The sequence below is a fragment of the Macaca mulatta genome, chromosome 13 (genome assembly GCF_049350105.2).
Source record: "Macaca mulatta isolate MMU2019108-1 chromosome 13, T2T-MMU8v2.0, whole genome shotgun sequence".
In the NCBI taxonomy this organism is placed as follows: domain Eukaryota; kingdom Metazoa; phylum Chordata; class Mammalia; order Primates; family Cercopithecidae; genus Macaca; species Macaca mulatta.
In genome coordinates this window covers 101,310,232-101,886,947 of record NC_133418.1, presented here as the reverse complement: position 1 = coordinate 101,886,947, position 576,716 = coordinate 101,310,232, and the positions used below count along the sequence as shown (strand labels likewise).

Sequence of the window (576,716 nt, the reverse complement as noted above, 5' to 3'; positions counted from 1 at the left end):
ATGTGAGCTTCAGGAAAGGCTTCTAGTTTGGGAGAGGAGGACAGAAATTTGATGTGACTTGGGAGAAAGGACTTGGACAATGAACATAGGAGAAGGGCATTTAAGGCACAGAGATGAGCTTGAGCAAAGCTTCAGAAGTGGATAAATGCAGGACATACCCAGGGAATCATGAGGAGATTGGCTTTGCTGCACATAGAAAGCAGGTCACAAGTGGGGGACATTGAGGATAAGCACTAGGAAGAGTCCTGTAAGCACAAAAGAGTCCCCCTGTCCTGAAAACTTCTGAATGCCTTGGTGCACCATATTCCCCCTTCTCTAGACATCCATGGAGGTCAATAGGGTGAGCTTGCAGAGCACCAGGAAACCTTACCAGCTGCCTCCTCCATCTGCTGGTGGGCTGGATTCTCCAAATATGAGGGCAGCAGCAGTAACCACCAGTGGGTCCTCAGAGCTAGTCCCAGGTGGCAATGGCCACATCTGAAGTCCAGCAGGGGAGTGAACAACAACAACAAAAAATTACTTGGGTCTCAAACAGGTTACGCATAGATCACACGTGTCCAATCAGGTGATGGGTAGGTAGGCAGCAAACAGATAATGCATATGAATAAATCTTGAAAACTGAGGCACTGTGTGCATATAACTGGTTAACTGAATGAATCAACCTCAACAGAGTACAAACAAAAAGCACTAAATTATTTGTCACAGAGACCTCTTCCAGCCCGTTCTATGAAGCAATTCCTCCCTGCTCCTTAATGAGTACCCAGTACGTCTCATAACATTTTTTGTGAACACTCAGGTTAAAAGCAAATAATCTCTTTGGAGGAGGACATTAAAAAGTCCAGTTCTATGTAATATCGAAATTCTAAAATCTCCTCCAATGTACAACTGGTCAGGCCCACCACTGGACCAGTCTCGGAAGCCCAAGGGGAGAAGCCAGCACCCTCACTGTTTCCTTTTGCTCCCTCCTCCCCAGTTCCGCAGCTCTGAATGGGGGTCCTATGAGTGAGAGCAGGTGGGAGAACAGGGAAGAAAGGGACAGGCAAGGTCCTCCTGGAATGACACAGATATAATCCAACACCAATGTTCTCAGAATACAGGGAATGTCCAAAGCTCATTCTTTCCTTCGTGAGGGTTTGGATAGGAACCCCAACCCTGCATTCCCTGTAAGAGCAATGCTTCCGATAGTCTGCTGCACTCCCTCATTCTCTGTCATCTTGCAATCTACCTCTTTCTTTGGGTCCCCTCATCCCCTCACCACTCCAGCAGGTCCCCTTGGACAGCTAGACTCCATGCAGATCTCATTCTTGAAACTTCCTTTGCTCTGTTAGAAACACACACCCTAGACTGGTTACACCCTGGAAAGATAGGCAATTTCCCCAGCCTCATTCTTCCCTCTCTGCTACCTCCACCCAAGCTGACCAATAGAGTCCGGACCCTGTATCCACCAAAGGCCAGAGAATACATGTCAAGCTTCCTGGGCCTCTACCTCTCTTCCCACAAAGCCTATGGGGGAAACAGCTCACTAGACATTCACAACTTTCCCCAAAGGGATCCTTATAGTGACCTCCTCTTTCCCTCCTTTTTTCTTTATACACTAGAGGTGGGTGATGATCCAATGTGGCAGAATAGTTTGGGGTCACTTATTTTTAAGGTGCTTTGTAGATGGACTAGCATATTTCTTTGAAGTGTGAGGGTACTTGGCACATATCTTTCTTAGCCATCAGAAAAATTCTAAATATTTAACATCCCAGAACATGCCTATAAATCACAGATTTATAGAGGTTCAAAAGCCCTTAGAGATCAAACAATGCTACTCCTTCGTTTTAAATATTAGAAGACTAAGCTCCTCTCCCACACTTCACCTTATACTTCTCTTATGTCCCCCACAGAACCTACTAAAGGCTAAAAAAAGACTGAACAAGACTTGCAAGAAATGGTTCCTCCCTAGCTTCTCAGACAGTATCTCTCTTTGTAAGACTTAAACGGCTCTCCTTTTCCCAAGAGAAAGGGCCTTTGAACAGATAGGGCTACAAGGAAGCTGGAAGATTCAAGCCCATGCATTAATCAGGTGGGTTTGTTTATGCTGTGGTAACAAATAAACCCTGAAAATATCAGTGGATTAAGATAATGCAAGTGTATTTTTCATTCATTCTGTCTTAGTCTGCTTGCACTACCATAACAAAATACCATAACACAATCAAAAATGGGTGGTTTAAACATCAGAAATTTATTTTTTCATTATTTTTGATGCTAGAAGTCCTAGATCAAGGCCCCAGCAGGGCTAGTTTCTGGTGAGGTCTCTCTTCCTGGTTTGCAGATGGCCACCTTCTTGCTGTGTCTTCACAGGGCCCTTACTCAGGGTGTGCACTTGGGGGAGTGGGTGGAAAGAGAGAAAAACTCTCCAGTGCCTCTTTTTGCTAATCCTGTGAGGTAAGAGCACTAACCTTATGGCCTCATTTCACCTTAACTATCTCCACATAGACCCTGTCTCCAAAGACAATAGTCAGTTAGCTGGAGATTAGGGTTTCAACACATGAATATAGAAGACATAACTCAGTCCACAGCATACCCCAAGTTCTATGTGGGTTCATAGATCTCCTAGGCAACTCTTTTCCAAGTAGCGATTCAGGGATCCAAGCTGCTCTTCCCTTATGGTTTCACTTTATTATGGTCTTCTGGTCTTAAGATTATCCTTCAAGATTGTCAAGGATTCAGAGATGGGGCTGAAAAATAAACATGGTAATGACCATAATGGCTCATATTACTTCTGTACACATTTCATTGGCCAAAACAGGTCACATGGTGGACCTAAATCAAGGCAGACTGGGAAAAGTAGAAAAGCTCACAGCAGCCCCAAGGACCAAGTCTGTGCCATTTTCTAAGCACCAATTTCATTCTGTGAACAAAGAGATTTATTCTCTTTGCTCCAGTACTGAAATCCACCCTTTCCTTGCCTAAATGCTCACTCCTCCCGATGCTGTGATTTGATAAAGAAGAGGAATTTTATATTCTTAGTTATGGACAGCATGGCATTGAGTTTAAGAGCACAGACTCTGGAGTCAGAAGGTCAGGATTTGAATTGCAGTTTTCCCAGTTGTTTGCTCTCATCTGTAACATAGGGAGAGTAATAGTACCTGCCGCAAAGAGTCGTTGCAAAGTTTCAGTAAGATAATATACCTATAGGACTTAGGACTGGCTCATGAAAATCCCTATACCAGTGTTCACTGGTGATATCTTTGGTATTATTATCCTCCATACAAAACCCTTTGCCCCATTAATTCCACTTGCTCTTGGCTATAGAGAATTCCCTATTAGCAGACAGCACCTCACTGAAAGATAGCAGAGCACTGTAACTCATTGCTTTGGGGAAGAAGACGGCCCCATTGCCTACTCAGCTTCCACGTCATTTTTTCAAGTCACTTTTCTAAGACCCAGCCTAATCATCACAAAGTCTTCACAGTTATATTCTAGGCTCTGTGCTTCCATGGCTCAATGCCCTCACACCAGCTTTCAGTGGCCTGCAGCTCTCTGAAGAAGGAATTATGTCCTAAGGGTGAAAAGTTATTTAGTTTCCCTGCCTGACATTCTAGCTTCTGGCCTTCCAGAAACAGAGAGGCTATTGTCAGCATGCCAGGACATGAAAAATGATGTGAGGGGGCTTTTATGATACAGCCATCTATCCTCTGTCAGAGACCAGGACCACAAGGCAATGGAAAATGAACAGGGAAATTGTTAATTGTGTAGCTCTAAAGGCTGCCCAGAGAAACTTCAGAGGGAAGCATGTTTTTCTCTTACCTGGAGAGGCAGAACACTGAAAGCCTTTAGGAGGCATGCTGCGTAGCAAGGGGACAGGCAGTGCTAGGGGCAGGAAACTACCCCAGAGATAGTACAGGGAGCAAGAGGAGGAATACTGCAGACAATCATTGAAAAAGCCATGAATATACTTGGAGAGAGAACTACGGTTCTGTTTCCATCACACACCTATGGGACCCTATGCAAGCCCCTTAATGCCTGGAGTTGCCAGTATATGTAAAATGAAGAAGAGAATGTCTGACTTTCCTAAAGGCAGAGGGCCATTCTTGAGGACCTTTCAGCATTTCAAGAATCTAAGCGATTCTTGAAGTATTTGACGGCCTTTCTTTTCTCCAATTCTCTTTGCCTTTGATATAGAGTTGTTTATTTGATAAATGTGAAAAGTGGGATTTCATGATCCTGGATTTAGTCTCATTCACAAACAGTTATAAGTGAAACGGAGGGTAAATACATTTATAACCAAATTTCCTTGTGCAAATCACCTGCTCTTTCTGGAGTGTGGGCTCTACTGTCACACACAAACGTCTGCTATGCAGTGAGGTTCCAGTGCACAGGCTGGATCTTTCTAAAGAGAAAGACCTAACACATGTCATGCAGCCTTGATGCTTTCATTCTCTCTGGACCACAACAGAGATGCCCTTGAAAGGATTAGCAGTTTGACTCTGACATGAAGCCTACAGAATCCACATCAAAACAACAGTGCAAGATTTCTGCTTCTGCCCAAGAAGGAATAAGAGGAAACTTCATCCTCTTACCTAAAACAAAACAAAACGACAAGACAAGAAGCATAGGTAAGGCAACAGCTTTCAAGACACAGTGCATGAGGCAATGAAGGATGGTGATCTCTGAAAGCGGAGGAGCAAATGAGAAGTTTTATGATTGCCCTGGTGCACTGCGTTGAGAGAGTCTCTAGGCCATGACTCAAGGATAGGGAACTTAGGCATGGCCCAGCAGATACCTCTAGGTACAGCAGGTGGAACTGAAAGTCCAGGGAGACCTAGATTTTACCATTACAAGGATTTTTTCAATATTTGAAGTAGTATAATATACTTGAAGGTATGCTATAATAACTTAAAAGTGTTATATAAACCTTAAAGAAACCACTAAAATAACTAAACAGTTATAGCTGTAAGTCAAAAAAGGAGATAAAACAGAATAATTTTAAAATACTAAACAATCCAAAATAAGGTAGGAAAAGAAGAAATGGAGACATAAAAATAGATAGAACAAAGAGAAAACAAAAGGCAAGATGATAGATTTAAACTTAACCATATCAATAATCGCAATCAATAAGGTAAATTATCTAAATACAACTTTAAAGGACACAGATTACCTAAACTGACAAAGACAGTACAAAAGAAAGAAAACTACAGACCAATGTCTCCTATGAACTTAGAAACAAAGATCCTCAACAAAACATGAGCAAATCAAATCCAATGATGTATAAAAATAATTATATAGCATGGCCAAGTGGGATTTAGTCCAGGCATGCAAGGCTGACTCAACATTCAAAAACTCAAGCAATGTAACCCATAACATTAGCATGCTAAAGAAGAAAAACCATATGATAATATCAAATGATGCAGAAAAGGCATTTGACAAAATCCAATAACCATTCATGGCAACTCTCAGCAAGTTAGACATTGAAGAGAATTCAACTTGATCAAGAACATCTACAAAAAACCCCACAGCTAACATCACGCTTAATGGTGAAAGATGAATGTCAGAAAAGGAGAACAAATTAGAGGTTGCCAGGCATTAAAGATGAGGGTGGAGTGGAGGGGGAGGGACAAGACAAAGGATCTTTGTGTTAGTGGCACTATTCTACACCTCAATTTCAATGGCGAATACGTGAAACTATGCATGTGACCAAATTGGGCTGAACTGTAAACACACACGAATAAGCCCAAGTAAAACTTGGGAAATCTGAACAAATTTGATGGATTGTAGTGATGTCAATATCCTGGTTGTGATACTGTAATGTGGTTTTGCAAGATGATACTGAGGGAAATTGAACAAGGGGAACACACGATGTCTCTATTATCTCTTACAACTACATATGACTCTATCACAAAATAAAAGTTGTTTTAAAGGCAGAGATTGTCAGATTGGATTAAAAATATATAAGATCAAACTTTTGCTACCTATAAGAAACATATTTTAAATATAAAGACATAAAAAGATTAAATGTAGAAGAATGAAAATACATACAAATGAAAATTCAAAATCCAAAGTACTCCAAAATCTGAAATTTTTGAGTGCTAACATGACACTAAAAGGAACTGTTCATTGGAGCTTTTCAGATTTTTGAATTTGTGGATTAGGAATACTCAACTTATATTTATACACAAATACATGTATATACATATATACACATTATATATGTATATATTATGCTCATATTAATCAAAATAAAACTGGGATGGCTATATTAATATGAGACAAAGATTTCAGAGCAAAGAATATTATCAAGGATAAAGGAGGTGATGTCACAATGATAAAGGGGTCAACAATTTTAAATGTTAATGCAATTTATAACAGAGTTTCAAAATTATTTTGTGCAAATAATTTTGCACCTGAAGCAAAAACTGATAGAACTTCAAGAAGAAATAGATCCCCAATTATAGTCAGATAGATTAACATTCATCTCCCAATAACTGACACCACAAGCACAAAGAAAATCAGGAAAATGAGGAATCCAATACTAGAACAACACTGTCATAGTCACCTGTAAGACCAATTTTTATAAAAGCTTTATTTGTATGAGCAAAAGCTGGAAATAACCCAAATGTACCTCAACTTGTAAATAGATAAACAAATGTTGGTTATAACCATACAATGGAATATTACTCCACAACAAAGAGAATGAACTGTTTATACACATAAAACATGGATGAATACCAAAATAACTATGCCCATGGAAAAGGTCAGTCAGAAGAGTATCTACTGTTAGATTCCATTTATAGAAAATACTCAAAGATGCAAACGAATCTATAGCGACAGCAGATCACTGGGCTGCCTGGGGATGAGAAGCAGTGAGTGGTGGGAGGGAGAGAATTACAAGTGGACTCTAAGAGCCCTTTGTGGGTGGCAGATTGTTCATTATCTTGATGGTTGTGACCATCTTATGGGTGTATACATTAGTCAAATCTGATCATACTGTGTAGTTTAAGTATGTGAAGTTTATTGAATGTCAATAAAGCTGTTAAACATATACATACAGACACATACATATAAACATATACAGATGCATACACAGTATGACCAGCACTCATCAAGGGGCATCAACCATGGTCTCCAACTGATCTCCTCTGCCCTAGCCAGACCTGTATCTTCACCATTTCAGACATCTTGAGCCTCTTCCTTCTGTCTGCTGCTTCAAACTCTATTTGTCCTTCAAAAATCAAAATGAGTCCAGCTTCCTGCAGAAAATCTTTCATGACCTCTCAGTCCTGACTCTCTCTGCACCTACAGACTACAACAGTCTGATGTGAGAGTGCCTTCATCACTCAAATAGAAACTGAGCTCCCTGAGACCAGGATTCCTGACATCGGGATCCCTCCTCTACCTGTATAGGTCTGAGCCCAAGAAGTTTCAATCAATACCTGTTGATTATTTTGTTGATGAATCTCCCACTGAGAGCTCTCCCTCTGTGACAACTCTTTGATAACACAGCATTAATTTTCTTTTTTTAAAAAAGGAACATCTCAGGTACCTTTGGCCTTTGCCTCTGCCAGGGACCTCTGTATTTCCAATCAGAGGTTGCCTTAGGAAAGGTCCTGTGTGCTTGCTCATGTAAGAGTTCCCTGCAGCTGGCTTCAGTGCAGAGCTCACTGCAGCAAACCAGAGACTAAGGACTGCTTCAGTCTCCTCTGTGCTTCCCATACTCCAGGGGTTCAGCAGCCTTTGCAGAGAAACCATGCAGTGACCTGTTGTTCCCACAGCCTCAGAACATAGGATGACATCTGGTGTCAACTAACTCCTTGCCCACATGAGTAAACCAAGGCCAGGGAGGGCATGTGGCCAGTTCTGGGTCATTCACTGAACCTTGCTTTCTTCATTTGTGCTTTCTTTGTGTTAGGCTTTATCAAGAGAAGAGATCATAAGATAAACAGTGGATAGCCCTCAACCCCCTGCCCTTTCCCTAGGCAGAGAAGAGCCATCACAAGTTCTCCATGCTCTTCTACAGATGTGTCATGATCAAATTCTCCATCGTTTGGTTAAAAATCATTTCTTCTGCACCTCACACTCCAATCAACTGTTTTGTTTGGTTTTTTTTTTAAGTCAATAGGCTGACAGCCTTAGAAGTGGATAAAGATATTAGCAGGAGGCCTGCTGTTTGCAACGAGCATCAGACAAATAATAATCAATAGTTTTTATCTCCTAATGACTGGATGGCAATCGGGTAGCCTCCAGATAAGAACTTCATTGACAACCCCAGTGCTGTCTAGGACAAAAGGGAAGCCAATTTTTGCAAGGCCTGAACAGAAGTGTACCCTTCAGAAACACCTGGATCCCAGTCACTATGATGCTAGGAATTGAATTGAGCTGGATTCTTCTCTCTGTACTTTGTGACTGCCTAGTGTGTGTCTCTCTGTACCTTGTAATCACAAAGCTCTTCTCCCCATCCAGCCCCGCCCTCCCTCCCTGCAGCTGCCACTCAAGCCAGGAATTACCTCGAGTACATCTGACAGTAGAAAAAGGGGCCATGGTCCCTGAAGACTATTTGCCCTCCTTCATGGCCTCCCTGGAGGTCTGTACTAAGGTCCCTAACACCATTCATGACTCTTTCATACTCTGCGGTGAGGACTGAGTCTCCTTCCCCAGATGTCCACTGAATCTCTCCCTCCACAATAATCTTCTTTCTTCCTTATCAACACACTTCCCTGGCGCATCAGCCAGGATGAGGAACCTACTCATTCCCCACCACCTTCCATTCATTCCTTGCTTCTTCCTCACCTTTGCTGAACTGGCTATCTCCAGTTCACATGCTCTTTCCCTAGAAAATCACATCAGTCATTTTCATAAATTTTCACTTAAAAGCTCTACCAAATAGCCTCATGATTCACTCCACCTCATTTTAATGACACTTTCCCCTGAGCTCTTTCCTGTTTCCTGACACAAACTGCTGGTTGTCTTTCTCCAGGACCACACTGTTATGAGGTTGGTGATGTACCCTGTAAGATGAATTCTCAAACTAATTACCCAATGAGAGAAAGCAGCTGTCTCCCAGACTCCAAAGGCACACAATGGGCATTTGGCATGATTGTGAGTAAATGCATAGAGCATAAACATTCATAGGTATGCCACGTGGCTTAGCAAAGTACTTCCCATAATGTGCAAAATAGAATACTAATTTTCCAGGATGCTAATGGGTATCATAGTCTTCTTTTTCAACAAGTTCCATGACCAAATATGGATGATAAATGTTAAAGAAGAAAGTTCAAAAAAGATTGTTTTACTGCTAGAAGTCTCACAGCCTTCCATATGATCAGACGAGAAGTTTTCTCCAAGAAGGAGGCATACTATATGGCACTTCTAAATTATACGGTCATAGAGTACCTTATTCACAGACTATCTCAGAAGGTTACAACCTTCCATGAAGCACTATTTGGGAAACATTTTCCTGAAATATTCAGTACAAATCTTGGGTCTCTGGGATGAGAACCTCTCCTGTGCTTCTCAGTTTAGCAAATCACGATCCCAGCACAGTTTTTCTTTGCCTAGCCCTCACATAGCCTCAGTGCACCATGTCAATCTGTGCAATCACACACACACACACACACACACACACACACAAAGAGTCAAACTACTCACAAGCATTGAAATCAAAGTTATCCCACAATGAAATTACAGCATAAAACACCTTTCAGCAATAAGCCAAAAGGCAGAAAACAGAATTATACCTAAAAATCAAACTGCTCTCCTTCCACCTGCTCAGCAATCAATTCACCATTACCCCATCTACAGAAGTGGTTTGCAAGTAACCCTTTCCAGGCTGCAACAGGGGCAAAGGAAGGCTTGAAGAATTACATTGAATTTTTTGATACCATGATACCAGCCATACAGTCAAATGAATCCTTTCCACAGCTGAGGGAAGCTGGAGCAAGGTACCAAACTGGACCCTCGTCTCTGACCCTTTTGAATTTGTAGAATTGCCCATTCCTTTGCGTAAACACTCTCTGCCAAACAAATGGCTAAAACACACACACACACACACACACACACACACACACACCCCTGAGTTATAGAAGACAGTTCTGAAAAAAAAAAAAAGAGGAGAATTTAGCATAAAGAAGAGAAAACTCAAAAGTACAACTGAACATCTTCCCATGTCTGAACAGTTCTCATTTCAGAATTTCATTTGTGTCATTACAGTGGCAGCTACAAGGAGGCAAAATTGGACTTCATCATAAAAAAAAAAAACCTCATAACTTTGTGCTGAGCAAGGGTCATATTACCCTTTAGGACCTAAAAATATTGCCCTGGTTTTGAAAAATCTAATTGCTTTCTTAAGGAGCACTAATGTTGTGCTCTTGTGGGGAGGGATGCTAGATTTATACATATTTGAGCTTTTTCTAAAACTAAGCATACATGTGTTGACTGTGCCCTTTGTGCTCCACCAAGAGAGAAAAATGTACTGGAGAAGGTTTTTGCACACATGAACCACACTGAAAGGCATCCTTTGCATCAAACCTGCCATGAAAAATTTCCTGGACTGAGATAAGCAAGGTCCAACCTAGTGATGTGTATTGGGATTCTGTTATTCAGTGAGAGATGGAGATAAATTCTCCCATGGCTCTAACCTGAGAATATGTGCCAGCAGCTTCTACAAGTTAAAAAGTATCTTCTTCCCTACTGGAATGTTACCTTTGCTTAATGGAAATAAGAAACGTTCTATCAAAATAGCTCTGTAAATTTACACATTGACACTAACACCCTGGCTCCAAACAGGTAGCAATAATACATCCAAAACAAAACAAAAAATGTAGCCAGGCTCAGAAACAAGTAAATGTCTTAATGGATCAGAAACAGAACAGCAAGTCTGAAATATAAACGACTCTGAAATCATAGACTGCTGAACACCTTGACCCAAACCAAGGTATTCAATTCCTCTGGGATAATAGGGGACTAGAAATAGGCTCACTGCTTAAAGCTAAGGAAGGGATTTTCCATTCTCCCCTCCCCAAACACACATATTACTTGAGAAAGGAGGCAGAAAAGACATGCCCTGAAGTGCTCCCAGGGGCTCTGACTTATAACAGGTTACACGTCTAGAGAAGCACAGAAATATGAATCCAGCCCCAAGATCAGAACCAACTAAGGTACACACTAGCTCAGAGACAGGGTCAATAATTTCCCTGATTACACAATTGGGCAGGACACCAAAACCACTATTATAGGATCTGTTCAGAATTAAGAATTATGTGATGTCAACTACATAACCACTCAGATATGAGTAAACATTCACAAGAGAAAAGAGCGAAAAAGAAAATAACATATAACTAATAAAATCTCCCCTGAAAATGAAGCCATAATCAAAATTCCAAACCATGTAAAGAAATACAACAGTATGAATGAAAGCAAACAAAATGAGCAATTGAAACAGAAATCAATCCAGATCCCTTTATTTAAGTGTAGAAGTATGTTTAGGTGGATTAATGAAAGAATAACATCCTTTATACGAACAAAAATCTATGTGGAAGAGAAAAAAATGACACACGAAAATGATATGAAAATGAACCAGTGAGAAATCTTAGAAATGGAAATTATAATAACAGATATAAAAGACTTTCTAAATCAATAATGGGATAAACTCTAGCCTGAAAACAGAGGTGGAAGCAAATTAGTAAAACAGAGGATAGTATTGAAAAGTTCACCCAGAGGCTGTGCACAGAGAAAAATATAATAGAAAGATCCACTAAGAAAGAACGAGGGATAGACTGAGATGCACAACACAGGTTGAATAAGAATTCCAGAAGAAGTGAATGGAAGGAATGGCATGGAAACAATATTTGGAAAAGAACTTTCAAGAATTTGAGAATCTTGAGAACAATGTGCCCTCCACTTATCAGACAGAGAAAACAAAAATAAGTCTACACTAGACATATTATAGTGAAACTATAAACAACATTAAAGGTAATGAGAAAAATCTTAAAATCTACCTTTAAAAAGAGGGCTATCACATTTAGATTGAAAGCAGACTTCCCACAGTCAACATTAGATGCCAGAAGAGAAAGGAGTAACATACTCAAAATGCTGAAGGAGAAAATACTTTGCAGTGTTTACAGCCAGCAAAACTATTATTCTGGAGAAAAGGCAAAAATAAAGTCACTTTTCAGACATATAAAATTGAAAACAGATGGATGATAAGATATATAAGAAGTATTCAGGAGGAGGACACAGAAAAAGTTGATAAGATATAGCATTAAAAATACATATATACACACACACACACACATATGTTGTTATAAAAATACTGCCCCATTACCCTGCAATGAAATGTATAGATAATATAACATATAATTTCAAAAATATCAATGTAAAGCAAACTCTCAGGGCTCAAAGAGGGAGGAGTTTCTCAGCCAGGGTGGAGCAGCACGAGCTGACAATGCTTTGCCAAGGAGATGTCTCCTGGGCTCAGGAGGTTAGTTACAAGCAACGCGACTGAGAAAACAAGTGAATTGATCCTATGAGAGTCAGGCTCCTCACCAGCGAGAATGCAAGTCAAATACGGAAAGAAGGAGGCTAGAATAAACCATATAATGCTAGACTATGTTTAGGGATATGGATCTGCACTGTGACTTCTAATAGTCAGGTAAATACGCATGTCCATAGATGTAGATATAAGCATGTAGAGATCTATAGATGTAGATATTCTAGCTCTGCCTGCTGAGAAGGCCTAGAAGTCAGATAAACCAGGAGCGATTCATGCATTCAGCACCAGATCTTGATTCCTGAAAGGAGTCACGCATTCGTGGAGAAATGGCTGACTGGCTGACTGCAGGGCTGGGGCAGGAAACATACAAGCCCTGGTCATCTTGTGCTGCAATGACAGGAGCATGGCCAAAAGACACAGAATCCAGCTTGACGAGGGTCCCGTAGCCAAGTTGTGGGCAACGTGAACATCAAAATAAATGAAGATGGTAAGAGTTATAGCCCACTGAGTAACACAGGAACCCATGAGTCCATACTGAAATACAGACACATATCATACATACATAGGAGTTCTACCTTACCGTAGAATGCCAACTCATCAATGTAGAGAAAGATGGAATCAGAAAATTGCCATTTGACAACCATCATAATAATAACTGATTCAGGCAAGAATCATTAATCCCTGCTAATGCTAGAGTATGAGAGTTGATAAAAAGAGTTTACGTACTTATTCTCAAAGTATCTCTTCTTAAAAATACTCACTAATTAACTTTACAGTGCAGGAACCCAGCAGTCACCATCTTAACTAAGTGACTAGAGTTAACTTTTATATTTTAACCAGAAATGGGAAAACCCACATCATATCTCTTATGAAATGATGCACTAAGAAGAGCGCAGCATCATTTTTGTGACATTCCTGCCAGAAATGCGTGACCTGAACCTATTGACAAGGAAACATTAGAAAATCCCAAACTATGGGACGATCTCCCAAGTAACAGGCCCATACCCAAAAATCATGATGGTCATAAAAGATCTGGAAAACTGTGGAACTGCTACAGCTTGAAAGAGGCTACACAGACAAGACAACTAAATGTAATGAGTGACCCTCGATTGGTTCCTGTACCTATAAAGAGCCTGGCTGGCACAGGCAGGATCTGTGAGCGGGACCTATGGAAGTCTGTGTGTGGCGGGAGCGTGATAGTCAACGCTAATTTCCTGATTAGTGAGGTGTACCGTGGCTTTACAGGGTAATGTCTTTGTTTTTAGGAAACACGAACTAAAGTACTTAGGGACAATGGGGTATTGTTGTGGATTTAGTCGCAAATGAACTAGAAAAAAAAAAAGAAAGTGTGCGTGTGTGTGTGTGTGTGTGTGTGTGTGTGTGTGTTTACATACATTTATATACAGAAAGAGAGACAGAAGAGATAGAGGATAGTAAGGCAGATGTGGCAGTGTGTTTTGGGGAAAAAAGGCAAAAAGCATACAGGTCACCTCAATAGAAGAGAAAACTCTTGAAAGGAAGTTGAATCTAATCAACTGATCAGTTGACAAACTGCCAACTTGTATTTGGCAAATTGACCTTCAGCCAAGTCATGTGGCTGTGTAGAGAAAGAACCTGATACAGAAAGCTGGATGCCCACATCGCCCCACAAAGGGTGTGAGGCAGGTGGGCGTGTTTCCTTCATGCCAGGCTTTGGCTGCACAGCGTGTCCCCTCAATGCCTCTCATCAGAGCCCGGTTAGAGCCAATGCTCACCTTGTATAATAAGCTTTTGGTAATGCCCCTCTCCTATCCTCATATGAAAATCACAGGTAATATATCCTAACCACACAATTTTTTTAAATAGAAATATAATGTTTTAACTATAAGTTAAAGGAGAGATGAAAGGAAATACTTTGCAATTAAAAAAAAACTCAATAAGTAAATGAGAATGATTACACTAGCAAACAATAAAATCATCAGACATTTACACCTGTATTTGGAAGAATCACCATGAACGAGGCATGTAAAACCGCAAGCTGAATCAAGTGTCTTATACTTAGGATTCAAATTATCACGAGCACTGTTTCCGTCAGAAAGCTGATTTTTCAAAATGGTGAACAACTCTATGGTAAAGTTCTGGGCAAAATAAAGTACAAGCTTACCTCATTTAACAACATAATTGCATTCTTATGCAAAAGAAGCATCAAAAATGTGTAAAAATGAGCATCAACATAATGCCCTAAATATAATATCATGGAGAAATACAGGTAAAATAATAAAATAGCACACTTTTCAATCCATAAATGGTCAAGAGGATGACTAACCTAGAAGACATAATGAAGTGGCCAGATGCTTTGTGTGTCTTTACACAGACTCCTCAGGAATGAGATAGCTACAAAAGCATATGGTTATGGGTATGTTGTAGGACAACTCCGATACCAGGAGAGGCATTGCCATTGGTGATCACGATTTTCCATGACCAGAAAGATGAGTACAATTCTTGGTCAATTCCTGAACATAATGAAACACAATCTCCTCTCAATTTACACAGTAGGTACTTCCTCTGGGAAAGTCAGTGCAAACCGCAGTTGCATTTGTGCTACATGTAGAACAGTTAGAATCTTGGCTCTGCCAATCAAAAGATTTTTCAGCTACATCAATGTCCATTGAAACATTTGAGATTCCTGTAGGATTAGAGACAATTCTCCATGTACAGGACCCATCCCTATCCTTCCTCCCCATATCATTGTGTCAACCAAAGGCCTCTCTCACACATTTCCAAATCCCCCTAGAGATGGAACTTCTCCAGTCATCGAGGGGGCTCTGCAAACAACCAGTTGGGTGGGAAACAGAATAATGTATATGGCTGCTGAACAGCATTCCATCCCTGTCCTAGCAGACATCAATCCTAAAGAAAGTTGAGCATTTCAGCTCAGAGCACTTGCTTTAAGCTCTTCGACAATGATGCACCCACCACAGGCTACTGATACATCTCTATAAATGAATGAGCAGGTTACTTTTTTGATTTGCTGTAACAAAACTGATGTTTTCTGGAAAGAGGTCAGAAAGTTCAAGTAATGGGAAGTGTAAACAAGAAAGAAAACATGCCCTCAGATGCGCAGTTAGAAATGGTCAGGCATCGCAGCTGGGGAACTGAGCCAAGTTTCAAAGGCCTTCTTGCTATGGCTGCTGTGGTCATTTCTCTGCTGTTTGGCAGCTCCAACTTTCTCAGGTTTGATGGTCAGTGACAGTTCTGCTGGCTTGCTGGAGAGGCAGTCCCCAGACCTCTCTGGTTCAGCTTCCTCCTCAAGTGTGGCCATGAATAACTTAAAAACCTTACAAGATTATCCTCACAACAGGAGGGCGGGGGGAGGAATCTTTCTAGAACCTGCCCTGACTTGGTGGGATGGGCATCACTGAGCACCATGAGGGATCATTCAGGATCAAGACCTTGGAGTGACAGAGTCCCCCACAAGCAGAATCACAGATTTTTCCATCTCTGTCTGTTCAAATTGATGTAAAATTCTGAGTGCTTACTGACATGTTGTAGATGTTCAAACATTCATACCTATAATTGTTATTATTTCTATTACTTTCTGTCCACAGACTAATGAGAAAATCAACAGCCTCTCAACTATTTCCTGGGTCTCCAAAATCAGTATTTATAAGATGAACCTGGGTCCGTGAATCTGTGAAGATTACTTTCAACTGATAAACATTTTACTGTCAATCTTTCTGTGTCTTTTACTGAATTTTTTTAAATGCAACAAATCCACAGCAATCTCAGCAATTAAGTGCACTAAATAGAAGTAATTTCCCAAATATAGAGCCAAACAGATTATATGCATGAATAGAAGATCACAAACTGGATACCCTTAAGGGGCCCACTTCCCAGTGGGAGATGGGGAGACTCTCCTCTTTCTTTTCCAGAAAACTTGGATTCATCAAAAACACAGCCCAAGAAACTGACCTCCTCCTTCCTATTTCCCCAGTTGGCTTCTATGCTCTGGGGGAGCCTAAAGACCACTGGGTAAGGCCACTGAGAAAGTCTCTTTTGCCTGATGCCCAAGTCTCACTCAACCTCAGCTTTGGTTCAGGCAAATCCTCTGCCCTTCATACCAAAAGAAATGTTTCTATGAATCAATAATTTTTCTAAATCTCAGTCTGCTAAGTGAGTCCCTCTTTCTTTGTGTCTCCCTGCCTATTAGTATCACTGCTAGGCACAATTTTGGGTGGAGTTAAGGCCTTTTCCAGATCCCTCAAAGGGCTGAATCACATAGCATTGGGTAAATGAATCTATTGTTTATATTTCAAAAAGGAATGTTTATTTGCAGCAAATGCATCTTTTTCTGGACTGGAGCCCCAGAAACTGTAGAATACATTCAAAAGACATTCAATAAAGATATGCCTGAGTCTTACAACACTGATGCAAAACAGATGGGCTCCTGTTTTCTCCATTCTTGGATCCTGGTATTCAACATAAACATGAATATTCCTTCTCTTTCTTTGTGCTGATTTCTGATCACAGCTAGACGAGTTAGGCTCAGTCTGAGAATGAATACAGGGCTGAAGACTCAATCATGGCAAGATTCAGGAGGTCAGCTCTCCAGACTGACAGCCCTCACCCAGCCTCACGAGCATCAAACAACTGGTGCTACCTTCTTCTCACTCATGTGTGTATGTGGGGGTGTGTGTGTGTGTGTGTGTGTGTGTGTGTGTGTATGTGTGGCTGTGAGGTGTGTGTTGTCTCCTCAGTTTTGATGGAAGAGATGTTTTGTAAAACTGTCTTTCCTACCCCCTATAGCTCTCAAAACAAGTAAAGACACACATTAGCAACCTAAATCATGTTGAACAAAGAAATGAATGAAATAAGTACTTCTGGCTCTGTTCCCAACTCTGGAAAAATAATTCCAAGCATATGTCTTCCCAGCAGACTTGCTGAAACCTCTCCATGAGATTCTGATGCTCGCTGCTGAGCCCACAAACCCTCATGCCTCTCTCTCTCTGTGCTGAACAGGAAGAAATCAGGTATCCTTGACAAGCTCCAGTTCCAAGAAACAAGGGGTGCAGTCTCCACAGATGTGCTGACTGACCCTCAGAGAAGGAAGAGAAATTATTGAAATAAATGCTAACTTTGAAAAGCACTTCATACATGCAAAAATGTCCTCATGCTACCCAGCATGCTTCTAGGATGTAGCAGGTGGCATACACTATAATTACTGCAGACCACACACATACACACGTGCGTAACACCAGGGCAAATGAAGAGTGTTGACGCAAGTACCACACCAGCCTAAAACCGTGGAGTCACAAAAAGATTGGGAGAGGATATGCTCACTCAACCAAGAAGTATATTTGTGTGACTGTCCCACCAGTCTACCAACCACACATGATACATGTGAATTTCACAGGTGAACACAGATTAGACTCAACTGTGACCACACTCCATAACACAGTGTCAGATTCACTACTGAACAATGATCTCTAGTCCTCAACAATCAAACATTCCATAGATATACAGTAGTCCAAGTGGGAGGCAAAGCAAGACATTTGCAATAGGCCCTACTGACATTATAAACTGCCTTAGTCACTGATAACAATGAGCTTGTCAAGCCAAGCCTACTATTGAGTTTATGCCACTGACTGATTAGAAGTGAGATTTAGAGAGTGATAGTTAAGGGTGGATATGAAGTACAATGGACAGTCTGAGACTTTTGTATCTGTGAGATACAAAACGAAATGTTCAGCAGCAGCAGAACAATACAATTGAGTTAGTGTTTTTCCATAAACCAGAGTAAGGCTTCTCAGGAAACAGGCACCAAGGAGTAAATGTGTCCTGAAGCAAAATTGCAAAATCTCTAAGTATAGCCTGGAGAGAAACTAAGGGCAACAGAGAGAAACTAAGTGCAACAGATATGCAAGAAGACACTGGGAGAGCAGAAAACCTGGAACATAGTGCCTGGAATGATGTGTAAAAAAGAACAAAAGAAATGAAATGGGAGCATTCTATTAATCCGAAACTGCCACCAACCTGACACTGTCCAGAGTTGGTCAGCCTGGAAGAATTATCATAGCTAGAACAACCCCCATGTAGAAAGGTGTGCTGAGTGGGTATATAATCGCTTAACATGCACAGTGTCTCTCTATGTGCACATGTGAATGGTGTTAGAAATAAATGTAACCATGAATGTGTCTGTTGAAAATAAAAATTTCATTCTTGAGCTCTAAGAATTCTTGAGCCGTTCCACAATTAGAACCATCAAATTCCAAGAAGGATTTGAGAAACTCCCACATGGCTTCCTGTTGGCAAAGAGAGGAACAGTGGCCTGGAGCATGAGGGAAGGTCAGTGACCAGTGTTTAATAAAGTGTGAGCTGCAGTGTCATCATTAAAAGATACTTGTCTCAGCCTCCTAGCTCCTGAATGTATGTAATCATCAGAGAATTTTTTTGCATGGAAATGTTTCTTCATTGCCTCCTAATGTTGGTTCTGGATGTTTGATTCTAAATATTTGCTTCTGTTGCTTCCTGACTCCCACCACTGAAACAAAAAAAAAAAAAAAATTCTCTTCCAAGAAAGAAACTGATGGGTCCCTCATACAAAGAGATTTCTTGTTGATGCCACTTACGAGCCCACCAAACACACACGAATATATTTGAATTCCACAGAGCAGCACAGGTGGGACTCACGCTAAGACCCACCACACAGTTTTGAGTAATGCTCACTGAGTTCAGACTTGGGGGCAGGAGAAAGGGCAGATGAATGTGTTCTGAAGCAAATTCACTAACTACAAGCCATAGAAACCAGACATGTTCTGGAGGGACAAAAAGCACAAGGGAAAGAAGGAGGAAGAGCTGAGGCAGGGCTTCTGTCCTCAGGAAAATTCACAGTAATTAGGGAGAACAGATGGACTCGTGCAACAAAACAATTCTGAGCTAAGTGTCAGGTATCAACCAGGGACTTTCTACCCTGGCTGTCCATTAGAGTCATTGGAGAGCTTTGAGAAAACGCAGTCACCCTGGCCCCACACCAAGAGATTTTAATGCAATTGAAATTAGATGCAGTGCAGGCAACATTAGTATTTAAAAGCTCTCTGGATATTTCTAATGTGCAGCCATGCTTGAGAACAATTTATTCCAACTACAGTGCCTGTAAGAGCTCAGATGAGAGGGAGATTCCTGAGGGTAGGAGTGGTCAGGCAAGACTTCCCAGAGGGACAGGTAGGGAAGAAAAAGAGAATCATGATTGTAAGGAAACAGGGAAAAAGGAGGTCCAGCATGTGCCTGCTTGCAGTGGCTCTGGACACAAGCCCAACACTGCATCCTTGATCTGATAGATCATAGGAAGTAAGAGGGCCCCCAAGATTAGTGCACTCCCATACACACAACATGTTTCACTCATCAGGGTGCTTTTCCATCCATGGTCTTTGATGTGAGGTGGAAAACATAAACATATCCACTGTGCAATGAGAAAATGGAGACTCAGAGAGTTAGAGTGACTCAGTAAGAGGAGTGTTTTCAGAAAATTAGTCCAGTGATGGCATGCAGTGTGAATTACAGTGTGGGAGAGACAATTCCAGGAGGGCCCTTAGAAGACTGATACTTTCCTACAAATGGGAGGTAATATCAGGCCAAGGCATGGCAGAAGCCTTGGGAAACTCAGCAGAGAGAAGATCTAAGAGCCACCTTTCCAGTATGTATCCCTCTATTTATGTTTGGTGTATGGGCACCAGTGTTTAACACAGTAGGTTTAAGTTGGAGCAACTCTGTCTGCATTAAGAATTGGGGAAGCTGAAGAACAGAGAGGATGGAGTTCACAGAGTGGAGTAGGGATAGCTGAGAACTTGATCATCCAGCAAGGAGTGCCTTTCTACGCCTGGTAATTTTAGGGATGGAGGAAGCTTTTTGTCCATTCCTGATATTTCTGTCCAAGTAGAGGGAACTCCCTTGTTGGAACGCTTTGGTCTCTGCCCTTCTCCCACCACTCCTTTGGTTACGAAATTTGAGAAAAATAACTCAGGATGCTCAGTTGAACTCAGATTTCATTAATTGTGGGAACTAGCTGCTCCATGGAAAGCAGGATTTCTCCCAAAACTCTGACCTGGTACAGCCCTTTCCCTGTGCCAGGCCTTGCCCGTTCAGTGCTGCCAGGCCTAGGGAGATGGGCCTGCCTCATTCTGAGCTTCAAATTAACAAGGCTACTTGGTTAACAGAGTAGGACTCATGGCCTCCAACTTACTTGTTATCAGTGGTGTATTTGAAACCCATTCTTGCTCTTCAGTTCACAAATTATTCAGAGCCCAGCAGAAAAGAGGAGTTCTATTCGTAGGGGACTTCCCCAGAAATCCCAACAGTTGACAACATTATTCTAGCAGGAAAACAAAGAGATTCTTGGCATGGACCCCGAGACACCGGCTGCCTCAGTGGGTGTTCGCCATTCTATAGCCCTGCACGGGAAGAGACTGGTGACCTTCTCCACAGACAAAGTCCAGTGCCAGGAAACAAGGGTGGTCCACCCACGTGCCTAGTGGAATGAGCTGCCTCTGAATCAGCTCATGGATCCACTCTGAGAAATACTATCAGGCCCTGCTATGGTTGAGTATTTGTCCCATCCAAAACTCACGTTAAAATTTAATCCTCAATGTGGCAGTATTGAGAGATGAGGCCCTTAAGAGGTGATTGGGGCTGGGCCTGGTGGCTTATGCCTGTAATCCCAGCACTTTGGGAGGCCGAGGTGGGCGGATCACCTGAAGTTGGGAGTTCAAGACCAGCCTGGTCAACATAGTGAAACCCCATCTCTACTAAAAATACAAAAATTAGCTGGGCATGGTGGCGTGCACCTGTGGTCCCAGCTACTTTGGAGGCTGAGGCAGAAGAATCACTTGAACCTAGGAGGTGGAGGTTGCAGTGAGCCAAGATTGTACCACTGTACTCCACCCTGGGCAACAGAGTGAGACTCCATTTCAAAAAAAAAAAAAAAAAACGAGAGGCGATTGGGTCATGGGGACTTTCCCCTCAGGATAGATTTATCCATTCGTGGATTAATGAATTAATAGGTTAATGGATTAATGGAATATCAAGGGAGTGGGATCAGAGGCTTTATGAGAAAAGGAAGAGGGACTTGAGCTGACACGTTAGCACACTCAGCCCCCTTGCCATGTGACATCCTGTGCTGCCTCTAGACTCTGCCGTGTCCCCACCAGCAAGACCGCCCTCACCAATGGCCCCTCAACCTTGGACTTCTCAGCCTCCAGAACTGTAAGAAATAAATTCCTTCCATTATACATTACAAGTTTCAGGTATTCTCTTATAAGCAACAGAAAACTAAGGCCACAACAGAGTCAAAATTTTGCAGGCATCTTGTTTGGTTACAGACTGTTGCCTCCATCAAATGCCTTCATCCACGCAGCCCGGTAAATGATTGGCAGGCTCTGTTTTGTGATGTTTACAGCACTGAGGAAGTGCAGAAACCAAGGCAAATATTTTAATATTCTTTACCTGTTAAACAGCCTAACAAGCCAACTGATTACACAGTGTATCCTTAAAAGGCAAAGACAGTATAAAAGATCATTTTTTTTTCTTTAGATGAGATGATTTTGCAATTCAAGTTCCTTCAATAAAGCTAAAGTCTATGCTGTTTATAGAGCAAGGGTCAACATTTGTTCTCTATTTTTCACAGGTCTTGAGATTAAATGAGTAAATATATATTCATATATATTTGATATATTTGAATATATATACAGTATATATATTTGAATATATATACTATACATTCATATATAGTACATATATGAGTAATATATATTTTATATATATATTCTTTGAGGGCTAAGCTTTTCACAAGGTCTTGGACTAAGCAATCTGGTCGTCCAGAGGCTGCAGCTACCTGCTGATGCCAGAACATATGTCTCCTTGACATTGGGTCAAAGTTCATTTGTCAATATAACTTCTTCATACCTGAGACTCCTAGGTCACTTTCTGCCCTAAGAGGACGTGGAATAAGTGCACATATTCAGCCCAAAATACAGTTAAGTCATGTGTGTAGGGAAAACAGAAACTTCATATATATATATATATATATATATATATATATATATATGTGTGTGTGTGTATATATATGTGTGTGTGTGTATATGTGTGTGTGTGTGTATATATATTATATATATATATATATATAGCTATTGGGACCTGTTTTTTAACAATGTCTACTTTTAACATTTGTTTCAGTGATTTACTCCCAATTTCCACCAGTTACATTGCCGAGCTCCCCCTACCCACCTTTATTTGCCCACTTCTGTTGCGTATCTAAATAAACTTGGCTGTGGCTCAAATTTGTACTAATTTGCCAGTTTTGTGTCCCCCCTCCCTTCCTACTCCTCAGGGCATGGGGGAAGCCAGATGAGCTAGGTGAAGGCGGGGCTTTGGCAATTCAGGAGATGTGAATTTTGGCAGGTGTTAGTTCTCACTGGACATGTGTCCCCAAAAGTGTGGCACAAGAACCTACGTGACTACACCTGTGAAGAGAGCAATTCCTCAGGAAGCTCAGTACTAGGAGTGGGGAGAGGGCTGTGTCCTATTTCCCACTCCCCTCCACATGAGGCCCTAGAGAGAAGATGTTCTGCCCTAGCCAGAGAGGTAGAAGGGAGCTGTTGCCACTTCTGGGGTTCTAAGCCTTTTGCCAGCAATGTTGTACTTAACTTTCCTCCCTTCTCCTATTTCCTTCCGAGTTTATCTATCTCTCAATGTCCAGTTCAAGTTTTGCCTCCTCCAGGAAGTCTTTCCTGACTGCTCTTGCCAGAAGCAATTGCCTCTTCAAAGACAAGAAGCATCTACCACCTGTCCAGCCCCGTAGATGCTACCAACATCTGATTTTACTGTTTCAAGAACTTTTTTCAGACACAAATAATATAAGAGAGAACCAAAAAAAATACAATTTTTTAAAAAGTATCCAGGAGCAACATGAAGTTCAAACTATGATGCTTTCAGGTGAAAACAAGGGACTAGAAAGGGCTGAGAGTCATGGAGGGACATCCGGGTTCATCTAGTTCTGTCTGACTCTATTTGAAGTCTTTTTTTTTTTTTTTTTTTTTTTTTGAGACGGAATCTCGCTCTGTCATCAGGCTGGAGTGTAGTGGTGCAATCTGGGCTCACTGCAACTTTTGCCTCCCAGGTTCAAGCGATTCTCCTGCCTCAGCTTCCTGAGTAGCTGGGACTACAGGCACATGCCACCATGCCCAGCTAATTTTTTGTATTTTTAGTAGAGACGGGGTTTCACCATATTGGCCAGGATGGTCTTGAACTCCAGATCTCGTGATCCACCTGCCTCGGCCTTATTTGAAGTCTTTTAAAAAACCATCTGTAACAAGCCCTACATACAGATCCTACTTAAAACCTTGTAGAGGCAGGGAATGTAGGTTTTCTTCCTCACTCACTTTTGGAGCATCTCTGAAAGTCAAAAATAGTTCCTTAGATTGGCTTGTAATGTATTTTCTTGTGTGATCATTGGAAAAATATTACAGCTTTAAGATGAACTTTTCCATTCATTCTTTCACACCATCTATGTAGAATATCACTGAGTATCAGATTCCATCTATCTATTTATCTATCTCTCCATCTAGTGCCAGTGCTCAACCAGCCGAATGAAACATCAACAACCAAGTCCTCCCAACCACATCTAGCCTGCAGCCTTACAACCAGACACTAAAGCTATTTGTTCATTCATTCATTCAATCCTCTATTTAGAGAATAAACCATATACCAGGCATTGTTCTTGAGACTGGCTGTGCAGCAGAGAGCAAAATAAGCAAAGAACCTACCTTCAGGGAGCCTGTGCTCTAATAAGGGAGACAGGCTAACAAGAAATCATAAGCAGACACAGGATCGGGCAGTGAAATATGCTCTGAAGGAAGATAACGCCATAATGATGGATAGACAGTGATTGAGGTTCAGAGGAGGTGACATTGGGGCGACCTGAGTGAACTGGAGAAACAAGCCATGTCACTATCTGAAAGACGAAGCTTCCGGGGGAGAAGATCTAGTGCCAAGGCCGAGGCAGGGGTTTTCTTGGTGTATAAGGCCTATGCAGTTGGAAAACAGTGATCCAGGAAAGTGGCAGGGAAGAAATGAGGTCGGGGGCTAGACAGAGCTTGACGGAGGCCCGTGGACCATGGTGAGCGTGGTGGCTTCATTCTTGGTGTGATAAGAAGCTGTTACAGGGTTTTGAGAAGAGCCATAGCCTGGTGTAAGTTTCACAATGCCACACTGTCTACTGTGTGGGGAAGAGAACAGATTGTGCAGGGCCCAGAGTGGAGGCTGGGAGCCCAAGCAAGAGTCTCTCTTGCTTATTCCTGCTGCTTCCTGTGTACCAGCTTCCCACCTCAGTTGCAATCTGTTCCAGGGCAGATTGTTCTGGTCTGTCTGGAAACCCCGCTGCTTGGCTCCAGGGAACCTTCCAGAGACCGAAACAGCTCCCTACATTCCACCCACCATGTTCCCCTTTCCTTTGTAACCCAACCTAATATGCCTGCACCACCATTTTCTAGCTTTCTGCCCTTCCCCAAACACTCAGCCTCCCCAGTTTCAGGGTCAAATCCTGTTCAGATAGTGCTAGGGAATACCAAACTAATCTCACACAGTGGTTCTCACTAAGGTGTAAATGGCAGGTGTAATGCTAATATATTACCTGTTCAGGGGGCATTTCTTCAGTGCCTATTCCAAAAGAATAGAGCTTTAGCAATATCATTTCAGAACCCATTAACAGACTTCACACAAAGTATTGGCAGGATGTTAGGCCCTCCATAAAATTACAAGAAAAAAAATAAGACCATAGATTTCAACATTGACATTATTGCAAATTAGATCATGAACACAGAATTCATTCAATGCCTGGGATGGCAAGGCTATAAAAAGCTATCTAATCAAGCCAACCCATTTTAAAGATGAGGGAACTGAGCCCCCCAAATTAGAAAGCTTTGGCAGAAAAACCACAGGATTGGTTTGCTGTAAACTGTGAAAATTGTACAATACTTTAGGAATGGCTACAATGATGCTGACAACCTTTGTTACCACTATTATTTTGCTAATTGTGCTCTATCTCCTTCAATCTCTTCCTCTCTGTGGAATCTACCACTTATGACTCAGAATTGATTTGGCGTCTAGAGTCAGGTCCCTGCGGCATGAATAGATACAACCCTACTGATCCATGTTTTGACTCATCTATCCAATGGACTCAGCACCAAAAGTAGAGGTGATCTGGCTTGGGAAAGCATCAACAGTATGAGCACAGATCCCTAACACCTGTCATTGTGCAGACTATCCACAGTGTGTTACCTGGGGACATTTAAGAAAGCATACATTTGTTCAAAAACAGCAGCTGAAAGAAGGAAATCTTCTTACTTGCCATTCACTGGACTCAGATACCACTTGGGCATTGGCTTCTCAGAGGACCCTGGCCACCTCCAAGAATCCTGGCCCTCCAGTGCATTCAGACAGAGAAGGAAGGATCCTGTGGTCTACAGCCTAAAGGATGGCTGCACCACTGAAGCTTCAGATTAAATATTTTTGTGATTCCATAAGCAGAAAACAAACTGTTCTCGATGAATGACAGGCACAGCACAGATGCCACCTATTAAATAATTAAAATAAAGTAGAAATTAAAAATAAACAGTGGGAAATGATTTGAAACACACACAACCAAAGGATGCGGAAAAAGTAACTTGGGAATGAAGAAGTGAGTAAAATTAGATTTGAGTTATTTCTAAATTCAATTGCATCTAGATTAACTGGCTGTCTTTCTGCCAGTGTCAGCATGAAATAAACAATACCTACACCAAGAAATCCTAGAAGCAAGTGTACTGCTAATGCAGCCACGGTGCCACTTCTGATGGTCCCAGCATTTGCCCATGAAGACAAGATGGGAAGGTATAAAGTGAGATATGAAGAAAGGAAAATGAAAATAGAATTTGTAATGGTTGGCAAATGCTGTGTAATGAACAATCACAGAATCTTAGTAACACACAACAATAAATACTTGTCTCTCTCAAATTTGTGGGTCAGTTATAAATTTGCTGATTTACACTGAGCTTGGCTAAGTGGCTCTGCTTCAAGCTGCGGATCAGGTTGTGCTTGACATATCTCAACTGAAGTTTGGGCTCTGGTCAATTTTATGCATGCTTATTCTAGGACTTAGGCCAAAATGGCAAAAGTAAGCCAGAGGAAACTTGCTTCCTGGTAAAGACAGAAATTTCAAGGCATATAGAAACACACAATTCCTCTGAAGCCTCAACCTGGGACTGGCATACTGCCACTTTTTTCTACATTCTACTAGCCAATAGAAGTCCCATAGTCAAGCCAATTTTGATGAGATGGGAAAATACACTCCACCTACTCTGATAACTGGTACTGCAAAGCCACATGGGAGAGAAAGTGGGCATGTAATTCTAATGTAGAAGATCATAAAGAACTGCAAACAATGGTTCATTCCACTTCAGGTTTTATTTCACATGACACTTTCCAAAGAAAATTGTTTCTGGGGTCCTTCAAGATGATGGTCTAGACCATGGTTCAGCAAACAATAGCCCACAGAGCAAATCCAGCTCGCCACCTGTTTTTGTATGTACTGCAAACCAAAATGAGTTTTTATGTTTTTAAATCATTGGGAGAAAAAAATCAAAAGAACGGTGGTTGGTAACACATGAAAATTACACGAAGTTCAAAAATCAGTATCTATAAATAAAGTTTCATTGTACCATAGCCATACTCATTTGCTTTTGTATTAACTATGGTTCTTTTGTACGACATTGCCAGAGCTGAGTCGTTACAGCAGAGACCGTATGGCCTACATAGTCTGAAATAGCAACTCTCTGACCCCTCAAAGAACAAGTTTGCTGACTCCTGGTCTAAACCACCATTGTGCAAAAGAAAAATAATGTGAGCTCACATATGGATTTTAAATAATCTAGTAGGCACATTAAAAAAGGTAAAAAGAAATATGTGACATTAATTGTAATAATATATGTATTTAACCAAATATGTCCAAAATAGTACATTTCAAAAAAGTAGAAATGAGATATTTTATTCTTTTTTTATACTAAGTCTTTAAAATCTGGGGTATATAAAATACTTTATTCTGTGGTATATAAAATCTGGGGTGTATAAAATATTATATACTTACAGCACAGATCATTTCAGACTACACACATTTCAAGTACTCAATAGCCATATGTATGTATCTGGTGGGGACCCTGTAGGAAAGTAAAAACGTACACACTTTTTATGCCCTCAGAAGATGCCTAATCCTGGTTTACTAGGGGTTTTTTTTCCCAAATCCCCTCTGAAGTCAATTTGTTGCAAATGATCTCCTAGTTTGAATGACCACAGAATGTCTATCTATACTCAACATTATGTTACCTTGTGCCTTGAGAAGAGCCCTACCTGCAGCAGAGGCTCAAAAAATGTTTGTTGTATAAATAAATGCGTGAATGAATCATGCCTTTGTTCATTATGCTTCTGAAGTCATTCTTTGGCTTCTCCCTGTATTTGACTCCTGTCCCTGCAACTAGACTGTTTGCTGCTTAAGTATGACAATCAAGTATCTCTTATTGGACTAGTTCTCCTGCAGATAAAACTATAAACCATGGGAAATACTTTTTAAATAACTACGTGAAGGCACTGAGCAACAATCAAAAATAAGAAGAACTTAAGGCCAGACACGGTGGCTCAGGTCTGTAATCCCAGCACTTTGGGAGGCTGAGGTAGGCGGATCACTTGATCCCAGGAGCTTCCGACCAGCCTAAGCAACATGGTGAAACTTCATCTCTACAAAAAAATACAAAAAAAATAGCCATGTTTGGTGGCCCATGCCTTAGTGCCAGCTACTCAGGAGGCTGAGATGGGAGAATGGCTCGAGATGGAGAGGTCAAGGCTGCAGTGAGCCACGATCCAAGCCACAGAACACAAGCCTTGAGGGGAGACTGGACTTATCTTGAAAGAAAGGAAAGGCACCTGATTTATTTCCCATTTTTACATTGTTTTTAACCTGAAGGCAGGCTTCATTCTGCAGCAAGTGGTGTGGCTGAAATTTGATAGGCATTCCACAGTCCTGTGGCTTAAAGAAGCAGAGGATACAGTTCAGGGTACCCACAGCAGCTGGATGCAGGGTCAGGAGGGTGGGGTTTGGGGTGGTGGTGAGGGCTAATGCAAATAGAAATGAGCTGAGGATAGGGAGCTGATATGGTTTGAGTCTATGTCCCCGCCCATATCTAATGACAAATTGTAATCCCCAATGGTTGGAGGTGGGGGCTGGTGGGAGGTGATTGGATCAGGAGGCAGACTTCCCCCTTGCTGTTCTCATGATACTGAGTGAGTTATCAGAGATCTGGTTGTTTAAAAGCATGTAACACCTCCCCTTCTCTCTCCTCCTCCTGTTGCAGGCATGTAGGACAAGCCTGCTTCTCCTTCGCCTTGCACCATGATTGTAAGTTTCCTGAGACCTCCTTAGCCATGCTTCTTGTACAGCCTGCAGAACCGTGAGCCAATTAAACCTCTTTTCTTTATACATTTCCCCAGTTTCAGGTATTCCTTTATAGCAGTGAGAGAACGGACTAATACAGGAGCCCTATATTCTGCACATAAATTCTGTCCAAATATCTGGCTGTCTCCTGGACTGCGCATGTGTGAGACAGACAGGAAGAAACTCAGCTGAGGGTAAAAGAAGAGACTTTTGCCACTGCCTGCAATATTGGAGGCAGTTTAGAATTTTAGTTCTGCAAGCTAAACTTCCTGCTTTAAAAAACAAACAAACCAAGTTTTCTGAGGACCATAACAGAATAAGCCAGAGTGTCTACAACATATAATTTAGAACGTCCTGGATACAATCTGAAATTACTAGACATACTTAAAAGCAGCAAAATGAAATCTGACCCTGAGATAACCCAGATGTTGGCATTAGAGAAAAAAAAGGATTTTAAATCAGCTGTTATAACGGTTATAACTATGCTCAAGGACATAAAGAAAAATGTTCGCCAAGTAAATAAAAACAGAAAATCTCAGCAGAGAAACAGACTGTTTAAAAAAGAACCAAATGAAATTGTAGAATTGAAAACTAAAATTACCTGAAATAAAATATTCACTGAATGGAGATAACAAAATGATCTGTGTAGAAAATTCCACAGAAACTACCAGAAAAAAAAAAAAAAAACCTTCTAGAACTAATATATTCCAGGATACAAACTCAATATTTTAAAAATCAATTATATTTTATTTCCTAGCAATAAGTACTCAGGACTTAAATTTTTTTTACAAAAGACATAATTTACAATAGCAATGCAAACTATGAAATACTTAGAGATAAGTCTGACAAAACATGTGACATGTGTAACTGAAAACTATAAAACATGGCTGAGAGAAACTGAAGAGCACCTCAAAAAATGAAGGAAGTTGTCATGGGTTTCTGTTTCATGGGTAGAAAAACTCAATATTGCTAAGATGTCAATTATCTCCAAACTGTTCTATACATTTAACACAACCCCAATCAAAATTGCAGCAGGCTTTGAGTTGAGAAGTTGATTCTAAAATTTGACTGAAATAGCTCAGTTGGCAGAGCATTAAACTGAAGATCTAAAATTCATATGGAAACTTAAAGGACATAGAATACCAAAATAAGTTAGAGAGGAACAAAGTTGAACGACATACTACCAAGCTTCAAGATTTATTACAAGGCTACAGTAATCAAGACGTTTAGTACTAGCATCAAGATAAACAAATAGACATGGAAGAAAACATAGAATCCAGAAACAGACCCAAAAAATTGAAAAGAAATCAATTTTTAATTGCTTTTTTGTGTTAGGCAATTCAGTGAAGAAAGGACAGTATTTCCAACAAATGACATTGGAACAATTAAGCATCCATATGCATGCATCAATTAGTTAATTAATGAATTTCAATCCATAAATCATGTGAACTGAAATCATATGGATTGCATCATATATACAAATTTACTCAAAATACGTCATGGGAATAAACATAAAATCTAAAATTATAATACCTCTAGAAAATTAAAGCACAGGATGAAATCCCTTTTTACCTAGATTAAGCAAATTCAAACCACAATGAGATACCACTACATACCCACTAGAGTGACTAAAATAAAAAACTGGCCATCCCATGCCAAATGTTGGCATGAATCTAGAGCAACTGAAACTCTTATAGACTGCTGATGGGTGTAAAATGGCACAACCACTTTGGAAAACAGTTTGCTGTTTTTTAAAATGTTAAACATTCATCTACTAGATATTTGTCCATGAGAAATGAAAGCATATTTCCATTCAAGGACTTGTACGTGAATATTCATAGCAATTTTATGTAAAATAACCAAAAACTGGAAACAACTAAATGTTCAACAGGTGAATGCATAAACAAACTATGATATATTCTTGCAATAGAATACTATTGTGCAATGAAAGTGAATGAGGTGTTGAAACATGCAACAACATAGTTGAAAAGTATAATTATGTAAGTGAAAGTTGCAGACAACGAAAGAAACAACTGTCCTATTTCATGTATATAGAATTCTAAAAAATGCAGTCTAATCTATAGTGACAGAAAGTAGATCATGGTTTCCCAGAGGACCAAGGAGCAACAAGAGAGATATTACAAAGGAGTATGAGGAAGCTTTCGGGATTGGTGAATGTGTTCATTATATTAATTGTGGTGATTGTCTCATGGGTGTATTTGGATGCAAACCTCATCAAATTATACACTTTAAGTATATGCATTTTATATTTCAATTATACCTCAATAAAGCTATTAAAAACAAACAAAAATGCACTGGATGTACTTAATAGTATTTGAAAGACAATAGAAGAAAGTCAGTAGAGAGAGCAATAGAAATTATCCAATCTAAAGAACAGGGACAAGGCATCATTACAGTAATGAAAAGAGCCTCACCAATCTATGGGATGGTATGAAAAGATCATTCTCATAATTGAAGTGCCAGAAAGAAGAGAAAGTAAAAAAAAAAAAAAAAGTGAACAATTTGAAGAAATAATTGCTGAAAATCTCGCCTATTTGGTCAAAAACATAAATTTATCCAACTCAAAATATCTGCACAGCAAGGGAAACAATCAACAGAGTGAAAATGCCACCTTTGGAATGGGAGAACTTATTTGCAAACTATGTATCTGATAAGGTGTCAGTTTCCAAAATATGTAAGGAATACCAACAACTTAATGGCAAAAAATAATAATAATTTAAAAATCCAATTTAAAAAATTAGCAAGAGACAAAAATAGACATTTCTCCAGAGAAGACATACACATGGCCAACAGATATATGAAAATGTGCTCAACATTGCCAACCATCAGGGAAATACAAGTCAAAACCACAATAAAATATCACCTCATACCTGTCAGGATGGCTACTATCAAAAAAAAAAAAAAAGACAACAAGTATTGGCAAGGTTATGAGAAAATTAGAACTCTGTATACTCTCGGTAGGAATGTAAAACGAGCCGGGCGCGGTGGCTCAAGCCTGTAATCCCAGCACTTTGGGAGGCCGAGACGGGTGGATCACGAGGTCAGGAGATCGAGACCATCCTGGCTAACACGGTGAAACCCCGTCTCTACTAAGAAATACAAAAAACTAGCCGGGCGAGGTGGCGGGCGCCTGTAGTCCCAGCTACTCAGGAGGCTGAGGCCGGAGAATGGCGTGAACCCAGGAGGCAGAGCTTGCAGTGAGCTGAGATCCGGCCACTGCACTCCAGCCTGGGCTACAGAGCGAGACTCCGTCTCAAAAAAAAAAAAAAAAAAAAAAAAGGAATGTAAAACGATACAGCCGCAATGTAAAGCAGATTGGCAATTTCTCATAAAACTAAAAATAGAGCTACCATATATCTATTTTGGGGTATAGAGTGAAAAGAATTGAAATTAGGATTTTAAAAAATTTTTTTAGACAGGGTCTCACTTTGTCATTTACTTTGGAGTACAGTGGCGCAATCATTGCTCATTGCAGCCTCAAACTCTTGGGCCCAGCCGATCCTCCCACCTCAGACTCCCAAGTAGCTGAGACTATAAGCACAAGCCACCATGCCAGGTAACTTTTTAAATTTTTGTAAAGATAGGGTCTCACTTTGTTGCCTGGGCTGCTCTTGAATTCCTGGCTTCAAGCAATCCTCGCTCCTTAGCCTCCTAAAGTGGTGGGATTACGAGTGTGAGCCACCGCATGCAGATAAAATCAAGATCTTGAAGAGGTATCTGTACTCGCACGTTCATTGTAGTATTATTCACAACAGTCGAGATATGAAAACAGTCCAAATGCCCATGGACAGATGAATGGATAAAGAAAATGTGTTGTATAGGTACAGAGGACTATTATTCCATCTTTTAAAAAGGAGAAAAAAATTACCATTTACAACAACATGGATGGACTTGGAAGATATTATGCTAAGTGGAATGAGTCAGTCACAGAAGGACAAATACTGCATGATCCTACTTACATGAAGTATCTAAAATAGTCAAACTCATAGAATAAGAAAATTAAATGGTGGCTGCCAGGGGATGAAGCCAGCGGGGGGGAAGAAGCATTGTTCAGAGGGTATAAAGCTACACCTACACAGGATGATTGAGCTTTAGAGATCTGCTGTACAGCATTGCATAACAAGAGGGTAGATCTCATGTTAAGTGTTTTGACCACTAAAAAGGGGTGTGGGGACACAAGGAAACCTGCTCTACAGTTTCAAGGTTCTTTATATGAAGTAAATAGAAACTTCTAAGTAGTTTGTGAAAATTACTGTTGTATATTTGTCATCCACAGAGCAAGACTTTTCAACCTCAGAACTTTTGATATTTTGGACCAGATAATTCTTTGCTGTGTTTCCTGTGCACTGTTGGATATTTAGTAGTATCTCTGGCTTCCACTCACCAGATGCCAGTAGTACTTCTCTAGTTGTGACAACCAACAATGTCTCCAGACATTGCCAAATTCCCCGGAGAAATAAAATTGCCCCTGTGTGAGAACCACTACCACCATAAACACACACACACACACACACACACACACACACAAACAAATAATGTAAAGAGGTATAGCTAAAAAGCCAATGAAATGAAATAAATTTGAATTCTATAAAATATTTTGTTAACCCAAAATACTTCAGGAAAGAATACAGAGGAACAAAAAGAAAAATGAGAAAAACATTGATATGGTTGGGATATTTGTCCCCTCCAAATGTCCTGTCGAAATGTCATCCCCAATGTTGGAGGTGGAGCCTAATGGGTAGTGTTTGGGTCATGGGGGCAGAACACTCATGAAGTGCCCTTCCATGGTAATGAGTTCGGACACTATTAGTTCACCCAAGAGCTGGTTGTTTGAAAAAGAGACTGGCACTTTCACTTCTCTCTCACTGCCTCTCTCATCATGTGACATGTCTGCTCCTCCTTTGCCTTCTGCAGCAAGTGGAAGCTTCTGGAGGCCCTCACCAAGAGCAGATGCCAGTGCCATGCTTCCTGTACAGCCTGCAGAACCAAATAAACCTCTTTATAAATTACCCAGGCTCAAGTATTCCTTTATAGCAATACAAATGGACTAACACAAATATAAAACAAACAGAATGAGTAGTAAAATATTATATAGAAACTCAACCATATCAATAATCACATTAAATTTAATTGGACTAAACATTTTAGTTAAAAGGCAGAGATTTTCAGAATGGTTATAAAAGCAAAACCCAACTATAAGATGTCTATAAGAGATGGACTTTAAAGATAAAGCCACAAATGGGTTAAAAACAAATGATTAATGGGCTATTTACTATGCAATCACTGAGCATAAGAACGCTGGACTGGGTGTATTGATATCAGACATATTTCAAGACTAAGAGTATTACCAGAGAAAAAGAGAGACATTTCATTAAAGCAAAAAGGTCAATCCATCAGAAAGGCATAACACTGCTAATTCATATCAGCCTAATAACAGAGCCTCAAAATATACTAGGCACAAATTGTCAGAATTAAAGGGAGAAATAGACAAATCCACAATTGTATTTGGAGATTTGTAATATACTCTCAGCAACTGATAGGAAGTTCCGCCTGTCCATCTGATGAGGCAGGTGCCATAAGAAAGCAGCCCACACAGTCTAACCAGTAGAGATCAAGGAAAGCAGTCAACACTTCATTCTGGGCAGTGACATATTGGTAACTACAGAGTTACCAAATTTGAATATCTATGGGCGGGCACTGTTGTGTCAGTCACTTCAATTTATCACAATGATTCTCCACCATAGCTGCACTTCCAAATCACACAGGAGGATTTTGAACAAGACCTGGACTTGGGACTCAACACTAAAAACTTTGATCTGATTGATATGGGGATGGCTGTAAGCATCTATATTTTTCTTTTTTCTTTTTTTTTTTTTTTTTTTTTGAGATGGAGTCTCGCTCTGTCACCCAGGCTGGAGTGCAGTGGTGCGATCTCGGCTCACTGCAAGGTCCACCTTCTAGGTTCACGCCATTCTCCTGCCTCAGCCTCCCCAGTAGCTGGGACTACAGGCACCCACCACCATGACCAACTAATTTTTTTTTAAGTGGAGATGGGGTTTCACCATGTTAGCCAGGATGGTCTAGATCTCCGGACCTTGTGATCTGCCCACCTCAACCTCCCAAAGTGCTGGATTACAGGCGTGAGCCACCGCGCCCAGCCCAAGCATCTGTATTTTTCTTAAAGCTGTCCACATGATATTAATGTGCATTTATTGCTATATCATCTCATGTAATGACTTCTGTTGGCCAATTAGACTTTTAGGTCACATCACCCCATTGGGTATATGTATTGAATTTTTCGGTACATACCTGGGCTTGGCACTGTCTCCTCCACCCTATTCACAGGCAGTTTAGGTTTTGAATACAAGTGCAGAAATTTATATTTTTCTGTATTGAATGTCATTTTTTATGATCAACACTTCTCACTGTCAAGATCCTATAAGATCCCACTTCTATCTTCAATCCTCTCATCCTTTTTATCCTGTTTTATGTGAAGAATACAAGTGTCCAGTGGTCTTTCCTAACTCAGAGTCACTAAAATTACTATAAATCTGCCCCTTCTCAGGCCGGGCACGGTGGCTGACAACTGTAATCCCAGCACTTTGTGAGGTCAAGGCAGGCGGATCATAAGGTCAGGAGATCAAGACCATCCTGGCTAACATGGTGAAATCCCATCTCTACTAAAAAATACAAAAAATTAGCCGGGTGTGGTGGCAGGTGTCTGTAGTCCCAGCTACTCCGGAGGCTGAGGCAGGAGAATCGCTTGAACTCGAGAGGCGGAGGTTACAGTGAGCCAAGATTGCGCCACTGCACTCCAGCCTGGGTGACAGAGAAAGACTCGGTCTCAAAAAAAAAAAAAAAAAAAAAAAAAAAGTCCTTTCTCAAGGGCTAAAATCACAATCAAGCTCCTCCATGTGTGTGTTTTCTCCTTATCTGAACAAGCTCTATTGTCTTTTCTACCAGAAATGCCCTTCATTTCATCAAAATGTACATCTTCCTGGACAATTCCTTCAAGACCTCATGCAAGTACCAGTTTTACTAAGAAGCCCTTCCTGCCTCTACCTAATCATTCCCTCCCCTTCCCAATCTCTAAACCCAGGACATCCCTCTATCATAGTATACATCACAATTTAGAATAATCTATGTCTTCATTAATCTGTCTTCCTCGTTGGACTATGAGCTATATGAAGGCAAGGACCTGGTCTTGTTCCTCTTAGTATCCCCAGTGCCAAGTCCTCATAGTGAGTGTCCAATAAATGCGTCTCGCATGGAGGGAGGGAAAAAAGGAGAGGTACATTTTTTCTTGGAAATTGGGGATTCAAAACATCAAATAAAATCCTTTGACTCAGATGTTAGCTATCCATAATTCTCATAAGCCCAGAGTTTTAGGTAGCAATAATAACTCTTCATACATCTATAACATTTATTATTTACACAGGACTGAACAAAATCTTACCTGACCCCTTTGAAAACCCAATTATGTACTGTTACCCCAATATTACAGATGAGAAATATGATGATCAAAAACATTTATTTGTCCAAGATCTCTGACTAAAAAGGAACCAAACTTAGGTCTTCAGATTTAAGAATTGATCTGTTTTGTTTGATTTTAAAACATGCAACTCCGGAGGATTAAATTAAGCTCTCTGCCACCTGGTATGGGTGAAGCCTTATTGTGTCTCTCCCATAGATATGCAGATTATCATTGGTGATGTACAGGCTACCAAGGCCTGCTGGGTAAATAGGTTGTGAAGGCTTTAGGAGCCCCAGGCACCACTGGCTCCCAGCCTAAGTCCAAGGTCCTGGTCTAGGACCTGGCTCCCATCTTATGAGGCCAGTGCTGTTCTCAGGCTCTGCTGTGCAGAGGTGACTGCTAATTATATTCTGGAGACTTCATGGAAAATGGGATGTGTGGTGAGTCTCAGTGGACGCGTAAGTGGATACATGGAGAGGAATGTGTGCAGTGTGCTTTAACCAAAAAGAAAGATTTTTGTAAAACAAAATTTTCAATGCAGGAAAGTCCATAGTTTACTCCCAGGATTTATAGAGGCTGCCACAAGTGCGGCTACCATGGCTTAAAGAAGACCCCACCACCAACCTCTACCACTTCCACCCCAGCCTCTTTCCTTCCACCCAACCATGCATTTTTCTTTTGTTTTGTCTTTTCATTTTAGAGACAGGGTCTTTCTCTGTCACTCGGGCTTGAGTGCAGTGGTACAATCACAGCTCATTGCAGCCTCAAACTCCTGGACTCAAGCAATCCTCCCACCTCAGCCTCCCAAGTAGCTAGGACTATAGGCACGCATCACCACACCTGGCTAATTTTTAGTTTTTTTATTTTTCTGTAGTGACAGGATCTCACAATGGTGCCCAAGCTGGTCTTGAACATCATAAGCATCTTGATGCTTAAGCATCTTCCCACGTGGGCCTCCCACAGTGCTGGGATTACAGGCAGGAGCCACAGCACCAGGCCCGTCTTCTGTTCACCTTGGGCTTAAACCTGAATATGGCTTTACATCAGACAGAACAGCTTTGGGGGACAAGGATGACATCTCCAGCTATTGATGCAAAGCCAAGGACGTCTGTGAGATCACTGGCAGCCCTACCCTTGAGTAAGGAGCTCCCTGCAGCACCAGGTTGCTGTACCTCAAAAGGGAGCCCCAAAACTTTGTGGGGCAACTTGAACTAGCCATTCGTTTTTAGAAAATACCAGTCTGTGCACCAGGACCTGGCTGCCTTAGAATCACTGTGGGCCATTTTGTTTGTTTGTCTGAGATGGAGTCTCGCTCTGTTGCCCAGGCTGGAGTGTAAATGGTATAATCTTGGCTCACTGCAACCTCCATCTCCCGGTTTCAAGCAATAATCCTGCCTCAGCCTCCCAGGTAGCTGGGATTACAGGCTCACACCACCGTGCCCAGCTAATTTTTGTATTTTTAGTAGAGACAATGTTTTACCATGTTACACAGGCTGGTCTTGAACTCCTGACCTCAGGTGATCCACCCCTGCTTGGCCTCCCAAAGTGCTGGGATTACAAGTGTGAACCACCATGCCTGGCCAACCATTTTTTAAACTATGGTTCCCCACACTTCTCCTGTGGTAATTCTGATTTCCTGGGTACAGAATGGGTCTTTCAAATATGCAGATTCCCAGGCCCTGTGCCAGACAAGTTAAATAGGTATTACCTGGGGAAGGGAGTGGGAATTGGTTCTTTTTAAAACATCCCCAAGTGGCTCTACTATACAGCCTGGTTGGGAACTGCTGAATTGGAGTATTCTATTTTCCAGTCCAAATCTCCACTTGCCCCTTCTACCTGTCTCCCCCTGTTCTGCCCCCTGCAGCCACCAAGGTACCCAGGGCTTCCTCCTCAAGGCACCTGTTCAATGTTTGAAAAATAAAAGCCATCTTCTTCCCTTAAGTCTTTTCTTTTTAAGACTAAAAAGAACATCACAGCAAGAGAAAGAGTGATTTGCCTGCTAGGAGCCTCCAGAAATTAGGCTCAAAATAGTATTTGCTTCAGGGACTTTTTTTATTATTATTCAGAAACAAAGTGTTGAAAGTATAGGGAAAATGCAAACTGATTTGTTTCACCTGTGTATCAATGGATTCAAAATACCGAAGACTTTCTTTTCTGAGTCAGTTCTGTTTTGCAAGTGACCTTGTGGAAAATCAAAGGAAGTGGTTCAGGCAGATCCCTGAACTACCCCCAAGTGGGGTCACCTTGTGATGGGTCTGGGCTCCTGGCACTTCTTGAGAGGGAAGGGGTTCCGTCCTGCAGAGACAGCCTCCCTGCAGAGGTGCACCACCGCGAGGTGAGATGTGTGGCTTCATTAGGGTTCAGCTCTGGATCTGGGAAAAGGGATCATCTGTAGATTCAGTCTTGGGAACCTAGTTGGAGTGGAAAGCAGAGAAGGAAAGCCGGGGCTGCAATGTGTAAATCTCATCCCTCAATTACAGGTCTGGCCTGTGAGAATTAACTAGTACAAGGAAGGAAGACTTGGCCGGGCGCGGTGGCTCAAGCCTGTAATCCCAGCACTTTGGGAGGCCGAGACGGGCGGATCACGAGGTCAGGAGATCGAGACCATCCTGGCTAACACAGTGAAACCCCGTCTCTACTAAAAAATACAAAAAACTAGCCGGGCGAGGTGGCGGGCGCCTGTAGTCCCAGCTACTCGGGAGGCTGAGGCAGGAGAATGGCGTGAACCCGGGAGGCGGAGCTTGCAGTGAGCCGAGATCCGGCCACTGCGCTCCAGCCTGGGCGACAGAGCAAGACTCTGTCTCAAAAAAAAAAAAAAAAAAAAAAGGAAGGAAGACTTGAAAGGCAATAGTCACCTGTGAGCAGCAGCTAAAACCACAGTGACATAATGTTAAAAGCAGGTGCTTGCACCTTACACCGGATTTATCTTTTCACTGGTCAAGAATTGGTCCAGTCAGCTCCAACTGGAGTGGTGAGTTTCTCCAGTGGGCATTCCCTTTGTGTGCTGACCTCATTTCTTTTTTTTTTTTTTTTTTTTTTTTGAGATGGAGTCTCGCTCTGTTGCCCAGGCTGGAGTGCAGTGGCACGATCTCGGCTCACTGCAAGCTCCACCTCCCGGGTTCACGCCATTCTCCTGCCTCAGCCTCCCGAGTAGCTGGGACTACAGGCGCCCACCACCGCGCCCGGCTAATTTTTTTGTATTTTTAGTAGAGACGGGGTTTCACCGTGGTCTCGATCTCCTGACCTTGTGATCCACCCGCCTCGGCCTCCCAAAGTGCTGGGATTACAGGCGTGAGCCACCGCGCCCAGCCTGCTGACCTCATTTCTTCATAACAAGCTTGATGTTTAGCAGGATACCAAATGCTGGAGGAAAAAAGATGGATGTGAAAGTAAATCACCAGACATAAATAATGTTTATTTATCCTTGGTGGAGATAGTCCACCTAAAACTGCCAGGCCTCAAAACCTCATTGCCGCCTGAGAGAAAGAGAAGGGGACAGGCTAAAAACTCCGGCCATGTGTATACCATCTTCCACCTCATATTTTCACAATCCTCAAAACTCTCTCTCATGCTTTTATTGTTTGTTTGTTTTTTGAGTTTGGCCTCAAAAAAATCCAGTTCTAGAAGCAAGATAAATACTCTAATCCCATTTTACAGACAACAGATCTGAGGTTCAAAATGCATTTTTTTTAATTTATTTATTATTATTATACTTTAAGTTGTAGGGTACATGTGCATAACGTGCAGGTTTGTTACATATGTATACTTGTGCCTTGTTGGTGTGCTGCACCCATCAACTCGTCATTTACATCAGGTATAACTCCCAATGCAATCCCTCCCCCCTCCCCCCTACCCCTCCCCATGATAGGCCCCGGTGTGTGATGTTCCCCTTCCTGAGTCCAAGTGATCTCATTGTTCAGTTCCCACCTATGAGTGAGAACATGCGGTGTTTGGTTTTCTGTTCTTGTGATAGTTTGCTAAGAATGATGGTTTCCAGCTGCATCCATGTCCCTACAAAGGACACAAACTCCCATCAAAAAGTGGGCAAAGGATATGAACAGACATTTCTCAAAAGAAGACATTCATACAGTCAAAATGCATTTTACTACCAAAGGTGGCACAGGTAGAAAACAGCAGAGGCAGAGCTCGAACTCCAACTCTCCAGATTCTAGCTACAGGCGCCTTCCAAAAGATGAGCTTCTTCTTGAAGGCAAAAGGCGCAATACACCAGGGCACACCAGGATCCAAGAGCCTCATATCCTCAGGCCTCAGGGTACCCATTCTAAAAGTAATATCCCTCCTATGTGGGGTTAATGTGGTTAGTGGTTAGTGCGGCTTTGTTTCTAAGAATTTCTTGGCTCATATCCTCCCCGGAGGACCAAATTTCTAGGGAGATAGAGCCTGGTGCCTCTTCTTTCCATCAGCAATCTCACCTGAGACTTCTAGATTCATAGGCCTGGCGTTAAGACTTACCACTGAAGATTCTGGAGTCAGGGCAAGAGGTATAGCAATGTATACCGAGGATAAGGCATTTCTTTTGGAAGGAAGAGGAGACTAAGGCTCTTTGACCCCAGGAATATTTGACAAGAGAGAATGGATGGGGAAGGAGAAGTGCAGCTTAAGAATTCAGAAACAGGAGAGGTCATCCATGAAAACTACCAGGGATGTTACTCCACACATCATGTCCCAAAACACTCAGGGCAAAACTGAGACCCGAAGCCCTTTCCAGCTTGTAGCTGTGTGCCTTCTCCTGCGGCGCTCGATTTTACCTCTCGGATTCCTTCAACGACTAAGGGGAAATCTCAGAGGCACGCCAAGTGTGAGGGTGAGGGAGAAGGAAGGATGATGTGGCAAGGGACCCGGAAGGAGGAGGCTCAGGGAAGGCTAGAGAGCAGAGGGGAAGAGGCCTGGCCTGGAGGGTGGCAGCAAAAGGAGATGCAGTCTAACAGACCCCTTGATAGCCAATATGGCGACCTTGTGCAAGTTGCAAAGAGAAAACGGGCACTGCTTTCTCAAGACACTTTATGGCCATCTGCTGGAAAATTCTTATAATGGTGATATAAACTTAGGATGACAATGAATGTGAATCTTGCTCCCTGGGGTTGTGTAGGCACATTGCACAAGCAGGGGTGGAGCCCTGCCTCTCAGGGCCCAGAGCAGGACCAGTCAGGGGTATGCCCACCAAGGCCAAGGCAAGATTCCAGTATTAATCATTATTATAATTAGGGGGATAGCACCTGGAACCTGGGAAAGTTCAGACTTTTCCCTTTAGGGTTCCCTTCAGTTCTTGCTCAGATGAAGGTACCTTGTTCCACAAGGAAGAAGGGAAAAGGTATTAGGGCAATGAACCAGGACTAGAATTCTGAGGTCCTCGTCTCTGACTCTGCTTACATTCCTTCTTGCCAGCCTCTCCACATCCCAGTCTGTTCTGCTGTTTCAGACACTTCCTTCTACGTTCACTCCGACATTTACAATCTTCATTGCAAAGATGCAGCAAAAAGATGCTCAGAGGACAGGACACACTTCATCTGGATGTAAGATTTTGCTGTGGGGGGCGGAGGATATGGGATTTGTCTGATCCAGCCCTCTGTTTACAGATGGTGAAACTAAGGAACATTGAGAAAAAGTCTTTGCACTATTCCTCATTTTCCACTGATGGGGAGCCAGGATTAACTTGGACCTGTTAACTCCCTGATCAAGAGGCCCCCACAACTGCATTTGGGGGCTTCAAAGTACACAAAGTAGCTCAGTTCCAGGAGAGAGAGAAGTTGTGCTTGAAGGTTCACAGGAGCCACAAGCAGGACTTGACTCATTAAGGCTCAGGCCTGTAGCCCACAGGCACCTGCCATAGGAAGAAAGGAAAGGGGTATTAGGACAATGAACCAGGACTGGAATTCTGAGGTCCTTGTCTCTGATTCCGCTTACATTCCTTCTTGCCAACCTGTTCTGTTGTTTCAGACCTGTCTGTTCAGACCTGTTTCAACCTGTCTGTTCTGTTGTTTCAGACACTTGCTTCTAGGTTCTATGTTCAACACACACCAACAGAAACTGAACAACCAGACCCAACGCCACACAGGCCCACACAGGTACACACAACATGTGTTTGCATGGGCTACTCTGAAGAGTGACAGCTCCCACGTATTGAACTGCTCCAATGTGCAGGCTCTGTACTGGGTAATTTATAGCATTAGCCCCACCTCACAGTTAGGAAACTGAGGCTTGAAGAGAGAAGTAACGCACCAAAAGTTACACAAATACTGTGTGATTTGAGTGTCAGTGTGAGGTCTCAAACTGCCTGTCCGCAAAGCCCATGTTCTCTCAATTATGCCATGAGGTCTCATATGGAGATACATTGTCATACTGATAACATGTAATGTTAATAGAAAATGGTTCTAATATAGATGTATGATGATGATGATGATGATAATGAAAATCATAGCTAAGTTTTGAGGTATTTTTCTAAGCCACTCATTGTTCTAAGATCTTTCCATGACCACCCCATTTAATCTTAACCAGTAACACTATGAATTAGGTGCCACTTCACAGATGAGAATACAGCTGAGCGAATGTCTAGAGGCTCCACAGCTTGCAGGTGGGGGAGCCTGAATGTGATCTCAGCCATACAACCTCATGTGGATCCAGATCAGGAGGAGACTTTTGTTCAGCACACCTTGGGTTCTGGATTCAGCCCTGAGGATGACCCTTCCATCCTTCCAGGTAGGCTGTCTTGGAACAGCTGGCTCTCCTGGGAGGGCTGCCTCTCATAAGGCCATGGTTCTCAACCCCTGCTCACCTTTGCTGAATTTGCAGCTTGTCAGTCAGCTCAAAGGCAGAGTTTTGGGTCTCCTGGGAGGGGACCGCCAGCACTACCAGCCTTAGATGTTCAGCATCCCCAGGGAAGGGAGAAAAGGCAGTCAGCACTGCTTGCTTGTTCAACACTTGAGAACTTTGGCTGTCCAGAGCACAAAGGCACAAGGCAATTTTCCAGGCATCTGAGCTCAAGGCGTACGGGAGACAAGGCTGCCAACTGCTGACGGGGCTGTCCCCAGCAAGTCACCGAGTCTCTCTCTTCCCTCCCCGCCCCATCCCTGCACCTGGCCTCCCCAGCTTTTGTCTTCACACCCTCCCCTTTCCTCCTGAGACAGCCCCTCTGCAGCCCTCTCTTTCAGCAGATCAATCCATTTTGTTTGAGCAGAAGAGTGAAGAAGAGATCAAGCTACAGAGACTGAATGCACGGCCCGATAAGAGAAGCAAGAAGAACCATCTGTGGCACCAGGGACTGTGAAGGGGATAATAGCCCAGACCCTGTGTTCTGTTGGGCCACACAATGGGCTGAATCCAGCAGGCGCCCTCTAATCTAGTGGGAAGGGCATATGTGCAGTCTCTTAGCATTTATTTTCCCTGTCTGCATTGTACTGATCACCTAGTTTCTGACCCAACTTTTCTTTTCACTCCACATTACAATTCTGCTTTCTTAAAATCCTATTCAGTTATATTTAAAAAAAAAAAAAGAAAAGAAAGAAAGAAAGAAAAGAAAAAACCTCGAAACTCGAACTCTACCTTTTCAAAGCACATCAGTAATTTTTTTCCCAACTGAACCAAGGTGACTCCTACAAAAGATTTACCATTCTGGATTGTAATGATGGTTCAAGAGCTGAGGGACGGGTAGCATTCCTCAGGCTGTATTTACAAATTCACTAATAGAAATCAACATAAAGGACGAGCTCAGCAGTGAAACATACAGCTGTCGCAGACACCGGGTACTCAGGACAGGCGAACGCTCCCAATCAGCTGTCCTCTCCAAAGAGCCTGAAACTGAGCACATCACGCACTGACTCAGGCTGTGCCGCCCCATGATCGCATGGTGGTCAGCACTGTTATTCACCCTGTTATTTCTTTTTAACAGAATTTACGCAAAGTAAAATGGGGAGTTTAATCAATAGTTAATGATTCTGAAAGCAGACATTTCATGAAACCCTCTTAAGCTCTTCTTCTGAGAAAACTAGCAAATTCCTTGTAATCATAGAAAGCGGTGTTCTCCGCAGCCAATGCTTTTTGTTCATTACTGGCGCCTCCCGGACAGGAGTGAAACATATTGATCATTGGATGTTCTAAAACAACAATCGGATAAATGAGAAGACGGCTGAGATGTGACCACTGTGTGGAATGTGGAGGTTACATCTGAGCCTGAACTTTATGCCATGCATGTGCTGGTTTCGTGTTGTCTATTTGTATTCCTTCTGTGACTTAGAATAACCCACCAACATAACAAAATGAATAGGCATTTCTAACCCAAGGGAAATCTCCTAGACTCCACAGTTATGCAGTATGGTTGCATAAACATTAAGAGAAATTTGGATTCACCACTTCATCTTAGGGAGTGATTCCTCATAGAAGTCTGATCTCCCGCCACCCTTGAGGGATACAGAAATCTCCAGGAAATTGGGCACGTATTTGAGAGGACAAGAACATGGGATGAGGGACACCCCAATTCTGACCCAGGTACACTTTTTCTTTTCCTGGAAGGGTCCCAGCTTCCCAAGCATACAAGTGTGAATGGAATGAAGGATTGATTGCAAAGACCCTCGTGCCTGACACTCGTGTTATGTTGGCCCAGGGAAGTGGAAGAGGAAATGTCCCTGCTGGGGGTGACAAAGAAGGGCATAGCACCTGAGCCATGACTCCTTCCAGTCAAAATAATCCTTGGCAGATGGCCCTAAAGACCAAATTAGCAGGTCTTAATTCTGAGTCATGTCTCCAAGGGTGGTGGCTGTGGTTAACACTAGCTGGGCACCCTGTCTTCACCACATTTTTTTGAAAATGTCTGGGACATAACCAGAGAATAAGGAAGATACTGGGTTGTGGTATGATGTGACCAGGCCTAAGTGGGGACCAGGTACTGGCCCGCAAATCTCCATGAGCCTATTTAGAACTGGAGACTGATTCCAGGCTGGTGATAAAGGAAGGGCGCTAGGGAAATTCTTGCTACCTGCCTGTTCATAGGAGGGTCTCCAGATTGACCAGGGTCTCAGGTTCAGAGACCCACAGAAGCCAGGCAGGTCACGCAAATTAGTGAAATGGGCTGGGACAGAATCTTCCTTTGCCACCTGGAGAATAGCACCTTGACTTGAGGGAAGCCACTTCTCAGCTCTAGCATCAGAATGTTATTAGACAGGAATGCACATTCTGTGTTGCCAGACAACCCACACTTTCAAGAGATACAGAAAATCCACTTTGTTTTATGTTTTCAAGTAACTCAACAATTTTATAACACTGTACAGGCCAGATCGGAAATTTAGACTGTCAGTAGGCAAACTTGGCCCAAAGAACATTAAATTCATGATCTTTATCATTGCCAGACATCTTTCCAGTATCTGTTTGGAGCAATAAATTATTTCTCCAGTAAAATTAAGTAAATAATTCTGCCTCTCTGGAGCTTGGTGTCTCCTGTACAGAACATATTTAATCCCTGACTACGATTCCAGATGTTTATTTGGAGATTCATTCAGATATTCAAAGTGTCCTAAACACTAGAGAGAAAAAGCTGATAGTCAAGATCCTTGCTCACATTCTAGAGAAACAGTGAGGAGTGAGGGATAAAGTATATACCCATACGTACATATGTATATAAACACATACACATACACATATATGCACACATACACATGCACATTGCACACCGATATGCATTCACATTGTGTGTGGATTGGGATATACATTGTAGGTAAAGTCAACAGGATTTGCACATGGTTTGGATATGGAGAATAAAACAAATTTTAAAAAAGTAAAGATGGTGCTTAGATCTGTGGCTTTGAAACAGGTGAATGAGGAGAATTGGGGCTAAGGAAGTCTGAGGAAGAATCGAGAGTTCTGAATTGAACTTGTCCGGTCTGAGTTGGGTATTAGACATCCAACTGGCAACATCAAGTAGGGCTCTGAAGACCATACTCATAAAAATAGAAACAAGTTTGATGGCTTCCCTGAGACTACAGAAGTCGTCAGTGGAAGTAGATAAAAATCTATGAAGCTGCGTGTAACGTTAGTTGACAATCACCGAAGCTAGTAGCGAAATTGACCTAGGGGTCAGAGTTCATGCTCTATATCACCAGTGTCTCAGTCGTGTTATACTAGTAGTTCCAGAACGATCTTTTTTTCTGATTTTATGATAAAGTTGTTGGAAATATGCCTCTTTCAACTTTTATGGATCTGTTTAGACATACTACTGAAGAAAGTGTTTCTATCCTTCTCTAGAAATAGACCTGAAGTTTGCTCTTCCTGCTTCTTCATGACAGGCCAAACCCAAGTCCCAGACAGGGACTTTGAGGCGTGTAGTGGAGTGGCCTCTCCAGCCTGCCTGCGTGCAGACACACACCCTCCTAAGTACATTCCAGGTGAATGCACACATTCACTCTCATCTGTGAGTGTCAAGAACTACGCAGTGATCTTTATTAATTAAAATTATTACTATACTATGAAAAATGGCTCATTAGCTCTGGCATTGTAACCATGCCTACCTACCATGGTTTTTTTCTCCTAATAGAGCTCAACGGTTTACAGGAACTGTAGTACTCCTTGCAGTAGCTGTGATTTTTGTCAGGGTGCACACTTGCCACTTCCTCCTAATTAACTGAGCCCTTTTGCCCCCTAAGCTACCTTATCAGTGTCTAGTGGTCCCTCAGCACTCCTCCCAAAGGACATTGTGGGATGTCAAGTTACCATGAGAAGGAGTAGAGCCTCAAACCCAAACAAAGGCAGATCGAACTTCCAGAATAAATCAAACCCCAGTTAGAGCAGAAGCTGTTCTTATGTCAAATGGGTGGTGAATACTGGGGACCATTTAGACCAGTTGTCACTGACTACAGAAAAAATAAGAATAGAAAAGGACCTAGATAGTTCTACTTTACGAAACTATCCCCTCCTTCCCCAGAGAATGGGCCTAGCCTTCATAGAAAGGGGCAAAGGGAGTGCCTTAGTCTCTGCTGTGCTGAAGAACTGGTTCAAACCACCGCTCAAAGTCAGAGAGAAAATAACTTGCGTTATTAAACCTTCCTAGCCAAAAATCAGCCTATTCAGATTAATATGCCTCTCTGTATTGCTTTCCAAATGTTATGAGCAATGACCTGGAAAAATGAAAATCTTTATTTAAGAATGTTGATGTCTGCATCTATATGGCTGGATCTTTAGCTGTCAGAAGAATGAAACCACCATTGGTTGGAGTTAAATAATCTTTCACCATCCAGATATGAAAAGTGCTATTGCCTCAGTGAATGCTTCTAGAGAGTAGAGCTGTAAAGTATGAATGTCTGTTTAGCATGTAGAGTCACAAGGGGATATCACTGCCATTCTAACATTGGAAGAAGCCAAATAAGCTACAAAATTATAGTTTTTAAGCCCACTGGAGAGCCAGGGATGTCAATAAACCTAAATGAGTTAAATTCCAGAAAGCAACGAGCCCTTTCTTGGAGAGTACAGACGTACAGCTGCTGTCGTCCCTAGTGGTGTGGTGAAAGAAGGAGCACAAACCAAAGAGTTTTATAAGCCTCCCATGGCCATGTGTGAGCTGGTAAAGACGAGAGGTCCATGGGATCCCTTTCACAGAACAACTCAGTATCCAGCCCCCAAACATTTCCCATAGACGTAGACCAAGTGTATGGGAGTAGTGTAAAAAAGATTGGGGCAGGGCAGAGACATGAAGGATATCTCCCCTCCCAAAGCACGTGAGGCCCTTTCTAAGTGCAACACACTGAGACGCACTGCAGGTGGGGAGGGGCGGGGAAAGAGAACTGAGAAAATCTCCGTGAGACACCATAGACTTGCATCCAGTGATCAGAACAGCCGACTAAAGCTGGGACCGAGTAGGCAGGGGAAAGGAAACCCCTTTAAAACTGTGAAGGTCTTCACATAGTGTCCTGCAGTAGCTATCGAAAGGCCGGGAGTGGGTAGCCTGATGGAAAGAGACTTCCCAAGGAATAGAAGGCCAGGGGTGGGACTGGAAAAAAAAAAATACAAAATTTTTCAGTGACCCAAAAAGTTGGTGATAGGGTTGGAAAATGGAGTTTCTCATTGTTCAATAACCTATAAGGCTTAAAAAAATCTCCAAATCTCACCTCCTCTCAGATTGCAAGCCCTGCTGGAGGGAGAGTCTTGATGACACCCTCAAAACATTTAAAGCTAGAAGTGAACTAAATCTGACCAAAGCTGCAACAAAGCCAAGGCTCAGCTCAACTCCATATGGGATTAACTCATCCTTCTGCAGTACCAGCCTTGCAGGAAAAGGGGTGCACCCTTTTTGGGGATAAAGTTTATTTCTACCCCTTCAGTGCTTTTATATGTATGCTTTTGCACATGGTAAAAAAATTAGGAGATATACAAAGAACCAAGAAAGTTTTACCATGGTCCAAGAAAAGAGCCATGAAATCAGATCCAGAGAAGGTCCAGATGCTGGATTTATCATACAGGGAGTTTGGGGGGGAAAAAACCTATGATAAATACATTAAATGATCCAAAAAATTGTGGACAACATGTGAAAAGATGAGGAATTTGTCTAGGGAGAGGGACACTATAAAAGAGAACAAAATAGAAATGCTAAAAGAAAAGAAAAGAAAAGAACTACAATCTCAGAAATGGATAGCTCATTTGATAGTGTTACAAAATAAATATAGTACAAAAGATGATTTGTCAACTAGAAAACAGGAAATTATCCAAATTAAAATAGGTAGAGAGAAGACTGGAGGGAAAATAAAAGAAACAGAGCATCTGAGATCTCTGAAACAATATTAGATGGTCTAACATATATGAAGTCAAAGTCCCAGGAGAAAAGATAGAATGAAGCAAAGGGAATATTTGAAAAGATAATGGCCAAGAATTCTACATTAACTGAAAGATTCAGAAAATCTCAATAAATCACAAGCAGGGGCAAAAGAAACCGAACCATCATCCTGGCAACAAGTCAAACTGCTGAAAATCAAAGAAAAGACATAGAAGATCCATGACACTCATACATGACAAAGAATGGCTGACTTTGTTAGAAACAGTGGAGTCCAGAAATAAATTTAATGAGATATTTAATTAGATGAAAGCATTATAAATCTTGCTGGCCTTGAATTCTATATCCAGCAAATATCCTTGCAAAAATGAGGGTGGGATACAGACTTTTCCAAATAAACAAAATCTGAATTTTTTGCCAACAGATTTGCACTATAAGAAATATTAAAAGAAGTATTTCAGGCTGCAGGAAATGATCTTTACAGAAGAATAAAGAAGACCATAAAAGCTTTAAAATGTGTGTAAATACTTTTCAGAGGTTTTTTTTCTGTATTCTCTCTCTCTCATTTCTTTATTTTTTCTTTCTTCCCCTCTAAATCTATCCATAGACACACACATACACACACACTTTTAACAACCTACAGACCATATAAAGCAAAAATGTTAAAAATGTATTATGGAATTAATAACATATGTAGAAGTAAAAAATACAGAAGAACAAAGTGTAGGAAGGGTAAATGGAATTTTACTGTATAAATTTCTTACATTATTCATGAAATAATATTACAGACTGAGTATTCCTTATTTGAAATGCCTAGGACCAGAAATGTTTGGGATTTCAGATTTTTTTGGATTTTGGAATATTTGCACATAAATAATGAGATATCTTGGGGATGGGACAAGTCTAAACACAAAAATTCATTTATGTTTCATATACACCTTATATACATACCCTGAAGGTGATTGTTATGCAATATTTTTAATAATCTTGTGCAGGAAACAAACGTTTGACTCATTTTGACTGAGACCTGTCAAATGAGAGCAGGTATGTAATTTTCTATTTGTGGCATCAAGTCAGCACTCAAAAAGTGTTGGACTTGGAAGCATTTCAGATTTCTGATTTTTGGATTGGGGTGCTCAACATGTAGTCCATAATTTCCAGAAGAGAGGGGGTTGAACCATCCATAATTTCTAATGAGCAAAAATGGCACCATGGGAGTGGGAGACTGTGATAAGTTAAAGACAAACAGCGTCGTCACTACAATAATCATTTTTAAAATAGCACAAATAGGTATAACAAAAAGATCAATAGGAAAGGTACATTGGAATACTAAAAATGCTTCATTCACACAAAACAAGGAAGAAAGAATAAAGGAGAAAAAGATAAAAACATAAAAAAGAAGAGAAAATACAAAATAATAACATGATGTTAGACTTAAAACCAATCATATCGGTAAGTATGCATATTAACTAAATGTTCTTTTTAAGAAGCAGAAATTATCAGACTTAATGAAAAGCAAGAAAAGCCTTTATGTTGCTTTCAGTAAACATATTTTTAACATAAAGACACATAGGTTGAAAGTAAAATATGGAAAACAATATACTACACAAACATTAAGTATAAGAAAAATAGTGTAGCTATATTAAAGTAGACTTCAAGACACAGAATTCTAGTAGAGATATAAAAGGACATTTTATTATTATAAAAGTTTCAGTCCATTAAAGATATATAAACAACTTAAATGTGTATGCACCTTAAAACAGAGCTTCAAAATACCTGGAGCAGAAAGTGGCTGTGCTAAAAAGATAAATAGACAAATCCACAAAGACAAATGGAGACTTTACATTCTCTTCTCTCAATAGTTGATAGAACAAGTTGACCAAAAAAAAAAAAAAAAAAAAAGCAGAGAGCAGATAGAAGATCTGCACAACTCAGTCAACCAGCTTCACGGAATTGACATTTATAAAACAGACCAAAAACTGTGAAACATACATTTTTTTGCAAATGCACATAAAATGTCCCAAAAAACCATATGTTAGGTCATTAAAAAGTCTCAATAAATTTCAAAAACCAGTAACATAAAGAGTATGTTCTCTGGTGACAACAGCATTAAATTAGATACTAATCTCAATAGCACACCAAGAAAATCTCCCCAATATTTGGAAATTAAACATACTGCTAAATAGTCCAGAGATCAAAGAAGAAATCACAAAAGAAAGCACAGAATATTTTTGGTGGAATGTTAATGATTTCAAAATGTGTAGGATATACCTAAAGCAGTGCTTACAGGGAAATGTATAGCTTTAGAAGCCTATCTCAGGAAATAGGAAACACATTAAAGCAATGATCTAAACCACAACCTTAAGAGGCTAAGAAATGAAGAGTAAATTAAACCCAGAGTAGGTACAAGAAATAAGATAATAAATAAGAGGACAAATGAATGCAATGGAAAGAGACAACCAATAAACACAATCAGCAAAATCAGAAGTTGTTTTTTGGAAAAACTTAATAATGTTGATAATCTCCTTGGTTTGAATGATCAAGAAATAAAGGAGAAAGTGAATCACAAGTTGCCAGTGTCAGAAGTAAAATAAGGAAGATCTTCACAGATCCTATAGACAAATACAATAAAAGGAACAATTTTATGCCTCCAAATTTGACTTAGATAAAAGAGAAACATTTGTTGAAAGCTCAACCTAAAATGTACACAAGAAGAATTTTAAAATATAAACAGCCCTGTATCTATGAAACAAATTGATTTGTCATCAAAACTATGAATTTTATTAAACACTAAGGAGGAAGTAGTGTCAAACTTAATAGAAACACTTCCAGAAAATAAAGGAAGAGGGAACAGATCCCACCTTGCTTGATAAAGCCAGCATGACCCTGATATTAAAATCATTTGGCATCAGTTTTTACCATGTGCATTTTTCCAAGTGCTTTACCTAAATTAACCCTATCTAATCCTCACAATAGCCCTAAACTGTAAATATTTATTATTATCCCTATTTTATAGATGAGAAAACAGAGGCACAGAGAGGTATGAAACTCGCCCAAGGCTACACAGTTAGTAAGCAACGGGACCACGAGACTAACACAAGCCGACTGTTTATCAAGTCTACTTCCTAAGCACAACACTATACTTCCTCCTTAATACTAAATTAGATCAAAACAGTGAGTGTGTGCGGCACAACGCTTGGGACACCATGAACTTATTAAAGAAACTGAACGTCCAGTGGGAAGCTAGAAATACAAAACTGAAGCTCAAACTGGACCTACACATTGCAGCCGAGGACCTGTAAGCATTCCACGTCAGTTCTTGAATATGAATTCATCTGACCCAGTGCATAGGTGTGTGCACACCCATGCACACTCATGTGTGCAAGAGTCCCAGTGAGGCAGTTTACAATTTGAAAATGCAAGCCTACCACACTGGATAAGGAAACGGAAGACAACTGTCCTTATCTCTCTCTCCAGCCCTCCCTGATCCCTGCAGTCCTCACCAATGCACTAAGAGACTTGTCACACGATAATGAAAAACTGAAATGTGACGGATTCAATTACAATTTATATTTTCACTTAACAATCAATTACCTTCCCCTTATTGGTGGAACATCATTAAGTGATGATACCAGCTCTGAGAGAAATCCTCTTGGGGAGGGGAGCAGCTGGCCCAGAGAGACTTGAACAGGGTTTTTAGTCTCCCAGGAATCTGGAGAGAGGAAAGAGAGGCACGGAGCAGGAATAGTGGAAGGATTGACTTCCTGGGGCTGCCCAGGGGTGAGAAAAGAGGTGTTCTCTGCCTGTCTGTGCCCAGAAAGAAGGGGTTAGGGAATCCTCACCTTTCTCTGGACCCTCTTTGTGTACCTGTAGGGGTGTCCCTGGGATCTAAAATAAACAAGAAAGTTGAAGCTCCCACTTAGCATGTCACCCAGAGCAGCTGATCCTGAAGTTAAATATTTGCAAAGCGAGGGTGAGCAGGATAGACTTGCTGAGGACCCAGCAAGGATGCACTAGGGCAGAGGCAGCCTCTTGTGTGCAACCTCTGCTAAGATCCTTCAAGAGGTTGGGGAAGGCTCCATGTGTGCTTGCTTCCCAGGTGGGCTTTGTAGAACTTAAGAGGCTCTCTGGGGTTCTGCCTCTTGGAAACAGCAGCGATAAGCCCTGCACAGATGGAGCAGCCTCCAGACAGCAGCCACCTGGGAGGACGAAAATTGAAATCCCAGCTTTCCTTCAGGAAGATGGAAAGAAGGGAAGGAATCCCAATGCAGAGTTCTCCATCTCTCTCTCTCTCTCTCTCTCTCTCTCTCTCTCTCTCTCTCTCTCTCTCTCTCTCTCTCTCTCTTTCTCTCTGTCTTCTCCACAAGGGGGCACATAGTCTGAAGCATCTTCCCTTCTAACAACCCCCCAATTTTGCATTTTCAAGCATGCAAATCTGACTACATCACTTATGCTTAAAACCTCTCATTACTATAAAATGAAGCCTAAATTATTTAGCATGGCATTTGAAGGGGATCAGAATATGCCACCCTGAAATATGCCCCTTTGGCATGTGGATTATTTTGAGTTGAAGGCAATTGAGAACCAACAAACAGATGGAGGAAGAGTTCTCTGACCCCCAAATCTGCCTAAAAGCAGGGACAAATTTCCCTTTGTGAAGGTGACTTTCACCCTGCACTAGGAAGGGAGGGCAGAGTGACTCTTATCACCAGAGATGGGAGTCAATACCAGGAACAGTTTGCATAACAGACCTTACTAAAATAACCATTGTCTCCCATTAGCTCCCCCATGTATTTCCTAGTCACTTCCCCACAATTTATCATCACCTCAAAGCCCAAATTCTCTTTCCTTTGTTAAAATGGTATATAAACCCCCGAGTCTAACTGCCTCTTTGAGTTTTGCTGATTTTTTTCTGTGGACTCATGTTCACATAAATATTTATAAAAATTTTGTGCCTTTTCTCCTATTCATCTGTCCTTTGTCAGGCAAGCAGGTTCAGTAACTGAACCTAAGAGGGTAGAAGAAAAGTTTTTCCTCCCTGACACATTCAAAGTCCTTCTCAGTCTTACTTCTGTCTCACACACCTTCCAGGACTCCTAAACTTGACCCCATTCTATAACCACTAAGTACCTCCTGGAATTTACATTTTTTGCATTTCCCATCTTCTCCACTTGACCCAACTCTATTAAGCTTTTGAAGTTCCTTTAAATATTTCCCTCTCCTGAAGCCTTCCTTCAATGTCCCCAGGAGATTGATGCCTGCTTTACCTTGTTCTCAAGGCACTTTTATACTCCCACATCAGTATAATAATTATGGCATAATGAATGTTCGTTCCTTTGTTTATATCCTCTCTTCACAATGTTCACATTCTTTGTTTCATTAATTCCAAGTTGAAAAGTACACAGTAAAGAGAGAAAGCCTGAGAGCAGTAAGTTCTGCTTCTATCCAGTTGTTTGCTCAGACAAATTGCTTATCAATTCAGCACCTCAGTTTCATCATCTCTAAAATGGGATTGCTATAAACTGTCTCTTTGGTTGTAGCTGCATGAACTGAGTTGCTGCATGAAAATCACTTGGCTCAAATCCTGACACACAGTAAGTGTTTAACAAATGCTGGTTATTAGCTATTTGATTTTTTGTTTACTTGGAATTTCATGAAAGTGTCCGTTAAATCTTAATGATCTTTGTACCCAACGTCAAAAAGGCTATCGCAGAGCTTGGTGTTTCATAAGCTCTCAAAAGAAAAACAAGATGTGTACCGAATGAATGAGCAGACACTATGTACAGACATTGTGAAAACAGTCACTGCTGGTATTCGGAACTGCAAATACATAGTTTTGGGTAACATTTCAACTGCTGATCCTGTCAAATGTGCTTACATGGAAGTATTGTGAAAACATTTTAAGGGCTGATACTGTCAAATGCATTGAGGAACCACTGTGAATGTTGACATTGTCAAATGGGGTGTCAAACATGGTTATATGAAAACAATGTAACAGCAGCGTATGTGACATATAGATTTATATTAAAGATATTGTACCAAAGAGCAAGGTTAAAGCACAGCACAGTCCTAGTAAAATTCAAAGTCCTACCTTTCAGTTCATTGTGTTAAAACTACGATGGATCCAGAAATCAGGCACATGTTCATTCTTTTCAAAATATTATGCTGTTCTTGGCGGGGGGAGGGGTGTAAAATTTAGAATTAAGGCTCCTAACTTAAGATTTCCCTAGGAGGAGTGGCAAAGGCATCCCTCCTGCCCCACAGTGAGGCTTCTGCACACCTTTTAGTCTAACTTCATGGAGCTGGGGACTGCTGTGTGAGCAATGAGGCAGGATGGCCTAAGTGCTCAGATGGCAATCTGGGTCTTTGGTCATAAAGGCTGGAGTCTGCCATTACTCCGGCAAGCCCCAGTAAGGGTCAGCAATGAGATGCCCTCTGTCCCTTTGCATAGGGGTTCTGACCTGGCAGTGATGGTAGGGTTCCTGTAGGATGGCCTGGATGACGTAACTCAACCCATGCCTCACCCAGAGCTCCACTGTGATGCCATCCTAATTTCCAGGACCCTGGAATTGGCTTTCACACATTATATTATTCTCTCTTTCTCAAAGGTAGCCATTGTTTTCCAGCTCAAAATCAAAATAAACACAAAAGGCAAAAAAATATCCTTTTCTTCACATTGCATTAACTTGTCCATTGTGTCCAGGAGAGAAAAATTGTAGTTCTCTTTTACATCTACTGGTCACATCATATCTGAAATCAAACATTCAGGTTAGGGAAGGGAATCAAAGAATTACCTAAAATTTTTGGCATCAAGAATCACAAAATGTTTTCCTCTGTTTATATCCTCTGTTTACAATGTTGACATTCTCTGTTTCATTAATTCTAAGTCTGGGAATTAACTCGTAGAAAATTATCCCTGATGTGGTAAAGATGTCTGTCCAGAGATTTTCATCAGAGCATCATTAAAAATAGGAAAAAAGTTATAGGAGCTGGACATAACAAATATGTAACAATGATAGATTAGGTGAATGAAGAACAAATGGTGTAATGTGATATAGCGTGCATCTAGTGAAATGGAGTTTGAAAAAAGGTCTTGATATCAGAAAATACTTATAACATCAGGAAAACCAGGAACACAAATTTTACACAAAATGAGTATGCTCGTGTATTTATATCTGCGATATAAAACAGTACAATGGTCCTACCTGGGTATTGTCATTATGTAAGATTTTTAGTGTCTCTTCCATGTGTTTTCTATATTTTCTAAGTTTTCTACAACATTTCTTCTTGATGCTAATATGCATCCTTGCAAACAATCTGTGCATGTAATGCAGTGTTTCTTTTTTCTCCCTCCCACCCCAATTACTATTAAATTGATGGTGTGTCTTAAGTCAATTGCATTAGTTTGCTAGGGCAACTGATATGATGAAGTACAACAAACTGGGTGGTTTAGACAACAGAAGTTAGAAGCTGGAGGTTGAAGATCAAGATGTGGGCAGGGCTGTTTTCTCCTGAGGCCTCTCTCCTTGACTTGTAGCTGTGTCTTCACATAGCCTTTCCTCTGTGCATGCACATCCATGGGGTCCCTTCCTCTTACAAAGACACCAGTCCTGTTGGATCAGAGCCCCACCCTGATGACCTTGCCTCAACTTAATTACCTCTTTAAAGTCCTATCTCCAAAAACAGTCATGTTAGGGGCTAGGGTTTCAATGTATGAATTGGGGGGAAACACAATTCTGTCCATAATATCAATGGGGTCTTAGAATCAAGAAAATGCAGCATAACTTTCACAATCCATGAAAAGAATGAGCATTTATTGAAGGAAGCAAGAGCCATCAACACACCTCCTCCTATGGTTGGGATGCTATGGCAGTCAGTCTGACCCATTGCTGACCATTGCAGAGGTCAGGACAAACCATTAGGTGAGAGGTTAGACCCAGAATCCCTCTTCATCGACACGCCTCCCCCAGTTCCCCAGTTCAAAAATGGTTCCACCATATTCTTCTCTATCATCTCAACAATAACGTGACCCGCCTTCTGTATGCCCACTCTGACAACACTCACACAACACTCAGGGCCCACATTTTGGCCCAGACCATACTGAGTCTTGTATTATAATTTAACCCTTACTGAATACATCTTTTATCTTTAACCACACAGTGAAATTCTCCTAGCTCACTCCTATTCCTCCCCAACCAGCTGCTAATTTGGAAAACATTCTTTAATTATTCCTCATCCCAAAGCAAGTCTAGGATAGGTGCTCCCTTCTGAGCTCTCAGGGCCACTGTCAGTTTTGCTTTACCCATTTATTGGTCTATCAACCTTACACATATGCATGTGCACTCACATGCAAACACACACACACACAAACACACACACACACCAACACACGCACACAAACACACACACAAACACAAACACAAACACACACACATACACATGGTATGAGCTCCTCAGTGCTAGAAATTCTGTCTTAGCCAACTGTCCACCTTCATGGCCCAATACAGTCACTTATTAGCTATGTGTCCTTGGGCAAATTACTTAATACTTAACCTCTATGCCTCAGTTTCCTTCTCTGTAAATAGGGACGATGCCATTATCTACCTCATAGGACTGCTGTGAAAGCTAAATGAGATGGTGAAATTGAGAAAGTGCTGGCTCAGAGTCAGTGCTCAAACGTGACTGATGACGATTATGACGGCAATGGTGCCATACTCAGAGCATGTCAAAAGGAGGGAAGGAAGCTTCATCCCAGCAAGAGGAAAGCAGTCTCCACCTTTTCCCTCTTCTGTGAGACCTACCACAGATCTATGTACTGGAGTCATTTCTCAGACAGGATTTAAAGTAAATGAATGATTTGGGCTTCATCTTACCTGGGAACCTTGGGTTTTGTAATGACAAACAGCAGGTGGGCTCTTAAGAGTTTAACCATCATTGATCATGTCTGGGAAGAAGGGATGGATAAATGTCCTGTATTCAAAATGGAAAGTCAATCCTGTTCAACCCCAAATATTTGAACCTAAATAGTTCCTTCACAGCTCCTTGTCCTGATCAATGAGTGGCCTGCAAATATCCAAGCATTTCCTTGTTCTGTGCAGTGCACTCTGTCTATGAGAGGCCATCATGGGGCACCCCATCCACACCTCCAGGAACATCCCTGTCCCACTGTGCATGGCATAAGTCAGGACCACGGCAGGAAAGTGCTACCAGCGGCAACAAAAGCCACCTAATCTGACTCTGAAACTTCATCTCTGAGAATGTATCCTCATAACATTATTGAAAAGGAGGAGGCTCCACGTGTGTGAAGATATTCATCGCACTAGCATCTATAATTTTGAAGATCCTAATAACCATACATTAAAAGTTCAGTGTGCCCTAGCATTTACAATAGAATATTCTATCATTATGAAGAGAAGTAATTGGAAGTCTGCACTTACAGTTAGAGGAGAGACCAAAATTGTGTCTGCACTATGATTACAGTCATGTGAAAATATGTATTCTGTGGCCAAAACACAAAGTATGCCAAGTATCCAGTTATTCTCTTAGGAAGGAAGGGAATTGGGGGATTAGGAATGTGTCTTCCAACATTAAAAAAGAAAACTCCTCAATGTTTTTATAGGAAGGAGTATAGGCTAAGATCTGCTTCACAGGTGGTTCCCAGATGTTTGGGAATGCTTCCTAACACAAGGCGGTTTGCACTTGGGCAGCCCCTGTTGACTGTCACTGTTCTAAATATTCCATAAAATCCCCAGGCAAAAAGTGCTTCCCAGGAACATTATCCTGCGTGGATGGGACTCCTGTCACTGGTGCCTGCCTGTTCCTTCTTCAGAGTTTTCCCAATTTTAAGAGACTTCTGAAATCTTTCCTTTTATTTCCTCCTTGTTTTGTATACTTGACTTGTTAATTTAACTAATCAATCGGTGCTCACTGAAAATTTTTGAAGAGCTTCTCCACTTGTTTCTATAACTTGGGTGACATTCAATTCTGCACTCCAATGGGACACACTCCAAGGGTTCAATGCCACCCCCTCAAACAAGGCACCCCAAGAAGCACTGCCAGGGTCTGTCAGTTCACTCACAGTCCAGGTCAGAGCAGGGCTGGCTGGAGCCCTAATATTTTTTAGATTATGGTTCCATTTCAATAGTGTTCTAAAATGTGTCTCAACACAGTGGGATATAAACATGAGTTTTTTTTCAATTCACTGCCTTTAATCAAGCCTCATCTAATCACCCATTCCCATCTCTTAATAGCACCTTCATCAAATTTCATAACTTTCCGATCACTTTAGGTTATTAAAAGTCAGATATGTTTAAAATTTCAATCTCAAATTTAATTTAAATCCTTCTGCTCCCCTCCCCCAACCCCCAGCAAGGCTGACAGGGACCCTGACTGCTTGGAGTGAGGAACTCTGGACCCTTAGGCCTCCCAACCCTTCAAAGTTTGGCTTCTCTGGAGCTCAGGGTGGAAAGAGCATGGAACAGGAATGCAAGCTTGGTAGTTAACTCTGCTGTTGGCCTCAACTCCCACCAATAAGCCCCCATCTGGGGCTGCTCCCCTCCCCTGCTCACTCCTCTGAGATGGGAAGTCCAACTCCAGCTCTTACCTCTCCATGTACCTTGGCACACTGCAGTCTCCTGCTGCTGGGGCCCACCACCCACACAATAGCAGGTGCCAAAACAGGCAGGGCATCTCAAGCCCACCCACCTTCCACATTGTCCACTGGACCCGTGGAAAACTCATGTCCTCTTAAAACACTAAAATGCAGACACGCAGGCTTGTCTCTGGTCACCCTGTGTTCATGCTGTCCTCTCTCCCTCCTTGTCTCTCCTCCTGCTCTTCCAAGCATAGGGCCAGATCAGAAGGTTGGTGATCTAAGCAGACATTTAATTCACAAGTGAGACTATGAGCTTCTTCTTCTAGTTATAGGCACCCTCAATTCTCTTGAGCCCCTCCCTTGACTTGGGGGATTAGCGGTGAATGGAAGGGTGAGAGGTTCACCTCTTGTAATGAACCCCATGCTGCAACGACTTTAGCTCACACTTTCTCTCCCCTTCAATCCCTTCTCATATACACACTGGGAGGGGCCTGGGGGCAGAGCTGGTGGCAGCAAGGCTAGTGCTGCACTCAAGTGCTGGCAGTTCCCTCCAGTTTGCACAGGACTCACCATCTCTTTGTCCTCAGTTTCAGCCCCAGTGACCAATTCTAGATCAACAGGAAAATCCACTCAAGTTCCTATTTCAGATGTGAGTTCAGATGTGGGTCCAAATTGGCCTTCTATTTCTTTTGAGCTTAGTTCACATTTGAGAAAAGGGTAAAATCAGGTTTCACCTGGCTCTGGCTTTAGTTGAAGAGTGAAGATCAAAGACCGGCTAAACGTAAAACAGGGCTGAGCTGAGCCAGCTGGAAGGCCCAGCTGCGGAGGGTGGGTACTGCATGGGTCGGGTGGGGAGTGAGGGAAGCACCAGAAGAGCTCCCGTCTGTGGACCCACCCGGCATGTGGACACACTAAGAGATCTCCAGGGAGCCATAGAGCCTCCATCCTCAGGCACTCCCCGCTGACTCACGGCTGATGTCATTCCATTGTTCACCTCTTTGGACTTCAACATCTGTAAAATGGGAAAAAACATATCTTCCTCAACAGGATGCCAGAGAACTTCACAAGACGATACTGTATGTGAAGCACATAGGACAATGTTTAGCACATAGAGGGCACAATGAATTCCCAACCCACCATACCCCCTAGAGAGACCACATGAGCTGGAGGTACATGGTCCATCTGCCTTCATATCTCTCAATGGTTCAGCCACGTCTCAGCAGTGCCACTACACCAGGCCCACTGCAACAGCCTCCACTCTGAATCCCTGTTTCCACCCTTGCTCCCCACCATCTATTAGAATGATCCTAACGAAAGGTAAGCCAGATCATGACACTCCTTCACACAAAACCCTGAAATGGTTCCTGTCCTCATCAGAGTGGACGCCAAAGTCCTCACAAGCACCAGCAAGGCCCACATCTTCTGTCCCCTATTGCTGTCTTGTCCTATGACTCCTCCTTCCCCTTCTCCATCACACAGGCCACTTCAGATGCAGCAGACCTGTTCCTGCCTCAGGCCCTTTGACTGAATCATCCTTCTGCCTGCAATGTTTTTTCTCCCAGTATTTACTGTGCCATCCCTTACTTCTTTCCAGTCCTGCCTCAGATGTCACCTTCCGGTGCAGCCATCCCTGACCACCCTATTTATAATTGCATCATTCCCCCACCTGCCCCATGACATGCCCCATCCTGTTCCCATTTTATCTTCTCCATACCATTTTTTTCTTCTAACATACCACATAACTTACTAATTTATTTTCTTGCCTGTCTTCCCCTTCCCACACACATACATTAGCATGTCAGTTCCATGAGGGCAAGATTTTGTATCAGTGTCACTCACTGCTGTGTTCCTAGCATCTAGGGCAGTGCCTGGCATATAGTAGGTGCTTAGTAAACATCTGTTGAATGGAGGGCTGAATGAATACCAGGACATGAGTACTCATAAGCCGGAAGTGTAAGACCCAGTTAACTGCTCAAAACACCAGATCCAGTCTCTCCGCAGCTTAGGATGATGCTGAGAATGAATCAGAGGAAGGATGAAGTCAGTTTGGAAGAGAATCTCTGGGCTGAGTAATTGTTCTCCACCCCTGCCTCATCTCAATTTAGACTCCACGCTGAAAATTCATTCTGAAAACATCCTCTTTAGTCACTCAATCACTTATTTCCTCTGAACGCCAACTTGTCTGGGGACCAAAGTCCACAGCTCTTGCAAATAGAAGCTGTGCCAAGCAGAAGCAAAAATTAAATGATTCTTTAACCATTTTGACTTCAAAGAACAAACGTGCTGCCTCAAAGCCTCCCAGCTACTCCCTGGGCTCTCTCAGGTACCTGCCCTCTCAGACACTTTTGGCCCAGAACATCGACTCACCGCTTGGATTGAAGGGACACAACGCTTTTGTATAGGTGAGTCTCTTCTCCTCATGTAAACTGCAAGCAAAGCAACAGTTAGGTGCAAGACTATGATTAACTGCCAAGTGCTTGCTCCATCTAAAGGCATTTAAACTAAAATAAATAAGTAAATTGCACCGTTCAAGTCAAACAAAACACTCTCTACACCTGCAAACTGCCAGTCTTGATTGCAAGCTTAGCCCCTACAGCAATGTGGAAATATAGCAGGCACTACGTAAATACCTCCTGACTGTTGACTGACTCTCTTGGTATAAAGTACTCACTCAGGTCATGGAAAGCAGCCTAGACCAGTATTAAAAATACCTAATTCAGGAAGAGATTCTCCCATTTCATAGACACAGTGTGTGGAATGTTTGTTTCCCACTCCTCTTTCCCCTGGTCCCTAATCCAGAGGGTCTGTGGGGTATCTGTGAACTCACTAGTCAGCAGACAGAGCATGAGGATGTGTCTGTATGTATGCAGGCAATGCTGAGCACAAGAATGCAGAGGAGATAACTGGGGGTAGGGAAGGAAGAGTCAGCTATTCTCATTCTAGTGGAACCTCTATCCTAGGTTGAGTTTTTAATTGGTGTTCAAAGCCCTTCCATCAAGTACATACAGTCCATGCTTACCAGTCACACATGTGGGTACTGACCCACACACCCCCACATGCCTCGCTGACCAGGCTTCCTTCGTTCCTTTCCTAAATTCACTTTGGCTTAACCTACTCAGTAGCCTTTAGAAATCCTCAGGACATTTGTGGTGTTAAAACAAGTGTATTTTCATTTTATTGCACCTGTATTTCTTGTAAAGAGCAATTTCATTTTTTGTCTCCATTGTATTCAATCTGACTTTTGCACTCTGAAACTTCTTCAAACAAAGCTCTACTCATGAAACAGGAAATACAGCTGACAGCCTCCTGATCACCCAGTATTTTTTTTTTTTTTTTTTCAGAATGAGAAAATCCACACAGGGCTCAGCCTAAAGCAGGCCAGCCCAGTAGCAGCTTCATCCCAATGAAGGGAAGAAACAGCAGCCTCCACCAGTTGTAAGAAAAGTTTTAAAGGCTGTAGGAGGCATTACCCCCTCTCCAACTCCTCATCTCCCCACAGCACAGAGAGGAGACTCAGGAGCTGGAGAGTGAATGAGTGAACACTAGACTATTACGACAACCTCTTCAATCATCTTTTGATTCTAATCTTACTTCCATTCAAATCATTCTCCACGTTATTTCCAGAGGGATCTTCCATGTTACTCTTGTCCTTAAAGCTATTCAGTGCCCTCAGGGCCAATCCAGTCTTCTCAGCCTGGGCTTTCCTCACATAGGTGCCAAATATTTCTGTAGTTCATCTCTCACACTTACTCCCTCACCCTACCATCCACCCATCCAGCCAAATCCACCTTCTTTCATTTGGGGCATAGACCATCTTCCCTGTCACCCTTGGCCCCTCCCCCACTCCACCCCTTTTTTGGTCAGTCTTGTCCTTGGTTGAATGAAGACACAGGTAGGATAAGTGATGGGCTCAAGTAGACATGTCTGGTCTGGAAGTTCAGGAGAAATATGTCTGTCCCAGGTTGGCCTTGGGGAGTCACCATGTAGCCCCTGAGGCTTTCAGCTCATGATTGAAAAAGCTGTTCCCGCCGGTGGGCAGAGGACTCTCAGAGGGACCTCCATGGCCTAAAGGATGTCCCAAGAGAGTACACAGCAATGCTGTGCCCAAGAGGTGCAGGATCCCAGAGCTAAGCAGCTGCCCCCATTTCTTCTCCAGCTCCCACTGATTTCCATGTCAGAAATAGCCAGCATCATTCCTCAAGCAAACCTGCTCTTCCTTTCTCTAAGTAGCTACACCCCACTGGAGTCTGTGAATGGGAGGTTCTATCCACAGGACCACAGTACTTAGGGCAAAGCTCCTAACAGCCCCATTAGCAGCAGCTACTAGCTTGGACAGAACTCACAAAATCATTTCATGTGTGCTGGGTGTTCCACCTGCAGGTCACAGAATATTCAGAACACTAGAATCAAAATAAAGCCCATTGGAGAAGAACATCCCAGGGTCTGGAGAGAAACAGCTCAGATCACTGGCGAAAGAAAAGCTTCCCACACATGTGCTTTCACCATGTCCAAGGAACAGAGGCCTGAGGAAGCCCTTGGGGATCTGCAGAAGACATACTCAGATTGCCTGGGGAGTTGCTTTACATGACAGTTAGGAGATGGGAATCAGTTCAGAATAGAGAGAAAGTCTACTTCATTTTATCCGGAGTTGCAGTGCAGCAAATGGTTTATAACAAGAAATGGAAAGAAGAAAGATATTCCTTAAATAGTTCTTCTAAGTTTCAGAGCTGATACAAACAAAGCTATTGCAGGTTGAATTGCACCCCACCTCCCCAAAATTCATATGTTGAAGGCTGAACCCCCCCCCAGTACCCCAGAATGAGATCATATTTGGAAATAGAGTCATCGAAGATATCACAGTTAAGATGAGCTCATTAGGGTGCACCCTAACTCAATATGACTGGTGCCCTTATAGAAAGGAGAAATTTAGACACAGAGCCACAGACAGAGAACTCCATGTGAGAATGAAGGCAGCCATCTGGGTGATGCTTTTACAAGTCAAGGAATGCCAAAGATTGCCAGCAAACAGCCAGGACCTAGGGAAGGCACCTGGAACAGATTCTTCTTCACAGCCCTTCAAAGGGACCAATCTTGACACTAGACTCCTGGCCTACAGAATTGCAAGACAATAAATTCCTGATGTATAAGCCACCCAGCTTGTGGTAATTTGTTATGACAGCCCCAGGAAACTAATACAAAATGCAAGCAACATAACCAGAAAATATTTTATTCCTCAGTGCCCATCTCGAGCACAGCGAAACCACCTTTGAAGCCTCTGTGCCAATGCCACTCCATTGGGTATTGAAGCCTTCCCAAACGTGCAGTAGAGATCACATGCATTGCCTTACCCCATACCGTCTTGGCATCTCCCTGGTAGTCTCTGTGATGGAGAGACAGAGGAATAGAGTTGTCATGAGTGCAGGCTTTGAAACCAAACAGACCTGTCTTTGAATCCCTTTCTGACCACTTAGTGCCCATCTGGCCACTGTTTCTCATCAGTGAAATGGAGCAAACAGCAATGCACGTGAGACAATGCATGGAAGGGGCATGTGGTGAGCACTCCCTAAATGGAAGCTAGTGCGATGTTGGCTTAATCACGAAGGGTCAAAGAAGATGAAGTTAAATTAGGGGCCATCCCTTAAATCAGCTAAGCCCTTGAAGGAAAAGAAGATCCAAAACTGCAAGAAATGCGGGTTACTGCTGCAGCCCAGGGGGCTCCTCAGCAGCGTGTGCTGGCCTAGCAGAAGGTCCAGCCTGAGAGCAAGGAGAAAGTGTGAGCAGATGGTAGCCTTCAGCGGCAGAGCCTGGACGGAGGAAACACATGTGTAGGAAGAAGGAACAGGGGAGCTGGAGGTCAGAGTGGTACAGCGCATGTCTGACAAGCAGTACCACCAGGAATAGCAGCCGTCACTTGAAGGTTGATGGGCCTTTCCCCTAAATGAGAGGATACAGAATCCCCACCCTGCAGGACAGACCACAGCAGCCTGCTGCCCACCTGCCAGAGTAGAGAAAAGAAGAGAATTTAGGTCACGCCAAGTCAGGAGTGAGGCTGCCTGGAAGTCACTGATAGGAAGTACGCAAGTCTTAGCAAAATCTAGGGATGTCTAGCATCACGCTAAGAAAATCCACCTTCAGGGCAACTCTATGTAGTGCTATGCTGGTAAATGTTTAACAACTGGCTCCAGGGGACATTGCCAATTATTATGGTGTAAATATTCTCACCATGACCAATTGGAAGCTATCAAGAACATATCAATGAGTTCACCAAATTCCTGAGACTTTAATTGGTTCTTGTGAGCTTAGGAGCTGGCTGCAACCTACGCTGAATGCTAAGTGACAAGTGCTACTCAATTTATCTTCCACACCTGCCCTCTCTACCCACGGCAGGCTAATAGCAGCATTTCCCTGTGCTCAGGGCTTGGCCTGGTTTGGTACCTGTACATGCTAACAAACAACTGCCCTCTTTCCACTCCCAGGTGACTTGGTAGCTTGGGAGTAAGGGACAGAGCCACTTCAGGTATGAAACCAGGTCCCAGTCCTCACCCCATAGGTGAGGAGCCACTTCCCCGGGCACACGCCTCAGAGAAAGCCTTGCTCAATGCGGGAGTAGGCAGGCTCTCCCGGGATGTGTTATGAGAGCTGGGCAAGAGGACTCCTGCTTCAGCCCCTCTCCTGCATCCTTCCAGCCAGTTCTGAGAATGCGACATGCTTGCCACCTCCTTTTCCCACTGGGTTTCCCCAGGAGGGGGTCAGCGTTTTCCAGCCACTCTTTATTCATGACCAAACCTAGATGTGCGTGAACCTCCACACTGATTACAGCTTGGAAGCTGGCTTCTCTCAGGGGTTAATGAAAAACCTGCAGAGCTGGGTTTCTGGACCCAATAGGTCACGCTGCATGGGACCATCCACACTTGATATTTTCCTTCTTGGGTAAAACTCATCCTCAGCTTACCTCTGCCTGCAGGCTGCTTAGATGGCAGTTCAGTGGATTTACACTGAAATGTTCTTTTCTTCTCAGGTAATTAGGTCCAGAGGAAAATGTGATCGCCTGCCAGCCTGCCCAGACAGTGGGAGAGGTAAGCCTTCAGCTCTGCCTGCCTTGGTGAACTCGTGGCTGCCTGCAGCCCGCCCACCGGTTAGCACTCATCAGCTGTGCAGGGGGCCCTGACCCGGGTTAGGGAAGCGTCTGCGCCCTGCATTAACCAAAGTGCTGAAGACTCCACCAGGCAGGGGCCCAGCACTGAGAGACTGGGATTCTAATCTGTCCCCCCACTAACTCACTAGAACCTAAGGGGAGTCAACCGAGCCCTCTGGGCTTCCATGTCTTCATCGGTACAAAGATTCCTCCTTGCCTCTCGTACAAAATTATTAGGAGGCACGCATGGCATAAGGGATGTAAAGGTGCATTGGAGATGATTTACAATCAGCGTTCCTTAAGATGTTGTTTACAAAGGCAAAGTAATGCTGGGAATTTGCTGGAGGCAAAAATGGAGTTTTATCTGAAATGCTTTATTGATCATCCAACCATTGCTGACCTCAGTAAATCCCCAGCCTGTTTAGAGACAGCCAAGACACTGAGATAGCAAACACTTCCCCAAGTGCATCTCCCAGCTCAGTAATACTGAGAGGACTACTACAAATACCACTGAGTGCCTGACACACCCAAATGGGAAAATGGTAGTGAATAAAAACGGGCCCTGCTGCAACATCTGAGTGATTCCTTCCTCCCCAGCACCCAGTCCCATCCTCCGCTCAACCACTAAAACAGAAAAGGCCAATCTAAAGTCTCGCAAGTGGAGGAACACGCTGAACTAAGCACATAAGAGTTCTTTAAGGGGAGACAGGGGGTGCTTTACTCTCTTACTCCAGGAGTGAACTTAACCGGGACCACAAGCCTGATGCCTTCACGCTAGAAGGAGAAGCAGCCAAGCAAAGGTCGCTGCATGGCTCCCACCGACACTGACCAGTGCAGAGCCAGACTCCCGCCCTGCTGAGGCCAGTTGTCCACCCAGTGTCCAGGCCTAGTGAGGACATTTGCACAGCGAGGACATCTCCTATGTGCACAGCCAGAAGCAACTGCCAAGCCTGTGGACAGCTGAGACCTCAGAGAACCATTATCCAACCCCACCCCGGATGTCCGCTTGGATTTTCCTTTAGCTGAATGACACGACAGCTTTGTCTTGTAGCTGGGCCCCCACTGGATCCCAGAAAGTCTCCACAAATCAGAGGGAAAATTGTTTTGAAGCAAAAAGTCTTTTCTACATAACAGTGCTCAGGCAGATGGCAATGATTTATTCTAATTAATAAAAAGAATAGGTAACCTTCCAGAGCATGTACTATGGGAAGACACTGTTCTCAGTGTTTTATTGACTTGAACTCATCTATCCATCATTACAACCCTATGGGGTGACTACTCTTACTATTCCAGTTTATAGATGAAGAAACAGGTAAGGCCGGGAGCAGTAGCTCACACCTGTAATCCCAGCACTTTGGGAGGCCAAGGCGTGTGGATCACCTGAGGTTAGGAGTTCAAGACAACTCTGGCCAACATGGCAAAACCCATCTCCACAAAAAATACAAAAAAAAAAAAAAATAGCCAGGCATGTTGGTGGGTGCCTGTAATCCCAGCTACGCTGGAGGCTGAGGCAGGAGAATTGCTTGAACCCAGGAGGCAGAGGTTGCAGTGAACCAAGATCATGCTATTGCACTTCAGCCAGGGCTACAGGGCAAGACTCAGTCACCATTCTACCTTATGAAAAGGCAATGCAAAGCATGAGTAGTTAGCAAGCCACCTCTGTCACAGTTTGGGAGCTGGGATTCAAACCCAGACAGCCTGTGTACCATTATGCTACCTGATCTGGGTTCAAGGGCTGCTGGGGAGGCAGTCACTGGGCTCAGGAGGAACTGGGAATCAGGCCAGGGTAGAGATTGGGAGAGGGAGGTGGCAGTTGTCTCTCACATGCCCAGCACTAAGCAGTCTTTCTCAAGAATTTCTTCCACATGAGATCCAAAATCCCACCCCATTAGCATGATGACACTCTTGGTCATAGCTCAGCATTATTTAGGAGTTCCTACAGTTGCCCATACTCCTGGGAGAGACAAAACTCCAAATCATTGTTACTTTATAATTTCCCTGAGTGAATTTATCAAATGCTTTTCCAGAGGGAACCACCGGATGAGTTCACATTCCAGTGGGAATTGGAGAGTGTCTGGAAGACTCTGAAAGTGCTGTGGGTAGCAGGGATCAGGGGAATACAAATCAAGGAACAAGCCCAGTGTGTCTGGGATTGGCAAGCAGCCCAGTGTACATAAGCAGAGAAGGCTTCACCCCTGGGGGTGTGGTGGTTTTAAAATATGTCTACAAATTCTTCAATACTTCTGCCTTCAAAAAGTGGAGGTCAACTGCTCTTCTCTTGAGTATGAGCTGAGCTTAGTGCCTTACTCTAGTGAGTATGATGAGGCAGATGTGACAGGGTGCGACTGCAGAGACTACGTTATAAAGGTTGCTGAGGCATCTTCCTTGTTTTTGCTCACTCTCTCTTACATTACTTGCTCTCAGGAGGTTAGCTGCCACATTGTAAGGATGCCCAAGCTGCTTATGGAGAAGCCTACGTGGTGAGGACAAGAGGGCTCCCCCAGCAGTCATGTCAGGAGCCACCTTAGAAACAAATCCTCCAGGCCCAGGCAAGCTTTCAGATTACACAGTTATCCCTGGCAACATCCTGACTGCAACCACATGCCTGACCTGGAGCCAGAGCAACCCACGAAGCCACTCTTGAATTCCTGACCCACAGGAACTATAAGAATAAATCATTGTTGTTTTAAGCCACTGTGTTTTGGGGTAATGCACTTTGCCACTACAGATAATTAATATGGGAGTAGGAGGAAATCTGGTAGAAGCAGCACGTTCCCACACATGGAGGGCTTTCAACACCAATAAGCCAGCTTTGGTCTTCATGTCTTATAAGGAGTCAAGGAACATTTCAAGACATGAAATGAAGTAGGGAAAAGAAACAAGGACACATTCCTCTTGGCCATGGAGAAGAAGAAAACGCATATTTCTGATGTCTCAAAACCTTTCTTTAGCCCAGTGGTTCTCAGCTAGGGTTGAATTTTGCCCCCTGAGGGACATTTATCAATGTCTGGAGACATTTCTGATTGTTATAACTGGGGCAGGACAGGGCGTACTACTGTCATCTGGTGCAAAGAGACCAGGGAGACTGCTAAGCATCCTATAGCACACAGGTCAGTCCTGCAAAAAGAGAACCATTTCGCCCAAAGTGTCAGTAGTCCCAAGACTGAGAAACCCTGGTCTAGCCTTGCCTTGAACCACTGTCTGCCTTGAAACGTCTGAGGATCTGAGCTTCTCCAGAGTTGCAGTCACCATTTTGACTCTTATATGGGAACACTTACCAATTTTGAAAACTCAGAGGAGGAAAATAAATCCATGTTCAAGCAGGAAGACCTTGCCCAGTTTCAAGGAGTCGAAGACATGGCTGTGGGCATAGACTAACCTCTCCCATGGATTTTCAGAGCCAAGAAGCCAGAATAAGGTAGATTATGCCATGGTAACACATTAATTCTGAAATCTCAGTGCCTTGAAACAAAAGGATTTATTTCTCATTAACATCACAGTCCAGTGAAATCACAGGAGTCTCTCCTCCAAGCAGTGACTCAGTTTCCAAAGGTTGCTTCCATCTGTGGTGCTTTCGTCCTTTCTCTTTGGTATCCTCCACTGGCAGATAGTGGAAAGAGAGAGAAAGGAGGACCATGCCAGGGAGATGTTATGGCCAGTCCTGGAAATGTGTACATTCTATTGGCCAGAAAAAGGTAACCGCAAGAGAGGTCCAATCTAACTGCAAGAGAGGCTGGGAAACATAGTTCAACTCTGAGCCCATGCAGACGAAAAAAGTGGGCATTGGTCAACACACACAAGATCAGCTACCTGGTATAGTCCCTTCTGGACCCCACCACCAAGGCCCCACACTCAGGACACAGGCCTGGCCTAAGCCCACTGATACAATTCCAAGAGAGCTCATTGATAAAGAAAGAAGCAGAGCCTGTCATCACGGGCACGTTGCCATGAAGGAGGGGAGACGGCAAAGGACTCCTACCCATTCTTTTTGCCTCCACAGTCAGCTATACAGGAGACCTCATTACTCTTTGGTTCAGGAAGATAATGGGAGATGGGCCTCTCAACCACAGACCCAAATCAGGTAAGCACTGATGACTGGAAGGACCTCTTTTCAGACATCCTTGACTACAATTTTGTCTCTCAGTTTTCAATTCCACATCAAGGGCTTTTGAATTTCATACGTGCTTCCAAAATGAAAAACAAATCTGAAAGTTACCTTGGAATACAGACTTCTCATATCCTCAGCCCAGAACACTGTGCAGTACTTTACCATTCAGCTCAAGCAAAGGTACAGCTGAAGCTGTGTGAAGGCCAAAAGCTTAGTCATTTGATAAAAAGCAGAGGCTCAAAAGGTGACTGTCGAAGATGAAAATGGAAGTTCATCTATCAACACTGTTTATATATGTTACTTTGAACATATATTTCATTAATGATTTTATGAGCTAATTCTGTATTCTCAATTTAAAATAGTAAATATAATATTCTTGGGATAAAAGATAAATATAATATTCTTTATCAATTCACCCTAGCCCAATTCCTCATAGACATAATTCAAAAAGTTTGGATTTCACTTCTTTTTCTCTTTCCTTCTCAGGCCTGAGAAGCTACATATCTCCGCCATGCCTACCCCAAACCTCTACTAGCTTTCAGCCATGGGGGTGTGCTCTGCAATCCTATAGCACATGCTGGAATGCTGTGTGAATACAAGCTGCTATAGGTAATAAAGTTTATCAGAATGGCTTGTCATTATTTTTGCATCATTATACAATTACTGCAGCTTTGGAAGGTAATAAATCACTGCACAGGTGACAAATTGAGAAGCTAAGAAGGACAGTTTTTCTCACAGATAAAGCAACTGCTGCCACTAACGAGATGTGGTGATTTGGTGATCAACCTTTTAAAAAGCGTCCTGTGATCCTGAGAGGGTCAGTAGGAAGGCCATCCACATCCAAAAGCATGCCAGGCCATTGCCAAAACCACAGAGGAGCGTGAAACTCCAACAGCTCCTAAAATGAGTGTCCCAGTTTTACTCCTTGATTGCCAAGAGGGAGCCTTATACCAATAACCGAATTCCAGATAGTCCAAACTTCATTGGCTCAGAATAATGGCCCAGACAGCCCATTATTCACTCAACTCAACTCAGAGATGTCTCCTGTTTACGTGTGCATGCATATGTGTGTGTGCTTGTGTTTTAAGTAGGCTGAGTGCTAAACTACATCTGTGCAATTTTCTAACACACTAAGTTTTCTGTTTTGTTTTGTTTTTTACACTTGGGTAATAAAAAAATAGCACAGCATATTTTCTGCAGAAATGAAAAATAGATCTCCAGACTAAAATCAAGCAGGAGATGTTTTAGTCCAAAAAAACAGTACTCTAGGAGAGAATGTATGCAGGATATGAGAGGTTTAGGAAAGGATAACTGGTTCCACTCCACTGCAGCGTTGATGTCTGTGCTAGGTGAGATGCTGCAGATGCTCTCCAAATTAATCAATGGGCTCCTAGAGTACGAGGAAGGAGTCAGCAAGAACCCCTCCCAGAAAGTTCCAGTAAAGCCTTATATTTGATGACTAACCTGTACCACTATGTAAGAAAGTATTTTTGCTTTTGATGAACAAGCCAACCAGCCTGCACCTGGAAGTGGGACATTCTGGGTTGGGAAACTGGGCTCCAGAGAAAATGTTCTCAGAATGTGGTCCCCAGACCAAGAGCATCAGCATCATTTGGGGACTTATTAGAAATTCAAATTCTTGGACTCCACTTCGGATCTACTAAATTAGCAAGGCTCTGTAGTTGGGAGCTAGCAATCTGTGTGTCAACAATCCCTCCAGACAATTGTGATACATGCTCAAGTTTGAGAACCAGTGCTTGAGAAAAATGGGAGATTAGTTTCAGGATCCAAAGGACCTGGGAATAGAGACACCCAGGCCATGCACCCCTCCGACAAACTAGTTCAGCCTATTATTATAAATTTTCCCTTCATGCAGGGCTGCCACATCTGATTGTGCAAGTTGAGTACTACATAAATTCTCCCTGACCAGGGATTAATTAGAAGACTAAAGTATAGGCCATGGCGGCTCCTAAGTCGTGAACTTGATGGGCTACGTATCCCCTGAAGGAGTGCTTTTATCTAATATATGCAAAGACATCATATAGGCTGGCAGCTCATGTACCTTCACCTCTTTATTCAAATAAATCTCGACCTTCAAGATGAAAAGAAGATAAACTGCAGCTGGAAATCAGAATCTTATCCTTTCAGATAGATGGATAAGCAACTTAACTATGAATGGTGACTTCATTCCTCATAGTGACTTGAATACATAAAGCCAGGTTCCCACAGCCGATCTCGACTCAAGCCAAAATGAATTACAAAACAAAACTCTGAAACTCCTGGCCCTACAAGCCATCCTACAGCCTGCACCCATCCTGCAATCAGGATTCTTGATTTTAAAGTAAAGTTTGGCCCTATTGAATCCTGCTAAGGTCCAGAACCAGGAAACCACCCTAAATGACAACAGGGCTGTGTGGGGCCCACACAGAGTTCACTCAAAGAGGTCCCTTCTCATCTGGGGAAAGGCATCAGGGTATATTTTATAGGCCTCAGTGACCTCCTACATAAAGCATCAATACTTTCACCCATGAAACTTCCCAAGGTCCTAGCATCTCTAAGGACAGGCAGAGTCTTCTCTCTAAGTTAAACACGGTGGCTAAGTGTGCTGGAAAAGGTTCTGTTTCTCCTCTAACACCAACCCTTCCAGAAAGAGTCCACCAAGAGGTGGTCCAGTCCACACCTGCTCAGCCCTATGGCTCTATTCCGTCACTGAGAAAACCCACAGGGTTGAGGGGATCTGGTAGAGAGGTATTTCAAACCCTCTACTTCATTCCCATTGTTCACCACATGCAGAAAAATGATCATTTTGTGTGTTACACTCTGGGTAATCAATTCCAATCCCCTGGAGACTTCCTGGGTCTGCTAAGCACATTTATTCTCCTGTTTCTAATCTATTCCTTTGATTTCCACAACTTGAACATACTGTCATCATTTTAAAGGAGGGGAGAGAACAGGAAATGAGAAAGCAAGGGCAGAGGGAGCAGAAGAGAGGGAGGGAGAAGGAGCTTGATCCTGCCATTCTCCAGCTTTAAAAGCCCCTTTGTCTGTAAGACAAAATGCCTGTACCCCCGCTCATTCAAGGTCTTAACAGCCTGGCTCCAAAACTTGTCTGTGCACGTCTATGCTGAGTTTCCAAGGGTGAGTGTAATGACAGTGATAATATAACAATATCATCATTATCATCAGAACTGGGCTGGTCTACACTAAATACTAGAATGTGGCTGACACTCAGCTTGAAGACTCACAATAACCACACCAAAGTAGTTACTATTATTATCGCTATTTCCCTGATAAAATTGTAGCCCAAAGAGGTTAACTAGATTGCTGAAGATCAATTAGGTAGTCAGTGAAAAATCTGAAATTTGGGCTCCAGCATTCCATACAACCCCAACCTCCTAATAACTAGTTTAAGCTTTTTCTGACATGGAACTCCTGGACCCCTCTGGGCCCTGGACTTCTTGCACACCTTACAATGGGAGACTAGAGGAAGCTACAATTCAGGACTGAATTTTTCTCCCCCAAGCCAAGACTGTCTGCCCTGGTCCTCAGCCTCAAGTCAGAAGAAGGCTTGTATATATAGCCACTGGATCTAAAGTAAGCCAGAAATACAGAAATCTTTGGGACTCCCAGAGTCCCAGCACCTAAGGCAAGATTTCACAAACTAGTTGCTCGATAAATATTTGTTGAATGAACATGCTCTCAGATTCATATTCCATGAATTGCCAAGCACTTATATGTCAGGCAATGTGCTAGATGATTTCTTGAATGTTACCTCATCTAGGCATTGCAGAAATTCAAAAAAGTATTTATATCCCTGTTTTCAGATGAGGGCGCTGGAGTTCAGAAAGGGAGGTGACTTGTACTTGACTGTGGATTCATAATTGTGGGAAAGAAAGAGTTTGTGAAAAGCAGGAGCTACTTAGGGAAGTCCAACCCTCAGTCAACACTAATGTGACTGCTTTATACTCCCACCCGTCTGCCTCTCTTAAATGTCTTTTCCTGGTTACCTGAATTTTTACTTCACTGCTGAATTCAATTCCTCAAATAGAAATACCCCCAGGAGGTTTATTAAGTGCTCGCATAATATTGCTGCATAACAAATCCCCTCAAGACTTAACGCCTTAAAACAACCATTTTATTTTACTCACCATCTTGTGGGTCAGGAATTTGGACAGGGCTTGTGTGGGCAGTTCTCACTTGGGGTCTTTCATGCAGTAGAGGAAAGATGGTAGCCGGAGCTGCGCCATATGAAGGTTCAACCAACTGGACACCCAAGATGGCTCACTCACGTGGGGGCAGCTGGTGCTGGATGTGGGCTGGGGCTCAGCTGGGCTGCAGAATGGAACCTTCATACGTGGTCTCTCCAATATGGTGGCCTCAAGGTGGCCAAACTCTTACATGGCACCTGGCGTCCCCTAGGGTATACGTCCCAAGAGAGCCAGGCAGAAGCTACTTGGCTCTGTTGAGCTAGCCTTGGAAGTCACCCAGAGTCACTTCCACCACATTTGATTAAACAATCACATGACCAGCCAGATTCAAAAAGAGGGGACGACCCCTTTATGGAAGGAATGCCAAAGAATTTGCAGCCATTATTTTAATGCCACATGAAGCTATTGACCATTTACTCCAGGGCACATTTAAACCTGCCTGATTCCTTTATGGAAAAGATGGTCTCCAAAGATGGCCACCGTCCACTCCTTCCCCCACTGTCACACACATGCTGCTTTCCTCAGAAGGCGACATCTGTTTCCCTTCTCTTTGAATCTGGGTTAGCCTTAAGACTTACTTCGATGAATACAGCAGGTAGCAGAGTGACTCTGCAGTTATTGGTCTAAGCTTTAAAAAGACCAGCAGACTCTACTTCTGCTGGGGGAAGCCAGACACCATGTAGAAATGAATGAAACTGCTCAGACCACCATGCCATGAGGAAGCCCAGGCTGACCTCATGAAGAGGCCATGAGGAGGAGGACCAGGGAGCCCAGAGAGCAGCCAGAACCAGAGACTCAAACATACAACCCCGTTGCGCTGCCCTGGCTGGTTTTTGCCGCATGATCCTTTCTAGTCAAGACCAGACACCATAAGCACAATAATGGTCAACTGTCTCCACTCTGCCTTATCCAAATTCCTGGCCCACAAGAGCATAAGGAGATAAAATGGCAGTTGTTTCAAGCTGATAAGTTTTAACATCATTTACTGAGCATCAGTAGATAATGGAAATATTTTCTAACCACTTCCCAAGACTAGCCATGCCATAGTTTTGAAGGGGAAGAACCTGAAAGCTCTGCATTCAGAGGGCTGACTTGGGGGAGGCAGGGGCCAGAGGGGATGGAGCTGTCACTTGGATGAGGCGGGCAACATGCGGGGCAGAGCAGGGTGAGGTTGCCAGAGGGAACCTGGGAGAAAGCAAAGGACATACCTGACCTGTTTCAAAGTTTTGCCCAGAAAAATAATGGAAAGGGGATTCTTGGTCCTTCTCTAACTTCTCCTCCCTTGTCTCCACTGACCCTCCTCCCAAGACACAGGGCGATCAGATTATGTATAAAACTAAATTTTTAATTCATTTTATTTTTATATGTGAAATATTTCAAACATACAGAAAGTAATAGAAAACAATTTAACAAACACTCTTGCATTTACCACCTAGCATCTAAATAGACTTTTGAGGAATAGTGGAGAATCTTAATCTGTTTTCAAAGCACTGCTATCTACAGGAAAATATGTTCTACCTTCTAAAAAACTGACTTGGGGATGAATTCCTGGAAGACCCCTGGCACTCAACAAATGGGACTGAGTATCTGCTTCTGGCAGGTCCCAAAGTAACGCCATTGAATCCATCTTCCACATCCATAGTCCTTCCCCTTCCCCCCACCACTCAGGTGTCCAGAGCAGTTACACAGACACAGTGCAGGGCTGCTTCTCACTGAGCCATTCTGAAGCTGCACCATTGGCACCCCACCATTACTGCCATTTCTACCTTATTCATAAAATGTCCCTGTTTTGTGTTCCATCCCTGAAACAGATGATAGCCAGCCAACTTCACGGACCACCCCAGACCTTGTGCTAATATGAAGGGTGTCACTTTCCCAAGTTTGGATGTTTGCAAGTTAATGAGTGCCTTCTAGAAGAGATGCAGTACAACTCACAACAGGGTCCTGATTCTGGGCATGGAACTACAGGAGATATTTATGGGGTGCGTTGGAATCTTCCATTTGCACCTCCAGATCCACTCTCTATTCTTCTTTCCCTGGGAGGCTGACCTATATGGATAAGATCAGGGGCTTCTTTGCTCCCATCTTTCTAATTGGGTTTAATCAGTGGAGGTGGGGTAGTGCCTGCAGGAGATGAGAAAGAGGAAGGAGAGTGCAATTGGGGTTATTCGTCCCCCTGGTTCTCTCCCTGTGGAGTCACCACGGACTGTCCCTGACCCAAGCCTGCACTCCCATTAGGCAGCCAGTCCACACGGCTCTCCTGTTCTGGGTTCCAGGAACTGCTCCCTAACTGTGCTTTCTCAGACCTCAAAAAGGTAAGGCGCCTTGATGCTCTGTATTCTCCCCTGTGGGTTCCCTTTACCCCATCTGCACCTCTGTACAGAGCCTATTACAGTCCCTGCAGATGACCTGATCTGAGTGTGCCATCCTTTTCCTGCCAGGACACTAACAAGACAGGAGGGAAATGAAACCTTTTAACACCCCTCAAGTCTTGCTACTGTCCCCTCCCTTAGGCAGATGATTCAGCCAAGAGCCACCAACCACAAGGGCTGATAGCCCTGTCCTATGCCCAACCAAGGAGACATAATCCTAAGGCTCTTATCAACTATACGTGCCCTGAGCACTTCTGCTTTTGGCCACCCAGATATGTGGTGAAGGTGGGACTGCAGGTGAGGACACATCTGCACTCTTGCTCCCACAAAATAAAGTCACCCCTAATTCTGAGCAGCTCTCTCATGCTTTATGCTTCTTCATAAAAAGATAGGACGTATTATAAGCAAAATAGGCTTGCTAAATATAGTCTATTCAGCCTGGGGAAGGCTAAATTATTCATAACCAGACCAGGATATACAAGGCACGCTAAACACAAATCCATTTTTGATTTTGGTGTTTTTTTTCTGGGGTCTGTGTATTCACTGCCCCTGCATTGATCTGTAACAGCCCCCCTGATGCCTGCATTTGCTCAGGATGAAGATCTCAGGATCTGGGCCAATTACCAAGCTGTGAATAACCCCAGTCTTGCCCTCTGCAGGCCAGTAGCCCCCACAAGGTCATCAGTTGTCCATCCTGTGTACCCTGGTGCTAGAGGCATTTGCATCCCGTGAAAGGATCATCAGCTCCCTGCAGAGCTCCATGGATAAGCAAGCCTTAAAAAAGATATCATCGAAGCCAGCACAACTCTGCATCCATTGCACCATGAAAGGCAAGATGGGACAGTGTGACGGTGACAAGCAAAGCCGCCTCTGAGTCCTCAGTATGATCAATGCCAAGGAAACAATGCGCCAGTCCCCTCCAAAACGAAGTCTCAGGCTGGGTAGTATATTTCAAATTATTTTCAGCCCAAGCTCTCTTCACACAGAAGCTGCTGATTAGATTTTTTTTCTGTAGTATGAGAATCATTGCTGAAAATACAGATGTCTCTGAGACACTCACTACTGGTATTTTCCAAATAAGACAAAATAGAACCATGAAATAAAACATAGGTCTCAGCTGTTTTCTTCCTGAAGATTGCTCCAGGATCTGAAGACTCAGGCAACTGACCATGACCTAGCGGCTTCATGAGCACCTCAGAATGTTCCACGAAAAAGTTGGGGAGGGTACAATGGAATGAGCTATAATAGAGGGATCCCTAAGCAGTAATCTGCCAAATATGGTGTTTCTGTTCAAATAGTACAGAGAAATCTGTCATAAACAGATTATCTCACTACAAAAATGGTTACAGATTTCAGCAAACAGTAGTTAGAAAGAAGAGATTTTATCCAAAGACAGATTGTGATGTTCATATTGAAATGGACAACAAGATTGTTATGCATCTGTTCTAGGTATGCCGTCATTACGTAAGGCCCACGGAGATTGGGATAATTTCCACTTCCTGGACCTGGGCACAGGCTGTTCAGATTTAGAGGACAAATATGCTGCTGCTTGACTCCTGTGAGTGATTTGAGTGGTAGCCCTGAGCCTGCCAGAACCCAAAGTCAGAAAGACATCACTGGATAGATCCTCTAAACGAGGGTGAGTGAACCATAGCAAAACTCAGTGTGCCTGGTGTCTCCTGGCGTCGAAGCTGCTACTAGCAGCCCCGGAGATGGGCCCAGAGTTAAGGGTGCTTCATCTTGCAAACTATTGCCTGGTTTCCTTTCCAGTGGGAGAAGAGTGTGCTTTATTGATCAAAGCATAAGAGTCTATCATAACAGATTCTGAGGGGACTGTGGAGCAATCAACCCTCCCGGAAGCTACCAAACATTCTGTTCCATTGCTTGCATCACTGCATGAAGAGTTCCCTGAAAACTGAATCCAACAGAATGAGTCCCATCCAAAGAGAAAGAAGCAATGGACCGGTGCTGGGAGGCACCAGCATGGTAGAGGGGGGCCTGGCCTTGAACCCCATCTCCCCTGCTTGCCATCTGGGGAGCCTTCAGCAAGTCACTCAACCTCTTCATAATTAGACAAGACTTTTGTACACAGCATTAGACAGGCATTTTGTAAAGCACTATACAACTACAGGAGATAACAATAATTTTCATGTTGGAAACCATCACAGTCTTGAAACTACAACAGGCTCTTAGGATTTTTCTTTAAACCAGTGAAGTGTGGTCCTCTCACCAGCCTTACCTAGAAATTGGTTAATAACTCAAATTATCAAACCCTGAACCCACTGAATCAGAAATCATGGTGGGGAAAAGAGGGCAGGTGGAGAAATCGGTGTTTAACCAGCCCTGCACTAGCGATGTGTCTGAAGTAGGCATGATTCCATCCCAAGATGACCTCCACTGCCTTGTTTAGCTCACCACACCCTCCTCAGCTGGGGACAAACAGAGGGGTGATCGAGAATCAGAGAAGAGGGGCCATCCCTGGTACCTTCCTTTGGAGGAGTTCAGGCTGAATGGAAGTAAGAACAGTATGTGTAGAAAATTGGCAAATGATCAGAGGTCACCAGAAAGTGTGCTGATGTGCCCTGCAGGGACTGTCACTGCCACAGAGGGTGATGGGTAAGGAAGGCGAGCGTGGGTCACCAGGGAAGTTTGTTGGATGTGAAAAGGCAGAGAAGAGGAAGGAGCTCCTGGTGTGTGTTTGGTTGAGGGGCAGGAGGGGTGGGGAGGAGTAGGCATGAAGGCCCAAGTAGGAAGCAGGGCATGTGGGATGAAAGACAAGAAAAATCAGCTCACAGGGTCCAAGTAATTCCCTTAAGGGCACCTCTGAGCCTGAAGCTGGTTTTTCTCATTCAGTTCAGATGGAGATTCTCTTAAATTAGTAAACTGCACAGGCCCTTCCAAGTTATATACTGTGCTTAATCCTCAAGCCCCCCCGAATCTATCTTCTCCCCGATGCCAACCACATCAGGCCTATAAATAGACAAGCTTCAGGGGAAGGAGTGGCTGAAATTACATGGTTTATTGGGATGATTATATATTATTTATGTAATAATTACATACATGATTATATAACATTATAATCATGTCTGTATTCTAGCTTTATTAACCATAAAATATCATTTTTGTTTTTAAGTATTTTATGGTGTCCTAAAAGATTTTAATTACTTGTAATTGTATTCAAATGCACCCTGAGGTTTTACGATGAAGGATGCTGCTCTAAAAATCTAAAAAATAAATAAATATTTGGCATCTACTATCATTTCAAGAAATGTAGAGTCTAATATCAAAAGGTCTGGTTGTTCCAGTGCATGGTTGAGAAGGATGCTATCTGGTTTGAAACCATCATGGATGAAATCATTTATTTATTAATTCATTCAACCCTCAAAAATGTACTGAGTGCCTGCTATATGCCAGGCAATGCACAGGAGCACCTTGGGATATATTTCCTCTGCCACTAGGAGAGACTGAAGGGGACCCCTGGGTTCTAGAGAAGAGCCTGTGGTCAGCTCTCAGCAGGCTTTTGTTTGTTTGTTTCTTGTTTTTGTTTTGCTTTTGTTTGTTGTTTGTTTGTTTTGTTTCTTTTTGAGACAGAGTCTCCAGTTCAGGCTGGAGTACAATGGCATAATCTCAATTCACTGCTGTCTCCACCTCCTGGGTTCAAACTATTCTGCTGCCTCAGCCTCCTAAGTAGCTGGGATTACAGGCACCCGCCACCATGCCCAGCTAATTTTTGTATTTTTAGTAGAGATGTGGTAGCACCCTGTTGGCCAGGCTGGTCTCGAACTCCTGTCCTCAAGTCCCAAAGCGCTGGGGTTATAGGCGTGAGCCACCATGCCTGGCCTCTGCAGACTTTTTTAAATGTTGCTCTAAACCAAAGGTGTTGGTCAGGGCAGACCGACACTCTGCCCTCTCTGTGAGCACTGTGTCCGTAACAGGTATTCTGATGCGGGTCACTAAAAAGAACATAGAAGGAGAAAAACAGACCAAGAGATTGCCCTCCAGGAGCTGTGCAGGAACTGGAGAACAGCCCAGGAGTTCTGAAATGCAGAAGCCAGTGACCTCACACCAGAGACCAGCAATGAAATGCCCAGTGCCTCCTCAGAGTGCTCTTCTCCCTCCGTCGCCCCTCACCCATGCACACCTTACAGCTCTGATGGGCCACTCATCAGCCCATCTAAGCCACAATCCAGACACTGACAAAATAGAAGCACCAAAATACACATTAGAAAGACTTTGCTATTTGGAATACTTCAAAAATTATCCACAATTATCTGATAAAGTCTATTAAAAACTCATCTCCTTTATAAGCACATGTGTGTGAGGCCAGATTTTCTTCATATAATTCAAGCAGATATGAGAATCCAGTTTCTTCCATTAAGGCACACATTAAAGAGACTTGGAGCAACGCCACTCTTTGCATTACATTTTTGGGTACATATATTTTCACGAAAATATGTAATTTATGTTAATATGCAATGGATTATTGTTTTGAAATAGCTTAATAAATATCTTCATGTCTGAAAAAAAATTAACCAAGTAATCATCATGGGGGAAATGAGAATTTTGCTGGCCCTTCTTATACTTGTTTGATGGTTTCATGTTTGTTTTGTTTTGTTTTGTTTTCTTGAGATGGAGTCTCACTCTGTCGCCCAGGCTAGAGTGCAGTGGCGTGATCTCCGCTCACTGCAACCTCCGCCTCCCGGGTTCAAGTGATTCTCCTGCCTCAGCCTCCTAAGTAGCTGGGACCACAGGCACAGGAAACCACACCCGGCTAATTGCTTTTGCATGTTTAGTAGAGATGGGGTTTCACTGAGTTAGGCAGGTTGGTCTCGATCTCCTGACCTCATGATCCGCCAGCCTCGGCCTCCCAAAGTGCTGGGATTACAGGTGGGAGCCACCACGCCCAGTCTCATGTTATTTTTTAATTTTGATTATATATCCAGAGCTCCTTTATCTGTTTAGTTTCCTAAAGACTGCGTTAGCAGGAGAAAAAGAACATAATAACCTAATTCACACTTGGGTGTTCATGACTCTTCCAGCTTAGACCTCTGCCAAGCACAGTTCTATTGAAAAGCAAAGCCTATACTGTTAGACTTGGGATAGGTGCAGATGACTCATGGCACAGACAGTTTAAATAGGACAGTTCTCAGAACTCCCCTCAAACCATATCTTGGGTGGCGATTGCCTGTTTCATGCACTTGCCAGGGAGAGCGGGAAGGGTAGTTGCTGTCATGATTCCTGTGCAGTGGAGTTTTTCATATCTACTCAACATGGAAGTTACCCTCCTTCCATCAGAATCCAGGGCTAACTGCAGAGCTCCTGGTTCTTCTGCAGCAAAACAAGAGACCCCCACAAAATAGTGAGAACAAAAGTCATTTTAAAATTCTGCATCAGAGAGCCATGGTAAAGACTTTGAGGGTCACTTCCTGGAGAAAAGGAAACTCCTTTAGTTCTGCGTGAGTAGGAACTGGTGGCATTGGAGCCAGCCAAATGCAGCTGATAGCAACACAACATAAAAATGACCCTGAGAAACCACATTTGGGACTCAGAATGACTTTTCTGGCACAGACTAGCACAGAACATGGAGCAGCATGAAACACAGAAGAAAATGTGTTCATGATGCAGAAATAAAACCACAGCAGTAAAAGGTGAAGAACAAAGTAGGGCCCTATGGGAGATATTTCCCTGGGTCAGGTGTTTCTAAGAGATTCATCAATTTCACTCCAAAAAGAGATTGGAAATTAAAGCAGACCCTAAAATGTGTAGTGAATAGAGTGACTTGTATGTCCTCATGCTTAGGTTAACTGGCCAGTAAACACCACCCAGCTCTTCTTTCATAGTGTGGATATCCTTAATTAATCATTCCATGCCCACCATACCCAGCGTGCATTGAAGAGCGAGTTTGGGAATTTTTGCAGATGCAGATCTCAGTGAGGAACACTCAACTGGCAAAAACAGTCAAGATAATAAAGCCCCACACAGGCAGATCAACTCACTTCGTTTTCTCCCAGAACAGAGTCTGAAGAAAGCCTAACCCTGTCTAAAAATGTATTTCATTTTTATACCAGTCCCAGATCTGGAAAGAGGATTGATATTCCAAGGGAAGCCTTACCTCTGTTGATTTTTAGGACAAGTTGCCAAAAGATGTTTATCCTAAGAAGACACATAGCACATCCTTCCAGGTCTCTGGACCCCTCAGGTTTCAAAGATCTGATGCCAGCCCAAGTTTAGCCCATCATCCTCCAGGCCTTCACCTCCCCTCCCCTTCTCTGTGCATCAGATCAGCAACATCTTGTAGAAACTATCTTACAGAAAACGAACGCAAGCCACATATCGTTTTAAATTTTCTACTAACTACCCTTAAGAAAAGCAAAATGAAATAGGCAAAATTAATTTTAATGGAATATTTTATCTAACCCAATATACTCAAAATGCTATTATTTCAGCATGTAATCAACATGAAAAATTATTAATGAGATACTTTACTTTTTCTTTTTTCTTTTTTTTTTTTCTTTTTTTTTTTTTTTTTTTTTTTGAGACAGAGTCTTACTCTGTCACTCAGGCTGAAGTGCAGTGGCATGATCTCAGCTCTCTGCAACCTCCATCTCCTGAGTTCAAGTGATTCTCCTTCCTCAGCCTCCTGAGTGGCTGCAATTACAGGTGTGCACCACTACATCCAGCTAATTTTTGTATTTTTAGTAGAGATGGGGGTTTCACCATGTCGGCCAGGCTAGTCTTGAATTCCTGACCTCAAGTGATCCGCCTGCCTCAGCCTCCCAAAGTACCGGGATTACAGGCATAAGCCACCATGCCCGGCCTGAGATACTTCACATTTTATTCTTTCTTTTGTACTAAGTCTTTGAGACCCAGTGTGTATATTTTACGGCACTGCACATCTCAATTGGGACTAGCCACCTTCCATGTGCACAGTAGTTTTGTGCCTAAGTGCTCACCATTGACACTTGCCGGTGCGCCTTCCCTGTCAGTCCAAAATGGCCCAGAGAAAGCCAGGCCTCTGTGCCTGAACGACTTGGCCTGGCAGTCAATGCCACTCCCCTCCTCGGCCCAGGAGAGGACCTCTCTTCTCATCTTGGCTTTGCTATCTGAGCCACTAGTCTAAGGTCCAGCAAAACAGTTAAATCCTTTTCTAAAATTTCTGAGAGGCTGTCTTGTTTCTTCATGTGAATTAGAAAAGACTATTTTTAAAACCAAAGAGCAATCTTTAGGGGAAAGCAGGTCCTCACTGGTGACCTGTGTGTGCACTTTACACCTAAGTAGCGCTGGCCTCCAGAAGGAGCCCACATCCCATCTAGGGAAGGTGGATGTCGAGCCCTCTTCAGGCCAGGCAGCCAGCCACAGGTCAGTGGAGCAGCCCGCCGAAAGGCCAGGAGATGAGAGTGGGTTCCTAGAGGGCTAAGTGGGAAAACGTGCCTGAGACACTTCTTCAAAAGTCGAATCCAGGGTGTATAGGAAGATCAGAACCTCCTGTACCTGGAAGCAGTGACTAGATAATTCACGAAATGATTTAGTGGCCCCATAACCTCCTCAAAGGGCTCAGGGATTTCACCGTTAGCACTTCTGCCTGAAATTGAAGACAGTGCTACCCAGGAGGACTCAGCCCTTACCACCACAGGGTGAAGCAGGAACCGAGGCACAGGTTCTGAAAGAGAAAAATCCAGGAAAGAATGCAGACTGGCAGACAGGGTGTGGTGGGCCACACTGCCTGGGTCTCTGTCAGTGCCAGACATGGTGCACAGGGCTAGGCAGGCAAGAAAGGAGCCGGGGCTATGGCAGCAAATCAGGCAACGATTCAAGCCATTCTTTGGAATTCTTCAAGCTGTTTCAGGGCAGACTTAGAACAAATACCCACCACCACAAGGCCAGCAGTTAATGCCAAGTGGCAAAGTCCTAGGTTTATCAATCCATGTATTCACATGTTCAATAAATACATATTGAACAGCAAGGTCCCAATTTAACTCCTTAAAAAGCTCATCCATCTCCCCACATAACTGTGTTTCCTTTTATCTGGAATCCTGAATCTGTGACCCCCTCCCTCTCCCTTCCTTGCTCTTTCTCACCTGGGTTGTTTGAGTGCTCATTGTATGAACAAAGTTCTGTAGGAGCAGAGGGCAGAGAGCAACTAACTCTTCCAGAGCCGTTGGCCAAGGCTTTGGAGCAATGACATACAAGGCAGGTCTTAAAGGCTGAATGGGAATTTGCCATGCAGAAAAAATGAAAGAAGAGCATCCCAGGCAAAAGACACAATGGTTGTAAACAACAGAGCTGAGAGAAGGGTCAGCAAGGTGGGGATCCAACTGTAAGACCTCACATGCTGCCCCAGGCCAACTCAGAGAATGGACTTGCACAAAGGGTCTCCCAGCTTGTGTAGGTTTCTTTCGGCACATGCTGAGCTGAAATGTGTTTGGTCTCTTCTACAATTTCACTTGCAAACATCTGATTTCACATTTCTTTTTTTCTAAACAGACACAAAAATAATCCCCAAATTTGACATGCCCAGAACTTCCAAACATCATCAAGTCTGTGAGCTATTCTCACAAACAACATAAGTGACTTCGACATTTTCCACCAACGCAGCTGTAGCACTTTTAATGTTTACAATCCTGTGTCACCCTGGGTCTGAGATGTTCTTCCAATTAAACTCTGGTTACACTTCTCTTTCCAAGTGCGAAAGAATCCAATTAAAGTTAATGAAAGCAATCAGTTTGCAAGTCTCGGGGTGTTCTGCCCCATTTGTGAATATAGGTAATAACACCACTGACCTCATGGAGAGAGAGGAGGCACCATCGTTCTCTGCAAATGAGCCAGACCTGAGCCATCCAGTGAAACCTGGAATTTAGGAGGTCACCCTGTGTGGGTTCCCCAACAATGCTCAGGATCCCATTAAGCATTAGCTGTGGGAGTCTGTCCTCTAAGGGGCTTCAGACTCATTTGGCTGCCATATGGCTTGAGCTTAGCAGTGCTTCTTTTCCCATAAGCCTGAAATCTTGGGTCACCCTACACTTTTTTTCAGGAAGTCATTCATTGCACTATCCTAGATTTCCTAACCGGCTTCAATGAGGCAGCTCTTATCCCCCAAAGAATAATACCATTAGCGCACCACCAGGCCCTGAGGTTGAATGAGCTCAAGTTCTTTGAGTTCACCTGACCTCTCCAGCCCTTGATTTTAAATCTCAAAGCATCAGGGGAACCTGGTGGGGCTCTGCTCAGAGGTTCAACCTAGGACCCTTCAGGAAGCATCCATGAGGCTCACATCCCCGTCATATTGGTAGCTTCCCAGACACATCCCTCAGACATATACAGAAGTCAGGAGCGAGACTCACCATCACTCATTCCCAAGAGGGCCTGTTTTCCCTGAGCCTCTCTTCCTGCCCTGTTGAGTTGAATAACCTCACACTCCTCTAAGTAGCGTTGGCTCTTCACTATTCTGCACCTATGTGAAGGCTGACTCTTGACAGTCATTTCTTGGCAGAATCGTGCCATTTTGACCGTAAGAAAATTGTCCCATCGTTTCTGTTTCCTTGTAACACTGCCCTTAGACGTGAGGATCTGACATGAGTAAATGAGCCCAGCCCTGTTCTCGGGGAGCTTCTGCTCTGGCTGGGGAAACAGAGCTGACTCTGAGAGCAGCTGGAACCGAACAAGGCAGTAAACAATTAAGTGCTACTCAATTACATAATTGATTAATTATAACTAATTGCTACTTAAATGAACTGCTCTAGTCCACATTGATCTCCTTGGCTCTGACCTCCTCGAGCAGCAGCCACGGTCTGAGCTACTCACTGGGGCTTTCACACATTGTCTGGAACCCTCTCCATCCTCTCATGGGTGAGTCTCCCCTCTCCTGACTGCCAGTGCCCCCAAGGGCCGTGCCAGGGCTTTTCCAGCTAATGACGGGCCCTGTTCTCTCTCTAGCTCTCACAGCAGAATCAGCCCAGTCAAAGCATAAGACTCCTTGCATAATGAACACTTCCCTAGTAAGGTCAAAAACATGGACCAGTGTTCATGTAGACTTTGTGCCCCATCTTCTTGTGCCTATGAGTATAAACTAGGGTCTCACAATTAGAATTGGTTTTGCTTCAGGAGCTCCCATAGCATGTCACTAGGTTACCTCAGGGAGCCTCTGGGAATGGCACCAGATGTGCTCTTCCATTCCTCAGCCCTGTACTGTTGAGCCACCAAGATGGTGCTTCTACAGCCCATGTCGCTGGCCACACTGCCCTGCTGGGTCTGTCCTGTGGCCTCCACTCTGACGGCTCCTGCGAGACCCTCCCTTCCCTCGTGCTTTGTTTGACAGATGATGGAAGGAAGAGCAAGCCAGGGAGTTGCCCACCTCCCTAAGTCTGCCTGTATTTCTTTAGGGTTTGAATCCCCCACTAGGCGCTAAGCAACTTGAGAAGTCTTCACTCATCACCAGGTCACCAGATGCTGGAAGAGCCACTGCATTTACTTGCTGTGGCTGCCATAATAAAATCCCACTGACTGGGTGGCTTAAACAACAGGAATGTATTTTCTCCCAATTCCGGGAGGAGAAGTTCAAGGTCAAGATGTCAGGAGGTTTGATTTCATTCTGAAGCCCCTTCTGGACTTGTACATGTCCACTTTCCCACTGTCTTCCCATGGTTTTTTTCTGTGTTTGTCTCTGTCCTAATCTCTTCTTCTTATAAAGATGCCTGTCATACTGGATTAGGTCCTAACTAGATGATGTCATTTTATATTAATTACCTTTTTAAGAGCCTTATCTCCAAATACAGTCACATTCTGAGGTACTGGGGGTTAGTCAGGAGTTCAACATACGAGTTTTAGGAGGAACACTACAGCCCACTCCAACTGCTAGTAGTCTTCGTGCTTAATAAATGTGTGGGCTTGGTGGAATGGTGGGATGGGCAGCCAGCCAGATGGTTGGACTGAAAAACAGAACAGCTGCTAAACAGGTGTTGGCTGGATACAGAGCAGAAGGTGGGATGAGAGGCTTGCCCAGTCTGGGTCTTTCATACTCAGTCACACCCTCTCCTTTCTCCCTGAAAGGGGCCTGCTTTTTAGGATGACAATTCCTTTTGTTTCCTTCACAGCCCAAGAACAGAGTCACAGTGCTGGCAAGGCCTGGAGAGTAATGATAAGGAATGTGCCACCTGAGATGTGCCGTCCCCATGCGAGCCACCCTCTGGGGACGGCCCTGCTCTCTTTGGAGGAGAGAGAAGACAGGTGAGCACTGAAAGACAGGTGAGCGAGACCTGAATGCCACACAGGCCGGTTTCCCAGTGGCTCCAGGAAATTCTCTCTAACCCAACACTGAGAAGCAGACTTTGTGAATAACAAACATCTGCAAGGGACACAAAGCCCCGCAAACCAGAGCCTTTTCTCTCCCTATGCAGCGGACTCACTGCTGTCGTAAAACAGGCACCGCACTCCCAGTGGCAGGAGAGGCCCATAATTACGGCAGGGCTGAGAGAGTGCTCAGGGTCAGCAAAACAGAGGGGAGGAAATTGCTGCACAGATTGGCTCAAATATCAGACTCAACGAAGAAGAAAACACAATTTGTTCATTTGGAAAATGACTCTAGTGACGTGAATGCCCCAGGCATTGTCGGAATACCAGGGAAACAGCGACAGCCTGCAGAGCTGGGGGTTCTCTAGGGGAGGAAAGGCCACATGCTGCTTTGAGACAGGAGAACGGCTTGGTGGGCCAATAGCAGAGGTTACCCTCTCTTGCGTTCATGAGTTCAGGCATTCATGAGCCATCAGTCAGCTGGGCTCGCCAGCATCTTTGAGGGTACCAGACTCTGGCCTGAGCTCCCAGAACAGGCGACACTGCAGGGCACAGCACAACACTTCCAGGACACAGGGCCCTTGGAAGGACAGCAGGTGGGGCATGGGGTTGTGCACAATGGCCATCTCCGCATCTGTCAACCCCGGGACCCATCTTGCAAGCCCCTTTCCCACCATTTCCTCCTCTGTTGCAGTGACCCAGGACAGAGGACAGGGGCAGGGTTGGCCATGAGTAGACAGAGGCCTGAATGCTGTGGGCCAGCATCATACTAGATGGCTTCTGGGTCAGGTGACCACCCACCTGGTTTGCCCAGGATGGCCCAGGTTCACACCTATGGTCCCAGAATGATCATTAACATCCAAAGTATCCCCATTTGAATACTAAATTAAACAGATGTCCTAATTCTCTTGAATATTACAGGACAAGATCCCCACCCTCCCACACCTTTTAGCCATGACATTTATGATGGGTCCAAGCTCTGCCTGGAAAAGGGACAGTGGGCCAGGGCCTCTCCACAGGGCAGGTGGGCTCTCCCTTTAGGAATTATGAACATAGGGCTGACTAGGGGATCAGTGTGTGCATGGAGACATCACTCAGCCCAGGTGGCTGCTCCAGCCAAGCCCACGCTGAGCACACAGTGCTGTTGTCTCAGTGGTCTGAGAGCCCACCAACCATTGCAGCCCCGCCGAGGTAAGGCCTAGCTGAATTCCTGCAGATGAGCTGCCCCCAACCTTCTCCTACTCCCATGTCTTTGCCTGAAAGCCCCATCTTCAAATGTCCTGCAGATAGGGCTCTACCTTCACATCCTGCCTAGGCTGAGGCTAGATCCATCTTCAGACAGAGACAAATAGCTATTTCCCAACTATAGCTGGGGGGTTTGTCATCATTAGGGGCTGGCAAAAACCAGGGAACAGGGGATGGTTCTGTGAATGAGTGACAGAAGTTGGAACTTGAAGAGTAGGGAAGTTTTAGGTCTTTAAGGGGGGTGCAGCAGGAAGAAAGACATGAGGTCATTGTGGCCTCAATGTGGGAAAGTCACCAGGACAGGCACTGTAGGCCAGGCCCTGAACCCATTCTGAGAGGCCCAGGATGCCTGGCACTCGCTCTCACCCCGCCTCGGATCCTGCTAGCCACACCATTTCATCTAATGACACTGCCTGGGATTTAATGGACTCTTAAACATAATGCTGCTACTGTGGACAAAGTTTAGTTTTAGCTAATTAAGTCATCGAAAGTTGAAATAAAGAGCAAAGATTGAAATGCTCACCATCATTCAGTGAAATGGAATGACTTCATAATCTGCACAAAACATGGGACACTCTCTCCTAGTCTTCCCCCGGGGGTTTCTGGCCAGGCTGTCGGTGAGAGTGAGTGGGTTTGGCAGATCCGGGGAGGCACAGGCCTCCTGCACTCATTCACATGATCTCATGGTTTCCACTGCTTTCTGTTTGCACAGAAACTGTCTCTGTGTTGAATGGCCTTTAAAATTCCAATTTTTATTCTAATTATTCTAGTTTTGCTTTTGAAAGTTCACTTAGCAGCTCTAAGCATGAAGTTACATAAAGAGAGGGGTATTTCCTTTGACCACCTGGAGAAAGCACTAGAAAGTAGGTAATACCTACCACTTTAGAAATAGAAAGCAAATATGAAGGATTTTTTTTAATCCCAGCAGTTATTTAAAAGATAAACAGTAAATACAAGTGGAATTATACCAACTAACCATACTACCAGCAGTCAATTGCTGTAGAATAAACATCCTTATTTCCAGGGCGTTCTAATATATTCAAAGACATGGAGAATGGCACCAAAAGAATTTATCACTGACATTTGCTAAATTAGATATTCCCGAGGTTTGCCTATATGGATGACAACATTTTTAGCACTTCAAGGTCCTTGGAAGAAAAACTCTGTATAAAAATTCAGAACAGTATTGTTATCATCAACATGTTAAAATTGACTGTGATTGTTACAGCAGTCTTAAAATCAAAGAGACCTAAAAAGAAGGGGAAAATTATATGTGTACTCTATATTTGGATTTTTATACATGAGATTTAAAACATAATGTTGTGATGTTTGTTTCAGATAAATTCCCTTTTACCAAAGGTGTTTCTTCTGAGCCAGTCAATGCATAGCTTAGCAGGACCCATCAACCAAATAATATCCTTTAACAACACTTCAATTAGCCAGGGCACCATATTTGACAGTTCAGTTCTCAACCTGTTCAACCGTTCATTCCATTTTGGCTGCTGTCCTAATTAATGGCTAATCTATAAAAATGAGATGATAATACATACCTTATACATGCCACACACACATAGTTATAAGAACAGAACCGGATTACACACATGGTAGCACCTGGTATGGGAAGGGCTTGATAAACATTTGGATTTTCTGTTTCTCTGCCTTTTTTCATAATATTCTGTAAACTCTTATTATCTTTACTCTTGTATTTCCAAGGCTATTTAGAAATAAATAACAACAAGATTTAAAAATCCTTTTGTATAGTAAAATCGCCTAGTATGGATATTTTCCAAAAACAAGTCAAAGGACTCAGAGGCCTCTATAGCAGTTTGAGGCTCTTTGGCTGGGATCCCTATTCCTCAGTGGCTCAAGACCAAATTCCCACTATCAACACCATCCATCTTTATCCCAGAGCACAATTGGAGATTAAAGTCTAGAAATGGACTGAATTACAAACATTTTTAAACTGTGTCACCAGAAATGTATTTGTACTCTTACATCACTTTTGTTTCTCTCCCTACATTGGATATTCAGTATCCCACTTTTAGACTATTTTCAAAATAGACAATGCTCCCAAACCTTCTCCCAGCAACAGATTTGGTCTTCCAGATCATTGGTTTCCCAGTCTTTCTCTCCTCTCCTTTCTCCAATGACCCCTCCGCAGGATTTATTGCTCTTCTAAGTCTTTACTAAAACTATGTAAAATGTTTTAAAGTCAGCTGCAACCTCCAAAATTCACAAACAATACATTCCTTAGGACAAGGGCCATGACTCGCATTTGTTTAAAATCCTCTCTATGTGCTGTCATAGCTAGTTCTCAATGATCTTTGAATGAAACTTAATCTTTTTGAATGCAAAGCTGGCAACAGATATTAACGATGCTATGATTTGGACTCTGGACATTATGTGGGTGTCTCAAGTTGAGCCTGCTTTCTGAAAGATGGGCCTTATCCAGACCCTCTCAGCTTTAGATACAGTTGGCCCTTCCTGGACGCCATATGCAAACATGAACCTGGTCAGGGGATATGTAGCTTCAGCCAATGACCCAGTCCTGCAATGGTCAACAATGGCTGTTAAGAGGGGCAACCTGAAATTTATAAACCTACTACAAAGCATAAATAAAAGCTTTAATCTTGTTTCTTGGTGATAAATTTTTCCCACTTTTTATTGTATTTATACTTGCCATATATATTTGTGTGTACATACGTGCATACCAACTCATTCACCTAACGCTTTATGGATGCATAAAATCAGATTACATGTAATTTTTCACCATTTTATTATACATAACATCAGATATAAAGCATGGCCGTGGCCTTATAATGACATGCAATGGAACATATCAGAATGCAGCTATAATCAGCAAAGCCCATTTCAGTTACCATAGCAGGACACAAGGGGATTTGAATCATGAGTAAATGTTCTGATCTGTGGGTAATTCCTAACCACAATTTCAGTTTAAGCAACCCCATAACTTTGACTTTCTTTAGCAGAGAACCCACAATGCATAAAAATAAAGAATCTAATCCTGGTTTTTCTTCTCTGGGGTATCTCTTTATGTGAGGAGACGTTATATGTTCAGACCCATGAAAAGCACTTGAATTAGATTCCTGTGATCGTTTTTATGGGTTGAGGCCATACATGCCTTCTAAGAGGCCAAACTTTCTCCCAGCAGAAACTTGGGCCCTGGCTGGGATCACTACAACGTGTTCTTGTCTTTGACCTCTTTCATCTTTCACGTGATGTCGTCCCACCTGCATGGAATATAAACTTCTCTGTATGCTGTGCATACCTAATCCAGAGTCTAGAGTCTACTTTTGAAACTTTCATTTACAAACCAGACCTTTCAACAGAAAAGAGAACCCACAAATATCAGACACCTCTCCACCCAGAACTTCCCCTGGATTCACAATTCTAAGTTGTGCCTATTTTAGTACTAAAGCAACATGTGACTTGCTGTGATGAAAAATTAGAACAGGAGAAATAAGTATCTCCATTAAGGTTTTGTGAGTCTCAAATATTACAACCTGTAATATTACAATTGCCTTTGACGATCACTCCAGTCAACTCCTGTCATTTCATAAATGAGGACACTAATGTGTAAGAGTTTATGCCAGTCACAGTGGCTCATACCTGTAATCCCAGGACTCTGGGAGGCCAATGCAGGAGGATTGCTTGAGCCCAGGAGTTCGAGACCAGCCTGGGCAACATGGCAAAACCCCGTCTCTACAAAAAATAATAATAATAATAATACAAAAATTAGCTGGGCATGGTGGTGCATGCCTGTAGTCCCAGCTACTTGGGAGGCTGAGGTAGGAGGATCGTTTGAGCCCAGAAGGTTAAGGCTGCCGTGAACCAAGATCACACCACTGCACTCCAGCCTAGGTGACAGAGCCAGATCCTGTCTCAAAAAAAGAAAAAAAAAAAAAAGGTTTAAAGACCAGCTGAGGTCCCACTCAGTGAGTACCAAGCAGGAGCCAGGTGTCTGCTCCGGTACCTGTTTCATGACCTTTCACCATGACATTTTCCACCCCTACTCTACCCCTAATGCTAATCACCCACTTAATCAATACATGCTCAAACCTCTAATGTGCCAAAGTGACTTTTCAACACAGGTCTGCTCTCTTCTTTGCTCAATTAACTTCCCACCTCCCTTGATAAGCAGACCCATGTTAGAATTCTATGGTGTTAACAGTTTTATAAACTAATGCCTTTGTTAGGTCCTTCAAAATAGGTGCTGGCAAAATAAACATAACCCTCTACATCGTAGAGCCCTCTGCATTTTACAAAACACGTTCATGGACATTATCTCACTTGATCAAGTATGTCAATAAAAGGTTTATTTGCATAGAGAGAGAGGAATGGAAGAGGCAGAGAAAGCTAAACAACAGAAGCATCCATCAGAAAAAAGAAAAAGAGATTTAAAATACAGGTGGGGACTCAACAAAAACATAGTTTTTCCTTCTCAATCTGGGAGCTGAAAAGCCTCCAGTCACTTCCCCATGGCAATCTCTTTTTTTGAGGAGCTCAAGCCTGAGAATCTGCCTGAAACAGAAATCACTGACATCTCCTCCAGGCCCTGACCTCAGAGCCTGTAGAGTTCCCATAACTGGAGTTAGCAAACTGTGCTCCCAGGAACCCTGCAATGCTTCCAGGGAGGGCTGGGCAGGGCAGGGGTGCTGTGTTTGTGCAAAAAGTAAAGACTTCTGATGACAGAGGCTGGAATCCTAGGAGAGGTCTCCAGTGGCCAGGGGCCAGATCCAGCCTCTTCTGACCCAAGGAACTCATTGGTCTCTCAGGGCTAGTTGGAGCTCATGAATCTGAAGGTCAAGGTATCTTTTGTTCATTTATGATGAAAATGTATTTATGATGTCAGGGAAAAATTATGACACCCAAAATCCCACTATCTACTCATGTCAAATTTACATTTCTCCATCATCTCTGGCCCTCCTTATCTTCCCACCTACATTTTTTACAGCTATAAGAAGGTTCTATGTAAATTGTATATCCTTTTTTCTGTGGTATTATGTTTGGTATTTTTTCCAAGTTTTTACTGTTCTGTCATAATGATCTTCATTTTTATAATCTTCTTAGCGTAAGGTGAAAAGGTCAGGTTATCCCTAAATTTGTAAATAAAAGGAACTTGTAGGTATAAAATTAATGAATCATTTTACCAAGGAAGGGCTAATTCTGCCCTGGAAGGAATTTGTTAAATGGAGCCTGAGATGCTGGAGACCCCAACATAACTGGGTGTAGCCTCAGGAAGCTCAAAGATCCAGAATGCAGATCAGTGCCTGTGGGAGAGAGGCATGGCATCTGGGGACAGGGACATCTGGCCACCAGGGAGGGGGCCTTCCTCTATGAGCTGGGAATAGTTCAACAGACTCCTCCAGGACCCAGACAAAGTATCCACCTCGGCTCTCATGCACTGCAGTCACCATCTGAGAGTTTGCCACTGCAAATGTGTGATCTGGTCTAGATTCACACAGAAGAATTACATGGGAAAGGTCAGTGTCTTCACCCCTGAGGACCTGGCCACCTCTGGGCATAAAGACATCACTGAGTTTCAGGGCACAGAAAAGAACAACAGTGACCACATCAAGTTGTGTGATGTCAAGGGCAGGATGGCCTTCCCTCTAGGGCTTGGCCTTCTCTCCCTGCAACTTGTAGCACTCCATGGAGTAACCTAACCAGAATATGGTCATGGTTCCCCAGGGCTGGGTATCTGGCTTATTCATTGCTTTATGGTCTTCTATATAAGACTGTCATCAATACCCTTGTGCCTTTGGCTTTTGTATCTGAGGGACGGTTAGGACAGTGGATGGTGATATCCCCACATCTCAGGGGCTTTTTCCTCACAAGGCTGAAAAATTCCAGGATGGCAATTTATAGTATGTCAGAGGAATCTAGGAGTGAGTACAGAGCAGTTTCATTTTTGTGGAGTTCTATGGGCAATACCTTTGATGCCATGGGCAGAGCACCAGCTTCCCTGCCAGGGTATCATTGATCTGAACTTCTCCTTCCCCTATCCTCAGACAGGCCTGGGCCTAGCCCAGAAGAAAACATAAGCTGCTCTAGACCTACACCCTGGAAATGTCCTTCTCATCGTCAAATTCCCATCCCCTATTAAATTTAAATTTGAATTATGTATTTTTTGCTTTCCCTCCAGATAACATTGTCTTCTTCAATATGAAATTAGATTGAGGTAAGAGAAATGATTGCTGAGTTGTTTGAATTTTAATCATTAGACTCAAAGAAGAAACGGTGACTCAACTAACTCTTCATTAAAAGTCCTATATTTCATCCAAGATAGAACATACCAGAATAAAAGGTTTTGGGGCACTTTTTATGGTGCATGTTCTTAAAACACTGTAAAATCCAATGACATTTATTTTCCTAAGTATATTTCACCTTTTAATAAGATTAAAACTAATCTGGCTGATTGTCTCAAAGAAAAAGCCATCCTTTCATATATCAGAGGCCAGCGGCCAGTGACCAGCCTGCCAAAGGTGACCCGCATGGGGATTCGGAGGGATGCCAGGGAACTCATACTGCATTGATTTTCCTAACTTGACTCTCAGCATTACTAAGGGCTTTGGCTTGGACTCACAATTCTGGCTCTTTCTTCTCCTGGCTCACTCACAGAAGAAGCTGGAGTCCCAGAGGACCAACTCTCTGTCTACAACTGCCTTGGCTGGAGCCTGAACCACGCCTGTCCTGGCCCAAGGGAGGGTTTGGTCAATGTGTACTTACAAAGTAACCTATCCAAAATGGAATGCATTGTCTCCTCATCCCCTAGACACACACACACACACACACACACACACTTATGCAACACATACACACTCACTCCTTCTATATTCTCTAGCTCAGTGAAAAGTGTCACTATCCTCCTAGTTACTCAAACCAAAACCTGGATAATTCTGGACTTTTTCCTCCTCTGTTCTCCAATAACCATGACCTCAAAGAACTATGTATTCTAACCCATCAATGCCTTCTTCTCTACTCCATGGCCAGAGTTCTTATTGTCTCTCATCTGAACTATTGCAATATCAGGACATGCTATAACTAAAGCAAGGGGCTTCCAAAATACCTTTCAATTCAATCCATCCAGTAATGAGTGAGTGCCCTGTGCTGAGTTGCAGGGAACACTCCTGACCTTGAGTAGTTCACGGTCTCCTTAGATATGTGCTACCTGACCATGCAGAAATGAGAGAAAGAAGCAGCGTAATGATAAAGTGACAACCAAATTATGATAGCATCCCCAAATAAGTTCTCTGGAAGAGAAAAGACTAATGGGGCAGAAGTTATCAGGAAGGCTCCCTGGAAGAAGTGGGAATTTGAGCTAAGCTGCCAAGACTGTGTAAAACTTGAATCTGTGAATTAAAAGGAACAGTGGAGAAAAGTCTTAAGAGCCAGAAGAACTCTTGGCAATACAGAGACAAAGGAGAGTAGGCTCTGTGTTGGGGATGGTAAAAAATGGGGAAAAGCAGGAAGTAGGTGCTTCTGAACAGATCAGAGACCAGGAAGGCTGAAGTTCCTGGAGGAGGGGAGAATGAGTATGGCCTCCTGCATGCTGAGTTTAGAAAAGGCAAAATGGGTGAGTAGCCAGTAAAATTCACCCTGAAATTAAAATGATTGCTTCTGGCTATACCACCTCTTTGGCCAAGGCCCCAGTGTCTTGCCTAGTCTGCTGCCAGCCTGTCCAGTCTGCCAGGATGAGTGTCGGGGCATGCCATTCTGTTCCCAATCAGTAGCCGGTTTCTCCCAGGACTCATAAAAGCATCCACTTAAGCTCTGAAGTCTGCAAGTTCCAAGGTCAATGTGTGCCACATTGGACAGTATATGGGGTTAACAGTGGGGAGTTCAGGAAGGAGCTCCCAATAGAAAAGCTCTTTATTCTCTTAGGAGAGGAAAGCAAGCCTCCCCATGCCCAGGGAAGCTGCACATCCCCTGTGGCTTGGAAACCAGCTATCTAGGCCCATGGCATTCAAGTTAGTATCCAAGCAATGGCAGAGGGACATTGAGAATGTAGTTCCTGGAGCCTGGAGATGATCAGCCAATGATAGAGGCTGGGCTTGTTTTTCAAGAGCAGGTGCACATTTGTGTCTTCTGACCCACTGGGCAAATAAACCCATGGGGCAGCACCGCTGGCCTCCAGAGTCATGTGCATACTTTTAGGCTGGAGAGGGAACAGTCAAGGCAGCTGTGCCCAGAGGCTGAATCAACAAGGGTAAGGGAGGAACGGGCAAGCTCAGGCCAAGGAATTGGGGCTTGCAACTATTCCCCTAGTCTTTGACAGGACAGAGGAACCATGGCTAGCCCTTGGGATACCTATATTCTAATACCTGCTGTGACACTTGCTGGTTCTTGTATTCAAGGAAGCTGCCTACCCAGTGTCGGCTTCCACACACTTCCCTGTAAAATAGAGATCAAAGACCTGCTCTTCCCACAATCACCACCACTGCTGAGGGTTTGCTGATGAATGTACCAATACTTATGGAAGCAATTCTTACACTGTGTGGTCCTACACTCAAATGACATCATGTTATTACCATCTGTGCTCAACATGGCCCTGGCCACAGAATGAGGAATGTAGAATCTGGCATTGTCCTCAAGAAGTTCATAATCAGATGTGAAGGAGAGAAACATCACCCACAGACCATCATTCGACTGGCTGAAGTGATACTATCCAGGCTACTGTGTGCTGCAGGAGCTCAGAAAGATGGTGGTGGGTATAACCAGAGAAGATCACTCAAAAGAGTTTGAACATAAGCTGGACCACAAAGGATAGAGTAAATTTGGAAAGATGGAAAAGAAAAAAAGAAATCTACAGACATCAGAAATATAGGCCAAAAGCCCAGCTTCTATAACTTGTTCATGGCTACCATACATAGAAGCACCCAGGACTGCAATCCTTTTTGTATACAAGTTTCTTTTCTTTCTGAGCAAAGTCAAGAAACCTGAAAACTGTAAGGCAGGAAAAAAGAAGATTAAGATTAGCCATGATTTCATCACTCAGGATGATCAGTGTTCTTGTATTAATTATCTTAAAAGTCTTTTTCAAATATTTTTCTACAACATCATTTTTAAATGCTTGCATAAATTTTATACCTATATGTAAACTAGTTAACAAATTCCTCTATTGCTGGGATTTTAAGACGTCTCTAAGTGATATAAACAATATTTCAAATTTTGTGATTGGGAATGTGGATTTTAGAATATGAGTGTTGAGGTCCAAGTTTTGTCTCCACTGTTTATTAGGTGAGTTGCATAAACTCTATAAACTGTTTCCTACTTTGAAAAACAGAGGTGTGTCAGTAACAGTGGTGTATGCCTGTAGTCCTAGCTATTTTAGAGGCTGAGGGGAGATGATCACTTGAGTCCAGGAGTTCAAAGCTTTAGTGTGCCTAGTGTGCCATGACCTCACCTGTAAATAGCCACTGCACTCCAGCCTGGACAACACAGTGAGACCCCATCTCTAAAAATGAAAATAGGGGGCCGGGCGCAGTGGCTCATGCCTGTAATCCCAGCACTTTGGGAGGCCAAGTGTGGGGGGGTGGATCACAAGGTCAGGAGTTCAAGACCAGCCTGGCCAACATGGTGAAACTCTGTCCCTGCTAAAATTACAAAACTTAGCTGGGCATGGAGGTGCGTGCCTGTAATCCCAGCTACTTGGGAGGCTGAGGCAGGAGAATCGCTTGGACCCAGGAGGTAGAGGTTGCAGTGAGCCAAAAGCACGCCATTGCACTCCAGCCTGGGTAACAGGGTGAGACTCTGTCTCAAAAAAACAAAAAGCAGTGAAAATAGCACCTAACATACAACATTGATTATTTTAGACACTTTATTTTGACATATCATGCAAAACACTTAACAAAGTTCCCACTGCATGATAGGAACCTAAGAAACAACTGTTATTCTCATCATCATTATACCTATATGTTATCTTTCAGTACACCTAAGATTATATTATTGGGATAATCTGTCCACATTAAAGTTTTTTTAATACATTTCCTAAATTGCAGACCAAAAATATGTACTAGGATTGAAATGTTTCTAATCAAGATGGATTAACAGGAACTAGATTTACCCTACCACCATAAACAAACAATCTCTAAGAATATATAAAACTACAATTTTCATATATTGCATATGGGAAGCACAGGACAATGACCCTTGAGAGAAGTAAAATAAATTAGATGAGTCCTCTGATGACCCCAGCTTACTGCAGGGAGTTATTGGATGATAGCAGAAGAAAAAAGAACCCAGACAGAGCTCAGCATGCTACCTGAGCTGAAGAAACAAAGCTGGTAAACAAAGTTTGGTCCAGGAAGACCAAAGAAACTAAAATGTATAGGACAGAGTACTGGAGAGGAAAGAACTACACAGAAAAAGAGCTCCGGAGTGGTGTAGAGTGCCTCCCTAAAGTCTTCAGCCGAGTATAGATCAGACATGTACGTGAGAAGACTACCCAAGGCCAAGGAAAGAACTGTCAAAAGGAACAGGGAGAACAATCCCAGAAACTCACACAAACTTAGAAAGACTTTGTGTTTCTACCAGCCCTAGAGGAAAACTTTATAATTAATGGTGCACTGGATAGAGAATCAAAATGATATTTGCCTTATTTATGGTCAAAATTAGCTGTGGAGTAAAGCCTATACTGGACCCAACTGAAAAAGCTTTTTAAAAAGGCTAGATGAGCAAACTATTTCCAAGTAACTTTGCTGTGTCCCTGAACTTAAAATTTTGTATAGGAATATAAATATGGACAGCACCCAACAAGGTAAAATAAACAATGTTAACAACAAATAAAAAACTATCAGACATGGGGAGAAGACAACCCGCGATGAGGGAGACACATGAACTAAGAAGACATTCCCAGAAATGGCACAAATGATAGAACTGGCAACCAAGGGTGTTAAAACAATTACTTTAACCATATCCCGTATGCTCAAGAAGGCATGGGAAAGATTATGCATAAGTAGAAGCTTGGAAGATATTTAAAAGACTGAAAGTGAACTCCCACAGATGAAAAATACAATTTATGAAACGAAAAAAAATACTAGATAGCATTAACAGGGAGATTAGAAACTGCAGAAGAAACAATTATGGAACTTGAAAATAAGCAATAGAAACCAACCAAAATGAAACAAAGAAGAAAAAACGCTGAAAAGAAAACCTAAGAAGAACTCACTTTGATTAAACTTCAAGTAGCCTAATATGTGCTGAATCACAAAATGAAAAGAGGTAGGTGAGTAGAGTCAAAAAAAATTGAAAAATAATGCCTCCAAATTTTCCAAATTAACACAACTATAAACCTATAGATCCAAGAAGATCAACAAAGACCAAACACAAGAAGAGTAAAGAAAACTAGATCAAAACCATCCTAATCAAGTTATTTAAAACCAGTGAGAAATAAAAACTTTGAAAGCATTCAGAGAATACACATTACATACAGAAGAACAAGGATAGGATAATGGCAGACTTCTCATTGAGAAAAAGGCAAGCCAGAAGACAGTGTTAAAGCATCTTTAAGTACTGAAAGTAGGTCAAACTAAAATTCTATAAACAGTAAAAACATTTTTCAAAAATGAAAACAAAGTAAAGATTTTTACGACAAACAAAAGCTGAAAGAATTCATCACCAACAAAACTTTAGTACAAGAAATGTTGAAGAAAGTCCTTTAAGCAGAAGGAAAATTATACTAGGCATAAAAATCAATGCCTACACAAAGGAATAAAGATCATGCTAAAATGGTAAATATAGAAGTAAACTTTTGGCTGGGTGCGGTGACTCACGCCTGTAATCCCAGCACTTTGGGAGGCCAAGGTGGGTGGATCACGAGATCAGGAGTTCCAGACCAGCCTGGCCAAGATGGTGAAACCCTGTCTCTACTAAAAATACAAAAATTAGCTGGGCGCAGTGGCAGGCGCCTGTAATCCCAACTGCTCAGGAGGCTGAGGCAGGAGAATTGCTTGAACTGGGGGTGTGGAGGTTGCAGTGAGCCGAGATCACGCCACTGCACTCCAGCCTAGTGGCAAAGTGAGACTCCGTCTCAAAAAAAAAAAAAAAAAAAAAAGTAAACTCTTTTTAAAAAACTCTTCTTTATATCTCACTAAAAATAACTGACTATTAAGGCAATAACAGTAACACTCTATTGTGAGATTTATAACATATTTAAAGGTAAAATGTAAAACAATAATAGTACAAAGACTAGGGAGGAGAGATGGAAGTGAATGGTGAAAAATTAAAAATGGAGCAGCAAACTACAGCACATGGGCCAAATATGACCAGACACCTGTTTTTTCTTAAAACATTTTACTAGAAGCTAAACACATTGGCTGGGTGTGGTGGCTCATGCCTGTAATCCACGCACTTTGGGAGGCCGAGGTGGGTGGATCGCAAGGTCAGGCATTCAAGACCAGCCTGACCAACATAGTGAAACCCTGTCTCTACTGAAACTACAGAAAATTAGCTAGGCATGGTGGTGGGCACCTGTAATCCCAGCTACTCAGGAGGCTGAGGCAAGAGAATCGCCTGAATCTGGGAAGCAGAGGTTGCAGTGAACCAAAATCACCCCACTGTGCTCCAGCCCAGGCGACAGTGCAAGACTCCGTCTCAAAAAAAAAAAAAAGAAGAAGAAGAAGAAGAAGAAGAAGAAGAAGAAGAAGAAGAAGAAGAAGAAGAAGAAGAAGAAGAAGAAGAAGCAGCAGCTAAACATATTTACTTATTTATATCTACATATTTATTTATGTCTGTTTATTGTCTATGGCTGCTTCCATACTACAATGGCAGAATTCACTGTTAATAGAGAACATACAGCCTACAAGCCCTGAAATACTTACCATCTGGCTCTTTACAAATAATGATTCTCTATCCCTTCCATAAACCCTGAAACAGCTACAGAGTTATGACTAATACATCAACAACAGAGATAAAATGGAATCATACTAAAAAAATTAATCCACAAGATAGAAGACAAAAAGATGGCAGAGAAAAAAAAAACCCTAAAGAATGATGGGATAAAGAAAAAAATAGCATGATTGTGGAATTAAAGATAACCACAACAATCACATTAAATATGAATGATCTCAACATTCCAAGAAAAGCCACAGATTGTAAGATTGGAAGAAAAGTAACATACATTTATATGCAGCACTCAAGAAGTTTACTATAAATACAAAGACACAATAGATTGTAACTATTAATAAAAGCATGGAAACAGATAATACCATGCTAACCCTAATGAAAACAAATATGGTGTGGCTATATTAACGGCAAACAAAGATTTCAGAGACGAGAATATTACTAGGCATAAAAAGAGATACTTACTACTTAAAAAGAGTTAATTCAGAAAAGGAACATAATAACCCTAAATTTAGGCACTTAATAACGAAGCGTCAAAATGTATGAAGAAAACTTAGATAAATGTTAGTTAGAAATAGACAAATCCACAATTATGTTGATGATTTAAATACTCCCCTCCCAATAATTGATTAAACAAAGATGCATAATATCAAGAAAAATATAGAAGACTTTAACAATACTATCACTCCATTTAAACTAACTGACATTTATATGGCACTCCAGTCAAGTATAAAACGCACTTTCTTTTCAAGAACACATAAATGCATTTATATGATATCATATTTGGGGCCATAAAACAAGTCTCAATAAATTTTAAACAATTAAATTCATACAAAGTATGTTCTCTAACCAAAATATGATAAAGTTGAAAACAAACAACAGAAAGATATCTGGAAAATTTTCAAAAAGCGAATGGGTGAAAGAATAACATTTTTAAAGAAAATTAGAAAGTATCCAGAAAATAACAAAATGAAAATATATCACTTACAAATGTATAGCACTAAAGGTCTATATTAGAACTGAAGAAAGCTCTCAAATCAATAATCTCCATAAGAAACTAGAAAAAGAAGAAAAAATTAAACATCACAATAAGCAGAAAGAAAAAAATAAACAAAGATGAAAGTAGAAATCAATGAAATAGAAAATCAACAGAGAAGATTGATGAAATCAAAATCTAGTTCTTTGAAGAGATCAATAAAATGTATCAATCCTTAGCAAAACTGATCAGGAAAAAAAGAGAGAATTGCCAATATCAGAAATGATAAAAATGATATAATTACAGATTCAATGGATATTAAAAGAATAAAAACAGAATATTATGAACAACTTCATGATATAAATGTTGACAACATAGATGAAATAAACAAATTCCTTAAAAGACACAAACCACCAAAGTTCATTCAAGACAACATAGATATCCTGGAAAACTCTACAGTTATTAAAGAAACTGAACTGATAATTAATAATCTTTTGCCCCCTCCCAAAAAAATGCACAAAGCCAGATGGACTCAAAGGTGAATTGTATCAAATATTTAAATTTGAAATAATACCAATTCTACATGAAGTCTTTCAGAAAACTGAGGAGCAGAAGATACTTCTTATGTCTTTCAGAGGCCAGAATTACTTTGTTACCAAAACCAAGTGAAGACATCAGAAAAGAGAAAACTATGGAGAGTCCTTATGACATTAATAAAATGTAATGTTTTTAGAAAATTGAATTCAATAATATATTTAAGAGATAGTAAGTACATGAAGACCAAGTAGACTTTATCCCAAAACTGTGAAGTTGGTTTAACATTGGAAATTATAATTCCAATTATAATTTAATTGGAATTAATTATATTTAGTTTATGTTTATTATATTTAGTTAATTAATTAATTATATTAGTTAATTATATTTAGTTTATTTAGTTAATGATTAACTAAATAAAAATAACATGACCATCTCAGTAAATGCAGAGAAAGTATTTTACAAAATCCAACATGAATTATTACTTGTAAACGCAAAGAAACATCCAAAAACTTATGCAAAAAAGGAATAGAAGGGAACTTCCTCAAAATCTACAGCTAACATCATACTTAATGGTGAAAGACTGAGTGCTCTTGCCCTAAGCTAAGGAACAAAAAAACGGATGTCTGTTTTCAGCACTTCTATTCAAAACTGTACTGGAGATTTTGAACAGTGAATTCAGCCAGGAAAAAGGAATCCAGACTTGAAAGGAAGAAGAACAACTTTCTGTGTTGACAAATGACATCCATGTAGAAAACCCCATGGATTACACAAAAAAAGCAACTGGAACCGGTAAATGAGTTTAACAATGTTTCAGGATGCAAGATCAATGAATAAAAGTGAACTTTATTTCTATATAATAGCAACAATCAGAAAGAGGAATTTCTTAAAAATAACATTTATCATAGCATCCAAAAATATGAAATACCTAAAGAGAAATTTGACAAAAAGTTTGCAAGGCTTGAACACCAAAAACTACAAAATATTACTGACAGACATTTAAAAAGCATAAATAAATGGAGATATAAACCACGTTCATGAATCAGAAAACACAATGCTGTTAAGAAGTCAATTCTCAGCCAGGCATGGTGGCTCATGCCTATAATCCAAGCACTTTGGGAGGCTGAGGTGGCCTGATCATGAGGTCAGGAGTTTGAGACCATCCTAACCAACATGGTGAAATCGTCTCTACTAAAAATACAAAAATTAGTTGGGCATGGTGGCATGCATCTGTGGTCCCAGCTACTTGGAGGGCTGAAGCGGGAGAATCACTTGAACTTGGGAGGCGGAGGTTGCAGTGAGCCAAGATTACACCACTGCACTCCAGCCCCGGTCACAGAGAGAGACTCCATCTCAAAAAAAAAAGAAGTCAATTATTTTCAAATTGATGTAAATGTTCAATCCAATCCCATCAAAACCCTGACAGGCTTCTTTTCCTAGACATTGACTAGCTGATTCTGAAGTTTATAAGGAAAAGCAAAATATCTGGAATAGCCAAAACAACTTTAAAAAGAGGATGAAGTCTAATTTCAATATTGATTATAAAGCTAGAGTAATCAAGATAGTATAGTGTGGGCATAATAGATAGAAAGTTATATAAATGGATAAATTTAGACAAATGGAGAGCACAGGGATAGATACATATATATTGCTAGCTGTCTTTCTACAAAGATTCTAATGCAATTCAATAGGAAAATGATTATTTTTCAACAAATGATGCAGAACAATTTGATAGACATATGCAAAAAAGGACATCAACTCTTACTTCATTGGATATACAAAAATGAATCCAAGTCAGGTATGGTGGCTCACGCCTGTAATCCCAGCGCTTTGGAAGGCTGAGGCAGGTGGATTACTTGAGGTCAGGCGTACAAGACCCACTGGCCAACATGGTGAAAGCTCGTCTCTACGAAAAATACAAAAATTAGCTGGGCATGGTGACGCATGCCTATAATCCCAGCTACTTGGGAGTCTGAGGCATGACAACCACTTGAACCCGGGAGACGGAGGTTGCAGTGAGTCAAGACCACGCCACTGCACTGCAGCCTGGGCAACGAGAGCAAGGCTCCATCTCGAAAAAACAAAAATAACAAAAATTAATTCAAACAGATCATAGATATAAATGTAAGAACTAAAACTATAAAACTTTTAGGAGAAATATTAGTGCCCACAGTTTGGGAAAAGTTTTCTTAAATGGGTCCAGAAATGCATAAATTATCAATGTAAAACTCAGTAAATTAGATTTCATCACAAATACAAACTTTTATTCTTCCAAGACAAAGTTACAAAAATGTAACTTGATTTTTGTCATGATTTAATGCATGCATACATATGACAAATTTTATCTCATTTTACACTTTAAAGAGTATGCACCTTGTATACATTGTGCACAGTATACTGCGTGCCAGTTTTTCTGTTAATTATACCTCAGTAAGGTTGTGATAAATGTATATATTTTAAAATATGTACCAAAATACACTACCACCGGTTGTGTACATACATGCCTTGTGTCTTCTGTCTCACTAACGCTGGGCATTTCTTTATATCGAGCATTTTCCCCAAACTGATAAGCAAATATAAAGCTATCTCATTGTCATTTTAAATTTTTGCTGTGATTAAAAATGAAGTTTAAAATATTCACTTATTTTGGTGTATTTACATTGCTTTTTTATGAATTATATGTATGCTTTGCTCATTTTTATTGGTGTGTTTACCTTTTTTCTCATTTATTTCTTTGTATGATAATGCCAGTACATTTTTCCAGACTTTTCCTATGCAAATACACATACTTTCCTTAAACAAAAATAGGATCATACTTTATATTCTATTTTTCAACCTACTTTTTACACTAACATAATGTGACTCTCTCTCCACCTAGATAAATGTGCAGCTACATCATAGTTTTAATGGTTATAGCAGCAATTCTTAATGCTGCTTCTTAACTTAAACCATATTTCGGTTTCAGAAAATGGAACGAAGCTCTCCCTCATTTCCAAGGGAGTTAAGAGTAATTTTACAAATCACTTTTTTATTTGCTACAGCATCATAGAAATTATAGTAGATTCTTCTATGAGTGACAACCAATAATCCTCCTCAGCCTGAAAGAGAACTTTATAAAACTGACTTTTGCTAACTTCTTTCATAGCTGTCCTAGAATGGTGCCAATAATAAAATTTTCAGCTATCCACACTTCACTCGACAAATTATGAAGAGACCAATTTGTTCCCCTAAGTCTCCACTCCATTAATAGCCAAGATGAGGTGCACTCTGGCAACTAGTGGGCTAGAGTAGAGAAGTCTCTTTGTGAAGATCTTAAGAGGAGTAAATCAGCAACCCTTCCTTAGTTCAAAAGGAAATACACTGATCAAAATTAAAAGCTGTTCCTCTTGAAGGTCAGACAAAAAAAAATGGGCCATGTTCTGTGAGAAATACAATTATTATTCAATGCAGTGCAATGCTATGACATTGGGGCCGAGGACTTCAAAGTAGCACAGCTTTGGAATGAAAAGTTATGGTTTACCTAGAAATAGTAATCTATCTTCGTTGCCGGTTACCTTTGAGTGACACTTAATATCCAGGCTCCGTCACCCAATGGTCTGAAAGACCTTCTCAAACTGGGATCAGTAGAACCTTACTTAAAATCATCATTCCATTCCCTTTTGGACTGTGTTTCAAACAACCCAACCATACAAATGAGGAAATATTCAGGATGAAGGTTAGATTGACTGACTGACCACACTGGCTTGGATTTTTATGTTTGAAACCACTGATGAGAAACAAAGCTTTGTTTTTGAAAAGAAAAAATTCAGGCATTGGGTTGAAGTAACAAGTCTGTAGCAGCCTGAGCATTTCAAGTAGCTTTTTTCTCCAATGATTAGAAAGCCATTGAGCATTCAGCAAACACTGGGGCCACCTCTGTGCCCTACATAATTCTGAGTATTGATAAAAATATGAAATTAAGCACACATGTCCACCCGTCGTCAGCTGAGTGGATTAAGAGGCATGTGTGTGAACAACTCACTCCCTGGCAAGGCTGATGGGGTTGAGTGTGTGAGAAAGCCAGCGTCCACTGTAAGCATAAGACCGCAGCAGTGGCTGGGACTGACAGGAGATGGGAGGGGCTCTATGCAGGAGACGGCGTTTCAACATGAGAAGAGGAGGAAACGTGACTATTCAAGCCCACCATCTTTCTACCTCTTGATGCATAACACCAATGCTGGAAATAACTATTTTGAGGGATATTTTTAAATCCCAGTGATTCTTAAAACAAATAGAAGAGGGAAAAGTGCATTTCAAGTAGCTAGGCTAACGATCACTTTTTGCATAAAGGTGATAAAAGCAATTACACCTTAACAGAAAAGCTCTCAGTTTGTCTAGGGATGTTTCCTCCCCCGATTTAACACTTTATCAAGCTTCACACAAATATTAGATGTTTCCAATAACTAGAGACTTACAGCTCATTTGAGAGTGAGAGGACTCTTCTGCGTGACATGAGCTACCTGAGAGGAAAACGCCTGATGCATGAGGAGCTGGGTGCCCTTCAGAGCAGGTGCCAAGGTGAGTGGGCAGGTAGGAAACAGAGCAGCCCTCCTGGAGGCCCCTCCTTGGATGACAAGGACAGGTGCTTTGCAGAAATCAGAGCCACAGTGGTTGAGACCGAGATGCAAGACTAATAGGCTAAGAGGAACTTAGGCAGACCAGTAAGTGTGACCATCCAACTTGTGGGCCATCAGTGGGTCCAGGAAAGCCTCTCCATTTCCAATACCTTCAGCTAAGGGCGGCAACCCGGAGAAGGATCTGGGCTTAATGAAATAGAGCCCCAACTTGGGAGAGGAGGCTTGATGACAAATATCAAATCCTTTTCTGAAATCTGTGTTTGGAATGAAGGTAGACAGAATGTATGGGAAAGGGATGTTGAAAGGAAGGACAGAAGACAACGGAAAACCTGGCCCACCTACAGTGAAGTTTTTGCTGCTGCTGCTGGAAAGCCTATGTTCGAGCTTGTGCTGGTTCCCTGGGGTAGGAGTTGGGGTCCTTCTGCAGACGTGGTGATGCCCTGGCCTGATCTTGTAATCCTGGGTTATGTAAAAGGTCTGCTGTCAGAGGCCCTGGGTCTTGAAATATCAGAGAAGGAGAGAGAGCTGGACACCTGTGTACTGGGACAAATATATTAAAATAATTGGAAGACGATAGATGTCATCCCAATAGTATTAACAGAGCAAAGACTAACTGGTATCCCTCAAGGGGGGAAACAAGTGGCACCAAAAATTAAAGATGTAATAGGGAAAAAAACGTGCCTTAAATGAAGGCAGAATCAAATCTACATATGGAAAGAACCTTCCAAGCAGACCATATTATAGGAAATTTGATACAAAATAGGCACGACCAAGACGAATCCTCATAAATTACTGATCACCCAAAAAGTTGAGACAATTCTCAGGCATTTGAAAAGAAACACAAAAACATTTACTTAAAAGGCAGATAAATGAAGCCAGGATCATGTTTCTTTATAGCAATATTAAAATCCGGAAATAAAATGGCACAGCATCTATGAGTTTGAGAAAGGGGAAAAAAGTGTAATCCAAAAATCGCAGGCCCAACAAGGTGTGGTTCAGGTATAAAGATGTGAAACATGCACTCACAGACTTGTAAGACCTCGGGAAATATATCTGCCATTCGTCCCTTATGAAGAAAGTTTTGATGACAAAGTCGAGCCATTCAAGAATGAATACAGTTATAGTGAAGGACCTCTAGTGAGCACTGACTCAGTGTTAGACGGAAATTGTGATGGTTGATTCTATGTGTCAACTCAACTAGGCACAGAGTACCCTGATTAAACATGATTTCTGGGTGTCTGGGAGGCTGTTTCCAGATGTGACTAGCATTTAAATCAGTGTACTCAGTAACACTGACTGTCCTCCCCATTGGGAGTGGGCACCATCCAACCTGCTGAGGGTCTGAATACAACAAAAGGCAGAAGAAGGAGCAACTCACACGTTTTGCTTCCTACCTGTCCATTTGAGCTGGGACATCGCATCTCATCTTCTGCCCACAGACTGCGATTTACACCATTAGCTCCCTCGGTTCCCGGGCCTTCAGACCGAAACTGAATTACACCACCAGCTTTCCTGAGTCTCCAACTTGCAAAAGGTAAGTCATGGGACATCTGCATCTCCATATCACATAAGCCAATACCTTATCATAAATATCCATCTCCATCTCTCTCTTTCCATATACATATATATATGTGAGGTTTTATACATATATACACACACAGTAAGTTCTCACTTAGTGTTATCCATAGGTTCTTGGAAATTGCAACTTTAAGCAAAACAACATAAGCAGGTCCTAAATATGTCATTTCATTCAACATTATTTTGTTATAACATTGATTAGAAAAAAATTGATTTTATTATACATCATTTCACTTAAAGTCAAAGAATATATCTTCTATAAATATATGATACATATATATCATATATAGAACCCTAATACAAAAGCTAAACAATTTTATATATTTTATATTACCATATTATATATACACACAACTTTAGAGACATGCTATTATAAAGAGGTATGGTTAATGATATCTTTGAATATAGAAACAGTCAAAGGAGACAGGAAAACGCAATTTTACTTGTTTTTTTCCTCTCATACTATTTTTGACTGAGGTGTAAATTACACATAATACATAGATTTCAATCACATATTTTCATTAATTTTGAAAAATATATAAACCCATGTAATCACTACCCCAATAAAAAAGTATAGAACATTTCCATCTTCCTGGGGAAGTTCCTTCAAACCCCTTTCAGTCAATTCCCCAGACCCCAGAAGTAGCCATTGCTCTGATTTTCCATCACCTGTTCTAGATCTTTATGTAAACAGCAACAAATGATGTGTTTTGTTTCTTTCCTTCAAGATATTTTTTAAATGCATTCATGCTGTTGCATATGTCAGTAATTTGTTTTTTACTATTGAGTAATATTCTGTGGATATACAACAACGTATTTATACATTCTCCTTTTGTCTCCAGCTTTTGCCTCTTAAAAATAAATCTACCATACACATTCTTGTACATTGCCATTCCTCTTGGATAAACACCTAGCAGTGAGCTTGCTGGGATATCATGTAGTTGTACATGTAACATGTAACTCCATAAAGAATAGACTAACAGTTTTCAAAGTGGTTATACCATTTTGCCAGAATGCCAGAGGCTCAACATCCTCTCCAACATCCTTAGACTTTTTCATTTTTAACCATGCTAGTGGGTCTAAGTATCTCTTTGTGGTTTTAGTGTGTGTTGCCATTTCTGATGAGTAATAATGCTGAGCTTTTTTTTTTTTTTTAACAGAAATGGTCTGTTCAAAACTGTTTTGCAAATACTTTCACCAAACTTACATTTGCCTTTGAACTTTCTGGAGAATCGCTTTGGAAGAGCAGATAGTTTTAATTTTAATGAATTTACCAATTTTTCAATTTATCTATTTTTTTCTCTTTTATGGGTAGTTCTTTTTAATGTCCTTTAAGAAAATTTTGCTTACTGTATGTTCAAGAAGATATTATTCTAAGTTTCCTTCTAGGAGCTTTATAGTTTTACCTTGTACATTTAGTTTTGTACACATCTTGAATAATTTTTTGTGTATAGTATGAGTCAGGATTTGTTTATGGGGAGATTTTATACATGTATACTGAGTTGTCTCAACATTGCTTATTAAAAAGACTTTGTCTTCTCCATCAAAACACATTGACATCATTGTTGAAAGTCAATTGACAATATTTATATGGCTTTATCTTGAGATCTTAAAATCTGTACCACTGATTGATTTGTCTACCCTAAAAATTACCACATAGCTTTGAAAATGTAGTGTTATAAGTCTTGATATCAAGTAGGATAAGTCTTCCAACTTTGTTCAACTTTTTCAAAAGTTTTAACTAACCTAAGCATCATAGAATGCTTAGAATTTCATATAATTTTATATATTAGCATTTTCATGCAATTTTAAAGTCAGCTTGCTAAAATTTTTTTTTAAAGCTGGTGTGATTTCGATTGAGACTGTGTTGAATCTATACACCAATTTAGGGAGCATGAACATAATAATATTGAATTTGCCAGTGTATTAAAATGGCATATCCCTCCATTTATTCATTCTTAATTTCTTTGCTCCATATTCTATAGTGGTCACTGTAAAAATCTAGCACATCTTTTACACTTATTCCCATGTATTTTGCTTTTAATTCAATTTTATGTAAATGATATCTTATTTCATTTTATTTTATTGTTTGTTGCTAAAACATAGAAGTAAAAGTAAATTTTGCATATTGAACTTGACTCTTGTGGAATTGCTAAATTCACTTCTTTGCTCTAGTAGGTTTTTTTCTCCTATAGATTTCTTAGGACTGTTTATATACATTATCATGTCATATAGAAATTAGTTCTACTCCTTCCTTTTTCATCTTTTCTGTTTTGTTTTGTTTTTTTTCTTACCTTATTATACTGGCTGGGACCTCCCCCATAATGAAATGATGAGGATAGATAGCCTTGTTTCTTGGAGGAAAGCAAGCATTCGCTGTTTTACTGTATGATGTTCAATGTTTAATGTACGATGCCTGCTGTAGGTTTTCATAAATTCCTTTTATCAGACTGACAAAATTGCCTTCAATTTCTAGTTTGTCAACAGTCTTTACTAAGAATGTGTTGATTTTCTGCATCTATTGCGATGATCATGTGGGGGTTTTTGACTCTTATAATATGGTAACTGATACTGGTTTTCTTTTTTTTTTTTTAATTTATTTATTATTATTATACTTTAAGTTGTAGGGTACATGTGCATAACGTGCAGGTTTGTTACATATGTATACTTGTGCCTTGTTGGTGTGCTGCACCCATCAACTCGTCATTTACATCAGGTATAACTCCCAATGCAATCCCTCCCCCCTCCCCCCTCCCCATGATAGGCCCCGGTGTGTGATGTTCCCCTTCCTGAGTCCAAGTGATCTCATTGTTCAGTTCCCACCTATGAGTGAGAACATGCGGTGTTTGGTTTTCTGTTCTTGTGATAGTTTGCTAAGAATGATGGTTTCCAGCTGCATCCATGTCCCTACAAAGGACACAAACTCATCCTTTTTTATGGCTGCATAGTATTCCATGGTGTATATATGCCACATTTTCTTTTTTTTTTTTTTTTTTTTTTTTTTTGAGATGGAGTCTTGCTCTGTCACCCAGGCTGGAGTGCAGTGGCCGGATCTCAGCTCACTGCAAGCTCCGCCTCCCGGGTTCACGCCATTCTCCTGCCTCAGCCTCCCGAGTAGCTGGGACTACAGGCACCCGCCACTTCGCCCGGCTAGTTTTTTGTATTTTTTAGTAGAGACGGGGTTTCACCGTATTAGCCAGGATGGTCTCGATCTCCTGACCTCATGATCCGCCCGTCTCGGCCTCCCAAAGTGCTGGGATTACAGGCTTGAGCCACCGCGCCCGGCCCACATTTTCTTAATCCAATCTGTCACTGATGGACATTTGGGTTGATTCCAAGTCTTTGCTATTGTGAATAGTGCCGCAATAAACATACGTGTGCATGTGTCTTTATAGCAGCATAATTTATAATCCTTTGGGTATATACCCAGTAATGGGATGGCTGGGTCATATGGTACATCTAGTTCTAGATCCTTGAGGAATCGCCATACTGTTTTCCATAATGGTTGAACTAGTTTACAATCCCACTAACAGCGTAAAAGTGTTCCTATTTCTCCACATCCTCTCCAGCACCTGTTGTTTCCTGACTTTTTAATGATCGCCATTCTAACTGGTGTGAGATGGTATCTCATTGTGGTTTTGATTTGCATTTCTCTGATGGCCAGTGATGATGAGCATTTTTTCATGTGTCTATTGGCTGTATGAATGTCTTCTTTTGAGAAATGTCTGTTCATATCCTTTGCCCACTTTTTGATGGGGTTGTTTGTTTTTTTCTTGTAAATTTGTTTGAGTTCTTTGTAGGTTCTGGATATTAGCCCTTTGTCCGATGAGTAGATTGCAAAAATTTTCTCCCATTCTGTAGGTTGCCTGTTCACTCTGATGGTAGTTTCTTTTGCTGTGCAGAAGCTCTTTAGTTTAATTAGATCCCGTTTGTCAATTTTGGCTTTTGCTGCTGTTGCTTTTGGTGTTTTAGACATGAAGTCTTTGCCCATGCCTATGTCCTGAATGGTACTACCTAGGTTTTCCTCTAGGATTTTTATGGTATTAGGTCTAACATTTAAGTCTCTAATCCATCTTGAATTAATTTTCGTATAAGGAGTAAGGAAAGGATCCAGTTTCAGCTTTCTACTTACGGCTAGCCAATTTTCCCAGCACCATTTATTAAATAGGGAATCCTTTCACCGACCCCACAGAAATACAAACTACCATCAGAGAATACTATAATCACCTCTACGCAAATAAACTGGAAAATCTAGAAGAAATGGATAATTTCCTGGACACTTACACTCTTCCAAGACTAAACCAGGAAGAAGTTGAATCCCTGAATAGACCAATAGCAGGCTCTGAAATTGAGGCAATAATTAATAGCCTACCAACCAAAAAAAGTCCAGGACCAGATGGATTCACAGCTGAATTCTACCAGAGGTACAAGGAGGAGTTGGTACCATTCCTTCTGAAACTATTCCAATCAATAGAAAAAGAGGGAATCCTCCCTAACTCATTTTATGAGGCCAACATCATCCTGATACCAAAGCCTGGCAGAGACACAACAAAAAAAGAGAATTTTAGACCAATATCCCTGATGAACATCGATGCAAAAATCCTCAATAAAGTACTGGCAAACCGGATTCAGCAACACATCAAAAAGCTTATCCACCATGATCAAGTGGGCTTCATCCCTGGGATGCAAGGCTGGTTCAACATTCGCAAATCAATAAACATAATCCAGCATATAAACAGAACCAAAGACAAGAACCACATGATTATCTCAATAGATGCAGAAAAGGTTTTTGACAAAATTCAACAGCCCTTCATGCTAAAAATGCTCAATAAATTCGGTATTGACGGAACGTACCTCAAAATAATAAGAGCTATCTATGACAAACCCACAGCCAATATCATACTGAATGGGCAAAAACTGGAAAAATTCCCTTTGAAAACTGGCACAAGACAGGGATGCCCTCTCTCACCACTCCTATTCAACATAGTGTTGGAAGTTCTGGCTAGGGCAATTAGGCAAGAGAAAGAAATCAAGGGTATTCAGTTAGGAAAAGAAGAAGTCAATTTGTCCCTGTTTGCAGATGACATGATTGTATATTTAGAAAACCCCATTGTCTCAGCCCAAAATCTCCTTAAGCTGATAAGCAACTTCAGCAAAGTCTCAGGATACAAAATTAATGTGCAAAAATCACAAGCATTCTTATACACCAGTAACAGACAAACAGAGAGCCAAATCAGGAATGAACTTCCATTCACAATTGCTTCAAAGAGAATAAAATACCTAGGAATCCAACTTACAAGGGATGTAAAGGACCTCTTCAAGGAGAACTACAAACCACTGCTCAGTGAAATCAAAGAGGACACAAACAAATGGAAGAACATACCATGCTCATGGATAGGAAGAATCAATATCGTGAAAATGGCCATACTGCCCAAGGTAATTTATAGATTCAATGCCATCCCCATCAAGCTACCAACGAGTTTCTTCACAGAATTGGAAAAAACTGCTTTAAAGTTCATATGGAACCAAAAAAGAGCCCGCATCTCCAAGACAATCCTAAGTCAAAAGAACAAAGCTGGAGGCATCACGCTACCTGACTTCAAACTATACTACAAGGCTACAGTAACCAAAACAGCATGGTACTGGTACCAAAACAGAGATATAGACCAATGGAACAGAACAGAGTCCTCAGAAATAATACCACACATCTACAGCCATCTGATCTTTGACAAACCTGAGAGAAACAAGAAATGGAGAAAGATACTGGTTTTCTAATGTTAAACAAACCTTGCATTCTCAAACCAAACAATTGGTCCTTTTCCTATTTGCTGGACTTGATGATTTTTGTGTCATTGTGTATAGGGATATTGGCCTGTACTTTTCTTACATTGTCCTTATTAGGTTCAGCCCTTTGGATTGTCTTTTTTGTTTTGTTTTGTTTCTATTTTGTTGACTTCTGCTTTTATCTCTTTTACATCTTTCTCCTTAGATTGATGTAAACTAGGTCTCCATTTTCTAGCTTCTTAGATATAACCTTAAATCTTAATATATTTAAACATTTCTTCATTTATAATATAAGCATTTAAAGGTACAAATTTCCCTTTAAGAACTGGTTTAACAATATTTCACACATTTTGTTAACTTTTATTTTCATTGTTATTTTGTTTGAAATATTTTCTTATTTCTCTTCTGATTTCTTCTTTGACCCATTAGTTATTTATGAATGTAGTTTTATTTCCAAAAATTAGGGGATTTTCTATATATCTAATTTCAAAACTTTGAAATTTACTGAGTCTTGTTTTACAATTCAGAATATGATCCGGCTTAGCGAATAGTCCACATGCATTTCATTCAAAGAATTTGGAGGGATTTTTCTACAACTCAACTAGGTCAATTTGGATAACATTGTTGTTCAAGCATTCTATATCCTTAATGACTTTTTGCCTTTTTTATTCCATCAATGTTGAAGCTATGGATGCTAAAATCCCAATTTATGACTATTGATTTGTCTATTTCTCTGTTTAGTTTTCTCAATTTGGGTTCAGGTATTTTTGTTTTTGATTTACTGGCAGTAACTTGCTTCTTTTACAGCTTTATTGTGGTACAATTAATTTACAATAAACAGGACGCATTTAAAGTTTACAATTTGATAACTTTTGACATATGTATGCACATGGGAAATCACCCACAATCAAGATTATGCCCTTTTGTAATCCAAGCTTACCTCACTCTTTCCCCACCTCCAGTAATTCACTGATATTCTGTCACCTTAAATTAGTTTTCATTTTCAAGAATTTCATATATATGGAAAAATATAGCATGTTCCCATTCTGTCTGGATTCTTCCACTCTGGAAAATCATTTGGGATTCATCCATGTTGTTGCATGTACTAATAATTTATTCCTTTTGTTATTGAGTATTATTCTATCACATGAGTATATTGCAACTTCTTTAGCTATTCATTTGTTGATGGACATTTGGGTTGTTTCTAGATTTAAGCTATAACAAATAAAGCTGCTATAGACATTTTTGTACAAGTCTGTGTTGATGTGTGCTTTCCTTTCTCTTGGGTAAATATCTAGAAGTGGAATTGGGTTGCATGGTAGATGTACATTTAACTTATTTTTAAAACCGCCAATTTTTTCCAAAATGGTTGTATCCTTCCACATTCTTATGAAGCATTATGAGAATTTCAATTGTTCCACATACTTGACAACAATTAGTAGTCAGTCTTTTGTACTTTTAGCCATTGCAGCTGGTGTGTCGTGATATGTTATTATGTTTCTAATGGCATTTCCCTAATAGTTAATGACGGTAACTATATTTTCAGGTATTTTCCTACCATTGATATATCTTCTTTGGTGAAGACTGTGCAAATCTTTTGTCCTTTTTTAAATTGGGTCAATTGTCTTTTTACAATTGAGTGGGAGGAGTTTTCATATGATCTTCATACAAGTCCTTTGTAAGATAAGTTTTGCAAATATTTTCTTGTAGTCTATGGCATGCCTTTTCTTTTGAAGAATAAAAGTTTTTAATTTTGATAATTTTCTATTTTTATTTATGTTTATAATTTGTTTTCTTTGGTACATACTTAAGAAATCTTTGCCAAACCCAAGTATGAAGATTTTCTCCTATGTTATCTGCTAAAAGCTCTATCGTTTAACCTTGCATTTAGGCCTATCATTCATTTCAAATTTATTTTTGCATATGGTGTGAGGTAAAGATGAAAATTCATTTTTCCGCAAATTGCAATCTCTCTGGCACCATTTATTGGAGAAATATCTCATTTTCCAACTAAATTGCTTTGAGACCGTAGGAAATCAGTTGATCAAAAATATGTATATCTATTTCTCTACTCTTTCTTCTGTTCCATTTATCTAAGTATATATTTATGTCAATACTACACTTTCTTGATTATTGTGGCTTTATAATAAACTTGAAATCAAACTTTGTTCCTGTTTTCAATGTTGTTTTGGCTCTTCTAGATTCTAAGCATTTCCATATAAATTTAAAATAAGCTTATGCATATTTAGAAAAAGAAAGCTGCTGGGATTTCTTTGGACTCATGATGAATCTACACATCAATTTGGAGAGAACTGACATCTTACGACTATTGTGTCTTTTGATCCATGAACATAGTTTACATCTCCATTTACTTCTGCCTTCTTTAACACTCTCAGCAATGCTTAGAGTTTTCATAATTTATATTCTTGCTTTGTTTCTAGTCTTAGGAAGAAAGTATTAATTTTTTCAGGATCAAGCATGATTTTGCTGTAGGCTTTTTGCAGATGTACTTTCATTGAATATCCTTACTGTTTTTTTATGTCATTGCTTTCTGCTTTTATCTTCATTATGTCCCTTTTTCTGCTAACTTTAGATTTCATTTGTTCTTTTTTTTCTATATTCTAAAGTAGAAGCATTGATTAGAAGTCAGCAAACTTTTTTCACGAAGATTAGAGGATAATTATTTTAGGTTTTGCTATGCATACAGTTAATCAACTTTATTGTTATAGCATGAAAGCAGCCATAGGCCAAGCACAAACAAATCAACATGGCTGTGTTTCAGTCAAACTTTATTTACAGAAACAGGCGGCAGGTTGGATTTGGCTCATCTGTTATAGTTTGATAACCCTGGTTTAGATCACTTATTTAAGGCCTTTCTTTTTTTCTAGTGTAGGCATTTAGTACTATAAATTTTCCTCTAACTATTGCTTTATATGCATTCCACAAATTTTCATATGTCATATTTTCACATTTATTGAGTTCAAAATGTTTTCTAATTTATTTCTTCTTTGAAGAAATATTTCAACATATTATCTAGTGTCTAAATACTTGGGGTTTTCCAGATGTCTTGCTGTGATTAATATTTAACTTAAATCCATTTTGACCATAGAACATGCTTGGCATGATTTGAATTCTTTTAAATATATTAAGACTTGTTTTATGGCCCAGAATATAAATGTGTTGAGGTTTGTTTTATGGGCCGGAATATAGTTTTTCTTGGCAAATGTTCCCTGTGCACCTAAAATGAATCTATTCTGCTCCTGTTGAGCGGAGTGTTCCATAAATGTCAATTAGGTAGTTGATTGATAGTGTTACTCAATTCCTCTCTATCATTCCTGATTTTATGTCTACTTTTTCTATCAATTATTGACAGAGAGGTGTGAAATCTTAGGCTGTAATGGTAGATTTGTTTATGTCTCCTTTTAGCTTTATCAGTTTTTGCTTCATGTATTTTGAAGCTCTATTTTTAGGTGTATAAACATTTTTCATTGTTATTTTCCATTGATGTGATGACCTCTTTTTCATTAGGAAATGGCCTTCCTCATCCCTGATACTTTGCTTATGTTACTTTTTATCTTACAAAATAGCTATTCCAGCTTTCTTTTGATTGTTGTTAGCATGGAACACCTTTTTTTCCATCCGTGTGCTTTTAATGTACTTGTGAATTTTATTTAAAAAGTATTTTTATAATTCTATTTTATCTCCCATAGTCATAGCTATGGCTTTCTTTTGTGTCTTAGTGGTTCCTTCACATTTCATGATATATATCTTTAATTTATCACAGCCTACCTTCAAGTTATATATTACCACTTTATACATAATGTAAGAACATTTATCCTCCACCTCCTGGGCTTTGTATTATTTTATTTCTATATACAGTATGTTATAAACCCCACAGTGACATTTCATTAAGCTTACCTTAAAAAATCACTTACCTTTTAGAGATTTTTAAAATACGAAAATGTACTTTAATCTTTTCCACATGGTTTTGATTTTCTATACTCTTCATTCCTTTGTGTAGATTCGGATTTGCCATTGGTATCATGTTTCTTCTGCCTGAAGGACTAACTCTTAACCTGCAGCACAGGTCTCTGGTGACAACTTCTTTAAGCTTTTTTATTGCCTGTAAAACTCATTATTTGGACTTCATTTTGGAAATAGATTATCACTGGCAATATAAATCAAAGTTAACTATTTTTTCTTTGATACTTGACAGAAATTGATCTTCTGTCTTTCGGATTACATTGTTTCTAGTGAGAAATTTGCTATTATTCTGATTTTTGTTCTCTGTTCACATGTGCTTTGTGTCTCTTACTGTTTTTAAGATATTCCTTACTACTGGTTTTAAACACTTTGATTTTTATTTGCTTTAGTGCAGTTTTCTTCATGTTTCTTTACTTGAAGTTTGTCGAGCTTCTTGAAATTGTGGGCTTAAACTTTTTATCAGATTAGAAAATTTGCGTCCATTACTTCTTCATATAATTTTTCTGACTCCCCACCCTGCTTCTTTTATGGGCTACAATTACATGGAGGAGAGGTTCCTTGAGGTTGTCCCCCATTTCACTGTTGCTCTGTTTCTTTTCAGTTTTTTGTCTTTTTGGGTTTCATTTGTAATGATTTGTATTGCTATGTCTTCAAGTTCAGTAATCTTTTCTTCTGCAATGTCATATCTGCTGTCTTCATCCCACATCTTTTCCATCCAACACCTTTTCCATCTCAAATACTGTATTTTGCCCCTCTAGAAGTTCAATTTGAGTCTTTCTAAAATATTTTCTTTGTCTATGTTTTCTTGGCCTCGGGGGTCAGAAAACTTATTCTTCAAAGGACCAGATGGTAAACATTTTAGGTTTAAGGAGTTATAAATGTTTTTGTCACATTTTTTACAATATTTTTAAAGTAATCTTTAAAATTTTTAAATAAAAGGAACAACTATTCTTAGCACTCGGACCATATGAAAACAGACTCCAGGCTGGATTTGACCCACAGACCATTGTTGGAAAACCTTGCTCTCTCTTCTTGAACATAGGAGATACATTTATGACATTTTCAACTCCTTCTATCATCTATGTCATTTTGAGTCTGCTTATATTGATGGATTGACTGATCCCCTCAGTATGGTAATATTTTTCTGATTCTTTGTATACCTGGTAATTTTGGTAATTTTTGATTGAGTTGCAAAAATTGTGAATTTTACCTTAATACCTGATTTTTGTATTTCTTCAAATATTCTTGAGCATTGCATTGGAACCCTGTTAAATTGCTTGAAAACATCTTGATCCTTTCAAGGCTTTCTTTTAAGATTTTTTTTATTGCTTTGTTTTGTTTTTGGCAGAACCAAGGTAGTCTTTAACTGACGGCTGATTCTGGCCCACCACTGAGGCAACAACTGAATACTTTATAAACTGAATAAACTGAACATTTTATCCAGTGCCCTGTGCATTGCAATGTTATTTTTACTCTGGTTGGCAGGAATACAATCTATTCCTGGCCCTGTGTGATCATCAAGAATTGTTTCACCTGCTCTTTTCTGGGCCTTGGAAAGTTTCCTCACAGGCGTGTGTTGATCCTTACTAGGCAGAACCTCTAAGGTGAACCCTCTGGGACTCTCTGGAGCTCTCTCTCCATGCAGCATTCTCCCTGCTGTGCTATTTTCTCCTTTCTGATATTCTGCTCTGAGTATCCTAGCTGTCCCAGCCTCCCCAGATTCTCAATTCTATCTCCTCAACTCAGGGAGACTCCCAGGATCTGAGTGATCCCCTTCTCCTCCTAGAAGGTCTCTTGGGGCAGTTCAAGGGCAATCATACTGCTCCCTTGTTGTGCTTCACTCAGGAACCCGAGCGCACTCCAGCAATGCCTGTTGTCCAATGACTGAAAACTGTAATTTCATTTAATTTTTTTTCTCATTTTTTTGAAGGAGGAAGGTAAATCTGGCCCCTGTTACTCCATCCTGCTCAGTGGTGAAGTCCCACTTTACGGATTTTGAAGCTCCAGCATTGGCTTCATTCTAGGATCGCCTGGAAGAACTGACTTGACTTTATTTCAAACTTTTCTCTGCTACTTTTTATGCATGTATCACCTTGATATTTCTTCTAAAACTTAGTAAGGATTGCCTGGCTGGTGGTATTGTGAGTCATTTTAATTTTCTTCTTTATGCTCTCAGCATTTTTTTTTTTTTTTTTTTTTTTTTTTTTGAGACAGAGTCTTTCTCTGTCACCGAGGCTGGAGTGCAATGGTGTGATCTCAGCTCACTGCAAACTCCACCTCCTGAGTTCAAGCGATTCTCCTGCCTCAGCCTTTTGAGTAGCTGGGATTAGAGGTGTGCACCACCACACGCGACCAATTTTTGTATTTTTAGTAGAGACGGGGTTTCACTATGTTGGTCAGGCTGGTCTCAAACTCCTGACCTCACGATCGACACCCCCACCTTTGGCCTCCCAAAGTGCTGGGATTACAGGCATGAGTCACCGCACCGGGCCAGAATTTCTTTTTAATTAATGACTGCTACTATTTTACAAATTAAGATGTGAGCACTCTCATTGATAGTTATGTTAAACAATGCAAAATCATTCTGTCATTCCAAAATATGAACAAAACACACAAATAGATTATGGAGTAGAATGCAAGGCCATAAATTGTATCCTGCTGCAGGCTACTTCTGACTCTACCCTTACCTCCTGGAAGCACACCCTTTCCTTTGTCATCAGAGGTGCATCAGCTGAAAAACTCAAGGTGAAGTGCCTCTGCTCCTCCAGAGTGGTCTCCTGTTCTCACGTGGAAATATGCCTTCACTCTGCCTGTGCACAGAGACCTGTGAACTCCATAGTCTCATCTGGGAAGACCTGCTCCAGTCCTTCAGTGCCTTCTTCATGTGTGCAGGCACTGCTGTCCAGGAGCTGACCGCAGTAGAGTCCTCAGTCAGTGTTTGGGGACTTGACTCATACTCTCAATCTCCAAGAGCCATTCCCTTACTTAGATTTGACTTTCTTCCATAAAGAAGCACAGCCTGACTCCCACACTCTGCATATGGTTATAATTCCAGCCTCAGTCACTGTTCTTGGGAACAGGTGTCATTTCACTGTTTTCCCTCCAGTTGTTTGAAGAGCCTGCCCATTCTGACAAGCATGTAGATGTTTTGTCTGGACTTTTTCATACTTAGATATCAGAACTGTAGGATCATCTTGTTTTTCTACATCATATTTAACCTGACTCTGGGCCTCAACTAACCAGGATGTTGGATAAATTCAGTCTCTGTCATTTTAAGAGATGGTTGGATGTAAATGTTTGGGACTTCCGCTGTGTGCCTGCAAAATGGTGAATGATATGTTGATCTATGATTCTGGTCCTTACCATTCTCAATTGCTACCATACCTGTGAGCTCAGAGGTACTCCTTACTGTGCTGTTCCTAAATGAAGGCAGGCCAGGCCATGACACTGTTGCCCCTGGTATCACTATTGCTCTGTACTCGCCCCTCTATGGAGCATGAATATGATCAGCTTCTACAATTTTCACAGATGACAAAACCCCAGGCCCCTTTCCAGTCTCCCTTCTCCAATTCTGTCTCCTCCACCTCTTGAATACTGGCTTCACTCCTAGCACCAACAATCTGAAATGTACGTTTTTTACTTATCCCTGAGAATGGATAGATAGGGGAAGTGAATGCATTCATTTAAGTCCTTGAGAAGCAGACATTAAAACAAGGTGAGACATGCAAGAGAGTTGTTGGAGGATGGGGCAGGAGAAGAGGAGGAAGTGTTCAGCCGATGACTTAGATCTGACACCGCTGAAAGGAGAGAAGGAAGGAAGAAGGATTCAAACCAGAAGAGGCTTGGAATGCAGCACTGTCTCAATAGTTTAGCAAGACCACTGGAAGGACTGAGGCCAAAGTCATCTATCAGGGACAACCTGCATCTTATGGGGATGGACCTGCCTTGGTACCAGGGCCGTGCTCAGGCATTAGCTGGGAGCAGCCATCAGGAAGTGTAACCTTAGCATCAATGCAGTAGGGAATCTCTTAAGGTCATTGGAGTCAAATTCCAAACTGTCCATAGCCTCTGACTTATATTTCCTGTTGGTAAAGGAAGTGTATGGGAAAAGCAGCTGTTGGTTTACAGCTGCTGCAATCACCAAGAAGTGAATCTTGCTGCTTTCACCATGAGTCATCAGTGCCAACAGCACCACACATCACACTGACCATTTCTGCCCTCCATAGGAATGACATCTGTCAAACAATACTTGACAGACATACTTTGCTTTGTTCAAACAATATGAGCCACAGAAAACTAAACCTGCTCCAATAACGTAGTTAAGTGTTATTATCAAAGCCACTAAATGTACTTCTTGGCACATTATCAGCAGAATGTGGCGGCAGTAGTGTCTGCTATTATGAGCATCATAGCTATGAATTTCTTGACTGTTGGCCAATTGTAAGAGCCACTGGAGCATTACAAGATGCAACCAGTATAGTGGTAGCTGGGTACAAGTTCTATGCTTACTTAGATGGAAATCTAAGTTGGGTGATGGGTCTTTGAAGGTGCTATGGTCTGAATGTTTCTCTTCTCTAAAAAGTCTTATGCTGAATCCTAATCCTCAAAGTGATGGTACTTTCATGAACCAGATTAGTGCTCTTATAAAAGAGACTCCAGAGAGCTACCTAACCCCTTCCACCATGTGAGGATGCAGCAAGAAGGCAACGTCTGTGAAGCAGAGTGGGCCCTCCCCAGACACTGAAACGCTGGCACCTTGATCCTGTATTTCCCAAACTCTATAAATGTAAGAAATAAATTTCTGGGTGTTTTTGTTTTTGTTTTGTTTTTGAGATGGAGTCTCACTCTGTCACCCAGTCTAGAGGGCAGTAGCATGATCTCAGCTCACTACAACCTCCACCTCCCAGGTTCAAGTGATTCTCCTGCCCCAGTCTCCCGAGTAGCTGGGATTACAGGTGTGCATCACCATGCCTGGTTAATTTTTGTATTTTTAGTAGAGATGTGTTTTCACTGGCCAGGCTGGTCTCAAACTCCTGTCCTCAAGTGATCTGCCCACCTCGGCCTTTCAAAGTGCTGGGATTACAAGTGTGAGCCACCATGCCCAGCCCTGTCATTTCTAAGTCACCCAATTTATAGTATTTTTGTTATAACAACCACAGTGAGTAAGACAAAAGGTAATGCAGATTCAGCCTAATGGACCTTTTTGTCTGCCCTGAGAATTCATGAGGCCACAGTGGCAGAGGCTCAGCCAGCCAGATCACAGGCAGCCTTGCACAACCTCTTCAGAAGTAATTTCTTCGTACCCTCCAGCAAATCTCCTAGAGACCCATACCTCCCTGTGTAAACTGAGGTAGAGGAGTCAAGCCAAACCCAACACCACTCTCTCTATACTCCTCCCCTTCATGTGTAAGCTATTGGGCCACATCGCTTGTTTCCGATGTGACCTGCAATAAACATCACTGAAGAATGGATGGGTCTTTGTTTCTGGTAACAAACTGCTCCTTGGCCATTCAAATGCCTCAGGGACAGCTTCCCCCTCTGAAGCCTCTCTGGTCCCCCAGTGCATCTGTGGCCTGCAGCTGGGCCCTGCCTAGGTGAAGGGTGGGGCAGAATAGTCTAAGCAGGGCAGTATAGCTGGAGTGGGGCAGTACTGCCTGAGTGGAGCAGCCCACACGGATTAGCCCAGGGATCTGACCGCCTGCTGGCAGAGGCCAGAGTACAGAAGTGATTAATTCCTGGAGATACTTGTCAGTGGTATACCTGGGAGCCACTTTAACTTGCAGAACTGGCAACAGACTCTCTTTAAGACTATTTTTCCTACTTACTTAATTAGTTCATTTATTCATCATATTCCTGCTGAGGTCCTGCTCCATGTCAAACCCACCACTAGGCACCTGGAATACAAGGACAAACAGAAGCTGCTGAAATTGTTGAAGGGAGGAGCCTGGTCCTGGATTTGGGTCATGGAAGTGGAAAAGAAGGAACTTGGCCCCATTCCCTAGACCCCTGTCCACCAAGAAAAATAAATAAATAAATAAATAAATAATAAAAGGAAGAAAAAGAAGAAACATGGGTGGATTTGAGAGCTACATAAGAGGACTAAAACTCAGCTATTTTTGGCACATACTATATGGCCAGGCAGGACCAGCTACCTGATAGGCAGGGCTCATTGCAACATGAAAATGTGAGAACAGTTGTTCCAAAAGCAGGAAAAGCTTTTTCCTTCCTTCCTCAGTCTCTCCATCTCTCTGGACTGCAGCACAATTCGAGAAAGATTTAGCAAGGCTAATGGAAGTCCTCAAGCCAATGTCAAGCAAAGGAAGAAACCTGAATCTTACTGGAATGGGCTTGCCTTAGGGATATTCACTGGGTGAGGCACAGACCCTCACAAGTGCCTGGGTTCCCGTCCTATGACTCAGAGCTACGCCCTCACCCAGGTCTCTGCTGGGCACAGAAAGCACCAGAAGTTGCTGAGCCAAGAGAGGCAACCAAGCACCTGAGAATCCATTCTAGAGATGTGGTGGATGGGCGGGACCCTCAGTGTTTGTGCCACTCACAACGGACTTCGGTTACAAAACATGTTCAAAGATAGTATTATGAGCTGGGTGCCGTGGATCACACCTGTAATCCCAGCACTTTCGGAGGCTGACGCAGGCAGATCACCTGAGGTCAGGAGTTCAAGACCAGTCTGGCCAACGTCGCAAAACCCCATCTCTACTAAAAATACAAAAATTAGCCAGGCATGGTGCCACACACCTATAGTCCCAGCTACTTGGGAGGCTGAGGCAGGAGAATCACTTGAACCCAGGAGGCGGAGGTTGCAGTGAGCCGAGATGGCACCACTGCACTCCAGCCTAGGCGACAGAGACTCCATGTCATATATATATATACACACACACACACACACACACACACACAAAATGTATATATACATATGTATTATATCTATTATATATAATTAATATATTATATATAATATATATTATATATACATATATAATGTAATACATATATATTTTAGAGAGAGAGAGAGATGTGGTAGATGGGTGGAACCCCAAGTGCTTGTGCCACTCACATCGTACTTCAGTTACAAAACATGTTCAAAGATAGTATTATGGGCTGGGCACTGTGGCTCACACCTGTAATCCCAGCACTTTCAGAGTAAGTTTCATCAGGAAACTAGGGGGATACTCTTGGGACTTAGGGGAGGGTGGATAGAGAGAGTGAGATCTACCTGAGGTATAAACTCTAAGTAGTTGCTGGGAGGAAGAGGAAGTGGAGCAGAGGAACCTTCCAGCAGAAGGAACAGCATCTGCCAAGGTTCTGTCTGAAGGTGAGGCAGGAGAAAGCAGGGTACAGCTGGGAAACTGCAGCTTCTCTAGCTCAGAGTAATTGAAGTGAAAGCAGGGAGTGGGCAGAAACCAGACTGGACACAGGTAAAAGGGCCATGCAAGGATTTTTTTTTTTTTTTATCCTAAAAGCAAGGGGGGAAGTCCTAAGATGTTTCAAGCTGGGAAGTGAGATGATCAGGAAATTTCACTATGGGAAGGTCACCTTGTCACACTTGCAGAAGTTGGATTGAAGTTGGGCAAGACTGGAGGCAAGGAAGCCAGTAGGGAAACTGGTACCATCGTCCTAGCTTGGTGGCCTGTGGGATTGGAGAGATATTAAGAGGGCAAAACTGCAGGATGTGGTAGACAACTGAACATGACAGGTGAAACAGAGGAGGGGGTCATAGAGGATGCTCCTGTCTCTCCTCATAAACTGTGTGGATAGTGGTGTCAATTCCCTGAGTGAGGCACTGTGGGGAGAGGAGCGGATTGGGGGGAAGGAGGAGAAGAGCTCAGCTTTTCCATCCACTCCTGGAGCTGCTCGGGGAGGCATCCAGATGGGAATGTTTGGCAGACACTGGGATGCAGGGCTCTAGTGTCAGGTGAGGATTCCTGGCTTAGGTGAGGCGCTGAGAATTTTCAGCATTTCCCTGGTAATTGTTATGAGTTGAACTGTGTCCCCCAAAAAGATGTTGACATTCTCACCGCCAGTACCTGTGAACGTGACTTCTTTTGGAAATAGAGTCTTTGCAGATGATGGAGTTAAGATGAGGCTAAGGTAGGCCCTAACCCAATAGGACTATGTTCTTGAGAAAGAATAAATGTGGATGCAAAGGCAAACATGCATGCAGGGGAGAACGGCATGTGATGATGAGGGCAGAGGTTGGGGTGATGCCTCTGCAAGTCAAGGAGTGGCAAAGTTGCCAGAAAACTACCGGAAGCTAGAAGAGCCCCAGAAATTAACACAGCAATGAAACGACGAGAGGGCAGGAGGTCCTTCCAACCATTCAAATGCCCAATGAGGGAGCAGCAGCCTCTCTGATAAGGAAGCACCATCACCCACGCTTCCAAGCAGATGCTGGGATCGCCAAGCTAAAGGGAGACTGGGTCACAAAAATTCCTTCACTTAAGCCTCTGAGTCATCAGTCTCCTCCGTCATTTCATACTTATTTTCCTTTTCACATCATAACAAAGTTCACTTTAACTTTGGAGTCAGACACTGTAGTGCTAAAGCACCATAACTACAGTTTCTAGAAGATTACATCCTATCTCATGATACCTGCTGGGGCTTTTCGTCCCCTTGGGGATCTCACCCTTCTCTTGGCAGTTTCCCATCTTCTTTTACCCCAAAACCCTGATCTTCCATCTGCCATCTCACTTCCCCCTAGCCTGCCTGCCCTCCCTCCTGCCTGCCCTGCTAATTCCCATCATATATCTCTGTGACTGATGAATAGGAAGTTAATCAGAGTGCAGTCAGCTGTACCTTCGAATCATAGACTCATTTTGAGGTGTCTTAATTGAACCATCTCCCTGGGAAAGATGAACTGTAGATAACAATCAGGAAGGCTTGTGCAAAGGGTAAAGAGATGAGCCTTCTAAAAAGAATATACGTCAAAGTCAGATGACAGGAAACTTAGGTTCACCAAAATCATTCAATCAACCAGTTATTCGCTCAACAAATGTTTACTGTGAGCCCCAGACCAGGTTAGGAGCTGGAGGGTATATCTCCAGGAATGTGGGTCTGTGGCTGTCACGCCCTCAAGCTATTTTCTCTGCCTCTGCAGGAAGAAAGCTGAAGGCCATTCAGGGAAGGATGCAGCTGGAGTGGGCTTCCTTGTGACACCAAAGAAAGAGATGACAGGCTGAGAAAGTGGCCCGAGTGTGAAAACTCTCTCAGCACTGGCTAGCTTCACCTGCCAGAAAGAAGCAAAGGAGATTGCCGCAGACACCAGTGAGTTCTTTTCAAAACTGTTTCTCTTTTTTGCCAGATAGAGCTGTCAGGTCACATTTCCCACTCTTCTTGCAGTTGTTTGTATGCATGTTCTGGCCAATGGGAATATAGGCAGGATGGATGGGTGCTCCTCCAGGCCCAACCCACAGAGCCGAGCCTCCCACACAATCTTCCACCTCCATTTGCCCAGGTTGTAGGCAGGGTCACAGAGAAGACTGGGGAGGACCCCAAGGCCCTTGGAGGTGGAAGAGCCACCAGAAGGAAGTAGCCTTTAGAGTAGAGCCCCACCCTCCCAGCCACTGGCCACCCAACATTGGATGTGAGATGCTAAGCCTTTGAGATTTGGGGGCTGTATTCCAATAGTTCATCTTCCCTAATTAACACAGAGAGTGAAGGGTGGGCTTCACCCCTGCTCTCCATTCCCTGCATCTAAAACATAGTTTCATTGGTGCCAGGTACATTCAGGCCAAACGTCCCCAAATGAGGGCACAGCTGAAGGGCATGACCCACTCAGAGAGGGCTTTGAAAAGCAGTCTCTTCCTCATTGGCAGAAGCTGTGTCCAGGTGAAGCCAAGCTCTGAGGTGCAAATTTTATTCCCAAATATTTCAAAGAGAAAATGAGCCCATTCCACCTCCCTGCTAGAGGAAAGTTAAAAGCAGGGTCTGTAGGCACTGAAGCCTTCTTAGACCCCCTGGGACTCCTGCTCAGGAGTCTCTGGTCATTCAAAATCAGATAAGGACAGAGGCCAAATTCAACTCAAGGTAAATTCCAGCCAGTGTCTATGTTCAGGAAGACTAATTAGCAAAGGCAATCAGGTCCTGTTTATCGTGGAAAAATCATTGGCCCCCTTCAGCAAGTCCATGTATCACCATTCTAGATGTCAGTCCCAGAGAGTGCTAATTTAGCTTGGGCCCCTGCTATGAAATGCAACCCAGCTGATATTCAAACATGCATAAACATCGTCATTTGCTAATAGCGGCTAATGGCTTTAATCACAGAATAAAACAAATCAATAATTAACCTTAGCAAGTAGAAGTGCAACTAGGATTCAAAAATAATGAATTCGTTAATGGTTCTTGCTGCCATTAGTGCAAATATGTCAAGGTAAATATGCAGAAATGTGCCCATTTGCAAGGAGCTAATCTGTTCATAAATGATCAGATTATGACTTAAATTGGACCATGTCTTAAAGGAGGGTAATAGGTAACACATCCACCAAGTTATCTCTAACATATGAAGATACCTATAAGCGACTGGGCGTGGTGACTCACGCCTGTAATCCCAGCACTTTGGGAGACCGAGGCAAGTGGATCACAAGGTCAGGAGATTGAGACCATCCTGACTAATCCAGTAACCCTGTCTCTACTGAAAATACAAAAAAAATTAGCCAGGCGTGGTGGTGGGCACCTGTAGTTCCAGCTACTCGGGAGGCCGAGGCAGGAGAATGGCATGAACCCGGGAGGCGGAGCTTGCAGGGAGCTGAGATCGCGCCACTGCACGCCAGCCTGGGTGACACAGCCATACTCCATCTCAAGAAAAGAAAGAAAGAAAAAGAAAACTATAAGCTTACACATGAAACCATTTATTTACCACCCTTATCTCTATGATGTGTACTGGGTCTATGCCAGAAGAAAGTGGCAGAGAATGTAGGAGTGGCCCCTCAGCTTCAGGAGACCAGGTGCCAGCAGATAACAGAATTACGGCAACATGGCAATGGCTCCAACAGAGCGGTGCTTTAAGGCTGAGCCATACACAGGCAGAGGCACAATGACCTGCCTGGGAAGGCCTAGAAAAGGTCATGCTTCTGACAAAGGAGGTGACAATTGAATTAGGTCTTAGGATGGGTAGAAGTTGCCAGATAGACAAAGAAAGAAAGGCCAAAAATACAAAAATTAAGAAAAAGAACCTGACGTGTCCAATGCATTCAAGTATATCCACGTGGCTGCAAAGCCAGGAGCTCTTGGGCACAGGGGGCGACAGGCTGGTGAGTCAGAGTGAGCCCAGGCGCAGAAGGCCTTGGGCATTTTGCTGAGGTTCTTTGTTTTGTTTTGGTTTGGTTTGGTTTTGGTTTTCTAGCAGACAACGAAATACACTGAAAGACTGACCCATGGTTAACTAGAAATAAGATATGGCCAGGCGCGGTGGCTCACGCCTGTAATCCCAGCACTTTGGGAGGCCAAAGCAGGCAGATCACGCGGTCAGGAGATCAAGACCAGCCTGGCTGACATGGTGAAACCTCATCTCTACTAAAAATACTAAAAATTAGCAGGGCGTGGTGGTGCGCACCTGTAGTCCCAACTACTCAGGAGGCTGAGGCAGGAGAACTACTTGAACCCGGGAGGCAGAGGTTGCAGTGAGCTGAGATCATGCCAGTCTGCACTCCAGACTGGGTGACAGAGCAAGACTCCATCTCAAAAAACTAAAAAAATAAACAGAAATAAGACATAACAGCACTGAGAATTTTGTTTGTATGCCTTTATAGCTGGTAGAAGTAGGCCTTTCTTTGAAGAAATGTATGTTTATCTTGTCTCAAATCATAAGCAATTACCCTGGAGGCTCAAGTGATGGAATAATTTTCAGGATTTGGGGGGTATGGAGCTGGACAACTTCTGATAAATGCAGAGGTTTTTCACCCAAAGGCCAGCCTGTATTTGGATCATATTCAGTTTTATTTACAGGTGAATATGATTTGTTTGGTGATGTTTGTTTTTCATCTAAAATTTGAATAAGTACAAGATTTATTTAGATGCGGTGGCAGAGTCTCTCTCCTGTTTATGAAGAGTGATATGGCAGATGTCTTTGGTTATCTGTGGCCAAAATCCTCTTCCTTCAGGCTGAGAGAGCCTTGATTTTGTTCCAGTGTCCATTCCTCTTCCTCCTGACTTGAGTAAATTCTGATTGGTAAAATCTAACATGGAGGTTGCATTCTCCTTACTGGTGATTGGTTTAGGCACAGTCCTGTGGCTAAACTCTGACCAACAGTATGTCAGATGAGATCTGTTGGGGCTGCAGGGTAAAGTTTCTCTTTCTGATAAAAACGAGCACACGTTCTTGTATTCTGTCTCAGGAACTGTCAGGAGGCTATCATGGGAGGACAGCCTGAAGACAGCCAGTTCCTAGGAACAGAGCCTGGGTCCTCCATCATGCAGTTGAGTCCTGGTCACTAACGTGGAGTGACCCTATGTTCAGGCTTCTTATCTGAGAGAGTAAATCCCTTCTTGTTCAAGGCAGTTGACTCAGATTTCTCCTGTTTGGCCCAGGACATCCTCACTATCTCAGGGGGGGGCCGTGGCATACCTGGTTCAGCTGGGACACACCAGTGCCACCATCTTGGTGGTTTGTGCCAGCCTTCATTCTGATGAGTCAGAGCCTGTGCTGTTAAATATTTCACCACCCCTTGTCTCAGTGACCTGCAGTAGTCTCTCAGCATGTTCCAGGAGCATCTGAGTTGATTGTTTCCAGATGAGCAGAAAGTCCAGATCTTTACAATCTCAAAGAGAAGAAGTACACAATCACAGATTCATTTATTGCTATTTATTGCACTACTCATTGTTCTGGGTGCTGAGGAAGACACCTAAAACATGTTTTTTACCTCTAAGAACTTAAAGTTTATTAAAGTAAATATGAGAGTAACAATAAAATAAGGCAAAATGTGATAAATGCCAAAGGGTGACCCCACAGAAGATTCAATGTCTAGCTTTGGGTGTTTAGGAAATTCTTGATAAAGGAAATTCAGGGAAGAGGGCATCTAATCTGGATATACATAAAAGGATTGAAAAACATTAATAGGCCTAGCGCAGTGGCTCACAACTGTAATCCCAGCACTTTGGGAGGCCAAGGCAGCCTGATCACTTGAGGTCAGGAGTTCGAGACCAACCTGGCCAACATGGCAAGACCTTGTCTCTACTAAAAATACAAAAATTAGCCTGGCATGGTGGCATGTGCCTGTAATCCTAACTTTGGGAGGCTGAGGCAGGAGAATCACTTGAACCTGGGAGGTGGAGATTGTAGTGAGCTGAGACTGCGCCACTGCACTCCAGCCTGGATGACAGAGTGAGACTCGGTCTCAAAAAAAAAAAAAATTAATAACAGTAATGATTAAGTGCTTGGTAGGGGTCAGGCAGTTTTATATGTCCTCTATATTAATTAACTCTTTTAATCTTCGCTGCAACCTGATAAGGTAGGCGTACTGTTTATCCAATTTACAGAAGAAGAAACTGAGGCACAGAGCAGTTAGGTAACTCACCTAAAATGACACACTCCTTGGATTATGGAGCCAGTATTCACATTCACACAGCCTGTGAGTGTCCAATGGTAAGAGTGGCATGAATAAAGAAGGAGCCAAGTGAGGGGCTGGGGAATAGGGTTAAAAGGGAAGCGCTGGGAGACAAGGGGTAAAAAGTGGTCAGGGCTAAATCCCAGACACCTGGAATGAGAATATGAGATTTCAATTGCATTTGGAAAATGTAAAGTGCCATTGCCAATTTTCAGGTCTTGGAAAAGGAGGCTGACATGATCGTTCTGTGCTAGAGTAATCAGTTTGATTACAGGGTTGAGAATGGATTCACCAGGGGCACCCCTCTGGAGGCAGGAAGGCCAGGGCCACAGCTCTAATGGGAGCAGTGGTGATGGAGAGAAGGGGACGGGTTAGGGGATAATTAGGAAGTGATGCCATAGGACTTGGTGACTGTGGAACAAGAGAAGGGGAGAGACTCAGGTAAGTCTCAAGTTTGAGGTTTGGGAGGTAGTTTAAGATGACACCAATAATAAGGGCCATTTCTTGAGCCAAGAATAGTAAGCTCAGCAGGTAAGGGGAATAAAGTTCAGCTCGGGAGCCACTGCAAATATTTGGAGCACTAGCTTGATTAGATAAGACAACCAACAAAGAACTGACCAGAAGGTGATCTATGGAGCCACTGGGAAACTAACATATAAGATCAAAAAGCAGGAGCCCTGTGCCATTGTTACAGCCAGATACCTCCTATCACCACTACTGATAGATCCACCATATCACCATAGCTGGTAGGTATGGTGTCACAGTGACAGGTATACCATGGTGACTAACAGGCATACCTGGTCACCTTAACAGATATTCTGTGTCATCATGATGGAAAAATACTACAATGACACCTTGACAGATACTTCATGTCATAGTGAGAGACAGATACCATCCATCATGATGATACACAAATATACCAATTATTATGGCAGGTACACCATGTCATAGTGACAGACATGACCTCTTTGGCACTGTCTTTACAACCTACCATGGAATGACCACAGCACAAATTTAGTATATCATCACAGCATAACAATACGATGAGTCAGTGTGGGAGAGCGAACTAGCCTGTTGTATGTCAGACAAACAACATCTTAGCAAGTAAAAGACGCAGAGCAGTGGTGTGACAAGTTTACAATGTCATTGTTCTAAGTGAGCTGGATCGCATCCACGCTCGAGGAAAGTGATACTACTCATGTACATAGTTATAAAGCTACTGTATGGTTTTAAACAATGGTGCAGATTTGCATTTTGCTCAAACAGTCCTTGCAATAGGTGCTGAGAACTCACTACTCAGGTTAGAGGCCCCTGTGATGGTTGGTGTTACTGCTATCTGTCCCATCCCTCCATGGAGGCAGCAGTCAGAGGGAAACCAAGAGCTCCTCTAGAATGGCAACCAAGTGTTTTTCACCACTATACTCAGTTTTTTAAAACTACATGGCATTTACTATATGCTGAGCACCATTTTACGTGCTTTCACATTCTAACTTAATCCTTACACCAACCCCATGGGGCAGGAATATTACTCCCATTTTTCTCAGGAAGAAAATGAGGCATGAGAAGGTCATACTGCTATTGGGCAGTGAAGTTGGGATTCGAAGTCAAGCAGCTTGGCCCAAGGCCCATGCTCTTTGTTTATCCCAGATTCCTGGCTCTTAACCTCTACACAAATGCTGCCTCTGCATCTGTTTAGAATGCTTTCAGTTGCAAGCAACAGAACGCGTGTTAAACTGGCTTGAACAGTAAAAGGAATATACTGGCTCCCAAAACTAAACTGGGTGTGGCCTCAGACAAAGCTTGGTTCAAAGACTTCAGGGATGTGAGCAGGACCTGACTTCTCTTTTTCCCCTTTTTAAACTTTTGTTATTTTAGATTAGGGGGTGCAGGTTTGTTACAAGGGTATGTTGTATGATGCTGAGGTTTTGGCTTCTATTGATCCTGTTGCTGAAATAGTGAACGCAGTACTCAATAGGAAGTTTTTCAGCCTTTGCTCTCTCCCTCTCTCACCACTTTTGGAGTCCCCAGTATCTATTTTCCCCATCTTTATGCTGATGGGTACCCAATGTTTAGCTCCCACTTATAAGTGAGAACATGCAATATTTGGTTTTCTGTTTCTATATTAATTCACTTAGCTAATGGTCTCCAGCTGCATCCATGTTGCTGCAAAGGACATAATTTCATTCTTCTTTATGGCTGCATAGTGTTCCATGGTGTATATGTACCATATTTTCTTTATCCAGTCCACCACTGATGAGCACCTAGGTTGATTCTATGTCTTTGCTATTGTGAATAGTGCTACAATAAACATATCAGTGCAGGCATTTCTTTTTTGTTTTTTTTGTTTGGTTGGTTGGTTTTTTTGGTAAAACAATTTATTTTCCTCTGGGTATATACCCAGTAATGGAGTTGCTGGGTCAAATGGTAGTTCTATTTTTACTTCTTTGAGAAATCTCCAAACTGATTTCCACAGGGGCTGAACTAATTTACATTTTTACCAACAGTATATAAGCATTCTCCTTTCTCTGCAACCTCACCAACATCTGTTGCTTTCTGACTTTTCAGTAATAGCCATTTGGGCTGGTATGAAATCATGTCTCATTGTGGTTTTCATTTGCATTTCTCTGATAGTGACGTTGAGCATTTTTTCATATGTTTGTTAGCTGTTTATATGTCTTCTTTTGATAAGTGTCTGTTCGTGTCCTCTGCCTACTTTTTAATGGGGTTGTTTTTTGCTTGTTGATTTGAGTTTCTTATCGATTATGGATATTAGTTATTTGTCAGGTACATAGTCTGCAAATATTATCTCCTATTCTGTATATTGTCTGTTTACTCTGTTGATAGCTTCTTTTTTTGTGTAGAGGCACTTTAGTTTAATTAGGTACAACTGTCAATATTCGGTCTTGTATTTGCTTTTGAGGACTTAGTCATAAATTCTTTGCCTAGGCTGATGTCTAAAAGAGTATTTCCTAGGTTTTCTTCTATAATTTTTATAGTTTGAGTTTTTACTCTTAAGTCTTTAAACCATCTCAAGTTAATTTTTGTATATGCTGAGAGCTAGGAGTAAAGTTTCATTCTTCTGCATATGGCTAGCCAGTTTTCCAAGCACCATTTATTGAATAGGGGGTCTTTTTCCCATTGTTTATTTTTGTTAACTTTGTCAAAGATCAGTTGGTTGTAGATGTGCAGCTTTATTTCTGAGTTCTCTATTCTGTTCCATTGATCTATGTGTCTATTTGTGTACCAGTGCCATGCTATTCTAGCTACTATAGCCTTGTAGTAGAGTTTGACTGACTTCTCACTCGTAATATCTCATTTAAACCTTCTTGGCCTTGGCTCTGTCCTCTGCAGACTCCCTGTGATTGTTGCCAAATGACAGCCCTCAGCCCCTGGAATGCTTTCAGGTCCTGATCCAGAGGAAGAGAGAGGTCCACATATCTAATATCTCAAATAAAAGTCTTTGGATTGACTCCTGCTCATTGTTAATAACCTGAATTAAGTCATGGGATGTTCATCCAACTAATCACTGTGACCAGCTGCTGGGAGAATGGTGTATGCCAGTGGGATTCACTGATCCAGTTAAGGACCCACACCTAAAACTGGGGAGAAAAGCAACCTTTTCTAAACCAGAGCCATGGCAAACTTCCTTTTGGTAGAGAAAATGGTGAAATAAAGCAAGAGAAGAAAACCAAAAAAATGTCCATTATGCCATCTTATCCCCACCACCTAGGTTAATACCTGGCACACAGTAAATGCTCACAGTGTATTTGCTGTATTGACAGATGGACAGAGGGATGGAAGGAGGGAGGGAGGGATGGAGGGAGGGAGGGAGGGAGGGAGGGATGGATGGATGGATGGATAGATGGTAGATGCATGAAAAACTAATGATTAGGACAGAAGAGCTGTGTTGGAACGTTTTCTAACCTTCAGAAACTCCAAAATGGTTGCCAGGAAGAGTTACCTGGATCATGGAAGAAGGGGGAACCGACTGAAATCCCTGACCTGAATGAGACATGTTTCTCCCAGAACTCACAACTTTGCCCACAAAGTCCCTCTGTGGTTACGATGAGGCTGTTGGCTTAGGTAACCATTCTAGACTTTTGAATTTGAGAGAAGACTTATTTGCATCTCCTCAGGGTCCGAAGTGAGTCCAGTTCTTCCCTCTAGAGTGAAATTCACGGATCATAATGTAAGGCTCAACTGCCTCCCCCTTGCGCAGTCATGGTCCTTGGGTACCTCCAGGGAAAACTATTGTGTCCCCACCTCCGCTTGAAAGCCTCCTGGATTTGGTTTCTGTTTTTAAGATGATTTATTCTGCATTTGGTTTAAGTGTATTTCATTTTAAATCACTTGGAAGGCCACTAAGGAAAATATAAAGGAAAACATACTTTCCATGAAGGAAAATGTCAGTTCTCCTCTTTACAGCACCAAACATAAAAGGTTAGAATTTACTCCACTCTAGTCCCCTTAAATAAATCAGCCCACCTGTGCACACTGGGCCCAGGAATAATTAAAGGACCCTATAGGCATGGGCATAAGAGCAACCCTGGTTCCTTGATGTCTGTCTCCTTGCCCCATCACCCACACCCAGGCACTGCACCCTGGCACCCAGGGTTTCCCTGGAGCTAATTGATGGACAACATATTTGGACTCAATTTTCAGCTTTGGGTCCAAAACCCCCAGTAGATATGACTTGCCATATTGACATTTCCACTCCACATCACACCCTAGGCCCAGGGGACCACTGTCAAACTCTAGCCCCTGCCTGATACCAAGAGAGGCCAATGAGATAGAAAGGAAGATTCTTAGAATCATAGAAAGTTCTTAGAGGTTGTATTGCCAAACACCTAGTAATGCAATTGAGAAACATAAAATGCAAAAGGGAAAGGAACTTGCCTAGGGCCACACTGAGATAAAAACCAGACTTAAAACTGAAGCCTCCCAGCTCCCAGGCCAGGGCTTTGTCCAGCACTTCATGGCCTTACAAGCTTGGTCTTGCAAAATAGCCACACCTTCCCCATGCCATGTACATCTTGAGGATCCTATATGTCTCCATTTGTGTGTTCATGTATGTACATGCACATATAGGAAAACAGGATGGTAAAGAGAAAAGATATGAAGACTTTCAGAGGACATTTACAGGACATAGCACAAACATCCCTCCAGCCTGGCAATCCCCACCTAGTTAAAGAGATGAGAGAGAACTAAAAATACAACAGCCTCTCTGGGCACAGGGACATAAAGCTGTTTCTAACAGAAACCCAAAGGAATTCAACCCTTGGATTCCTGAATGCATATTCTTAAAGGGGCTTTCCTCCCCTCCCACCCTCACAGCAGTACTCAAGGGGTCAGGCAAGCAAGGACTGGTGGTTAATGGCTTGGAAGATAAGGTGAAAATCTGTCGTGTCCTTTTTTCCAAGGTCTCTGTCCTTATTTAAAAGCTATTTTGTCAAATTAAGAGACCCAAGACACCTGCAACTATATTGAAAATTGAAGTCACTTAGGAACCTAGAAAATGGAAATGACCAGAACCTGGTTTGGAGAAAGGATGGAAAGGTACAATTACCAAAGCTAAGGTGGTTGCAGTGTTGCTGGTCATCCCTTCCAGCTGTGGCTGGAAATTGAGACTTTCTAGAAACATCATTAACTCCCAGAGGCCATCTGCCCACCACACAGTGGGAGAAGCGGATGACTAGGGCCTAATTGGACAGTGACTGCTGGCCACACCTCATAATCTCAGGATTATGCCTCTCTCTAGACAAGAATTCGCAGTGTACTGCATGAGCCTCCTCTTTTATTGGATTGTCAATTCCTTGAGGCTAGGGATCGAGATGGATTCTTCTCTTTGTCTCCTTCAGTCCCTGCAGAAGCCTTTACCAAGGATCAAAGCTCAGGAAATGCTGTAGGTAGATTACCATGTCTGCTTCATTCTCAGCAAGCAATATCCTCCTGCCCACGAACCCAGAGACTTTGCTTGTGACACCTTTGTGCTGCTGAGATAGAACTCTGCTGTGAGTACATACATCTTAAATCCAGGTGTGTTTAAACTCCTAAAAAGTAGACTATGTTTCTTTATTACTCCTCAGTGCCTACTGCAGTGCTAGGACACAGAACACCCAAGCACAAGAATGAACAAATGAAGATGAAGCTGTTGTCTCAATGGAGGCTCCACTTTATGTGCCCTTCATAGAGTAGGTATCCCGCGAATGTTTGTCTATGGAAATGTTTGATGAGCCCCGTCTTTCAGAAAGCCACAGATTGATCACTGCCATCCCTGGCTCAGAGGCACATAGACTGCCTATGAAAATCCAGGACAGGAGGTGAAGGAAGCCAGGGAGAAGGCCCATGTCTATAGGAGTGACAGATTTTCTGTCTAAATGCTAGGAAAGGGAGGGAGTAAATTCTGGTTGATCCCAAAGTAACATCAGGCAATTAAACTCAGGGGGACTCTTGTAAGGTCAGAAGTCAGCAAAGTCAAACTTCCAAACAAAGCTGGAATACATTTAAAGTAATGCTTAAAAATCTCCAAAGACAAAAATAAATAGCTGAAGAATGATGTTTCAAAACTCAGATTTAACTCGGCAAGTGACAGTCCAGCAAGATGAGCTATGAGCCGGGCAGTGAGACAAGGGCATGAGCTCATCTTCCGGCCACCCACAGCCTGACCCAGCCTGCTGCAGGCCAGAGCGGTGCAAGCTCAGGCTGGCTTTTTAAAAGGTAGAGAGAAATGGATGTGACTGACCCCAGGGTCCAGAGTAAAGACTTGCTTGGATATCTAATGCAGCTGGTTCCAGATAAGACACGGTTTTGAGGTGGGGGTGGTGGGGGAGAAGACTAAAGAGGAAGGATAGAAATGCAATTTGTAAAATCTTTGTATTGTGATAAAAATCCAATACAGTTTGGCTGAGTGAGGGCTTGAAATTTCATCAGTTCTATGAACCATTCCCAGAGTGGAAGGGAAGGGGATGGGTTTTATCGTGTCAAAAAGCCAGCACTAAAAGAACTGTCCTGCAGTCGGGGCACAGCCAAGCTGACATTTCAACCCAAGATGCATTCCTTTTAAGGGCCAAGATTTTAAAGAATGTGCTTTCCAGCCTCTCCCACAAGCTCACACAGGCAAAGCCGAGGCAAAAGGATCTGTGTGTGCAGTGAGATGTGTTTTTCTCATTACCCTCAGATGCCTTCTGAGGCTTGCTCAGGGACTCTTCCCTCCTGGCACCTTTCCCAGACAGAGGGGGCTTGGCTGGAGGGCTGCGGAGGGGAGCACACTTTGAAAGGAGGGTGAAGGGTGATGTTTTCAAGTCTAGCTATTCTGAGGACTCACTGGATTTCATCTCATCAGGTTTATAACAAATGTAGAAGACAAGGAGAGAGGGCTGCCCTGCCTCAGACATTCACTGATCTACCCTCTGGTCTGTGAAATATTCAAGTCTGAACATTGCTCAAGCTGACCTGGCATGCATTCATTCATTCACTCCTTCATTCATTTAACAAATACTTCGCAAACCCTCTTTATCTAAATACATGCAAAGGAAATAGTGTCAGCCCTGAAAGAATCTCCTCTCAATCACAAAGCCACCACTTGGGATGCTGTTCTGCTCATAGGCTGCAATACTTTGCTCAACTCTGCTATAGTCTCTTTCTGGAGTGAAAGGAGGAGAATGTGCTTCTGGAAGGCTAGAGATTGATTGTGGCTGTTACTTTAATGTTCTCTGTCAACCAAGCAAGATGTAGAAATTGAGTATGGCCTACGGGTCTGTGAATCAAACTAGACCAGAAATAGACCCCAGTTCTGGTTAAACTGGAAATCTGTGTTTGGGATATGAGATTTCACTTTATAGACATGTTTCACAGGGATATACGAATCCAAAATATTAATGATCAAACAGTCAAAGTCATTCCAAATCTTCCATGCACAGTAGACTCTTCAGAGTAAGTGTACTGGTGAGCATTTATTGTTATTGCTCAGGTAAAGCTGAACTTGTTTCATTATAACAATAGGAATCCTTCTTGCTTTGAGCTTTATAACAATCAGCAACCAAGATGAAACATCTCCAGGTAATTTGACAAGGAATTTTTCTGCATTGTTACCAAAATTATATATAAAAGTCTAAGAAAGCATTGCAAATAGCCAGGCCTTAGAAGCCCCTAGTAGAAGTACTCACGAAGCACAGTGGCCAATGCCTATGCATTTTTTCAGTTTCTAAATTATTTCATAAACATCCTTTGCATTTTACAGTGCAATGAATGATGGTTGATCTCAATATAACACTCCTTCCCACACAAAATTATATGGCTTTTGAGGCAGAGTTATCTCTGGCTTGGTCACAAATATTTTAAGAATCATCTTCGCCCTGTAGATTTACTTTGACCCACCCATGTAAAGATGGTCCCTCCCTCCTTGTAACTCCACAGCACTTTATATTTTTGTGTTAATTTTGGATACTGAAAGGCACAAACCATGCTTATGAGCACACATGTTCCTATACATATGACAAATATCAATTCTCAATGAGAACTCTAAGAAGAGCAGAAACCCATAGTATTAGGAAGGACATCCAATGCTTCTTGGCCTCAGAGAAGCCCCCACCCAAAACAGGTCATCAGTCATGCTCCCTAAACTGTAACATGAAGAAATTAATAGGTGTGATACCTTAATAGGTGTTCAGATAGTAACAGGTATTCTGCCATAGAAAGATTCAGTGGTCAGCTAAGTCTGGAAAATGGTAGATTTCACAAGCCAAATAAGTTGGGGGCTTTTTGTTTGTTTGTTTGCTTGTTTGTACTGTTGGTCTTCAATATGCCTTTAATATGCTAATACACACTGTGCATTCCACGGAGTACACACCATTTTCTGCACCCTTGTTTGATAGGGGCTACCACTCTTCTGGAGGAAATACATTTATAGAGGACGGTTATCTCTGGCTTGGTCACAAATGTTTTAAGAATCATCTTGGCCCTGTAGATTTTCTTTGACCCACCCATGTAAAGATGGTCTCTCCCTCCTTGTACCTCCACAATACTTTGAATGTAACACTCTGAATCCCAAATACTTTCTATTGTACAAATTCCTTATATATTCATGTATCCAAATTTACATATGTGGATATACACAGATCTCTCTCCCCCCATTAGACTGTGATCTCCTTCAAGATACAAATTCTGCAACATTCATCCCATGTGTCCTCAGTGCCTGGTACATGGTCATCATCCATTAATCCTAGTAGAATCTATGAATGAGTGAATGAATGAATGAATGCCACTATGAAAACATAACCTACTTTACTGAAGTTCCAGGTGTATCAGGTTCTCCATTTGGATAACCTCATCTGGTATATGGTTAATAGTAACCAATTCATTTTGCCACATTGTCCTCTGTGACTCAGTGTCCAAGTTGGATTACACGTAGATGCCCTGAAATAGTCTAGGCCAGGTTCTGCACAAGCAAATAGTCTCCCTTCTGGTAGTACTCAAGGCTCTCCATTACCTGGCACCGGCCTACAGTCATGTTCCAGCTTCCCACTGCTTCCTCTCATACATTGTCCACCTCAGCCAAGCAGCACAATTCCACCTTCTTCAAATCCGGCTGACCTTTCCCCGCCCCTGAACGTTCCTGCCCTGTTCTCTTCAACCTCAATCTTTTGCCAAACATTCACCCAAAATCTAGTCATTGCACAATGCACTAGGGTTACTAAGATGACAGTTCTCAATGAGGACACAGTAAATAGAGCCTCACCATACAGCATGGAATGTGCTACGACAGAGCTAAGTACCAGGTATGATGCTCGCACAGCAAGATTACTGGGTAAGACTTTCTGGAGCAGTAGCTCTTTAAGTTGACCATTCATTGAGCCACATTTTACTAGTGAGTGCAGTTGCTGGGCCTTAAAGGCAAGAATCTAGACTTCACCATCCCTCTTCCACTTCTCATTTCCATGGAATAAACATACAGGGACTGGCAAGTAGAATATCAGGCATCCTTATCCATGCATCTGATGAATTATACATAAGATTTCTCTGCAAATAATGGCTATGTGAGATTAGGGAGGAAGGAAGTAGGAAGCAACTTACCAGGACAGCCCAACACAATGCTGGTAGTGGCATCTTAAACTGTTGCTAAACAAGATGAAGGTCATGGCCTTGCCAGTGCCCACCCATGAGGACACCTGGTTGTTGTTCTAGTGGAAGAATGAGACCATTGCAAACCCTAATTTTTCAGTCAGCAAACCATTTAAGAATCATTTGAGGAAAGAACATGAGTCCTGGGTTTTTACCTTCTGGTAAGATCAGGAAAGCACCAGTTCTAGAGCTTATAAATTGGCGTGAGGGTCTGGGAAGAAAACCCCAGATCAATAGTGCAGTGATGTAGGAAGAGATGATGATTAACACTGCTCTTGATGTCACGGAGGGAGGCGCTGCATAGAGACCCACAGACATCAGCAACTCAGAGTCAGAGAGTATTCAGAAGAGCCTGTTGTGTGAAAATAGCTTAGGAATATTGCAGCCAACTTATTTTGCTTATATGTTCATTTTAATGTATGCACAGTATCTAAATAAACTTAAAGGGCTTTTTTAATAAATCTAAAATTATAATTCTAAGTTATAAAGCATTGTGGTCATAGTCTAATTGACAGGACTTTTATATTCTTAGAGGTATATAAAATAACGATGCATCTTAAAATCAATAGTTTCTTAGATACTATGAAATACAGCGGCGACTCTATGGTGGCTATTTGTCTACCAAGTTAACCCACTGAATCCTGACTGTAATTAAGTTTTCTCTTTATGTATCACTCCAGTTGAGTTGAAACTTCTCCAGTCCATTAGCTATCCACCTGAGCTCCGGAAAATATGTCAGTGTTCTTTGTGTTCTCTGGAAGAGAACAGCAAAATGTGGGGGGGAAAAAAAAAAACCTTTAATATTTAATACTGGCCTGTTACCCTCATTTCAGGTTTTAGGAATTAGATAAGAATGACTTCATTGCACTGCAGGCAACTATATTGATGGAATGGGCTTCACTCTGTGCAACAGATGTGCTCCTGGAGAAGATGTGTTTAATTTAGATTTTTTTAACTCAATTGTGTTCCCACAGAAAAACAGTTTGCTTAAGACATCACTCCCTCACACACATAGTGTTGCTTGAACATGCTACAAACAGAGGTTACACAATAGTTAGGAGGCAAGCCCAGTTCTGCACGCCAGGTTTCCTGACCCCGGACCCCACAGCCAGTCTTTGGAAAGACAATTATCTCTAGATTTACAAACCCAGGAAAATTGAGACCTCTTTCCATATTACCTCTTGAACATGAGGCAACATGTGTTACTAAGATGGTGTTACTAACAAGTATGTAATTCATGGATCTACAAGCCTTTGCTATAGGCTTTTGTGTCAAGAAATAGGAAAGTAAAAACCAGATACTCGACCTCAAGGAGGGATTGCAATTGATGGGATTTTAAAAATGAGAAAACAGTCCAGGTCCAAGGAAATGGTGTTCAGTCACAATATCCTAAGAGTGTTCACTGGAAAGATTTTCTCTTCCTGTCATTCTGAGAATCTTAATGGGTTTCAATTGATTCACTGAGCCATGCCATGGAAAGGGAAGAGAAATGTCAAGACCCCACGTTTCCAGTCATGCATTTGGGGCCAGACCAAAATGCACTTCAGAACTTCTAGGTTTAAATGTTTCCACCACAACAAATAAATCGTTTGACAAGTCTTCCCACGCACCTATAGTGTTCCCAGCCTTGCCCTAAGGTCCCTCTATATGGAGCACAGAAGGTGGGGCCAGCCTGGTCCTCCCTCTCAGGAGCTGACCACTGGGATGTAGGCGTCAGCCTCATGCCTAAGGATAAGGGAGCTATCTAAGCAGCTTCACTACTCCAAGGGACCTGGGACTAATGCATGTGGTGAGGGTGGCAGGGAGAGGGCATCCAGCACCCCTTGCATGAGCCAAGAAGACCTCCTGCAGTAGCTTGCATGGGTCCCTGGGAGGTTGCAGGAGACTCCACCCTGGGAACTTTCTGTTACCTGGCAGTTGCCAGCTGGGTGCTCTTTCTCCTCACTAAACAACCTGCACACCATTCTGGAGGCCTTGGGTGGCTGCTGGTCACTCTGTTCAAACCAAGAACTGGTTTGAATCAGGGAATCCAAGAAGTGGGTAGAAAAGGGCATTGCTATATAGGATAAGGTATTGCATTGCTGAGAACTCACAACAACCCTATGGGAAACACAAGATGGGTTCATTACCTACGCTGGCATCGAGGCGTTGGTGTTAAAGGATGAATCTCAGGGACAAGCTGGATGAGGGCCCTTTCTTGAATATCCCTACATATGACTTCAAGAGCTTCCCTTCTTTCCTCTTATGCAGGTTTTTATCTAAATAGCTACAAGTATCTCACTGCAGTGAGGAAAACAGGACCTGGCACAAGATCCTGTCCTGCTAGTGATTTAGTGGAGTTAGGGCCACAGGTAGGGGGTTCAGGGGGACTGAAAATCAGTGAGGCTCTCACCTGAGGATTGGAGACCATGAGCTCAGATTCTCCCCAGTTAAAAATGATGTATTTTCCCATCTGCCCCAGAACAGCAGCTGAGCCCACACTGCTCAGGTGTGTTGCTCCCACCCCCTCTTCCCAAAATGAGGGGACAGGGACAGAGGAAGGAACAAAACACCAAGAACAGAGCCATCTAGCCCAAGCTCCTCCTCTACCTTTCTGGACACAACTTTGTGGGCTCCCTAAATCCACGGCCACATGTTCTCACCCCGATGAACCCCAGAGAGGTGCACTGTTCAGGTTTCAACATGGCCTAATCCCAGCTGAGGGCTCAGCTCTGGGCTCTCCCTGAACCACACAGATCTCCAAGCCCGAGATACCTCATGTCGGTGCTGGCAGATGAAACAGTGGGGACCATCACATTTTTTATTTATAGGCTGCCCAGGGAATGTCCCGAAGCTGGAAGGCCAAGTTTCATAATTGGCTCCTTGGTCTGAGGCCAAACCATCAGGCCACAACAGTTCCTGCTAACATGTTGGACTTTTCCAACATATAATTACTTATTCATGAATTATTTGGACCTAAATACTGTACAAGCTTTTTCATTTCCTTACCTCCCCTGATAATCTCTCATTGGAATTATACGTTTGATTCCTAATTATAAGCTAAGACTTACCTCTGGGGCCCTGATATTGTCTTAGTAAATGCAGAGTTGAACCCAAAACAAAGCCAATAAAGGAGGCATCTAAAATTCCATGGCACCACCGTGTAATTTGAGTCTTATTTAAAATAACTATTCATTTTAATGACTGTTCAAGTTTATTTTCATAAAAATGTGTTTTACATAAGCCCCAAAGTTTCATATACAATTAATTCCCTTCATAAAGAAAGTGCGTTTCAAACCCAGAATGGTCATGCTGGTCTCCATGACCGTGGAGCTAGTTTCTTTCAAGTTGTAGTTGCCTTTTTAACACTGTAATTAAGCTTGGGGGAAAAAATCATAATGCAAACCAAACAAATCCTACCCTTCATACAATTATGTATGGTATGCAGTGAGAAAAAAAAATGATCTAGGCTTTGTTCGTCTTAAAATACACTTGGCAGCCACTTCACTTAATAAGCTCCTTTCTCCTTCTGAGGACAAGGGAGTCATAAAGTCCAAGCAATAATGGAGGAGGGCTGGCAGCTTCAGAGGGAAGTGACAACATCCCACGGCAGCGACCTGCACGCAGGGTTCTGAGCAATGCTCTGACTTGGCTTCTTCACAATCATGAGTTCATCTTGTCTCTAAGCATATCTCTCTAGGACTTGTTTTAATTGTAGTTTCCCCCTTTGGTAGAATCTAACTTTTCCATAATGATGCAAGGCCGAACAGAGAGGGCTCACAAACCCTCATTCTCCTACAGAACCTCATAGGTTTCACTGAACACCAGCCGGCCTGATCAGGTCTCCCCGTTTCCATCCCCATCACCAAGGACCTGGCACGAGATCCTGTTCTGCAGAAGCCCAACAGCCATCTCTCAGTGGGGCCTGCACTCCACACCCCAGGACTTTCTCTGCCCCCATCATGATGAAGCTGGCCTCTTGTTGCTTCCCCTCATGCTCTAGAAGGGGCCCACTCCTAGGTGCCACCCACTTGCTACACACCCTGGTGGCCACTGCTGACATTCAGAACATCCAACCAGGACTCCTCCAAAGCTACCCTACATCATACTGTCTCCATGTTTTGCTTCCTCCAACCCAAACAGCACTGTGATCGGAGAGGTCTAGGGTTCCAAAATGCCCATCTGAGCACTTCACACTTCCAGCTTAGCAACTGTTATCACCATTGGTGACCAAAGTGCTGACAGATCATTACATTGACTTTCAAGAGCCTGGATCCCACCTCTTTTTCAAAGTTGCTTTTTCTAACATCTTCCTGCTTGTATAGTATATAAGATAAACTGGACAACCTGCTGATCCCTGCAAATACTCTTTGATTTTCTCCCTCCAAGCCTTTGCTGATGCTGTTCTTTCTACCTAGAAGGCCAAGTCAGTATCTATTGGTTTGTATGCTATTTGCCATTCAAGGCTTGCCTCAAATACCACTTCCTCCCCTTAACAAGAAGTTTTTTCTTCCCCATATGAACCCTCTAAAACTCTAACATAGCTCACTTAGAGCTCTTACCTTGTTTCAACACCAAGCAACAACCATGCCCATCCCTGCCCCCCAGATGTCTGCTATTTATGCCCTACCCAGCATACTAATCTGAATGCTCCTTGAGGGCAGAAGCCACATCCTATTAATCTTTGCATTTCTCCTGCCTAGTAAAGTGGTTTGCATTTAATAGGCATTAAATATATATTTGTTGACAGAATAACTGAATGAAAGTCTTCCTTGGAGTTTTATTTTATACAGAAGAAGGTTAAAGAGGGAAGAAGTGTGATGTTGCTTAATTTGTTCTGGATTATGATGGGCACTTTATCCCATCAAGGTTGGGAGCAATCCTTGAAGTCTCAGATTAAATGTCACTTGTGCATAGAGAAGAAGCCTTCCATTACTCCTATACTAGGTTATGTTCCTCTCCTGTGCACTGTCACACACACACACCTGTTGTGAGTGGTGTTCCAGGTGGAGGGGTTGGAGGAGACACTTCCCCACTCCCGGTATTTTCCATCAGATGAAGCCTGCCTCCACTAGCACCATACACCTGGCCTCTCTCTCCACCCTTCACTCATTTATACGGAATTTATGTCAATTAGTGGCCTTGGAAGGGAGACACGGGTCTCAGTAACCTAGGCCTCCTCCTCCTCCCTCATCTTAGAAGCAAGTTCTTCTAGGAAGCCCATCCTATGCACAGTTGCTGAGCTATACTGTAGGATTTACCCGGATGCAGGCTCTCTGGCTGCAAGTGGGAGCCTTGCTTGGCCCAGGCTGCCTGGGACTGCTGGGCCAGCTGGGCCAACTCTGAGATTTAGCATCAGGCAGCCCACGTGCCTGAAGATACACACTCCATTCTCCAATGGCAGCTTCCTTGTTAATTTTAGTGCTATTTTGATTTCCCATCTGCCTTACTCTTTTATCTTTTTTCAGTTGGCTCAGGTCTTGGGTGAGAAAAAGGAGAGTTCATCATTGGACCTTCTCCAGACCCGCCTCTGTCTCCTAATAATTATGTGTTTAATCACCAGTGTCCCACTCGAGACCCTCCACTCCAAGAGGACTGGTGCATCTCTCTTTTTCAGTGTGTTCCCCGTGCCAAGCAATGACTGGTGTTTTGGATGCTAAATCCCAGTAGATGTTAAAGAGGTAGCTAAATGCTATTGAGAAAAAAATTAGAAGAAATGAAAAGGAGGAAAGAAAAAAAGGAGAGAAGAAAAAAGGAAAGGGAAGGCATCTTACAAGAAGGAGAAAGGAGAGGAAGAGAAGGAAAAAGAAAATGCGGTAATAAGGAAAGAGGACGAGAAGAAAGAATGTGGAAGAGGGTGTTAAGAAAAAAAAAAAAAAACAGAGAAAAGGGTAACCAAGTAAGAGGAAAAATAAAGTGCCAGAACAGCCCCTGCACCCAGGCTAGAGAGCCCAGCAAAAATGAGAGCAAGACCATGGCTGACCTCTCACCCTTCATCCTTCCCTGCCTCAAGGGGCTTCCTTTCCCACCCCGACTCTCACCTTCGCTTTTCAGTAGATCCATCTGAACAATTAGCTTTCGCCGCCTCCTCTCTGTCCGCAGGGCTGCTGGGATGTAGGACTGGGATGAATGCAGAGGGAAGCGATTTGGGAGGAGGAAGCCTCACGGAGAGAAGGGTTAATAGTGTTTGGAAGCTACATCCAGAAACTCTTATCTGCCATGTGAGCCCAGGGATCATCCTGGGACCCCAGCCCTGCAAAGGTCAGGAAGCTCAGAAAACGAGCTCCTCTAAGAAAGCAAAAGCCATCAGCTCCTCCCACAACACCTTCCCCAAGGCCCAGCCTACCCTCTTCCCCCAGGCCCCCCTTCCTGTTCAATTCTCATTATCCTCTGCTAATCGAATAGAGCTGGGCACTTGATCAAAACTATTGGTTCTGTAACTCACCCCGACGCATCATAAGCCGAGACATTTATGGCTGTCCTGGGATATATATCTCTGTGATCTAGCTCCTCCGCCAGCTCTTTGGCTGCCCCTGGAGTCCAGACAAGTCTCATTTCAAAGTATGTTTAGAAGAAGGAAGCTGAGACCTGGGTAGGTCTTCTTCTGACACTCTGCCTCCCTGATCACAATGGCCAAAGGAAAGGGCCACAAGCACTTCCCAGGAAATAAACAGATGAATTAACGTTAATTATTTTGTATGAGTTTGATCTGTAGGTGAACTCGTATCATCAGGCAGCACTCACTTGTGAATATTCCCTGGGACTTCAGCATGGTGGGGATTTTTAAAAGAAATGTAGCTCTATCAATAAGAAACATGTCATCCTGTTTGTACCTAAATTGCATCACCCACAAAACGGCCTTTCAATATTCTCAGCTGCAAGGTACGTTCACAATGATGATTAACATTGTTACTGTGATTAAAACCTTCAGTTTTCCTCCCTGGGCTTCAGATGACAGGAATAACATACTGTATTCACCTGCTGGGGCTGCCATAACAAAGCACAGACTGGGTGGCTTCAACAAGGATGTTTATTTTCTCACGGTCCTGGAGGCTGTAAGTCCAAGATCAAGGTGTCATCAAGATTAGTTTCTCTGGAGGCCTCTCTCCTTGGTTGGTAGATGGCTGTGTCCTCTCTGCGTCTACACATGGTCTTCCCTCCGAGTGTTTGCATCCTAATCCCCTCTTCTTATAAGGACACCAGCCGTATTGGCCTCATTTACTTTAATCACCTCTTTAAAGGCCCTGTCTCCAATTCCAGTCGCATTTGAGATTCAGGGAGCTGAGGCTTCAGTGTAGGAATTTTGTAGGGGCCACAATTCAGCCCAGACCACCCTCTGTTCCAAATTATTTCCTGAAGTTAGAGCTGAGTCACTGGGGGGCGACGAAGGGGGAATGTAAAGGCCTGGCTTCCAATCTCTGCCAGAAACATGAATATTGTTCACAGACATCAGAAGCACAGCCACCAGCAGGCACCCCCAGCTGCACAGCCTCAGCCTGTGAGGGCAACAGAGTAGGAACCAACTGCCCACCCGATGGTGAGGCTGCCCAGGTCTGAGGCACTGAGCAGGGACAAATGGCTCCCACCAGAGATGCCAGCTCAGCAGCACACGGGGTGTCAGGCCGCGTGTAGAATCTTTTATCCTTCCATGGAGGGAAAGTAAGCCCTGGGGAGAGGCTGCAGAGCCTCTGCTGGCTGGTGAACTTCCTGAGTCTCAGGCTCTCGTCTGTCAGTAGAGGAGATCACTAGAGCTGCTGTATTCCACCATATGAAGATTAGACCAGAACATCTCTACTCCAGCGCAGTGCAACATGGCACATGGCATGTGCTTGAAACACAGTGGCCAGAGCAGCAGTGGTGGCAGCGGTGGCAGCAGCAGCAGGCATCAGGGTCGGATTTTGTCATCCCCAGAGCCTGCTCTAGCTTTCCCATTTCTGCAGGCTGGCTCAGACTCTCCTGCCCATGCCACGCAGATGCCCCCCTCCTCTGCTCAAGGACCAGCTCCCCAACTTCTCCCAGATGGCTTTCCAGAACACCCTAGAGCACAGAATCTCTGTCTCTGAGCTCCAGCAGCTCAGGCCAGCAGTGTGTTCATCTGGCTTGAGTCCAGTCTTGAATCACTGACTTTCATGTGGGCTCTCCTAAGCCTCCCATGGAAACTTCAGGGTGTGGAGACTCCACATCATCACCCCTTTGCATTCTTCTGGGTTTGTCCTTACAATGCCTACATTTGCACCCCTCTGTTTTTGCCCACACGATGCCCTGATGTTCTCCCTAGGCATGGCTAATGCCTTCCCTGACACACAGAAAATAAAGGGAGCTGTCTGCCTCAGCACCCACAGCAACCCACGTGACCCTCATATCCCTTTGTCATCATGGTTGCATTGGCTGAATGCCTACTCTGTGCCAAGGGCTGCGCCAGAGGCTTTACACACATTCGCTCCCATGCTCACACTATGAGATTAGTATAATAGCCCCGTTCTGCAAGTGATGAAACCAAGGCTCCAGGTAAAGTGACTTGCTGTAGGCCACGTGATCATAAGAAAAAGAAGTTGTCCTTTTCTGTCTGTCTCCGAAGACAGCTATTTTTCTATCACACCAATGGTCTCAAGTAAGAAAAATGGACACTTAAATTATGTGGGCAGCAGAGTGTGGGAGGTCACATGTTGGAATACTGCATAACCATGAGAAAGAATCAACCACTGTTAGATGCAACAACATGTAATATAAGCAAAGGAAGCCAGACACGGATCATAAATACATGATTGTGTGCAGATGAAGGTCAAGGGCAGGTGAAGCTAATCCACACTGATGGAAGTTAGAATAGAGTTTACTTCTGGATGACTGGGTGAGAGGCACTGACTTGGAAGGAGCGTGAAGGAGCTTCTTGGGGCAGTGGAAATCTTCCTTTTATAGCCGGATGGTATTCATACAAACGCATATGTATGTAAAATTCATGTATGTACATTATCCCTCAATAAAAAAAATGTTTAAAACATCCTCAGGGAGGACATATGTAGTTTTTTAAATATATTCAATATTATAATTTCATATTTGGAAACCAAAAAATAAATCACTCTATTGCTTTTGAAACACAAACTTTAAAAGAATTTTCAAGATGTATATGTTTCTCCAAAGGAGACATATGTTTAAAAGACTGAGACACGCTGCACTGCATGGATCACATTCTGCCTCCATTCCTTGTGTATTTCTGGCTCCCCTGTCAGACTCGGGGCACCTTTGAGGAAACACCATCCTGGCATGGCCACAGCATAGGGTCTGCACAGCTCACAAGAAGGGTCTAGTAAGGGATTTTCAAATGGGTCATCTCCATCCTCCAGAACTCATAACATGCGGACGAGTCCAGGAATTCAGGACTAAGGCTGCTTCTCCCAGTCCTGTCTGTTATTCAGCCACATTTTATAACTCAGACAAAGAAAAGAATGCCACTGCTGTGGAAAGCCTTGCTCTGAAAGAAGGGGTGGCTGCTCAGTGGGCCTGGCAGGGCGCTGAGCTGCTGAGAGCCTGTCTCCACCCCAGCAATCATATAAAATTTCCCCCGCCAGTGCCTCTGCGCCCTGTGGGCAGTTTGCTCTGCATACTGAATCCAGGCACAGAGAAGCTGCTGGAAGTTGCTCTTGCAGGCAATGGCCTTTGCTGTTCTTAGAGCAAAGCCTTTAATTTGCGTGGCAGGAAGCTTAGTGTATTTCACACTGTCATTCTCATCATGAACTCCTAGGGGAGGAGCGTGGGGAGGAGCATGAGTGTGAACCTTCTATATTGGGCATTCGGTTTGTCAAGCCCTAGCACACGTCCTAGGACATGGTGGACACATACAGGTAAGTTCCCGCCCCTACTCTCCTGAGAGTTCATGATGAGAAAAACAGCACTTGGGGGCTTGGCATTACCAGCCAGCCAAGACACAAATTTTTCTCAAGAACCTGTTATATGCCATGACGGTTGTCAAGAGGATGCAGTGTTTTTGGTGGATGACAATGCCAAGCCCCCTGAGTAGCTGAGCCATGCTGAACAATGGAGAGAAAATGTGGAGGCTACTTTGCTTTATTTTAATGGGGCAAAATGTGGGTCTGCGGCCCCTTTCTGCAGTCTTTATTTTGTATTAGATCTCATAAAAGTTCCTGGAAAGTTCCTGCCCGGCTGTCACTTTGAGTTATAGGTGGACAACAAGGCATTTTCTGGTTCAGTGAGGTTGCAGACAGTGCAGGCTCTTACCTTCACCACAAAGACACCTACATTGTCTTTGTCAGATTCTGGAACATTCTCAGGCTTCCACTCATTACTTTGTATCAGTCCTTTGGAGAAGTTAGAGAAACTCCAGGAACTAATGATTATCCAGCCTCTCGGGACCCTTATCATTCTTAATTAGAACCAGGTAGACAGATTAATTGGATGATCCTCCTTGAATACCACAAGAGGCACCAAATGCACTCAAGTCATCAAGCAATGGGAAGAAAGGGAGATGACGGACCAAAAGGTCATGTCCGGAGAGGCCCCAAAGACTGTCAGAGTGAACAGGGTCCAAAATCATCCCTAGAGATCTCAAAGTGGGGGTGGGCCTAGGACTGGGTCAAATCTTATTCTCAGGCCAAGGCTAGTAACCAAGATCAGGAGCACCTCCCTCTTGCAATGAAGCTGTAAAGATGCTCTCCCAGTTAGTTCTATCTCACTCCTTTTCTGCTACTCAAGTTTTCAGAATGAGTTATGTGGCTTTTTCATAAGCCAGGGCTGAATGAGGAGTCCAGTGTGAGGTCTACTCCCACTCTCAGGCCCACAGACACTCTACATAAGTTGCAAGAGACCTGCAGGCCACCCAGTTAGTAGAAACACTTCTCATAATTCTTGGCAACAACCTCATACTGATGTAAATACAAATCCCTTTCACATTCATTCACTGATGGCCATTTGGAGATATGTCTAACGTATGAGGTATGCTGAAGGTCACAGAGATGAATTAGACATGTTCTAACTGCCCTAACAAGTTTTTAGTCTGGTAGAAGAAACTTATATTCAATAACAAAATACAAGCAAGCTGTGAGGACTATTGCCAGGAAGGACCCAAATCTCTATGGGGGAACGGAAAGGGGTAATTCCTTCTAGTTGGATGAATCAAGAAAGGAGAACAGCAGAAGAGGTTTAGACTGGACCCTGAATGAGAGATATCTGGATATATGAGAAAATGGGGAGGAACTAGCCTACCAGGATGAAAGGACTCAGGACCAAAAATGGGGAGATGAGAACACGTAGAGCATGTTCAGAAAACACCAAGTCAATTAATTTCACTAATCAGAGTATGTAAAAAGGAGAAATGGGAGATAAGACTATTCAAGAAATGGTCTAATTTAAGAAAATTCTAAACCTCAAAGGACCTTGAATGTCATATTGGAAGCTTAGACTTTGTTCATTAGGTGATAAGAAGTTATTGAAGAACATGATCAGGGCCAAGGTCAGGGGGGTGGGGGGAGTTGAGGGTGGCTTGAGTGAATTTCACCTTCAGAAGAAAGATCTGGAAGTTCGACAATCAAAGGCAGAAAATACAGAGTCCCCAGCTCAGAGAAGGAAAAGTTCTGCTTCATTTTCAAGCCTCCATGATGTCCATTTCATCAGTTTTCTCTTCTCTTTTTATGTATTCAGACTCCACCACCCTCCCCCCCGCCCCCTCCGCACTTTGGGTTCTTTCTGCACAGATTACAAATAGTCAGGTCTATCTCTTGTATTAACAAAACCAAATATATATAAACTTCCCACCTTTTCCACTCTTTTATTCACAGGCAAGCTTCTTAAAATGATAGCAAGCCTCCTAAATGGAATGATTTTGTGCATACCCCCACTTTTTAAACCCCAGGGTATTCATACATAACATCATCCATTGAGGGTAGGAATAAAGTATCAGAATCTTAACTTTTATTTATTTTATCTAAGAATAACAAAGTAAAATTATGTTTTACTGATTCAGTAAAACTCTGCCATAACTCATAAACAGAGTCCAAAAAACTCAATCATGCAAAATTCAGAGTGGTGTTTTGTGATGTTAACGAAAAATAGAAATTGAGGGGTCAGTTTCTGCCATTAGTAAACACAGTACTAGATGAAAATGACACACTACCTGCAAAGAGTATCAGGAAACTTCTTAACAACCCCAGTAGAAACCAGAAGACAATAGAATATTATTTTCATAGCACTGATTAAAAGTAAAAATAACTGTCCACTTAGAATTCTATACCTTGCAAAGTTATCACTGAAGATTAAGCATTGAAACTGAAAGAATTTACCACCAACAGACTTTTGCTGAAGGAATTAGTTTCTTTCTCCAAAAAGGATGAAAGGAAAAAGGAAACTGAAACCAGAAGAGTCAGATGTAAGAAGAAATGTGAACAAAACATGAGTACGCATGTGTATGAACCTAAATAATATAAATAATAATACTCATGATTAATTTGGAGGTCATAAAAATCAAAATGGAACTAAAACATTGGACAAAAAATACCTATAATAGAAAACTGTTAAAGCTTTCTAAATTCCTTGTATTGTTCAGAGGATGATAGAGTTATTGATTGGCTTTGACCATTAGGTAAAATATACATGAAATGGTTTTAAAAGTAACTGCTAGAAAGTGGGAAAATAATATATAACTTTCAAATATCTTGGGAAATAATATATAACTTTTGAATCCCTTAGAAGGGATAAGGGAGAATAAGTAAAATGCTACCTATGCATAGAAGGTAGAAAGGGAGAGGGGAAAATCAAAGCAAAGAAAAATATGATAGAATAAATACAAATATGTCACTAATCACAATAAATTAAATGAGTTAAATTCAGCTGTTAAAACCCAGATCATCAGATTGGATCAAACAGTAAACTAGTTTTCTGCTCTTTACAAGAGACAAATCCAAAGCAAAAAGAAAGTTATTGTTTGTAAAAAGATGGCGAAAAGATCTGCCAGTTAAATACCAACCAAAAGAAGCTTCATAAAATGGAATTTCAGGGGAAAAGATTATTAGAAACAAAGATGTTCACTGCCAAAAATAAAAAGAATAATTTCTCAAGAAGGTACTACAATTCTAACATTGTTCACACCTGATAATAAAATCACAAAATATATAAAGCAAAGATTGACAAAATTAGCGTGTGAAATTGACAAATCAGCAATCACAATGGGGAATTTTAGCACCTCTCTCAATAATTAACAAATTAAGAAGAGCAAAATTTAGTAAAGATTTAGAAGATTTGAATAACATGATTAAAGACTTGATCTAATGAAAATAGAGCGTTCTCTGGCCACATTCTCTGTCTATACTTCCTCATCTCCTATTCACCTTTCAACCTGATATCATGACTTCTATGACCCAAGATTTTTGTTTCTTCTAGCTCTCTCTCTCTCTCTGCCCATTCACCATTTCCTTTAGGTGGTTGGCTTCCCCTGTTGATTTTCTCCAAGGTTCTGTCCTCATTTTTTTCTTCCCATTCCACACACCTTCCCGGCAACCTCATCTCACACCAAGGATTTACATCAGAAATGCAAGTTCGGTAGGCAAGGACTTAGCTAGGAGCTAGCACAGATTCAGGTGCAGCCCACAGACTTGCTTAGTGAGCATCCTGGTGAATACCAGGCTCAGGGATGCATGGAGGGTGAGAGGACCAGAATGATGACAGTCTCTCCCTAGATTCAGGGGAGGGACCATGCGTGCCTTATTCACCTGAACACCCAGCTCAGTGCCTAGTCCACAGTAGATATTTGATTAAAATGTGCTACTTGGTTGAGTATACACTAAGTTTTACATGTCCTCTAGAGAGCTCCAGAAATAGAGTTTGTTGAGGGATGGGAAGTTATCTTCAGGCTCTGAGCTTCATCAAAGGCTTCTGAGTCAGGCTAGGAGCTCTAGCCCAAATAATAGCCAAGACTGTGGTCAAAAGTCAATCTAAACCAACTCCCCAGTGAGACCACTTCTTAGACATAGCTTCTACAGTTCTGTGAAGCCAGAGCACTGTCTTAAATCGTAAGACATTGTGTTCCTGCTCATTTCTTCCTACACCTCTTTCCCCCCAACCCCGGTGCAGAAACTCCCCTTCCTCCACCACCCACATAGCTGCAGATATGCTATCAGTCACTGAGAAACAGGACATGGGCACCCTTTGCCTCAGTGACTGCAGCCCAGGGAAAGCCATCTTCTGGCAAAGCAAAGTGGCCATTTTCACAGACATCTTATAAGCACATAAGCCAAACCCCAAACTGCTGAAAAATCCGTCTCCTGTCTTTTCACATTCCTGCAGCAATAGAAGTTCATTTTCTCATCACATACTGTAAATTACAGGCTGAAAAGGTGGGTCGCGTCTGATTTCAGCCTATAAATAGCTGATCTTCCTTCCCTTCCTCGGAGGGGCCATTCTCAACAGTGGCTTAGCTCAACGCATCCCCAGCAGAGGGACAAAAATGCAGGAATAGAAATCAAATCTCCCTCCAGTGAGCCCAGGGGCAGAACCCGGAGTTCTTCATGCCTCTGAATCAGAGAAGCCCCTACCCAGTGCACACATATTTTTCTACGAGGCAACATCTAGGTAAATCCACTTCCAGTCTCTCTTCATCTCTCTTACGCACCCCTTCTGCAAATAGCTCCCAGCACTGCCCCAGCATCTTGTAAAATAAAAATCAAAGCTGAGCAAATAATTTAAGACTCATGTTTAAACCTTTTCCAGGTCCCTGAATTCATTGCCTCTTAAAGTGAAATGCCTGTGCCAGAGGCTCCCAGGCCGTCAGGGATTACAGCACTTCCCCTCCCCACCAAGTATTTTGTTTAGCATTTAGGCAGCTCCTCACAGGGCACATGAAAGTTGGCTTTTAATCAATCGACAATATTATTTATCACCAGCCACATGCTTGACACTAAACAGATGTAAATGTGAACAGAAAACATGACTTTTGTCTTCAAGGAGCACAGAGCCAAGCAGAATAGACACAACCCCCTCAGCGAAACAACAGAGAACAGAAGAAAACTGGGATTAAGTGTTCGATCAAGTGGAACAGACAGAAAGCATGGTAGGAGTCAAGGAGAGTGGTCTCTGAAGACAGAAGTTTCATGCTGGAGGGGCCCTGAACTGGTAGGATTTGGAGAGACGGAGAAGATGGAAGGAAGCACTGAAAGCTGGGAAAAGAGCATGAGCAAATGCAAGAAAGCAAAATAAACATCATGTTTCAGGACATGTGTCACCTGGATGTATTACATGCAGAAAAATGCATGGTCACTGTCATGGGCTGAGCTTTGACCTCTCCAAAATTCATGTATTGAAATCCTAACCACTAGTACCTAGAATATGACTGTATTTGGAGACAAGGCCTTTAAAGAGGTGATTACAGTAAAATGAGGTCAAACGGGTGGTCCCTCATTCAGGATAACTCACATTCTTAGAAGAGATTACGACAAGGATAGGCACAGAGGGAAGACCCTGGGGAGACACAGAAGGAAGACAGCCATCTACAAGCCAAGGGAGAGGCCTCATAAGGAGCCAACCCTGCCAATACCTTGATCTGCCAATGCTTCTAGTAGCCAGGACTGTGAAAAGCAACTTTCTGTTGTTTAAGTCACCCAGCTTGGAATGCTTTGTTATGGCAGCTGGAGCAAACTAACATACTCAGGTTCTCTTGGCAAGAGGTCTCAGGAGGCAGCAGGGGGCTACCCCAAGAATTTAGGCACAAGGCCATCTTGGCCTGAACCAATGCAGACGTTGTGAGACCAGAGATGCTAACATGGGTGAAAGGGAATTTAAGGGTTCTGGAGACCTTGGCCACAGGTTACATACAAGGATGAAGGAGGGGGTGGAGGGGGGCATCTCTGAAATCTGAGAAAAAAGGACTCCAGGGAAGCAGGCTACTATTTCAGTTCCTAGGAGTGACCTTGTCCACAGAAACCAGGTGCCCTCTCTCTGCCCTCTCCCAACTCCCTGTCTCTGAGCAGCATGAGACACTCTAGGGTGCAGGATGCTGAGGAACTGGACTCCAATGCCCAGTGCTCCATGCTGACTCTCTAAAGCTTGGAGCATCTTTTTAGAAAAATAAATAAATAAATAAAAATAAACCTAAATCATAAATTAGCACCTGCTCCAGCACTTCTCTGCCCAGCTGAATCAGAAGAGATGGGAAGTCAGGGAAGAAATCGCTTCACAGGAAATCAGTTATTAAGAGACACTGAGAAGTAGAGTGTCTGCCTCTTCATTCAGTCTCTGAGATCCTGGGCTCCTCACTCACTCAGTTCTAAGAATCTTAGCTGCAATCACTGACAGCTTCAAACCCCAGACACAACAGCTCCTGCTGGAAGGAGAGAGTCAGTAAATGTGTACCATGTCTCGAGAGGAGTGCCTCCAGGGACATCCCTGACTTCCCAAGATACCTAACCAGCTAACACGGAGCTTACGCTGCAGGTACTAAGTGCCAGTCTCACACTGATACATTTAATTCTCCAACAGCCCAAGGGCAGCAGTGCAAATTGTACCCCCAATGCAGTACCACTCTGCACCCATCAGAAGGGCCACAATAAAAAAGAAAATCCCAAAGGTTGGTGTGGACATAGAGCAGCTGAACATCTCCCTCACTGATGGTTGTACAACCATTGTGCAAAATTGTCCAGGAGCGTTCATGAAAGCTGAACATACGTCTTACCTTATGTATTAGTCTTTCTCACACTGCTATAATGACATATCCGAGCTGGGAAATTTATAAAGGAAAGAGGTTTAATTGACTCACAGTTCAGTATGGCTGAGGAGGCCTCAAGAAACTCACAATCATGGCAGAAGGGGAAGCAAACGCATCCTTCTTCACAGGGCGGTAGGATGGAGAAGAATGAGAGCTGAGCAAAGGGGGAAGCCCCTTTTAAAACCACTGGATCTTGTGAGAACTTACTCACTATCACGAGAAGAGCATGGGGAAAACGGCCCCCATGATTCAATTACCTCCCACCAGGTCCCTCCCACAACACATGGGGATTATGGGAACTACAATTCAAGATGAGATTTGGCTGGGGACACAGCCAAACCATATCACCTTATGACCCCGCCATTTCATTCCCAGGTACACACTCAACAGAAATGTGTGCATAAGTGCACCAAAAGATATGTACGATAGCAGCACTGTTGTATCAGTACACTCCCAGATTAAATGAGAATGAATAACCACAATTATACACAACAATATGAAGGAATCTCAAGAACATGATGTTGAAAAAATAAGTTAAACACAAAAGACTATCTATTGTATTATTCTATCTATACAAAGCTTGCAAACAGGCAAAACTAATTAATCCATGGCGTTAGAAGTCAGGTTAGCCTTTATCCTTCGGGCAGGGAATAGTGTACCCTCTCCTACCCTGGAGGGATGAGGGAGGTTTCTGAGGTGCTAGTGACTGTTTCTTGAATGAGGTGTTGGGTGTATGTGTGTGTATACTTTGTGAAAATTCAATCAACTATACACCTATATATGTGTACTTTTCTGTATGTATATTTCAATAACAAAATTTTCAAAATTAAAACCCCATATGATAGGAAAATTACTCTCTACATTAAGGAAAACAGGGCACACAGGACTAAAGTGATATTCCCAAAGTCAGAGTCATAATTTGAACCCAAGACACTGGCCCTCAAGCTTAGGTATTCAACCACTGTTGTACGTGCATCTTAGTAGCTGTTGTCTACTGACTCTTCTGCAAACCCTGTAGAACCCTAACCACAGTGCTTGGTACTTAAAAGTACCAATCATGACTGTACTTGTAAAAGTACCAAGTCATGACAAGCATGACTACATGTCATATTTTGAATAAATCCCACTGGAAATCACTTTCAATGGGTAACATGATTTTCACAAGCCACAGCATGGCCACTGTGTAAGAGCCACATCAGAAGATAACTACATTTATATCTCAGACATCAGAAATGATGCTTTAGACCCAGAAATCATTTCTCACCCACCCCATCCCTCCTAGAAACCTCATAGCATGGACCAGCCCAGGCCCGCATTTCCTCTGGGTTGAACACTTCTACTGACATTTGATGATGGACTCTCCTTCTTGGAAAACCGATTTTGTCCTGGCATTTAGAACGATATCTCTAGATCTCAGGGATCAATTCACAGGTCAGGTGGGTGCTTGAAGAATTTCAAACACAGAATTTGGGATGTAAAAACCAGTAGAAATCAAATTGGATAATCTCTTTTCTGGAGAAAAGTGGGTGCCTGGCTCCAATCTGTTCACTCACACACTCATCCATTCAACGAGCAAATGGCTTCACACCCCAGCACACAAGGAGAATAAGCCCAGTCCACGCCACTGTGAGCTCAAATAGGTTAGAGGAATCAGACATGGAAAACAGTGAACCTGACCTTTGTGAGCCTCAGAGAGTTCCCTCCTCAAAGTGCTGCTGTGAGATTTCCATGAGGCAGTGCTGGAGACTGGCACACAGTAAGCCCTTTATCATTGTTAGCCATTATTATTATTATTTGTAATAACATGTTGCAGAAGTATTTGGGGGTTTCACTGAGGATCAGAAGAGATCGTGGTCAGTTAAGCTGGTGCAGGGTGACCAGAGAAAGCATCATAGCTCTGATGCTCAAACAGGCTACTTCTTAGTGGAGCATTGCAAGGGCATCAGGGGGCCTTCCTGCCTGGGAGACCGCTTCCCACCTGCCCAAGGCCTCATACCTCCTCCTTCCACAGAAAACAAGGGAGATCAGAGCCCAGGAGTACTCAGGATATCTCTGTCCACTCAGCAGAGGCTCCAGCCTCCAGGCACCTGCCCTTCAGCGAGATTGGTGCCCCAGGTCCAGTTGCTCACCATCAAGCCCCTCATCTCATTCCACTAAGCAAAGCCCCTGCTGCCGCACCTCCAGCTCAGCTCCCGCATGTCCTCTCCATCCAGGACCACTGTGACTTTGCAGAGTCAGACCTGGATTTCTGCTCAGAGGCTGAAAGTGACCACTCCACACCCCAAAGAGCTCCCTCCCCCTTCCTCCCCTCACAGGAACCAGTCCTCCCCACTGGGGTTTTCTGACACCCAGGACTGGCTTCTCAGCAACTTCCCTGTGACCCAGAGAGGCTTCCCAGCTGGACAGAACCCCAAGCAGAGTCAGATCATCTGGGGAGCTTGTCTCCCCCTCCCAATCTCCCAGGGGAGAAAAAAATTATGCCTGTCAAAAACGTGATAGAACTGTCAAAAGTACACCCAAACAGCTATATACATTGTGATCGCCGAGTCACAGTTCCATTTGTTCCGTGACAGTGTAAAAATAACAAAATTTCCACAAGATGGAAAATAAAAACAAAGAAAGTACTCCAACAGTGTTTGAAAACAATGTCTAAACAAAAGTCCCCTTTTACCTCCTCAGCAGCCCCAGAGTGGTAGCCCCTATCCAGTGACATCTCCTTCCTGTTCTCCCTCTCAGCCCACTTCCTCCTTCTTGTCCGGTCTCCTTCCCTTCTTTCTCTTCTACCTGGGCCTTTTTTCCATACCTAGCACAGTCAGGGGACAAGAGACCTCAACCACCTGGATCTGAGAACAGATCCAGACATTGCCCAGTCTCCCTCAAGTCAGCTTTGCCTGTGCAAACTCACAAGCAACCAGCCCAAGAAGACACCCAGACCATGCAGCTGTAGGACTTTCATATTTAAGTTGGCCAGAAAGAAAACTGTGGGTGGGGGTACTCTTCTAGAAGCCACCAAGAGAAAATTCCCCAGAGCTAGGTCCCCATTCTCTGTGATCATATCTGCTATAGCACTGATCATCCAGGGCTGTCTGCTCTCCAACTAAACCTCAAAGTATGTGACATGATCAATCTTTGCTTCTCCATCCCACATCCCAGTCCAATTTTTGCCCAAGAGGAGGAAGGAGCTGGAGAAATATTTATTAAATGACTGAACAAATGAATAAGGGCTGCCATGAATGTATGAATTGATGAATGCCTTGATCACAGGGGAAAGATTATTTGAATATTTACCTTTAATGCTTATCTGTATCAAAATAATCCATGCATGTGGTCTAAATAAAGCTCACATAGAGCTAATACTTCAAGGGGAAACAGCCGTCTCCTTCTTTACTTCTCCCCATCACCCCCACCAGTTCTGGTCTCAAGAGATAACCACTCCCATCAATTTGACCTGTTTCTTCTCATATATAGCTTCATATACCTTGATTTGTCCATTTTAAACATTATGCATTGATTTCCTTTCATGCTGGATAGGGATTTAATGATCACATACCCTCATAACCTCCCTTCTCCTCCTCCCAACCTCCCATAAAAGGTACACAGAATAGGTTATTAAATCAAGAATCAGTAATTTTGTTGTTGTGACAGTATTTGCATTATTTGCAAATAGCCTTTGCTGCTAAGACAGATAGTGAGTCATGCCTTCAAGGGGTAGATCATGGTACTGGGACTCCAAGCCCTTCATACACAGCTATCAACGAACCCTGTATTTTCGGGTCCACAGCTTACTCCTGTCTCCCCTGAGGCTCTTCATCTCCAGCTCCTGAACCCTTTTCCCAGAAGAGCAAACTGGTCCACTTCTCATTGGTATCATCCTTTGCAGACACTTAAATTGCAATGCCTCTACTTAGTTTAATTAGTTACCACTTCATTCAGTTTCTGTTTTCCAAATATTTGTTGTAATTACTCATCTACTGTTACCTCCATTTCTAGCCTCTTTAGCCTCATAGCATTATAACACTTTTATTCCCTTACTAGCATTTTAGTGGTGTTTCAAGAGGGAGAAAAGAAAAATACATGTGGTCAATCTACTTATGCTTAAAGTAGAACAAACTGTTATAGAAATGGACAGTTACGCAGTCAGTGTTGAATGGCTAAAATCATTTCCGTGATAGTTTCAGCAGCCTTTTCAAGGTGGAAAGTTGTAGTGTATACTGTGGTATTACTCTCAGATCCTCCTCTTATGACAGAGACATTCATTCCCCCAGTGACTAGAACTGTGATGAGTTAAGGCTTCTGTGTTCCTAGGGGTAAGATAGACAGGTGGCTAATAAGGGTATTGCATAATTTATACAATCCAAAGAAAAAAGGCGGTGGGGGTGGGGGAGGTGATCAGGAGGCAAGTTGCCCTGATTTAAAAAAAAAAAAAAAAAAAAAAAGGAATGATCCCTTGACCAGCTTCTAGACCTAAGCCAACTCTCAGACCCATAGCCCATTGACTAAAGGAAAGGCCGTGTCCCCAGGAGGAAGGGCCCTAAAACTACACAACAAGTTTATATAGTAACAATTCTCCCAAGGAAAGGACTAGCAGGAAAACCATACCTTGGAGAAATAAGATTACTCAGACATTTCAAAGACTATGAACACACTCCAAGTTGCAATTGATATGCAGGGAACTGAAGTGGATTCCAAGGTCCCCTGTTAGAGCAGGAGGAAAAGACACCATGTGAAGTTAACAGCACGTTCCAGTAGAAGAATCACAGCATAGTCATCTGGGGTTCTGGGACATGGCCATGCCGTCTGCTCCCAAGAACCACACACTGCTCAGAAAGTAGTTCCTGGCACAATACTGGACGTTGGTTGAGACAAGGAATGTGATTCTCATGTGTTAAGTAGACCTTGCGGGCCAGGTGTGGTGGCTCACGCCTGTAATCCCAGCACTTTGGGCGGCTGAGGCAGGCAGATCATGAGGTCAAGAGATTGAGACCACCCTGGCCAACATGGTGAAACCTCATCTCTACTAAAAATACATTAAATAATACATAAAATATATTAGCTGGGCATGGTGACATGCGCCTGTAGTCTCAGCTATTCGGGAAGCTGAGGTAGGGAGAATCACTTGAACCCAGGAGACAGAAGCCACAGTAAGCCAAGATCGCACTACTGCACTCCAGCCTGGCGACAGAGAGAAACTCCGTCTCAAAAAAAAGAAGAGGACCATGTGGGCAGAAACACACACCATGACTGGCTTCTGTCAGACCCTCTGAGTCCAAAGGTCAGGTGGGCCCAGCAGCAATCCCTAGTGAGATCAAAGTGACACATCTGGGCCTGGGCACAAACAGAGCCAAGGGGCACAGGACACTCCATGAGCAGATAGCTCCAACCCCTGTCACCCACCACTGTTGCCTTGGTGCTGATCCTTCAGCGTATGCCCACAGCCCCATGAGGGGTCCTTATGACCTGCAGATGGAGGCTGAAGTCAGCCCTGTTCACTCTTGGGTCAGCTTCACAAGCCAGGGTCAAGCAAACGGGCTGCTGCAGTGCCACGCATCTCCACTAGGGGCGGTCCTCGCCCAGAGCCCACCTCTCTCAGGCTCCTCAGATGACCAGATGGTAGAAAATAAGGGCAAATACAGTCCTTTTAGTTTCCAGAAAGACTTGAGCTAACCAAATAATGACCAAAGGACCCCATTTTCACTTCAGAGTGCTCTGGGCAGAGAGCCATGATGCACCCACCCTGAGAAATACACGATGACTTTTTAAATTAACCATGAATTCATGTATATTATCAAGAAGAAAAGAGGTTTCATTCTCAGCCACAGGAAAGCTGATTGGTAGACACTCCTTCACTACCGCAATTATAAAAGAAAACTTAAGCTCAGTGAGGATGGCCTGACAGCTTTACCGAATCCTCCAGAAACTCAAATGGAGTTTGAACAGTGTGCGGGGCGGGGAACTAATTTACCGGAAGGAAACACAGGAAATATTAACCCTACACATGGTGCAGACAAAGCAAGACTCAGCAAACCAGTTAGCGCGCCTCCACGATCCTCGTGGGGTGGAGGCTGCCATGCTGCAGGCTCAACATGGTGTCGATGTGTGAACGACCAATTTCCCATAATGAGACAAAAAGATAAATGGGGTCAGAGGAGAGGCATGAGCAAAGGTTTACATACAACAGACTCTTCTTTTTCTTTTCCCTTCCACCTCTGCCAAAAGCAGCCCTCTACCTTTCTCCCAGAAACTCAACACAAAACTTTGGTGTGTTCTCCTACTTCATCACACCAACATCGGATTACTCCCATAAACCAGCAGATCCCACGTCTGAAAAGTTCTGTGCTCCATTCCCTCAGCCTCGTCCCTTCTCCCCACCTCACATATACAGGGATCCCATTATTGTCCCAAAGCAGAAATGGGATAAATGCTCATGTATCTCATTTCCTCTGCCTGGGCCTAGGAGAAGACTTCATTTCCCAGCCTCCCATGCAGTTACATTGGAGCCAAAGGATGTGGGCTGTGAGCAGAAATTAAATATTGGATTTGCTGTCCTGGTCATAAACCTCCCTCCATAATTGCCCATACTGTCTCTTCCTCTTATACAACAACTGTGGAAGCCACATATTGTAAATGGCAGCAGGACAAGATGGAGCAAGTATGGATCCTTCCAGAAGAGCCTCCCAAACTATATCAGATTGAGACTGAGTGAGAAAGAGAACTTTTTTAAGTTAAGTCACTGAGAGTTGAGGGCTCCTCATTGCAGCCACATAGCATAGCATTTCCTGACCAACACAGATCTCTCCATCTTACCTGGATAACCCTAGTCACTAACAAAGATTCCTTCTCAGCTCACTTGGGACATTAGCTGGTTAAACTAACTAGGATTTCAAGAGTATATGAAACTCTACCCTAAAGCTAAACTTCACTAGATATTCTTCTGGCCTAATGTTAAGATGTGAAGACTAGAGATTTTTATGTGAACATAGTCCCAAGGATGGTCCACAATAACCACAGAATATAAATGTTTTATTTTATATTTAGTGGCATTTCAGCCATTGAACTGGACATGCTCAGCTATCTACTTAAAAAAAGTTTTAATACTATTGTGTTCTACATGACATACAAAGTATGCATCACCTGATTTCACTGTAAGAATGATTGCCACAACCTGTCCCTTTACGAATGTGCTTCCAAGACTGATGTTAAAATCAATCAGTCACCATGGAAATTCAATCAGTCAGAACTGGGCACTCTGAACTGCTCACACACAGTCTTTGTCTACACTCATTTTCAGAACTCAATACCTTAGCTGTAGTATTAATTAATGACACGCTTTGTAAACAGCAAAGATCAATTGAAAACTTATCCATAATCTGTGGCTAACAATAAAATAATACTCATCTCAAGAATGCCAAGAGCATTTATCACAACAAGCCCAGAAACTTGGGTTCAGACACAGGGCCATGGGAGGGAGAGATGATACTAGTCAAAGTGGTCAAAGGTAAGGGGGAAGTGAAGCAGGCAGGCTCGCTTGGGACAGATGGAGACAGCAGAACAATTGGTGTGCACAACGCCAGAAATAGAAAGTATGTGTTGTACCCCTCCCACCTCCATGATGGGACAGCAGATGAAGCAACAGATAAAGCAATAGATAATCAGAGGTTGGAAAGATGGAGACCCACGTCATGCAATGGCAAGACATTCTGAACTGTCCTCTGCCATTACTAGAGGAACAGACTGAGTCCCTCCTTAAGGAAAGTGGTTGAGGAGAGCCAGAGTTTAAGAAGGAGGAAAAGAAAGGTATCAGCTCAGAAAAAACAATGGCTGGTTTGCAATCCAAAATGAAAGTGAATAGAAAGGATCCAGAAATTAGGGCCCAACTGCTAAACCCCACACAGTAGCAGATAACACTGAAAACTGCTTTAAGCAACTGAGGTCTTTTAAGGCTTCTTAGTCAAGCAGCAAAGAGTAAATCAAGAATGATTGTTTGCTTTCCGCCCAAGCCTATTGTTTTAGATGGTGTCAAGATAGCTTCCATTGAGCTAAGACAGAGGAATGAAGAAAAATAAGCAAATTAATAAGCCTGGCTTAATAATTATATTTAGGAAAAAAAAATTTGGGTGAAGTTATGGACACATTCAACTGTTTACAAACCTGTTGAGTTTTTGACAAAACTGTATTACCAAAGAAACTATAATCCTAGCCTTTAAAAAAACTTATGATTATTAAATAACCCTCAAGCCACTTCATCTTACACGAAGAAGAAATAAGCAAGATATGCCCATGAAAGATGAAAGGGAAAAACCTCCCAGTGCATGGAGACAGGGGCCATGGGAATAGTGGACAAGAAGTTCCTCCCAGAGAACAGAATCAGGGCTGATCAAGAAACTTCCCCCAGCTGTGCAGGGGTGTTCAGCATGGGCCAGTGGCTACTGAGTCTCCCGTTCCTCATTGGTGAATGGAGGGTCCTCACCCTCTACTGCTCCACCACTGTCACTGGGTTGGTGTGGGGCGAGGGCAAGTTGCACGTCTTTTGGTTCATTGGTTACTGGGTCACAGTGAGCCATATCCAGACCTGATGGTTCAAGTTCCTGGAATTTTAACTGGATGCATGAATTGGACATTGGGGAGGAGGAGTAAGGATGGTCCAGGTATGAAAAGAGGGATGTGCAAAGACCTTGGGTATCCAGAGGACAGATTGTGGCAGTGACTGCTAGCTGTCCTCCAATGCATGCTGCCCCGCCACAGTAGGGAAATGTCACTGGGAGGCAGCTGTCACTAGGGGCTGCATTTCCCAGCTCCCCCCTTGCATTTGTGTGTGGCCACTCTTGCATTTAGATGTGTTCCCACTCTTCCCAAAGGAATGTGTATGGAAGTGAGTGTTTTCATCTCCATTCTTCTTTTCTCCTCCAGCCAGCCAGAAGCAGAAGACTCCAAAGTCTTAGGCAATGGTGGAGCCTGGAGCTAAAACATATCTGGATCCCTGAACCGCCATTTGGAAGAATGTCATCTGCCAATCAGGAGCACCCAAAGTAGATTGTTCCATAGATTAGAAATAAACCTATTGAGTTAAGCCATTGAAATCTGAACAGCATGTAAAAAGGCTAGAGTTACTTTAACCAATACACTAACAGACTATTTGAAGCAATGTCTTCTAATTTCTGCGTTTATGGCATACTTTCAAATGTGAGAATTTTTGCCAGCACAATTGAAGGGACCACATTCCACACAAATGATCACACTACTCACTTCAGCATTGTGTTACTGCCTGAGTGCATCGATTTACTTGTCTTTTACATATAATGGAAGCAAAATTCCTGCATTTGTGGAGAGCATGTGATCTCCCTGTGGCATAGATGTGTAATGACGCTATCACTCTCGCAACACATTCTACCACAGCTATGCTGGGTCACGAGACCCATTCAGCTCATCATCCCATTCCTGTCCCCACCAGACTGGGTTGTCACAAAAGTTAATTTTACACACTGCTTAATATTCTGGCTGCTCACATGTAAGGGTTCACAATTCCCTCTCTAGTATCCCCAGGGCACACTGGTGGAGAACTACTGGTTCAAAGGTTGGAAATACTAGAGTACAAAATACATTAGCCCCCATGAGTTTCTTCAAGTCCAGGGAGACAGGGTCTCAATGAATAATTTCAGCTAGGTTAATTCTAGCTTTCACTCGTACAGAAAAGTATTTCTGCAAAGGTCAATCTTGACCTTATGGCTCAAGGTGAAGAGAGGCTGAAATTTCTATTTCTATTTCAGAATGTTAGGTGCCCCTGGAGTGAAGGAGGCAGAAATTCACTACAACGCTGACAGCTAAAATGAAACAGACAGCAGCCTGTGGTGGTGCAAGTATAAAATCAACAAACATCAAAAGGTGAATTTAAAAAATCACCAAATGCATCAATAACTAAATACATACATACTAGGAATCAAACCATGCATACAAGTCACAGTCCACATTAACTGACTTCACCTTTCCAGGATATTCTTGCCCAGGAAGGTAAAAGTTGTTCAAAGCAACAACTTTCTGAAAGCGTCAACTTTCAAATAGAAAGCATCAAATGGCAGTTTATACTCTAAGACTCTTGAAACCCTTCTCCTCAAACTCTTCAAACACCTTGCTATGGTTATGCATTTTAAACTATTAGATCATGATTCTTACCCAGTCCTAATGAAGCTTCCACATTGAAAGGTCTACTTTAAATCAGATTGCAAGATGGCAGTAAATATTCCAACTTTGCTCTTCCTGCAATGAGACATGTCCAGATTCTGTCAAGCTGGGGCTCGCTTATCATGAACTAAATGCTTACATCCCCTTCAAATGCATATGTTGAAGCCAAACCCCCAGTGAGACAGTATTTGGAGGTGGAACCTTTGGGAGGTATTAGGTTGGTGCAAAAGTAATTGCGGTTTTTGCTGCTTTCAATGGTGAAAACCACAATTACTTTTGCACCTACCTAATAATGATGCCATGAAGGTGGAGCCCTCATGAATGGGATTAGTGCTTTGTGTTTTGTGTTTTTTTGTGTTTTTTTGTTTTTGGTTTTGGTTTTGTTTTTTTTTGAGATGGAGTCTCGCTCTATCACCCAGGCTGGAGTGCAGTGGCATGATCTTGGCTCACTGCAACCTCTGCCTTCCAGGTTCAAGCGATTCTCCTGCCCCAGCCTCCCAAGTAGCTGGGATTGCAGGCGCCCACTACCACAACCAGCTAATTTTTTGTATCTTCAGTAGACATGGGGTTTCACCATGTTGGCTAGACTAGTCTTGAACTTCTCACCTCGTGATCCGCCCACCTCAGCTTCCAAAGTGCTGGGATTATAGGCGGGAGCCACCATGCCTGGCCAGTGTTTTTTTCAAGAAGAAATAGGGGAACACTTGCTTCCTTTTACTTTGCCCTCTGCCATGTGAGGACACAATGAGAAAAAGGCCATCTGCAAAGCCAGAAAAAAACCCTTACCGGACACTGGATCTGTCAAGCACCTTGATCTTGGACTTTGCAGCCTTCAGAATTGTGAGAAAAAAAGTTTGCTGTTTAACCCACTCAGTCTACAATATGTGTGTTATAGCAGCCTGAACTAAGACACACAGTCAGCAATAAACTCAGCTTTGCATATCAGCAGTTTGTTGTGGTGATATTGGGGGAAGCCAGCATTTGATAACCCATATGTACATACATTCTGGTCCTGTTTCCATAATTAAATCACTGGGTATTCTAGGGAAAGTATCTTAACCTCTCTGTTCACTCACAATAAATCTGGAGATGCTAGATAAACACATTCCACTTGCTATTTCAGACAAGTCTAAGCATGACATACTATGGCCTGAAGCAAAAAATAATAATAATAATAACCCTTCAGCATCACAGACATCTTTATCAGTGAGACCAGTCACTAAATCCTTTGAGGATTCTTGTAAACATCACTACAAAACAGACATATGCATTCACTCTGGTCAACCAGGAAACAAAAACCACTTAAACAGAGAAAGAGTCAAAATTGGAAAGAGGTTTGGATGACAGGGAATAAAAAATTAAGAGTTACGTTAAGAGGAAAAATCTAAAATATTACCAGTAGAGTGAGAGAACCTTTTCAACAGTTTTATAAACTGAGCAATCATTTTTTTCCCCATGGCCAGCATATTGAAGCTAATGGTAAAGGCATTAATTTATCATGAGATTTTTAAAGATCTCTCTTGTCAGTAATGAAATAAACACGTGATAGGGTAGCCAGACAGTTATTGTTTATAGGAAGGTTATTATAATAATTAAGATTAATAGCAATTACTTGTCATGTTTGTGGATTTTTTTTCCTTGGGAAATAACTGTAGCCATATTAAATAACTAATTAACACATCTCTGTGTCTGGCTAAGACTGCATGGATTCACAAGCTCTCCCATATTCTCTAGTGCTCGACAGCCAAATAAATAAATCAGCACTGCAAAACAACCAGCTCACATTTTGAAAGGAAACTTCAAAATTAAACCAGTTACTGGATCAGTGATGGGGGCCTAACATAAATGGGGATCTAACATCAAGACTTTCTCCTATTCATGTTCTTTGGAACCTTGGTGAACCCACTGATGGCTGACAAAACGTAGATCCCAGATCTCATTGCCTGTTTGCGTGTTTCTGTGTATGTACATAAATAAATATATATCTTGAGTGTTATATATCTTATATAATAACCTGGATAATTTTATCTTCACACAAAATGAGATTTTTTACTCTTCAGTCACAGAACTATAAGAGAAATCTTAACGCCTCAAGTATTAAAGCCTTAAAGCTATTTTTATTGAACATTTTTCAGAGCAGCATGAAAATAGATAGGAAAGGAACGTTTCCTCATATTAGAATTCTTTTTTTTTTAAGGGGGCCTTACCACTTATACAGCTTAATACTGAGGGAGGGAAGGGAGGTCAAGGAAATCACTTATCCTCTCCCAAAAAACGCAGTGGGTCCTTCCAGGAAACACTTGAGGCCCTGTGCGGTGTCTTCACGAGGGAGGTAGAGAAGCAGGCAGGGCCTGCCTGTTAATGAACAAAAGCAGATCATGTTTGCAAATGAAGAAAGCCTTGGTGGAACAGGGAAAGGAAGCATCTGCTCACTCCCAGATAACCCCTTCCTACAACCCCAGGCCCACAGCTAAATCAGCACCGTGGGCAGGAAAGCGGCCATTGGCCAAGGCTGGAGACAAACTGGATAGTGGGGACCCCTGTGGTCCGCGCAGGCTCTCCCCCTCCCCACCTGGCCGTTACGCTTGGCCTGACATACCTCCTTTCTATTCTCCATCCCTCCACACACACACAGAGAGAGAAAGAGAGAGAGAGAGACAGCTATCCCCTGCAAAAGTACATAGACTTCCACTTCTCTCTGAACCCTCATTCTCAAACTGGTCAATCATATTCATTCCACAATAAAAGCGTGTTTATGTAGACAGGAGGAGGAGAGGAAGGAAAGATGGGAAGAAAATAAAGGGTATTTACTGAGCCTTCTTCAAACAAGGCTCAGGGCTTGGGCTCCAGGCTCAGATGAAAATGACAAAGACACAGCCCCTGACCGTCAAGACGCCAACATGGAGTGGATGGATAGATGCTGTAAGAGAACTGCCTTCTCAGCCAGACAACAGCTAGCACTTTGCAAGTTCTGCTCCAAGAAAGACTCTTGAGAGGGGGCTGGTGTGAAAGGGCAGACCATTCGCCAACTTTGCCTTCCTTAAGGGCCCCTCACTCTGGCCACATCACCGCTGAGCCTCCAAAGCTGCTGGTGTCACCAGGATAGGCAAACACTCTCCCCTTGGCTTCTCCAAGACCAGCTGAAACAGGGTGGAATTTGCAAAACAACTCCACTATATGCTGGAACAAAGGGAGGTAAATATGGAGGGAGAGAATGGGAACCTAAGACGGAAAAGCTCACATACCCCAGCAATCAGACTCCCTGGTAACTCACTCCCAGGGCACTTCTGGGCCACTCCCACTCTCTAACCTCAACCAGTACACAGCCTTGACTGGGCTCCTGCTCCCGGTTCCTGGCCTGTCTTCTCCTGGCATGAATCATCTTGCTTCCCAACCTCTTCGCACTCTTGATTCTTTCAACCCCAGGGCTACAACAACCCTCAGTCTGTGAGTTGCCTAAGGGCCCCATGTGCTTTGAGCATTTCACCACACAGAATTATGATGGGCAAGAGGCATGATTTCCCCTTAGGATAAAGCCCACCCATTATGTACAGGAGATGGCCTGGTTCCCGAAGAGCCACACTGTCCTAGAGCTTTAACCAGCATCCACCCTGGAGAAACAGACAGGCAAGGGAGCAGGGTTCACTTCCAGCTTCACACGCACAGCACGGCAAGACGAAGCAAGTGAACGGCCATGGAGCTCGGAGGAAGGAGAACCTTCTGGGAGGAGCCAACATTTGAGCCTGCTTTGGACCCAAGAAGGATTTCTACAGGCAGAGATAAAGGGGAGGGGTGGCAAATAAGTGAGAGATAAAGAAGTATGAACAGAGGAAGGGTGATAGAAAGGCCAGAGGTGTTAACAAGTTTAAGGGTCCAGAAGGAAAAAGAAATTCCAGCATGCTGCATAGAACACAGGAGTGAAGATGGAACACCTTCTAAAACCAGGGTGAGTTTGTCATGGAATTAAGTACTGAGGCCTCCAGGGTGGCTCACGGGTGTGGACCGACACTCCTGCCATGAGGCTCCTCAAGGAGGCAGGGCAAGTGCATGTGCAACTGGGTACCAACAACGGGTGTTCAGAGGAGAGTATGAGCACAAGATGAAGAGCTGCATGTCAGCAACACAGGGTGACAGCTGTGACTGGGAGAATTGGTGAGGTCATCAGGCAGAGTGTGCAGAGGGAAATGGGTATTAAGCAGAGGACAGAACCCTGGAGAACCCTCATTTACAAGGAACAGGCTAAGTAGGTGATGAAGGACCAGGAGAATGAATAGTGAAGGTAGGAGGAAAGCCAAAAAGCTGAGGAGCTCAGAAAGATGGAAGGAGAAAACTCAGCAAGAAGTCCCACTTGGATGTAACTGGCTCCAGTGTCTCCCCCAATCTATCCTCCAATCTGACATCGCATTAATCCTCTGAAAGTGCTGTGCGACCATGACATCAACCTACTGCGAATGCCTTAAAAGACAACCCACCTAGACTCTCCACTTTAGACTCTGGCATTAAGGTTCCTCATGAACTGAGTCTCGCAAAACTCTCCCCCTCCATCCTGTCACTGCTCCCACACAGAATGCTCTAGCGAAATCATACTATCCTGTTTCCTCGACATTCCCCCTACTTTCTTGCTGCCACTATTTTGTTCATGCTGTTTCATCTTCTGCAACGCCTTTCCTGCCTGCCTATCTGGCCTATGAGAGAAGTTAGTGAGCATGCTCCCTTGGATTTGTCTTATGACTCCATCAATACTTAAGTCACCCAGAAGCTGACAGGCATGTACACTATATCATGATGGGGACAGGCATGGCCAGATGGACCAGCCTTTTCTCTGATCACCTTGGTTAGATATTGGCCAATTGATGGCCAATCGCTAGGACACGAGCTAACACAGCCAGCTGGACACACAGAGATGCGAGCAGATGAGCTCATGCCCTACAACCATGGTAATCTATGTGCTTGTTGCAGCCCCAGAACAATGGTTCCCCAGCAGCTTTAAAAAATCCTGTTGACTGTTCTCTGGGTCTTTGTTGTCTCTTTGGGTGGAAGAAGCCTATTCGGCATCTGCAGGAGCTGGCTCAGGGATGCTTGGGCTATTGCCTGAAGAAATCAGAGCCCTCCTGCAGAATGCTTGGAGATGTCCCAAGGTGAGGCCCAGTATCCAAATTAATAAAAAGCAAGTATGACTGCATTGCTCTGGACTCTGTCACAGCCTGGGAATCCTTATCAAACAAATACCAGCGTGGGAGGAGAGGTCACTGTGGATATCCCAGTGCTAACATTCAAACGTTAATAACTTTACCGCGTAGATTAATTTTAAATGTCAGGCCACGGTGCTGTGTAAAGCTAAGGAGCTCGGGAAATAACGCACATTTTCAGGCTTCCTGACAACACCAGCACATTCCGTATCTGGTTGCTTGTGGAGTGGGCAGGATCAGAGGAGAGGAGGGCGTTTCCTTAACAGTTGCTACCCCTGCAATGCAAACACAAGGAATAAATGGCATCAGAACGCGTCGACTGCCTAGTTTCTCAACCAGGAAAATGGCCGAACTGACAGTAATGAGATTTCACACAGAACCGCAAGGCTGTGCGAGGTCTGAGACCTTGCCCAGAATATCAGGTTCCAAGCCCAAACAAATGTGTGTAACTTGGTTAAGAGCCCCTGGAAAATGGCATTTGTAATGGAAACACTGGTAACACACAGCTGCTGATCCCGCCTGGGTTTAGGAGGCAGAGTTGGTCGGGGCTGCTGGAGGATGTTCAGCACAAGGAGGGGGAAGGAAAAAAAAGGGGGCAGCCCTAGCCCAGGAAAACCCTTGAAAGGAAAAGGGATGCAAAGCAGAGACTGCAGAGGAACAGGGAGGAAGGAACAGATGCTACACACAAAACCCACCCAGGGCTGCCAGGATTGCAATTAAAAATTCACATATTTTGGACTGAAATTCTCATATTTCAAGAGAACTTGGGCAAAACCCTCCTTCCACCAATATTAGCAATGCAAAACCGGCAGTCAAGACAGACCCAAATTATCATCCATTTTGCAAAAAGGATGAAAATTGTGTAGCTGGGAGTCCAAAATCCTTCCATGAAACAATCATTGGAGCGCACCTGGCAGCCCTTGGCCAGGCCCCCTGGTCTCCAGGGACCCGGGACAAAGCCTGCTCCCCACAGGGCACCGGGCCCCAGATCTGGAACAGTCGAGGTGGCCACCAGTTACTAGGCGTTCTCAGGATTCTTTTTCAGTTTGAGAGGCCACCCTGATTTGGATAAACGTGCGTACCGAACTCAAGAGGCACTAATACCACGGTGCGATGAAGTGAAAAGGCAAACACGCGCAGTGCCAGATCTCCCAACACAAACATGGTCCCAAGCCTGGCGCACCTGGATTGGGCTTGGGATTTTTAAGCCAACAAATAGGGTGGGAGACAGGGAAAGAGAGGGCCAGGAAGAAAAACCACAGGCTCCCAGAATCCAAAGGAAAGTGGCATCCTCGCCCGACGAGCAGGGTCTGGCGCGAGGCTGAGCACATAACAGCCAGTAAGTCTCTGCTGAAGGATGCCTGAAATCTTCGCGGTTCTACCTCCAAAACGAATCCCGACTATGTCTCCCGCCTCCTCCCTACCGTCATTCTCCCTACTCCAGCCTTCTTCCTCCCTGCCTCCAGAGTGATCTTCCATAAATACCCATCTCATTCTGTCACTGCCATGCTTAAAAGCCTCAAGTGGCCACCACCGCAAACAGAATTAACTTCCAGCTCTAGCCAGGCTCTCTGGGGACTGGTTGGAGATGGCAGCCCCCACAGGGCAGGCTAGCACAGAAAAGGTAGGGAAGCACGATGCCCGATGAGGGGGAAACAGTCTTATCAAATAATAACAATACATTTATACACATAAATATGAATATGAATGCAAGTGTAATATGTATATAAATGCATTCTGAATTCCACGCGGCACATGGTAAGGCCCAGCTGGAGTCCTTTAGTCACAGGATTCAAGAGGGGATGGGCCTTGGCAATACTCATGTACCTGATGCAAAGACCAGGGGCTGCTGCGAAGGCGTCAGGATTGCCAGCAAGTGCCTGTCTGTCTCACCAGGGTGCCAGGGCTTCCAAGAAGTAGCTGAGCCCTAAGGAGAGTAGAGGCTTCTGTGTGTTGGCCCTGAGCTCATACATCGTAAGTTCAAACTCAGCCTACGGTTTCCCATTTGTAAGAACTCGGGCAAGTCACATAATCTCTCTGAGCCTCAGTTTCCTCACCTGCAAAATGGGATCATGATAGCACCTACTTCATAGGTTTGTTGGCAAATATCAAGGAGATAATCTACATAATGTTTTTAGTTCACTGCCACAAGACTCAATGTTCTCTATTGTTTTTAGAAATGCCCCCAAGCCGTATGGGAGGCTAAGATTAGAGGATCACCTAAGTCTGGGACATTGAGGCTGGGAGATCGAGGCTGCAGTGAGCCATGATCACATCACCGTACTCCAGCTTGGGGGACAGAGTGAGATGCTTTCTTGGAAAAAAAGAAAAGAAAAGGAAGAAAGAAAGGAAGTGAGAGATAAAGAAAGAAAAAGGAAGGAAGGAAAGGAAAGGAAAGGAAAGGAAAGGAAAGGAAAGGAAAGGAAAGGAAAGGAAAGGAAAGGAAAGGAAAGGAAAGGAAAGGAAGGGAAAGGAAAGGAGGAAAAAAGACAAATTTGAGACTAAGATCAAAAGGAGGAAAATCCCACCCAAGGTCACCTGGTGAGCTGGTGACAGAGCTAGGGCCACAGCTCAGCTCCTGATTCCCCACACCAGATTCCTTCCCTTTGCTGCAAAGCCAGAGGCAAAAACATTACATCAGGAGCCAGGAGATAATAAACCTAATTGGGCCATTAGGACCAGTCACTTCCCTCTACATCGAGCCTTTGGGGGATGTTATGGGTGATCAATATAATAAATAATGATGCAGAGTCTGAGGCACCTCTCAAGGGAGCATCTTGGAAGCCAAGGAAGGAAAGAGATTGAGATCATAACAAGAGATTCAGCTGAAAAGCACAATCTCTGAGCATTGGTGAGTTTCTCCCTTGCCTCACTTGCCTTACTCTATGCCAGACACAAGGGGACAGAGGAAGGTGCCAAAACAGAGGGCAGGTAACCTAGGTGCTTCAGGTTTTGTCATTCAACGTTTTTGTTATCCCAGGTACACCTACCAGTCATGCCAGCAATGCACAGGCATGGCTCACAGGTAATAGGGGCAGGCTTTGGGGATCTCTGCCCTAACAAAGGCTTTCTTCTCTCTAGGAGGAAACTTAAATGCCTGAAAAAAAAAACTCACAAAGCCCAGGTACATGCTCAGTAGCAGCTCCCAACCCTGGTGTACTGACCAGCTCCCCAACATTCAGAACCTGTCCTAAATAAATGTTTCTCTGGTTCCCTAGAATAACTCTGGGTTCAAAGGGCATAGTTTGAACTTACAGAACCAGTTCAGAGAGACAAAGACGTGTCCTCTGGGAATCCCTAGAAAATCAAGGAACTGGCCAATGTACCAAAATCAGAAGTCCCCATTCCTTCCCTGGATTCCAGTGCAAGTTATGGCTATGACCTCAGTGTGCATAATAACAAAGGTTCTGAGACACTGAGGTCACAGACCCAGAGACGAGTCAGGAGTTACTGGAAATGAAATGGTTGAACCAGACACATTTGAGTGTTTCATGCTAATGTATATATTCATGGTGTACACAAGAGTTGCTCTGAGGGCCATGTCTGGCGAAGGATGAATATATTGTAAGCTTGGACTTCAGTCAGCAGCTTACTTACGTGCAGGTGTTCATTTGGTGAATGCAGAGCTTTGCCATATCACACCAACTAGCAGAGAAGTCCAGTCCCAAAGAAGACAGATCATGGCCATGTGCAGAGAGGACTCCAGGGATGCCAAGCTTCTTGGCAATATAATGACAAAGATTTGGTACATAAAGAACCTCTGAGCAAGCACAGATTCAGGGACAGAGAATTTTCCCTGGGTCAAAATGCTAAAATCCAGAGCTGAGCAGATGACAACTGCACAAGAGAAATCATGAATCTTAACTGAACCAGCAGAGATTTTTATTTAAGTGAGAAGGAATTAGAAATGAGTAACAAGGACTGGGCACGGTGGTTCACGCCTGTAATCCCAGCACTTTGGAAGGCCAAGGCAGGTGGATCATTTGAGGTCAGGAGTTAGAGACCAGCTTGGCAAATATGGTGAAACCCTGTCTCTGCTAAAAATACAAAAATTAGCCAGGCATGGTGGTGCGTACCTGTAGTCTCAGCTACTTAGGAGGCTGAGGCAGAAGAATCTCTTGAACCCAGGAGGCAGAGGTAGCAGTGAGCCGAGATCACGCCACTGCACTCCAGCCCGGGCTACCAAGTAAGACTCCGTCTCAAGAAAAAAAAAAAAAAAGAAATGAGTAGCAGGACCCAGTACATTATTATTTGCTATATTAATCATGCTAATATTCCCTGTTTAGTAACCACTTATGGTTCTTTCTCATTGCACGCTTCTCAACTAATCTCTACCAATACCTTCACTGAAAGCATTCCTCCACATACTGCTATTGACAAACATGTGTCTTGGGTGAGCCCTGATACCACTTCAGGATACTGTCTCCAGGCAGGGCAAAGCCCATACGCAGCCTCCGTAGAGAAGCCACTTTAGCACGGTGGCTGCTGTCTGAGAGCTCTCCATTACCCACTCACCAGGTGCCTGCTCACACATCCGTGAGCACTCAACAGTGATGATAACCAAAGACGCCGCCTGGGAGAAACCCTCCCCACATCTTATCTTGGGCCTCTTACCCCTTTACAGAGTGCCTAACGCACCATGAACTAGATTCCCTGCAATTTCCATCCCATACCCGTCAGAGGAAGTATGCCAGCTTCCCAGGAACCGGAGGAAGCCAGGGAGCTGGGAACAAGAGGCAGAACCTAAAGCACTGGGTTTCTTTTGTTATTCTCCAGAATATAAAAAGCTTCATCCCTCTGAAATACCATCTTCCAAAAGCGTCAGCAAGAAAGCTCTAGGGTGGTTTGGTTTGTGACTGAGACTGTGTGCCTGTGTGTGGCGGTGTTCAGTGCCTGCTTTGTGCCATTCTCCTGTGACTGTGGGGCCTTCCTGAGGGTGCACCTGCGCCTGCACCTCTGCTTCTCATCATTGGGTTGGAGCCTTTGCCTCTGAGCCTGTGTTCTGAGCCTAGAGCTGTCCAAGACTGACCATATCTGTGATCCATCCCATGACTTCCCAGGTCCACAGCTATGTCTGTGCATAATTACTGCCTGTTCCTGGAATGGTGATTGTTTGATTATACTTGTGGTTGTTTCTATTTTCACTGTCCTGGTGAATGTTTCCTGCCATGGTGATTATACCTGTCTATGGGAGTGACAGTCAGAATATTTAACAACTGATCCAGCACCAACCAATCCAAACAGATGGCCACTGTGAACTGGTGTGGATACACTGGGGCATTTCCACTGGTTCAGACACAGTTTATTAAAGCAATCTCAATTCAGTGATATATGACCTTGAAAGTGATTTATTTTTTCCCAATCCCTGATTTCAACCATGCTCCATCAAAACCCTTCCCTGTCACTTAGTGAGCAGAACCCACTGCTCTCTGGTCACTCTCAGTGATGGCAAGTCTGGTACAGCCCACAGGCCCACATCTGATTTAATCCCCCCACCCCAGCAATTGTCTGGTGGCTGCTGGAACTCAGAGGGAAGAGTGTGGGGTCTCTGTCTCGCTCATCCTCCCATCTGTCTTCTGATAACAGAAGTTAAGGAGGTGGCAGGTGTCCTCCTCCATGATTGATCACCTGTGGTGCTGGGGAGGCATCCCTGGTTTTTCCTGCCTCCAACTGGTTTCACTGGCCAGTGGTTGTAGCTGCTATATGTTGACAGGTAGGTGGTGCTGTGTCCAGAGTCCCCACAACTTCCCCCATTGCTAAGGACAGCTCCCTTTGTCCCATCAGCAGTCTACACCCCAACTTCCCTCAGAGGACATCACTGAGCCACTGCAGCAGCCACCTCGGCAGCCCCATGGCCCCTGCGTCTTTCCCTGGTAGCCATGCGAGCCATTGGCACCTCTTTTTTTATCCAGTCCTCAGAAGACCTAATGGGAACAGCCCTCTGCTCTCATCCTTCTTCTCCAGAGCGCTCACCAGGTCCTTCCCAGAAGCCCTCTGACTTTAGAGATCTCCAGGGGAGAAGCAGGAACCACCCTATGGTTAGGTAGGCCCTGAAACTCCAAGGTCATGGGTTAAGTTTGCCCATGATCTCTTTTGCTGCCCTCTGCAATCCGGAGCACTGAGGACCAAGACGTCGCATCAGCCCCCCACAGGCAACCCTCCGGAAAACCTCCGCGCTGGGCTTTCAAGAAGGAGTGGGCAGCAGAACAGAGGCCTCCTGCCACTAACTGAGCACTCCTGTCAACTTGAACAAGAGCCCCCTCCCCTACTCATCTCTTTAATGGAAAGGGAAGCTGGTGGTGAGGACGGGTGGGGGTGCTGATTGTCAGGGTCAGCATTTGGCCTTCCTTAAGGGAGAGACCCGGTCCCCATTGTTGGCAAACTCCATCTTTAGAATGTGGAGTCCACAACTCAGCTGTGGATCCTGTTCCCTGTGACCCTGTCTTTGTCTGCTCCCCTGCCTATACTGAAGGAAGAGAATGTGTAATGGCACAAGGATAGAAGGATTGTAAATGGGAGCCCAGCCTGGCTGTTGACTGTAGTAGCGCTGGGCAGGAGGGAGCAGAGATGAAAGGCAGAAGGCTTGAACTTAACCCTGGAAATGATGGGGAGTCATTCAAGAGATGAGGTAAGGGAAGGGTGCCTCTGAAGAGATGCCTCAGAGAGTTCCCCAGAGGTTGATAGAAGCAGGGAGACCAAGCCAGAAATGATGCTGATCTAACCAGTGCAATGGCAGGGAATTCTGAGGGGGAAATGGGAGCCAAATCCCAACACAGAGCCACACCCCCTGCCGTGGACCCTCCGGGCCAGTCTCATTGCCATCTGTCTCCACACTTCTGCCCCTGCAGCTCCTTCATCTATAACATATCCCCTTCTTTTCTGCACTGGTTTAAAGTTTCCCTATCTTGCAAGGCTGACTTCAGGAGCAGTCCTTTCTGACTCCTGTTTCCACCCTGCCGGCCTGTTCTCTGAACCTGGGCCCTTAAACTCTAAAATTTAGACCCTAAAGATGCCTAGTTGCACCACCCAACCTAGGATTCTTGGTGTATAGATGTGTATGTATATATAAATGCACGTTTAGTGGGTGACACTCTCCTAAGGTCTGCATGGGCAAGGGTCCTCTCACTGTCGCTTTAGTAGCTGGCTTGTGACACCCCGAAGGCACTCTGTCAATACTTGTCAATATGTAGGATCTGTCTTGACCCTGGGAAGTTCAGCACTTTTGGCAGGGACAGCTCCTGTGGACACAGGAGGAGACAGCCATAAGCTGTAGGTCACACAATGCCTCAGGACCCCAGCTAAGATGGGGTTACGTACAGGCAGCCTCTGACCCGCCAGCAGACAAGGCAGTTTTCCCATTTCTCTTGCTTGTCTTTAATGGCACAGACCAAAGGGAAAGCTTTAGAAAATTCAGTTCAGTGATACATTTTCTCTCTTTCATTGCTCTCCCTTTCTTTGTTTTAAGAACAGGTAGGCTAGCCCTTCCCTTTCTTTGGTTTACAAAGACTTTATTCCAAAATGAATTATAAATAATTAAAACTTCACTCCATTTGTTCTATATTGTTGTTAATTGAAAAAATTAAAGATGCATGTGCTGTAACCTCCAGGGTGGCCCTAAGAGAAGCCAGTGGGTGTCTTGGGGGCGGGAAAGACGTGCACCAGCACCTCCCAGGCTGCTGCCAGCTCTGCCTCTGAGCAGAGCACCCGGCTGACTGACCTCTGGAAGCACTTTCCTTGCCTGTCTTCCCGTCCCACTTCAGCACACTGAAATACAACATCACTTCTTTCCTAAATGCACATTTCCCTCTGACTCAGACAGAAGGCAAGAGGTGAAAGGGGTGTATTCATCACTTAAGAAATGGGGAAAGCTGTTCTCATTCTTCTCCAGTGACCTCTCAGAGTGATCCAGGACCCCACATGCCAGAGTGACCTGCTGGGAATGGGATGTGACATAGTCTAAGGATCCCCCATAAAGTTTGACATCTGATGACCAGACTAATCACCCTGCCCAGCCCTTATTCCCCTCTGCTGATGGATACAGGCCTGGAGCTGAACAAAGTGAGGTCAACGTCTCTTTCTTCTAATCTGGGCCCAGTGTGTGCTCGCCCGATTCGATGGGGTGGCATCCGCATCCTTGTTATCTAATGTGCTCTCCATCACTGTCTCCTTAGCTCGCCAGGCTGCCCACTGCCTGCTCAGCACACAATTGGTGCTCAACAAGCGTTTGTTGAAGGAATGAGTTATGTCCATAGGCAAGGTTAACACCGTGAAGTCAGAAGCAGATGTCAGCCCTGTATTAGGCAGGTACCGTAACTATTGTAACAAACAACCCCAAATCCCGGTAGCCTAACACAACAAACATTTAGTTCTCAACTATCCTTGTGCAATGATCCATTGTCTCCCAGGTGGCCCCCCTCAAACAGCATCTCAGACCCCCAGCATCCTTCCTGCCTGCCACCTACCTTGGAAGGTGAGCTCCTTGGGATGGTCTCCATTCAGATGGCTGGTGGGTTAGGAGAGGGAAGGGAGGAACTGCGTGCTCTGCCATCACCCCCACCCTCCCCTCCTGGCAAGAATCCCCTCTCCAAGACCCCAGGGACGCTTTCCTCCAGGCCTTCCTCGATCTGTCTAGCATGGGTCCGTGCAATGCCTAGTCTTCCAGAGTCCCCAAGAACAATCTCTCCTTGCTTCAAGCCTGGTCTTGGGGGGCTTCTCCAGCACGCTCCATCTCAACAAGCTTCCCTTGACACGAGATGAGCCGTCAGGGCTGAGGAGACACCCCTGGCTCTGAGGAGAGAACATGACTGGGGCTCAGGTTCCCCCCAGCTCAGATTCCTGCCCTCTTGCCCTGTGTCCATTTACTTTGCGGGCAGAAAGGTCTTTCCCCAGGTCCCCCACCACAAGGGCCAGGCTCAAGTATCCCTGCAAAAGGGAGCGTTCCCTTCCCCAGCAGGCACGTCACAGGTGGGGCCGGTGAAAATGATGGTTCCCTGGGATGATTGCCCAATTTGAGTTTTGCTTCCCTGTTCACTGGAGGCAGTCCTGTGAGGCAAGGAGTCGAGAATTCGCATCCAGGCACCCCGGGAGAGCCTCATTCTAATTAGCTGCTCTTCTCCTTGGTCTGTGAGCAGGGCTTGCTCAAGGTTGTGCCTTGCTGTGAGTTCTGCTTAACACATTTCGCTCCACCACCTTTAATGTTCTCCCGATCCAATTTCCTTTGCAATAAATAAATAAATAAAATAAAATGTTTTCATTGAATACAAACCCACTCACTGCAAGAGGCCTGGGTGGCATCTCAACTATGAAAGGTTCGTTTTCTTCATTAAAGCCGTCAGTTCTTAATCCTCACACTTTCTTCTTCCCCACTGCCTGGCTCGCTCCCATGGAAATAAAACTCCAGCCTCCTCTCAGGAAGGTCACTCCCAGGAGTTCAGACACGCATAAGCCTCAGAGGTGGAGGATTGCACAGGCATCGCAAATGTTAGAGCCAGCCCGGGACCTGAGGAAGGCAGGCAGCCAGAGACCTCAGGGGCAGGAACGGTGCTCCTGGCAGCCTCTCCCTGAAGTCTGGTTTTCTGGGTGTCTCAGCAGCCCCAGAAGAAACCTTTGAGAGACCCCACAGTGCGCACAGTGCTGTGTAACAGGAGCTGGGAAGCAGGCCCCAGTGACCACTGGCTTTCATCAGGCCATGGGCCATTGGCTCCCTGCCCTTGCTTGTGATGAAAGTCTGTGTGGCCTCATGATGCACTGTGAATAATGCCCCACACCAACATCGCCTCCCGGACCTCCCATACTGATTCCAGAAGGGCCTAGCTGCATCTCCAAGTCCTCTCCTTCCCTCTCAGCTGCATCTCCAAGCCCTCTCCTTCCCTCTCAGATCGGCAGCACCGTCACCTGCGGCTGGGCTGACTTGCAGATGGATCCCCAGCTTTCCAGGAGAGCTCTGGGCGTGTCTCCCACCTCTCAGGGGACTGAGCCCTGCTTTTGTGCCTTTCAAAGGCCATGAGGGAGAGAAGAGGCAGTTTGGGGAATAATTGCTGTCCCGTTCACTACAGGCCCACCAGGCTTGGCAAATCAATGCTGAATCTGAACTATTTGCAAAGTTGCTTTAATTCAGCTACTTATGTGGCAAGTGTTTTCTCATAGGTTTGAATCAATCACCCACTGATGAGTATGTATGGTGCACCCAGCCCTCCTAAGAATAATGAGGTAGAGATAGAGATGAAGTTGCTGCCTTTCCCTCCAAGAGCCTAGTCTAGCTGAGTGGACCAGACACACCTGAAACACGAGATGAAATAAGAGCAATTTAAGGCCAAATGAGAAGTTTAAAGGAGACAGAAAGTAAAATTATAACAAGAGCTACTATTCCCAAATGCACGCCCACTCTGTGCTTCAAAAATCGTTGATCGTCACAATGACTTTCTGAAATAAGTATTATTATCAGCCCCATTTTGCAACAAGAAAACTCGTGCTTAGAGAGGTTAAGTGATTTTCCTGAGGTCACACAGCCATTAAATGAGAGTTGAAATTTAAACTCCACTCGATTGATTCTGAAGCCTGTGTTCCTACCCACTACGCAATCCCAGAGGCTGCATACCAGGGGAGAGGAGACTCACAGGCAGATTTGAGCACGACATAAAGAAGACATTTCTAATGGCTCAGGTTTCCCAACAATGGAATAGGCTGTGTGTTGAGTAAATGAGAGGTTAAGAGGCTGGAAGGTCCCTAGCAACTGAAAGAAGATCCCAAACCTGAAAGGAGGTTTAATGAATCCATTTCAGAGGAGAGGTGCCATAATTATTAGGGAAGTGGGATTTGAAAGGACATACTTTGATTAATTAGAAAGGTCAGGAAGGTGGCAAATGTGTTGGCAAAGATTCAGCAGTAGGGATCACAGGTATGTCTGGGGGTAGTGAGTAAAGCTGATTGGCTGAGGTGAAGACTTTGGGTTGCCCAAATCTCCCCTTGCAATGCGAAAGGCCTAGTAAGGTGCAGGGGTTGGGTTAAGAAAACCGATTATTTGAAGAAGCCAGAAATATTTAAAGGAGTGAGAGAGGTGGGGAGAAATGAGGGCCAGATCTCGAAAGAGCCACAGTTCAAAAGTAAAAAAACTCAATTTCTACCTTCAAGACCAAGAAGCCACCAACCGCATCCAGAAACAAGAGGTCAAGTGACCACAGGATCAGAAACTAGGAAGCAAGAACCAGGCGGGGGTCGTCGGAAGTGCTTCTGGCTGCAACGTCAGTGTCAAGGGTGTCCTTCCTGCAGCTGCGTGGTTTAAAGGTGCTCAGCGGGTGAGGGCAAACAGCATTGAGAATAGTGGGCTCACTTCTACGCAGTGGGGCTGGCCTCACAGCACAGGGGACAGGCTGACCACAGATGTGCCCCCCACCCACAGCACAGCAAACCCTTGAAGGATGAATAGAGACTCCGACCCTGAGACCAGGATGCCCGGCACAGTCCAGGGCTTGGTGACATGGCTCCTGTCCCAGGACATCCATCTGGGCAGAGACAACAAAATTGCAGGCCCGAATCTGCTCTTTGCCATTTTCTAGAAAATGGCTTCACTTATAAAAAGAAGGAAGGGAAGGAATATGGGCCAATTCTGAGGGCTAATTGCCTTTGCTCTCAACAAGAGCCCATGCTTTTTCCAGCAAACGTTCCCTCCTGTTACTGTGCTGCCAGAGCCACTCTTCGTTTCCAATCAGCCCTGAAAATAGCCCTTGATAGAGATAATAGGAAGAACAAAGAGAAATTTAGAGGACCAGAGAAAGGAAAGAAAAGTCATGCCTAACTGGCAGCACAGAAGTTGTTTTCAGAAAGAACCCTTCAGTTAGTTCCTGATTTGTCTTCAAACAGCAAGGTGTTAAATAAATCCCAGGGAGCGGACTTGGATTGAGACCAAGGATTCTGTGGCTTTTTTTAGGTCATAGACTCCTTTGAGAACCTAGAAAAGTCACAGACCCTCTCTCATACTGGGAAAATGCACATAAACAAGTATTCTGAATATTAATTCAGGGTTTCACGAACTCCTCCTCAACAAGCCCAACCACAGATTCTGGTTAAAAAGCCATGAAGCAATCTCTCTTTTAAAGGCTTTCCCTCCTCTCTGTCTCTCTCTCTGTCTCTCTGTGTGTGTGTGTGTGTGTGTGTGTGTGTGTGTGTCTGTGTGTCTGTGTGTCTGTGTGTCTGTGTGTGTGTGTGTGTGTGTGTACAAGGGAAAGGCTGAGCTGCACTTCTTCAGGCATGATCTGATAGGCACAGAAGCCTTGAAAGTCTTTCTGAAAATAGGTGAGTGTGGAAGTCCAAAGAGTAGACTAGAATTCCATTTCACATGAGCCAAATTCAGCAACGACAGACACTGAGGGGTCAATACCTGGCCCCAGTACTATGAGAAGAGCCTGGAGGCCTGAGTCTGTCACCTATAGGCCTCAGCAAGAACAAGAGTACCCCCTAAAAGGGTGGTAATGGCCATGAGCTACAGAGTGGCTGTGAGAGCCCTGAACCTCATGCCTGGGGAAAGGGCCTATACCATGGCTTGGAAAATTCCATGTGTATCCAAATCACCTGAGAACTTGTGAAAATGCAGATACCAATTCAGTAGGCCTGGGTTGTGGGCTGAGATCCTGCATTTCTAACCAGCTCCCTGGTGATGCTGATACTGCTTTGGGTAGCAAGAGTCTCTGCAATTATCTGCTCCTGGCTGAAGTCCCAGCAGAAACCTTGAACTTCTGCCCTAGTGGAACTCTGGACGATGGAACACTGTCAGGATGCCCTAAGGTATCAGTGTTTCCTGAATTGAGTGTGATGCCACCAAAGTCTCTAAGACAAGCATGCCCACCTAACCAGGGGCTGGGACTGGGACTTTATTTGGGGTCAGACAGGGGTGGCAACTGATGAGATGGTGTGTCTTTTATCTCTGAATCCCCACAGCCCAAACAGGCTAGGGCCATGTACACAGTAAGAATCCTTCAAGTGAGGGTGTGACTGAACCAGAGCCATCAGTTTTCTGGGCAGGCAGAGGGGAGACAGTGGAATGCACCAAGAGCCTAGGGGAAGATCAGTGCCTATCAGGCAATGATCTGTGACTGTTGGACAAACCCATGGCAAAGGCAGGAGATCTGGCCTCTGAGCCAGTTAGCCTGACCTGCCTGCTCTCTCACGCAAGCTCACTCCTGGAGATGAGGAGGAAAAATGAAAATTGGATTTTCCCCATGGCCATCAAAGTGGCCCCTCTTCCACCATTTTTGTCTAAAAACACTGTTAAGAAGAAACTGAAGGTTTGGTTCCCTTGAGACCCTGAGCTGCTGATGCTCGGAGTATCAGCAAACCTCTAGCCAGTGTAGCCCAGCCCCAAACTCCTGGCCTGTTCCTCTGCACTTAGGGGCCTCAGATCTATGGTCATGGCTCCTAAGCAAATCAGACAGGTCCCTTACAAAAGTGGAAGTCACCCCACCCCAACCTCTCCATCCCCTGCTGATCCCAGATCACAAACGCCTATCTGAAAGGGGCATAAGAGATATTGTGAATGCCAGGCCATGACTAAGACAGAGGGAGAGCTATCGACGTTTTCAGATACATACACACACACTGGCAGGTGTACATCCCTAAGTAGGAGCTCAGATTAATTCCACAAATAATTAAACACCTACTGCGTGCTGCTCTGTGTTTTGGAGCTGAGGCAGCTTGCCTGAGCTGGTCTTCTCACACATCAACTGAAAGAAGCTGGTGTTCTGCTGTCCCACTTTCTGCACTGGAAACACTGCAGGGATTTGGGGATGGTGTGGCTAAATTTAAAAGCAAATGCTTTCATCAGCCTTTCAAAAAATGTGTAAGAACCATTTGGAAATCTTCCTTTTTCCACCCTGAATCAGCCTCTCTCCCCCTTGAAACCCTTCTTACCATCTCCTCTTGCTCCCAACTTTAAGGCTACGAAAAAAATCCGCATCAAGCCCACGGTTCACAGAAGCAGACCTCTTCCCTCCAACCTCCATATGCATGCTGGAGTGACAAATTCCCCTCTGAGTCCTCTAGAAGCGTCGGTTTCCTCTGATGTGAGCAGTAGCTACTTCTTAGGATTGGTGTGAAAACCACATGAGATCATTCAGTTAAAGCACTGAGCACAGGACTGGTATCTAGTAAGGCCTCCATAAAGGGCAGCTATATCATCAAAAGGATGAAAGATAACAAGTACTGGCGAGGATGTGGAGAAAAGAGAGCCCTTGCACACTGTTGGTGGGAATGTAAATTAGTGCAGCCATTTTGGAAAACAGTATAGAGGCTCCTCAAATGATCTAAATACAGAATGACCATATGATCCAACAGTCCCACTTCTGGGTATCTATCCAAAGGCATTGAAATCAGTGTGTTGAATAGATATCTGCCCGCCCACATTTATTCCAGCACTCTTCACAGTAGCCAAGGTATGGAAACAACCTAAGTGCCCATCAATGGGTGAATGGATTTTTTTTTAATGTGATACATACATACACAATAGAATAGTATTCAGCCTTTAAAAAGAAATGCTATCATTTGCAACAACATGGACAAATCTGTGGACATCATGTTAAGTGAAATAAGCCAGGCACAGAAAGACAAATACCACATGATCTCATGCATATGCTGCTGTGGTTTCAATGTGTCCCCTCCAAAGTTCAGGTGCTGCCAATGTGATAGTATTAAGAAGTGAGGCCTCTCAGAGGCAATGGGGCCGTCAGGGCTCTTCCCTAATGAAAGAGATTATAAGACCCTTATAAAACGGGCCTCATTCAGGGTTCCACCAGCTTGCCCTTCTGCCTTCCACCACGTGAGGAGGACCCAGGGTTCCTCCCCTCTGGAGCAAGACGGTGTCATCTTGGAAGCAGAGCGCAGCCCTCGCCAGACACCAAAACTGATAGCACCTTGATCTCGGACCTCCCAGCCTCTAGAACTATGAGAAATAAATTTCTGTTCTTTATCAAATCCCATCTCAGGTATTTTGTTATAGCAGCACTGAATAGAGTAAGACATATGTGAAATCTAGAAAAGTCAAACTCACGGAAGTAGACAGCAGAAGGGTGGTTGCCAGCGGCTGGTGTGGAGAGGGAGAGTGGACGGGGAAAGCGGAAATGTGTCAGTTAGTCAGGAGGAATCAGTTCTGGTGATCTATTGCACAGTGTGGTGACTACAGTCAATGATAACATATTACATATTTCAAAATTGCTAAAAGAGGGGATCTTAAATGCTCTTACCACAAAGAATGATAAGTATGTGAGATGATGGATGTTAACCAGCCTGATTTGGTCACTCCACAAAGAATACATATACCATAGTATCACATTGTACCGCATAAATAGATATAATTCTGATTTGTCCATTCAAAATAAACAAATACCAAAACAAAATAAATAGTAGCTAGTATGGCCATGGTCCTGATGAAGAGAGCAGAATGTACACTCAGATACACAGTTTCCCGTAGCTAGGTCCTCTCTGCTCCTACCCCGCTGGGCACAGGAGATGGTTACGGTCAGTCTGGAACTGGAAACCACTGGATTCCAGGTGTTTTGTGCTAAACCAAGAGCCATCCTTATTCCTGCACTCTACTATTGTCCTTAAAATGACCCACTGAGTGAGAATATCTCAATGGACCACTCCAGGTAGGAGGCCTTGGGACAGGGCCTGAGGGATGTGAATGGGCTCCAAAGGCTCTCTGGGGTGTATGACATGCTCTGGGTTATTAAAGCATAAACATACAATTCCTTTGTCAATCACCTCCAAGGAAAGGGAGCCCTGTGGAATTTTTTTTTTTTTTTTTTTATTTTTTTATTTTTTGAGATGGAGTCTCGCTCTGTCGCCCAGGCTGGAGTGCAGTGGCACGATCTCAGCTCACTGCAAACTCCGCCTCCCAGGTTCATGCCATTCTCCTGCCTCAGCCTCCCTCCCAGGTAGCTGGGACTATAGGCGCCCGCCACCATGCCCGGCTCTTTTTTTTTTTTTTTTCTTTTTAGTAGAGACAGGGTTTCACCATGTTAGCCAGGATGGTCTCAATCTCCTGACCTCGTGATCTGCCTGCTTCGGCCTCCCAAAGTGGTGGGATTACAGGCGTGAGCCAGAGGCCTGGTGGAATTTTAAGACCCCATTGGTGCTGCCATTGGAGCCTCATCTTTTGTATCCACTATTTGTAGCGTAAATAACGTATACTCTGTTGTATTGTCAAACTGACAGATGAGCATTGAGCATGCTTCTGGCATCCACAGACCACTCATTCAATTCAGAAAATGCTAGAAAGTATTAAATGAGCTTCTCTAAACCCTGATGCAGCAAGCTGCTGCATACCATGGGCCATGGCCTCTGAACTTCATGGCAAGTGGCTCTGCCCTCTGAGCTCTGCCACCAGGCCCTGGCCTCTGAACTCTGCAGCAGGGACTGCAACTCTGAACTCCATGGCAGGTGCCATCTTGGTTAAATATTTGACCAGGGGAAGCTGAGTCCAGGGAGTCCAGTTAGGCAAAGCATTTGCAAAAGCATATATTAAGGAGAGACAGACTCCATAGTCATCATGAGCCTGGAAAATCACCTTTGAGTTCCCATCATCCAGCCTCATAGCTGTGGCATCCCCTCCCTTGGCCTTACCCAAAAGGAGGCTCTGCTTGGGCTCAACCTGGGCGGGCAGGCGAGAAGTTCAGTGTGTCCATCAAATATGAAGGCCCAGATGAGCCCATTCATTCCTCAGATTCCATGGTCAGTCAGCATGTGGTTTTTATTTTGTAACCCCATTATTCACTATGATCCCTCTGGGATCTACCTATATTCGAGTTCCCTGCCTACTTTATTCTGCCCAGAAGTTTTCTTCCCCCTTATTACCCAGTTGCCCCTAAAAAGAGAGCTCTGCACTCCACCCAGCATGACTATGATAGGGTCCATGGCTGGGCATGCTCAGTCAAAGCTAGTTACTTTATTTCTTGATTGTGATTACAGGAATAGTTGGAGCATTTTGGATTTTGAATTTTTGGACTAGGGATGTTCGAACCAGTAAGAATAATGCAAATATTACAAAATATTTTTCAACCATAAGAGAAGATTAAGAAAGCTGCGATAGCATGGCATATTTAGAAAAGAAAAAATAAAAGCAAGGTAGAAATAAGGAGAAAGAAAATAGCAAGCGGAAGTGCCTGCCGCCCAGTATAGAATGACTTGGATCTCTGCCCATTGCATTTGTTCAGCCGAGCCACTGTGCCTCTCTAGTGTGTGCCAGGCTCTGTGCTGGGGATGGACTGTGGAAGGAAAAGGGCAGGAAAGGGTGCATGGGGCAAGCAGGCAGGCCCTGCCTGGCAGAGGCTCCGGGTCTGGAAGATGCTAAAGATGGGCACTCATGTTTCTGCAGCCTGAGGCAGGCCAGGAAGAGACCCAGGGAGGACTGAGAACAGGCCTCACATGTGGCAAGGGACTCCAGCAAGTCTGGCCTCAGTGACATCCCCAGAACATTCTTACCTTCCTGAGGTTGGGAGTCAACCTGAAAATTACCAAACAAGAAGTGAACCAGGCTTGAGGGCAAGTGGACCACCAAGAACTGGACTGGAAGGAAGAGAAGCAGCACAGGACACACCTGCAGGAGAAAGGAGTGGGAAGCAACTGAGTGGGAAGGGAGACGGAGTTAGAGCCAAAAGCCCTGGCGCAGACATCTCCTTGTAGAGCAGGGGATGGCAGAGTGCCATGGAACCCAGAGATCTCCTCCCTAGAGAAAGGGGAAGAGATAAAATTTCCAGTCCTCTCATGAGGCCCAGAGATACAGAAAATTCCAACGGGAAGAAGTTCAGGGGAGGCAGAGTAAGTGAGAGTGCACATGAGAGCTCGCTAAGAGAAAGCTGCTGCCCAGGTTGTTACCAAGCACAACACCGGCCTCCTACAAGCGGGCATAACCTTGACCCCAGCCCAGGACAGCCACTAGTCTCCTTTGCTGAGTTCACTAACAAGAGTTGTGAAGGGTTCTACATTTTATCCTGCTTGCAAGCTAACATGTTACCCTGCCACAGATTCATGGATGCTGGCAAAAGACACAAGACTCCTGGGTCAGAAACAAAGCACTTTGTTACTTACAGTGCAGGAAGCAGCATGGCTGTCACATCTGCATCAGTTCCTCTTGCCTACCCAAGTCCCATGAGGGTAATAAGGAGGGGCCCAGGAAAACGCTGCACATGCAGTGGGTTTGCTGCACACCTGAGGGACCCCAAACTCAGAAAATCCAAGCCTTTTAAAATGAGCATAAGCCTACCTTACCTTTGCTCTAGAGGGAGACCTTATCTTTACTATAACGGACAATAAAAATACTTGCTTACCCCAGAAGGAGACACCAACTGTATGTTCCAAGGCTGTTTGCGATACAAATATCCCAGAGGACATAGCCTGGAACAAAGATTATCAGTGTCCCCGCTCACAAGACATGCAGAAATGCAAGAAACCCAAGAAACCCTTGGAGAATTGTCTTACAACATTCAAAAACTACAGAGGCAGTCCTCGCCTCCCATGACAGTTCCCACCTCATCCCTAGGGAGAGCACAAGGATGGAAGAAGGCAGGGATGCTTGGCAAAGAGAAAGTCCTTGAGCGTGACCTTGAAGAATGGCAGAGACAACCTCCCATTATGGGGTGGCTTGTTTTGAATTTAGAGAATTCTTTCTCTAAATTCTGCTCTAAAAGCAAGGAATCGTGCATGACCAAACAGAATCCCCCTGTCCTTCCCCAGAGAAAAAGAGGGTCTAGGTCTTAGTTTAGGATCACCTAGACTCCGAATCACATTTGAGGCTGTTCTCTGGCCACTAGACAAGCACTCCTTACAGACCTCAATCTCTTTGTGTTCTGCCTGCGGCACACCCCACTCCCACTCCCTGCCCCCATCATATTAATAGCATTCCCCAGAGTTATACAAATAAAGCCTCAAGTATCCTGCTCTCCAGGTTCATGTGCTAAAGCAGCCAGACAGGGAAAGGTACCCACAAATGTGCCTCCCTTTTCACAACAGGTAAGTGGTGAGAAATGTAGATTTGGATCATCTGGTTTCTCTTCTATGCTCATAGAGGAGATCATTAGTTCACAAACCTTACACTTGGAAGATGGGCTGAACAGCCATTTCGGTGACTCCTCCCATCACTTTGCATTTTCCTGTGGTGCCTGCCCAGCAGCCAGAATCACTCAGGGTCACTCTTCTCACTTCCACATTCCTAATCATAAACCACAGCCCAGTCCCCCACCCTGTCCTTTCTCATAGAATTTACAGCAGGGAGTGCAGAAGCCCAGTCACAGAAGTCTCCACCTGAACAGCCCTCTTCTAGTATCTCTCTAGCAGTTTCTGCAAGCCCCTAATCTTCTCCCCCTCTCCCCAGGATCTCTTAAATAAATGTTATGTGATCAGTTACAGCATTGCCCTATTTAATTGATTTATACGCACTTTAAAAAGCTTTACACTGCACAGGAAACACATCTATCATAATGCTTGATTGAATTGGAGAAAGGAGAAGGAAGAAAGGGAATTAAAATTTATTGAGCACTTATTATGTGCCAGGTAATGCACAAGGCACTTTACATACATTATTGAGTTTAATCCTCACAACAGCCCTGCAAGGTGGGTATTTCTCCCTATTTGAGGACACAAAGGCCTACAGAGGTTAAAAGACTTACCCAAGTTTGCAAAGCTCTTAGCTGGAAGGAGCAGACTTCAATTGCAGGTCTACCTGACTCCAAGCCAACATTGACTTCAGGATTTAGATAACATATGTTCCAAAAAAACAATGACTAGGGAATATACCCCTTATTGTAACATTGTTTCACTGAGGAAATAAGATGCAATTCGCATTGCTGCCTCCTACCACATCTTTCCCCTTAACTCAATGCTCCTGTGGGCACCATTTGACACCGAAGGCTGATGGATGGGCTGGAGAGTGAGGAAGGGGGTGCTAGCAGATAAGTCAGATGTGTTTACAAAACCAGAGAGTTTCTCTCCAAACATTAACATCTTTTAGAAAATTTTAGCTGTTTAAAAAAAAAAAAAAAAAAAAAAAAACTCTAGTCGAACGCGGTGGCTCACACCTGTAATCCCAGCATTTGGGAGGCCAAGGTGGGCAGATCACTTGAGGTCAGGAGTTCAAGACCAGCCTGGCCAACATGGTGAAACCCCATCTTTACTAAAAATACAAAAATTAGCCGGGCATGGTGGCCAGGACTTGTCATCCCAGCTACTCAGAAGGCTGAGGCAGGAGAATTGCTTGAACCCAGGAGGAAGAGCTTGCAGTGAGCCAAGAGATCGTGCCACTGCATTCCAGCCGGGGTAGCAGAGGGAGACTCCATCTCAAAAAAGCAAACAAACAAACAAAAAAACCCTCAAACTATTTATATTTAATACTATTGTGAAAGTTACAGAGAACACGTATTCAGTATTCATTCAATATGTATTTCTAGGGGATAATTCATTGTGGGGAAGCACCAAGAGACAGCAAAGAACAAGCCACTCCAGGTGCCTCCGGGATCATACTCTGTAGTCCAGGGTGATGTTAAAATCTGCAATGGCCAATTAGAAACGCCCCAGGCAGGTGGAACAGACATGGGCTCAGTGCCTACCTGGGTCCCCAGGAAGTGGACCCCTGGATAAGGAGGAACCCTGTACCTTCCCTCGCGACACAGGGAGAGAACTACACATTCAACCACCCGGATCCCCAAGACTGAAGTGAGATTTTGGCAAGTACTTACCCTTTTACTGCATAGAACCAAACTGCTGAGTCCTGTGAGTTTGCGGCTGTTTTGCAGTTTTTCTGCCTCTGATTACCAGACTGTCACCTGTCACTTCTGACGATCACTGCCCCTGCACATAGAAGCACCTCTCTTCACTTCTAATTCACTGTGGGTTTTAATACAAGAGTGCGGCTCTTGTTGGAATGTAAGAGTCTTGAATGAGTCCACAGGCCTGCACGTAATGCAGGAATGCCTGAGATTTAGGGAAAACACTGTGTGGCATCTCTTCCGTCTTCTGGGGGAAACTTTTTGCTTCCATCCTGATGCTGAGAGCTGTGATCTAGATAGTGGAACTTACCGGATAGTATCAGGATGAATCCAAAGAAAACTGAAACGATAATTTGAGGGCAACTCTTAGGCAGCGATGTTTTCACAACTTCAGAGGGCAATTTGGTATTCAGGAATATTATAAAACAGAGCAAATGCGAAAACCAGGTAGCTAAACAAAAACGATCCCTGCAGCTTTTTCATTTATTTAAATTATCTTGGAAAGATAATTTTCTGTGAAACCAACCAAGTGAAACTTTGCTGTGATCTCCCATAAACAACCTGGCCGGATCCTACTGGAGTTTCCAAAAACAACGGGTTTTTACGTTTAAAAATGATCAGAACATTCAGTACTTAACACACAAAAAAGTGGCAACCATTCTGCTTGGCACCATTTAATCAAGTGTGAGTGTCAAATCCTTTATAGCTTCAAATTAACAACAAGGAACTGTAATTTTTGTGTTTGTTTGTTTAAAAGACCAGCCGAGATTTTTCTTTTTGCCTGTTTAAGCTTCATTTAATTCAAGCTCCAATCTGCCCCTCTTTGATTGCATTTCCAAACCCTAAATAAAAGTGATAACTCTTTCTGCCAATTGTAACAAACTGCTGGTGCCAGTTATTGCTTTTTGAAAAAAAAAAAAAAAGCAAATGCAAAACCAAAAAAAAAAACAAATACATATATTTTAATACTTAGCGGACAGCTTTATCCAAAAGCGGGGAGAAAACCCCGGCCTTTCAAAACCGTCTGATATATTTGTAACAACCTCTTTACTGAGTTCATGTATCTTCTTTATTGTTCTTCATAAACAGGCTATTGGATCTCTCTAGCTTGCGATGTGAAAAATGAAAGAATTTCCTCCCATCCATGCCTCTCTTATCTCATAATTGTTTTGTTCTGAGAGGTAGGGGAGACCCGTATAAATGTCTCTGCTATTTTATTTTGTCCTCTCCAAGCCTATGCATGCTTTTCTCCAGGGCTTTTGACTCCTTCTGTTCTGTTTCTGCCTGAACCTGGATCTACTTACTGTTCTCTGCATCAAACCCTGCTAAATTGTTTGAGATTTCATTTCTGAGGGTGATGGAAGAGAGATAAGAGTCAAAGTCATTTTAAAAGCCACTTTTTGGCATGTCTGTGCTGGGTAGTCAGAGGCAGAGGTGCTTAAGTAGCTGCTCACCTGACATCACAGAACACCTTGGCTGGGGTCTGCAAGGACATCCTCGTGCAGCAGGAGCATCCGCCACCTCCCTGCCCACTTCCTTGCGGGGGCCCTGCCCACTGGGCTTTCTTCACTTCTGCTGCAGCTTCCAAGGTTCCTCCGTCTCTCCAACTTCCATCCTTTCAGTCTTCCTCGTAAAGCTGATGTCTTCCAGAACAGAAATCACCCTTGTCAGGGACAGACAGTTCCAAGAGTCTGTTGAGGTGGGTTATTGGAGAGGAGGTGGGGTTTTGTAAATGTGGTTAATTGTCCTGCAAATGCAGGAGCTGCACACTCCAGGGAGAGGCCACGGAAAGGGGTCTGGAGGAAAACAGAATAACTATTTACTAAACCCTGATTCTTCATTGCAACAGAGCAAGCACCTCAGACCAGAGGCCCTCTGCAAGCAGCCCTGAGTATTGAAGTCGTTCTATCTAAAGAATTCCATGAACACTCATCAGCCAGGTTTTGCTGTGATAATGCTGAGTAACAAATAATCCTCAAATCTCAGTGGCTTCCAACAACAGATTCTTTCTTTTCACTCACGGGTCTGCAGGTTGACCGGAGTTAGCTGAACTTGGCTGGGCTTGGACACAGCTTGTTCCATGGGTCTCTTTATTTTGGAACTGCAACTACCTTGTCTTATGGTGGGGGCAGGAGCACCAGAGGACAAACATGGACATCTGACCCGCTCACTTTCATGCAGTGGTTGCACAGCCATGCCCAAAGTGAGTGGGGCAAATATATGCCATCAGCAAAGGAAGGAGTAATATTGAGTGAACATTTGCTCAATAATAATATAACCTATCACAAATGCTGTACACACACACTCACACTCTCTCTCACACACACATGGATCTTTACAGGCCCAGACAGAACTGCTTCAGAGAGGCACTAAGTCTTGTGAAAGAGGAATTGTCCACTCTTCCATCTGTCCCAGGTAAGACGACTTCTCAGAACCCTATAAGGATATTTCAAAATCATTTTTGGATGCAGAGACACTTCAGGCTGAGAGCAACTTTAAATGTCATCTAGTCCCACATCCTCCCCAAGAGAAGTTTCTAGTACCAGCTCCAGTGATGGCAAGATCACTTCCTTCAAGGCACCCACCATTTGCACACAAAATGAGTCTTCTCCTCCTACAACACACAACGCCTCGGACATCTGTGGACACCTCTTAGGGATCCCCGAGCTGGTCCTTCTTCAACAGAAAGACCTTGAGCTGCCCTTCCTCAAAGCCCATGGTTTCTAGCCACACTGTCCTCCAGGCATGTGCCATTTTTTCATGCATGACTTATTCTGTGAACCTAGAACTGTGCCCAGGGATCCAGAACACCAATCGGAGAGTGACGGGTTATACGTCTTACCCAGGTTGAGCTTAAAGTCACCTAGAGCCAAGCCGTTCTTACACCTGTTGCTCAACTATTCATCAACTCACTATTCATGGAGCACTTCTTATATGCCTTGCATCCCACTGGTTGCTGGGGACACAGTGGTGAACGACATTGACATGGTCCTGGTTCTCATGGAGAATACTTCCAGAGACAGATAATAAATAAGTACAGAAACCAAATAGATGAAATCTGAAACACATGCTATGAAGAAAAAGATCAGATGATATGGGAGGAAGGGAAGCTACTTTAAATGATGTGGCCAGGGAAGGACTCCCCAAAGAGGTAACATCTGAGCTGAGACTGGAAGCATGGGAAGGAGGCTGACCAGGGAGCATGAGAGAGGGGCATTCAGGACCCTCGCTGGGCAGGGGTCAGGCTCAGGGCTAGAAAGAGCCTGAGATGTTCAGGAAGCTGAAGGCAGATCAGAGTGGCAGGAGTGTGGTGAGCAGGAAAGGGGAGCACAAGGAGAGGACGCCGCATCGGCAGCTCTGGTCAGCTGTGAAAGATGCACAGAGCATATTCTCAGTGCCAGAAGCCACAGGTGCACTTGAAGCAGGTGAGGCCCTATGTCACTTGGATCCTGAGCAGCGTCTTCAGCATTCCCTGTGCGTGTATCCATGCAGGTCTTTGTGGAGGGGCAGCCTCACTGAAGAACTTCACGTTTGTCCCAACTGAGTTTCTTTGTCCATATAGGCCCCTGGTCCAGCCTGTCAGTGACAAACCAGCCTTCTCTCCAGGCTCTCTGCCCCCCAACACAGAAACAGCATTTGCTCCACAGCTTTCTCCAAGCCAAGAGGAAGTGTGACAATAAGAGGGTGAACAGCAGCCCTCGACGTAGAGAAAGTATAAAAGACTGACAGCAGAACTTTAAAAGCAGAGACTTTAGGGGGCATGGTTTTCAGGACCAAACAGTTCATCTTACCCAGCAGCCCGCCAATGGCTGGGAACAGGTGCTGGGCAATGCGTCACAGGTGTGCCGGCCACACCCTCAGGGAAGGAGAAGACAGAGTGTTCATGCCAGAGGACCTGCAGCCAAATGCCCCTGGGGTCTTGTCATGCCCAGCCCAGGAGGACGAGGTCTGTGTGTCCTGCATCTCCAGGCCTCTTCAGCATGTTGTTTGGGACCACCTGCTCAGCAGGCTACGACTGTACCCGGATTGCTTCACCTCCGCCTTCTCTCTCACCATTAACATGGGCTGCTGTGTAAGTATGGGCGATATGGAGAGGGTGCGTGGAGACCAGAGGGCCAGTGAGGAAGTAGGCAGTCCTCAGAGAGCAGCTCGGTGGCCAAGAAGACTTGGGATTCAGAGCCCTGGAGATAAAGGTGGAGCCGTCTGCACAGATGAGGCATGGGAGGAAGGGCTGCGGCAGCTAGAGGCTAACAGCACATAGTAAGGAAGGCTCTCGGGTACACAGGGAGAATGCCAGGAGGCCCCCGAGAAGCTCAGCTGACCAAAGACACCCTTCCCAACTCAAACCTCAGAATTCGAAACCACAGATTCAGGAGAGCCTGTTGCAGTATAATCCTATTATTAAAAGTACATTATATAGGCCGCCTGTAATCCCAGCACTTTGGGAAGCCAAGGTGGGCAAATGGCTTGAACCCAGGAGTTTGAGACCAGCCTGGGCAACACAGTGAAGCCTAATCTCTACTAAAAATATTTTTTAAATAATCCAGGAGTGGTGGTGTGCACCTGTAGCTACTTGAGCGTCTGAGGTAGGAGGACCGTTTGAGCCCAGGGGGTGGAAGTTACACTGAGCTGTGATTGCACCACTGCACTCCAGTCTGGGTGAGAAAGCAAGACCCTATTTCCAAAAGAAAGTGTCTTATATATGAATATAATAAGTATTTATGTGTGCATATATACAGAGGAGGAAACTGTCTGGCAGATGTTTACCGATGGTTTATCCTCTTCTGAGTTCATTCATTCCCTTCAATACTTATAAAGACCTTTCATATTAGAAACTGTACTGAAACTCAGTGTCAAAATGTTATTAATTTGATATAACTAATTTAATTTTTTCTTCATTCCTTTTTTATGTATATTCGTGTTTTCTCAGTTTTAAAGAATAATGATAACGCACCAAAGAAAAAGCTTCAAAACCAGGTCCCTAAGCCCAGGGGCAGACTCTCTGCCCACCTCTCCTGCTTCCTTCTCCCCAGCTCCTCTCTCCCCAGCTCCTCCCCTCCAGGCTAGGCACCCTGTTTGAGAATCTTCAGACTTCTGCAGGAGCATTTGCACCTGAAGTTCCCGTTCCATTTTTTTCCCTTCTGATCCCCACATCCCCTTGGAGCTCAGATGAAGCCCCACCTGGCCTCTCCAAGTCCCAGGACTCCCCAGCGTTGGGGTCTGGACAGTTGTGCAGGGCCCTGTCATCTTGCAGAGGTGATATCGCTCTCAGTTCACGCAGCACCAAAGAGGCAGTAAAGGAGATAAATGGAATTTCTGCTCAATGAGTTGATGATAATAATAAATAAGGCCTTTTCTCCAAAGACTTGAAATCTGTTGGCTCATTTCAATGCACAAAATTATTCGTTTAAAGAATCCTCCCCACAGACTTGAAATAGGTGGGGGATTAGTAATCATTAACCCCATTTTGCAGATGGAGAAACCAGGACCCAGCGGGAGCTGGAGCCCATAATGACTGACAAAGCAGGTGCCCTGACTCCCTGGCCAGCACCCTATTTGGACAGGGTACAGTCACAGTCCCAAGCTGCCACTGTAGGCACAGGACCAGAAAGCCATTCCTAGATCCTCAAGAATCGATGCTGAATCCACCACCCAGCTTACAAAGCGCTTCCTTCCTCTGACTCAGAGCTCCCTAAGGACCAGACCAGCATCTTCTCTTCCCTTTCTCTATCCTTCCAAGACTGAGCAAAGCAAAGGCAAGGCCCAGAATCCCCTTCTGCCTCCCCCCGCCACTGAATGTGCTAAGAACAGGGTTCCCTGAAGGCCCCCGGCCCTTGGGGATGGTTGACCCACGGATCAGCTGAATCCCGGCAGGACAATATCTCTGGTCCAGGCACTTTTATTTTTCGGAAGAATCCTGCCTACCCAGGGAGACTGAGAAGCAGCCATGTGGCTCGGAGCAGGGAGAGGACATCCTTCTCCTGCTCTGCCTTTGACTGTCAGAGCTTCCAGCCTCCGGGTAACCATGGTAATCGGCAGCATTAACCACAGCAGTGACAGGAGCCTCAGCAGGCCCACTCTGACCTGCTCCACTGCAGATGGTGCGCCACCGGCTTCCCGCAGCTTCGGTGGGGAGCTGTGACCGGCTGCCAGGCCCCTGGTGCACTCACCTGCACACCTACTGCCTGGGCCCAGAGGTTGCAAAGGGTGGTCTGTCTCCGAGACCCAAGAGTCAATGCTAGAGAGAAAAGGGGCCTCGAACCTCCTGCAACCCTTCACAAGGCCTGGTCAGAAGAGGTCTAGGATGCAGTCCAAAAGCATAGTTGCCATGTCAGTGGGGGCTGTGAGCCTGGGCTTTTTCTCTGGACCCACCACATTTCCAGTCTTAGTTCTGCCACCAAAGGTGGCAGCCATCCTCCAGTCACCTCAGGAGGCCAACCCGACCTGAACCAGTGAGGGCCTCTCATGTCAGAAATTGGGGCCATCCACAGTCATCTTCTGCTCCCTTTACCTAAGGGCCATGCCGAGGAAGCCACAGCAGAGCCATTCTTGACCAGCTGGGTGCTGCCACCCACTCACCCCACGGGGCCCATCAGCTCACTGGCCATGTGTTTCCAGGTCTCTGACACCAGCTCCATGTCCTGCCAGCCTGATCGTTCTTATTCCTGAGTCCCCTTTCCTCCTTTTAAGCACTGAACGAATCCCAAAGCTGAGCCCCTGCCCAGAACCCTGGGGTCTGTCCTTTGCAGCTCTGAGGGCCAGACGGGACTGCACAAAACAAAACCAAGGCCTTCTACATTTCCCAGGTCCTTGAGTGCTTCTCTCTGCTCCCAGCCTCCCTGCCCTCCGGAGACCAGCCCCGGGGTACACAGGGGTTGCACAGGCCAGAGACCACATCCCGGATTCCAGACCCACGCGGCTGGAACGGGCTCCGCAAATTCTGCCAAACTATGCGAAGCATTCTTAGGTCCAGCTTCTTCTGAGAAATCTCAAAATGGAGAGGGCAAAGGCAAAGAGAGTGAGTTTCCCAGGAAGCCCCAAAGCCCTGGCTTCCGCCCAAACTGGTTTGCGGCCCTGGGAGTCCGTGCTGGGGACGGAGAACGACGTGGCACTCCCTCTAGCGGCAAACGGCTCGCACAGAGCCCGGCATCTCTGAGGCCGGAGCCTCGCCTGCCGCACGCTCTCCTGCCAGGGCCACGCAGCCTGCCCTCCTTTCCCGGGGAGGGGAGACCTGCTCAGCAACTCCCCTGTGCCCATGCAAGAGAGGCTGTCGGGGGAGGAGATCCCCCTCCGGCCTCAAAGCAATTCCCAGCCAGGCCTTCACAGCTGCATCCCGGCGCCTGGGAGGGAGGTCACCACGCTGCCTTCTGCCTTGATTAGGCCGGTAACAGTCAGGAAAGCCCTGGGGTTCACTCAACCCAGCTGTCTACAGACAAATCACAGGCTCGAGCTGCTTCACCAAGCCGAGCACAGTCTCCTGTTTCCAGCACTGACTTCCCAGGAAGCCTGGCCGGTTGCCCTGCCTCTGGACCTTCCTCACCCTCTGACACCCCTGCTAGGATTCCATGGTTAGCTCCTGTGCCCCCACCCCACTCTTTGGGGACACATATTCTTACCCATCTCTGTACCCCAGCACCCCGCACAGTAATTGTCTACTGAATTCATATAAGAATGAAGAAATAAAACAGTATTTGCTGTGACAAAAGACGTTTCTCCAAGCACAGAGTTCTTCACCAGAATCCCCAGGAGGCTCTGTCTGCACCCAGGGAGCTCCATGAGGTCTTCACCGGGCTCCTCCCTTTGTTCCACCCTGTCCCGCCCCAACTAAACTTAGTTCCTTGAAGATAAAGGCTAAGTCTAATCCATCTCTGGTCCAGAGTCCTGAAATACACTGAGAAACATTTAAAGGAGGGAGGAAGCGAGGAAGAGATGGAAGGGGAAAGAGAGGGAGGATGGACCCTAATCAAAGTGGGCATTTGACACAAAGCCAATCTCCTTGGCCTGTTTAGCCATTCTGTCTGTCATCAGAGAGCAAGGGTGCTCTTAATTCCATTAATTAATTAATTTTAATTGTAACAGTTTTACTGAAATATAATTCACATATCATTAGAATTCACCCATTTAAAATACAAGTTGACTGTGCACGGTGGCTCATGCCTGTAATCTCAGCACTTTGGGAGGCCAAGGCGGGCAGATCACCTGAGGTCGGGAGCTCGAGACCAGCCTGACCAACAAGGAGAAACCTCGTCTCTACTAAAAATACAAAATTAGCCTTGCGTGGTGGCGCATGCCTATAATCCCAGCTATTCGTGAGGCTTAGGCAGGAGAATTGCTTGAACCAGGGAGGCGGAGGTTGTGGTGAACCAAGATCGCATCATTGCACTCCAGTCTGGGCAACAAGAGTGAAACTCTGTCTCAAAAAATAAAATAGAATAAAATACAAGTCAGTGGTTTTGAGTGTATTCAAAAAGTTGCACATTCATCAACACCATTTTGGAACATTTTCATTACCTCCAAACATCCACTAGCAGTCGCTTCCCATTCCCTCCAAACCCCTCAGTCCAAGGCAACCACTCTTCTACTGTCTGTCTCTGGACTGGCCTATTCCAGACATTTCATAAAGTGGAATCTCACAATCTATGTTCTTTTGTGACTGGCTTCTTTCACTTAGCAGAATGTTTTCAAGGTTCTTCCATGGTGTCCATGTATCAGTAATCCATTTATTTTTATTGCCGAATATTATGTGATAAATACATGGGGTTTTGGGTTTTTTTTTTTTTTTTTTTGAAACGGAGTCTCACTCTGTCTCCAGGCTGGAGTGCAGTGGCGCGATCTCAGCTCACTGCAACCTGCAAGCTGTACATGTTATTTTTCCATGATAGACATTTGGGTTGTTTCCACTTTTCAGAATTATGAATAATTTTATTTTTATGGTATTAAAAAACTGTTTGAAGCTTTCCCTGCTTCCAAAGAGGATCTATGATAGTCTATCATAAAAATGGTGAAAACATAATAAAATATTACACTATTCATATGGACATTAATATTTAATATTGAGCTTCCTCTGTGTCAGGCAGGGCAGCAGGTGTTTTCACATAACATTATCTATTTTTAACAGAACATTTTGAGCTAATTTTTGCATGACAATTGAGACCCAAGTTTACCTTTAAGCTTCTTAGCGGCCAAGGCAAGAAAGGAAGTATTAGAAAATATATATTACAAAGTTGTCCCATTGTCACCACTGTGGGGCTGGAAACTCTACTTCTAGAATTAGGAGAGCAGGGCTGCTTTTTTGTTTTCAACCAAGCATAACACCATTTTCCTCCACATTTGTTTATCCGCCTGGACTCAGCTAATCACTGACATTGTTGATATTATTTGCTAGCACATGTACAACCTAAGAGCAATTTTTTTTTTTTTTTTTTTTTTGAGACAGAGTCTGGCTCTGTTGCCAGGCGGGAGTGCAGTGGCACAATCTCGGCTCACTGCAACATCTGCCTCCCAGGTTCAAGCGATTCTCCTGCCTCAGCCTCCCAACCCAGTGGCTGGGACTACAGGTGCGCGCCACCACAGCTAATTTTTGTATTTTTAGTAGAGACGGAGTTTCACCATGTTGGCCAAGACGGTCTCGATCACTTGACCTTGTGATCCACCCGCCTCAGCCTCCCATGGGATTACAGGCACGAGCCACCGCACCTGGCCCCTACACAGTACTTTCATGCCCATGATCTTTTTTAACTCAGTGTAGTAAACTGGGCAGTATTACTAGCCCTGTTCTGCAGGTCTTCAGAGTTGATTCAACATATGTTTATTACAAGGTGAATACTGTGAGCCATGCCCTCTGCTAGGCCTATTATTTTTATGGTATTAAAAAAAATTGTTTGAAGCTTTCCCTACTTCCAAAGAGGGTCTGGGTAGTCTACCATAAAAAATGGTAAAGACATACTAAAATCTTACACTATTCATATGGACATTGATATTTAATATTGAGCTTTCTCGGCTCACTGCAACCTCTGCCTCCTGGGTTCAAGTGATTCTCCTGCCTCAGCTTCCCAACCGAGTAGCTGGGACTACAGGCATGTGCCACCACAACCAGCTAATTTTTGTATTTTTAGTAGAGATGGAGTTTCACCATGTGGACCAGGATGGTCTCGATCACTTGGGGTATCATGGTGAACAAGACGAATACAGCCTTGCCCTTTGAAACTTATGTATGATCCAGGGACGGAGCATGGCCCTAATAGGGACAACTCGGTATTTCCAAAATTGAAGAGCTGCAAGGAAAAGGAAAAGGGAGCTGCAATGAGGAGCCTCAAAGAGGGCAGAGAACATGCTCACATGAGTGGTCAGGGAAGTCCCAGGAAGGAGGTAGCTTGGAAGTTGAGACCCTAAGAAGGAGCCAGCCATCTGGTCAGAGGGAGGGTGGTATTTATGGCGCAGGGAATGGCATGAGCAAGAGCTCTGGGGTGAAAGGGAGCCTGGTGTGGTCCAGGAACAGGGAAAAGCATTGAGGCTGGACTGTGGGGAAAGGGCAGGAGACACAAGACAGGGTTGCAGAGATCCACAGGTGCCTCATGGATCAAGATAGCGAGCTGGAATTTTACTCAGGTACAACAGGAATTCAATGGGAAGTTTTGTAAAGGAGAGTGATGGGAACTGACTTAAGTTTTGAAAAGACTGTTGTGTGGAGACTGAATTGAAAATCAAGAGAAGACAAAGGAAACCCTGCTGGGAGGCTCTCCTGTGTCCAGAAGGGATGCCTGTGGGGGATGGTGGTCAAGTTGGAGAGAAGTGAGGAGACTCAACATATATGGTGGAAGTAAAAAGAACCAGACTACCTGGGAAATTGCTCATGGGGCAGAAAGAAAACCTAAAGAAGAGGGAAGCATCGCAGACAGCTCCCAGATTTTAGTTTATGGAACTAGGTAAAAGATAGCACCAACTACTGAGGTGGAAAGAATGGAACAGGTATGGGGAAAGATCCAGAGCTCTATTAGGGATACGCCTGGTTTAAGTCATGTGTGCAACACCTGCATGCAGCTGCCAAGCAGGCCACTGGATATAAGAGGCTGGAGCGCTAAGAGGAGGCCTTCCTGGAGATGCAAATTAGGGACTGTCAGAATACACGTGACATTTGCAGGCTTGGGTATGGATGAGATCACCTGGGGAGATCTTTGAAGCTTATGAAGCTTTTCTCTATAGCTCTACCTCCCAGGTACCAAAACAATAAGTCAGTTCTGCCCATTTGGAGGGAGAAAAAAATTCCCAGATGAGTCTAGCCTTTTGGTGCATGTAAATTAATGAGTTTGATGGAGCCATCTTTTCTCCAGTCAGTTACGGGTTCATTTCCATGCATGCCCACAGAGATACACAAATCAGCACTCATGACCCCCGAGGAGCCAGGCCCTCACCAAGTGGACAACTCAGTACTTCCAAAATGTGAAGTGCTGCAAGGAAAAGGAAGAACGAGATGCAACGAGGAACCTCAAAGTGGGCAGACAACATGCTCACATGAGTGGTCAGGGAAGTCCCAGCAAGGAGGTGGCCAGGAAGTTGAGACCCTAAGAAGGAGTCAGCCATGTGGTCAGAGGGAGGATGATATTTATAGCGCAGGGAATGCCATGAGCAAGAGCTCCAAGGTGAAAAGAGCCTGGTGTGGTCCAGGAACTGGGAAAGAAGAGGGATACTTGGGCAGGCAGCCAGACTTGGGTTAGCAAGGGAGTTAGTCCCCAACATGGGAAGAAATGTTCCAATCCAGCAGTTAGATTGTATGTCAACAGGCTACCACTGCAGCAGAAACGTTGCAGCACAACCACTACCAACCACCAATGCAGACTGCAATGATGCTCTCAAGACTATATAAGAAGGCGAGAGATTAAGCTCCCTGTATTCACACTCAGCTGCAGAGGCGAAGGAAGAAGTTCCATCCATATGTCGCACCCCAGCCTGGGTGAGAGAGCAAGACCCTATCTCAAAAAAAAAAAAGTATCTCATATATGAATATAACAAGTATTTATACCTGCATATATACGGAAGAGGGAAATGACTGGCAGATATTTACCAATGGCTTATCCTCTTCTGAGTTCATTCAATCCCTTTGATACTTATAAAGACCTCCATATTAGACACTGTACTGAAACTCAGTGTCAAATGTTGTTAATTTATATAACTAATTTAATTTTTCTTCATTCCTCTTTTTATGTTATCCGTATTTTCTCAGTTTTAAAGAATAATGATAACTTACCAAAGAAAAAGCTTCAGGCCGGGTGTGGTGGTTCACGCCTGTAATCCCAGCACTTTGGGAGGCCGAGGCAGGTGGATCACAAGGTCAGGAGTCTGAGACCAGCCTGGACAATATGGTGAAACTCCATCTCTACTAAAAATACAAAAGTTAGCTGGGCGTGGTGGCAGACACTTGTAATCCCAGCTACTTGGGAGGCTGAGGCAGGAGAATTGCTTGAACCCTGGAGGCAGAGGTTGCAGTGAGCTGAGATCACGCCACTGCACTCAAGCCTGGGCAACAGAGCAAGGCTCTGTCTCAAAAAAAGAAAGAAAGAAAGAAAGAAAGAAAGAAAGAAAGAAAGAAAGAAAGAAAGAAAGAAAGAAAGAAAGAAAATTTCGAGAGCAGACCCCTCAGCACCCATCATCCTCATCGTCATCCTCGTCACCATCACTTTGCTAATAAAAGGATTGTTTTGTCCACCAAAACCTACAGAAAACTTCCCAAGTTTTATTTTTCTGGAAAATCAACATATACTAAAGAATTTGCTCAGGGTCCACTGAGGAAAGATAGTATATTGCTGTATTTCTGAGACATGTTTCTATTTTTTTTTTTTTTATGATTTTACCAGAAAACCTGGGTAGAAAACAAAAGGCTTCTCAAGAATCCCATTCCAGAGGTAAAGATGCTAACTTCTGCTGTTTGTGAATGGGGTGACTTGGCCTTCTGTCTCAGCCACAGAGACCCTGCGATGCGGGGAGTGTGGGCTGCCAGTACAAGCTGAGCGACGGGAGAAGAAATTAGCAGGGATTCGGCTTTGTCCAGTCGTTTCTCAATGATGAGGGTGATTCAGATATACAAGAACTAGTGTCAGCTGGGTTTTAATTTATGGAGGGAAAGAAAGATGCCATCCATTACCCAGTTGTCTGTTATGGATCAGGATGATGGGCCAGCGCACAAAGTGGACGGCAGGAGCACAGGGAGGAGAGGGACACCCTGGCCTCATCTCAGGACAGACAAAGCACAATGGAGGCCAAGGCAGGGGCCCAGCAGAACCAGCAGCAGAGCTAGCCTATGAGCATTCAAGGCCAAGTGCTTCCAAATCCAGTTCGGCAGGAGTGCTGCAGGGAGGCAGCACTGCAGGATTCCAGAGGCAAGCCCCAGAAGGATGAAGATCTAGGGTTGAAAGGGCCCTGGATGATTCTGAGAGAGGATGGAGGGTGCATCACCAGTGGGAAGGGGCTGAGCAAAGCTCCAAAGCTGGAAGGTAGCGGTGTGTTTTGGGGCAGCGGGAAGAGCAAGGTTGGGAGGGCCCAGAAGGTAAGGGTGGGACGTGGCAGGTGGAACAATGAGGTGAGAACTAGAAGGAGGGACTCCTGTCCTCAGATGGAAGCCCATCTGACCTGAAGCCATGTGGCTGTATCTTTTCACCCTAGGACCCCACCAGGAGTCCCTCAACAGGCCCAGATGAACTCTGTTCTGACTCCACATTCACTCTTCAAACACAGGAATGTGACCATAGACAAGCTGGTTTAAGTTTTAATGTAACCCGCCAAACCAATTCCCAGGGAGAACTGATTCTTATAAAGTCTTGGCATTTACCACCCACTATTCATCTTTATTTTAAAAGATCCTAAGAAGTCCACAAATTGCAGGGTGCAGAATACCTCAGGTTCTGTTTACTCCAGGGTTGGCCCTAAATTAACAAAAACTTGTTTTACTTAAAAACATTCTGAAGAGTGTTCTTTCAGGATTTCCTGGCTTAACTGCATGTAAAGAGAGATTCAGAAATGAAAATAGTAAGTACGAAACCTTATCCATTACTTACCAACCCAATCTTCGGCAAATTTCTGTTGTAAGTGGGCTGGGCCCATAAGAAAAGCTGAGCCTGGAAAAGTGGCCTGAGGCATTGAGGTCACTCTTGCGGCTTGACTGCAGATTATGCTGTGGCCAAGTGGAGAAGGGAGATGGCCCAGCCAGGCACAGCTGGGGCTTCAGAGAAGTCATCCAAAGTCCAGGGGGCTTGTCAATCCATGCTGACTGACCTTGATGTTATAAAGTGCCATGATATTTTAGGGGTGACGTGGAAAAAAATGGAATTACTTTTGGAAATGTAATTTCACTCATCCAGTTTTTTTTTCCTTTTCCCTGAATCTCTTCTTCCAGACTACACTAAAAAAGTATGCTGCCCAGAGAAGGTGGAGGAAGACATCGATGAAGGTCACAGAGTTTAGAAGCAGAATATGACATACAGATGCTCCCAGCTAACCAAAAATGAAATAGAACATCCTTCCACTGCTAGTGGAAGAGCCAGGAGAGAGAAAATGAAAGGGAAAGAGGTCAGATAGGAATTTCTGGCTCTCTCCAGTGGTTGCAACCTCTGGGGGTAGAAAAGAAATTGATAGCGTCAGACAGGTTTGCAGGGAAATGCCAGTACATAGCTGCTCATGCCTGGCTTCCCTGCATATCCTAGGAAAATCAGAGGGGCCTCAAAAAAACCTTCTGTTGGGCAAGGTGTCTACCATGGTACAGGGTGGCAAATTAGAAATGACCGAGGGAGTGGTCTAGGTGGCCACAGACGACACCCCCCGCCACTGTCCTCCTATCCTAGGAGTGCGACATAGGAATCTAGAAGCTCCCTCATGCCAAGCTCCCAGCATCATTCACCAAGCTCAGCCTGAACCAAGAAAACAGACTACAGGATCCCCCCAGGAGTGGGCACTTTAGCAGTGGAGCTAGCGAGGACAGAGCTGCCCTGGGACAAGCAGCGGTGAGCAGGTCAGCCAGAGGACAGCGCCCAGGCAGACAAGCCCATCAAAGCCAGAACCCAGACGTCCTCTTGGGAAAGTGGGGGAGGAGGAGAAGAGCCTGCTTGAGAGGGGAATCACAGACCTGAAAAAGAATACGAATTTTCATTGGTTTATTATTTACTGGGTCATGGGGGCTCTTTTAAGCTAGAAGAAAGAATGCTACCTTCCATTGTTAAAGAGAAAGGAAGTTTTTGGTGGTGGTGCTGGTAGTGGTATTTGTGTTTTTGTTATCATTTCTATTTTTCCTGCCATCAGCAAGAAAGTAAGATCAAACCAGTTCTGGAAGATTAAAACAGCAATGTTTTTCTGCACATGCCATAATTTAACTGCTAAATTTGAGCCCCTCTACAACATACAATTGTCTTTTTTTATTTTCTTTCTTTCTTTGAGATGGGGTCTTTCTATCACCTAGGCTGGAGTACAGTAGTGTGATCTTGGCTCACTGCAAACTCTGCCTCCCAGATTCAAACAATTCTCCCTCAGACTCTCAGGAAGCTGGGATTACAGGCATGCGCCACCACGCCCAGTTAATTTTTGTATTTTTAATAGAGATGGGGTTTCAGCACGTTGGCCAGGCTGGTCTCGAACTCCTGACCTGACCTCAAGTGATCCGTCCACCTCAGCCTCCCAAAATGCTGGGATTACAGGTATGAGCCACCATGCCCGGCCCCTACAATTGTCTAAAGGGTCTCTAAGGAATAGGCACACACCGCAGATGGACTCTCAAGACAGTGGCAACTCACAAAGTCCAGTTGGTAGCAGCCATTTCATCCCAGTGTGAGTCCAGCTCTGTTGAAGGAAGACTCTAGCAGCAGCCACAGCTGAAGGACAGGGCCCAGCACTTAGCAGAGTGGCCTGCAAGGGCTGGAAATGATATCCAGCACCAACCAAGGAGAAATGAGGTTCTGGACAGGAAAACCAGTGCAGACTACCCAGCTTCTGGTCTGGAGAGGCTTGCTAAAGGTTTCATGGAAAACACTAACTCTGGGGATTGTCCTCTGCTGGACATTCTCAGCAAGAATAACTTCAGCCTGCCTGCTGCCCACCCGCGTGATCAGGCTCGACTCCTTGGGGAACCACGGCTGTTCATTCCCCAAGGATGCCAGCCTCATTGCTCTCCCACTTCATACAATGAGAAGAGATAATGGACTCAAAAGCACGTCATGAACTGCAAAGGGCTGCACAAAAGCTGGCATGGTTATTAATATTAGCCGTGTTTCTTTTTCTCCAAGAGAGGGAGACGGCAGCATTTATGTGTCGGTAAATCTCAAAAGGCGTCCTGCCTGGGCCGCCTTCTCCTTCTCTCCTTTGGCCTGTGAACTTCTCAGTCTGACCCAATAAGTCATTCTGATGGAGGTGTTGTTCATTATCGTGAACAAAGAGTTCATGCCTGTCTCAGCGCCCAGGACACAGGAGGCCTTTGCTCAGTACATGCTGGTGGAACTGAACAGAACTAAAAGAGATGCTACTCCTGTACTGATGTGAAAAAGCCTGGGCAAGCATATTCTGACAACAAGCAGGTACTTCATGAGACAGCATTTCATCATTCTTCTGTGAACCTTATCTCTGGAGTGTTCCAGAGGGCAGGACCCATTTCTTCTGCATATCTCAAACAGTGTCCATCCCAGGCCTCCAGCCTTGTTTGGTGAAGGAGTGCTCAATCGATCATCCAAGTGATTGCTCAATTGAAGATATGTTAGTCAAAATTCATAAATCAATCCATGGGCCCACGTCCCAGATATTGCAGAAGAGGTGTGGGGCTGAGAGCCAGGAGACCACAGTTCTGGCTCTTAACTGCCACAGGTTTAATGTGTGGCTTTGGAAAAGTCACCTCCCTTCTTTGGGCTCTGGTTTATTCATATGTAAATTCAGGAAAGAGGATTTTAAAAATCTTTTGATTGTGTGAATCCGTATTCTGTCATTTTTATCTACCCCCTGCCCCACCCTCCTAGGCAACGTGAACAAAACAAAACCAGATAAAATCATCTCCAGCAATTTCACACAAAAAAGAGCTGCCCTCTTCTTAATGAGATTCCAATGAGGTTAAGACTAGTTTTCATTAGATTCTGCAACTGTTTAACGCCATTAGAATGTTGTTTGTAGAATGATTTTTAAATGTGAGTAAAATGTAAGTAAATGATGCATTTAAATCTGAATCCAAAGAGGTGACAAGGCCACTAGGAGGCCCCAGCACGTGGTCAAGCAGGAGAGGCAGGGGCAGCAGGAAATGGACCTAGGGCATGAGGGGATGCATCAGGAGACTTGCCACACACAGCCTCAAGGGTGGGAGCAAAGAATAGAGGCTGATGAATCCGGGCCTCTGTCTCTAACTGCAACAACCTATGAGTCCCTCTAATTCATGTGAAATCCCAATTTTCAAAAACTAGCAACACAATTCGTGTTAAATTTTTACTCAGCACAGCTTAATCTTGAATCTTTGATGATTTGAAATCATGCAACTTTCAATTATTGTGGCACATGCAGGTTTATACACACACACACACAAACACACACACACACACACACACACACAAACTTCTCCCTCCCTCTCTAGAAATCATTAGATGTTTTGGTCTTAACGATGTGGAGAAATAAAAAAGCACCAGACTTGAGCTGCTACCCCGACTCTGCCATAAGAAGCCATAGCACAATGTCTGGAAAGCAGTGTGAGTGCATGCCCAGCGAATGTTAGCGACGATGATGATGCTGATTATGATGATGATGGAGATGTTGATGGCAATGTTTACAACTATGACAGGAGAATTACGGAAGTACCAGGGACACCCAACTCAGACTAGAAGTTAGTGAGCCCTTTCTGGAGGGAGTGACATTTGGCCAAGCAAAGAGGAGAGAAGGGTCCCCACTCACACACAGGCCAGGGTGGCTGTGCATTTCTTCCAGCAGAACTCACCATGGGCGTAACCCTAACCTGGTGACTGAGAGCTCCTCCTAGCAACTGTCTCTGTCCAAAATTTGGACTTCAGCCCTTCTTGCCCTATTTCCAGGCTCACCTCACCTTCCCCACTTGACTCTCAGCAGTGCTGAATGTGTGCTCCCTGGAAGCTCTTTTTAAAAAATAAATCTTTAAGGTGAGTTTGTTTCCTGGGCATTTGTCTCTTTCTCCAGTAGCAACTCATTTAATCATGAACAGCCTTGCAAAGTTAGTAACATTAGCATCCTCACCATACATGTAAAATGGTTAGGAGTGGCATGAGCTGGATAACTGAATACTCTCCTAAAGAAGAGGAAACTAAGGCATGAGTAGGTGAAGTACGTTGCCCATGTTGATACAGCCTAGAGTAAGTTGCAGGGCTGAGGTATAAACCCAATTCTGTCTGTCTCCTAAGTCTGTGAGTTACAACAATGTCTCATTCTCAACACCCTTTATTCTAAGGATTTCAGGCTGTCTTACCTGCAAAGCTGTAAGCTCTGCAAGGTCAGAGACATTGCCTGTTTTGCTCGCTGCTGTATCCCTTAGCACAGTACTTGGCTAGGGTATTCAGCAGTGTCTCAACAAATATTTGTTGAATGAATATATAATGCCATCCACCTTAGGAGGTGATAAAGGAAAGCAAATGTGTTTCTGTGATGCTTAAATTATATATCTATGAAAGTAAAAGGTATTTGAAGTACAGTTTTTAGCAACTAAATTAGTCAGGATCTGAACAAGCAGCAGCAGCCCTCCAAGTCTCCATACAGAGGGGACTTAATAACACTTATTGATATTACACATGATGAAGAAGCTGGAGAGAGAGCAGCGGTGCCAGGAGCTCTAGAGATGAGCACGACAAGAAACGACTACCACCCTTTGGATGGAGGAACAAAGAAAAGCCACAAAGTTGCCCAGGTCAGGGGGCTGGAATCACCTGGTAGGTAGACAGTGAGTCCATCCACAAGGAGCTGGGGCCATGGACACTGCTGCTTCTGCCAAGGACTCCATCTAAGGCAAGGAGAAAAGGAGAAAAATGCACCGGCTTCTCCCTGCCTCTTGCTGTCAGTCTCCTTCCAGGGCTTTTCATTGCCCAAACCAGCTAGAAGTCCACAGACGGGGGAGTCTGGAAGAGCATTCAACCTATGCCACTGCCTACGGTGACATGGAGCTGGGCAGGGGAGGGGAGGAAACCGGCTCAGGACAGCACAGAGGTGGATTCTGAACCTAAGATTTGAAAACTATCACGGGGAAAAGGAAGGGTCAGAGTTTTTCAGACATTTCTTATATGACAGCATATTATATTCAGGAATATCCAGAAGAGGATGTTTTGGACAAATTGGAGAAGTGGCCACCTCTGGCTTTGAAATTCCCAACTGAAATGGGTGAATGATGCAGGTTTGGGAACGGGGAGCAGGTGCAGCGTGAGATGTTTTCTCTCATTCTTCATTCCACTGGGATGTTGGTCCCCTTGAGACCCACTGCCCGGGCCATTGCCTGTTCACAAAGACAGCCTGAGCCTGGTCCCTTTAGCTCCCTCCTGCTTACAAACTGGCTGCACAGGCTAACTGACTTAGCAGAGGGAGTTCTATGGCCCCAAGTAAAGACCTCTGGCTCAGAGCAGGCTAAATGCCTCGTTTCACCAAGGTTCCCCAGTCCAAGTCATGGAAGAGAGATTGACCACCAGAGCAGGAAAGACCCAATAAGCTTGTCTGGTTCGAACTCACTCTCCACCTCTACCTACCTCCTATTCCAAATGCAGGCACTGAGAGCCAGAGATTGAAAGAGGTTGGACCACAGTCACATGGCTCCCAGGGGAGGAGGGACAGACGTGTGTGTGTGTGTGTGTGTGCGCTTGAAACTGAATGTTTCACAATATAAAAGTGAAAGACTATAAAACCTTGAAAGTTGGAGAATTGGTGTTATGGTAAACTGAGTGATTTGATTAAAAATGATCATACTTGGCACATTAATCTCAATTTTTAAATATTTATAGTTAATACATACAAATCATACTCAACAGAGCTTAACAATTTATTTTTGATGATGCTAAAGACACCAAAGACCTTGCCAGCCCTCCGTTGGGGATGCCTCAAAAAGATGCAGGAGATATAGCTAAATGTGCGATGGCCTCAGGACATGTCCTGGAAACCACTTTTAAAAATAAATCTCTGGAGACTTTGCCTTCTGTCTATGACAGAGTAGCTTGTGTCAGGTTAACCATCCTGCAGAGAACAACTATAAAAGCTAAATATATTTCAGAAAACAGCTGTTAAGAGTCATCAGAGAGTAACAAAGGCAGCCAGGACTTTAGGGGCCAAGATCCTGGAGTGAAGGGAAATGCAGTGAGTAAATCCTCCATTTCCCCCACGTTTTCCCCTCAGGGCATTTGCCGGCTCTCAAAGGATGTCATTGAGACAGAGCAGAAACATTGGCCTAGACCTGCATCAGCCTTGCTAATCTGGACAGACAAAAATTAGAGTTCAAAGCTACCAAGGTGACCAGAATATTAGGGACCCTTATCCTGGAGAAAGAGGCTGTATAGAAATGAGCTAGGCATTCTGCGTATGATTCCCCCTCAAGGGATTCTCTCATTCCTCACATTGCATTTGATGGGCAAGAGACCAGGAAACTAAGCCATAAATAGGCTGAAACCCAGCAGAGGTTGAGCAATCTCAAAGTAATGGGGAGAAAATATACTGAAGTTCAGGGCCCACAGAGAAGGAGAGATGTTGGTAAATAACCTAGATTTTCCACTGAGACAACAGAAGGATTATACTGTAGATGGACACTAAGAGTAAAACCAAGCCAGACGTACACCATCCCTCACAAAGCCTAAAACTCAGTCTCAAAATATCTCAATTCATGATTAGATCAAGGTGATTTGCCCCCTCTTTAACTGCTGCTAGGGAAAAAATAAACACCTCTGTAAAGGAAAACAACATCATCCAGAGCTTCAGCAATGTTTCATTCACAATATACAGTATTCAATCAAAAATCACCCAGCATTCCAGGAGACATGAAATGAAGTCAAGTTTAAAAAGGAGAGAGAATTTAGACAGATATAGGTGGCCCAGATACTAGAGTTAACAACAAAGACAGTATTAATAGTTTATTAATATGAATAAATATTTTCATCAAAAAATAGATGAAAAGGTAGAGAATTGGAATCTATCTAAGAAGAAACAAATAGGAACTGAGAAAGACAATAACTAAAATTAAAAATTCAACAGAGGTAGGGTGCAGTGGCTCACAGCTATAATCCCAGAACTCTGGGAGGCGCAAGGAGGATGACTGCTTGAGGCCAGGAGTTCAAGACCAGCCTAGGCAGTATACTGAGACCCCCATCTCTACTTTTTAAAAAATTTAAAAATTAGCTGAGTGTGGTGGCACACACCTGTAGTCCTAGCTGTTGGGGAGGCTGAGATGGGAGGATTGCTTGAGCCCAGGAGTTCAAGACTGAAATGACCTATGATTACACCACCATACTCCAGCCTGGGTGACACAGCAAGACTCTGTCTTGAAGGAAAGAGAGAGAAAGAGAGAGAGAGACAGAGAGAGAGCGAGAGAGAGAAGCGAGGGAGGGAGGGAGAGAAGGAGGGAGGAAGGAAGGAAGGAAAGGAAGGAAGGAAGGAAGGAAGGAAGGAAGGAAGGAAGGAAGGAAGGAAGGAAGGAAGGAAGGGAGGGAGGAGAAAGAAAGAGACAGACAGACAGACAGAAAGAAAGAAAGAAAGAAGAAAGAAAGAAAGAAAGAAAGAAATTCAATAGATGGATTTAACAGCAGAAGAAAGGATTAGCAAATTAGCAATTAGGTCAGTAGAAAAATAACCAAATTAAAGCAGAAGGAAAAAAGATTAAACACATATGTATGTACAGAGAAGGAGAGAGACACAGAGAGAGAGAGAGAGAAGCATAAGAAAGATGTGGGACACAATGAAAAGAACCAACATAAATGGAATTTAAGCTCAAGAAGCAGAGAAGAGAGAAATGGACAGAAGCCATGTCTGAGGAGATAAAACCCAAGAATTACATTAATATACAGATTCAAGGAGCTCGAACAAAATTCAAACACATGAAAACAAAACAAAACAAAAAAACTATACAAAGGCACATTAGAGTAGAGCTCCAAAAAAATCAAAGACAAGAGAAAAATTTTAAATAGCCATAGGAGGTGAAAAAAAAGATACATTAAGGAGCCACAAGACCTACTCCACACAAGCAATGAAAGCCAGAAGACAAGAGAAGGATGAAGATAAACGCCAAAATTAAATAACTGGTAGTCTAGAATTCTACATCCAGTGAAAATACCCTTACAAATGAAGGTTAACAAATATCTCAGGTGAATAAAAACTGAGTGAATGTGTTGTCAATGAGTGGATAAAGAAAATGTGGTGTATATACACACCATGGATTACTGCACAGTCATTAAAAGGAACAAAATAATTTATTTAGCAGCAACTTGGATGGAGCTGAAGGCTGTTATTCTAGGTGGAGTAACACAGGAGTGGAAAACCAAATACATATGTTCTCACTTATAAGTGGGAGCTAAGCTATGAGTATGCAAAGGCATACAGAATGATATAATGGACTTCAGAGTCTCAGAAGGGGGAGGATGGGAAGGAGACCAGGGATTTTTTAAAAATACACATTAGGTACAATGTACACGACTAGGGTGACTGGTACACTAAAATCTCAGAATTCACCACTGTATAACTCATCCATGTAACCAAAAACCACTTGTACTCCAACAGCTATTGACATTTTTTTAATTAAAAAAAAATGTTGTCAACATAGACACACTAAAAAAATACTTTAAAGGGAGTTTACTCAGACAAAACAATCTAAGTTAGAAGAACGGCAATGCAGAAAGCAATAGAGAGCAAGAAATGGTACATACGAGAGTACACTGAAATGCACATAGTCTATTTCAAACAATAAACATAAGAATGTCTTATAGGATTTCAAATACGTAGAGAAAAAAAAGCATGACCAAACTAGCATAACAGAAGAAGAGAGCTAGGTAAATGGAATTAAAGTTGTGTAAGGTTCCTGTATTGCCCAGAAAGTGGTGAAATTATTAATTGAAGGGTAAATTCTGTTAAGACATATGGTAAATCTCTAGTACAGGTTGTTAAACTGTCACCATTGCCAAAATCAAACCCAGAGCCTGTTTTGTACAGTTGAAGAGCTAAGAATGTTTTTCATATTTTTAAAGAATAGTGGGGGTAGGAAGAGAAGGAAGAGGAGGAGGAGGAGGAGAAGGATTGGGAAGAAGAAGGAAAGTCACAGACTGAAGGTGGTGCTCAAAGCCTAAAATATTTACTTTTTTTTTTTTTTTTTTTTTTTGAGATGGAGTCTCGCTCTGTCACCAGGCTGGAGTTCAGTGGCACGATCTCGGCTTATTACAATCTCGGCCTACTGGGTTCAAGTGATTCTCCTGCCTCAGCCTCCTGAGTAGCTGGGACTAGAGGTGTGCACCACCACACCCAGCTGATTTTTATATTTTTAGTAGAGACGAGGTTTCACCATGTTGGCCAGGATGGTCTCGATCTCCTGACCTTGTGATTCGCCCACCTCGACCTCCCAAAGTGCTGGGATTACAGGCGTGAGCCACCGCGCCCGGCCAATATTTACTATTTAACCCTTTACAGAAGAAGTTCATCATTCCCCACTCTGGGTAATACTGAACAAATAATAAAAGAATGTATAACTAACAAACTAATAGAGGGAGGAAATAGAATAATAAAAAACAATTAAAAGAAGGCTGCAAAGAGAAAAAGGGAACAAAAGTAAATAGAACAAATATAAAAACAAATAATAAAATCACAGAATGAATACCAAAAATATCAGGAATGTATTAAAATTTAACTAGACTCAATAATCCATTAAAGTAAAAAGATTGCCAGACTAGAAAAACCAAACAAAACAAGAAGACTCAGCTATATGTTACTTACAACAGACAGAAACAGAAACAATTTGCCATGAAAACACTAACCAAAAGAAAGCTGGCTTAGCTATCCCGATATCAGACAAAGCAAGACTGTAAGGCAAGAAGTATCTCCAGAGATAAAGAGGAGCATTTCATAATGACAAAAAGTCAATTCAGCTGGAAGATTTGATAATCTGAAGTTTGTATGCACCTAAAAAGAAAACCTAAAACGTGCAAAGCAAAAACTGACAAAAGTAAAAGTAAAAACACATCCATTATCATAGTTGAAGATTTCAAATACATCTTTCAGCAACTGATAGAATAAACTTTCAGACAATAAATCAGTAAAGATACAGACTTGAACAAGATGATAAACAAGGGTGAACTTAGTGACTTATACAGAACATGGAGCCCAACAATAATGGGATTACATTCTTCTCAAGTGTGTGTGGAACATTTAACAAAATAAATCATATTCTGAGTCATGATGCAGATTTCAGTACATTTCAAAGGGCTGAAATCATACAGAGTATGTCCTCTTACAAGAGTGAAAATGTAGTAAAAATTAATAGGAAACATTCTTTAAATCCCCAAATGTTTGAAAATGACTAAATAACAGTTCTAAATAAGCCATGTTTCCAAACAACAAATCAGAAATTTAAAATTTTAATGGAAATTAGAAAGTATTCTGAACTGAATAATAATGAAGAACCAACATGTTAAAACTTGTAGAATAGAGTTGAAACTATGCTTAAAGGAATAATGTATACCCTTAAATATGTATTTTAAGAAAAAAAGAATGAGAGAAAATCATTGATCTAGTGACTATTTCTAGGAGACAGAGAACAGCAAATTAAGACAAATAAATTAGAAGGAAAAAATCATAAAATATAAGCCAAAAAATGAAATAAACATAAAATAGAAAAAAAAATCAACAGAGCCAAAAATCGGTTCTTTGAAAAAAACTAATACAATTTGCAAATCTCTCAAAAGACTGATCAAGAAAAAAGAAGGAATGAGCTACTAATATAAATCATGAAAAAGGTGCCATCACTAAAAATCCACACAAGCATCAAAGTGGCAATGAGATGATGTTCTGAACAACTTTCTGCCCCAAAATTTGACAATTTAGATGAAATACACAATTTCTTTTTTTAAAAAAAGCACACATACAACTTGCAAATATTGACACAAGAATTAGAAAGCCTTTATTTTTCTTTGTTCTATTTTTAGTAAAGACAAGCTCTCACTATGTTGTCCAGGCTTGTCTTAAACTCCTGGACTCAAGTGATCCTCCCGCCTCAGCCTCCCAAAGTGCTGGGATTCCAGGCATGAGCCACCTCAGCTGGCCAGAATTAGAAAGTCTTTATCATCCTATCCACTAAAGCTGAATGTTGCATTGCCATGATCCAGTGATTCAATCTGAGAAATGACTACCGAGACATACTGAATATGCCCTGAAATGTTCTTAGGGAAACTATTTCTAAGAGATTAAAAAACACTGGAAGCTACCCAAATGTTCATCAATAGTAAAAACATTAAATATATCACGGTGTATTCATGCAGTGGAATACTATACAACAATGTAAACATTGAACTACTCCTCTAGGCAACAACATAAATGAATTTCAGTCACTAATGTTGAACGAAAAAAGTCGGATACAAAAAAATAATACTGTGTGAGATTCCATTCATGAAACAAAACCATTTTGATGAAAGGCAGATGTCGGTTACTTTGTGGAGGTAACAGGTGGGAGGAGCATAGGAAGCCTTGGGGATGTGGGTGATGTTACCTATCTTGAAATGAGTTTGTCTACTATGTAAACATTTATCAGGCTGTACTCTTAAAATTGTGTACTTTTCTGAATATATGATAATGTCAACCTTTTAAATTTACAAATAAATATTAGTCCAGGCACAGTGGCTCACACCTGTAATCCAGCACTTTGAAAGGCCAAGGTGGGCTGATCACCCGAGGTCAGGAGTTCAAGACCAGCCTGGCCAACATAGCAAAACCCCATCTCTACTAAAAATACAAAAATTAGCCAGGCACAGTGGCGGGCGCCTGTAATCCCAGCTACCTGGGAGGCTAAGGCAGGAGAACTGCTTGAGCCCGGGAGGCAGAGGTTGCAGTGAACAGAGATTGCGCCACTGCACTCCAGCCTGGGTGACAGGGAGAGACTCTCTCTCAAAAATAAAATAAAATAAAATAAAAATTAAATAAGTCTCTGATGCAAGGTTGTTTCTGGGTGTCTGTGTCTTTCTAATAAAAGTAAACAGCAACACAATATTTACCCCTTCATATCCTTATAATAGAACTTGAGAGCACTTTAAAAGCTTGACCCTGGGATCACGTTTTTCCCAATACTCGACTGGAAGAACGACTCCCCTCCCGCTTGGGAAGAGACAGTTCTCTCTATCTGTTGACCTACAGCATAAGGAGGATAAGGTGTGGGATTTTAGGAGGAAGGGGATTTGACCCCCATCTAAGAAGCCATATCAGAAGGATCCACCCATGAAAGCAGCGGAGTACCCAACAGAGAAGCTAGCAACAGATTCTCAACTTTCTGACTATTGGGTTTTCTAAAATGGGTATTTACAATATGATAGAAACCATTTGAGCCTTCGTTATTCAGTGTACCCTTCGCCTCTAAGAGTTTGGATGATTGAATGGTGCCTTTCATGCCAGAGGGGTGACTGCTTTTGCAAAGGCATCAGATCGGGGTACTTTTCACCAGAGAAATCCTTCCTCCAAACAATCAGGAGAGAAAAGAGAATCCGAACGAAAATTAATACACTAAATTTTAAAGACAAAAAGGTAAAGCTGTTTTTGCCATGGTTTTCCCATACCTAGATTTACTTTCTTGATTGAAGTAGTTTTGTGGGTGTAAGTGATTTTTTTGAAGAGCAAATTTAAAGACTTTTTATGTGTCCCAATAGAAAACATGTCATCTCGAAAATAATTATTTTTGTAATAATCTGTTTATTAATGAAGTGATCTGCAAAATAGATAATGGTTTCTCAGGATTTCAGGCACAGAGATCCTTCCTTCTGCTGCATTTTACTTTGTTTTGCAAAAGTATATCAAGAAGCAACTCAAAATTTGCTGACAGATTTTCTTAAGTACAACAGTTTCAGAAATGCATGCTCAAGTGGGTTAAATATGCCCACACTCATTGGATTGTGCCCCTAAATTATTCTCTCTGGTAATGGAAATGTTTTAAAACTGGTTGTGATGGCTGCACACCTCTGTAAATTTACTAAAATTCATTGAGTTGCACACACAAAACAGATGAATTTTATGATATGTAATAATTCAAAAAAGGTGTCTTTTTAAAAAAGGAAATCAATTGAACATTTTTAAAAAATTATTTCCTCTATTTCCCCATCTTGTTATGGCAATACTGAGTGTTGAGAAAGAAACATTTCAGGGAAAGACAGCAACTATGCAAATGCTAATTAGATGCAAATATGGGGAAAGAAGATTCAAGAGTCCTAGTGGCCCACAAGTTGATAAATGAACACAAGTCAGCAGCAGAACGTTATTTTTTCTGCTGTTTTGTGCTATGTCTTAGAACATATCCCCTTTTAGGGGACACAGTATCTCTTATGCCTTAACACCAGAGATTTGGCATAAAAATGGAGCCTGGGTACTCCCAAAGTCAGTACTTAGTTTAATACTTATTCTCACTTATTACTTGTTACTCTTTCTACTTCTTTCATCTTCATTAATTACCACGCTGTTCAGTCCTTATGTTGTCTGTGTAAAGGCTAGTATCCACAGGCATGCGAACTTTTCCATCTCTGAGGACAGGAATCATATTGTATTCTTCCTTGTACCTGGAGTCAGTGAAAGCACTTGGCCAGAAAGGGCCCCATTTTTCTCCTTCCTGGTCCAGTGCCTGGCAAAAAGAATAGGTTCAAAAATGTTCATTTCCTTCCTTTCTAGAATCCAGGTGCTCCATCAATACCAAACCTATAACATAGGCCTGATAAAAGAGGCCATGGCACTGCCGTGTGGCCCATAGAGGAAGCATCATTCAGGAGGGTCACCGTGGTCCCTGCAGTTGAATAGGATCTGAATCCAGTGGACAGGAGGCCCTTCCCCTTTTCTCCAGCCATCCAGCCATTCCTTGCATCACAGTCAGTGCACAGCCCCCCAACCCCAGGCAAGCCTGTCCTGCACCCTGTGGACTCTTTCGTCCACCTGCTGGAGTCTGGCAACCTCTTCCTGGCATCACAGTGACCCCTCCACCTGTGTCTGAGGCTCTGTCCAACAGGCTTTGAGCAGCCCACATCCAGCTCAACTTGGACCCAGGGCCCAGCCCAGTCCAGCCCAGCACGGAGAGAATTGTGCCTCAGCTGGAGGGTGGATGGTGCTCTGTGGTTCCAAATGGCCAAGGCTGGGCACACTGGAAGGACGCCCACAGAAGAGATGGGACACACTCACTGTCCCAGCCACTTGCTCACTGCCCACCTCCATAGGCCCTCCTAAGCTCCAGGAGGAGTGGGGGCTTCAACCGGATCTGTGCTTTTCTATGCCTGCCTAGGGCCTAAATGCCATAATCACAGAGCGCTTCCTGCTGCCTGGAAGAATCAGTAGGTTTTTAACCTGCATTTCTAGAATCTTTTTACATTCTCCCTGACAACTCTGTTACTTTGGGTTAAAAACAAACTTTAGCAGCTGTGTAACCTTTAGTCTACAAAGATTGTCAGATCCAAATTCAGAAAATAACACTGCTTCAAACTCCTGTAGCTGAGAAGGCCCAAGGTGACAAAATCCAGGAGGGGAGAAAGCTGTTAGCTGAGGATGCTAAGGACAGAACAGGGGGAGGTCAGTTACATTTCATATTAGCCAGAAGTGTCTAACTTATGTTACATTTTGGAAAAAAACAAGCTGCAATAATGTCACCACTAAATTAACACCATTAAAGAAAAGCAATTACTAGTGCTTAGAGTTATAGACTCTAATAACAATAATAACACACACAGTATAGCATCTGAGTGGTTAAGGGTCTGGCTTTGAGAGTTACAACCAGATTCGAATCCCAGTCTCACCATTTTATGGCAATGCTGTGTGTTTACCTAACTTCTCTGTGTCTCTGTTTCTCTATTTGTGCAGTGGAAATGATGCCCAACTCTTCAAGGTAATGAGAGATTAAATGAATGGAAGCGAGATTCAAAGGACTTGAGGTAGACAGAATACCAGCCCCTCAAAGATGTTGTCTTCCACATTCCCCAAAGCTGTGCATATGTTACCTTATATGGCAAAAGGAACTTCACAGATTTGCTTAAATGAAGAGAGGGACCTAGACTAGCTGGGTGGACCTAGCATAATCACAAGGGTCCTTCTGAGAAGGAGGCAGGCAGTTCGGAGTCAGAGATAGCAATGCCATGGCAGAAGAGAGGTCAGAGAAAGAGTTAAAGACACTTTGCTGCTGGCCTTGAAGACCGAGGAAGGAGCCAAGAGCCAAGGAGTGCAGGCAGCTCCTGGCAGCTGGAAAAGGCAAGGGAAGCCTCCTAGAGCCTCCTGAAGGAACACAGCCCTGCAGATTCCTCGATTTTGGCCTCTGGTTTCCAGAACTGTAAGATAATCCATGTATGTTGCTTTAAGCCACAGATTTTGGGGTAATTTGCTACAGGAGCAAAAGAAAACTACATGGGGCTTTGAGCCTACTTTAGCACAGTGCCCAGCACATTCTAAAATGTCTCCAAGTGCAGCCAGTGCTAGTAGCTACTAATACCTGGAGGGACATTAACGATTCCTTTGTGACCAAACACCCATCACAGGCCTTCAGCTCTTCCAAGGGACTTTCTTCTCTCCACTCGGTCATCTCCACTGACAGGCGCTCTCACCCCGAGAAGCTCCTCTGTTTTAGGAAGCTGTGAGATGGGTATAGAAGGGTCACTCTGGGGTGGACCTGAAATTTGCCTGCTAGGCCTTTCCCGAAACCAGGGCCCCTCTGCTAATGACATGCCTTCGGATCATTGCATGCAGGTCTCAGCTAACCCCAGAGGCTTCATACCTAAACTCTGAGTTTTCTTACCTTCAGACTGACCTCTTCCAGTTCCTTAAATGTTTCTCAGATGACAGGATTCAGAGCTCCCTCCCCGAGACACATCGCTCATCTTCGTCTCCACACTCTCGGGCATCTCACAAAGGGGAACTCACCACCAAATGTAACATTTCAGGTGTCAAGAGCATCTCTTTCATGCTTCCCTCAATTCAACCCAAGGCCACAATGGGCTTAGAGCAGCTGAACAACGTGCCGTGTTACTGTCAGCTGAGATTCTTGTTTTTTTTTTCTCTCTGCCGATGATTTTTCCTCTTGGCCCTGCACTCACACAGGGACTATTTGGACGGGAGCATCTCACCCTACCGTTTCCCTGTTTCATCTTTTTTTTTTTTTTTTTTTTCCTGTTTCATCTTATATCATCACATTTAGCTTAGCACTGTAGTCTGTTCTTTGGGCCCTGGTGTGTCAACCAAAGTATTCTCTGCATGTCGTCTCCAAATGTGTCAGGTATTAACTAAGTCATCTATGTCCACACACTAATAAAAATATCAAATGCGAAAATGACTGTGCCTTCAACTAGAAATGCACTTCCGCAAGGACATTGACTAGCATCTTTGGGAATGGCCATAAAAACAGTTCTAAATCCACCTAACAGGCATGCTGGTCTGCAGCTGAAATTACTTCATCTCATGCACAAATTTATCATGAGATTCCTTGACAGACAGACAAGCCGAGGTGTACTTTGTCTCTACCATAGCTAACACAATTCCCTGACATAATAATCTAGCAAGCCCACCACGAAACTGGGAACACAGTTACCTTGTCGTGGCTTGCTCTTAAAGAACCCACACAGGCTTCTAGAGGATTCTGCTCCATTTTTCACGTGCTCACAAGTCAGCCTTAAGTAGTCTGATCAGAGAACTTAATGAGGATGGATAGGAGAGCCCCACTTCTGTAGTTTGCAGGAGCTTTCCCCCTCTTTACTAATCAGACCTATATTTTGCCATCTCTAGCGTTCCAGTTTCTTTCACAGTCTCCATGTTCTGTAAAGATTATCAGCAGAGGCTTTACAGCTTCAGAGGCGAGTTCTCTCTACTCCCTGGAGTGTAATTTGTCCTGGCCAAGAGACTTGAGCTCATTTACGGCAGCTTGGTACTGTTAGAATCTTTTTACTCATCTAGAGCTTCAATTTTCTCTTACCAAAGTTTCTTTTTCTTTTGAGTCAATAGATTGTTCTCCTTGGCAAAGAAGAAGGGAGCAGAGTTCTGCTCCCTTGCTGTCATTCTAAAATGTAAATAGCGTGGTGTTCCTTGGTCAGCGTTAAATCCTTGGGTGACTGGCTCCCCTTGGCTTTCAGCAGTGATTCTCAAACTCCCCTGGGGTACTTGTTAAAAAAGCAGATTCTCCAAATCTCCTCTCAGAGGCTGTCAATTGCCATGTTAGTCAGGGTAAAACTAGCAGTTAAAACAAATCCAAAGATGTACGGAGTCTCAAGCATGACAGAATTTCTCATTCTCCTAAAGCCCAATAATGAGTGTTCTGGATCAGTGGGTGGTCATCTCCAAATAATAGTTCAGGGATTCAGGGCTTCCTCAATTTTTGTTGCTCTGCCACCTTCAACATGGGGCTTCCAAGATCCCTGTGCAAAAACATAAAGAGAAGGAAAAGTGCATGGAGAAGGTGCAGGGCAATTTTAATGACTCAGGTCTGGAAATGGCAAGCATTAGCTGCATTCACATTCTATTGGCTAGATCTCAGTCACATGAGTGCACCTACCTGCAAAGGAGACTAGAAAATCGTCTAACTGCAAGGATAGTCTCACTCCAAAGGATGCTGGGAAATGTAGTCAAGCTCAGGAAGAAAAGAGAGTTATGCTGAGCAGTCTGCCCATATGGACATAAGATAAGGCTTAAGAATCTGCATTTTCACAAACCTCCCAAGAGATTCTGATGTAAGACCCCATTTTGACCAACACCGCCCTGTCCACTCACAGTACAGGCACCCAAGGCCTTGCAAAGTGGGTTCCACAGTCCTCCCCAGCCCTGTCTGCTCCTCCACCTTGCTCTAATCATATAAAACACTGGCAGCTCCCCCAGCCTGCCCAGCTACTTCATGCCTCTGTGCTGTGTGTCTCCTTTTTCTTTGCCCTTTCTCCTTTGGTTCACTTGGCAAATTCCTGCTGATCCTTTGAGACTCAGTTCAAGTGTAATCTCTTCGGCCAGGTCATCCCTGACTCACCTGCCCCAGGTAGCACTGCAGAGCCTTTCCTCGTGTCCCTGACCTTCCTGGCCAGAATCTCATTATGGTATTGATTATGCTGAATGGCATTTTGCATTTGCCTTCCCATTTGACTGGGAGACCTCTGAGGGCAGTGACCTTTCCTTTGTGTACTTTGTACCTTACACCTTACCTGGTACCTCGTGGCAGTCAGGCAGTCAGGAAGAGTTGACTCCACAGAAGCCATAGAGAAGTTCCTTTCTTGATTTTCTGCCCATGCCAAAAAAAAAAAGAAAGCTTTTTTTGGTTGTTGTTATCCTTACAATTTCACTGCCTTAATTAATTAGACCTAATTAGCAAACTAGGTTTGTGTGACTCTGCTACACTATGCTCCTTGTTCCCTTTTGCCAGCTCTACTCAAAGGTGAGCTTCTCCAGGAGCTGCCCTGGTCTCATCAGCAACCTGTTCCCACCTTACTATTTCTCTTCAAGAGCACTGGCAATTTACACATTTGGAATTTTACCAGGAGTTCTCCCACCTTCTTGAGCCATCTCTCTTCTTTTGGAGTCTCATGTCCTCTGATTTCTTGGGGACCATCAGAAGCCTGAATTCCTGAAATCTGGGAAGTACATCCTGTCATCCTTCCATTGTCGAGAAATCATGGAATCTAAGAAGATTGTTGAGGTAGCCAGCCTCCAAGATGGCGTCCAATGATCCCCACCTCCTGGTGTTCATAGCCTGTGTCCTTTCTCACAGTCAACCAGGGTCAACTGTGTGGTCAGTCCACGATTGGGCTCACTCTCTTGCTCTCTCATACGCTCACTCTCCTTCAACACTTGCTGCTCAGGCAGAAACCAGGTAGCCCTGTAAAGAGAGCCACATGGCAAAGAACTGAGGCCTCCAGCCAACAGCCATGCGAGTAAACTTGGCAGTGAATCCATCAGCCCCAGTAGAGCCTCGAGAAGACTGTAGCCTCAGCTGACGTCTGACTGCAACTTTGTGAGAAACATGGAGCCAGGACCACCGAGCCACAATGCTCTTGGATTCCTGACCCTCAGACAGTGTGAGGAAATAAATCTTGTTTGTTTTAAGCTGCTAAGTTTTGGGCAAATTTGATAGGCAGCAATAAATGACTAATACAGTTGGGCTTCTTTCATTCATTCTCATCTTATCTTTCAGTCTCCTTTAGGTCAGACTTTAGCAGCATGCAAGATGCAGCCATCATCTAGGAATGCCCGGAGCTTCCTAGAGCAAGGCACTGTTCAACTTCCACTCTGGTTTTGAGACAGATGAAGCTTTAGCCTTCATCTAACCGGACTCCCTCCTTCTATATGTCTGCATGAAAATTATTACATATTTAAATATGTACATATTTACATATAAAAATACGTAATATTTTTAAATATTACTAAATATTTAAAATAAAAAGAAATAAGAAAAATAGAGTTTTAAACCGTGTCTGTTGCATAGTAAGTGCTGAACTAATATCTGCTTTTGCTGACATTGTCATCATTCGTACATCGTTATTTCACGTACTGTCGCCCCAACTCAACGTTCCATTGCTTTTGAACAATACATACACATGAACTGCCACACCTCAATTTTGATTCCCAGTAAAACTGGCCTTGAGGATAATGATAAGTCATAGCTGTACCCTTTTAAAATCTCAAATTCAGTTTAATTGAATTTGCCTGTAGACTGCCGGGCACAGTGTCTCACGCCTATAATCCCAGAACTTTGGGAGGCCGAGGCAGGTGGATCACTTAAGACCAGGAGTTCCAGACTAACCTGGTCAACATGGAGAAACCCCATCTGTACTAAAAATGAGCCGGGTGTGGTGGCACACTCGTGTAATCCCAGCTACTCGGAAGGATGAGTCATGAGAATCGCTTGTACCTGGAAGCAGAGGTTGCAGTGAGCCAAGATCGCACCACTGCACTCTAGGCTGGGCACAGGGTGAAACTGTGTCTCAAAAAAAAAAAAAAAAAAAAAAAAAAAAAAAAAGAATTTACCTGTAGATTGGTATAGAAATATCTTAGATTTCAAATCTTGTTCTGACTCTTTCCTAAACCTGTCTATTTTCCTATTTAAATTCTGGGTGTATCTAGTGAAATTTTACATTAGCCAGAACTCTCTAATTTTGAAATTGTCCTGAAGCCATATCGACATTATTGAGGGTTTAGACTTTAACTAGAAAATACTCATTGCATTCTAGGAAAATTCACAGCCACCTAAAGGAGATGTGTCTGATTTGCAATCATTTCCCTGAATCTGCAATAAATGAATCTACAAAGGATTGAAATTTTTTTAACAAAAATTGTCTGATAAATATTTTGTAAGGGTTTGAGAGTAGTGAAAAATGTTAACATAACAGGCCTATAGCGTTACTACTTTTCCACAGTTAGCATTTGTTTCCAATAGTCTAGAGGAGAAACCTTTTTTTTTTTTTTTTTTTTTTTTTTTATTATTTTATTTTATTTTTTTTTTTATTTATTTATTTATTATTATTATACTTTAAGTTGTAGGGTACATGTGCATAACGTGCAGTTTTGTTACATATGTATACTTGTGCCATGTTGCTGTGCTGCACCCATCAACTCGTCATTTACATCAGGTATAACTCCCAATGCAATCCCTCCCCCCTCCCCCCTCCCCATGATAGGCCCCGGTGTGTGATGTTCCCCTTCCTGAGTCCGAGTGATCTCATTGTTCAGTTCCCACCTATGAGTGAGAACATGCGGTGTTTGGTTTTCTGTTCTTGTGATAGTTTGCTAAGAATGATGGATTCCAGCTGTATCCAAGTCCCTACAAAGGAGTCAAACTCATCCTTTTTTATGGCTGCATAGTATTCCATGGTGTATATGTGCCACATTTTCTTAATCCAATCTGTCACTGATGGACATTTGGGTTGATTCCAAGTCTTTGCTATTGTGAATAGTGCTGCAATAAACATACGTGTGCATGTGTCTTTATAGCAGCATAATTTATAATCCTTTGGGTATATACCCAGTAATGGGATGGCTGGGTCATATGGTACATCTAGTTCTAGATCCTTGAGGAATCGCCATACTGTTTTCCATAATGGTTGAACTAGCTTACAATCCCACCAACAGTGTAAAAGTGTTCCTATTTCTCCACATCCTCTCCAGCACCTGTTGTTTCCTGACTTTTTAATGATTGCCATTCTAACTGGTGTGAGATGGTATCTCATTGTGGTTTTGATTTGCATTTCTCTGATGGCCAGTGATGATGAGCATTTTTTCATGTGTCTGTTGGCTGTATGAATGTCTTCTTTTGAGAAATATCTGTTCATGTCCTTTGCCCACTTTTTGATGGGGTTGTTTGTTTTTTTCTTGTAAATTTGTTTGAGTTCTTTGTAGGTTCTGGATATTAGCCCTTTGTCAGATGAGTAGATTGCAAAAATTGAGGAGAAACCTTTTATCTCAACAATACTACATTCTTCCATTTGTAATAGTCTCTGATTTTTAAGCAGTTACTATTCAAAACATTTTATAACCTGATAGAAATATTCCTTTCTTTATACAGTCAGGTAACCCGGCATACTTGCACTATTTTCCTTAGAGCCTAATTGTGGCAAACCATTCATCGTGAGTGCCTGAGGCCTCTACCTCATCACCTGTCTGTTCTGTTTCATTCCTAAAAGGCTTCTTTTGCCCCATGTTTTAACCTGTGAGTTGCTCAAGGCCTCTTGGAAGTAGGTAGGTGATACATCTTAAATAAATGAAAATAAATTAGTGTGTTTCTGACCAGTTGGATGTGAACTGAATTTCCAGTAAATCAGCCACAGATTAAGTATCTAAGGGAATAGGTTCACTCAAGGGAAGCCCATGCATCCTTTTGTGATGCAAACTAGAAAATCCTTCTGCTTTACAATTTTGAATTTTCATATATCATATTTTCTTACAGTAAGGTACACCTGGACCAGATGGTGGCTTGTATCACAGACTTTAGGCTATTTTTAAGACCCTCAGTAAATATTCAGCAGGTACCCTGGTGAAATCATCACTTCCTTGTCACCCTCTGTTCCCTGGGCGTGAAGCCTCAGCAATGCTGTTGACGTTCATGTTTCCACTAGGTGTGGTCTCACAGATGTTTCCCCCTGGACCCCTCAGCATAGAAAACGTGTGCAGCTTCACAGATTCTGGTAGGGGTGAACATGAAGAGGAGACACGGATTTACATAGTCCAGAGGACCCAAAATAGCTGAAACCATTAGATACTTCACACCGTAAACCAAGGTTAATCTCAAACTCTGAGGCTGCATGAAACGTGACCCCCAACACTTCCATCTGCAGGGAGAATAGAGAATGTGTGTCTTGGAAGACAGGCTGTCATTTGCTTGTGACCATGACAGGCTACTTCAGTTGTGGGGGTACGGTGATTGCCAGTAACTCTGGAGACAGAGCCCTGGACCCAGGTGTGTTCAATAAATTGCTGATGAAAATGAGATTCACTGCCAAGACTCCACGAGGTCATCCAGTCTCCTCCTGCTGTGCTCCACGTGCAGCCCGTGTGGACTGGGTTCCCTCTCAGGCTGCCTGGGTCCCAGCAGAGGGCAGAGGACAGTGGAGGGCCCTTGTCCTGGGGACAGTCAAGGCAGAGCAGTCACCACTTGTGCTGGGTGAGTGGTCACTGGCCTTCCCCTGGCCCTACTGGGGGCTCCAAAATGACCATAATCACAAGCCTGATACTGGCCCTAAGTCCTACTGAAAACCCAGAGGGAGATGGAAACAGTGGCACTGATGGATTCTAAAGCTGAACAGGAGGTAGGTGGGAACCTTACCTCTTTTTTCTTAAAAACAGCTTAAAAATACGTTTATGCCAAGAGCTATCAGGGCTCAATCATCTCTCAAAAGTCTCCTGAATTTTGGCCAGACGTAGTGGCTCAGGCCTGTAATCCCAGCACTTTGGGAGGCAGAGGCAGGCAGATCACTTGAGGTCAGGAGTTCGAGAGCAGCCTGGCCAACATGGTGAAACTTCATCTCTACTAAAAATAAAAATAAAAATTCGCTGGCGTGGTGGTGCACACCTGTAGTCTCAGCTACGTGGGAGGCTAAGGCAGAAGAATCTCTTGAACCTGGAAGGTAGAGGTTGCAGTGGGCCAAGATCGTGCCACTGCACTCCAGCCTGGGTGATAGAGTGAGATTCTGTCTCAAAAAAAAAAAAAAGTCTCCTGAATTGTATCATTAGTGAACATGCTTCAATGAGTGTAAAAAAAAAAAATCACTCTAAAATTCAAACTAAATTTTCCTTGCAATCTATCCTAACAATCATCTGGGTCTTATTTTTAATAATCTGTCATAGAGGAACACCGGCCCCTTCTTTAACACTGAAAAAGGAAAGTGACATTTCAATCACTGTCAACAATTTAACAACCAATAAATATATACTGAGCAACTCTTCAGTCCATTCCTCCGGACACCATGGATGAAGAATCACATTACCAATGGAGAGAGCAGAAGCTGCTCTCTTAAAACGCCCAAGCAGTGTCTCATGTCAGTTTGGGAGTCAGAGCCACCCAGGAAAATTGTTAGTGGCTCCGTTTAATTAGCACTCCTGCCACCTGCAAACAAGTGGTACTAAAAAAAGGTGCTGAATTCTTGCCATTGAGAATGCCAAAAAAAGACACCACTGGTTTCATTCTGACTACTAGAATCTAATATTTCACTGATTTGGCGGGCAGGGGGTGGGGGGAGGAGGGAGGAAGAAAATACACTTTCACTTTCACCCAAAGGAAATGACTTAACAAGTCACGTTTTAGAAAGGATCATATGGTAATGAGTCCTGCGATCCAGCAATCCTCCCTCCCCCGACCTCCTGGCCTCTGCCTTCCCCTCTGCCTGGTCTGGGCTCCCTCTGCCTCCCACAGAAACTGCCTTCTCCTCAGGTCCACTCTTAGACCTTCCTCCACCAGGAAGCCATCCGGAATCGTCTCTGTAACCCCACAACACTTGAGAGTCTCTTCCCCACAGGTAAGCACTAAGTTATATTTCTTGATAACAACTGCTATTACCTTAACCCTTGTCAAGAACAAGAGCCAAGTATTGTAATAGGAAACCTTGACCACCTTTTGGAAAATAGGCAGGGTAAAAGTGATTGGCATATAAGCCGCTTTATACCTTCCCTGTCTTCCTGAGAGTTGCCAGCACAGAGTTGAGCAACCAAGCAGGTTCTCAGTAAATGGTTGATTGCATGATTGGCAAATGCCTTTGTGACACATCACAGAGCAGGTGGCCGTGGTGAAAATTTGGCAGCTGTGACTCCTTACTTCCTGCTTTAATCAACGTCGTGGGATTGAAATGCTGGACACACAGTAGGTGCTAAATAGATTTTTATGGATTGATTAACCACTGGAGGGACTGTGCCTTATGTGGGATTTATTAATGCTTTTGATGCCAAATAGGGGTAGTTCTAATAGAGCATAATGTGTTTTAAAAAAAAACAAAAAAACAAAAAAACCCAGCAAACACAAAACCCCAACCAGGACAGAGGCTGGCAGCTGCTCTGTTTACACCCACTGTGCTCCTAGAAACAGATGTCCTGTCAAATCCGGAGGTTTCTGATGAGGCTTCCACTCTTCCGAGTGACCTGCGTGTTCAGTAATCAAAGGGGCCCATGCCCTTCTCCTGCATTAGTGCTCTCTGTTCTAAGACTGATCTCCAGTTATGTGTCTGGGGTAAAGACTTTTGCTGATGAAGGCAAAAATCAGCATCCACTGTGTCTACGCCAAGGGAAAAGCACTGGGCTAATGACAAAAGAAACTGCATTTGTGTGTTTGGTGTGGTAAAAAGAACAGAGGCTTTGGGAAAACCGGGCTCAAATTCCAGCACTGTCACTTACTGTGTGATTGCAGGTGCTCATCTACCCTCCGGTGAACTCGGTTCATCATTCATCACCTACCTCTCTGGAACTCAGTTTTGGGGCTGATAATACCGATTCCACAGGTTGCTGTGAGGATTATCAGGATATCATGGGTAGAGTTCTTGGCACAGTGCTGACACATAGTAGCCACTGGGTAAAGGTCCTTTTGTTGTGGCTATTACTATAAACACAGATAAGGACAGAAGTCCACCTTGGCCACTGTGGGTTCATGTGGCGCCCCAGGTGATCCTGATGTGACTTCCTCTGGTTCCTCCTTAGGTGACAGTGGCCTTTGCAGCACAAGTCCTTGTCTGATGGACTGCACAGATAATGGTCTGTGATCTGAGTGGGGAATGGATGTTCTGGAGTGTTCCAGTCCACTTCCCTATGCACTATGAGTCTGCTCCTTCACTACCCATCTGCTTGGAGTGTACACATTAGCCCTGATCCCAGTGCCCAGCTTGGGGCTCAGGACAGGGAGGGTTGGCTTTTGGAGTACACACCACCAAGTTGATCCTGTGCTTCATGGAGAAATCTCTGACCATGGTGGAAGAGGTTCCTGGGCACAACACACGAGTCCCATGAACCACACAGAGAGATCCATGCCAATCACGGGGCCCATCCCATGGGCCACAGAGCAGAGCAAAGAATGACCCAGAAAAGATCCCAGACTGCAGCAAGATCTACGTAGAGAGAGAGAGACAGAGGAGACTCCTGACACAATGCAAATCCAGTTTATGTTGCCAAGACACTAGATGCGCTGGGACAGATCACGTGAACAACAGCACTCTGAAATGGAGTTCATGTGCAGACCAGCGCAGACCCTTCATAAATGACTGTGTCCACACTAAACAGCTCCCAGCAGGGCAGCTGGGCAGAGCATTAATGACAAGGAAGGCCTTGGTATCTAACTCTGGAAATCCTTATTTGCATTCAGGCTCTGAGGGATAAAACGAGGATGGGTGAGGACAGGGTAGATAAGCCCACTGGGAGTCTAATTCACACAGCTTTTCTCATTCTCCCTGACAAGCTGGCTCACTTGGTGAGCTGTTACCAAACTCCAGCCCTGAAGACTTTACGGTGCTCCAGAACCAGCACCCTTCGCACCACCACAGCCCGAGGCGGTTTTCCTCTGGATGAGAACTCAACACAGCTCTCTTTTCTGATCCTGCCAGCAGGGAAACTGGGAGCATCCTTTCTCCTTCATCTGGAGAGGGAGCTGAAGAAGGATTCTTGGAGTGCCTATTTTCTTCTTTCAATTGAGGATCATTCAAAATCATCTGTAAGACACTGTGAGTGCCTCACATTGCCAGATCTTAACCTATCCCAGACCCTGCAAACCTTGGCCACATTTCTGTAGTGCCTACGGCTGTCTCATAGGGCGCTACTCCAGAAGGCGGCTGGGTGGACTTTTGTATGTTCAGTCAGTGGATCCATGGAGATTATCTCAGAGGACAGCTTCCTACAGCGTGGAGGAACAGATACACGCCTGTGGCTTTGTTCTCCTTCTTTTTGCGTTGAGTTGACCTGTGTATCAATTTGAAATCCCAAGAAATCCCTCTTTTTTCCATTTTGCTATCTGGTAGTCTTCTATCACTTTTCATTCACCATTTTAAGAACATAGTACTCAAGCCAAAGCTATCAATCACCTTCAGGTGTTGTCTGAGGACCCTTGGGGAGTTTTTCTCCTCCTCCTCCCACTCCTGCTCCCCTCTTTGGCACCTCTGTCATGCTCTCTTAAGGACACGCCAGTTTTCCCGGCTGTCCTCCTCATGAAGGGTGGTTTCCTCCCTGAAGTGCTCCGCTCTGTCCCCTCCCGAGTCCCCGGCTTCACACACACAAACTTTGTTGGATGTTTTTTCCAGGAAATTCAGTTATTCTGACACCAGTGGGCCATTTCCCCGGCGTCCTCATTCTGTTTCTGACAGTGCTCCTGCTACCCTCAATAGATTATTATTATTTATTATTTATCAGCCACGACACTGTACTCTGCTTCCTACAAGATATTAAAGAAGACACAATCCGTGCGCTGAGTTTACAGCCAAGGAGAGCAGAGGCCTGGATCAGACATCACAGGGGGGAGCTGTGAGGAAGGGATTTACCGGCGCAGTCCTCCCTGGCCCTGGCAGATGGGGGCAGCGACTGGCAAAGCCCTCCCCAGGCCAGCTCCTCCCACCTGGGCCTCCATAGCCAGCTCCCCACACTACCTACCGCACTCTCTCCCGAATTTCTAGCAAGGCCTCAGGCCTTTACCTGGGGAAGCAGAGGGAGGGTGGAGGATAAGGATAAGGCCCTCAGGCCTTTACATTCAGGCGGGGGTGGAGGAGGAGGACGAGTACAGATATTTCCTCTGAAACTCAAAACCAGGTAAAGGGGAGGTAGGCGAGGAGGGAGAGGTTGGGGAATAAAAACCAGACCCGGAGAGCAGTCAGGGGTGGGGAAGATTGTGCCCAGAGTGGAATATTCTAGCATAAGGGAAAAGCCCTCATTGGGGGTCCCACACGCCTCCGGCCAAATCTCTTCTATTAGGGTTAGAAGTTAGGGTCCGTGTAGACAGCACGTGTAGACCGACAGGGGGTGGGACTGAGAAATCAGTGTAGACAGTGTGAGAGCCAGCGAGCTGTGGTGGGGGTGGGTAGTCAGTGTAGACATCAAAGGCTGGTCAGGCTGTTAAACAGAGAAGGCTTCGGGGATTCCTAAGGGTCAGTATGAACAGAAAAGTTCGCGCTCCTCGAGGAGAGGCAGGGCTGACTCAGAAGGCTGGTGGACACTATTTGCAGGGCTCTCCCTGGTCCTTCAGAGGGGTGGGCAATTCCTGCTTCTTTCCAAGGTTGGAGTGTTATAAGGAGGTCGGAAGCTGAAAGACGATTGGACTTTTCCTTCTCAAACTTTTCCGCCAGTTTCCTCAGGTGTTGAGAGCAGACGGGGAGCTCGCCTTGGTCCCGGTCCCCCAACCCTGAGCCGGCAGGGCCGGGAGGCAGCGGCGGAGAAGCCCGTGCCACGCGCCGTGCGTCTGCCGGGCGCGGCCGTGGAGCCAGGCGAGCCGGGGGCCACCGCGGGGGGCGGGGGCGGCGGACGGACGGAACGACAGATGCACCCGCGAGCACTCAGCTCCGGACCGGGCGCGCCGCGGCCAGGGATCCCTCCGGCCCGGGGAGCTGCGCGCCGCGCCGGGCCGGGCCGGGCCGGGCCGGGCCGGGGGGCCCCGCCTCCCCCACCCGCCACCCCCGCCCACTCGGGCGCCCGTGATTGGCTCCGCCCGCCCCTGGCTGCGCGCCGAAGCCCGCCTCCCTCGCAGCTAAAGCAGACGGTACCCGGAGCGGAGCGAGCCAGAAGGGAGCATGGTCCCCGCGCCGCGGCCGCGCCAGCCCCCGCGCCGCCGCCGCCGTCCCCGCCACCGCGGATCTCGCCGCAGCTCCAGCCCCGGCCCCGGCTCCGCAGCGCCCGTCCGCAGCCCCGGCGGTCGCCGCGCCTGAGCGCAGCCCCCGCCCGGAGCCCGAGCCGCGAGCCCGGAGCCAGCCCCAACCCCGCGGCCGCCGCGGCTGCGGGGAGAGGGCGGGGGCGATGCTGCCGGAGCCGCCGCCGCCGCCGCCGCCTCGATGAGAGCCGCGCCGCACCGCGCATAGCCGCACAGGCTGACAGGCAGGAGGACCGACTTCCCTCTCCCGGGCATCCTCCCTGGGCTGCCGGGAGGCGGCGGCGGCGGAGGAGGAGGAGGAAGAACGAGGGGAGAAGGCGGAGAGCAGGAACGCGAGGAGGAGGACCTGGATCCGTTTCCTCCGGCCAGGACCCGAGCGGCCCCAGCCACCGCTACTCGCCGGCGCCGTCCGCTCTCCATCAGCCCTCCTGCGCCCACCCGCGACCCCGGGCTCTCTGCGCGTCGGGCCGGGGCCGGAGCCGCGCGGCCGGAGGTAAGAGCCGGGCCGGGCGGGAGCGCCTCGGATGCGGCGCTGAAGGGAGACCCAGGTCCTGGCCGCCGCGCGGGGCCGGGCCGGGCCGGGCGTGGGAGCGGGGCCGGAACCCGGAACGCTGGGCTCGGCTCCGGCGGCGGCGGCGGCGGAGACAGGAGCCTCCCGCGTCTGGACTCGCAGGCTGCAGGAGCCCTTGCGCCTGCGCTGCTCCAGGGGGAAAAAAAGGAGGGGGGGATAAAAACTTCCTGCCCCCGGGTGTGTATGCACTGGGGCTGCCTGGGGACACTGTCACGGTGGTCGGAGGTGCTGGAGGCGAGTGTGACCCCTGGCCGGAGCAGCCCCCCTTCTGGGCCCGGCGGCGCGCGCCCCTCTCCAGGCCACGTTCCCCTGAGCGGCCCAGGGCCCCGGCCGGGCAGGGGGCCTGGAGGCGCCAGAGGGCTGGCCCCCAGGGGCGGCCGCGCGCACTGCCCTTTGGGGATGTGCGCGCCTCTGTGCAGCGAGAAGCCAGGTTGGGGTTTTCTGCCCCTCGCGTCCTCTGATCCCGCATTTGGGGACAGGGTCTCTTTACTCAATCCCAAGTAACTTTCGAGGTAGAGGAGCTCGAAAACCGTCGGGAGGGAACCGCACAGACCTTGTTGTGACCCCCCCCCCCGACACACAGACACACACACACACACACACACACACACACACACACACACACTCTTGACATCTTGTGGGTGCCAGCGTGTTGTGGGGGAACGCGGAAAGGAGAGCTCACGGGGATGGCAAAGGAGCCAGGAGGTGGTGTCGGTGGGGAGGGGTTGTTGATGTGTGGGACAGGGTGGACCTGGAGATGTGTAGTGTGGGAGTGTGAACGCGCGCCCCAGTGGCCGCGTGGGGCCCGGGGTGGGGGGCCCAGGGCTCGCGTCCCGGTCTCCGTGGCCTGGAGCGGGCTGAGAGCGCGAGGGTTATCTGCGGTCGCCGCGCGGTTGCCCGCGCTGGACAGCGTCGGCCCCGGGCCCCGAGGGAGGGACGTGCTAGCCCGGGGCCGGAGCGCTGTGCTTGGAGCCGGAGTAGGTCGGAGGCGGCTCCCAGGGCAGGTCGCCTCTGCGTTGGCTGGGGAAGGCGGGGACGCGCTGCCTGCCTGCGGCCAGCCGTCTCGGAGGAGGGGGTGGCGGCCATGCGCGAGTCTCGGATGCCTGGGTCCGCCCGCTGAGAAGCCAGTTGTCGTCCCCGGGCTCTGGAACCGAGCGGCAGACGCGGTCCGTTGGCGGGCCCTCGCGCGGGCCCCCAGGGATACTGATGGGTGAGGAGCTGCCGCCGCCGCCGCTGCCATCCCTGCCGCTCTGCAAACGTTCTCCTCCCTCCCTCCCGTGCTTGCGCCGCGGCGCGCCCCGGGCGAATCGTGGACGCAGGTATTTATGTAGCATTAGGCGAGACCTCGGCGCTGGAGGGACCAGACCGTAGAGGACGCCCAGCTGCCGCTGCCCGCGAAACTTCCACTTCGGCAGCTCAGCGGCATCCCGGCCCCGCTGCTGCAGGTTCCAGCCTCTCTCCAGTCCAGCAAAGCTGGGATTCGGACCCCTCTTGCGATGACAGATCTGTCCTGGTTACGGCTTTATTTATCCTAGTTTCAGTCTCTTTAAAGCCATCTGTCTAGTCACTACAGAGTTTCTTCTTCGCCGTGTGATCTTATCACTAACTCAGCCCTGGGAGGTCAGATTTGAGGAATTGCTTCATTTTCAGATGAATGACAGCAGACTTGTCTCACCTTACTCCTGATTTATTATTATTATTATTATTATTGAAGGTATAGAGCTTTTTAATTTTTTTGTGAGGGAGGAGAATGAACAATTTTATAGATTGTTCATTCTGACACTTAGAGAAAACATGTCCAGTAAGCACTGGTGAATACTTTAAAGGCTGGTTGGCATGCATGTATTTGATTAGTCCGTAATCTAGGTGTTTATACAGGTATGGAGCTGTGTGCTACTGATGAATAGTCTCCGTCCCATACATTGTGCTGTAGTGTACTTGATTTATCACCCTGCTATAAATCAGGGAATTACTAGCACGTGTGCCTTTAAACTCTATATGAATTTAATGGCATTAAATTGGTTTATGGGCTGATGCATCTAACCAATTTTAATAACTTTTCTGCACAAACAGCTTATAAACCATATTTGCCTATGATTAAGAAAAACATTTTCTTCTCGGTCTCTCTATATCTAGTGCGGTTATGGAAATTTATAGGTCTCCAACTTTCATTTGCAAGCAGCAATCCAAACGAAATACCTAGAGTTTTACTGAAATAAAATATCCTATGGTAGCCATGGTAACAAATAGATTAAGGGTTATTGGTTTTCATCTGAATGTGATGGGGGGTGGGGATCTAGTGTTGTGTCTTTTTAATTATGTTTCTAATGAGTGGTGGTCATACTTCAAGTACTCAGAGTGGAAGACAAGCAAGACTGAGAATTCAGTTTTGTGGGAGGTTTATTGAAACAAAGACTAGTAGAGCCCAGGAGAATGACTTCTGCTATCTGCAGCTCCTCATACCTAGAACAAAATGGATAAAAACCTTTTTTTTGTTTTTCCGGTAGATGAGCATTCAGTCAGTCACTTTAAGACTGGAAAATGCATTTTGCTTATAAACTATTACCACAGGAACCTTAAAATCCAGCCTGTTTTCTAGGAATAAGCATGTTGGAAGTATGGCGGTTGGTGTGGATTCAGTGTCACCGTTGTTATCAACACCTGTCAGTTTAAGTGAGGCACATCATTAGTCTATTCAAATCTTGCCTATTTCAATATTCATGCATTTCCATGGTGATCCATTCATTTTTGTTTATTTAGTCAATCTTATAAATCTTTGGCATCAATTTTAGTTGTGCCATCTTTTTATTTCTTTTATCAATTGATTTGGCTACAAACCATTCCTAGTTTAAAGTATTTCCTTCTTTTTTCCTGCTAGTTTCTAAAAGCCTACACTATTCCCAGCTACATACAGATATAAAGGAGTTAATTTTTTTTTCATCGACTCAAATAGCACCCCTAATACTAATGTCATTTTTTTAGCATCTCATTTGATATGTATGTGTACATGGGTTATTTTTTTTTCTTTTAGCAGGCTTACTGTAAAGCTTTCTCACTTTTTGGCTGGGAGATATCAATTCAGTCCAGCAGAACTAACTAAAGTTTGTCCTTCCTTCCTCCTTTTCCCTTCCTTCCTTTTTTTTCTTTCTTTCTTCTTCTTTTTTTTTTTTTTTAATCCCAGTACTGTTGTGGCTTAGGGATTCTTTGTGTCATCGGTTGTATCTGGCTTGGAGAGACTTCGAGACTATATTATAGCCGGTCTGTCCTGGGGTCTTTTCTAGTAGTGGTCAAAGCCAGAAGGTTTCGGAACAGCAGAGGATTTTCCAAATATGATATATATTTAGTCACAGCATGTAGTATCCCTAGGATCATAGTAACATTGTAAGTCTACTGAACAGGCAGTTTTACTTAAATGCGAGTGGTGATTTTGCTCACCCGCTTTCAACTTAGCTTTCTAATGATGCAATCCCATGCTAATCACAGCCCTGTATATTTCAGAAATATCAAGGCAAGCATTAGCACGCTACTGACTTATTAGGATCAGGCAAAGTAATTGGAACACTTAAGTTCAAAGTCAGATGAAGAAATGGAATTATAACCAACTTTGTGATTCTATAATCAGTCAACTAAGTGCCTACTTGCGGGTAGGAGGAGGAAGAAACATCATGAATAAGAAATCCAGCCTTTAGTTGTGATGCATGAGGATAAACCAAGGCAGTTACTGTGTAAGAGGACTGGAGAACAAGAAATGTGTTAGTGAATGGGAGGACCGCGGAGCCCAGGAAGTTGAGGCTGCAGTGAACCGTGATCACGCCACTACACTGGGCGACAGAGCAAGACCCAGTCTCAGGAAAAAAAAAAAAAAAAGATAGAAAGGAAAAAAGAGGGGGGGGGGGATGTATTTGTAAACAGATAAATCATATTTTTTCCAGGCCTGTCTTAGCATCTTTCACTGTGCTAGACACATATCCACGCAAATGTTTGGAAGCTGGTAGAATATCTGTAGTTTCTGTAGAAGATAGTCAGTTTTTATTTCTTAAGTAATCTGGGGTCATCTCCTGATATGCTAAAAGATTAGGTAGCAGAATCCCTGGAATGTACTTTTGTCGAAAGTAGATTTTACCATAGAAAATGGTCTTAATTTTGGTTAAGAAGGAAAGATGTATCCCAATTCTTTACCTGCACCTTAGATCAAAAATGCTGAGATCAGGACCACCCTGAAAGCAAACTCCGTGGTTCTTCCACGGAGTTAAAGAAGTAAACAGGCTTACTTCTCCCACAGGAAACGCAGCCTGTGCTTTCTTCAAGGAAACCACTTGAAAACAGGAAAACTGAAACTGCCAATTAAGATGAGGCAAGTTGATCACTGGAAGTAGCAACAGAGTTCTTTGTGAAATCAATTTTATCGTTTGGGAGCATTTCCACCTTTAGGGTAGAAGGGGGAAGAGTTCTCATTTTCTGTGCAAGAGGGTATCTGCATAAAATTCAAGTAGTTCGGAGACTCTGGACTGTGCAGCAGCAGATGACGACTCACAAGCTGGAACAAGAAGGGTGAGCATGTTTGTGGCCGGGGATCCAGTGTGTGCAAAGAAGACGGCCTCCAGGACATTTATAGGCTGCCATTAGCCTCACAGGTGTCTATTGTTATAATTTATAGGTTTTTGACATTTTAAAATCCTTGATCATTTTGAGGATATATGTATGTGTATATATATTTGTAAACAGATAATCACACCTGTATATACACAAACATACAGATATATATACACAAATATATATTGTCACTTTTTTTTAACCATGGTTTAAAAACACATAAAATTTACCATCTTTACGGTTTTTTTTTTTTGAGATGGAGTTTCACCCTGTCACTCAGGCTGGAGTGCAATGACACAATCTCGGCTCACTGCAACCCCTGCCTCCCGGGTTCATGCAATTCTCCTGCCTCAGCCTCCAGAGTAGCTGGGATTACAGGCACCTGCCACCACGCCCAGCAAATTTTTTGTGTTTTTAGTAGAGACGGGGTTTCATCATGTTGGCTAGGCTGGTCTAGAACTCCTGACCTCAGGTGATCTACCCACCTCGGCTTCCCAAAGTGCTGTGATTACAGGCGTGAGACACCTTTACCATTTTTAACTGTGCATTCGTAGCATTCACATTGTTGTGCAAGCAAGCTCCAGAACCCTTCATCTTGCAGAACTCAAAGTCTATACCCATTAAACATCATGTCCCCATTCCCACCTCCCTCAGCCCCTGACAGCTGCCATTCTACTTCCTGTTTATACATTTAACTACCTTAGATCCCTCACGTGAGTGGAATCATGCCACGTTCGTCCTTTTGTGATGGGCTTGTTAAATTTAGCATAATGTCTTACAGGTTTATCACATCTCGTGGCACGGGACAGGATTTCCTTCCTTTTTAGGGTTGAATAGTATTGCATTGCATGTATGGACTACATTTTGTTTGTCCATTCATCTGTTGATGGAGATTTGGATTGCTTCCGTGTTGTAGCTACTGGGAATAATGCTGCTGTGAACAGGAGTATAAGACATCCCGCTTTCAGTACTTCTGGGTCTGTACCCAGAAGTGGAATTGCTGTTGTTTTGATTTTTTCTTCGTTTTGACATGGAGTTTTGCTTTTGTTGCCCAGGCTGGAGTGCAATGGTGCGATCTTGGCTCACTACCACCTTCGCCTCCCGGGTTCAAGGGTTCAAGCAATTCTTCTGCCTCAGCCTACCGAGGAGCTGGGATGACAGGCATGTGCTACTATGCGCGGCTAATTTTGTATTTTTAGTAGAGACGGGGTTTCTCCATGTTGGTCAGGCTGGTCTTGAACTCCCAACCTCAGGTGATCCGCCTGTCTCTGCCTCCCAAAGTTCACTCTGGGATTATAGGCGTGAGCTGCCACGCCCAGCCCTATTTTGACTTTTAACACTAACAAATTACATAAGTTTTCTATTGAAGAGACTTGGTGAGAATGCAGTCACACAGAATACTGTCCAATAAAGAATGCAGTAGATGTTACTGACATTTGTTCTTCCTTTTCTGTGTGTGCATTTCCTCCTGAGTCTCTCAGATCTCATGCTTCGCTTGGGGGCTTGTCCTAGTTGCAGTGATACTGCAGAGGGATTAGAAACACGGCTTCCTGTCCATGTTGAAGTCCCATCTCCAGTGCCTCCTAGCTGTGTGACCTTGAACAGATCCTTAATCTCACCCAGCCTCAGTTTTCTTTTTTTTTTTTTTTTTTTTTTTTTTTTGAGACGGAGTCTCATGCTGTTGCCCAGGCTGGAGTGCAGTGGCGCGATCTCGGCTCACTGCAAGCTCCGCCTCCCGGGTTCCCGCCATTCTCCTGCCTTAGCCTCCTGAGTAGCTGGGACTACAGGCGCCCGCCACCGCGCCCGGCTAATTTTTTGTATTTTTAGTAGAGACGGGGTTTCACTGTGGTTTCGATCTCCTGACCTTGTGATCCGCCCGCCTCGGCCTCCCAAAGTGCTGGGATTACAGGCTTGAGCCACCGCGCCTGGCCAGTTTTCTTTTAAGAAATTGGAAGGAGCAGTAGTGGCTATCTAGGGTGGTTGTGAGGGTGAAAACAGATAACCTCCATAAACCCACATTACAGTGGCCTGGGGAAGTGCTCTACAAAGAGGGCTTAGGAAAATTAGCTGTGGAAGAAGAGAGAGCAGCAACCCCTAGAGATCTCAGAAACTGTAGATGTCAATCCTGTTCAATTTCAATCATAAATGTTTTAATCGTACGCCAGGGCTTGTATATATATTGTGTTCTGTAAGTCTCACTATCAGTACTTATTCTGAAAAGCATAAGACATTTGCATCACAATTCCAATAGTTAAAAATACCCTTGAGTTGATTTGATGTGTGAACTTTTAATTCCATCTTTAGTGTCATAATTTTAGAGTTGATGTGAATTTTTGAGGTCAGCTAATCTACCTATTATTCAATCACCAAACCTTTATTAAGCCCCAATAATATAATAATAATAGCTTCCAGTTATGGCTGCTCACTGTATCCGAGTACTTTACATATATTATCTCTAATCCTCATATCAATGCTGCGAGGTAGGGATTATCCACATTTTACGAATGAAGATGAGGCTCAGAGGTAATCAACTGGCCGAAGGCCACAAACCTAGCCACGTTGTTCAGCTGGGTTTGAACACAGATCCCTCAGCTACCAGTCTGTCTGTGTTTTCCTTTCCGCACACACATCCCTATTCGTGTGCACACAGGCGCCTGTGTCTTTGTTTTTTCCCATGCATCTGCACCACTTCACACTGCCTATACCAGGTACTATGTTGACTTCACTAATTAACATTTTATGTAAAATCAATCTAATAGAAGGAATGTGAGCTAAAATAACAGTATTAATCAAGTCTGAGCAACATTCATGATACCTTTTGGATTTGCACACCTGCTTCCATTTACTGTGGTTTCTGGAAGGCTAATGAGAAAAACTTGTAGGTGTTTGAATGGCATCTGTTTCCTTCTTGAGCCAGCATAGTAAATAAACAGCAAATCAAAGAATAAAAACAATGTAGAAAGGGTTAAGGATTCATCCAGAACTACTAACCATTGACCTGGGCTTGTTCATTTTTGCATACCAATGCATAGCCAGGCGCCTGGCACAAAACTCTTCCCCGTAAAAATGTTTGCCCAGAGAAGGTGTCAGATAACAGACATCAAAGCCGACTTTTTGGATGTTCTTTTCACTCCGTGGCTGTGTAGTCACATGTTCATGGCTTGTCATTGTGTGGAATTTTTGATGCTATATTTGGGCATATATCTATTAAATATGCTTATTGATGAATTCTAATCTGGATGGAATCTTCTAGGATTTATGACTTGAGACTTTGAAGACTAATTCTTTCTTGGAACTTCATCATTGCAGTGACAACCTGGGTCTCTCTGGTGCTTCTGAGCATCCATGCAGTCTGTCCTCTCTCAGGGACTTTCTTTGTGGGGTGTTGTCCCCGCTCAGATTTCAAAATTTGTAGTAGTTCATAAAAGCCTCGTTTTAAGGAAAAAATGAAACACCTGGAAATCACAGAGGCAGTTTGGGAAGGGCGATAACACTGTATTTTCCAACTTCTTCTGTTCTATTTTTATTCTTTATATTAGTTTTTTCTCGAGATGGGTGTGAACAGAGCTTGGAGCACACACCACAAAAATGTGTTTGCTCTGTTTTAACTCTTTCAACCCATGTTCAGTCAAGGAGGGACTTCTTCATTTTGAGATTCTCCTTGAGAAAGGCGTGGCTGCAGTGCCTGGGATCTGGACCACACAGGAGGTGAGGGGTGGCGGGAGGCTGGCCCTGCCTGACTGCTGGCCCGGCACTGGCACGGTCACTCCTGTGTAGCTCTGCTGCTGCCCCTCCCTCCCTGCTGGGCTTGTAACGTCAAGCACGAAGCTTCCTCTTCTTGAGGCTTCCCCGCAAAGCTCCTAGAAGCAAGTTGGAGGTGTGGGCGGTGAAGGAAGAACAGACAAGAGGACCCTATATCTCGGTTTTGTGCAAAGCAACCGCCAAAGGCTTAGACCAAATTAAAGACCCAACAGCTGCCAGAACATCCCTTTTTCCTTTTGGTCATTTAGTAACACGGAGAAGTGGTGAGGAATGGTGAAATTCGATTAAAAACAAAAAACAAAAACAATCTTCCCCTTCTCCTTTACCTTCACTTTTCACATCTTCCAACTTTAAGCATCTGCTTCTGGATCAAACCTGCAGCTGAGCTTAGCCTCCCAAGGAACTTTAAGGATATATATTCAGCTCCTGGAGCTTCTAAATGAGGATAGATTCAATAACTGTTTGTTGAGAAGGCACAGTGGGAAGAGTACTGCCTTTCCTGTGGCATCTCATGTTTGCTCCCCTTGTCGCATGGGTGACTTCACAGTGGTGGTCTTCCTATTCTGCAGCTGATGTAGAGAGACCCAAGCGTTTGCCCAAGGTCAGATCAACAAACATGGGTGCCAGGCCTATGATGGGTGCTGGGTGGGTTACAGGGAGGAAGGAGCCTGTCCTCCAGACACCTGCCTACCTATGGAGAAGGAAGAGAGCCAATATTCCCTTTTCTAGGGAATATAAATTGCCTATTTGAAAAAAGAAATAATCACATGTTTAGCCACATTGCTCACTGATTATCACAGTTGACATAATAAGTTGAGGTCCAGCTAATTTTCTTTTCAAGTGTGAAATAAATTTAAAGAGACTCACCAGTATGATTTCAAGTACCTTCAGACTTAAATGTGCTGGCCTCATCTTTGCAAATGGAACAAAAATTCAATTCTGAATTTGCCTGCAAGGCTTAGGTTTATCTGACTCCTTTCTTTGTGGTCAGAAGGCTTCCTGGGGTGTGCTGATTTGGATCTATGATGATTGAATACTTGAGGATTAAATGAGTTCCTGTTTGCAAAGTGCTTAGAACTGTGCCAGCATATGCCAAATTGGTAACATCAGTGGTTATTTCTGGACTCATCTTGGGGATCATGGTCCTTGAAGGCAAGGACTTTGTCTTTTAGCCTTGGTCCTGGCACAGACTGGGTATTCATTGTTCAGATACTGTGAGCTCAATGAAGTGTGCTGAGGTGATAGAGGAAGGAGACAGAGCACCCCATCTAACCAGGAAGTCCATGGAAATGAGTGGTCCAGTCCAGGAATTTCCTGAGAAATTCTGTGAGACAGTCCAGAGCAGAGAGAATCAGGTCGTGAATGCTGCTGTGGCCATGACCCATAGGTCCACTGGGTTCTGCCTAACCACCTACATTGGCCGCTGCTGCTATTGACTTGTCTCTCCATCACGGTAGAGAGGGGTAGAAAATGGTGCTACTCCAGGTAGGGTCACAGATAGGTGTCTGTTTCTACACTGTTACCAGTATGTGCTGAGATAAATTAGGAATAAGCATTTAGAAACTACGATTGCAAGCCGAGCAAGGTGGCTCAAACCTGTAATCCCAGCACTTCGGGAGGCCAAGGTGTGCGGATCATGAGGGCAACAGTTTGAGACCAGCCTCATCAACATGGTGAAACCCCATCTCTACTAAAACTACAAAAATTAGCCAGACATGGCGGCATGTGCCTGTAATTCCAGCTCAGGAGGCTGAGACAGGAGAATCGCTTGAACCGGAGAGGCAGAGGTTGCAGTGAGCTGAGATGGTGCCACTGCACTGCAGCCTGGGCAACGAGCGAGACTCCGTCTCAAAAAAGAAAAAAAAAAAAAAGAAACTCTGATTGCATTCAACACTGCCTTGGCAGCATGATGCCAAGGCTCCCCTCATTAACTAGGTACAGACCAGTTTGGGTGGTCTCGGACTCACAGGGTGAGTTACCAGGAGAGCCATCTATGGTGTGAGTGTGGGCTAATCATGCAAGGTAGGGCCACATTTTGGTTCTTGACAGATTGGTGATGTAAACAAAAACCCAAAACCTGATCCTTCACCTCAGATAAGCATAAGAAACCTAGCTGCAGTTGTCTTGCCAAAGCAAGATGTGTCTCATGATTTTATAACACTTGGGTCTAGAATCCCTCATCAGTGAGGCCAACGTTGCCACCTTTAGGTTAACAAGTGGGCTGAATTCTGTCCAACTTAGTGTTGCTCACATTAGCAGGGGCAGCAGCCTGGTCTGTCTTGCCCGGAACTTGACTGGCATTGTTGGTGACCATAAGGAGGGCTGCGTCCCCTGAGTTTAGGTGCCTCCTCTGTCGGTCTCCTGGATGCTGAGTGAGAGCCTCAGGATCTTGGCTCGGGACCCTTGTACCCACCCACATACATCCTGAGGCCAATTTGTTGCAATGCTGCCTGTTTTGACCTCTTGAGACTTGGGTAGGCTATTTTGCCATTGAATTAGCTTATTTGTTTTGGGTCAGTTATTTTGCAATTGACTTAGCTTATTTAGCCAATATGAAGACATGTAAGATGAGCTTGCCCTGGCTTTTCAAACCAAAATTAAGGGCCATGGAATTTGGGAAATGTACATACCTCATTTGGAAGCTGGGCTGGTCGGACCAGGAGGCTGCGTGCAGTGCGCTTGTCCGGCTGATCCCTCTAGAGGAGAGCCTGCTGTAATCTCTTCGGTTCATGCTGTTCCAGCCAGCTTTAATCACCAAAACCAGTTTTAATCACCAAAACTTGAATAATATTCAAACTGCGAAAGGAACATATTTCTTGCTGAAACCTTTGCTAACAGGAAGCACCTAAGCTTCTCCGTCTACCCATCTATGGCAACATGTTGTAAAAAAAGAAGCACCTGAATGGCTTCATATGATGTGGGGAAACTGCCTTTTTCTACGATGATTCTCAGTTTTAAAATTTCCTCTCTTCCCCCAAAAAGAGAAAAATGATTTTCATGGAAAGCATGTTTCAGGGAAGTCGCTTTTTTCCTCTGTATAAGGTCACCACCTCACTTGTGACCTTGAGGGAGGCTTCCTCCCTGGCCCCAAGTGTCTGACAAGGTCTGCTCTAGTGGCCGCTGGGTAGAGGTCTGGCAGTGCGGGGGATTTGTGCTGTGAGACCTGGAAGGTACCTGTGACTGAGACAGAAGGAAGGTCACAGGCAGCCATGGAGAGCCTCATCAGGAGAGCAGCTCCTGCTGCTGCCTTGCTGGGATAAAGGCACACAAACGGCCCTCCCGTGGCAAGGGCTCCAGCCCCCATTCTAGATGAGGGCTGTAGCGATGGCCCCTGGCCCTTGCCCCTCCCCACGCGCTCTCCCTCACATCACTGAGTGAGCAGGGCTTTCCAGAGCCATGGCCTTGCTCAAGTTTTAAAATTTAAAGCTTGATTCTACAGACACCACAATAAGCCATATTTTTTCACAAGGACCCCTGGGGGAGGCAGCAGGGGTGGGGTGGTCACTCACTGACTGTGAAGTCACAATTTGACAGCTGTAACTGTCTGCTGTTTTTATTCCTGGTACACGTCCCAGAATGCCTGGTCTCCAGAAACATTTTTCGATAGCTCAAATAGACACCTGAGCCAAGTCTCCTTGGTCCCAGGAAAATGGGAGGCAGTTGCCCATCGGGCCCTTACTCCTGTGCTGGGAGTGACCAGTGGGCCGCTGGGATGGGGTCAGGTGGAGGATGTGACACTACTGCCTGGAAACTGAGCATGCGGCAGTGGGGAGGGTGGGGCTTGGCTGTCAGGCCAGCACAGCAGCAATTAAAACATACTTTCAATGCAACAAACAAATGCTTCTATTTAAAAATGGGCAAAGGACCTGAATAGACACCTCTCCAGAGAAGGTATACCAATGGCCAATAAGGACACAAAAAGATGGTCCACATCACTAATCAGTGGGGAAATGGAAGTCAAAACCACAATGAGATTACCGCTTCATGTCCATTAGCATGACTATAAACAACAACAGAAAATAGCAAGTGTTGGTGAGGTTGTGGAGAAACTGCAACCCTTATGCACTGCTCATGAAAATGCAAAATGGTGCAACCGCTATGGAAAACATTATGGCCATTCTTCAAAGAATTAAACATAGAATTATCATCTGATCTAGCAATTCTGCTTCTGAGCCTATACCCAAAAAAAGTGAAAGCTGGGACCCGAACAGATGTTCATACACCAGTGTTGCTCATAGCAACCACATTCACAATAGCCAAAAGGTAGAAGTAACCCAAGTGTCCATCAATGATGAATGAATAAACAAAATACACTAGATGCATACAATGGAAGATGATTTAGCCTTAAAAAGGAAGGAAGTTTTGATACACGCTATAGCGTGGATGAACCTTGAAGACATTATGCTAAGTGAAATAAGCCAGTCACGAAAGGACCAATACTGGAGGATTCCACTTACATGAGGTACTTAGAGTAGTTTGGATTGGATTCACAGACAGAAGTAGAATGGTAGTTGCCAGGGGATGTGGGGAGAGAGCTATCATTTAATGGGCAAAGGGTTTCAGTTTAAGAAAATGAAATGCTCTGGAGATAGATGGTAGAGAAGGTTGAAAAACAATGTGCATGCAGGCTTTGCAGATGCTGCTGCCACTGCTGGATCCCCGTACTGTCAGCCATGGTCAACCCTGCCATGTTCTTTGACATTGCTGTTGACGGTGAGCCCTTGGGCCACGTCTCCTTTGAGCTATTTGCAGACAAGATTCCAAAGACAGCAGAAAACTTTCATGCTCTGAGCACTGGAGAGGAAGGATTTGGTTATAAGGGTTTCTGCTTTCACAGAATTATTCCAGGGTTTTATGTGTCAGGGTGGTGACTTCACACGCCATATTGGCACTGGTGGCAAGTCTGTCTACAGGGAGAAATTTGATGAGGAGAACTTCATCCTAAAGCATACAGGCCCTGGCATCTTACCATGGCAAATGCTGGACCCAACATGAACGCTTCCCAGTTTTTCATCTGCACTGCCAAGACTGAGTGGTTGGATGGCAAGCATGTGGTCTTTGGCAAGGTGAAAGAGGGCATGAAGATTGTTGAGGTCATGGAGGGTCCAGGAATGGCAAGACCAGCAAGAAGATCACCACTGCTGACAGTGGACAACTCCAGTAAATTTGACTTGTGTTTTATCTTCATCACCCGACCATTCCTTTGTAGCTCAGGAGAGCACCTCTGCTCCCCATTTGCTTGCAGTATCCTAGAATCTTTGTGCTGTTGCTGTAGTTCCCTTTGCGTTCCATGTTTTCCTTGTTCCTTCCATGCCTAACTGGATTACAGAGTTAAATTTATGATTATGAAATAAAAACTAAATAGCAAAATAGTGTGCATGCACTTAATGCCACTGAACTGTACGTTTAAACACGGTTAAAATGGTAAATGTTATGGCATGTATGTTTCATCACAATAAAAAAATAGATTTCCAAACATATTCCAAAGTGATTCTCCTAGTAAAGTCTTTTTAAAATTCACTTAGGAAAAAAATGTGTTTAACAATTTAGCAACTCTTCTAGGGCACTTGCCGTGTTACCCGCTCTGTGCTGAGCATTGCATTGCATTTATTTATTATTCTTTTATTTGAAGTATACTCGTTGAGAAGCAACACAATGAAATCTACAGCCTCAAGTGTTCAGTTCACTGAGTTTCAATAATTGTGAGCCTGTGTAACTGTGTAACTGCATGATGAACCTGTGTAACTTTCATCACCCCAGAAAGTTCCCTCCTGCCTCCTTCTGGTCAACCCCCATCTGCTTCCCAACCACTTTCCGATGTCAGTCACCATGGGTTTCTGCCTGTTCTCGACGTTCTTGTAGACAGAAGCACACAGTTTGCACTCTTGTGTGCCTTGCTGGTCTTGTTCAGCCTGCCGTCTGCGGTTGACCTGTGCTGATGTATGTCCCTGGAGTTAACTCTACTGCTAGCTAGTACTCCATCCCATGCACAGTTTGTGCATCCTTTCTCCTGTGGGTGGGCACTGGGATGGCACTGTGGTTTGGAGACCGCCGGCAGTGAGTGAAGATGTCAGCTGACCACTGGGGAGTGTCCAGGCAGAGTGGGCTTGCCACACTTCAAGTTTTCGGTGCTGGGGGTTTTGCTCTTTGACTGGCAGCCCACCCGGAGGTGAACAGTCTCCAGGTAATGGTGCTTTGTTGGTTTACACTACAAGTATGACATCTAGCAGACCAGACACTTGTGTGCCACTGAGCAGATTTCTCCCCAAAGGCCGTCATGTGGCTAAATCGCTGTTGGGAGACTGCTTGGTGACTCAGCACTAGGGACAGGAAGTGGGCGGATGGCCTTAACAGGTTGACATCCGTGAGCTGTGATAGCTGCCACACCCATCCCCAGCTCAGATGGCCACCTGCAGATGTGATCAGATACCCAAGGGGGCTAGGGTGGAGGTGGAGGTGGAGGAGTAGAGTGCCCCCTCCCCCACACCGAGTTTGGGTGGCCTGTCCCCAGCTTGGCCTTTTCCATTCTGGATCGAAGCCTTGAGGCTGGTTGAGATGCTCCTTAGCCATGTTAAAGCCATTAGCCTGGGATTGAAGCACCACAGCTTTTCTGTCTTTCCAGTGGCTTTGCTCTCTCTGCTGTGACCCGTTCTTGGGTGAGTTTGTAGCCTCTGAGTCCAACACTGAGGTCAGTGTCCCCCCATTTCCCCAATGCTGGGCAGTATCGCATCTCAGGACGTGGTGAGACCTAACGCAGAGCCATGCAGCTGGGCGTGTGGCTCGCACCTGTAATCCCAGCACTTTGGGAGGCCACCGTGGGAGGGTTGCTTAAAACCAGGAGTTAATGAAGATCAGCGTGGGAAATATAATAGTGAGACCCCATCTCTACAAAAAAAAAAAAAAAAGCCAGATGTGGTGGTGCACACCTGTAGTCCCAGCTGCTTGGGAGGCAGAGGCAGAAGGATTAACCTCCTGGTTAAGGGTGCAATGAGCCAAGATTGTACCCCTGTACTCCAGCCTGAGTGCTAGAGCAAGATCCTGTCTCTAAGTGGTGTAGGAAGGGGAAAGCTACACCTTTATTGCAAATAGATCTGGGCTCAAAACACTAGCTGGCCACCTGGACATGGTGTAGTCATAGGCAAGTTAATCTCTTAGAGCATAGCTACCTCATATGATAGCATCAAGAATACCTTTGTTGTCCCATGTCTGCCTTCATAGGCCTGTTGGAGGTGGGAGGGTAATTCCTGCCTTCCAGGAACCTGGACAGATTCATCAATGTGAAAGCCAGTTTCAGCTGAGGTCAGTTTCCTCTGCTTTCACATTCCTCGTCTCATGACATAGACAATACAAGTTGAGAGTGTGTGGGTGACAACTTCAACTGTTGCTCTACAGTAGAGAGCTGTGGAGACAGGACAAGCTAATCAGGGTGGGCTGTGGTCACTGGGGAACCTCATGGAGCAGAGAAAATTTGGAGGCCCTCCAAGAGAAAAAGTATTTACGCCGGTTTCCCTCCTTCCATTCAGAAACCTTACTCTATACACCCCTGGTCCCCACCCTAAGTCCACCAGGTCACTGACAGCTAACAACGGACCCTTACCTGGGAGAGGTAAGCTTGCAAGGCCCAGCTTGGACATGCACCTGTGATTTCTAAAGGACTTCTTCTGAATTCACCTCTGAACGAGGTTGGCAGCACTGCTACGGTGTCTGAGCCTATTCAGGAGCCGAGGGCTGTGTGGTCATCAGAGCCTCAGTGTAGAGGCTCACATGACAGAGACATGGAGTGTGGAGCCCATCTCAGCAAGTCAGGGCCTGACGTGTTATGCCTGCTCACATGTGGGCACAAGAGACCTGGGACAGAGGAAGCGATCTGCTCCTGCCTGAGGTAGTGGGAGGGGCAGGAAGGTGCACTGCTGAGCAGAGGGACTGTCTGCTGGTCCAAGGAGCCTCTGTCTGGCCGGGCCGAGTCTACCCTCAGCTTCCATCTCTCCTCTTCATTGTCTAGACGGCTCTGCCCGGTTCAGATCCTGCCTGTCCTCTGCAGATTTGTGTAGGGAGCAGTCCCCATGCCTGTGAGGATTGCCCGATGCAGGTTCTCGAGGTAACTGCTTCAGGGCTGTGCGGGAGTCCCCGGCTGACCTGACCATGTGCTCCTGCGGAAACTGATCACCTCACTTTTTATTTATATTCTGTTGTTGATTTTCCTCTAAGGATCTAGGCCAATGCTGGGCACATTTTGCACTTTCAACAGGCAAGGGGCAGAAAAAGAGAATTGCCATACCTGAGGCTTGCCAGTCAGGGGCAGAGTCAGAACTGGAATTCCAGCAGCCCAGACATGGGAAGAGCATCGAGGACTGGTGGGAGGAGGGGGCGGGGGGGGCCGTCTGGGTGAAGGGTCACTGGGTGAAACAGCACCCAGTGCTGTTTCACACTGTCCTGGGTGGAAAATGCAAACCCTGTGGATTTTCTCCCTCTCAGTGTTGACTATTGTCCTGTGGAAATAAGGGTGATTTCCTAAAACGTGTGGCTCAGTAAAGGATCCCTTCACTGGGACGTGAAATGACTGTGCATCTGAATCTGAGCCAGAAAAGATAAACTTTGCTCCATTTTCCCACACATCGGATTAGAATCTTTCCAGGACACTAACCTAGTGTGTGCTTATCTAGATCCTTGTGCCTAGGGGCCCCTGGTGAAAGCCCAGGCCATGTGATCCGAGTCCCAGGCCCCCCGTCCCTCCCGGTCTCTCCCGTGGGTTTGTATCTCCCTGACACCCCCCGGCAGACTGCTCTGCCCAGCTATGAACTGAACAGCCTGGGTGGTCTTAGGGCAGAACCTGTTCTCACAGGTGTGTTTGGGCACTGCAGGAGGGTTGGGGAAAAGTGGTGTAAATAACCCTCCTTGCCTTTCTGCTGATCAGAAAACCATGGGGAAAATATAAAACATTTCTATGGATATTGAGAACAAAGTTTCTAAAGTGACTTCACTGTAAGTCTGGTTATTTGAGAGAATAGTTTTTAATTAAGAAGGAAACTTGATTAATACATATGTGTCCCTGATTTCTTATATATGTGCATATATATGTACATATACATATATATCCCTGATTTTTTAAAATTTATGTATGTGTGTATATCTTATATATCATATAATCATATATATGTATGTATATATCTTATATATGTATATATACATATATTTTCACTTAGATATATATATAGTTTTCACTATACTATATAGTGTACACTATAATGTCAAGTATATGAAAACAAAGAACATAGATAAAAAGGTTGAAAATGTGCCATAATATTAACAGTGATCATCTTTCTACCTTAAAATTTTCTGTTTTTTAAAATAATAAGTGTATTTTTCATATTGGGAAAAATAAAAATTTACCTAACAAGGAAAAAGAATTGACTATCATAGAAGGGTTAATTTTGCCACGCCCGTCCCCGTCCCGTAGTGAGCAGTATGTGTTTATGTCCATGCTGACATTAAGATTGATGAAAACAGAAAAAAGACAGGCCGCCATGTAGAAGAAATTTTTAAACTACCAGTTTCTAAAATGGGAAAGGAACCAAATAGTTTTGTATAATCCCAGATAAAAATGTCCCTCATAATGAATCTCAGGCTCACCTTAAAGGAATAATTCTCAGGATTCTCTCCCATTCTGGGGCTCTGGTAAGAGTCAAGATTTGGGGCTTTCTTAAAGCAGGCTTCAAACCTTAAAAGCATACCTTATTGAAGTGCCAGCATTCTCAAATAACTGTGCCCCCAAGTGGTCACATGTACCTGTAAATTACATGCAGCAAAAAGGTGCAATTAACCAGGTCCTAGACTGCAGAGTTTGCAATTTATTAGTAATAATGATGATGAAAACAATAATACATCCAAAAAAGAAAAGAAAGGGGAAAAAGAAACCCAGAGAGAGAGAGAGAGAGAGAGAGAGAGAGAGAGAGAGAGAGTGTGTGTGTGCGCGCGCGCGCAAAAGACAGGGAAGAATTTTCTCAGTGTTTATTTTTGCCATGCTTCTCCCAGAAAGAGAGTGTGTGTGCGTGTACGTGTGTGTGCATGTGTGTTTGCATTTGAGGCGGGAGGCCTGGCCAGAAGAGGTGGGGGTAGCTGTGGGCAGAGCCCTCCCAAGAATTCTGGAGACTTTGCATCCTTCCTCAGGAGCAATCCTCGATGCCTTTGACTGCCTGCTTCTCTGCAGCGGTGGTTCCATGATAGTCTCCTTGGCAGCCTGCCAGAGGCTGTAAGTGTACAGAGAATTGTGTTTTAATAGAAGGCTTTACCTCTGATACAGATTTAAAATGAAGAAGAAACTTTCTGTTCCTCAGCCAGAATGAAATGCGTTTTGCTTCTTGTGAAATGCTGGTGATTACAAGCTCATCTTACATAATTTTATTATTTTCAATTGCTGCCCGTCAATCTCAGGTGATGGTTTCCTGGGAGCAGAAAAGAGGCAGATTCTGGGCGATGATTATTTAAAAAAAAAAAAAAAGTCACCCAGTCATTAGCAAATCATACAGAAGTTTAGAAAGGAGAATAATTATCTTTGTGATGATGCTGTTTAAGATAATCAGAACTTGCATTGCTAAGTTAGATACGCTGAAGTGAATTGAGGACTGTTTAATGGCCTCTTAGAAAATGAATTTTTGCTTTAACAAAGCATTGATGTTTGAGATTGAAAAAAAAGAAACCCTTTAAATCTCGTGAAGGAATTCTCTGGAATAACCACATTTTCAGAAATCCGTGACATGATCGAGGTGGTCCACTGTCACGCCCACAAGAGGGCATTTTCTCATCAACTACTGTAAAAACGATTTGTTTTCTAAAGGGAAGCTGAGAGGCCTGGGGGAAGGAGAGCATTCTGTAGAGCAGGGAATGGAGAGCTGCTCACAATTGAGTTGTATGTATGCTTCCACTTAATACGCCCTGCGGAGCCTGCGAGCCAACGCTTCCGGCCAGGAATCTGCCCTCTGTGTTTACCTACTCTCTTTTTATGTCTTATTCCCAGAATGACTGGGGACCAAAGGAATCCTTTGCAGGAATTTTCTCCAGACGCACTGTTCCACATGCTAGTACATTGTCGACCCCATCAATGACTTCCGCACAAAACCTGAATCTCTAATATTTTAAGATACCTTCTCTAGGTCCAAGTTCCTTCTTTTATGTATGTAACACATACTGGTTGAGTACCTACTGCGTGTCAACTTGAGCCAGACGGAGACCCTGTCCTCGTGGAACACACATCCTCCACAGGAAGACTTGGCATAAAAAAGGAGAACAAATACTGGAGTATGATTTAGATAATTGTAAATGTTATAAGGAAAAATAACTGGGATAAGGAAAGGTAGCTATTTTGATTGGATAATTAGGCATACTTCTCTCATGAGTAACAAATAATATTCTAATTTTGTTCAATCCATACCAATATTGTTTGGATTACAAGGGTAATACCTTTTATTCAACTCCCTTTTTTTCTAAAAAAGTTAGTTTTATTGTGTATTATTTTATGAACTATGAAACATGATGGAAACCAGGGAATCGAGATGTGGCCAGTTGTTAGTTTGTAAAATGACATTTAAAAATTACCATCTATTCATCACCTCGTCATTTGACAAAACAATGCATGTTTTAACACCAAAGAGTAGGAAGGATGTAATCCCAGAATAGAGGACAGTTGAATATGTTTAGTGTTTTGGAAAATTTGCTATGTTATCTGAGGTTTTCTCCTCTTCCATGGCCTATGAGAGCTTCATCAGGGATTGGTCAGGGGCCGGCATCCAGTTCCACAGGTCCTGCTGACGACATTGTGCACACTTTCCCCAACCACGAGGACCAACAATGTTGGCACCAGTTCTGCACGCTCAGCTCCCAACCACAACACACAAGACCCAAGAGCCAGAGATGGTTTGCTCCCCTTCCTAGGGGTTCTGGGATACTTGATAAGGAGCTCAGCCCAAGAGCTACAATGCTGCTGTGAGAGTTTCTGAAGCCAGGAGTCAGTGCTTTACTTTGAGCACATGGTTTTGGAGGTTAAGCAGAATGGGCTGGGCAAATCCAGGAAGGCTTCATGGGGGAAATGAACTTTGAACTTGGCCTTAAAGGATGGGTAGGTGTAAGGAAGAGGGTTATAGGATTATAGTGGGTGATATACACATTTTTTGAAAGTTAATGTGGAATAGTTTTTGGTAATAAAAGGCAACATCCATTGTGTAAAATGTTCAGGTATAACAACAAAGTAATAATCTCTAATAAACATATTGTCTAGGCTGGGCACGGTGGCTCACGCCTGTAATCCCACTACTATGGGAGGCCAAGCGAGGCGGATCATTTGAGGTCAGGAGTTCAAGACCAGCCTGACCAACATGATGAAAGCCCATCTCTACTAAAATACAAAAATTAATCGGGCATGGTGGCAGGCAGCTGTGATCTCAGCTACTCAGGAGGCTGAGACAGGAGAATCACTTGAACCCAGGAGGCGGAGGTTGCAGTGAGCCAAGATCGCACCACTGCACTCCAGCCTGGGTGACAGAGCAAGACTCCATCTCAAAAAAAAAAAAGAAAACACACATATTGTCTAGAGGTGATTGCTAATATTTTAACATATTGTCCTCCAGTCTTTTGCTTTGCATTTTTACATTAGTTGGGACCATGTTGCACATGAAATTTTTGCATCTTGCTTTTTTACTTTAGTATACAACACACATTGTCTCGTGTCATTGAAAATTATTCTTAAACATGACTTCCGGATGGCTTCATTTATTCCATCCTGCCTGCATGCCATTCCCATCAGATGTATTTTTTTTCCTAGTATAACTCTCTGGTGGATAGTCTTTTATATCATTTTGGTTCACAATTTTGGTATCAGACACATCTGCCAAGGTCCAGCTCTGAGGGTAATATTGAGCCTGTCACAATATCCACCCTGGTCTGTATCTGTGCAGGTCAAGTGAAGGTAATAGTACCAACCTCATGGGTAGGTATGAGACTACGTGAGCTCATGTTTGCGTAGAGCTCTAGAAATAGAATTACCAAGGATTGATCTCTTTAAAATTATATAACTTTTCATTTATAAAAGTAACATCCTTTATGGAAAATTTTAACAAAAGAAAACGGTGCAAATTTCATCACCTAGAGATAAAAAAACAATTAACATTTTAGAATCTATTATTTGTCACTTTGTAGCAAAATTGGGATCGTACTATATATATCATTGTCTCTTCTACTTTTTTTCCTCTTAACCTTGTATTGCTTCTCCCTTGTCATTATTCATTTGGAAACAATCTTAAAAGACCATGTTTCGTTATATTCTGTTATATTAATGTGTCTTATTTAACTCTTTCCTTTTGTTTGCCATTTAGATAATTCAGTAATTTGCTATTCTAAATAACGTTGCAATAAAATATTGGTGAACAAAGATCTGTGGACATTTTGGGTTACTTCTTTAGGATTAATTCCTGGAACTGGCTTTACCAAGTCAGAGGTAGAAACATACTGAAGATGTTGATCTATTTGGTTACATTGTTCCCAGAAAGACTGTGCTATTTTTCTCTCCCATAAGCAGCATGTGAATACTCATTTTACCCTATTCTGTTCTATCCTATTATAATTTTGTTTTAATCTTAGTCTGTTAGGGAGGTGAGTAATGGTATCTCATGGTCTCGGTTGCGTTTCCTTGATTACCAGTGGGTTGGAGAATTTGTTTTTGTTTATTGACATACCTGTCCTCTGTTTGTCCTTCTATTTATATTCATCTTTTTTCTTATCGATTTTTAAGAGCTCTTTATGCATAAGAGGATATTAACCTTTTGGTATAATGTTGGAAATATTTTTTTCAGTTTGTCATTTGCTTTCTAAATTCATTTATGGTTTCTCGGTTGTGTAGATGCCTTTACTTTTGCTTATACGAATCATCAACGTTTTCCACTTCCGTGTTTCCTCTTGTTTCTAGGCTTAGAAAGCACTTCCCCATCCTGGCTGTAGATATCTGTGCAGTTGCATTTTCTTCTAATTGTTTTGTGATTCATTTTGCAAATTCAATTTTTTATCAGGTTTTCTCATTTTGTTATAAGATATGATCGGAATTTAACTTTTTCTTAATAGTTATTTAATTCTTCCAGTTGTGTTTAGTGAATGATTTTTCTGTCCTCCCTGATGCTACCTCTCATACATGAAATTCTTGTTTTTTGTTTTTTTTGTTTTTTTTTGTTTTTTTGAGATGGAGTTTCTCATCGCCTAGGCTGGAGTGCAATGGTGTGATCTCGACTCACCGCAACCTCCACCTCCAGGATTCAAGCAGTTATCCTGCGTCGGCCTCCTGATACATTAAATTCTTGTATAGACTAGAGGGTGTTTCCAGGCTGTTTATTCTGTTTCATTCAGACTTAGTTCTATACCACACTGTTTCAATTACAGAAGTTTTCATTTTGTGTTTTAAAATCTGGTAGTACAAAGCATCTTCATTATTATTATTTCCCAAAGTATTTTTGGCTACTATCTCTGACATATCTCGTATAGCCCAGAGGAACTTTAGAAGCATTTCATGCTAAAAAAAAATACCTTGTTGAGTTTTTTTTACATAATATTCATGTGAATTCGATGAGATCTGTAAATTGATTTATAAAGAATTGACATTTGGACTACAACGTTGAGTCTTCTCATTCAGGAATGTGCTATTCCATTTACTCTTGCTCTCTCTGTGTTTATTTGAGTTTACTTCCATATCTCTCTGTAAACATTTGTGGCTTTCTTCATATGAGCTCTGTGCTGCTCTTAGAAACTTCATTCTTAGATGTTACATATACATAGAGTGAGATCGTTCTGTCCCATTTTCATTCTTAGATGTTACATATACATAGAGTGAGATCGTTCTGTCCCATCGTATTTGCTAATGAGTTATTACTGGCAAATAGAAAAGCTGTTAATGTTTGTACATTGATTTTGTATCTTGCTGGGTTACTGAACTTTCTGATGAATGGAACTCTTTTTAAGGCCTTCAAACATGTTGAATATTGTACTAAAAGATTGTCTGTATACCCAGGGGTGTCTGGGAGACCTTGTATTATCATTTTTAAGAAGTTTTTCTAATTTGAAGGAAAACGGCCCCTCGTTGTGTCTGCATAGTGAAGTTTCTTTGTGACTCTAATCCTGAATCCTGGTAGCATAATGTATTTGGGGCATAGAGTGTTCGTGTGCAGTAATCCTTCCTTGTAGGCCTCCTCTGAAGCAACAGACAACCATGACGGCTCCGATGAGCAATTTTCAGATGGGAGTTTGGGGTTCACAGCTCTGCCTTGTGGGGAGTGTGTGAGGACTAATCATAAAGAATAATTTGGGAGCTAGTTCTGGACACAGGTTCCCAGACTGATTGGGTAGAGCTTGTTGTTGTTGAGCTTGGGTTTAATTTTACCCAGATGTATACTCACAGCCAGACAAACTTGAGTACGAAGAACCAATCAGATATCACTTTCCCCATTGGTGATCCCTGAAGGACTTTCCATTCGCAGCACAAAGATAACCCCTTAAAGTGAGCAAAGAAGAAGAGAAAGGCTGACCAGAAATATGACCATAATATCTAGGCACTTCACTCTCAGCAGCTATACTGAGCGCACATTATATTGTCATCTTCTCCAAATTAAGGCCTTCTATCAGTTATAGGAAAGGCAAGGATTTCTCCTACCCTGATTCTTCCTAGCATATGGCTGGAAGTGGGGGCGGAATCTCCCCACATCCCCACACAGACGGCTTGTGAATGTTCCGATGGAGTGCGTTTCCTCTGTTGGACGAACAACTCATCTTTTACTCTTTGCTTTTTATGCCAGTTTGGGAAGGTTGTTTTTCTCCCACTTGAAAATCTTCCTCGGAAGGAATATGTTGCCATCAGCAATTTCTCTGTGTTGTAACTATCTCCTATGAAGCCAGACTGTAAGGCAGTGCGTCTTCCCTCAATAGAACCCAAGCCCATTCTTCATGGTTCAGCAAATTTCTGAGTGCCTTCTGCGTGCCAGGCACTGGGCTTGGTGTTGGAACTCGACCAGGAGAAAACCATGCCTGGTTCTTTCCCTCAAGGAGTTTACAGTCTAGTGGGGGAGACAGATGTTTTTCAGATAGTGCAAAAGGCAATAAACACTGTGAAGGAAGATGGTCAGTGCCGTTACAGGGAGCTCTACCTCTTTTTGGATTCAGGGAGTAGGGGGAACTGATCTGAGATTTAAAGGAATGATAAGCTTAGCATTTAAAGGGAGGGTGAACTGGGGAAGGAGCAGGGATGGTGCATTCCAGGCAGAGGAGGTACATGTGCAGGAGAGAGTATGGCACCTTCAAGGAGAGGCAAAAAGGTCAGAGAAGCTGGCGTTAAGAAAGCAGAGGGGAGCATGGCACAGGTGGAGAGTGGAGAATTAGGAGGGAGAGACCATGCAGGTTTTGTCTAGCTGCATAGGTACACTGTGTCTTTATTGCAAGAGCACTGACTGACTGTTTTTAAGCAAGGGAATGGCATTTTGCAAAGACAGCCCTGACTACCATGTGGTAAGTCACTATGAAACGCTAAGGAAGAAGAAATGGGGTACAGTTAGCAAAGGACTGCAGGAGTCTGGGAGAGAGTTGAGGGGATGGTGTAGGTGGAGACAGGTAAATGGGCAGGCTGAGGTGGAGGGTTCGAGGGTGGAAAGTAAAGGGGAGGGATGTCTCAAGGTGACCCCTAGATTACTGGATGGATGTGGTGCTGTGCTGGGCACTAGGAACAGTGGAAGCAGTCAGGTATATTGGAGAAAACTGAGCTTTGTTTAGGACTGGGTGTGAGGGCTCCTGAGGCATGGCAGCGGTGGCAGATAGGCGGTTATATGTATGGGTCTGGCTTTCCCTCACAGGAGAAATCAGGGCCAGAGACAGAAATTTCGAGGAATCATTCACATAAGATTCCGAGAGAAGAAGCTTAGTGATAAGGGTCAGGCTGTTGGTCCACAGTCCTCTTCAGACCTCTTGCTGCTTCTTGCTGTGACGACACTCTAGATCCCAGAGACGGCGCTTCCCAGATGTGGAGGAGGGCATTGCATTTCCTGTGTATCCTCCACCATGTGCTGGCTGAGTCAAGAATGGAGGTAATAAAAGAGACATAAACACGGGAAACCACACGTCTAAAGCATCCCATCTGTAAACTCTTGCTTACTCTCCAGACTCACAGGTCCCACCCTTCAGACTGAGTCTCTTGAGTACGGAGATGGAACTTGGAAGTCTCTCCTGCTCCCTGTCTCCTCTGACCAGAGCGTTCCCGTCCTCCCCCAGCTCCTCCTTCTTGAACAACGAGCCTTCAAATACCTTGCCCATTAAATTACTTGCTTAAATTTGAGATCATTTATCTAATTATACATGTAATAATATTTATTAAACACCTGCTCTGTGCCAGGCACAGTGGTATGGATAAAGATGGTGAAGGCACAAGATGGGATTATAATGTCGATGTAACAAATGCTGAAATACAGGGATGTCCAAATCTCCTGTGAGGCCAGGTGAGGGAGGGGCCATTCAAGGGAGTGAGAGAAGGCCTAGGGATGTGTGACATGTAGCAAAGGTTGAGGACAGGGTGGTGAGAGCATTTAGGGCAGAACAAACAGATGTGTCAGAGGAAGTGTTGTGGGACTGTGAGGTGGTTTCCATGCCCGGAGTATATTGGGTATGTATGTTGCAAAAGTAATTGTGTGTGTGTGTGGAGGGGGAGGGGGTTGAGGTAGCATGGAAGGGCCAGGTAATGGGTCATGGGGGTAGAGAGAGGGAGATGGGTTATGACCTCTAAGCTGCCAAGGTGGGTAGCATCCAAATAAGGCAGGACCTCAAGAACAGAGTTGTGAGATCGGCCAGATTTCCTTCTGTTGTATGTGTGCCGTGAGAGTTTTCTCAGCCTCATCCATTCCTGCTGTCAGGAGATGAGACAAAAATATCCTTATTATTCTTGCATTGAGAAATACAAGCTTGGACTGGAATCTTAACAGGTACTGCTGGTTCTGCCTTCTCCACTTCCCAGATGTGAGCATGGCAGCTCCCAGCATCAGCAGCGTTGAGTGATTGGTTCTGAGGGTCTCCTTGGGCTCTTTTGGCAGAGTGGAAATAATTTCTAATCTGAGTCACTCAGGGTTCTGTGCATGGGCCTAGTCTAATAACTAAAAACTTTCTGGAGGAGCCAGAATTTTCGTCATGGATGTTTTCTGACTCATGTTGTCATTGGAATGACTTTTAGTTCCCTTTGGGCATGTCTGACTTCTACACTTCTTAGGAAACGTAGCAAAGGTTGAGGACAGGGTGGTGAGAGCATTTGGGGCAGAAGAAACAGATGTGTCAGAGGAGGCGTTGTGGGAATGTGAAGTGGTTTCCATGCCTGGAGTATATCAGGTATGTATGTTGCAAAAATTTGTGTGTGTCGGGGGCAGGGGGCGGGGGTAGAGGTAGGATGGAAGGGTCATCTCTGACCTGAGACCACTGGGCTGAACAGTTCCAGGGTTGGGGTGCTGTGGGCTTGTCAAGTGGCCAGATCACGCCTATATCTGCTCAGGGCGCGTCAATGGTTGAGGAATTTCCGAGAACTAATACAAACAAGTTCATGCCATTGCTCTGAATTTAGGTCCCAGCAGTGTTTATGATTGCTCAACCAGGCCCTCAACAGCTCTTTCTGGAATACTCAGTCCAGTGAGACGTGGGCACTGGGGGACAGAGAAGGAAGAGGAGAGGAATCATGAAGAATGCTGGATATGCCAGTGGGCTGCAGGGCTTGAACTTGAACCAGTGCATCTAGATGGGCCAACTATGCCTTGTGAACTGAATGTTCTCCAAGGCTGAGGAGAGGTGGGAGGACCCCAGGACCACTACACTGAGGGAAGGAGAGAGCTTGGGACCCCTGGAGCTGGGGACAGAGCTATGAGAACCAGAGGGAGTGGAGATTACTGTGGACAAGAAGCATCTTGGAAGGTCTTTCAAGCACCTGGGTCTGGACAAAAAAGTTCCACATGGGTCAAAGACAACACTGCAGAGATCCTCTGCCAGACTGGGTGTAGCTGGCCAGGGTGGTCCATGGGATGCTCTGAGAACCATTTGTCTTCTCCTCAAGAAGCTTGCAAAATGGGAAATGGCAGGTGTCAGCCTTGGAGGGAGATGGCTGGTTCAGCAGCGCAGGCATCCTTCTCCCTCTGCTTCTGTTTGACTGTTTCCAAGTCAGCTTTAATGTTGTAAACCACTGCTTGTCACTTTGCCAAATTCCTATGCTCTTACTTAAGCGTGATTCACGCACTAGATGTTTTTGACATTTGAAGATTACTTGGTTCTTTGGGCAATTTTCTCGTTTGCCTTCAAAAAAATGCCTGCAGTTCTCTATTTCATCTGGTGGAAAGGTGAGGCCCAGGATGCATGTAATGAACTGATGGCACAGTGAGGCGTTGGGCCCGGTGAACTCGTGGGGTGTAGCTGAGATACAAGGCAGTTTCTACTAAAAGGATCAAGGCAGCTCCTCGACCTCACGTTGGGGATCATTTGTACTGAATGAAGATAATTCATCAGTGGAGTTGTGCTGGCACTGAGTTGGCCTGATGAGCCCATCTCCATGCTGAAGCCAACCATGGGGCCAGCCATTTCCATCCTGACTGCCCACATGCTGTGTGATCCATGTTCTCTGTGGCAGAGGGCTGGTCACTGCAGACCCATGGACATGGGTGTCACCATATGGTCACTCCAGACCCATGGACATGGGTTTCACAATATCATCCTTTCTACTCCACTGAGCCAGGACTGCCATCACCGGGCAGAGATTAATTGAAAATTCATGTAACTATCCGCTCATTTATTAAGATGCACCTCGTTTTCTTCCTTCCCCCAATGCCTCTCCAATGCCAAACTGAGTCCCCGCCCCTGGGAGAGACGGCAGAAAGAACAACCTGATCCCCACCTTGAAAGAAACCACTGGTCTCATGGAAAAAACCACAGATCCGTGGCCGTGCAGTGTTTGTCTTGGAATGTTTGTTCATTTTCCCATTCGTTCCCTGTGTAAGCTGTGCATCTCTCCCCACCAAGCCCGGTGCTCTGAAGGTGGCATTGAGGGCCCTGAGTTTGTCCCTAGCTCCCTCCCTCCCTTTGTAATGTGTCCCTTCCTTCCCCACAGATGTGGTGGGAGGCCTCTGCACCCTGCTGTGGGGTAAGGTGGCATCGGGCACACAGAGAGTGACCTGGGGTAGTCTTTGGTCACTCACAAGGTGATTTCACTTGGCAAATGATCTGAAAAGAGGCTGCTGTTCTCACAGACGTCTGTGAACCCCATGCCTGAGCTTCTTAGTCCTCCCAGCTGTGCCGTTCCCCGGATGGAGTCCATTCCATTAAAGGACCGGAAAACAGAACTCTTGAAGACAGGATAAAGGATTAGGGATAATTTCATTTCAGAAGAAAGAGGCTGAGGAGGGACTTAATTGTCTTTGAAGGATCCTCCTGTGGAGGACAGAGATGAGTTGTTCTCCATCTCACTGAGTGAGAGGAGACAAAGTGGATCTCAAATGAATGTGCAAAGCTTCCAGTGAGTTGGGGCTGGCCCCCTTCAGGGAAGGTTCAGGGAGACTGGGCAGACAGAGTGGGTGGCACCAGGGAGTGCGGGGGCCGCGCAGACGGATGTGTTTGTGCGGGGTGGCGGGGGAGGTGGGAGGGATGCTGTGGGAGAAAGAGATGTCTCCATCCCCTCTCAGAAAGAAAATTGTAGAAAGCAAGAAATTAACAGACAGTAAGTAGGAGAGACCCCCAGTGGCAGGGCAAGCAGGTGTGGAGTGGGTTCAGGCTGGCTGGGTCCTGCAGACTGGGTGGAAAGCATGTCAGCTGAAGTACAGCGGTCACACAGGGACAGCAGGAGGGGCCGATGGGGCTGCAGAGCTCAGTTTGAGCCTCTTTCCCCCAGAGGCATGGGGATCCACTGGAGATGCTTCAGCCAGGGAGCGACCCATGATGGGGCTTCTGATTCTGGTGGGTCCTCCCTTGACAATGGGGGAAGCCACACAGCGTAGCCCCCAATGCCAGTCTACAGATGCTTGCCAGTCTCAGACTGGCTTGCAGCAAACGGAGGAAAATACTGATACCATGCAGTGAGTTTTTCATAGAACTAAATGCATTGCATTTAAAGTGCTGTCCTTATTCTAAGATTATGTTCTATGAGCCAAGATTCTTTGTAGCAAGCAACAGAAACCAATCCTGCGTAATTGAAGCAGAAAAGGAATTTATTAAAAGGGTATTAGTCAGCCCAGAGTCTCCAGGGTGATTGGCGAACCAGGCTCAGAGGCCACATGGCCAGGAATGACAACAGTCATACCCAGATCTGGCCCCACAAGGCCCCACAGCTGCCCTGCTGGTCAGACCTCCAGTTGGTCCAGACCAGCACCACCAAGCTTCCAACAGTGGGTGCTGCACATGCTGCAGTTCTACACTCTCCCCACTCCTGTGGGTCACCGGCTTCTGATTTAAAGTGTGTGTCTGTGCGTCCTGTTGGTGGGGCAAGGGAGGTAAGCAAATTTGCCGTTTTCAGCTTCTATAACGCAAGATGGGCTTAGCTTCCACAGCAAGGGCCTTCCTAGACACAAGGCAGGAGCTCAGGTGCTGAGAACCCGCCCTGGAAGGAAAGGTATTTCTTCTCTGTCTCTTTGACTGTATGTGCATGTGTGAATTTTTAAAATGTTCTTTGTTTTGTGAAGCGAAGGTGATTAGGTTGTTTGATGTTTAAAGCATTATTATTACTTGGCAGAATGTGAAGTTGGAAAGCTATTATTTGTTCCCAAAAGTTTTGAAGGTTTAGTAGTCCATGAAATTCAAAAGACTAGGACTTTAGTGCCAGACAGGCTGGGCCTAAATCCCAGGGTTGCCCCTTACTAATCACGTAGCCTTGAATGAAGGTTTCTGAGGTCCTGTTTTTTGTTGTTGTTTTTTAAAATCCCCTTAACCTATTTATGTATCTTTAGATCTAAAGGTAGTCTTTTTTTTTTTTTTTTGACATAGACTCTCACTCTGTTGCCCAGGCTAAAACGCGGTGGCATGATCACAGCTCACTGCAGCCTTAACCTCCTGGGCTCAGGCGATCCTCACATCTCAGACTCCTGTGTAGCTGGGACCGCAGGTGTGCATCGCCACACCCTGTATGTATTTTTTAGTTTTTTTTTGTAAAAGATAGTAATACTCACTGCTCAGAGTTGCAGTGAGCAGTGAATAAGAAGACATGGGTGAAAAGTGTAATCAACAGCCGGTAACAAATTGGCGACACTGTTGGGTTGAGGGGTCGACATTGATCAAAACAGCTTTCTGGAGGCAGATCCTAAATCATCCAGAATGGCTTAGAATCTGTTCCTGTGCCTGCTGGAGTTACACCTTCGTGGCAACAAGCACCTGAGAGCACATTGATAACATCCCGAGAGCCTGGGGAGTCTTGTGCATTTCTTCTCTGCTAATGCTTGTATGCTGGAAGGAAGCTGTTGTATTCTGAAACACTGATGCATCCCAGGTTCAGAAACCCTGACCTCACAGAGCTCCACTTCTAGAAAAACACCTAGGGCAATCCAAGCCCCACCCCCCGATGGGACAGGATGTCTTACAACTGCGGTTTGGTGGGCATTTTCCCCCTTTGTCCCCCTCCCTCCTCTGTCGGGATGGACAGGACAGGCTGAGTTGTCCTCTGCAGGCCCATGCCTCAGTTTCTTCATCTAGCAAAATGCAAGTGATACACCAAGGTCACCAGGGCAGTGAGTTGGTGGCAGAGCCGGGAATCAAGTGCAGGATCTCTTCATGCAAATGTAAGAGATGCTACGTGGTGTTGAGCTGGAGGGACTCAGTCCTCTTTTGCCTGATGAGATTCACATCACCCTGTCTTTTGAGCTGTTGCCAACTCTCTGTCAGTAGATCCATTGTCTGTGATTTACTGAAACTCTTCCTGGAGAAGCTGCGTTTTATCCATTGCTACCTGTCGTGTATGGTGGGTGTCTAGCGTGTTGCCAGCTAAATAAACATGGTGGCCTTCCTGGCCAAGTTCACTTTTTCTACCCCTCCTGGGGCTCCATCTTTGTTCTTCTCACTCTATACGTTCTCTCTTCAGTATTGTTATGGGCTCCCTAAAACAGTGGTTCCCGAATCCGTATCTTCAGTACTGACCCCACTGCTGACTGTGAGACCCTTCAGGCCATCTCCTCTGGATACTCCACAGGCAACTCCATTGGAGCCGTTCTGAAGCTGATCTTAGCCTCTTTCCCCAACCCCAACCCAAGTCTCTTCCTCCACCTGGGTTCCTATCTCACGGCCCTGACAGAAGCCTGGGAGTCTTCCTGAACGCTCTTCCTTCTGCCCCCAACGTAGAGCCATTCCCGGGGCCATCAGCCTTCTTCCCATCGTTACCTCCATCCTCTCTGTCCATTCCCACCAAGACCCCTGCTTGATTCAGGCTCTATCCTCTCTTATGGGATTTGACAGCAACTTAACTCATCTCCTGGCCTCAGAGCTTTTCCCCACCCATTCATTCTCCATCCAGAGCCAGGGCACAAATTCTTTCCTGACAGCCTTCTGCTAGAGCCATGGCTTAGAGATCTCGTTTGGGGATACACGTTTGTTGTGTGGTCACCATGTGTGGCTACATGGAGAGACCGAAGTGAATCGTCTGCCTGCAAGCGTTTACGCTCGGGTGAGCACAATTCACACACTCCTTGGCTTAGCACATGGGACCAAACTTACATATATTGAACCTTGAGCTTTAGGTACCTTGTCTTGATCCTGGCAATAGTGCCATGCAGTAGGCACTGCCATGATCCCCACTTTCCTGATGGAGACACTGAAGCAGACAGACATGAAGTCGTTTGTCCAGGGGAACAGAGCAAGTCAGTCGTGGAAGGAGCCACTGTGCCCAGGCAGCCTTGACCCTGGGATTTTCATTTTTATCACTGCATTGTCTCCCCTCCAGCCTCACCTTTCTCTCCCCTCTAGCCTCACCTTTCTCTGCTCTTTACCCCTTGTAGACCTTTAGAGCTCTGCTGAAGTGCTTGTAGTCTCCCAACACCGTGGACTTGTTCAGCCTGGATTTTTAGCATTGAGTTTCTTCTGCTTGGAACCTTCACTGCCACCATGACCCCCACCCTCTACTGAGGCTGTGTCCAGTGTGGTGGGAGAGACCACCTGGGGCTCTTTCTTTAAGCACGTCCCTCCCCCAGGGCTGGGAAAGACGCCCCTCCCCAGTGCCCCTGTCTCGTTCTGTCCATCGCCTTGGAGTAGTTAGTTCATCTTTCCCGTCAGCTAAACTGTGATTTCCTTGAGGGCGGGGTCTGTCTTGCTCATTTCTGTCGCCGAAGCCCAGCACAGTCCCTGGCATATTGTAGACACACTGTAAGTATCTGTTGAAAGAGTGGATGAATCCAGACACACCTTCCACTGTGGGGTCCTGCCCTCTCACTGCGGCAGTGGGGTTTCCAAACTAAGAGGCTTTGTGCTTCCACCTGCCCTCCTGCCTGATTCCCCACCCCATCCTACCTGGACCCCGCCATGAAGCCAGGGCCTGATCCTTGGTCTTTGTTGCTGTAGCGCTTGGTGATGGAGTGGGCATGGGCACTGTAAGGAACCCCCCTTGGGAGGGTGTCCCAAGGCTGGCAATCCCTAATTGGGTCTGGGGGCAGATCCTTCCTGACTCCTGCCCCTGTCCAAGCAATTTGTGGCCTGTGCAGCCTCCACATAGGCGTCTCGGAGGGGCCTGCAGACCCAGTGCTTTGGTTTTGAAATGTTAGGCTTCAGCATGATTTAGTGCCCTGGCATTTCTGAGCTAGTTTACAGTAATCAGGCATTTGTTAATGCTCACTTTCTCCTCCATGGACTGTTGCTGACACAGGAATTTTCTTTGTTGATTAGATTTAGCCCTGTGCAAAACAGTAACCAGGGTAGGGTAGTAAGGGAAGCCCAGATGCCAGCAGTGATGGTAACTGGGGCCCAGGGATGCTGGGGCCACTGCTTATGAACTTTGTTAGTGACTTAACCCCTCTGAGTCTCAGCTGTTTCATCTGTGAGTCAGGGATAACCCTACCCAATACGCTGGGGTTACTGTGAGGATTAAAAAAGAAAGACTACAGAGCCTTGTGTTTGACTCAGCATGCGCTTCGTCAATCCTGAGCCCCCTTCCCTGCCCCTTAGTGCCCATGTTTGGACTGACTTATTGGTACATGAGTTCCACAAGGTGCCAGATGGTACTTTTCATGGTAAAGGAATCTATAGGTAAAGAACGGGCTTTCTCTTTCTCCTAGCACTGTTTGGATTCATTACTGCCTCCACCTCCTGCCCCGTCACACACCCCATTGGTGTCTTCTAGAGTCTGGAGTTGCAGACCACAGATACTAGCAAATGGTCCTACTGACTAAATTAAAACAGGCCAAGTCAGAAAACTCAGCTTCCAGATTGCCAGGCCAGTATGATTTTCCCAAAAAGAAGAACTTCCATGAGGTCACATTTGTGACTTGTAATTTTGAACTCTGCAGACACCAGCCCTGCCCTCTGGCCAGAACTGTCCCGCTCCCCTGCCTTCTCTTCTTTCCCTCTCTTGAGTCATTTCTGCTACCTCTGAGCCAGTGAAAGTGGAGGCCAGGTAAAGGCTCCTGGTCTGTCCTGGCGCTCCCCAGGCTGGAGGGTCCCACCTGAGAGGGCACAGCCATCGCAGGAGCTACAGGGCTGTCTGTGGCCTGCACTGTCGGTGGGAGCCCACGGCCGGGTTGATTGTGCTCATGTACACATGTGACTTTCCCCCTCTTCCCTATCTTGCTGGGCTTGACTCATCTCTTTAATCACTGTGGACTTGGATGTTCTGTTATTTCCAGGGCATCTTCTCAATTTCATTCTAAAAGTACATCCTCGCTCTGTTCAGAATAGATTTTTAATTGTCCTTTCCCTGAAAAATGTTGAGCAGAATGAGTCCTCAGGATAACAGTGGCCTTAACTGGAGTCTGGTGTTGGGCTCAGTGCTGAGGCCCATGTTGCAGTGGGGCTGGGGGCTGAGGGCTCCGGTGGGCTGCACTTCGGGGTGTGGCTGGTCTCTGCATGGCCCTTTCTCCACTCAGGAGATTCTATTCCTGGCTCATAGGTTGTTTGTTGAGAGGAAGGGACTTGGGGCCAGTCATTACTCCAGCATTAGGCTGCCTGTCCCAGCTCGGCTGTTTGGCTGGCCGACTTCACCACTCCCTTCTCCCCACTGAGCCACAGAGGCCTCGTCGTGTAACATGTCACAAAGGTTAGATAAGGGTGCGCGGTGCTTTCACTCGTGGAATGCCTGCAGAATAACATGGTTTCCCACACATGGAGACACAGGCTGCTTGTGTGGCCAGCACGGGGGGTCCTGCGTCAGCATGTGGTGACCCTTGGCCTCGCCCACCATCAGCTCACTCTGCCTGTGTCTCCTCCTGCCTAGCGACCCTCACGGACTCCCCATTGTCTATCCAGTAAGAACAATCCCTCAGCCATTTCAGAGCTGTCTACAGCTGGAACTCGCCCACCCTGTGGCCGCCCCTCGAAGCCCTGTTTGCTCTCCTTCCTTGCTGCGTCCACACCAATCCTGTCACTGCTTCCTCTTGCCTGAAATTCTTACTGTGTGCAGCCCGTTGAGGTAAAGGGCCAGAGACTCACTTAAGCTGTGTCAAGGAACGGGGTTTGGTTTTTTTTTTTTTTGAGACAGAGTCTCGCTCTGTCGCCCAGGCTGGAGTGCAGTGGCACGATCTCTGCTCACTGCAAGCGCCACCTCCCGGGTTCACGCCATTCTCCTGCCTCAGCCTCCCAAGTAGCTGGGACTACAGGCACCCGCCACCACGCCCGGCTAATTTTTTTGTATTTTTAGTAGAGACGGGGTTTCACCGTGTTAGCCAGGGTGGTCTCGGTCTCCTGACCTCGTGATCCACACACCTTGGCCTCCCAAAGTGCTAGGATTACAGGCGTGAGCCACCGCATCTGGCCAACAGGGTTTGTTTTATAGGAGGCAGAATCCCACAGGAACACAGGGCCCGATGGCTCCTGAGACCAGGCCGCCTGGAGTCCTCCATGCGTCTTCATTTCAGGGCCCTGCTGACATGGCGACTGCTGCCCTCCAAGCAAATTCTTCCGCAACTTTCTTAGTTTTCTTCCTGATGTCAACTGATAGATCGTGTGTATTCTCTGGCAAAAAATTCCAAAGGAAGAGTCCAGTGGGCTTAGCTGCCTGCTGCTGGCCCACCTGGCAGAGCTCCCGGTGCCAGGGTGTCTGCAGAGTGCCTGCTGGACCTTGCGCTGGCCGCCTTTGGGTCTGAGGCCATCTCTGGTCCCAGCCGCATCCACCCTTTTCTGGAAATGGCACTGCTGAGGCCCATCTGTCAGCGGGGGCTCTGGGTGGGGCAGTCACTATGGGTGGCAGGTGTACAAGTCATCTTTCCGCCACCCCTCCACCCGAATCCTACCCAACCTTCAAAGCTGAGCATCAATCTCACACCCTCCCAGAAGCCCTGGCTGCCTCCTTCTCCTCCTTTATCAGTCGACAGAGACCTTAGAGACCGGGCCAGGTGCCAGGCCAGGGGCTTTCATTAGCATCTTCGCACGACAGTCCTCACAGCAACCTTCTGGGAAGTAGGTATCATTGTGTCCCCTCCTTACAGAGAGGGAAACAGAGGCTCAGAAGGGCTGGGTGACTCACTCAGTAGTGTAGACAAGGCTCCAGCCCACCCTGTAATTCCACTCAATGCTTCTTCCACCTGTTCCAGGTCCTTTGAGCCCCTCCAATCCTCCTGGTCTGTCACATGCTAGACAATGGTTGGGGCCTGTCTTGTGGTGTCTCCCGGGGTGGCCTGAATTGTAGGGACCTGTGGTCTGTCCATTGCTGAAGGGGTGTCTGCTCCTGAAGATCACATGGTCAGGGCAGAGTCAGAGGCCGGGTTGGGGGCCCAGTAGGGCCTCCCTGCAGAGCACAGGGAAGTGGAGGCCGTCTCTGCGTCTCCTCTCCCCTCCTCCTCTTTTGGGCTGGCTGCTCCTAGAGGGCAGAAGTGAAGAATTTCTGGTACAAAGTCATTCTGCTTGTCCTGAGTGTCAGGAAGGAAGATTTAGACAAGATTGTGTGTGTGTGTGTGTCTGTAGCTTGTGTGTCTGTGTCAGCATGTCTGCTTGTGTGTCTGAGTGTGTGTTCATGTGCCTGTGTGTCTTGGTGTGTGAACCTGTGTATGTGATATGTTGTGTGCGTGACTGTGTTTGTGTGTGTCTGTGTGTTACTGTGTCCGTGTGTGACTGTGTCTGTGTTCATATGCATCTGTGTCTCTGTGTGTCTGTGTGTTGTGTGTACGTCCGTGTGTGTGTTCATGTGTGTGTGTCTGTGGGTCTGTGTGCGCATGTGTTCATACATCTGTGTGTGTGTCCATTTGTCTGTGTGTATGTACATCTCTGGCTCCAAAGACCAGGTCTGTGTGTGAATGTGTATTTCTGTATGCATGTGTGTGTCTGTGTGTCTGTGTTTGTGTCAGTTTATCTGCCTCTGTGTCTGAGTCAGTGTGTCTGCCTTTGTGTGTCTATGTCACTGCATCTGTGTGTCATATGTTGTGTGTGTGTTGGTGTGTTTGTGTGTCTGTCACTGTGTGTGTCTTATGTTGTATGTCTGTGTGTTCATGTGTTTGAGTCTCTGTGTCAGTGTGTCTGTGTGTCATGTGTGTGTGTTCGTGTGTTTGTGTGTCTGTCAGTGTGTCTGTGTGTCATGTTGTATGTCTGTGTTCATGTGTTTGTGTGTGTGTCAGTGTGTCTCCCTCTGCTGTCTGTATGTTTGAGTGTGTCAGTATGTCTGGGTGGGTCTTTGTGTGTTCTGTGTGTCTGTGTGAGTGTGCGTTCTTTGTGTATCTGTGTCTGTGTCTTTGTGTGTAGTGTGTTTGTGTGTGTGTTCATGGGTCCGTGTGTGCCTATGTATCTGTGTGTCTCTGTGTATCTTGTGTTTCCCTATGTGTGTACATGTGCCAGTGTGTCTATGTATGTCTTTGTGTGTTGTGTTTGTGTGTGTGTCTGTGTGTGTCTCTGTATTTTCATATGCCTATGTGTCTGTGTGTTGTGTGTGTGCCTGTGTGTGTTGTGTGTCCCTGTGTGTGTCCGTGTGTCTGTGTCTCTGTGTGTTGTGTGCGTCCGTGTGTCTGTGTCTCTCTGTGTTGTGTGCCTGTGTGTATGTCCCTGTCTTGTGTCTGTTATGTGTGTGTCTGTGTATCTTTGTCTCTGTGTTGTGTGCCTTTGTGTGCGTCCCTGCCTGTGTCTGTGTTGTCTGTGTGCCTGTGTATGTGTCCATGTGTCTGTGTCTGTGTTGTGTGTGTGTCCAGGTGTCATGTGGTCCATGTGTGCAGGCGAAAGGGCAGTGCCTGTGTCTGTGTCCCTGTCTGTGTCTGTGTTGTGTATGTGCCTGTGTGTGTCCATGTGTCTGTGTCTGTGTTGTGCGTGTGTCCAGATGTCATGTGGTCCGCGTGTGCAGGCGAGAGGGCAGTGCCTGTGTGTGTCTGTGTGTGTGTGTCTCTCTGTGCTGTGTATGTGCCTGTGTGCGTGTCCATGTGTCTGTACGGTCTGCGTGTGCAGGCGAGAGGGCAGTGCCTGTGTGTGTGTCTGTGTGTGTGTGTCTCTCTGTGCTGTGTATATACCTGTGTGTACGTCCGTGTGTCTGTACGGTCTGCGTGTGCAGGCGGGCAGGCAGGGCTGTGCTCTGCGTTCCTGATGGACGACGCTGTGCTCCTCCAGGAGGCCTTGAATTCCCCATTCAGCGCCAAGCCTGCGAGGGATCCAGTCACTCGCCCACACCTCTGTGGGTGAAATGCCAGCAAGCCATTTATGTCCCTATTGCTTAGAAAATGCAAACTCAAGTCATTCAACAAAAGCAGTCCTTGAATGGGTCTTGCTGACTTGCCCTTCAGGGCCTCAGGGCCCGGCTGTTGTGGAGCCGTGGCGGGGAGCCACAGGCCTCAGAGTGGACAGTGGGGTTTGGCGGGTCCCACAGGGGGTCCCTGGGAAGCTCCTGGTCATGGGAAGCGTTTTTCACTCGCCCGCTTACTGTTTCTTTTTTCCCTGCGAACAGAAAAGCCTGGATGGTTCTCCCAGCTGCTGTGTGGGGCAGGGCTCTGCAGGGCTCTTCTGGGGCCGCGAGAGGCGCTGCTGCGTGGGTCATCCTGGCCGACTGACCTCCCCGGGCCTGACCTCCCCGGGCCTGAGCCTCCCACCCCAGGGTCTTCTCTCTTCACTGAAGGGGTCCCTTCCACCCTGTCCCGAGGGCTGCTGTGCCGTGGGCTGCCCCAGCTCCATCTGCGCTTGCATTCAGATCCTCTCTGAGAACTTCTTAAGCAGTGGCACAGCCCATGCCTTTTCCTCGCAGATTCTCAAAGGGCTTAAAGAAGAACTCTAGGCTGGTGTTTCTCTCAAAGGGAAACAGCCTCTGTGATTTCTGGAGTGTGTCATTCCGCTACTACTTGGCGGATCTGTTGCTGGCTGTGGGGTCAGTCAGAAAGGCCTGGCTTCAGCCTGGCGGGCAGGGGTCCTATGGGAACACCATTCCACTCTCCACGGGCTAGGGGTGCAGTGTGGGATCTTGCTGGTCCTCCCAGGCCTCGGCTGGTGCCCAGGGGCCTCCCCCTGAGCTCCTTCTCCATCCTGGAGTGTCCTAGCCAGGTAACTCCAGCACAAACCATGTGTCCCCATAAGCCAGGCTCCTCCACCACACATATGAAACAGCAGCAGCGTGTCTTTCTCCCTGAAGACGAGTGTGGAGCTTTGTCACAGGTTTAACGGCTCCAACCTCTCCCCTACCCCATTCACCATCCTTAGTGGCTTTGCTGGGGCATCTGCTCTCTCTCCTTTCCTGCCCAGCTGTCCACCTGTCACACCCAGCACAGCCCCGAGGTGCTGCCTCTTCACACGTGGCTCCCTGAAGGACAGTGGGGCTCTTGCTCCTTTTCTCGTAATAACAGCACCATCCACCATTCCTCTCCGAGGAACGGTGGGTAGAACCGATACTTCTAGAACAAGTGCTTAGGGCTTATTGCTGTCAAAGGTGGGAAATGCATCAGATTTAAACGACCTATTGTAAAAGTCAGTCAATAATTCCTTACGTAGTTTCCCCTAAAATGGAACTTTGGGAGCCTCTGAGTATGCACGCGTGCAGGTGTGTGTATGGGCAGGTGCATTTGTGTGTGCATGTTTCCTGTGAGAGAATGAGCAGCAAATGGAAATCAGACTCAGTCACCATTTGGTGTATCTCCTTGGTTCACTTTGACTGCTCTACATTGTTAAATTGTTTCTATTATTTGTCATCTATGGTTTCATTTATAACCAAAGTGGACCGCTTTGGCTATAAAAAGTGACAAAGACAGGAAACATAAAAAACATTTATGTGGAGCCACCCCAAGTTAATGAGGAGCCTAAGAATGATAATTCTGCAAGTTTGCCTCAAGGTTATTTTTACCAGATCCATAAGTTGTGATCATCTGATCCAAGTTCTTATATAGGTCATCTAAATGTCTTTAGTACGTCAAATGAGAGGAAGAAAGAAGGGCATGGGGGACAGATAATACAGAGATAATTTAACCAGCTTGCCTTTTATTGATTGGAAAAAATTATTACCAGCAATGTGTTATTTGGAAGAAGAACTTATAAATCTCTCTCTGAATCTCGCTTTATCTCATCATTTAGATAACATTTGAACGTTACTAAAACACTGCAGTTGATTTTTCTTACACTCAAAAATGCACGAATTCTAAAGATCGGGTCACAAAAGCAGTTTTTATCTGTTTTTAAAGCAGATGCACATAATTAAGTTTCAATTATGTTTTAGATATGTTGGTCCCCAAACCAAAATGTCGTTTTTTATTTGTCAACAAATCAGTCTTTCCTTGCACAACTAATTTAAAGGAAATGAAATGTTGTGTATAACTTGTTAAATGGGAAAATGTTGAAATGTGTCTTTGTATATAATGAACGTTATTTAAAAATGATCTTTTAATGCTCATTTAATATAATCTTTGAATAATATACTCATATAAAATATTTAACTAAAAATCTTTTTTACCATAAGCCATGCAAAAATGATAAAATGATTTTTTTTTTAATTGTAGGGGGTTTGTGAAATTACAGATTACTGTGAAAGGAGTTCATTAGTCAAAAACAGGATTGGAAATGCTGATCTAGAGACACAAAGTCCAGGGATTTCAGGAGGGAGCTGGAGAAGGGGAGAGAAGTGAGGGCGGGGAAGAACCAGTCCCCGTCTGGTAAGGAGTGTGCGGCTTCCTCCTTGGGCTCCAGCAAATACCTCTCTCGCCAGGGCCCGCCAGACCAGGGCTCCATAGCAAATGCCAAAAGCTAGCCAGAGGTGAGGGCATTTAGGAGTGCTGCCTTTGAGCTCATCCTTCAAAGAATGCAACCCTGGGCGGGTAGCAGGGTGAGCCCCCTACCTGCGTCTTACCCTGCTGTGGGGATAGGGAGTGAGCTGGAGACACGGATGAAAGGAAGCCAGTGTCCCCCTAGATAGCAGCCCCGAAAGGAGCAGCCCTTGGCTGATCCCCGCTAAGCTGCTTTGCCGGCTTGCCTTAGATTAGACTGGGTGTACCGGGTGCAGGCGGCATCATTTCTGAGAACTGGCTGTCACATGACTTGGCAGAACAATAGCAGCCAGGTGGAATTTTGTCCCCTGTACTATTTGTGAGCAGTGGAAGGACCACAGGACACTGGTGATCCAGGCTGGGTCTCTTTCTTTATAGGACACATATCAAAGCCCAGAGAGGTGGGAAGAGGCCGCCTAGGGTCTCAGGGTGGCCAAGAGCGTGCTGTGTACACATTCTCCCAGGCTCCCATGTATGCATTCTTCCAGTGTTCTGGGACAAGGGTATGTGCCATTTCAAAGATACTGATCACAGAGGACGACTGTGCCCTTCCCATGTCTGGGGGGTGCCTTTGAGGTGGGGAGATGGCCTCAGAGTCATGGAAAAGGCTCTTGGGAGGGACAGCTGGGTTCTGGAAGGCTGTGGGAAGGGGAGGAAGGGATGAGTAGGGCAGAGGTTTAATTTACGCAACAGCAGAAACCATTCTACTGTGCTCAGGCTCTGCAGGTGTTTTGTGACCCTCCTGCAGGAACATTTATTTGTATCTATTCCAGCTGGTTGACCTGCCACAGCCCATCCTCAAATGTATCAATCCAAGGTACTATTATTTATAGAATCATTAACTCATGAGCTCCCCAAGGCTCCCCTGCCAAGTGACTTCCCGGCGGCCACTGGTCACCTCCAGGAGCAGGAGCTCCTAGCCCAACTGAGGGGAGGCCCCTCCTCCCTCAGCTTTTCTTTCTGCCCCTCGGGGTCTCCCAGAGCGCACCTGGTCCGCCTGCTTCTGGACGGCCTTTCAGGCATGTACAGAGGCAAAGACACCCTCCCCGCTGCTGCAAATAAATGCCCAATCTGCGAGAACGTCTCCTGCCCCGGCTCTTCACACATACTTTTCATGTCCTTTTGGCATCTGAGTCACATCTCTAAACGGCCTGCAGTTTGTCAACATCCCATGGAAAGTATGGCCCGAGAATCCAGGGCAGCGCTCAGAGCTGTGACCAGGACAGCAAAGGGCCAGGTTGCCAGCTCTTTCTGCCAAGGTCTCAGTGCACAGCTGGACCCAGCCTCAGCTGACAGCTCTTCTGGAAGCTTCTGAGTTCTAGCAGGGGGTGATACAGTCTGCCATGAGGGTGAGGTACACATGACACACCCTGAAATCTAACCTCTAACAGAGCCACATGTGTCATTCAGAAAAGAACATTGCTTTCAAGGCCTTTTCCTATTCTAACCAGACAAGTGATAGCACTCTTTTATAGAGTGATGTGGATTTGAGCCATTAAACGATTTGCTTACTGATACCCAGGCCTCTTGATCTGACGTTTCATGTCCCAGGGGACCACTGCATGGTGCCTCTGAACGTCCCTACTCTCTTTCCCAAAACAGTTCCTAACAGGAGCTCAGGTCTCCTGACTCCACAAGAAGGTGCTGGCTAATTGCACAGCCGAAAACTGTGCAGGAGCCAGCTCGAAAGGGGGCCACACATTGATCATTCTGGGCTGAATATTTTTACGGCATTCTATATTTACACCAAAATGGAGGTGAACTTAACAATACGGTGTTATCACAGGAAATGAATGAATCTGTCAAAAATCACTCTTTTACTGAATGACTTCTTTAACCTGAGCTGCCAGAAAAGTCTCTCACAGTGGGAAGCCATGCTTTAGATGGTGTGTCCTGATGAAAAATTGATATTGGCGGAAATAACATTTTTTTAAACTTCTAGGTGTTAACGGTAACTTTGAGTTCTCTGTGAGGCTCAGAGGGGTGGCGTGTTCTGCGTGGCCACATCCGTGTTTATTAGTTTATGACCTTCTGCTGTGGCATTTCATCATCACAGCAAAATTGCAACCTTTCAGCGCCTACGGACAGTCACGTTAAAATGGCTTTGAGGGAGAGATGGCTCATGTGGTCAGGCGTTTTGGTGTCACACTCAATTGGCTAAACATAGTCATTTTGGGTTCTATTATTGACTAATTTGGGTAATTCACCTACTGGGAAATATTTAAAGATAAAAATGTAAAACCCTGTCAGTGTATGAGCAAGGTCCTTGATGTCAGTTTTGTGACATATTTTTAAACACTGGAATCTGTTCTGCGGAATATTCTGGCATGTTGTAGTTAAGTAAAACAATGTTGGGAGCCCATCAGCTGCCTGTTTGCCCATCTTCCTGTGCTCACGGAGGCTCCTATTAAAGGCTGGTTATTTTATACCTGGGCGGCTCCCATTTAATAGAGAATGCCATTAACAAGCATGCCAGAGTCTGTCCCTGCCTGCAGCCTTGATTAGCCATCAGCATGCGTGAAAGCTTATTTCTTGATTGGTGTTGAAATATGTCACACCCTGATGGAGCGTTGGAGGCTATCACTGCTGACGGATTAATGACAGAGCACCTGCCGCATGGCCTCATCCACGACAACTGCCATCCAGAGACAACAGAGTTTGGACCGTGCCCACAGAAGGCCTTGGAGTGTTGACGTGGGCAGGTCTAGGAATCTGTGTGGGCAGAAATGTAGGGGAGCTGAGTCACTCTGGGGCAAGCGGCTGTGTCTTTCGCTGTCCCCCAGCATGTGAGACTTGGGACCTGAAGGCCCATTTTCCCCCAGTGATGTTTCGAGGTAGGTATTTAAGGTCTGGCATGGGTATAGGACTTCACTAGTTTCCCCCACCCTCTATCCCTCCTTCCTGGCACTTCATAGTCACTTTACTATGCTTTGTCCTTTGCTGTGGTGGGTGTCCCGGTCTCAGCTCTTCTCGTCTACCTACACCAACAATGACCACACACCCGCTGTGTGTAGGCACCATTGCCAGAGTGCATCATACAGGTTGTCAGTCCCTTGGAGGCAAGAAAGGTGCCTTGTTTACCACCCTCCCCCCCCCCACCACACACGCACTTAATTATGTTATATGATTGATACTCAGTGTTTAAGTGGCTGATGCGAGTCAAATTGTCATGTATGGCTGAGTGGTGAACAATGTCCCTCTTCTCGTGCCCAAACCTGAGGGCTGAATTGGAGCTTGGCAAACCCTGAAAATTTCAAAAGATTTTACATGATGCAAGGAATGATTTGGGGCCATTGACTTCCCCAGCAGAACCAGCAAAGCCTCCCAGTACTTCTTTGGTATTTTGCTTTGCAATGTCCCAGCCTTTCCCTTTAAGTCTCCTTTTTGGGCTTATATAGCACTTATATAGAAAGTGCTACACACCATCTCTCAGCCCAGGTTAAGTGAGGCTGGACTCTGGGTTCTCATCCTGATTCTGCTGCTAACTCAAGGTATAGCTTTGGTTGGGCTAGTGTCTTCTTTCTGGGCTTTGGATCCCCTGTGTGCACAGCAAGGGAGTTTGGAACTCATGGCCAACTCTTTGAGTGAGGATTGCGAGCATCCACCTCTCCCCAACACCAGCCTGCACTTGGGCACATGTGTTCACACACACACAGGCACACACTTGTGCACACATGCTCAGCTGGCCATGCTCTGTCACTGATAAGCCAGTGCCTCTAAGGTCTGTTCTCTACATGTGAGTTGCTTTTGTGCAGCCCGGGGAGCCGTGGTTGCTGGTGCTGGGGCCTTGGTGCCCACATGTCCCTGGGAGTGATATGTGCTCCTTGGTGCCCTGAGGGACAGAGCTTCAGTTGTGGGGTCTCACTGCACTCTACAGATGTTTCTTTTTTGCTTTCAAAGGAACATAACTGCCTTATCAAAAGCTTGGGAAACAGGCCGGGCACGGTGGCTCACTCCTATAATCCTAGCACTTTGGGAGGCCAAGGTGGGTGGATCACCTGAGGTCAGGAGTTTGAGACCAGCCTGGCCAACATGGTGAAACCTCGTCTCTACTAAAAATACAAAAATTAGCCAGGCATGGTGGCGGGCACCTGTAATCCCAGCTACCTTGGAAGCTAAGGCAGGGAGAATTGCTTGAACCTGAGAGGCAGAGGTTGCAGTGAGCTGAGATTTCGCCACTGTACTCCAGCCTGGACAACAGAGCAAGACCCAGTCTCAAAAAAAAAAAAAAAAAAAAGTTTGGGAAACAGGAGGGGAAGGCAAATCACTTATAACACCCCTTTGCCTTCCAACAGCTACTGCTATCATTTTGTAAGTTTCCTTCTAGTGACTTTTTAAATTTATATTTTTTCAATTTTTTTATACTTGGCACTGTAATAGGCACTTTACATATATTAACTACTTGAATCTTCTCAACAATCCTCCTGGATAAAAATGAGTGAATCTCATTTTACAGATGAGAAAACCAAGTGGAAGTTGAGTTGCTGGGTATACTCAGCTTGCCGGGGCTGGGATTAGAACCCTTGCCGTGTGACTCTGGACCCTCTCTTCCTTCCCCCGGTGAAGTGGTTATCAAATTTCACCTGTCTGAAAGTCACCTGGAAGACTTGTTAAACCTCTTCCTGGGCCTCACTTCCACAGTGTGTGATTCAGTGAAGCTGGGTGAGGGAGGCCTGCCATCCTGCACTTCCAGCAAACCCCCCAAGCAATGCCAGTGGTATGCTGGTATGGAAACTATACATTGAGAACGATTGTACTAGTCCATACTGCTGCCTTCTGGAGACCTCCTCCTCTATCCTGATTTCCCCACTCATTCTGAAAGAATTCCACTGTGTTACTATTTGGCTTCACACAGATCACTTTTAGTGACTACATGAGGTGACGCATGTTATAAAAGGAATCTATTGCTTGTTTGATGCTTTGGAATTCACAAACCTGCCTTAGCTTAGAGCCCAGGAAAATCACCCGTAGTTAAATCCCTCCCTGAGAAGGGCTCTCTGGGCCCTCCAGCTGGCCCAAAAGGGACAGGTGCCTGAGATCATTACATCAGTGCCCAGTGCCGTTCAGTTACTAAATCTAGCCCATTCTTCAAGGCGCTGTTCAGCCTTCACCTTCCCCAGGAAACTCACCCGGCCTGCCTCAGCCCGCAGGATCTCTTCCTTGCTGAGCCTCTGATACCTGTGCTACTGTGGTCAGTCATCTAGGTGAGAACCTGGGAACTAATTTTTTCTCTTCTAGATAGTGAGCCTCAGATCCAAGAGGCACAGACTATCAGCCCTGCAGGGCCCTTGGGTGGCATTTGGTCCAGCCCTTCCATTTTACAGATGGTAAAACCGAGGCCCAGAGGCAAAGAGAATTGTCTCAGGTCAGAGTGCTGTGTCTATAAACTCCATTTGGAATTAATTCTTGACAACCACAGTTAGACCTTATAGTTGGGTTACATTTACTGCTTAAAATGACTTCCCAGATATCCCTACACTGAAAGAATGCAGACTTGAGATAGACGGCCATGACAGCTACCCCTTTCTCCCTGCTGTGCAGCCTGGAGAGTGTTCCCAGAGCTGCTGCGGTGGTCTTGCTGGAAAACCCCTCTAGCACCTGTGTAGAAGCGTCAGGAGGAGCTGCCTCTATTCGGTATCCCGTTCCAGACATTTCAGAGGTGTACGTGGAGCCCACGGCACCAACAGGTCTTCCTGCTCTCCCGAGGCTGGAGCTGAGTTTACAGGTGTCCAGAGTTGGCAGATGGGTCCTTTATCTAAATGTGTGACCCTGTGTTCAGAGCTCAAGGCATAGAACAGCAGTGCAGTGAATAAGACCACAGCTGGTTTTTCTCCGTGGGAAGGAAATATGCCTGGAGGCTTCTGATTTCATTATCTAACAAGTGTATTTTCTCTGATGTGGGCTCAAAATGGGGAAAGAATAATTATTCCCAGCAGCCCCACCTCCGCCGTCTCCCGTTCCGGGACTCCCTTGACAGGCTCCTCGCCAGCCCTGCTCCTCTGCCTGTAGCCGCCCCTCAGTAGCTGCCGTGAACATGGGCAGTGGGAGATTATTCATTTCAATTTAATTCTTTTTTTTCTTATTAAAAAAAGCAGTGAAAACACACGTTCGTTATTTAAAAATCAGAAAATATGAACCAAAAAGAAAGGAATGAGAATACCTTATAATACCACCCGCCCCAGGGATAACCACAGTTTAAAACTATGGATGTCAATTCCAGATCACTGTTTCTCGAAGTTTCCTCAGTCTCTTTCTTGTTTCAGGTTTTGATGCACACACACACACGCTATTTAGTGCTATCGTTTCATTTCACCATGCATGAAAGTATGCTTATGCATAGTGGAACCTGCTTTTTTCACTTAGAGAATCTTGGGCACCTTTCATGTCGATGCTTGAAAATCTAATTCGTCCTTGTTAAATAGTATTTAATAATTAATAATACCAAAGCATTGATTGACATAATCCACCTTTATTGGTTATTTAAATTATCTTCAAATTTTGCCTTACGAACAACACACCTGTCTGTGCTCTTGGCTGGTTACCACTAGTTATTTCCCTGGTTATTTTTTAAATAGGGAAGCTTATCTATTCATTTGTTAGAGGAAATATTTTCAGGTCACATGCTGTGTGCCAGCCATGGTGCCCCATTCTGGGGATTCAACAGTGCCTGAGACAAGGTCCCTGTCCTTGCAGTTGAGGAACAGGGACATGGTTTATAAATAATACACATGTAGGTTTAAAAGACCATTGCAGATTGTGATAAGTGCTATAAAAAATCAACAGGGTGGTGGGATTGAGGGAGAAGGAAGCAGAGCTCCTGTGACAGAGCTCAGGGAAACCTCTCTGAGGAGGCGTTTTTGAGCTGAGACCTGCAAGAGAGGCAGCCAGGGCTGGATGAGCTGTGCAGGCGCTAAGGCAGGAGGGGCTGGTGCCCCTGAGGCTGGGAAGGCACCAGAGCAGAGGGAGTTGGGGACAACTGGTCTAAGAAGTTGAAGTTGGCTGGAGCCAGGTCACTCGGGTTTCCACTGGCTGCAGCCAGTATGCATATTTCATTCCAAGAGCAATCAATGGCAGGGAGGATGAAGAGACAGGAAAGGGCATGGTGAGGGGGACAGGGGTTGGGGGGAGTGGTGTGGAGGCACAAAGAAAGGAAGGAATCAAAGGGGACTTTAGGGTTCATCCAGGAGGGGCCTGGTACTGATTGCTTGCTGACATTCACAGTGTGTGCCCTCCGTTGTCTTGATAAAGGGAAGGGGGCACCTCCTGCCCTCTGGCTGGTGCACCTTCTGGTGGCAGAGCACCCTTGGGTCAGCCATCGCTTTTCTGCTCCTCTGAAGTCTCGCCAGCCTCTAAGAGGATGGATGTCTATGCCAGGCCTGGGTCTCCACCAGCGAAAGAGTGAGGTCTATGGCAAGAAACCGCTCTAGAACATGTGTTGAAATCCTTTTGCAGAGTTACCAGTGCACCAGAATTATGGTGGCTACAAAGCTGCTAGGGTGTTGCCCGGATCCCAGCTGGGAGGAGGCCAAGCCCTGGCTATTTTTCTGACTTTACTGCACAACCATCCCCACGAGGAAATCTGACATTGGGGGAGGAGGGGCAGGTAGTGGCCTTGGAGTCCACTGGCTCATACTTGACCTGGCAGTGCTGTCCAGGTGTCCTGGCACCTGTGGGACATTGGCTTGGGGATAAACTGCATCCCCAGCAGCAGCTGGTAAGAGAAGGGTGCTGCCGACATTATGTAGGCAAATGGATTCCCAACTAAATTTCACAAAGCAATAATGGTGTCTTAACAAAAAATGAGCGCTGGGCAGGGTGGCTTACACGTGTAATCCCAGCACTTTGCGAGGCTGAGGCGGGAAGATTGCTTGAAGCCAGGAGTTCAAGACTAGCCCGGGCAACATAATGAGACTCCCATCTCTATGAAAAAAAAATTCTTTTTAATTGCTGGGCATGGTGGTGCTCCCCTGTAGTCCAAGCTATTCCGGTGGCTGAGGAGGGAGACTTGCCTGAGCTCAAGAGTTTGAGGCTGCAGTAAGTTACAATCACACCACCGCACTCCAGCCTGGGCAATAGAACAAGACCATGTATCTTAGAGAAAAGATAAATAAGATGAAAGTGCAATGTTCAAGGTCCAAGTGCAGTAAGTTTTGTTAGTCATTGACGGTATGTGTCTGTGGGTGAGTGCAAGTGTGTAGAGCTCTTTAAAAAAAGCCAGCCTCCATGAGTCATGGCCCAAATCCAGGAGCCCTGGGCTCTGACAAAGTGCAGAGCCATGGTTCCATTCCCCTGGTGGGGAGAGAAAGGTCTATTCCAAACCCTCCCCTTGGGTTAGGGCACCAGTCAAGAATGCAACCCTAATTAAAACGTGAGGCAGTCAATCAATTATAGTTCCATTGTGGATGGAAGTTCTCCTGATTTCATACTTGGGCCCTGTAGATAGGAAGAAAGAAAGAAGAGACATTGAGAGTCCTTCCCCCAGGCTATTCTTGTGAGCCAGTTACTTGGGTTTTATACACATTTTCTACAAAAGGACAAATATATGGGTCAGATGAAGTGGCTTTCCAGCGGGCTGGGTTTTGAGATGCTGTGAATAGTCATCCATAATGGGGCGAGGATGGCTACACTGAGCCATTGCTGTGCTTAAATCCTGGTTCTCCTCGGGGCCCATGGGCAGTCAGTCCAGCTGTGAGCTGATCACCCCTGTCTCAGGTTCGTGTCGTTGAGACAGGCTGTGCCTGTCAAGGCCTGAGAGGGGGTAGAGAGTGTCAGACCATCTTACCACCTGCTGGAGAGAGGCTCTGGAAGTGGGAAGAAGGTTTGGGCTGAGGCTGGCTGAGGAAACGGATGCCATTGGCATAAACAAGACATACCTCTGCTTTCACAGAGCTGATGGAAACTCCATCCCATAGCTCCGTGTCCTCAGGCCTGGTGTGAGGCCTAAACTGGGTGTGATGGGAGTGAGGAGGATGTGAATTCACTGGGGAAAGCACCTTAAAAGTGGCAGCATTGGAGTGTGGCCTTCAGAATGGGGCACGTCAGCAGCCATGGCAGGGAGGTGAGATGCATTCTGGGGAGCAGGACCTGAGGGACCGGTGCCATGGAGACGGGGAATGTGTGGTGTTGAGAAAGGTCGGGCATTAGGAGATGGCTCTGGGGAGGCAGACAGAGTCAGATTTTAGATGATTGTGAAGGCCATCCTGAGGTGTATCTCCTCAGGATACAGGGAGCCGTTTGGGGACTTCTGTGCATACAAGTGATGGGTCACGGTGCTCATTTGGAAGATGGCCCTGTCAAGTGGAGGCTGAGCTAGGCTGGATCAGGGAAAGGCTATAGGCTGGATCAGGGAGAGGCTAGAGACCACTGGGAGCCATAGAGTCCAGGTGGATATGATAGTCCTAAACAGGACAGTCATAGAGAGCGTGACAAAGAATCCACAGGGCTGGGGAATGGTTTGGGTGATATGATGAAGGGGAAGTCAAGTTCAACTCCCAAGTTTGGGGAATGAGCTGCAGTTGCACGTAAATCAATTTTCTGCTCCACTAAGTTTATTCATTTAAATACCCAAACTTAAATTAACTCTTTTTGGATGGAAAGCTTTCTAAATAGTGACCACTGAACATCACCCTCTGTCTTTTTCAGAAAAGGAAGTAGAACATATTGTAAGCATAGTGCGATGGGATAGTTGCTGTGAATAATTGCAACGATCCTTATTGTCGGTTGCCTCCAGGCCTGGTGAGGTGTTTGGAACCCTTTGCCCCAGCAATGAATGGCCCCAGGCTGTTGTACTCAGCTAGTTCTGGGTTCTCTCTCTCTCTCTCTTTTTTTTTTTTTTTTTAAAAAAAGGAAGAAAATCTTTTTAAAAAAAAGAAGAAAAGCTGTTGCTTCCCTCCTGGCTCTTCCCTTCTTTGCTTTCAGCTGTCATTTCTCAGTCCTAGAGCTTTCGAGACCCTCATCCTCCGGCTATTTCTAATCTTCTGCCCCGGGCTTTTCAAATCTCCAACTCCTCCTAAAGTATACAGCCTCTGTGATGGCTGTTTCCTTAACTTGTGGGTTTCTTCTTGTTGCTTCCCCTTCTAATAGCTTTATTGCAGATGACTGAGCTTTCAGTGCATGGCTCGGGTATTCCCCGCAGTGCGTAGATGGTGCTGAGCACGTTGCTGATACTCAGTAAACATCCATAGATTTAAGAGAAGTAAATAGCCAATCTGCTTTGTGTGTGTGTGTGTGTGTGTGTGTGTGTGTGTGTGTGTTTCTCAGCACCAAAGAACTTTACCTTCAGTTTCTCAAAAGCTGGAGTTGCAAAGCCATCTTTGAAAGCCAAATTTTTTTGTGTGGTGATAGCCACAGACACCGCCTGGAAGCCTGTGCTTCAGGAGCGGAATGACTCTGCCACTCCTCATTGTCTGTGAGTTTAGGCACTGAGAGCTGCATGGATAAAAGCAGATGAGTCACAGGTGTGGATCTGCTGGGCGGCTCTTGTTGTTAGCAGTACAAAGCCACAGGTGCGCATTCAGTGCTGCGAAGCAGGAAGAGGAGCCCTGACGATTCTGAGGGTCTCAGGTCAAGTTAGTTATGTGGAGACTTGAAAATGTATTGGAGATGCAGCCTGGCTTCCGCAGCCTTGGAGAAAATGAGAATGATTTTTGCTATTTGCTTTTGGGGCACCATTTAAGCCCATGTCTTGCTAGGTCAATGTTTTCATGCCCATAGCTATAAATTAAAGAGATGCCTTAGACTTGGGAGCTGTTTCTCTGACTAGAAGCTACTCTGTTTATTCCCTTGCAGTTGCTAGGAGCATTGCAGACCAGAAGGAAGGAAATGGAGGATGAATGATTTTAAGCATATTTTCCAAGAGTAATGAAACCGAAAACACAAATTCCCACACACCAGAAAGGAACTGGTTTCCATCCAGTGTAGAAAAAGCTCCTGGCAAGATCCAGACTCTCTGATAATCATTCCCCTGTGCTAGGGTTTAGCTGGGCCACTGGCTTGATTGAAAGCCCGGGTTCAGCGGAATGTGTGGGCAAAGTGTAGTAAGCAGGCCAAGTCTATGCAAACCAGGATCTGAATCAGTTATTTAAAACAACAGACTTGGGTAAAATCAACAGTCATTCTAACCTAGTTTATCAGGGAGCAGCAGTTTATCTCACAGAATCTCACTTAGTTCCATGAAATTGAGGTTTGTTTCTTGATCTATGAGACTGCAACTTGCGGTGGTATTGTGGCCTTCTGTCATTTTAATGAGGTCCTTAATGATTTACCCCCATTCTTGGATGAGTTGAAGGTGGCATCCCTCTTGCTGGAGAGACTAGGATGAAAGGCATTTTCTTTTATGTAGATGACCTGGTTTTTGTTTTCATGAATTCAGAAAGGACTTAGTAGACAACAGGTTCTGCTATGTAATTATTGCCATAAAGAAGGGTTGCTGGATACTTAGGCTAAATTTGAAGTCAGCACTTTCGGTGTAAGCTCTCCAGCATTCAGTTGGCTTACGAGCCTACAGCCTGTCTCAGTTTATATATTGCTGTGCAGAAATCCACATTAAAACTTAGTGGTCTAAAAGAACATTTATTTGCTCAGAATTCTGCAGTTTGGGCAGGGCTCAGCAAGGATGGTTCATCTTTGTTCTTCATGATGCCAGCTAACATGGCTTGACTGAGGCTGGAAGATGCACTTCCAGGATGGCTCACTCACATGGCTGGGAAGTTGGAGCTGGCTGTTGACTGGGAACTCAACTACTGCTGTTGACCACAGCTTCAGTTCCTTTCCTTGTGGCCTCTCCATGTGGTTATGTTGGGCTTTTCACAGCATGGTGGTTGGATTCTGAAAGAAAGGATACTAAAAGTTTTAAGAGGACAAGCCCCACTGTGCAAGCACTTATTCAGCCTCTGCTTGTATCATGTTTGGTCATATCTCATTGACTAAAACCAGTCACATAGTATGATGAGCAGCATAATGGTTTCCCAAAGATGTCCATGTCCTAATTGCAGAAAACTGAATATGTTATCTTACAGGGCAATAGAGGTTTTGCAGATGTGATTAATGTTAGGCTCTTAAGATGGAGAAGCTATCTTGGGTTATGTGGTGGGCTCAGTGTAATCACCAAGGTCCTTTATTTTTAATTTTTGAGACAGGGTATTGTAGGCTAGAATGCAGTGACACAAAAAATGGCTTACTGTATCTTCTATCTCCCACCTCCCAGGCTCAAGCAATCCTCCCACCTCAGCCTTCTGAGTAGCTGAGACCACAGACTTGTGCCACCATGCCCTGCTACTTTTTAAAAAAAATTTTTGTAGAGTTGGGGTCTCCCTGTGTTGCCCCAGCTGGTCTCAAACTCCTGGGCTCAAGTGATCCTCCCATCTCTGCCTCCCAAAGTGCTGGATTTACAGGTGTGAGCCACCGTGTCCAGCCCAAGGTCCTTATAAGTGAAAGACAGAGGCAGGAGAGTCAGAGTCAGAGAACAAGATGTGATGACAGGAGCAATGATGAGAGTGATGCAGAGTTTGGCTTTGAAGATGGAGGAAGGGGCCACAAGCAAAGGAATCCATGCAGGCTTTAAAGCCCAGAAAAGGCAAGAAAATGGGCCTTCCCCTGGAGCCTCTAGAAGGAACATCCCTGCCAACACTTTGACTTCAGCCAAGTGAGACTCTTATTAGACTGCTGACTTCCAGAACCATGAGGTAATAAATCTGTGTTGTTTTAAGCTACTGAGTTTGTGGTAATTCGTTAGAGCAGTGGGAGGAAACAAATGCACATGGACAACCCCAGAGTCCATGTGGGAGGGGCCATACACAGAGGCTGGGATCTAGGAGCCATGTTTTGTTGGGGGGTCACCAAAGTAACAGTCCATTATTCAAACTGGCAGACATTTGACAGACCAGAATCTCATGGTGTTTTCTTCAGGAAGTAGTTTTGCCCAGAGTTGAATATTTTATGGATGCCTTACAGTCTTTCTAGTCAAGGTAAATGTTGCATTATCCATGCTTCCCACTGGTTCCAAGTTGAAATTGTAGCTGCCACGCTGAATGTGATACCACTTCAGGCCCTTGTGTTGGAGCCACTCTAAGCTCCCCTTTCCCTTCCCCAATTTTTATTATGAAACATTTCAAACACAGAGAAAAGTTTAAAGAATAGTACAATGCATTTAGGGATACCTACCACCTAGATTCAAAAATTATTAATATTCTGCCACATTTGCTTAATGTATATGTGCATGCATATCTATGTATATTTTTTGCTGAGCTGTTTGAAAGTTTCAGACATCAAGACCCTTCACCCCTAAGTACTTTAGCACATGTTTCCTAACTATAGGGACGTTCTCCTGCATTGCCACAGTGGTCATTACACCTAATAAGATAAAAAAATTATCCACAATCATCTAACAGTCTACATTCAAATTTCCCCAATGGCCAAAACAAATTTTTAGAATTGTTTTTTTAAAATCTATTCATATGTTACATTTAGTTATTGTCCCTCTAGTCTCTTATTCTAAAATAACCCTCCACCTTTTTCCCTTTCATAGCATTGACTGTTGGAAGAGACCAGGCCAGTTATCTTGCAGAATGTCCCACATACTAAATTTGCCTAGTTATTTCCTTGCAGTGCTGTCTAACTTGTTCTTCTATCACCTGTATCTCCTGTAAATTGAAAGTTATATTCAAAGGCTAGACTAGATGCAGGTTATGCACTTGTAGTAAGAATATTTTTATAAACGATACCATGTCCTGCATATGGCATCACATCCAGCACGTAATGTCAGGTGTCCCCTATAGTTGACTTGGTTTAATCATTAGTTTAAAGGAATGAACATGAGGCGATGCCATTGTGAAGGTAGATTTTTTTCCTTCTGTAATTAGCAAGTAATCTGTTGGGGTGATACTTTGGTAAGGAGCAGATATGCTGTTTCCCAAGAACTTGTCACCTAATGGCTTTTGCATCCCTTGGTAACCTTTATGTGAGGCAGCAGGGGTATCGTAAAATGGTAATTTTTTAAATCCTATCATTGTTTCTACATTTATTAGCTGAAAGTTTTTGTAAGGAAAGGCTCATATCTCTCTTTGAGTCCTTCCTTGCTTTTAGGCACAATATGCCTGAGACAAATTGTATTTTTACTGTTACAGGCATAGAATCAGTGATTTTTCTAAAGAATCCTGGTTCTTTCAGTGGGACTTTAAAACCAAGGCTTAGGCACTAGGGATGCTCATTCTAAGGCCATTTAGTGGATAGAGCTAGGAAACGTATTTAATAAATTATGTGTTCAAACTGATAGTTTTGAATTCAGATTTAGTACTCAAGATTTTTTTCCTTAACTTTTTACTTTATATATATATATATATAAAGTAAAAATATATATAAATATATATATAAATATATATAAATATATATATAAAGTAAAAAGTATATATGTATAAACATACAGTATATATATATAAACATACAGATATATATAAATATATATATATTTATATATATATATGTATGTTTTCTCAAACTGAATTTTTTTGTTTGCTTTTGCTCTTGTTACCCAGGCCTGGAGTGCAATGGCAAAATCTTGGCTCACTGCAACCTCCGCCTCCTGGGTTCAAGCGATTCTTCTGCTTCAGCCTCCCGGGTAGCTGAGATTACAGGTGCCTGCCACCATGCCCAGCTAATTTTTTGTCTTTTTAGTAGAGATGGGGTTTCATCATGTTGACCAGGCTGGTCTCAAACTCCTGACCTCAGTTGATCCACCCGCCTCAGCCTCCCAAAGTGCTGGGATTACAGGCATGAACCACTGTACTCGGCATCAAACTGAAATTTTGATTCCTGTGCATTAACATGTTTACCTGTTTGTGTAATACATACATTCATATAAAATAGTTTTAAACTTATAACACCAATATTATTACTAACAATAAAACTACCAAGTGGAGCTTTCCTTGGCACTTTCTTTTGTCCTTAGAATATATCCTATTACAGATGTATGATCAGAGTTCAAATGAGTTGAAAAGTCATTTGAAAAAATTATTTTCTTTATGTGATTATGTTATCAATTTTATAAACAGTTAGCTTCATGTGTTTTGGACTGTAAGGTTTACCCCCCTTTTAAAATTAATTTTGTTTCTTAGAAAATATAAAACATTATATAGCAAGTCCTCAAGGTCATCAGTAAGTTCTTGGAAACTGTGACTTGAAGTGAAATGACACATAATAAAACCAGTTTTTTTCCTCACAGTGCTATGAAACAATGTTGAATTAAATGATATTATTCCAGGACCTGCTGTATGTCATTTCACTTAAAGTTGCAGTTTCCAAGAACCTTAGCAAGGGCATTACATGAAGACTTAATATATGTGGTTTAAAAGTCAAAACCATATAATACAGTAACCTCATAGAAATCTTGATTCCATACCTGTCTTTTCTGCTCCATTCCCCTATATGGATAACCATTTTGCTAGTTTTTTTTGTCTTTTCAGTGCATCTTTTTGTAAGAAAAAATTTCATACTCATTCTTATTTCTCCTTCTTTCTTAGACAAGAGCAGCAGCATGTCCTCTATGTTCTTCGTCACCCTGCATTGTCCACTTTTTAATATAGCCTTGAAATCCCTCCATACCAGCCCTTCAAGGCTATCCTCTTTGTCCATTGCCTGTACTTCTCCACTGTGTGGCTACCCTGGAAGGGATTCGGCAAATTTCCTGTCTATGGGCTCTTGGGTTGTTCCCAGTCTTTTTCTTGCACAAACAGTGCTGCAATGTGTAATCTCTAGTGCATGTCATTTCGTACATGTGAAGGTGTATCAAGGGGATTGATTGGTCAAAAGATGAAAACAGATGTAATTTGTCAGATATTGCTACGTTCTCCTCTCCGGGGGCTGTACCATTTTGCATTCCCCCAGCAATGTGTGAGAACACATGTGTCTCCACAGCCTTAACCACAAAATGCTTGTCAAACTTTTGGCTCTTTGCCAATATGATGAATAAGAAATGGTGTTTCTGTTTTGTTTTATGTTTGTCTTATGAATAAGGTTACACATTTTTTTATAGGTCTAAGGGCCATCTCCCCTTTTCTTTCTATAAACTGTGTACATCTTTTGTTCATTTTTCTGTCATGTGATTAGTCTTTTTCCTTTCAGAGAATTTCTAAGTTAGAGAGATTAAGCGTTTTTCTCTAAGTTGCAAATGGTTTCCTTTCTTAGTTTTATCATTTTTTAACTTATATTTTTGCAATGCATTTATTTTATTTTTATTTTATCAATCTTGTATTTCAAATCAGAATTAGAAAGACTTTTCCACCCCCTGGTGATTAAGGAACAATCCACTCATATTTTCTTCTAGTACATATAGAACTTCATTATTTAGTTAGCTATCTAATGCATTTGGAGTTGTTGTTGTTGTTTTTCTGGTGGATGGTATGATAGGGATTCAGTTTTGTTTTTCCAAAAAGTTACCCATCTTTCCCTCAAAGGTTTGAGATGCTACCTTTATCATATACCAGATTTCCACATGGGGTCTATTTGCCCACTTTCTCTTCTCTTCCATTGATCTGTCAGACCCAAGGTTCTTGAAGTTCATCTTGACCCAGGACAGTGTGCCTCTCTCGTATTCTTCAATGGTGCAGAGCCAGCCCACCCCAAGATGGTGAAAGCCCAAAACTGGGCACTTAGCCTGCAACGTGGAGTGGCACATCTATTCCTCTGCAATACTCTAAAAGCTCTTCCTGGCTCTCGCTGGACTGTCAGGGTATTGTGTACCAATCTGTGCTATTTTGGCTCCTTGTGGAATTGCTTTTGATAAACAACACATATTAGTGACAGGTCATGTTCTTATACTGAGGGATGTGCTAAGGAAAAGCCCCGTAAAACCCAAGGTATTGAGAATTCACTACATCATTCTCTCATTCCTCATTTTATCTTATTTTTCCTCTTTTTACCCGGCTTTCCTGACATTATTTTCCTTTTATTTTTTTTAAATAATATGCATCTTTGCAAGCAGTTCTGGAGTATATATTGTTGAAAGAGGAGGGAAGAAAGGAAAGCAATTACACAAGACTGATGACTTTATGCTGCAGTGAAATATGGAAACGGTGCACAGTCCTTGATTTCAGGCTAGATTTACTGTACTCCTCAAAGGAACTTTTCTTAGACAGGTTTACCTAATGCAGAAAAACACCTTTGCTTCCAGGTCAAGCAGCTTTCATCCTTTAAATCTAATCATTTTCAATGAGATAGGAATACATGCAGAAGGGTTTTCAAACTGATACAGATTCAGACATGTGTATTAGACACCACAGACAGCTTGAAGCATTTGCGTTTGACTTTGTTGAACACATCTGCACCTCGACTCATCTTGGCCATCGTGGATGTGTGCTGGAGTAAATGCTGTGTTGTCCCTGGGACAAAATGCAGACCTTTCTGCAGGCATCCGCTGCCATCCAGTTACTTGTTTTTGTACATGACGTGCTATCTCCCTCACCTTATGATACTTCTCCTTGGTCCAGTGCCCTTTGAACCTGTGCATGGACCACACCACCTTGAGGAGGCCTTGACTACTTTGTTCCCTTTAGGCCCCCATTTGCTTCAGTCCCCAGCCCTGGGCCCTGCTGGTACCTAAGGTAGCTGCATTGGCCTTGCTTCCTGCTTCATCAATGCCTCTACACCTCTCTCCTTGTTTGGGAAATTTCTGCATGTGTTGCATTTGATCAAGCAACCTTGTAAATATAAAAATCCCCCCATCACAAATCAGTCTGCTGCGTCTTCCTAACACTGATGATGGCCTTGGCTGGGCCCAGTGGTCCCTTCCTGGCTGACCAGGCTCCCCTGAGTCTCGGTGCCTAAGCCATTATTGTGTCATTATTTCTTATCCAAAGGGCCCATGTCCCTTAGCCAAAATTCTGAAACAGAAAAGGCTCTGCAAACAGGAAATCATTTGACAGCAAAACTCAGCCTAAACTGACATGAGGCCATTTATATTCCTTATTTATCCCAACAGATGTGAATGTTTATATCTTTTGCTGTGGAAATATGACTGTGTCTGATTCTGGGGTGTTGTCCCAGAACCTGCTGGGAGTATCATGATATATGACATTTGTCATCTGAATTTCAAAACAGATCTGGTCCCAAGGACTTGTGATAAGGGATTATGGGCCTGGAGAAAATCGGAGGCAGGAGATGCCTGTAATTTCATGCCATATGACTGTCAGGATAGGTCGTGCATAGAAATGACCCATGCCTAGGTAAGTAAGAGTATATGAGGCCCAAGACTTTGAAAATACTCAAGTCCAGTTAGTATACTGAGGGTTTCCCCATTCCTGGAAGATCCACAGGACACGTAAGACGGCTAGGAAAGAGGTTCCCAAATCAGAATATATTAGATGTCTCCAGTCCCCAGAGTTGGTCAATTCTGGGTGCCCTGATACCAGCAGGTTTCTGGATTTACAAATCTAAGAATAATAAGATTTGAAACACTTTCCTTATGCCAGGCACTCTTCTAAGTGCTCAGTATGGGTAATCTAATCAGATCCTTGTGACAACGCTTTGAGGCAGTTGATATCACCATCCCTTAAACCGTAAGGAAACTGAGGCCCACGCACATTAAGTGAATCCATAACAGTTCAGATTCCAGAAAACACAAACCTCTCCAGCTATTTAAGAAGAGATTAATAGAGGGGATTGGGAGTTTCCAGAATTAGAAGGGCCTAGAGGAGCAGGATGGAGGCTCAGCTTCCAGGAATGATTCTCAATAGAACACTGCATGGCCTGACCCTCAAGAATGCTGCTTCCACAGTCAGGAAAGTTGGGAATCAGGACTCCACTGCAGGAACTATCAACCCCGGGAACACCCACTCAACCACCTTCTGGGGACCAGGAGAGGTGACCATGACTGTTGGCTTCAGAGTTGGCATGCGTTTTGCCGCACCTGCACTCTGCTTTTCAGCACACCTGCAAAACTGGTGACCGGTCTCCTTGCCTCTGCTTGCCAGAGAACGGCAGAATCTACCGCCATATGGCCTCCACCTCATTTGCTTAGCCTCTCAAAGCGTATGCAAACATGTCTGTTTGGTAGAATCTTAAACACATCTAGAACCTGGAGGTGCAAAGGAATAGGTCGTTGTCACTTTGCCAACTTTGGCATACAGGAAGGCACAGGGGGAAGAAGGTCCAATGGATGTTGATTGAGCCAGTCTGCAGACCCACACATTAAATAACTTCCCAGAGCTTACACAGGAAGTGGTAGAACCAGGATTTGAAGCCAGGCTGTGTGTTCCCAGCATCTAAGCTCTGTGAAATGTGCTGCCTCACAGGAATCCCATGAGCTCATGCCTGGGGCTGGCTGGACCCCATGACAAACATGTCTTCTCCATATTCTGTTTCTTCGGTAGGTTTACAGCTCTGGCCCATGTGTTTGTATGGTACAAGGAGGACTCTTGAGCTGGCTCTGAATCCTTTGGGGACTGGTTTTGATGGTGTCCATCTAATGTCTATTGACTGGTTGTATCCGTTACCCTTTGATCTAACAATGCTGCCTAACAAGTCGCCCTAAAATTCACTCACTTAAAACAGTAGAAATGTAATATTGTTCACCTAGTCTATAGGTTGGCTGGTTCTTCTCAGCTGGGTTCACTCATGCATCGGTGGTCAGCTGCAGGTCACTTAGGTGGCTGGCTCTGCTCATCTTGACTGGGACCTATCACATGCTTGGGGTTAGCTGGCTGATCTCTCACTAAGTAGGCTGGTTTCTCATCCTTCAATAGCCCGGCCAGTGTGTTCTTATAGCAATTTCTCAGAAATGAAAGAGGAAGTTGAAATGTGCATGCGTTTTCCTAAAGCCAGTCACACAGTCATGCTCAAGGTCATGGTGAAAAGGGTACCTGAAAGTTGCACCCCTCTGGATACAGAGAGGCCGTTAGTTGGGGTCATCAACTAATTAGAGAACCTTAGGGACAATATTTAACCTCTCCAATGGCCCACACAACTGAACTCCTTGGAAAGCATAGCTTGGATGGGAGGCATGGAGAGCCAAGTCCTCTGGAACCCTGCACGTTAAATCTAATGTGGAATTCAGCACCCAGGGCCTATCTAGCGAGGCTCTGCATAAATGAAATCATCTGTTCTTTTGGCTGGCTTTATTCTGTGCTCAAGCCAGGGCTCCCCAGCTGACTCAGGGACACAGCCATTAACTTGTGGGGCCTGTACTTAACAGAGCTGCTTCTCAACAAAGACAGTCTTTTGACATCTCAAGCGGCAAGCTCCATCGCCAATTAAAAAGCTCATGTCCTCAATGTGACAAATACTGGGGAAAACAATTCTGCGATTCAGAACACAAGTGGAGGAACATGAAGCAAGTTCAGCATGACGGCAGCACCCGCCTTGTCGGAGCTTCCATCTCGCCTCTCGGTGAGACAGAGCACGACTCTCCCAAGATTTCCCAGATCATGCCACTTAGCTGGACAAGACATGCCGCCAGGCCAAGATAGTTCATCCTGCTTCATGGGGTCATGTGAAAGGCCAGGGTTGTTTTTCTGTAGCTTAGATTTCGGCCTGCACATCTTACATTTTCTTAATTCATATTTAATAACCTTACAGGGCTCTCCGGTGGCTGTGCTGTGAGACAGATCAGGGGGCCAAGGTCGTCCATGCAGCCGGGATCCTGGGGTTCCTTCGGGCCCTGATCCCTTCTCTGCAGAACATGAGGGGCTGTCCCCAAGACTTCAGCCCTAGCAATTCAATTGGCAGCTTCCATATTGAAAGACTCTAAAGAAAACGGACATTCCTCCCGTTTTTCTTGTGGATCCATTTCCCTTTGAAGTGAAGTTGCGCCGTCTCCCCAGGTCCGCAGTGAAAGCAGAGTTGTGTATCCTCTGGTTTGTTTCTCAGGAGATGTGTTTTAAGTAAGTTAATAATAATAATAACAACAGCTTTATTGAGAAATAATTCACATACCCTACAGTTGACCCGTTCAAGGTATACAATTCAGTGGTTTTTAATATAGTTATAGATATGTGCAACCATCCCTGTGGCTTATATTAGAGCATTTTCATCATCTCAAGAAGAAACCCCATATACATTAGCAGTCAATCCCCATTTTTCCTTCCCCCAATCCCTGGCAACCACTAATCTGTTATGTTTTTCTTTTTCACTCAAACAGATTTCTGACAGATCCACTTTCTGTGTCTATTGATTTCCCTATTCTGGACAGTGGATATCAATGGAATTATATAATAATGTGATCTTTTGTGACTTGATTCTTTCACTTAGCATAAACTAAGGAAATTTTTTAAAATTTGTCTTTGAAGGCAAATGGCTGAGTTTGAATCCTGGCTCCACAGCCTACTGGCTGTGTGTTTTTAGGTAAGTGACTTAACCTCTCTGTGTCTGTCTTCTCAACTTAATACAGAGAGGATTCCAGTGCTCACTCCCATAGAGCTCCCTGGATCAGTCCATGTAAAGGCTGTATTTGAGCTGTGCCTGGAACACAGTAGGGACCCAGGGAATGTGAGTTCTCATCATCTTTCTTGTCCTGTGTTCCCTGAAGGCCTTTCTAGCTCTGTTTGGGGAGCCTTGCCTGTTTGTTTTTGTTCCCACAGCAAATATCAGTGGCAGTGTGGACAGTTCTTCCCATATGAATGGCACCTGTGTCATGGGGACTGGGAAGCTGTGCATGTGCCTTGCAAGCTCTCACCCAAGTCTAGAGCCTCCTGCATCCCCCTCTTCCCAAGGCAGCCTTGTGGCCCCACTTGAGGCTCTGAGGTTCTGCCTTTAAGGGAATAGAAAGTTTTTCTCCCGAGCTCCCAGTGAAAGCAGCTATTTCCTTGTGAGTGTCCTCCAGGTGGGGGACGGAGGGATTTTGGACAGGCACATTAGTCCATTTTACTCCTCAGGGTTTAAGTTAACAGGAATAGTAGAAGGAATCAATGTTGACCCAGAAAACTGGCCCACAGGCCTGCTGCTATTGGGTAATGTACTAGTCCATTCTTTAGTTGCTATAAAGAAGTACCTGAAGCTGGGTAGTTTATAAAGAAATGAGTTCATTTGGCTCATGGTTCTGCAGGGTGTCTAGGAAGCATGGCACTGGCATCCTCTCCTGGAGAGGCCTCAGGATGCTTCCAATCATGGCAGAAGGCGAAGAAGGAGCAGGCTGTCACATGATGAGAGGGGGAGCAAGAGAAGGGGGAGATGCCACTCATTTTTATTTTTTCTTGAAACAGGTCTTGCATTTTCACCCAGTCTAGAGAGCAGTGGTGCGATCACATCTCATTCAAGCCCCAGGCTCCTGCCCTCAGTTGATCCTCCCACCTCAGCCTCTTGAGTAGCTGGAACCACAAGCATGTGCCACCGTGCCCAGAAAAAAAAAATTTTTTTTTTTTTTTAGAGATGGGGTCTCACTGTGTTGTGCCCAGTCTGGTCTCCAATTCCTGAGCCCAAGTGATCCTCCCACGGCAGTCTCCCAAAGTGCTAGGATTACAGGTGTGAGCCATCATGCCTTACTCTTAAACAGCCAGCACTCTCATGAACTGAGCAAGAACTCACTCATCACCAAGGGGATGGTGCTGAGCCATTCACAAGGGATCGTCCAGGATCCAATGCCTCCCACCAGGCCCCACCTCCAGCGTCGGGGATCTCATTTCAACATGAGGTTCGGAGGGGTGACACATGCAAACCGTGTCGGATGGGAAGCTGAGAAAAGTGACATCTGCCTCTGAAAGAGTTCTGGGAACGTCACTGGAGGGTGACTGCCAGGTTCACTCATGCTATCAGCCCTACCTTTGTGTCCTCAGTCATTTTTACTCTGAGCATAATCACAGCCCTCGTTGAGAGGAGCCACCGTCCCTGTTGGTCTTCTTTCTAGAAGTATGTCTTATGTACCGATGTACAGCAATGCATTTACATTGTTAACTATAAAAATGACACCAACACATGTAGAAAGGCCACCAGATAGAATAAAGGAAAATGTATCCCTCAACGCTGACATACTTACTGGCTTGCTTTTGGAGCGTTCTTTCTGTCTCCAGGTGCTAGCACTTTAGGAGAGTAAGCAGGCTCTGTTGGGGGACTCTGAAGACTGGTCACCCTCCCACATCCACATCCGCCAGCACTTGACTGCGTTTCTGCGTCACCACTCCATTTATGCTGGGACTGTGGTTTCTTTGTGTGTTTTTATGTCTTTTCCATGTCTGGGTCTGGGTTTGCCTCCCCTGAGAGACTGTAAACTTCTAAAGAACAAGAACTGTGTTGTCTCCTTTTATAGGAGTGTGTGTTTCGTTTTAAAAAAAAAAAAGGAAAAGTAAATTTTAAAAAATGTTTCTTGTCTATGCCTACGATGTTCTTATTGACTTGAGGGTTAGACAGTGTCTCTGAAAATTGTCTGGCAAACATTCCCTGGCCCCGACCACGACCAGCTGGTTGATGTAACCCCGTGGTGGCTCAGTCACCACGTCGCAGGAGCTGTGTCTTCTTCTGCCCGGGAACTGCCTGTCCTGTGTGACAGCAAAATGCAGCGGTTGCCAGCCCAGGGCCCACAGGCAGGATTCCCCTGAAGCCGTGGGACTTTGCTAACAATGCATCTCCCACACTGAGGCTTTTCAGAAATGTGATTGAAAATAGAAGTGTGGGTGCAGCATTTTCCTCCCTGCCACATGGGAATATTCTGGGGAGAGAACTTACCTTGAAGGAGCGTCCTTGCTGGGAGTGTGGCAGAGGGATCTTCCCCTGGAGCCAGAGCCCCTGCCAGGTCCTGTCAGCCCCGGGATGCCCACCGAGCTCTGCTTCCGTGGGCGCCCTGAGAAATGGAAGGCAGCGGCCCTGACTCCGGGCTAAGGCAGGGCTTCAATTAAGCCAGAGAAACACGATTTATTAACAGCATGTTTTCAGTTCCAGGCCGTGCCTTGAAAAGGTCACCTTATATGAATATTTAGAAAAAGCAAGATCATAAAATAAGAGGGACTTGGTGTTTTGTTTATTTTTTTTAGAAGAAGAAAATTCAGGCTCACTGGTAACTTACAATGGGCAAACTCCAGCACTTTTTATTTAACCTGCATTTACCCTTTAAAAATGGGGAGGAGGTTTTAGAACTGCATTTGAGGAGACTTTCTGTGTCCGTGGGATTTTACAGCGTTTGAAACCAGGGCAGTGAGCCTTACACCCGGGACCCGAGGTCCACTTGCTGACTAAATGTCCATTAAAACAGCAAATGAGGAGGCCAGGTCTGCTTTGAAGAGCCTAGCCTGATTGTGTTGTATTTGTGTCAGCTGATGGCTACTCTTTTCATTAGGGGCTTTTAACTTGTAGGTCATCTTTTGAAATACACATTTGATTGAGTCAGTTCTTCCTTTAAGACCTGAATTGGCTCCCCTTGCCCGAGGAGAGAGCTGGGCCCCTGACCCTCCTGCCCCGGCCCCTTGAGATCTGGACACAGCCTTGCCTCAGAGCTCGGCCTGTCCCCTCCCCTCCCCTCCTGTCATGTCTTATGTCCCATTCCAGTCCCATAGTGAGGGGACTTAGTGGATTATATTGTAGGATGAGCTTAGTTAAAGATTAAACGAGTATGTTTATTCTTTATTTCACAGAGTAATTGTTTTAAAAAGAATTTTATTTTTATGCTTAGTAGGATGGGTTTTATTTAAAGCCCCAGGCAGACTCCATTTAAATCTGTCTATAAATTATATAGTCTTGATGTTTTTGTATAACTTTGATATACATTCTTTACAAAATCCCGGTTTTATTTTTACAAGATGAAGATTATACATTTTAAAGCAGTTATTTCGTCAGCTTTTCCTGTCTCCTTGTATAATCATATCAGAGGACTGAATAATGATTTCGTTATTTCATTTGCACAATCTCTCGTGACTGTTAAGCACTCTGCTTGTAGTTCCTCTGTTTTTTGCTATTCCTCTGTTCTTGCGTTTTTTTCTGCAGTCTCTCCCCGTCTTGCCCAGATCTCTTCCTCGGTGAATTTTTTTTGTTAATTTTGTACAACAAATATTCCTCGGTGCCTCCTGCCCACCATACACTGTGTCAGGTGCCAAGTGTAAAATGCAAATTAAACAGCCAGGTTGTCTACTCCTTGGCACTTGGCATGGAATTCCGTGGAGCCTTTCCATTAAAGAGGGCTAAGGGCTGTTAGCTGAATTTGACAACTTGTAGAAATAGGAACAGTGGGTGGGGATGGGGGCACATTTCTTTCTCTCGCATCTGCAACCTCTGTGCAATCAGTTTGTCATCTCCGAAGACAAATTCATTGTGAATTAAATAAGATCTCCCTTTGATGTCTCTTGAATGTGCCCTCTTCTCGGGCCTGGCTCCTTCTGGGGGAGCTGTTGTCTTTAGTTTCTTGCATTATCAATGACAAAATCTTGGCCCACCCATAAAATTGTCCCACTTCCATAATCCTTGACCTCTTGTGACTGATTAATAAATCTCTGTAAAAAGGTTACCTAGAAATATATTTTACAAATACTGTGTATTATGATTCAGAGTTACACGTCGTGTCTGAAGTATTTCTTCAGCTTGAACCTATTTTAAGTTGAAATAGTTTTGCTAGGTTTGGTCGGTTTATCGTTACTGTTGTTATCAGCATTGATTTGGTCTGTTGTTAGTGAAGGTCTTTGTTAAAAAAACAAATAAATAAGTGGAAATCCAGGTAATGTAAGATATTTTGGGTTGTGAATTTTATTTACCTTTCTGCTTAAGAACTTCCCCTGAGGACAAGCAGACAAGTTTGCCATTGAGTGATGAAGAAAAACAGCAGCTGAGGGATGGTCTCCTGATTTTTTTTTTTTTTTGAAACAGAGTCTCCCTCTGTCACCCAGGCTGGAGTGCAGTGGCACCATCTCGGCTCACTGCAACCTCTGCCTCCTGGGTTCAAGAGATTCTCTTGCCTCAGCCTTCCAAGTAGAGTCTCCTGATTTTGTAAATTCTGCCATGTGGTTCATTTGTTAGTCAGCCACAGTTAGGCACTGAATTGTGTCTCCCCAAAATTCACATGCTGAAACCCTAACTCCCAGTCCCTCAGAATGTGACTGTATTTGGACATAGGGCCTTTAAGGGGTGATTAAGGTGAAACCTGACTTGTGTCCTTACAAAAAGAAGACACACAGAGGGAAACAGGAATGTGCATGCAAAGAGAAAAGACTGTGTGAGGACATCGTGAGAAGGTGGCCACCTGCAAACCAAGGAGAAGAGGCCCTGGAAGAAACCAAACCTGCTGACGCTTTGATCTTGGACTTCTGGCCTCCAGAACTGTGAGAAAATAAATTCCCATGGTTTCAACCACCCAGCCTGTAGTATTTTGTTATGGCAGCCCTAGCAAATTAATGCAACCACCAAGCCTGTTGCAAAGGATTTTTCTTCCAAGCAGATTCCTGTTTGATGGTAGGAGCCAGTATCCTCCCCGTTGTTGTAGCTGGAGGGGGCCAAGGCAGAGAAGACTGCCGACTGGCCTTGGGCCCTTGGTGCGGTGACAGCAATGGGACAGCAATGGGACTGAGAGGGAGCTACCTCCACAGAACCCCCAGCATGCTCCCCATAGCAGCTGAGTGCTTGTAGAGCGGTGCCAGGAACCCAGGAAGATGCAGGTGGAAACATTTGTTCTAGAATCCTTGGAGCAGTGATTTGGGCTGTGCTCAGGAGTGTTCATTCTCTTTTTCATGGATCTTCACAAAATATCCGAGAACTAAATCTGAAACTTCTCTAGTAAGGCCACGTGATGCGTGCGTCTAGCACCCACGAGTGAGGAGCCGGAACCATTCTCCCGCGCCAGCTCTGCGGGGTTCTGGCTACTTGTGCTTGGGTGTAAATGCTCGCATTGCGTTTTCTGTTCCTGCCACATTGCATGCTTCAGCCTGAATGCAGCATTATCGCTGCTGTGTGAATTTTTGACAATTTATTTATGAGTATTAAGATTCTGGAGTCTTCCCCCACCAAAAAAAGAGGGGGTAGCTACGCCTGCACTTTGAGATGTTGCCAGGATGGCAGCCCTCGTGGGGTCCGGTCACCCAGAGCTGGCAATAGATGCTACCTCCCTTGTGCATCCAGGCTGGTTTGAAGTGTGCTGACAGGGACTTGTGGAAACAGCCCGGTAGAGGGAGAAGAAAGGTGGTAGGGTTGCTCCAGGTCACACAGGCCACCGCAGAAGCAGGCCTGGCTACATGGAAGGGAGCAGGGTGGCAGCATCTCGAGTGTCAGGGCCAGAGCAGCAGAGGTCGAGGCCTTCCCAGGCCCCCCCCCATGCATCTGCTGAGACCCTCCCTTGTTGCAGGCCCTGTGCCTTCCCCACCCTGGGGTTGAAGCTAGAGGCATCTGGTGACAGGAACAGGAGGAGGTTAAAGTAATCCATGCCCTGAATGAGCGCAGGGTGCAGAGTAACCGTCACATGCACAGTGACTGGTGTAAGATGATGTTTGACCAACGCTGAACTCACATGGACTCTGAGCCCGGAGGGGCCAGGTCTTTGGAGTCTGGAATGACTAAGGCAGGCCTTTCCTGTGAGAAGTGGTGGCTTTGAGCTGTGGAGACCTGGAGAAGAGACAGCCAGAGGTTCTTAATTCTTTCCTTCGTCTTCCTCTCCTTTAATTCTGTCCCATTAAGGGGTTTTGGCATGGTTCTGGGGCCCTTCCCCTGTAGGACCCCTGCAGTGTGGGTGCTACTCCTTTGGACCCATGGATCACCCCTCAGCCCCTCACCTTGTGTTCCCCAAGGTGGGGGTACATCTGGAATTCCCTGTTCTGCTTTTAGGGCTGTCACAAGGATTGTAACAGGGTCCCGCTGGTGCTGGATGGCCAACAATATATTCCCAGGCTCTGAAGCACCAGGAACAAGCTCCCTGCAGTCAGATGAAAGCTCCCGTCCTTGCCTGGCAAGACCTATTAGCTAGGACTCTAAAGAAAACATAAGGCCGGGCGCGGTGGCTCACGCCTGTAATCCCAACACTTTGGGAGGCCGAGACGGGCGGATCACGAGGTCAGGAGATTGAGACCATCCTGGCTAACACGGTGAAACCCTGTCTCTACTAAAAATACAAAAAATTAGCCAGGCGCGGTGGCGGGCGCCTGTAGTCCCATCTTCTCGGGAGGCTGAGGCAGGAGAGTGGCGTGAACCCGGGAGGCAGAGCTTGCAGTGAGCCGGGATCGTGCCACTGCACCGCAGGCTGTGCGACAGAGCGAGACTCCATCTCAAAAAAATAAAGAAAGAAAGAAAATAAAGAAAATGTAAGGATGCCCGCTCCTGGGGAAAAGCACGAGGGTCAGCGAGTCAGTAACGGTGCCAGAGGCGCCCGTGCCCCCATCTGCAGGTGGCCGCTGTTGCCCCAGAGAGGGCCTGTTTGAGTCACTCACTCAGCAGACACCAGGGACCTACTGGAAGCTCATTTATTCAGCTTGCCCACTTGCTCATTAATTTAACACATTTGTATTGAATGTCTGCTTTCTGCAAGGCACTGGTGCTCCCACTGGAGCTGGGCTGGCAGACTGTTTCTATAAAGTAAGTATTTTAGGCTTTGAGGGCCATTTTGTCTCTGTTGCAACTACTCAACTCTTGTAGAACAAAAGCAGCCATAGACAATACATAAACACATGGGTGTAGCCTTGTTCCAAAAAGACTCTATTGACAAAACCAGCTGCATTTGGCCCACAGGCTATTGTGTGCTGGACCCTGGACTGTGTACAGAGGTAATCAGAAGTGGGCATCCTCTATCTACCTAGAGCTTATGCTCTAGGCAAGGAAGATAGGAAATTAATCATACAATCACAAACAAATTATAATTATGAACACATGTTCTCATAGCTCTACAGTCAGGATGGTGTGTGGCAACCTCAGGTCAAGAAAGACTTCCCTCAAGAGTTGCTGCTTTTGTTGGCATCTGAATCAGTGTAAACCCGGTGAAGAGAGAAAGAAACGAGCATGTGGAAACACCCGCAGTACAAGTGCAGCATCCCAGGGACGGAGAGAAGGCCAGTGGTCATAGCGGAGAGAACAGGGACGGGTTGAGATGAGGCAGGAGAGGACGTGCAGCTGGTGGATGCATGGTCTTGGAGCCATGCTGTGCCTCCAGTCTTTATCTGAGTCTAATGGGGAAGGCTAAAGCAGAGGAGAAACAGGATCAGATTTGCACTTTGCTGCAACACGAAAACAGACTGGGGCAGAGCAAGCAAGGATTCAGGAAAACCAAGTGAAAAGACCATTGCAAGAGAGGACAGCGGCAGTGGGGAGGTAAAGAAGTAGCTGGAGGCAAGAGGTATGTCGGGGGGGTCATAATGGACTGGGTGTGGAGGGAGAAAGCCTCCACAGGATGGCTTCTAGGTATCAGGGTTGTGCCTGATTAGATGGCAACCATCTAGATATAAGATGGTTGGCGTGCTGTATTCTGAGACAGGAAGCACTGGAGAAGCCCAGAGTTCTTTGATTTGTTTGGGTGGGAGGAAGAGGCATGATCAGTCTGAGTTGCCTTTGAAACATCACATTAAAGGTGTCAGATAAGTAGGTGAGATGTACAGATCCAGAGCTCAGAGGAAAGGTGGGACTGGAGAGAATATGTTTTGGAGAGTCATCAGCATATGGAGGGTGATTGAAGCCTTGAGCATGGATTAGATCATCCAGGGGAAGAAGAGAATGGAGTGAAAAAAGAGAAGAGGACCTGACAAAACATCCTCCAGGAGCTCTGATGTCTAATAGCCAGGGAGGCAAGGGTGATTCTGCAAAACGGAGAAATAACGACCAGTGAAATAGGAATAAAAATAGGAGATTGTTGTGTTGTGGAAGCAAAGGGAAGCAAGGGCTTCAAGCAAGACTTGCATTCAGCCTGTATGCACAGGCACCGGGAGACAGGCCACAGATGCCCGGTGACCATCCTGACTGGTCAGTGCGTGCACTGTGACTGTGGTTAGTGCCTATGCACTAGCAGTTGTTAAAAATCTTGATTTTCATCCCTGCTTTTAAGGAGTAGCCACCAGTGTTGAAAGCTTCTGGGATAGCACACAAGATAAAGAGTGGAAACCGTCCATTGGATTTAGCACCATGGAGGTCACGGGTGAACTTAACAAGAGAACTTTGGATAGCGATGGGCTAAGGGGTGAAGGGAAGGTGAGGATGTGGACGGGAGGCCTAGGCAGCCTTTCCAGAAGTTTCACCATGAAGCAGAGGCGCTAAGCAGGACAGGTAGAGGAGAAGCCAGAAGGGTATCCTGGAGTCGAAATTTTACTTTAAAATGTGGAAATGATGAGAAGTATTTGTTCAACATACCTACTGTGTATTTATTCAGTTAGCAAACTCTGTATCTCATTCATTTATTCATTACTTGATCCAACATGCCTATCTCAACCTTGAGTAGGATATTTATTATGAACACTAAATTTATTTTATTTCATTTCCTTCTTTCCTTGTCAACAGCCATTTATTGAGCATATATTATTTGCCAAGTACTGGACCAGGTCCCAGTGATAGAGACATGAATAAGTTATACCCTGTATGTTCACGGGGCTTATAGTTTTTTCTAGTGCAGTGGTTCTCAACCAGGGATGATTTTGTTCCTTTCCCCATCCTAGGGAACATTGGGCAATGTCTGGAGATATTTTTGTCGTGATGTAGTGGGGAAGGGATGCTACTGGCATCTAGTGGGTGGAGGCTAGAAATGCTGCTAAGCATCCTGCAATGCACAGGACAAGCCCATTGCAAAGAATTCTCTGGCCCCAAACAAGAATGGGGTGAAAAGGACTAGATTAATATGTACATGTGGTAACTACAGGAGCTCAGAGGATAGGCACTTGGACACACAGTGGAGCTGGCCAAGCAGAAGATGAGGGACAGACAAGACAGGTGGAGGCCACAGGTGTGGAAAGGCATGGAGCCGTGAAGGGAGCATCGTGCAGACTCAGGAGCTTCCAGCAGTTCCGGGCGGAGGCACCGTGGCTAGTAAGGGCGGAAGTCTGCAGAATAGCTGTGGTGGTAAGGGCAGAAGTTTGCAGAGTAGCTGTGTCGGTAAGGGCAGAAGTTTGCAGAGTAGCTGTGGCCACAGATACCGTACCAAGCGTCTTGGATTTTGTTTCTGCACTGAGAGGCCACTAAAGGATTTCAAATGAGAGGAAACCAGGTTGGTGTCTTAGAAAGATCGTCCCGTTGGCCGACAAGATCAAACAATAATCACCAACATCTGTTAAGAACCAAATCTGTGTCCAGCACTTTTTTGAGTACTTTATTGTATTATCCTGTTTCATCTCCCAGCAACCCAATGGAGAAAACACTCTTGTTATCCCCATCTCACAGCTGAAGCAACTGAGGCAGAGGGGTTGGGTAGCTTGCTTGACATCACATGAGTAGTAACTGCAGGGCCAGGATGTGGCTCCCAGACTGGGCCCATAAACAAACATGAGATGCCCTGTGGTTCTTTCTGTCTCCTACTTTGGGTCTGAGCTCTGGGACCAGATTTGAGCAGCCACAGGATCTCAATTCATAATTCATATGTTTCAACACTTTTGCAGCTGCTCTAAAAATTCTATGCCTCTAGCCTGAAAGAGTACGGCCTTGAGGTAACCACTTTACTTCTTCTTGATTAGGAGTTCTCGTGTAGCTGTTAATTTTTTAGGTGCTCTGGCTGTAATGCCCCATCAACAGAGAAACACTTGAGTGAAGTGTGCTAATGGGAAGTCAAATCCACTTTTTGCTGCCTAAGCCTTTTAAGTGGACCTGGTATCCACACGTGACCCCTCTATCTTGTATGACTCGCTCTGCCTTCTCTGTCGGATACCCCATCCCACTATTCAGTGTACCCCTTCTTTATCTTTGCTGGGGAGGGGAGCGGGAAATAGATGACTTTGCCTAATAAAATTTAAAGTAGGTCTCAGTGCACAAAGCTGCATCATTAGCCAGTGAAGATCCTGCTTTTCAGGGTTTTTAATTACAGTGGTTCCCCGCTCCGCATCGGGAGGCCCTAATGAGAAGTGACACCCCCTCCTTGCCCAGGACTGACAGCCCCTAGGGAGAGGGAAACGGAGGTTCCCAGGTATTAGTTCGGTGCAAAAGTAATTGCGGTTTTTGCCATTTTAATGACAAACATGCAATTACTTTTGCACCAACCTAATAGAAGGGGCTGCACCTGTGTTCCTTCCACCCATGAGAAGAGATTTTTGTCTGAATCTCAGCTGCTTGGAGAGGCAGGTGACTGACAGGTGGGACTCAAGGATGACTCCCACCTGGCAAATTTCAGCAGCACTCCTCCCATTTGGAAAGAAGAGCCCAGACACATTTTTATATGTATGTAGGCTTTTAAATACATGTGTCTCTCTGTTTTTTAAAACAGTGGCAGAGTTCTGGCAAAGTATAGGAAATGCTACCTGGTCTGTGATCTGGAGGGAGCTCCCTCCTGAGAGGAGACAGGCTCTGTGCTACACTGGATGGCTGGCCTAGCCTACTGCAGGTGGGTTCCTTGAGGCTGGTTCACAGCCCCAGATGATCCCCAGCTGATAGAAAGAGCCCCAGGCTGTGGCCTCTGTCACTAGGGGATCTGTAGGGGAAGCCAGCTCTGATTTCTAGGCTTTTTCCTATAATGATTCCGTGGTAGGACAGAGAATTCTCTGGGCTTCCGTTTTCCCATCTACAAAATGTAGTGGTGTTGGACTAAAGACCTTCTAGTGTCCCTCGTGGCTTTGACTGGTGGATTAAATTAGACCTTTGACAGGATAAGGACTGCCCATCAGTGCTAAGAAAATTAATCTTATGCCCAAACATAAGGCAGTTCCCCACTTTCCCAAAGAAAAGCTTTCCAAAAACTTTTTAGCCAACCTGAATATATTAAATTTTTTTGGAATATAGATGCAACAAAAAAGTATACTTACAATGTTTAACTATTTTAGTTTCAAGTGTTAAAAATTACAAACTATATAAAATGCTAGCTGGGCATAGTGGCTCATGCCTGTAATCCCAGCACTTTGGGATGCCCAGGTGGGAGGATTGCTTGAGCTCAGGAGTTCGAGGCCAGCCTGGGCAACATAGCAAGACCCCCATCTTTGATTAAAAAATAAAAAATAAATAAAATGTTAATTTCAAAATATTTTCACTTATATTTCATGAGTAATTATTCAAACTTGTTCTGGGCAGCTTTGCCTCCCCTGTGTGGTTTTTTTTTTTTTTTTTTAAACCACTAGAGTGACTTTTTGAGTCCTCTGACAATTTTTCTGAATGTCATGGTCCTTACTTTCATCCCAGCTTTTGAGAGATGGCACTTTTTGAATGTGAGGATTAGACCTTCCCTGGGAATTCTATCCCAAGTTGAAGCAGGTGTTTTTGGCTTTTTTTTTTTTTTTTCATTTGGTTTATAGGTAAATCTTCACAGTCTCTTTGCAATAATTTGTTATGATTCTTATTAAAGTGACCTTCAAAAATCTGTTTATAATAACATACAGACACTAAAATTTGTTACTACATCACATTTGTGTTTTAATTAGAGTCTTCTTACTGATATAGAATCTATCAGTGCATTTATTGGATGTCTTGAATAGAAAGCAACACCTTGTTGAGGGCTAATGAGGGAGGAGGGAAAAGATGGCATAGACAAAAAAATTTACTGTACAAAATTATCATTTAAAGCCCCTCAGCTTGTTATGTTGCACATAGAAGCACTTCTGTAGTGGCCGTTTGGTAGCCTATGTCTGTGAACGTAGGCAGAGGTCTCTTGATGGAGCCCAAAGACAGGCCAGGTCTTCTGCTGGGTCTTTTGGGCCCCGCAAGAACTCTGACCAACATCCTTCACCACTTTCCAAACACAAGAAGCTGTAAGCCCCTTCTGACCACCTTTCTGCCAATCTGCTGTTGGGCTTTTGTGTAGTTTAATGAGCATAGAGTCGTTTGGAAATACGCACTGCACTTCACAAAAAGAAATAGTAATATAATCAGAAATGATTATATTTCAGCACTTCAGCACTATTGCTACTATTAATGTCCATTATCACTATATTACCTGAAATGTGTTTAACAATCACAGTCACTAATCAAGGTGCCTGTCCTGGAAAATGTGTATTCTCTCCATCTGGATCACACTATGTATTGTGCTGTTACTGTTTAAAATTTTTTTCAGATAATTGGAACCTGCTACTTCATACTTTGAAAAGTAATATAGCGGGTGAAGCCCTGAGAGGTTCAAAGCCTATGCTTCCATCAGGGAAATAATGCAATTTCCATGCAAAATGATTATAATATTATTCAGTGATTACATGGGGGTGGAGGGTAGTCTGTTTTTGTTAGACTTTTGAAAGTGGCAAATTGAATTCCATCCAAGTAATCAGAGGTTATGAGTTTCCAGCACAGTGTGTTTGCACTTGTTGGAAGCTCATTTCCCCAGGGTATCTGCAAGCCTGGAGCCCCCAGAGCCTTTGCTGACCACTTGGGACAGACGTGAAGGGCCAGGGAATTAATTCCCCGCCAGCAGCTTTCAGCCCATGATAAATGGGAGGTGGAGGAAACACTCCAGCTGCCTTCGGGTGGGATAACTCTGAGACCCCCTCCTCCCTGTCTCCCACAGGTCCCCAGTGGGTGAGATTGGCCCCACTTGCCTGCTCATTTGGAGCAATCTGTGTTGACTTCCTTCACTCCCTCCCCACTCCCCTCCCTATGCTTTCTGGAACCACTGTCCAAACAGAACACTAGCCTCAGATCCTCATCCAGGTTCTGCTTGACAAGAGAAGTACACGTGGCCTCCCCACTTTCCCCTTCCCCTTTTTGAGGGCATGCAGGGGCCTCTCTGGATCCTTCTTTCCTATAACCCATTTTGTGGAGGGTTCTTGGCAGCACCCAGAAGTATTTGTGTTTTAAGGCGTCGTCATTCTGAAAAATGAAAAGTCTGAACATTTCTTATGGTCAGGAAGTTGATGGGTATAATTTATTTTTCCCACCTCTTCTCTTAATTATTATTACTCCATTCAAGTGAGACAAGATGATTTAATCCAGGCTGTATTTAAAATGCCCATAATCAATGCCCTCATTCTGAGCATGTATCTATGTGCTCTTAGATAATTTATGTATAATTTTAATAGATTCGTCAACAGCAGCCCTTCCTCATCTAAACAGGCTGCTTGCAGACAGATCGCTTAATTTGCTTCTCAATGTTATTTTTCATACATGGTTGCTGCACGGCCGACAGATAGTAGATGATCCCATTACGAACACATTTGACACGGCCTCTACTGTGAGGATGAGCAAACTCGAGGTCTCGTACTGTGGCAGGCAGGGTATGGCCCCCTCTCACTCAGAAGGGTCGGATCCCAGAGAATGAAGCCACCAGGAAGGTACTGAAGCCAGTCCTGGCAGCATTTGGGTGCTGATGGGAGCCCTGGCTTCCTGCTAGAGCAAACAGAAGGCTGTTGGTGCTGCACCCATCTCCCAGCCAGGGCTTCACCTTGCTCCTGCCTCTCACCTGCTCACGCCTCTCACGTCCTGCCTCTCTGTGTGTGAGGGCGCCTAGCAGGCAGGCTGGAGGTGTGGGGGCATTCATACTGCAGAAGCAGCCCTCTACCAGCAAGAGGCGGGAGGCAATGCATAAATACCCCGGCTTCCTCGCCTCGTCGTGAGACAATTTCAGGTGCACTCTGCACGACAGAGGGTTCCCAGCAGGACAGAGCCCCAGCTGGCCCCAGTGGTGACCCCACGGCGAACGCGTCCTCAGCTGGCTTCTCTCCTGGCCTGTCTCACACCCTAGTGCTTCCTTGGATCAACTCCCAAAGAAACCACTTCTGTCGAAATCTTTTTTCAGGATCCACTTTAGGAGGAGCCCAAACAAAGGCATTTGTCCCTCTCAATTTCTTCACATTGATCTTTCAGGCGCCACCTTCCTCCAGGACCCCGCTTAAGCCCTGCTGTGAAGTCCTCCTAGTCCCTCTGGCCCAGAAACTCTCCTCCTCTGGCCATCTTCAGTCCCGCTAACTTAGTTAACTTAGCCTGCACCATCAGCAGCCTTGTCTGTCCCCTGTTTCTGCATGTGGGTGTGCGCTCGGGCAGGTGCCAACCCCACCACCTTCCTGCTGACTTGCACATGTGTCTCAGGGGTGACGGTGCTCACCTCAGTCCTCAGTCTGGAGTGCAGACAAGAGACATCGAGCAGGGTAAAGGATGGGTGGCCGGATAATGCCAACAGTACACTCTTTAAGGGAAAAACAATAATAGAGAAACGCCTCCTTCCAAAGACTAATGTGAGTACTGATGGATTACTTGCACCATTTCCGTCCGCTGGGGTAATTGCGAGATGAGTGCATTGTGTTCCAAAGGAAAAATGTTCTGTAGATGTGGTAATCTTCGCCATGCAGGCTCGTGACAGAGAGAACCACATCAACTTCTAAATTTTCTCAATGGAGTGCAATGTGTGTAATGTGTAATAAAATATAAATAAGCCTTTAAGAAGCATCTATGTGTTTCTTTTTATCAACCTTTAGATGCGTTAAAGCCAAGTACAATTTTATATGAATTCTAGATGATATGTAGTATTTTTATTTGCTAGTTCATTGCTAAATGTTTCATATAAAACTGAAGAGGAAAAAAATACACAGTCCCACATATAAAAGAAGAAGCAGATGGCTAAATGTGACCGTGGGAGAGAAGCAGTGAATGGTGTAGGTTCAGAAAGGAGGCTCTCCCCTACCGTGTACGGGCCCGAGATGGAGTGGAGGGAAATTTGTGCGTGCAGTTACCTGTGTTCATTAGCTGTTTGTTTCCACTGTGTTAAAGCAGGCCATTAGTATTCATAAGAATCTACAGGTATCTTTGTTATTTTTTTTTTGTCTTTTAAATGTACATATAAATGAGTATGTATTATTTATAGATGTATTTGGATTTAGAAACATCAAGCTTGAAAAATAATACAGCAAGGAATATTTGATTTAATGCTCACCAGGGAGGAGAGGGGACCAGGACTTCCTGCAGGAAGGAAGACTGGGTTGGGATGTTATCTGACCTTTCTGAGGGACTTTCCTGGCAGCTCTTTAGTGACAGTTACACTGTAGAAAGATCTTGGGTGAAAGAAAGGACAGTGGCCAGAGAGTTAGGAACTCTCTCGTGCCAACCCTCCTGCTGACTGGCTGTGGGACCTGAGCTTGTCACTCACCCTCTGCTGTCACTCAGCCTCTCCTGTCACTCACCCCCTCCTGTCACTCACCCTCTCCTGCCTTTGGTGACCCTGCCTGGATTTGGACATCAATTCCTGCCAGGCCGTGGCTCCATGATGGGTACCTCCGTGCTGACTGCTGCTCGGCTGCTGGCCTCCTTTGCAGAAGAGCAGTCGGGGTGGTAAGCCGTCCCGCATGTGTCTTCAGATGGATCACAGAGCCACGGTGCGATCAAGCCACTTACCTACACACATTGGTAGAGACCAGGAAAACAGAATTCGCTTCTCATTCTATTTCCAGCTCCTAGGCTCTTTCCACATTGGCCAAGAAAAGCAGAGTACTTACAGAAATTCCTGGTTAATGGCTTCTTTCTGCCTGGGTATGGAGAAACATGCCTGTCTGTAGTTTATTTTTAAATGAATAACTCATCATATTTGGGTAAAAAGTCCTGTAATCTCAAAAGCCTTTCACAATTTTTTTTTTGTTGTTGTTCTGAGAGTGTAGAAAACAGCCTCAGATCTATTCAAATAAAATAGCTTTTTTACTGAGTGAGGAAGCAATGCCTTTTAAGACCCACTTGTGTTGGGGAAGGGGTTTTCGGCCACCAGCTCTGTAGGCTTGGGCTCAAAGGCAAGGCAGAATCATGAAATAGAAGTTGTAGCAGCATCTGCCTGAAGGCCTGGATTTTGGTTTACCAATCGCTGGCTGCAGGCGGGGCGGGAGCAGGGGCTCTGTGAAGGCTGAAATTCAGGGAGACAGCTGGAGGGAGCAGAGAGTGGTCGCTGACCAGTGTGAAACCAACCCAGGACTCTTGCACATGTGATCAGCCCGTTGGTTCTACCACCTTCTGAGGAAGACCCCTCTTCATTCATTTGTGCCCTCCATGCCTACTTCTTTGGTAGGGTGATGGAAGAGAAGGCTCCATCTACTGTGACTCCCAACCATCCCCAAGGCGCTGTAGGTATTTTTTTCTTCAGTGAGCAGGCATGGTCATTATAATGGTTATTGCTGCCATGTGTCTGTGCCATGAAATGTGTTCAGTTTCTTTCTTATGGTAGAACATTCAAGTCTCAGAACAACCATGGATGTTTAGTGGTATCATCCCCATTGTATAGGTGAGGAGCTTGAGGCAGGGAGTAGGAGTGGAGGGTGGGCAGACGTGGTCATTGCCATCAAATGGCAGAGCTGAGATTTCGACCCAGCTCCCTCAGATTATAAATCTTCCATGCTCCTGACCGCTATACAGGCTGAGCCAGTCTCTGAACTGGTGTCTCCGAGACTAGGATGGAAACCCAAAATGAAGCTCGGGTGGTGCCGCGCAGACCAGGAGCGAGGCTACAGGATTCAGACTTGGGAGAAGACCTCTCTGCATCTCTGTAAGGGGACCAGCAAATCATGAAGTCTAATAGCCCACCTTGTTTTACCCTGTGAAGCCATTCTGTTCCTAGGGCTCCTCTTCAAAGCTGTCAAGAGGTCATGCCCTAAAGGGGTGGGGCTTAAGAGACACCCCCTGCCCCCAGCATCAGCAGCTCCATCTGTGGACCAGACTGGCTCATTCCAGACCCTAGCAGTGAGCTAGTGCGGTGCCTGTTTCTCCTGTCCCCACAGCCGTCTCTCAGCCCCCCGACACTGACAGCTTCCGTCTGGCTAGAGGGCTCGTGGTGTTTTCTGATGTGGCTGGCTACTTGAGTGCTTGGGGTGCAGGTCACAGGCTCCCCTGAAGAATGGGGCAAACAGTCCCAGGGCTCATCTCCAGGGAAGAGACAGACCTCAGATGAGAAACTGGAACAGGGAAGGCAGAAGGCAACAGGGAAGCCCTACTCTCTCTGGGCTCTGCTTGTGGCGTCCAGACTTGAGCTGGCCTCTTTCCTGGGTTCGAGTTCCTGTCTGGTGGATGCTGAGGTGATGTCGCCCCCTGGACTTGGGATGGGCCTGACCAGGCACCCGGGGCCCTCCTGGAAAACCGGCCAGGAGCCGAGTTGTCTGGCTGCGTGTTGCTTTCTTCTCATTGCTCTCGCCTACTTCTTTGCCTGTTGTTTTGTTTTACTCCGCCAGACTCCAGTCAAGTCTTATTTAAATGTTATAGCCTGGTCCCAGGAGTGTCAGGGAGAGTCGAGGAAAGCCGTGTCCACAGTGGAGTCAGACTTTTAAAGGGGCAGTGCCCCTGAGGGCACCAAGGCAGTGGGAGTAGAGCCTCCATAGATGGGAGTGGGCACTGTGAGTCTCTGACGCCCCACCCATGTGGTGACCTGGAGGGTGTTGGAGAAAAGGCTACTGTGCGTTGCTCAACACCCGCACCCGCCACAGTCCAACTTGGGCCGGCAGCTGGCCTGCCCGTCAGGGAATCAGGGATGTGGGCACCTGCCCTGCCTCGCGGGGTTCGTGTGACATCTAATGAGGGAGAGAAGATGCAGGAGCACTCCACGCAGCCCGCAGCACCAGGCAGAGGCGAAGCGTCCTTATGAAAAGCTGAGATTTATGGGTCTGAAGGAGAAGCAACATCTGGGAAGGAATTATTGCAATTTACAGGGAGGATGGAGGCCTGTTTATAAGAGCAAAATCTGGAAGCAATGTCTGATTTTTTTTTTAACTGGTTTATATTCCAATCATGAACCTGTGGTGTGAACATCTTCCAGATGTTCAAAGAAAAATTGTGGAAAATGAGTTGAACTGTGGATTTCCTTTTTTGAACAGAGCCTTACTCTTTACTGAGCATCTACTACATGCCAGGTGGGTCCTCCCTGCGGACATCTTCAGTGCTGCTGTGGGTGAGTCAGGCTTCAGTAGGTCCAGGCTTCTTTCTCTTCATCTTGTGGAAATGCAAGGGTCATCCCAGCCCTGCTTCCAGTGATGGGCGAATCTGTATTAGCTGGTAGAGTGAGGGTGGGGGGATATTTGCCAGCACTGAGTGGTAGGATTGAGTTGGGTGAGTTCCAGTTCATTTCATTTTGGGGGGATCTGCTGTGTATCAAAATTTAAAAAAAAAAAAAAAAAAAAAAAGAGATTTTTAAGAGGATTTTGGTTTGCGACGTTTTTTTCCTGAAACCTTTCATGCTGGCTGTCTGATAGAGTCATGTCATGGCATAACTTAGGATCCAGTCCAACTATGAACACCTCATTTTCTCTATCTTCCCATTCTCCTTGCCCCAAACCATCCAAGGGAACTAGGAGATGGGCCCCTTTGGTGCTGTGCTGGCCCAACCGGGAGCCTCCTTGGGTGGCACGTGTGTCCCAATTGTGATGGTCTCCAGCGTTTTGCCTGGAAAGTTTCTGTACTCCAGAGAGTGCAGGAGGAAGCCTCCAGGGACGAGTTTTCAGGAGGAGAAGGGTGACAGCAGGTGGAGGCCCAGGAACAAAAGCCTGGATGGGAGGCGCAAAATCTAGGCTTCCTGTTCAGGCTCCCTCTTTGACTTGCTGTGTGACTTTGGACAACCTTTATTTTTGCCGTGAGCCTCTGTTCCCTCATCTGTGAAATGAGGATTACAAAAGTAATCAACTCATAAATTTGTTGGAACAGATAAATGAGAAAATAAGAATGGGCTAGGCTTTGTAAACTTCGAGCCTTAGGAAAACATGGTTACCTCTCAATCGGCAGCCTGACTTCTGCAGACACTGTCTTTCTTTGAATACATGCCTACAAAAAGCAGGCCAGGAGATGCATCCCTACCAGCTGAAAATAAGGAATGGATCTCATCAGTGGCCAATTGTGGCTCCTTAATGGAATAGGCGATCTCCGCGTTGTGCTGGGTGGACTCTCATGACTTACTCCATCTTTGCGCCTTCACTCTCCCCTTTAAAATGCAGTGCCTTCCGGACCCCGGCTCGTGAACTGTCATGAACCTGATGGATAAACCTTCTGAGAGTGTTTATTTTTGTGTTGGCAAGAAGCCTGCAGGCTTTGGTGAACCCACAGTTGATATTATTAATGGATGGATGGCCTGTTTTCCTCTCGTCTTAAAAGTAAAAGAATATGAATGAGCGTTCCCCTTGCAGGACACATTGGGAGCAGGCATTCCTGCCCAGGGTCAGAGGTGCCGCGGAGTCCCGTACCTGGGCTGACAGGAGGGTGGGCTCGGGAGCCGGTTTCCTCCCTACAGTTTACAGCCTCCGGTTGCTTTGCTTTTCTTTTCCAAGGAAGAGAGACTCTTTGTTGCCCCGTTTGCTGAGGGGTGCTGAAATTCTGGGTTCTGGACCCATAATTGGAGAGTGTGGTTAAGACCCCAGCGGGGCTGCTTTCTGATCCTGTGTCAAACTGGAGGCTCCTAATTGGTTTCTCCTCCCTTAAGGCAGTTTCTCTCCCCAAAAACATGGTGTATTTTATAAAGAAGTAAAAAATCCTGGGGCCCTCGTTCATAATTCTCTTGACCATCAGTTTGGTTCATGTTGGGAACTTTCTTTATTTATAGACTTAGAGGTAAAATGGATCTCAAAATTTTTCTCTAGTTTCATTTTGAAGCTCTCCCAGCATTTAACCCAAATAGCCCATTCAAGGGTCTTGCTTTCATATTGGTCTTAATGCCCTGTCAAAGTCAATTAGCATTTCCCAAGTACCTTGGGAAGCTGAACGTCCTAAGACCCCTTTCACAAGCGGCGACTGACTACCTGCTGTATTTTTAAAAATAAGAGTCCTCTGTCCTTCAGCTTTTACGAATTGTTTTCCTTAAGACTATAAGCTGCCCTTTGATGAAATTAGTGGAAAGGAAAAGGTCAATTTGGCCAAAAGTGTCACAAATTAAGCCCTGAAGCAGTCTCTTTATCGACCTGGAGATAGAAAACCATACCTACCTCCCTGTGATTTCCTGGGTTCGTTCCTGGGATTCATTTTCCCAGGCCATGATCTTTGGAAACATAAGATTTTACAGTGTTAACTTGGGAACAAAATTATTACTAAAAATTGGTTTCTAGCAATTTCTTTTGAAATCACTTTTAAATACCATGTATCTCATTAGAGTGGAACGTGCTTCGGTGCCCGGATATAGCTTATAGGCCTCCCAGGAAGGACAATAATGAGTCAAGGATCGATTATACACCACCACGCGACGGGTGCTGTGGACCAGATTCCAAAAGATACTGTCTGTTAAGCCCAGGGTCTAACTGCAAGGTGTGGAGGTTTGGTGGGTGGGAAAAGAACAAGAAAAGAAAGATGTGAAAAAATAAACAAAATCACTGAGGCATAAACTGATGCCAAATGTGAACCGAGAACAGTTAGAAACCCTTTCAAGGGAAGAGTTTCTGGTTGGGGTGGGCAAAGATGTCAGGAAGCAGGTGCTGCTTGCCCTGGACTTGAGCAGGTGATGGCACTGCTGAGATGGTGATGCTGAGGAGGAGGAAGAGGAGGAGGATGTCACGGGTTCTCTAGTTTTAGCACTTTGGGAGGCCGAGGCGGGCGGATCACAAAGTCAGAAGATCAAGACCATCGTGACCAACATGATGAAACTCTGTCTCTACTAAAAATACACAAATTAGCCAGGCATGGCAGCGCGTGCCTATGGTCCCAGCTACTTGGGAGGCTAAAGCAGGAGAATTGCTTGAACCTGTGAGGTGGAGGCTGCAGTGGGCCGAGATCGCGCTGCTGCACTCCAGCCTGGGCAACAGAGTGAGACTCCATCTCAAAAACAAAACAAAACAAAAAAAAACATTATGTGTCTTGGGGTTGCTCTTCTCAAGTAGTGTCTTTGTGGTATTCTCTGTATTTCCTCAGTTTGAATGTTGGCCTGAAAAGAAAGGGAAACAGAGGTTCCTAGGAGTTAAAGAACTTACCTGCTGTCACAAAACTAAATGTCAGTGTTAGAATTCTAATTCAGATGTGTCTGATTCCAGGTTCTTGCTTTTAACCCTCTCTGTGAATGTCTCCGTTGGGGTCTTGAAATAGACATATTCAAACGTGTAATTTGAAGAGAGTTAAGTAAAACGACTATCCACAAAGGTGAACAGGCACAGTATAGAGAAACCATCATAGCACAGTGCCCCCGGGCTGATGATGGGATGGGGGGAATTACTGCCTTTGGGCATAATGGTCAGGGGAGGGAGCTATTACAGGAATCCAGAGAGAGAGCCTTGTGGAGCTCCTTGTTCCCCAACTAGAGGCATGACCTCCAGGTGAGGGACAGCCTGGTCATGAAGACACAGAGAGGGAGGGGAGCAGGGGAACCAACAGCCAACCCCAACCCTGTCCCCAGTCTCCTGCTGGTGTCTGCATGGGCTGAACCTAAGCAGAAGTCAGAGGGTCCAAAACATGAGGGATGCTCTCCATACAGGTCAGGTGAGCCTTCCAGGTCTTGCCTGGGAGAGGTGGGGAAAAACAGGGTGGGGAAGAAAGGCAGGCCGAGAGGGGCCAACACAAGACACCCAGTGCAGTCTATAATAGCCAATGGGTCATTCACTTCCAGACCTTTTCATCAGCACATGAGGAAAAGTCCCAGAGAACTCAGCTGTGCATGTGGTTTATTTTTGTTCAGAACTGTTTCACTTGTCTCCCCTAGAGGTAGGGACCGTAGAGAAGGAAGGGCAAGGCCACTGTCGTCAGAACAGGCATAGACAGCCTGTGCTTCCTTCCCACCACTGTCCCTCTAGGCTGCGGTCTAGCCTATACCATATTCATTCGGCACAGCCTGGAAAGGAAGTGGATTAACCTGACATGAACTCTGACGGTTTTGGCTCAAGAAATTGGGAGCCCCTTCTAAAGATGGCGACTGGGATCTTTGGGCTTACAGTGGCCTACAGGGCCCTACACAATCAGGATGCTCACCGCTCTGGCCTCACCTCTTACCAGAACCTCCCTCCGCCAACCACAATGGCTTCCTTGGTGGTCCTGGAACATACCAGCCATGTTCACACTGACTCTTCCCTCTGCCTGGAACAGGTAGGGCCAGATGCCCACACGACCTACTCCTCATCTTGAAGTGTGTGCTCAAATGTCCTCCACTCATGAGACTGACCCTGCCCACCCTATTTAAACTGCACCACAGGCCCGCCCACAACATGCACCCTACCCTGCTCCATTTCTTCTCTAATACATTGCACTACTACTTTCCAAAATATGATACAATTTTCACTACTTTTTAAGTGTATTGTATATTCTATGTTTCCACCCTCTAGAATATGAGCTCCCTGAGGGCAGGAATATTTTTCTCTTTTGTTCGCTCATGTATTCCCAGTGCCTTGAACGTACTGCCTGACACATAGAGGGAATCAGTATTTATTGAATGAATGAATGAATGAATGAGATTCTCAAGCACCTAAAAATGGTTTGACCCCTATCTCCTAGGCCTCTCTCTTCACCAGCACTTATCTGCCAAGGATCTTTCCCAGAACGACATCGATCACCAGTATTGCCAATACCTTGTGGTCAAAGTGATCAATTTCTCCTTGTGCTTCTCGTAGGCTTGGTAGAGGAAATGTACTTGCCACTTTGGTTCTGTGTCAGAATTAAATGGCGACCTTGGCTTATTTTGCTGCCCCGCAGAGGTTATTTCTTAGTCGTAAAGAGAACATTCCATCCTTGGGAAAAATAATATTTTTGCCACCTTCAGCTTTAAAATGGCTATTTGATATGGCTCACGTGCGTCTCTATCAGCGGCCGCTGGAAAAGCTTAGGTTGAGAGGATCTGAGAAAGACTCGTCGCGTTGTCAGAGGGAAGCTGGCCATAAGGGAAAATGAGTTTACAATAACTTATTTACCTGTCCAAATCCTTCATATCACATTAAAGCTTTCCCCTGCTACCCGGGACTCTGGAGTGCTAAGAGGAAAAAGGAAAATCAATTGATAATGATATATTTGGTTTAAAAAAATATATTGATTCCCAGGTAATGACAGTCGTGCGTTTTGCAGTGGGGGATGCCATTTCCCGTCGTGAAGATGGCTTTCTCATAGATTACGTTTAAAAGAAGGAACCAGGAGTAGCTCTGCCTCCCCATAATAGATAGCCTCTTTCTCCTAGGTATTAAATCTATAATTTAAAAAAAAAAAAAAATTTCTCCCCAGGGAACCTATTCTTTGCCTCCTCAAGGTCTTCTTGCCCATTGTGTGAAAAAAGTAATGATTTGTTTTTGTAATTCTAGAGTTTGTGTCCTTCTCAGTATTAGATTAAAGACTTAAATTTTTTCTTTCTCCCCATTGCTGGAGTTTCTTAGTTTGGATTAGATGGAAGACAATACCATTGTTCTCTCTCTTATTCAGTGTCAGTGGCTCAATGGTGGGGATTAGGGCTGTGTATATTCGGAGGATGGGCGAGGGATGCCTCATATCTGCCACTAGGAGTACTCTGCTACCCACGTCGCTGGCCGTTTGTGCACAGCCCGTGTGAGATAATCCACAGTATGCAACTCAGCATCGGGGACATCTGAGGCGGAGACTAGCATCCAGTTAGTGTGGGGACCACCTGGGATGGTGGAATTCAAAAGAGATTTTTTTGCAAAAAAAAAAAAAAAAGAAAGAAAAAAGAAAGAAAGAAAGAAAAAATTAGACCTTTCCCCTACCCCTACCCTACTCTTTTTCCCTCTCTTTCTAGACTATCTGGATTCCTGGTGATGCTCACGCTTTGCTAAGTGTTGACGGCCATCGAGGTTTTTGCATCCTGGGGACGAATCCTGAGCTTGCCAGAGACGGGCGGCGCAAGGTAGGTCTCTGCTCGGCTCACCTGGAAATAAAGTCATCAGGCCTGAGCATAGCCAGCTCTCTCCTCTCACACTAAATGTGTGGGGGAAGGGGAGAAAGCGCAGTAGGTCCCCTCGCCGTCTTCCTCAGGGCAGTTTTTACCACAGGCGTGTGATCAACCGGTACTGGGGCTTAGCTAAGCCATGTTAGCCTCAATCCTTCTAGAATCAACCAAAGAGAATATCTATGACTCTTTTTTTTTTGGAGACACAGTCTCACTGTGCCGCCCAGGCTGGAGCACAGTGGCGCAATCTCGGCTCACTGCAACCTCTGCCTCTGGGTTCAAGCGATTCTTTCACTTCAGCCTCCCAAGTAGCTGGGACTACAGGCATGTGCTATCATGACTGGCTATCACGTGTGCTCTCACGACATAGTTTCGCCATGTTGGCCAGGCTGGTCTTGAACTCCTGACCTCAGGTGATCCACCCACCTCGGCCTCCCAAAGTGCTGGGATTGCAGGCATGAGCCACCGTGCCACACCAAAGAATCTCTGTGACCTTCCTTGCTTACCTGGGCCTTGGCTTTCCCCAGGAGGTTAGATCTAAGGATGGCCAGCAGCTAGGTGACCTTTAACCTCCTTAAAAACTGTAATTAAGTTTTATAATTAAGTTTTGTTATTAAAATGTATTATTAAATATGAAAATATTATTTATTCATTGTAAAGGGATTTTAAAGCATAGTGGCTAAAAGTATATAAATGACTTATAATCCCGTTCCCCAGAGATAACCATTTTAGTGTTTCTTTCCTGGCTTTTTCTTACACACATATGTAAACAGTGCACACAGGCACACACATGCACACAGGATCTGACTGTGGGTACTGTGTGGGGGGCACGTTATTTAGATTCAACAATGTGTCAAGCCATTTTGTATGTCAGTAAATAGAAATCTATGTCACCATTTTTACAGACTGTCTACTCTGTGGATGTAATAGCATACATGATTCACTTAATGCCCTATTGTTGGACATTTAACATATTTTAAGTATTTCACTATTACAAATAACAGCACAACAAACATTGTTGCATATGTATCTGCATAGTCATTTGATGACTTCCTTGGGTTAAATTTTCAGAGTCCTGGCCTAAACTTTTGATTCCAGGTTCTCCAAGCAAGATCAGGCAGCCAGAAGTGTGGGGGAACCTGGCCTGCCTTGGGAGGGCACAATCTTGTGAACAGAATCTCTGGTCTGGGATCTGCTTTAGTTCCCACCGGGCAGGCCAGGAATGTGCCTGCAGAGGCAAGGAGGCCTGGAGCTAGAGTTGACAACATTCGCCACATTTCATGCTACTGAAGGGACAGGAACTGGGCCTGGAATAAAGCAGGCTGGAGGGCAGAGGAGTGTGCTCTCGGATCCAGGACAGTAGAGGCCCAGCTGGCCCAGCCTCATATGTTCTTGTGCGACTTGAGCCTTTAGAAGTACAGGCTGCGTCCGCATAACACACGGGGCCTAGTGCTGGGTGAGCACAGGTCATAGCAGCCCCGGGACTGCTGTATTCAGCGGCCCACCCTCATGCCCTCTGACCGGTGGCCTCCTGGCCTCTGCCTGAGTCCAAACTCCAGCTTCCATCTGCAGCGGGGGCAGAGTGTCAGACCAACAAGGCTCCTGCCACATCCAGATTCTCTGCTGGTCAGAGAGCTTTCTCTTTGGACTCAGAGACTGTGAGGTTGGGGATGGCTGTCCCCAGCCAGAACCCTTGCACAGAGAGGAGAAAATATGGCTTTGGAATCTCAGGCTAGGGGTAGCCTTGGTTGTCAGCAGGAAGTGGGAGAAGGCTGTGGGCTGGGCCAGGATCAGCGCTGACATGGAAGGTTCCCCACCCTGTGACCCCACGGTGCATCCAGCCTGCAGCCTCCCAGCAGCCCAGTAGGGGCAGCCAGAGGAGAGGTGGGTTCCTGACCTAGGAAGCTGGTGGGCTGTTGGCACACGCCCATGGCACCACTGGCGGGGGATGGCTGTCCTTGCTAGCGATATCCCCAGCACTGGGGAATCCTTTGCCTCCAGGCCTCCTATTGGGTCAGAGAAGGGGAGTTGGAAAACAAGACAGCAAAACGTGGGTTTGGCAGCCAGGGCATCCCCGCTCCTACACGGGGCAAAGAAAAGATTGAGGACATGTTCTTCACAGAAGCCAGCTCTCCTTGGATGTACCTGTGAGTTTGGCGAGAGGGAAGGGAACAGAGACACCCCAGGAGAGTGGGTTTTGGTTTCTTAAATGTTGACCCTTAGTCTGGGGTTTAATCTTCCCTGCTGCTGATGCAGGGTGGCACATGGCTCTTGTTCTCTTGTTCATCCCGAACTCTGGCAATCATGTACTTTAGGATGGGGAGGGACCTTGAGGGTGGTTTCACCAGGTATAGCTGGTAAGATGCACCCTATGTGGGCCTCTATCTCTGCGCCCCCAGACCAGGGTCCCCATTGTGAACTCAAGTCTGTCTTCCCTAGCACTTGGCCAGTTCCTGGAGGATGGGAATCGTACCTGATCTGTCTCTGAGTTCCGCCCGCTCCGCCACTCATACCAGCACCTGCCTAGCTCTCAGTAAACAAATCACCGTGTGCAGCCAGGACTGTGCCTGGGAGTGCCCGCGACACGACACACGGCCTGGTGCTGGCTGTGCGCTCCCCTCACATGCAGGAGTCCCATTGATTTCCAAGATGATAGGAAGGTTCCGAGGCCCCTAGATGGTTCTGTGACCCCTGGGGATCAGTGGAAGCAGCTATCAGTTTGCTGTGGAAACTGGGCCAGCTCACAGGGCCCTGTGTAACCTGCTACGAAACAGGCCAGTTCAAGAGCCAAGCGTAGAGGGCTGCGCTCTGCTTTTCTGTGGTTTGGTGGAAAGAAGACCATACTGGAACCAGCTAGCAGGAGTGAAATCTGATACCTGCACTGCAGGGAAGAGGGGTGGGGGGAGTTGAGCGGAGGACTCAGTTTGCGCAGAGCCCAAGGCTGAGCCAAGAATGGCATTAGCAGACACCTCGGGCTCTGGAGGTGGTAAAGGGCAGTGCTGATCGCCACTGGTGCTGGAGCTGCCCTGGGCGGCATCTGCTGCCTCCGTCACTGAGACCCTCTCAGTACTGTCTGTCCAGGCCGTTTGTCCCCCTGCCCTCAGCAAATGAGATGACCTAGATGCCGCCTGCGTCTTCGGAGGGGGTTGCAAATGTCTCCAGAGCTAATGGCAATTAGAGAACACCGTGTGCCGTGCCCTGGGCTTCCACACCCCCCACCTTCACTTCCCCCAGTCCATCCTGCAGGCATCCTCTCTGATCGCACTCCCCTGCCCTCTGCCTGTCTTCCCTCCCTCGCGCCGTGGACAGCCTTGCTCTCCCCTTGTCCACTCCCCTCTTGGCCTCCGTGGTGTCCACCTCAAGGAGGGACCTGCCGGCAGACATCCCAGTGTTTCTCTGGCCGACGCAGACACTCTGCCCTTGTCTTCTGACTGTATCTGCTTTTCCTGGCCCGCTCTGGGGACCTCTGCAGCCCCTTCTTCAAATAGGTATCTGGGTGCTCACACCCCTGAGAAGGCCATGTGACCACACCTACTAGCTGGGGCTCAGATCCCTCAACAGAAACTTAGCCGAGCCCTCAGCCCTATGCAGGCATTTGGGATTCTGGTCCGTTCCCTGCTTGGTACCCTGCAGCTGTTCCGCACCTTTCCATCGACAGGGCTGCAGACCCCCAGCCTGTGCTGTCCACCTCGGTGCCAGCAAGTGGCCTCTTCTCCTGCTTCCTGTCCATCTTGCTTATGTGAGCTGCCGTCCTCCAGCTCCACCGCCTCCTCCCGCCAGGAAGAGGAGGTGTTGATGCCACAAGGCTTTCCTCGGCTCCCCGTATCCCCAGCCCTCCCTCCCCTCCCTCTGCTTCAGCTGTTCCCCTGCTTGACTCCCAAATGGCACTTCTGTCCTAAGGTCCGGACCACTTCAGCAGCCTCTGCGTAGCGGATCCCTGCTGTCTGATTCACATATCAGACTCCGCCTGTCCAAGACAAAGCTGCTTCCTTGCTCTCCAAGGAAGCCTTGTACTTGGACTGTGTCAGCCCTCCTCCCTCCCTTAGCCATGCATCTCCATCTCCTTTGCCTTAGGCTGCTCACCTTCCTTCCTGGACCCTGAGCTTACTGAGGATAGGAGCCATTCTCTTTTCTCTACAAGCCCAGCACAGGGCCCAGCACAGGGCCCTGTTCATGCATACTTCTTGGGGTCAGATAATTTTATTCGGTTCAGAGATTACAGAACCGCAGACAGCATGTCCTCACAGGCAGCGTGGTGGCAGGGAACCTGGGATTGGAGGCAAGCTCTGGATTCTAGTCCCAAATCTACCACTCACTCTGGGAAAGCCCTCAGTATCCTCTGAGCCTCAGTATCCTCAGCTGTGAAATGGGAATAACCCCGGCCTTCCCACCTCTCAGGACCTTGAACAGTGACAAGGGAGGAATGGTGCCACCAGGGCCAGCAGTTCTCAGCCCTTGGTGCACATTGGAATTGCCTAGAGAGCTTTAAGAACTACAGATGGGCCAGGCACGATGGCTCACGCCCGTAATCCCAGCGCTTCGGGAGGCTGAGGCGGGCAGATCACTTGAGGCCAGGAGTTTGGGACCAGCCTGGCCAACATAGTGAAACCCTGTCTCTACTAAAAATACAAAAATTAGCCAGGCATGGTGGCACATGCCTGTAGTCCCAGCTACTCAGGAGGCTGAGGTAGGAGAATCACTTGAAACCGGGAGGCGGAGGTTGCAGTGAGCCAAGATCGCACCACTGCACTCCAGCCTAGGTGACAGAGGGAGACTCCGTCTCAAAAAAAAAAAAGGTACAGATGCCTGGCTCCTTCCCCCAGATATTCTAATTGTTCTCATGAGGATATCAGTGTGTTTTAAAACTTTAACCACTACTGTCAACTCATAGGTGTTATTAGCAGGTTCCTGAATTCTGTGGCTTGAGGAACTCAGATGGGAGTTATAAAGATTTTGCAAAACAATATTCCCGGATGATGTGTAATTTGTCTAGTCTTTCAGATCCTTTAAAATCTACCCCCGGATCAAGCTATCCAAAAGCTGGATACCTTGGCTATGTTGTACTGTGTTCATCTTGCCCCACCCGGAATGCTTTTACATGAACTCTCCGGGCTGTTAGAATATCTGCTGCCCTCCAGGTCACAACAGTGTACCCTCATTTAGGATTCTGTGGCAGTTAATGTTTATCCTGTCACTTGTGACTCCTTTGCTAGGACCCTTGGGAGAGGTGTCTCTGATTTCACCATAGACATATTCTTCTCCCAAGCCACCATCATAGGATCTCATGGACCCACAAATCATGTTGTAACAGATTGCCTCTTCCAAGCTCTCGAAACAGTAACTCTCAACTCTGGCTGCATATGACATCACCCAGGGAGATTTTTTAAATTCTCATACCCAGGCTACATACCAGATGCGTGAGTTCACAGTCAGTCTCTGGGAGGTGGATCCAGGCATCTGGATTTTTGTAAAGCTCTCCAGGTGGTTCTGACGGGTGGCCAAGGTCAGAAGCACTGCCAAGCCTGGAGGCAGATTTGTGGCCCACCTGTAGCCTGTGTATGGCACTTTCTAAATATGGTTTCATGTAGGCAACATTCCCTTCTCCGTTTCCTGCTCCTACACTTGTGATTCTCTCTCCTACTTTTGATTTATGGTGTCTTAATGTATCCTTTTAAGTCCCCTGCAATCCTTTCTGGAACTTAGCAAAGTGAAAACAAATAGAGTAGAAAGGTTCCTGCTTTTCTCTGGCTGGGACCTGGGCACAGCTCCCACCCCAGTCAGGCCTCCCTGGAAAGAGTGTAGGAGCCTCCTGTTTCCCCAGCCACAGTAACTGGTCAGCAGCCTCGTTCTGTAACCCCACAATGGGGAATTGTAGCTAGTTCTGCCAAGAGCCCTCCAAGATCCCATAGAAGAGGCTGGTTTGGGCTGAGAACGGTGGCTCAAGCCTGTAATCCCAGCACTTTGGGAGGCTGAGGCAGGCGGATCATCTGAGGTCAGGAGTTCGAGACCAGCCTGACCAACATGGCAAAACCCTGTCTCTACTAGAAAATACAGAAATTAGCCAGGTGTAGTGGCACATGCCTGTAATCCCAGCTATTCGGGTGGCTGAGGCGGGAGAATTGCTTGAACCCGGGAGGCAGAGGTTGCAGTGAGCTGAGGCTGCCGGGAACAGTTGTGAGTTTGTGTCCTCTGTGAGGGCACCTGGCCAAGGAGACATGGGTTCTGACCCCCAGCCTGTGCTCTGGGAGTATCGCTGTGCCCTTGAGAGTTTGGAGGGAGGAGTGCCTCTTTCTAGCTTGCATAAAAACATCCGTCAGGGGAAAGTACCGTGTGTGCATCCTGCTCAGGGAAAGCACCGTGTATGCATACATTGAGTGACCATGCTCTGAAATTGATGGACTTCTGTCCTGTAGGGATGACCTCACTTACTCATACTCAGAGGCCACTCAGAAAGACTTTTAAGCTTTTGTCTTATAATCACAAATTTCTTCTCTCTCTCTCTCCAACTCCACCCCCTCTCTCTCTCTTACAACAGGACAAATAGTGCCAGGAGTACTGGGGACTATAGGATGAATACCCAGCACATGGTGCAACAAAAGAGTGTTGCAACACCTTTTTTGTTTAAAAAAAAAAAAAAAGAAGAGGCTGGTTTGGTTCACAGCATCTGAGTGCTGAGACTGGACTAGGGGAGATCAGAGATGGCTAATGATGGCCACCAAAGCGCCACCCAGTTCAGGATTGTGGAAGGCCATGGCCCCCTTTTCAGTCTTCCTTGTCAGCTCCACTCAGCCCCATGCTAGACAGTGGGCGGAGATTGTCGGCAAGAGGCTGGAGATGCCTGGGATGGACTCTTTCCCCAGTCCTGGAAGCCAGGGAACTGAGGATAGCATGCACGTGGGTAGTTTCTCTTAGTGAATGGTGGGAGGTGGAGGGGCGCACAGCCGTCCAGTCTAGCTGCAGAACCTCATTTGGCACGTGGGCTAGAAATAGCTTCTCCACAAACCTCAGAGTTTATTTTTATGGCAAAATTTGATGTTCTAAGCGGCCTGTCTCCTTGCTTACCTTGCACCTGCTCCTGTGGCTGGGGCTGCCGGGAACAGTTGTGAGTTTGTGTCCTCTGTGAGGGCACCTGACCAAGGAGACATGGGTTCTGACCCCCAGCCTGTGCTCTGGGAGTATCGCTGTGCCTTTGAGAGTTTGGAGGGAGGAGTGCCTCTTTCTAACTTGCATAAAAACATCCATCAGGGGAAAGCATCGTGTGTGCATCCTGCTCAGGGAAAGCACCGTGTATGCATACATTGAGTGACCATGCTCTGAAACTGATGGACTTCTGTCCTGTAGGGATGATCTCACTTACTCATACTCAGAGGCCACTCAGAAAGGCTTTTAAGCTTTTGTCTTCTAATCATAAATTTCTCCTGTCTCTCTCCAACTCCACCCCTCTCTCTCTCTCTTACAACAGGACAAATAGTGCCAGGAGTACTGGGGACTATAGGATGAATACCCAGCACATGGTGCAACAAAAGAGTGTTGCAACACTCATTCATTCATTCCTTCAACACTTCCTGGTAGTCACATTGTACATTGTCCTAGGTCTGGGATCCAGAGAGGTCAGACGAAAGCCCTGCCTACAAGGAGCTCTCAGTCTGGTGGGGCAGCAAGTACATACAAATTCTTACATGATAAATGCGATCCATTCTTATGTGGCAAATATGTGATAAATGCAACAAGAAGAATGTATACCAAGTGCTACGGAAGAGCAGCTCATTTACTCAACAATACTTAGTTAGCATCTACTATAATGCTAGGCATTGTTGTAGGCACTGGGGGTATCACAGTGACTATATGAGACAAAAACCCCTGACCCAGACCACACATTTGAGGGGAGGAGAATATTCAGCAACTAGCTTAGTTTGATCAAAACCATAGGCTTCAAAGAAGAGGTGCCTTAAAGCTGGAAATCGAAATCTATGCATTTATATATGTGTGCAGGGAACACTGTAGGCAATGGGAACAGCTTGTGTAAAAGCCTGAAGATATAAAAAGACCAAAGATATCAGAGCAGAAATGCTAAGGGAAACCTAAGAATTGGGAGACACAGCCTTGAATGCCATGCTAACCCTCCCAAGGTCACTCTCTCATATAATGGGGATGTAGCTGAAAGCTCACAGGGCATTGGCCAGAGCCACTCTCACAGCTAGGCTCCATGTGGACTCCCCGACCCCAAAACAGAGACTCCTTGGCAACTCCTACTCCAACTCCAATTTGTTGGAACCTCTAAGGCTAAAGATAGACGATTTATGTTACCTCCTCCTGTGACCTAGTGCTTTTAGATTGCAAAGTGTTTTCACAGCTTCCTCTCCTGGATCATGAGAGGGACTCTAGGAGGTAGACAAAAAGGGGTTCTTGTTGCCATTTATTGTACCAAGGAGCAAGCCAAAGCCCAGAGAGGTCTAGTATCTTGCTCAAGGTCACACAACCCATCAAGGCAGAGCAGAAACTAAAGTCCCTGTCTCCTGGTTCCTAATATAACCTAGGGACCCTTCTTGTCCCCGTGTCAGCTGCCACTCCTTATTTTGAAGCCTAAAAAGCTCTGAGCAAGTATCAAGCACGCGCCTGCCTACCTCCCACGACCATTAGTGCAGCACATACGACGTGTCAAGCTAGGCATTGACCATCTGCTGGGCTGCAGTGCGGTCCCAACCCCCACTCAGGAGGATAACTGAAGGAGCCACGTGTGGGCTGCCCTTCTTCCCACCCACCATGACCCAAGAGGCCTAAAGACCACGGGTCAACTAGACCCAGGCTGTCACCTTCCTGAGCCAAGTGGAACAGGACACAGAATGACCATCACAGGCTGGAGACCCCTCCACTTGCTCCCAGACCACCTGGAGGTCATTCATGACAGCCGCCAATACCTATTTTCACCCTTTCCTGTAAACAGGCTGGATGCAAAGAGAATGGGGAGATTTCAGCCTCACTCACAGAGCCTGAGCTCACCTGTGGAAGACAGATGCAGCCTAGCAGTCCTCACAGGCCACCCTTGATTTGTAGTAACTCATTTAGATAAAAGCATCTGGCTCATAAGGTGGCAGCAACAGCAAAAATCATTAGAAGCACATTTCTGCTTTTACGAAGTAACCTAGTAACAGCACAGGAGGTAACAATTAAGCCGGCACTCCCTTCTCTAGGTACACAGGCACATGCTGAAAGTGGGAAACGGAAGTCAGAACACGGAGAGGTTCTGTCCAGGCCTTTCTGGGATCAGCACTCCAGGATGTGGGATGTGCTGGTGTCGGCCCCGCCAGCCAGAGAGCCGCGCCCCTGCCATTAGCACAGAGAGGAGGTGTCCTCCCTCTCCATCTCAGAATAAACAGTGTGATTATTTATTTAGCACCAGTTCAAGGCTTTCTGAAATGCATTTGTGGTGCGCTGCCATCTTGCTCAGGTCCTCCCTTAACTACAGCTGCTGCTTCTGTGGATCAGGTAAAGGAAATCTGGCCTGCACCAGTCTCTGCTGGGCTCTTGCTCACATCTCTGCAGACTCCTGTACTGTCTGACCTACCTGAGTGTTTATATCCCACCTTGGGGCACTTGGTCCTACTGAGCGAGTCTCCCAGAAGCACCTCTCCCATCCCTACCTATCTCCTGGCATAGAGCTCCAGGGCCGCCCCCGAGGGAATTCTCTCTCCTCTGATGCCGTGATGCCATTTCTCTCCCCAGCACCCTTGTAGTACTTGCTGCTTCCTGGTTCCGGTATGGTCCCGTCACTGTCCAGGATGCTCAAGGCTCATTCCCACCCCCAGTACTGAGGGGAGCCTGCAAAGCCAAACACCCCACACATGCTGAAAGGAATTGATGAATGGAAAAAGTCAGTTCCCACGGCCTCTGGCTGTGCTCCTGGGCCCCTCAGCCCCACCTTCTCAGATCACAGAACCCTCCCAGGAGACTACCGGGAGTTCCTTGGTGGCAGGGACTGTCGCAGTCAGTGTGTCTCAGTCACAAAGACTGGCACAAAGAAGGCTCTCAAGTGTTTCTGAGATGAGTGAATGATCTGAAGTGGCTCCTTTAACCTATCTAAACTGTGTGTGAAAGGAGCCAGCCACACCCATCAAGGCAGCTAACAGCCGCCCTTGTTAGGGCAGAGGGTGACGCACTGACCCTGCCCTCCCAAGGCCACCACCTCTGGGGACATGGTGCACCCAGCCAGAGCTCTCCTTCCCACTGTTCCAAGCATAGTCCATGGCCCAAGAGGAAGCTAGGCCTCCCAGATCTTACTAGAACCCAGGCTCTCAGTATGCTTAACATCGCATTCAAGCCATGTTTAGAAAGGTACGTTCCATATTCAGGGGGTCCTCATGACCTTTGTTCATTCATTCAGGCAACAGCAAGCAGCAAAAAGTAATGGTCACAAGCACAGCTGCTGGACTGCCTTGGTCCTAATCCCAGCCCTGCCCCTTTCCAGCTGTGCAACCTCTGGGCGCAGTCCTTAACCTCCCTGTGTCTCTGTTTCTTCATGTGCAAAATAGAGATTTTCATAAAATTATCTGGTGTTTGTAAGGACTAAATGAGTTAACATAATAAAGTGCCTAGAATAGTGCGTAAGACATGGTGCTGTACAAGGCTTTGCTCTTACTATTCCAAATGACTAGGACCCTAACTGAGTCATGGACTTAATTCATACTTTCTTTGAGACCAAATGCATCTTCAAGGAAGGTGTTGGCGTGCCCACCTCCCACCCTCACCTGTCAGTCATCCTGCAGCCTTCGCTTGCTGAATGCAGCCAGTCGCAGGGGATATCTGTCTGCTCCCAGGGAGGTGGTGCTCCTCGGCCCACAAGATCCCAGACAGCCACTGGGCTGCATCCTATTCCAGTTCTCCATAGGCCACAGCAGAGGGTCCTGGGGCCCCTCCCACTTACTTCTGGTAGGGAATCTCCAAGCACCTATCACAGCTCCATTTCATTTAGCCCCTCACCCCATGAAGAGGATCTGAACTCCTGCTCAGCTCACAGTGTCCAGCAGCCCAAAGCTGGACAGTGACGAATGGGCCATCCAAGACACTGAGGCTTATCCCTCCCATGATTGCCACTGACAGGCTTTGAGACCTGGAGGCATGTCTGTGCCCCTCTTTGAATGTTGCTCTCTTTATCTGCATCATGAGGGGACTGGATTCATGACTGATCTCCAAGGACCAGTCAGGCTCTGTCCCTAGGAGTGACACTCTGGATGGGGCCACGTGGGGGCTTCTGGGACTCCACCACAATTAGCACTGTGGCCTCAGAAGTTATGTCAGCCTGTCCTTGGGGCATCTGTCATTAACAATTATGAAGTCATTATCTGGTAAATAATTCATAACCCGAGAGATGGGATAAGCTGCCAATAAACAATAATCCATTTAGAATGAGGCTTGATGAGGGCGAGCACAGCTGCAGAAATGCAGCCACCTCCTGCAGGGCAGCTCCCTGCTCACCTCTGGTGTCAACAGGGCCCATCCTTAGGGCCCTGCTCAGGCCACACTTCCTCCCTGAAGCCCTCCCTCACCACTCCTGACCAAAGGTATCACCCCTCCCCGGAGCTCACGAAGGACTGTGTCTCTGAACCCAGTGAGTGCTGGCCAAGTGCCCAAGGCTGTGCTAAGCAACTTGCATGCACTTTCTTGTGGAATGCTCCCAGCGGCATTAGGGCTGTAGCTACTGTTGTTATCTCCTGTACCGAGAAGTAAACTGAGGTTTAGAGACTAAATAACTTATCCAAGGTCGCTGAACTAGAAAGCCCAGGTCTGGAGTTCACATCTGTATATTGTGAGAGCTCTCACTCTTAGCTAGGGCGTCCCACTCCCTCGTGCGAGCAGCTGTACCTCTTGTCATGTGTCCAGCCTTTATTTCTGTGTGACCTTTGTCTCTCCAGCAAGACTGTGAGCCCTAGATGGGTTCCAGGAGGTGCTTCCCAGAGGCCGTAGAGCAGAGCAGCTCCTTGCTGGCTGCCTACTTCATGTTGCAGTGAGGCTTCTAGTGGTGTTTGGAGGCCAAACCAAGGACGCTGGGGAGAGGGGCAGGAGGGGATGGCTTCTGCACGCACAGAATTAGAATTTCCATCTTCTAATGAGCCTATTGCATTTCTCCTGCCCAGGGGACACCTTGCATATATATCTCTGGCTATACCCCCTAGAAGTACTTCATTCTGGGGAAGAAGTTCTTTGCTCAGATGCCGGGAACCCTGGCTGCGTGGGTTGGTCATTAGGACTGGGTTAGCTCTGCCAAGAGCTCCTCCTCTCCCGCCATGCCATCACCTACCAGCAAGGCCAGCAGCCCACCCTGTATCATCTGCAGGACCTGCCCCCCGTGCCCCAGGCTAGAAGGGGTCCTCGGGGGGTGTCCCACTCCGCCTGCTAAAAGGCTCTGTTCTTTTTCTCCTGGGTAGGGGCACTGCAGACATTGTTGGCCCCCGTATTGTAACGAGCCTGTCAAGGCCCATAGTCATGAAGGTCTCTGTTTTTTCTTCTCAGGGAAACAGAACTGCCCTGAGTTGCAAGTGTCAAGGAACAGGGTGGAATTTCTAGATGTTGAGCCTCTAATTGTCACACATCTGGAATGTTGCACAAAGCTCTGCAGCCGGGCCATGTGGTGGGAGAAGCCACAGTGGCTCGGTGCATGCTCATTCCTCGATAACCACAGTAACCAGCCCAAGGGGAGGCCCCTTCTCGCCTTTTAACCTCCTGTGGCCAGTGACGTGGTCAGGACTGGCAGATGTGTGGCAAGACAGTGGGTCACTTGTGCTTTCTAGAACAGCTTGAAACAGCTGGAATCTTCCCATCTCCTTTGAACAGAATTGCCTCACGGGAGGCGCTGGCCCCGTCTTATGTGTCAGGCAAGCTTCACAATGGCACACCTCCTGCCCCTGGCCTGAGCTCCTTGCTTTCAGGATTGGGGAAAAATTCCACCCCTGGGCGCCCCTGGCCTCTTGCTGACAGTCTCCACCTTCTATTCAGCGTGGGGCTGAGGAGTGGACATGGGAGGCAGAGAGGGGGGCCCAGCTACTGCCAGCCTGGACTGGATGATGCTCTGGCAGCCATCTCTGGGCTTCCCCCGTCTCCCGCTCAGTCTCGTCTCAGCACGCAGTTGCTGGGAACCAGACCAGCCTCTTCTATGGGGCCTTGGAGGACTCTTGGCAGAACTGGCTACAATTCCCCATTGCAGGATTACAGAATGAGACCGTGACCCAGCTCCTGTGTCTGGGGAAGGGGAGGCCTGATGGGTGGGAGCTGTGCCCAGGCCCTAGCTGGAGAAAAGCAGGAAGGTTTTCTATTTTCTCTACTCTACTCTACTTGTTTTCACCTCATTGAGTTCCAGGAAGAATTGCAGGGGACTTAAAAGGACTCATGAAGACATCATAAATCAAAAGGAGGAGACAGAATCACAGGTGTAGGAACAGGGAGTGTCGCCTACACAAAATCACATCCAGAAAGTCCTACCGATGGGCCACAAGTGGGCCACACATTTTCCTCCAGCCTTGGCAGTGCCTCTGACCTCAGCTGCTCATTGGAATTGCCTGGGCATTCTGGTGACTAATGCAAAGCCGTCGACCTCTTGCTTACCCCAAAGAAGAAGGGACCACATTCCAAAATCTCTATTAAGGGTCTTGTTTTACTCTCGGGCTTGGCCAGTCCCAGGGAGGTTAGGAAGCTCTGGCTCCTGGGGTGGCTACTGCAGTCCATCAGGACAGGACTTTACATGCCCTGGTTGTGGCCAGATTGACAGAAAATAACAGTATTGCTTAGGGAAGGGAGGGGTAGTTTCCAACCCCAGCAATAAAGGAATGAGAGAAACTGGCGTTTATCCCAAAGCAGAGAACATGGCGTTTCCGTGGGCTCTAACAATCTGACATCCCCAAGGAAGGATGGGTCTGTGACTGTGGGTCCCCTTGGAAGGTGCCCTCCTGTTCTCCAGCGGGGTGCTGAGTGATGTGCTGGGAGGAAGGGCCTACCTGCGAGGCTGGCTGGTCCTTCTACAGAAAGCCCTGGGGATGGATTGTCCCTGACACTGAAGCCTCTTCCCAAAGGTCTCCAGGGAAAGAAATTCCATCAGCTTCCAGAGTCCCTATTCCGGTGGCTCCTGCAGGCTTTTCTTCTATCTGACCTGAATCTCCCTTGCTGCAATTGAAGCCCATTTTCCCTTATTTTGTTTTGAGTGGAAATGGAGAAGAGCTCGTCCCCAGCTGCCTCCGAAAGCAGGGTGAGTCAGAAGTCCTTGTGTACCTCCTGCCACGCCGAAGCATTCTCAGAAACCTGTGCTGTTGAATCTGTCCTCGTGAAAGCCTCTCAAGAGAATGGCTTCGCGTTAATGCATGAGACAAGGCTCCACTCTGGGATGGGGGCATGGTGGTGGCAGGGCCCCTCCTGCAGGGACAGCACTAGATGGCCCCGAGTGAATGGGCTTGACCCCTGCAGCGGCTGGGGAGATGGGCACGTGAACGGATCAGCACCTCACAGTGAAACGTGCATGCGTGGAGTCTGGTCAGGGACCTGGGCTGGTAGGGGTGCCCACACCAAGGAGGAGGTGCCCACGTCAGGTCCTAAGGGAGAGGAAGAGGTGGCTGGGGAAGGAGGAGGGCCTCTCAGGCGGGTGCCAGGAGACTCCTCGTCCACTCTAGGCTCCACATTTGTGTTTGAAAAAACAGTCTTATTTATACTCCCCTCACTCTAGTGTTGGCAATGGATTGTTTCCCTGCCTGCCTCAGCCGATGTTGAATGGAAAGATGATTCGCTTATTTAGTGAGTGTGCACTGGGGGAGCCACCGTGGGCGAGGATGCGCGTGCAGGCACATACATTCTCTGGAGGATTCTTTTGGCCTCTTGATCTCCTGAACCACTAGGTTTCTATCTTGTTTTTGGGCCTTTTTACTTCTGGGAACAAAAAACCCCTACTTATTTCTGCTAAAGATAAGCTATTTTGTAGGCCATTGAAGCCAATTCCTGGAAGAGTTGGGTTGGTGGTTAAAAAAAAAAAAATCTGATTGGAAAGCAGTAGATCACAGCAGCTAAGTGACTGAGTTTAAAAAGCAATGATGCTGAGTGGTCCTGACAACACTCGGACAGCACACAGTGGATACAAGAGAAGAATTTTTATTTTTCCTAGGCCAGTGGAATTAAAACCTTCCTACTCTGCAGGATAAATGGAGAGAAACCGAATCTCTTTTTCCTAAGCAGGTATCTAAGTGTGATACTGAGATGTGAGCAAGGTCATTAGGCTTTATTTTTTCCATTGCTTAGTCAAAAGCCCCCTTTTCAAACTACTTAGCTCCAATGCCATGGGGGGAAAAAACCCACCTGCATTGATTGGATTTAAAAAATGGAATTGCCATTAATATATTCCATAAAAGATGATTGATTTCTGACTTTGGATTTATGGAAAGTTGGGGCTTGTAAAAGTAAACAGAGTGGCAGCCATTCAGTATTAATGCTGGTTGATACCCCTCCCTCCTCAGGGCTGGTTAAATGGACGGCTCCCAACCTAAACCCCACATGCCAGCTGCTAGGTCACAGGGATCTCTGGAGGATATAACGGGCAGCCCTAGGCCCATCCAGTTGCCAGCTCTGCTGGTCCAGGAGGCTGGGCTGAAACCTAGCCCTCTCTCCTTCTTTACATCAGATTTTTTTTTCACCTGATATGATTTTTTAAAATTTTACTTTTAAGTTCTGGGATACATGTGCAGAACACACAGGTTTGTTTCATAGGTATACATGTGCCATGGTGGTTTGCTGCACCTATAAACCCATCATCTAGGTTCTAAGCCCTGCATGCATTAGGTATATGTCCTAATGCTCTCCCTCCCCTTTCCCCCGACCCTATGTCAGATTCTAGTATGAAACTCAGTGCTCCAGCCCCTAGGGACACCAGCAGCTTCCGCCTGTGCTCTGTGGAAGCCCATTGCCCCTCATAGGATGGAGAACCGCTGATGACCCGGAGAGGCCCTCTGCAGGTGGGTGGGTATGTGAGTGACACAGCCTCTGAGCTCTGCTCTCCTACGCCTGGGAGCTCAGGTGGACTGGCCTTTAGTGCAGGAACCTGCGCGAATGTGGTCTGGTGGTTCAGTATGAGTTCCTCCAGTGATGCTTTTCTCCTGCCTGGGGAAACGCAGAAGGAACGCCTAGGCACACCAGCAAAGCAGAGGCAGGGCGCTACATGGCCTCAGGTGCCTGGGGGGCTGGGGGATATGAATCGGGTCTCAAGGCCTATAACTCCCATGCATGCAAGCATTCCCCCCGCTGGGCCAGCAGCTCTGCTCCTGCTCCTCTTGCCCTCAGGTAACAGCCCCTTTTGTCCCTGTCCCAGCAGTGGGAATCCCATATCACTGTCTTCCAGCCCTCCAGGTGCTACTTATCTCCTGTTCCTCAGCTCTATGCTGGAGCCTCCCGGATCTATCTCTAGGGATTGGTCCTGTTGACATGGCTGTCCACTGCCCCTCCCCCCGGATGCCACTCAGGTGCCATGCGACCTCGCTGAACTCCGTGTTTCCTCAAGCCCCCTCCTCCTCCCTTGCCCCCCACCTCTGGAAATGGCAACACCATTTGCCCAGTCCCCTAGTTAGAAACCTGAGAGTGTATCTCGCCTCCACATACTACAGGCTCTCAGCTCTGTCTCCTAACCATCCCTCCCACCTGTCCTTCCCCTCCATCCCCACTGCTCTTGACTTCCTTCAGCAGACCCTCACCAACTGGCACCTGAGCAGCCACCATGGGCTCCCTGCCTCCACCTTTTTCCCTCCAGCTCCTCCGGCGCACTAGCCCCAGAGGGAGATCTGCAGATCACGCCACTAGCCTCCCCAGACCCTGGAGGCCAAGTTCCAGACACCTGTGCCAAAAGCACACCACCCACAATCACCCTGAGACCTCATGGCACTGTGCCTCTTCTGCGTGATCTCTGCCTGGGATGCTATTCCCATGGCCCTCTCTGGACTGGCCCCCTGGATGTCCTCCCAAGGAAGACCTCCTTGCTCCTTGCACGCTGTTCATGCCTCTAGTGCCGAAGAGGAAACGAGCCTGTGAGGGCCTTTTCTGTTCGACCAGTTTGGGGCTGCCGGTCTTGCTCACCCCACCTCCTAAAACCCCTGCACCCACCCACAAGCCTTGCTGTTTGATAGCAGTCACGTGGCCCACCCTCCAGCCTCAGCTTACTGGATGAGGGGCAGATACCTGGCTTCAGGCCACCCTTCCATTGTCTGGCAGCAACGCAGGGCTGGTGGGCCGTGACTTTAAGAAATTAGCTGAAGCATCAGATTAAATCTCCTTTGCAATGGGAAGTAAGGGAATTAAGAACCAGAGAGTTCCATTTGGGGCTGGGTCCTTTAGCCTGATGCTTATATGAATATAAGGAAAGCATGAGTTTTCTGGGGCTCTGTGCAAAACAAAGTTGAATCTCAAAGGCTGGTTGGGAAGGAAGGAAAAAGGGAGCTAATATCCTAAGAGAAGGGGTTTGTAGAGCAAGACAGAGCTAGTTCTGGCTGGTCCCAAACCTCCTCTTGTTTTTGCCAATCAGCTGGGTTCCTTGGAGGCCCTCCTTACCATAGCCTCACAATAGATGCAGCCCACAGGAAAAGCACGGGTGTCTGAGCCCAAAAGCCAGAAGTCAAGTCCTGCCTCTCTCCATTGCAGCTGTATAACCTTTTGGGCAAATCACTTTCATCTCTCCCTCATCTGCAACAGTGGAAATAGTCCAGGATCTAATGGGCAGTTGGACAAGATGATGTTCAAGCTCTGTTCCTGCTCTGACATCTCACAGCCCTGTCGTCTTTGCCCTGCCTCCCACACAGGAATGACGTAAGGTAGAGCACTTCCCAAGCCTGGCCAGCTCAGTGTTTGCCCCAGCCTGTTCTTGCAAATAGCATTGCCCTTTCCTGTTAGCACAGTTCCCAGGGGGCCTCTAGGAGCTTTTGCTTCTCTGCTTGCTGTTTAAGAGGGATTTATGCCATGGCCAGGCAGGCCATGATGTTCATGCACCCCCAGTAGCAGCTTTATCTAATGAGGATGAGATGCTTACGCATATTTTCATTTTTTAAAAAATCGGCTATTAATTTGTCAGAATTATTCATATTTTACTGATGATATTTTCCATGTATCTAATCAGGGAGCTCATGAATAGAAATGAAACTATTTAAATACAGAGATGGTGTACATTGTACGGTCTTGTTTTCTCAAGCTGTTTCATAATGCAGTGAATACATTTATTTCTTCTAAAAACAGGTTTTGCAATCATCAAAAACTATTTTTTAAATCTTTGATTAAATATGACTCTATTCGAATATGCTAAATCTCTGGGAGCGGGGTGTGCATGTGTGTCTGTGTGTGAGAGAGTATGTGTGTGTGTGCGCGTGTGTGCGTGTGTGCGTGTGTGTGTGTGTGTGTCTGTGTCTGTGTGTCCATGTGGTCACTTGAAGAAGTACGTTGTTTTCTGGCCTTCTCTATAGGGACAGGAGACTTTTTCTTTTAGTGAGAAAAATGGAAAACACATTTTGGGTCAAATCTTTAGGATGGATAGATGGCAAAGTAAAAGCACAAATGGAAATTGAGCTGAGTAATATTGGAGATAATTATTTGTACAGTGTAGACTTTTAAACTGCTCAAAATTCCAGCAGCACTTACCTACACCGAAAGAGGTTTAGAATCATTAAACAAAGCCAGATATTAAATATACTACTGCTATCTCTCGAAACATTAGCAAGTAATGTAAAACACATGGCATCTACTCAATGGAAAAATCTGAGAATACAAATTATAATAGTTGTCTTATAAGACCTCTGGGAAGCTTGAACTAAATTGCTTAATTCCATTAATAACAAACTATTACTCTAGCTATTAAAGTAACATAAGGTAATAGAGATCATGTCGAGAGATTGTACTGAGGCTCTTTCTTCACCTAGCACAAATTTATTCAGGGGCATTGATAGATTTTAATTGACTATGGCAACTGAATAGCAACAAAGGAAATTGAACGTCTTTTGAAAAGCTCCACATTTTGTAGAAGCAAATAGCAACACCGAAATGAAGGTCTGGGGGGCTGGGACAGGCAGGGAAGGGTGCTGGGAACATTGCCACCAGCAGCTCCTCCACAGAGACGCTTTCCTGTGACCTTAAGGAAGCGCTTCCTGGGAACGGGCACGCCACAGGCCCGAGCATGTTTTTCAGCTGCCTGCAGTCCAAGTGGAAAGGCAACCAATCCAGCCTGCTCTAAAAGCACGTGCTTCGTCGTGAATATCCATCAGGCACGTTTCCAAGATATAGGACTGCAGGGACCTTCGTGCAGACTGCCGAAGCCTCTCTGGAGAGTTCTGAGAACAGGATTTGCTTTGGCCCCAAGGCTTGGCAGTGGCATGAGCGACCCCTACCCCGCAGTCATGATTCTGGGGCTGAGGATCACGAAAGGCCCCCTCGGCTTCCATCTGGTCCAGGATGGATTCTGGTGACCCGTCACCTAGTTTTCTCTCCCACTTCTTGGTCCTCTCCCTGCTTCCCGGGCTCCTTCTGTCTTCTTGCCACCCCCAGTTGCCATCAGCATATCTGTCGTGCGCCTCACACTGGCCTTGCACTATTGCAGTATACCGGTCTTGATGAAGCGGCAGTGCTCCTTTCATCTCCGTAAGCTAATCTCTCCTTCCCTCTCACCCAGCCCCAAGCACCTGGGCCTTTAATGCGCCTCTGTGCCTCTGTTGGAAGGAAATCTCGTTTTTTTATTTATTTCTATTTTTATTTTATTTTTTGGAGACGGAGTCTCGAACTCCTGGCCTCAAGCAACTTTCACACCTCAGTTTCCCATAGTGCTGGGATCACAGGCGTGCATCACTGTACCTGGCTGGAAACCCCATTTATCAGGGAAATGATAAAAGATGTGAGGGGCTGCAGGAGGTGGCCCCTGTAGTGACGTTCTAGTAGGTTCCTCTGTGGGTGTGGGCTGTCAGGGAGGAGGCAGGGAAGTCAATGGAGCCCCCCAATCCTGGTGCCTATGCCATGCTTTTTGGTGAGGTGGGTCCAGGTCATTGCCCCTACCTGGCCCTGGGACACATGATAATTTTGCCGCAGGGGTGTTGAGGTTGTGTCTTCTGACGTTTGGCTGGAGTTCCCATTTGTTTTCGTGAATGTCTGGAATGACATCTCACTTAAACCATACAGTGTTCTTTATCTTCTGCCCTGGGTGGCAGTGGGTATAACAGTCAACCCCGCTGTGTCCCCTGGGACTGGGGACATGCTCCCAGCCCTCATTGGTCCCAGCTTCTCTCCAGGACATCACAGAGGAGCTTTGGGGTTGGGCCTGCACGGTACCCACCTCCACTGTACCCACAGCTCCAATGAGAGTGACGGCCCCTTCTGGCGTCGTGTCAGGGCCAGGGCTCCGGGTGTGACACCCCAGAATGGGCTCCGACTCATGGCTGTGGACGCCTACCTTGTTGGCGCTGGGAGAGTCTAATCCCGCCACGACTGTAGCACGCGCATGTGTTTGAAAACCTCCTTGGCAGGCAGGACCTCCTAATTTTTTCCACTTCTTGTGATTAGCGTTGCAGACTAATCCTAGCACCAGACTCAACACCAGCTGTTCTTCCCCCACTGCTTGTTTTTACTTATGAACCAAATTCTGGAGTTGCTGCCGAATTGGCCAGCCCCGCTCCGCTCCTCCCTCAGCCCGAGCTGCAGCCAGTCACCTATGGCATGGCCTCAGATGAGCTGTCTTTTCAACCTGGCCACCCATGTGTCCTTCACACTGCCCGGACGGCACTGCTCAGTCTCAGGGGTCGCAAGAGGGGCTCACTGGGTTCCAAAGAGGACTCCGGCTTACCCGCTGCAGCAGTGGGATATCAGCTGTTCCTGGAGCCAAACTGATGTTAGAAATTTGGTTTTGCATCGTTAGACACCAGGCAGCCCTGCATACCACTTATAATTTTTTATGTAATATGGTATTTTCAGAATAAGATATGTAACATTTAGATATGTTGTATGACAACAATGAAATGAACACGCATGATCCATCCCACCTCTGAACTTAAGAGCTGAAACATCACCAGACTATTGAAACTGCCTGTTTTCCTGCTCCATTCATTCAAGGTCCTCTTCAATTTGGAAGGAGGTGTGCGGGAAGAGCACAGCCCTGGTACCTGTCTCCTTCTCTCCCATCCTGCCCCCACTGGAAAGATATGTGTTCCCCCAGAAAGGGTCCCCCGCCAGTGTGCAGCAGCAGCACCCCCTCTAACCTTCAGCGGGGCCAGCAGTGGAGGAAGGCAGGGGGTGGGGGTGCACAGCCTGGGCAGGAAGCAAGGCCTCAAGTGGCCTCCAGACCTGCACGATGGGCCAGAGCTGCCCTAGGGGGCCCAGGGACCACTGCTGTCTCTGCTTTGTAAATTTCTCTGGCATGCTCCCTCTTCCCCTGACTTCTATGGCAATGCTTGGGGGAAAGTTATTTACTGAATGCAGACCCAGGGACTCAGACTTCTGCATCCATACATACCATCCATTTGCATTTCTATGAGAGTCTCTCACATACCTGGAAGGCCCAAAAAACAAATCAGAGAGTGTGGCATATGGGACATTTGCCCTCCAAACACTGCAGCGTCAAGAAGAATTGCAATTGTCAGAAGTATCATATTCCTGTCAAAAGCGCATGAAATCAGCTCTGTAAATTGGGAAACATAAGTCACACTTATATTTGTTCTGCAACCATATAAGAATCACGAGTTTCTCCTAGGGTAGGGGAAAAAAAAAAAACTATGAGCCCTTTAGAAATGACTTAATGTCCAATCATAGCCACCTTTACCAGGCAGTGCTGTTTCTCTTGGCGTGAAAGTTCTGACTCCCTTCAGTCGGTGGGTATTTCCGCTGGGTTGGTTGCTTTCTTGGCAACTGCAATTACTTGAAAACGGGATGAAAGTAAGTGACTCCTTTTTTTCCCTCCTTGGCAATCTCTCTGTGGTTTTGTGGCTGCCCATGTGGTTCTCTTTCCTTCCTCTGGCCCTCTATGACTAGAGCACCACAGCAGGGGGCCGAGGGTTTCCTGGGGTTGGTTGGGTAGTCACTCAGCCCCTCCCTCTAGCAATGCACGTGCTCTGGAGTTCCACATACCTGGACCCCGTTACCCCATTTTAGTTGCACAGGCCTGCTGGGGGAGACGGTATAACAATCATTTGGTCAAGATGAGCCAAACCTCCTTTGGGCCGAGCACGGAGATCACAGAAATGGACTCCAACTCACCTCCGCGCAAAGAGGCAGGGCCAAGCCAAAAGGTTTTGTAGGGATTAGGGAAGGGAGGGAGCAAAGGGCTGGGAGAGCCAGGGAAGGTTCATTAGCCCAGGAGCGTCTTCCCCTGCCTCCTAAAGGAATATAGCCTCAAGCTCTTTGGAGAAGAGGGGAGAATTCCAGCTGGGCCAAGAGAGAGACTGGCCTGAGGCTGGTGTGTATATGTGACCTGAGGGGCACTGAGCTGTAAGCTCGAGGTGTCGAGTGGGCTTAGCACTGAAGTCAGGGGAAATCAACCATATGGATGCCTTCTGAAAGACAGCCTATATTACAGGAGCACCGGGTAGAGAGTATTCAGGGAGACAGAGATCTGTCTGGGACTACGTACGGGAAGGGCTGATTTAAGATTTCTGGCCAGAATCCTAGGATTTTTCTTTTTTATTTAAGGTGTGCAGCACAATGTTTTGATAAACTTATACATAGTGAAATGGTTATTATAGCTAAGTGAATTAACATATCCATCATCTCACATAGTTACCCTTTTCTGTGTGTGATAAAAGCACCAAAATCTACTCTTAGCAAACTTCCAGCATACAATATAATATTATCCTATACACTGACAGTGAACACCATCCTATTCATCTATTGGGCAGGATAGGTTTGTTTGTTTTGGATGTAGAGGTCATCGCCAGGAAAGCAGGCTAGAATTCCCTGAAAATGAAGAAGTCTGAGATTTGAGCAGCAGTAAATCTGTTTTCTCTGAAGTGCCGGTGTAGACTCCGTTCTGCTGTCTCTACCTTGGCCTCCACACCCAGTGAGCTGGGGGCTGTGGCACCAGTGAGATGCCCTGACATCCAGCTGGCTGTGACAAGTCAGAACAAACAGCCGACCGGGCAGGAGACCGCTACCTGGGGGCCTCACCCTGCCTGCCCTGCCAAGCAAGGTGCTCCAGGCTTTTGGGGCCGAGGGAAGCCCCTCTGCTGGGGCTCAGGAAGGCTTTCAGGGTTGGGGAACAGACTGGAAGAACTTAGTCTTGCCCTGACCAACACCCAGCTTTCTCAGTGCCTTTGTTAGGACATTTAAGAAGGTAGGGGGCTTCCTTCCACACTCACAACTCTGCAGTAATGCGGATGTCCTGTACTGTGCTGGCAAGTGCTGTTGAACACTTAGAAGGTGGCACGTGTGACTGGGGAACTGAATTTTGAATTCTCTTTGAGCTAAATTAATGTTAAATGAAAGTCACACTGGCGAGTGGCTACCCATATTGGACAGTGTAACCTTAGAAGATTCAAGGCAGAACCTGGGTGAGGCCGCCCCTCTGCCTCCCAAGACTGGGGACCTTTCACTGTGTCTCTTTCCATTGCTGAAAGTGACAGAGCCTACAGAGCTCTCAGGGAGAAATTATCCTGAAAATCAGACCGAATGGCTGAACGCTTACAGAGGTCCCTGCCACCGAGCACGTTTCCTTTCGTGACTGTAAGAATTGTATTAAATATTAGGCATAGGAGGAATCTTACCAGGTTTTCTCTAAAGCCCTTTTCTCTCTTGCTGCATGAAGTTTCCTCTCCTACAGCTGCCTGAGGAAATGGTTTTGCAAGACTTTATTATTTTTGGATTTTTTGGCATATTCGCTGAAGCCAGGCCTGGGTACTCAGTTTCCATTTGATTGCTGGCTGCTCAGGGCTCACTCCTCCTGCCCAGGGTGGTGGGATTTCTTGTAGGCCAGACAGTGGAATGGTGTAGAGCAGCCCTACCTCTCCCTTCTTGGGGGTGACTGGAGAGGGAATCGAGGGGCCAGCTATCACTACTTACAGGAAATGGACAGATTAGGGCAATTGGATAAGCATTGCATTGAAAATACCTGGCTTCTATGGGTGTAAGTCAGGACCACCTGGATAGATACTTACTTTCTTGTTCCAGAGCTGTCGGACTCAAGCAGTGGCTGCGCTTTAGGTGACTTGGTGAAGTTCCCTGGCTCTGGGGTAGCTATGGAGTAATCAGAATCACCGTCTGGTTTCAGCAATTGCACTTCTCAGAGTTGGGCAAGGAGGCTGGGCTCTGACGGCTGGAGCAAGTCAGAGGTGGGAAGAGGAGAAAGGTCTTCAGCCCCTTGGGCTCATAGAGGCAGCACTATTGGCCCCCACCCGGAGAAGGGAAAGCATGACTTGGAGATCCAGAGTCTCCCAGACCCCAGGGCAGTCTCTCAGGAGATGAGGGAGGGGTGGCGCGGAGCAGCGCAGCTGCTGTGTTTATGACACATCTTTTTCTGTGGACTGCTTAGGATGCTTCAACCTTAATATTTGAGGCGCATTCTCTAGAAATACAGTCCTTGTCCACTGGCTGAGATGGGTGGGAACAGAGGAGTGGGAGGTGTTGGCTTTTTTTAGGGTAGAAGGTTATTGGTTTATTTAAGGGCATTTGCTTTGGTTTTAGCATTGCGAGGGTAATTAATTTATATATGACCCTCCTTAGACCTGTAAATATGTATTGGTACCAACGGTGCAGCAGGCCTTGTGCTGTCCACCGGTGAGATAACAGTGAATGAAAACATCTCTGGTCTAAAGTAGATCTTCTCCCCAGCTCTTCCCAGCATGGTCTGGAAGGGAAGAGCAGGATACTCAGATGGTGCCTTAGCAAGGAAGGACACAGAGTGATGTGTTCATGTCAAACACTGGTGTACAGAAGGCAGGCAGTCCAGGAGGGCGTCATGGAAAAGGGAGACTTGACTGCGCCTTGAGATGTCTGGAAGGAGTACAGAGGGCTCTTCAGGAATCAGAACAAAGATGGAGAGAAAAAAGAAACGGGTAAGTGATCAGAAGCTGTGGAGAAAGTTTCACTGTTAGAATTTCCATTTATTTGGGTGTGTATTTGCTGTGTTTAAACCTTGGGAATTTGCATACCACTTGGTATCATTTTATTAGATCCTAGTTTTGTAGATCTAGCAATCAAGACCAGTGTTAGGACAACTGCCCTCGATACGTAGAGACACCCCCCGGCCGTCTCCTGCCTTCCCCAGCAGAAGGATGGAGAAACAGACAGGCTCCTGATAGCAGTGACATGATGTGTGTGTGATGGGCAACCAGCTGTGACTGTGAAGCCACTTTAAACACTGTTTCTCTGATTTAAAAACCTGTTTGGAACTTTGGAAGTTGATTTTTAGGTATATAAAAAAACTGGACTATTTTGAGTTTGGAAACATAATTTACTATTTCCAAGAAAAGAGTTTTAAAAACTGATTACTTTCCCTAACCCCTCATCCCCTTGCGACAATTTGTAAAAGAGAAATCAGGATTTCAGATCATGCACATGGAGTGAGTAGCTTTTTCGAGTTCAGTTCACGAGGTTGCACTTTGACCTGCTTTTTAAGATTTGAATATTTTTATAAATCATGATTATGCTACTGTTTAATGAGAACAAAAGTGGAAATCGCATCTGTTTGTCTGTGGCGGAGCGTCTCCCTGCCTGTGTGTGCTGTCTGGGAAAGTGGTGGCCCAGTCTGGAGAGCTGATGAGCAGCTTGATTAGCTGAAATTACTTCCTGCGGTAGTTTGTGGGTGTCAGTCCTGGGATGAACTGGGTCATCTCAGGGATCTGGGACACGGGAGCCACTCTGAGACTCAGGGTGGCTGATGGCCCAGACTCCAATCAGAAATCTCCAACTCTTCCCCACGCGAAGACATCGGGCAGCTTCCCTTCCAGCCCAGGTTGGGATCTCAGGGTCTGTTCCTTGCTAGACCGGGTCCTATTGGTATCAGTCCGCTGTTCCTGCTGTGGAATAAGGGGCTGATACAAATTGGATTGAATCTAACTGAGATGCACTGTAGCATCAGCTGGTCCTGGGGAAAGAGGTTGTACAGGTGCAGGCAGATTCCCTGAGGGTGGGAGATAGAAGTGGCCGAGAGACAGCAGTGGAAATAGACCTATAGCGTAGGCATCGAGGACAGGACTTCGGAGTCAAAATGCTTAATTCCATTATCACCGAGCCCGTCATCGATGTTCAGGTTGAAGAGCCTGTGTCAGCAGAAGAGTTGAAGTAATTTGGAGTCCTTTGTTCACTCAGCTTTAGAACGCTGCTGTATTTTCGTTTTCCTTTAAACTAGTAAAACTAAAAACGTTTTTAACTGTTACTGTTTTTATCTGGAAAACTCATTAATCTAGATTTCGTTACCACTGACAGCCTGTAGGTCTTCTCCAAATATTGTTTTTAATATAACTTCTCTACAATGAAATGCCTGGATCTTTGGTGTGCGGTTCAATCAGTTTTGCACTGATAAATGCAGACATCTGTGTAACCCACATTCCTATCAAGTAAAACAGCGTTCCCATCAACTCAGAAAGCCCTCTCGTGCCCCTTCCCAGGCATTCCCCTGCCTACAGAAGCAGCCACTGATGGTTTGTTTTTAACATGCATCTTAAAACATCACCTGCATTTTGAAACTGAAAAAAAAAACTCCTTCCTCTGAGAAAGGTCTCCTGCTGGCTTCTGGGGCCATCGGGGTGCTGTGGCTGTAGCCAGGCCGGGTGCACATTCTTCACAGGTTGCACTGCCCCTGGCTCAGACCGGGAGGTTGTCTGAAGTCTAGTCAGCTACACAACTCTACACCTGGAATGTCAGACATTCACAATACCTCCAGAACAATGGATGGCAAAAAAATTCATTCTGTGCTTTTTCCAGGATCGCTTGCATGCAATTGTGCCTGCTGAGCAGGAGGACTCCAGATTAGAGGGAGAGAGCGAGAGAGGCCTACTCATCGGTCTGCATAATCAGCATCGAACATATTTCTGCCCCAACAAAGAGAACAGTGTGTTCCTGAGACGCTGCCGTGCAGCTCAGAGGCTCACTGGTGGGCGGTTCTCCTGGGAGGGAGCCGGGTTTTTCAGCAGCTCTCCCCATACCTACCACCCCCCTTTTTGGGGGGCCCCAGATTTTCTGGTCCCTAAGGGGGAGGACACTTGCACAGGGCCTGGCAGAGGGCAGAGACGGCTCTGGCCCCTGTGTCCCTTCGTCTCCTGACCCCCATGAAATAAAATTCCTGCACATCTACCTATATGACCAGTTCATCCCCTCGTGTTTGGCCTTTCCAGCACCTGTCATTAGGCGCAGGCGGTCAGCGGGGATTCAGACCACCCTTGGGCCGCTTTGCTGATCTCTTTAAATGCAGTATATGTCTTATTCCCATGATGCTGGTGGCCACTGCACATTCTTACGGGGGACCTGTTGGGTTCCCAACGCCACCCCCTCATTTGTCTCTCCAAGCACCATGGACACTTCCAGATAGAAGCAGCCAGGCTGCAGTGTGGTCCAAGCCCCCTCTAGGTCTCTCCCTTTTCAGCCCTCTCTAGCTGGCTCCGCTGGCTCGGTTACTGAAATTCTAGCAGGATTTAGGTCTGTTGGGGGTGGCCAACCTTGAAATATTTCTTTTTTCTTTTTCTTTTTTTTTTTTGGCTTGTCTTACCTACAATTTTATTTTCTTCTTTAATCATAAGGGTTTACATCAGGAAAAATAACCTGAGAATAGATGTGTTTTGTTTGAATGTCGCAGTTGTGCCCTTTGTAAAATTACCCCAGGGCATGATAAGAAAAGGAATAAGCAATTAAAATGCACGGGGCTACGGCAAGGGCAGGCAGATCTGAGTGGAGGCTGCTGTCCTGTGAAGGAGACCTGGCAGGGGATGGCTGCCCCAGGCTGGCCTGGGCCTCGCTCTGCCTCTGTTGTTGCTCTGACCTTTGACAAATCATTCCCTTGCCTGTGTCTCGGTCGCCCCATCTGAGTGAGAGGTTGGACTAAAAGGTTGCTAAGGTCACTTCTAGCCTGACTTTCCATGGCTCTATGATTCTCTTTGTTATCTTTGGCCACTTACCTGTTTGCCATGATCATTGCCAATCAAACTGGGAATGTTTAGCAGGTTTTAGACACTCAGACTGGAAAATACAAGGCCATAGAAGTTAGTGTTGTCCTAGGGACGGCTCCTGGTTCACGCAGGCTCCTCATAGGGTCCCTGCTGCTGCACACCATGAACCCGCTGAGACTGCTGCAGCCTCGCTCATCCAGAACAGAGGCGCCGTGGCCAGGAGGCCCTTCCTTTGTTGGGTGGGAGCTACCCCTATCCATGTTCCAGCTCCTCCCAGGCCCCCATGGATAAAATAGGGCCACAGGTGACAAGTGAGTTCTGTGACCCTGAGCGGCAGCAGCTGCCAGCAAAGGAGGAAGGAAACACAGACAGGAGGTCTCAGAGCACAGCATGCCGGGCCACTAGTCCACACAGTCCTGCACACATTGCCATCTTTGTTTAAACAGAGGCGGAGGCAGACCCCGGGCATTTAAATGATAGAATGCTTCTGCTGTGCCTGCATCCTTCCCTCCTCCACTAGGACCCTCTGGTTCCAGCCCAGATGAACCCACTGGGCTGGGAATGCCACACAAAAGCACTCTCCAGGCCAGCCAGAGGTCCCTGAGGGCCGAGACAGGGCTGGCCAGAGGCGGTGTCTGGACATCCTACTGGGAACTCAGGAGGAGGCAGTGACAGCTCAGGCCAGTAATGGGTATTCTTGAGAGCAATCCCAGGTCATCGAGGGAAGAGAAGGTTATGCTTTGTATACTCTGTTCAGGGGCCAGATAAGTTCTAATACATTTCAGAAGTGTGCTCAAGCAAAAAAAAATTATTAGAATTTTTTTAAATTAATATTTGTGCTTAAAGAGACAAATGTCAGAGACCTAGAGCATTCACTTATTTGGAAAAAATTCCAGCAGAGGGTGAGAGCTCTGATCGCCCACCAGCCTTAGCGTTCTGGAGTTTTTTTAGGGTCGGGGTGGGGGCCACTTGTGGGCACTAAGAGGAGCTACAGGCAGGGATGTCTACACAGGTGCCCCACTGCCCGCGGGGTCCGAGGCCTGGAGCTTCAGGCAAAGGCCTCGCCTCGGGGCAGCAAAGGCGGCTGTCTGGAGCCTCGGGGCCTCCCTAGGGTTTCCATGGTTAAGTCCCAGTGTTTCCAGTTAGGAAGGCTGGAGGGAGGGGGAACAGGGGGCAGGGAAAGAGGCCTAGCCTTCCCTGAAAGGGGGTCATGGCTCCTGTTTGCAGCTGGAACTGGAAGGGGGTAGGCACTAACTGGGTCAGAAAAAGAAGCTGGAGCAAGGTTCTAGTGCCAGGGCTGGGCTTGGGTTAGACTCAGTAATTCTGGGCCTCTGGGGCTGGCTGTCCTCGAGCCAGCACGTGCCGGGCACAAGCCAGGAGCCGTGGCAGCTCCCCTCAGTCTGCTCAGGGGCTTTGTGCGCCGAGCCTGTGGGCCGCAAGTCTGGCCGGTGAGTGTGCCCAGGCCTCTCCTCCTCAAACCACCAAGCCTGGTTGATGGTGGCCCTGGTGGCCCAGCTCCTCCTAGGCAGCCAACCAAAACCTCCATGGGGCAGGCACTGAGCAGCTTTGATCTGCCTACCTGCTGCCACGAGGTCAACGGTCATTTCAGAGCATCCTTTTGCCTCTCACCTTCCTGCGGGGAACAAAACCCTTAAATCCTCTCCTCCCCTCTACCAGAATGCTCTGTCTTCTCTCGTGTTTGGCCTTTTATACACTATATTTGACAATGTCTCTCCCTTCGAGGTTAAGTGTCATTCACCGTGGTCCCTCACTTTCTGCTGCTAGGGGCCTTTACAGGTAGAGAAACTGAGGCCCAGACACTGAGAGGAGATCTGAGAGCCCTGTGATGCAGGGTATCAGAAGAGACAGGCCTTGTCCCCTGGCTGCCAACAGCTGCCTCCCCAACCTCCGCGGAGGTGTCCTCTTGAGGCATGCGCTCACAGGCTCTCCCAGGCTGGGGCCTTGATGGACACTTTGCTCAGAGGGCTCTCCAGCTCTCTGCACCACTCCTTCCCCTCCTGCAGGGGCAGCATGGCCCCAGGTGTGCCGCTTCTCCCCTCTGTTCCTGCCTATCTTTTTTGTCCACATGTGGCTTCATCCCTCTGCCTCTTAAGGTGGACTCTTTGGTTGGGTTGACTGGGTGGCCACAAGCATGGCTGCCCCATCCCTGCATCCCAACAGGCTCTCAAAGTCTCCACCCAGGGCTCCCTTGTCCAGGAGGGAAGTCATCCCAAGAACCCCTGGAGAACCACCTACACAAAATTCCAGAGAACAGATGGAAGCTCCTACTAGACCAACTTTGGTGACTGGAAAGAGCATGCTCAAAAGGCACCCCCATACTAGTGTCGCGTGGAAGAGAGGCCAGAGAATGGCAGGGATTTGAACTTGCATGTTCTCTGGGTTTACATCAAAAACATCCTCCCAGCCCTTCCCCTAGCGGGTGGGTTCAGAGGACACCTAACCCAGTTCGGGAAAAACCAAAGGGCCTGGAGGTCTCTGAAGAGGATGTTCCGTCTGTCGCTGCCAATGCCAGGCAGCTCCCAGCCAGGCTAATTAGGTCAGCCTCCCCTCATCACTCAGCCCAGAGCCTGACCACGAGGACCACGCTGGGGCCTGCGGAATGGCTTCATTACCAGCCACTCTGCAGCAACAGGAACACTCTGGGCTTGAGAACCCCTGGAATCCTTTCATCTTCTTTTAAGAAAATGCTGAGAAAACAGGCAAACTTCCCTGGGAGTGGTGGGCGGGCCCAGACGTATTCCAGATGGGCATGATTTTGGTTCGTGTTGCAACAGGCTGGACAGCTTGCCTTTGTTCACAGGTCATCGCTAGACAACAGAGCAGCTTATCTTCTTGAAGTTGAAGGCAGAGGAAGGCTTATGGCCTGACACTTCACCTACAGATTTGATAGAGACCCATTGTCACGATGCACCTCTGCCATGGAACTAATACCTTCCCTAGTAACAGAGCCAGGCCCTACAGCTTGCCACTGGGGAGAGAATCTCTGCACAGGGCAGGACCTTTCAACCTGATTCTTATCCCCCAAGAGCCGCTGCTCCTGTAGGGGTCTTTTATTAATTGTTGTTACTCCACCGCCTTGCCGGGGACAAGGACCCTAGCTCCTCCCTTTTTGACCACTGTGGCCTAAGCGGGGTACTAAAGGCTGTTTCCTTCCTCTTTGTGGCTGCTGAAATCACACTAGGACATTTAAAGGGGCTGCAGCCACAGCCACGGGGAGCAGCAGGGAACTCATTACATCAGACCATTACATCACGGGACCATCTGGCTCAGCAGCCGTCGTCTCTCCTCCTGGAACCACCGGCTCCTCCTTTCCTGGTTCCAGCATGTAGGGGACACCATCAAAGCTCCCAGGAGTGCAAACCTGAACAGCCTGACTCCTCAAAAGAACCATGAGCCTGCCTTCTGCAGCCAGCCCTGCTGAACGCCAAAACCCCTGACACCTACAGGGCGGGGTAGAGGTCTCTCTTCCAGAGCCGCACAGCCTTCCCAGGGTGGGATTTGGGAAAGGGAGAAGAATGCTGAACTTACGCCAGAGAACCTTCCGCACTCAGAGCCTTTAGAGTCTCTTTATAGAATGCAGAAAAGCTGTGACCAAAGCTAGAATGGAGCCGACCCTGGGGTTCTAAGCAAAGGTGTGAAGGCGGCCACATTTTCTTAGGCTCAACATCGCTATCTGGGTGGAGCTGCACGGGTGTGCCCAGCTGTTGGTGGCACTCACTCCTGTGCGTGCCATCATAGCCTTCCTGGCACAGGGACCCACACACCTGTAAGCACCATCAGCATCCAGATCCTGTAACATAAGAGGCAGGAAAATAAATAGCAAGGACTTGCAGAACGGCTAAGGTGGGGAAGAAAATGAAGAAAGGAGCAGGGCCCATTTCAGGGGCCTGTTTGTGTGTGCTTACCCACCAGATAATAGGATTACCCATTTCTTATCTCCGCCCCAAATGGCCTCACTGCCACCCCCGTCCCGGAGCAGCATGACAGTGCACGGGTGTCCTTCCATCCTTCCCTCTCCTGCTGCCTGTCCTTAATGACAGTCACAAGAGCAACAGCAACAACTGGCTTCAGGGGATGTCATAGCACCTGGGACTCACCTACCCCGACTTTGTAGTGCCTCTCGGCAGAGGCTACATTCTTGAAGTCTAAATGTTTAAACATCTGCTCTTGAGTGCGACTGCACCCCTCCCTTGACTCAAGCCTAGATGGGGACCCAGGATGTGCGTCTCTGGGAGCAGTTTGGAGGGATCCAGCCTCACTTCGGGCGTGACCTTTGGAAATTCACCCAGAGCAGCATGTTTGTTCCTGGGGTGCCATCTGTCTGTCCATCTGTCCATCAGACCCCTATTCTCAGCCTCTCAGCAGGGGCCTGGGCCTGAGGCCTCTAAGACCCCATGCTTAGGGCAGGAAGGCATTGGCCAGTGGCAGGCACCCGAGAGACTGTGTGGCTCAACACCGTCCCAGTCCTGTTGTTGTGTAACAAACCACCCCCCAAACCTGGAGGTGTGAGCAACCGCCTTATTACTCGCAGATTCTGTGGGTCAGGACTTCAGACAGAACATGGTGGGGAGAGCTTGTCTTCAGTGTCTGGGACCTCAGCTGGGAACACTCACAGATTGGGTGGTCCACCTGCAGAGGCTAGAGATCCTCCAAAGCATCTTCACTCAGATGGCTGGCAGTGATGCTGCCCGATGGGACCTCTGCTGGGCTTTCTCTGCTCATATGGAAGCACAGGGCCACGAGGAAGGGTCCCAGCTAACAGATGGGAGCTGCGCTGCCTTTGAGGATTTAGCCTCAGAAGCACACCTGTGCTCCATTCCATTAGTTACAAGTGAATCACAAGTCCACGTAGATTCAAGAGGAGAGAATTAGGCTAGGCCTCTTGATGGGGGAGTGTCGAGGTTCTAGAAGAACTTGAGATTGCCGTTTGCCGCAGTATCTCGGCCGCAGGATCCCCCAATCTTGCAGTCAAAACCCAAAGTCTTGATAAAGATGCCTGTGTGTCTGTTCTGTGCAGACTCCTGGAGTGGGACCCCACCCTGGGTTCCCACAACCTATGGACTTAATACAGGCAATTCAGCAAACCAGCTCCTAACATCTATCCCTGACTGCAGGGACATTTAACATAAAGCACAGCCTAGCTCAGCCAAAGGCTGCTTCCCTGTCATGGAGAAAGCAGAGAATCTGGAGCTAGATTGGGCGGTTTCAGTCCTGGCTCTGTCACTTACTGTGTGACCTTGGGTAGGTGACTTTCTGTGCCTCCATTCCCTCATCTGTAAAAGATTTGGGTGATAAAACAGTACCTATGTACCTCCGTCGTGAGAATCAATTGGGTTACTGCTTGGAAGTGCCTGGGATGGCATAGAAATAAAATAAAACATCCATCAGCTCCTTCAGGCCCGGAATGTGTGATGGTGGGTGCTCCAGATACTCTACGCAAGAAAAGGGCTCAGGGCAGGAGCAGCCGCTCCAGGTAGACTGGGGCTGGTGGAGACCTGGGGATACAGTGTTATTTCTGTCTCTGCACTGCAAGGATTCTCATCTCTTACGAGAAAGGCAAATAACACCCAACTGAGGCTGGGAAGTGCTGTAACGTGGGTGGGGTGATGGGGCTGGCTGCCATGTCCAGAGTCTTCATTGGACTGCGATGTGGAAAGTCTACCTCTCCCTTGCCTTACTCTGTGTGTGTGTTTAAGTTCATAACTTATTCTTGTCTGTGGATCTGGGAGAGTGAGGGAGAGGGGCGGATGATATCTTTAATTAAATATTGCCACTCCTTCCTCTTTAAGGTCATTGTAGTCAATAAGGGGGAGGAGAACTATCTCTTTAGGAGGTCTTTCAAATGAAAAACAATGAATTACTGAACGCAAAAACAGTCTTATCTCTCTGGCATCCTTCCTTTGGTTGTGATTTAATATGTGCATGGTGCAATACAGAAATACAAAGCAGCTTGGGAAAAAGTCTCAGCCCTAAGAATCTTATAGTATTAAAACTCGAGTAATCCTACGCAAGAGAAAAATACAGCAAAGCCTGAGCTTGGCCCCTGCAAACCAGTGCACTCCACCCACTGTGACCCGGGGGGCGGTGGGAGGCCTCTGGAGAGCGGCCGCATGCTGCTTTTGACAGCTGAATTTTATTAACTGTTTTTTCATTCCTCCTGACGGACCTGGCAGTGAACTCTTATCAGTGTATTGTGGCGAGTACAAGTCAATTAATTTCTTTTAAATAACTTCAACTGAAATTCTATTTGATTTATATTCCAAAAATGATTTCCATTCCATTCCTTCCTGAGAGTATAGTCCCAGCAGAGTTAATCACACTGGCTACACAGTCACCCATACCCCAGGGAGAAAACAGGATCAAGGAGAGGAGGAAATGAGACGGAGGTGGAGCTGAGAGCATCCTAAAGACCCTTTATTCAATGTGAGGCCATGTGCTCAGTGACAAGGGAGTTTGCTGAAATCTTGCCCTCAGAAGAACTTATTTCTAGTGGTTATGTCAGGGGATGGATTGGGGAGCGACAGTAAATGTCTGGAAGATGGGGGACACTTGACCAAGGAGCATGACTGGGGGCACCAGGGCCACTGAGGTTCGCTGCTGAGCCACCCCCTCATTTAGTATCCAGTTTCTAGGGCTGGCGTCCCAGGACGCCTTCCCTTAGCTCATCCCCAGTTGTGAGCACCCGACCCTTCTACAGCCTGCTACGACCCTTCTACGGCTACCCCAGCCATGGTGGGGACGATGGTGAGCTGTCCCTGTTGGCATAGCCTCGACAGGCTTTGCTGTGGGTCTGCCCATCCCTTAAACACAGGCAGGGACAAGCAGAGCTGCCCCCTTCCTGAGGGTCTGCCCACAGGGCCCCCCAGTTGTCACCAGCCAAGCCTTACACGCAATAATGCCTGGCTTATCTGGGAGAGAGGGAGCAGGAGCTGGGTGGCACCTGGTCCAGAGAGCAGAACTTAGTGAGTGGCTGGTGACAATGACAAGAGGTTGGAGCTCCAGAGGGAGGGCAGCTCCTGCCCTCAGGGAGACAAGTGGTGGCTGGATCCCAAGACTGGGCAGGTGTAGGACTGAGAGAGATGCCTTCTCAAGCCATCTTCTGCCCCAACGCCAGGCGGCCAAGTCAGGGCTGGCAGGCTTCTAGGGGACAGCACGTCACTGCCCTGGGGTAGGAATACTCTGGTGAAGAATTCCAGGCAGTCACACAGTTTGACCAATATGAGTTTGGACAAAAAAATAAATATTTGCAAAATATCTCCTGTGGATGCTGTATTAGTTTGCTAGGGCCACCGTAACAAGGTTCCACTGACAGGGTGTGGCTTACACAACAGAAATGTATTTTCTCACAGTCCTGGAGCTTAGAAGTCCAAGATGAGCCATTGGCAGGGTTGGTTCCTTCGGAGGCTCTCAGACCTCTGGCATCAGAAGTTTCTAGGTTATTTGATAAAAATGTGAACTTTGAGACACTGAGTCAAAATCTTTAGGAGTGTGGCCCAGGATTTGACATTTAAATAAACAAAATAAGCTCCCCAGGTGACTCCCAGTAGTGCCCCCTGAAGTGCCATCACACAGGTAAGTAAAGGGTACAGCACAGCCTCACCTTCAAGGAGCTCCCTAGTCAAGGAATCAAGACCTGCACAAGACAATCAGAGAAAGTGTCATGCAGTATAATAATCCAGTCACCGGCCAGATGGAGGGCGCAGACCAAAAAGTGCCTCAGGAGCTTGGAGAAGGAAGGCGGGTCCCCTTGGAGCAGGGAGTGTCAGGGAAGCAGTCCCTGGAAGGCGGTGTTTCTCACGTCTTCCTCTGCACACAGATGATTCGAGGCTGAGGGTTAGCTGTGTGTGAGGACAGGGAGGCTGGGAGATACAAGGATCTGGATAAAACCTTATCACAGCGTTGAGAGTATCTTTGAGCAGTGTATCACTTTTGTCTTTATCAAAACACAAATTTTGTTTTTTCTGAAATTCCTGTTTGCTGTCTGGGGATGTGATATCGGTGCCTGGCACATCGACATTCAACAAAGGTTTGCTGGCTTGAGGGTTTCGGATGTTCTGTGTCGGTTCATGGCTGTGGTGACTTTATCTCTCAGGAGGGAGGTGTGTGGCTGGTGGGGGTGGTGGGGGAACCCAGCCGGTGAACAACACATGCTGCTGGCGAGTTCCGACTCCTGCGGGTGAGAGTTGATGTTGTTTTAAGTAGTATTCACTCCACCCGTCTTCCTATACACATATTGATCCCGGCCAACGAAGAGTTGACAGGAGACCACACAGAGAGAAATATGTCAGGGCTCTCGGCGGAAAACAACATGCATGGCGATGGCAGAACCCGCAGTGGATGCAGCAGACTTTGGAACTGCACTTCTACTTATTGACTGGGTGACCTCGGCCAATGACCTAACTTCTCTGAGCCTCAGTTTCCTCGTCTTTAAGATCAGGATAATAAGCCGTGTGCGGTGGCTCACGCCTGTAATCCCAGCACTTTGGAAGGCCAAGGTGGTTGGATCACCTGGGGTTGGGAGTTCAAGACCAGCCTGACCCACATGGAGAAACCCTGTCTCTACTAAAACTACAAAATTAGCTGGGCATAGTGGCACATCCCTGTAATCCCAGCTACTCGGGAGGCTGAGGCAAGAGAATTGCTTGAACCTGGGAGGCGGAGGTTGCCGTGAGCTGAGATCGCGCCATTGCACTGCAGCCTGGGCAACAAGACTAAAATTCTGTCTCAAAAAAAAAAAAAAGATTAGGATGATAAAAATACCTATCACATTGTGATATGGCGAGGATTAAGCTAATTATAAAAGAAGTTTAGAATAGTACCTGGAATATAAGTATGCAATAAATGTTAGCAATCAATATGGTTTTTTCCACCCGGATGAGTGATGTTCTACGAATTTACTTCAAACAAGATATCACGGCTGTTCTCTAAGGACTGGGTAGTCACTAACAAATCCATTTTCCTTATCGTGATCTATATAGCTCAGTGATTTTTCTGCTCTCTGCTCCAAGCTAAGAACAGAGAGTTTTGCCTCCCAGACTGAAATGGAGCATCCGCCGGTACAGGGCTGTGTATGCGCCTCTGCCTGGAGGGGGCTGTCTGTTGGTTAAAGGGTGTCTTTTCCAGGCCCTGGAGATTGCAGGCATTAACAGTCTGCTCAGGTGACAACGTGTTGTACTTCTCTGTGCCTGCTGTGGGGACTTGGCCTCACACCAGGATATGTCCCTTCAAACCAGGTTCCTGGGGGCACACAGGCTGTGGGCTGTGGGATGTGGCTCAGGAGGCTTGGGGAGTCCACTGTCAGCCATCCTTGGCATGCTTCACGCATGGTGACCCCCAAGAGGGGAGGGGGCCATACCTCCTGAGAGCGTGGTGCTTCTCAAAGGGTCTCACTGTAGTACTGTCTTGGAGTGGATTCATCCTGGTGCCTGGACTTTTAAATCATGGGGAAATGGTAAATTTGGGGAGGGCAGAAAAAGGGTCAGAGAGGCAGAACTTGCTGACTCCTATTTTGGGGCTAGTTCTGCAATCCAATTTCTTTTTTCCTAAACAATCTTATAGAAATCTGCCAGAGACAATGAATAAAGGCAGAACTCCCTGGGCGAAGCAGAGGTGCCTCTTTCTGGAGTCCCTGAATTACCCACATGGGACCAAGGCTTCCTCTGAGCCGGTTTGAAAATGCCTGCCCTGAGAAATCCTCCTTGCCTTCTGAGCCATGCCCTCTGTCAGGGTGGCTGGGGTCCAGAAGAGAAGGGACTGCCGCTTCTGTGAGAACTAGGCAGGTTTCGTTTTGGATGATCATTACCGAACTCTTGGCTCAGATGCATTGTTTAACTTTTCTGCATTCTCCCAGAACCTGAGTACTAACTAAGGCCTGAGCAGGTAAGCTGAAACGCTTGACGTGTTAATCCAAATTGTCAGGATTGTCAGCTGGTTACGAATCTCCTCCTCCTTCCCACGTCACTCAGAGGACAGGAGGGCAGAGGGAGAGATCCAAAGTGCTGGGCGTTAGAATCGAGGATGCGCTGGGTGCAGGACCCACCGAGGAGGTGTGGACTCTGGCAAGAGGGGCTGCAAATCCCAAAAGGCTCCATCTTTAGACTTTCCACATCAGCCTACAGCCACCCCAAATTTTCTATGATTATTATTTTAACAACACATTGGCCTTATTTTTAAAATCTGCTGCACTTGAGCAATTTCATGTGACGTCAGCTGGCTGCCGGCAACTCTGCTTGAAAACAAGAATAACCAAATCTTCTAAGGAGTAATGCTGAACCTGCTTCAAACGCAATAAATCACAAAAACCATTGTTTACGATAAGTGGTATCTGATTGCTGTTAGAACCTGTGTTTATTGCTTTTGCGCATTATGGTCTCTTGTAATTTGGACAGCCAGAAATTGTATTCCTTTATGCAGTGCGTAGGCAGGGTTTGTAAGGGGGGAGGCATCTGTAATTATGCTGCCAGGGAGTGAGGTTGAGGAGCCTCCAAGGAGCCAGAAAATGCAATGGTTTGCTTTTCATCTGAGGAGCTGGGCATCAGGCTTCCCACTTTCCAGTTCTTGGAACCCTCAGGGCTCCATTGGAGGGAGACCTGGGCAGGGGAGGATAAGGAGGGGACCTTAGAGCTATAGTGCCCCAGATCAGAGAGCCCTTAAGTGGCCTCAGGGTGCCAGGTGGGTGAGTAGACGCCGGCCCCACAGGAAGCTGGGCTGATGGTTTTCCTGGAAGTTGCCTTGGTCTCTCCTGCACGTTTCTTCCTCATTCTCCCCCATCCTGGTGAGTACCCTGACTGGACTTTGTAGGTGAAGGCTAGCAGCAGGGATCTAGGAACAGCTGATGGCAGAATGTTTTGGCGCCTCTGTCTGCAAATTTGAGAAGCAGTCACTTGACCATGTGGCCTGGATCTTGCCATCGTCAGTGAGTAAATGGATGATGTTGCTTGATTTCTTTGAGGCACCATTAGGAAGAAGGGCAGTGTGTCTGGGTGTGGTGATCTGTCATTCTCCTAATTCAAAACCTCTGGACTCGAAGAAGAGGGTCTAGTTTCTCTTTCATGAAAATAGACCACGTTCCATCTGTCCTTGCTGCTTTGGCTTCAGTTGGTTCTTCCACCTGGAATGCTCTTTTCTGTCTGTTTCACTGGTGTGAAACCCACCCATCCTGCACTTTCATTAATGACTTCCCTGAACTTCTCCCTCCTCCTATGTCCTCAATCTCAGTAGAATTTCACCACCATTCCCCCAACCTCTCAAGCCTAAAACCTAGAGTTCATCTGAGACATGTCTTTTTCCCTCCACCCAACACTAGCCCAGCACACAGAGACACTTGGGAACTGTTTGTTGAATGAATTAATGAACTTGATAGTCAACTGCAAACTCTAACCCAAATCGCTTTCTGGGTATTTCTCCAAATTGTCCCTCTTCGCATTTCTACCGCCACAGCCCAAGGGAGGGTCCTATTCAACAGGACCACCTCTGAACAGCCTGTAAAGCCCCCCATATCCCCTTGCACTCTGGGACCTGGTGCTCAGGGTCATGTCTTAGCCTGTGACCCCCACTCCCACAATCTCTACTCCCCCACTTGCTCATTCACTCCAAGTCTCTCCCAGTTCCTGAGCACAACATACATGCGATTTCATTACTAAGGATGTTTCTCTGCCCAGAATATCCCTACCTCTTCTTTACCTGACTTCCCCTCTTCAGAGACTTGGCTCAGGCACCATCTCCTCCAGGAAGTCTTTTCCAGCTGTGCCCATGGGCCTGCGGGGACCCCAGTCTCTACTTCCACAGCTCCTGTGTTTTTCGGTATAGTAACTCTTGTCACAATTATAACAAACTGTAAAGGTCTGCCCTTAAAGGCAGGAATATTGTGTTGTCTGTCTGAACATCCCCCATGCCCAGCACAAGTCCTGGCCCCCAGAAGGTCTCCTGTGAATGAGGATCTAAATGGAATTGGCACGAATGCTCAAATGGCACATGAAGTGCAGAGAGCACCAAATTGTATTAATACACAGTTGTGTGTTGACTTAGACCAAGTTCATAGACAGTTCCCCAATGAAACCACATGAAACCACAAGGACTAGATCTGAGAAGCTGCAGCTCCCCACCCCCTACCCCGGCATCTGAGTAGAGTGGCTGTTCCTCCGTGGTGTCTCCATGAGTGAGTTAGTGGGCACAGAAGGAGCCTAGTCTGCCATGTTGATTGATAGCTATCCCCACAAAGGATGGGACTAGCCAAGCATGCTTTATTAAGAAGATAAATGAATCAATTTTGTGTTTCTAAAACTATAGTCTATTGGTCAATTTGTCCAAGCCCTGGCATTAATTAGACGCCAAGCTGGACAGCAGGGTCCCCTCGCCCTCCTAGAGCTTAGAAGGGTTCTCTGAGGCTCTAGGACTTGAGTTTCAGTGAGAACTATGGATCCCTCCTGCCCTGCCCAGCCTGGCTGGCTGAGCAGTAAAGGAAGTGGGGAGAGAAGCTAAGGCAGGGCTCCACTTACAGAAGACCCTTGCTTCTGGGGCCATGGGCACCTGCTGGGCCCGGGACTGGGAAGGGCTGACCAGGAGCAGCTGTTCAAAGGCAGCACCCTGCACACAGCCCAGCACGTGCACTGCTCAAGGCCAAGGGTCATGATTTCTAGATTCATTTATTTTAACAAACCTCCCCTTAATACACACACACGCACACACATGTGGGAATGCTACACTGGCCAAGCTTGCCCCAGCACCGAGAAACAAAATGGACACACTCCTTTCTCTTTCTCTTCCTCTTCCCCTGCACATGGCAGACCCTCCAGGGACAATGCACATAATTCAGGCTTTTGTGCCATGGCTCAGCAAACTAGATTATGATTATACCAGCCTATGGGATCTAGCCGGGTAGCCCCATGGCCATTGATGGCTTTGTCTCTACAGGAAAATACATTTGGAGTTACAAACAGCTGACTTCTTGGCAGACTTCTTGGAATTCAAGCAGCTCATAGGCAAGGGCCTGGGAAGTGGACCCTCGAGGCGGTTGGCCAATCAGCAGGTCCTCCAGGGCCCTCGTCCATGCCTGCCCTGGCACTGGGGAGGCCACGGAGGAATTAGTGAACAGATCCCAGCTTACAAAGCCTCACAGTTTGATCTGGGGTGAGGCAGGAAGCAGGGACTCCCTCCAGACCCTCAGAGCAGAACCAAGTCTTGCGTGTGGTGTCCCGCCAGCCCATATCTCTGAAGACAGTGGAGGGTGGGGCTCGAGGGCAGGGGAGGCAGCGTGGGCTTTGTCAGGCTGGTGACGGACGTGCCTGGGAGCAAGAGCCTGGGTCCAGAGCCTGCCTGTCACAGGGAAAGAGCAGAGCTCCCCGTTCGTCAGCTGCTTCGTGGTGCGGAGCCTGCAAAGTCCGGGGAGAGGTTTTGTGCAGAAAGCCCTGTCTTCCTGTGCCCGCTGTGGGCGTGGAAGGCAGAGGCGCGTCCTCTCAGCTGCTCTCCTCCAGCCCAGGGGTCTGCCATCTGCTGAGCTCTTTTTTCTTTAAACTTAGGAACAGAAGCCATTTGACAGAAACTCTTAAAAACAACCTAACTAGGCCGGGTGTGGTGGCTCATGCCTGTAATCCCAGCACTTTGGGAGGCTGAGGCAGGTGGATCACGAGGTCAGGAGATCGAGACCATCCTGGCCAACATGGTGAAACGCCATCTTTGCTAAAAATACAAAAATTAGCCAGGCGTGGTGGCACGTGCCTATAGTCCCAGTTACTCAGGAGGCTGAGGCAGGAGAATCACTTGTACCCGGGACGCAAAGGTTGCAGTGAGCTGAGATCGCGCCACTACACTACTCTAGCCTGGCAACAGAGCAAGACTCTGTCTCAATAAATAAATAAATAGAACCTAACTAATATAACATTTGAAATTTGGGGCTTTCCAAAATCTTTTCCCGTCTTTTTAACATGCAGGTGCAGAGTGGATACAAGGCTGCCTCGTGTTTCCCATTTTTCTCCTAATGGGATTTGCGTCCGGGTCTCCATGTGTTACCGGAGGCCACTCCCACTGAATGGATGGCTGCCCGGGGGTCTCTGCTCCTAGACCACATTTGCTCAGCAGCTTCCTGTGGTAGAAAACTGGCTGGGCCCATTCCCACCACTGGAAAGTCACTTTAGTGCAGTGTCTTCTTGCCTCTAAGATATTTTGGCCTCCCATTCTTTGAGCCTTGTGGGGTCAATGAGATGGAGAGTGAAGTGGGTATTTCTGTTTCCCCTCAGACCCTCTGGACAAGTCATGTTTTGCCTCTGTGCTTCAGTGTTCTCATCTTCAAAACGGGGAGGATGAGACTTCCCCTTTCCCAGGGGACTGTGAAGATTAAATGAGATAGTGCGTGGCTTATCGTAAATGCTCAAGAAAGGGGAGCATAGAAGCAGTAATTAGAGTAACCCCTCGAATTGTCCTTGTTCTGGGAAAGCAGGCAGGTCCGGTGGACTGGGGGCCAACTTCCCCATCCCCTCTGTGGGGACCCGGCCTGGAGGGAACCTAAGACGGCCTATGGCTCCTCCTCCCACATGACCCTGACGCTGTATCGCCTAACAGTCTCAAGCAGATTTCACTGTGACCTGTTGTTATTTTCCTTGCTTAGAGGTAAAGATGTAAGAACTGGAGCCTACTCATTGACTTGTGAGAGAACCCAGTGGTCCTCTGGGAGGGCAAATGTTTGGGCCACTGGGGATTAGGGAGCAAGATCCTGGCTGCAAAGAGAGGGAGGAGCTTCCCTCCTCCAGGAGATGCTCACGGATCTCAGGCCCTCGCTTCCCTCTGTCTGCTGAGCCCCATTTGGGCCTCTGCCTCTGCTACTTCCTTGGCCTTTGAGAAAGGCAACCCTAAAAAAGAGACCCCAGCTGTCTCCTCTGGGAAGCCTTTGTGCACCTTCTTCATGCTGGTGTGGGTGCTGTCCCTCCTGGAGTGCTGTGTCCTACACGTTAGCACTCCCTGGCCAGTACCCAGGACACCTGACCTCCCCACCAGGCACTGCGTGTGCTCACTCCCCACTGGGCCTGGTCCACAGCTGCACACGCCAACACATGCACCTGGTCCGGGGTCCTAGCCATCCCCTGCCCTCCACAGTCACTCCTAAGTCTCAGCCACCCCACAGCTGTCACTTTCCTTTCTTCTATCCCGATACCATGAATTGGATGACCATCTTCCAAGAAAGTGGCTCCAGATGTCCTGAGCAGGCATCAGAAGCAGCCAAAGTGTTCAGTCTCCTTTGCTTTCTTGGAAAAATGTTTTCTTTTTATTAGCGACTTCCCCCAGGCAATCCTTAACCCAGGGAAAGGGCCTGCTCTGTGGGCCTAGTGAGGGCCGGGCTGCCAGGCGGCATGTGGAGAGCCCGCTTCTCCCCTTTCTGGGAGTCCTGCACAGACCACGCCCTGGAATGCACTTTCCAGTCTCAAGGCTGTTCTGATGCTCTGTTGGGTCTGTGCCCAGAGGCTGTGTCAGAAGCTGCAGCCACCAGGTGGGGACGGCCTCCCTAGGTAAACTGACACCAACCCTCTGTTGTCAGGCTTGGACCTGTCCACTATTGAGCCATCCACCGAGGACTTCTTCCAGCCAGATCCAGCTCCTACCTTGTCAGCCTTGGCAATCCCCCAGGGTCCCTGGTCCCCCACCCTCCCCTCCCCTCCCTGCCAGGCTCCCTCCCACCCTGGCATTCTCACCTGCTAGCTCAGACCCAGAATCCTGCCTCCCATGGCATCTGATGACTCCCCCGGCCAGTGTGCCAGGGCCTCTAGACAGCTGCTGCCACACCCCCCAAATCTGGCCAGCCCCGCAGCAGAACGAGGCTTGGGCCCAGGACCAGGATGTTGCCCTGTTTGAGGACTGTCAGCAGAGGGAGTGTTGGCATAAACCACCCTTGGGTATGTGAACCCAGAAAATCTGAGACAGGTCTCAGTGAATTTAGAAAGTTTATTTTGCCAGGCTGAGGACGCGCCCGTGACACAGCCTCAGGAGGTAGGTCCTGACGACATGTGCCCAAGGTGGTCAGGGCACAACTTGGTTTTATCCATTTGAGGGAGACACGAGACATCAATCAATATGTGTAAGAAGTACATCGGTTCCGCCTGGAAAGGCAGGGCAGCTTGAAGCAAAGGCAGGAAGACCTGAAGCGCGGAGGGAGCTTCCAGGTCCCAGATAGGTGAGACACAAAGATTGCATTGTTTTGAGTTTCTGATCAGCCTTTCCAAAGGAGGCAATCAGATACGTGTCTATCTCAGTGAGCAGAGGAACTTTTATTAATGAACTTGATTTTATTAATGAACAAATTTATTTTGAATAGAATGGGAAGCAGTTTTGCCCTAAGCAATTTCCAGCCTGAGTTTTCCTTAGAGATTTTGGGGTCCCCAAGATATTTTCATTTCACTGGTATCACCCACCCAGGAGAGGAGCCAGGTCAAGGAGTGGCAGAGAGAGAAGGACAGGTCTAAAGACTTCCTAGTCTCATTGAAGGTGGTCAGCGACCCCCCCAGGGGAGGGTGAAGCCCTCTGCTAAATAGAAAGCAGCCCAGACAAGGCCAAATCCCCCTCAAAACAGGGTACGGGGCAGGGGTGTTCGTTGTGTTAATTCTGTTGGGCTTGGCCTCTGCCCTTTCATGGGTTCAGATGCCTAAGCCTTCCAGGGCCTCAGGTGCCTGATCTGCACCCGGGGAGGGCTGGAGGGAAAGGAGCCTGAAGGGGCTTTCAGGGCTTTCTGTGATTCATTGACTACTTCAAACAAAAACAAAGCCTTCCCAGCCGGGGTGATGGAGGAGAGGAAGAACAAAGCTGGCTGTGTTTGCTTGTGTTGGAATCCAAGGAGGGGACCTACTGGAACTTCCCTCCCCTTGCTGGAGGCCAGGATCAGGCCACTGCCCTGACCTCTGTTTCCTGGGCCCTGAGACCGTGGCACTGTCAGAGCCCATTGGGAAAGACAGGCACAGGTGATTATTTATACAAGTCTTTTTCAGTGGACTGTTTACATACGCCCAACTCTTTAAGGAAAGAAACTTTTGTTTCACAGTGAATGAAAGTTTTCCCATGCTTTAAGGTCACTCTTTCATACATTTCTTCTTAGTACAACACAAATCTCATTATAGGAATTTCGGTATTTTAACAAAAGGAACCACAGTCATCATAATGAGATCCCCGAATAAAGTTCAGTTCATTTTCGTCTGCCTTTCCTCCCCGAATATTATTGCTGGAAATGTTACATTATCATAAACCCGAGTTCAGGATGCATAGTGTTCACAATTGTCTTCTTTTCTCCATATACAAATTCTGATGACTGCCTTCATTTTACAAAGACCCCCTCCCCCCATGGGTGTTTCCATCTTCTCAGATATTTTTATTTGCCTTACCCCGAGCTACGTACATAACCTGATGGCTAGAATTAGGAGAGTCAATGATGGATATTCCTGTATCTGTCTGTGCCCTCCCTGCCTGCCACGTGGTGTGGGATACGTGCAGGAGGTAACCTGGGAGGGGACTGCTTCGAGGGGCTTCCCCAAGGACCTTCCTTGTGGCCATGCAGAAGGCCATGCAGAAGGACTCTCAGGGAAGGCTCTGGGCCCAAGCCCTGCTAGCCAGCTCTGCCTGCAGGAGGAAGGATAAGGGACTCCTACATGGCACCCTTGGAGGCAAGGTTCATGCACTGGAAGTTTGCAAGCAGACTTTATTTACCCTCAACCACGTCAGAAACCTCTAGCAGGACCAATGCTCTAACTTCACACAAGATTTCAGAGTCAGGGCCTTCTCCCTGATACTCTGAAGCTGCAGGTGCGGCCTGCCCTCTAGGCCCATGTGCTGCATCGGACCAGCTGGGCAGTCGTGAGCTCCTCCAGCATCCTCAGACCCAGCAGCCACTCCTCTCTGCCTCCTCCCTGGTGTCTGTTGATGTCTCTGTAGGGAACATGCTCCAGGTGACCCAGACACTGAGCGCTTTGCAGGCAGGCAGCATCCTCCCCATAGCTAAGAGTAGGAACTACCTGTACCCCATTTCTTGGCAGGAAACAGAGGCTCAGAGTTTCAGCACATTGTTCAATAGACTGCAGCCAGATGATAAACATCAGAGCCAGGACATAAGCCTCTGTTGAATTCCAAAGCCCACACTCTTAAGCAGTCTATGGCCTTAGTAGTATCATTAATTATGCAGTGATGTATCAATACTCGGGGTCCCGTAGAGGTAGTTGGGACGTTTGCCCCTGAACTAAATGGTCAAAGCTCACTGTGCTTACTAAGGTTGTGCACCTGCTTTTCACAGCCTTTCTGCATCTCCCCTTATTCTCATTCTTTAAACTTGCCATCGTCATTGTTGTTGCCTAAAGCACCAGTACCCACCTGACCTGCTGTGGACCTGCTTGTTAGAATTGTTTGCAAAGGAAGCATCCATAGGCTATGAACAAGGATGCTGGGGCTTGCCTGTGAACACCAAGCTTCAGTGTGTTTATTCTAAGGCTTTTTTTTTTTTTTTTTTTTTTTGAGACAGAGTCTAGCTCTGGTGCCCAGGCTGGAGTGCAGTGGCACGATCTTGGCTCATGGCAACCTCCCCCCCACCGGGCTCAAGCAATTCTTCCGCCTCAGTCTCTGAGTAGTTGGGACTACAGACATGTACCATCACGCCTGGCTAATTTTTGTATTTTTAGTAGAGATGGAGTTTCACTGTGTTGGCCAGGCTGGTCTCAAACTCCTGAGCTCAAGTGATCCGCCTGCCTCAGCCTCTCAAAGTGCTGGGATTACAGGTGTGAGCCACCACACCCGGCCTCTAAGGCTCTTTTGATTGCTTTTTGAATTTTGGTTATGTTTGGGATCAAAGAAGGATGCTTGTTCTTATTTCTGGGCAAATGGAAGACCTTTTACCTTCTTGAAATCTGATCAGAAAAAAAAAAAAGAAAAACTTTTTGCAAGGTTGGAGAGTCATTAAGTGGGGTGGGAAGGTGAGGCGGGTCTTTTGGGTTCTCTTCCCACAAAGTAGGCTGGTAGCCTTGAGTATGAGATGGGAAACCCATGGCTCCATCTCTGGGGGGAGAGTTTCTTCTCCTCCAACCCAAGCCCTGAGTCTGGACGCCCGAGCTTTTATTCCTGACTCCAGTGGCAACTCTCTCTAAAGTCATCTCCCACCTCCGGGCCAGGCTGTTGGACATGCAGCTCTTCCCCTGCCGCCGCCACAGAGTTTGCAGAGTAAGCCCAGCGCTGCAGAGGTGACCAGTGCCGTGCAGATGTGAGGACTTGCGTGGACTCGACTTTGTCAGTGCCGTGATTGCGTTCCCCCCGGAGCTGACCATGTGAGCAGGTGTTAGAGCTGTCTCTGGAGAACTGAGTGTTAGAACCTGTGCGCCTGCCTGTCAGGGTGGTTATGGGCATTTAGTCAGGAGGGTGGATGGTTCTCAGAACCCAGGGGGGCAGAGGCATTCGGAACTGCCTGGCATTCTCACTTCCACTGGTTTCTTTACCAGCACCCACTTGCATTTTGTTTAGCAAACCCGGAACTCAGCGGCAGCATGGTCCACCCAAGGGTGGGCCAGGGCAGAGGGCCTGCATGCCACAGGGAGAACAGAAAGGGAGCAGAGGCATTTTGTAGAGTGAGTTTTCCAACCCCTCTTATGATCCTTCCTCCATTCTAAAGCAAAGGACATAAATACTAAACTGTGGTTCTTGCCAGTGCTGATAAGGAAAACCAGTGAATGCAGGAGTCTCATTAAGAAAATCCTAAAATTTTAGTCTTATCACTGCTGCAACATAATACAGTAAGTATGTTAATTCTAACCTCCCTCGGCTTCCCCCACCCAAAATCCCTTTCAGCTAAGGCTGGCAGGAATGAACTGCGCTCTGGCCATTGACTGAAGTCACGTCTGTTTGGATTTTTTCCCTCGCCTTGGCTTCGTGTAGTGAGTCTCCTATTTGGGTGGACATGGCTTTTACCCCCTCACACTTCCAGCTGCCTTTGCCATTATTCAGTTCAACAAACATTGAGGAAATACCTACTGTGTGCAGGCCACAGTCATAGGAGCTGGGAAATGTCAGAGTCAGCTGAGTTCATCTCTTTGCAAGAGCCAATAAGCCGACGAGGGAGCAATGATTTATAGGCCAAGCCTGCCAGCCGGCCTTGTCCCCAGCAAAGACTCATTTCAACAAGCTTCTCTTCCAAGTGATTATTTGCTGTTTGTACTGCTTGGACTTGGCACGCTTCTACAATTCCTTTTACCAAAGAGGAAAGAGGAACCTTGAAGTAAGTACTTATCTCGTAAAGAAAAGATTCCATGCGTCTTTCGGGAGCTCGCCTAAACACCACCAGCGTAGTCGCTCTGTCATGTGAATGGTTTGTTTTTGTTTTTGTTTTTGTTTTTGTTTTTTTTACCAGCGTGCCTTCCTCTTCCAAAGGCCTTCCCCATCTAGGGCTTTTTCTCCCCATGACACCTTTGTGCCATAGGTAGTAGAGATGCGGGTGTTCCCATTTCTCAGAAAAGGAAGCCGATGCCAGAGCGGGGCATGACTTGCTCGGTGCTGTGCTAAGGAGTGGCAGGGCCACCCAGGCCCAAGTGCCCGGCCCCTCATCCGCGTCTCTTTCCATTACACCAAACCCAGAGCAGGCGGGCAGGACAGAAGAGACTACGGCAGCACCGGTGCCTGCTGGGCTGGCCTTGGCTGGGAGGGGCTCAGGAAGACCCAGGAAATAGCAGGCCGGGAAATACTGTTCCGTCCTGCCCCGGACTCCCAGGAGGCATCAGCAGGAGAAGCAGGGCAGCAGCTGTGAGTCACGGTGATGGATGTTCACGGCTCACGGGTGGGCGGCTCGCGCATGCACTGGTGCCAGGGTGGCCACACGGCTGGCAGGCCAGTGGGCTGGGTGTCACATTTCAGCAACATGATCTCAGCTCTGCCCAAGTGAGGAGGAACATGCATGCGGGCATCTGTGGCCTTCAACTCAGAGAGGGAGTGGGTGGAGGGACCAGGCGGTGGAGGGGACCCCCCTGGTTCGATCCTTTCCGTTCCTTTGCTGGCCTTGCCAGCCTTTTCAGGACCACCAGTGCTGTGCGTGTGTCCCTCCGAAGAGTCCAGAAAGCTAGATTTAAAAGTCAGAGTTTCTGAAGGACTTCGTGGTGAGCAGAACACATTTGGCATGAAAATATTACAGGAAAACAAAAGCCTCCCAGGCTTCCTGCCTCTGAGCAAAAGAATCAGAAGGCATTTTCCACGTTGTGGGGGAGGCCATTTCTGTTTCATGGGGATCTTAAAAGTAATTTTCCTGCCTGTATTTTTTTAATCCAAACTCAGACTTTGGTTCTCAGTTGGGTGACTTAGTGATCTCTAAAATTTGCTGACATTCTGGCTCGTGAGAATACATACTGTTACTTTTACTTTTAATGAATGAGATTTGTTTTTAAAAGATCTCCTCAAATCAGCTGAGCACTCCAGGTGCAGCTGCGGCACTGGTGCTGGGAGGGGAGGCCAAATGCCTGACTTCAAGGTGCTGGGAGCTAAGAATTCCCGTCTCGACACATAGGAGGGAGGAAAAAGCCAGAGAAGACTTGACAACTGAGAATACAGGCTAAGGCCAGGCCCACGCTTGGAAGAGAAGAACTTTCTCTTTGTCTCCTTGCCCTCTGCCTATCCCTGAGCCTGCGGGACCAGGAGGGCAGGGGACACTTCTGGGGTTTGGCCCAGAGCATTTTTTTCTTCTTTTCTTGTTTTCCGCTAAACCATGTGGCTTCAGACCATGACATTTCTGTTCGATGCCGTCATTGCCTTGGTTTGAAGAGGATGTCTGTGTACCCAGCTTCCTTGGCCAAGAAGAAATGGTGCCCGGAGCTTGCTGGCATCTGCTCTTGCCCTGTCTCCCTTCTTCTCTCTCCTGCATGACCAGCAGCCAAGGGACCGTTCCTTCTGGCCAGGCAGTGAGATGGAGCTAAGGGGGGGGGTGATGCAAGAGCAGGGCCCAGACCCCCGTCCTGAGCTTGGCAAGGGGCCTGGTTTTGCCCTGCCTGGGAAGAGAAAGGCATGGAACCTGCTGGGACTTGCCTCGCTCCCCAGAGGCCAAGTGAGCCCCAGCCCCTGCCCCTCCCCCAGGCAATCCAGCAGAGCCAGGGCCCACCGCTATTTTTAGAAAGCTATCAGGTGCGCAGGACGCCCAGTTGCCTTTTTCCACCTGTTTGGGCTCATTCTAGGGATCCTGTGTCGCTGCCCCAGGCCCTGCCTGTCCTGATGTGATTGTCTTACTGTGGCCTGGAGCTGGCACGAAGCTCCCTCCCGATGCAACCCAGCCACCCTTCTGGCCTCACCTGGCCATGGCAAGTCGCATCCCTGGGCCTGCAGCCATTGTGTCTTCAGAAGCATAGACGTTGGGCCCTAATGTTTGCCCTCCTCTGCTTCCTTGAGAGGAAGGTAAAGGCTGAAAAGTAAAAGCAGGTTAGGAAGAACCTGGAATTGGGAGCTCATTGTGAGGAGTGTTGAGTCATTGAGTGGAAGATTCTGGAACCTTTGTCCTAAAGGAAGCTGCATGGAGTGTGCAGTCTGGCAGGGGATGCCCACGTGCACCCATGGAGTTCATTGCCAGCGCATGCAGTTCAGAGGAACGTGGGTGGTCAGAGGAAGCGTCTCAGGGGAGGGGAAACCAGAGCTGTGATCATGTGGGCATGCAGGAGGGGTGGCATCGAAGGCAGAGGGACCACAAACGCTGCGCTCTTGGCCTGGCAATGGGACAGCCCATGCGTGACTAAGGAACCCCGAGGAGGCATGAGGCTGGTGCAGAGGGCTCCGCATGGGGCAGGGAAAGGAGAGCCGGGAGAGTGAGGGGTCGCCAGGCCTGAGACACCCTGAATTCCAGGTGAGGTGTCTGGACAAGATCCAGCAGATGGCAGGAAAAACCACTGAAGGTTGGAGGGGAGAGACAGGAACCTAGTGGGCTGGTGGCCTGCTCTGCCCCCTGCCTACCAGAGTGACCTGGCCGCCTCATGGTCACAGAGCAGCCGCAGCAGCTGTGGGTCCAGAGCATCACCTTCGTGACCTGCCCTCCACACCCAGTTCACAAGTGTCTAGGGTGGGGTGAGCTGGGACTGGCTCCGTGGCTCCCAAGAGCCCATTGTTAACATCTCTTCCCAACTCCTCGTTAGGAAACAGCACGTTGGTAGCTCGAAACGGCCACAGTGGGAATATTTGTACAACAGAGACTGGTGAACGCTGCATGCGCCTCAGGGTCTGGGTGGGGGTTTTTTTGTCCACCACCACCAGCAGAGCCGGGTGTTAAACATTTACCAGCATAGCTCTGGGTAATGGTGCGCCCCCGCAGAGTTTCATGCTGGAGGTTAGCATGGTGGGCTGAGCAGTGGCCACACGGGGCTGGTATCCTGCGTTGGTGGACTTGCGTCGTGTCACTTCCCTGCTAGGAAGCTAGGGAGCGGGGATGGAGCCTCAACCAGGAGAACTGGGTGACCTCGGCCGTGTTGGCCCATTCTGAAACCAGGCTCCTTAACGTGGGCTCCCAGACCCTGGACACAGCTCACACGGAGGACACGTGTGTTTCCTGCCTCTCTGCTTCGTCACCTGAGCAGGCCTTGCCCAGCTACCCTGGACCTCTTTCCAGTCCTTAAATGCGACCTGCTTCTCCTCCGCTTTAGAGCCAGCACATGCTTGCCTCTCCCTCAGAATCCCGCCCCCCAGCCACCCCAGTGAGGGGCCAGGCAGCATTAGTATATACCACACCGTGTCTGCAGGGCCCTCATGGGTCTGGCGCAGCACAGAAGCCGCGCCATGCTGTCTGCAGCACCCCTCCTGCCTGCTCGGAGACTGTGGAGCCCGGAGCCGGGAGGGACGGCCCTTTCCTGGGGTGGGTGGAGAGGCTTGCCGGCTTAGAAAGCTGTGAGAAGAACTTACAGGCTGTTGTCTCCGGACACAGAGCTAGAGCCTTTCTCAGCGAAGAGTCGGCTTCGTCTTGATGGCGTGGTGAAAGCAGCAGGATTGGTTGTGTGCTCTTGAGTTCCAAAACATGCAGCCCACAAAATCGTCCAACCACCTCGCCACATGGGTTGTGCTGTCATTTCAGAGGTGAGGAAACTGAGGGCCAGGTGGTTAGCTTACACCCCAAGGCTCCATAGAAGCAACTGGTAGTTCCCAGGCCTTGATCTTGATTCCTGGAGCCCTAAACCCCAGGCCAGCTTTCTGCATTGAAGGTTTTGGACCATTCATCCCAAGCAAACGCAGACATCAGGAGCAGCCCAGGCTCTGCCAGGAGATCAAGGTACAAGGCCCCGGGGCTACTGCAGACCCCATCACCACCACCCCTCCAGGACCTGCCACTAAAATGGGAGTTAATGGTGGCAGTGAATACACTGTTACATTTGTTGCTCTTTTGGGAAAAGAAAAACCTGGCTTCTAAGAGCTGTTGTATTTTATTTTTCTGTAAAGAAGAAATTAATTTTAGTCTTTCTTTTTGGTTTAAAATGTTGTTCTTTGCTTTTTCTGCCCTACAATTTAAAAGGAAACATTTGTCTGTTGAGAAAAGAAATGGTAATTATAGACTAAAAATTGTTTCTATTCTGATTTGAAAAAGTGACAAAAAAAAATTCCATCGCACAGATGGGGCTCTGCTGACGGAGGGTGTTTAACAATGAGGCCCTGGGCCGGTTTGGGGCTCGGAATGGCTGGAGGTGGGTGTGGGATTGGGTGTCGTGGGGCGAGGGGCTGTTTCCGAGGCTGGTCTCCATTTCCGATGCTGGTTAGTCACTAGTTTCTGTGCCCTCCGTGTGGTTTACCAGTGGGAGGAAGAAGACGTGACTGGAGATGTCACCTGTGGACACTGCAGCCCCTGTAAGGTGGGCTGTACAGGATGAGGCCACGCACTCCCTTGCACGACCCCTGAACCCAGAGAGCCTCCAGGCTTTATTCCCTTAGCCCAGAATTTCACTTTTCAGCCTCACGAAATTACAATTGCTCCAAGTCCTTTGATCAATAAAGCAGGAAACTGATTAGACTGTGAAATTAAACTAATAATGTCACGCTGTTAACCCTCAATCAATGGGGACTGAACTCAAAGTGAAGGCTATTTCCAAGATCCATGTTACCCTTTGGACACATGTATTTACTTTTTTATAGAAATCCTAGGGACGCGCACATCCCCAGACCGCCTTTCCTTCCTGCCACTGCAACCTGATTCGCAGTGCTATCTCTACGGCCACCCTGGCGGTGCTGCCACGTGTGTGGTGTGGAAGGCCAAGATAGAGCCGAGTCTGCAAGTTGGCTGGAGTAGAGCTGCCCCTTGGACCTTGGGAGCAGGACTCAGAGCTTCTGCTGCGAGTGTGATCCTCGTGGCCCCCAGCCCACCCTTAAGCTGAAACCTCTCTTTGGAGTTGATGCCGAGCCACCCTCTAACCATACATAGGGCCGAAGTATATAGTACTGGCTGAAAAGCTCCTTTTTACTTAATTTTTTTAGACACAAGTTCTCGCTCTGTCACCCAGGCTGGAGTGTACAGTGGCACGATCAATAGCTCACTGAGGCCTAGAACTCCTGGGATCAAGGGATCTTACAGCCTCAGCCTCCCAAGTAGCTGGGACTACATATGAACACCACCACGCCTGGCTAATTTTTTTCCCATTTTCTGTAGAGATGGGGTCTTGCTATGTTGCCCAGGCTGGTCTTGAACTCCTCACCTAACACGATCCTCCCACCTCAGCCTCCCAAGGCACTGGGATTGTAGGCATGAGCCCCTGCAGCTGGCTAAGAGCTCCATTTTAAAATGGATATTGGGTTCACTCCACCACTATGCACGCTGCAGTATGGGGTTCGCTGAGACCTTTGTGTGTTCAGTCTCATGAGACAGAACAGAAGTCATGGTTCTTATTTTCCTCCTTCTTTCCCCCCACCTCAGCCCCTGTTGCCCACCTGCCCCGACCAAAGCATAGGCTCGGTATAGACCTGGCTGACTGGAGGTGATGAGCATATCGAAGAGGCGAGTGAGGGCAGGTGTTAGGGCTGTTTTCAAGGGCTGGTTTGGGGAGTAGAGTGTAATAGGTCTAGTACGGAAACAGGATCTAGCTTAGACCACTCTCCACCCGTGGGCTGGCTCTGGGGCTCGTGGAGGCTGGGCTGAGCCCCCCACCCCTTCTGAGACAGCCTGGGCAGCCCACATTTGCAGACTGGGCTCTGGTCACAGCATGACAAAGGCTTGCCCGTTGGCAGCATCAAGGACTGAGTCTCAGGTGTGCCCATGTCCTGAGAGGCCACGGCTTGTCACTCACCGAAGTGGTGAGCATGGGTCAAGCTGGGTGTCAAACACAGCCATCAGGACCAGCTCAGCCACAGCACTTGAGTCCAGCTCTTTCCATGTGCTCTTCAATATGTAGCTTCAGCTCTGCAGGACCAGAAGGGCAGTTGCTATTACCCCCATTTAAGGGATAAATAAATTGAGACTGGGTGATTGAGGGGCGTACACAGTCACACCGCTAAAGAGGCAGGGCCACCTCTAGAACTGTGGCGTACAGCCCTCTGGGCGCCTGAGTTCTCTCCAGGAGGCTGTTCTGGAATCAGCGAAGTCTTTGTCCTCTTCTGGCCTTGCCATTGAAGAGGAGGAGCTCCTAAGCCCTTTCCATGGGCCCTCCCACGGTTTGTCCTCCCAACCTGTCAGTTCCATCACGCTGGAACGTTGCCAAGGATCAGACCCCCTCTCTAAAAGTGGTGATGGTATTTAATAACTAATTACTCTAATGATCCTGCAGAAATGCTGGAGACCTGTTTTAGGAGAGATGTCAATTAGAGCCATCTGCACGGTGAATAAAGGAGCCCTACCCCAGCTGTACTGTTGAAACATGTTAGCGTTTTCCTACCAGCGGCCATATGGTACTTAACGAAAGTGAATTGTTCACACTGCACAACCCGCGCCTCCTGATGAATACTAGCATTTTGTTTTGGAAAATAGTTCTTCCATCGTGTGGAATATTTTTCAATGCAGTAAGTAGCAAGTTGGAAGCCAGCAAGCCCTTGAATGCAAAAAGACTCCCATCACCTCAAGATGCTCTTCCCTCCATCCCAGCCCATCCCCTGCCCCTGCCCAGCTGCCAAGCCCAGCTCCACCCCAGCTCCCACATCCCTCCTGAGCCCAGTTCTTAGCATGTGTTTCTGAATCTGCTCAGAAGAGCGGAGGCCACCGAGGGTTCTTGCCCCACCCCGCCAGCTTTTGTGTGTGTATGAACTTAGAAATGGGAAACCTGAGCCGTACACAGGGCACCAAGCTCTGTCTGGAAGGATGCAGACATGGGCAAAGTCTCCCCAGTGTTGAAAAGTAGGGTGGGGTGTTTCACTGGGTGTGTAGCCTCAAAGAAGGGTTTGTTTTCTATTTGAGGGATGTTCGTTTTAAGAAGTGCAAAGCTCAGGTTGACACCTGGATGCGCCATGAGGTAGAGGGGGAGCTGGGACTGTATCTGGGACTCGGCAGAAGCCTGGCTGAGAAGCCTCTCTCCTCCTTGTCACCTGTACAGACAAGTTTCAGATAAATAGTGAGCCAAAGTCATTGCCATGATGGCCAGACAGCTGGGGCCAGGGTGCAGCCACCCCGTGGGTTCTGTTAACCAAAAACAGACATGTTGGGTTCTTGTTGTCTGGGACGTTTTGAAAGCAGACCAGTGCCAACATGGAACCTATCTGGGGGGTGAGGCTCAGTGTTGTGATGCACAAGGGAGAATAACAGGTGACCGCCCCCACCAGTTCCATCCCCCACCTACCCACTGCCAGATTGCACTGGCAAGGGGACCCTCCACCTCCCTCATGGGGCTCTGTGACCTCAGTGAGCTGACACCCTGCCTCAGAGCCGCCAGGACGGAGCTGCTTTATTGCAGTCTGTCCTGGAACCAAAGGGATTTCTCTTGCCAGTATTATCTATTCCGGAACTTTCCCTAAAACGAGAGTCCCTTATTAAAGCTTAATAAAAGGCCAGATTGACTGCAGTTAGTGACAGAGAAGACCTGCCGCAAGTCCTGGTACCCAAGACGCTCTTCACAAAACCATGGGCCCATAAATCTCACTTATTTCCAATTCCGCAGCAACTGATCCCAAGTTACAATAATGATCCTAGGTTCAGCTGAACATGTCCTTAAAGGAAATCCTTCTGGGTGAAAAATAGCAGAAATGTGCTCCCATCTGTTCCTTGTCAGCAGACTGCACTATTTGCTTTCCACGTCTGTGCCCTGGGTATTTTCTCACCCTCTTTGACACCTGGGACCATAGAGATGTGAACCCGAGAGAACCAAGTCACCACGACTCCCAAGTGACCACCTCAGTAAGGGACCTCAACAGGACGACCAAGGCCCAGTGGAGGCCTCAACGGCCCTTGACCATGGAAGCTGCCCAGAGCATCTCAAATAAGTCAGCAGCCTTTCCACTGGGCCTATTCCAGAATGACCGCCACAGACCAGAACCCGCTCCACTGGGGCCATGCCTGGGAGTTACTCCAAAGAGTTAACCTTTCCTGGTGGGAGAGGGGTGGAGGGGAAGGCTGAGGCCATTTGACATATGCTGCCTGGTCTGAACATGATGCTGTGCTCAGACACTGAATTTGATGAAGTGCATTGTAAAATTTAAAAACAAATTTAAAACTCTATTAACTCCCTGTAATGGCCTCCTCCTGCAGTACATAGACAGCACCGGCTCACTGGCAAGGAGAGAAAGTACTCTGGTTTGCAATGTGCTTGGCGTGCAGCAGAATGAAGACGGTGGGAGCTGGTGAAGGGAGTGGGAGGCCCACGCACCCCCTGCACCGTGCGCTGCGGCCTGCACCCAGGGCAGCACCCAGGGCGGCACCCAGGCCCCTGCCAGTGGGGCTTCGTGGAATGTGCATCGCCAAGGTTAGACTTTTTCTTGCTCCTGTGTTAAAATCTCAATTCCACTTTTTTTTGAAGCTAAAATACTTCCTTCAAGAATGAACCACTGGAGTGACAAGATTCTAAGATTATCTTAACTTGGGACTGAGGCCTGGGTGGTGGGGAGCTCACGAGAGGCCTGTGGTTTGGGGTCGGGTGTCAGGTGGGAGTAGGTGTGTTCCCAGCCTCACCCGCTACACCCTCTGCACAGGGAGAAGGGTCAGGGCAGGGAGACTGTTCGCCACAGGCCTCTGCAAATCGAGGCGCGCGTTCAGGGTAACGGGAGGATTGGCCCTGCTCCAGGCTACCAACTGGAGAGAGACGAACTTTTGTTGAGAAGGGAGACAGACCCGCAGCTGTGTGTGCACGTGGGCCGAGAGGAGGAGCTCAGCTGGCGGTGAGAAAGCCTGGGGGCCGAGGGGAGGGCTCCCTCCGTGTCTCTGCAACTCACAGGCCCCCAAGCTGAGGAGCAGAAGGTGCTGCCTGGCCTGGTCTTTGGCAAGTTCAAGGGATTTTCTGCCAACCAGTGGCTTCCCTGTGTGAGAACGTCTCTCGGTTTTTCCTGAGCACACAAAGTGGTTTGGAGATATTCGGGGAGGAAAAGGTGTATACATACGGCAGGCCTGGGTGTCAAAGGCAGCAGAGAAACCATGCGTATGTGTGAGTGTGTGCATAGGGCGACTGTGTAAGAGTGTGGTGTGTGTGTGTGTGTGTGTGCAGATCTGTGTGTGCACCAGTAAGCGGTACTTTCTGATATGGCTGCTTGTGGGCTCGCCCTAGGGCATGGGTTTGATGTGGACTCTTGCATCCAGGGAAGTCTTTTTCTGAGAGTTCCCCCACCGTCTGGGGCTGGCATTCTACCTGCTTTGGAAAGAAAGCTGGGATGGTCTAAGCAGGGAGGGGTCCTGTGGAGACTTGTAGCTCCTGGCCCAGCAGGATTCATGGCATTTGGCGTCAGAGAAAACGTGAGCCTCTGCCGGGAGTGAAGCAGCTGATGCAAAACAAGGAGCTGTGGGTCGTAGATGCAGCTCTGTGCAGCCTCCGGGGAGCCTTGGCTCGCAGATCAAAGCTGGGAGATCTGGGAGCTCCCTGAAAGCTCCTTCCCTGGCAGCTGCTGATGGGGTGAGGCGTTTGGGCTGGGTGGGGTACAGGGAAGGGAGATGGCATTTGTAACAGTGTGAGGACCCCCCACTCTCACGGGACTAACTGTAAATAAGAATTGGGGCATTTATGCCAATGAAGAGAATAGAATTTCCTTGTGCTGACAATCTAGAAGATCCGCTTGTGGACAGTTGAAATGCTCATTACAAGCCAACTCTGTTTTCAACCTTTGTGAACCCGGTTTGGGCTATTTTGTATCAATAAGACTGCTTTTAGAAAAAACAGATTTACTAATTAACTCCCTTTATTTCAAATACATGAGACTTTCCTAGGGTGTGTGTTTTGTTAAAAGAAATATATGTGTACACCATGAGGTGTTCCCACAGCTCTTTCTGGGGTATGTAACATTGCTCCTGACATTTTAATTGATATTTGAACCAAGTGAGGACCCGCCAATCGTTGAAAGTCCCCAGTTTTGGGGATGCCTTTCTGAGCAACCAGGGGTTCCTTTCCCACATCCGCTGGGCAGCACACGTTTTATCGTATTTCTTCCCACAGTACAGGAAACAGAACAGCCGGGGCTTCAGATCGTGAGACCTTGTGTTGAATCCAGGTACAATGCTTTGTGAACCTGGGAAGTCACTTGGCCACGTTGCAGTTAATATGACTTACCTTGTAGGGTCCTCCTTATCTTTATTATTTTTATTAGACAAAATCACATTTGTGCAAAACCTGGCCCAATGCCTGTTGCTTAACAGGCATTTAGTAAGTGATTATTATTATGTCTCAATGCCTTTATTGACACATTATGTCTTCCCAGCCTGGAATTTTCCTTTTTTTCTTGTTTTCTGTTGAAATCCTGTGCGTCCTTTCAGAGGCTACTATGAATGCCCCCGCCTCCAAGAAGCCTTCATGTTTGGCCTTAGCCAGAATGACTTATTTCTTTGCGGCATCACAGATGCTAACTTCTGTTCCAGCCCGAGTTCCCGTCTTCCTTCTCTTCTGCTCAGTGTCTCTCCAGCTACGCAGAGCTGCCCCTTCCCTGCCGCAGCAGGGCCCAGCCCTATGTATGGCACAGAGGCTAGTAGAGTGGATGTGTTTGGAGTTGTCGAGTTAAGCTGAGGTCCCACAGTCTCTTTGGGGCTCTAGTGCTTTAAAACTTCCCTTGCCAGACTACTGTGGGTGGCTAGTCAGCGGCAGAATTAGAAAAGTGACCTTTTCTGGTCACTTAGAGCTGAGGGCATCTTGGATTTCACAGCCTAGAACCCCCTGCAGGCTTTTTGGATCCCCTAATCCTGTTGATGCTGCAGCAGTATCGACTGGCCCTAAAAGCAGCTGCTAAAATGCGGTCTGGCACGAAGGAACTTTCTGGGCCGGTGGACATGGTCTGTATCGTGATTGGGGTGGTAGTTAGGCAGATGCATGCATTTGTCAAAACTCTTCAGACTGTGCACTTAAGATTTGTACAGTTACTTTATGGATGTTATATCTCCATCAAATTAGTTAATTTTTTTTAAATGTGGCCTGACCAGACAGACTGGGTACAGGGCCTGTTGTGGTCTTTCTGTGGCCTTGGGAAATGCAGCTCATGCCAGCATGTCACTGGATTGCTCTGGGAGGAAAAGAGAACAGTCTCTGCATTTGTGGAACTTAACCCTTTAAGTTCTGAGCTAGGCCTCCATGCACAGGTGCCTCCCCACCCTCTCCCAGGAGACCCCACCCTGGCCTGCCTCCAAAGAATCAGAGCCAAGCCTCACACGGCCACAGGCTGAGGCCTGCCTCTCACAGGAGAAGAGACGATTAAAATTAATGTAAAACCCAGGGCTCCTCTAACAGATATTTGTACACCCATGTTAATAGCACCATTGTTCACAATAGCCAAAAGGTAGAAGCAACTCTAGTGTCCATTGATGAATGAATGGATTCACAAAATGTGTTGTATACATACAACTGAATATTATCTAGCTTTGAAAAGGAAGGGAATGCTATAGTCATGGATACCTACTACAACATAGATGAACCTTGAAGACATTATGCTAAATGAGATGAGCCAGACAAAAGAAAGGATAAATATGATATGAATCCACTTATATGAGATACCTAGAGCAAATTCATTGAGACAGAAAGTACAACGGTGGGTGCCAGGGTCTCGGGGAGGCAAGAAAGGGGAATTATTGTTTAGTGGGCATAGAGTTTCAGTTTGGAAAGATGAAACATTTTGGAGGTAGATGGTGGTGATGGTTACACAACATTGAGAATGTACTTAATGCCATTGAAGTATACACGTAAAATGGCTAAAATGGTCAGTTTTACATTTTGTATATTTGACTACAATAAAAAAAATTTAAAGAAAGAAGAGCAATGAAAGAATCTAAGGCCTAAGGCAGCCTTCTGGCCCCCTTAAATTTCAACATTTTAAATCTCATTCAGGGGACTGCTTAGCGGAGGATGTGGTTTCTGGTCTGAGAATCCAAATGTGGGAAACGGAAGCCCTCACTGCTGCCAGGCCCATTCAGAGCGACAGGTATCCTTCCTAAATGCCAGGTCCTTTTGTCAAGACAAAGGCGAGTGACCACATATTGCGCCACTGGTTTAACTTAATTTTCCCATGTGACTCTCTCGGGTAACGTGTAGCCTGAACCTGATGACGGAGGGCTGGATTTTACTTTACACCCCAGCGACTCCCAGCATCGTGATTGGGGTAACCCCATCCTCAAGACCCAGGGGGCTCCAAGCTGCAGAGATTAGAGTATGCTTTGTGAACGGCAGCTTCGCTGTCAGAGTGGGTTGGCTCCTGGCCTGTAATTCAGAGTGACACCCGGGTACTTGTCACAGCAGGGGGCTGGTGCTGGTGCCGTCAGGGCCGTGCCGGCCAGAGCAGGTGTGCCGTGGAGAGTTTAAAGGAGGCTGACTCTCCCCGTTTTGCCTCAGGGACCATTTTTGATTTGTTCTTCGAATGGAAGAAGGCTTGGCCCATCAGACTCACAGGCAACGCTTCCCATTCTCAGAGGAGAGAGAGCCTCAGCACAGCAGCCTGTGAAGGGGGCTGCCGACCTTTTCGTTTATAAAATAATACTGGATTCTTGAGTCCTGCTCTCTCTCCATGAAGGGTTGCTGCACTCAGGCCGTTAGGAGGACAAAGAGAGAATCTACTGGAAGGGCCTGAGCCTGTGCTGTGAAAAGAAGCTCTGTACTGTTTATGTCCTGGTTGATGTAGATAAGTAGGTACCACGCCTATAGTAAAGGAAGGATAGCAACATTTTGAGACAAACTTCTGGTTCCCTTCCTCCCTAACGAAATAGTGAAAGACAGATCTGACACACACCTACTCTCTCTCTCTCCCTCTCTCGCTCGCTCTCCTTCAGGTGTGGTAGAAAGGGCTGTTCTGGACCTGCTGGTTTCCCTATTTTGTCCATTATGTCCCTGTTCTTGGCAGAAACTTGAAGTGCACCTGCTGCTCTGGTCCAACTCCACCTTGCTCCTGGAAGCCACTTTCTTGCAGTCTGACTTTCTGTCTCTGAATTTGCATTTGTCCTGAGTTCCCTTTCAGTCACTGGTTGCCCTCGGGCTCTGTCGGCTAATTCAGTTGGTGGGTGCCGCTGCCACCACCCTTCATGGCAGTGTTGTCGCTTCTGTGCCCCTGGCTGCCCTCTGAATACTCTGTTGCCTCAGAGGGAGGGGTCTGCTTCCCCCTTTTGCCTTTTCCATCATATTACAGTGCAAGGAAGGGCATTTCAGGTCCTTTAGGAAGGATGAGTAACTTCTAGTTGAGTTTGAGCTGCCGATTCCTGCAGTGGGCAGAAATGTGGACAACTACACACACACACACAGAGGCACGCACACGCTTCTCCGGCAGATCAGGAGGAGGTATCCTGTGTAACCACTCATGCCCAATATTATGTCAGCTGCATTAGTGCTTAGAATGCAGAGTTGTTATAACCATACGAGATACTAGGATTCATCTGTTGGCAGAATTTGGAGTACAGAACTGCAGGGACTAAAGGAAGTAGGAGGCCCCATCTGGGTATTTGGGAAGGGATGGTTCATCGCTCTTTGCTGAGATCTGGGGCATCTGGAGCTTGGCCACCTGCAAGAAGCCGCGTGTGGGGTGGGAAGCTGGAGAGGCAGGGCTTACGGCAGCTGGCACCACCAAGTCTACTTAGGGATGGAAGGTTGGGTTCTCAAGGAGCTCATTGGATCCTGGTTTGATGCTTTGGGCTGTTAGAGGCTTTGGAATGTGTCCAAAGGGTGGCGGGATTCATGCCACAGCCTTCATGACAGTCGGAAATACTTCCAAAATCCCATGATTTGTGTGTGAGGAAAAAGGAGGCTGTGGTCTGTAAAGGAAAGTTGTTCTGGAAGCACTGAGGGTACCTACAGATCTCACTTTGAGAATTAGAACAAGGGTGGATCACTGAGCCCATTTGGCTGGACCCCAATTAGTATTTGGGAAAACAGACCAGAAGGAGCAAGGTCTTACTCAAATTCACACCACCAATAAGTAACAGAACTAGGACGGAGCTCAGGTTTCTCTTGATTCATAGTCCAGGATTCCTTTGGCCACAGAAATAGAATTATGAACCGAGTAAGGCAGCCCTTCTCAGTGGATTCTGCATTTCTAAAAGCTCTCAAGTGATGCTGGACCTAAGGACCACACTTTGAGAAACAGAGATGTCTGACGTCAGTTTCACTTGCAAGGAAGCCAGATGGCATGGGTGCAAAGCTGGAATTCCTAATTCTCCATCCTATCTGTTTGGCTCCATTCTTGTTCTGTTTTATCTTTATCAAGATGTCTAAAAGCTTTTGGCCTAGACCCTCAACAAGGAGATTATCTGTCATCCTTTGTCAGCTACTTGCTACCCAGATCCCAGCCTCTCTCTGCCATACAGGAAGCTAAAATCGTGACTGAAACATACATTCCAAACACTCAGAAGAGTATGCCTGTGGCTTTGTGGGGGTGAATGTGAGAATGATCTTTGGTTGTGGGGAGGGACACACTGTGGAATATGTCACTCTGTTAGCTGTCTGGGCTGTACATTTGTGACAGTGTGACAATTTGTGCCATTGATCTATTTCAGAATAGGAGGTTCTGAGTGGCAAGATTGTCAGGGCCTTTGCTTGTTCCACCAGTTCTCACTGATCTGGAAACTTTTCCTAGAGATTTGGAGCCTAGACTGAGAGAAAGAACAGAAGGCACCTCTGAGTTACTGACAAAACAAATAGGCATCACCAAATGTGTGCACACAAAATCTCGTTCTTTCTTCATCATCAATCCCTCCGGCTTTAATTCAGAATTGTTCTTTAAAAAATACAAATTGACTATAAGATTGATTACATGCATTCCAAATTCAGAGCAAATTCTGCAAACTCCTGCTCTGGCAAGGGTGAGGAGAAGCGTTGGGAAAGATTGTACCAGCAAGAAAATTTTGCTAGAAGCTAATCAGAGGTGAAGCAACTGCCAAACTCTAAAATTTTACATCCGTGCTTAGAAAACCGGCAGCCGCCCGGGGCCAATGAGTGTAGGGACACTGGGTCCTGGGGATCATACTGGCTCACAGCCCTAGGTGCCTCTGGTACGTTCAATTCTGTTCAGCTTATTGGGAAGTATGCAGTGTACTGCAGAATATTTTCTCTTTTAAACAGCTAAAATGTTTTGTTCTTGTTTAAGATTGGATGTTGAAAGGAATCGATTTCAGTTATCTCAAAAATACGTCTGTATATAAGAAAAAGGAGACACTTAATAATAATCCTAGGAGACTGATGACGCTTTGCTATCTTTATCCTACCTCCTTTTTTTTTTTTTTTTTTTTTTTTTGAGACAGGGTCTCACTTTGTCACCCAGGCTGGAGTACAGTGATGTGATCTTGGCTCACTGCAGCCTCCGCCTCCCAGGCTTAAGCCATCCTCCTGCCCCAGCCTTATGAGTTGCTGGGATTATAGATGTGCACCATCACACCAGCTGATTTTTGTATTTTTTTAAGAGATGGGATCTCACTATGTTGCCCAGGCTGGTCTTGAACTCCTGGGCTCAAGTGACCCTTCTTCCTCAGTCTCCCAAAGTGATAGGATTGTAGTCATGAGCCACTATGCCTGGCCATTATCCTACCTCCTTCTGACTCCTTCATATATTGTATTTCCTCATTCTCCTTTTCCAGCCACTTCATGGCAGTCTCCATAGTTTAGCTTAGGTATACTTTTGTCTTTCCACAGTCTGAGCGATTATCCCCTAAACTCCAATGATTCCAACAGCTTGTTTCTCTAGGCTCCAACTTCTGTTAAGCAACCTTCATCCCATCATTCCACCTCAGACCTCCATCCTCCTCTGTAATCCTCATTTCAGGGAATAGCCATGCCGCCCACCAGCCCTGCGAGTTGACTCTGACGTCCTCCCACTTTGGAACTTCCTTGTTTCTGGCTCCTAGTTGTTTCCTCTGCCCCATGTTAGACCCTCCTCAGTCCTCACCTGGGCCATTTACCTTAGTGTCCCCCAGGGTCTTCTGTGTCCAGGCTCCCATCCTGTAGTCCCACCCCTGATACCTGCCCAGTCCCTCAGAAGTGCTCACTTTTCCTCATACTTCCTCCCCCAGGGCTGTGGTCCACACCTGCACTGTCCAATACAGTAGCCACTAGCCAGTATTTAAATCAATTACAATTAAATAAAATGTAAACTTCAGTTCCTCAGTCATACTGGCCAATTGCCAAGTGTCAACAGCCCCTGGGGGCTTCTGGCTGCCAAATTAGACAGCACAGATCACAGAAGCATTTCCACCATTGCAGAAAATCATACTGGCTAATGCTGGTCCACATTGTCCTTTCCTCTTGAGCATCTTTCTTTCCCTCTCCTTCTCTCCGAATCCTCTCTCTTTCCCAAAGAGTCACAAAGACACATCCTTACATCCCAAACCTCATCTTCAGCAGCACGGAAGTTGGCACTTCTCTGAGGGTACACTGGAACATAGAACTCTTTTGGTTGCAGTAGATGGGAACCCAACTCAAACTAACGTAAGCACAAAAGAAAATGTGTTAGCTCTTGTACCGGAGAGACACAGCTCAGGCTTTAGCACAGCCAGGTTCAGTCGCTCATGTACTATTGGACCTCACCCATCCCTCCTCCACTGCCCTCTGTGGCCAGCTTCATCCTCTGCCCTGCAGACCGTCCCCTCCCCATGACCAGAGAACACGGCCAGGAGCAGGCTCTGCTTACAACATCTTTACTGGGCATGATCCCGAAGGAAGAGAGACCTTTGTTTTTGGAGTTCATATATCATGTCTATGGGATTTGGGTCTGTTTGGGTCAGGAACCGTGAATCAATCCTTATGGCCAGGGGGATAGAACACCCTGATTTGCCTGGCCTGGTCACATGCTTACCCCAGGGGTGCGGCACAACACCCAACCGTAGCTAATGGGCTCCCTGTGGGAGAGAAAGATCACAGGATCTTGCTCATATCAGATGAAGGAGGGAATGGGTCAGACAAAACGCAGATTTCACAACTGAATTCTGTTTGGAACCTTTCTCACTTTCTTCATTTGACAGGAATCTGGATGCCTGACAAAGTATCTGAACAGATGTTCAACGAATATTTGGTGCGTTAACAGAGGGAGACGTGAATGGATGGATGCACGGGTGGATGCATGGGTAGATGGATGGATGGATAAGTAGATGGACAGAAGATGGGCAGTTATATGCCTAGCTACGGAGAAGGCCAGGGGAGAGAACCAGGCTCCAGAACTCAAGGAGCTTCCCTTACATGCTCATCAGAAGCCTCTGCCTGTCTCATGGTCTCAGATCTCCTTGAGGATTGATTCAGCCCTGCCAGGCCATGGGCTCCTTGAGGGCAGTCCTCAGCTAAACCCATCTCTGCCAGCACTCACAGCCCCAGCACAGGGCTGAGTGCCTGGCCAGGGCTGGCTGGTGGACTGAAAGTCGGCAGCAGCTCTGTGCATCTCTTTGTTGTAGTTGGACGGTAAGATACGAGCTAACCAGCAATGCAGGGTGATCTCATCTGAGTGTCAGAGGCAGCAGTCCTCCCCAGACTGCTGGTCTCGGACACAGTGCATTCACCGTTCTTTCTCAAGCCCCTCTCAATCAAAAACAGGATTTTTAAAAAAGCTTTTAAAAGCCCTAGCAAAAAAAAAAAGAACCATAAAAATGGTGCTCCCAGCAGACAGCAGCAGGGCTGGTGCCTTCTTGTGTGAGATGATTTGTGGATTGAGGCCCCAGGTCCATTTCCTGGGAAACAGTAGGTGTGTCTTCCATCCAGAAGCTCTTGTTTCTGGCAATGGCCGTAGTGGTGCAGCTGCTCGAACTGTCTAGAAAACTGAAGAATTAATCCTGGGAAGTAATTAGCTCTCCTGGGAGGGGTTGGGCTGCGTGCTGCCTGTTGTTAAGTCATTGTCGTCATACTGATGGCCTTGGGAAGTGGCATTAAGAAGTCTAAAGGGCTGAGTCAGGCAACCAGGGTGGTGGCAGTGTTACCTTTTGTTTTATTTTAATTTCCAACCCTTTGATCTCTTGTCTAAAATAGCCTCTCAGAATTTAGCAATTATATTTCTTCCCTGGTTAATACTGTTCCCTTCGTCTCTTCAATTGCATCTTTTTCTGTGCATGTATTTATTAAGGAACAAAAATGAGTTAGGCATTTAGAGGACTTATTTTAGTCCCAGTAGACCCACCTGCCTGGAAAATTGGATGCCCAGGGAGGCTTCTACAGATGAGAGGGCTCCATCTGCACAGGGGTTCACCAATTGGCTATAACCAGGCCTGCTGGGGAAGCTCTCCCGCCTTGGTGTCTCAGGTTCTCTCCCTCTGTCTCTTGTTCTGTTTCCGTGGGGCATGTGTGCTCTGATGGGGACAGCCCGAGTTCAGGGTTTGGCTATTTGGGGAATTGCTGAGTCTCCTGCTTTCTGGCGTTGACCTTTTCTGCAAAGCATGTGCCATCCTCGGGGCTTGTCAGGCATTTGGAAGGAGACAGTCTCCAGGGAGCCAACATCCAGCCACTGTCCTTCCTGCATTCTCTTCCCAGGGTGGAGGCCAGAGAGAGATCATTCCTGCAGAGGAGGGGCAGGCTTCTGCCTGAATCCTCAGAGAGCCTCACCTGGACCAACTACAAGTTGCTCAGCCCCGGGGAGTTGAATCTGGAAGGTGGTCTCATAGCAGCCACCTGGGCTTTTCACCGGGGACACCTGGGAAGGGAACCAGGTCTAGTTACCACTCAGGCAGCTCCTGCTGCATCGGACCCAGGCTCTTTGTGACCTTGGGCAAGTCGCTTCCAACTCTCTGAGCTTCTGCTTCCTCCCCTGGGAAATAAAGATTGCATTAGTCCGGGCAGGTTAACGATTGGAACAAAGCACCCCAAACGGTAGTGGCTTAATCATGTAGCTTCTTTCTCAAGCCACGGTGTGGGGTGGGTCAGTGAGAAGCAGCTTTGCTCTAGGAGCAGAGCCCGACAAGAACCAAGGCTCCCTGTGCAGCGTGTCCCTGCCGTCTGCGCCTCATCCTCCTCTGCAATGGACAGAGAAAGAGATGAAGAAGACATCTCTGGTCTAACCATATGGTCTGGAGGGACCCGAGTCACTTGCACACGCATTCTGCGCATGTCGGCAAGAACTCATTACACGGCTCCAGCTAGCATCAAAGGGGGACTGGAGAGTGTTGTCCAGCCGTGGTCCCGCAGAAGGAGGAGGGCACAGACATGGGCAGCGCCGGCGACCTCTGCCACAGAGACGGTGATGAAAAGTGCCTGCCCGGGATGTGCGTGAGGGTTAAATGTAAAATGTCGTCATTCTTCAAGCACAGTGCCTGACCCCCAGTAGGCACGGAGATATTGTTATTTTTCTTGTTTCTTCTCGCGGATGTTCCCTTGAGGTTTATGCAAATAGCAGACCAAGGCAAGAAATGAAATCTATGTCCCTGCCCTCTGAAGTTACTGATTTCCGTGTTTCCTCGCAGTGTAACATTTCATTAGACCTTCCAGATGGGGGAAAGAACAAGCAGATTAAAAGTCAGATAGTGCCTAGGAGCCTGCTTCATCGGTTTCTGGGACGTCTGGAGCTTCAAAGCTATTTGGTATTTCCACTGCCGAAAGGCCTCCTCGGGAGCAGTTGTGTTTTAATAAATGGCTGCCTGAGTAATTTTCCTCGGAGGAATTGCATCGTGGATGTGTATGCTCCTGGGGGAGAGCTGGCTGCTCCCTCCGCCGCTCCAGATGCTGGTACATTATGAATAGGATGCTTGGGGCTGGAGGAACCCGGCAAGCCTGCCCACCCCGGGCCGGTGATGTCATCTTCCAGATCCACCAGGCGGACTCTTCAGGGCTCTGGGTCGGGGCTTGCTGGACAGGGAGAGTGGGAGACAGTTTGTGCAACTGGCCTGAACTGCCCTTCCCCATGGCCACTGGCAAAAGCAACCGCTTGAAGATCCAGGGAAAGAATTCATTTCTTTGACATACCCTGACTGATGCTGCCCGCATCAGATAGCGGCAGTCTGGTAGGTGGGGCAGGGAAGGAGGGAAGAACAGGATCCTGAGTCCAGGATCTTGCCCATCTGTGGGGAGACAAGACAGGCATGAGAACCACAGTGATGTGGCACTGCAGCGTTCTTCATTCATTTGTTATTTATGGAGCCCTACAAGAGGCCGGGTACTGCCTGAGCCAAGATACAGCAGTGAACAGAGCTGGCAGGTGGAGACTGTGGTGCCTGAGATCAGGGCTCCGGGACTGCGCTCCCAGAGCATGAATTCTCCTTTGCTACTTTCTAGCTGGGAGACTTTGGGCCAATTGCTTGAGCTTTCTGTGCCTCAGTTACCTGGTCTGGAAGATGGAGATAGCCATCGGAATAGCTGCCGCACGGAGTCGTTATGTAGATTAAATGAGTCTGTGTTTAGGAGCACTGCCCTTAGGGAACTCACATTCCAGAGAGGGGGACACACAGAAATCTAAGTAAGTAAACTGTATAGGCCAAGAGAAGGCAATGAGAGTGATCTAAAAAAAAGCAGAGAAAGAAGTTGCCATTTTACAATAGGATGGGCAGAGAAGGCCTCACTGAGAAGGTAACATTTGAGAAGAAGCTGGAATGCAATAAGAACCCTGGCCATGTGGGTAGTGGGGAGGATGGGCCAGGCACACGGAGCCGTATGTGCAAAGGTCCTGAGGTAGAAGGGGCCTAAAGTGATGGAGCCACTGCAAGGAGGCCAGCATGCTGGAACAGAGGGGCAGGGGGAGATTGAACAAGAGAGGGGAGTGGGCACCAGGGCCTCATGGGTCTTAGAAGGCCTTTGGCTTTTTCTTAGGGTAGGTTGGGAGCCATTGCAGGGGCTTGAGAGAAATGATCTGGCTTGTGTTTTAACAGGATCACTCTGGCTGCTGGGTGGAGAATACCCTGAATGAGGGTGAGGAAGGAAGGAAAGAGACGTGTTAGGAGGCTGTGGCAGAAAGTCAGCTGAGAGATGACAGGGGCCCAGACCAGGGTGGCCAGGGTGGAGATGGGAAGAAGTGGTTGGTGTTAGGAGGAAGCACAGCTGCCGGCCGAGGGAGCTGAATGTATAAGAAGCATTGTGAGTGCGAGACGAAAGGTCTGCAGGCCGGGGCTGGACATGAGTCCGGGAGAAGATAAAGAAGAGCATTAGCTTCAGAGTCAGGCACAAGAGCTTCTTTCCAAGCACCACTGCTTCCCCCAAGTGGACTTGAGCAAGCCACCTCATCACTGAGCCTCAGTTTCCCCCTTCTATAAAATGGAGGCAGTGCTATGACACACACAGTTCAAGTGACTTGCAGAGTGGCAGGCATGCTATAGGTGCTCCGTAAATGCTCCCTGCTTCCCCTTTCTGCTGCCTGTTTGCAGCTGGGTAAGGAAGGCTCGGCGTCGTTGGGGTGGGGCATCCCCAGGCCAGGAGGCTGACGCCCGCAGAGCTCAGGGGTGTGGAGAGGGATGCGGCACCGCCTTGTAGTAAGCAAAAGGGGGTGTTGGCATCTCCGTCTCTGATTTCATCGTGAAATTCTCCAGGCACTTCCTCTAGGCAGGAGGCCCTGGAGTATGGGGTGAGTAGGCCCCAGCTACGCTGCTCCTGGGGACGAGTCACTTCCTTTGTAGCCAGGGAGTGGGTGCCAGCCCAGTCCTCTTCTCAGGCGTGAAGAATACTGAGCTCCTTTTATTCTAGCCCCTGAAAGCCATCCTGATGGTGCCAGGCTGGCGTCTGACACCATAGTCCCCCAGCCTCAGGTGGGGACCACGGTTTTCTCCAGGCTCCCTTCCTCCCGCCTCATCCAAGACCAGCCCTGTGCAGCCCCCTTTGTTGAGTGGGTGTCAGCCCTGCTCTGTGTGCCGCTGCAGGGCCAGCCCTCTGTAAATGGACTGCCTGTGCCTACAGACTGGGCTGGGCTGAGCCAAGAGCAGATGGTTGTCTCCCTCCCTCTCCCAGGGCCTGCTGCAGCTGAGATCTGGCCTGCAGACAGCTCTCCAGAACCCTCTCAGGGGCCCTGACCCCATCATCCCAATTGTCCTTAGGGTGCCCACTCCCTTGCCTGAGGCTGGGCTCAGTGCAGCCACACATGTGACTGTGGGCAGGGAATGTGACTGATGGGCGTGACTAGGGCTTCCCCCCAGGCAACTGGCAGGGGTGGCCAATGCAGTGTGTTTCCAGAGCTTAGTATGTCATCAGATACAGGGGACCCTGCAGAATGAGGGCTAGAAAAGATTAGGGCCAAGGGATGAGGCAGCAGAGTGACCTGGAATCATCAGGAAGACTTCGTGGAGGAGGCAAGAGCTGAGCTGGAGGAGTAGTGAATCATTTGTATCAAGATGTGAAATAAAGCTATTCCTGTTGTTTTGGGGTCTCAGGTAAGGCCCCAGGCTGTGCCTGAAAGGTATCGGGTATCCCCGCGTTAGAAAGAGGAGCTAGATAGCCCCAGGGCCCGTCTCTACTTCCATGAGAAAAGCTTTGGGCTGACTACAGGGAGCAGCGACCCTAGAAGAGAGCTGGCCTAGGAGGGAAGCTGAGGCTTCTCTCCCCGCCCACGGAGGAGCTCCCCACTCCACCAGCCCCTCAACCAGTCCTCTGTGGGAGCTGCTGCTACCCCAAGACTGGGGTACCCCGAGCACTTAGAAGGACGTGACCTGGGTTCCTTGGAATTTGGGGGACACCAAGGCTGTGTGCCTGAATCTTACCAGGAAGTGTCCAGATGCAAAAGGCTCCTGGGGATTTCTGGACTGTGCAGTGGAGAGTGAGGGTTGTGCTGGGGGCAGCGGGACCAGAGTTTGTCATCAAGGGAGAGTCGTGGTTGTGAGTCCAGAGTGGACACTGCACAGTGAGCCAGACTCCAGCCGTCTTGGAAGACCCTGCCCAGGAGGACAGCCTGCCGGGGTGTGAACCATCAGAGCCACCCGAGGGAGTGTTTCCAGCAGAGCACAGACCCTCATGGAGCTCCCACAGAGAACCCACCAAAGTGCTGCAGAGGAATGAGAGCCGGCACCGGGTCTGTGCGCACAGAGGCTGTCTCTGCCCGTTTACATCACTCTGCTCACACCTTGCCCTTGTGCTCCCAGCCCCACTGCCTGGCCACTCTGGGGAGGCTGAAGCAGCAGTTAGTGAGAAGGAGGCAAAACCAGAGAACGGCGACGCTGCCATTCTCATTACCCGATTCTGAGCTTGGGTCCAGCCAGAGCTGGGGCAGAGGGGAGAGGCTGTGGACCAGATACGATAAGAGTTCTGATGAAAGGACTGGGCTTTGGAGAAGCCAAGGATGTGATCATGTTTAGGACTGACCTAGCCATACTAGCTATGTGGCCCCACAGGTCACTGAAACCTTTACATCACTTAAACCCCTCCCTGCCTCGGTTCAGTTAAAGTACCTGGAGATTAAAAGAGCTGATGCGTGCGTGGCCCTTGGTGCGGTAGCCAGCACGCAGTAAGCGCTCGGGAAGTGTTCGCTTTTAGTAGTAGAAGTAGTAGCAGCAGCAGTAGTTGTGGCAGCAGCAGTAGTACTTCTACTAATAGACATTGTGCCCAAAAGTGACCACCCCTCCCGCCTCCCCCGAAGAAAACCCCAAATGCTATTCGGGCCTAACAGAGTGAGTCTGGAAAGAAGTAGTGGGAGGAAAAAATACTTGTTTACTGCTTGTTTACTGCTTACATCCTGCTGAGTTCAGAAAGTAACTCAGAGGAAGAAGCCAGTTACATGGTCATCATTTCACAGGCTCTGTATTGAGAAGACAGCAGTGCTGGATGAGGCCAAGAGCAACTATCTCTGCAGTCTAGGTGGTCCAGGAAGGCTTCCAGGAAGAGGTGGCACAGAGTAAGGCCTCCAGCAATACACAGGTGGTGCTACGCCACTGGGAGAAGAGTGGTCTGAGGCCTGTGTGCGTGGCCACGTCCCTCTCACTCACACACCCTCTCCTGGGACAGTTCAGCTCAGCAGACATCAGTGGAACCCCTGCACTATGTCAAGCTGAGGGTGGGGCCCTGGGGACACTGAGATAAGGAGCAGGCAGGCTCTGTCTTCAAGGAGCTGCCAGCCTCATGAGGTTAAAGAGAAAAAGCATGGAATGCCAAAGGAATTTTGCTAAGATGAATTCAGGGGTACTGCAGGGCTCAGAGGAGAATGCAGCCCAGCTTGGGGACCCTTTGAACACAGGCACACACAGACACACACAGGCACACACACACAGGCACACAGACACACGCATGCACGCACCCTCTTCCCTGGCTGTCTTTTCCCCCAAAACCATTTCTCCTTCTGGGCACGTGATAGAGTTGCATGTCCCCACCCACTTAGAGTTAGATCGTGACCACATGGCTTGCTTTGGCCAATGACATCAGAGCAGAAAGGACACATGCTTTCCAAGTGAAAACCTTGAGAGCCAGTGTGCGACGCACTAACCCATCTCTCCTTTTGCCACAGTGGCCAGTCTGACAGCCAGGGTCCTAGAGCGTGGATGACCTGGCACAGGGCCCCCAGCCGACCAGCAGTGAGAGCATGGCATGAGTGAAAAGCATACCTCGCTGAACCCATTGAGTTTTTGGGGACTGTTGAGCATCATAGCATCGCCTACCTATCCAGGCTGATGCAACTGGCCATTTTTTTTAAGTGGCCAAAACAGAAAACTGGCCCTGATTGAGTCTTCTGGGAGCTATGTGGGTTCTTCTCTGTTGCAGTCTCCCTGCCCTGGGAGTGGAAGGTCTGGATTCTAATTCATCTCTGTCCTAAGGCTCTGAGACTCCGTTACCACCATTGTCGAAGGGGGTCACTGATCCCTGCCCCGCCTGCCTCCCCAAGCTGCTGGGGGAGTCCAACATGGTGGGTACGGGGATGTCTTCAGAGACCTGGGAGTTAGGAAACAGCCTCCGAGCACTGCATTCATCAGCGTCCCTGCCTTGGGCCTTGGAGGTCACAGGGAAGGTCACCCTTGCTCAGAGTCAGGCAAAGGACACATCAGGAGGGGAAGACCCCGGGGGGGGGGGGTGCCCCTTGCTGCTGCCAGTATGCAAGGGGCCAGCAGTCCCAGGCTGCCCAGCGGGGGTGGAAGTGGCAGCCTGGAAGCAAAGTATCCCTGCTTGGTTAATCTAAAAATAAACAGAAAGGCAACAAAATCTATGTTTCAATTACTGCACACAAGCTGTTCAAACAGCCAGCTCTGCACTGGAGATGTGAACTTGTCAACAGAGGCTGCCTCGTTTGCATGCTTGGGTGGTGATAAAACACACAACCTCGCAACAGGCTGCCCTCTGGTCTGGGCTGCTTTTTTTTTTTTTTTAATTAAATTAAATTAAAAACACGGACGTAGAATAAAGACAATGAAAATCTGAAGCAAGTACATCAAGATAGGGTAGCAGCTCCCAACTTGAAAACAAAGAAGCCTGTGGGTTGGAGACAGCCTGGTACTGAGGTCAGCAGGGGAGTGGGCAAAACAGGGCCCCGTGGCCAGGAACAGAGGACAGAAGTCTCTCCCGAGTGACCAAAAGCAACTCCTTCCTTGGGGGTCGCTTCTGATCCTGGAGGAAGCTCCAGTGGACAGTGTGGACCTTTAGTTCCCAAAGCCAAAGTCGAGGCCCCGGAGGTCCCCCTGTGGGGGAGAGGTGGGCTACAGGCCAGCCAGCAGGGGCTCTGGGGCTGAGCCAGCAGGCTGCTTGCATGGCGGGCGGAGCTGGGACTGCCATCCTTGGCCATGCTGCCTTTCGTCTCCCATCTTAATTAGACACTGTCCTAACTAAGACGCAGTCTCCTTTCTGGTGAATGGGAAGTGAATGGAGCCCCAGGGAGCTGGGCCACCCTGGGATTCTGGGGCTCCCCTGACCGACCCTGCCTGCTCCAGCCCAGCGTGGTCCCTCCCCTGCCCCCCAGGGAGTTTTTCCGTTTTATGGCTGTGCCCTCCAGAGCAGCCCTCCCTCCCTGAAGGCAGGAGCTGCGTGCCCTGTTCTTATTTCCTCTCAGTATCTTGCATTGAGCCGGGTATAATGGGGGAGGGAGGTGGGCAGTGAACTTGACGTAATTTGATGAGAAAAGGGCAGACCGTGCGTTAACCCAAGGGCATGCCTGGGGAATTGCTTGAGAGGGAAAGGGGGGCACGAAGGCCTGACTCATGGAGTGGAGCCCCAGAACAGGAAGTGGGCTACGTCATGGTTTCCTGGGGAGGGATTTGGACAAACAGGAGGCCCGCCAGGTCCCACTAGAGATGGAGACCAGAAAGGTGGGCACTGGTGCTTAATACTGGTGAAAGTTCGTTCCACAAATCCTGCTCACGGAAGTGGCTGTCGGTTTTGCATTCACTCCAGACGGGAATTTTAACGTCCCCAGCCCTCGGAGCAATTCTGCAGCCATCAACCCAGACGCCAGTTACTCGGTGAAATAAAAGAGTGGTCGAGTCTCTCCTAAGGAAGATAATATCCTGTCACAGGCAGTATGATCTGCCGGCCATGTGACAGCCGTTCCCTAATGTTTCCAAATAGACTTTTGAATAGACTCTTGTCTAGAAGAAAGCAAATTGCAAGAGCATTTTTGGCAGCCAAATAGAGAGAAGGCATCAGTCTTTCTTCTTTGCAACTCTTGCCACTGGGTCTGGCTCCCGGCACCGAGTAGGATTCATTCATCAGCGTGGTCCACTGATGAACACCATTTCCTGTGAAGAGGAGCTCATTGAATTAGTCAATTCTGCAAGATCTAGAATAATCGGGCATGCCTGAGAGGCAGCCCTGGGAGGGGGGAAGCCTGCTTGGAGAAGGAAAGTAACAGCAAAATCCAGCTCAAAAGACTGTGATCGTGTGTTTGCAGGACTACAGGGAAACAGGGCTGGAGTTTCCAGTGTTTGCAGCCTCTGTGGAGCCACAAGAAGGAGGAGTTAGAAGGAGCCACAATGGTTATTCGTAATGATAACTCTGGTTAATCCTCCTCTAAGTAATCAAACGGTAGTCACCACAGCTCCCTCATCGATCCTGATGTTTACGAGTTCCTAATTTATACACGCCTCCCTTCTTCCCTCAGTTTACGCTGATATTATGTTTCCAACTGTCATTTCCAATATCTTTTTTATTTTTCATTATCACCATTTTAATGATTTACACCAGGAGCAATAGCACAAATGCCTAGTCAATTAGTCCCGTGAGAAAAGTCTCTGGATCATGTGTGCTTTTTTGAAAAAAAATCACTACATCAAAACCCACAGCCCGATTTTCTCAAAGCAAAGGTGCACATGGGAAGGGAGGGAAATGGGAGGCCTGTTCTTTTAATATTGTTCATCTAAAACGGGCACTAGTACTGCCTTTCCAAGACGGGGAGATTGCTTTTTGTGCAAGAAATTGTGCCCAGAAATGGAATCGGTGGCATTTTTCCTGAAACGTAACCACCAGAAAAGCATTTTGAACATTTGTCTTTTTAGATCACGTATTAAGCCCTGTCATTATGGAATATGGCTTTTTCCAAATATATATCTGTCCCTTAGGGCCATCCAGGGAGTTAGAACGCCTGGGTCCTAGGGCCGAATCCAGGCCTGCTAACTCGCCAGATCTTAGGCTGGTGCGTCTCGAACTTTAACTTGCATGTGAGTGGATCCGTGAGTGGATCCTGTCCCATTCCCCACCCCTCACCCTGTTAAAAAGGCAGATTCTGACTCAGTAGTCCTGGGGCAAGGCCTAAGACTCCGCATGTCTCGCAAGTCCCCAGGCGATGCTGTGGCTGCTGGCCTACCGACCACACTTTGAGCTGGGAGGAGGTAGGCCACTGTGCCCAGCCCTGGGCTTCACCCTCTTCCTTTTCCCGGGTTATAAAATGCGAAGGTCAGTGCTGGACTGCTTACACCGGCAGGATGTTGTGAGGCAAATGATGTAGTGGCTCTGAAAGAACCTTGTGTGGTGAGGGCACTTCCCAGAAGACCTCCCCTCTGAGCGAAGGCTGAAGCACACAGCACAAACACAGCGCTGTTAATCACGGGTCCTGTGCTGTTACAGGGGCTCTCCAAATCCTGTTTGGCTTTGTGTAACTGAAACTTCGTGTCTTGAGACCAGCACCGCCCATTTAAGTGCTCTAACTACAAAAAGAAAGCAAGGCAGGAACAGAGCACAGAAGAAACTTGTGGCCATGCTGGCTGTGCTTGTGGCACGGATAGTGATGATGGTTTGATGCTTTGGGGGATGGATACATTCCCAAATACATTAAGTTGTACACATTAAATATCTGCAGCTTTCTGTACATCAATCACACCTCAATAAAGCGGTTAAAGAAAAAAGAAGAGGCCGGGCATGGTGGCTCACGCCTGTAATCCCAGCACTTTGGGAGGCCAAGGCAGGTGGATCACAAGGTCAGGAGATCAAGACCATCCTGGCTAACACTGTGAAACCCCGTCTCTACTAAAAATACAAAAAAATCAGCCAGGTGTGGTGGCGGGCACCTGTAATCCCAGCTTCTCGGGAAGTTGAGGCAGGAGAATGGCGTGAACCGGGAGGGCGGAGCTTGCAGCGAGCCAAGATCGCGCCACTGCACTCCAGCCTGGGAGACAGAGCGAGACTCCGTCTCAAAAAAAAAAAAAAAAAAAAGAAAAAAGAAGAGCCTTGTGAAGGGTGAGGACTTGCTGCTGCTGTACTGGCCACTGTGGGGTGTTTAGGGTGAGGGCCTTTCCCACTCCCCCGAGACCAGCCGCACCCACTGCTGCTGAGGAAGATTCGGCTCTGCCAGGCGTGCTTCCCTCAAAGCTTTGGACTGGCTGAGACCTGGGAACGTGTGCAGGTTTCACTGGCATTGGAGAAAGCAGGCTCCCTATCTTTAAATAACAAAGACAATGCCCTAAAGCCTTTGGTTCCAGAGATTGATGCCACCTGTGGTCCCCGGAGTGGATGCAAACGTCAGAGGTCACAGCTCTAGCTCTGGTTTCTTTTCTTTTCTTTCGGGTTTTTTGTTTGTTTGTTTGTTTGTTTGTTTGTTTGTTTTTAGAGGGAGTTTTGTTCTGTCGCCAGGCTGGAGTACAATGGCACAATCTTGGCTCACTGCAACCTCCGCCTCCCAGGTTCAAGCGATTCTCCTGCCTCAGCCTCTCAAGTAGCTGGGATTACAGGAGCCTGTCATCACGCCTCGCCAATTTTTGTAGAGGCGTGGTTTCACCATCTTGGCCAGGCTGGTCTCGAACTCCTGACCTCAAGTAATCCACCCACCTCGGCCTGCCAAAGTGGTGGGATTACAGGCGTGAGCCACCACTCCCGGCCACAGCTCTGGTTTCTAATGGGACTTGTCGAATCCCCGCCTCCCCTCTTTCCCTCGCCTGGAGAGCCTGGTAGAGGCTGCTCATTTGGGTTCAGACCCTGGATCCTGCAGCAGGTGTTGCTGGAAACTTCTGGCTGCCAAGCCACAGGACCTGGTTGGGCAATCTTCACATTAGCCCTGGCTGAGTGGGGTCTGATGGCGAGGTGGCTGGTGAGAACTGGGGGCCAGGGATGGGAGTGGAAATGTGACAACGAGAAGCTTTCAGTTCACCTGGGGCCTTGATATTTTAAGAAAAGGAGCTAAAAATAAATCCACATCTTAGGTTCCTCATCCTAGAGTGGAACTGGAGAAGGCTGGCATCAGCCTGGGGTACTCCAGAGTTTCCTGGGTTTCTGCTGCCTCAGAGGATTTAAATGTGAAGTCTTGGGTCCAGGCTGGCACCTACACGTGGCCCCCATGACCCCCACATTTCATTTGGAGGTGCCAAACACCTCACCCTTGAGGAATACGTCACCCTTAGAGGCTGTGTGAAGGGTCAGGACCAGGGCTAGATGGTGAGGCATCATTTAAGGACTCATCCCCTCATCCCTTTCAGGGCAATATAAATGCAGACGGACCTTGATGGGGGGGGTCTCCATACATTTTGGCCCCACCTGTCACTCTCCTCAGCCTAGTCCTGGCCCTGCCATGTGTCCCATACTGGGAGGGTCACTTTGGTCTGCCAAATGTTCCCTGAGCCCCCCACCCCGGGTGCCCAGCCCTGTGCTCAGGCAGCTCCGGTGAAGGAAACGAAGAGGGAGAGGTAGCCCTGTCTTTAGGGACAGGATCAGAACTCACACGGTGAGTGGAACATGCCAGTCTGTCGCTGGGGTCCTAGGCCTGGTGAGTCTGGCTTCTGTGGGCTCCGAGAAGAGAGGGCTCATCAAAGAAGGTGTCCAGCAGGGTAGGGCAGTGTGGGGCTCACCCCCAGCCTCAGCCAGAAGCAAGACTTCTGAGCTAGTGGGGGCTCCGTGGGGATGGGGGTCACCGGGGGCTGGAGCAGCCCCAGGAGGCAGGGAGGCATTTCTGAGGGGCATCCCCACCTCCCGCTAACATCCACGTCAAGTCGTGGCCAAGCTGCCTCTCCAGAAACGCCCAGAGAGTTCCTTTGTGTTGCATTTGCCAAGATGGTGTTCTGGCTGCTGTTTAGTATTTTGCTCCAGAAGAAAGGCTAAAAGATGCAGAGAGGGAAACTAAAATAATAAAGACAAGCACAGACTGTTCCAATCGACTTGGCAGCACGTCTCCCCCAAATGAGGCAATCATACATTTTCCGATCGGGGCCGGCCGGCCGAGGCTCATTCCTCAGCCAGCCACCTCGGCTTCCCTATCTGGAGGCAGCGCGGGCCCCCTGCCTTCCTGTGGATTAATCATGCCTTCGGGGCCCTCACAGCCGGCCGCCCACTCCTTCGGCGTGTCTTAATGATAGGAACGAGGAAAGGGTCATTAGCCACCTGTGATCCTGTGTACAGTGTGTACACACAGTGCATGTTAATGTGTGTGGGCCACCACCAGCATCCAGAATACAGTGTGTCACCGGACACAGCCTCCATCCCGCCCGTGAGCTGAGGTGCACGAAGCATCCTGTTCCTGAGCAGGGACTCTCGGGGCCCAGGGCTGAGGGCTCCTGGACACTGTTTCCTCTGTTCCAGCCCCACATGGACTATACAAACACATGGAAGCTCTTAATTATTTACTCATGAATTATTCATGGTGAGGGTTTTCCAGGCAGGTCTGTGTAGCAGGGCTGCTGATCCGATCTCTAGCAAGTGTCCAGGAGTCCGACATCCCCGACAACACACCAGCTGGTGAGCAGTTAGAGACACAGTCTGGGCCTGGGGCACCAGGATTTCCTTCCTGCAATATCCTCAGGCCCCAGGTAGCCCAAGCCTTTTGCAAGCCTGGGCCTGGGACATGAGGCCCTTGGGCCGCAGGGAGAAGCTCTTCCATTAAGACAGGCCCTGGGGCTAGTGATACGAGGTCCCCTGTGTCATGGGTATTTATGGTGGATGACCTTCCCCCACCCTCAGCTTGTGTCTCCCAGTGTCCCTGAGTGAGATCACCCTACAGGAAGGATCCTGGCTGACCTAGCACAGAGGGCCTCAGGAGCTGTGCGTGTTCGCAGACAACAGGCCACACATACTGCTTCGGATTTGACAGTGTCTTTTTCCTTATCCCAGTAAACCTGCCCGGTTCCTGTTGGGACGTGAGGATTCTAGGGACAGGTAGTGGGAGAAGGCTTAGGAGGGAGCTAAAAGTCAGGGGCTGAGGCTACTTTGTCATCTTTATTTTGATCCTAGTTAAGACTCACCTGCCTTCTGCAAAGGGAACAGAAGGAGCCCCTGGGGACAGGGTGACCGCTCCCTCATTCCTGCCTCTCCCAGGTGCTCTGGCACCCCATGAAGCTGAAGATTTGGCCCCATGTGCCAACAGGAAAGGAAGCGGCCAGTTTCCATTCATTCCTGAGGAACAGGCAGCCTGAAGGGAGGTTTGTCTGTGGAGGTGTGAGGTCAGGGCTCTGTCAGGTGGAGGACACTTTTTGGTGAGCAGGTGAGCCAGAAGGGAAGGCCAGGCCTCATCCCTTGGAAGTAGGGAGGTGGCAGGAATACACCTTTCATTGTCTCCTGGAGATAAGTGATGGGAGGGAAAGACCTTTCTAGCGGGGCTGGGGATGCTGTCGGGCACACCCCAGCGCTGGCCTCTGCCCCACCTCCTCTGGTGGGGCTGGGGATGCTGTCGGGCACACCTCCTCTGAGGGATGATCCGAATTGTGAGGCAGTTGCACTCGACTGTTGGGATTTTCCCCAGAGCTGGTGGATGTGGCATTGCTGCATTTGGGGATGCTGGGGGACCTTGTCCTGAGGTTTGGGGTGCACCTGTGTGCATTGAGACGCCAGCATGTGGCTCTGAAGCGGGGCCTGGGTTGCAGCGGGATCAACAACTGAACATTCCGAGAAGTGCTTCTGCCTGTCAGGAGCTCCCAGTGACATGTTCCCCCCGTTCTTCACATTTGCTCCCGTTCTGTAAGGAGGTCTTCCACTTCCCCTCTCTGCTCCCTGGAGGCGGAGAGGTGCATCACAGAGAAGGGAACGGGGAGCCCGACAGCCTGAGCCGGCTTCCTAAGCTGTGTGTGCAGGGCCCAGGCTCCAGACTCTGAATCTGGGCCCAGAGCTGAGAGGCCAAAGCCTGATGTCTGTCCCGGACTGCTGTGAAGATGACCCCCCTCATGGAGGCGCAGGCGCGGTGTTGACTGGCAGGCTCTGTGCACAGGGGAGACTTCAGGAGGCCGGGCGTGGTAGCTCACACCTGTAATCCCAGCACTTTGCGAGGCCAAGGTGGGCGGATCACTTGAGGCCAGGAGTTTGAGTTTGAGACCAACCTGGCCAAAATGGCGAAACCCCATTTCTACTAAAAAAAATATATATATATATATTAGGCGGGTGTGGTGGTGGGTGCCTGTAATCCTATAATACTCGAGATGCTGAGGCAGGAGACTCGCTTGAACCTGGGAGTTGGAGGCTGCGGTGAGCTGAGGTCGCACCACTACACTCCAGCCTGGGTGACAGAGTAAGACTCCATCTCAAACAAACAAACAAACAAACAAAAAACAGACTTCAGGGTTCTGCCCTCCCCTGGGAAAGGCCGGCCCTCCTCGCCTCCCGTCTCCTGGCCAGCATCGGTTTTGCTGCCTGCAAGATCCCAAAGGCCAGAGCCAAGTTGGCACATAAAATACCAGTGAGGCCTTTCACATTTCACCCAGGACGAGCACTGAACTGTCTCTACCTGCACCTCAGCGTGGCCTATTTCCACCTGTTAATACAAGATTTTCTAGGCTCTAGAGCGTTTTCTTCACATGTGCGTGGAATGTAAACAGGTGCTAGCAAGGCACTAACCCCACCCAGGTTCGAGTCCTAGTGTCTTTGTAAATGGTCCCCTCCATACAAAGGGATGGCTGCTGCTCAGCCTGCTCCCCACCTTGGTGAAGGGCCCTGTGCCAGGTTCTGCCAGTTCGTGGGCAGCCTGCCAGGAAAGGGGGCTCACCTTGACAAGGAAGCTTTTTGATGTGTTTTGTCGGTAATTGCTTGACCAGTCTCATCTAAGGTACCTCGTCCATTCCAGGCCTCCTTCTGCCACAACTAGCACTTCCGATGCCTCCCTCGACACCACTCTGGGCACACCTGTATGCCCATGGGACCTTGTGGCACAGTGGCTCGGTGCCCAGCAGAAAATACTTAAGTTGCCACCTCTGGTGCTGGCAGTCTGCCATCTCACTCAGGGTAAACCGTGCAACACCTTTCTTTCATGACGTTTGAGAGGGGAAATTAAATTGAGGAATGAAGTCTCACCGAAATGCTGGCATGCAAATTCTTGACCTTTGTTTTGAGTACACCTAATGAGGCTGAAACTAGATTCTGGGCTCCAGGCTCCAAGTCTCCATCTCCTGCCTGGCATTTAAAGGAGACTTGAGGAGCTAAGCATCAGGGTGGGGGGTGGGAGTGTTGGGAGGTGAAGGGCGCTGGGGCCTGGGCTTTGCTTTCATGCACCAGAACTGTAAGGTGCGGGCACGGCATGGCCCAGCAGGTGGTCCCCAAGGCAAAGAGTGGAGAGGTTTTACTGGGGTCTAGGAGACCCCTTTGACCTGATCCCAAGCACATCCAGGCATGTCTCAGGGGAGCAGTGTTGCTGGCCACCCTCAGTGCATACCCTCCTCACCTCCACCCTCCCCAGCTGGAAGGAGATGGCTTCTTTGGCAATATGTGAGGTTGTGTTGTTTTGTAGGAAGGTAGAGGCTGATTTATCACATCAGTCAGGCCAGGCTAGGCTGTGCTTAGGTAACACATAGACTGCCAATCTCAGCGTGTTATCACAACAAAGATTCACGCCCCCATTATGCAACATCCAGTGTGCGCAGAGAAACGCTCTTCCATCAGATGGTGGCACCATCTGGAACATGTGGCCTCCAAGGTTGCCATGACGAGCACAGGGAACTGAGGGTCATAGATGTTTGTAAAGGACCAGGTCTGGAAGCAGTCTCCATCCCCTCCCCACCCATCCTATCCGCCAGACTCCAGACACAGGAGCCCAGCTTAACTGCAATGGCAGCTGGGAGAGTTCCTCCTTGTGCCCAGAAAGAGGACATACTGTGGTGAATACATAACATCCTCTCTGCCACATTAGGATCCAACCCTAGGGAGGCAGTGTCCCTGAGGCCGTGATAATCAGCATGAGCCCCTTGTTAGCAGGTCAGCCTTGGGAGAGGCGTCTACACTGTGAGCCCAGCTCACCTCGACATGCAGATATTCTCTGTTCAGGCCTGTCCTTGGAGGCTCAAGGTCTGATTTACTAGGACTGTAGGACATTTTCTCTCTCTCTCTCTCTTTTTTAATTTTTGTCTCATTCTGTCACCCAGGCTGACGTACAGTGGCACGATCTTGGCTTACTGCAACCTCCACCTCCTGGGTTCAAGCGATTCTCATGCCTCAGCTTCCTGAGTAGCTGGGACTACAGACACATGCCACCATGCCCAGTTAATTTTCGTTTTTTTTTTTTTTTTTTTTTTTTGGTAGAGATGGGGTTTTACCATGTCGGCCAGGCTGGTCTTGAACTCCTAGCCTCAAGTGATCCTCCTGCCTTGGCCTCCCAAAGTGCTGGGATTACAGGCATGAGCCCCCACGCCCAGGCTAAGATAGGATGTTTTCTTACTCCAGCACCTACATGGAACTTCCAGTCAGGAGACTCAACGTTTCTTTCTTTGTCTAAGGTTTTCTCTTCACACAAATGTGTTTGTCCTCTCTGGAAGTGCTCAGCAATTAAGAAAAAACAAGCATTTGTTTAATCATTCATTCAGCACACAGGTACTGAACACCCTTCTTTGACAGGCACTGTTCAGGTTGCTGGGGTCACACAGAGAATGAGGACCCAGGCCCTGTTCTGAAGGTAGCAGATAGACAGCAGCCGTGGCTGTAGGGAGGGTGGGTACCGTTTGCTCAGGGACTGGAGGAGAGTCTCTCACCTGACCCAGAAGGGGAAAAGTAAGTACAGGCTTCTAGAAGAATCCGTGCCTGAGCTGGGTGGGGTCATAGGCAGTAGCGGGGGGACGGTCAGAAGCCATTCCTGGCAAAAGAGCAGCGTGGACTTGGACCCTGAGCTGAAAGGGGACATGAGGCTTCAGAAACCATAAGGCATTTGGAATGATGGGCCATAGCCTCTGGGGCAGGACGGGATGAATGAGAGGGGATGCTAGAAAAGGGAGCCCGACCAGATCCTCTTCTGGGCTACCAGGAAGAGCTGGAACCTTATATTGATGGACAGGATTTAAAGCAGGAAAGTCAAGTATCATGATCAGAGTTGCCCTTTGCAAAACTCCTGTGGGCATTTGAGTAGAGAATGGCTGAGAAGGGCAAGACTGGGGGCAGGCAGGCAGGCAAGCTGAAATAAGGAGACACTGGGCGACAGTGACGGAAGGTCGTGGCTGCAGATGGAGAAGGGGGTAGATTTGAGAGCAGCTGAGGCAGAGGAATCTAAGACCTATAGGGGGATGGAGGTGAGGAGATAGAGGCGACTTTCTCTGAGGGAGGGAATGCCTGAGGATGGGTGTTTGGACAAAGGAATGTTGCGCTAATTTAGCAACTCTGGGTGTTTAGGCACCTGTGGAACAGCTGGGGGAAGGTGTGCGGCAGGCTGCAGGGAGGTGGGGGTGGTGCTTAAGAGAGAGGAGAGCTGCAAAGGTAGCCTTGGGAGTTATCCGGAAAGAGGGGAGGAGGGATGAGATCATCCAGGGAGAAGCGGAGGAGATCTGGAACCCCGAGGAGCCCCAGCTTTTAAATAATGAGCTGAGGAAGAAGAGCCCGCCAAGGAGACTGAGAAGGAGCAGCCGAGAGGGAGGCGGAGGACTAGGAGAGGGCTGGTATCACCAAAACTGCAGAGGAGGGCTCTGGAAAACAAGGAAGATCAGCCATGTCGCATGTGAGGGAAGTCGAGGACAGCGGCATAAATGTCCCCTTGGACTTAGCAAGCAGGTCACCCTTGACTTCAATGAGAACAGTTCCCATGGAGTGGCCAGGGCGAAGGCCACAGCGGAGCAGGTCACAGAGTGAACAGGATGAGGAAACTGGAGCTAAGTTTAGACAATGCCATCAAGAAGCTCAGCTGAAAAAGTTTATGTGGGGAGATCAAAAGGGAATTGATTTTCATTTTTTAACCAGGTAATATTGGATAGACTTTTTTTCTTTTCTTTTTTTTAATTTTGAGACGGAGTCTTGCTCTGTCGACAGGCTGGAGTGCAGTGGCGCAATCTCGGATCACTGCGACATCTGCCTCCCAGGTTCAAGCGATTCTCCTGCCTCAGCCCCTGAGTAGCTGGTACTACAGGTGCATGCCACCACACCCAACTAATTTTTGTATTTTTAGTAGAGTCGGAGTTTCACCATGTTGGCCAGGATGGTCCCGATCTCTTGCCCTCGTAATCCACCCGCCTTGGCCTCCCAAAGTGCTGGGATTGCAGGCGTGAGCCACCACACCCAGCCTGGATAGACTTTTTAAAAATAATTTCTGTGACATTGTGTAAGCCAGAAAGCATAATGGTGAAATAAATAGTGACACCACACCCAGCTGAAGAAGTTATGGTCAGCTCTATTTCAGGCGGGGCTGCAGGCTTCAACCGGGCTGCAGGGTGGGTTCAGGTCTGCCCGGTGTGCCTGGCAGAGGGGATGATGGCCACCAGGGCACAGGCCAGCATGCAAGTACAACATGGGTAGGAGGCTTTTGGGTTGGGCACAGGCCCTGGCTCCATGGCACCAGAAGTTGACAACTAGGTCTGGATGTGCAAAGTCCGCAGTAGGAACAGGCTTTATAGATAGATATTTTTAAAATAAAGTGGCTCATCTGTCCACTGGCCAAAAATTCCAGGGTGCCTCCCCAAGGCTGAGCTGGACTGGCAGGGTAGGAAAAGGAGCTGGGAACCAGGACTTCTGGGCGCTCACCCCCAGACTGGAAAACAGTTGGAGAATGCAAAAGGCCAAAGGCAACCAAGCTGCAGCTGGGCCATGCCCAGGGTTGTGGGTGTGATGCAGACCCCTACCCTAACCCACCATCACTCGTGCCCTGGCACTGCCACACCCTCTCCCTTCTGCCTCTGCCTCTCCGTGGCCTCTGCAACCAACACCTCCCCTGTGTCTTTACAGCCTTCCTGATCAAGGGTGGGCAGGGAACCCAGCAAATCATGGTAATACTGAGCAAAATGCAATCTTTGGTGATTCAGAAGCCCTTCCAAATATCATGGCGTGTCCAGGTCTCCATGACAACATGGAAGGGCCTTATGCTTAGAGGCTCAGGAGAGCCGTGTGGGAGATGGTCTGGTTAACAGAGGCCAGGGTACACGGGGTCTCTGATGCTGCCCAAGATCAAATCATAGGGCTGTGACAATGAAAGGGAACTCCACTCCTAGAGGCTAACACCCTTTGCGACTTGAGTTGTGCATTTAGCTAGGATCTGAAGGCTGGGGATCCTGGACTCTTTATCACTTTCTAGTACTCGAACCTCGAGGGATAACTTATTCTTAGTGAGGTCCCTCGACCCTCAACTGGGAACCGTCCATGCCCTGCCACCTCACAGGCCACTATAGGAGGAAGAGAGCTTTCTGTAAAGGGCTTTGTCCACTATAAAGTGAGTCTGCACACGCGGGTGACCGTATCCTATCATGTGGTTGAGGAAAACATGTCCTGAGGAGTTCACGGCTCTTTTTTCACAGTGGGGGTGGAGGGGATAAAGTCCCAACCGTAATTAAAATATGCACATTTGTGTTGTTCAGGGCAGTGAGACGTGGCAGAACCAACAGTATCACTTTTAACTGTGGCTGGGTTCAAATCCTGCCTACTTACTTTGGCCACAGGATCCTGGGCAAATCATGTATTCCTTGTCTGCGAAGTGGGGCTAATTAATGATCCATGCTTTGTGGGCTTGCATGACTCTGAAATGAGCTAATGTTTGAAGCCTGTTATTGAACCCAGAGAAGGGGCTTCATGGATGCTGTCCGTTGTCGCTGCCTGCTCCAGTCCTAAATCACCCTTCTCTCCACCCTGTCACCGCAGGTCCGGGCTCTGTTTCCCTGTGAGAAGCCGCCTCGGCCCACCGAGATGTCCCGGCACCACAGCCGCTTCGAAAGAGATTACCGGGTGGGCTGGGACCGCCGCGAGTGGAGCGTCAACGGGACGCATGGGACCACCAGCATCTGCAGCGTCACCTCGGGGGCCGGTGGCGGCACAGCCAGCAGCCTCAGTGCCCGGCCTGGCCTCCTGCCGCTGCCCGTGGTGCCCTCCCGGCTGCCCACCCCCGCTACAGCTCCTGCTCCCTGCACCACCGGCAGCAGCGAGGCCATCACCAGCCTCGTGGCCAGCTCTGCCTCTGCGGTCACCACCAAGGTAAGACCTGGTGTCATCTCTGAGCAGGAGCCGGGTAGAGGGGCCCTGTCTCCCTGCAGGCTCAGGCCAGCCCCACAGGCTCCAGAGCGGCAGCCTGTGCTCCAGACCCTGAGTCCTCCAGAGTCTTGTCCTCCCAGGACCTGGGCCTGGCAACTGTTTGCGAGCGTTCATGAGGGTTTTATTATCCATGAAGTCTTTCTCTGTGACTGACTTGTAGGAAGATAAGCAGGTGCTGAGGCCACTCATTGTCCTATGCCATGTTGATTAGATGTTATTTAATGAGTGAAGTAACAGTGGAACTCCAAGATGGCAATACGGGGTTCCTAAATAGATAACTTGAGACCATGCAAGCGTCCCTGGGGGTGCCAGTAACTTGGGTTTGCAAGAAGATACTGACAAGTAGTAAGTCATAAAGGTGATAAACCCACCCTTTATTAACCACTGGGCCGCGTGTTCTCATATCTATTGTCTCTTCTGAGCCTTGCCACAGCACGATGAGTCAGTACTTTTATCATCCCTGCCTTACAGTTGAGGACACTGAGGCACAGCAAGGGCTCAGTGGGCCTTCTAAGGGCTGGTCCAAGGCTGCTGGTCCAAGGCTGTGGGACCTTTCTGCAGAGGACCCAGGACTTATCCCCACAGCTGACCTCAGGGATGTCAGCTCCAGGTCATTCCCATTTCTTTTAGAAGAGGCGGCTCCAGCCTCGGGAATGGCAACAGAGGCCAGCCTGTGTTGCTGAACGGAATGTGGAAAACAGTGTTGCCACGGCTCTTGCTTGGCCTTGGGCTGAGCTGGTCCCCAGTCGTGCTGGCTGCTCAGAGCCCCTCAGGCAGCCTGAGTCCTGGAGGGACGGGCCCCTGGCCATGGCTGTGGCAGGAAGCCCATTGGTCCCTATCCTGCTTCCTCAGCGAGCAGGGGCTATGCAGGCTGCCTTTGCCTCTGCTGGCCATTCAGAGCCGCCTCCCAGGAGCCCCCTTGGGGCAGTGTGCACGTACGCTCGTGTATGTGCAAGGATGTGTATGTGTGCGTGCATGTGTGTGTGCACATGTGGGTGTGTCTAGGCTTTTCTTTTCCTGCTTTCAGAAAAGTTGCCAGAGAAGTTAAAGGCGGGGAGCCCCAGCCTGGCCATTGTGAGGTGGCTGTGGCACTGGAAAGCCGCACTCCAGGTGTGCTGCGCCTTTGTCTCCTGGTTTTCAAAACTCCCTTTCAGCCCTGCTTCCCATTAATAACTGTGAGTGCTGCTGGCCGCAGAGCCTGGTGGAGGCCGAGACAATGGAGCTATTGGAGGCTGGCTCGGAGCGCACTGACATCTTGCTGCAGTGCCTTATTGATTTTATTTTCCTGTTATGAAAACACTACCCCACTGAGGCGGGGAGGGAAAGAATGTTGGACAGGGGAGAGGAGATGGAGGATTATTTGGGCATGCTGCCCCCAGGCCAGCCAAACACATTCCTCCCCTGGGCGCCAGCCCAAGCGCTGGTCTGACTCGGTGACCTCTGCCCAGTAGGGCCAGCCGCTAGCCCTGCTGGCCACATCTGGCAGGTGCTCTGCAGGGCCAGCTGTTGGCCATATGGAGAATGGCAGCCACTGGAACCGACTGCTCGGGGCTCCAGGTGGGAGAGAGAGGCTGGGCCCGGAGGCCCTCTTGAAGACGTCTGTCCTTTTAAGGATGCATGTGTTTTTTGGGATGGTGTCGGGCTGCTCTGGGGGATGAAGTGGAGGGGCTCGGTGCTGGGGCTCCCCTCCAGGGCTGTCCTGTCCACAGAGCTCCCCCTTTGCTCCAGAGTGGTTTGATAGTCACCATCCTTGACTGGCCTGACCCCAAACCACAGCCACATGAGAGGAAAGGAACCCAGCCACAGACAGAAAACAACAGCTGGGGCAGGGACTGGGCAGGGTGGCCAGGAAGGGGAGAGGGGCCGAAAGTTCATGCCTGTGAGGACAGCCCGCTCCTTGGCATGTCACAACAGAGGAACTGAATTCTGCCTCCAGCCCAGCCTCTTTCCTGCAGGGGCTTGTTTGATTCCCCAGAATACGCCCCGGTCCCTTGACGCCCAGGAGCACTGGGTTGGGGGAGGGAGGACAGCAGTACTGGCTTCCCAGGCACCCCTGGCACATTTGGGCCACAGTGCCTTCCTGCCGTTCTAGCCTGGCTCCTGCCCGCCCAGAGGCCTGTCCTCTAGCCTATGTATTTGACCCCGTGCCAAGACCACATCAATTCATGGGCAGGCCCAGGCCCAGGTATTTGCAGTTTCCCTGGTCAACAATGTGGGTCTTTACTGAGCAGGCCAGGGCTGGCTGGCTCTTGTCCTCGGGGAGCTCACGGCTCCTTGTGTATAACAAATCTGTGGCCTGGACAGTGTGACCAAATGACCCAAGAATGTCTCTCCCCCTGAAGTTATTGGCAGGGGAAGCTTAGTGCAGTGGATAGGGCCAGACTTTGGAGACAGACTGCCTGGATTTGAATTCCATTCTACCGCTTGCTATATGAGTGACCCTGGACAGGTTACCTGACCTCTCTGGGCCTCACTTCTGTAAAATGGGAAGAGGTCATTGTACTTGCGAGCAGAGTTGCTGTGAGGACTGTGTGGGTTAAAACCTGTGTAAAGTGCTCAGAACAAGCAGAACCTGGCATGTGGTAAGTCGAGACCCGTATCGGTGCTGACCTCTTCCTATCACCGTTGTTACTGTCATCCAGGTGAGGCCTATGGGACGAGACTCTACCCCCTTAGGGAAAGGTGTTCATGTCCTTTTTTTTTCTTGTCTTCAGTCGAGACAGGGTTTCACCATGTTGTCCAGGCTGGTCTTGAACTCCTGTCCTCAAGTGATCCACCCACCTTGGCCTCCCAAAGTGCTGGGATTATACACGTGAGCCACCATGCCCAGCCTGAAAGGTGTTCATTTCTAACCTTACCAAGAGGAAAAGGCAGGTCTTCAGAAAAGACACAGCAGCCAGGCCCCAAGAAAGCAAGGAAAGGAAAGGGCATCTCAAACCTACTCCTTGGCTGGGATTCCAGATGCTCTGTAGGCAGGAGGGAGCTGCGGGGAAGAGGCCATCTAGTGAACTCCAGACTGAGACTGATACAGCCAGGTGACCGAGGGAAGGGAGTTTAAAGCTTTTATTCAACTCTGGGGCCCTTTCCTCTAAGGAAAGCCTATTGTGGAAACAGAGCTGAAACCGCACTCCAGGGGATGGTGGGGTGGGTGGGCGAGGTCGGCCGGGTGGAAGCCAGGAGCAGAGCTGCGTCCCAGCTTGCCAGAGTGTGGGGACAGCTGCTGGAATGTATCCACCGGGTTTCCTGGGTGAAAGGTCTAGAGCCACATGCGGGCCAGAGCCACACTTGGAAACGCAGCAACTGTCCCTGAGGAAGGTGACTGGGGGACTAGTGTCAGTACTGTCAGGCCTTAGTGTCCCCTCTTGGCTGGGCAGGGCGCAGGGTGAACATCACGTGCCCTGGGGGCTGAGGCATCCCATGCCATCACCCTCCCCACCCAGCCCTGTGGGCCTGGTCACCTTCCCAGGCAGGGGCCGGCTTCTGCCAGGCTCTCTGGGTGGGGAGGCTGGCTGTGCTCCCAGCGACTGGCTGATGAGGTGATGACAATTCTTTCCATCACTGCTACTTCAGGCCTGAATTGATTTTTCTACTTCTTCATTTGTCTGTGGCCTAAAGATTCCTCGCGTGTCTTGAAGAAAGGCCAGTTGGACAAGCAGACTCCTGGGCTGCTGAAGTGCAAGGAGGGTCTGGTGGACTCACCCTAGCCCCCCAACACACACTCATGGCTCAGACCAATCAATGGCCTCCCCAGGTCACAAGTTCCAAGAGCCTAAGAGGAGCAGAGTGACCACGTCCTCCAGCCCCTCATTCTACAGGTCACAGTAGTGAGGCCCAAAGAAAATGTGGCCTGCCGAGGTCACCCAGTGAGTTAGAATCAGAACCAGCCTGGGCCAGCTCCTCTTCCCACTCCAGGCTGCCTGGCAGAATGCATTCACCATGGTAACCATGATTGCAGCATTGTTATGGTAACTTTTCCATCCGCTCATCCACCCAGCTGATAGCAAGCAAGAGATTTCAGGCCAGAAAGTGGGCACATTTACCTCTGTGGTATAGGTGAGAAAATTTAAGCCAAAGGTTACGTCGACTCAGCATTTCACCACTGCTGAGAGCTTCAAGCTTTTGAGTCTGACAGTACTGGGACTGAATCCTAGCTCCACCACTTAGAAGCTGAGTATGTCTCTGAACCTGTTGCTTTGTCTCTAAGAATTGGGAATAATCAGTATCCTCCTCATGGGGATGATGTGAGAGCTGGTTAAATTAATATGCATAGAAAAGCTTAAAACACTACCTACCAGGTGGTAAGCACTTGATAAAAGTTAATTTTAGAAAGTTAAACCATTGACTGGGTCTACCCAGTTATCCATACATTTGCGGGGAAACCTGTCCCCTGCTGGTGGTTGGTGCTGGGAGGCTGAAGAAAGATGCATTGGCCTGTCCCCATCCCCTGTCTGATGCGGCACGAGGTCACGCTGAGAAACCGGCATGGCATCCCGTCCCTGGCCCACCACTGTGTGTCTGGTCTGTAGATGGTCTGGACCGCAGGGGCAGGGTGCTCCCGAGAAGCAGAACTGTGACTCCACTGCCAGACCTGTTTGTGGGCCCGAAGGGAAGCCCCAATGCCCCACAGTCGCTGCTGCATGAAATTTAAATTATTCTCAGAAAACCTGCTTGACAGATGAAACAGAAAAGGGACGGCTTCATAAAATGCAATTTTGTTCGTGAAAGAATGGACTCTGCAGAATCCTGGCTGATGTCTTTGTGAAATGTACTGGGGGCTTTTTTTCCTTGTGGTCAGGAGCACTCATGCTGAAACATTCCCATCGTCCCTCAGAGCTAAGCCCTTGAAAATAAATCTAGCTGGGAAGCAGAGGGACTTCGCCTGTGTCGGAGGCCCGAGGAGAACCGAAAGGGGCCGTGAAATCTGCGGGCTTCATCATCAACACTCAAACACCCGGGTTTTGACATTTATGAGCATTTAGGGCTGTCAGGGTGGATATGTGTCATCATAGAGACAACGCTGGGACGATATCTTCCCCATGCACTCCAGCTTCTCTGGAGGAATGCTCCCCTTGAGGGAGAGGATCTGGGATTTCTGTGGGGATCATGTGAGTGACCGCAGGGCCAATGTGGCAGCCCCTCCTGTTGTGTGCTTCTGGGGCCCATGAATGAAGAGAGGATGCTTGTGCACAGAACTCTCATGCCTCTTGTATTCACATTGAAAATCGAAGGCTGCCTTGCCGAGTGGGCTCAGTTAGGAGAATCATTCAAGCCCCTTTCGCCATGAATTTCCAGACTGCAAGTGATTTTATCCAAAGACTGTTGCTTTCTCCATGAACAAGAGTTGTGATTTGCCTTGTGATAAATTATCAGGGAACAATAATGCATTGTGAGATAACACAACCTGTGCACTTTAGTACTGAGCTAATGGATTTTGCCTGTACCTTAAGTTGCAGTTACAGTTTGATCATGTATTCATTGACTTAAAACCTACCTGTCAGTCACAAAGTGTGTACAAAATTGAAATGTCATGATTTCCAAAGCACCCATTTCAAAGCCTGCAGTTTGGGCTGAGTGGTCCGAACTTAAATTTCTGATTAAGGAGGCAAAAAGAGGGAAGAAGATGTATTTTGCCACATTTGTAAGAGACAAGCCTTAGTCTGGGCAAAAAAGGTCCATACATGGATTCCAAAATAAAGATATCCAAAGACTGCATTGACTGGAGCCAGTTGTGTGTGTAAGTTAGCTTTTGCTGCTTGATAATACCCCCAAAACCTGGTGTTTTAAAGCCATAACAGTTCTGTGGTTTGACTGGTCAATACTGGTCTGGGCTGGCTCAGCTGATCTCTGCTGGGCTGTCTCATTTATCTGTGGTCTGCTGTAGATTGGCTAGTGGCTGGGTGATCAGGGATGGTCTCACACACCTGTGATTGGCCAACTGTTGGCCAAGGTGCCTCAGTCCTTTGTGGCCTGTCATCCTCCATCCAGCTATCTCAGGCTCATTCACACGGTGGTCTCAGGGGACCAAGAGCAGCAAGAGAGCAAGGTTAATGCACAGATGTTTTTCCAACCTCTTCCTGGGGCATGTTTGCTAAAATCCCATTGGCCAAAGCAGGAGGCATGGCCAAGCCAGATTCAAGGAGTGGGCAAAGAGACCCCGCTTCTTGATGGGAGATACCGCAACACCACATTGCAAAGGGACAGGCATCTAAGGTTGGAAAGAATTGTGATCATTTTTGCAATCTACCCACGGAGTGTTCCCAGCATGTTTGTTTAGGCACAGTCATTCACCCTTCAGTTCTGGCCAAGGCTGGCATGCCTCAGGCAGAAAGGATTACTCTCTCATATGGCCTGATATAGATGTGGGACACTTAGGACCCACGCACATCTATCTACTCAAAGAACTGGCTAATGAGGTTGAAAAGAAGACACGCGGCAAGGATTATGCTGCTAGGGAATGGACTGTCCGGTTGGCTCTCAGGGGACCTCGCAGGTACACTGACCTTGGCTTCTAAGTTCAGAAGTGCCAATGCTTGATCCTGTCGCTGCTCCCGGGTTGGTGGGACTGGAACACTGCTGTCCCCAGGACATGCACAAGGACAGATAGATGCTAACCTATTGATTTGGAATTTAAAAATCACCCCAAGGAGGCCACCTTCATGGACTTTGACCAGAGGCTTTCTCCCTGTGAAAATCTACTTGGGAAAACAAATTCTGGTAGGGAGACTTCCTGATGAGTCTGAAATCAGGAAAGGGAGCCTGTTGCATGATGCAGTATTCATTAACCACAGATTCGGATAGCCCAGTGCCTGTTTCTCCTAATAGGATAAATCCTGTGCAGTTCCCCAAAAGCCCTTAGAAGGACCTCTTCTTAAATTAAATTAGGTTTTCTGCAAAGAGCATCACTCAAGATGAACATAAATCTACTTCTTATTCAGTTCTAATGGTTTTCTCTGTTTTGTTTAATTACTCATGTTGCAATTAAACAATTTTTTTCCCTTGAGGAAGGACAGTATTTTAGCTACATTATGGGTTAAATAGGCTTTGGAGAACTAGCCTGGGAGTCTCATCACCATTTATAACATTGTTTTTTTATAGGGAAAGTATGTTCTAAAATCTAAACAGCCAAATTACAAATGAACTTTCAGAACCCAACCCATTTGTTAACTAGGAACTGTCTGTAATGCTAAAAATAACTTGGGGAAATAAACTTAAAAAGGAGAGCTTAATGCATCTCAGTATCATTTATCTACCATCAGCCCCTACACAGTTAGTTTAATTTCATTGAGGGAATGTCCTCCAAACCCAGACTGACCCTATCCCTGTTCTTCTTACTTTCATGGTACAGCCAGCCAGACTGGCCTGAGACTTCCAAAAGTGCAATGCCATGGGGAAGAGGCATTGTGGAAGTCTCTGCAGAGAAGAGCTGATGTAACTTAATGGATTACCAATCAGTTTCAACACTCCGTTTGTTGCCCTAAAAGGAAGGTTTAGGAGAATTCCGTGTACTGCTCTGGCTGCAGTCTCAACTAGTCGTGGCATATTAATTTGCATTGTGAATCTGCCTCTCTAGAACCCGTAGGCAAGAAACCTCATTTTCCTCTGGTAAATAAAGAGCCCTGAGAATTGAGCAGAGTGAGTGGGCCAGGCATCTGTATGCACTCAGAGACTGCTGTCACACGCCTTTCCTATTGATGGCAGCAAAATTCTGCATGCCCAGCTTCCCCTCCTCTGCTTCCCGGAAAAGGTGGGTGAATACTTTGTACCCTTCTGGAACTGTAAAAAGGAGTCCCGGGAGCTGGGGAATGGTGCGAGGTGCACGTCTCAATAGCAGAAGGCCAGTTGTCCGCACCTCTGTCCCTTGACTTAAATTGTTGGCTGCTGTTCCCTGCAGTCCCTTAAGAAAACACCCCTCAGCCACCCACGGGGCCACCCTTGCTAGACCTGCTCCCCAAGGCTCAAGTGTCAAGGTTAGGTTTGTGGTTCTCTGTCCTCCACTCCTGCCTTCCTTTGCCCTTAGAGGGCCACACAGTTTCCCCCTGGCCCCGCAACCCCAGGCTGCCAGCAGGTAGGGCTCTTGCCCGGCCCAGATGGAGCTGTGGATGGATAGAGAAAGTCACTCACATTCCACGTTCTTATTTTTTTTCACACCTGGAGGGGTGGAGACTCAAAACCCACCTGGGCCCCCCTTGTCTAAGGCAGTCGGCTAGGGTAGGGAATGGGGGGATCCTGTTGGGGTATCCCGGTGGCTCATGCTTTCAGATTTGATTGCTTTATTTTAAAAACATGGATTTGAATGACCGAGAGTCACCTGGGGCAGAAAGGACAAACCTTTGAGTCCAGCTTCATGGATGGCCAGATCCATCCGGAGCATCCTGAACTCGTTCTCTTCCCACTGGCCATGAGGTCAGGTCCTCCCAGTGTGACGCTTCTCTCCTTTGTCCAGAGTGGATCTGCCCAGCTCTCCCAGCATTCGGGCCAGCCCTGGGCCATGGCTCTGGTGTCTCTGTGATTATCTTTGCAATTCTAGAACAGCACTGGCCTTGAGGCTGCCCTCAGGAGACTTCTCTGGCACGACAAAGGGACTCAGTATAGGACAGCCTCTTTACGAAAACACACCCAGTCGAGGGCCAGACTGATGGTGAACACGACCCAGATTCTTCACCTACTACTTAAAGTATCCCTAGTTCAGGTTAGAAGTGGCCCTCAGGCTGGAGGGTGGCAGGGGATGGAGGTAGGAATGGGGGCATGGGCTGAGCCTACCTGGTGAGTTGGTTGTGCCAGCTGCAGGCAGAGCTGGAGAATGAGCCAGGCCTGACAAAGTGACCTCGTGGTCTGTAATGGGCATTGCTGCCCATTTGTCCGACATTCATTTTCTCTCCTTCTCCCTTCCCAGTGGAACCCCCATTCTGCTTAGGTATCCACCACCTCGTATGCTCAAAGAAAAGTGAATCCCAGCCCCTGGTGAGAATATGATTCTGGCCAGGCATGGTGATGGCGCTTCCCCTCCCCGTCGTTAGTTTAGGAAAGGGTCATGTGAGGCAGTTCTGGAATAGAATATGAGGATAATCCCGCCTGGGGTTTCTGGAAAAGGTTTCCTTGCTTTTAAGGAAGAGTCACAAGAAAAAAAGTCATCCTTCGCCCTCCAGACATTGTCATGACTGGAATATGGTGCCTTGAACTGTTGTAACCTTCCTGCTACAAGCCTGAGGATGAAGCCAGCACATGAGCAGAGAGAAAGCAAGAGGAGAAAACATGAGGAGAAAACAGGAGAGTTCCAGATATACAAGAGAGTTCTCACATGAGGAGAAAACAAGAGAGTTCCAGATGTACCAAACCAGAGCCCTGGTTGCTCTGGGCTTCTTGTTGTGTGAGCCAATACATTTTCTAGTTGTGTGAAAAAGAAATAAAAAACAACCGCCTCCATTGCACAGACGGCTCCCAAGCGACAGCCGTGGGTGCCTCCTCTCTCTCCTAGACCTCACCAGGCGTGTTGGTTTGCTAAAAGCAGCTGCAGTGACCTTCGTGAGTACCCTCTCCTATTACTCATTCATCCCAGCACTCGCTGCTGCATACAGGGTTGCTGCTATCTGTTGCTTCCCTGAATGTCAATACCAGGACACAGCTTACTATCGCCACACTCCTATGTGTCAGTGGGTCTGTGTTTCTGTCTGAGGGAAATCCACTAACACACTGGTACGTGAGCCAGGAGGTCACTGGAGAGCATCACCCCACCACCCACTTTAGCCACCCTGAAATTCCCAAACATAGGAAGATCTCTCATGCCCCAGGGCCTTTGCACCTGCCACTCCGTCTTCCTAGCATTGTCATTTCCTCTCTTTCCTGCCCAGAAAAAGTTCACCCTACAACTGAGAACCTAAAGGTTACCACCCCCTATGATGGGGAAACATTTTTTGCTATTATTTCTCTTGTTCCTATAACACTTTTGTTTACGTTCCTATTATAATACCTCAATATTATGTGAAGCTTACCCATTTATTTATTTGTCTCCTTATGAGGCAGCGAACTCTGTAAAAATCAGCGGCTCATGATGCCCAGTCTATAGAGGCTCTCAGTATGTGTTGGAGGTCAGAATGAATGGATTAATGTACATGAATATTTATTAATGTATTTAACCACTATTGTTGAGTTAGGGAAGTCGAATCCTTTGACATCATCTCAACTTGCCTACTAACTGAGAGAAGATAGTGGAGCAGCCTCCAAAAACAGTAATTTCTGTGGGTGCCATGATGAGGATGATGAAGACGTAACCCCGTGGTGAGCTAGCATGAAGCCCTCATGGGTTCATAGTTGGGGCCTGAGCCCGGATGATAAAGCTGTGTTGGGGGCGCAGATTTTACATCATCGGGGCTTTTGCTGTAGTTACTGTGCCCTTCCCATCTCTCGTAGAGCATTTGGAGTCACAGTATCACAACCCTTTCCTTCAAATATTTGCATCTTCTCAAGATTTTACTCTGACTTTCTTGTAATCCTCTGCAGCTTTTTGCATTTATTTATTTTATTTAAGGCACTCATCTAGTAATTACTTTATTGCAGGCACTGTTGTAAGTACTTTACCAATGTGAACTTTTTTAATCCTCATTATAACTCTCCGAGTAATTATTATTAGCACCACTTCAGACATGAGAAAGACTAAGAAACTTGCCCCAGATCACTCAGCAGAGTGGGATTCATCACCTAGAGCTGCTCTGGGTAGGCCCAGCCCAGGACAACCCTGGTGAAACTGGTTGGATGAGCAGCTGGATGCATACAGGTTCAAGGCACATCCTTCCCCAGTGCTGGCGACACCACCTGAAGGTGCAACCACACACTCCCCACAGGAACAGTTTTGCTCATAACGGTTTGAAACAACCAACAAATGTCAGGACCAAAAGGCACAAGGATTGCATGGTCGAGCCCCAGACCTCATAGACAGCCAGCTGCAGTCCTCTTCCTTTTGTCTGATCAGGCGACCTTTTTTCCTTAACAGCCAGGTAGGGTGGTACAGATAGCACTCACGTGCAGGATGCTTGGGCCTTAGAGCTCTGGCCTCTCTTTCTTTCTGAGGGTTTCTTGTTTTGCCCCCAAGACATAGTGCATGGCCAGTGTTTGCGCTCCAGGCCCCGCTTTCAGAGGCGATGGCCCAGTTCCGTCGCAGAAGGGCAGTCACAGCCATCAAGACCGTCCGCAGGTGTTGCTGGGCAGGCCTTGAATATATCCAAGCTCAGGAAAGCAGCTGCCTCTCGCTGGTCCCTCAGTCGTTCTTGGTGGATTTGAACCTGGGCTGGGAATGGGAGGTACAGCAGAATCATTGGCAGGACGTTTGTGTATGTCGGGGGCAGGGCAGCCACAATTTGCCGCTGTCTTCCCTGTGAGCTCAGCACCACTTTGGAGGAGGAGAGAGAAGAAGGAAAAGGTCACTGTGGTTATGGCTTTCGTCTCAAGCCCTGTTTCCATGAGATCTTTCCTGGGTTGGGGAAGGAGAGACCCTATTTGAGGAGGCTGCTCAGAGTGATGAAAAGCACCCTAGGCTGGGGTCAGGAGGTGGCAGTCAGGACCCATGTTCATACTTGACCGACTGAGTGACTTTAAGGTGCAACGCTGAAGCTCTCTGAGACTGTTTCCATATCTATAAGCTGTGCACAAGAATGTCCACCTCACCGGGCTGTTGTGGGGTCTAAGTGAAACAGCTGGGTGAAAGCGCTTTATTAAAATAAATGCCCTGGTTCGTGGAGACAAAAGGTAGATTAGAGGTTACCAGGGGCTAGTGTGGAGGGAAGGGACAGGGAGTTTTTGCTTAACGGGTAGAGTTTCTGTTTGGGATGATGCAAAAGCTTTGGAAATAGTGGTGACAGTCACATGGCACTGCGACTGCAGTGAATGCCACTAAACTGTATGCTTGAAAATGGGGAAAATGGCAAATTTTATGTTAGCACATTTTGCTACAGTGAAAAAAAGAAAACTCAAACCTAAAGAATAATGAATGAATGAATACCCACCATGGGAAGAGAGAAGCAATGTCTGAGCATAAATTCAGGGACAGCTGATGCACCACGCCATTTCCTTGATGAAGAGAAATAGGGTGTCGGTCACAGGGAGCAGAATGGAAGCCCATCAGATGACGGGTCTTCATGCAGACCAGCGTGTGCTTGACTGAATATGAGGAAGGGCTTTTGAGGAATGGGCGGGAGGGTGGCCCAGCCCCCAGGGAAGGTTCCTGGGAAAATGTGGGATTGGCATGACTGAGGATCCCCATCAGGACTCACCAGGTAACCTGATCTGGGTAGAAGGGCTCTCCACTCTCCTATTTGCTCCTCCCCCAACAGCAGCAGCTCTGCAGGCTCAGAGCTACCCGGCCACAGGGTTACTGCCAAGCACAGTGGGCAGGCCCTTAAGAAAGAGAGTTATGGTGGACACCAGAGCTGTGGAGGAGCATCTTTGTGGTCCATTTCTCTAGCACCCCAGAAAGCGGGGCCGAAGGTGAGGCGTCAGCTATGCGTATTCAGAGGCAGGTTATATGTCTCACTAGCATCAAGCCCACCAGAGCCCAGCTCTGGGCTTGAAATATGCACCTGGCACAAGTGTGCGCTTTAACCCTGTGTACTCAGCAACCTTTCTAAGAAGCAAGTCTGGGCTGCCAGCCAGCCAGGACCTGAGATGTGTCCTTGGGGTTGCCGCCAGCATCATCATTGTCATTGTCACCATCACTGACATTTACTGAGTGCTCACTGGGAGCCAGCCACTGCTGCAAGTGTTTTTGCCTGTGAACCTCTCCACTCTCACAATTGCATGAGGTTGGGGCCATAACTGTCCTCATTAAATAACCTCGGGAGGTGGTATCATGTCCAGGGTCACAGAGCCCCAGAACCGGGTTCACGGCCTCTTTATGATGCTGCCGGTAATGTGGAGACACAGGCCTGCCTCAGGGCAGAAACAGCCCCTGCTTTGAAGATGAGTCTGATCCTGAGAAGAAAGTGACAGAGGAGGAGAGAGAGAGGGGAAAAGATGCAGGCCCCAGCAGCTCACCCACCGGAGCTCCGGAACCTGCCCACTCCACCCGGTGCAGGAACCTCCACCCAGCCAGTTGCTCAGAGCGTGGCAGATAGAGTCCCTGGTGGACGCCGGAGCCATGGAGGGGCATGTTTGTGGTCAATTCCTCTCGCACCCCCAAGAGCTGGGCTGAAAGTGAAGCCTCAGCTATACCGCGTCACCATCGCCTCTTCCATTGTAAATATGCTGAGAGGACTGGGCGCGGTGGCTCATGCCTGTAGTCCCAGCACCTTGGGAGGCCGAGGCAGGTGGATCACCTGAGGTCAGGAGTTGGAGACCAGCCTGACCAACAGTGAAACCCCGTCTCTAGTAAAAATTAGCTGGGCGTGGTGGTGGGCACCTGTACTCTCAGCTGCTTGGGAGGCTGAGGCAGGAGAATTGCTTGAACCCAGGAGGCGGAGGTTGCCGTGAGCCAAGATAGTGCCATTGTGCTCCAGCCTGGGCAACAGAGCAAGACTCTATCTCAAAACAACAACAACAACAACAAAAACCCAGAAATATGCTGAGCGTGTAAGTTTTATTCTTCCACAATATTAGGCTGAGGAGATGATATTGAGCAAAATATATTATACCCATAACTCATATTAATGGGAATTCAATAGTGGCAACTTGTCATCTGCTGAGACTAGAAGGGAATATTATGAATATTGCATTATAATGGCGTTAAAAAGGCGTTATGAATTAGGTTCTATGTATCACATCGGGTTCCTTGTAAATAACTGAGGAAGAAACTGGTACTTGGAATTTGGGGTTATCCATTTTTGAGACCCCAGCAGTTCCCTCACCGAGCTGATGGGGCCCCATTGATCTGACCACTCACTGGGCCACAGGGGAAGTCTGCACCTGTCATGAGCGATGGCTTTGTAAAATGAGCACCGAGCAGAAATGAGTAACCGCCGCGTCCAGCAACGGACTGTGCGTTTTTCCTCCAAAATCTTCCCAAGTCCGGATATTCTGTGTCCCTCGCCTTCAGTCACTAGAACTCTGGTGGCATCTGAGTTGGCAGCAGCCTCCCCACCACCACTCACACCCGCCTCTGGCCCCCTCAGTGGCAAAGACTTGAGCCTTGATATACCCACGGTCAGATAGTCAGTCAGGCACCAGCATCTTTGTCCCTGGTGGAAGAGCCAGGGTGTCCAGCCACCACCCATCTTCACGTGGGCTTCTCTGTCCTGTCCTGAAGGACTCCACCACCTGCTGGCTGTGCCTCCAGATCCTCAAGGCCCCGGGATGGAAGGCAGCCAGGAGCTTCACAGGCGGCTCCACTGTAGTGCGTCTTCTTTAGTTCAGAACTGGTATCTCCACATGGTCCCATGAAAGATCAGTAGGAGCCGGTGCAGTGGCTCACGCCTATAATCCCAGCACTTTGGGAGGCCAAGGTGGGCGGATCACCTGAGGTTAGGAGTTCAAGACCAGCCTGGCCAACATGGTGAAACCCCCATCTCTACTAAAAATACACAAATTAGCTAGGCATGTTGGCATGAGTCTTTAATCTCAGCTCCTCGGGAGGCTGAGGCAGGAGAATTGCTTGAACCAAGGAGGCGGAGGTTGCAGTGAGCTGAGATTGCTCCATTGCACTCCAGCCTGGGCAATAGAGCAAGACTTTGTCTAAAAAAAGGGGGGCGGGCATGCACAGTGGCTCACACCTGTAATCCCAACACTTTGGGAGGCCGAGGCAGGTGGATCACCTGTGATCAGGAGTTCAAGACCAGCCTGGCAAACATGACAAAACCCCCGTCTCTACTAAAAATACAAAAATTAGCTGAGTGTGGTGGTGGGCGCCTGTAATCCCAGCTACTCTGGAGGCTGAGGCAAGAGAATTGCTTGAACCTGGGAAGCAGAGGTTGCAATGAGCCAAGATCGCGCCATTGCACTCCTGCCTGGGCGACTAGGCGAAACTTCATCTCAAAAAAAAAAAAGAAAGATCAGTAGGGCTTCCTGGCTAGTCAGGTCTGTCATTTAGTTATCAAAGCCCAGAACTTGGCTTGGAGCAGGGGAGTGGCTGCCTCCAAGGAAAATCTGAAAGCAGAGTAGGGGAGGAGCAGGCAGACGCTCATCCTGTCTCTCTTCGGAATGCCCTTGAGATCTGACCCTGTGCCATGGAGGGACTCCAGGAGCAGAAGAAAGCTTCCTGTGACCGTGGCCGACCCTGTGGGCCATTCTGAAGCCACTGAGCATCGGTAAATGATGTGATTCCTCCCTGTCATTGGGGTGTTGTTTGTCCCTGGATTTTCAGTTTGACTTCTGTCCTATGGCGTGCCTGAGGGTGCCAAGAGACAGGAAGAAGCTGCTGTGGTTTGAGAGGCAGTCAGGGCCAAAAGGTTTCTTTGCCTGCAGGTAAAACCATCAGTCGCTTAGCCAACCACATTAATCCTAGCTGGGATACCACTGCACGCCAGCAACATAAGTTCTTAACATACCTCTTGGCCTGCACAGCGATGGGATTAGGAGCCCAGACTCTCCCACTTTCTGTGTGACCTTAGCAAGTTGCTTACCCTCTCAGAACATTGGTTTCCTCTTCTATAAAATGAGATCATAATACTATCCATTTCATTGGGTTGTGGGAAAGATTAAATGAGTTAATGATACAAAGCACTTACATCAGTGTCTGCATCCAGAACAGACTCCATAAGTGTGATCCGTTATTATTACCCTGGTCTTCATTGGGTGACCTCCTCCTCTCTGCCTGTCGCTTTCCCTCCAGAATGAAGGTCCTTCAGACAAAAGACCTGTCCTCTTAGGTTCTGCATTGCTGGCACCTTCCGCTTGCCTGTCATGTGCTCAGTAAATATGTGTTGAATTATCAAGTTGAATTGTGGGTAGAAGGGGTAGTCATGGAAATCCACTCGCTTTACTGAAAAATAGCTGTGCACTTTTGAAAATTATGTTTCTTTTCCACGGTCGTATATTCTCATTTCAGAGGAGCCCTGTGGCCGCCTCTCGTCCTTTGTGTGGCTGGCATCTCGGCGACAGTGCTCAACAGTCTACAGATCAATTAGGCATGTATTGGCATGCATGTAGCGCCTCGCTAATTAAAGGAATCCCAAAGTCAGGCATTTTGCAGAGCACTTGCTGTGCCTGCATGAAATGGGAAATCATCACCTCTATCTGATGTTCTCAAACCCAGCACCGTGCCCCCCGTAGTCCTGGGCTCTGGCTCCCGTTCTGTTTGTTGGTGGTTGTAGTTATGGTTGTTTTTGTTGTCATTGTTCTTTTGTTTTGTTTTTTAAGCCATTTGTGGAGGGCCAGGCCCTGTGCCAAGAGCTTTATATGTTTTGTCTCCATTCTTAAAGCAACCCCATGTGGTAAGTCTATAGTTCTGCCCATTTACACAGAAGGAAACTGAGTTTTGAAAAGCCTGAGAACTTGCTCCATGTGCTAGCTCATACGTGGTATTACAGAAATGGGGCTTGAACTCAGACCTTTTTTACTTTGAAGCCTATGACTCTAACTCGCAATTCCTTTCCCCAGATGTCTGCCCTTAGGTATCTGCCCGAACCTCAAATATTAAATTCCCAGAACAGAGCTTCCTATCCTCAGCCTCAAAGCTGTGCCTTCTTCTGCACGCCTGGCTCAGGGCTCAGGCTTCCCGCCCACCCAACAGGTGCGGCCACATGACTTTTCCCTCCCTCGCCATCCTCATTACTGCCCATCAGTGAGCCGAGGTCCACCTTCGGAGATTTCTGGAATCCATCCTTTTCCCTCCAGTCCCCACTCCACTGCCATAGTCCAGGCCCATCATATCTCACTTGGGACAGAGATGGCCTCTCCTAGCTTCCTGCCTCCAATCTGCCCACTCTGTCACATCCATTCTTTTTTTTATTTTTTTGAAACAGAGTCTCGCTCTGTTGCCCAGGCTGGAGTGCAGTGGCGCCATCTCGGATCACTGCAAGCTCCGCCTCCCGGGTTCACACTGTTCTCCTGCCTCAGCCTCCCGAGTAGCTGGGACTACAGGCACCCGCCACCACGCCCGGCTAATTTTTTGTATTTTTAGTAGAGGCGGGGTTTCACCGAGTTGGCCAGAATGGTCTCAATCTCCTGACCCTGTGATCTGCCCGCCTCAGCCTCCCAAAGTGCTGGGATTATAGGTGTGAGCCACTACGCCCAGCCCATCCTTTTTTTTCAAGTTTGCAGTTACTCCATATTTGCCCTGAAGGAAAAGTGGCTTAAGACCCTTGGCGATCCCACCTCTTCCGGCTTCACCAAGCCTCATCTGTCACTTCTGCACCCCCACCCCCGTTGGGTCTTACATTTCAGCCAGACAGCTGCATGCCCCAACCCTGACGTGGGTGAGTTCAACTGGCGCGTGTGTGAGTGACTCCTGGTCCTGTGTCAGGCAGAACACAAATCAGAAAGAACACTGTCCTTAAAGACAGGCAGCCTCGGGTTCATTCCACTGGTAAGCTGCTTAACCATTGTGTGGCCTCATTTTCCTCATCTATAAAATGGAGATAATAACAGTACTACCTTAAAAGAAATTCCACATAAAAAATCTAGCCCAGGCCGGGCGCGGTGGCTCACACCTGTAATCCCAGCACTCTGGGAGGCCGAGGCGGGCGGATCACAAGGTCAGGAGATCAAGACCATCCTGTCTAACACAGTGAAACCTGGTCTCTACTAAAAATACAAAAAAAATTAGCCAGGCATGGTGGCAGGCGGCTATAGTCCCAGCTACTCGGGAGGCCAAGGCAGGAGAATGGCGTGAACCCAGGAGGCAGAACTTGCAGTGAGCCGAAATCACGCCACTGCACTCCAGCCTGGGCGACAGAGTGAGACTCCGTCTCAAAAAACAAACAAAAAAAATATAGCCCATTAGGCTGGGCGCAGTGGCTCACACCTGTAATCCCGGTGCTTTGGGAGGCCAAGGCAGGCAGATCACGAGGTCAGGAGATCAAGACCATTCTGGCCAACATGGTGAAACCTCGTCTCTACTAAAAATACAAAAAATTAGCTTGGCGTGGTGGCACACACCTGTAGTGCCAGCTGCTCGGGAGGCTGAGGTGGGAGGATTGCTTGAACCCAGGAGGCGGAGGTTGCAGTGAGCCGAGATCGTGCCATTGCACTCCAGCCTGGTGACAGAGCAACACTCCATCTCAAAAAAGAAAAAAAATTCTAGCCCATTACTAAGCAAACGATAAGTGTCCAATAAATGCTGGTGATCGTAGTGAAATACAAATTTTGTCTTAAGAATAAATTCCTGGAGGCTCATTTTTTTTTTTAAGAAATGGACTCACATCCGAGAAAATAAGGAGTGTAGCATTTAAACAATGACATCTTGCTGGTTTCTTCTGGGAGGAAGATATTTGTCTGTTCTTCTGAGGAAGTCAGACACCCCTTGCACCGTGGCACAGCTCGAGTACACTGCGGCATCTCCATGTATATGATTGGTCCTCCCTTCTGGTCCCCACTCCCCACCCTGCCTGCCTTCCCACCATTCTGAACATCACATGGATTCTCTTTCATGTATTCATTCAACAAACACTCATGCTTTGTTAACTTAGGAGGTTCTGTGGCTCAGCTGGTTGAGGATGAACTTCTGGGAAGGCAGCTTCCCTAATGTCAATGACTCCACTTGTGATACAGGGTGCGCTGAGTCCCAGGCAGTGACTCCTGATCCACCTTCCACTGTGGCCACACACACCTGGTACTGCATTGTGCTGGGGCTTTTTAAAAACTTTTAGGCTGGAGGCAGTGGCTCACGCCTATAATCCCAGCACTTTGGGAGGCCAAGGTGGGCGGATCACCTGAGGTCAGGACTTTGAGATCAGCCTGCCTAACATGGTGAAACCCCGTCTCTACTAAAAATACAAAAAAAATTAGCCGGGCGTGGTGATGCGTACCTGTAATCCCAGGTAGTTGGGAGGCTGAGGCAGGAGAATCACTTGAACCTGGGAGGTGGAGGTTGCCGTGAGCCGAGACCACGCCATTGCACTCCAGCAACAAGAACGAAACTCTGCCTCAAAAAAAATAAAAATAAAAAATAAAAAAAACATTTATTTGAGGTTCAGGGCTCGTTGTGCCGTTTTTAAGTGCTGGTGTTCACCTTCCAAGCTCCACCTTTGAAAAACTCTCCCACAAGACATCCACTGATCTAGTGGGTTGCATTCTGATTACCTGGAGGGTAGCTTGTCCTCCAGCCTTCTCCATCCAAGTCCAACCCTCTGGCTGCTCCAGCTTTGTGGCCTCAGACGCCATGCCAGGGTCTAGGAGCAAAGGCAGTGCTCAGGGGCAAAATGGCTCCTATCAGCCTCACGCCTGTAGTGACTCCCAGCGCCAACAGTTTTCTCATCAGGGCAGGCCACAAAATGAAGAAGAAAAATCTTTTTCGAATGGAAAAATAGGGCTGCTGCTGTGTTATGGTGGTGTGCTTTATGGTTTTCAAACATTTTAATTAGTTTCATTTTTTAATATAAATGCACCCTGATGTTTTGTGCAGGAAGGGCTCCGTTCTTAAAATCTCAGAAATAAAGTAGGAAAATGACAGATTGGCTATTAAAGCGTCACACTCAGATGTGTTATTATTATTATTGTTATTTAACATTTCTGAACGCCAACACTGAGCCAGGAGTGGGGGTGGAGGATGGGGGTGCTGAGAAGATCTGGAGACCCTATGACTCAGGGTGGTGGTGTCAGGGGTCCCCGGGGGCTTGGCGGTTGCTTTCTCAGCCACCTGAGATTGTTCTGCCCCTCCAGGAACTTCACAAGATGCCAGTCATCTGGTTTATAGGCTGAAGAGACAACTGGGTGGCCTAGGCTTTGTCTTCCAACCCTGTTCTTGGCTTACCTGTGAGCTTGCTACAATTTCCCAGTTCCACTCCCCATCACATCCAGGTAGGGATTTAAGCTATATTTTAGGGTGGTAAGGTGGGCCATTTCTAAAGGAACCCATCTCTTCTTGAAAGCATTCAAATTGATGAGAAAGCAGAATTTTACTTTCAGGGCACTCCCCATGTAGTAGGTTAAATAGCGCCCCACCCCCAGCCAAATACATGTCCACCCAGCATCTCTAAATGTGACCTTGTTTGGAAATAGGGTCTTTGCAGAGGTAACTAAGGTAAGGCTCAAGATGAGCCCATCTAGATTGGGGTGGGCCCTAAATCCAATGACGGATGTCTATATAAGAGAACAGGGGGAGATTTGACAACACAGAGAAGGCCACGTGAAGACGGAGCAGAGAGGAATGATGCCACCACAAAGCAAGGAATGCCTGGAGCCACCAGAACTGGAAGAGGCAAAGGACCCTCCCCTGGAGCATCCAGAGGGGCTGTGGCCCTGCTGACAGCTTCACTTCAGACTTCAGACCTCCAGAACGGTGCGAAGGGACCTTTCTGTCCTGTAAACCACCCACTGTGTGGTCGTTTGTCGCTGCAGCCCCAGAAGAATCATACATCCCGTGGACACCCCATGGAAGTGTCTCTTCCTAGCATCTCCTTCAAGAAGGTCCATCTGAGTGGGGCTGGATTTTTGCAGAAGATGCTCTTGATGCTGTGAGTTTAATCCAGGAGCAGCGGGCTGACCTGCTGACCTCGTCTCTGCTGGGTTGAAATGAAACTCCATCACACCTTCTTCCTCGGTGTCGAAAAATGTTTCTACAAGCTTCCTAATGACCACCTGCCTGCTTCCTATAACATATGGACTCCAATTTGGAAAAGTTTCAAAGGGCAATTAAAGCGAGAAGCTCTGGTACTCCCACATCCCTCTCAGAAGGGAAGGCGCTGGGTGCATCGTTTACGTGCAGTGGTGTCTCCAAGGAGGGGCAGACGTGTGAGTGGGATCAGACGCTCATTGTGGCCTCCATTTAAAAGGAGCCGACATCGGGACTCTTATGTAGCTGGAGTAAGAAGATGGAAACAGACGTGCTGTACTGGTTATTCCCCTCGCAGAAAGCTCTTGATCAGACTCAGAGAGCATCAGGGAAATACTTTAAATCAAAAAACCGCATAAGCCAAATAAAAGCTCTGAGCCCCAACCACTCCCCTCTTCTCACAGACTTTAATTCAGAAGAAAATTCTCTTTGCTGCCATCTCTGCTCCTCTTTATCTCACTGTAATTGAAAGGAGAAAAAGTGGGCAGATTCATGGACTGGGACACTCCTTCCTGTTAAGGTCTGTGCTTTGACTGTGTTGTTGCCAGCAGGTCATTTTATAGAATTCCAGGAAGGAACGGCTTCCAGTGATCCACGGTGGGCCTTCTAGAAACAGAAGGCCTCCACAAACCCACACACCTGCCTGGAGGAAACTGAACCCAAATGTCAGCCAAGGCTTATGGGCCTATTTTAGAAGACAAGCGATCCCCAGGCAGGCTCCAGCCGGCCTCCTGGGTCTGTGCCGTGTTCTTCTCCAGCTGCTCCCCTGGGCCTGGGTATGAAATTAGATGGCAGCCCACTGTTTACCCAGCTGTTGCTGGTGCCCAGAGCCCATACCAGGGCAGGCGGCAGTGCTGCTCAAAGGATATTTGTTCTTTAACCGACCAGGGACTGGGGGCAGAGCTGTGTGCCCTGCTCCTGGAAACAGGCACCCTCCTCCGAGCTTCGCCCTCTGGGGATTAGAACAGCAGAAACTCTGAGACTCGGGAGGATCCAAATTTGGAAAGTGTTGGCTCTGCCCAGCGGTGTTCGTGCTGGTAATTTACGTCTTGGAAGTGATTTAATAACTTGAGTTTAATTTCTTTGGAGAAATATGGCAACAGCCTGAGCTCATCACGTCCTTCCAAGCCTTTGGCGACATTGTAATCCCAAACTGGCAGTGCTGGAGAAAGTGCCTAGACTTACTCTGGGCACAGAGGCTGGGGCAGGGGGGGCGGTGCCCATGAGGGACAGAGGAAGTCAAGGGGCACAGCACTTGGTCTAGGAAGTTTTATTCAGCCTTTATTTTATTTTATTTATTATTGTTTCTTGTTTTGAGACAGAGTCTTGCTATGTTGCCCAGGCCGGAGTGCAATGGCACGATTTCGGCTCTCTGCAACCTCCGCCTCCAGGGTTCAAGTGATTCTCCCACATCAGCCTCCTAACTGGGATTACAGGTGCACGCCACCACACCTGGCTAATTTTTGTATTTTTAATAGAGATGAGGTTTCACCACATTGGCCGGGCTAGTCTCAAACACCTGATCTCAGGTGATCCACCTGCCTCAGCCTCCCAAAGTGCTGGGATTACAGGTATGAGCCACTGCAGCCAGCCTACTCAGCCTTTAAAACAAGGAGATTATGCAGAAGACACAGATGGTAGCACCAGACCCCAAGAGCAGGAAACGGCCGTCAGAGCGGGTACACACCCGAGTAGGCTGAATGATCAGGCTCCGTCGGCCTAATCTGCAAGTGACTGCTCCCCAAGAAACCACGCCTGTAAAGGTTAGGACAGCTCTCCCACGTGCTCGGCAACATGGCAGCTGAAATCGGTATAAGAAAGGAGATGGATTACAGGAGGAGGAATCCGTTACTGAAAGATTCTTGGAGTCTAGCGGCGATAGCTGCAGCTCACTGCTAACTGGGAGATTTATGTGACAAGATTATCGATGGTATTAAGACATTTAGAAGAGAGGATTATACCTACTCCTGGGTCAGTTCTGTGCCACCAGGCCCTGTTCTGGCCAGCGTGTTAACAGATGGACTGCCGGCTGCACGAAGGTGAAGCTAAACATTTGCAGAGTCACGAGAAGAGGGGAGGCTCAGATGATGAGTTCATTGCTGGGTGGCTAAGTTCAAATCCAAGGGAAGGATCTGGTTTTGGGTCTCTGCCAAATCCTAGGAAAGCTCTATTTTCACCTCCTCCTTTTCTGCTCCCCAAGCTCCCCACCACCATGCCCACCCCTGCCAGCCTGCCCGGATTTTTGGCTTGGTGAACTCCCTCACCAAGGGGAAGGGACCCGTATGTAACTAGAAGCAGGAGGGCGGTGTCAGAGGCTCTGAGGGGTGATAGGAAGGAAACAGTGCCAAGCCCACCAGTCACCCTCCCAGAAATGAACTTCTAAGCAATAGCAGACTCTCCTCCAGAGAAGGAGAAACACTTTATTCGCTTTACCACCAGGGAGAGTTTAAAATTAGACCAGGCAAAGCTCAGGAGGATATGCCGTTGGGAGCAGTTCTGGTGGCCTTTGGAAGGGTTGGCTGGGATGTGGCTTTTTTCATTCCCGATGTTTAAGCCTAGCCTGGAGCCAGGACTATGCAGAACAAGAGCACACAGAAGGCCTCTGGGGAGGCTTAACTATCTAGGGACACCCCTCAGCCCTGTCTCAGGAATTGTTGCAGAACCCTTGAAGTTGTAAGCAGAGCTTAAATGGAGTGTGACCTCCGAAAATGCTACTTAAAAAACTTGTGGTAAGCTATACATAACATAAAAGTTGTCATTTTAAAGTGTACAATTCAGGGGCGTTTCGTACGTTCCCAAGGCTGTGGGACCATCACCACTATCTAGTTCCGGAATGTCTTTATCACCCCAACAGGGATCCCCATACCCATTAAGCAGCCTCCCCCCATTCCCTCTATCTAAAAGCATTATTTTATTTTATTATTATTATTTTTTGAGACGGACTCTTGTTGTCCAGGCTGGAGTGCAATGGCATAGTCTTGGCTCACTGCAACCTCCATGTCCTGGGTTCAAGCAATCCTCCTGCCTCAGCCTCCAAGTAGCTGGGATTACAGGCACCTGCCACCATGCCCGGCTAATTTTTGTATTTTTTAGTAGAGATGGGGTTTCACCATATTGGTCAGGCTGGTCTTGAACTCCTGACCTCAGGTGATCCATCTGCCTGGGCCTCCCAAAGTGCTGGGATTACAGGCATGAGCCACCGCGCCCAGCCAGCATTACTTTTTAAAGTAAGGGTCAGGGGATGACCTCAGGAAACGTCCATTTAGCTGATATAGGGGAGGGAGAAACCCTTGTGCTTGAGCTGAGCCCCTCCTTGGTGCCCCTCAGCCTCGAGAGGGCTGCTGCCCCTCTCCCTTGGCACACACCACATTGTAGTTAGTTGTCTAAATTCTCTCTCTTTCCCCTACGGGCACTGCCAGCGTCTGATTCCTCTCTGTGACCTCAGCTCCTAAAACAGCAGGGAGTACCTCGCAAGCCTCAGCGACATTCGTTGGCCGGAAGGATATAAAAACCAGTCATCCAGTAGCTGGTGTGCTCCGTCTTATTGTTGGGGGATGTAACTCTTTGTCCCAGAGTTGTCATACTTTTGATCCCTGCACAGAAAGAAGCAAACCCAGAGTAGGAAGAACAGGCCTTTCATGTTGCTCCTTTTAATTAGACGCCCTGTTAAATTGCAGCAATTTTGCACTGTGGTTCCCTCTCAGCATGTCGAGAAGCTCTGAAGAAGCTCTTAACCAGGAAAGCCAGGAGTTCATTTTATTCTTTTCCTCCTTATTTTCTTCCAAAGGCCAATTTACTTTTTTTTTTAGACGTTTTGCTTTTCGCCAGTGCTGTTCGTTGATATTTGTGTATATAACAATGCTCCTTTCATAAAGGAGGTGAGTGTGGTGGAGCGGAATCCTCAGGGCCCCCCACTAATCACTTTTGATGGAGTAAGACTTGGAGAATCAATGATTTTGCCTTAGAGTAGGAGGAAATTTGCTGTTCTCAAGCCCTCTTACATGGAAATATAAGCCACCAGGAGAGCCCAGCCTCCCCCGGGCTACCCAAGTCCCCCCTCCACTGCCTGGCAGGAGCTGGAAAGATCAAAGGGACAGATGACAGTGCTTGGCGCCCATTTGTCACTCCATTGGAGGGAACCAGTTGCAGTGTTAACAGTCAGGCCTGGTCCCATGTTTCATGAATATTTGAGAATGTTTGCTGGCAGAATTCTAACTGCGCTGTGTCCTCCACGGCGTACGTGTCACCCATATTCCAGAGCCTAATCGGAGCTCTGGGGGACGGAAGCACCACTTCTCCATTAGATTCCTTTATTATCCTAAAACATGCCTGCTAAGCGGTTCCGTGTCTGGGGTCTAAAGCCCGTGTGGTCCTTCTCATTCTTGCTCCTCCAAGAATCCTAACGCATAGGCAGGGAAAGTGTTTTATTTTTATGGACTAATAATTTAGAGGCTAGGGAAGGAATGGCCTTGTGTGCTGGCCTCGATGCAACAATTTTTCTCATGTGCCTTCCAGCCTGTTCATCTGTGGCGTTTGTTTCTGAAAAGTCCTCTCACCTGCCCTCTGCTCACACCAACCCCACCTGTCTTCTAATCCCATCCACGGCCCTCACCTCCCTCATCCTCTGTAACCTCTGACAATTCTGGATGGCCTGGTCCCCACCATGTACTCTGGGCTTGCCGCTGCCCCTATGAGTAGCCTGATGACCCTGCATGTGCCCCTGGGGTGGTGGCAGGGCCTGCTCCTCCTCCTGGCCTCCCTGCCACCCAGCCCAGCATGAAGCCGAACATGGAGTGGGCCCCAGGAGAGAGGCTGAGTTGGTATGGCCAGGACTCTCCCTTGGCCCAGTGGGAAGGTGCACCTGCCCACTTGGGAGCAGGCCTCAGCACCTCTCACCAGTTTCAGGTCGCCTCCTCTCAACAGCAGCTAAGCCAGAGCTCCGAGGGCTGCTCCCCACCCACCCTCAGCCTCCCAGGCCTCCCCTTACCCACCTGGGCCCTGGAGACGCATACTTCAGCCACAGGCGAGTCTGTTTCCCTTCCACGGGGTTTTCTCCACACCACGGCAGTGATACCTCTGGGCTTCTCTCCCTGGCCCCTGTCCCAAGGAGCCCAGATCCAGTGTGGTGCTTCTCAGACTGTGGTCTGAGGCCTCCTGCTTGTAGAACAGGCAGATTCCCAGACATCGCCTCTTCCCCAACCAAAGTTTATTGATTCTGAGTCTCTAGGGCTGTGGCCTAGATTTGCATTTTTAGCAATCTCCCTCGGGACTTTTTATGCACTGAGATTTGAGCCCAGGGTTGTTCTAGGCCGTACCGGCAGGTGGACTGGAGGCCACGGAGAAGAGGCAGAGTGAAATTGTGCTGGGCCTGGCTTGGAGCACCCACCAGCCCCCAGAGGACACATCTCACCTGGAGCTCTCCGGTTAAGCCTGCCGAGAGCGAGGCGCCAGGAGGCTATCTCCACACTCTCAGACACCAGCTGTACCCAAAGATTGATGGTTTCAGACACCGGGCCTCCCGGCCGCATCCTCACTGCCTCACTCACGCGTCACACCATAGCTCTTGGTTTATGTGTTTGTCTCCTGGTTACACGTGTGTTCCTCAAGGCCCAGGATGCGTCTTATTCATTCTTCTCTCCACCCGCCCACTGGGGTTTGATATGTTGAAGTTGCTCAATAAATGTCTGTTGAATTTAATATAATCAAATGGCTGAATTGAGGCAGAGATGAGCCAGGCAGCGTTTGTGCCCCATCCCTGGGCTTGCGCCTTGCCTGCAGGAATGGAGAAAGGCCTGGCCTGCCTACACCTCCCCTGGTGAAGGAAATATTGATTTTGCTGTTTGTTTTGCAAGGAAGCTGTCCCCACTGGGACAGCCAGATCTAGAGCACATGAAATGGAAACTGAAGAAGGCAGGGCTCTTGCAGCTGGTCTATTAATAGGGCGGCCTGGGTGTGTCCAGGCAGAGGCAGCCCTGGGCCTGTGGGGCACCCTTGGAGCTGTGGCCTTGGGGACCAGGGTTATCCTGGAATCCTGCCACCCACCCACCTCGGTTTAGCTCCACTCCACACTGCTGTGGAGATGTGAAACGTGGCAAAGTCATTTGCAGGTTGCCTTTTCAGTGGGAGCCAAGTTGAGCAGCCTTGGCCCCAGGACCCCAGAGAAGATCTCCTGCCACCCCTGTTGGTTGGAACACAAGGGTCAGCAGACAGAAAGCCCATTTGGGACCTGCAGAGAAGTAGGCTTTTCCTCTCTGCCTCAGGGGAAAGTTTGAGTTGAGCAAACAGTCCACCTCAGCAGCCATCTGGATGTTACATGGTCCAGAAGCTAAATCCAGCACTCTCGTTACTCAGAACAATTCTCTGAGGAGCCTTCCCAAAATTTGGAACTCAGTGACCTTTAAAGGGGGTGCTAGATCTGTAAGCACAGGGTAGGTGAGGCTGCCATGTACAGCTGTACAAGCTGTGCACTGAACAACTGTCAACATCTATTCTGGGTCCTGCCATATTATGATAACTTGCAAAGGCACACAGCTGGCATCCTGGGAGAGTCCAGCCAGCCCTTCCAAAGGGAGGCTGCCTAAAGACCAGGAAATGGAGTAGCCAACTGAGCTGGAAGGCCTAGTGTTCAGACCCCTCACTTTGGACAAAAGCAGAGGGCTAGAGAGGGAAGAGAGATGTTCAAGGTCACACAGCATCTATGGAAGAGCCAACTGCGAGGCTGGGCTCCCTGGCCCCAAGCCCGCTCCTGCCTCTTGCCGGATACTCTCCGTTGTATTTTCTTTTTCTGTTGTATTGCTCTGATACTCTCCCTGCCCTGGGACCAGGAAGGGATACAGCTTTGAAGGAAGCACACATTCTGGAGTTTTTGGTTTTTTGCCTCTGCCTAAGCGGTGTTCTAGCTTCTGGTTTTTCTCGAAGGCCCTCGGTCGGGCAGGCCCTTCTCCCTACTGTTTGTTCCGGCTCAGGCCCATATGTTTTGTCCATTTCACTCTCCACTTCCTGCTCTCCCCAGATTGTTTCTTGTAGGTTTTATTTTTGCATCTGCCCCTGCCAAAGTATGTGGGTTGGCGTTGAAGACCTGAACACTCTGGGAGCCTTTGGAGCAAGTATGGATTTATTCCGTTCAGGCAGCGGACGCCCTGCCCAGGCCCTGGTTCTGCTCCAGACCTGTGCGAGGCCCCGGGCATGGCCCAGTGCATGCTAAAATCCCCGCCACACAGAGGCTGCGGATCCGTCCCCGAACTTCAGGGGCAGCTTCTGAAGTCCAGGCCACGTAGAGCCAGGGTCCCCAGCACCCTTCTGGAACCCAATCCCTTCCACGGCCCAGGCCCCAAGCAAGGCTGGGAGAGTGCACTGTGAGTCAACAGCAGACCAAGTGGTCTTTATTCAGGGGCGATGACAGCCAGAGGCCCGCATCCATTCATTCACTACATACATAAGTGTTTATTTAGGATTTATTGTGTGCCTGTGCTGAAGTGAGAGTCTCTGATCGCCACGAACATCCCTGCCGCTGGGAGCTCGCGTGCTAATGGTTGAAAACAGATGACAAAATAAGTCAGGAAATCTCAGATGGGCTAACGACACCCCGAGGAATAAAGCAGGAAAAGAAGTCCCAGAGTGCCAGGTCGGAAGGTGGGGAGCGTGCGACTTTAAACGGCACATTTAGGGGACTCTGAGCAAAGACCTGGCAAGGTGAGGGGCAGCCACCTGGGTATCTGGACAAGCATGTTGAGGCCAGGGGTGTAAAGGAGCAACGGCCCTGAGGGAGGGGTGAGGAACAGACAGGAGGCCGGTGCCCTTGGGGCAATTTAGCTGCATCCCTCTGGCTGCCTTGCAGACTGAACAGGACAAGGAATGAGCCTGGACACAGTCCGCAGGCTCGTGTGTCCTGTCCCATCCCAGGCCAGCCCTGTCTGTGCTCCCGAGCTGCACGACAGCAGCTTCCTGGGCCGAGTCTTGGGCGTCCACAGCACTTCAGACTCACTTCTTCCCCCACGTGACTCTTCCCATCTCAGCCTCCCCCTGGGTTTCCTGATGTGGATCCCACAATCCAACTCCCATGTTCCCACCCACGTGTCCCTGACTCCTCCTGCACCTTACCCCCCTCCAGCCAGTGACTACTCTAGGTTCGTCCATTCTGTTGTTAAACCTGTCCACCGTCGATCCCGTCACTGCATCTGCTCAGCCACCGTGCTGGCCAAGGTCCTCGCCCAGTCTCCCCTGGACCGCTGTAAAGCCTCCCATGGGTCTCCCAGCATTCCATCCTGCCCCTCCAGCCTGCCCTCTCCACCCTCCAGAGACCCCCGTCCACAATCAAGATAGAACTCGCCTTTCTCGTGGCGTTCCAGCCTCATCTGCTGCCCCCCCACCTGCCCCTCAGGGCTGCCCCCTGGGAGTGGCGCACATTCCCATGCTGCCCATTTCAGCCTTTGCCCTCACTCCTTCCTCTTTCTTCATCTCCAGAAACCTGGTCCTAACCATCTCTTCCCTGAAGTCTTTCTTGTCAAGCCCGTTTAGCCTTGGAGCAGCTCCCCTTGGGACTGCCAAACAAGCATCTGCCATGACTGGGGAGCACAGAAGGTTTTCAGCAAACGTTTGTTGAATGAGTGAATGATGGGCTTTTCCTGAGCACCTACTGGAAGCACGCTGCACCCACTCACTGCTGTGGAAAGAAAGAAATTAGAGACCCTCTGGAGAGGGGCCCATCCTCATCAGTGGATGGCAGTCCCAGCTGGCCTGCGGAGCAGTGGCATTCACAAAGGGAGCCAGCCAAGGGCGCAGGAGCATGTCAGAAGCACAGCAGGCTGCATGACCCCAGCTCCAGGGCCCCATTAGTCCTGAGGGTGCTGATTCCTATCCTGAGCCCCTGGTTGCCCACCCAAAGCTCCGGGCCACTCTGACCCTAAGACCCAGGAGTCCTGGAAGCTGAGCCCCGCTGTCTCTGAGCTCTGCTTCCTGGAGCTGTCATTTGTGTCCTGGGGCAGCTGCTCGGGAACATACTGACCTGGGGGAACCAAGCAGGGACCTAGCAGTTGAGCTGCCCAGAGAGAGGCCCAGGGTCCACGTGGCCGCAGGCCAGGGGCCTCTCCAGGAGCACAGAGACGTGTGCAGGCCCTGCCAGGCCGGCTGCGGCCTGGGTTTCCTCTGAAGTCAGCCCTGCTTTGGGGTCACATGGAATTTGTAGTGGGAAGGAAGAATCCATCCTCTTTCCGTAGTAGACATGACAGGGTTGTGGCTTATCTGCCCAAAAGAGAGGGAAGAACTGAGAGCTTGCAATGCCCTTGCTCCTTCTCAGGGACAGCCAAGAGGACATGATTCTTTATGAATCTGTTGGAGCAAACAGACTGTCTCCTGGCCCCCAAAGGGGAATGGGAGTCCCCGTGACCTTCTGCAGGTAAGCTGGTGTCCCCTCCCTGCAGGCACGTTGGTCCAGGAGCTTTACGCTTGACCCGAAAGTCTTTCTTGGGAGATTTTCACCATTTGGTTATGCAGGTCTTTAAGACTTCCCAGCTACCCCACTGGTCTTCTCAGGGCTTCATTGTTCTCTGCTCAAGCCCTGTGGTTTGTGTCCACCATGGAGTCACGTGGAAATTAGCAAGCAGGAGCAGGTGGGGATATCGACGTCCTAGATGAGTTGGAGCAGAGTAGAGTTGTCCTTTGGAAAGGGGGCTGCCCCTGCTTCCGGGAGTCCTTGGGCTGGAGGTTGTCAAGCAGGCTGGAGAAACAACATCTTCGTCACCAGGGTGCCTCCTCTGGTGGCTTGTTGACTGTCCAGGACTTCCAGTGTGATCCTGAGGCTCAAAAATGAAGAAAATCAGTCACTGATCCCAATGTTTTCTTTACTAACCCTGTGGATACTTGGGAGCGTTCAGACACTGGAGGGTGTGCGTTGGATTTTTCCCATGCTGTCCTGTGTGGAAGAGTGGGGGTGGTCATACAAGAAGGGTGAAAACAGGGCCTGCGTGAATAGATGCACAGCCCTTCTACTCTCCCCAAGCCCAGTCTCCAGGCCCGTGTGTCTAATAGATGCTTCTATTCAGTGCATCTGTTTGGTGCTGGCGCTTCTGGGTCCCCTTGGACAGCAGAATGTATGGGGGTCCCACTTTCCTGTGGGGTGGTTCCTCTCACCACTCCTTTGGGGCAGTGGTGAGGGGAAGAAGTGATGGAAGGACGTCAGACCCCTTGGGGAACGTAGCGTCAGGACCAGGGTGGTCCAGGGAGCCTGCTCCCATCTACTATGCCTTGACCCCTAAAACTCAGCGTGAAATGCAGCATCTGCACCTCGGAAAGGCCTCCCAGGGGCTGCTCTTACAGTTTCGGTATCTCAGCCTGCACAACTCCAAGGCAGTGAATTCTAAGGGAGGACCCTCATTTTACACATAAGAGGTGGGAGGACCAGGGCACCTTTTGGCCAGGCATGTCGCTTACATGCTCCTTGTCCACAAGCTTTTCCTTCAGAGCCCCTCCCTCCCTGATTACACAGAGCACTGGCCTGGGAGAAGGGTCTGATCATTTCCCGGCCACGTCTTCTCTGTGAGCCCTTGTGCCTCAGTGTCCCTACCTGTCAAACAGGAATAACCGTGTCTTCCTCGTCCACTTCACAAGGTAGTTGTGAGACTGAAATTAAAGGCTGGGTGTGGCAGCCCTTGGAGGAAGGGATTTAATGAAAAGGGTGTCTAGGAGTTGATTATACAGCAGAGGTGGGAAGGTTCTGGTTTCTCTGCCTGGCGCGTTACCCTGTGGTTTACCAGACTGGCCTTATTTGGGAGCGCTCCGGGGAGCCACCGGCTTCATGGAACATGCAGCGATTTGATGGTAAAGCCGGGCACTGGGAGGTGGAGGTGTCACCATCTGGAACCAATTCGCGTTTTCCTGAAGTCTGAGGCTGCCCGCAGACTTCCTGGCCGGCTCCTCCGGGCCCTGGAATGGCTCCCACCTGGACCCAAGACCAGGGACATTTCGTTCCTCCTGGATTGGTCAAATCCCAGACACTCAAGAGCTCACCCCCAGCCAACACCAGTGCCCTTCTTCGCTGACTTCTTTTCACCGTGTTTCTGTAAACACATTAAAAATGGCCTTCCTGCGTTTCAGTTCTCCGCCTCTCCTGCTGTTTTCTCTGTCTCCTGATTTCAGCCTCCAGGATTGAAATTCTTTCTCCTGGTCTCCATGAGGAATTGGTGAAACAGAAAAAGCAGGAAATTAATGTCCCAGCCTCCAGGCTCCACACAGCATTAGATGGAATTAAAGTAGAATAATGAGTCAATGCACACACAACTCTGTTGTTCTTTGATTTTTCCTTTCAAAATTCATGTAGTGAACACTGCTCCCATTCTACATCATCTTGGGCTGAGAGACGCACTAGTGTCCTGAATGAATTTACATACCAAATGGGTTTTAATTTTATATTTTTGCTTAAGGTCAGGACATTTATTTATTATCATTATTTATTACTGAAGCACGAGTGGTTTTAATTATTTTAGTGTTCCTCCTACAAAGCAGGATAGCTGCTAGCTACGGACCATTTTCCGTTTCCGCTCACATAAATAATATAGTTTTTAATTTCATGAAGATTTAGCATTCGTCTGCTTTGTAAATTAAAGTCATCGTTTACCACAACAGAGATGGAGTGTTTGGAATGTCTGGGTGGACTTCTCTGTCAGTTTCTGGAGGATCACTTTTCCTAACTTTGATTTCCTGATGCAGGTGCCCAGAAAGAGGCACCCACAGAGGGCCTGGGAAGGGAAGGGGCTGTGGGGTGTGGAAAGGAGAGGGGAAGGAACCCTTCTTTCCTGCAACGTCATTTGCCTTTCCATGTATTATTCTATCTCATTTCTCCCACAAAACCCTACCAAAGCCAGCATTTTTGTCTCTATTTTATGGATAAGGAAACTGAGGTCCCAGCATGTTAACTAACTTGCCCAAGGTCACTCAAATCCAAGTGACAGGTTCAAATGCTGATATTCCTGACCCAAGGCATAGCCCTTTGTTCTCCTACCTGCCCTCTCTGTGCCAAGGCTTGGGAAGGTGGGCAGGTGTCTCTACACAGGCCTGGATCTGGACGCTGGCAGAGGTGCAGTCAGCGGTAGAAGGATGAGAGATGGACGCAGAGAAGGAGTGGGCAGGAAGGGTGGCAGGCAGCGGGCACTGCCAGGCTGTGGTGTGACTGTGTGGATGCAAGTAGAGGGGAGCAGTGTCCTGGTCACTTGGGGGGCAGAGGACGTGACCTCCTAGGAGGCAGTGTCCCCAACACACAGCCAGGGGACTCCGTCTGGACACCCTAGAGCCACCAAATCTTGCAGACTCTCCTCTGCAGGTCCTTCTCCATCCCTTCCCACGCTCTCTCTCCACTGGGATCCCAGCTGTCCCAGGGTGGTTGCCAGGCCAGTGAATTGTGAGCTCCCTAGCGCAAGGAGCCTGCCCCTTCCGGACACTGTGACTCTCTGTCTGTAAATCACTCTCCTGCATCCCCGTCCCATCCCCAGCTATCCCTGGGCCGGCCTCTTCCTCAGAAGCATTCCAGAAGGTTTTCACACTCCCCGTGGTTTGTCAGGAGGACACCGTTTTGTGGCATTGGGTCCACGTTTGCTGCCAGCATAGCCTCTGGAATGCACAGGCTGCTTGGGGTTGCCATGGAGAAGCTGGGTCCGTTGGTGGTTTGAACTGAGCCGCATACAATAGAGGACCCTCGGCAGCCAGCTGGATGGGCAGGCCTGGGGCGGGGCGGGGCAGCAGCCTCGCACCCTGCTGCCATCTGCTTTGACCCTGCCAGGCAGCTGCAGCCCTATCCCTTAGGGTTGTTGGCAGATTAAAAACGTAATGGATTTAAATCATGCCCATCTCATTTTGCAAGGGTTTTCTTGAGTTCTCCTCCAGGCTCCAGCTACCAGTCTGCCCCTATGAGTCTCTGTCTCCAAGCAGAGGTCTTGGTGTCCTGGTGGCTGCATCCCAGGGGAGAGGAAGGAACCCGTTTCATAAGCGCACTCACGTTGGAGCAGAACAGAGTCGCTAGGAGGCTCGCTGTGATTTATCAGGGGCCATGCCACATTGTCCTTGCGCACAACGTGGCTTAAGTCTAAACAGAAAATAGACCTCACGCTGAGTCATCCTTCTCCATCATGGAAGATGAGATTGTGCTGGCGGGAACACATCGTGTCTGGGGACGCACGCTGCCGTCGTGGGAATGTTCCTCTTTAGCACGCCTTTAATCCCTCTCCTGCGAGCGTCTCCCTCTAAAACGAGGGCGATAGGAAGACTCCGACGCTGGGGCAGAGCCGTCTCTTACACACAACGGCGAAATTATTTTCTTCATCTCAGAAACAGGCTCCCCCAGGAGGACATAAATAAATAAGAGATTCCTGGTACATACTTTACCCATTTTTCAGATTTTCTTCCTTCTTACTCATGGAACTAATGTAAGTGCTACTTCTGGAGTGGTCCCAGCCAGATAGGTGCCTAGGGATACAGGAAAGCTCAGGGCTGCGTTTAGAATCAAACAGAGCTAATGGTGAAGTCTCTTCCCGCTGAAAAGAGAAGCAAAATACTTCTCAGCGCTGGATCGCTTGCTGCTTTATATAGAGGGCTCTGCTTTGGGGGGACGAGCTGTCTCTGAAACCCAGACCCACATATTTTTAAAGTCTTCAGGGAAGGCTGTCTTTTAAAAAGGTGCAATTAGGCAGGCATTTGCTTATCGTTTTTCCAATATAATAGGTGGAGAGATTGAGGTCACATCTCTGGGAAGAGTCTGGTGAGGGCACTGTTTCCTCTGGGCCAGGTTGCAGACTTGCTGCGTGTCTGTTCACCCCTCTCTCTCTCTCTCTCTCTCTCTCTCTCTCTCTCTCTTTATATATATATATATATATGGTTTTTTTTCCAAGTCAGAGTCTCGCTGTGTCACCCAGGCTGGAGTGCAGTGGCGCGATCTTGGCTCACTGCAACCTCTGCCTCCCAGGTTCAAGCGATTCTCCTGCCTCAGCCTCCCAAGTAGCTGGGATTATAGGCATGCGCCACCATGCTTAGCTAACTTTTGTATTTTTAGTAGCGATGGGGTTTCACAGTGTCGGCCAGACTGGTCTTGAACTCCTGGCCTCAAGTGATCTGCCCACCTTGGCCTCGCAAAGTGATGGGATTACAGGCGTGAGCCACGGCGCCCAGCCCTGTTCACCCATCTCTAAAATGAGTCTCTGTAAGGTTCCTTCCAGCCCTGACATGCTCTCAGTCTAGAGAAGGAGATGGGGAGCTCTTGTAGGTTCTTCTGCAGAAAAGATGCGTCTTCCTGGTCTCCATCCCCGACCTATGGTCTTTCCGCAACCCTGCCCATTCATGGCCTCTGGGCTGGTCCCCCTCACTCCTCCATCTCAGTGGGAGAGATGCACAGGATGCCTCTGGAGCTGGTGCCACGAGTAAGGCCTCTTCCCATGCAGGGAGCACTTGGTTCTGCAGGGCTTGGAGGCATCCGAAAGTCAGTGAGAGATGAGGCTGGGTCGCTCTGAAGTTCAAGGGTTTGGAAACGGTGTCCTGGGTACAAATAATAACCAGCCTGAGTACCTAAGAGGTTGGTAATAAGAGGCACAGTAATAATGCCTGGCATTTATTAAATCTTTACTACCTGCCAGGCATGAGTAAGTGCCTTGCACACATTTTGCATCAAATCCTGTAGGGCAGGTATTATCATCCCTATTTTAAGATGAAAAAACCGAGGGTTAGGGAAGTTCATTTACCAAGATCGTTTGCAAAGTAAGTGACCTTGCAGGAAGTTGAAGTCAGGTCCATCTGACTTCAGGACAGAGTGGAAGAGTTTAACATCCTTGTGTTTGCCTCAAGCAAAAAGGAAAATTCAGATGACGTTCATTGTACTGCATGTGCGCACAGTCACATATACGCTGTGCACAAGCACATACATGCCTGCCCTGGCTGTTCCCTGCCAGTCACGTTCCCTGGTGCACAGTGCCTGCTACAGCCATGGACAGCTGTGCGGAAGTCATCACTACACGGTCACAAAAAGAGTTGATCACCTCTCTCCAAGGACTGATCACAAATTCACAAGCACAGTGGGGTCTGCCGCAGAGAAGACTTCCAGGCTGCTCATCCAGAGCACCTGTCTGCAGCCCGTGGTGGCCCAGGGCAGGGCGTTAGTGGAGTCCAAGGCTCCCTGTGTTTTGCTTATGACTGCGAGTGTTCATCATGCGTGGCCCCTGGGCTGTCTTTCTTCCAATAATGGGATGCAGCCTGATAGCGCCGAGCGGCTAGCATTGAGATTAGGCTGGAGGGTCTAGAACTGCAGTGTCTGTGTCCCCCAAATCACAGGGGTGGACCTCTTCAGGCCCAGAAGGCTGGGGGTAGAGCGGTGTGGGCAAGGGAAAGCCAGGCTTGGCCTGGAGCCCCATGGAGCTGCCATCCCCCAGCCCAGCTTGCATGAAAGAAGGGTCATGGGAAACTCCAGGATTCCCATCCCAGGCATTCTTTCCTATTTAAGGAGTATTTTTTACTTAAGCAGCCACTTTGGAGCAGACAGGGGCAAAAGAAGTAGAAAATGTTGGGTTTCTCAGCCTCAGAGGATGATGAAGATAAATGCGTATCCCACAGAATCATCTGACGCCGGCGGCAAGGACTCTGGGCTGAGCTCCAAGATGTGGGTTCAAGGCCCGTGTTGCCCCCAGCCTTGCCTAAGTTCTTGGCGTGCCCTGGTCCCTGTTTCTTCATTTATCAAGTAGGGAAAGTAAAACAGCCCTGACAAATCAATGTAGAAAATGTCAAGGAGCTCTCCCAATGAGGAAACCAGGGCTTTTCTCATCCGTAATAACAAGAAGAAAAATTATAGAAGGAAACGTCTGTTTATTTAGTCATCTTTTCAGTTATCATTGACTCCTAAAGTAGTGAAATATCTTTGAATAGGTATTTTAAAAATATATACCTAATCTAATGAAATATAATTTTCTATATTGCATTCTATATAAATATTTCTATATTTAATAATTTATCATATTATGACATGTAAATATTTACATATATAAATATTTATATACTTTAGTCCATGTGTGTACATATACACAGACACAGACACATATGCATATGTATTTTGGAAAAGTCAGAACAAGAAGAATTATAAATGAAGATATTGGCATTCTTAATAGCATGCATAGTTGTTTTCCTCCAGCATTTTCTGTTCCGTGGATAGGGAGTGTGTGCGTTACTGTTTGTAATTTAAAGACAAAGGAAACATGAGCCCAGCTTCTTTGTGTGGTGCCCAATGGATGCCACATCCCTCCTCCTGTGCCTCCATCCACGTGCTGGTTTACACAGAACAGCTCTGGGTCAGCCATGGCTGCCCGGGTTCCTCATACCAGGGTCCTCCTTAGGATGTACCCCAAAGGCCCAAACCCCCGATTCACTTCTTTCATTCTGCAGGGTGTGCATATGCATGTGCAGGAGATACGCCACACTAACCAGAAACTTGCTCCGTGTTTCAACTTGAGGCTAGGCTAGGAGGGAAGAGGACATGTGTCCCCGTGTGTTAGCTAGAATGCAGCCCAAGCTGGAGGTTGGTGACACTGCAGTAATTGGAGGTAAGAGCTCTGAAGCCATTCAGATAAATTTTTGACATAAAGATGTAGGCTGGTTCATAAAAGGTTGCAGTGACAATAGGTTATAGTGACAGCTTTTCAACAATTGTCTAAGCTGCCAGATGGAAGGGGATTCAGCATAAGGAATTATGGGTGGTCTGGACAACACAGTATCCTTTCATAGGGATGGATCTAAGGGAAGAATAAAGTTATCCAGGATGGCCCACATTGAATAACACTATTGTTAAAACATGGACTGGAGAAGGAGAAAAAAGATTAGACGCTTGAAAGACTCAGCGACTGTAGCTGCAAGGCCTTGGTCTTGCGACCTGAGCACTGGGTGTTCGCAGCTCCCATCCTCTGGTGTAATGAACGCTTTATCTGCCAGATTCCAGGTTGAACATCACGCCTGTCTGGCAGGGCTCCCGGGCTTTCCTGCAAAGGGGGCGTTGTTCCTCTACCAGCGCAGCTGTTTGTGCGGTTTTGCCCTTTTGATTAAATTGCCTCTCTCAGCTCCTGGATGGGACTTGTGGGACCCTTCCTAAGTGGATGTCTTCTGGAGGGGAGACTTTGCCAGAAGGAGGGGGGCTCAAAGAAGGAGTGGGATCCATCAGGTTGGGAGAGGGGAAAAGCCCTGGCTCCCACAGAGTCCTCTCTGCCAGAATCCACCCTTGGCCTCTGATCAGGTACCGGCTGCTCGGTCGGAGAGCAGAAGCAGCCACCTTTGATCCTGTCTTTACTTAGGTGAGAATAATAACAGCCGCTATGATAACATAATGACAACCATCACTTACTGAGTGCCTACAGTGTATGTGAAACTAAGCACTTGCATCATCTCATTTAAACTGAACTCACAACAACCCTGTGATGTAGGTATTACCATTCCCATTTTATAGATAAGAAAACTGAGGCCTAGGGAAGCTAATCTGTATCTCACAGATGTTCAAATCGTTTGGAGGTGAAATTGGGGTCTGTCCTGCCCCCAGGTTTGCGCTCCTGGCCACTCATTGTGCTGTACTAACTCCTGAACACTCACGCTCCAAGACTTAACAAAAAGGCCTCGTCGAAAGCGGAGAGGAGTTTGTGAGTGCCTCCTAGGACCATTGAGGGGGTTCGGCAAGTAGGGGTACGAGATTTGCTCAGCAGAGAAAATTCATTTTAAATGGGTTTTGGCTGGGAGTAAAGCATCCTTGGGAGTGAAATGTCTGCATTCAGTGACTTCAAGCTGGGCTTGTGAATTTACATGAATAATTTGTTAATGGCAGTTTCAGGAGATGAAGTAATTTACGTGGTCATAAGGGAGTAAAATTCTGCCCTGGAATGAGCATGTGTATTCAAGCCTCCCGCTCTGTGGTTTGCCACGGGAAAGCATGGCAGGTCTGAGGTTTTTTGAAGCCTTGCTCGTGATTGCAAACGAGACCAGGCCACGGTCTATGAGAGCTTAGCCATGCATCCAACCTCATCATGATGTCCTGCCATCTTCTAGACTCTAAACATCAACATGTTCCTTTAGGCAAGACCCGTGGGGTGGGAGGGTTACTCTTAGCTCTGAGGTACCCAGTGAGAAGCGTGAGGGCACCTCCCCCACTCAATAGTGCATCTGAGGTTGGTAGGTTCCCAGGCTAGCCCACCACACTGGCTGACATGATCTTGTCTGATGGGGACCCAGGGGTTTCCATCCCACATCCTAGCATGTTGTTATTCATGCCCCAGCCTCGCACAGGGCCGTGCTGTTGGCACACCAAGCCCTCTGCAGTGTTGGGCACGTGGTGGGGGTTGGGGGTGGCAGTGGAGGGCTCAGTTAATAGCTGCTGCTTTGATATCAGGCTGTGAAGGACACTCTTGGGGCGCTGGGGCCAGGGGAGGACAATTGGCTGGGGCTGAGGCAGGGCAGAGGGAGCAGAATCCAGTGGCTATGGCAGTCACTACCCTGGAGAAACTCACGCAGGGGCAGGGGCCACAGCAAGGGTCCCCCAGTGCATCCCTGGTCCCCTTGTGCCAAGATGAGCACAGAGCATCCACTGCTCATTTTCCCCAGAATTTGGAGACAACCAGAGTGTGGGGCCTTTTCATCCTAACACACCAGAGACAGCCCGTGCCCATCGGCAAGACATGACATCGTTCCTGTGCCTCCCAGAGCATCTCCTGAGTCATCCGTCCCACCCCGCTTGCCCCAGGGCCTGCCCAAAGCAGGCGTGTTGTGTTACCCTTTCTCCTTGCACTTTTCTTAGTAACAGCATTGGCTGTGGCTCCTGCACAGAGGCCTCCTGGAGACATTCTGTCCTGGTCGGCCCCAAAGGCTGGCTTTGAGTCAGCACGTCCATCCCCACCCTGCAAGCTCTTCCTCACTCTGCCCAGAGTCCTTTGTGAGGCCAGTGGGGAACTTTCAGGAAACCACAACGGGGGTCGGGGGTCAGGAAAGCTGTGACTGTGGCTTAAAAGCAGGTGAATGTCCCTCCTGGCCAAGGGGCAGTTCCAGGCAGCTGCTCTATATCTCTATGTGAATTTTCTTTTTTTTTTTTTTTTTTTTTTTTTTTTTAGCAACAGGGTCTTGCCGTGTTGTCCAGACTGGTCTCGAACTCCTGGGCTCCAAGCAGTCCACCCATCTCAGCCTCCAAAAGTGCCGGGATTACAGGCATCACGCACCACTCCTGACCTCTACATGGGAGAGTTCTGTCCTGAGGGTCTGAATCCCGGGTCGAGGGAAGGCCTGGAAGTGTGTGAGGTTGGATCTCAGGTGCTACTCAGGCCAAGCCCAGGGGAGCCATACCCCATTGGCTCAGAGAGATCAGGAAGCAGGAGAGGGTCTGCCCAGCCTGGGCCAACTTGGACTTGCCAGCAATTCTGGGGCTTCATAGATCCCTCAGATTTCTTAGGAAAAGACATCACAGCTCTTGCCAATCCATGAGTCACTGAGTATGGTGTGAGCCACCCTCTGTGCCCGGCCCAATGGTGGGCAGTCGGGTGAGGTCAGGACAGTGCCTCTCTTCAGGGTAGGTCAAAGTCAGGGAAGTGACCCCCCACCCCAGGGCAAACAAGGGCTCGAGAAAGCAGGTTTGAGGTCAGAGGTGAGGTTGGACAGCCTTCCCCGGACCCTGGAACTGTGAGGAATGCCCACCCTGTGGGAGTTTCTGTAGTTGCTGGAGCCAGAAAAGGCAACCAGAAGTAGGGCCTCAACCCAGAAACCCTGTTCATCCCACGTGGCTGGATCCCACCTCCAACCAGCAGTCAAGGCATTTCCTGGGCCGGAAGATGAAGGCTGCAGCGTGGGGGGAGTGGGAGGGGTAGTCAGGGTCTGACAGCAGGATAGTGCATGTCCTCTGAGTTCTAGGGGGACCTCTGCTGGGCCCTGAGCTCTGTGTCTCAGGACAAAAATCCCAGATTCCAGAACTGATGGCGCTTCCCAGGTCTCCTACCCAGCCACTTGCTTTCCAGGTGGGGTCTGAGGCCCAGGCCTTTTGAAAGGCCTTGGCATGTTTGGAATAAGAATTCTGAAAGTACTGATTTTCTAAAAGAGGGAGATTGAGGAGGCTGGCCGGGAAAGCGTACCGTTCCTCAGGTGCTGGAGCCCAGGAAAGCCGTAAACACTGTGAGTCCACACCCTACCCCTTCCCTGTCTCCAGACCAGCCAGCATTGTGCCCAGCCCTGGGGAGCAGGCCAGGCCAAGGAGCCCTGGTGGACTCCATCAGAGGCCCTGGTGCAGCTGCATTCACGGTCCAGTGGGAAAGGGAGGCTGCACTCAGCCCATCCCCGAGCTCAGTGCAGGAACAGCTCTTACGGGGTCCCCCCCGGCCACGCAATGTTGCCCTGTCTCCTCCTGAGGGACTGTGCCCAGAGCAGGTGCCTGGATTTGTGGCAAGGTTAACCACAGCACCATGAAGTCAGTTCTGTGAGCTCAGGCCTGGGTACTGGGTGCACAGTTCTAGTGTGGGTCTGGTCTTCAGTGCCCAGGGTCTAGGGCAGCTCCCGAGGGGACCGTGTTACTATCCAGCATGAAGCATCTAGACTAAGGACCATTAGACAACAGTAAGATCATTTCTTTTTTTTTTTTTTTTTTTTGAGACAGAGTCTCACTCTCTTGCCCAGGCTGGAGTGCAGTGGTGCAATCTTGGCCTCCTGAGTAGCTGGGACTACAGGCGCCCACCACCACGCCCGGCTAATTTTTTTTTGTATTTTTAGTAGAGACGGGGTTTCACCATGTTAGCCAAGGTGATCTCAATCTCCTGACCTCGTGATCCGCCCACCTCGGCCTCCCAAAGTGCTGGGATTACAGGCGTGAGCCACCGCGCCCAGCCTGGAAGATCATTTCTGTTCTCTATAACTGAGGCAGTTGCTGCTGGTTACAGGGCTTGCTGATAAATGGCCCCATTGGGATGCAGGTGTCACAGGGGGAAACACTGGACAGGGATGAAAATGACTGATTTCCTGGGAGCCCGCATCCCCTTCAGCAGCAGCAGGAGCCCCGGAGGTGGCCTTGGGGGACTTTTCCTTCTGGTTCTGACACTAACCATGTCCTGAGAGCTCAGGCCCCTGGAGCACTGAGTGCCCATCTGCAAAATGGAGAGACCAAGTCACTTTGAGTCATTTTAGACCATCGTAGATGTAAGCAAGAGGCAGGGTGAGAACAGAAAGGACACTCTGAGGTTAGAGGGGACCCCTTCCCTGGAGGTGGTATCCTCCCACGCCTCTCCAGTGCCTCCTCTGCTCTGCTCCTTGCTGCCTGTTGGCCTGAGGTTCCCATCCTGACCCATGCTTCCTGCCCCTCAGCCATGGGCTGCAGCCAAGGCCAGGGAAGCAGTTGTCCCCTCAGCCATTTGCAGTACAAGGGCCAGGCCCCTCTGATGGGGAAACAGGAAGGGCTATTGGGAGGGTCCGCTGAGTGCCCCAACTCCACCTGGCCCTGCCTGCTAGATCAGGCCTGATCCGACCCGCCACCGCCTTCCCTGGAGCAAGGCCTCAGCCACTGGGGGGACAGCATGGCCTGTTCCTTTTCCTTTTTTTTTTTTTTTTTTTTTTTTTTGGAGACAAGGGTCACTCTGTCACCCAGATTGCAGTGCAGTGGCACGGTCTCAGCTCACTACAACCTCCGCTTCCCAGGCTCAAGGGATCTTCCCACCTCAGCCTCCTAAGTAGCTGGGACTACACAGCCAGCTAATTTTTTAATTTTTTGAAGAGACGAAGTCTCACTGTACTGCTCAGGCTGGTCTTGAACTCCTGGGCTCAAGCAATCCTCCCACCTCAACCTCCCAAAGTACTGGGATTACAGGCGTGAGCCACCACGCCCCACCTGCCTGCCCCTTATGGAGCGATTTCCACGCGACTCTTGTGTCACAGCTGAAGGAGGCTCCACGGGACCCAGACCAGGCCTTCCACAGAACACAGCCCCTGGTGCCCCAGGAACTGCGCACAGTGAAGGACCATAAGAAGCCCTCGCCATTCATCTTCTCTCAGTATTTTTTGAGCTATAAAGTCGATTTGGTCATATTTCAGAACATGTAACTCCTTAGTGATTAGACTGCCCATGAAAATAGACACATATCCTAGCCTCTGGGCCCAAAAGAAAGAGGAACTATAATAAAAGCAAAGAAGTCATTCAAGCCCTCCTCCTTCTCAGATGCTTAGCACACATGAAATCCAAATCCTTAGGAATGGGGAAAACCTTTTTATTTATTTATTTATTTATTTATTTATTTTGAGACGGAGTCTCACTCTGTCGCCCAGGCTGGAGTGCAGTGGTATGATCTTGGCTTACTGCAAGCTCCGCCTCCTGGGTTCAAGTGATTCTCGTGCCTCAGCCTCCCAAGTAGCTGGAATTATAGGCGCCTGCCAACACACCCGGTCAATTTTTGTATTTTTAGTAGAGACAGGGTTTTGCCATGTTGGCCAGGCTGGTCACGAATTCCTGACCTCGGGAGATCCACTGGCCTTGGCCTCCCAAAGTGCTGGGATTACAGGCATGAACCACGGCACCTGGCCAAGGGAAAACCTTTCTTAAAGGAAGAGTGGCAGTATGGGAGTTTCAGGTAGGGGGTCAATCTGTGGGCGAGTGTGTGTGTGTGTGTGTATATGTGTGTTTGTGTGTGAGAGAGAGAGAGGGAGAGAGACAGAGAAAGGAGAGAGGGAAGAATGGAAAGAGATGATTGATTCCAGAACATTCCCAGGCCTTGCACACAGTTTGCTCAGGAAGGCTGGAAGGTCCTCCTCCCAGCCGCTCTGCTGCTGGGTGCAGGGGTCTCTGGCCTCGTTTGTTTCATGTCCCTTGTGTGATTGCAAGGTGCCCTTCCTGTGACTCACTGTGTCCTTGCCTTTCCTGATTTCCAACTCAGTTTAGCCAAGGGATCTAAGGCACGGGGTTAGGCACTGCCTCATAGCATCTTAAGGAATCTGCCCAAAATTTTCTGTTCATCCTGACCGATTTAACAATTAAAGGATCACTTTATGAAATTCCTTGTCTTATAAATGCAATTAGCAGTTTTAATCTCCTGAGGGAACAAATCATTCACTACTTGATGGGAGTTGGTTTTATCGGAGAATTTTGCTTCTAAAGTTAAACTGAAATAAAAGCAGAGGGGAAGAGGAGAGTCATTTATGGGGCATCTGAGGGCACTTGTGGGCAGCTCAGGGAGAGCAGAAGGGAGTTTGATGCTTGCAGAACCCACACTTAATGGCAGACACTGTCCTAGTCCCTTAGACACCCTTAACTAGGGCTTATCTTAGCCCATTCAGGCTGCCATAACAAAATACTGTAAACAGCATGGCTTAGAAACAACAGAAATGTATTTCTCATAGTCTTGGAAGATGAGAATTCTATGATCAAGGCACTGGCCAATGTGGTGCCTGGTAAGGGCTGGGACTGGCTTATGGACAGCACCTTCTCACTATCCTCCATGGTGGAAGGGGCAAGCTCTGGTCTCATGAACCCCATATGAGGGCACTAACCCATTGGTGAGGGCCCCACCCTCATGACCTAATCACTTCCCTAAGGCTTCCCCTTTTCACACCATCACACCAGGAGTTAGGTTTCAACATGGATTTTGAGGAGACACAAATATTCAGAGCACAGCTCTGCCACCCACAGACCAGGAGGTGGTGATTCTGAGAGGGCCTGCAAACTGCCCAGACTACACAGAAGCTCAGAGATCAGCTGGGGATTTGAAAGGAGGTCACTCTGACCCCAGAGAAGAATCTCTTCCCACTGTCCCAAGCTGGGAACACCAAAAGGAAGATGGGATTGAGAAAGATTTGAGAAGCAGAGGGGATGCAGACAAGGCCGCAGGAGACCATCAGCAATCCATTTTGGTGTTTTAGTCTTGAGCCAAATGGAAAAGTTACTTTTAATGAAATATCTGAAATCCAGTCATACCCTATCTTTTACATATTTGGGACTACATTCTTTAGAGCAGGGGTCACCCACCCCCACAAACTGGTACAGTCCATGGCCTGTTAGGAACCAGCTACATAGCAGGTGAGTGGCAGGCAAGCCAGCATGACCGCCCAAGATCCACCTCCTGTCAGATCAGCAATGACAATAGATTCTCATAGGAGCGCAAACCCTATTGTGAACTGTGCATGTGAGGGATCTAGGTTGCATGCTCCTTGTGAGAATCTAATGCCTAATGATCTGAGGTGGAGCAGTTTCATCCCAGAACCATCTCCCCACACCCCCAGCCCCGTCCATGGAAAAATTGTCATCCATAAAAGTGGTGCCTGCTGCCAAAAAGTTTGGGGACCGCTGCTTTAGAGAGCTCTGAACTTGTTTCTTTTGTGAGCAAGCCTCTGTCATGTGAAGTGCTGTTCCCCCAACTTATATGTTTAGTCACTTTAGATTCTCTCACACTCATCTCTTTCTAGGGACCCTGGAATTGTCCCAGGATGAGGAAGGAGGGAGGGCGGGAGGGTGATTCTCCAGCCTACAGGTTGTCAGTAGTTGACCCAAAATGTCACCTTTTGGTGTCCACACAAGGACAGTAATTTCCGTCTCCATTCCCAGCATGATGGGAGGGAAAAAGGAATGCACAGAAGTCATTTGGAGGAAGTTCCCACATACAGAAGAGAGTAAAACTGTGTCTGTAAACATGAAAATAACAGCATCTGCTGGTGAAGTTTTGGTCTTTTATTTTGTTTTCTCCCAAACATGTCTATAGCTTACTGTCTGCACCAGGAACTCCCACACGCCCATGAGGTCTCTTGCCTGTTGCCCTGACTTACAGTTGAATATTTCGTTTTTGTGTTCATCCTTCTTCCCCCGCAAGACTGCAGTCTCCTTGGAGGTAGGGCCCAGTCTTTTTTTTTTTTCCTCTGTCTTATCTTCTATGCCTAGAATATCATAAGAGCTCAGAAAATGTTTGTTGTTTTGTTTTTATTCAAAGTTAGAGCTATAATTCACAAAATACACACCTCACATTTACTCTGTTAAATTCTTCCTTTAATTGAAATGCATTCATTTGGAGAAAGCGATGCTGATAGGAACCAGATAACTGGAGAACTGATGATTTTCTAAGTGCTGTGGGCCCCTTAGGATGTGAATTACAATATGGAGCGTTTAGATACCAAACCCACTGGGGGAGGCACTGAGGATTATCCATTCTCGCACAGAGCACTCAATACAAACCCCAATTCATATTAATTAAAAATTCTAAATCACACAATTGTTTTTTTCTGCAAATCCTTATATGCTCTGTTTTATTTGTCACCATTAATAATAACAATAAAGATAATAATAATAATATAACTACTATGTGATTAAGGTACAAAATATTTACAGGTTTTTAGGGAGCCCTGTGCTCAGAATGGGAATAGGATAATTACAACGGAGGTTTAGTATGAGAGCTCGTTCCAGAAGATTCTCCACTGAGAGTTGAAGTCAGTCACTGGGTTCTATTTTGTCTGTGATTCTATCAACCTGTTCCCCTGATATCAATCATGTAGTCACTCATTCATTTGACACAAATGTATTAAGTGTCTCGAGCATGCCAGGCAGCGTGCTAGATGCTGGAACACAAGGGTAAACAGAACATTCCCCACTCCTGTGGTCTGGGGGTGCTTATGTCATTACAGCCAGGAGGGAGATGGCCGGCAGTGGCAGGGCACTATGTCTAAGCCCAGTCCTGTAGGATGAGTTGGAGATCTCCAGGAGAAAGTGTGGGAGAGAGAATTCCCTGGAGAGACCTGGTGAAGAGTTGCAAGCTTGGTACTTGTGAGGACTGAAAAGTCATTGAGCCCTTTTGCTGGAGAAGGCAGCAATCAGAGATGAGCTGGAGAGGTCAGCTGGGACCACATTCTGAGGGCTGTGGGGAGCCACAGATGGGTTTTTGTGAAATAGAGAGCAGGTGTGCTCTTCAGAATGCCTGCCCCTCCCCGCACCTTGGCTGATTGTGGAGTGAGGGAATAGGAATCAAGGATGCCTGTGTGGAGCCGGGCACAGAATTTCATGATAGCTGTGGCCTAGAGATAGGTAATAGTGAGAAAAGGGGGAATGGGAGAATTTCAGAAATTCAGGACAGATGATGATAGTAATGATGAAAAATACATAATACACACTTACCATGTGCCAGAGCCTATTGCAAGCACTTTGCATGTTTATTTGGTTCAACCTTCCAACAAAACCTATGAGGTAGTGACTGTTATCCCCATTGTATGGGCGAGGAGACTGAGACACAAAGAGATTAAATAGTTGGTGCAAGACTACACTACTAATCTAAGTAGCAAATGGGAATCAGACTCCTGTTTGAATGTGAACCCATCCCCCACCCCCCATTTATTTCCAGAACCCATGGTCCACACTACTGTCGTCAGTGACCTGGGGCGATGTGAAGTCTGCTACTCAGGTAGGGAGGGTGGGCTGAGCAGATGAGTTGCTTTTGTGACACATACCCCCGACAGTCCCTCGGGGATCACGTGGTATCAGAAGCAGTGGAGAGTCCTCATCCCTGGCTGGCCATCTCCCTCCCCATAAAGCCCTTTTTCCCAACACTTGGAAATCAAGCCTTTCAACTGGATGCTAGTAGTCAGGGACTGTCTTGGGGCGGCGTGAGGGGATACTGCTGCTGGGCCTGTTGGGCCCATGGCCAGTCCTCAGCTCCAAACCCAACTCTTGCTGGCCTCTCGGTACTGAATTGCACCTTGCTGTATTCATTCTGGTGTGCTTTGGAGAACCAATTGATTTCCCAGCTCCCTAACTTGTCACTATCTGAGTGAGCTTTTATGGAGAATCTGCTACTTTTTGAGAAGTTTCATGGACATTTTCTTCATCTTTTGCCTGGAATGAAGTTCATAAATTGGTGCTTTAAGAGGTTTGGTCTGGAATGAGCTGCAGGGAATGGCTAAAGACGTGGTCATCTCTCCTCAGTTCCCCACTTCCCCATAGGCCCTCTGTCTGCATTTTCACCGTGGGACTTATGTGGTTTCTGACTCTGAAATTTTTGGTTTCATCCGCCATCTGATCAGCAGATTGCCTCTTGCCATCACTCCAGCCTTGTCCTTTGTAAGGCTTGGTCCTGGGATAAGAAATAGCCCTGTGGGGTGGGGCAGGTGCCCTGAAATGCTATGCAGGAAGCCTGGGTCCTAACTGTGTCTCAATTCACTACAGAAACTTGGCCCAGATCACCTTCCATTCTGGACCTCACTTGCCTCTGCAAAAGTAGAAATGCAAGTTCATGTTGTTGAGTAAATATTTGCAGCAGTAAAGTCAGATAATAGATTCATGTATTTATTCACCATTTATTGATCATTTATTCTGTGCCAAGCACAGTTTCAGGTGCTTTGGTTAGAGTAATAATTAGCAAGATAAACAAAAATTACTGCCCACATGGAGCTTACCTTCAAGTGGATGGAAAGACAACGAATAAGTAACAAAAATATCTAGTATGTTAGATGTTAGTAAGTTTTGGCAAGTTCCATGTTCAAAATGATCAACTAGGAAATGCTGAGCAAGCCTTGTGTTGAAGACAGTTAGAAAAGCAGGCAATGTCTAGTAACCATTGTCTTGAAGGTACTGGAGAGGTAACAAGACACAGTGAGCTGCTATTCGATTAGGGTCTGGGAAGAATAGAGGCCTGTGGAGGTGAGCCTTATGCTTACAGCCAGTTTTCCTCTAGGAGTATTTGGCAGTTCTGAAGGGACAGATGAGAGCTGAGCAGGGTGCTCAACAGCAGGCTTGCAGGGTCAGAGGACCAGGATTGGAACCCAGAGTCTGCCAAGGGGACTAGCAGGTTTCACTGACCCCTCCACTTTCTTTGGCCTGGGACTCTGAAGGGCTGTACACTGGGCCCTCTGAGGAGCTGCCTCTCTGCTTCAAATCCTCTGGGTTCTCCAAAATGAATTAAGGTGATCCCATATTGCTAGTATCCCTAGGTGCCCAGCAGAAGCAGACAAATAATCTTAGGAGAAAGATACCATCTTGACCTCAAATTATTTCTAAAAACAATGTGCAAAGGTAGAATCTGTAACATAATTTTAAAAATAACCAGATACAAGGAGACCACATTAACAAATATCAGTAGAAACAACAGAAAATAGAGAGACCCATAGGGGTTCCAGATACATTGGAATTCTCAGATACAGACTTTAAAATAACTCTGCCTTACTATGTTCCAGATGTGAAAAGACCAAAATTGTAATTTTCATTAGAGAACCAGAAACTATATCTTTTTTCAAAGCCAAATGTAAATAACCACATAATACCCCAAATGAAGAATTCAATGACAAGTTTAACAGATGCAACCAAAAAAAAAAGAATTATGAACTGAAAGATTGATTAGAAAAAAAATCCGCATTAAGTACAGAGAGACCAGAGAAAAAATGCAAAAAAAAAAGGCAGGGAGGTGGGGCAGTAGGAGTTACAGTGAAAATGTCTAACACACGTATAACTGGAATTCCAGAAAGAGAGGAGGAGGAAACTGTGTCAGAAGCAGTATTTCAAGAAAATGGGTGAGAACATTTCTCAACTGTTGAAAGATACCAATTCATAGATTCAAGAAACACTAAACTACAAGCAGGATAAATGAAATCTACACCAAGGCACTCAGAGTAAAACTGCTGAAAATTAAAGACAACGAAAAATCTAAAAAGTAGGTGGAAGGGAAAGACAGATTACTTTGAAAGGTACAGTGATGAAATATATAACTGACTTCTCAATAAAACATTGAAAGTCAGAAGTCAGTGGTGTGATATCTTTAAAGTGCTGAAAGAAATTGCCAGCTCAGAATTCTATACCCGGTGAAAATGCCCTTAGAAGAAAGAACAAAGATGAGATTTTTTAAAAGTTCAGACAAACCGTGAAATAATTTGTCACCAAAAAGCCTGGCTGGGTGTGGTGGCTCATGCCTGTAATCCCAGCACTTTGGGAGGCCAAAGCGGGTCGATCACCTGAGGTCAGGAGTTGGAGACCAGCCTGGCCAACATGGGGAAACCATGTCTCTACTGCAAATACAAAAATTAGGTGGTCATGGTGGCGAACACCTGTAATACCAGCTACTCAGTAGGTTAAGGCAGGAGAACTGCTTGAACCCAGGAGGCAGAGATTGCAGTGAGCCAAGGTCACACCATTGCACACCAGCGTGGGCAACAGAGCAAGACTCCATCTCAAAAAAGAAAAGAAAAGGGAAAAAAGCCTGCACTGAAGGAAATCCAAAAGTATGTTTTTCAGGCAGATGAAATTAATTCAAAAGAAAGGTTAGAGTTTCAGGAAGCAATGAAAAAGCAACAAAAAAATGTAAAAATAAGGCTATATCAATTGTACACAAAGATAAAAAAACTCTCATGAAACAACATGTATAGAGAGAAATAAAATAAATGAAAAAAAGGTTTAGAAATGGGGTGGGGAACAAATGAAGTGAAATTATTTTAAGGCCCTTGAATTATTTTAAGGCCAAGGAAGAGAGTATAAGTATCTACATTACACTTCAATAAGTCAAGGATGAGGGATGTAATATCTATGGATATTACAATGAAATACAAAATACCTAATCCAAAAGAAGACAAAGGAGAAAAGAAACAAGGAACATAGAGCAAGTGAGACACAGAAAGCATTTAGCAAAATGATCAATTTAAACCCGAGTACATCATTAATTACGTCAAATGTATATGCTCTAACCAAAAGATAAAGCTTTCCAGACTGAAATTTTAAATTCTCACTCTATGCTATTTATAAAAAACACATTAAAAGAGAAAAGGTATAGAAAGATTAAAGGGAAAAGGATGAAGGAAGGCAAAAAGATACACTGTGCATAAAAGCAGGTGTAGCTACATCAGTGTCACACAAAATTGTCTAAGACAAGAAGCAATACTTCATAATTACTATTTTTTAAAAACCCACCCTTGGCCGGGCACGGTGGCTCATGCCTGTAATCCCAGCACTTTGGGAGGCTGAGGTGGATGGATCACAAGGTCAGGAGTTCAAGACCAGCCTGGTCAACATGGTGAAATCCCATCTCTATTAAAAATACAAAAATTAGCTGGGTGTGGTGACGTGCGCCTGTAATCCCAGCTACTCAGGAGGCTGAAGCAGGAGAATGGTTTGAACCCGGGAGGTGGAGGTTGCAGTGAGCCAAGATCGCACCACTGCACTCCAGCCTGGACAACAAGGCGAGACTCCATCTCAAAAAAAAAAAAAAAACACCACCCTCAGCTCACCAGGAAGATGCAACAATTGTGTGCATCTAAGAACTGCGAAAGGAAAATAAATCTTGGGACCCCAAAATCACTAAGCTGAAAGGAAAAGTCAAGCTTAGAGCCAACCTGCCTCTCATTCTATCCCTTTAAAAAAGATAACTACTAAGATTTTAAAAACAAGCTACAGCTGGGCACGGTGGCTCACACCTGTAATCTCAGCACTTTGGGAGGCCAAGGCGGGTGGATCACGAGGTCAGGAGTTCAAGACCAGCCTGGCCAAGATGGTGAAACCCTGTCTCTACTAAAAATACAAAAAATTAGCCGGGCGTGGTGGCAGGTGCCTGTAATCCCAGCTACTTGGGAGGCTGAGGCAGAGAATTCCTTGAACCCAGAAGGCAGAGGTTGCAGTGAGCCAAGACCGTACCACTGCACTCCAGCCTGGGCGACAGAGTGAGACTCTGTCTCAAAAAAAATAAATAAATAAAAATAAAAATGAAAAAATAAAAACAGGCTGCATACCTCCCTCACAAAGAATTTCCTTGTGGACAAAGGACAGATAGAACTCAAAGTCACCCCTCTGCTCACTGAGATAGATGCATATCTGACTGCCTCCTTTGGAAAGGCTAATCAGAAACTCAAAAGAATGCACCCATTTGTCGCTTACCTACCTATGACTTGGAAGCCCCCTTCCCGCTTGGAGTTGTCCCACCCCTTTCCAGGCAGAACCAATGTACATCTTACATGTATTGATTGATGTCTCATGTCTCCCTAAAATGTATAAAACCAACCTGTGCCCCGACCACCCTGGACACATGCCATCAGGACCTCCTGAGGCTGTGTCACTGGCATGCGTCCTTAACTTTGGCAAAATAAATTTCCTAAATTGAGACACGTCTCAGATACCCAAAGGGTTCACAGAACATAGAACACAGCCTCAAAATATAAAAGGCAGAAATTGACAGAACTAGAAGGGAAAAAATAAATTCACAGTCACATTTAACACATTCTCTAAATAACAAGACAAACAGACAAAAATAATGATAAAAATAAAGGTATAGAAGATTTGCAAACACAATTAGTAAACATGACAATGGCATAGAGAATATTGTACATAAAATCTAGATAATATACATTCTTCAGAATCACACACATAACGTTGATAAGTGCAATGGAGAAAAATGAATACGGAGTGTTAGCTGTGAGATTTGAAATAGCAGCGTTTGGAAAGAGCTCTCTATGTTTGCGTTTGGGCAGAGGCCTGAGGAGGTAAGAAAGGAGGTCACTCGGGTCGCTGATGGCTGAGGGAGGAACATTGCAGGCTCCAGGCTGAGGCAGGGTGGGCTGGTGTATTCAGGAAATAGCAGGGACCGCAAAGCCATCGGGGGATGGGAAGATGTGGGCTGTAAGCCCCCCAGGTGAGGGGCGCCCTGGGATCTGGGCATTGATGATGGGAATGGAGCCTGCTGCTCCCTGTAGCCCCAGGCCAGCTGCGCCTCCAGCAAAACAAGACTCCTCGAAAGCCCATTCCAGCCATCAGGTCCCTCTCTCTCTGTCTGCTTGGCGCTCTCCCTAGAACCTGCACTACCTTTCACAGCTCCGCGCTTCTTCCATGTCTTATCCAGTCGCCTTTTCAGGAAAGACACTAAACCTGGTGCCTGGGGAGCAGCACTGTGGGTCTGCAGTGAGCCAGGCCTTCCCCAGGGCTTCAGCTCGTCCTCACAAGCCCAGGGGCAGGCTTTGTTATTAGCATTTTGCAGATGAGAAAACTGCTGCCTCGACTTCTGCTCTTGTATAAATGCAACCTCCTCTTAGAGGCTCACTCTCACTTCCATTTTCACTGAACCAGGTGCTGCTGGGGACCCCACTTCCAGAGGAGGTTGCTGCCCTCCATCCACCCTGGACCATCCAACCTGGGATCCTGAGACCCTGGGTCATATCTCTGGGACCAGAGAATAAGTCAGGACCCTCAGAGCGTCTCCTGTGTGTCTCCGCTGCAGGGAGCTCTGAGTCAGCCTGTAGAAAGGGGTGCAGTGGCCAGGGAGGCGTGTCCGGGCTCTGTGTGAGCCCCGCTGCCTCTCACGGTGGACCCGCGAGCCAGGCTGGAGCAGGTGCTCTGGGTGGAGGGAAGTTGCTGGAGTTGCACCTTCTGCGAGCTGCCCACCCCAGCTCCTGGGGCCCTTTGAGAAATCCCATTATTCCAGTCTAGGGGGCTTCACATCCATAGACCCCTTGTTTGCTGCCTGATGGTTATGCACCTGTTAGAGTCACTGCGTGGACACAGCCTGTGCTGAGAATGTCAGATTAGAGTGAAGTGACCGTGACCTGGTTCAGCTGCGCCAGCCTTCTTGCACGTCAGCATCACTGTTCCTTTCTGATCAGCGTAGCCAGTGCCTGTGTCTGTCCCCTGTCAGATGAAAGATGGCAGATATTCCCTCCCCAGACCCCCTCTGCTTCTCTTTTGGGAATCAGGCTTGCTGTGGCCTCTGGGCTTCCAGTCCTGGTGGCCTTGATCCCTCCTCCTAAGGGATTCAGGGGTCAGTCCCCTTGGAGCTCTCAGCAAGGAAGACCTCGCTGGGCCTATGGGTCCTGGCCTGGAGGGTGGACCTCTCTGCTTCTGGCCACTGAGCCAGGTCTGCTTCTGCCATGCCCCCCGAGTGGCAGCCTGACCACGAGGTTGCACCCCCTACCCTGCCCTCCCACACTCCAAGTCTGCCCCTCCCTCCTCAGCTTGGGGTTCTGTTCTCTTGAGCCCTACAAAAAGTTCATACTCAGCCTGGGGTTCATTCTGCTCTTCGAGCCTGTGACAGAAAGGCTGCGGAGGTTGTGGGAGCCTTGTAATGCTCATTTTACCTAAACTAACCTTTCTTAAATTGAGGGAGCGAGGGAAAGATGAAAGGAGAAAAACACGCACACACACGGCAATGTAAGTTAAAGAAGAAAACATTTACCAAGTCTCTAAATATTGTCTTCACCCCGCGTCCTATTCTACTGAATAAAAAAAAACAGAGGTGCCTTCGGGCTTTTTAAAATCAAGATTTTATTAAAAAGAAACAAGTTTCAATCAAGCAAACAATTCACAAAGATATTTTCTAGAATAATGAGAATAATAAAAACCATCATTTTTGGAAAGGCTGATTCCTTTCCAGGGCCTGGGGTGGTGGGCTTGGCACCCATCGTTCTTGCCCACCCCCTGAACTGTCAGAGAGATCTTACCCCTTCCTGGAAATGAGCAAACGGGTTCAGAGAAGTCTAGTGACCTGTCCAAAGACACAGGGCCCCTGAAAGGGAGCTCTGTGGTCCGCACCAAGTCTGTGTGGCTCTGGCACCGTTCCCAGGGTCATTCACAGCAGGGCCCGGCTCAGACCTCAGCGGGCGGCGAGAAGAACACACGGGGTGTCTGACTTCCAGCACGAAGGGGCATCCTGCCTTGCGTTTCTATTTCCCATTTCTGAGCATTCTCTCTGGATTATAGCCGTGACCGCCGTATCGCAGCGTGTTTGCCCAGCCCGGTTTGAGTTGTAAGCTGGTGAAATAGAAAAATCCTTGTGAAAATATGAACACACTTTTATTTACCAAAGGTAAATGAAACCTTTCACTGTTCTGAAGGGTTTCCATTTTTCTGTCTTTTGTCTCCTCCCTTTGATTACCCATAACATTAACCTTCAAACAACCTGGCAAATTCAAGTCTCTGATTTCCCGGCAGCCTCCTCCTTCAGCCAGTCAGGGCACCTGTTGCCGGTCCTCTTGGGATCACCAGACAGAGAAGCCTCCCTGTGCCTCACACCCACCCACACCTGTCCCCCCGTCCTGGGGGAAGGCAGTTCCTGGCTGGCCCATGGTCACTGTGAAGCGCTCCTACTTAACAATGCAAGTAGCCATTCCTCTGTCCAGCTGGCTTTGACGAGGCTCCGCTGCCACAGCTTCTTGCCTGTGGCTCTGTGGTGGGGAAAAACGGAAGGAAAAATGCGTTCCATGCAGGGCCTGTCACTGCTGTAGAAACAGCAGTATTATTTTCAGGGATGTTGCGTTAATAGGGGAAGGCTATTTCTTGGAAAATACTGCCTTCAAGTACTGTGACTCTTTTCAGGTTATATAAAAGGGCATTAGGCAAACACTCAGAAATTCAGCAGCTTCCCTGGTTGGGAGTGTGGAGGGTGGGTGGACCAGCTCCTGTGCACCTCCAGCGGCAGCCACGCAGAATACGAATTGGCTGCAGTCACCGTCCTCATCAGCCCGCAGTCTGGATAGTATCAGCAATAGGAAAGGTTACAGCTTTTCCTGTGATGTATTGCTTCTTCAGAGAGTATTAAAGATGTTTTGAATCTATTTTTTTAGGAATCTTGAAACCACCAGTGGAACATTTTTGCTGTTGTGGGTAATGCACAACGTAGCAGCGTAGGAAGGCCGGGCCGCGAGGAGGACCCGAGGGTGTTGGAAGCACCGAAGACAGCGCCCGTTGTCATTTTAACAGTGAGGAAGCAAGCGAGGCAGAGCATATGCTGAGGTGTGGAGCAGCTGCGACTGGGAAGCGTGTTATTTCTTTTATTTGCTGGGGGGCGGAGAAGAGGCAGACACCGCATCTCCTGGGAGTGGGCAGGATTTATTTATTGGGAAGGGAGTGCCAGAGGAAAAGTTCCGTCATCATGGAAGGAATTCTCCAGCCCTGCTTAGTATTCTTACTGTTTGGGCTTTTTTTTTTTCCCCCTGCCTGGACGCTCCCTGCCCAAAGGACAGATTCAAAGAAAAATTGTAGCCAGAGCCGACGTCTTTGTAGTAGATGGTGGGACAGTGAATTTTACACGTCAACTTGACCAGTCCACAAGGTGCCCAGATATTTGGGCCAAAGATGATTCTGGGTGTGTCCGTGACGGGGTTTCTGGATGAGATTAAGATTCGAATCAGTAGACTGAGTAAAGCAGCTCGCCGTCCCCGGTGTGGGAGGGCCTCATCCAATCAGTCAGTCGGCCTGAATAGAACAAAAGCTGACCCTGCTGTAAGTAAGAGGGGTTTCTCCCGACCGCCTTTGAGTCGGGCCATTGGTCTTTTGCTGCCTTCGGACTGGAACTGAAACATCCGCCCTTCTTGGGTCTCCAGCCTGCAGGCTTTTGGACTGGAACTATACCAGTTCCCGCTCCTGGGTCTCCAGCTTGCTAACTGCAGATCTCAGGACTTCTCGGCCTCCATGATTACAGGAGCTGATTCCTTATAATAAATTCTACATTATATATATAATTTATGTCCTATTAGTTCTGTTTCTCTGGAGAACCCTGGCTGACATAGAAGGCATCCATTAAGGCAGGAGTTGAAATCTTAACATCCTTCCTGAACCCATAGCTTGATCAGGCTACCTGTGTCCTCTAGGAGAAGAAAGGGTGACTGAATCCCAAAGTATTTGGAAGGAGGCCAGAGAAAAGCTCTGTAGCCACCACTCCTCTCTGCTGAGAACATCAGAGGCCATGAACTGTATGAATGGAAATGAGGATGCTTTGCCAGACATCCCCCTTTACAGGCAAATGCTGGTCCTTCCCCTCTAGGAGACCAAGGCTTGGAGCACCCTGGTCCCTCCTCCAAGGCAGCCAGATACAAGCCTGGCAGCCACAGGCCCCTCGGCCCAGGGAAAGGCAGCCTCTCTGTTGCAGGAGGCTCCAGCTACAGCCTCCAGCCATTGCTCCCTAGACATGGTGTCCACTCCTTGCTCACCCCCTGCTAGAAGGTAAAGGAAAGCATACATGAAATGGTTTTAAGCAGCAGGTTTGTGACTATTCCTGCAGCAGGTGAGGCTCTGAGCTGAATACGTCACACCTGGGGTCTTCTGTGGGCCTGGATTGAAAGCTGGCTTCTCCTGCAGTGTTAAGGGTCTGGTTCCAGCCTGGGCTGTTGGGGAAATCTTGAGGCTGGTGGGTGTTCTCAGAGGGGTCTGGTGCCTCACAGTGATTGGCAGTGATAGGAGAGCGGGAAGAAATGGGTGAGGGAAATGGGTCCACTCATGAAGGCCTTACCCGTGATTCCTCTTGAAATCTGAGCATCCCAGGGATGGGGGCACTGACACTGATGTGAGGAAATTAGGCCCCAGGGCAGCTGAAGCAGGCCGTGCCCATGATAATAGGAGAGACTGCAGCCTAAAAATCTGAATTGACTGCTGGGGTGCAGAACACAGAGGGGAAGCCTCCTCCCCTTTGGCGAAAAATCAATGCCTGATGTCAGGACTCCCCTATTGACAGCTTGATTAGAAAGGACTCAGAAGTTCCTTTGCCCTGGAATTGCATCAGGAAAAGAGAGATGGAAGCATGTGTGGGGTGCTGGTAAAGCTAACAAGGATGTTGATGGAAGCATGTCTGGGGTGCTGATAAAGCTAGCAAGGGTGTTAAGTCCAGACTGCCTCTTCCCAGCCTGTTAGTGCCTAGTTCACACTCCCAACTTTTACTGACCACCTACTATGTACCAGGCCTTATCCTGGAAATAAGGCATGGTTTGTCCTTCAAGGAATTCATAGTGTAAAGTATGGGGATAAGCAAATAGGACTTTGAGTCCAGTAGCTCATACAGGCTCCAGGGATCCCCATGGGGTGTGCTGGGGAACCAGGGGAAACGCATCTGACCCAGATAAAGGGAGGCCAGAGAAGGGAGCTGTCGGGGGAGGCTTCTCCGAGGGGAGGCCACTGAGCTGAGTCCCTGAGGATAAGACAGAGCGAGCCTCGGTGAGGGGGCCCAGTGGACACACAGAGGCCAGGCTTAGGCTGATGTGTGGAGACAGGACGCAGCAGACCACATGAGGGTGCTGGCAGAGCATGAAGTGCCAGCCCAGGAGTGGTGAGAGGGGGCACCAGGAGGCCAGTGCGGCCCATCAGGGGGTTGGCACTTGATCCCTTTGACTATGGGATTGGAAGCTGTTAGGGAGGAGGGTGACATGGTCATATTTACATTTTAGGAAAAGAACTGCCTTGCCACACCAAGGACAGCTTCCGGTAGACCCCCCAGGTGACACCTCTTGGAGGTCAGGAGAAGGCAGAGGTGAGGGTCAGGGAGGTCAGGGCTGCTAGAAGAAATATTAAGGAGGGCATCAGCAAGGCTGCTGGGGTGAGGGGCGGGGGAGAGAGTTAAAGCCAAGTCCTGAATTCCTGCCTTGGGAACAGGGTGGTGAGGCCAGCTCTGGGACAGAGCATACAGTGGAGGGAGCTGACCCAGGGTGGGGAGGGAGAGAGCAGAGGCCAGTCCCAGACGCACAGAGTGTGAGGTGCAGGCACGACGTCCCGGACGCACAGAGTGTGAAGTACAGGCAGGACGTCACAGATACACAGAGTGTGAGGTGCAGGCAGGACGTCCCAGACACACAGAGCGTGAGGTGCAGGCAGGACGTCCCAGACACACAGAGTGTGAGGTGCAGGTACAGGCAGGACGTCCTGGACACACAAAGTGTGAGGTGCAGGCAGGACGTCCCGGACACACAGAGTGTGAGCTGGAGGTGCAGGCAGGATGTCCCGGACACACAGAGTGTGAGGTGCAGGCAGGACGTCCCGGACACACAGTGTGCGCGGTGCAGGCAGGACGTCCCAGACACACAGAGTGTGAGGTGCAGGCAGGACGTCCCGGACACACAGAGTGTGCGGTGCAGGCAGGACGTCCCGGACACACAGAGCGTGAGGTGCAGGCAGGACGTCCCGGACACACAGAGTGTGAGGTGCAGGTGCAGGCAGGACGTCCTGAACACACAGAGTGTGAGGTGCAGGCAGGACATCCCGGACACACAGAGTGTGAGCTGCAGGTGCAGGCAGGACGTCCCAGACGCACAGAGTGTGAGGTGCAGGCAGGACGTCCCAGACACACAGTGTGCGCGGTGCAGGCAGGACGTCCCAGACACACAGAGCGTGAAGTGCAGGCAGGACGTCCCGGACACACAGAGTGTGAGGTGCAGGCAGGACATCCCGGACACACAGAGTGTGAGGTGGAAGTGCAGGTAGGATGTCCCAAACACACAGAGTGTGAGGTGCAGGTGCAGGCAGGATGTCCCAGACGCACAGAGTGTGAGGTGCAGGCAGGACATCCCGGACACACAGAGTGTGAGGTGCAGGCAGGACGTCCCAGACACACAGAGTATGAGGTGCAGGCAGGATGTCCCAGACACACAGAGTGTGAGGTGGAAGTGCAGGTAGGATGTCCCAGACACACAGAGTGTGAGGTGCAGGTGCAGGCAGGACGTCCCAGACGCACAGAGTGTGAGGTGCAGGCAGGACGTCCCGGACACACAGAGTGTGAGGTGGAGGTGCAGGCAGGACGTCCCGGATGCACAGAGTGTGAGGTGCAGGCAGGACATCCCGGACACACAGAGTGTGAGGTGCAGGTGCAGGCAGGACGTCCTGGACACACAGAGTGTGAATTGCAGGTGCAAGCAGGACGTCCTGGACACACAGAGTGTGAGGTGCAGGTGCAGGCAGGACGTCCTGGACGCACAGAGTGTGAGGTGCAGGCAGGATGTCCCGGACACACAAGAGTGTGAGGTGGAGGTGCAGGCAGGATGTCCCGGACACACAGAGTGTGAGGTGCAGGTATAGCCAGGACGTCTCGGACACACAGAGTGTGAGGTGCAGGTCCAGGCAGGACGTCCCGGACGCACAGAGTGTGAGGTGCAGGCAGCACGTCCCGGACGCACAGAGTGTGAGGTGCAGGCAGCACGTCCCGGACGCACAGAGTGTGAGGTGCAGGCAGGACGTCCCGGACGCACAGAGTGTGAAGTGCAGGCAGGACGTCCCGGACGCACAGAGTGTGAGGTGCAGGCAGCACGTCCCGGAACCACAGAGTGTGAGCTGCAGGTCCAGGCAGGACGTCCCGGACGCACAGAGTGTGAGGTGCAGGCAGGACGTCCCAGACACACAGAGTGTGAGGAGCAGGCAGGACGTCCTGGATGCACAGAGTGTGAGGTGCAGGCAGGACGTCCCGGACACACACAGTGTGAGGTGCAGGCAGGATGTCCCGGACACACACAGTGTGAGGTGCAGGCAGGATGTCCCGGACACACACAGTGTGAGGTGCAGGCAGGACGTCCCAGACACATAGAGTGTGAGGTGCAGGCAGGACATCCCGGACACACAGAGTGTGAGGTGCAGGTGCAGGCAGGACGTCCCGGACACACACCGTGTGAGGTGCAGGCAGGACGTCCCAGACACACAGAGTGTGAGGTGCAGGCAGGACATCCCGGACACACAGAGTGTGAGGTGCAGGTGCAGGCAGGATGTCCTGGACACACAGAGTGTGAGGTGCAGGTGCAGGCAGGACGTCCCGGACGCACAGAGTGTGAGCTGCAGGTGCAGGCAGGACGTCCAAGCGGAGGCGTCGAGTGGGCTTGTGAGCATCTGGAAAGGTGACAGTGATGTGGCAATTAGGCAACAAGACCAGACACAGGAACAGGGTCCCTGTCCAGAGGTGGGAGAGGGAGGCAGGAGAAGAACGTTACAGAACCCAGATAAACATCATTGAAAGAGAAAAGGCCAAGCCTGCAGTGCCGGGTGTATAAACAGGCCAGCGTGTGCCACTGTGATGGGAACTCAGCATCCTGCTGGCCGGAGCGCTGCTGCCACTCTGACCAGTGCCTTCTACCCACAGGGATGACCCTGCACGGGAAGCCGGACTCCCGTCATGAAACCAGTGTTCAGGGAGCCGGGGGAAGGTCTTTCTCGTTGCTCAGGCTGGCAGCTTGAGGCACACACTTCCACTGCAGAAACACCTTTGGCTGGGGGACTGCAGTGCTCCAAGCCCTGGTCCCCTGGCGGGGAAGCATTTGCCTGTGAAGGGGACTTGTATTGGAAAGCGTCCAGTCTGTGGGGCCCAGTTCTCACCCAGCAGCAGCAGCAGCAGCAGCAACTGAGGAACTCTGCAGCAGAGTCCCGGGTCCCACCTGCAGCCTGCCTGAGCCAGACCTCCCAGGGAAGACTGGGGAAGCCCAGCCGGGTTAAGACCTGCTGCCGACTTCCATCTGCTGATTCTCACATGAGACCCAGCAGGGAGAAGCCTCTTGTCCAGGTTAGCTCAGGCCTCCCAAGTCCCTGCCCTCCTGAGCACGTTTGGCAATGGCCTTGGCAGGGGCTGAAGCAGCAGTAACTGCAGTTAGGAGCACCTAGGGAGAAAAAAGGAAGAGAGGAGGGTGAGGAGAGGTAAGGGAGGAGAAGACACGGAGGAAGAGGAAGAGCTGAGGAGGAGGAAGAGGAGGAGATAAGGAGGAGGGGAGCTGGAGGAGGAGGAGTTGAGGAGGATGGAGAGGAAATGGGGAGATGAGGAGGGGAGATGGGGAGGAGGGGGAAGAGATGAGGAGGAGAGAAGGAGGAGGAGGAGGGGAGGTGAGGGAGGAGGAGATGAGTGGGAGGGGAGATGGGGAGGAGATGAGGATGGGAGAAGTGGGGAGGAGGAGGAGAGAAGGAGGAGGAAGAGGAGAGGAGGGGAGGAGCACGCTCACGCCCTGGTGCTAACGGGACAGACCCACCAGACAGGAAATGCAGACTGGAGAGAATGGAGATGCTGAGCCCCCAGGAGAATAAGTGAGGGCATCAGTATATTTCAAGATGAAGAAAAGGCACTGCCAAAATGAAATGCAGCAGAAAGCTGCCCCTCTCCACTTTGGGAGTGCCTAGACAAGCTGCTGTGCACATTGGCATCAAGTAGGCACCAAGGGGGGTCTGGCATACCCTCCTCCCTGTGGTGGTTAAATGCAGCTTGCTGTATCCAGGAGTCCAAATAGGGGCAGCTACTGCATATCCCTGGGAGCATAAAGGTGGGGACACTGTGGCCACTGGCACGACAGCTTGTGTGTAAATGTATGTAAGAACAGGACACATGAGAGAGAAAGTCTGGTCCAAAAGGCAGGTGCACAGTGGCCCCTGCATTGATCCCCTTGGGACATGCTGGGAGCCAGCTGGGTACCTGCGATGCACATCCTTCCAACACCCCCTCATCAGGCTTGGGACACAGGGAACTGTGATTCTCATTGTGTGGATGAGGAAACTGAGGCTCAGAGACATTAAATCCTTGCCTGGGGCACTCAAGTAATGAAGGAACATGGACTCAAACCCCTCACTCTTGATGCCCTGTTGTTCTGGCCCCCAAAGGCATCACACTCCCTGTGCCCAGCACAACGCATCATGCTCTCTGTTCATGCCCACACCCCTTGTCCTGAAGTCAGGACTCAGCCCCCTCCTCCAGGCAGCTTTCCTGGACTCACAAGGCCAGGATAGGCCACCACCACCCCATTCACATCACAGCATGTGATTTCTCTGGGTTGCACCTGTTTTCTTACCTGACTCCACCCATCTGATCTGCTGGAGAGCAGAGCCTTTGTCCTACCTAATCACAAAGGATGGACAAATGCAAACGGTGGTTCCCAAGAGGGAAGGAGCATGGAAAACTCCCACTCAGGACCCCGGACCCTGGCCATCTCTCCTGGACTCTCCCAACAACAGGGGTGACTCCTCCCAGCCCTGAAGTCAGTGCAGGGCTTCCTCTGCCTGGAATGCTCAGTCTTTCCTTCATGGCCCAGCCTAAGGCCTGCCCCTCATCCCTGCACTCGGGGGCCTTTAGGACGCCTGCTGAGCATTCAACCAGACGCTGGACATCTGCATGGGTGATAACACTGGGAGCTTCCACATATAGCACCCGCGTGTTCTGGGCATGGTTCTAAGTCCTTTGTGCGTATTAATTCATAATTCTATGGTGTAGATACTTGAATTATCTCTGTTTTAGAGGTGAGAAAAGGAGGGCACGGAGTGGTCTGTGAGCTTGCTTGGCTTTCCTTACTTGAAAGTAGCAGAGGCCGGGCACGGTGGCTCACGCCTATAATCCCAGCACTTTGGGAAGCCGAGGAGGGTGGATCACGAGGTCAGGAGATCGAGACCATCCTGGCTAACACGGTGAAACCCTGTCTCTACTAAAAATACAAAAAAATTAGCCAGGCGTGGTGGCGGGCGCCTGTAGTCCTAGCTGCTGGGGAGACTGAGGCAGGAGAATGACGTGAACCCAGGAGGCGGAGCTTGCAGTGAGCCGAGATTGCGCCACTGCACTCCAGCCTGGGTGATAGAGCGAGACTCCGTCTCAAAAAAAAAAAAAGAAAGTGGTAGAACTTGGATTTGAACCAGGCAGCCAGGCTCCAGAGTCCTACTCCTACCCACCACCCTGAGTGAGAAACCTCGTCCTGCCCTCAGGAGCTCACAGTCCTGGGTGAGACAGGCTTCTGCACAGTGACATGAGGAGGTGACAAGAGCTGGTTACAGGTGGACCCAGTGTGCAGAGGAAGAAGCTGTCCCACCCTGATCTCGGGTCTTGGATGTGGCATGTCTCATGTGAGGTGGCCTGGGATGTGCTGGAATGTCTTTCCTTCCCCACCCTGGGGACCTGGCAGGTCCCAGGTTCCAGTGGACCCGCCTGGTGGTGCCCAGCATCGCTCATGGACCCTACAGTGCTGGCCTATCCCCTGCAGTGGCGATGAGCCCTGGGAGCCTTGCACCCAGGTTTACACATTAGTGGCAGGAGGACAGTCCGCTGTCTGGGGAACAATATGTTTGCCTGCCCCTTGTAGAGGGAGCAAGCTCTGTTTTCTCCCTCCTGTAATTGTTACCATCTGTTTCCCTCCATCATGTTTGTTGATGTTTTCTTGTTTTAAAACTGAAATGAGTCAGATTGGAAGCTGATTTAGGAAAAAGTATCTGGGAGGAAAGCTCAAAGTGGCCATGGGGGACTCTGTGTTCTGGAGCCATTGGAAAAGAAAAGATTCTGTGGGGCCAGCAGCTAGGGTGTCTGCCAGCTACTCCTGCCCTGTGGGGGCCGGAGTCCCCCCGCAGCCCAAGAAGGCTGGGGCTGTGTGGGTTTGTGTGGAATGCATGTGTGTGGGCTCAGTTATGTAAGTAGGTGAGTGGACATGTGCACACTTGTGCACCTGTGTGATAGTGTGTGCATATGTGAATGTGAATATCATCCCGGGAGTGGGGTTGTACAGCATGGACTGTGTGAGAGGTTGGAGTCTTGTATTCAGAAGGAGGCAGACGCAGAAGGAGAGAGCTGCCAGCTAGCTGTGACCAAGGTCTGGGTTTGGAGGGTCCCCCATTTCTGCAGCTGACTTAAATGTGACCTCAAGTGAATCCATGAACTAACTCCCCATGAATAACCAATAGAAGAGAATTTTGATGCCAGTGCTAACTCCAGATGAAGATGAGTGGGTTGGCTGGGCTTACTTGGAGGTATTTATAGATGTTTCTCCAGGGAGAATGGCCCCTGGAGGTGATCCCCAGGCGTCTCACAAGGGGCCATTGGTATTCCACATGAACTGTGCATGGCTGGAAGTCTAGCAATTACTACCTGGACTGTTGATCTCTGGGGCAGTTATGACCCAAAATATTTGACCAGCACTCCCCTGCCTGCCCCACCCAGCCCCAGATGTACGCTTAGGGTTCCTCTGTGGTACAGGAGGTTTCAGGGTCCTAGAAGGACCAGGTACCAGATAGGAACTGGCTTCCTGAGCCATTAAAACAGGGTTTCAACTGCCTTCTTCTCAGGGATTTTACATCTCTGCCACACCCCTTCCCAATCCCATGCTGGTATCCACCAATTACCTGGACTCTTGCTTCTTCATTGTCATTATTTAGCCAAAGAAAGATGCCCTGAGGCATTGCCCCTCACTGTCTATATCTATGAGCCTGGCTCAGCTGTTTCTTGACCTGCAATTCAGACCACCCACCACCAGAGGTCGTGATGCTTTGGTCTCACAGCCAACCGCTACATTTCCCATAGATGTGGTTTTGAATCAGCATCCAGCCTGCTTTCCAGTCCTTTGCTTTTGTTTCTTGATAATCCACAGCCTGTGGAGGAGTCTCTGGCTGCAGCAACCCAGAGAAAACTGATGGAGAAAGACTGTGCCTCTGGCACAGCATCCTTCTTATAAAAGGCTACTAAATATTCCTGCATTCTCGGGTCCCCTAAAAGTAATAATAGCTGCCATTTGCTGAGCCCCTGCCTTGTCCCAGGTACTTCGCTAGGTCCTGGAAGTAGAAGATTCCCACTGCTTGTTGAAATCAGCCTTTCAAAGGAGGGATTGTCCTGCCTACTTTATAGATGAAGGAGAGAAGCAGGGGCTCAGAGAGGTGGAGTGACTTGTGCAAGGTCACAAGGCCAGTTAGGAGTGGGCCAGGTCTCAAATCCAGACCTGCTGAATGCTGGCCACAGCTCTGATCATTATGAAGAAGGGAGGCAAGTCCAGGAGAGCCAGGGTGCTGTCAATTGGGAAATATGAGCTATGGTCATCCAGGCTGGTTGGGTTTTCACCAGAAGTTCTCAGATCCTGCTCCTGCCCTTGAGCCTTTGATCCAGAGTTTCTCCTTCCTGGGAAGCCACATGATCTGCGCTCAGCCTTATAACAGGACATGGGGTATAACTCACTCCACTTACTGTGATGTTTAGGAGCAAGCTAAGGAAACTTCTCGTGTCTGCATATTTAAATGCTTTTATTAAGTGGAACAAGCTATTTCTGAACATGAGAGTGGCCAACAGCCTTAGAGGAAATTAAAATGAACCATGACAATGGAAAATTGCACAGGGGCACGGTGGATTCTCCGGAGATAAATACAACAAGCCTTTCAACAGCATTCGGGAAAGACTAGAGATCATGGAGATTATGTCGTGAGAGGAAAAAAGCAAACCATCAGAAAATTAGAGCTCAGGCTGGTAGGAGGACCAACTGGCATGCTAGTCAGGTCTGTGGGTGTCTGTCTCCATTCAACACTCCCTGGGGTCTAGTGGGCAAGGTGGAGCCAGAGAAACAACAGGCGGATTGATCTCCACTCGATTTGGCCAGCATTTCTGAACACCTACTTTGTGCAGGCTGCGTGGATCTTATGGACTGAATTGTGCCCCCAGCAAAATTCACAGGTTGAAGCCCTAATTACCGTTGTGATGGCATTTGGAGATGGGGCCTTTGGGAGATAATTAGGTTTTGGTGAGATTGTGAGGGTGGGGCCCTCCTGATGGGATTAGTACTCTTGTAAGATGAACAAGAGACACCAGAGCTCACTGCCCAGTGAGGACACAGCAAGAAGGCAGCAGTCTGCAAGCCAGGAAGAGAGCCATCCCCAGAACCTGCCCATGCTAGTCCCCCCACCCTGATCTCAGAGGTCCCAGCCTCCTTGACTGTGAGGAATGCATTTCTGTTGTTTAAGCCAGTGGTCCCCAACCTTTTTGGCACCAGGGACCGGTTTCATGGAAGACAATATTTCCATGCACAGGGGTAGGAGGGCGGGGGGCAGTTTCTGGATGAAACTGTTCCACCTCCGATCATCAGGCATTAGATTCTCATAAGGAGTACACAACCTGGATCCCTCGCATGCACAGTTCACAACAGGGTTCGTGCTCCTATGGGAATCTAATGCTGCAACTGATCTGACAGGAGGCACAGCTCAGGCAGTAATGCCAGCAATGGGGAGCAGTTGCAAATACAGATGAAGCTTCACTCACTTGCCCATCACTCGCCTCCTGCTGTGTGGCCTAGTTCCTAAGAGGCCACAGGGTGGTACTGGTCTGTGGCCCAGAGGTTGGGGACCCCTGGTTTAAGCCATCCAGTGATATTTTGTTTTGGCAGCCTGAGCTGACTAATGTAGTGAGGAGCAGAGCTGGGCCCTTAGATCTTGGCCTCAGAGAACTGCCAGGCCTCGAGGGGCTGTCAACTGGACCATCTAAAGTTTCCATAGATATCAGCTGTTGTAATTATGATCCTGACTCTCCTACTAGCCTGTGCACTCCCCTAGGCCAGAGACTATTGATAGCTGTGTCTGCAGAACAGGATTGCCTCTCAGTAAGTGTGGGGTGGGAGGGGGACTGGATGGATGGATGACGCTCCTGCAGGCGATGGGCCCCAGCACTGAGGGAGTGGAGCTGTGGTAGCCGGACCACAGTGCACATGCAGACAGAAGCCCTCCCTTGGACATGAAGGGAGGAAACCTTGGCCTAGGCAGTCCGGGTTCCTGCTGAGGAGGGGACATCAGTGGAGGGCATTTGTTTGGGATCCCATCTCCAAGGGTGGGCCAGGCCCAGCCTCTTGAGGAGTTGGCACCGTGGCTACCCAGCCTCTTGCAGAGAAGACCAGAGCCTCATGCTGCCCTGGTTACCCACAGCCCCTGTGTGCAATGCCCATCCCCGCCCCGCTACTCCCCAGCACCACACCCGGGGAAGGGAAGTATCTGTCTGTCTGCCCCAAGAGGGCTGTTTCTGTGTCCCCTGCCTCTTCCACCGCTGCTTACGATCTCTCCGCCGTGCCTCTTGCTGTGGGCCTCCAGTGAATGTAGATGGCATCTGGCTGCCCCCGTGTTTCCTGAAGGCTGAAGAGCTGGGCTGCTGCTAAATACCAGTTCTTTTTAAACATCACTTTAACCACCTCAATTCTGAACCAAGATGGGGCCAAAGAGAATGCCTCTGCCTCAAGACCCTGCCTGGCCACACGTGGCTCTCATTACAGACAGCCTAAGCAGGCACAAAGCAGCCAGCACCCAGGAGCTGGAGGAAGGCACGCCGAGGCCCTCGCTGCGTCTTCTGGAACATTCCCACCGAAGAGCGGTCATTTCTGCCCAGCTCCGACCCCTATACCATGTCAGAATCTAGGCTTCCGTCCTGAGACCCGCACTCAGGTGCTGACTTGCTTGGGTGAGTCTTGAAGTCCCCACAATAAAACTGCTGTATCTCCTTCGGCGCGCCTTGCGTCTGAGGAGCCGCCTCCGAGGCCGTGTGTGCTGCCCTGTTTGTCTCTTTGTCTCGCTGCCCCTCGGTGTGACTCTGCCGCGTTCCCTCTCTTGTTAGGCCTCTAATGAGGTCGCTGAGGATGTCGTGTCAGGACTGTTGTTTGGCGTCAAGAGTCGAGCTCTCCGTCGACTCCGTGCTCTGGGTGTCAGTGCCGCGAGTCACACAGCAGAGGTTTTAGAACGTGGAGCTGTTCCCTTTTCCCAGTGAGTCTTTGTTTGCAATTAAAAAAAAAAAAAAAAATGAGGAACGCTCTGCCCCCGACTAGAAGGGAGGAGGCCAGGAGTCTTTTTTCTTTTTTTTTTTTTTTTTTTGAGATGGAGTCTCGCTCTTGTCACCCAGGCTGGAGTACAATGGCACGATCTCAGCTCACCGCAACCTCCACCTCCCAGGGAACAGGGCAGCAATTCTCCTGCCTCAGCCTCCTGAGTAGCTGGGATTACAGGCACCTGCCACTGTGCCCGGCTAATTTTTGTATTTTTAGTAGAGATGAGGTTTCGCCATCTTGGCCAGGCTGGTCTTGAACTCCTGACCTCGTGATCCACCCACATAGGCCTCCCAAAGGGCTGGAATTACAGACATAAGCCACCGCACCCAGCCCGAGCCCAGGAGTCTTAATGAGTGTGTTAAGCGACTACTGAGGAAGGTCACAAAGGGAGTCACAGACAATGGGGACTTGGTCTTGGGGTTTTTTCTGGCTCTGGGAGGTCCTGCACACAGGAGGGCTTAGTTAATCCTAGAATGCCCTCTGGGGAGGCACTGGGAAGGCCCTGGGGGTGGGGCAGAGGGGCCAGGGCAGCCCCTAGCCAAGCCGTTGGAAACAGCCTGCTGCTTCTTCTGGGGTCATTGCGAGTCATCTCCATGCAGGCCCAAGTAGCTGGGCTCACAATTAATGTTGAGGCCAGGCATGGTGGCTCACACCTGTAATCCCAGTGTTTTGGGAGGCCAAGGTAGGAGGATTGCTTGAGCCCAGGAGTTCGAGGCTGCACTAAGCTGTGATGGCACCACCACACTCCAGCCTGGATGACAGATCCAGACCCTGTATCAAAAATAGTAATAATAATGTTGGCTGTTCAGACTGTAGTCTCTGAGGGCCAGGCCCCATCCACAAATGGTTCAGTAAGGGAGTCCACCTGTGGCCCCACACCGGCCGGTAGCCCTGTACAGCGGACTTTTCCTCGCCACCTTCACTACGGATTTCAAATCTGAAAATAACAAAGGCTCCCGGAAATGGGCGTTGTGTGATGTGCGTCTGCGAGTCTGCAGCTGACCCTGGGGAGGGCGGGGGGTGGGCCCGGAGTCACTGCCCGCAGGGCCGGCAGTTGGAAAATGTCCTATCAAAGGCCAGAGCGGGGGCTGCCCCTGCCGTGCCCACCTCCCCGCCCACTCTGGCGACACGAATGGAGAGGGTCGCCGTGCTCAGGAGGGCGCTGCCTTGTCACCAATGCCACGGTGACCAGAAACAGGCAGGGCGGCGGGGCCTCTGAGCAGGCCGGACCGCTACAAGGAACGCGGCTGTTGGGGGAGCGGTGCGGCCTGATTGAACGGGGATGAAAGGCCCGGCCCTGCTCTGTGAGAGGTGCCCCTCGCGCTCCTCCGCGTCCCTGTCTGTCCGTCTGGGCCACTGGCTCCCGCACATCACAGGCATCTGCTGAGGGCCAGGCCTGCCCTGCACCTTTCCGCAGAATGAAAGGGAAACTGGTATCAGAGGGGAGCTGAAGCACAGGAAACGGCCTCTTTCTTTTCAAAGACTTCCGTTTGTGATGGGCTTTTTTTTTCTAGGTGATCTTATTTCAAAGCCCCTTTGAAAATTTTGTGGGTTTTGTAATGGATGAAAAGTTACTTGGAAATGGGACTAAGAAGTTTTCGGTTGAAAGTTGTTAGAGGAAAGTTGAAAGCTTTTGAGTTGTAAGGTTCTGCCAGATTTATCATTTCCTTTGTCCACAAGGCGCATCCACTGGGAGGGGGGCTTGGAGGAAGGGGCTGGGGGCCCGGACAGGGCACATTCCAGAGCACGGTGCAAAAATCAGCCCCATCTGTGGTTGCTTTATGTGTGCAAGGGAGGCCATCTGTGCTGCACTTTCAGCAAAAGTGTCTCCAAGGTATAGACTTTGATGTTGGAAAAGGGAAAAGCAAACATACTTCCAGGATACTATAGAAAGCTGGGTTCTATCAAAGATGCGGGCTACCACACAGGTGTTTCACATCAGAAACATCATTAAGAAAGAAGACAGGGCCCCAACAATCCTGAGAGAGGCCTGGCACGAGCCTGGAGCACGTCCATGCTTGAGATCCGAGGAGAGGAGACACCGGCGAACAGCACCGGGAGGAGGCGCTGGGAAGAGGTTTAGGTCAAGAACCAGGAAAAGCATTGTTGCTGAAAATGGAGGGGGAGGGGCAGGGAGTTTCCAGAAGGAAGGAGGAGGAAGCCATTGTTAGGGATCAGAGAAAGAGGATGTGAAATGCTCCCGTATTTGGCATCAGAAGGTGATTGTTCATTTAAAGGGGGTGGTTTCACTGAAGTACAGAGGTGGGCGGCACCAGGAGTGCAACCCAGGGAGATAACAGATAGCCCCAGTGGGCTGGCAGAGTCACAGCAGGAGGCCCCATCGGGCTGACACAGTGTGGGAAGGAGAGGCCGTGGCCCGTGTGCTTGCAGGTACCTAGGGTGGGCTTTAGTATTATCCTGACAGAATGGCGTGGGCACAGCCTTAATATGGCTGAGTCTGTTTATGGGGCTACCGGCCACAGCCGGGGAGGCTGGGGAAGAGGTAGCCTGGGAACGTTCCAGCCATCCTAGAGCACCTCTGAAGGTCTTGTGATAAAATAGTAGACATGGGTTAGAGTCCCAGGCTTGCCATGCTTTGAGTTTTTTGTTTGGTTTTGTTTTTGAAATGGAGTCTCTCTTTGTCACCCAGGCTGGAGGGCAATGGTGCTATTTTGGCTCACTGCAACCTCCACCTCCCAGGTTCAAGTGATTCTCCTGCCTCAGTCTCCCAAGTAGCTAGGACTACAGGTGCACACCACCATGCCCAGCAGATTTTTTTGTATTTTTAGTAAAGATGGGGTTTCGGCATGTTGGCCAGGCTGGTCTCGAACTCCCGACCTCCAGTGACCCACCTGCCTCAGCCTCCCAAAGTACTGAGATTATAGGCATGAGCCACCGCACCTGGCTGCCCTGAGTACTTTTGAGCTTCTCTGGGCCTTATTACTCTCATCTGTGAAATGAAGGTAAGAACGCAGAATTCGTCATGGAAGGAAATCAGCACATGCTGGCACCTGGCATGGAAGAGGCTGTTAGGACAGTGGCTGGCCAGGGAGGACCAGTTCACCTGTGCCTGGCATCCGTTTATGGCTTGGGTCTTCACGGTGATCCAGTGAGAAAGGGCATAGGAAGTGACTGGTGGTTTCCACTTAAAGTATTTACAGATGACCCTCAGGGCTGGACACCAAGCCCAGGATCACAGGGCAAGGACAGGGCCAGGCCTGGGGCCCAGACGGGATCTGCAGTTGTAGCTCCCAGCCCAGCACGTGGCTGCCCTCACCAAGCCTGTCCTCTGTCTCTCACTTGCTACTCAGCCCCTCATACCACCTGCCCCATCACGTCCTCTGTCCCCACCTAGGCTCTCAGCAGGACCATTTAGCCTTCAAAGACATCATCATATTCTGTAATATGATTGGAATCTGAATATATATTTTAAATGACAAGATTGAAATTAAAATTTAAATAAAGAATTACTTTTCTGTAAGTTGCTCCGAAAGCAGTAATTTAGCAGCAAATTGATAGAGAAAGGTAAGCACTGGTCCTTTAAACCATCATGCAGTTTCCGGCATGCGAGCCAGAAGTGTCTCAATTTAACACATCATTGGTTAGTATTATTAGAAATTTCATCAGGCACCGGAGCGCATTATGGCAGGGCTCTGAAGGGGAGGCCGAGGGTGCAGACCTGGGGCCAGGGGGCCAGAGAGGGCAGCCTCATTAATGAGGGCAGGTGGGGCTCGGGAGACCCTCCCCTGGCCCCACGTAGGGATTTGACTGCGATTATCTTCTCATTTGTAGTTCAGTAGCAATCAGGAAATGAGAATGGAGAGAACCGTAAATGTCATTTGCGCTTCCCGGAGACCACAGATTTCCAGCTTTGGCGGCTCTCAACATGTCCTTCTGACCCCCTGAAACCTAGGCTCAGAACAGAAGTCCTCAGACGTGGCCTCGCGAAGGAGCTGGTTCCCATGAGCCACATAAGCAAGACCCAGAACTCTCCCAGTCAGGACCTGATGAGCAGCATCAACCCCGCGGTCCCCATGCACAGGCCCAAGAACTTAAACGCGAAGACTTTCATTGATCCCCAGAGCGAGTCCATGGACTACCTGCCGAGCATCCCCTGTAGGTTTATTAAAGGGGCACATTTTGGGGTCCCTCACCCCACACCAACTGAATCAGAACCTTCAGGGTAGGGTCCAGAAACTTCCATTCCTCTAGTCTTCCAGATGCTGCTTTTGTGCACTCACATTGGAGATCCCCGTGGTGGTGGTCGGAAGCCCTCCCTAAGTGATCTTGGAATCAGTGTTCTCAGTGATAACCTGCCAACACTAGAAAGCCTAACAGCCCAGCTATAAACCTATGAACTGTCATCTGAAAGATCCCAGACACCAAGATATCTCCCTAAGCCTGACTTTCTACCATTGGAACGTAATTCCTTTCAAGTAAGAACTGTCTTCCTGGGGCTTCACCTTTGTAGTGCAAGAGCCCCTGAGAGGCCCACATGCTCAGTCCCCAACACCCTGGTCTGAATATGTTTGCCAAAAGCTGGATGCCATCATTCCCCACAGGTGGACCTGGCACCATGAAGACCTCAAGTGCCCTGCAGAGGGAGGGAAGCTGAAAGAAAGTGAAATATCCACTCTTTGCAGGGAATGGCCTGCCCAGCAATGCCCCCTCCTGGAGCTCATATCTGGTGTGATATGATTCCCCCCAGGGCAAGCCAGGGCCCGGTGGTCAGAGGTGCCTGCAACAAATGCACTTCTGCTAGGAGCACTGTGCAAATTTGCTCTTGCTATTCTCAGAAGAGCCTGGGAATAACCCTGCAGAGTGAGAAGAAAAAGGAAATGACAGCATTCACCCCCCAGTGCTGGGCTGAGGACACTAGAGCCTCCCCCACCCATGTGCTCCCAAATCCCTGTTCCTCTGCCACCAGCCTCTGCAGAGCATGGATTCTGAGCAGTGCTGGCCTCCTCATGTCACCCAGCTTTCCAGACTGCAGTCTCACCTAAGTGGGTTTGAGTTACAGGTCACATGCCATGCCCTAGCTGCAAGGGAAGCTGGTAGAGCAAGTTTTCTGATGTAGGGAGTTCCAAACGCGTGGGGCAATCAGAACCATGCCAGAGTTGCAGGGAGGGCCAGTGCATGTGAGCATCCCTTGCCAGAAGGAGCCATCAGAACTCAGAGCCAGGTGGGTGGGATGGGCACACCAAAGCTTGTCTTCCCCAAATGAGCTGGGTGTTGTGGGGAGTCCAGAGATGCAAACAAGGCTCCAGATGAAGCTCCGGGTACAGGGAACTCCAGGCTACCCCCGGCATTGTCCTCCCTGGGGCTCCTCAAGTTTTCATCCAAGACCACTTCACACCCACCACCCAGCTGGGCTGTGTTAGGGAAATGCTGCACTAACTTTAGTTTTGGCATTTATGTAATTAGAGTCCCACTATATTTATGCTGCCCCCAATCCTCTACAGAACGCAAAGAGATGCATGTAACACTATGCATTTTTATGTCCAGGATAAGGCACAAATGACTTTACCCTTTACTATTTTGCAATACATACAAAATAGTAAGATACACACACAGTAGACTGTGTATCCTTTTTTTTTTTTTTACCTGTTTCTTTTTTAGTGGCTGTAAATGACACATTTTATAATATCTCCCAAATTTGTGCACAGGAATTCTGAGAGAGCTTGGCTGAACAGTTCTGCTGAGCCCATGATGTTGACTAGTAACCCTTGGTGATGTTCAGCTGATTTGCTGATGGTCTGGAGGGTCTAAGATACCAAGGCAGAAGCTTCAAGCCTCTTAAAAACATAGGCCCAGGACTGTCATAGTGTCGCATCTGACATACTATGTCAAGAGTCACAGGACTGTGTGTGTGTGCATGTGTGTGTGTGTGTGTGTGTGTGTGTGTGTTTTAATTTGGCTACATGGAAGCTCCGTGCTATGCTGAAGGCTCCACTGTAGCAGTTCCAGGAGCCCCGTGGCCTGCATGTGTGCAGTGTTCTCTCTACCCATGTTCCCTGGTCTGGTCTCCCCTTTGCATTTCGTCGTGATTTTACTGTACCTTTTCTTAACGGTAGCACCAGTCTCTCTGTTAACAGGGGTGGGAGTGAGACAACATCATGGGTCTGTTCCTTGGGGTCTCTCTCCAAGCCTGTGTCACCCCCACGGCTCCCTGGTGCAGGTGTCCCATTATACTGGTTGTAAATTCCTCCAGGGCAAGACTTTGCCCAGTACGGATCCCTGGTACCTGATGGTGCCTCTGGCCCAGAGAGGGTGCTCAGTGATGCTCAGCAGAAGGCCGCCCTGCCAGCCGTGTCTGCACCACATGGTACAGGGCATCGTGGCCTGCAGGTTCCGGTCTGGGAGACAGTTTCCTTGGCAGGAGAGAGCTGTGGGTGCTGGCATCATCATCCCTCCAGAAAAGGCCCATGTGTACCCCGGAAGTGGACTCTGAAGCCTGTCTCTGCCAGATGTATCTAGGCTGAAAGTGCACTGTTTGCTGTGGGGTCCTTTGGTGACTTGGGCCCCAATCCATCTGCCAGATTGAATCCTGCCTAGCTTTTGTGGCCCAGCCCCAGCCCATCTCTTCTGGAAGCTTCTTCTCGAGGCTTCATTGATTCACCCTCTTCTGACATCCTTGGGCAAATAGTGGAGGGTGCTGTGTTCTGTTTTCTCCGGGAGACTCCCCCAGGTCCCCCCAGCTCAACAGAGGCAGTAGTCACCCCTCAGTGTCCATGCCTTGATTGTGTCCAGGCATCCGGAGGGGCTGACGGGTTCTGCTGGTCAGTGGATTGGGCCATCCAGGGCTCCAGCAGCATCCAGGACAACGGTGTTAAGGGCCCCAGCATACACAGCCCCCATGATATGGAAACCTCAGCCCCCCAGTGAGGGAACCGTGCTGTTTCACTGCTCTGCTCTGTGACTCGTGTCATTCACTCTCCCTGGAATCCACCCTGTGCATTCATTCATTCATCGAGCCAACAGTGATGCATGCTTCTTCCATTGGCCAACACTGTAGCTCAGAGACCCTGCCCTCTTGGAGTTATGGAGCTTTGCCTGCAAAGATGGGGCAGAAACAAGGTCCTGGGGGTAGTGCGCTAAGTACTGTGGTCATTGGGTGCACAGAGAGTAGAAGTGAGAACAAGTGAGGCCTGGGAGGACCCCAGGGGAGTCCCTGCCATCTCTCAAACCTCAAACCTCCCTTGCCACGCAGGACACTGCTAGTCTATGCTGTACCTTTCTGCAAAGTAGAAAAAGGGGTTTCCTCTGGGCGGACAAATTAGCAAAAGCATCTCAGGGCTATGTGTCACAGACTCCTGGGTCCACAGCCTGCTGAGCAAAGGGTACTCCATGGGCATCCACTGCTCCTGCCTCCCCGGGTGAGTGTCAGCCCCTCGCCCTCTACTAGGCATCTTTCATTGCACACCACCTACGGCCCTACACACTTTTCCCTAAATTAAGCAGGTCCCTCAGAGCAGCTCTGTGGGCCATGCACGGCTGGTTCCCCCCAAGCTGGTGGAGTGAACCCACGTGTCCTCTGAGACTGCTGCAATGTGGAGGCCCCCAGCCCCCATGGTCAGCAGGTGCCTCCCGCTCTGCACTGCCTCACAGAGAGCTTCAACCACACAGGCCCTGGGTCTTTAGTGTTCTTCAGTTGCTGAAAGAAGCAGGATGCTGTCAGCTGCCATAAAACTGTGACCTTTGAAAATTTACAAGAGCTCAGGGTTTAAAAAGCGTCTGCGTTAATGATGCATCCCATTAGCATCTCATTAAAGGAAAGCCAAGAGAAGCCTGCTCAGGCCCGATGATGGGCAGATAGGGCCACTCTGTGGGGCCAGGCACGGAGAGGCTCTCCTGGTCTGCCTCTCTCTGCCAAGTGGCATCATGTCACTGGAGCAGAAGGCATGGCAAGGAACACTGGGGAACGGCCAAAGGTCTGGGTGGCTTCACTGGTGTCCCAGATGATGGCAGTGGAAGGGCATGAGGTGAGGCTTGCTCAACTCTGCCTTCCTCCCTGCTGCCCAGGCTAAGTTCTCCTGGTTGGTTTTCATGGCATTCTTGTGTCGTCAGCACCCCCCGACCAGGAGGCATGGAAATCAGGGTGGCCTGGGCTTGCGGGGATTGTGAACCACGGGAGGAAAGAGTTAGCAGGAGCTGGGCTCAGAGCTGGACCCACGGACCTGAACATGGTCCCCTAGAAGCTTCCAGAACCCAGGGACCATGTGGCTTTACTGAGGGCCTGGAACTCATTGCAAGAGGGGGCTGTGGTCAGGCTGCGCTGACGCACATCACCAGTGGCTCTGCATGTCACCCACCCGGGGGCCCAGGCTCCTCGGCAAAGGGCACACCCCGTGTCCAGGTTTTTTCTGGAGAAAGTGGAGGAAGGAATGTCATTGCATTATTTTAATAAAATAAATAAAATTCCTGAACTACAGGTTGCTTGTAGCTTCAGATGTTGTGAGTGCTTAGTAGAAAATGGGTAGCCTTGTGTATCTTTCCTAAAGAAGAAAAAAAAAAGACTTTTGGTTCTCACCACAGAGCTGCTTTCTTATACATAAGAAATTGCTTGTAGTATTCATGAACGACACAGCCAAATAGCAGGCCGGTTGTAGCCCACTTCGCCTGCTCACAGCCCATCTGGGCCCGCCTCTGCACACCCGGGACACCCCAGCGTCTTTGCCTCAAGCTGTTCATGTATCGAGTCCTCCCACTGTGACGCAGCAGCCACTTGAGGGCAGGGCTGAGTCTCGGTCATCCGCATCCCCAGTGCCTAGAGCAGTGCCCGATATAGACCTAAGGCAGAAGAAACAAACTAAATGAATGAGCGGCAGGAGTGCTCTGAAGCCAAGGGGCTGAGCAATCTGTGTTGGAAAAGTGAGATTTTTTCAAGTTCAGAAACTCCAACAATTTTAGGGTGACCGTTGGAACTCCTGAAGTTTTAGTGCTCAGAACATGAGGACCCAAACTTGAGGAGACCCCAGCCTCCTCTCCTGGAGGCAGGGGCTATTCCAGGGCAAGTTTCCAGATGCTTCCCTTCCCTGTCAAGTTGCCAGGCCGGAGTGTGATTCAAGAGGGGAGAAGAGTGTCTGTCGGAGGATGCTGGAAACCTCAACAGCCTCTTGCCTGGGACACCTCCAGGATCCCGCACGGCGGAGAGGGGCTGCAGCACCTCCTCCAAGCAGGAGGGGCTTCTGTGCTGTCCGTGAAGGGAGTGCTGGTCATGAGGCTGGGATCTTAGCATTCACACTTTGCTGCCGGGGACGGCATTGGACTTGGCATAGGCTCCTTCTCCCTCGGATGCCTCTGATTCCGAGGAAAGCAGTCTCCCCACCTCTGAGCCACCAGGACCTGAGAGCCTGGAAATACAACGAAAGCTGCAGAGTGGACAGATCCTTCAGACAGGGCACACGTTAAAAGCTGTCTATTTGGAGAATGCTGGAAAAACCATGCTATTGTTCCCTAAGACTATTAGTGAGTGCAGCGAAGTCCCCAACCCCCTCTCCTCCCAGCTTCTGCCTGTCCCACAGATAGAAATGGGGCAGGCCCTCTGATAAGGAAGCTTGTCCCTTGAATTGTTCTTTTCTCAGGAGATTCACCCTTTTCCTTTGTTTCTTGCTCTGTTCACAGAAGCAAAGCATCTGAAATGCAGGCCAGAGATAAAGTGCAGCCTGATGCAATTAGCGGAGCGCAGCCCACAGGTCCTAATGGGATACGGCTCCCGCTCCTCCAGCAGGCCCTTATGGAGGCGCTGTGTGTCGTCTGCACTATGCGTCAAAGCCCCAAGTGTTGCCCAGCCTCCCTATCCACACCCCCTCTCTGTGCCTGGCACAGAACCCAGGAGAGCCACTCTGGTCAGAGGGGCTCAGCAGCAGGCCCTGCCTCCCACCAGCTGGGTTCCTGGGTCAGGTTTCATCAGAAGTCACGGTAAGGACCATGGTCCTCACCTGAGAGGCCTACAGATGCCCCTGGAGGCTCCTGTGTTCTTCTGTGGCTGTTCCCGGTGGGCTTCCGTGTCCACCCCTCATCCCACACCTGGTTGGGCTCTGGCTGTGCTCTGGGGAACTGTGCTCACTCTTCCCAGGGCCACCTGTCCTGACACCCACACCCCCGCATATCCCAGGTATCTTATCCCAACCTCTCCAGCATGTTTCCAGGAGTATTTTCATTTGTTTGTTTTTTGCCTATATATATAATGGCCATAGTAAAAAAAAAAAAAAAAGGAAAATACGGAAAAGTATAGATAATAAAATAAGTTACCCATAATCCCCTCACCCAAGAATAACATCCCTGTTAACATTTTGGTCATTTCCCTCCTACATATATTGTCTGACACAGGCGTGTTTGCATAGGGAGGCCATTTGTGTGTCATTCTGGGGCCTGTTTTTCTCATTAAACATTATACTGTAAGCATTTTGTCATCAAGAATTCTTCACACATGATTTTTGATAGCTATATAATATTCCGTTATAAGGCTGTGGCTCAGGGAGACAAATGCTGTCCTGGTGGTTTTGGTTTTTGTTTTTGTTTTTTCACTCTGAGGTTTATTTTTTCATTCATCTGCAAATCTGAGCTAGAGAGTGGGCTCACAGAGCGGAAAGCCTGCCTCCTTCCTGCACAGAGGAGCTGAGGGTCCCACCGTCCACCTAGGAGCAGTATCTGAGCTGTCCCCGCCATGGGCCTCAGCTCCCACCTTCCCCACGCCTCCTCCATAGGACGACTGGGCCTCAGAGGCTGGGGTGGGGGCAGGATGGGAAAGGTATAAAGTCCCTCACCTGCTGCCTGCCGGTGGCCCCTTGGAAAGCTGTCCTCTCCCGTGTCCAAGAGCCAGCCAGTGGTGACACAGAGGCTGGGCTGGGCACACAGTGCTCAGCACATGCCCTGATAAGTTGGTAGCATCTGTGTGCCTGTGGTTTGTGGATGGTCCGAGGGCCGGAGATCCCATCTCATAGCTCAGAACGCTCTTCGCATTGTGATAGGGCTGGTAGAGTGAGTGGCCACGGAGGGTGTCCAGGGAGGCACTAGCCTGGGTGTTCTTAGAGGCAGGAGCTTAGCAGAGGTCCCAGCTGCTACTACTATGGCAGAACCATAGTAGGCTCTGTCTCTGACCCTGTGCTCAGTGGGTGAAGCTTAGGCAACGGGAGGCTTGTTTCGGAGGCTAGGTCCCTCCTAGGGAGTCTTGTTCTGGAGAATGGTCCCTGGCCAGGCCATGCTCACCTCCTCATCTGCTTCCCACAGGCTCCTGGCATCTCCAAGGCAGACAGTCAGTCCCAGGGACTGGCGACCAGCATCCGGTGGGGGCAGACGCCTATCAATCAGTCCACACCCTGGGACACTGATGAGCCACCCTCCAAACAGATGAGGGAGAGTGACAATCCAGGTACGTCCCTCGTCAGCAGATAGAAACGACTGAGCCCAGGGCTTGGTGGGAAGCTAGGGGCTTCCTGGGGACCCCAACTCCTGCACAGCAGGTCTTGACCCCAGGGCCTTCAGAAGCCCCCTCGTCAGGTTCGGGGGAAAGGCACTGTGTGTAATTCCCTGTGAAGGAGCTGTCTCTCTACTTCTTTCTCTGCTACTCAAGGACTCCAGAGAGCAAAGGGAGTGAGAATGACATTATCGGGGTGACTTTGAATTGGCTCCGGATTCTTTTGAATCATCGTTCCCAAACCTGGGTACTCTGATTCATAACAAATTTCTCAAGACATGCCTTCCAGTAAGGTTTTTCCTTGCTAATGGTTGTATGACAACTGGGGTGTTCTACCCTGGGGAACTGGGAATTAACTCACCAGCTCGTACAACATCCCAGCCCTTCTTTGGACAGCTCCAGCCATAATGAATGCCCTCTCTTTTATCTCCCGTTGGCCCCAGAGCCCCCCCTTAGGATCCACAGAACACCTCAGTTTGCCCCTCCACACAACAGCCCCACAGGTGCCAGGAGACCCCTTTCATGCCCCTCTCAAAGTCTTAGGATAAACACCCCAGGCCATTCAGCCATGCCCCACAGCCCATAGATTCCAGGCCCTTTGCCTTCCAGGGCTTTGCTCTGCCCCCTGCATCCCTCTTGAAGTGCAGCGTCCAGAACTCAATGCAAATAGCCCATGAGTGGTCTGCCTGGCACGTGCTTCCTTCAGCACCTCTGGTCTCATCACTGCTCAGCTAGTAGCCCCGTCACATGCTGCCTCAACAGCACCCCAAGATGCCCCAGCAGCTACAGTTACCCCTGTTCATGTCCTCACAGTTGGGCTTAGGCAGCTGGGTTTGGGGACCCGATAGCAAGCCCTCATCAGTGTCCCCCTGTTTGCTGTTAGGATCTCTTAGACACCAGCTTCTGTTGCTGACCCCACCCCTCCCAAGTATGTTCCCTGCAGACGTGGTCCTGTCTTCCACGTCAGGACCAAGTCACGGATTAAAATGCTGGGAGCTTGCCACATATAACTAGAGGCTTCTCTTTAGGTCCCTTGTACCCTTGGACCATTCACCACATCATAAGTAAATCACCTCCATGGCACTGTGTCTCTGTGTCTCCGCCACAGAGTCCCCTGGGGCCCCACCCATTGTGCTCTGAAGTTGTGACGCATTTTTCCAGGCTCCCTGGCTAATCCTGGAAAGAGCAGAGCTTGGGATGACATGCCTCGTGCCTAAGACACCCAGGCTGGCTCATAATGACACCACCTCCCCTCTTCAGGTTTGGGGACAGTTCTCATCAGCAGCCCGTTCTAGAATCTTGCCATGACTTCACTGAAGTTTCTTGGCTTCCAGTTCTCCCTGACCTCTCTCATTATCAAAATCATAAATATGTGTTGCACATGTATCACGTGTCCTGTTCTGTGCATCATCGCAATGCTTACGGAACTGGCTCGGGAAAAGCTTGGGCCTACGGTCCCTCGGCTGGGAAGGGGCGACCCAGGCTTCGTACCGTGGTCTATGTGACTCTGAGCCTCGCTCCTCACCACCAGCCAGTGGCTCTCCCTTGGACAGTGGTCTGGTAGTGACCCGCCATCTTAGCTCCTGCCCCACGTTGGTGCCATTTTCTTTCTGAGAGGGAGCTCCCAGCTCCACATTCTATCCTGTGGGGCTTGTGGTGCTGAGTGGCCCTCTGCCCCCTACTCCCTCTCTCTCCCCATCCTCAGTCTACACTGCCACCCCAGAGCAGCTGTGAAAGCCAAGGTAGCATTTGGGCCATGGAGACCTGGACCCAGGCCCATTCAGTCAGAGGCAGCCCAGATTGGCCTCCCCTGTCATGGTGTCTCCCAGTTTCCCTCACAAGCCCCCTTAGGTCACCCCTCCTGGCACAGCTGACCTCGCCTCTGTGTCGGCTCTCAAGAGGTGTATCTGGACCCCACCTTGTTCAGCCAAAGTTTTCTTAAGGACTAAAGTGGAGTTCTCTTGTTTCCCCCAGGGCTGGCCGTGCCTACATTGCCTAGCACAAGGCCCGCCCTCGCCAGCAAGGCCTGGCCAGCCTTTCCACACGTCCCCCACCCGGGCCCCTCCCTTCCTGCGAGGACCAGGCTCCAGTGCCCTCACCTGAGGGCCCAGCGAACACCCCCGTCTCCACCATCCCCTTCCCCTGCCTCCCTCAGAGGCGAGCTTGCAGAAAGGGAGGAGAAACCCCAGCATTTATGGAGAATTCACCACCTGCCAGACACTCTGCTAGTTTTGTTTTGTTTTGTTCTGAATACATCTTCCTCATTCAGTTCTTCCCAGTAGTCCCCCGAGGTAGGTATTGCTAATGGCATTTAATAGATGAGAAGAATGAGGCTCAGAGGAAAGAAGAACTTGCTGAGGTCAGGCGCGGTGGCTCATACCTGTAGTCCCAGCACTTTGGGAAGCTGAGGTGGGCAGATCACCTGAGCTCAGGAGTTCGAGACTAGCCCGGCCAACATGGAAAAATCCCGTCTCTACTAAAAATACAAAAATTAAGCAGGCATGGTGGTGCACACCTGTAATCCCAGCTACTCAGGAGGCTGAGGCAGGAGAATCACTTGAACCTAGAAGGTGGAGGTTGCAGTGAGCTGAGATCACACCACTGTACTCCAGCCTGGGCAACAGAGTGAGACTCTGTCTCAAAAAATAAAATAAAAAAGAACTTGCTCCTGAGGCTCTTAACTACTAAATGGCAGAGCTGAGAGTGGAACCCAAGTCCCCAAGTCTCTCAAAGGGCTCTGCTTCCTTCTCTCTGCTCTGCTGCCTCGCACCTCTCCCAGGCATGCCTTGCTTCCTCCTCTGAGCCCCAATAGCTGTTTGTTCATAGACCCCCAGCACACTTATCCTGGGCTGCCACGATCACAGATTCCTAATCGGTCAGTTCCTGTTCGCAGGTGTCTCATTCACCTCTGTGACCCAGCACCCAGTGCAGGGCCTGGGGTGGTCAGTGTTTGTTGAGTGAATATGTAACCGGCAGATGACGTTTCTTCCATCTCCCTTGCAGGCACAGGGCCATGGGTGACCACGGTGGCCGCCGGGAACCAGCCCACCCTGATCGCACACTCCTATGGAGTGGCCCAGCCTCCCACCTTCAGCCCGGCTGTGAACGTCCAGGCCCCGGTCATTGGGGTGACCCCCTCACTGCCTCCCCACGTGGGGCCCCAACTCCCGCTGATGCCAGGCCACTACTCGCTCCCTCAGCCGCCCTCTCAGCCACTGAGCAGCGTGGTGGTGAACATGCCCGCCCAGGCCCTGTATGCCAGCCCTCAGCCCCTGGCCGTGTCCACACTGCCCGGTGTGGGGCAGGTGGCCCGCCCAGGACCCACCGCTGTGGGCAACGGCCACATGGCAGGGCCCCTGCTGCCTCCACCGCCGCCAGCCCAGCCGTCCGCCACTCTCCCCAGTGGTGCCCCTGCCACCAATGGGCCCCCCACAACTGACTCGGCCCACGGGCTGCAGATGCTGCGGACCATTGGCGTGGGGAAGTATGAGTTCACCGACCCAGGGCACCCCAGAGGTAAGTCCTGCTGCCACGTGCCTGCCCACAGGCCTGCGTCTGCACCTCCCTGCGCGGTCACTGCAACACCACCAGGACAGGAGTGTGCTTCATGCCAGCTCCTTCACTGGCCTCCCCAACCCAGAGGCTGCAGTGGAGCCTCTGCCTGCCCAAGACAACTGGCCTGAGATGGGGGAAGGAGGGGAAAAGTGTGGAGGGCGGGACAAGGAAGGTGGGGAAATGCGCCTGGGTAAGAAGAGGGAGCCCGGGAAGAGGAAGGAAGGGAGAGCCTGCAAAGCCCAGAGCCCGCCCCCTCCAGCCCAAGCCCTGGCCATTCTCACCTCCAACCCCCAAGGTCAGGCCAAGATGCAAAAGGGTGAGAGTAATCCACTCTTCGGGCACCACAGAACAGTCCCTTTTGGGGCCTTCTCCATGTTCCACCCACGAGGAAATTCAGAGCATGAACTGTGTCCTTCCCAGGGAAAGCACCCTCGGTCATGCCATCAGATGAGAGCAGTGCCCAAGGCAATTTAGTTAGGCCCAGGAGACGTTCCCAGACCATCTTGAGGCACTTGAATGTTTCATTTCAAGGATCCAGGGGTGACTTTGTGAGACCTTGGGAAAGAGCACCTCCAGCCTCAGCCTTCAGTTAACCCTCTTCCCCCAGCCTCAGAGGAGTTTCACTCCAGGGAACTTGAAGGTAAAGCCTTCAGAACAGAGCCTCTGGAAGGATGCATGCTGGACTTGGTCCTAGCTGGAGTTCCCAGTCTCAGGATTACGGTTCTTGATGTCTGTATGAGGGATCAGTCCAGACTGGAAGGCAGAAGGGGACAGGAGGACCAGGGCACACATATGAGGCTTGCTGGGTTCCTCTGCTATATGTTTGCCTAGCCCTTAGCGCCCCAGACAAGCCAAGTCCCTGCTCCTGCTGGATGCGGTGGGGAAGGCTGCTGGGCCACTGCCAGGTACAGGCAGCTCCCTGGCGGGAGGGGGCAGGAGAGTCCGCGGCAAGCAGTCTGCCCCAGTGGGGTATCTACATCTCCTTTGAAAGAGGAGACTAGACGGTCCTAGAAAGTATGCATCTCTGGGCACAGCTTCCCAGCCTTCCCACATAAAACCCCTCGAGATAGCATTTTGGGGGGGCTCTGCCTCTCAGCAGAGCAAGGAACCCCACTGGCCACTCTCCTGTGTTCTCTCCCAAGTCTCTTCCTTTGTCATTTTAAGCAATTTTAAGGCCTTGTCAAGCATCCCAACAATAAAGCTCGTGTCTGGTTGCGGTCGGGTTTAATTCCCAATCTGACTGAGCCCTGACTGCTTTTGTTTTGGAAATCAGCACTAGTTTTAAATGACGAAATTATAGAAAATTACCTCTAAATTCTGGTAAACTCTTGCTTTAAGATCTTTTTAAAAAAATGACTAAATTGATTTTTTGTTTGAATTGTTTTGGTTAAGCTCCGTCTCCCTTTAAAAAAAGAAAAAGAAAGAAAGAAAGAAACTTACTCCCAGCTCCAGTTCATGAGTCACCAACTCTGACAACTGGGCAGTGGGAATCCTGCTTCCAAGGCTATGCCAAAGCCCAAGGCACCAGGAGGCATATTCTCTCCCCACATCGCCCCTCTGGGGTCTTCTAGGGCTAATGCAAGATCTTGCTGGCTTGCCACGTTCCAGGCATGCATCTGGGAAAAGGAGCTGTTTTGTGCAAAAAGATAACTAGCTGAGATAGGACTGGAGTCCCTAGTTTGGGGCTCAGCATCAAGCTGGGATCCACCCCACTGAAGCTGCTGGGTGCAGGCAGCTAAACATTGTCAGCCCTGAGCCCATGAGATCAGAAAGACACAGGTGGCAGGGACAGGACCTTGTAGGACTTCTGTGCCCACGGGGTCCATGACCATTGCAGAGCTGTTCCTGTAACCTCTGTGTGGGGGTCTGAGGGTGTGAACCATCCTCTGTGGTCCTGAGCCAATGGACAGGAGGGGACAAGAAATAGGGGCCCTGCTAATATTCCCTCTGCCAGGCCCCACTGGGCAGACTGAGGGCCAGGTGAGGGCCAGGGATGGGGTGAACCTAGAAAGTGTGGTGCAGCCCTGCCTTCTGGTGAGCCAGCGAGACCCACCAGTCAGTGACAACAACTGACCCGTCCATCACCCTGATTTCCAGAGGTTGCCAGCACACTGGCTCTTTCCTTGAAATTCCATGTGACTCGCTTCTCTATTTACGGCCTCATCAGTTGATTTATCCCCTTGTATTTGTGGGGAAGAAAGAGTGATGCATGCGCCTACAAATGCCTCCAAACTCAAGCCTGGGTGGGTTTTGTTTTGTTTTGTTTTTAAATGTATAAGTAAATCTCTTTTCATTTCTAATCTTAAAAGCCTTTATTGCTGAAGCTATAATTTGTCTGTCAGACCTAATGTCAAACAACTGCATATTTTTTAAAATAAGAAACCCGAATTTTGAAACTAAATCTTTGAAACTTGCCATGTGAGAGTCATGCTCCTAACAGGACCACGTGGGCTTGGATTTGGGTCACTTTTAATTTTGCCCCTTAGGATTTTACATCTCTGAAGCCCAATTGATTTCACACTCCTAAATGACAGACAGCTGGCTCCAGGCGGGAACAGGAGGCTCTGCGTGATGGCGTCAACACAAGTCAGAACTCCACTTTGGAAAAGAAAAGAACTTTCCTTTTCTCCTGTTCTCTGTTTGAAACCTTGCCCAGCATTATAATAAGATCCACCATGCAACGCCTTGAGATCTAGCTCATTAAAGTCCCTGATTTTCCCGGCTATTGTTTGACGTGACAACCTGGCCTCTCCCAGGGTTGAGTAATTATGGGGAGATTCCCCTCTACGAAGAACAGGTCTTGCTAGCCAGAGGGATGGGCCACTGGTATTTTTAGACTTCATTAGTGCCCTGATTTAAAATTTCACATTTTGTTTCTTGTAATTATCTTCCGATCCACTGAGCTAAAATTTCAGTTGGGGTCCTATTAGTCTGCTTTTCCAAAAAGGGCATTGGGACTTTAATTTAAAACTTAACCAGTTGAAAAATAAAGGTGGCGTGGAAATGCTTTTTGATTTGCAATAGGTCAAGCGATTGTCTCTCATCTGTGACTAGAGAAGCCAGCTTGTGCGCCGTTCACTTTAATGAGTGTTATTTAAATGCATTGAGCACATATAGATTTTCTTGAGAAACGTACAAGACAAGTCTTTCTCTAAGAACAATTTGGGGGTGGGAGCAAGCTGTAGGATTTTTTTTTAGATGATATATTGAAAGCTAATTAAAAATAGATTTCATGTGTGCAAAGTGATAAGGGAGGAAAAAAGAATTCGTTCCATTTGAATCCTGTTATGAAGTACCTAAGACATTTGTCTCGTCGTTGGATTGGAACCGCTGAGCTAACACGTGGGGAGAGGTGTGGCCAAGCTCAGGCCTGGGTGAGACCTGGAGTCAGTGTTACTACGCCTGGGACCCCGTGAACCCAGCTGTGCGTGCCTGATGCCATAGCACGGGCTATGAATGTAGCTATTTCTACCCCTGCCGCCTTTGGCAGACAGTTTTTGGTGGCTCAGAGGATGCATGGGGACCTTTTAAAGTACCAGGCTCCAGGCCTAGTGGTGCGCCGCAGAAAGGCTATTGTGTCTTCACCTGCCTGGCTTGGAGTGAAAAGCCAGGCTGCACCTGCTCCCACCTGCTTCTAGACCAGAAAGCAAAGCCCGTGTCAACCTGAGCAGGGAAAGGTATCTCTTCCTACTTTATATTTTGCAGGCCTAGGGTGAGGGGTCATGAGGATCCATCTACAGGCTTGGCCTCCCTTCTGGGAAGCCGTACTGGAAGAGAGGGATGGCTCAGCCCCTTCCTTTGGTTCTCCAGCTCCTCCCTTCCCATTTTGGCACTGGACCTCCACCCCATGGCACGGTGTTCATCCTCGCTGCCACATTCGCCCGTGTCTTCACAGGTAACAGTGATGAGATCTTGTGAAAATACTCTGAGGCACAGGGAATAGCCGTGTGACTGGGACAAGCCTCCTCACTTCTCTGATCCTTTCTTTCCTCGTCTTTAGAATGGGGGTGACAGTACCACCCTCATAGGGCCTCGGGGAGGATTGAGTGAGATTGTGGACATGACCGTACGTAGCACTGTGCCTGCTTACCACCAAAAGCAGCTCTGACTGTTGCCTCTGGCCCAGGATCTAGAGAGTTCAGCAGAGAAGGAGGCTAGGGAAGGGGCAGAAGGCCAGGCCCTCCCCAGCGCAGAGGAGATGGAAGAAGCCCATGCTTGTTCACAGGGCTGGCAATCCCTGTCAAGCCATTTAACTTAGGGATGGGGACCCCTTCCCTAAAAGGGAGGTTGGATGCATCCCTTTTCTGGCAGGAGGACTCAGGATGGCTCTCCCCAGGCATGAGGCCTGGCACTGATCTCATCTCTCCTTGCCCCACACTCTGACATGTCCAGGGCACATTGTTCTTCCGCAGCCTCCATAAATATTCTGGAAGAAGCTGGGAATGCATGATAAAGCTGTTCGCCTACACTCAGGCCAGAGGCACAGAATGTTATCCAGACGGAAATTGTCTTCCCACAGACCTATTCTTCCTGTGTCTGTGCCTTAGAAGTGCCAACATGAATTCATCCAGGGTTCAAACTCAAGGCCTGCGTCGTCTGTGGCCAGCCCTTTGTCCACCTCTAGCACTAAGTCTGAAAACTCAATTAATTCAGGTTTCTACGTATCTCTCCTCTGCTCTTCTGTTCCCTCACCACCCCACCATCAGGCCATCGTCACCTCTGGCCTGCACGCTGGCCTCCCAGCCCACAGTACATTCCTTCCAGTCCGGCTCTATGGTGCAGCCAGAGTGATTTTTCAAAATGCAGGTCTGGCCCTGCCACACGCTGTCCAACGACCCAGCTGCTCTGGGGATGATGACCAGTGCTGACTCGTCCTTTGCTGTTCTGCTCGCAGGCTGCCTACAGCACCCCAGGCCTTGGCTCTCCAGTCTAGCTGTGCGCTGTGCCTTGGTCGAGTGCCTGTGAGACTGTTCGACTGTGAGCCCCTGAGGTCGGGGGTACCAAGGACGCTATCTCATCCCCACTCCCCGCTCAGCATCCGAGCCAGTGCTCGCACTCAGAGATGCCCCAGAAGCATCTGATGAATGTGAGCACAAAGCACTGGGCTGAGAATTACCCACCAGGGTTCTGTGACTTCCCACTTCCCTTCACATGAAAGCAGGTCAGTGCTCAGGGCCCCAGGCATACGAGGATGGAAAGTGCCCTTAGGAGAGCTTGTTCTGCAACCCGTCACCCACCTACACCTGACCCACACCTCTGGGAACAGAAGTCCATCTGTTTCAGACTTCCTTCTGTACCCAAGCACCTCCACTACATCCTGCCCCAGACCGTACAGGCTCTGGAACTCTGCCTCAGTTTCCTCATCTGTAAAAGGGGGAGAAGAATAGGACCCACTTCTTACAGTTGTGAGGATTGAGTTATTTTACGTACTCCTAGGCTTAGTATATTGCCTAGCATGCAGGAATCACTATAAAACTGTTCACTGTGATTATTTTACTGGTACCAGGGCCATCTTTCAGTGTCCATGGCCTTTTAGCATCCCAGGTTAATGAGTCCCAGGAGATATCATGATATTTAAAGCATCTAGCTCCCAGGGCATCCACCGTGAACAGAAGAAAATCCCCTTCTCCCATTGTAATGTTTGACAATCCTCCACTGGCCATAACAACCAGCAGGAAGCAGCCTGTTGCTAGGAGCTTCTCCCTAATTCTGGGAGCTATCTGTCTTGAGAGAGCTCCTCCTACCTCCACCCAGGGGCTCTCAGTATCCCGTGGCATTCAGCTTGATAATCAGGGTTCCAGGGACACCGCCGGGGCCAGGTCCTCCATGGCCACATCAATAGATGGGACCAAAAGAATTCTCTGGCTCCTCCAGACCAAACAGCCAAAGCTGCAGGCAGAGAGAGTTGATTAGGAGGGTGTGGCTGGCAGCATGGATGGTGGTTGAGAGCCCAGATTCTGCAGCAGACTGCTTGGCTAGAATTCAAACTCCACTTCCCACTAACCCCATGAACTTCTGCTAGAAAACGGGTGTTTCTAAGCCTCAGTTTCCACATCTATAACTTGGAGGTAATAGTGCCATCCTCATAGACATGCTTTGAGGATTTAATAATGTATGTAAAGTCTTAGCCCAGTGCCTGGCACACAGTAGGCTCAAATAATATTAGCCGTTGTTATGACCACTACTGTAAATCCTAAAGACTTCTGGAGAAGAAAGCAGGTCTGGAGCACCTTAACCTCAGGACCACCACTGCTTTTAAAGCAGGGTTGTCCAAAATAATCTCCAAGTCTGACTAAATGGCTCACAACATGGATCTGAAACCAAACCGCCATCCCACCCTTGCCCTGACTTTCCAGCTCCGACCCCTGACACACACACCCTCCTGCAGGCAGTGTGTGTCTCAGAGCCTGTGAAATTCAAAACTCCATCTGCACAAGGCTCTTCCTCCTCGCCTGAGCTGTACCTGCCCCAGCCCTGCTCAGGAAGCCTCCCCTCCTCGCGGGGCTCTGTCCTCACGGGGCTTGTTCATCAGTAATTGGAGAGTTGTCCAGGGCTTAACGGTTTTGTTAACAGATCATTTGACTATGAGTGAACCAGGCAAGCGGAAAGATGCCGCAAAGGCCGCTGGACCACCCAGGAACAGTGTCATCCTGGGAGCAGGAGGTGACCCCTGGCTGCCCCAGCCTGCTCAGCAGGGCACAGGCAGAGCGAGGCACCCAGGGCCCGCTCTCTATGGGGCTGCGGGAGCATATGGCCTTTCAGCCCCAAATCTCTACTGAGTATCTTCAAGGTCAGAAGCCCTGCTCTGGCCCCAGTTGTCTGACAGGGCCAGAGGTCACGCTGCCCATGGGGATGAGAGGGCTCTTCCGACGGGAGCCAAGGGCGGGGACATTTCCTTCCTGGGGGCTTCAGGTGATGGTGCTGACCCGCGGCAGGAAGCCAGCTGCCCTGATCCTAGACACTGTCTTCCCTCAGGAGCAGCAGGCCCCAGCAGAGACGGGCAGGGTAACCCGTGAGGTTCCAGGTCAGTGACACGCAGAGGCCACTCAGGAGCTTGAGTCCCGTCCCCTCCCTCCCTGCTGCACCACCAGGTTTTTACTGAGCCATCACGTTGTGGTCTTAGGCACCTCCTGTGCACAGAGCCCACACGTGGCTTCTCTCCTGAGCCAGGCAAAAGAAACAGGCAGGGTGCCAGCTGCATGCCCCAGGCAGTCTGCGCTCCTGTGCACATGAGCCCTGTGGCCATGCCGGGCCCTGGGAGAGAGGTGCAAGTCTGCCCTGGGGGAGCTGGGGAGACCAGGGGGTGCCAGCAATAAGGGCTCAGGGGCTGGAGAAAAGAGGGGCCAGGTTAGACAGAGCCTGCAGGAAAGTTAAGGGGACAGTGAGTGGTTCTACAAATGCCCGATCTTAGGAAAGAATGCTTGAGGGAAGTGCCAGAGACACAGAATTATGATTTTCCAATAGATCCATCTATCATAGAGTCACACACACACGTGTGTGCACACAGTTTGCAGGGCCTGTCCTGATTTGAGACAGGGTCAGCTAGTGAGTTAAGCACAAAGGCCCAAGCCATCCCTTTCTCTGAATGCTTGGCACGCCAAGCCCAGGGAGCCTGCTGGGGCTACTTGGCTGACTTCTTAGCCTCATCAGTCAGTGTTTGCTGGGGTAACAACCCAAGATCTTGCCCAAGAGTCCATCGTCTCCGAGGCCATCCTGGTCTTGCAAGGTGAAGACCTCCTTGATCCTCAGGGGCTTTGAGCTGGGTAGAAAACACTGGGGGCCATTAACCCCCGACAGGGAAATCAGGTGCATATCCATGGGCAGGAAGTTCTCTGTGCACCCCGCTCTCTCCTGTCATGACAGGGGTTTAATGGCGAGTTTCCCATTGCCTAACCACTATTTAAATATCTGGCATCTGCTGTCTGTGCCAGGAAAAGCATGCCATGCTGGACTGAGCCCTAGAGTTTTCTAGAGGTTGGGAGGAGTTTTGCGAGAAGGTGAGCTGGGCCACGGCGTGGGATGTGTGCTGCTTGTCCCCGTGTGATGGGGAGGGAAGGACATCATGGCACCCCAAATAGGAAACAAAACTGGAGAAAACATGGCACAAAACTGGTTCAATGAGAAACGATCTGGTTGAAATTACATTCCATTCAGGAGAACACTCACTATTCTAGAAATATAAGGGGTAAAAATAATACAAGCAGAGTATTTTAGGAGCACAAAACATTGTGTAAATTGCTTGAAGAAAAAATGGCTGAAAGGTCGCCATCCATTGAAATCGTTGTCATTGCCTGTTTTCTTCGTGTAACTCTCTTCTTTGAAAAAGAATATATGTTTATATTTTTAAACCATTTGTATTATGTCTGTGTTCAAGGGAAGCCCAAGTGTTTTCAGTACACCACAAGGCAAATGCTCCTTCCTTTTACAGTGTCCTGGCAGCCTCTTGGATGACTAAGCACAGCACTGTGAACAGTCTGGTTCTGCCCACAGGCCTCTCACTACCTTGCCCTCCCCTCCTCCAAATGACCTCTCAGTGTCATTGCTTAATGCCCTAGATCCAGGGCTACACACAATGCCAGTGTATATTCATTTTCACCAACATCAGCAAAGTCAACACCATGGCTACATCTTAGTCTGCTAAGGTGTGTCTTCCCTGGTCATGCTCCAGCCTGTCAAGTGCCTTTTAAAGGGACACGAGGAGACAGGCTAGGTGGCCTAGGGAGAGGGACTATCACCTCCTTGGTCTTGAGCATCACACTGCAGATATTCTAACTTTTCATTTTGTGCTGCCATCACAAAATACCACAAATTGGGTGGCTTAAACAACAGAAATGTATTTTCTCACAGTTCTGCAGGCTGGAAGTCCAACATGAAGGCGCGGGCAGGGTTGGCTTCTGGTGAGGCCTCGATTCTTGGCTTGCAAACAGCCGCCTTCTCGCTGTATCCTCACATGGCCTTTCCTCTGTGCATGAGCACTCCTGGTGTCTCTTCCTGGTCTTAGAAGGACACCAGTCCGACTGGGTAGGGACCCACCCTATGACCTCATTTAACCTTAATTTCCTCTTTAAAGGCTCTTTCTCCAGACACAGTCACACTGGGGATTAGGGCTTTGACATAGGAATTTGGGATGGGAGGGTACACGTTTCAGTCCATAACAGTCTACGAGTCTGTCTAGCTGGTGGATGGAAAGGGTAGCCCCTCACAAGGCACAGTTCCCATGTAGTTACAATGTCTGACTTCTACCTGTGGGTGTTTTCAGTGGTTAGCTTGAACCTTTTCATAAGTGCACTTTTGCCATTTTTATCCTGGTTTAGCTACAGGCTGCTCCCTCTGCTTTGTTAACTAAGCATTGAATATATTTCCCATGATTAGAATCATCCACACTTGGGGTTAATTGTTTTTCCATAGAACTTTCATGCTGGGAGGGAATCTACCGTCACCACTGGGAACTAAGCAGGAACCACCGATTGCTAGACAGTCTGTCCTGTTAAATGGTTAAGAGCTGTCTCTTCCTGTCACTCCATGGCCCTGCCCTCTGGAGCCATCCAGAGCAAAGCTGGTTCCTGTTCTACATGACAGCCCTTCAGCTTTGGGAGGATGGCAGAATTTCCTTCTCTCCAGACCAAAAATCTCCAGTGGCCTCAGCTGCCCATCCTGCGAAGGACCCGTTTACCATGTGCATGTCCTCCCTGGTCATGCTCCAGCCTGTCAAGTGCCTCTTAAAGGGATACCAGGCGACAGTTGAGGTGGCCCAGGGAGAGGGACTGTCACTTCCTTGGTCTTGAGCATCATACTGCAGATATTCTAACTTTTCTCTAATAATTGTGGCTTATTTGGTTAAAACACACATTTATACACACAGAGATATACAAATATACACTTAAACTTCCAAATGAAATGAAAAGAGAAAAAATTCTCTCCAAAGTCCTGCTGTCCACTCTGCTGGTTTCTTCGGTGTCCCCACCTCCTCCTTTTTATCAGGATCGAGACACCCCCAACCTCACCTTCATTCCAGCAGCTTTTTGCCCCTAACTTGGGAGCAAGCGAACTTTCCCTCTGAATTTTTGAATTATTTCCTTTTGAAGTCTAGGAGGTAGGTGTGTCTCAGCCCACCTACCCTACTCCCATGCTCCAGCTGTGCACACTGAAGCAACTCACCACCTTCCTCTCTGCTGATGGGAGTTTACTCCTGAGCAGCAACACATCTGCTCCGTTCAAACCCTTCTACCTCCGTCCTTCACCACCATAGTGCGTGTCAGAGTAGGATGCTACCCACGGTCATCCAGGAAAACCTCACTTTACAGGTGAGGAAACTGAGGCTCAGAAGTATCACCTAGCTATCACATTTCCCCCAGAATCTGTCACTGGAAAGCTCCCTGTGAAACCACCCCTATGCCATGGTGCCCTGTGGAATTGCTTCATTTGCTGCTAGGAGTTGTCCATCTGAGACCCCTTCTCTCCTCCCACAGACCGAGAACTCCACAGGGACAAGCCCCGCATCTGCATGGGCCGCACTGGGCCAGCTCTTGAGCCTCTCCAAGCTCACCCATGTGGTGCACGCTGCCAGCCGCTGGGATCAGAGCAGCGCATCCCACCGGGAGCCCTCTGTACTCACTGGCAGCTCCACAAGGAATGAATGGGAGGAAGAGCAGGGACAAGACACGCACGACTCACAGGGGCCAAGTCTCACATGACGCCACATGGGCAAGGTCAGCCAGGGCCGCAGAGGATGATTTGATGAGGGAGGAGACATCGTCCCAAAAGGAGAGGAAAAGGTGACAAGGGCAAACTCTCACTCGAGAATACAGGAGCCCCCACCTTATCACTTCCCATGTCAGCAGCTTCTCTGGAATTCCTGCCTGGCGAACTCTCCTGGGCGGATTCCCACCCTCCAGGTCTCTACAAATATCAGATGAGTGTTTTTTGTGGCGACAGTGGTTTCCAAAAACGGCCCTTATATCCTGGTTAAATTGCCCAGCTTCGGCCGGGTGCAGTGGTTTGCAACCTGTAATCCCAGCACTTTGGGAGGCTGAGGCGGGTAGATTGCTTGAGATCAGGAGTTCAAGACCAGCCTGGCCAACATGGCAAAACCCCATCTCTACTAAAACTACAAAAATTAGCCGGGTATGGTGACAGGTTCCTGTAATCCCAGCTACCTGGGAGGCTGAGACACGAGAATCGCTTGAACCCAGGAGGTAGAGGTTGCAGTGAGCCAAGATTGCACCACTGCACTCTGGCCTGAGTAACAGAGTGAGACTCTATCTCAAAAAATAAATTTAAAAAACACTAAATCACCCAGCTCCTTCCTGGGAGCCATGTTTCTCCAGTGGAGGCCAGAGCACCTTCAAGAGCCAGGCCCTGGCCCAGTTAGCATCCCCGGCTTGCCTTGCTTTCTTTTCAGACCCCAAATAGAACCTGTTACTGCAGACCTCACACGCCCCTCAGTTTAGGAATTGCCATGGTGATTCTGAAGGCTCCTGATCCATCTGCTCATGTGAACAGGCAGGTTTCAGAAATTCTGATTGATCCAAAAATAATTTCTATGTTTTCAGTCTTTTCTTTTATATGGAGATATTCATTACCTTCAAGATTCCTAGTTGATGGCACTGATCCCAGAAAGCAGAGACGTGGACATGTGGCCTCCCCCTGGGTCTTTGTAGTAGTGATGCCGCCTGAGGATTTGAAGTGATGCCGCCTGAGGAACCCTGCTGTTGGTCTCAGGCTGGGGTCGGGAGTGCCGTTCCAGGGAAGCTGGTGGGCAGAGCTGGGAGATGCAGCCTTATCTTCCGGAAGGGAACAGAGGTGGGGGTGGATGTTTTGTAGGTGCCTACCACTTTATATTAATTGTATATTCACCCCGTATTTATGTATTCCTTGCTTCTGCCCTGTGAGGCAGAGTCATGGATGCAAAACCAAGGCCTGGCTTAAGACCCTGCCCAGGTATAGCTGGTAACGTGGGTCAGTCTCAAGGCTGCCTGCCTCCAGTGCCCATACCCTATCCACCTCACCACACCTTGAGGCTTACTGTTGTAGCCTGTGTGGTCACCAGGCATGTCTGGGCTAAGGACGGGCAAGTCCCACAAGTGGCTGTTTCACGTCTCCTACAGTCTCGTGGCTGATATTTCTCTGTATAAGCTGGCGATTCTCGGGCTCTTTCCTCATCTCCAAAACTGTTGTTGGAATGGTTGGGTGGATGGATGGGTGGGTAGGTAGATGGAATTCCCAAAGTAGCACAGGGGGCATTGGGCCATTTGAGGAAGCTGCAGACAGAGCACTGGCCACTGCCAAAGCCACTGGAGCTTGGGAGTCCGGCGGCCCTGGGGAGTCCTTGCTGTTGCTCCGTCTCCCACGCCTTAATCAGAGCGTCGCCAATGCAGTAAAGTTAATGGAGCCAGTCATCCTGTGAAGGAGCCAATTCCGTGCAAAGATGATACATCTTTGAAGTTGATGAGGCCTATTAATTGAGCTTATGCCCTTTAAAATGAATTAAATTCTTGAAATCTACCAGACAGCAGTACATCCATTTAGTGTTCCTGTCACCGATGAATGAGGAGCCACCAGCACAGAGCTCTAGGAACTGGCTTCCCGCCGACATCTAGCACAGCCTACGGCTCCTTGGGAGCTCCACAGATGTCTTGCCTGGCCAGCCATTCTTGTTCTTAGCAAGGTCCCCAAATCGGCATAAATAGCTCCAGGAAGAAAGTGATACCAATGGTCCGTGGGCCTCTGGAAGAGCATCCACCCAGCCCTCAGCCTTTAGCCCCTACCTCAGGATCAGCTAGCAGAGCTGCACAAGAGTACAGCTAGACTGCCAGCACTTCAGAAATGGCCACCGCACAGGCGGAACTGGTGCGGGGCGGTCCCCGGGCTCTGGTAGGGTAAGCAGACATGGTTTCCAGGAAGTGTGTAGACCTGGAACTGCCTGAGCAGAGACGTGAGATCTGACTGCAGCCTGAACGGGAATCGTCATGCGACAGCCCCTAGACCCCCAAAGGTGCACCAAAGCTCTGCCCAGTCTCAGACTCCTCCCGGTTACCACCACTCGCAGTTGCTTAAGAGCACAAAGTGGCACTTGTTGTGCCCACAGAACATCTGCTGAAGACAAAACTTGTGTTTATAGCTCTTCACTTCAAAAGACTGGCCGTGTTATAAAAAGAAAGGGACCATCTGTCCCTCTTCTGGACCCCAGCGCCTCTTGGAAGAGATTTCTGTGCAAGAAGGCAGTGAGAAGTCAGCGTCGACTTCAGGGAACTATTTTGGGGCCGGAAAAGAATAGTGCCTACCCGCCAAGGGGACCGTCACCGGCAGATGAAAGCCGGCTTTGAGGAGGCCACGCGATGGGAGATGCTGGCCCGGAGGAGGTGGGCTGTGCTCCAGTGATGCTGCCCAGATGTTGCAGCAGAGCAGAGGCCCTGGAGCAGAGGGCCAACTGGTAGGACCGAAGGATGTGAGGGAAGGCGAAGGGGAAGGGCTGTGAGGCACTGCAGCTCCCCGGAGCAGGAATGAGAAATGTCAGCAGCAGCTTGCTGCCACGCAGAGTCAGATATCATGTTCGCATCATCCATGTGCGTTCCTCCACCCGACTTCTGGGGCCATTCTTGTCTGCAAAGCCCCTTAGGACAGTTCTGCCTCTTTGGAACACCTTAGGCTGAGTGATCGCCTTCCCATGGCTGACAGCTGAGAAGTTCTTCCAGACTGCACAGGTGTCCAGTCTGTCTGCGATGCCCGCTTAAGACTCGTCTGCCTTAAGCTCCTGGGCACCAATATAGAAAAGTCATGTGAGTCCAGGAGAAGCTGGGCGGAGGTGAGGTGGAGCCAGGATTAGCACGGGGTGGGGCTTGCAGAGGGGAGGAATTTCCCAGCTTTCTGGCTGGCATCTCCCAGGCTGAGCATCTTCCACACTGAAACTCCCTAAGAAGGGCTTGGCCCTCCCCACCTGCATGGTGTTTCATCAGTTTGGAGCAGTCCTGTTTCCTTCCCCTCCGCTCGTCCCCAACAGGAAAAAAAATTAAAAACTGGTTTCTACCATCCTCCGTGAACATTCCAGAAATCTTTGGTCTATGAACCTCTAGTCTTAGGGCTTACTTTGTTTCAGATCAAAACCTGCTTCTGTCCTAGGGTGGAAATGGGGGTTTGGGGAGTAGAAGCCAGAAGTGGGGTCCTCTGAGGACACCCCTTACTCCCTTTTCCTGCTTGTCTCTGACAAGGCACCCCTGCCAGCTCTTCCTGGGCTGAACAAATTTGAGGCTTCCTGAGGAAGGTTTACAAGTTTTCAGCATCATCCTTAAATGTACTGAATTCCCCCAACCCGGGCACATGCATTTAGATTCTCAGGACGAAGGCAGTTTGCGGTGTAGCATATTCAGGGCTCTCCATATCCTAAAAGGGCACAGTCCTTTTATTCTTGCCTCTTTTCACTTCTTTACTGTTCTTATTGATTTCTCCTGGCACATAAGAAAACACAGTAGGCAAAGCCCACTACTTCTATTGAAATAAAGTATTCTGCAGTCAAACCACACACCATAAAGAAATAATTGCCGTCTGTATATATTGCTAATGGACATCTCTCAGCAATTCTCTGTCTCATAAGCTTTAAACACAGACATTAGTATAAATATGCAGAAATCCCCATTTGGGCAAATTACTCTGCATTTCTGAACGGAAGGAAGATTAACCATGTGCTGATAGCTTTGAAGGAGCCCAGTAGAGCAGGAAGAACTCACTGGCACTCTCTGGGAGGGAGGTTGGGACTCCCTGAGAGAGTCCTGGCTGCCATCTCCTCACCCCCTGGGCCCGGTGCTCCCCCGGAGCACTGAGAGCTATGCCTCGGGAGTAGGGGACCAGTCTCGCCTGAGAAGGCTGGTTGGTCACCGGGGTGTCCTTGCTGAGCCTTCCAGGCTTCTGAGGCTCTGACAGGAGCAGGAGCAAGAAGGCTAAAGGTGGATGCTTTGGCCTGGTCTCTCAGCTGCCTAACAGAAGCCGTTAGGGGTGGTCCAGGCCTCTGAGACCAATGGGCCTTGAGGAGCCATGGGGCAGTGTAGCCAGCTGGCTGTGCATCTCGGCCCCTCAAGCTCCACCGCACCCAGAACAGCCTGTGAGCTCCCTTTCTGTGTCCCCTGTCCACACTTGGCCCTCCTCCCTCCTCCCCCTCCTGCCCACTCATCCGCCTCTTCCCATCCTTCCTCTACCCTCCTCCCCATCGTCCTCCCCAACCCTACTCACTCCCTTCAAGGGTTCCACCCTCCCCCACCAAGGCCAGCTCCAGGATGGGGGTCTGCATCTTCCAGAGCTCCCCGCCTGTGCCACCAGAGCCAAAGCCCTGCCTGAGCGTCAGAGGCTGGTGAGGAAAAGCCCCTGAGCCCTGGACACCAGGGTGGGGAAGATGCCCCCGTCAGCACAGGCTGCTGAGTCTGGGGGTGACAGAGTGACAAGGTCTGGCCTCGCCGATTGCTGGGGGGCAGCAGATTAGAGGGCAAGCAGCCTCACTCTGGCTCCCCACAAGGCTCACAGAAGCGCCTCCCAGGTGCTCAGCACAGGCCCCACCTCCCCTTGACACCGGCCGAGGCTCCTCTGCCCAGAGCCACGAGGTTCCGTTCTCCTGGGCTGAAGCAGCCTGGAGGGGCAGGGGAGGTGGCCGTCCATGAGGGGCCGTCCCGTTGTCCGTCATGGGAGGTGAATGATGAGCCATTCAGGGGCCGCCGCTGCTGAGAGGCCTTCCGGTTGTTGAGTTTGTGTCCGCCTGCCTCTCCCGCGGCGGAACTGAGGGCAGAGGCGGCGGAACTGAGGGCAGAGGCGGAGGAACTGAGTGCAGAGGCGGAGGAACTGAGTGCAGAGGCGGAGGAACTCACACTGACACGCTGACACAGAGGAAAGGGGACTTCAGCCTCTGGGAACTGAAGCCACAGCCTCACGGCCTGGCCCCGCTCAAATTGCTGGGCCGGTCGGAGGGCCTGGGAGCCAGGTCTCCTCAGGAGAGACCTGTGAGGCCCAGGGTGTCTGTGACATCCCGGTTTTCTGGTCAGAATTGAGAGGCCCCAGCCTCAGCGTGGAAGAGTAAGCCTCTCCTCAGCTCACCCCAGCGCAGCGCAGCCTTCACTCATCCTCCCCACCAGCCAGCATCTTGATGGTCTATTTTCATGTCTGTCTCCCCCACTCAACTGAGTGACTTTAGAACACCCCCGCCGCTGACCGATTTAGCAACTGTGTATGAAATGTAAAAAGGTACCCTTTTCTAGGACCCTTGCCTGCCACCTACCAGAAAATTGTCATGATAACGAAGGAAACCTAGGATGTGGGTGAGCTGAATGGCACCCCCTGGAGTTGTGCAGTGTGTAACTTGAGCAACCCGTCGGCAGTGGCGCTGGGGGACTTACTGAGCTTATTACCTTCCAGACACTCTTCTAGCATGTTCCATGTGTTGACCCATTTAATTCTTACAACTCTGAAGTGGGTACGTTCATGACCTCCGTTTACAGGGGAGGAAACTTCGGTTCAGAAATGTCAGATAACTTTCCCATGCTTACCCAGTGGGTCAGCGGGTGGACACCAGGCAGTTGAGTGACAGCAGGGCCCTCACCCCAGAGCCTTGTCCTCAACCCCATATTCACTGTTCCATTCTCAGCGCTGAGTCCCAGGTCTGGTCATTTGGGTAGTTGGCAGGTGCATGTCCGGTGTGAGGACAGAGGGGCCTGGCTTCGGCTCAGTTCAGCTCCTGCTTCCCTTCCCCATTTGGAAAATGAGCAGCTGGTCCCAGATCAGAGGCGGTGCCCTCACTCGTGCCCAACTGTGCCTGGCGCTAAAGAGCCTTGAGCCTCCCATGAGATCATCCAGCCCACCAGGCTTCCTCCCCAGGGCCTCCTGCAGCCAGGCCCTCCTCCAGGCCTGGCCAGCCTCTGTGGTCTCAGTTCTCCCTCCCACCCCTCACGGTTCCCTGAGTGGCGTGCTGCCTCCTCATTTCCTCCAGCCTCCGTGGTCGGAGCAATCCTCCTAACGCGCCACTGGCCAGGCCCTCCCCTGATTGGAGCCCTTCAGGGGTCCTCCTTTCTCACTAAGCCCCTCACCTGTTGCTCAGGCCACCTGTGCGCCGCAGCGCTGCACCTGCTCACAGGGCCCCTCATATCACTCCTATCTAGACCTGTGTTTAGCCTGTTCCTCCTCCAGAAAGCTTCCCTGGACCCTCACACCATGTGGAAGCCCCCAGGCCCAAGTGCCAGCCTAGGGCAGACAGGTCTTTTCTCTGTGACTCACTCTTCTCTCCCAGGTGGAGGGTCCTGGGGACATGGCCTGGGCCAGAGACCAGGCAGGCATGGACCACCCCCTGCCTCACCAACTGAGAGACAGTATGCTGACATCACATCTGGCTTTACCCAAGGTGGCTCAGGTCACCTCAGCTCCCTGCCGCCTCCCCCTCAGCCCATCTCTTCTGATTTACACAGGTGCTCCCACCCGAGCCAAGGCAGCTTGTCCTCCCTGGGAAAGTCGGGTGTGGGCTCATCAGGGTTCCCAGCCACCATCCCCGGAACCCCTGCAGCTGCCAAACAGAAACCAGAGCTTCCACATGAGGAGCTGCCAAAAACAAGTGTTCAAGCCCCACCAGAGAGGCCTGGGGAGGCAGGAGAATTCCAGGAAGGCGAACACTCCATCCCAACAAGAGCTGGTTCTCATAGCCCAAAAGGGACAAGGGGCACAGGTTACTGTCCCCACAACCCCCAGCTCATCAGGCTCCAGCCTTCTGGGAGTCCAGCCCCTCCCCTGTGGCAGGTGGCAGTTGGGGCTCACGTGGAAGCTGGGGGTTCCACAGCCTCTTCCCAGGTCAGTAAGGAGAGAAGCTGGCCGGGCATGGTGGCTCATGCCTGTAATCCCAGCACTTTGGGAGGCCGAGGTGGGTGGATCACCTGAGATCAGGAGTTCAAGATCAGCCTGGCCACCATGGTGAAACCCACCTCTACTAAAAATACAAAAAAAAAAAAAAAAAATAGCCAGGCGTGGTGGCAGGCGCTTGTAATCCCAGCTACTTGGGAGGCTGAGGCAGGAGAATCGCTTGAACTCGGGAGGTGGAGGTTGCAGTAAGCTGAGATCGAGCCATTGCACTCCAGCCTAGGCAACAAGAGCAAAACTCTATCTCAGAAAAAAAAAAAAAGAGAGAGAGAGAAAGAGAAGCCAGGCATGATGTCTCACACCTGTCATGCCAGCACTTTGGGAGGCTGAGGTGGGAGGATCACTTGAAGCCAGGAGTTTAAGACCAGCCTGGGCAACATAGCAAGACCCCATCTCTACAAAAAACTTAAACATTTAGCTGGGTATGGTGGCATGCATCTGTAGTCCCAACTACTTGGGAAGCTGAAGTGGAAGTATTGCCTGAGCCGAGGAGTTTGAGGTTACAGTGAGCTATGATCACACTATTGCACTCCAGTCTGGGTGACAGAACAAGACCCTGTCTCAAAAAAAAAAAAAAACCATGAAAAATGTTTTAACAGGAGAGAAGCCCAACCTCAGAAGGTCCCACACGCCTGATAAGGGGCCCGCTGTATCCCCACCCGCAGACAGACTGCACCTGCACACCTGGCATGGCCTCGCCCTGCGTGCGTTCATCACAGGGCCAGGCCCCTGCCCTGCTGAGCTGCACCTGGGGCTGGGCCTGAATCCTTCCTGGCATGGGCAGTGGCAGAAGGACAATGAGTGTGTAATCCTGCTCCTGGGACTAGGTCAGTTTTCTGGAAGGACATGGCCTTACTCGTGGTGGAGTAGAGGTGCCCCCACAGTGCCCCCGGGCACTTGTCCTGGGAAGGATCTCCAAACCCATGAGCAACCCCCAGGCCCACTAGGAAGAGGGAAAGAGAGATGATGAGTCACTGACGCTTGAGACCCTGAAAAGCTATTTACTGGGAGCTCTGGAACCAACTGCCCCCAAATGCATGCTCAAGGGCCTCTCTCTGCCTGGCTGCCCTGCGCTTCTGAGCCAGCCAAACTGTGCCTGCCCTTGTATAGGACGAGACCTTGGGCAGGTCGCCAGGTATCCTCTAGAATCCATGCTCCAAGGGGACAGCCAGTTGCTGTATCCAGTGCTTGGCACATGACAGATGCTCAGTAAACACTTGTTGAGTGTATGAGTGAATGAATGCCTCCAGCTGAAAGGATCAATGCTGCCCACAGTACTGAAGCACAAGCTCCAGGTGCTCTGTAGGCACCAGAGCAGGGAGGGTAGAACCCAGGAGGAGGGGACAGCTTCAGCAAGGGTGCAGAGGGGGCTCTCTGGGCCCTTAGGGGGTCTTTCAGCAAAAGTCATCCTGAAAAAATTTGACTTTCAGTCATCAGCTTCAATGGTCTTAACACAAAGTTAATTCAGTTTTTCTGCCCTCTCACATTGTCTCGTCCAGATATTTTTGTAGGATTTAACCTCACTGTCTTACTATCACCCACTGACCATAGGAAATTCCCTTTTTGATGGATCTTCGCTCTGTGCAGGGCCACATCGTGCTCTGAGCAGTGATCAGTGTTCCTCTTTCTCCTGGAGGCATTTGTTGTTTGTTGATCGATCGATCGATAGATGGTGGGGGCTTTGGCCAAGATAAGCCCTTGGCCATGTGAGGCCTTGACAGTTTCTAGGACTGCAGCTTCTCATCTCTGGCGGTTGAGTTCACCAGCCCCTCCTGGGGTTCCAGCGCCTCCTGGTAGGTGCTTCTGGCCTTCCCTCCCTCCCAAAGGCAAGAGGCCCCCTTACCACCTAAGGACAGAGCCCTGCCCTGTCCCCACTTCCAGATCCCCCTGGGTTTTGCCTTGGCTCCTCCATCCAGCTTCTGCTCCTTCCAGGGGTCCCACCCAGCTCGCCTCCCGAGCCACCTCTCCTCAGCCTGGACCCACCTACAGACTGTCGGTGGTGCTCCTTGGACTTGGGCTTCACCTTCCCAAGGGACCCCTAAATCTTCCTGGGGCCCGAGCTTGCCTTCCCGGGGCAGGGTGAGCAGGAAGCAGGGAAACACAGTGGTGGGTTGAAAGCCATACATGCAGGGCTTTGAATTAAGCAGAACCTGATTCAAATCTCCGCTCTGCCACTCACTTGCTGTGTGGCCTGGGACCAGTGACACTCTGCGCCTCATTTTCCTGGCCTGTACCATGGGGGCAATCTGTCATAGAGCTGCCCTGAGGATTCCAAGAGTGGATCTCATCAGCAGTCTGGTCTCTGAGAGGGTGGCAGGTGGGAGGAAGCGTTTCAAAGTGCTGGGCTTCCCCTGCCCCGCCCTGCTCCTGACCACTCCCAGTCCCCAAACTCCCCAGCTGAGGACGAATGCTATGGAGTGAGATAGATGGTTGCAGGCACGAGGCGGGGGTCATCAAAGCGCCCCTTTGGACCATTAGCAAGCAACCAGAAGTGTGCTTGTTATCTTGAGCTTATTGGGGTTTCCAAGTAGGGGTCCCCTCCTCGCCTGCCTTACGCCCCAGTCCTAGACCCCTCGGGTCCCCGCGGGCTGGGGCGGGGTTGCTTGTGCCCGGCAGGAGAAGGAGGTGGTGACGAGTCCACTCGGGCCGCCCCGCCCCGCGGCGCCCCGCCCCGCGGCCCCGCCGTCACGTGCGCCGGGGAGGGGACCACCGGGAGGTTCCCGGGCGCGCGGAGGTGGCGCGTCTGTGAGCGCCTATTTGCATATGCGCACCCTGGATATTTATAACTTCTCTTCAGCCAGTTCCAAGTTATTGATGTCTTAAAGTGACTTTAATCTGAGCCTTCTTTTCTCCAAATGGGCTTTTGATTTCCGGAGTGATATTATACATGGCTGTAAGCTATTGACTGAGCGATTGCCGTTGTGTTCTCAATGTGCTGATGCTGAAAATCTGCGATATAAATAAACTTCCTCTGGTAGAATCATTATAAAGCACAAGCAGCAGAAATTTATGGAAAGAACAGATTAAATGCTTAGACTTAAATTCTTCAGTGTGCTGGTTGCCCTAAACTGCTGTGTCTGGAGTTTGGGCTGCTGATTCAGGTGGAAAAAATCAAACGGACACATCGCTTGTCGGTGCATTTTTACTATGATGTATTGTGTTGCCAAAAGAGAAAGCTCAAAAGCTGCCATTGATAATCCTGGTTAAAACTTGGAACATAAATTATTAAGACGTGTAGTTTCTTTTCCGAGTGGTTGGGGACTGAGGCACATAGCACACTAAAGAAATATAACATCAATATGCGCTTATGCATTGTAATGCGGGACATTTTTATGCCCATAATAAAACATTGCGCCTACAACTATGTTTATGAAAGCAACAGATAGAAAGATCCATAATGCCACTTAATAGAGTTAATCACCTCCCATCGGAACGTTTTAAAAAGCTTTTTATTGCATGTTGAAAAGCTCTGACCATAATTAATACAATGCACACTGTCAGGTGCCAATCAGAGGGCTCAAGGCAGCAAAAGGAACTTTCCAGCACACTGGGGCAGGGAGGGTTTTCGGGACTCTGTCCAGGTGTCTCAGCGCCAGGATTTTAGGTCGACTTTAGCCTCTGGTTGAACTGTGTCAAACATTGGGCTCTGGCTGGGGCTTTGGGTTCTAAATTTTAAGCTCTGAGCTGTAGATGTAAATTCTGAGTTTGCTTCTGTTTCTGGCTTCTGGGCTTTGGACTGGATCCTGGGTGGGCCCCCCCCCTCGGTCCCTGGGTCCTGAGCAAGATCGCCACACAGAACATGTTTACCCAGGGCCAGGAGGCAGGGATAGATGTTTCCTAACAGTCTTGGGTTTGTTTGCCATCGATTTGATGAGTCCGGTTGACCATAAAAAAGGATCCAGTGGGCCCTCCCTGCACCTCTCCCCTTCCAGCCAGTTTTCCACAAAGGGGAGGGCAGCACCCGCTGTGCCCAGGGCTGGCATGTGGGTGAGGGCCAGTCCCTCAAGACAGTAGCCTGCCATGGGACAGACCCCAGAGTCACTGGCAGGGCCAACCTCACCAACCAGCCAGGAGGCTCCGGGACCAATCACTCCCCTTCCCCTCCAAAGGAGATGCTTTATCTCCTTTTTCCCTTTTCCCACAACCATGGAGTGACAGGAGCCACTGGGAATCTCCCAAACAGCCCAGAAAAGCTGAGGAGGTAAAGGGCCAGCCTGAGGTAATAAAATAATAAAATGGTCTTTTAAAAGTGCACGGAGAGGGCCAGATGCGGTGGCTCACGCTTGTAATCCCAGCACTTTGGGAGGCCGAGGCAGGCAGGTCACGAGGTCAGGAGACCGAGACCATCCTGGCTAACATGGTGAAACCCCGTCTCTACTAAAACTACAAAAAAATTAGCCAGGCGTGGTGGTGGGCACCTGTAGTCCCAGCTACTCAGGAGACTGAGGCAGGAGAATGGCATGAACCTGGGAGGTGGAGCTTGCAGTGAGCCAAGATTGCGCTGCTGGACTCCAGCCTGGGCGACAGAGCGAGACTCTGTCTCAAAAAAAAAAAAAAGAGTACACGGAGATAGTGCTCCCCATGGCCTGGGCCTCGCTCCCATGCCTGGGTGGTGACTCGGGTGGCTGGTGGCTGAGCTAGGGCCTCTGGTACTCAGACAGGGAATGTTCTGAGTGTGAGAGCTCTTTTTCTTCCTGAAAAGTTGGACCAACAAGAACTGGGAGTGAGGACAGTGAGGCCAGGCTTGTCTCCCAACACCACGTGGCGGATTTCTCTCCACTGGACTGGAATCCACCGTGTGTTACAACTCGAAGGGCTGGGTTGCCACCAGGGGCCCAGGGTTTGGAGGGATGTGTTGTCACCAGGGCCCAGAGATTTCTATGCTTGAAAAGTTGCTGTCACAGGCCTTTGGTGAGACAGAGTCATACCTGAACTGACTTCTGGTGCCCAATAGGACACTAGTCACTGAATTTCCATCATGGCCTGAAGGGTTTGACACCCCTCTGCCATCTCCCTACCACCAGTACCCCTGCCAAAAGTGAGACCCATGCTGAAATGAACTTACCTTTTCAACTAGGGAACTATCTTGGTCCATTTTGCATTGCTATAAAGGAAGACCTAAGGCTGGGTAATTTATAAAGAAAAGAGGTTGATTTGGCTCATGGTTCTGCAGGCTGTACGGGAAGCGTGACACCAGCATCTGCTTCTTTAGAGGCCTCAGGGAGAGGCCTCTAAAGGGGTTGCAGATGAGTGCTGGATATGCAAGAAGCGTCCATTGAGGAAATAGGCATGGGGCACTCACCTCTGATCATGACTGGGTGAGTTTCCTTCTGAAGTCCAGTGCCTCCTGCTTTATGAAAGTGAGCCATAGGGTGTGGTCAGGCTCCCCTCGTGGTGGAGAGCACAGGGGAGCAGGCATCACAAGGTGAGGGTGGACGGAAGAGAGAGGGAAGGAGCACCAAGCTTCTTTAAACAACCAGGCCTAGCATGAACTAATAGAGGGAGAGGCCTCTCAAGACAGGGAGAGGTGCACCAAGCTATTCACCAGGGGTCCGCACCCATAACCCAGACACCTCCCACCAGGCCCCACCTCCAACACATTTCCATGTGAGATTTGGAGGGGACAAATATCCAAACTATATCAATAACCTTTTCCAAATCGAGCTGTATACTGGGTCCATGGGGGACACTGTCCATTCTTGCCCTTTTGGAGGTGAGTACCATGGTGGGACAGGCCCACACCTCACCCCAAGTTGTGCATGAAGTCACAAGGACAACTGGAGAAAATATTGAGGCATAGGTGTTGCAGAGGAAAAACTCATTCTATGCATCAGTCAACAAAACTGTACTGAGCACCTACCCTGCATAACAAGCCAACCTCCCTGCCCTCAGGGGGCTCACATTCGAGCTCCCCAGAGCCTCCCAAATGATGACGGCAACCACATCCCAGATGCAGCAACTAGAGAAATAACAAGTTGCATGTCCCTTTTCCAAGGCTGCCTAAGACAGGCTGAGCTACGATCCCCAAAACCAGGGCAGGGGTCTCGGGTGGATCTTCAGAGCCACATCCCAACCCCCTTGCCAAGCTCCCTCTGCCCCAGGCAGCAACTAGAGAAGTGTGCCCAGCCTCAGCTCAGGAAGGACAGTGTGCGGTGACCCTGTGGGAAGAGAGCAGTTCCTTTCAGTCTTTCTCGGGGACCAAGGCCAAAAGCCAGAAGGTTGCAGAAGTTGCTTATCCTGGAGGCAACAAAGCGAGGGTGCCTTGAAGTTATGGAGATCATGACTGTTCCACAAAGCCTGGCAGAAGGGGTTGCAAATGAGTGCTGGATATGCAAGGAGCGTCCATTGAGGAAATAGGCATGGGGCACTCACCTCTGATCGTGACTGGGTGAGTTTCCTTCTGAAGTCCAGCGCCTCCTGCTTTATGAAAGTGAGCCGTAGGGTGTGGTCAGGCAGACAGCGCATGTGGAGCACCCAAGACCAAGTGCTCAACCACAAGCTGGCCCACCCAGACTGGCACAGAGGTAAAGGCAGCCCGACCCTCAGTAGTCACAGCTGTCCTCCCAGCAGCGATCAGGCACCTGGCAGTTGCCAGGGCCCCTCTCTCTCTGCCCAGCCCTGGTGGCCTTGGAGTGCCTGCTGGACAGTTGCTCCCAATTCCTCCCTGGCCAGTGGCCTTGAAAGAGTCCTGAGTCCTGAGTGAGTAGGGGAGGCGTTTGTAGTGGGCAGAGCCAGGCTCAATGAGGTTCCCTGGGGGACTTCTGGGATGAGTTTGCTAATAGAGATGTCTGTTCTGGGAGGTCGTGATACCACCTGTCATTAACCCAGGCACTCTGCCCGGGGTTCTCAACCAAGAATTCGTAGGTGGCTGCTTGCAGGCGGGTGAGTGATTTGCAAGGACCACAAGAATATTTGCATAAACATATGTATGGAAGTGTGTATTTATTTGCATTCATTTGCATAAATTGCTGGCTCTTTGAGCTGTTGTTCCTTAATTTTATATTTTTTAGTAAATTTCTTTGAGCTCTGAGCACAGATCCGGACACTTCAGGAGTGAGAATAAAAAGGCAAAAACATACTTGTGAATCAGAAACTTGGGGGGTGAAGCCTGAGCCTCTGTATATTTTTAAAGCCTTCAGGTGAGCCCAGTACACTGGCCAGGAACCAACGCGAGACAGGACAGGCCTATGTCAGATCAGATCAGCCTCCCTCCACTGGGCAGGTCACCTCACCTCTCCCAAAACTCAAAAGCAATGAGGAGTGTGAAGTGCCAGTGCCATGCCAGCCCGCGGCGATCACCCAGCAAGCACTCACTGGGCCCTGCTCAGCATCACCACCACTGCACGGTGCCATCCTGTGTAGACCCGGCTGCTCCTCCTGGCCCTGCCACCCAGTGGCCCTGGACTCCACCCCTAGGACCCTGAGCTCTTGGGTAGTGAGTGCTCCACGCTGAGGCCTGGGGTCTGTTCTGTCTGAGGCACACGGTCATTTCTCCTTCGAGGTGACTTCCAGGCTGACAATTCCATCACTGCCCAGATGCCTGGGAAATGTATGCTTGTGATCAGGAGACCACCCAGCCCTGCTGGCCTCCCTCTGTTCCTCTTTCCAGGCCAGGAGAGGGCCAGGCACTGAACGACCCTGCAGCTTGCAGGCTTTTGCTTTCCCTTGCAGGCGCTGCCCAGGGGAGAAGAACACTGGATTTCTGGAAATGTCTAAAGCACTTCAGTGCAATTGTTGCCAGGGTCCTGCCCCTCTCTGCGTAATTTTTTTCTCCTCCTCCCTGTTCGACATCTTCCCTCCATCGTCCCCCACCCAGCTGGCCCAGCTGTAGCATCCCTGGTCACTCTGTGCTTCTCTACCTTGAGTCTCTGCTTGTGGACAGCCCTTCCTCCATGGCTGATGGCTCAAACCCTGTCCATTCAAGACCCAACTCAGTGCCTTCTATCCCACAGCACCTTCTCCAAGCCAGCACCTGTTTCCCTCAATCACTCATTCAAACCTTACCTGAAACCTGCTTGAGGCCAGAAGCTATGCTAGGCACTGGGGTGCAGAGACCGGTCAGATGCAGGCTTTGCTTTTGAGAGCTTTCCTGAGGAGTGAGAGCTTTTCGGAGTGGTGAGCAAGTCCATGACTTCCCCTGCCCCAGCGCCTACCTGTGCACCCCTGTCGAACAGGTGCACCACATTGGAGGATGCTGCTCAGAGCAATGCTGCAGACCTTGCTAACGGGAGACAGAGCAGTCATACCTTGGCCTGCAGAAGTCCAGGGAGGAGGGAAGTGGTTTCAGAAGCTCCAGGGGCAGAGGGGAACAGATAGGAGCTGAAGGGGCAGCTTCTGGTGGCAGCCGAGGTGGCCAAGCCCACTCCTCTCCTGGATCCACCTTTGCTGGGACAGGCGGGGTTCTTCCTGGAACCTCAAGGAGTCCCAGAGCTTGATTCGCAGACCTTCCTGATCCCCCAGGCCAGCCAGGCTGGGGAAAAGGCTGTCCCCAGCCTGCCCCAGGCCTGGCTGCAGCCCCCACTTACCCAGACCCTCAGATGTGCGTGGTCCCCACTGCTGCTCCAGCAAGGCCCCTCAGGGCCATCCTTAGTCCCTTCCCCTCACCTCCACCCTCCAGAGGCAGCACCCACCCTGAGAGGGAGCCAGCCTGGGCCTCCGCAGCAGAGCGTGGGAGCCCAGAGAGCCCGGAAGTGGCACAGCAGGGGCAGCGTGATTCACCACCAAGGCTGAGCTGAGCAGGAAGGCCGTGGCCCATGGTGGGCAGTGGCCACTCCCATGTCAGGCCGAGCAGCACCTTCCTCATCCCTGGGCTGGCGACTGTGGAGTCTAGGAGGACCTGGTCCTGTGTGACCACAGGGGACTGCAGACTCAGCTGGTGACGACCCCCACACGGCCAGCCTGCAGCGTCTCAGTGCCCCCAGGCCAGGAAGGCCCCTGTCTTCCCATTTGGTCAGGGTCATTCACTCAGCCAGCAGATACCTCTCTGCCCCTGCTGGGTGCTCAGTGCTGGAAGTCCCTGTCCATGAGCCACCCCCGGTCCAGAGAGAAGCAAACAGACTCAGCAGAGTGCTGAGCCAAGTGTGGTGGGACCACAGAGTGGCAGCTGATCTTACCGAATGGGCAGATGTTTTCTGAACGAGGACGAAGGAATTCCCAGGCGGAGGGAATAGCCTAGGTGCCACCCTCCTCTTCCAGGCTCCCACGCAGCCTCCGTTTCCCTTCTGCACAGTCCTGCCCCCCTGAATGGATAACTGTACATGCAGAGAAGGCTCCGAGAGGGCAGAAAGCCAGGTTGTTGCATCCCTTCTGCCCCCTGCACAGGGCCTGGCACACAGCGGGGGCCCTGCCCCGTGAGCCGCGCCCGTGGCCGGTGCTGGACACAGCCTGCTGGGGAGACTGGTCCTTCTCAGCGTTTGTGTTCACGTAGGGGATGGTACCCCCACCGTGTGGCTGCCCTGCCACCCCCGGTCAGCCTCTGAGCACAGTGGCCGGTGCCCGGCTCATTTAGAGCTGAGGCCCCCAGAACCCGGGGCTGCAACCGAGTACACCAGCCTGGCCACGCCAGTGCAGGACAGCAACTCTTGGGTAACTGTGTCCAATGGATTTGTAAAAACAGGACCGTGGTATTATCACAGAATCTGGTAGGTTCTGCTTCCCAAGAAAAACAGACTGTCACGTTAAATACATATGGGGAGGGACCCAGGCAGAGACGGGTGTCAGTAAAACCGGAAGCTCAGCTGAAATGGTAGGGACACATGAATGGTCCCACGCAGGGAGAATTGAGCCAGAAGGCCGTGGAGCATGGGCCGTGTGCCCAGTCAGGCCTCTCCTTCCTGCATCTGGGGTATCAGTCGTGTTGATCGTCACGTGGAGCCCAGTAAGTGTCAGAGGCTGCAGAGGGCTCTGGGAGTATCGGGGGAGGGAAAGGCGGCGGCTCCACCTGCCTGAGCTGGCAGGCTAACTGGAAGATAGGATTCAGCAGGCAGAGATTACACACCCAGGAGGAGGGATTGGCCTGGGACGAGGGGAGACCAGGCACAACCTGGGGGTTGGGAGGAGGGGGGTGTCAGTACAGCCCATCTGTTGGTTCTTTCTGGGACCTCATGGAACCAGGCCGGGTGCCTCCTCACAGGCTGGGGAACAACATGGACTCGCCGACCGGTGTGATGGGCAGGGGGCATGCTGGGCACCGTGTCTGCTACATGGGGGCACTGCAGCAGCGTGTCACCCTTGGCAGGATGAGGGGCTGACTCCCCGCCGTTGCATGATCCCCCCGGCCCCTAGGCCTGACATAGGCCTTCTAAGGCAGACCTGACCCCCTGACTCTGCGCCAGGGCCTGCGGCAGGGGGCAGATCACCTGGAGGGCACAATTCCACTTTCTTCTTTCATGCCTGTAAAGATTTTCTAATATTCCTATAATGATGTGGAGATTACTTGTATCATCTTAAAAGGTCGTTAGAAATATGAAAAACTAGAAATGACTCTTGGGCTTTTACCCCCCCCTGAAATGGCAGGAGGCAGATGTATTGTCCTAAACTGACCCGGGCCAGGATGGGCAGGAGGGGTGGGCACAGAGAACCAGGGGCAGACACTCCTCCTGGAAGACCATGAAGGGCACAGGGTGGGCAGAGAGGGGAGGGGTCTCTACACACACACACTCACACACTCACACACACACACTCTCTCTTCTCCCCTCTCTCCTAACCCCACATCCTCTCAGCTGTGACTCCTCCCTGGATGGGATTCACAGTGTTCTGAGCTGACATTAGCTCCTGGCATCTGGGGTTTCCATTTCATTTCCCTCTTTACCTAGGTAACTAAACTGATTGTACTCCTGGCTCTGGTTCACTAATTCTTGCAAATCCTTTAAAACTATTGATTTATTTACTGGGACTGTGGCTCTCAGAATTCTTGGGAAATAATGGCTTTTACTGAAGCAGGAGGAGGAGACCCATGTTTTCCCGTCTCCTGTGACTCTCTCCTGCCTGCCCCTATCCCCAGTTCTCCCTGAATCTCTTTCCACTCCTTCTCTAAACCGGCCTGTCACCTGGCGCAGGTGGCTGACTTTCCCAAAGCCGTAGCTGGCCAGATCTTGGAAAGATTAGGTCTCCAGGAAGAATACAACAAAGTGAGGTTTCATGAGCACATGAGAATTTAGGCTTTGGGTTTGCATCTGTGGCTGTCGGGCTCCTCATCCCTTATGGAGGAATACCATTTCCTCGTCCAGGTCCCTGTGGCCCTTCTATTTCCAAAGTACACCATTCTTGTGGGTCTGCAGCTTTGGATGCCGAAGTCCTGAGGCTGCTCACTCGGCCTCTTCCCAGCCAGCCCCTCCCCACACCCCACAACAGCTGTTCACCCAGCTCCCCAGGACCCCCAGTGGAGGCCAGTCAGCCAGGGCCTCTGAATGGATAGAGAGTAGGGGGTGGTCTCATGGTAGCTGCAGAGCCACGCACTCCTGGAACCCAGGGCTGCCCGCTGGCTGGGAATGGAGGGCAGCAGGCTCCCGGGGGAGACTGTGCCTGTATAGGACCCCAGGGGGACTGTCTCTGTGACAGACCTGGCTGCACTGCCTCAATTCCTGCCCCAATTCCCAGCCTCGTTCACCAGCCTCCAATATATACCTTTCTGCTTCGCTGTCAGAACTGGGTCCTGTGGTTGGCATCCCAGGCCCTGACTGGGACAGATGCATGGATATGTCAGGCCTATGATAAATGCCACTTATGGCAGAGCCTGCCCAGGTCCTGGGGGAGCATAGCTTTGCAAGTTCATCACAGCCAACATGGTCATCACTGTCTTTGCACTCCTGAAGGAACTTCGAAGTCTGGGGCCGGAGCACCCAACCGGCCAAGCCCAGGCCTCATGACCACATGCCAGCTACCAGGGAGCTACCTCCCCTGGGCCCCACAGTGACAGGGCCCAGATCCCCACATCTTGGGATTGTCCCCAGTAGGAAGGGGTTCCAGTGCTGAGCAGCCAAACTCACCTCTGTCTACTCCAGTGGCTCCTTTCCCATCAGATTTGAGCTCCTTGGGGACAGAAGGTGGCTTCCTCTCCATGGTCCAGGCCTGGCATGAAGGAGGCCTGTAAATACGCACTGAGGTGTTGAGCTAGTTGATTCGGAGTGACTCACCCCTCTCACGTGTCCGGTTCTCCACTGGAGACAGCCAGCGGTTGCCCCACAGTCCTGCGCTTCCTGGCCCCACTCCTGGCCCCCCGGTCCTGGCCACCCACCCCTCTTTCCTCAGAAGGCCTCTAGCACCACAGCTGACCATCCTGCAGCTCTCTCATCCAGCTCCTCACTGTGGGCACCTGTGTCTGCACTGAGCTGCGTCCTCCCCCGGGACAGGAGCTGTCTTGCTCACCTCTTGCCCCCTCTTCCTCCGAAGCTCTCACCCCACCCCAGCTCCAGGTGTCGGCCTGGGGCCCTGTGCCTTGTGGCACCTGATGATATGCTTTGGGTGCTTGCCTAAGGCCTGGGAAATTCAGAGGAGGGGTCAGAATGGGCTGGAATGGCAGGGGCAGCCCGGAAGAAGGGAGCTCATGATGGTGTGAGAAAGCCCGCCCCAGGCCAGGGGAGCGTGGGGAGGTGGGCCCGCACGTGCAGGGGCAGGCCACTCGCAGCTGCTTCCCAGCAACCTTTCCAGTGTCAGAGACAAACCTGACGCTCTCAGCCTCCCTCGTGAAATCCACCAGTGGCCCCCAGCCTCCTGTGGGAAAAAGAAGATGGGTTGGTTTGCTTGGTTCACTGTCAGATACGGGTTTGCCTTGATCTGCAACTTTTCCCTCTGCTTCTCATATGCAGAGGCCTCATGCTCACACACACATATACAAGGGCGTAGACACGCACCCATGCCACATGCTGTCTCCCACACACAACTGCACAGACACGGGCACAGACACACACCCACACCACGTGCTCACATGCACTATGCACACGAGGACACACATACACCCATCCTCACACACACAGACACAGACACATACACAGGGGTGCGTGCATGCTTGCATGTACATATACATACAGGCACGTGCTGTCTCTCACACATACACATACACACACGGGCATATTCACAGGGGTGCATACAGACCCCCATACCACGTACTTATATACACACACACACACACCCCTACATGGGCAATACACAGGGGTGCGTACACACACCCATACCACATCCTCTCTCACACACACACCCCTACACAGGCACATACACAGGGGTGCATACACACACCCATACCACATGCTCACATGCACAACACACCCCTACACAGGCACATACACAGGGGTGCATGCACACACCCACACAACATGCTCTCACACACACACACACACATTGGCACACATGGCTGCATACACACGCCCACCCACGGGCTTGCACACACCATATGTTCACACCCACACCTTTGTACCCACCACATGCTTGAACACACATGTAGATACACATGCGTGCACACACACAGCCATGTGTGCACACAGCACATGCCAGCCATACCAGTGACCTTCAGTCCCTAACGTGGCCCTCTCACACCTCAGCCTGTGTGTTCACATCTCGCCCCTGCAGCTAGCTGGGGCGCTCCTGCTCACCTTTTGAGTCTTCCCTTGACTGTCACCTTCCCTGTGGACACTCTCCTCAGCTCCGTCGGGTAGAACCAGCCATCCCCTCCTCGTTGCCACATCCGCCCAGCACTTGCCCCAGTCAGACTCCTCTTGCAGGGCATTCCAGGCAGACACACACTCTGTGAGTGTGTCTCCCGTTAAACTGTGAGCTCCCCCAGCTCTGCACACGTGCCGATTTCCATGTGACCCCAGCACCCCCTTCTCCCCCAACCAGTGCCCGGCACACAGGAAACAGCAGTTTAATGAATAAATGAAGGGGCCAAACAGACACAAGCCATCTGAGGTTCCCAGAACTCGGGGTCTGAGTCTGCCTCTGAAGGAGGATGTCAGGGCCCCAGCCCCACTCAGTGGTGGACGTCGTCAGCTGCTCCAGGGCACCCTCTAACCTCTATAGAGTTCCCCTGTCGTTCTGGCCTGACCCCAGGGCACTCAGAGCTCTCCAAGGTGCTGAACTTGGCTCTTGCATTTGGCCCCAACTATCTATCCTGGCTTCTTCAATCCCTCCAGCCAAGAACCACCCCATCTTCCAAGAGCCCACCCTCCAATGGAAAAGAAGCAGTACCTCTAAATAAATAACGCTGTAGACAGAACACAGTTCTTCCACATGAAGACGTGGAGGGCTATGAGCACGGGGGTGGAGTGAGACCCACCCATCCTCACCCCCACCCCAGACATTGGATTCAGTTCAGTTTCTGAGGCCAGATTCGAGTCTCTTCCTCTTCTGGCCCTGAGGACCAAGGCACCTCAGGATACCTCACTTCCTGGTAACAAGTTCTAACCCCTGGTGGGGCCAGCTACCTCACAAAAGGATGGTAGGGCCACCCTGCCCCTAAATGCCTGCCCCTCTGTCTGCTCCCATCTGCCTTGGCCCCTCACCTGGCCCTCCCCCAGCCCACCTTCAGGCTTCCAGGCCCCACAGAGCTCTTCCAGGTCCTGCCTTGAATCCCCTGGATGTTTAATTCCCCACACAAAGTCCCCTCCACCTCCAGCTCTGGCCACTCTAGAACTCTTCACACTACTGGCCTTGACCCTATTTCTCACCCAAGTCTCCTGAGCCCTGGCCTTCTCCCAAGGTCTCTCAGCCCTGCCCTCACCCCATGACATGTTCCTTCTCTCCTGCTCAGAATATTCCCATCATCCCTCGGCCTCCATCCTCCAAGCAGGGGAAGGAGCCAAGCGGCAGCCTTTTTGCTGGAGGCAGGAGGGACTACATGCTGCTAGTGTCAACCAAACCAGGCACTTGCTCCAGCGGCAGCCACAGAATTTGCCCATGGCCTTCCCTGCTTAGCTCAGAACCCACCCCCACCTCTGCAGTGCCCACCCTCTGGCCAGGTTCCTTGGGCTGGGGATGGGATCCTGACACTCTGCCCCCGTCCTCCTCCATTCCTTCCTAAACAAGAGACCATACCCTTTGACTCCTACTCTGAGCCCACAAGGCACGAGTTGTCCAGGAAGATTATCTGTTTTTGGCTTTCTTTTTTTTTTTTTTTTTTTTTTTTGGGTCGAGGGGTAGATCTTATGATCCAGGCAGCTAGGACCCAAAGCCTGGAGAGAACCCTGTTCTGCAGAGTGGCCTCAAGGGCTCCAGGCTGCACCTGTATTCGGCGGCTGCTGGGGTGGTCATTTCTTCCCAGGAAGACCATTTAAGACTCTTCAAAGCCATTGGAGCTGAACAGATAATTAAATCTCTCCCCAAGGAGGACCTAAATAATTAATGTGCCAATGCTTTAGCAACTGTAGATTGCATACGAATTGCAGGGTTATCGCCGTTATTAGCACCAATGTTGCCTGAAGTTAGAGGGGCTTGACTTTTACATTCTGTCCATCCAATTCCACACAACTGTGGTATTTCAAATAGTTCCAGTGGATCACATTTGAGGGAATGTCATCTAACTCCCTAGCACACATCTGCATGTGGTCTGTAACCCACAATGAATTCCAATCGGAAAGGAACTTTTTGTGCAAAACATGGTGCCAGGTGTTCGGGGGCCAGAGAAACAAGCCCTCCAGAAGATCAAAAACTAGAAAGGAGATGGACAGACAGACAGACATTCCTCCGTAATAAGGCAGCCAAAGGTCTCTACTCCAATGAAGGTACCAGGTCTCATGGGACCACAGGAGAGGGTGAAGTTAATGGCAACTGGAGAATTCTGTAAGAATTTTTGGAGGATGGGATTTTAAGCGAGGCTTACAGCCAGGCATGGTGGCTCACACCTGTAATCCCAATGCTTTGAGAAGCCGAGCCAGGAGAATCACTTGAGGTCAGGAGTTTGAGACCAGCCTGTGCAACATGGCGAGACCCTGTCTCTACAAAATAATAATAATAATAGAGTGAGGCTTAAGGAATGGATGGGACCCTAGGAAGCAAGTGTAGGAGAAACCTTGGCCAAGGCAGAAAGAGAAACATTCAAAGTGAAGGAACAGAATGAACTGGGTGTGAACTTAGAGTGGGGGATGTGTGGAACATGATAGAATATGAAGCTGTGAGCACAGGTCAGGTCAGGTCATAGAAGCCTACAGGAGCCCACAGTACAGAGTTTGGAAGTAAGGGATCCAGGCAGTCGTTGGTCTGGTGGACCCTAGATGAAGAAAGAGCTCCCACACAAGGTCACAGGAGGATTGAGGTGAATCTGTGACTAGATCTAGGTCTCCCAGTCGCACTACCCACGGCCCAAGCTGGCAGCTGCCTCTGTTCAGTCCTTGGACCTAAGGGTCAAGGGCACAAACCCAGGGAAAGAGAAGGGAATATTTCTGTTAGTTTTATGATGATTTCAAAAAATGTTAAGGAGAAAAATAGAAGTGAATTTTCTATCATCTTAGAGGACATGAGAATGTTCCAGCTGGAAGGCAGTCTTCAGTCCCACCCACACCCACGGGTGTGCAGCCCTGGGTCAGGGGCTGTAGGCACAGAGGGGACCTCTGGGGCCAGCTATCACTGCTCAGTAAATAGGCCTTGTCATCCAGTGTCATCAGTTTGGAAACGGCAGGCTAGTGGGAGAGGTTGTGACTGTTCCTAGGACTTTGGCTCCCTTTTAGACAAATGGCAGAAATTCCCATTTAGACAACAGGAAAGCCAGAAGGGCTCCTCACTAAAACCCTAAGTCCAGGCAAGAAGTCAGAGTGTTTCACGGTTCCTAGGAGGGTTTGCCTGCGTGGGGCCTCAGGTGTCACACGTCCAACTCAGGCTGGATGAGGGATCCACAGGTACCGCCCACAGGTGGTTTCATTCTGTCTCACCTGGAAGCTGGAGCCTGCTCTTGGCCTCCAAGGTTCATTCTGAGGCCAACTCTTCTTTGGAAAAGAAGTAGGGGAAGAAATGCATATCTGATCAGACGGGGGAGGGAGGGCAACGTTCCGCTCGGGAGGCGCGTGGAGCAGCAGTGGGATGCTCTGTTTGCGTAAAGCCTCCATTTGTCCCCACAGTGTCAGCATGCGTCGGCCTCACTGCTGCTGGATGAATTGCCCTATGGGCCCGCCTGACACTGTCTTCGCTGGGCCTTCTCAGTATATTTCATAACTGCTCTGAGTTTATGATTTTTTCAGGTCCTTTATCAAATATGTGTCATACATACCAATGGGATGGGAAGCATTTATCACCTAGCTGGGTTCTTACTTGAGCTCTGAAAAAAATGATTTGGCCACACAACCTTTCTCAAGGCTCTGATTTAATGGACTTCTCTGTGGCAAAGCCACTGAAATTCTTTGCCTTTTAATATTGACATCTCTTCCTCTTTATTACCATCTCACACAGCTCTTGTAGTCCAGCCGGAACGAGCCCATTAGTCTCTGACAAATAACTTATGTCGTTTGGTGAAAAATATGCAGAAGTTTGGCTGCAACTTCATCTCCAGCCTTGGTTCTGTTTGTGGCTTCACTCTCCTCTAGGCAAAGCATCCAGCCCCAGGCAGAGCCTCCTCAAGTCCCCATTCCCTCATGCCCATTGCTGCTGCATCCACAGAGCCATTTCATACTAACCACTTAGAATGAACGGGGTTCGAGACGGGTCGCAAGAGGGGATATCTGGTCCGTAACTCGGGGGTGAGAACTGAACGTGAGCCATGGCCTCAAGAAGCTTTGCTCACTTTCACTCACTCTCCAGGGACCCCTGGCACCACCACCATAGAAACGAGCCTGGGCTAGCCTGTTGGAGCATGAGAGACTGCGTGGAGGAGAAATGAGCTGTCCCAGATGAGACATTTAGACCAGCCAGTCTCTGCCAATATCAGCCAGGCCTGACCTAGATCTGCTGAATGTAGCCCAAACTGCCAAACCAGAATCACAGTCTAAATAAGTGCCCATAGCAGCATTGTTTACAACAGCAAAATGGTGGCAGCAACCCAAGTGTCCATCAAAGGATGAATGTTAAACAGTATGTGGTATCTACATACAGTGGAATATTAGCCAGCCTTAAAAAGGAGGGAAATCCTGATGCATGCTACCATGTGGGTGAACCTTAAGGACATTATGCTAGGTGAAATAAAGCCACTCACAGAAGGACAAATATTGCATAATTTCACTTATAAGAGGGTCTAAAATAGTCAAACTCATAGAGACAGGAAGTAGAATGATGGTTGCCAGGGCTGGGTGGAGGGGAGGTGGGGAGTGGTTGTTTAATGGGTGTGGAGTTTCTGTTCGTGAAGATGAAAAGGATTCCAGTGGTTTGCCCAACAGTGTGAATATACTTAACACTACTGAGCTGGACACTTTAAAATGGGTACATTTTACCAAAACTTAAAAAAAAAAAAAAAAGAATTAGCCTCAAACTGTACTAGCAAAGGTGAAACCAACACAGGGAAAGTTCCCTGAGCACTGGAGTCCATCATCTATTCATGCTTTGTGTATCAGTTAGCTCTTGCTGTTTAACGAACAATTCTAAATTGAGTGACTTAAAATTGAGTGTTTCAACAACAGCCACTTATTTAGACTGTGATCCTGGCCTGGCAGTTTGGGATACACTCAGCCGATCTAGGTCAGCCTGGCTGATACTGGCAGAGACTGGCTGGTCTAAATGTCTCATCTGGGACCGCTCGTTTCTGCTCCACGTGGTCTCTCATGCTCCAACAGGTTAGCCCAGGCTCGCTCCTATGGTGGTGGTGCCAGGGGGCCCTGGAGAGTGAGTGAAAGTGAGCAAAGCTTCTTGAGGCCATGGCTAACATTTACACAGGGTCAACTTCCACCACTTTCTGTGGTCCAAAGCAAATCACAAAGCCAGCCAAGATTCAAAGGGTGGGGAAATCATCTCCACCTCTTGACGGGGGAAGCTACAAAGAATTTTTGCTATCCATCACACCAGCTATATATATGCCAGGCCCTGTGCTGAGTGTTGAAGATAAAAATATAAATAAAACACAGTCTAGTGCAGGAGGCAGACATGTAAATAAATAATTACAACTCCTAGTATCTATAAAGAAGTGAGCACAGGTTGCTCTGCCAGCCTGCGAAAGGGGGTGGAGGGCAGGGGTATGGGAGGAAGAGGGGAAGGAGGCAAAAAGGCCCAGGACAAAATAACACTTTCCCTGGTGGTGAAGGATAAATACTGTTTGGCCGGATGGAGGAAGGGGATGGAAGATCCAGGCAGAGAGGAGTGGGGACATGTGTGGGGTGCATGGAAGCTTTGCTGGGGAGCAAAGGGCCCCCTGGGAGTGGAGGAGGAGCTGAGGGAACGGGGAGACCCCCAGAGGGCCGTGCTGCCCCTGCTCAGACCCGAAGGATTTGTGCGGCCGGAGGCTGTGAGGAGCTGCAGTGTGGAGGTGGCCTGGAGGGGGACAGGCTGGAAACAGGGAGACGTCCTCAGAGGCTGTTGCAGTGACTCAGGTGAAAGATGAGGGCAGCTCACTCAGGGTGCTGAAGGGCCTGGGGCAGGAGCGGCTGGATCCTGAGAATTCTAGGAGGTGAAAAGATGGGACTTGGTGTGATGAGGGGTGGGAGGAGTCCGGGGAAGGCCTGCAGCATGCAGGCAGTGGACTGTCTTCTGTGGGAAGAGAAGCTCCATGCTGAGTCGGGCATCCTGGGCGTGCGGGAGGAAGTGGGAAAAGGGGCAAAGAGGCCTGGGACAAAAATCTGAGCCTGGGGGCAGCCACTTCAGTGAGCAGCGCCAGGGTGTGCAGTCCCACAGGCGCAGGTGGGCGGCCCACTCGAAGCCGAGGAGACCCAAAAACAACCCCTGGGGCTGGCCAACAGGGACGGATGCTGAGGCCAAGTCTTCACCCCACCTGGTAGGCTCAGCTGCCAGCACTCCGCTCGCCAGACCCCAACGAGCCTCCATCCAGGGAAGGCCATAGCGTCTCTGGGCCATCTTCTCCCGCGGAAACCTGGAGCAGCAGAATAGTGCAGGGTGCCAGGTGCTTCTGGAAGTCCGCTCTGAAGGCCCAGCCCTGAGGCCTGCAGACCTCCCCACACCTGGGAACAGGCCTGGTTGCTGGAGGCCTCCTCACAGCGCCCCACACACCTCACTGGGAAGCTCCTCAGAAATCAGGGAGTGTCCTTTGCCAAAACATGGGGCAGGGAGGAGGGCAGCCTGTGCCCGGCGGGTCCTGGTGCCCCCTTGTGGATTCTGGGTCTGCCGCCCCCCAACAGGCACAGCCTGAGAGCCTGCTTTGCCAGCTGGGCAGGCGATGGGCAGCAGCCCGCACACACCAGCCGATCGATACCTGGAATGCACTTGGGGCCTGCTGGGAAAAGGAGTCCCCTGGTGAGCACTTTCATAAATTGACAAATTCTTCTGAAAGTGAATAAATAATCTTCCCCAACTATTAAATCCAGATTTCCACCAAGTGAGATTCAGAGAGAACAGAAAGCACCTACATTAGGAGGGGGACACCTGAACCTCCAAGCGCCTTCCAGGTCTGGCTGCAGAATTCCTGGAGCAGCAGGTGTCACGGCCGGGGCTGGGGCTGCTGATAGAATCACTGCCGGGACCTCGATTTGAAGGGAAGGTCTTCAGAAACCCTCGGGATGCCTCGGGCCCAGAAGGAGTAGGCATGTGTGTGCTGCTGTGTTTTCCAGGCCCCTAAGCACTGATTAACTCAGCAGGCATGTGGGGCCACATCTGTCACTCTCTGCAGTGTGACACCCAGGGGGTTACCGAGCAGTTATCTCTGCCCTCCTGTGCTAGAGGAAATGGAGGCCCAGAAAGCTGGGGTGGCTGGCCCAGGGTCACACACCTATTAGTGGCAATGCTGGAACAAGAACCAGGATCCAGGTCTTCAGAATCCCAGCCCAGAATTCTCTCCCATCCCCTACCACTTCACTCAAAAAGGTGACATCATCTACCTCGCTTCACTCAAAAAGGTGATGTCATCTACCTGGCTCATGGTTTGGGCATTAATTCAGCTGGTGACTTTCTGGAGACGCGTGTGAGTGCGGCAGCTGAGCCTTATCCAGCCTGGCCCTACAACTGGCCCTGTGCTGTCTCCCCTGTGCCCCGGCTGTCTGAGGCACCGCCAGGCTCTCTCCAGCCCAGGCCTCTATCCACTGCCTCCTACCCCAAACCCCGGGTGTCCCACAGGCCCCACCCCACAACTGATCTTCTAGTTCCCTCCCTTCCTGATGTCCCACCACCATCCCCTCCAAAATCCTGTCAATGGTCTCCACGCCTCCCCCTCCCCACTTCCTTCCTGCACTGAGCCCCACGGGGTCCACACACTCCTGTTTCTCTGTCGTGCTGCTGCTGTGTAATTCCGGCCTTCTCACCTCTCCCTTGGAAAGACCGTCACCGTCACCAGCACTGCACTCGCCCCCACGCTGAACTCCCTGTGTGCCCGCCACATGCTGTCTTACGGAACCTTCAACAAGGGTGGACCCCGAGGCTCTGAGAATGTAGGTCCCCTTTCCCAAGGTCACACAGCTGATAGGAGGCCCAGTGCAGGTTCACCCTCAGGTCTGGCTTCGAGGCTCAACTCTCCGCACGTCACTTTCTTGCCTCCCATTGGCTTCCTAAGCCACTCCCCATCCTGCCTCTGTGTGGATTTGTCTGAAACCCAAGTCTAACCTCACCACTTCCTATCCAGAATCCCCTGTGGCTCCCTGGTGCCCTGGATGAAGCTGGAGCTCCCAGGCAAGACTGCTGCGATCTGGCCCCACCCAGCGCCTCATTGTGTTCCCTGTTGCCTGTGGCCCTTTTGGCCACCAGCACCTGCCCCCTCGTGCTTCTGCGCCCTCCCGCACCCTCCCGCTGGTGATCTGAGCCTGTTGGTCTCTGTCTTAGCTCCCACCCTCTTTGCTCCGGGTCTGAGCTCACCCCATGTAGATCCTTCCTGAAGTCCCAGCCAGAGCCCCCTTCCGCACCCCTGGAGATGCTCTGCTACGACTCCAGACTCAGTGTGACTTGGGGTTGGCAGGGTCAGTGATTCGGCCTTGCCCATGGCTCCCAGAAGGCAGGGCCCCAGACCCCACTCCCTGAACATGCATGTGGCATGTTCTCCAGGAGCCCCTCCCACTGTCTTCCTTGGTCTTCAGCAGAGCCCAGTGTGTCCTCACCAAAAGGGCCTGCCTGGCAGTCAGGGAGCAGAAGCAGGATCCTCAATCCCCATTTTATAGATACAGAAGTAGAGGCTAAGAGAGACAAAGGGGCTTGGCCAAGTGTCAGAAGCAGGACTGGGGCCAAGAAGAAGTCCTGGCGGGCAGCCAGCCCTGGCCCATGTGGACAGCGATAGCCAATGAGGCTGGAGCATGGGCGATGGCAGGGGGTGCTGAAGAGCAGGGCTCAGCTCTGCAGGCCACCCTCTCCCATACATCTGCTAAGGGAAATCGCCTGGCCTGAAGACAGGTCATTCTGGCCCAAAGATCAGGGGCCTTAGGCACAGCTACCAGCAACATTAAGGGCAGTCCTGGAGGCAGACAGATGAGGCAAGGCTGTGGGAAGCAGTGGTCACATGAAGGCCCTAACTTTGGCCAGTGAAAGAGAGTGTGCAACCCCAACAGGGTGGCTGGCAGGCTCTTCCCTCCTTCTCCTTTCTAAGCTTTGGGGTGGGTCTGGGAGAAGCTTCTGACATCCCCAGGTCTGGAGCCCATGGGCCCGGGCACTGTCTGTGCCAGCCCCAGGTCCGAGACACCGGGCACAGGTAGGTGCGCAGCAGAGTGGGAGCCTCCGAGGCCACTTCCTGGGACCTGCTGGGCTGTAAAGCAGGCTCTGCCCAATGTCAAAGCCCCAGGAGAGGGTGGGCGTCCTGAGAGACTCGCCTGGGACATGGGAGGAGGCGCAGAGGGTCCCTGTCCCTTGCTTGCTTGCTTTCCCGAAAAGTCCCCACAAATGTGAAACAGAAGGAGGTGTTTGCCAGTTCTCCCATGGCCCCCTCCTTTCTCGGGGTCCGCTGCCATGCCATGGCTGTGAGTGTCTAACATAAGGGACGCTGTTTTTGCAGGTTTTGTGGTTGTGATTCCTTTGAACCATATCCAGCCCATCTTACATCACAATGCCATGCTTGACTTGGTCTCCAATACATCGGCACCCATTGGCATTTGGAGAACTTGCTCCGTGGTTATTTAACAGTTTTTAGTTGTCTGTGATAATGTATTCTCTATGTTTCCAATCGTCAGTATGGGAATCTCTCCCCCAACCTTTCAATTTCTGGGTTTGATTTTTTGTATCATATTTGGTTTTTTTGCTTTTTGAAGTTGTGATGCCTTTGGTTATTAGCCCCTCCCAGTGGCTGCTTGTTTATGCATTATGTTTGTGACTTCTTTTGACTGTCAGTGTTGAGCCAGTCTTGCCAAGAAACAATATCAAGTATTTCCTATTTCTCTACTTCTTGAAAGAAAAAAAAAATACTTTTTTTAATTTAAAAAAAAAAAAAACTCTTAATGGGAACCTGGCCCTGTCTGTCTTCTCTGTTCTGCAGAAATGTTGAAGGAATTGAACCAGCAACGCAGAGCGAAAGCGTTTACAGACCTGAAAATTGTTGTTGAAGGCAGAGAGTTTGAAGTCCACCAAAATGTTCTAGCTTCCTGCAGCTTGTATTTCAAGGACCTGATTCAAAGGTTTGCCTTCCTTCCAGCTGTGGTCGGGTCTGTTCCTTTGTAGGACGCTTTTGTGTCGCTTTTCTCTTCCCCTCTCTTGCAGGTTCCTGAAGCGTGACTCCCTGTCACAGAGCCAGTAGCCATCTCTCCTCCTCCTCCTCCCCAGTACCCTCTCACACACAGCCTCAGAGCAGCCACTGCCCCCAGCATCTGCCCCCACCCACAGCTTTGCTGGTCACCAGGGGCCTCTGCCAGCAGTAGACAACACCCCGCCCCACCCCTGAGATCCCAGGTTCTCAGTGGCTCACAAGCCCTCCCTGAGATTAGGGGGACTGTAGGCTCCATTTTAAGGGATCACTGCACACTGCCCCCACTGGACCAGAGCAGGATCCCCAGTGCCATCGTCCCTGCTGTCAGTGATGACTAATGCCAGGAAAGCACATCGATCAGGCCATCCCTGCTGAGGAGCACAGGGTGCCCCCGGGGCCGCTTTTCCCCAGCCCAAGTCGGGGAGAAGAGACTTGTAGCAAAGCCTGGGCCACACTGCATGTCTGATCCTTGTGCACTGAGCCTAAACCGGCGCTGTGGAGCATAGACCAGGTGTGTCCTAAACACGGTCTCTCTCAACCCTTGCTCCCTCCCTCCTGCCCTCTGCCCTGGCTATTTCTACCTGAATGAGTCTTATTGGTGCATGAGCATCTTTTTTTTTTTTTTTTTCTCCATTATGTTGATTTTTTTAATTTGTCTGCTTCATACCTTTGCAAAGAAGTCAGGGGCCACCTTCCAGCTCCGTAGTAAGGGAGAGCAGCCAAGGGGCCAGCCCAGGGTAACGCTCACATTTCTCTCAGCCCTCAGCAGATTAACGCCGCTGCTCCTCTTGCCTTGCAGCCTCTCCGGGGCAGACGCTGAGCCAGGACTGTGCTCAGAGGGAGGACAGGACCTCTGCTTCCCAATGCCGTGTTTGGACTTGCCAACTAACCCCGGAGTGACTGTGTTTTGTTTCAGGATGGATCCCTGGCTGGCATCTCCTCTCCGATCCGTCCTTTCACATAGAGCCCAGCTGCCCTGTGGGCGGGCTCCGCCTGGCCCCATGCCGGCCCTCAGCCTCGCAGGAAGGGGCAGGCTCTTTGGGACTTCCCATCTCATGGACACCTCGGGTCTCCTGCCCCCGGTGCTTGGGCTCTCTCTGTCCAAGCACAGGGGTTAGGGGCATGTGGTCTGGGGTGAAGGGATATGTCTAGTGCCCTCACCAGGCCAGGGAGGACTTTGTGCTTCCACTCTTGACAAATCCTGGAAGCAGGGGCCCGCATCTGGCTGCTGGATCACGGATGAGCGTCCTAGGGTCTTGGGCCTGGCTCCAAACCAGCTGGAGAGAACAGAAAGGGGGCAGGTCAGTGCTGAGCGGCAGCCTCATCCCCAGCTAGAACGTGGTGGGCGAGAGGAGCACAGCGCCCTCCGATGGCTTTCAGAGACCACACATGGAAAGCCAGACTTGCACGCAACAGAGAAGAACACGTGCTAGGTGGGAACCCAAAGTAGTGAAGGCTTCTTGGGCTGATAAGAGGGAGGAAGAGCATTCCAGGCCAGGGGTGGGGCATGAGTGGGGAAGGGCAGGGTGGGGCAGATGGCCCTCCCAGAGTGGGCTGCGCTGGGGCAGGCAAGCCCTGACCCCATGCTAGGACCTGGGCATGGTCTGAGGTGGGTAATGTCAAGAGCAGTGAGGAAGGGACACCCACCTGAAGGCGGGAGAACAGTAGGATGTGTCTCGGTGGCCCTGATCAGAAAGGATGGGGCTGGAGGAGAGAGGACATCCCCGCCTTGGCAGGTCGGAGACCTGGGTCCTACACCTGACTCTGCCATTTGTCCTGTGACCTCAGACTGGTCACTTCCTCTCCTGCACCCTGGGCTTTCTCATCTATAAATCAGAATTGGTTCACATGATGCCCAGGTCTCCTGCAGCTCTGACACCTCAGAGTGATGGGCAGAGGATGGGCAGGACCAGGACAGAGAGGCTTCCCACGTGCAAGCACCAGGACCCAAGAAGCTGAGGTGTCATGGGCATCAGAGGTCACAGGGAGGAGAGCAGGTCCACAGGCCAGCGTTGGGAAAGCTGGGGAGATGAGCAGTTGAGCATCTGGCGTGTCAAGCTGAGCAGCCTGATGGACGCCCAGGTCCCCAGGTTGGGCCGCCTGTAGGCAGCCAGGTGCATGGATCTGAACCCAGAGAGGTCTGAGGTTTGTAGAGTCAGGGCTGGGGGGCCTTCAGCATACAGGAGGGTCACACGGGAAAAAGGAGGGAAGCCAAAGCCAAGCCCCAGGGTGCCCTGTGACTGAAGGTCGCCGTGTGAGTTTGCAGCCACAGAGCACACGTGACCATTGGTGCTGATGAGTGCAAACAAGTGCCTTCTCAGGAGGAAAGCCAGGTCTTTACAGGAAGATGGTTTCCTTTCCCGCCGTGTAAAATCACAGAGAATTTCACATTCTTGGTGGTCAAGAGAGAAGCTGATGTCACCATGTCTTTTCAGTCCCCTTCACATCCATGACCCTGGAGACTTACTGTGCAGCAGCCGGACTGGCCCAGTGCGGAGCTGTGGCCCTGCCCTTTAACCCCAAGCAGTGGCTCCCCCCTCAGGCAGCTGCACTCTTGTAAGGGAGGGAGGAGGGACCATTTCTGGGACCTCTGCTCTGTGGGGATCAACATTGGCCCTCCCTGGGTGAGCCCTGCCAGGGGCAGGTGACCCCTCCCTGCTGTCCCAGCATCCCTGAGCCTCCTGTCTGGAGGCTCAGGCTAGACTCCCACCCCCAGCCTGGGACAGGTGATGTGTCTACCACTCCAGCCCCAGGGAGGACAATGACCCAGCACCCGAGCCTGGCAAGGACAGTGCCTGCCAGACCCAACCCCAGTGCAGACACCCTGCCCTGGAGCCACAGGACAGAATGTGGGAATCCAAGTCATTCACTCGCTGGTCACTCAGCAAACACACGGGAGCCCCTCCTGGGGCCAGGACTCACACCAAACACCAGCAGAGCCCACAGTCTGGTGGGGACACGCTGCAGACAGGCAAGGAGACGAGCGGAGATGACGCTTCAGAGACTCGTGGGCCAAGGGCCTGGCTGTGAGGGAGGGGCATTCAGGGAGGCACCTTGGAGAGGTGGCATCTGATGTGGGTTATGAAGAACAGGCATCGGCCGGGCAGACACGTGGGGGAGAGCAAGGTCGAAAGGCAGGAGGGGGTCTCAGGTCCCACAGGTGACTCCACGTTGCTGCAGGGCCAGGCATGACGGTGGCTTGCAGGGGACGCGGCTGGAGGGAGGCTGGACCTGGGTCACAGGAGCCTGGGGGTGTTGCGACCAGATGTGTGTTTTGTAGAGATGACGGTCAGACCGTGACTGGGAGCGCTGGATCTCAGTGTCCTCTCCCAGGGTGCGGCCAAGTCCCTTTGGGCTTGGCTGCCCCCCATGGCCATGCAGAAGGGTCCCAGCAAAGTCCTGCCCAGAGCCCCACACCCTTCACCCTCTTCCCTGAGCATGTGTGGGTGGCAGCGCCTGCCACCTTGCTTGGTAGACAGGTGTGGCTTGGAAGCCAGATAACGAGACTCCCATGTCTCACTTTGGATGCTGGCACAATGGCATGACCCACACCTGTTGCCAAGTTACCAAGGGTGGGCCTGAGCCACACAAATCCCCAAGACCCAGGGAAACTCGTGCATGCCCATGCATGTGTCCTGCAGCTGAGGACATGCCCAGGTGTTCATTCACGGGCAGAGTCCTCTCTTCTGAGCAGAGCTGGGTACCAGCCACCTGCCCCATGCCTGTGCCTCACCCGCCGCTGCCCACGGATTCTGCCCATCGCTCCAGAGGGTGCCCAGTTCCACCTTGCAAAATGAACATCTGACCTCCGAGGTGCGTGAGGGTGGATGAGGGCCTCCAACCTGGTGTCTGAAAGGAAGGGCATTTCTAATCCTGGATGAGTCCATGGCTAATGGTGGGATTGCAAACGTCCCGGTAGTTGGACCTAGCCATTCCTCTGCTGAGTAGAGGCTTCGTCTCGAACTCTGGCCTCTCCTGGGCATTCCCAACCTGAGAAGGAAGTGACTCTAGGAAGCTCTGGTCTTCTGACAGACCCCATGGGACCCGTGTGGCTGGGCAGCACCAGCCTGCCCCTCACTCTGCACCCCAGCCCCTGTGTCAGCTTCATAGAGAAGGTTAGTGCTGCCCGTCTGCCCTGCTGCAGTCCCTCCAAAGCCACGTCGTGACCTGGCAGGCCAGCAGCACCCCACACCATTCACTCCATGGAGCCCAGTAGGACAGGACAAGAAATGGCTCAGGGCAGGGACGGAACAGCCACCTGTACCCCCTCCTCAGGGACCAGGGTCACCCATCACAGGGGTGTCCCTCTGGGGTCCCTGCTCAGAGGGAAGCCTAAGGAGCACTGGGGTCCAGTCCCAAGACAGTCTGGTGTTCAGGGATAGAGAGGCGCCCCCACCCCCTCACAGCTCTCCAGGCCACGCACAAAGGCCTGTGTGGATGAGAACCATGTGTGTTGGTAAGAGGCACAGGCCTCGCCCTTTGAGGCCTCATCTCCTCCTTGAACTCAGATTCTGACAGAGCCCCCATCACATTCCCCTGTGCCTCTATGGCCATTCCCTGCAGATCATCTGCCCAGCACCCCCTCCACCCCATAGGTGGCCCTCACAAGGGGCCAGGAGGAACAGAGCCACAGCCATGCCTCCTGTGGTCAAGGGTCCTCCTCAGTCTAGACAGCACCTGCGATGCTCTACGGCACCTGGTGCCCCTCCTCCTGCGCCTGGCGGCCAGGACCCACTCCCTAGCTCAGACTGTGGGCAAGACAGGCAGCACCCCTCAGCAGCCATGTGGGTCCCATCGCACCTGTCACTCAGCCATGGACTGTCCATCTGCCCAGCACCCCTCCCCACAGTACATCTGTGTGCGTGTGTGCTCACACATCCTGAAGTCCCCTGGGCTCAGCCCTTCACTGTCTTTGAGCTCCTCCACCTGAGGACTCCTGGGTAGACAAGTGAGCTGGCCAGAGGTGAAGGCAGCAGTGACTGGGGGCCTCGGGAGCAGGCTGTGGCCCCGTGTGACCTCCACAGGGCAGAGGAGAGGCCAGGCAGCGGCTTGCAGGAATGAAGGCCCGGGCAGCAAAGACAGGAGTATGAGGTTGACCAGATGGCTCTGGGGCTGGGGGTGTTAAGGATTTCTGTGGTTTCAAGTGATCACGTAGTAGATTACTTTTACACTTAACAAAGCCACCGAGGTATGGAAATCCATCCCAACAGCAGAAGACTAGGTGTGTGAAGTCACTTTAGGAGTCACTCTGTGTTGCAGGGGTTTGGAGGGGCCTCTGTGGAGCCCACACCTTGCCCCCTCTGCCTTCTGGGCTGGCCCAGGGCTTGGAGGCAGAGGCCCCTTGGGGTCCTGGTGGGATGAGCCATTGTGTGGGGACGGCCTACCATGGCCGCCCTGGGAGGGAGCCTGGACGCCGGCTCTGTGGCAGGATTGCATCTCCCCCTCTCCTCCTGGCCATGCCTTCGCTGAGGCTCTGGGAGGGCGGTGCCTGACCTGAGAGAATGTCGCTCTAATGATGGAGTTTCAGGTACTGCCACATAGAGAAGAGTCTCGTGGGAACGGCATTTTCCAGCCTCTGCCACAAAATCTCCACGGGAGTTCAGACCTCATCTAGGTCCACCCTCTTGTTTTGCAGAAGAGGAGGCTGAGGGCCTGGGAGGCCAAGGCTGCCCACCTGTTGGTGGCAGAGCCCGGGCACCCAGCGCCCCCAGCTCTCTGCCCTGTGCTCTTTCCGCTCACCCACACACCCAGCAGCTGGTCTGTCTGCAGCCAGCCTGCCCGCTTGCTGGACACCTCGACAGCCCCACCGCCAGCCACAGGTGCACGCAAGGGACCCATCACAAGCATCTTGCCCTGTGGCCTCCTCGGAAGCGAGTGAGTGGACCACAGAGGTCATTTCCCAGCCATGTGGCCAAGCTCAGCCCCAGGCAGGACCGGGCTCCGGGCAGGAAGCAAGGCTGCTCGGAGGAGCCAGGACAGGGCAGCCAAGCCGACGGCCTACGAGGCCTCCAGACTCCCGACGCGCCGGGTGTTTTTACTCCTGCTGTCACTTATGCATCGGTGTCACTCTTGCTTCATCTTATCTGTTTCCTTCCAGGTCCAGCTTTAGGGGCGGCTGCCAGGCCTTAGGAGCCTTTGCAATGGTTTTGTATTCCTGTAGACACCAGATATAAACAGATTGATATATTTGTGTCCCTCCCCTGCTCCCCCCAGTTCCCAAGCCCGATGCACACTCTACACGCAGGCCACTCTGACCTCTGACCCCGTGTTCCATGTGGCAGGAGGGCCCCGCCCCGGGCCAGGCCCCAGGTCATGGCTGCTGGCTGTCTGTGGCGGAAGTCCTTGGTTGTTTCCTCTCCCCTCCTCCCGGCTCTGACCATTCTGTCCGTCTATCTCGTCTTGTCCTCAGTTTCAAAGCAATGTCATGAAGGGCTTCCTTTCCATGCCTAAAAGGAAACAATATGTTTTTGGAAAGAGGTGGGGCTGGAGAAGGTTCTGGGGCAACTTGGGGCCCTCGGTCTTGGGGCGATCAGAGGATATCTCTGGATTGGCTGGGATCACAGCCAGTTGGGAGCCTCCCAAGCCTGGGTCACATTGGAGAATCTGCCACCCAAGGCAGGCAAGGCCGGGCTGGGATGCGTCGGCCTGCTTTGGTGGAGATGCCAGGGCCTGCAGTGGGCTGAACCGTATTGTTTCCCTTTGAGGCCAGTCCTGGTCCTCGTCCCCATCCATAGCTCATGCTTTTTGATTTGCATCTTTTTTTGCATGGACATGCCGAGTAGTGATAAGCAGGGTTTTCTGTTCTTTTGGGCGTCTCTGGTCAGACTCTTCTCTTTCAGATCCCGTGTCAGAGCATTAGGTTCAGGTGTGTCATTGCTGTGTCCTTTGAGTCCTAAAACCAAGGGCGTGACCAAGGTGTGCAGGGAGATCTAGCCCTGTGAGGAAGCGGCACGATGGCCGCAGGGCAGCAGGTAAGGACACCCTGGTCTCTGTGCCTAGGTCCGTGCAAGACAGCGGCCAGGGTGGCCGGGAGAAGTTGGAGCTCGTCCTGTCGAACCTGCAAGCAGACGTCCTGGAGTTGCTGCTGGAGTTTGTCTACACGGGCTCCCTGGTCATCGACTCGGCCAACGCCAAGACACTGCTGGAGGCGGCCAGCAAGTTCCAGTTCCACACCTTCTGCAAAGTCTGTGTGTCCTTTCTCGGTGAGCCCGGAGGCCATGTGTGTCACTTGCGGGGAGGAGTGCAGATGGGCAGACAACTCCATAAACAGGAAGGACTGAGCGGGGAGGACTGAGCGGGGAGGGCTGAGCGGGGAGGACTGAGCGGGGAGGGCTGTGTGTGCACACCCGAAGCTCCCTCACATGTGGCTGGGTTTGGCAGGGCTGTTTTAAGATGGTAATTTGGATACACATGCAAAGACTCTTTCCCTGGCATGAAATGAAGGGGATTCCGTGTCATTTCTCTGTAGGTGGGAGAGGCACACTGTGCCCCGCCAGGCCTTGTGGGAACAAATGGTACCATGAGGGCTGTGCACGTGCTCTGCTTGTGGGGAGAGGCCGTGGCCCTGGCCTCACCGCCCTGTTCTCTAGACCCGAACAAAGCAGCCCAAACTTGCTTTCCCTTTACCTTATTCATACCTGGGCTGCCCCAGATGTCTGCCCAGGCCTAGACATCTGAACTGTCCCTTGAGTACCCATGTCTGCTGCCCAGGATGGGGACTGAGTGTCAGGAGCTCCCGGGGGGTCCCTGAGCCAAACAACATGCTGCCTTTACACTTGATGCTGCCCCGCATGGGCGACGGCAAGGTGAGGGAGGGACAAAGACGAAAGCCCCCAAAGAACCAGTGGCCTGGGGTATGGAGTGCAGAGAGAAAGCCAGAGCCCAGCCTAGCGATGGGGCAGATCCGTGAGGACAGAGGGGGACCAGGCAGTCTCGAAGTGCCGGGAACCACAGCAGCGATGAGGCTCGCACACAGATAGGCCTCCAAGAACCCAGACACACCTAGGCTGGAAGAACTACTAGCATGGAGGGGGGAAGAGTGTGAGGTCCTGGGAGGGACAGTATTGGGTAAACAGGGTATGGAGATGGCTCCCACCCTGGACCTAGCCACTAAGCCCAGGAGAGCTGGCCAGATGGACCCCAGAGCCTAGCCGGCCAGATTGGGTGGGGCGGAAGCCTATGCAAGAAGCTGGGAGGTGGACGAGGGCCACTACAGCTGACACAGCTTAACGAAGGAGTCTGGGACCGCAGACATGCCTGGCATGGAAGACATACAACATGGAAGATGCTGTAAGCCTCAGTGCTACCCTCAACCTCAGCGACAGTGTGACTCCTGGCCCCAGCCCAGGCCCAGGCTCTGAGCAGGACTCACACTCCATGCCTCCCAGTCTCGGTCCTTCTGCCAGGACCTGTACACACAGAGGGAGGCCCCTGGGAATCAGCATGAGATGGGATAAGGGAGAACCCAGGAGAAGGATCGAAGGCTCCAGACACCCAGGAAGGGGGCCTGCAGGGACTCTGAATGCTGGAGGCAGGGTCCCCAGGATGTGGGTTCAGAGAAGGATCCAGGGTGACAGCGATGGGAACAGGTGGAAACTGCTTCCAAGGCCCTTGGCTCAGTGGTCCTGTGCTCTTGCCCCCAGAGAAGCAGCTGACGGCCAGCAACTGCCTGGGTGTGCTGGCCATGGCCGAGGCCATGCAGTGCAGCGAGCTCTACCACATGGCCAAGGCCTTCGCACTGCAGATCTTCCCCGAAGTGGCCGCCCAGGAGGAGATCCTCAGCATCTCCAAGGACGACTTCATTGCCTACGTCTCTAACGACAGCCTCAACACCAAGGCCGAGGAGCTGGTGTATGAGACGGTCATCAAGTGGATCAAGAAGGACCCCGCGACACGCACACAGGTGGGGCCTGCCCTGCCCCCGCCCCTTCTCTCTGGGTTTGGGCTCCCGCTGCAGCAATGGGGTCTGCATCAAGGGTGAAGGAAGTGAACTTTCCTTGTCCTGCTCCCCCTGAGTGGCAGAGAGGAGAAGGGAGGGCAGAGAGATGAGAACCCAGTCACCAAAGGATCCTCAAGGGCTGGCATTCCACCCCAAAGGAGACCCAAGTGGGCCAAGAGCCGCAGCACCTGCACTCTGCAGGGAGAAGTGGGTGCCTGAGCCAGGGGGCTCTGGGGCTCCCAGGAACACGGACCCAGCTGGAGGAGCCCACACCTGCTCCAGTTGTTGAGGGGATGGACAGCCCCTGATGGACCAAATGGAAACCTCTGTACTCAGGAAGGGGGAGAATGTGAGGTCCTGGGGAGACTGTGTTGGATAAACAGAGGATACAGAGAGGGCTCCTGCCCCAGACCTAGCCACTGAGCCCCGGAGAAAGGGGTCCTCAGATCAGGTGGGAAAGCAGGGTTTCTTTTCAGAGGTAGGAAGTTAGATGGGGCAGCTAATAACAGTGACGGCCACAATTCCCTATGACTCCCAGATCTGTGTCTCGGGCTCAGAACCCTCTCCTGAGCTCCAGACCCCTCTGCTCAGTGGCCTTCTGGGCCTCTCCAGCAGAATGTCCCGCAGATCCATCTAATTCACCAAGCCCAAAGCCTACACTTCTTCCTGTGCTCCTGATTTCAGCCACGCCTGGTCCCCAAAACTGAAGCCTATCTTCTTCCCATGTCGCCCACAGCCATTTGGCTACACAGCGCTCGTTCCTGCCTCCTTCCTCCCCTTTAAGTGAATCGACTTCCCTCTCCCCATCGAGACCTTCCTCCTCTCGCCAGGATTACTGCAGCACCTCCTAAGTGGTTTCCCTGCCTCTGTCTTGCTCCCTCCAAATCCATTTTCCACCCTCCAGCCTGAGTGGTCTCTCTAAAAGCACACTGAACATCTCATCCGTCTGCTCAAAACCCTCGTCAGTTGCCTGATCGACTCCGCAGGGGAAACTGTGCCGTCCTTGTTGAGCATGAGCCGGCCTCCCCAGCCTCTCTCCTCTCACTTCTCCCTGTCTCCCTAAATGCCTCCTCAACAAAATCCTGTTGCATCTCGTAAGAATAAACCCCATACAATTCTCCAGACGCACCATTCTCTTTCACTCTCTGACACCTCTACACAGGCTTCAAATGTCCGCCCTCCCCTCCACCTTGTGCCTGGCAGAAGTCTGCCCATTTTGCATACCCCATCCAGACGCCACTCCCTCTGCAAAACCTCTTACTCCTGCATCCACTACAAACCCTCACTACACCCTCCTCTTGCCCCCGTGAATTTTTTGTAGCAGATCCCCTCCCTTTAAACTGTGTACCCCTTGAGGTCAGAGACTGGGTCGCATTGGTCCTTGTACCCCCAGTGATGAGCTTCATGCCTGGCCTATGGTGGTCGCCAGTTACTCATGGCATAAAACGAAAGTGGAGTGATGAGCAGAGTCTGTTAGGAGGGGAGATTCAAGTGAGCCTCTGAAACCTCCTCGGTGCAGGGTGACAGTTTGAGGCCGTGGGACGTGGGACACCACTGAAACAGTTTTCGGTGCTGGGGAGACACAGGCTTCCACAGCTGGAACTTGGCAAGCTCAACAGTCGCCATCTTCTTGAAGCTTTCGTGGGTCCTCCCACCTGTTCCTGAGTCCTTGCCATACTCACGGCTCTTTAATAATCGTGTCTTCCTCATTTTAACCACCCCGCCCCTACCCCCAGTGGCCTGATCTGCAGCGGGGGTCCACGGCCCAGGGTGGAGTGCGAGAATGGGGTGCTGGGGGGATGAACAGGTGCTCCCACTCCTGCAGGGCTGGCTGCTGCCTGCCAGCCTCCCCTCCCCATCCCTGTGCTCCCTGCCCTCCCCTCCACACCTCCAGCTAACAGTACCTCCCTTTACCTCTGTCTAGGCTAGCAGAACATCTACACTCCCAAGCCCGACACAGCCTGGAATTACGCGTTCTTGTGCAGCCACACACCGTTTCTTTCCTTCCAGGAGGTGGCTCTCTCTTGCTAGTCTAAGAAGATTCCATGTCTCCTTTACCCTGCAGTATGCAGCCGAGCTTCTGGCCGTGGTCCGCCTCCCCTTCATCCACCCCAGCTATCTGCTCAATGTGGTTGACAATGAAGAGCTGATCAAGTCATCAGAAGCCTGCCGGGACCTGGTGAACGAGGCCAAACGCTACCATATGCTGCCCCACGCCCGCCAGGAGATGCAGACGCCCAGAACCCGGCCACGCCTCTCCGCAGGTTTGAAGGGGCACGCCCCGAACCTCCCCAGAAGCAGTGTCTTAGGCTCAGTGGTCCCAGTGAGGTGCCAGGCACAGATGCCGACAGTCTTCGGGTGTGTCCCAAGGGCGCCCATCCATGTCCCTGCAGGTGTGGCTGAGGTCATCGTCCTGGTTGGGGGCCGTCAGATGGTGGGGATGACCCAGCGCTCGCTGGTGGCCGTCACCTGCTGGAACCCGCAGAACAACAAGTGGTACCCCTTAGCCTCGCTGCCCTTCTACGACCGCGAGTTCTTCAGTGTAGTGAGTGCCGGGGACAACATCTACCTCTCAGGTGAGGCCCCCCGGGGCTGGGGCGGGACCAGGCATGGGGATCCCAAGGAGACTGCTCCCCATGTCAGGGCCGAGGAAGGCTGCAGCCCAGAAGTGTCTACTTTGCAGATGAAGGCTTCCTCTGCCCCTGGGGCTGGGCTTGCTGACCCCAGGCCCCTCCTCACCCCGCCTGCTCTCTCTGCCTCCCACACTGCCTCCAGGTGGGATGGAATCAGGGGTGACGCTGGCTGATGTCTGGTGCTACATGTCCCTGCTTGATAACTGGAACCTCGTCTCCAGAATGACAGTCCCCCGCTGCCGGCACAATAGCCTCGTCTACGATGGGAAGATTTACACCCTCGGGGGACTTGGCGTGGCGGGCAACGTGGACCACGTGGAGAGGTAATGAGGCCATGGTCAGGACAGGGGCATGCTCTATGCTCACCAAGAACTGAAATCACATCACTGTACCTCCTGACACCCACTCAGTGGCGATGGAGCAGAGCCTGGACCATTCATAAGGGCAGTCATCCCAGGCTCTTCAATCATAGCACCAGGGGGCACCAGGGTGTGGGGTACAAGCAGGCGGGAGGACATCTGTGTCACCTTTGCAGTCGCTGAGATGGGAGATGGGGCGCTTCTGTCCCGACAGCCCATTTAGGTGTCAGACAAGCTGGAGGCCCAAGATCCAGTTGCAGAAGGCCTGGGATGAGCCAGACCCTCCCGGCCAGGCAGTCAGGGAACACCCTGCACATGAGCACCAGCCCAGAGACCACTGGGGTTTCGGGCAAAGCTGGAAGCAATGTTTAAAATGCGGGTCATGCCGGTGGCAGTGCCTCCTTGTCCTGCCAAGCGGGGGTCCTACACCAGGGAGCTCCCTTCCTCCCTCCAGCCACACACATACTAGGACATCTGTTCATAATACAGGGAAAGGCCACTGCACACAAACTAAGCAATTTAGGGAGCACATTCTTGCCAACCCTCTAGAACTTTCCAGAAAAAAAAAGCCAAAGGACCACGTGTGTGAACCTGCCCTCTGCTGGGAGTCCCCGGCTGGCTTCCTCCCGAGGCCATTGTGGAGGGTTAGATACAGGCATGAGGGGTGTGGGCTGAAGCGCGTGCTTCCAGGTGAGAATACAAAATCCTTTTCCCTTGAGCCAGGGAGACTGTTCTTACACAGAACGGACGCCTGGGGGAAGAGCTCAGGAAGCTTCGTCAGGCAGCAGAATGGAAGCTTAGTCCTGCTTTTGGAGAAACTAGTGCCTGGAGGGTAACCCATCAGGCTGACCTGGCCCAAAGCACAACCCAGGGGAGACAGCTAAGATCGCCAGAGCCCTTCCTGCACCTGAGCCCACCACCCCCACCGCCACGTGCCACCAGAAAGCACATCTTCCCGTGGGACATCATGTTGCCTATGAAGCCACACATACCCCTCAATTTGTATTTTTCCCCCTTGGTGGCTAATTGGACACTTGACAAATGTTACAGCAAAGATGGCTTACAGAGTGAGACAGGCTCTGAATGCTCATTGTGGGCTTTTAACTCCCCCAAGTGGAGCCCAGAGACAGCTCAGTAACAACATTTAATTGTCCTATTGATCTGGCAATCGTGGGCATTCCTGGGTGATGATGAGGATATTAGCGCTGTTGCTGGACCTGGGTTGGCCCCGGTGCTGGCGGCCTTCAGTGTGACCCACTGCCCAGCTATGCATACCCCAAGCATTCTGGAAGCATCCGCTTCCGATCATTTGTCATCCAATAATAAATACATGAAAAAGGAGACATTTTCTCTGTAGGAGTAAACTGAGCTGGATCCGTCATTCTGTCTTGCTTTTGTCAGCTATTTTTAATCTCCTAAGACACTGATTACTCATTTTGCAAACTTATACTTGTTGATAAATATAGAGATTTGTTCAAGGATCAAATGTACCAACTAAGCAGTGAGACAAGCTCAGCTTTTCTGGGGTCCTGGAGCAGTCTGCAAGGCCCAGGGGTTGCCTGTTAGGGCCTTCCCTGGGGGGCGAGGCCTTACTTCTGGCCGTGAAAGGTCAGCATGGGCACAGTGTGAGCAAGACCACCCCGGGAGCCCCAAGAGATGATGGAGCCATCCAGGATGAAAGGGTGCCCTGAAGGGCCCTGAGCCCTTCCTCAGCCCACCGGACTCTGCCAGCTATCCTTGCAGGGGTAGTGCAGGCTTGAAGACCCCTGGGCAGTGTGCATGCAAGTTGGTTGGAGGGTGCAGGCAAAGGAGCACTCACTGCTTTCCAAGAAGTGTAGCTAGACCCCCTTCGGGTGAGTGGCTTTCTGTGGCACACAGTGGCAATGATGAGAATTCAGGGTGACAGGAAGGTCAGGGTAATGGGGATAGACACGAGGGTGCTTTGTTCCCCAGGAAGCACTAATGGTACAAATGGCTATTATATTGATAATGAATGAGATATATGGTGCATTATAATTATATTACATTACGGTATTACAGAAATAGAGCAAGATTATATAATTATAGATTAAGACAACAGCGCAATAGACAAACCTGTATTATATCATTATATAAATAACTGGGTCTAATATTTTATAGCAATATATTGCAGTCGCTGTGGTTACTGGATAAATGATAGCAGAGCGCCTCACTCGGCAGGGTCATTTGCATGTCATTAGCATATCCTTCTCAAGCAGGAAGCTGACAGATTGAGCTGACGGGAGGGCTCATGGCTTGGCAATCAGCCACCTGGAATAACAAGCTCTCAGGAAATTCACATTTGGTGCAATGTGCCATCATACTGAAAGACTGAGGACTAACAGCCACATAATCTTCCACTGTCTCCCAGCTCCTTCTGCAGGAGCTCTTTGGAGCCCTGCCATATTGGCTTAAAAAGCAGATATCTGAACTTCTGACACTGTCCAAAAAGACACTTACTCCATTGCATATAAGCCACATGTCATTCGTCTGGGGCTTAATTGAATCTGCCCCACTGCTGCCCTTTGAGACATTCCAGCCTCTTCTCAAATCCAAGTACAGAACTGGACGTCATATCACCCTCGCTTGGAGGCAGACGCACGGGCTCTGGGAGGCCAGCTTCCTGGGGCTCTGGGCTGTGACCGAGGCTCACAGAAAGAAAGCAGGCCCCGTGTGCCTCCCAGGAAAGATGTGCTGGGGACAGACCCAACCCTGGTGGCACAGCACGCCATGCCCAGGCCTCAAGTTGCATCCAGGCACTCACCGAACAGTGAGCAGCGTGGTGGGTGGTAGATGTGTCCCCTGCTGGGAGGGCCTAAGTATGGAGGCAACTGGAGTTGGGAGAGCAGCCCCCAAGGAACCCAACAGAAACACTGAGGACCAATATTCCAGCTTCCCCATGAAGTAAGACCTCAAACCTCCCAGTGACCTGGCTAGGCTGCTGAACCTCAAGTCTGCTTTTCCCAGCAGCTGCCTCCTGTTGTCCTTTCTCCCATCTTGTCTGGAACTCATGTTGTCATTTCATCCTCTTCCTCTGCTGCTTTGTCCTGCACCCCACATCAGCAGATCTGTTCAATCCAACCGTTTGCATTCTTGGCGCCCAGCCTTGGGGGCTGAATGGTGATGGAGGAAATCCCACTCCACAACACACTGGCCCCACCACGCGGGAAGGGAAGGCCCCCATCTGCTACTGGCTCCTTCACGCTACAAGGCAGCCTTTCTGGGTTTCCTTCTTTAGCACTTTCTCCCACTCTCAAGAGCAGTTATTTCTTGTCTTGACCTCTCTCCTCAGAGAGCTGACCCTACAGACTCCTCCACTACTTTGGTCAACCCTGACTCCTGCTTCACAAAGAAAATGGAGCCATCAGTCAAGAACTTGCTCACCTTCCTGTGGTCACTCCTGCAAATACAGCTACACTCTTGCCATCCTTGACTTCCTTTCTCCTGTGCAAATGGACTCCACATTCCCTCCACACTTTGGATTCCATTTGCATCCACCTCCTGAAAGCTTCCATCATCAGCTCTCCCCTCTCATATACACTTAATCTTTCACTATCCAGTTGGACTCCTTCCTATTTTAGCACGTACATACACACAAGTAAACATTCCCCTTAAAAGTTAAAACAAGACCTGTTTTTCACTGGCTCGTGAGATCTGAATGTTAAAATTACAGGAACTCTGAGCCAGTTGTTAACCACAAAAATTTAACAATTTCTAATTATTAAAAATTATGTACACAATATTAAAAACAAAGGTAATTCATACTCACAATTCATCACTTCCTAATTTTTTACTACATTTTACTGCTCTCTTGGGCCTTGAGGTTTATATATGCCCATTGCACCTCTCCAGGGAGGAGATTCCAGAGAATGGTGGCCACAGCACATCTCTTTCCAACTCCATGTTCAGCAACATCCCTATGGTAGCTTGAAATCAACCAAGTGGGAGGAGTGACATCACAGAAACCAGCAAATGCTGCAAACCATGACGTTTTCCCTAGAGAGCTGGCTGTTAAACATTCATCAGCATTCCACTGATCCCTCTCAGCTCCGGATTCTTTTCTAGGTCCTACCTTCTATGCCTCTTCATAGCTAAGTTTCTTCCAAAAGAAGTCTACACCCACGGTCTCCACCGACACAAATGGCTTCTGCACCTCTTGTTCCAGTTGAAGTGCCCTTGACTACAGAGCAGTGGCCTGCTGGAGATTCCATCCTCCATCCTTGAAGCCCTCGCCTTTGGGGGCATAGCCACTCACTCGCTGTTGGGACCTTGGCTGCCCTCCGAGGATACCTCTCAGCTCCCCTCTTAAAGGCTGCATTTCCCCAGTTTGTCCTCAGCCCCCACACACTTCACATCTCCCCAACGCACTCCTGAGCTTCCATTTCCAGCTTTGTGCCAGAGATCCCACAGCTGAATATTTAATCCACACCCAAATATCTGACTGTCTGCTGCACATCCCCAGTCTGTTGCCCACAAATACTGTAAATTTCCTGTGAAAAAAACTGAAATCACCCTCCTCCCTCAACCTCCCCATCCCACCAGTAGTGTCACCATCCACCAGTCTCCCAAGCCAGACCCTGAACCATTCTTGGCAACTGTCTCCTTTAGCACCAGCATCTCACCAATGAGCAGCCACACCCATTCGCCTCTCCTTCTGTTCCTGTGTCCTCATACTCTTGTCATCCCTTGGTCCCAGGCACTGTCGCATCTCACCAAATTTCTTACGCAGATTAGTCTAACTAGTCTCCCTGCTTCTGACCTCCTCACTCCAGGACATACCCCACCCTGCAGACACAGTGATCTCTCTAGAGGCCAAATTTGATCACATTATTTCCCTGCTTAAAACCTTCAGGACAGCCAGGCACTGTGGCTCACATCTGTAATCCCAGCACTTTAGGAGGCCAAGGTGGGAGGATTGCTTAAGCTCAAGGGTTCAAGACCAGCCTGGGCAACATAGGGAGACCTCATCTCTATGAAAAATCAAAAAATTAGCCAGGCATGATGCTGCACACCTGTAGTCCCAGCTACTCAGGAGGCTGAGGTGGGAGAATTGCTTAAGACCAGAAGATCAAGGCTGCAGTGAGCTGTGACCATGCTGCTGCATTCTAGCCTGGGCGACAGAGCAAGACCCTGTCTCAAACAAACAAACCTTCACCCACTGCACTCTAGATAAAGCCCAACTCCCTTAGCTTTGCACACATGGCCATTTTGTTTTTGTTTTTGTTTTTTTGAGACAGAGTTTTGCTCTTGTTGCCCAGGCTGGAGTGTAATGGCGCAACCTTGGTTCACCGCAGCCTCTGCCTCCCAGGTTTCAGCAGTTCTCCTGCCTCAGCCTCTGGAGTAGCTGGGATTACAGGCATGTGCCACCACGCCCAGCTAATTTTTTTTTTCTTTTTTTTTTTTTTTTTTGGATTTTTAGTAGAGACGGTGTTTCTCCATGTTGGTCAGGCTGGTCTCAAACTCTCGACTCAACTCAGGTGATCAAACTCAGGTGATCCACCCGCCTCGGCCTCTCAAAGTGCTGGGATTACAGGCATGAGCCACCGCACCTGGCCCTTTTTAACTTTTTAACTAACCCCCACTTCTAACTTTTAACTTTTTAACTAACCCCTGGCCCTTTTTAACTAACCCCCACTTCCAGCCATTCCATACTATGGAAGCACCTTGACTGACGATGGGGTTATTTCCTGATAAACTCATTAAAAGTTGAAAATATTCTAAATCAAAAATACATCTAATACACCTGCCCTACTGAACATCATAGTTTAGCCAGCTTACCTTAAACATGCTCTGAACACTTACATTAGCCTACAGCTGGGCAAGAGCATCTAACACAAAGCCTATTTTATAATAAAATGTCAAATATCTCATGGATTTTATTGAACACTGCACATTACATCAAAATTGCAATCGTTTTGCACCATCATAAAGTTGAAAAATCGTAAGTCGGGGACTGTCTGTACTCTAAATTCTCCCAAAATGCCACCTTTGCCTACTGCTCTCCCTTCACCTGTAATGCTTTCCCTGTGCCCGCTCAGCCCTGCTTCCCATCCACCTAGCTAGTAGCTTATTCACCCTTCAAGGCCCAGCCTGGTTATCGGCACCTCTAGGAAGCTAATATGACCTATTGGAGCTGCTGGGTGCTCCCTGCCATGTGCACCTTGGGTTTCTCGCCTTCAGACCACTCAGCATCCTGCATGTAATTGTTCTTTGTGTGTTTTATTTGGCTTGCCTTCTTCATGAGGCCATAAGCGCCTTGAGGGCAGGAATGGTACTTCATCCAGCACATTTCTCCAGTTTCCAGCCCAGGGCCTAGCTATAAAGCACATGCTCAGTGCAGCATTGCCAAATGCAAGGGCAGGATTGAGCTGGATAGAGAGGAGGGGAGCACTGTGTGAGCAACGGGATGGTGACAGGAATTCTGCAGAGGCTGCCACAGGCAGAAAGAGCCCACTGATGTTCCAGAGGAAGGCTGAGAGGGCTAATTTGGACCAGACCCTACAAGGCCTTGAGTGTCTCATCGCAGTACCTCCCATCGCTGTGTGATCTCAGGCTATGCTGGCCATGCTGAGGGCAAGGAGCAAATGGTAGTCTGCTGCCCTTGCCTGTGACCTCTGCCCCGCGCAAGGTCCATCTTGACCCTGGGCTCTTTTTCTCCTCTCCTGCAGGTATGACACCATCACAAACCAATGGGAGGCAGTGGCCCCTCTGCCCAAGGCAGTGCACTCTGCTGCAGCCACAGTGTGTGGTGGCAAGATCTACGTGTTTGGTGGGGTGAATGAGGCAGGCCGAGCTGCCGGTGTCCTCCAGTCTTACGTTCCTCAGACCAACACGTGGAGCTTCATCGAGTCCCCAATGATTGGTGAGAACCAGTGGTGTCCTCAGCCCAGGGCCAGGGTCGCACCCCTGCCTCGCTGATTTGTTCAGTATCCATGCCCAGAAGTCAGGCTAAGCCCAACAGCTCTGCAGACCCAGATCTAGAGGGTGGCAGGAGTTGCTGAGCCCCCAGTTCAGGTGTCTGGAGAAGGGCAAGTGAGTCAAGGCTCCAGGTTCCCCTGGGCCCCAGACCTGTCTCCAGGCCAGTCAGTCACTTGTTGGAAGTCTTTCCAGCTTCCTTCCCTGGAGGGTCTGCTGGGAAAGAAAAGGAGAGGGAAGTCCAAGACAAGATGCCGTGACCTGCCTGCTCTGCTCTCCTCACAGACAACAAGTATGCCCCCGCTGTCACACTCAATGGCTTCGTTTTCATCCTGGGCGGGGCTTATGCCAGAGCCACCACCATCTACGACCCTGAGAAAGGAAACATTAAGGCGGGCCCAAACATGAACCACTCTCGCCAGTTTTGCAGGTGAGAGGCTGTGGCACCTTGGTTAGGGCTGGGACGGAGGAGCGGGAGGAGGAGGGGTGTGACCACAATGATTTCCCACCATTCAGTGACCATAATGATTCCCAGGCCCACAGCAGTGGCCCTCCCCATCCAACCACAGGAGTGGGCATTAGCCCAGACCAGTAGGGTGGAGCACCCAGAGCAGCCCACAGCAGCCTCTGGCCCAGGAGCCTATCCCCAGGGCTCCAGCTGACCCCAGCTCCAGCAGAAAGGAACTATTTCCTGAAGGCATCAAGGCTACCCTGTTCTCAGTGAGAGGTGAGGTCTGCTTCCCCCAGGACCACCTGCCCCATCACAGACGGGAGGCAGTGCCAGGCCAGAGCAGTGCCAGGCCAGTGTGATGCCCTACAGGGACAAGTGATTTCTTGGGGGAATGCTCTGACAGCATGAATGACAGCATGAATGATCCTGATTGGCCTTGGGAGCTGTGCTTGGGGCTCAGAGTCCCAAAGGCTGACTGGGTAAAAGCACACAGAAACCTGCCCCTGCAGGCAGAGAAGGTAGAGGGCCAAGTGTGGCTCGGTCCCCAGGCTTCCTGGCCCTGTGGCAATGAGACACCAGTCCCTGCTCTTCCAACCCCATCCTTTCCTGGACTAAGAGGAACAAGGAATAAGAAGGGGCCCCAAGGCCGGGCACAGTGGCTCACGTCTATAATCCCAGCACTTTGGGAGGCCGAGGTGGGTGGATAACTTGAGATCAGGAGTTCGAGACCAGCCTGACCAACATGGTAAAACCCCGACTCTACTAAAAATACAAAAATTTGCCAAGCGTGGTGGTGTGTGCCTGTAATCCCAGCTACTCAGGAGGCTGAGGCAGGAGAATCGCTTGAACCCGGGAGGCGGAGGTTGCAGTGAGCCGAGATCATGCCACAGCACTCCAGCCTGGGTGACAGAACGAGACTCCATCTAAAAAAAGAAAAAGGGGGGCCTCAGAAACCCCATTGTCAGGACTCCCATAGCAGATGCTTCCTGAAGATATCTTGTGCCTGTGCAGAGGTAACTGCAGAATCTTCAGAGTGGGAATAGCATGAAGTACTTACTGAGTGCCCATTGTCTGTGTAGCATAGCTAGAAAAGATACAACCTACTAGCACGTCAGTGACCTTGGACACATCCCTTCCCCTCTCTGGGGAAGTTCTGTCTGTAAAACAGGCAGTTGGAGCAGACAACTGCTAAGCTCCTGTTGGACTGAGATTTTACAATTCCTGAGCCATACTTCCATGTCACATACCCTAATGGTGGCAGTGTGCAGAGCACAGTCTGACTGCCCTGTCCACTGATGCAGACAACTGGAGCATTACACTTCACTTGGGAGGATGCCCGCACCTCCTCTGAGACTAGAAATGAATGGGAAACGGCCAGGTATGGTGGCTCATGCCTGTAATCCCAGCACTTTGGGAGGCTGAGGTGGACAATTCACAAGGTCAGGAGTTTGAGACCAGCCTGGCCAACATGGTGAAACCCCATCTCTAATAACAATACAAACATTAGCTGGGGTGGTGACACATGCCTGTAATCCCAGCTACTTGGAAGGCTAAGGCAGGAGAATCGCTTGAACCCAGGAGGTGGAGGTTGCAGTGAGATTGCACCATTGCACTCCAGCCTGAGCAACAAGAGCGAAACTCCATATTAAAAAAAAAAAAAAAAAAACACACAGAGGCTGGGTGCGGTGGCTCATGCCTGTAATCCCAGCACTTTGGGAGGCCGAGGTGGATGGATCACAAGGTCAGGAGTTCAAGACCAGCCTGACCAACATGGTGAAACCCCGTCTCTACTAAAAATACAAAAATTAGCCAGGTGTGGTGGCAGTCACCTGTAATCCCAGCTACTCAGGAGGCTGAGGCAGGAGAATTGCTTGAACCCGGCAGGCAGAGGTTGTAGTGAGCCAAGATCACACCACTACACTCCAGCCAGAGTGACAGAGCATGACTCTATGTCAAAAAAAAAAAAAAAAAAAAAAATGGGAAAGACTTAATGGCAAATGGGAGAGTTAAGCTAGGTCTTGCAAGAGAATCAGGGAATAGGTGCACCACAGAAGGAAAATATGAGGGCCCCAGATGGCATGAAACTAAGGGAGAGAAGACTAGAAGCTCCAGGGTCTGGTAAGAAGTCCCTCTTTAAGACATTTCAGAAACGGGTGGAGCCTTTGAAAAGGTATGTGTCCAATGTCAGGGAATAGCCAAGAAGAAATGGCCATTAGCTAAAAGAGATTCAGGGCCAGTAACAAGATGTGGATGTCAGTGCAAAGAGGTAGCTGAAATGCATTAAGGAATTCCGTCAGTGCAGAGAGGGGCCAGATGCTGAGCCCTCATGATGAAACTGACTGAGACAACAGGAGCAAGCCAGTGAGTGTCACACAGGGAAGGGGTCCAGGCACAACCATCGGTCACCCTGCAGAGCATGCTCGGCCCTTGCAATCCTGGGTGGGCAGCAGCACCAGGTCACACAGGAGCACCTTGGCAGGTGGAGCTCCCAGTCGAGTGGCTGACGTTCAATTCCAGCTGAGCTCCTTATTATTCTCTCCCGTCATTCTTGTGAGTCATGTTCCCAATTTGATTTGAGCAGTAGGAAGGCTGCGTGTGCCACACAAAAGAGACTCCAGAAAGCCTCAGTGACCTGAGCTGAGTGCCTGCACAGAGATCTTTCCTCTCCCAGCCATGGTTAGTCACTCTGGCGGGGCAGGGAGGGAGCGCCTTCTGCCGCTCGCAGGGTGACATAGCACAGCTTCCTGACTGGCCCTAGAGGACAGGTGTTTTTCATGTCAGCCCGGGTCAGAGGGCAAAGAAGGGCAGCAAGATCCCAGATGACTTTTGCAAAAGGCACAGGCAACCTACAACAGGACACGATGTTGAGAACCTATCTCCAGGGCCAAGTTGGAAGTGAAATGCCTAACTCTGTCCTTGCTTTCCCCCAACAGTGCCGTGGTGCTTGATGGCAAGATTTATGCAACTGGAGGCATTGTCAGCAGTGAGGGGCCCGCACTGGGCAACATGGAGGCCTATGAGCCCACAACCAATACATGGACCCTCCTCCCCCACATGCCCTGCCCTGTCTTCAGACACGGCTGCGTCGTGATAAAGAAATATATTCAAAGCGGCTGACATCAGCAGAAAGCCCATGATAAGACTGTGGACAAGTCTGGTGAGGCAAGTGCCACGCAATGATAATTTTCCAGCGACACCAACAAGAGGCCAACAAAACACAATCAAGGAACTCACTGCGCTCAACATGTTGAATATTCTCTACACTGAATGTAGAAAATCATCCTCACCTTTGGGTGAAACCGAGGCACCATGCATGGAGCCGCAGGAACCACAATCCCACTGTGGGGCTGGCTGCCTCCTGACCAGGCGCCCGCCCTGAACAGGGGCACCCGCTCTGCCAGGTGCAATAGAGTTTCACATATTTTTCAACTGGGAGAGAGAAGCCGTCTTTTCCTTCCTGCAGAGCAAGCTTGATCCCTAAACAACCATAGATCAGTTATCTTATGACGACATTAGGCATCAGGCTCTCTTGGAATAAGATCAAAGTGTCCTTATCACTTTGATTCCTACTTTTGTTTTTTAACCAATCTACACTTTCAGTGGCCGACAGAAAACAAGGGACAATACTGTGCATCATCACAAGGCCTAGGAGGCTGCTGGTCCCCACTGGGGCCGAAGAGAAGCCCAGCTGCCCACGCTGAGCCAGGGGTGGCAGCCGTGGGAGAGCCGGGGAGCGAGGACAGTGGTCTGTCCTTCACAGGTTTTTCTACTGTGTTTTTGCTGGAGAAGGACAAAGTGATTGCGCTAGCTTTCTCTTACCCAGTATGAATTATTTAGATTTCTGAGGCATTTTCTTGATAAACAAAAGGCTATTTTTAAGTACTGAGAGGAGAAGCAGGCCACAAGAGGGATAATGTTGTGGGAATTCCCAAAGCTCTTTGTAGGTAGTGCCAGAGGGGGGCTTTTGCTCTCATTTTTCTATGTGCAAAATAGAGGATCTCTCCTGGGGTGGGCAATGCCCCCATTTTATTTTTAGAAAAAGTAACTCCCAGACAGCCCCATAAAAGCTGTGCCCAAGGAAGAAGAGTCTGCTCTAGAAGGAGCCCGGTTCTGGCTCAGGACACCGGCCCAGCTCCCTCCATGAGGTCAAGCTGAGGACCCAGGCCAGTGGGAAGGGAAGGAGGGAGAATAAGCATCTATAAAGCACAGGAGACTATTTTTGATATTCATAGCTATATATTAAGGCACCTGCCGCAAGAGCTCTCAGGATGGGGACAGCCTTCTTAGTGGAGCCATGGCAGCAAGGCCTGAGGGCATGAGCAGAACCACTCTTCTTGTCACATATGAACCTGAGAAAAGGGAAGCCAGGAGGGAGGTCACACCGTGGCTCAAAAGGGAAAGGCCTTCCCGCTAGTCCTTAGCCCCTCAAACCTCACACGGTCAACAGTTTCCATTCCAGGGCAGGAAGAATGCTGCCGCCACCACCGCCACCACTGCGCTGTTGAGTTGAAGTTGGTACCAAATACACATTTACCACTTTTATATCTGGGAAGTCAACTTGCCATCGTTTCATGATGATAACCATTTATAAGAGAAAAAGACAGGACATGCTTTCCATCTTTTAGTATTTGATGACACAAAATTCCAGTTCTAATGCTGGGCATCAACTTCTAGCACTACGAGTGTGGCTCCCACTTGGACAAGATACCGAGCTTCGTTATGCAGTTTTTAATATTATTTATTATTTTAAAAAGTAATAAGCACAAAACTACATACATTGTATGTCATTTAAAGTATTTATGTCAAACAGGGTGCAAGTGTGAACCCAAGGACTGGAGCACAAATTCCTAACTGCCTGGGGCAGGGCTAATGTTAGCATTGGTGTGCGTCTGCCTCCAAAGGAGGTTCTAGTGGTCAGCGAGACTCAACACAGATGACATTGAAATTCCGTTTCTCTCCTCATCTATCACACTGGAGCAAAACTGGCTATTTCTGTGAATGATATAAAACAGGGTTCTCTGTAATGGTATTGTACATAGTATATGTTTATTGTTAAGTTCTTGTTATATTATAATAAATATATTTATAGATCTAGACTTGGAAGCCAGCGTAATCTTTGTGTGCCATCATCCTGCCACAGGGATGCAAAACCTGTTCTACCCCTCATATATCAGCTGTACGGGTTCTCTTATAGACTTTAGTGCAGATCTTGATGATTAGAAAGGATAGGACTCCATATTGAGGGAAGGTTTAGAGTTGAAAAGCCAAGAAGAAAAGACAATTGAAGGTCAAAGTTGAAAGGGACTTGCAAACACACTGACACTGACTCTGAGGCTCTTTCTTTCATTGAAGTGCTCTTCTTATTACACCTGTGCAACTGAAAGCTTCAAAACTGTTAGCTTCCCACTGGTATCACTCCTGTGCTGGGGACCGACTTAGAGCCACATGGCAATTCCAGCTCATGAGCCTAAGAAGAGACGCAACACACTTTCTCTAGGAAGAGGAATACAGGGTGATTTCTTTTCTTTTCTTTTCTTTTTTTTTTTTTTTGAGATGGAGTTTCACTCTTGTTGCCCAAGCTGGAGTGCAATGGCGCAATCTCAGGCTCACCACAACCTCTGCCTCCCAGGTTCAAGCAATTCTCCTGCCTCAGCTTCCTGAGTAGCTGGGATTACAAGCCTGTGCCACCACACCCGGCTAATTTTGTATTTTTAGTAGAGACAGGGGTTTCTCCATGTTGGTCAGGGTGGTCTCAAACTCCCAACCTCAGGTGATCCGCCCGCCTCGGCCTCCCAAAGTGCTGAGCTTACAGGCATGAGCCACTGCGCCCAGCCAGGGTGATTTCCATCCTATCCTAAAATCCAGTCAGGGGGCCTCACTGCCTTCTTCAGTCATGGCTGGGGCTGCTCTCTAGGCTGCTGTATAGACCTGTCTTGCTATGCTAAGGACTCCATGCCAGGCTCCCCAGGAAGAAAAGGTAGAGCACCAGATGGGAGTGCCTATCCTCTGGCAAGGAAAGAAGTTTAGATTTCACAGATTCACAGAAGGCAGATTGGCCAGCTTTGTCATCCCTGTGAAGAGCCTCACACCATTAATCCACAAATCTCACCAAGACTAAGGGTCTCCTTGCCAAAAAAAAAAAAAAAAAAAAAAAAAAAAATCTGAAGGCAGTGGTCAGGGTAGGTGAGAGAGGGAGATGTTGAGAGAACTTGGCCGAGGCTTTATGATGAGTGGACCATACTCTTGTCAAATAAATATTTGCAATGATACCTTCAGTCCTAAAGGATGGAGAATGTCTAGAGGATGCCAGTCATGAAGAGCTGAAATTATAACTTGAGACAAAAATCAAGCAATCGTCCTGTTAACTCCTTTCCTGTCTACCTCATTTCCCTAAATCAAGAGAAACATGTTCTCTGAGTCTATGAAGAGTCTGTGTATTTCAGACTTAACTCAGGGACGGGGGGTGGGTGAATAAACTGCATTTTGCCATAAAAGCCATGTATGTCCACTATATCAGGAGTCTGTGAGAAAAGGGGAGGGTCCAGGTGCAACCATCAGAGCTGACATGGATAGTGAAAAAGTTCACTGTGGTGGCTACAAACAGGACATGGTTCACATTATGCATCTGTATGATTTTTTTAAAACCCATAGCCAAAGTAAGAAGAGAACAGTCAAGAAAAATATTTGCAGTCTATATGACAAAGGATTTGTATCTTTATTAAAGAACCCATGTAATTCAATAAGAAAAGGCTAAGTGATTCCAACAGTTGAAGAGAATAGGTCTTAAACAGACCTAACAAAGAAGAAACGTTGCCAGTAAACATACAACAAAAAAGCTCAACAATGGTAGTTGTTAAATATGAAAATCATAACAATGAGGTAGTAACATCTTTTAGCTACTAGATTAGCTCCCCAAACCTCAGACAAATGAGGGGGAGAGAGACTCCAAGTGCTCATGAGCTGTGAACCCCGTGAGCAGTGAAGGGTTCTGTCAACCAAAACAGCACTTTTAGAGAGCAGTGAGGCAGGGGCCAGTTATCAGGAGCCACAGGAGCATTCACACCTGACCTGGTGAATCCACTCTGAGCATCCATGAGGAAATCATAAAACTATGAGAAAAGTCATACACAGCTGCCCTCCGTATCCACAGGTTTCCCATCCAGATTCAACCAACCATGCATGGAAAAACTTGGGGGGCAAAAAACCAATACAGACTAATACAAATGAAAAAACAGTATAGTGTAACAACCATCTACATTGCCTTTACGTTGTATTAGGTATTATAAGTAATCTAGAGATGATTTAACGTACACTGGAGGATGTGCAGAGGTTATATGCAAATACTACCCCATTTAATATCAGGGACTTGAGCATCCAGGGTTTTGGTATCCCTGGGGGTCCAGGAACCAATCCCCTGTGGATGCTGAGGGATAACCATCACAATAACTTGCTCTCATTTACTGACACTAACAACATGCCCGACACTCTGCTAAGCACTGGCAGCATGAAGTGCTGTGTCCGTGAGACAGGTAATACTAAAGACATGCCACCATATGGAAAACACTTAGAAAAGGGAAAACAATGTATATTTTTATATGATTGTGGGTATGTGATATATGTATATAAAGATATATAAGATACACATCTAAAGATAGGTAAGATATGTATATTTTTAATGACCAGATTTGCAGTCAGAAAAAAAAACTATTAGTTGTATTCATGGAATTGTGGGCAATTTTTCTTCTTTCTCGTCCAGAATTTCTATAATGACATTATTTAAAAAAATGGGTAGTGAGGGACAGAGAGTAATCTTTCCCCAGAATTTTTTTTCTTTCTTTCTTTTTTTTTTTTTTTTTTTTTTGGAGACAGAGTCTCTCTCTGTCGCCCAAGCTGGAGTGCAATGGCATGATCTTGGCTCATTGCAACCTCCGCCTCCCGGGTTCAAGCGATTCTCCTGCCTCAGCCTCCCACGTTTACAAGCCCCTGCCACCACGTCCAGCTAATTTTTGTATTTTTAGTAGAGATGGGGGTTTTACTATGTTGGCCAGACTGGTCTTGAACTCCTGACCTCAGGTGATTCACCCACCTCACAATCCCAAAATGCTGGGATTACAGGAGTGAGCCACTGCGTCTGGCCCTTTCCCCAGAATTTCAGTCTGAGATTCTCTTTTGTGAAGATCATCTCCTATTTTGGGTACCACAAGCAATGGAGAAGTTGGAGAGGGTTCACTATCAAGTAGCAAAGAGAATTACAAATAAAAAATATGCTGCCATGTATTCGTGCTAAAACTCTGGAATGGGTTATTAAGATCCCTGTACGTCTCCTCTAATTGAACCTTAATGTATGTATATAACATAATTACACACATTAACTCATTCTATCCTCTCAACTACCATAAAGGCATAGGGCCTCTTCACCCTTTAAGAAGAGGAAACAGTCTCAGAAAAGTGGCTTGCCCGGTTATAGTTAGGCCGTGCCCCAAGTGCTCTATGTACACTGTTGAGTTTCATGCTCATTACAGTTTTGCACAGGATGGTCATCCCCACTGCAGGCATGAGGCCGCGGAGCCCTGAGACCTTAAGCAGAGAGCAGGCTTACAGCATCTCAGCCTTCAAACCCAGCTCAGTGAGACTCCAGGAGCTCACACTACACAGCCCCTCCAAATCTGCCTGGAGTTTTTAAGGCACAATCCTCTTCCCCAAGCTACCTCAAAAATCCGTAATAAGGAAACAAAGAACTCTGTGAATGGGATAGACATTCAGCTCTGTTAAAAAGTCCTCTTTATAAGTGCTTTTAAAAACACCTGGTAAGAGTCTCAGCAACATAATGAAGGCTTTGGCTTTAAACAGAAAACCTGGGACTGAGGTAAGGAAAGAGTCCACTCACTGAGATGTCAGACCATCCACTGCCGCCTCATTAGAAACTCCTGCTGTGAGCCTGCACTGTGTGATGGACTCTCAAGGAGTTCCTCACATTCTTGTGGAACCACAACCCCGGCCTGGGAGAGCAGAGGAGAGGAGAGAACAGCGTGACCACAGCAGCCTTGGTCCCAAAGGGAATATCATGGCTTAGGCATCCAAGGATACAGAAAGTTTTCCCAGCTGGGTCAAGGAGCTGAATAACATAAGGACTCAACTCCAAGAAGCCTGCTGTTTTCATACAATGGTAAAAAGAGTGAGATGTGCTGTTGGGAGGAGACACAGAGGAATCCCATGGATCTCTTTACAAAAAAAAATAAGACTCCAAGAATGTGTGTTTACCATCCAAACTTGCCATGCATATGCCCTGCTGCCCACTCTGGAACATATGCAGGTCATTTGGGTGTGTTTCCTCCTAGAAAATGAGCACAGCCTTTGAGTGGCTCATACTAGGTCGAAAAGACTGCCTTTTCCACCTCCCACCGTGGGCCGCCTCACCCTGGTGCGCAGCGCCAGCCAGATTACCCCAACTCCATTGGCGACAGCACCTGAAAAAGTATAAGCGAGTGTGCTGCTGTAGCCAGCCCTGCAGTCTACAGATGACTGAAGAAGTATTAGGTTTGTGCACAAGTAGTGGCAGTTTTTGCCATAAGAAGTTTTAGTTAAAGGGTTTTCATTCACTCTGTGTACGGAATTCCTTCATTCTCGGTGAAGCTGGCCACTGCTCAAATGCAAACCTGGGCACCAGAGGACCCATGAGCACTGTCTCCTTAGGGTGTTAGCCCTGGGACTTTACATTCCTGTGAGTATAAATCAGTCACTGATGCTCTTCAAGTCACCCCCTAAATTCTCCAGTCCCTTTCTATCACCACTGCCTTATTTTTAAACCCTTATCACTTCTTGCCCTAATTGTTGCTATAACCCCTTTTTTATGGATTTTTTTTTAAGTAACAGCTTCACTGACATATAATTCACATACCATACACTTCACCCTTTTAAAGTGATTTTTCAGTATATTCACTAATTGAGCAACAATAACCACTAATTGCAGAACACTTTCATTACCCCAAAAAGAAACCTGTACCCATTAGCATACTCCTCATTCTCCCTCACCCCTAACCCTGAACAACCACTAATTTACTTTCTGTCTCTGTGGATTGCCCACTGCAAATGTTTCATAAAAATGGAATCATACAATACTTGGCCTTGTGTTTCTGGCTTCTTTCACTTAACAAAGTGTTCTCAAGGTTCATCCATGCTGGAACATATGTCAGCATTTCATTCTTTTATGGCTCCATACTATTCCACTATACAGATACACACAATGGATATATACAAAAATGAATACATTTTGTTTATCCATTCATCAATTATTGAACATTTGGGTTATTTCTACATTTTGGGTATTATTAATAATGCTGCTACGAACAGTGATATACAAGGTTTTGAGATTAAATAAATTTGGGAAATGCTGGGTTTATCAAGGTTAAATAGGTTTTTTTACTGCAGATTTCTCAGAATCAAAAACAGACTAACAGTCACTCTAACTTTACTAAACTGGATAGAAAAGGCAGAGTTTTCCCAATGTATCTGGCCATTATCCCCAACCCGAAGTTTTCTTCTCTTCTAAATTATGACACAAGCTCAAATAATCATGGAATTCTGAGGTCAACACATTCTGCCCTCATTCCTGAAAGAAGCAAAACAGAAAGTAATTGTAATCTTGTGAAGACTCAGAAGCAAATTCTAATTTAGAATTCTCAAAACATTTCTTAAGAAAAATTGATAGAGGGTCCAGGCACAGTGGCTCACACCTATAATCCCAGCACTTTGGGAGGTCAAGGCAGGTGAATCACTTGAGGTCAGGAGTTCAAGACCAGCTTGGCCAACATGGTGAAACCCTGTCTCTACTAAAAATGCAAAAATTAGCCAGGCGTGGTGGTACATGCTTGTAATCCCAGCTACTCAGGAGGCTGAGGCAGGAGAATCACTTAAACCCAGGAGGCGGAGGCTACAGTGAGCCAAGATTGTACCACTGCACTCCAGCCTGAGTGACAGAGCAAGACTCTGTCTCAAAAATGTTTCATAGGAATCATCTGTCCAGAAGACTTCAGTCTCTCTCTACTCATACTGTAATATTTTTAATTGAAAAAATTCCAATACACACACCTACAATAACTACTCTACATATAAACTAAAACACCCAACCCACATATCCAATGACAGCTGCAAAAGTGTGACCTGACAATTTCTGGAAAAGGCTCTTAGATATTTTATATTTTGTTAATTTTGAACATGACAATCTTTTTAAGTCACCTGCAGCAAAGAATAGAGAAATCAGTCATTTGTCCCACCTATATTTAAGCATTGAAAACTTTCACATTAACTCCAGTATTATCATTAAAATATCATATTAAAGGCCAGGCATGGTGGCTTATGCCTGTAATCCCAGCACTTTGGGAGGCCAAGGTGGGCATATCACAAGGTCAGGAGATCGAGACCATTCTGGTTGACATGGTGAAACCCCATCTCGACTAAAAATACAAAAAATTAGCCCGGCGTGGTGGTGGGTGTCTGTAGTCCCAGCTACTCAAGAGGCTGAGGCAGAAGAATGGCATGAACCCAGAGGGCAGAGCTTGCAGTGAGCCGAGATCACGCCAGTGCACTCCAGCCTGGGTGACAGAGCAAGACTTTGTCTCAAAAAAAAAAAAAAAAAAAAAAAAAAAACATATTAAAGCATAAAATTTTTTTAAATATTTGTATTTAGATTAACATTGGTATTAATAGACAGCCAAAGTCGCATCCAATTCTAGCCATAAAATCTTGAGAACGTAGGGTTGATTTTCTGTTTCTGTGGTTAAACACTGAAGTTCAAACAATGTGGAAATTAGTGTAAAGAAACATTCCAAAGATCTGTAACTGATTTTTTACAGTGTGATAGGCAATTACTCCTTTCTTTGCTCCATTTTAAACATAATCTGTTAAATTTCTTTATTAAAGTATGATAAACTACAGAGCTGACAGCTTACTGATGTTTCCATTAAATATGTGACATAAGTTGAGACTCCCCACCACAAATAGCCTTTATTTCAGTAACATACTAAGTATAATGTTACTGCAGATTGTCACATTTCTTTCTAAAGGGATGTTCTGTTTGCAAAGTCTTGTTAAAATACTTGCACTCATTAAAAGGCTAAAATAGAAATTTGTAATTAATTTCCAACACTTTCTCAAGAAATGTTCAGCTATAAGGGTAACCATACACAATGTTTAGAAAGAGTATTATCTCATATCAAAATTAACTTTGCTTTGTTGCCACAGTGAAAATGTTAGAAAAGCTCTGTGCTCTATGTAGATACCATATTATAGACATATGACTAGGGCTATTTATGTATTTTCAGGAATACTTGCAAAGTTTCTTGAGCCTATGATCTTCTTTGTGGCTCTTAAACTGCTGTGATGATACACAGGCAAGGTTTACTGATTTACCATTTGCTGAGAAATTGGAAATTCCAGGGCATCTAATAATTTACAGAGATCAGGTATATTAGCCCGCACCTAACGTGGGACCTTTCGTTGTTGTTGCTGTTGTTGTTACCCACGAAATCTCTGGCAGGCCTCCATCCAGCACGTTCACAAGGTCTACGACTACATTTGCTCTTTAGTTTCATTAGAGACATTCAGTTTCTTGATCCTTTCCATTGCCTCCGAATTTAGCAGCCCCACCCTGGTTTCACTTCCCAAGAATGGAATTCTTCTCCCCTAAATTATCTGACTTTCCTAACATTGTCATCTTTCTGTTGGATAAACAAGACAAAACTTCAATACTAACTTAATTCAACTTTCAGCCTCCTCTGATGTTTCATTTGGGGAGACAGTTGCAAGCAGGGGAAAAAGCCCATATTCACACAGACTGGTGCTGGTGCCACCATGAATACATGGCCCCCACCCCCAACTGTGCCCTCACCTTACTCTCAGATAGCTCTCTTTCCTATTTCCATCAGTGACTGTGCTAATCTTCACTTCTCTCCCGTGAGTTTCCTACCTAGAACCTGTGCTTGGCAGAAGAACACACTTTTTCACCAAAATAACTTAGGAGGATGGAGGCAGTGGCCACGCAGTGTTTTTAATCGTCCAGAATTGCCCATTAAAAACAGAGAAACCAGGATGAAAAAGACTCCTGGACAACATTGAAAACAAAATTAAATAGTAAAGACTCCCTGGAACTCCAAATCCCAAGTGAGTAGGAACGCGCCACTGATACCTGTGAGACTCTGTGGTACACCTGTGTGAGGAAGAAAGTAGAGACAAGTAATTGGCATGGAATGGAACTGAGAACCTAACAGGGACTCACGGGAATGCTCAGGGGCCACGCTGAGGAGGGCAGCGGGCAGTGAGAGGAGCTTTGTGCCCCAGCACTCAGGGTAGTGCAAGGGTTCCACGGCAAGGATGAGCCTTGTGAATCCTCAAAACTAACCAGCTCAAGCCTTCTTCCAGGACAGAGCCTAGATTAAGGAAAAACTACCAGGGAGAGAATTTGAATTGAACAGCATGGGGACAGAAGAAACAAAGAAAAAAGAAGTCCAAATAGAAGGAGGCAAGGGGAGCAAAGTGAGATTTCAGAAAGTCAGCAGCCATGTATTTCAACACTTCACAAAAATAACAGGAGAGAGAGCTCCAGAGCCTTGAAATCCAGGCTTCCTTCTAAAAGTTCAAGAAACATAATTCCATGTAAAAATAAGCAACAAAAGGATTGAGAGGAAATACTATATAAATATAAGAAAAGACTTCAAAAGGAGAAGGCTACCCCATAGGCAATAAAAGCACTGCAGAAAGACATGGCTACAAAAGAAAATGATAACCTAATATCTTCAACACAAGCAAAAGGGCATATGACAATAATATAGGAAATGAAAGAACAATATAACCCCAAAATTGGAAAAACTCACAAATGAAGTAAAACAGCTCAGGGAGAATTAGCAAAAAAAAATATTTTAGAAATGCAGGCTAAACTAGAAAGGACACAACCGTGAATAAAAAAACAAATAATGCCTTAAGACAGAAGGGGAAAGAGAAGGGCAGGAAGTAACAAAGAAATGAAGAAACTTCTGGTTCTGGTTAAGATGTTATAGGTACATTCTACTGCATCTTTCCCATTGATTACAACTAAAAATCTTGAACAGAAGATAGAAAACAATTATCAATGGGCTCTGAGAAATTTTTTTTTAAAAAGCCAATAAACTGGGTAGGAAAATGAAGTCAAAGAATGACCCACATGGTGGTGACTTCCCTGGGTTTGCCTTTTACTCCTTATCTCCTAGTTTATTCTCTAGGGCAGCCAGAACCCCAGAAGAAAAACGCTCTCTCATTAGACTCTCCAGACCCAGACCCAGATGAGCCCTAGGAAAGCATTCATCTCCTCACAGCAGCAGTGGCCATGATAGCAGAAGTATCCCTAAGAGTTCTTGTCTCTCTGGCCAAACCACCAGGAAAGGGGTCTCGTAGGAGCCTGAGAGTCAGGGGAAGATCATAGAGAGTAAGGAGCTGGAGAAAGAGGTCCTTTCAATTATGACACAAAATCCTGAGCTGCACATGTGTAGAACTGACCAGGACCAAGACGGAAAAGGCTGTGAGATCTGAACTATGATGTAAGCCACCACCAGGTTCTTAGACTTACCCCTGCGTGGTGCACATGGAGAACTGTATTAGTTTCCTAGGATTGCTATAAAAAAAATCACCGCAAACTTAGCGGCTTTAAGACAACACATTTATTATCTTACAATTTGGGAGGTCAGAAGTCTAAAATGGGACTTAGGAGCTAAAACCAAGGTGTTGGCAGACCTGTGTTCTGGAGGCTCTAGGAAAGAATCCACTTGCCTTTTCTAACTTCCAGAGGCTGCATGCACTCCATGGCTCCTGGCCCCTTCTTCCATCGTCAGATCACATCACGCCAACCTCTGCTTTGGCCATCACATCTCCGTTTCCTCATTCTCCTGTCTCTCTCCTATGAGGATCCTTGTGATTACACTGGGTCCACACACTAATCCACAATAATCTCCCATATTAAGATCCTTTATCACATCTGCAAAGTCCCCTTTACCACTAAGACAACATATTCACAGGTTCTGGGGATTCGGCCATGGACACCTTTGGGGAACCATTATTCAGCCTAACACAGAGACTGAACATAAAGGCACTATACAGTTTTGGAAACTAAACTGACAATGGAAACACCGCCCACAGGAACTAGGCCAGGACTTTTGGTCTGAACCTAGCCGGGTTGACTGCTAAAACAAAAAAGGTCAGCCTTCTCCCCAAGACTGTAACAGGGCCCAGAACAGTATAAAAAATATTCAAAATGTTCAGGACACAATCCAAAATGACTTGACATGCAAGGAACTAGGAATACATTAAACAACCCTCAAGAGGAAAAGCAATCAACAAAGCTAACCACAAGACTGCTCAGATGCTGAAATAATTAAAAACTTTAAAAGAAATTCTCAGCTCCAAAATGGCAGCATAGAAGCAAGCTTGTTTCACTTCCCCCACTCCATCCAGAAAACCAAAAACAAATATACACTGCCAGGACCATCACCAGAAATATCCCAGAACTCATATATGAAAATGAGACAGTTCCCAGGGTTGCAGAGAAGGGAAAAAACTCCAAGCAGATGGTAAGAGAATAGGACTTCCACATCCATGACACCCTTACCCCCATTCTGCCTGGCACCAAGCATGTGGAAAACTTCCCCCCAACTCACTGTTTCTACACCAGGAAAAGTGAGATTAAGGTAGACAACCAGCTTCCCCACCATCCTGGGTTCCTGGCAGGAATCCTGTCCTTATCTTAACCCACAGAAAGCATCACAAGTACCTACAGGGAGGAATATCCCTGAGGACTGGCAGAGACAAAGTGGGAAGGCAGGACATCCCCAGCCCTGGAAACTGCTCTGTAACTCTGTCAAATGAGACACCAAAGCAAATGTCTGTTAAGCAGCGCCATGCTGTAGGAGGTTTGTCCCACACGTCCCCTGGGCATGAGTTCTTAGCCAACCTTCCCACACGTCCTGGATATCCCCTTTAGGACCTCCCTCATTTGAAAGGGCAGCTCTCCAATCATTTACTAGGGCTGAGGTAAACCTGGGCTTAAGGTGCTACCAAAAGCCAGAAAGGAGGCAGTGACCTAGCAGCAAAAAACCTCTGAGCTCAGGAGCAAAATGACTGACTAGAGATATCTGGCATTCATTCTTCCCATAAGAAAGGGCAAAAACAACAAATAAACAGCTAAGAATTGACTGGAGTGTCAAAGGGAGAGTGCTGGAGTACAACAGGGGAGTGTAGACCTACCTATGGCGATCAAAAGTCCAGGAGGGCAGGCCAGGCATGGTGGCTCATGCCTGTAATCCCAGCACTTTGGGAGGCTGAGGCGGGTGAATCAGCTGAGGTCAGGAGTTTGAGACCAGCCCAGCCAGCATAGTGAAACCCCATCCCTATTAAAAGTGCAAAAATTAGCTGGACATGATGGCACATGACTGTAATCCCAGCTATTCAGGAGGCTGAAGCAGGAGAATCACTTGAACCCAGGAGACAGAGGTTGCAAGATCTCTACAAGAGATTGCCCCACTGCACTCCGGCCTAGGCGACAGAGTAAGACTCTGTCTCAAAAAAAAAAAAAAAAAAGTTTAGAGGGCAGTATGGTGGCACCCAGTGTCTGCAGCCCTGTCTCCCATGCCCAAATCAGATCTGCCTGGAGTCAGGAGGGACTTCCCATCACAGAGAAAAGGTAAGCAGAAGATCCCCATCAACCCCACTGCCACTGTTGATGCCTACAGTCCTTAGAAAAAGAGAATCCCATGGTCTCCCAGTTTGGAGAGCTGCCAGGAATTCATCCAGTTGCACTGCCCCGGATTAGGAACACAAAGTGTGCCATCCATACCCCCAACCCCACCCGCTGTGAGCCAAGCTACTGCAGCACTCTACTATCTTGAGACCAGAGCCACCTCTGAAGTGCACCCTCCTCTGCAGGCCAGTAGCCACTGCACCTCTCCAGCACCAGGGCTCCATCTTCATTCCACCAATCCCACACTGGCGGCTTAACACCACATCCCAGCAGCATAAAGCCCCAGTATCAGCTGTAACACTGGTCCTGCACAATAGGAAACTGACTCCCACCACCCTCACTTCCAGCCAGAGGAACAGTGTGGGAGTCCTGCCCAGGGTGAACATGCTCTTGAGCCAGCCAAACTGCTACGTGCCCTACCCCTCAAGCCTCCAAGCAACTGACATACTTCTAGGCCAGAAGAGCAGCTAAACTTTTAGCCTGTACCCAGGGCCAATGTAATAGCCCTGAGGTGCCCCACCCCATGCAGACAAGTCCTTGATCTGCTCAACAATCAGAACATGACAAGCAGCTCCACAGATTACCCCTGGCAGAAATGGCCCCAGGCCAGCTGAGCAGCTATGTGCCCATACCCAGGACTAAGAAACAGCTCCACAGGCTGCTCCTGGAGGTTAAGCCCCAAGGCCAGCCGAGTAGCTGTGCACCAGTGTTCCTGGCCTAAGAAACAGCCCAATGGGTCACCCCCTGCAGACACATCCCCAGGCCAGCTGAACCTGTGTGCCTGTGTACCTACATCCCAGGCCTAAGAAATAGCCCCACGAGCGGCCGCAGGCAGACATACCCCCAGGTCAGCCAAGCAGCTGTGCAACCATATTCTACCATATCCTAGACCTGAGAAGCATCCCTCTGGGCCACTACCCACTAGACACACTCCAGGCCAACCAAGCAGCTATATGCCCACACGCTAAGCCAGAGAAACAGTCCCACGGGCCACGCTCAGCAGACATGTCTCCAGGCCAACTGAGCAGTCATGCAGCTGTGTCCCAAGCCTGAAAAACAGCCTTGTGGGCCTGCCCCCAGGCCAGCCAAGTGACCAATAACGGAGCACGACCCCAAGCTGGCTGACCCACCATGTGCACACACACACCCTCAATCTGAGAAACAGGCTGGTAAGCCCATCCCTGGCAAGGCTGGGCCACTATTGCCACAAACTCTCTCAGCCTAGGCCACTGAGAAATTTGCAAACACCACTAGTGTGGACTGCAGCTGAAGAAACTATATGGAGACTACACTACTGTGTCCACCTAGAACCAAGGCCAAGGACCCTCACCAAACTGATAAGAACCCATTCATACAAATAAGTCTTTCCCTGTGAAACCTACTCCATAAAATTGGAAGAGGCAACTTGTCTACCAGATCCATAGAAATCAGCATAAGGACACATCAACCATGAAAATGCAAGGAAACATGTAACCTCCAAAGAAAACAATAATTCTATAGGAACAGACCCCAATTATAAGGAAATATATACATATGAAATGCCAGAAAAAGAATTCAAAATAATCTTAAGGAAACTCAGTGAGATACAAGAAAATAAAGATAGATAACAAAATCAGAAAAACAATTCATTTTTTGAATGAGAAGTTTAATAAAGAGGTAGTTAACACAAAGAACCAAACAGAAATCCTAGAGCTGAAGATTTCAGTGAATGAAAAAATACAACTTAGAGCTTTAACAACAAACTAGACCAAGCAGAATTTCTGAACTTGAAGACAGGTCTTTTGAAATAACACAGACAAAATAAATAATAATAAAGAACAAAAAAGAATGAAGAAGATTTATAGGACACCATTAAGCAAACAAATATTCACATCATGGGCATTCCAGAAGATAAAAAGGGAAAAGTTGAGTAAAATGTATTTAATGAAATAATAGCAGAAAACTTTCCAAGTCTTGGGAGAAAGATGGACATTTAGGCCCAGGAAGCTCAAAGTACTTCAAACAGATTCAACGCAAACAGGTCCTCACCAAGACACATTATAATAAAATTGACAGGCCGGGTGCAGTGGCTCAAGCCTGTAATCCCAGCACTTTGGGAGGCCGAGACGGGCGGATCACGAGGTCAGGAGATCGAGACCATCCTGGCTAACCTGGTGAAACCCCGTCTCTACTAAAAAATACAAAAAAACTAGCCAGGCGAGGTGGCAGGCACCTGTAGTCCCAGCTACTCAGGAGGCTGAGGCAGGAGAATGGCGTAAACCCAGGAGGCGGAGCTTGCAGTGAGCTGAGATCCGGCCACTGCACTCCAGCCTGGGCGACAGAGCGAGACTCCGTCTCAAAATAAATAAATAAATAAATAAATAAATAAATAAATAAATAAATAAAATTGACAAACTTTAAAAAAGAAAAAATTTTTAAAAGCGGCAAGAGAAAACTGTCAAGTCACAAAAAAGGGAATCTCCGTTAGACTAACAGCAGATTTCTTAGAAGAAACCTTACAGGCTTTGCGAACTACTCATCTGACAGGGGATTAATATCTAGAATATACAAGGAACTGAAATATCTTAACAGGAAAAAGACAAACTATCTGATTTAAAATTGGGCAAACAGCCAGGCACGGTGGCTCACACCTGTAATCCCAGCACTTTGGGAGGCTGAGGTGGGTGGATCATGAGGT

General features: G+C 47.6%; 1 protein-coding gene and 4 long non-coding RNA genes across 7 annotated transcripts; 2 read left to right on the top strand and 3 right to left on the bottom strand.

The window, feature by feature from the left end:
* Nucleotides 1–234,792: 234,792 nt before the first annotated feature.
* Nucleotides 234,793–562,372, top strand: KLHL29 (kelch like family member 29). 3 transcript variants are annotated; one of them, XM_077960077.1, is made up of 15 exons: nt 239,286–239,406; nt 239,674–239,891; nt 326,250–326,357; nt 413,239–413,568; nt 492,683–492,824; nt 495,873–496,385; nt 537,760–537,898; nt 544,966–545,168; nt 546,609–546,868; nt 548,970–549,168; nt 549,298–549,480; nt 549,680–549,860; nt 556,583–556,776; nt 557,115–557,259; nt 560,214–562,372. In XM_077960077.1, the coding sequence occupies exons 1-15, from the start codon at nt 239,322–239,324 to the stop codon at nt 560,395–560,397; spliced, it is 3,084 nt and encodes a 1,027-aa protein (XP_077816203.1). In that variant the 5' UTR covers nt 239,286–239,321; the 3' UTR covers nt 560,398–562,372. The 3 variants fall into 3 exon arrangements, with proteins under 3 accessions (XP_077816204.1, XP_077816203.1, XP_077816205.1); XM_077960078.1 differs by lacking the exons at nt 239,286–239,406; nt 239,674–239,891 and adding an exon at nt 234,793–235,091; XM_077960079.1 differs by lacking the exons at nt 239,286–239,406; nt 326,250–326,357 and having other exon boundaries at nt 239,764–239,891.
* Nucleotides 367,163–373,381, bottom strand: LOC144333894 (uncharacterized). The gene is made up of 2 exons (XR_013403027.1): nt 373,241–373,381; nt 367,163–368,041 (listed from the first exon to the last, which is right to left on the bottom strand). It is a non-coding gene; the product is annotated as an uncharacterized LOC144333894 (long non-coding RNA).
* Nucleotides 431,729–439,438, top strand: LOC144333901 (uncharacterized). Its single transcript, XR_013403034.1, has 2 exons — nt 431,729–432,363; nt 437,454–439,438. It is a non-coding gene; the product is annotated as an uncharacterized LOC144333901 (long non-coding RNA).
* On the bottom strand, nt 453,322–464,935 carry LOC144333900 (uncharacterized). Its single transcript, XR_013403033.1, has 2 exons — nt 464,376–464,935; nt 453,322–454,894 (listed from the first exon to the last, which is right to left on the bottom strand). It is a non-coding gene; the product is annotated as an uncharacterized LOC144333900 (long non-coding RNA).
* Nucleotides 562,373–562,800: 428 nt separating the features above from the next.
* On the bottom strand, nt 562,801–567,078 carry LOC144333896 (uncharacterized). The gene is made up of 2 exons (XR_013403029.1): nt 566,996–567,078; nt 562,801–562,924 (listed from the first exon to the last, which is right to left on the bottom strand). It is a non-coding gene; the product is annotated as an uncharacterized LOC144333896 (long non-coding RNA).
* Nucleotides 567,079–576,716: the final 9,638 nt, after the last annotated feature.

What these genes read in the sequence shown, in the direction of transcription:
- KLHL29 (XM_077960077.1), top strand. Translation starts at nt 239,322, where the DNA reads ATGGTCCCCGCGCCGCGGCCGCGCCAGCCCCCGCGCCGCCGCCGCCGT. An exon ending in TCGCCGCAGCTCCAGCCCCG is followed by an intron (nt 239,407 to 239,673) that starts GCCCCGGCTCCG and finishes GGCTGCCGGGAG; the next exon opens with GCGGCGGCGGCGGAGGAGGA. An exon ending in GGACAACATCTACCTCTCAG is followed by an intron (nt 549,481 to 549,679) that starts GTGAGGCCCCCC and finishes CACTGCCTCCAG; the next exon opens with GTGGGATGGAATCAGGGGTG.